This window comes from Prionailurus bengalensis, chromosome B1 (assembly GCF_016509475.1).
Source record: "Prionailurus bengalensis isolate Pbe53 chromosome B1, Fcat_Pben_1.1_paternal_pri, whole genome shotgun sequence".
Classification (NCBI taxonomy): domain Eukaryota; kingdom Metazoa; phylum Chordata; class Mammalia; order Carnivora; family Felidae; genus Prionailurus; species Prionailurus bengalensis.
The window spans coordinates 12886034-13462749 of NC_057344.1; the positions used below are offsets into that span (position 1 = coordinate 12886034).

Here is a 576716-nt window from a genome sequence, read left to right on the forward strand (position 1 = left end):
CCACATCGGGCTCTGTGCTGACAGCACAGACCTTCTTGGGATTCTGTCTCCCTCTCTCTCTGCCCCTTCCCTGCTCGCTCACTCACTCTCTCTCTCTCTCTGTCTCTCAAAAATAAAGAAACTTAAAAAAAAAAAAAAAAGACATGGATCAATTCTGTCTCCATTCCTGCCCCTGATGGGCTTTTCCAAGACAATGATTTTTCCACAGTAGCCTGTCTAGAGATGTCCTGTGTGGTCAACCAGCTGTGTGGAGACCGGCTGTAAAGACCAGCAGTGCCTCCCTATGTGTGCACACCTTCTCCCCTTTCTACCTCATTTCCCGTTCCCTCACTCTGGCCGCTCTTGGATTGCACTTGCCAAGTAAAACACGAGCAATCAGTCAAGCTGTAAAATATCAAGCATCAAAGCATGTTCCTTGAATCCTTCTTCTTATAATAAATGCTGCAGATAGCACGAGCTTCATAGGATATGGGAAGAGATATTTTCTTTCAATACAGAACAGGCCCCGAGGCCAGGACATATAAACTAGGTTTGCCTTTGGTGCCCACCCTTTCACACTCCCATTCGTTTTTACTTTTCCATTTTTGTTGAATCCCTGGCTTTTAGCTACCTTGTGACCTCATTTTGCCTTTAACTGTCCCAGGATTAATTTGTAAGTTATCACTCCTTAATAATTTTAATAATTTAATATACATTAGTAACTGAATGAGTTACCCCTTGCAGTAGTATTTTTTTTAATGTTTATTTATTTATTTTTGAGAGAGAGAATACGAGCAGGGGAGAGGCAGAGGGAGAAGGGAACACAGAATCCAAAGCAGGCTCCAAGCTCTGAGCTGTCGGCATAGAGCCCGACACAGGGCTCGAAATCACGAACTGCGAGATCGAGACCAGAGCCGAAGTCGGACGCTTAGCTGACTGAGACCCCCAGGTGCCCTGGTAGCATAACATTTCTTCAGAAGAACTAATAGAAAGGACAGTGATAAACCCCAGTGGTAAAATTGGAGGCCCTGTGGTACATAAATCATCGTAGTTCTATGTTTGGATGAAAAGAAAACTTTTTGATGCCATATAAATCATACAAGCTTGATGAAAAAATTCAAGTTCTGGAATGCACCAGACCTGGGCTTAAATATTAACTCTGTTCTTCACAAGCTGTGTGATGTTAGACAAATCACTTAACCTCTCTGTGTGTCTTGTAAAAGATGGTGAAAATAATACCTACCTCATAGGTTCATGGTGTAATTGAATGGTATCCTCAGCCATAAAGGCTATGTTGATACCCCGGAAAGGTCCCATAGTCAAATGGAGGAACAGGTTTTTTTCACAGAGCGATGTGAGTACTTCCCTAGTAGGTGGAGGGACAGAAGCTAAAGGAGAAAACAAGATGGTTAGGCAAATGTTGCTTATGTGAAAATGGAGTATTTTTTCCCCCTATTTTACAAAGCTATTCTGTTATCAGTTTCTGAAACAGGCAGTGTTCACAGGGCCCATAAGGGTAATGACTTCTGACACTCAGCCTCTTTATTAAGACCCCTGATGTGCAAGTCATTCTTAACGATCTGCAGAATCACAGTTTAAAATCACCTACTCTCCTGTTCAGGAGCCATTGCTAAAATTATTCAGTGCTATGAGCTTTCTTATGCTTTGTAAACAGTTATTTGTTATATTCCTTGGAGGTTAAATATAAAGTTACCAGCAAGAAGATTTCATGTACAAGCAGTAATTTTGATGACTCCGGGATGTAGAAATATTCATTTAGATGTTAAGCAATTTTATATTTGAGATAGAAAGTTAGCTTAAAAGTGAAATATGATGCATAGGAAAACGTCTACAGTCTTAATATTTGCACAGTATTTTATAGGACAGAGTGATAGAATGCCTGCAGTTCAGTGTTGCTCTCTTATTCTTTTCAACAAAGGAATTGCTCTTGGTCTCTTTTGAGAATAGTGTTCAAAGAGGAATGAATTTGTCTCTTAAATATTCTGAGTGATTTTCCTTTTTTGTGTGTGTGTGGGGGGGGGGGGGTGGTGGCGGCAGTTTTTTTGGCAAAGTAAGTATCTGCCACATAACGAGCCTAGAATCTACTACTTGAGCATCTCTATCTGGCAAGATAGGTGAGTTAGCACCTCGGTAACAACCCCCAACTCTCCAGCTATGTGTTCATCTCAGACCAGCTGGAGACTCTGGCTTGTCTTCACTACAGAGTACAGGCTGATGGAAAAACCACCATCTAGAGTCTGGCCACGGTAGTATATGAAAAGAGAAAGGTCAAACGTGTCTGGTCACTCCCTGGCTCTTAGGGCTTCCTCTTGAATTCCAGCAGCCAAAGTGAGCCCCGTGGCACACCTCACTTAGAAGAAGCAGGGAAGGGATGTTCAACCATGTCCTAGAAGAGACAGAGAGAGAGAGAGAGAGCGAGAGCTGGAAACAGTAAGGAACAGCCTCGTGACTGCATTCGTAACTGCTTTCTCCCTTTTCATTCCTTGTGCTTTGCTTATGAGCTCATTTTCTCTGTTTGGGCCAAAGACCTGTAACAACACATCCAGGATCTTTGTAACAAAAGAAGCGGAGACCGCCCAGTAAAGCGACTCCATGAAATTAAGGGTTAATATCGCATTCAGGATTCAAAGGCTTCTAAGTCTTGGTAATATCAGATGGCATTCATTTGTGCCTTTCTGTATACTTTTTCCCCAGGCGTCTATTGCCGCCTAATACACCACCCCAAAATGTTGTAATGAAAACAAGCACCAATGATTTATTCACAATTCTACCGTTTGGGCTGGGCTCAGGTATAAGATGGCCTCACTCATTTCTGACCAAAGGTCTCAGCTGGTAGCTTGACCTCTTTCTCCAGGATCTGTCCTTCCTCAAGGAGTCTGACACAGTATGCTATACTTCATATGTAATCTCAGGATACTAAGAGAGCGAGAGGGAAAGCTGGAAGCCATCTTGAGGAGAAGCTAGGACGTCCTACAGCAACATCACTTTCGTTGCCATCTGTTCACCAGACCATATCCAGGGGACAGCCCCATTCAAGGGGAGCAGAGAGGTTCCTGATGGGAGGGCTGTTCCATTCAAGGGGAGCTGGGAGACTCTTGATTGGGGCGGGAGGGTGGGGGTTGGTGGTAGAATCGTGTGACAAAGGAACATGACCCAGGGATGGGAGAATCATCGTGTCCATCTTCATGAACAGTCTAACCACACAGCAGCACATGACGGTGACCAGTGGCTTTACGGACTGCCCGGAAAATATGCACAGAGCCTGGAAAAGATACTGCGATTTTCCAGAGATTTCTTAGTGGGTTTGTTTCGGTTACAAGCTAACAGTGGTCTGGAAAATAACTGAAAGATGCAGTTTCCATTCATGGGAAGTGAGAAGCTTTTCAGTTGATTGTTGTCATGTGTCCTGCCAGTGACAAGATGCTGCTACAGCAGTTCGGTCTGCCCTCCGTGATCTGTCCTTGGCCATTTCCCATTCTGTTTTGCTTTTGTTTTTATTTCTTAGGGTAAAACCTCCTTGAAAATTTTGTTAGAGTGTGAAGAAAATCACCACCAATATGGAGATCAGTGCCACATATCTCGAAGACTTTGACTGTAGACATTTCTAAATTCTCCATGTATAAACTTTATAATGGTTTTCAAGAGTGTGCCATTGGGGTGCCTGGATGGCTCAGTGGGTTAAGCGACCGACTCTTGATTTTGGCTCAGGTCATGATTTCACACTTGGTGACTTCCAGCCCACGTTGGGCTCTGCACTGACTCTGGAGCCTGCTTGGGATTTTCTGTCTCTCTCTCTCTGCCCCTTCCCCACTCATGCTCGCTCTCTCTCTCTCTCTCTCTCTCTCTCTCTCTCAAAAATAAATAAATAAACTTAAAAAAATAAAATAATCAGGTCAGAATAAAAACATAGAGTTTTGTAGAATAAGTGAAATCTCTCAGAATTACCCAGATCCAGGGTGCTACCACTTGGTCACTGTGGGGTCTGGGTATATTTTACATCATCAATATAGACTGTTGCATCCTACACAATTGCTTGAGGCTTCCAAATGATCTTTGAACATATTAAGTGAAATATTTTTCAATACTCCAATTTGGGGCGCCTGGGTGGCGCAGTCGGTTAAGCGTCCGACTTCAGCCAGGTCACGATCTTGCGGTCCGTGAGTTCGAGCCCCGCGTCGGGCTCTGGGCTGATGGCTCAGAGCCTGGAGCCTGTTTCCGATTCTGTGTCTCCCTCTCTCTCTGCCCTTCCCCCGTTCATGCTCTGTCTCTCTCTGTCCCAAAAATAAATAAAAATGTTGAAAAAAAAAATTTTTTTAAATACTCCAATTTGAGTGTACGGAAATAGGGAAAAATGGAATGAGCTCTATATTAAATGAAAATTCAGAATCTGTCTTAAAATTATGTGAGTAACATGATTTTTAACTGATCTTCTCATGGGATTGGGGATTTTGCCCCAGTAGAAATCATGCATTATCTCTACTTTAACTGATGTTTATCTAGGGTAGTATACTATCCTTGTGTTGCCTCATTCTTGGATTTGACCTCCCAGATTCCCTGAATGATGCCCTACTGAGGCCTCCTCCATTTAAAAAGAAGTGATTCAGGGGCACCAAGGGGCTCAGTGGTATTGAGGGTCTGACTCCTGATTTCAGCTCAGGATGAATGAATGATCATGAATGATCCAAGGGTCGTGGGTTCTGCACTGAGCATGGAGCCTGCTTAAGATTCATTCTCTCTCTCTCTCTCTTTCTTCCCCCCCTCCATCCCTTCCCCCCCGCCCCTCTCCTCTGCTTATGTGGTCTCTCTCTAAAATAAGAACAATTTTATAAATACATACATACATACATACATACATACATACATACATGGAAGTGACTCAGGCCATGGCTTCATGTTGCCATGGCAGGCACCCTTTGGAGATAGAAATCTTAAACCACAGCAGACAATCTTAGTAATATAAATCTTTAGTAATATTCCTGCAGCTCATTAGACTAAGTGTCATCTTAAGATTATTCTCTTTTTCTGATTTAAAAGTTAACTCAAATGATAAATAACAACTTTAGGTGAGGTTCTCTCTATCATAAAAAAGTGCTCTCAGAGTCCCATCAGGAACTCCTTTATCCCCCAAGAACTAGACCAGTCCCTTTTCCCAGGGCAGGTAGGACCTCCAAGTAAATTCATGCTGATCCCACTGTATGGTTATTACTATTGTGTAGTTGCAGAAAGCAAAGATAGGGCAGTTATCTGTCTATCAATTTGCCTCAGCAACAGACACAATAGCTCACAGAAAATATTGTTGATTCATTGATCAATATTTAAAAATTCAAGGGCACATTTCTGAGGATAGCCAAGGGATAAAACTAAACAAGCCTAAACCCGAAGTCATAGTTGTGAACTTACCATAGCCCAGAGCTAATCCAAAATGTCTCTTCATCTGATTTCATCCAGAGCCTGAAGTTACAACTATTTGGAGATATTTGAGGGAAAGGGGGATTCTACAGACTCAGAGTCAATGTCTAAAAGTACTAGTAATACCTCAGTTTTCTTAAGGGATCCCAAAGATGCTCTCGAACGGGTTTTGGAAATTTATACCAGGGACACAGTAACACAGGACACATAAATTTGGCTCAGTGACTTTTGTTTCCGCCCACAACTAGGCTTAGCAAACCACTCAGTTGTGCACTTCGGGACGCTACATGGATTCACGTCAACCTCTGTAGGACACCAAACCAGTGGTCCTTATCAATTCCTTTGTGCAATGTGCTAGTTTATATTTAAGGTCATGCTGCCATTTTATTCAGAGACATTGAGGAAAATACATCCTATACTTTCTTCCATATTTATGGTTTGCTCTGAAGCACTTTCTTCCTCGTTTCAGCCACATTGATAGCCTCAGTCTGACACAGTGATGGTAGGTAGCATTTGGCGGTGATCACATTCAGTTAACAGATATTCTATCTTGTCACAATTTAGAATGCCTGATGTTTGGAGGAGCCATAAACCTTATTTACATATTTGCCTTTGCCAACTGTAAATTTCCCTTTTATCGTTTTCGGCCTTATGGGGCTGTAAACATTTGCCATTTGCTCTTTGAAAGTTCACCCTGGATAAGAAATATTGAAGTAACAAATGTGCCTTTGTTTCTTCAACCCTTTGAAAAAAATTTTGGTCTTCTACAAAGGATCCATTTTCAACGTAAAGATGTCTAATTTTTTTTATTCACTTTCTTTTGTAGGAGTCCTTATTTCCTTTATAGCCATTTATAATTGAGGGGAAAGGTGTGAAATACTTTGTTCACACAGCCTACCTTGCAAATGCAAACCATATGTTATCTGTTTTCCTATGTATTTTGTATTGCTAGTACCATATGCCTCAAGTGATTGATCTTACCGTTGTGAGGAAGCTAAAGATACATATATTTTAAGTCTCTCTTGTAGGAAGTAAGATGTTCCTCTGTTGCTCTTTCAGATTAATGTGCTAAAAGCCTCTGCTCGTGTCTAATGGGTGATCCATAATTTACATCAAAATTTCAATCACTTTAAATTAATATAGCCATTTCCTTAATGAATCTTGTTACTAGAATCTCGGATTTTCACAAAACAATCCAGTCGTGGCCGTTTACCATTTTTTGTTTAGCATAAAATCTGAGTATCCAGAGTATTTTCCATTTTAGTTTTTGAAAATAATTATTAAATTACTTGTGTTGATAATAAGTATCTTCCATGCACCTTTTGTGAAAAATATATTCTATTATCCTCACTCCCTTTTCATCTTCTTTGGGATTCCATAAGAACGAAAGAGGGAAAAAATATATATATGCTTCTGTTCTACTAACAGACATAAACATTGTGAGACTTGTCTCTGAAAAAAAAAGGTTTTTATGTTTGGGTTTTTTGTTTGTTTATTTGTTTTGTTTTTTTTTCTTGTCAGAGCCCATAAGAGATATAAGAATAAGTCACAATAATTCTGTTGTGATTTAGGAGTCAAAATTTTCTCTGCATCAGATTCTAGAAGGGATGTATTAGGCATAGCAAAGGAGAAAGTTGAAAAATGAATGCCTGTGACTTAATTTTTTATTGTAATTGTTGCATAATGACTGTTGCACCTTAATACTAGTTCAGCCAACTATGGATATAAACATCTGGTGTGTGTTTACTCCATGGTGAAAATAAACACTGAATTACTAATCATAACTAACCATGGGTTTGAAAACTAATCCTTTTTCACAGGAGACATTGGACTCCATTTATATCAAATAATCACATTGCATATAAGAGAATATCCCCATATGTATTGATATTGAGGTAGAAAAATAGATCCACTATGCAGCAGAGGTGACCTTGGGTGACCAAAGGCCTTGTTTACATCAGAAGAGTGGGCACCCACAGCTGAGCCTCAGTGTACCGACTCCCCACCGAGCCTGTTAACGGGATGCCTTCCATGCACGGTGGTTTGTAAACTGGGTTCAAGGAGCCACTGGGTCACTACCTGGGGAGATTCTAGGGGCTGCAGGTGGAGTGGGTACGAACAGACCAGACTAAGCCTAGCACTTCTGCTTTCCTGAAGCACAGATCATCTTTTACCTGTTTTATATATTAGTCTTCTTCATAGACTTTCCTCTGAAGAAAGGGCTCATGAGCATTAAGAAAACTATTGCGGGGGCGCCTGGGTGGCGCAGTCGGTTAAGCGTCCGACTTCAGCCAGGTCACGATCTCGTGGTCCGTGAGTTCGAGCCCCGCGTCAGGCTCTGGGCTGATGGCTCGGAGCCTGGAGCCTGGAGCCTGTTTCCGATTCTGTGTCTCCCTCTCTCTCTGCCCCTCCCCCGTTCATGCTCTGTCTCTCTCTGTCCCAAAAATAAATAAAAATGTGGAAAAAAAATGTAAAAAAAAAGAAAAAAAAAAGAAAACTATTGCAAAACACTGTCATAACATAGTATGTCGATGAAGTCAAGGTATTCTAAAAATGATAAAATTGTGAGAGAAGGGTCACAGTCAGGAAAGAACATAATGGCCCCATTCATATGGGAATTGGGATTAAATCACATTACATGTGCTTTCTCTTTCCTGACAACATGTAGATACATATATATAGTATATACACACACACATACACATGTATTTGTATATATGGATTAATAGGTATATGCATGTGTGATCATAGATTCTATATGTGTATATATGTGACTATACATATAAATGTGTAGGGAGTGTATACATAATATAGAAATCACACATACACATTCATATGTATACGTGTGTGCCTGTGCATGTGTGTGCATACGTATAGGGAGAGAGAAATCTGGCAGCACATATTGCTGAACATGTATTATATTCCAGGGACTGTGCTAAACACTGGACCTACCTAAAAGAACCAGAAAGACAAGGAACATCCCTGCCCTCACAGAAAGACAAACAGGAAGCGAGTAAACAGTAAACAAATGAATTGAACAATGATGGATATTGAGTGCTGGTGTAAATGAACAGAGAGATGTGTGGAGAATCACAGAGACAGAGGGACGGGTTAGATAGTGGAGGATAGAAAGGAGCATGTCCCTTGAAGAACCAGAGAGAAGTGCCAGTCTGACATCTTTAGTTCTAATCTTAGCCCAGTGTGGTCCGGGCAGCAAAAGCATGTTGAGTGACATGATGAGGGACAGAGTTTGGTGTGGTCTGCACTGTATGAACTCGTCTAAGTAGATCTAACTAATGTGGGCAGAGAAGTCTTCTTTAAACACCTGAGGAAAAAAAAAAAATGAAATTATGACTTTGCTAAGGGCTGGGATAGTATCTGCAGAGACACAAATGTTGAAGTTTCCTTATATCCTTAACATATCTGGTCAAAGTCAATGGTTCAGATATCAGTCTGAAAACCAGTGTTAAGAGATCATTTGGGCAGGTAGGAGTCGCAAACTAAATGTGGGGACCGGTGTAAGATGAAGAAGCTGGCCAGGGTATGGAGCAGGATAGCCAGAGAGAACATGCCCTTTCTAAGCACACAGTGGGTCCTCACTACATGGGAACTCAGGCACACTGTTGCCAGAAGCTAGGATTAAGAAGGAGCTAGAAATCCAAGTGTCCCTGTAAAAGTCCCTCCTTTTTTATTTTATTTTTTTTTTTTTTAATTTTCTTTTTCTTGAACGTTTATTTATTTTTGGGACAGAGAGACACAGAGCATGAACGGGGGAGGGGCAGAGAGAGAGGGAGACACAGAATCGGAAACAGGCTCCAGGCTCCGAGCCATCAGCCCAGAGCCTGACGTGGGGCTCGAACTCCCGGACCGCGAGATCGTGACCTGGCTGAAGTCAGACGCTTAACCGACTGCGCCACCCAGGCGCCCCTAAAAGTCCCTCCTTTTTATTGTTGCCAACTAAGAAAACGATCAACATGGGGAGAAGTATCTTCAGGTTATGGAACTTAAGTTCACAGTAATTTGATCAACAAATTCGTTGCTTAGCCCCTTTTCTTATTTTCCAACAAGTAAGAAAAGTACAAAGAGATTGAGTGGCTTCCTTGGGTGCAGACATGCAGCGAATGGCAGAATTAAGTCTAGATATTCTCTGATCTCATCTAGGGCTTGTTTCCCGATTCTTTCCACCAGTTCTGGGGAATAAGTCTGCAATGCATGATCAGGGAATAAGTATCCAATCCTCAGTTCAGTAGCCATCTCTGACTTTCAAAAAATGAAAAAAACAGCAACAAACTACAACGAACTGAACTCCGTGAACAGCAAGACACACGGGAAAAAAGCGATTGTGAAGGATGGCCTTACAAGACTGGGGGTCTCACTGGATCATGGAGCAAGGATTGGAAGGAATCAGAATAGTTCTGAGCTTGTTCGTTTTAAGTTCAGTGTGGAAAATTTCAGACATCTGTTAAAGCAGAGAGAATGGTATAATGAGCCTGTACATATGCATCCCAAATTTAATAATCGTCAATGATTTGCCAATTTTGTTACTATTCATTCTTCTACTTTTCAGTGGAATTTCACCTATGAATACTGGTTCTGAGGTTTTAAAGTTGGTGAGCCCAGTTTCGGAAAAAGGGCAGCCAGACAGAGATAAATGTTTTTGTGTGTGATGGGAGGAGAAGAAGACAGCAGTGTGTGTGGGGGGGGAATATCAGGACGTTTATTTGGGGGCATGAGTTTGAAGTGGGAGATGTCTGGATTGGAGCAGAGTATTCAGAAATGAAAATCATATCTGGGGAGTCCATTCCATAGCGATGCTATTTGAAGCTTTGGAAATGGGTAAAATTATCAGAAGAAAATGTAGAGAGGAGAGGAGAAGAGAAAAGAATGGAGTGGAGGACAGAGGAAGGGAAGGGAGAGGGAGAGGGAGGAGGAGGAGGAGGAGGAGGAGGAGGAGGAGGAGGAGGAGGAAGAGGAGGTTTCCATGACAGTCAAGTGAGGTTGGAGAGGTGTGACCATTTCTGACACAACCAGAAGAGAATTCCGGCTCCTATCACAACATCCACCAGCTGTCTGTGCCTGCGCCAGACTTTCCTGTCTCATAGGGAGAACTGTGGCAATTCTACAGCAAGGCCACCCTCTGCACCTGCTCAGGGTCTCATCCCTCCTACCGCTGCCTCAAGGACGGTTCTTCATCAGATTTTCCCTCCTCTCCTGCTTCGTGAATTTGCCCTTCTTTATCTTACCATTAGCTCATTGACAGACTGCTTTTTCTTCCACTGGCTCCCTCCTCTATTCTTGTCCCCTTCCTTTTAAAGCAAAACTCTGTTGAACGAATTGTCAATATTTGCTTTTCAAATTCTCCACCTATTCCCTCTTGAACTCCCGAGAATCAAGATTTCACCTCCATCATTCCTGTCCCTAATGTTTTTGTCAGGCATGAAGGACCTGAATCCAATTTTTGATTTGCAGTTCTCAGTCCTTACTTGACCTACCAGTGTTATTTGAAGCATTGATCATTCCCTTCTCCTACATGTACTTCCTTCACTCGGCTTCTGGGATAGCAGACTCTCTTGGTCTCCTTCCCATCTCTCTGGCTATTCCTGGCCAGTCTCTTTTGCTTGGTCCAGCTGTGGCTGGCTCACTATGAGGGCTTTGGGCCACAAGCAGTCATCTGGGGCAGCAAAGGTAGAAGTAAGGTGGAAGGCAGCCTAAGGGACCAGCTTATACTTGTTGACTTTATCCTACTCCGGTTACCTAGCCTTTGAGTTCTGTTATTATGTAACTTCTTACAAAATTGACTTACTCAAATCTAGGACATGGATATCATTCTGGGTAGGCTGATGGTTGATAATAGAATCTGCTCATGGCATGTAGCCTACACGGTGGCCTGATTGAGAGACCCACAATAGATACCGGTTGCAAAAGTAATGAAATCATGGATAGTGGGGCATCATGTTAGGTTTCCTTCAGCATACGCACTTCTCTTTTGTTCCTTAGCAATTACGTACAAATAGGACTGTTAATGTTTTGAAGCTGCTGTCATGTAGAAAAATACTTAACGTCGCTCAGTGTTGGGGGATCACCAAGTATTTCTCCTAGAATTATAAAAATCATCAGTGCCATTGTTTCCATGATCTTTAAAAAAAATTTTTTTAATGTTTATTTATTTTTGAGAGAGAGGGAGAGACAGAGTGTGAGTGGGGAAGGGGAAGAGAGAGAGGGAGACACAGAAACGACGTAGGCTCCAGGGTCTGAACTGTCAGCACAGAGCCAGACACGGGGCTCAAACTCACAGACCCCGAGATCATGACCTGAGCCAGTCAGACACTTAATGGACCCAGCCACCCAGGTGCCCCACCCGTACATATTCTTGCTGTCCCCATTATAGCGTATTCCACTGGTAGAACAAACCCAAGCCAGAGGTTGACATCCTGAAATTCAAAGATCATTGGTGTATCTGTATCTTTTTGCAGTTTTAGAACGTCAAAAATCCGGCATGGGAATAAGGATATTTTCTGTTTTTGTTATCATGCTCCATGTCCCTTTTGGTGAAAATGCAAACTTTCCTGGAAAACAAAATGACTCAATTGCAATTATCATCATGGTTTAAGACAGTATAGTTTGTAATGTTGCTTTACTGAGAATCACCAAATATAAAAAATTCAAAGATTTATGTTCCAGAGTGCCTTGAAATCAGCAGAGGTGCATCTGCAAATTTTGATCTCGTATACAAGAAGAGGGCAATCAACTTCTGAATTAATCCATGTATTAATCACTGACATTTTGTAGTAGCCCAAAGGTCATATTGCAAGATACTGTCCATGCATAAAACTGCAGAACTTACTCTCATCACACTGTACCTCATGTATTCACATATCATCAGACTGGCCATATCATTAAATACAAGAGTGGCTTAGAATCTATTTTGTTTTATATTTTTCTGATTGTTTGAAAATACTTCAACTATATTTCTGTCATCACTTGTGTTTGTACTGAGGTAGCAGAAAGCCCTTTTGAACACTTTACTAGACATTGGGAGCAGTAAGCAAAGGAAAATGACGTACTGGAAAACAAAATAGGCCCAGCGAAAGGATAACCAAGCATAATAATCCAAATGAAATGGTAAACATCATCATGGCATATTGCATTTAGAGTCATTTTATTGATTCACTGAGAATTTATTTTATAGGGAAAATTAGGCTTAGTGAACCCTACTTATGCAAATGGTCAGTCTGCTGGTGACCATCCAAGTGTAGCACCGGTGCATTATGTCCTTACCTTTCTGTGACATTGTCTTGTTAGGCCTATTTCTCCCATGCTCTGAGTGCTCCCCTTTCCTTGGCCGCCATGATGCTAACCACTCCTGATTTGCATCCTGCCTCTCAGCCAATGAGGGCAACCATGACCGACAAAATTCCTGCCAATGAGGCTTAAGGTTGCAAACCCATCCTGGGTTTGCAGGTCAAGCCTGTCATCATGGGTTGTACGAGTATAGTCTCCTGTGTTTTACAGTGCTGCTTGCCATTTATTTTATGTTGCACTGGATGTTTTTTATAGGGTCTCCAGGTGTGTCAGGCCCAGCAGCACACAGACAGGACACACCAAAGGTAGCAGCAGGTAGAAGAGGGTGGGCAGAGTTGAGAGAAGCCAGTAAAGGTGTCAGTGATTATTTTGAGGTCCCCGCCCCAATAGTATCAACATCACTTGGGAACTTGTTGGAAATGCAAATTCTCAGTCCCTACTCCGGAAGGGCCGAGTCTGAAAACTTGGGATTGGAACCCAGCAATCTGTGCGTTGACAAGTTCTCCAGGTGATTATGGGGCACCCTCAAGTTGAAGAACCACTGCCACAAAGGATAATGAAGCATTCTGGGCCCAGAAATAATTAGAAGGTGCAAAAGCAGAATGAAAAAAAAAAACATGCTGAAAGCAATCCAGCAAGAAATGGAATTGAGGGAAAAGACGACAGACTCCAGCTGTGGCTTTTGGGGGAGGACTGCCAACCTGTGGCCTGGCAGAGAGGAAGCCAGGCCTCCTTATGCTGTTCTCCACTCACCTGCTGGCGTTCCCCATTGGCTCAACCCAATCAGAAAGGAGCCACGGAGCCTAGGCAATGCAGGGAGCACACATCAGGGTGGAAAACGATCTCAAGGGGCAAGCAGCAAGTGGTAATGCTGACCTACTGAAAATACTGACAAAATTTTATCTAGGGTGTTAAAATGGAAGTTTTATTTCATTTGAGGCCACTTCGGGGAAGTGGTAGAGGAGATATAAGGAAAAGCCAAGCAAGCAATTAAGTGGAGGCCTGTGGACAAGCATCAGAGCAATCACCACAGCCTAGGAGGGATGACTGTTAGTTCTGTGAGTCAAAGTTGGAAAAAGCTATGGTGAGAGGCCTGTCGAGAATCCCATAGAAGCTGCGATATGAAGCCTTTGTATAGCACCAACTTGCCTTCTTTTGCAAGGGTGGACGGGCATCAGAAAAAAATAAAGACAGGTGTGACAATAAGTACACAAGTGATTATGTGCATCACTAAGAGAGTCTTTGTTTTATCAAAATATTGAAACAAGGCTTTCTTTACCTAACGTTTCTTGAATTGCTGTGAAAGATTCTCTGTTTTCACTTGGTATTGTTAACTGCCAAAAAGAAACAGGTTTGCCCGTGAGAAGAATATTGCCTTTTTTGAATTTGTGGGTGCAGAGAAAAGATTGTTGGGAATTTCTGAATACACAGAAGTAAAGTAATTCTTACTGAAAAAAAAAAAAAGTATATTCTTTAGCATAGTTTTTGGTGTTGGTGACAACCAGTAAGTTCCCTCTGTCACCAATAGGGTGCTTCTCTTGAAATACTCCCATCCCAAGAGATTTATGTATGTTTTCTCTATTTCTTTTTCTTTCATTTTTTCATTAATCCATTCTGGATTGTCTTTGGTCCTCACCACTTCAATGAAACTGCTCTCAACAGAGTTCAATAAACCTCATGGGGCCAACTCTAATGGACACTTCCAGGCCTCATCTCTTTTAACATTTTGTCACCAGATTTGTGGCAGTGTTTGTCACTTTCTTCTTCTAGAAGCAGATTTTCCCTTGACTACATTGACACTATATCCTAGTTATTGTGTTCATTTCTTCTTTTCTGATTTCTCCTGCTTCCTCCATAGTCTCCAAGGTTTGTCTGAAGACTTTTTTTTTTTTCTCATTTTACAACCTCTGCCTATATAACCTCACCCACACCCATGGCTTCCATTAATGTCTAAATATTAAATGTTCTCCAGTTCATATCTCAGTCATTATCCTCTGGACCAAGACTTGGGTCCCACCAACATGTAAGAAGATGATAGTAGAAGAAGAAGTACCCATAAAAGACACTATAAAGAAAAAGTCAGAAAATTAGGAGAAGAACAAGAAAAAAAAAGCCATATCAAAGTGAATGTGGAAAAGTAGTCGATGGTATAAAAAAACAAACTGTGAAAATCATTCAAGAGATTTCTTTTAGAGAAGGTATAGTAGTTGGCGGGGACAGAAGTCGGCAATCAGAGGTGAATTAAGTGTAGGTAATAAGAAAGTATGGACTGCTCTTTCAAGGATCTAGTCTGTAATGGGAAGCAAAAGGTGTAGCAAAATACAGAGAGTGACACAGGATCAAAGGATTGTATTTTAATTACAGAAGACACTTACCATATTTATCAGCTGTATGGAGTAGAAGTAATAAAAAAGAAATTATGGAAATTATAAGGTAGAGATCAGGTTTCACGCAAGCTAGATCTCAGGCCCAGCAAGGAAAAAGAAGGTTCCATCAATGTTCAAAATTACTTTCCATAAACCAAGCGCTCATCATAATAACAAACATAATTGGCATCTCCCCATCTTATTCTATCATATTTTGTTTACTTGGGTTATCTTTTATTGGTTACTGAATTATTTTCTATTAGTCATTATGATTGTCATCATCATCTTCATCATCATGGACATCCATTGATGGCTTATAGTATGCCAGGCATCATGCTAACCCTGTGTCTGCATTGTCTTTAATTTTCTTAATAAACATGCAGCGTAGATAGTTGTTATTTTTATCCCACTTTAAAGGAGAAAAAATTGAGTCTTAAGAAAGGTTAGAAAATTCTCCCAAATCCACACAGCTGGTAAACAGAGGAGCAGTGATTAGAATTTACTTATGTTTGACCCCTGAACCTAAGTTCATAGCCACAATTATATACCACCTCAAATTTCTGCTATCATGAGTAATAGTGCTTAGAATATCTTTGTGAAAAGTTCTTTTAAGATGATACATTTGGAGAATTGTGAATGCTTGGCTGACTTGACTTCCTTTATTATAACTCTCTTCTCAGTTACAACTTAAGATAAATTCAGGCTACCACAGCTCCCCAAGAAAAGCCAAGTTAGGGCCAAATCCCATGATCCCTGCAGGACTAGGCTCGGCTGAGCCTTCTCACTTTCCACAGTTTCAAAAAGTATCCAATGTATATGGGATGTGGTCTTTGAGATGCGGGATAGTGTCCAGTTATGTGGACAGAGAGACTGGTTGGTTGTGGTAGTTGATGGACCCGAGTAGAAATTCCTGAGTGGTCTAAGGACCAGGCTCATCAAAATAGAGCAGAACTGCACAGAAGTGTATACCAGAGTGGAGCCAGAGTCAAGGTTAAATCAACAAAATATTATTGGGATAATTAGGTCATTTAACTGAGTGCCTTGTAAGAGAGTGTACATGAAAGAAGGCTTCCTTCCATGAGTTTAAAGTTCTGTAAGTGCATTGCAGAGATGTCCAGGGTGGGTAGGGCATGCTGGGTAGAGATTGACATGGAAAAAAAAGGACAGAGGCTAGAATTCAACAGTTGATTTTGGTCAGTCCATACTGCCCATAAAAGGGGGTTTCCTATTCTGCACAGCAGGTAGCTAATGCTTGTTATTTGAAAAGTAGAGCTCTTGATTATTTTTGAGTATGAGTAGAAGGATGAATATCTCAAATCATATCAGGTCATGACATGTCAGGTCTTGAGGAAGGGAAGATAGAGAAGGAAACTGTGATTGTCCACAGTTCAGGATAACTGGAAATATTCAAGGGCCCCACATTGCCTCGTGTCTAAATAGAACAGCGTTCAAAAAAAACGAGTCCCTTATCAAAAAAAGTAATTACAAGGGCATTTCAAACCTCTTTTATTTTTTATCTTTTTTTTTTTATCTTGTGAAGATAAAAGATAATGGTATTCCTAGCTTACACTTCAGCAACCTCTTCTGTCTTTCTCTGAGTGTCTCACTTATGCCCCCACTCTCCCACCAAATGTAAGGAACCTAGATATCAAGTGGCTTCTCTGTCTACTCTTCCTCAGATCTTTAATGAGTAGTTGATCTAGTCTTTTTAATTATTCTTTCCTTCTTTCTTTCCTTCCTTCTTTCCTTCCTTCCTTCAAGCTCCCTTCCTTGTCTTTCCTTTCTTCCCTTCCTCCTTTCCTCCCTTCCTCCTTTCCTTTTTTTTCTCTCTTTAACTTCTTATCCAGATTCTCACCCACAAAGGTGATTCAAGAATGGACTCAGCAAGAAAGTCTCCTTGTAGTCCAATCTGTCTATATCTGATCTCTGATTTTATAAGCCCTGGAATATGGCTAAAAAGGAAGGAGATGTCCACCTGGAGGGTCACTGAGAAAAGCCCTTGAACAGACAAGTCAATATTCCTCCTTGTGGGGGCACCTGGGTGGCTCAGTTGGTTAAGCTTCCAACTCTTGGTTTCAGCTCAGGTCATCATCTCACGGTTCATGAGATTGAGCCCCACATCGGGATCCGTGCTGACGGCACAAAGTCTGCTTGGGATTCTCAATCTCCTTCTCTCTCTCTGCCCCTCCCCCCCCCCAAAATAAATAAATACACTTAACAAAAAGGATTCCTCCTTGTGGAAAATTTGGGAGAGGAGAAGAAGTCTGTGAGGACTCAGAAATTTAATGGGTGTTGCCCCTGACAGTATACATTATGGATAACAAACAGACATTTGAGTAGTTAATGTTGTAGACACCTCTGTAAACTAGGACAATTTTGTTAATAAAAAGATTACAAATGGTCACCCCAGAGTTGAAGATTCACAGATCATCACATTTTTCCAGGGCAAAAAATATTTCTTCAACCAAGAATCTCCAGAATGTAAAGAACTCTGGAAGCTTTTGGAAACCTTCTCTACACAATCCTGATCTTAGGCCTGATTCATCTACCTTGATCCTTCCCCTCCTCATAGTCAGCTCCTGGCATGATCCCCAGTATTCCAGGAAGGTGGCTACTGCAAAGAGTCAATGGGCAGGTTGCCTGTGGGCTCACGAGGAGGGAACTGGGCAGGGGCTCCACTGGGGCTCCACTTTCTACCCTCCTGAGCACTTGGATGGGGAACATTCGGTCCTGGGTCTTCCCACCTTTTTGGTTCGACACTATTCCAATTTCTCATTTATTCTTAAAATTAGTGCCAAGCTTGGGTTACCCTTTGCTATCGTTGAAGGTGAAATGCTTTACATTATAAAGGTGAGGGCATGATGGACGAGCTCAAAAACATTACCTTGTAATAAATCATCAGCTAGGTGGAACTCGTCCAAGCAACATGAAGGAACTATAGAATGAAGTGGCTGTGCTACTCACAGAAATATGTCATTTATCATGGAAAACAGCCGCTGAGCTGGAAGACTGGAAGGCTGCCAAGGTGATACCCATCTTTTTAATAGGACTAAAGGTGATCTCAGAAATTATACATCTGCGGGCTGCATATTGACTCGAAGAAAAATGCCTTTACAATTAAAATGATCTCCCATAGAGCCTTGCACATAGTTTATAAAAATCACTTGGGCTACAAAATTGTCATTAGGGCTGGAAAATGTGCCTTTGCGCCACCCACATTATCTCTCACAGAATCCACTTCCATGCACACATCCAACAGAGGCCAAGATCCCCCCAGGTATAGACAACCTATGGGCACACACATTTGTGAGTTAAACAGGCCGACACGGGTTAAGTCCCGGGCATAGTGGAGCGTGGCCTGGCACAAAGATGACGTGTAAAGGTGTGTGGTGTTGCCGCTGTGTTGTTATGAATCATATACACAAACACAAAAAGATACATGAGCAATTTTGTAGGTATGCTCATCTGTGCCCCCCTGCTTTTTCCCCTGCTCATCTGTGCCATTATTAGCATTTCCTTCTCTTCCCACCCTGCCATGCTATACTTGTCATCTTGGTGTCTTATGTGTTTTATAACTGGGAATTTGTACCTCTTACTCACCTTTACCTATTTTGCCCTTCCCCTCACCCCCTCCCCTCTGGCAGCCACGAGTTTGTTCTGTTTAGGAGTCTGTTTCTGTTTGTTCATTTGTTTCGTGTTGTGTTTTTAGATTCCGCGTAGATGCGCTATGTGTCTTTCTCCGACTTACTTCACTCAGCATTATTCGGCCTAGTTCCATCCACCTCGTTGCAATTGGTAGGATCTCATTCCTCTTCATGGCTGAGGAGTACTTCATTGCATATATATGCCATATCATCTTTATCCATTCATCTATGGATGAACACTTGGATCTTCTATGTCTTGGCTATTGTAAATTATGTCACATTAAACAGAGGGGTCCATATATCTTTTTGAATTAGTGTTTTCATTTTCTTTGGGCAAACACCTAGTAGTGGAATTACTGGGTCATATGGCATTTATATTTTTAACTTTTTGAGGAGCCTCCTTGCTCTTTTCCAGAGTGGTTGCACCAACTTACACTCCCACCAACAGTGCATGAGGATTCCCTTTCTCCACATCCCAACCAATACTTTTCTTTTCTCTTTTCTTTTCTTTTCTTTTCTTTTCTTTTCTTTTCTTTTCTTTTCTTTTTTCTTTTCTTTTCTTTTCCTTTCTTTTCTTTTCAGAGAGAGAGAGAGAGAGAGAGAGCGAGAAGGGGAGGAGGGCAGAGGGAGAAAGAGAGAGACAAAGAGAGAATTCCAAGTAGACTCCATGCCAAGTGTGGAGCCTGACGCGGGGCTTGATCCCGTGATCCTGGGATCATGATTTCTGAGCTGAAATCAAGAGTCAGATGATCAACTGACTCAAGCACCCAGGCACCCCTCTAGTCTTTTTATACTACCCATTCTGATTGCTATGAGGTGATATCTCACTGTACTTTTGATTTGCATTCCCTGATGATGAGTGACATTGAACATATTTTCATGTGTCTGTTGGCCATCTGTATGTCTTCTTTGGAAAAATGTCTGTTCAGGTCCTCTGCCCATTTTTTATATCAGATTATCATCATCATCATTACTACTTTCTTTTGGTGTTGAGTTGTATAATGTATTTTGGATATTAACCCCTTATCGAATATATCATTTGCAAATATTTTCTCCCATTTATTAGGTTGTCTTTTTGTTTTGTCGATGGTTTCCTTTGCTGTGCAAAAGCTTTTTATCTTAGTGTAGTTCCAATACTTTGTTTTTGTTTTTGTTTCCCTTGCCTGAGGAGACATATCCATAAATATACTGCTAAGGCCGATGTCCCAGAGATTACTGCCTGTTTTCTTTTAGGAGTTTTATGGTTTCAGGTCTCACATTTAGGTCTTGAATCTATTTCGAGTTTAGCACTTCCTTCTTTCATCCTGCATGGAAGATAAGGAAATTTTATCTGACGAATGAAATACAGCATGACCTGGGCCTGGCACTATAGTAATCTAGAGACAATTCCTGCCTCACAGGGTGTGGTGATCTGAAGAAGCAAAAGGTGAGAGGGAAGGAAGACCTCTGAACTATATTATGTGAAAAAAAGGGGAGTGGGAGCCATTAAAATGATGTCCAGACCACGAGGCAAGAAGTGTTCTTTTTCATTCCACTGTCATTAATTTTACTCAAGCCGAAATCTAAGCAGGGGAGAGACTTCGTATTTATTGAGCTTCAACTGTTGTCCCATTAATTCACCTAAAGATCCTAGGAGAGAGGGCATCATCTCTATTTTAAAGATGATGGAATTGAGGTGGCAATTAAGTGGCTAGCCTAAGATCATCATAGACAATAGCTAGGATATATACCCAGATGGGCTCATGCCTTTTGCACTACATCAAACCGCATACTCTAAGTACCTAATGAGCAGAATGACAGTTTCTATAACACTTGACAAACTTTCTGAGAGCTGCAGCAGCAGTGAAAAAGAACTCCCTGAGTATAATTTATTTAAACACTGGAAAGTCTGATGATATGTCCTCTCAGTAGATCTTGTCAAGGAAACTGAGTCACAGAGGGTATTCAGAAATTCTGTTGTGGATTAAATGGACAGGGGAAAACCTCATTATTTTTCAGTGGCAAGTTTTCATCAAGGAAAGATCAAGAGTGAAGGGGCCCCCAAATGTAGATTAAGCATACATAGTCGTATACCCTGCCTATATTGATGACTCAGAAGACAAGGGGAATATTAAGTATCAATATTTGCTGATGATACATTGTTAGGGTGAGTTAGGAAAAGGAAATATGATGAAAGTCTCCAACGGACACGAAATGCCAGCCTAAGACCAAGCAGCAACTTGACAGATAAGTTAAATTTTGTACAGACAAGCGCAAAGCAACATGTACATTGAATATATTTACGTGCACATATGCATTTATTTTGTTTGATGGAACATTTAGTAGTTCTTTATCCGTGCTGAATTCCAAATTATCTATCAACCTCTCAAGACAAAGACACAGGATTCAGTTTTAAGAATTGAGTAAAAACATCTATTTCACAAGCAGCAACTGGAGGGGAGATGTGTACATACAACGTGTTAGCTAGGATTAGACCAGACCCGTTAAGAAGTGTACCAAAGTGTTACAATGTGCATCACAGTGTCATGGGCGGCTTTCTAAACCTGTTGTGTGCTCACATTTTGAGCTTAGGTTTACTTTTGTCACTCATTTCACTAATGAAGCAGCAGCAGGAGAAAACAACAACAAAACAATCCAGGAATGTGTTAGGAAATTTGCAAGTACTGTGAGCCAGGAGTAACTCCTCCAAGAAGAAAGACAAGAGCCATGAATATAGAAACGGGGGCAGGCAAAACGACCTCTGTAGGGTGTGCTGTGGGAAATAAGGAATGGTGTTAAGAAAACAAGCTAGATACCCTTATTTTCTTTTCTCAGTAGCAAAGAAGCAAGGAAAGAGCTCAGGAAAACCAAATGGCATCAAATCTGAAGAGGGAGAGGGCACCAGATTCTCAACATAGTGTATAATTCCTCCGAGGTGCTTTTTCGGTTTCCACTGGATTCAGACTTTGGCGGGGGGGGAGTTGAGAAAAGGATTCTGCATTGCTGTGAGTAAGAATAGCGGTGGCAGTTTATTGCCAAGGACAAAATTACAAGGACGCTCAACTCAACTGCTTCAGGGCACACGCTGCTGATCACCAGCTGGGGACTGGGAGAAATGGCCCCCTGTAGTCTTGTGTTGCACAATTAGGTGTATTACAGGGGGTTTTACATCTTCAGGACGATGCAGCACCAGAGAGAGGGTACCAGACTCCCTGCTTCATTGGTCTGTTCTGGTATGGTAATTATAATGTCTGCACGCCGATCTCTCAGGTTTTACAAGTTTTTAATTCACAAGAGTGCTGCTAAGCGCTCCAGTGGAGATATGGCTCTCATCCCATTACTGCTACAAAGTTTGCATAACCTGCAAAGAAAAGTTGGGTTTCCTTAAAGGGGTTTCCCCTGCCCTGGGGTAAGGTTGCCTGTTTCATTGACTGCCTCCTCCTCTGAGCCACTAAACTGATTCACGTTTGACACACTAACTCTCCGACACTGCCACTTGCCTTAGTAAAGTCCTTTGACGGACCAATGCCTAGTGTTGTCAGACAGAAAACAAACAAAAAACACTACTGGCTTTTGTACACTGTAAAGTCGCTACCAAAATTCTGTTAGTTTCCTTGAATGAGCTCCTATAGTTCATTTGGGGAGTCCTCCTTCTTATTGCCCAAAGGATTCTAATTTACCAGGGGATGAGGCAGGAAGCTGGATGTTCTTAGTCTCCTCCTGTCTGGTTGAGGCCATTGGACTCTCAAGGGAAAATCTTCACTCTCCACCTGTTACCCAAACCAGGTACACCGCTTGGTGAGTGTTCAACCGAAAGCCACCGCCAAGCCCAAGACCAGGAAAAGAAAGGGTTTGAATTGCAATAAGTAAAGAAACACCAGGGATATTTCCTAAAGCAGTGTCTCCCCTTGGGGTTAGTGCAGGAAGCCAAGGAGGCAGGGGCAGGAAGCTTGAATTGCATTAGAGAATTGACCCTTACTCTATTACTTAGGCATCTAGGTTAAGGGTGCATGCTCAGGGGCACCTGGGTGGCTCAGTGGGCTAAGCATCCAACTCTTGGTTTTGACTCCGGTCATGATCTCACAGTTTTGTGAGTCTGAACCCCATGTTGGGCTCTGTGCAGGCAGTGTGGAGCCTGCTTGGGATTCTCTCCCTCTCCCCCTCTCTCTGCCCCTTTCCCACTCGCACTGTCTCTGTCTCTCAAAATAAATGCGTCAACTTAAAAAAAAAGGTGCACACTTAGCATGTTAACATGCTAGTACATATGTCATATGTGGGAAATGATGGAATGCCCTGCCCTGGGAACGAGACTTTCGTATTATACTGCACTAAAGGTAGGGCAATGCTGGGGGCTTCTGTGCAGGTCCTCAGCCCGGATCTGGCTCAAACTAGTTCTGTGTTAGCTTCGGCATCTGCGCCTGAGTGCTACTTGACTCTAAGAGGGGTTTTGGTGGTGGTTTAACTTTTCATGTGGCTCTTCTGACTTGGGTACCTGCAAACTATCTCATGGAAACAACCTTCTGATCCCTTATAGATTGTGTTATGCCTTCAATGCCAAACTCCCCTGACAGTGGCCCTCTCTACCAGTGACACACCTAAGGGAACTAATTCTATGCCCGTGTCCTTCTGACAGTAATAGTGTTGCAGCCCATTCTGATTAACCGCTGGCTGTGTTACCAGGAAAATGGCCTGAGGCAAGATCACCCAGCGAGGGTGAATCCAGACCCTGCGACATTGGAAGCCTAGAAGTTGGTGCACAAACATGGGCGGTTCGGGAGGACAAGATCAAGAACGATACAGTGATTATAAACAACTGGGAAACTTTATTCACATTCCTTAAAACACTTCATCTTTCATCAACCTTTCTTTTACACCCTGTGCACTTCAACAATTCTCTCTCTCTGTCTCTCTCTCCCTCCCTGTTTTTGGATGGGAATCTCATGGTTACTGTGGGCAGTCCAAGGCCTTTGCATTTAAGTATTATTTTTAGCCATCTCCACCTCCATTTCTAGCAGAGAAGAATTTTTCAATCTTTGAAAATGCATCAGGCTGAGTATTTGAATAAATGGTTAACTGCTGTGTGAAAACAGTTTTCATTGGCTCCCTGTTGCCAGAGCTGAGCCTTTTTCCTGTCAATTATTGAGGCTGGTGATTACAGTGACTAATGCGAAGCCTACAGCCATTCTCCCCTACGCGTCCATCAATGCAGGCATGAGACATATAAATGGGATCAGGTGGGAAAAGGCAATAAGTCATATTTGATGGAAGCTTCTTTTTTTTGTTGTTTCTCTGAGTTATCTTCTAAATGGCTACTTCGATGTTGGTCCAGACTGGAGATATAACGTAGTATGAGGCCTTGTGGATTGACAGATTTGTGTAAGTGTTCGTATTTCTTGAATCCTTGGCCAGATATATCTTTAGGGAATGGCTTCACAAGAGTAAAGGTCATTTGAATACCATTTTGGGGAGCCAGTTGAGAGGGGTGGATATGTTTCTCCTTGCAGAAAGTAGGGGAAATGATCTAAGAGTAACGATTTGTTTGATACTAGCACAACTTTAGTTGAACGTGAAAAATGTGTTTCAGTACCACTTGGTAAATTTCATTCATTTCCGATCACCTGGGGATAAATAATGTTTGACAGTGCAGAAACCGGGTGATATTTTATAATAATATCATTGTCTACAGTCCCTGTTAAGTAGAGCTGTTGTGGTACAGAGATAATGTGTCATCTCAATCAACTTGGATGTAGAGTGGGTTTGGGGTTCTTAAAAAGTTGTACCTGGGAGGAAATAATAGCTGAAATTGATGGAGTTCTGGTAGGAGTGATTATCATTGGGGGAGGGATTTTGAGAGCAGAGACAAACTTTGTTTTGGGGAAGTCGCTCATCAGACAAGTCAGGTAGGCTTTTTCCAAGCATGTGGGCTTCTGATTATAAAAATCAGAGCAGGTTTGATAACAGGAACGGAATACCTGTCACTCAAAGATTATGCATGATAGCCTCAAACAGGCATATCACTCTGGCTGGTTTTAAATTCCCAGGACATTGCATTTCCTACAACAGATTTACTAAAAGTTAAATCTGACACGTACATGAATCAACAAAGTCTCCATTGTAATGGCACCCATTCGAACCTCCTAGAATCCACTCCAGATGGTGTATTCAGAACTCAAATTATGGAAAGAAATGTAAAGAAAGCATGTAGGAAACCAGTGCACATGCTCATATTGTGTGTTTCATCATTTATTGTGTTCTTCTGTGACACAGGAACAGTTCAGGTCTTGTGAAGCCTTTTCCATGAGCCTAGAAACTTCTACTTTGGAGCACTCCTTACCCCATCCTTATCCTGTGAAAACTGGATGTTCATTATCCATTTTCATCCTTACTGTCCCCGTTGTCATGGTTACAGTCACTTTGCTTCCTTATCACCTGTAATACTACAGCTCTCCATTACCAATAGTTGTAATATGTCATTCTGGCTTAACATGTATAGGAAAATATATAGTGACTGAGTAGAGTTTGTGAACCCTGGATGTCATTTAATGCCATTAACTGAATAACAGAAATCTAGAACTTTCTTTAAGAAATACAACACTAGAATGAGGGGTAAGACAAATGCTGGAGAGAATGATGGCACATTTAATGGTGTTCATGGGGCAAATGTCAAATTCCTAGTTTTAAATCAAAATGTTATATAGTATTTGGAAGCGTAGCATCCTTATATTTACTTTGATTTATATTTGAATTCAAACATATATTTTGCAAGCCTACAAAAGGGCAATTTATTGTTTCATAAACAACCATGTAAGAGTCAATGTTTCAGTTCTTTGTTCTCACTTGCAATTCCTCAGCATATGGGGGATTTCTCCTGCCTTCTAACGAGGATGATGTGTGCCTTCCTGTCCAGAATGCTGAAAACGTTACTGAAATTTTAGGAATAGAAAAGATCAAAGTGAAAGAAAATACTAATCTCTGGTTAATGAGTACAGAATAAAATCTGAAACTCCTATTGGTGGTATTATTTAAAGATTGCAAAAAGGAACATGGATGTCAGAATTTAAGTGGAAATTCATGAGAATTGTTGTCCAAAACTAACCTACGTAAGGACCCCATTTTGAATATTAATCCAATGTAATAAAGAGCAGCGATGTATAGTTTCAACCTGATGTCAAAATTTTTGTGACTCATCCTGGATATAGAGGACTCTATTAGTCCTGTGAGTAGATACAAAGAACAAATTGACATCACAGCTGTCACCAAGTAACTTTGAGCTTTTAGAATTTGCAGAAATAATGGGATTAAGCTAGTGTTATGTCTCATGTGTTATCTGGGTTTTTTCTGCAATAGCTTACATTACAGAAAGTTTGAAGATCTATTCCAAATAAAATTTTCATCCAAATCAGACCAATCTGCCTATACTGTACTTTAATTGGAAAAAGAAAGGAAGGAAGGAAAGAAGGAAGGAAGGAAGGAAGGAAGGAAGGAAGGAAGGAAAAGAAAGAAAGAAAGAAAGAAAGAAAGAAAGAAAGAAAGAAAGAAAGAAAAGAAAGAAAGAAAAAGCGAGCCAACAAACTCTTACACAAATGAGCCCAAGTCATTTTGATTAAGGTTTTCACCTTAAATATTTTTGTAACTTTTATGTAGAGATGAGTTTTCAATGTTCATTTTTTCATTTGAGTACCGTAGTTGTTTGCCATAATAGTGTATATCGTATGCTATAAAATCATTATTTAGCATTCCTTTGGTTCTCTTGTGCATAGCATTAAATTGTTGCCCTTCTTTCAATCCCATGTTTCCCCCTTTTGGCAAATTATCAGCACTTTGAGGAAAAACGAAAACAAGAACCTCAGGATGTTGTGGTCTTCTATGGGATATGGTTGAAGGAAGCCCATAATTCATTCTGACATTTCTTCAAAGGGGAAGGTTTTCAAAGTCATCATTATTGGACCAGTAACAACACTGCACTTTGCAGAAGTCAGTGAGGCCACACGAAGATACACAGACTGCTCTAAACATTTTGACCCTTTTCATCCACATCTTCTCGTCTCCATCCCCTGCACTCTCTCCACAAAGGAACATGTCTCCTGCTTTAGGAAGACAAAAGCCAAATTATGTGACTGATGGTATCATTCTTCAGTTTTACCCCCAAATTTCCCCATATCTTATTTATATTGCATTTCCAATGTCTAGCACAATGCTTAGGCAGATAGAAGTTATTTCATATTAACTGAACAGCATGGCTCCCATGGTGGACTCTTGCCATTCCAGCATTGTCTTATGAATTACTTCTTCTTTCTCATGCATCTTCAGTATGTCCAGTGATTTCTGTGGCTTTGTTCAGTCCCCTGGGTTTAGAAACATATGGTAAACCTCCCAATCCTTAAAACTCAGAAGCAAACCCAAAACAGCAACAAAAAATTACTTTGTACTCTGCTAAAATTGAAAAACAATCAACATTTCCAAAAGCAAACCAATTCCCTTCCATCCCCAGACAAACAACGGATTGAATAATTCCACAGTTTCTAAAGTCTGAAGCCTTGCGTCCACCTCTCTATCAGCTATGGGATCTTCACCAAGATTTTTAACCTGTCTTAAAGTTTTCTCTTTTGTGAAAAAAAAAAAAAGAGAGGGGTGTCTGGGTGGCTCAGCCAATTAAGTGTCTGACTCTTGGTTTTAGCTCAGGTCATGATCTCACAGTTCATGGGTTCAAACTCCCCATCCAGCTCCATGCTGATAGCATGGAGCCTGCTTGGGATTCTGTCTCTCCCTCTCTTTTTGCCCCATCCTGCTGCTCTCTCTCTCTCTGTCTCTATCTCAAAATAAATAAATAAACTTAAAAAAAGAAAAAGAAAAGAAAGAAAGAGTGGCACCTGGGTGGCTCAGTCATTTAAGCATCTGACTCTTAATTTGGGCTCAGGTCATGATGTCACAGTCAGGAGACCAAACCCTGTGTCAGGTTCTGTGCCAAGTATGGAGCCTGCTTGGGATTCCCTCTCTCTTCCTCTGCCCTCCCCCACTGACACACACACTCTCTCTCAAAATAAATAAATAAAAGCATTAAGAAAACTTTGAAGAAAGAGAGCTTACTTCATTAGGTTGTTGTGACGATTGCTGTTTCATACACATACAGTTTAGCGGACAGTCTAGCGTATCGTTAGCTACCAGAAATTGGTAGCTAATATTACTGATTCCCTCTGCAGTTATTTATCAAGTGCCTATTCCAGGCCAGGCACTGTACTGGACAGTAGGGGTGCAGTGATGGATGGCACTGACTGGCGTCCTGCTTGCATGGAGCATTTAGTCTTGGCCACCGGTTTTCAAATGTCAGTATGTTTCAGTAGCACCGGGAGCATGTGTTAAAACACGGATTGTTGGGGTCTACATCCAGAGTTTCTAATTCAGTAGGTCTAGGGTAGGACCCAAGAACTTGCATTTCTCTTTTTTCTTTTCTGCTCTGTTCTTTTTTCTTTTTCTGTTCCTTTTATTTGTAATTTAGAAAAGGGGGCATTACTGGGATTCAGTTGGTTAAAGAAGACCTGCTGAATGGGAAGCTATTAGAAATGAGCTATGAACGATAGTAGCCACCTCAGAGTTCCCTTGCAAATACTAAGTGGGCTAATGAATTTGAAGTCTTCCCACAGCATCTCAAACAGGGTAAAAAAAATCAACAAATAGTATCTATGACAACAGTGATGGTAGAAGAAAGATGAGAGGCAGAGTGGGTAGGTAGACAGGCTGCTGATCCTAAGGTAGCAGAAGGCATCTGAGCAAACAGATTTTAGGATAAGCATGGCATGATGGAAAAAGTTCAAACCGAGGACTCATTCTGAGGACTTGGAATAACAGAGAGGGAGGTGCATGGGAAGACTGAGGACTTTGAGTGTCAAGGCTGATGCACTGAGACTTACTGATCTTTTCGATGTGCCCTGAGGAGCCATTGACATTTGACGGGCTCTCTGTTGCCCTCTACTGGAACTTAACATCCTCCTGCCAAGACCTGTACGACACGTCCCTCCCCGTCCCCAACATAACACAGCGCCAAGAAAGATTCAGGCAACCAAAGGATAATTTTTACCTAAAGTTGTGTATTAAGTGGATTGACAGTTTCACTCTCAAACAGTTACTTTTTCTAACCTGTTATAATTTGCATTTCTAACAAGTCAAGAAGAGCTGCTGGTGACAAGGGTTCAGGAATCACTCTTTGACAATCACTGGTCTAGTCTATGATTTTCATTGTTGTCACGGTCTTACCACCTGTCTCTCTTTTGTTGAATAATTCAGCCTGGAAAACTGAAGAATATCCCTTATTCCTTTTACTTTCTCACTGCCACCCCCCCCCCTTTTTGAAATCTCTTTCTGGGAATAATATGAAATCTTTCTAGCTACTCTATTTCTTTTGCATTTTTTTCCTACGTGCTGCTTCCAGATTAATATTCCTAAAACAAGTTCAAAATATGTCAGCTCTCTACCCCAAATCCTTTCCTGATTCTATCTTGCCTTCAGGAAAAACACATCTGAATTCATGACCCGAGACATTTCAGGCTTCAGTGATCTGGCCTCCATAATTACTCTGCTGGAATGAGAAAATCTCCACAGAGTTTTGAGACATTTGAGCTTGATTGGAGGAAAAGAGTATTTCCAGGAAATGAAAACGGTATGTGTTCATGGGTGTGAAATGGCAGGATGGATTCACTTGGGTCGCATCAAGAACTTTATTTTGGCCAAAGCATCATTTCTCAGTGATCCTCAGATCACTCACTCATGTTTGTCACAATGCGGATTCCTTGGCTGACGAACTCCCCCTGACCCTGAGTCATTGGGACTTCACAGACTTCACTTTTAACAAGGTCCTTCAGTGGCTCCTGGGTGGCTCAGTCGGTTGAGCGTCCCACATCGGGTCGGGTCATTATCTCACTGTCCGTGAGTTCGAGCCCCGCGTCAGGCTCTGTGCTGACAGCTCAGAGCCTGGAACCTGCTCTAGATTCTTTGTCTTCCTCTGTCTCTCTGCCCCTCCCCCACTCACACTCTGTCTTTCTCTCTCTCTCTGTCGCTCTCAAATAAATAAACTTAATAGTTCAAACAAAATTAAAAAAATACATGAGAAATTCAGGAGAAAAATTAAGTTCATATAACCCAGTGTTTTCCTAATTTATTTGGTCATGGAGCTACTTTCATACTACCTCTTAGAATAAGATATCACGTGATTAAAAAAAAATTTTTTTTTTTTTAATGTTTATTTTTGAGAGAAAGAGAGAGCATGAGCAGGGGAGGGGCAGAGAGCGAGGGAGACACAGAATCCGAAGCAGGTTTTGGCTGTCAGCACGGAGCCCGACACGGGGCTCAAACTCCTCAACCACGAGATCATGACATGAGCCAGTCGGATGCTTACCCGACTGAGACACCCAGGCGCCCCAAGATACCATGTGTTGACAGATATTTAAGGAGATGGGTAGAGTCCAGGACTAAGTGGGACAGTGGTGAAAACTCGAGTTAAAACAGAGCATAGCCCTTCTAACTAAACATCCATCGGTGGGAGTGTAAGGTAGAAAGACAGCAGCCAGTGCCTGAATTACACGAAGCCTGTTCCGGAAGGGTGCCGAAATGGTTAGCGAGCTACAGAGTTACCAGCTACGGAGTTAGCTCTAAGCAAAGAGCCGTTTTTCATCTGCTCTTGAGTATGGGTTTGAAGGTTTCCCCTTAGTCCCAGATATTAAGGGAGTCGCAACTAAACAGTGCTGTGTTGACTGGGTAAAACATATTTCCTTTTTATCACCTTTTTCCCCCAAGTAGTACCGTATTGAGTTACAGCCTTATTCCTCGCTTCTTCTACAGAAAGACATTTTGAAAAATTGGGCCTTTGTAGTAATATTGACAACAAAAACAGGTGCTGTCACCTCCCATTAGCATGAATTTAATCGGTGATTCACTAAAAGAGACATCGAATACCGCCCCGTGGTGGGCCTTCCTAGGAGAAATGAGGAATAACAGAAATAAACACCATCGCGGAAAACGTAGGGAGACAACCTTTTTGGGAATGTGAAACGTAGGCTGTATAAATATTTGTTTTCCTTTTATCAGCAGTGAAAAGTTCTTAATTCATTCTACACGGGGAAGACCATTGTGGGGGTATGGTTAATTGGTCTTAAAAGACAATTAATATCCGTCAAGAACACGTACAACATACACAGGTTTTTCAAACAGTCAGTCCCTTTGCCCCCTTCTTCTCTGTTGTTCTGTTTATTGTGCCCAGTTAATGTGCTCTTTTGCCATAATAATCTCCAGCTAAATGGTAATTGCTCTATTGACGGCATTACTGTACATTTTTGACAGATCATTATTCATACTTAACCACTTGACCTGGAATAAATGTTAAAGCAATTACCACTGAGAGCTTTTCTATGAGAAAATTGAGGCAAAGTTTAGAGATAATCAAAATGCAAAGCTGATCATGATAGCAATTGGAAAAATGGCAAATCCTATTAAACAGATTTTTATTAGCCAAGTTGATGCCAGTAGATATTATCTGGTAATTTAGTCTTATTAAAAAGAAAATAAAGCAGCTAATTGTTTACTATTCTGGAACTTATTCCAGCTTGCAATTTGCAACTGAAATTAGGCTTTATGTGGCTCATCTATTTTGTCACATTGAAATATGAAATCGTTTGGTACAAAGCACATCTGCTCAGTGCCTCTTACATTACTGGAAAAATCCCTCATTCAATATGTTTTGTACCTGTTGAGGCATTATGGATGGATTAATTTATAGCAACTAATATAAAAGCTGATATTCAGTGTATGTCATATTATATCAAATGTTTTAAAAGTCTCTATTTCTCAAGATTAACTAGTATCCCTGCTTTATCTTGCTTTGTATTCGAACATTGACACAAATGATTCTATTTTCATCAACTCAGAAGGCAACAAGCTTCTGAAAGCACCACAGATGTATGTCCTTCTCAATAGAAATAAGAAATCAAGCGTGGACCCCATGTTTAAGTATATAAATGGGGGAACATGGTAATTTTTAAATTCTATGAGCAAAACACTATATTAATTATGTAGTGATAACAATATTTAATGACCTAACATGGATTTTAACATCCATGGTGACAATTCTTTCTTTCTTGATCTTAACTTTACACTTTAAAATCAGCACATTCTCGTGAGTTGGCTCTTTAGAATGAGCAAAAATGAAATCTATAACTTCTCATTTCATGATCCAAATGGCTCATGGAGAAGCAAACTTACAGGATGACAATATTTGGACAATTGCCTTTGCATGTAATCGTTCCGTACTAAGTTGAGAAATTCCATAAGACAACACTCAACAAAATCCCACTTTAATTTCTGCACAGAAATGCCTCCCTCCCTATTTCTTTCTTTAATTTTTTTTAACGTTTATTTATTTTTGACACAGAGAGAGACAGAGCATGAACGGGGGAGGGGCAGAGAGAGAGGGAGACACAGAATCGGAAGCAGGCTCTAGGCTCTGAGCCATTAGCCCAGAGCCCCACGCTTGGGCTTGAACCCATTGACCGCGAGATCGTGACCTGAGCTGAAGTCGGAGGCTTAACTGACTGAGCCACCCAGGCGCCCCACTCCCTCCCTATTTCTTAAAGCCTGCTTGGTTAAAAGTTTGGTGTGACTCAGGGTCTCAGACTAATATCTGGAGCAAAGCTCTAATGAAAGACGTGTACTGAGAGAGAGAGAAATTCTTACGCGGAGAACGTACCATTTTACTGGCCCCTACTGAATCATGAACCCTCAAATCATGTTTGAAAACTATCATTAAAATTCAGAAAACCGATTACTGATATGCTGATATTGTCATCTTGGGAGGTATAGTTACCAGGGTCTCCTCCGGTTGGTTGCTATAGTTTCTATATTAATGAAGGGTTGTTGTTGTTGATGTTTTTGTTTGGTTTTGTTTTTGTTTTTCCCCCACAGTTAATAAAAGGAGAGACTTTGTTTTAATAAGTCCATAAAACATTAAGTAGATTTTTCCCTCTTTCTTCTGTCACTGTCTTCTCCCAAAAGGGCCCTTTGGAAAGTTCGAAAGGTACACATTTAGCAGTTTGCAAAAACACTTACTCTGCTTTTGGGCATGGCTTTATCTGATTGATAGTGTTTAAGATAATGAACTCTAATTGTTTCAGAATGTTTCATATACAAACATCACTTCTTTTTAAACAGACATTACCACCAGTTTCCTAGGTGTTCTGAAAGGCTAGTGGCCAGAAAAGCAAAGAGTGTGACAGGATTGCAATTCTCCTAATGTTATGTTTGTGACCTTAAATTTATTCATGATACGATATGTTTATTTCAATGTTCAAATGGAGCTTTTTATCCAGTCTGGCTTATCTGTGCTGAATTATTTTACTTTCGATATTGATACAAAGCTAAATAAAGTTGTGATTTTTCCCCAACATTTTTATTTAACGCTGACTTCGCATGATATATCGCGTAAGTGGGCTAAAATGTCTGAGTTATTTTCATGTGATTTTGAAAACCTGAAAAAAATCCACAGGCCTTCGTACTCGAATGTATGTGGACCGTGGACTGTGCTTATTACTGTAATTAAAACCATATATGTTCTGCAATCATTGCATTATTTCATTACTTCTTTGTACAGCTTTTGAACTAACATCCTTGTCCCTTTTCTCTTGGATATTGACATCTCAGGAATCTGAGCGTGGGACTTTCTTTCTGACCTTGGCCTGGGCATAGACCCAAGACTCTATTCTCCCATTAGGGCATCATGTCATGAATTTAATGTATGCTTTCTACTGAATAATTTTAGTCTTGTGAAGACCCAAGACAATTGAACCATATGTGTGTCGTGTCAGCCACATAATGAAAGGGCTAAGTCACAGAACAATAAACAACTAAACGCTTTATATTTTTCTCCTTAAAGGGTTTTACACATTGATTCTGCCCAATTTAGTCTAAGAGGCCTTGTTGCCCCCTTAGAATTACTCTTTTACCCTCTCCTATTTTCTATTAACACAGATAGGGTAGGAAAAGGATGAAATGCTCAGCTGCTGACACACAGTATTGGTAGTAAATGGCCATAGACCAATTAAAGAAAAAAGATCAAGACTGAAACCTAGAATAGTCTAGGAAGGCACATAGATCCTAACCCTAGAACCCAGCCCGTACTCACAAACTGGCCAGCAGGCTTCTGAATAATTTGTTTTCCTGTTTTCTATTTTTATGTTTCTATTTTTTTAAATTTTTTTAAATTTTTAAAAATTATTTTTGTTTTTATGTTTCTATTTTATGTTTTCTATTTTTATGTTTTCTATGTTATACCGGATCAGTTTTTAATTAGTAAAATTATTTAAAACTTTGTTTCCAACTAGATCTGAAAAAATTTTTACTAGTTATTGATGACCTAGTCAAACAAACGTTCTGCTTCGTGGACATTTTCCAGGGGGTTGGACAGTATTCCACGTGGAAAGCTTCATCTCTCAGTCCCTGAAGCACCTTCAAGTTGTTTGGTATTCTTCCTAGTCTAACTGTCCACAGGCCACTGGTTGGTAGAAATGGAGGTTGGCTCTCTCCTGGGTTCTGCATGTTCCCTTACCCAAGGAACACAGCAGCAACTGCTTGAATTTCTCCAAATGCACATGGATTTGGGGCAATCGTGCATTCTAATGTAATGGTGTTAAAAACTCATCGAAATTATGGCATAAATAATAGAAGACTATGCAGTGTTTTCTTCAAATTTGTTTTTCTTTCCTTCTCTCCACTTGTTGATCCTTGATCTCTCCTAGACATTTCATGGCCCTTATGTCCATTCCCATCATTGAGCTTACAGTTTTTAGGGGAGAGATACTATAAAATAGAGTTTGGGGAACACAAAGTTGAGGAAGTTAATTCCAAATGGGGATATTGGAAAAAGGCTTATGGACCATTGATTTGTATCTTAGCTTTAAAGTCCCATATGATTTCATCAGGCAAAGATGGGGAGAACATCCTTCAAAATTAAGGGACCACATTTGCAGAGTGAAGTTTAATTCCAGCATTCCTCTCGTGGCAGGAAATGCAGGATGGAAAGAAATGCACAAGGGAGAATAAGCTCTTTCTTGATCCACATGACTTACGACTGCCCCAGTCATTGACAGACCCGCCTGCCTGCCTCAGCTTCTAGTGTTTAATTTCCTTGCAACCCATTTTCAGTTATCAATGCCATCTTCTGCCTCCCTAGTAATGCTGTCTCTCTTTCCTGATAAGTTCAGTGTTTTACTCTTTTCCTCCACCATTCTCCTCAATGACTTCAATTGTCAGGTAGATGGTATTTCTGATTTTTTGAACATGTAATTCCTTGGTGTCACTCAGATAATTTAGAATCCTGGTGAAGAGACTGATGTCTGCAGGTGGGCCACTTGGGCAAGCTTCTTGCTTTTTCTTTACCTCGGTTTCTTCGTATTTTTTTAAGGATAATAATTAGCACCTACTATAGACTATTGTGAGGTTTAAATGAATTAAAACATGAAAAGTGCATAGAATGAGAACTTGTACTAGCTGATACTATTAGCATGATAGATGTCTCTGCAGGTTCCCAAGTTCACTATTCAGCTTCTGTGCTTGGCCATGCCTTGCCCACACAGTGCTTCAACAGCTAAAGGTCTGAAATCCAGCATACGCCCCCTCATTTTCAGCCTCCTTACGAGACTCCGCTGCCCATCATGTCAGTGGTACCCTCTCTACCTCAGCAGTTCCTCAGGGAACTTCTCTTTTCACCATGCTGCCCCCACATTCCCCACGTCTTTCCCCACCTGCTTTCCCCACGGCTGCTGGAGACACCAGAAGAACCCCTAGGTGATGTAAGCGGCTTGTCCTCTATACAGTTGGTCAACTCGTAATTCTTACATTCTCCCAAGGACCTTAATTATATATATATTTTTTCTTTTTTTGAAGTGAGATAATTCTACTAGTAGGTAACATTAAGAGTGCCAGTCCTGTTCCAAGTATTTGATGGAAGTTAACTCATTTTTTTATTTTTATTTTTTACATTTATTTATTTTTGATAGAGAGAGACAGAGCACAAGTGGGGGAGGGGCAGAGAGAGAGGGAGACACAGAATGTGAAGCAGGCTGCAGGCGCTGAGCTGTCAGCACAGAGCCCAACGCAAGACGGTGAGATCATGACCTGAGCCAAAGTCAGACGCTTAACCCACTGAGCCACCCAGGCACCCCGAGCTTGACTCATTTTGTATTCTGGTCAGTTCTGTTAGCTAGGTGCTACTCTTATTCCTATTTCACTGGACAGACAGTACAGCTCAGGTAGGAGAGGCCGCCTCCAGCCCATATCGCAACAGGTGGCCGAGTCGGGTTCCAGACTCCACTGGAGAGAGCCCGTCACCTCCACTCCTCATCACTACAGCGTCGTCTCCTTTGTAACCTTCTGAGCAAGTACCTGGGACTCCACAGCCCTTAAACGTTAGCTCATTTCCTCTTACAAATTAAACTAGTCTTTAAAATATTACCAAAATATATAAACATTGTTTAAAATGCAAACAGAGCAGAACAATGACAGTGAAAACTGAGTTTCCTTTTCTTTTTCTCCTAATTCCATTCCCTAAGAGAAAGATACTCTGATGCTTCCTTCCAAAATGTGATACACGTATTTGAGCATTAAAACAAATAGGTGTGCATTTATGCCTGTAATATGAATGTCTACATTATGTGCGTCTACATTTGTTAATGGATGAAGTAATACACACACACACACACACACACACACACACACTCTTCACCAGAGAGACATAAAAAGCTAACACATTTAACATCAGAAGATAATTTTTAAATATCCTCCTTTATTTTGGGTAATAATCATAAGATAGAAAAGAATAACAATGGTCAAGAAATACAAGATGTGAAGATGCATGTTAAAGTCTCTCTATATAAACTTGATGTATGTGTATATGTATATATATACACATACATATGTATAAAATGTGTATGTATGTATATATATACACATGTAAACCATGCCTATAAAAAATGTAAACATAAGTACAATAAATATTGTGGTACATAAAAGAAAAATAACATTTTAACTGCATATATGTTCTTAAAAAAAAAAAGAACAAAAAAGAAAAAAAAAACCACCTCATCCGTACTTACTGGTCTGTCACAGTAGGGAATAACTCCATTTCCAGCATTAACTTTTGGGAAATTATCAGTGATCCTGTACAGTAAGGTTTAATTGAAACTATAGCCAGACTTAAACTATCTTCACTTGTTGTTGATTGAAGTACACTTTTTATTAATTTTAATCTTGAAAAGTATCCCTCATATAAGACAATATATACTCAAATTAAAGACAGTCTTATATGTAGGGGGTCTGGCAGAGACCTATAAAATTCCATTTCACAAAAATTCCAGAATGTACAATCTTTTACATGTCTTTTTTTTCCCCCTTAGGGATAGATTTTAGCATCTTTCAAATATATATGCAGTCAAAATTATCCACTAAAATATCCTCCCCAGAAAATTCGTTGTAAGTTTCTACTACATTCTGTAAGAACTTCCAAAAGTCATAATGGTTCAGAATTGTTCAAGCTCTCTTTGAAAGCAGTTTGTGCCCCAACATTTAAGGAGAAGATTCAAAATATACCATGATAGCACAGTGACTGAAAAGATGAAAAAACAGAACTTGAATTCTTACTCTCCAATTGAACACACGTTGCTGAGTCAGGGGTCACCTCTAACACTGGAAGTTCTCTGAATTAACTTCTAAAGAGAACATAAGGTTTATTACAGGATAAGTAATAAAAATGTACTGTTCTTAAGTTCACATATGTATTGTCAAAACTCAACTGTAACTACAGCCATTGTTTCAAACTTTGACCAACAAACTGTTTGTTTGTTTGTTTTTTTCAGAGAAAAAAATATTTAAGAAATGCCACTGCACAGTGATAATGAAATGCATGTTGGATATAATTTCTTTCATGATTTTTTAAAAAGTTTTTAAGTTTACTTATTTGGAGAGAGGGGGAGAGAGACAGAGAGACAGAGCAGGGGAGGGGAATAGAGAGAGGGAGGCAGAGAGAATACCAAGCAGGCTCCACACTGTCAGCTCAAAGCCCAGTGGTGGGCTCGATCCCATGAACTTTGAGATCAGCTGAAGTCAAGAGTCAGACACAACTGATTGAGCCACCCAGGCACCCCCTGATTGTTTTAAATTCTCTACAGAGAATGCTTTTCACTATTGCCCACAGTGGAGGGGACCTGCTCCCCACATCCTCTGCTTCCACACTAGTCCCATTTCATGAAGCAATAGAGAGACCTTTCCAGATAGGTACATAAAGATCTACCTTGTTTTGTTGTTGTTGTTTTTGTTTTGTTTTGTTTTGTTTCATGACCTCGTATTATCCCACTGTGTAGACACAGTCATACTGTCATGTTTTAGTGACTACTAAAATGTTGATTAGTACAAAGGAGTGAAGTAATGTACATTCACACACAGGCATACTTGCACACATCTGTAGAAAATTTTTGGAAGGTTGTTTCTTCCTAAATCCCATATTCTTCTACTACCCAAATTGCTTACCACCCAAATGCTCCATCAGGAAATCACTGTGGCTGTGTCCACCTAATAATTTTTGCTTTCAGACTCTCGTTTTGTCCTTTTCTTCATTTCTTCTCATCCTCTTCTGTCCTGCATGTCAACACCAGATAATTCTTCTAGTCTTTCCATCACATGACTCCTCTGTTCAAGAATCCATCGCCACTGCCATTGGTTTATGACATTCACTCACAAACAGTCCTTTTCAGAGAAAGCTCTACAAATCTGGGAAGAAGCTGAGGACCTGTCACTGGGGCACTGAGGCATAAGATCGGCAGTTAAATAGTAACCACTCACCCTCTGTCCACACTCCCCACCCACCTCTTCTGTGGAACAATTTAGTTTTGTTCGTCTTATATTTCTTATACAATGTCTATATATTCTACTTAATATTTCATATGAAGAAATAATTTTTACTCTGTGTGTTTATGTGTGTGTGCTAGAATACAAGCACCACAAAGACAGTTTTGATGTGTATGATAACTTCAGTTTGGACCAAATGTATCTCATTGTACCATGTACAGTCATGCCTGGCATATAGATAGTAGATGGCTCAAATATTTGTTGAATACACATGCACGTGCACACACATGCACGCACACACACACATACACTTCTGTCTGGCTTTTGCATGCCTACACAGTTGTTTCCAGGCTTAGAAGTCTTACTTTTTAAAATCTGGTACATTCCATCTTTATTCCAGTGTTAGTTTGCTCGGGCTGCCTAGCCAAGTATCACAAACTGAGTGTGTTAAACCATAAATTTATTGTTTCGTAGTTCTGGAGGTCAGAAGTTCAAGAACAAGGTGTCATCAGGCCATGCACAAGAAGGTTATGTTCCAGACCTATTTTCTAGCTTCTGCTAGTTCCTAGGACTATGGAAGCCAGAATTCCAATCTCTATGTGGCAGTGTATCTGTGTCCAAATTTTCTCTTTTTAAAATGACATCAGTCATATTGGACTAGGGGCCCACCCTACATCACCCTAGGGGCTCACCTCCTCTTAACTAATTATAACTTCACAACTCTTTTGCACATAAGGTTACATTCTGAGGCATATGGTATTAGAACTTTAACATATGGATTTTTGGGGAGTAGATACCAACCCATAACAATTACTACTCCTTGCCTTTGCTATCTCTGTTTCTTCTCCCTGGAATGCCCTATTCACCACTGCCCGCCCCCCCCCCCATCCCCCCTATCTGTCACTCAAAGACTTCAACTCTCATAATAATCAGAAAGTTAAATTTGACTTACACTTAATACCTTGATATCTTTTTTTTTTTTTTTGGTCTCTTCTTGATAGCATGTTCCTTGAGAACATAATCCTAGACAGAGAATAGATAGACAGGTGGAAGGAAGGAAGGAAGGAAGGAAGGAAGGAGGGAAGGAGGGAATGAGGGAGGGAGGGAAGAAGGAAGGAAGGAAGGAAGGAAGGAAGGAAGGAAGGAAGGAAGGAAGGAAACTCATTGCCTAGGAAAGTGTTCTGCTCAAAATACCACAAATAACAGCTAAGTGATGAGTAATCAATGCTTTCTCAGAATTTAAAGCACTGTCAAGAATGAAGAGGATGTCTGAGAAACATTTGGCCAGTAAAAATCTAGCCCTGTTTAGGCAGCAAAGGCTTAAATCCTTCACATTGCCAAGGATATTTGATAATGATATTAGCTAAGATTTACTGGAGACCCATGAAATGCTGGACATCGCTCTAAACTCTTCACATACTAATGCACTCAATCTTCACCATAAGCCTGAAAGTTAATATAATTATCATCCACCTTTATTTGATGAAGGGATTCCCAGAGAGGTTAAGTAACTTGTGCAAGGTCCTATGCTACTTAATGATTTCTTGGGAGTTGTACCAAAGCTGTTTGGCCCCAGAGACCATGTATTCCAAATCACTATTCTAAATTCCCTACTTTTAAGAAGATAAAAAAATAAAATAAATTTTAAAAATAACAAAAAAAAACACCATACCTCTAATTCACAAACCCTTTAAGGGGTAATATTTGGATAGAGTCTACTCAGGAATCATGAGGAAGGTGGAATAAATCTCTTTCATTCATTTTTGCCACTTCTCTCCCATCATCTGCTTCCCGGCTCCATATTTCCCCGCACCTCCCATTCAGATCTGAGAATCCCTCAGGCTGAGTCAGGCAGCCCACAGCAGATGAGCACATGAGGAACCTCTCTAAGAGGACTGATGGCTTATGCTTCCTTTCTGACTTGCAAACCTGGAGGCATGTCTATCCGGTGCCTGGCACACCAGGATGCCTCTTTCAGTGGGTTAATGTCACCTTGAGTTTGGAGACCACAGATGAAGCCCACTCCATCTGAGAATGTTACAACTGTGTTGACATTCTTTTTTGATAGGAACTCTAGAGAAAAGCTGAGTCTACATCCACCTGCTGAAATATCTCAACACAGCCGCATCAAGCCGAAACCTGCATTAAAGAGAATGTAAAAGATGGCTTTATTAGAAAGCCATTAATAAGAATCATTTTATGATTATTCTGTGAAAAAGCAGTTTAAAATTTCTCATTTTAGATATGAAGTTTGCTTTTCATAGATTATCCAAATGTATCTCTTAGCCAAGAAAAATGTAGACGATAAACAGCTTATAATATTACTTCTGGAAATTGATCTCCACACTCAAGGTAAATGGATCACAAGTATTGATTAATACTTTGGAATGAATACCATTTCATAATTTTTAATTAACCACAAGATAATATTTAATGGAAACTACATAATGTAATATATATGAACTTGAAAAATGGGAAGGTAAAAGCGTTCTGTCCCTTAGTCCCATTGTGGTAAAAAGTAATTGCCAGGAGTGACCAGTTTGTTATTGTGTTTTCTTCTCTGATAATTCTAGATTATTAATGTCCCAAAGCACCAAGCGATGCTGCTGTATTAATTCTCTTGGCCTCGATGTGATCTATCACACAGTTTAAGACCCATGCATTTTGTCGCCATTTAAAATGGATTGTTTTTAACTCAGTGAAAGAAAGGATAAAAAAGACAAGGAAGCTTATGGAACTAGAGAAGAAACTCACCTCTTGGTGTTTTCTTTTGAAAACACCAGCAAGACTACATGATATTAGTTTTGCCAGATATGCCTGGCACCAAAGTAGGAGGAGAAAGACTTATACTTGGTAGCAAAGCATTAAATACTTCAGGTAGAACATCACTGCGTTGCCTTCCTGTAGCAAAAGAAACAATAAAGGTACAGCCTTCGCGTAGAGAAGTATTAGAAGTACTGTGTATGTTGCAGGAAGAGCCCAGAATTTAAATGAACCATTTATGCCTCTGCTGCCCTAGGGCAAGTACAAGGTACATTAATAATGCAGTGTTTATTTGAAATATTTTATTATAACACACATTTATTACTAAAAATATCTAAACAGCAGAAAAAAGCCACTGTTGCCCAGGTTCAGCATTCTGGACAAGTTATTTTCAAAATAGGATTCCTGGCAAATTATATCATTTCTTTCAATACTTCACCTGTGACACTATAAATAATACATATTTATTTAAGTAGCGGTATTATACACTGCTACTTGTGTTGTACATAATTTATAGGAAATGATCTACCAACACGGGTGGGTAATGTTCTCCATGAAAGTAAATGGTTGGGACTAGAAAGGAAATGAGGAGCTCTAAGAGTTGCCTGATATTAGCTGGCATAAATTAGACTCCTTAACGTGTTACTTCATATTTTCCAAAAATTATAATCAACTTGCCTTCAATGATAAACACAAAGACAATTATTATTGGAGTTTGCCATGGATAAATGGATCCACTTTCCATTTCCTATCTGAACAATCATACCCACCTCACAGAGTCATCGGGGGAATGCAATAAGGGACGCTATGCAACCCTGACTGCCCAGTGCTCAACAAATGCGGTTCTATACCCTGCAGTGGCCCTTTGCATGGAGGGAAGGTACTTATTGACTAGCAGGTTAGTACCTGACTGTCCATCCATCTTTCTCAGCAAGCGGGTTATTCTCAGAAAGGAAATTTTGCCTCCTTCATCCTTGCATTCCCTGCAAAGGGCCCGGCACCGGGTAGTTCTGGTTCACACATTAATACAATTCTCTCTGATGTCCTCTGGTGTCTTGGAGAGATTCAGTCTTTGGTCTGGCCCAGGAAAGCAGTTCTGGCATATCTCTGGCTCATGTGAAGGATTGCACCCTAAGATGGAATGCGTTTTATCTTCTCCCTCTTGTTCTTCTGTTAAGAAGATTATTTACTAAGAAAGATATCCCTTGAAACTTCTTAGGTTTTTACTTAAGTTGCAGAATTCCAAAACAGCTTATTTTGATAATACCTTGCAGTATTCGCAACCCCCCCGCCCCCGCCTGAGAATCAGTCATCATATTTACATATGCGGAACATCCTGCAAACGTTGTGTGCACTTTGGTAGTCAAAATGCTAGGAGAGTCTATCCAGAGGACACTGTAATATGATAAAACCGTCACGCAAGTTCCCAGGCCCCCTTTCTTAACCATGTCTTTTAACCTCTCTGAGCTTCATTTCCTTTTCCTGTGAAGTAGAGAAAATACAAAATCCACTCTAACCTTTAAGTGAGATTGAGTACAGGACAGGCACTCTAAAAATGCAAGGTCGGCTTTGTTATTTCCTTAGATGGTACTAACACCAGTTTCCAAGAAAAAAAAAGAGGAAAATTAACACTGATTAGGCACCTTCTGCCAGCCAGCTAAGGATTTTTCAATATTATCTCATTTAAACCGTAAGAACTTCGGTAAGTGAAATGATGTTAACTCCCTTTATTATCCAAGGAAACTGCTAGGTGAAATTAACCAAGATAATATAATGGGTAAGCAACTAGGCAGGTTTCAAATGCAACTGTCTTCTCACCTGTCACATTGTATAAAAGGCTACTTCGGGGCGCCTGGGTGACTCAGTCAGTTAAGCATCCAACTCTTGATTTTGGCTGAGGTCATGATCTCATGGTTTGTGAGTTCAAGCCCTGTGTTGGGCTCTGTGCTGACAGTGCAGAGCCTGCTTGGAATTCTCTCTCTCTCCCTCTGTCTCTGCCCCTCCCCTGCTTTCACTAAATAAATAAATAAATAAATAAATAAATAAATAAATAAGGAAAGAAAGAAAGAAAGAAAGAAAGAAAGAAAGAAAGAAAGAAAGAAAGAAAGAAAGAAAGTCTCCTCCAAGTGAAGGGGGGAATTCTCTAACATTATGATGTGTTATCATAATGATTATTGCTAACTTCATTTTATTTCTGTGTCAGTTAACAAAAGTGCTATCACATGTATCATAGGTCCTAGCTATAATTTCCTCTTTTATGTGCCAGGAACTGTGCTAGTATTTTGTTTTTGATGTAATCAGTCTTCAAAATAAACGACACGTTGACTGTGATGCTCGTTTTATGGGAATAGAAAGTGAGGCAGAAATAGCTGGGTTCTTTGCCGTTGTCGTGGGCTCATAAATGATGGGCTGGCACTCCTGGTCGGGTCTGATGACCACCCTTTCTGCAGCTGCCTCTGACATCTACATTAGCTGTGTCAGCTTATTCTGAGCAACACAATAAGCCAAAGGGTAGATGACATAGTCTCCATACCACAGACAAGGATGACATCAAAACTCAGAGAAATATCCTAAAAGTGGAAAAAAATAAAAGCTAGAACTAGAACCTAGGACAGTCTTAGATGACACAAAATGAGCACTAAACCCTTCGTTGTAGAAATCTGGCATATAAGACAAGCTCATAAATTCCCTTGCTTAAGCCGCGTGCCTCTTCTCTCAGCATGAAAGACCAAATCTGTTTTCTATAGTGCCACAAATGTGTTTCCAGAGGGCATGTGAGTCTTTCCATATACTATAGATGTGTCTATAGTCTTTCAGTCTGTTAACTTTTTTTTTTTTTTTTACTCATGTCTGCACTAAAATGGCCACCTCACATATATGTCATATAAGGCCTGCCATTGATTTTAAGACCCATATATCTGGGGTGTCGGGGGGGTTCAGCCAGTTAAGCATCTGACTTCGGCTCAGGTCACGATCTCACAGTTCGGGAGTTCGGGCCCCGTGTCGGGCTCTGTGCTGATGGTTCAGAGCCTGGAGCCTGCTTCGGATTCTGTGTCTCCCTCGCTCTCTGCCCCTTCCTTGCTCTCTCTCTCTCTCTCTCTCTCTCTCTCTCTCAAAAATAAACATTTAAAAAATTAAAAAAAACATATATGTGTTCTATATTATGTGACAGCAGAGACATGCAAATTAAAACAACAGTGATCTAGTATGCACCAATTAAAATGGCCAAAATCTAGGACACTGACAGCACCAAATGGCTGGTCAGAGTATGGAGCAACTGGAATTCTCTCTCATTCCTGGTAGAAATATAAAATGGCCGCAGCCACGTTGGAGGACAGTTGGGCAGTTTCTTACAAAACTAGACGTGCTCTTGCATGGGGCAGCAGTGCTCCTTACTGTTTACCCAAAGGGGTCGAAAATTTATGTCTCCACAAAAAGATGCACGCAGATACTGATAGACGCTGTATTTACATTGCCGATCCTCAGAAGCAACAAAGAAGTTCTTCTGTAAGTTGAGTGGATAAATAGATAGTGGTACATAGAGACAGTGGATACCATTCAGTGCTAAAAATAAGTGAGCTGTCAAACCATGAAAAGAGGTGGAGGGATGTCACATACCTATTAGTAAGTTGAAGGAGACCAATCTGAAAAGACTGCATGCTGTATGATTCCAAGTCTGTGACATTCTGGGGAAGACAAAACTATGGAGACAGTAAAAAAGTCAGTGGTCGCCGGAGGCTAGTGGGAAGGAAAGGATGAGCACAGAGGATTTTTGAGGCAGTGAAACCACTCTGGATGGTGCTGCAATGGTGGATACGTGTTATTAGACATTTGTCCAGATGCATAGAATGTACACCACGAAGAGTGAATTCTGATATAAACTGTGAACTTTGGGTGGTCAGTGTACGTTTGTCGGTGCTAGCAAAGGTACCATTTTGGTGGGAGATCTTGATAATGGAGAAGGCCACCCACGTGCAAGGCAGAGGGAATGTGGGCCATCCCTGAACTTCCTGCTCAATTTTGCTGTGAGCCTAGAAGTTCTCTAGAAAATAGTCTATTTTTTAAAAACCTATATGTCTAAGAGTAGAATAAAAGGTCACAGGAAAGCAAGAAGTTCAATAAATATTAATGGTTGTTGACAAGAATTATGGAAATTTTATACAGTCTCCTCAATGTCATCATAATATATTGGACATCTGCCGTGTACATAACATAGTACTGAGAGGTGGGAGAAAGAGTGGTTTCAAAGAACGTGCCTGCAAAGAACTAGGAATGATCTCATTTTACAAGAAAGACCTCCAGAATGTACTATTTCAAAGAAGCAATTTACTACTAACAATGGCTTTTAAATGGGAGGAAGAATAAAATAAATGTATTGTTCCTTGACATTATTGCTTCTTAACATGTAAAGGTGTTGTCATTCAAGTTCACTGTTGATTCAAAATCTCCTGGTTTACAGAATTTTCCATAGGGAAATTTTGACCAAAGAGGTGGTGGCCATCTCGGAAGAGACACGTGGTGTGTGTGTGTGTGTGTGCGTGCCTGTGTCTATGTGTGTGTTAGAATCACATCAAAGGAGCCACATGATTGGAGCCCTGTAAATCAACAGCTGCAACTCGAATACTGCAGTTTCTACCCAGCACAAAATAGAGATTTCACAATAAAAGTAATGTATCAGTGTATCTAGCTCACGTTTTCAAGACTGGAGTCTATCAGGATGTTGGTAAATGGCTGATGAAAAGAACTGTTCTGTGTTTCATTAAGTTTGGGAAATGCTGAGTTAGGCACAAACGGGTTCCTTTTGCAGGACTTCTCAGAAACCTTATTAAGCCGCATACTGAAATTCCAAGAAGATAGTTCAACAGGCAGAATTTCATAAAATTACATGAACATGTAACTTTTTGTTCCACAAGCCTTCTTTCAAGTGTCCCGCAGAACATTATGTTGCAAATGCAAATGCTGATTTGGAAACGTAGACAGTTAAGGCCACTGATGAATTTCTTGGACCAGAGTTATTGTGAGCAAACAGTATGATATTCAGCACATCATTATGCATAACCTATTAGTGTTTTGGACCACGTTTAGAAGAGCACTCTGTGTTTCCAAAATTTCTTGCTTTTGTGAAAATCTGATTACCAGAAATCATATTGAAATGTACAATAGGGACCCTTTATATATACTGCATAGTCATCACATTTTCCCAAATTACTATCACATATTTTTTTTTACTCCAAAATTGAATTAGGAACAGATTCTGTGTCTTTAACACTGCCCCATAAATCACCTCCAGCACCTGGTTCAGTGATTTAGACACAGAAGGTGCTCAAATCAAAGCCGTTTGATGATAATGACTTATGGTCCTAAAAGACTTCTCATGTGAACTACTTGCTAAAAAGCAGGTCTGGGTCTGCCTATCCTGATATACTCGCCTGAATCTAGGTTTGTTTGAATAGGACTTATTTCCCAGAAATATTATCAAATCAAAGAGCAGATAGAATGCCCTTTTGGAAACATAAGATATAAGGCTTATATTTTATGTGGAAGACAGAGCTTTTTTTAAAGTCATCATTCATATTTTATATTGTGAACCATTTCCTTGCAGTTTGGAAAATGAGTTATATTGGAAGAATTGTGGCTTCTAGGTGGCAATAAATATTAATGTTTTATATGGCCCTTTCTATTGTTTCAGAACTTGGCAATATACTTAATTTTTTTTTTTTTCGCTCATATGATTTACAAACTTTTCTTATGATTAGCCCTATCTGTCACAATTTGGACAATAAACATTCGTTAAATATAAGGCGAGATGGAATTAAGTAAGTGTAGAATTTCAAAGTGGGGCAGTATATTTTATTGTCTTTTTAACAGATGTGCATTAAGTGTGCACCATGCCGGTCACTGTGACGGGCACTGCAAAAAAGGACGTGGCTTGCATGTGCCATGTCTTCAAAAGGCCGTCGGGATAATATTGCTCTGATGTGTGGCCATAGGGCAGCAAGCCTGGTTTTCAGGTGCCACGTGAAAATTGTTATCATTGCTTTACAGTTGCAGCGAAACAGGTACACATTTTTCTCTGAAAAGAACTTTTTTGCATGCCAAATGAGGACAGAATTGGTGACGAAATACCGTGGGACTTCTCCAGCTCAGTGACTTCAGATTCCACATTAACTGCTCCAGTGTGAGTTGGGTTAAATTGGTAGGTCTGATAATGAAAGTCCCTTAGGGAAATAGGGAGAGGTCTTCTGCAGAAAACTATCTTAGAAGAGAGCATAAAAACAACAGAAATGTTGCATCATAAATCAAGTTTCTTCCTCATCCACTGACCCATTTTCAATGTGTTTTCCAATGAAACCATTACTAATGAGCTCTTTTCAAGCGCTATGGGGCCTTGGGGGGAGGGGGAGGATTTTCTTTTTCTATAGTTTAAGTGATAGACACCATCTTTCCGGGGTACTTTTGAGCTTCAAAGTGTCCTGTCAAATCTGTATAAAGACAAATTCACAAACAATACATAACAGGAGAGAGAAACAGTGGTGAGGGGGGAAAATAACTCATGGTTGGAAAACCTGGCCTCTATTTTAGACTCTGGATGAATGTAACCATGGAAATGTGACTGGACTCCTTCTTCCCCTTGTTTTCCTCATCTTTAAAGTAGGGTTTGGACTAGGATAGATCATCTCTTTCATTATGCGATTTGATGAATCTTTGTCTCAGTGCAAGCCAGAGACTCCCATCAACTTTAGAGATCACAGATATGTTAAAATGGAGATACAAATTTTCATTTGGTTACGTGTATAAACTGTGCCGTCCTAGTTACTGATAACAAAGCCAAACGCTTCTCAACACACCGTTATCTGATGTGTGCCCCAAATAGTCACTGTAATAGCTCTCCCTAAAGTGACCAATGCCTTCCAAACCATTAAATCTGGGAGGCACGTTTTAATCTTATCGACCACTCCTTTCTTCCTGAAGTGCTTTTTTGCTTGTTTTGTTTTGTTTTGTTTTGTTTTACGTAACACAACTTGCTCTCCTGGTTTTACTGTATGTATGTATATATATATATATATATATATATATATATATATATATATATATACATACACACACACACACACACACACACACACACACGCATGCACACACCTCTGACTGTTCTTTCTCAATGCTTTAAGCTTGGTATTAGCATTCTTCCCTTATCCTATATTCCCTTCACAAGGGAACCAATCCATGTCCATTGCTTTCTTTACCACCTACTATCCATGATTCACACACTTTATCTCCAGTTCTGACTTCTCACTTTCTGACTCATGTATGCAACAACCCCCTGTCTTTCTCTATTTGCATAACTCCACACGCACCTAAAATTCACCACATTTCAAACAAACCCTTACAGCTGGTCTTCTCCAACCCTAATCTTCTTCCAGACTTAACGTCCAGAGGATGGCATAGTCATCATCAAGCTGTTCAGAAAGAGAGACTGTTCTTTGAAGTGTTTCCTCCCTCGCCTCACATTGTTCAATCTGGTCACAAGTCTTCTTATCTTAAATGCATCTCCTATCACATTTCTAATGCCTCTTCCATTGTCTCAGACACCCCTTTCGGTTAGCTAAGTGACAGCCTAGATTTATTTTTTTTCTTTCTCTTTCTTTCTTTCTTTCTTTCTTTCTTTCTTTCTTTCTTTCTTTTTGAGAGATAGAGAGAGAGCACACAGGGGCATGCGTGAGGGAGAGAGAGAATCTTAAACAGGCTCCATGCACAGCATGGAACCTGAACTCATTTCCTGAGCGGAAATCAAGAGTCAGATGCTTAACCGACTGAGCCACCCAGGTGCCCTGACAACCTCGTCTTCTAATTGTTTTATTTTCTATCATGTTCTCCCCAAATTATCAATTTTCATACTGTGGGTGGAGTGCTTCCTTAAAAGTTCAAATGTTGTTTAAGTTTCTCCCCTGGTTAAAACCAGGGTCACTTTTCTTTGAACATTGAAGATGCTTACATGATCAATGAGACCTTTTGTGACCCGGCCCCTGCCTAGCCCTGGAACACATTACACATCTCTAACCTCCTTTGTCTGAGATGCAGACTCATTAGTCTTATTCTGGCTCCTTGAATAAACTGTACTTCTTCCCACATAGGAGTTTGCACCTATGATTCCTTCTGCATTTCTTTCTTCGCCCACTCACTTTTTCTTTTCTTTTTCTTTTTTCATGTTTCTTTATTTTTGAGAGAGAGAGGCCCAGAGCACAAGCGGGGGAGGGGGAGAGAGAGAGGGAGACACAGAATCCAAAGCAGGCTCCAGGCTCTGAGCTGTCAGCACAGAGCCTGACGCAGGGCTCGAACTCACGAACTGTGAGATCATGACCTGAGCTGAAGTTGGACACTTAACTGACTGAGCCACCCAGGCGCCCCTCCCACTCAATTTTTCTGATCCCCTTGGTCAACTTCCCTTTCACATGGCCTCATGACCTTTCTTTGGGAGAATTTATCCCAGTCATATAGTTATTATTTTAGGCATTACTGTGTGCACACATTTATTGAGCACCTATATGTGCTAGGCACACTGTAAGATGATAGTAAACATTAGTGAACAAAACAGACAAATTCTATGCCCTTACAATTCCACGCCCATTTGTCCACAAAAAATGGACAAGTATTCCACAAATAATGTAAATTTTGAATCGTAATGACTTTTTAAAATTTCTTTTTATTTGTTTTAATTTTTTAAATGTGTATTTATTTTTGAGAGAGAGAGAGAATGAGCAGGGGAGGGGCAGAGAGAGAGGGAGACACAGAATCCAAAGCAGGCTCTAGGCTCTGAGCCGTCAGTACAGAGCCTGATGTGGGGCTTGAACCCACAAACTGTGAGATCATGACCCGAGCTGAAGTCAGAAGCTTAACCGACTGAGCCACCCAGGTGCCCCTGTGACAACTTTTTTTTAAAGCAAACAAAGTTCAGCGGAAGGGAAGAAGGGATTTGTGGGGAGGCCGGCTTTAAGGAATTAGGAAAGACCTTTCTGAGAAAGTAGTGTTAATGTTGAGATTTAAAAAAAATATGAAGGACTAGGTAAGGGGGTGTGTGTTAAAGGGAAAACACATTCATAGCAGAGGTAAGAGTAGTGAGAAGGTGTCCAGGCAGAAAAGAATTTGGTATGGCTAAATACCATAAAGGGGGTCTTTTTATGTCTGTCTCTCCCTATTGAACATAAGTTCTGAGAAGGAGGCAGAGTGTCTGTTTTGCTCTTTACTGAAATTAGAGTGCCAAACTGAGTGACTGGCATATAGTTACTGAAAGAAAATAGACACCCAGATAGAATTCATCTTACAAAATGACTTGGCCCTAAAACAAAATGCATGATTTGGATTTCAAATAAAAGTGTCATTTGATAATTATTTAACAGTTTATTAAGAAAGCATGTTACTTACCAAAATACTTTGTTAGATTGTTTTATATGCACTTGTACTAAAGAATATATCTGCTTATTTTCTTTATGATACCTATGTCTGTGTCCATCCAAATGATCCCTCTTACGCTATTTGGATGGAAATTTTCCCAGGAATGTTTTAAATAATATGAAAAAGAGAAGATACAGTTTGGGTTAGCATTTTCTACCAACAATGGCTGCAAATCACAGCAATACGGTGATAACGCCAATAATCTCTTTTGTATCACAATACTCCTCAGTAGTAAATTATAAACCTTCTTTCTAACACAATCAGTTTAAAATAAAATTTATGTTGAGTCTTACCTAAAGATCCTTAAAATGGCAAATTTCAAAAATCAAATGAGTACAAACAAGTAAAATATGTGTTTGATAGCATCTGAAATATTTATATGATTTGAATTACTGTTCTAGATGGAAATTCCATTAAACTGATAGTTTTTCAAGCTATTTTTATCTAGGCTAAATCATTCTGGAAACAACTCATCTTCCTCCTCTAGAAATGTATATAAGTATGTGAGATACTGATTTAATTCACTTTAAAAGTGGTGTAACTTCCTAAAGTATCACAAATTAAAACATTTGATTAAGTATATTATTGGGGCTGAATTATACTAAACCGCATATATGTTATAGTAATATAAATAATACATCAGACTAAGTCTCTATGTGGAAAATAAAATGGGAGTTTGTCCAGATAATTTAAACATTCACTTCTGCATTATTTATGCAGTTAGTTCAAAGTAGGGTTCAGGCAGGATGAGACTAGAGATACAAATCATTGTCTGAATCTCCCAGCTTGTTTGACTGAGAAGACAGTTTTACCTGGCAAATTGCTCAGGTATATCATGATCATGTCTAATCAATTTCCTTTCCAAAATTGTATCTCATTGTTGTAAGTACCTATATCTATAAAAAGTGCCAGTTGTAGCTCTCAGCTATACCTACCTACAGCTTACTGGCACACTCTATCATAGATTCAGACATTCTATTTGATACCTGTAAAATTAAACCTGTTTCCTCCTAAAACCTTAGTTCTGGGCTAATATCCTCCAGAGATATATCTCAACCCTATGATCTGTAAATTAACTGCGTTACCTCTCTCTCTCTCTCTCTCTCTCTCTCTCTGTAAAGAATGTAGGCTATAAATAATAAATACTTCTAATACAATAATTCCTATGGTATTTTCTGTTATGTGTTTATAAAAATTGTCCCAAAGAGTATCCAATATTTAACTCATCTTTCTAAAAACATATGATTCGTTTAATTACTTTTAATTGCTCAAAAACATGTTTTAAACTGAAATTTAATTGGTTCTGTAAATAGGCTAGAACAAACCAGTCATACTACAGGTCGATTGAGGGAAATCTCCACTAGGGATGTAGTTGCCAAAGCAACGTGGTAGACCTATGTCGGTCATAGCCCTTACCTACCAGAGGTCCATGACGTTTGTTGGTTTCCTCATGACACTTTTTTCCAAAAACAAAAAAAGAAAAAATACATCTCCACGTAGCCAAAGGCGAGTAGTGACTTTTTTTTTTCTTTTTGAAGAGCATTAAAGATAATTCAGATGGCACATAAAGTATTAATAGCTACAATTCATGCTGATGAATTTGACCGGAAGTCATTCCTTGACAACTCATCAGGATACTTTGATGAGAATCGTTTCTTACAAAGAGCGATTACAAAGCTTTTCAAATGATGATAATAAAAAATGTGGAGGCAAGTATTACTGCCAGCAGCCACCCTATAAAATTGGTCTATTGTTTGTGTGTTTTTAATCTGTCAGGTTGTTTCTCTGTCTTGCCTCTATCTTTGAGATCTTTACTATGATGTGCTCTACCTTGTAGAATGACTTTGTAGTTCAAATAACCAGCCGGGGAATCATAAAAATAGAATAACTGCAGATTGTAAAGTTACCATAAGTTATTCTAGTTTTTTTCTGTCTGACTACAAAGTATTGTCATGAGGAACCAAGGTGTTCAGTTAAATGTAAAGTACTAGATGGGTATGAGATATTGTTATTACTCAGTTCAACCTAAATTGTTCACTTTGACAGAGGCATCCTTAATCCCACACAATCTAAAACTATCATAGACTTTGTTTTCCAAAAAAGTGCTTTCACCTTAGTTATTCGAATGATTATGTCAATTTTCCACAAAGAGAAATACTAACTAACGTGCAGAGGGTCTATGGAAACTGGGGTGTCCTAACAGCTAACCTGTAAGACAAACTGGATTATTATCTCTCTGTCCCTTTTATTTGTTTTCCATGGAAACTTGTAGGTGTATAAGTAAACTTACACATTCCGTTAGCTTATGGGAGAAATAGTATATAGACTGTGTCCAAGATAAACTCATTCTGGTTAAGGGGAAAGACTTCCCGTGCAAAATTTCCAACCCCTGATGGGACAGAGATCAGAAGAGAGAAAGAGGACGCTGCATTTGAAAAATACTTTGCCAGGCAAATCCTATAGTCTGCCAAGATTGAGAAGTGGCCTAATTGAAATGAGTAAAGAGATTATTGCATTTTGGCTTTTAAAAAATAATAGAAAGAGCAGTTCTATGTTTAACAGTTAAGTGGACCTTGAGATTTCCATCTCTCTGGAAAAAACCACTCGAGTGATCATATGCAGGTGTAAAGAACACTAGAGACTTTTTCTCCCTTGTTCTCAAGGCATTTATCACTAAAATTGCTCAATTCTGGAAAGCCTTAGGGTTCCAGTTGGCCATTACTGTGTGAGTACTGTTTTTACTATCCACAACTAGCAGGTATTTTTTCTTTATTGCCTAGATGAGATCTCCTTTCTTTATAAGTAACTTGACAATAAAGTCAGCCAGTGCTCACTTTGCCTAGTCCAGAAATTTTCTTCACTCTACCAAAAATATTACTTCCGCTTTAGGATAATCATGATTCAAGGAATTACTAACTCGTGACTATCTATCAAGTAAATGCTGTCCATTTCTGTGAGAAGGAAATACACATGCAAAAGTTGGGTTGGGGCATAGTTCCCACCCCTTTGGTACAGATGAAATACAACATAGAGCAGGTTCTTTTCTTTCTTTTTTTTCAATGTTATTTATTTCTTTTGAGACAGAGAAAGCGTGAGTGGGACAGGGGCAGAGAGAGAGGGAAAGAAAGGGAGAGAGAGAGAGTCCCAAGCAGGCTCTGCACTGTCATTGCAGAGCCCGATGTGGGGCTTGATCTCGCAAACTACAAGATCATGACCTGAGCTGAGGTCAGACGCTTAACTGACTGAGCCACCCATGTGCCCCCAAAGTGGGTTATTTTTCTAAACATCTTAAAATATTAGTATTAAAATTAATGTTAATTTTTAATATTTTAATTTCATGATGAAACACTACACATACATTAATCATTATTTCCAAAATTATCTGCACATGTGGGATGTAGTTTGAATGGCTTGTTGTATTCTAACTCAGTTAATCATGTCCAAGTGAAAGCTGGATGCCATTTACACAACATGTCATCTAGAGAGGATCAACCGTCCATTTTAATTGAATTTAAGAAAAATATATTGTAACAATATTGCGCCGGTCTTGAAACCTCCTGGACATGGAATATCACACACTTCACAATGACTGGTACTGAGGGCCCTAATGTGGAACACAATATCATTCAAATCGACGATTAACAGAAAGAGAATTCAATAAATGGTCCAACAAGAAGTCCTTGTAAGCAAGTGTTCTGTCACAACCACAGAGGCTTGTTTCTGTCATTGAACTAGAAACCTCATTAAACCGGCCAGAGCCTTTACTTTGAATTTCCCTTTTTGTGGAGATCTTCTGTTCAGCGACAGCCAGTGTTTTCCAAGACATTTTCCCTTTGTTTTCCCCTTTAAGTTTGCATCTGTAGGCAGCTTACCAGTCATTCAGTGAAAAGTATGAAAAAGCCATTGTTTCACCCAGTTGACTGGTTGATTGTTAAAACAGTCGATCCCGTGACCTTCCTACATATAGACACTGACGTTTTGTGTGAACCTCGGACATGACCTCTGTTATTTAAAATAAAAGTAACTGGACTTGCTTTTGGGTCGGATTCAAAATATCATTGCCCAGATGGGGAAAGAAAGAAATATATATATACGTACATACATGCACGCATACGTGAGATCAACTTGTACCGCATCTAATATGACCGGGCTTTTAAATGATCTTGGTAGATGGGAAGAGTAGTCAGAAATAAGTACAGTAAAATTACATAAGAAAAAAAATCTCCATAGGGAAGTTCACTTGGGGTGTGTGACAGAGGAAGAGTGAGCACAAACTCTAACCAGACGTGATTAAGTGCTGGAGCTCAGGTGGACGAAGGGCAGGGAATCCTGGGTGTTACAGCGGGCACCCAGCACAGACTCCCAGCTGCAGGGGAGTGGGCAATCCTGAGATACCGAGGGTGACTTTCAGAGATTCTTACAATAAAAGTTGGAGAAGTCAGATAATGGTTGCTTATTAGAGAACAGAAGAGGCCCCTTCAAGTTTTAAGGCTTTATATTTTATAATGGTCTTCACCATCATTATTTTACTTGAACCTCATGTCTACTCTCTAGGTAGATAGGACAGGTATAATCACTTATTCCCTTTTGGTAAATGGAGCAAGTGTGGTTTAGGGAGGTTAGATGACTTTCCCCGTATGGGGGTGCAGGAGAGTGCAGAGATGAGATGTGATCCTTACCCCCTTGTGTCCGGGCTGTGTCTCCGGCATCTGTGTGGTCTCCTAACAAACACTCACTGAGCTTCAGCTCCTCGGCCAGAAAAACGAGATTGTCTGAGGCGGGGCTCCCTGGAAACAGGAGCCGGGACAGAAGTCAAGAGTTCATGGTTCACTGGGGGATGTTCTTCCAGAAAAACCTGCCAACAGGATGGGGAAGGAGAAAGAGCTGAGCAAAGATGTGGGCTCTGGCGAATCTAATCTTAGCCAGACCCACAGGTGTATCTAGAGCGTAAACCAAACCTCTGCACCATGGTCTTCCCCTCCTCCAGTCTGTAGGGCCAGCCTTTTGCATCCCTGGTCACGGTCAGCCCCTGGATGGTCAAGGTGACCCACCTCAGAAGAGGGCGACTGTCCCAAGAATGGGGCAGCTGGGAGCCTCACGGCCGACACAGCGGGCTGCTGAGGGAGTCCTTGAGGATCCTCCACACCTACCGCAGGGGCTGAAATCGAAGCTCTGCCAGAGTAGAATGAAGTTACGGCAGATGGTGCAGGAAAAGTGTCAAACCTGAAATGATAAGCCACGTGATCCCATGTGACAAGTGTTGCGTGAGCTAGGCACAATGTATTTTGTTTGTTTTTGCTTTTAGTAAAGACACAATGCCGCTTACGGTTATTAAGGTCTTTGCAGATGCAATCAAATTTTTAAAAACTCATCATGTATCAACCAGGCAGAGTTAGAGAGGACAGATACTCTAATGAGGAGATATACAACCGGGGAAAGCTCGAGGTCGAGAGCAGATGTAGATACGAAGCGAATTTTAAGACAGCGTCAGGAACATAACAATAAAAGTAAAGGGGTTGGAAGTGGCAGAAAGAAGGGAGTGATGGGCTGAATCTATTAAGAGAAGAAAGTTCCACAAGTTTTCCCAAAAGAGGTGATTTCTCTGCTTTGGTTTGGAATGGCAAACAGAAATGTCTCTGGTGCAGGGACAAGACTAGTGAAAGAAGGAAAAACATTTCGGATAAAGAGGCAGCAGCCCAGAGACAGGAGCTGCAGATCGGGGTACATTTGAGCCAATACAGGGAATTGGACGAGGATGACATCGAAAGTTGGATGTAGGGAATTTCCTGCCGGAAATAAAGTTAGAGAATCAATAATCACAAATACCATAATAATCCCTAATATGTATTGAGCACTCATCATATGCCAGGCATAAAACTGTGGTTAATTGATTGTCACAAAGAATCTGTTGAATAACTCCTCCCCGTTTTACAGACCAGAAAACTGAAAATCGGTCGTGACCCGACCAGGGTCTCAGTCATTGTTGGCACACAGATGCACAGCAAGCAGTCTGCCTCCGAATCTAACACTTCTATCCACTGTGCTATGCACACTCCTAGGTTGTAATATTCCTCGAATCTCTTGCTGCACACCAGCGGCTCTCAGACTTCAGTGTGCGTCAGAATCGCCTGGAAGTGTTACTAAAATGCCATTTGCTGGCTCCATCCCACAAGGTTTTAGTTGCTTCTGTTGGGGGTTGGGGCCAAGAATTTGTGTTTCTCCAAGTTCCCGGGTGACGCTGATGCTGCCGGATGGTCAGACCACACTTCGAGTCCCTCACCTTAGAAAGCAGGGAGCAGGTAGAGTGATTGAATCAGAAGATGTGCTGTGGTCGGATGAAAGATCCAGTTATGTGTCCAAGGCAATAGTCCAGCAGAACGGAAGGATGTGTGATCCCAGGCCTTAAAAGTAGGAACGGGAGAAGAGTCTGCCTGATGACAGACCCCACTCTGGCTGTGACACACAATACAATATGGGCGTTAAGTGCCCGTGTCATGAGTGAGGTAGGTTCTCCCCCACCTAGGTAGACCTTGAGCACACAACTTGATCGATTCCTTCCTTCCACAGGCAGAATCTAAGCCTAATGCCTTCTTCATAAAGTTCCTTATGTGAAATCAAATAGGTTAAACCCATAAAGAAATTATCATAATGCCTAGCACGTGGAAGCACTTAGCAGCTATTGGTTATTATTATAGGAGAAACGAGTCTGGGATAAGTCTAGGCAGTTTCTGGCTTAGAAGTCCAGGTAGACTACTTTGCTCAGGGTTCCTCGTGCACTCCGTGCAGGCTTCTATTTCTGGGTCTTTGTTTATGCTAACCCCTGCCTTCCACAAGTACACCCCCAATTCCTTTCAAGATTTTGCAAGGATGTCTGTGAGAGGGGAAGTGAGGATGGCTGAGTGAAAACCAGATCGGGAGCCAGAGCCCAATTCTTTCATTAAACATAGTAGAGATAAAGAAGTTAGGCTTAAGAATCCACCGTTTTTAGAGAAATACACAAGCCTCTTCCTTCTTGCTGCCTTCCTATTCTTCTACCCCCACCCTCTTCTCAACGTAAAAAGAAAATAAATCCTGTGACTTTTAATCTAATGTTTTCACATCTTACTCATTTGCAGGGTTGCTTGAGAATCTGTGTGAAAATGTAAGGAATATGTGTTATTTATTTTATTTAATTTTTAAAATGTGTATTGATTTTTTTTTTTTTTTTTAATTTTTTTTCAACGTTTTTTATTTATTTTGGGGACAGAGAGAGACAGAGCATGAACGGGGGAGGGTCAGAGAGAGAGGGAGACACAGAACCGGAAACAGGCTCCAGGCTCTGAGCCATCAGCCCAGAGCCCGACGCGGGGCTCGAACTCACAGCCGCAAGATCGTGACCTGGCTGAAGTCGGACGCTTAACCGACTGCGCCACCCAGGCGCCCCAAAAATGTGTATTGATTTGAGAGAGAGAGAGAGAGAGAGAGAGAGAGAGAGAGAGAGGCAGAGTGCGAGAAGGGGAGAGGCAGAGAGAGAGGGAGACACAGCGTCTGAAGCAGGCTCCAGGCTCTGAGCTGTCAGCACAGACAGAGCCCGATGCCAGGGTCGAACCCATGAACCTAGAGATCATGACCTAGCCGAAGTCAGACTCCTAACCAACTGAGCCACCCAGGAGCCCCAGGAATATGTTTTTAAAGAAAATGAAAGTGGTGATGTCAGTGACATCTTTGGCAATCCCTAAATGCATGAAAACATACACTGTGCATCCAGAGCTATGCATCATGGGTAATCTAACTCTACCAGTGGAGTCACTGTTCTATAGGAACAGACTGATTTCAGTGATGTTTTAAGATGAAGGAAAAGAAAAAGTGGTGTATGCAATCCTCCATTCCTCTTTGGGGAATAAAGGATATAAACAAATGCTTATTTTTAAAAACAAGTAGTCAGCTAAGAAGATGCTAGGAGACCATTAAATGTGTGAAATGTGATTCAAATTATTTCTAGTTTTCAGTGTTTCAGTATGCAGTATTCCTCTTCTGGTGAAGATTTTTATTTGTCGAAATAGCATGTGTTGGTCATCTAGATCTAACATTACATAATTATGTCCCATTAATGGTATATTTCCAGAGCAAAAGTTGAGGTGAAACTTCAGATTTCAGGAATTCACGGCTAAAATTCATGCCCACAGGCGCACAATACATTATCGCAGATACCTATGCGAGTTGCTTGGGACTGCTAGAAGTACAAACAAGAGGTTGATATCACTTCATTAATTTCACTGCATTTGTAATGCTTGATTACATCTACATCCAGGGGGCATCTGGGTGGCTCAGTCAGGTGGGCTTCCAACTTCGGCTCAGGTCTGGACCTCACGGCTCCTCAGTTCGAGCCCCACGTCGGGCTCTGTGCCGACAGTTCAGAGCCTGGAGCCTGCTTCGGATTCTGTGTCTCCCTCTCTCCCTGTCCCTCTCCCGCTTATACTCTGTCTCTCAAAAATGAATAAACGTTCAAAAAAATCTACATCCAATTACTCTAGGCGCATCATTGATTTTTTTTTCAATGTTCCCAGACACATTTTAGAAGTGATATCTCAACAAGGTGGTTAGAAGTTTTCACATTCACACTCACAGATCATCGTGTGAGAAGATCTCCAAAAGTACAAGACTAATCCAAACTGAATAACATGTGAAGAGCAAACCAGAATCATGTCAAATGATGAATTCCCACCTTGCCCCCCCCACTCACCCCACAAATGAGTTTCTGACTTGGCAAATGTGATTGAGTGCCCTCTGTTGCCGGAGAGGCAGCATGTAATTAATGGTAAGTCGAATTGTTTCCTAAAATACATAGAAGCTTTTCAGAGATTGCCAGTGTCGGAATCGCTCTATGAAATCCCTGCGCGTTTCCTCATTCACCAGTGGGTGTTACTAGGAAACAGATTTAACCGTAACTTTTAAAATCTTGTTCTCGGGGTATTGGTTAGTATTTGTCTGTATTGTTCTGACATTTTAGCCGTAGAAGGAGTTTTGGTATGGGAGACAAAATGCAGGCTGGCAAATGGAAGTCAACCAAGTTGAACCCATATGCATATTCTTCTGAGTCACCATGCCCTTTGCTGAGCTCTGGCAAACTAGTTTTACTCATCTTTGTAGGCGAAGCACAATAAACAATGACTCTAGCACCGATGGCTTGGAAGTCCGCAGCTGCACACAGTAGAGTGATTCAAATACCAGTGTGTGTTACCCACCACCCTGACGGCATAAATACCAGGGAACAAGATCTCCCTGCTAAATGTTTTAGGATCATCCTCAACTTCTCAGCAGAACATTTTCCTTGAGATCATGCCTTATGTCAGAAGGATACTATGGAGATCTCTTTTAGTCTGTTTTTCAAGCAGTGCCACTTAACTTTTGTTGAGTGAGCAATATTTTTCTTCTTTTCCCTCAGTGAGAAAAACTAAAATTGCTTTTCCTACGATAGAACTTGGTATTTCAGGCTGTCTGGTTTTAACATAATTTAAAGGACAAAAGTTCCCCATAGCCTTCTTCCCTTCTTCAATAAACATTTATTGAGCACAATTATGTGGAAAGCTCTATGCTAGATGTTATGGAAATTTGCAGGTAAGGAAGGCATGGCTCCTGGTCTTAAAAGATTTTACAGTTTAGCAGAAGAGGCAATGTGTGTGCGGACACATTAGAGAAAGAAAGAGGTGATTTTATAAAATTAATGCATCTACATTTGTGAAGTAGTTGTGTCCACTTATTATTTCGTCCACTTATTATCTTTTATGGAAACCATTTAGTAAGTCCCTTTTTTATTTTGATAACTGCTGTAATTTTTTAAGTTAGAAAATTCATATAGTTGTCTCTATACTCTGATCAAGGATAGCCTACAAAATACTCTACTGAAAATGTTTCCTCATCTAGAACAAACTAGATTTATTTTTTCTACGTCTTTTGAACTTCATTTTTTCCATTCACTAAATGAATAATTGTTTTCTATAAAAAAGCGATCTCTGCTTCACTAATCACTTATATGCTGCTACTCTGGTCCTTCTTATTAAAAGAAAGAGAAGCATAGCATTTACATATGGAATGAGTTTTAGAAATATGCCCTGTCATGCCAAATTAGTGATTTTATAGACCTTCAAAATAAAATTTTATTAAACCACTTAATAGTCATATAATGGAAGAAGAATACCGATTTAAATAAGGCTGACCATTACATGTGTTAGTAGAAAGACATTAGGGCTAGCTGTTACTGAAAATGACTATTATTTAGTGGTTATTTTGTTCCTTTTTTGCCTTGTAATGAAACTATTTAATCCCACTCTCTAATGACTAATCTGTGGGGTATATAGTGATTTCCATTTCATCAAAATTAGCTTTGCCGTGAAGATCACATAAACTTTTTTAGAAACTCAAAGTAGCTGGTCTCCTTTGTTCTCCCCTTCACAGCTGCATATTCGTAATAGAAGCTGGCCTTTCTATTATTTTCCTAAATAACGTCAATAAAAAATTGCAGAAGTTTCCTCAAGGCTTGTTTTTATGTATTTGTCCATGCCACGAGGAAGTCACCAGTGTGTGCACATTGGTGATGACTGTTGACTGCTAGCTTATGCAAACCATTGTAGACTCTCCCAGCCTAGGTGAAGGTCAGGAGGCATGTCTTGCTCCGAGTGGTGTTCAGAGACTCGACCCTGAATTATTTCATGTCAGAAATTCCATGAAGCCATCACCTACTTGGGATGGAGTTAGGACTTTCCTCTACCTGATTCCTGAGTTACCGCTAATATCTGATCGGCGGAGGCTATCGTCAAACAGTAGGCCACTCTGAGACCTACCCTGTGTATTTCATTTGACTTAATTGTTCATAATATTTTGAATAATACAGTCTTTCAGTGTCCCACAGAACCATTAGACATCTTCTGTAAGTAAAAATAACAAACAAACACTGAACACTTACGATGTACTACTGTAAATTGAGCTCCTGTGAGTGATTTACATAAGTTAACCCACACTCAAGAAAGCAAAATAATCATCTTCTGGTCATTCTTCAGTAGCTGTGAATGAACTCCATAAATTTTTGACATATGAGTGTGCTGGCGTACAGGGACCGTTGCAATCATCACTGTAATCACTTTCATACAATTCTTGCAAAATCGTCACAGTCTTAACTCGAATAAATGTACTCATTAACCCACAGTTGAACATGATTGTAAATCTGTTCACTGGGGAAGCTTCTTCACCTAATTCTAATTCTTTCTTAAAATTTCCATCTCATTCCACTTATTTCACAAAAGAAATTTGATTTTTTTTTACGTAGATAATCACTGGGGTGAGGCGGGGGGAGAAAAATCAGTGCTTTGGGTGCAACCCATGTCAGCACACTCAACCAAGTTAGGTTTTTCTCTAGATAGAAACCGATTCATGTGCTATAGTCTGTTGTTAAAAAACTGGTTTTGATCTTGTTCAGAGTTGGGCCCTAAGGGTTTTGCCAGTAGGTGTCATTGTGTCTCGTGTCCCCTACTGTGAAAATCAACTTGCATTTGAATGTGCATCTTGACCCATAAATGTCACTGTGGTCCACTGAGCATCTGACTTCAACATTTCCTGTTGTAAAATGGACAATGGGAAACTTTTTTTTTTTTTCTTGAAAAGGCATCCTGTGACAAAGTATGTGTATAGGTCCGTGAGTAACTGTAGCCCAGACAGGAAAAACTGCAATACTCAGGGTTTAAGTGCATGTCTTCAACCATTGAGCAAGATGATACAAGACAACAAAGTTTCTGAAAAACACCAGATTGTCGTTTCTGTTTCCAATTCACTTCTCCCTTTCACAGGATTGCATTCACTGCACTTACCCTTGGTCTCTAGCTTAACACTTGGCCCCAAAGTGTGGATATTTCAAATTCTCTCTTCCACCTTCACTTCGCTGCTTTCTCTTCGCTCTCCTTGGCACACATAAATTTTATTTATCTTTAAATCCACATGTATAGCCCAATGCAGAGAACCGTAAGGCTGTGTTGAAGAGCGAATGAATGAATGCACATGAATACTGCAGGATATAGTGCTGCCCCCATATATTATTCTTTCTGTGGGTGACTAGTACTTGTTTTTAAAATTCCACTTTCCAGTATTTTTTGTAAAAATCTTGGGGTTATATGTCACTACTTTCGATAGAGCAAAAGTCATCAAAAATTAGAGCACATAGCTGTTTTGTTTTGTTTTTACAAAATCTGATTTCTAGAGGTGATTGCTTTTATCTAACTAAATTTGATATTTGATTGATCAATTGATCGGTGGATGGATATCTAGCACTTATGTGACCCAACTAGAATTTTTATCCAAATTGGAAAAGCCATATATGGAAAGATCATTTCTCTTTTGGGTCTTCAGATCCGAAGGCACAAGAAAGGAAAGAGAATTAGCTTATATTGAGCCCAGACTCCATACCTAGGTATTTCCCCTATATCCAGGGTTCTCTTGACAATACTTATGATTCTAGAGAAGTAGTGCCAGGGGGAGCAGGTGGAGTAATGATCACAGTCAGATTACTCAGTGGTGGATAATCCAGTTTTTGGTAAAGTTAAGGCATGGTCTTCCTCTACTGTATTTAAAAATGGACTCCTTGAGGACATCCTCCTTTCAGCCTTTCACTAGAGAAAGGACAAAGTCAGAGAAGGTGAATAAAAGTCAGGCAATAGTCCATAAGGAGCTTTCATGGGGAAGGCTTGATGGACTAAAAGAAAAAAAAAAGAAGCTGGCTAAATGTGTTTTGTTGGTGGCACACATTCCACAACTAAGGCAAGGTGACTGATTCCATAAGAAACAGAAGCATTAGGTACATAAATGTGAAAAGTTGAGGTAAAAATGTTTAGTAAAAGAAGGGAAAAAAAATGTGGAAGGTGTGTGGTGGAGAAGCATCGTCAACTGCCTTCAGAAAGATTGCCATGTACATATCGGACATGGCAATCCAAAATAAAATGTGATTCCCAGGCATCTAATACGGCAACAGAGTCTAGTTGATGGGGCTCATTAAAGCAGTTTAACACATCTGCTTCCCCTCTTCAAAAGACTAAAATTCAGGGACTAATGTGTTAGTCATTCACACAGAGGGCAGGCCTGTTAGCATTTAAGAACCAGCAGGAAATGGGGCGCCTAGGTGGCGCAGTCGGTTAAGCGTCCGACTTCAGCCAGGTCACGATCTCGCGGTCCGTGAGTTCGAGCCCCGCGTCAGGCTCTGGGCTGATGGCTCAGAGCCTGGAGCCTGTTTCCGATTCTGTGTCTCCCTCTCTCTCTGCCCCTCCCCCGTTCATGCTCTGTCTCTCTCTGTCCCAAAAATAAATAAAAACGTTGGAAAAAAAAAAAAATTAAAAGAACCAGCAGGAAGGGGCACCTGGGTGGCACAGTCGGTTAAGCGTCTGACTTCAGCCAGGTCACGATCTCGCGGTCCGTGAGTTCGAGCCCCGCGTCGGGCTCTGGGCTGATGGCTCAGAGCTTGGAGCCTGTTTCCGATTCTGTGTCTCCCTGCCCCTCCCCTGCTCATGCTCTGTCTCTCTCTGTCCCAAAAATAAATAAACGTTGAAAAAAAAAATTTAAAAAAAAAGAACCAGCAGGAAAGCACACACACGTGAGTGCTTCCACCCAAATACACACTTACACACACACACACACACACAATTTAGCACTCTCTCACATGAGGAAAGAAGACATCAAGATATCTTGTGGTCTTACATCACTCATACCAGGACCATCTACTTTGTGAAAACGCTCTGTGATTGTGTGATATCACTGCCAACAACCATTGTCACCACATCTTGTCAAAGCAAAGACCATTTGTTTCTGGAAGAAAAGCTTGGAATGCATAACAGAGGTAGACAGGGATTTTTTTAATGGAAATAGAAGCCTTTAAATAAATAATTGTCTTTTCTGAGCACATTAAAAAAAACATATGTATAAAAAATCATACTGAAAAAATTTATACTCAACGAAATTGTGACACTCACTCATCTAAAAAGCTTTGCTCATTCAAACCAGAGAGATTAATCACAGAAAGGAGATAAAAAAATTCCCTGAAAGAGAAGGGAAATAATTTAGCAGTAAATCATAGAGCAGGGCTAACATGAATCACAGAAAAAGGTACCAGCTTGTATGATTTAGGTGACATATAAAAAATAGCCCTCCGTGGATTGACAGTTATAGGTATAAATGATAAAATTATTCAGCAGTGGTATGTTCTCTTCTTGCCATTTGTCATTTTGCATCTGATTACTCCTAAGAATTTAATTAAAGGGGCAAGAGGACCATATAGACCTTTTGTGACTCTAACAATTGGATACCTCTTTAGGCCTTTTTATAGAAAAATATATGACCGCTCTAGCCTTTTGCTTTGTCTTTACTAAATGCTCCATGCATCTTCATGCATGTTGTTTTTTTCTTTTGTATATAATTTTAGGTTTGCAAAAAAATTATTAAGGAAACACTGAAAATGAAAGGCAAAAGCATCCGCTGTTATTAACAGAGAAATTATTTTAACTTAAATATGCTCCGAAAGACAATGATTAAGAGCAGCTGCTTATCTGATGCCTCCAGATTTTATTTTTGAACGAAAAATCAAACATAATTATACTTTTCCTCTCTGTCTCCTCAACTCAAAGGAATGAATATGAGCTCTGTGTGTGTGTGTGTGTGTGTGTGTGTGCGCGCATGCCCATATGCATGTGTGTGTGTGCATGCCACACGCACACACGCACGCACATGCACAAGACCACACATTTCATATCAACATTATAGACATTTTTCTCTAACAGAACTATAAATCAAAAGCTATTGTTTAAGATAGAAGGTAAATGACATCTTTTACAAGTGTGTGTCAAAATGCAGTTTTAGCAAAGAGGGGCCCTCTCCATGAACTGTACTTCAATGCATCTTAAGTGGAAGGTGTGTGTGTGTGTGTGTGTGTGTGTGTGTGTGTGTGTGTGTTTTCCTACTATGTATTTTAATATCATGTCAAGTGCCTTTAGACAAATAAATCCCACAATAAAACATTCACCATCAAAATTCTTTTAAGGAAAACGAGAATTTCAAGAGCTATTGTGACCATTATACAATGTGCCCAACCAAAACGTCCTTAAAAATATACCGGTGTGTACATTTCACTCACCGTTAAGAACTGTTAATACCACAACTCCAGTTTACCATCACTTTAAAGTTTTGCTTCAAACAACTTCAGTGTTTTAACTGACTAAATTAAGGCTTTTCTGTGCTTCCCCCATCTCCCAGAGCAGAAATTAAATCAGTTTTAATTTATTTTATTTGCTAACACTGTGGATATAATTATTGCTGCTGAGTCTTTATAATTGTTTTCAACTAGGTGCTTGTCTTTAAGTTGCAATAGACTTCTAATTCCACATTGTTGATATTCCCTTGTTAATTCTGACAAAGCATCATAAATCCAGGTATTTAGGTTTATTGAATTTTGAAATGAGGTGATTAGTTGGTGCATGGATGAATGAATTGATGCAAAGCAAAATGAATTTTATGATTTACTATGGTTTACAAGTTCCCTTGGAACCATTATGTGCAAATTGTAAAATGTATTAAGAGGTAAGATATCACATTTATAATCAACTTGGCAAATTTTTCCCAAGTAAAGATATTCAAGCATTCCACAAAAGAGTCACTGTTGAATAAGTGTTTGGCATACACAATTAATTTTTGCTGTGTGGTCTTACACTCTATCGTTTATAAGTCTGAAAGTCTAATGTGCACGATGTCAGAGGCTCTGCGATCCTTGTGGAACACCACACCGTGTCATGTTTTAAGGTTTAAGGGTGTAGTCTCATGTTCAAGGTAATTACCAGATCAAAGTTCTAATAAGATGCTTGTTAACTGAGCATTGCACCTGAAAACAAAAGGTTCATCACAGAACCGTGCACTGATGGAGGCTGTTGGCGTATGGATTTTACTTTACTGCTCTTATAACATATAATCCATGCATTTTGCTTGGTATTAAAACCCTTGTGAAGATGTGTGCCCTTGTGTCCATTACCACAGGCAATTTACGTGGGAAATATTAATATACTGTCATGTTAGTATCCGAGATACTAGACAGGTTCGGATCCGTGGCTGGACCAGGTAGGCAAGCATGTGCAACATGATGTAAGGGGCATCTGGGGGTCTTTGCTGCTATGGAATGCTATTATTAGTAATTTGCCTCTCTTCTTTTTTTTCACCTCTCTTCTTTTTACTTAATAATATTATTAAGCCCCTGAGGTAAGATTTAGCCTCCCATCCACTGGCTGAGACCAGCTGTGCCAATTTGCCATAGAAGCTGGAGAGGGTAGGACATGGAGACTACTTGAGGCCTTGAGTTCTCGAAGAGAAACTGCAAAGGAGAGCTCTGGGTAGTTAGGAATTCCTTCCAGGGCCAAGGGAGAGGTGGGCAGACAGAGGAGTCCTAAAGCACCATTATCCTTGTCCCCACCCCACACCTGCTGTTTTGCTGACAGATCAAATGTACCAAACCCTTCTGTTTCAAACAAACTACAAGGGTTTTTTTTTTCTGTTTTTAATTTGTTTTTTGTGGGGGGAAGGGGTCAGAAAGAGGGAGAGAAAGAGAATCCCAAGTAGGCTCCACACCATCAGTTCATGCTCCCCGCCGAGGTGGGGCTCAAACTCACAACCTGTTAGATGGTGACCTGAGCCAAGATCAAGAGTCAGACGCTTAACTGACTATGCTACCCAGGCATACCCCAAACAAACTACCATAGGTAACTATGTTAACTGAACACAATATGTAAACTGCACTATAGTTAAGGGTGAACTCGTTATTTGAAATATCCTATGTCAAATGTGTGCAGTTGTGCTCACTGGATTAAAAGCCAAAATATTCATTTTTCTGTGACTTGTCTGAGAGACTTGTCAAGCCTTCAGAGGTGACCTGTCAGGTTTATTTGTTTCTAATCAGATCCATCATCCATAATTTTTATTTCTTTTGTGTGTTAATTACCACTGACAGTTCACTCCCTAGCCACCCAGAGGAGATGGCCCAGAGCGCCTGATGTATGCTCATCATACATGACTGAAACGCATAGCCAACCAGGAAGAGTGCTGTTAAGTGGTCTCCTGACTTTGACTTTGGAAAAGAAGCGGAGAGCTGAATTACTTTTGTTCTCAGGGAAAGAAAAGGAATCTTCAGGAGTCCTCATTTTGCAGCTCCGGGAGCTCAGAGTTCGGGAGCTTGAGTACAGTCCTGTCGTGGGAGTCTGGGCAGAATTACTCAGCACTCCCTCTGAGAGCTCACCACGGTGCCTCGTTCGGCATCAGCATGGTTCCCCTGAAAATCTTATCTTTAGGCAGAGGGACTTAGATTTGCTTCCCCCCGCATGGAATAGAATGAGAATTTTTCACATGTAATAGGCACCCGTGGAAATCTGATTGGCTGATTAGATCTTCTTGAGCAAACCTACGCTGGACAATGCTATTTTATTAATTTGTATTCTATTTTCGGAACGTGATGATATTCTAGGGTGACCCAAGTATAGTAATTAAGAGCACAAAGCCTATAGTCAGAGTGCCTGGGCATCTTGAATAAATTATTTAATCTTTCTAAGCTTTCACTTCTTTATCTAAAAATAGGATAATAATAATACCTATCTGTAAAGATTATTTTGAGTATTACATGTGATTATTCTATTGTGCCAAACCCTTACGACAGTGCCTACAATGTGGTAAGATTTCAGTAGAGATTAGCCGTTGTTATCAGGGGGAAATAAAGTAAAAATAAGTTAGTTTCTGACCTCTGCATGCGTGTGCACGCATGCGCGCACGCGCACACACACACACACACACACACACACACACACACTCAGCCTGTATCAGAATAAACAGAGATTTGATCATCAGGTCCATCAGATCAGCTATAGACTCCAGGTGTCACTATAAAATAGCAAATACATTTATCAATTAAAGTTTTCAAAACTTTATTCAAGTTTAGTGCATAACTATGTATAGCAACACAGACAATTACTGAGCACCCACTCCTGTGTTAGATCTAAGAAAACAAGGTGAATGAGATATAATCCCTACTTTTAAGGAGCTGAGAAGCTAGTTGGGGGTATCCACAAGTAAATAAATAATGAAGATACAGTGTTGAAGTAGAGGGAAACTTGGGGTGTAGTAGAAGCATTCATGTCACCCCACCAAAGGGGAAAGATGACCTTGGGAATGAAATAGACACAGCTTTGCTTTACGGACCACCAGTTTGCTCAACCCAACCTTCTTTCTTACTCAGTTCTTGTTATCTGTTTAGAGAAAATACAATGTTTATCACTAGCTGCTTTGTGATTTAAAGAGTTTGCCATTCTAGAAAGAAGAAAATTACCCTCACCTTTAGTATTATTCCAACTGCCTCTCTGTCGCCTTAACTTCAAAACCAAACTACTGCAAAGTCGATGATACGCTCTCCATACTCTTGAACCCAACCCATCAGTAAGATGTCGGTCAATTAACTTGATGTTGTTTCTATTGTCAGCACTTTGCTCACTTCAGAAAACATGGAAAATACAAAAATCAGTGACATGATCATTTCGTATCATTCTATTTATGGTAATAAGCCAGTTATTTTCAACCTCCTGGGAAATGACATTTGCTTAATAAGCAATTTTGCCAGTAAATTATTTGTTCTATTAATTATGTAATTATTAGAATAATCTGATCCCCAAAATGTCTGGGAAAAACACATAGCTAAAGATGGTCTCTCTCTCCCTCAGACTCCAACATCATCTTATAATTCAGAATTCATTTGAAGACAATTTAGCAAATAGATTCAACTCTTGAGTAATAGACCCAAGGGATGGGAGCAGTGATGTGAACAATTCAAAACCTCGGGTAATCCCCAAATCAATTAAATGTAGCATTCAAATGTGTTTTTATTAGTTACTGTATATTTAAACAAAGTATTTCTAATATTTTGGGATTTCACAGAAGAGCAAGCAAAATAATGAAATCTTGAGATTTTAGTTGATTACTCAACTTTGCTTTCTTTCCTCCCGCTGACATATCCCCTCCCACTCCCTATTATATGTTCAGAGAGGATGATTTTACTTCCCATACTGATGCTGAAGATAGAGTTGCCTTATACGTTTGCTTCCTCGTGTCTTCTTTGGGACAGGGGGATAATTGCATTCATTGGAAAGACTTCCGGGTTCTGAGCCAGAATAGGCAAAAATCCTTTTATGTTAATATAGTAATTTGGTAAGCAGCATAGGTAATTTTGTAGGTTAATGAAACTTATCTATTTTTGAAAACTGTTTACCAGGCATGTAATGGAGACTCGGCCACAGCCAATTGCGAGCTTGATCAAGAGAATAGACAGTTTACGCCAGGGAGAAGTCAGTAACACTGATTGTGTTGTTTTTACAAGCTAAGCACTTTCTTAAGGAAAGATTTTTTTTTTTTTTAATGTAGGGGGTTAAAACGGCACTTCGATGCAAGTCTGAATAATATTTTTCGTATTCGGAAAATTTTGTTTAGAACAGTCATGGAAAGAAAAGCCGTGTGTAAATGAGCTCCCTGAAGCCGGACATGCATTTGCCTTTCCTAAGACTATCATCTTGGCATTTCATGACAATGCGACGTGGTGAATGATGACTGGTGGGCTTACCTTACAGGTATCAGTGTGCATTAAGAACTAATACAGTGAGGCATTTTAGCTGACAGAGTCATAGTTTTATAGCGTGTGCGGTAGCAATCTTCTACAGATAAAACATGTCACTAGTAGGGTCATAGCACACAGTGGAGAAGGCAACATCTCTTAACACTGCTGCCTCACCGGCCCCTCCCTTGCTCCCTCATCAATACTTCCTTTACTACCTGACATTTATTCACCAGTGTATTGAACAAAGGGAAGTTGTCTCCCAAAGGCCGTAGTAATAAACTGCGCACCTGAAGAATGTATTAGGAATGCCCTGAGGTGCCTGGGTGGCTCACTTGGTTAAGCGTCCGACTTCAGCTCAGGTCACGATCTCACAGTTCATGAGTTCAAGCCCCACATTGGGCTCTGTGCTGACGCTCCGAGCCTGGAGCCTGCCTCGGATTCTCTGCCCCTTTCTCTCTCTGCCCCTTCCCTGCTTGCGCTCTTTCCCTCTCAAAAATAAATAAACATTACAACAATTTTAAAAGAGGAATGCCCTCTAATCTTATCAAGAAGCATATTAACCTGAAACATTGTGTGCTAATAACACCACAGATTTAGATGCCTATCGTTATATGCCACAGTAGCTCATGTGGAGCACTTATCTCTTTTCATGTGTTCCTGAGAAAAACTTGGCTAGGTACACTCCTGAAGTAAAAGGCCAAATCTGATGCATTTTTATAACCTCAATGCCTAGCACAGAGCCTGGCTCATAGTGCTGGACCACACTCAGTAAATGGCAAAACAAACCGAGTTATTATGAGTTTCATTTTATGGTTCGAGGGATGGAGGCTCAAGAACCTAGATGCCCAGGATGACAGCTAGTGAGTTGCAGGGGCAGAGACGGAACTCACAATGTCTGGCTCCAGCCCTCAGGGCCCTTTGTACGTCAGCACCGCGACTCCATCGAGGCACAGAGGGAAAGGTAGGAGTCAGAGTGGCACCCTCAGGATGCCGGAGAACAGGGGACAGTGTCTGAAACAAGGGCAGTATCAGAAGCCAGATTTCATCTTTTTTTTTCTCTCTCTTTCACAAATTTTGGGGAGTCCACTAACTTCTCTTTTTGTGGCTCACCTTCCTGACTCTCCTCTCCCACTGATTAAGATCCCTTGTTACTAATCATTATCTGTGTCCTGTTACTGAACATTTTCTAAGCCTGGATCATGACGTCAGGCATCTTCAAACAGGGCTCTGTGTAGACCTTGGATAGGCCTGGTCTTTCGTGCTGGCCTGCGGAGTTGTAAGGGAGGTCTGCAGGTGAGGACGTGGGTTTTCCTGTCATACCTGGCTGACGGAACCAGGTTTGGGGTTCCCTTCACAGCTGTTCCCTTCACAGCTATGAGATGCGTGAAGTCCATTACTGCAAAGTCATCTTTTCCTTGCATCTGTATTATCAAACGTAGTTAAGTGAGATGTGCAGTATAATGAGATTTCCCACTAGATTATGTTCACTGTAATGCTAATTTCTAAGAGGAAAGAGAAAGAAACTAACAACTATTGAATGTCTACTCTGCAAGGTACTATTTGTCCTAATCATAAAAAAAAAAAAAGACAATAAAAGCCTTAAGATAGAACTTCATACGTCTTCCTTTGAGAATAAGGACACAAGGGCTCAAGGATATAAATAGGGTGTCCAAGGCCAAAATATAGCAAAGGACTGTTGAAATCTAATTCCAGACATCCTTGATCCTCTCCATGGTCTATTCCAGGTCTTAAATTTTTTTAAATTTTTTTTAATGTTTATTTATTTTTGAGACAGAGAGAGACAGAGCATGAATGGGGGAGGGTCAGAGAGAGAGGGAGACACAGAATCTGAAACAGGCTCCAGGCTCTGAGCAGTCAGCACAGACCCCGATGCAGGGCTCGAACTCACAGACCGCGAGATCATGACCTGAGCCGAAGTCGGACGCCCAACCGACTGAGCCACCCAGGAGCCCCTCTATTCCAGGTCTTAAAGATATTTCTAAGGAACTTACCCATACTTAAATTGCCCATAAGTCATGTACTGAGAAGCTTTATTTTAGGAACCGCCCTCCCCCCCACCCCGGCATACTCCACATATGGAACTACACTGCATAATATTAGCCATCTCATTCAGCAGCCCTATGACCTTAATAAAATTATATTTTTGCTTTCAAGATTCTGCACTGAAAGGCAGTATGGGACAGAGACAGAGTATGACCCTGTAATGGAAGCTAGCAGATCAAGATTCTGATCTCAAATCTGCCCAAAATGGCAGTAAGATCTTGGCACATCACCTAACTTCTTTGCACCTCCATTTTCCTTCCAGTATAATCAAGACGATCTTGACAGTGGCTTCCAGTCCTAGGAGTTATCTGTACATCTTAATGAGCTGTCATAAGGGAAAAGTCATTTCCAACTATTTATGCCATACACAATTAACTGTACCTTCCTTGTATTTATCCTTGTATATATTATACATACATATCCTTGTATGTATCCTAAATACCTTACTTGTATTTAACTTGTTTTGTGGAGAAACAGAGCTTAGGTAAAACTCATTTGCTGCAGGTTAAGTGATGGGAAAATAAATTTGCCTTTAGGTAGAAGAATAAAGACTGTTGAGTTAGAACTTTAAAGTGTCATGTGAGGGCCTGAGTGGATCAGTGTGTCGGCCCCAGTCTCCATCAAGCTTCAGGCCTGTGGGCAAGAATGATAAGAAAATACTGAAGCTATATTATTAACACATCGTTATACAACTTACGGAAAATAATTAGCTGAGGACTTTTCATAGCTGAGATAGATGCAAAATATAATTTCCTTTAAATTGAGAAGGGAATTTAGGCCAAGCGCTCAAAGTGTATTTAGTTATGCCGTTTCATTTTTAAGACTTTGAATTAGAGCTACATCTCCTACCATCATCTCACACAGACAAACTTTTGTTTCCTTTTTATAATAAAGCAACTCCTTATAGAAACTCTTTGAAGTTGAATGATTGCAGAAAGAAGATTGGATATGCCCTATGAGACAATTAGCACCTTGTCGTTTAACCTCCACAATTAATGAATGGCTGCTTAACTAATATGTACTTAAATTCAGGGGAGCATTAACAGTCAAGTCTTCTGAAGAGGAGTTTTTTTTTTTCTTGAAACAAAAATGATCATTGACAAATGAGAGTGTAATATCTTAATGAGGTATGTCTGTTGGTTTGGTTTTGTTTTAATCTTCCTACACACTTCTCTAGCCTCATACACAAACCCTCCTGAAAAGTTTAAAAGTGACCCTCCAGGGTGACTTCTGTCACTCACACTCCGAATCGGTGAGGATTTCCAATCAAGTCGGCATTGACCGGGTAGAACAATGTTGCTACACTGTGCCAAATGCATGTGGGAAAATAAAAATGCTCATGAAAATTGCCCTCCTTGGAGTGAATGTCAGCAGTTCTAGGTTTGACTTTTATTTTATTTCAGAGTCATTTTTTTTTCTGCAAGAAAGCATTCCTAATAGAAGTTAGTGACAAAAAGAAGTGTAATCTTTTGCCTCTCAGAAATACATTTATTTCCTAATTTTAATCAAGTTAAAAAGAATCAATTGCATCTTAAATGAAGCTGTAAATATTCCTGATGCAAAGAAAGATTCAGCCTGCTAAAATTGGTGGGATATGAGGGGAGGAGGAAATATATTTTGTATGTGATCTCATTAAGCCTTGACTTTGACATTTCTTCTTAGTTAATACAATGCATTCAGTTCTCGTCTCATTCCATTGTTACTTACTTGCTCTTGCCTGTGTGCCAACTGAAACTGAGTACTTGGGAGAAACCTAGAAATCTTGATGAAATATTTAATGTCATCCAAGATTATCACCTTCCCCCCACTACCTGTATTCTTTGTGATGTATTTCTACAGCCTCAAAAAAAAAAGACTATTTTGGTCACAAGAAATATAATTTTGCAGGAAAAGTTCACTTAATGGTAGCAATTACTATCTTTTGTTCGGTTTGTCATTCTGCAGGAGGAAAGTTGAGCGAATCACCTGATCAGTGTGGACCACAAACTTTAATTTTGAGCTCTTTATTTATTTGTGTATTTCGTCACATAGGGAATAACGCCCGTGTCAAACTTCCAACTTGTATACTTGACACATTGAAGTAGAAACCGTATCCTCTTTTGTTTTTTAACCCCATCTTTCGTGCCGAGGTGAAGGCAGCGTCATTCCATTTAACTGCCTACCTGCAGTTCATTGAGACAGAGGAGCATGGTGAAGTCTGACCGGAGCCTTGGTAGGAGCTCATCTGCCAGGCGCTTAGCTTTCCCCTTGACCTTGGTAAAGGTAAAGGGGCCCAGACTTGGGTTCAGCGAACGCACTCTCGCCAAGGAGGCTGGCATGACAAAGTCATCGGTGTGTGTCACTTTTCATTAATCACACCACTTTCCTTTTCATGAACTACCAGCAGATAATTGTTACTAAATGCGATTTGTAACACTCCATGCAGTTGTGGAAGAACCCGAAATCGGCAAACAGATAAAAACATTGTTTAGCTTCCAGGCAGCAAGTGTCTGCTATTCAGAGGTACATCATGCATAAACATTGATTTAGCCATGAGCTGACACTTATGAAGCTTTTGCTGTTTCCAGAAAGCCCTGTGGTCAGGCTAAGTAATAGCCAAGGGCAAGCGCTTTTACCTGTATGGCAAGGTTACATTCTATTTAAATGGCCTGATCTGAAATAAATCAGTTTCCCTAATGTTAGACCGGCTGCAAGATTGCCATAGGTGAGAATCAAGTTCACTAAGTAAAATGTTTGCCTTTATAGTGAAAGACTCCTAGAGGGCGGTTTGTTGATTTTGAATAAATATTTCATTAAGTCCGAGCTGCTGCACGTAATTTGGAAGCTAAGCGTTTATTTAAATCAATGTAGATTTTCAGCTTTCTTTAATAAATGGGTTGCATTTATGCACGATGAACAGATTTTTTTTTTTTTTTTTTTACTTTTCCCATCGGGGCTTCCCAATTTTTAACTCCTCCAAAGTGACCCAAAGTTCCGTCAGTCGCTTTTAAACGTGCTGGTGGGTGTGGGACGGGACAGCTCGCGGTTCTCCCAGCCCTGAACCCACTACAGCAAGCAGTGTGGTTCTTTGCGGTCCCGCCACAGCGATGGTCCCCTGTGCGGAACGTACGTGCGCAGCGCACCCCGACTGTATGCTGTGGATGTTGCCAGGCACGGGATGAGGCAAGTCAATAGAGCAGCCCTCTCTCCGCGCTGTCTGGTGTTACTAACTCCAGCCTGTCTGGAAGCTACGATGGCAAGAAGAGGGAGGCTTTGATGTGGAGATCCACATAGCAGGGGCGCAGAACCCAGACTCTGCCAGTGTTTTCAGGCTACTCCTCTCTGCCATTGGCCTTCTTGGTCTTTCTCTCTCTCTCTCCCTCCCTCTGTCTCTCTCTCTCTGTTACTGAGATTTCACAGAAGTTCAAATATGCGTGACTTTGCCTTACTTGATGTTCAAACACATAAAGTTCCAGAACTGAATACTAGCCCTATGCATTACCTACAAAGAGCGTTTCTAGGGGCACCTGGGTGGCTCATTGGGTTGAGACTCAGACTTTTGATTTGGGCTCAGGTCAAGATCTCAGAATTGGTGGGATCCAGCCCCATGTGGGGGCTCTGTGCTGAGCGTGGAGCCTGCTTACGATTTGAGATTCTGTCCCTCTACCCCTCTCCCCAACTCATCCACTCCGGAAAAAAAAAAAAAAAAGAATTTCTAGAAGGTGAATTACAATAGGATTTTGTTGTTGCTGTCAAAAGAAAAAGTAAGGGAAGAGCTGCTATCGAACTGAACTTCCCAAAATTTTCTCAGCGGATAATATGTTTGTCAAACAAAACTGTGATACTCAGTAGAAAAGAGAAAACAATCACATTTTTATAGAAAACAAAAAGTGATTTGATCAGATATATACAGATTTCTTATTTATAGAAAAGTTATTTTCTTACATAAAATCTATTTTGCAAACAGTTTGAGTCAGAGCAAGTGTTTTCACAAAATCCAACCAGTAATGCGTAGTAAATCTTATAAAAACACATTACACTTACTGCTAAAATGAGTTAGAGTCCCCATTGCATAAGCAGGTGTAGTGTTCTGTTTTTATGAATTCTATCATGTGTTCACATTTTTTCTTATGATACCTTCTATGATCGTTAATCTTTGTCTTAGTGCTTTAGCCATTGGTTACTTGAGGGCATTTAGCATGTAATGAAACTAACTCTCTATGAGTCAAAGTGTGAATTACCCCTAACCAATATGAAAAAAATAACCAGTGCTTACTAAGACCTAAGTGTGTCCTAATTATTCGACCTGTGTTAACTTCATCCTTTCAGCACTGTATGAGGTAGGAGATACTATCACCATTTACAGACAAGGAAATGAAGGTTGCAGAGGGCTTCAGGGTCTTGACCAGGATCACACATTGGAGCTGCATTCAAACCCAAGCAGAGCAGCCAAAGGCTGCGCAGTCAGTCACTAAGTGACACCGCCCCCAAGCACTTCCACACATTCCAAGTGGACACGCCATAGACCCGCCAGGTCTCCCTTGATTTCAGATGTGGTAGTCATACATATCATAGACTGTGCCTGTCTACTGTGAGAGAACCTTCTGTTCTCTGCTAAGTGCTCAGGGATTTGAATAATTTACCCTCAGGCTTGCTTTCTTACGGTGTAAAATATTATTCCTAATATCCATAAGGTAAAGTTGCTTAGTTTTAACATAAAATGGATGCATGGAGATCAGAAAGGGGAAACAGAGAAGACCTAGTAACTGGATGATAGATGTTGTCCTTAACAAGGTGTGATGTTGATGCATTAGAACGTTCTTTTTTCCTCTCCCCACTGTGACTTTTCTCCCCAGACTCAAACCCTATCAGGGCCACCCTGTTTCCTGATCTCTGCAGCAGAGCAAAGTGCAGACGCCCTTGTGGGGTGGTTTCGTCCTTATAACAGCTGAGCTGGCGAACTTCACGTTTCCTGAGTGAAGCAGGTGGAAGCAATGTCTGTCTGCCTAGCTAAGCTAATTTTCCTTTTCCTCACGGCATCTAGGACTTAGCTTCCTTCCTCTTTAATGGAGAGACATTCTTTGGGGAGTTGTTTGGTTTTTTTTTTCCTTCCTTGTGTAAGTATAAAGAGAAGCAGCCTAATGTATTCTTCAACTTTATTAAATCGCATTTCACCGTGGAAAAACGACCCAGTGGTTCACTGATTGCTTGGGTGTGAAAATGACAGAGTACTCATATGCGTACAACGTCTTGTCTCAGGCATCCTTGTCCAGAGTCGGAATCACACAGAAAGACAGAAAGACAACACTCTTCTTGGTCTTCTCTGGGCTATATGGTGGACGGATGTGGCCATTCAGCACTGCAGAGAACTCAGGCAACAATAAGAACATCAAAATAATTCAGATCCTTCCCTCTTACTGCCTGAGGCTGTAAGTTGGCACATCAGCCACCCCAGTGGCAACTCCTTTTATAATCTTCCGTTCACTGGTCCATTTATTACTCTCCCACTCACTCCCCTTAGCCTCCTCTAGTCCAAGAAGCAAGCTTTTCCCAGCTGCAGGCTGCACGTCTAAATTTCCTCTTCTTCCTGATCCCGCTATACAAAGTCCAAGAACTAAATCTGGCCCAGGAGAAATGTTGTCAGTGGTACAGATGGGTAGATGAAGAGAAAAACAAGAATACTGTTTAGCGGGTTGGGGAAAGGGAAAAGTTGGTAACTCTCATGTTAATACATTTTATTTCTCACAAGTAGGTCACCTCTTTTCTCTTCCTTCCCCCCATCCTCACTACAACCCCCAGCCAATCTTGTAGAGATCAAATGTGAGAGATAATAATCATTTTTTCCCTCCTGGTAGACATGTAAACTTACAAACTGAAACTGAAATAATAACTTCTAGCCATATAAGAATTCCCCCACTTTCGTAATTATTTCCTGAAAGTTTCCCACCCTATAATATTTACTCGGAAACTGATTTGATTTCTTTCTATATGTTTCTACAATGTGCCACACCAGGTGGTGGGATTTTAACGAAAAAAAAAAAAAGAGAGCTCCGTCTCTGTCCTCTTTGGATTTGAGGTGGGTGGATGGAGGGAGAATGATCATCACATAAATTAACATCGCCATAATAATTTTATTCAAGTTATTATAAGAACCCTAAGAAAAAGTGTGGTTTGCAATTATAGCTACGAGGTGAAGCTTCACATAAAACTAGGGAGGGGGTCAGCATTTACTAACATTTACTGAACAAGTGAACTAAACACACGCAAATATACACATTATACAAATGTATACACTGTACATTTGGAAAATTTTAATTTTTTGGAAAATCTGAATTACCTTTTTTGTGTTCTCTTTTTGAGCCATTATTTACAGTGTAGAACACTCCAAAGATAAAGCTTGGAAGTCGATAGCAGGACAAATGTTATTTAAATTTGAGCTCACTGCTGTTTGAACCATCATTTTCATTGACAAGAAACGGCTGATTGCTTTTTCATCCCTGTCTTTCACTTTGGTTGATAAGCAAAGCCAATGCAATTAAACATTAAGATCTTTGAAACTTTGTTGTCTGTTTTTCAAGCTTTTTTATGCATGCCTACCAATAGTCATGTTAAACTATCTCACCCTCTGAGAGAACCAAGCAAAAAAGTAAATAGCATGGCCCCATTTACAGGGTAGAGCCACCCTGTGCTCCAACCCCACACTATCCTTTACTGGTCTTGTTGAATATAACTTGAAATCATTGTATTGGTTTCTTAGGGCTGCCGTAATAAACTACTACCGTCTGAGTGGCTAAAACAGCAGACATTTATTTTCTCGAAATTCTGGAGGCCGGAGGTTCGAGATCAAGCTATTGACAGAGTGGGTTCTTTCCGAGGCTGAGTGGCAGGGGTCTGTGGCTGGGCTCTCCTTTGGCTTGTAGACGGCCATCTTCTCTTCGTAACTTCACATCGCCTTCCCTCCCTCCCTGCCTGTGTCCAAATTTCCTCTTCTTATAATGACACTGCTAGTACTGTGTTACAGCTCTATCTAATGAGCTCATTTTAATTCATTTACCTCTGTAATGACCCTGTCTGCAAATAGGAGCTCATTCTGAGATACTCGGTGTTGGGATCTCAGTTATGCATTGAGAGAGGGCACAGTTCAGTCCATCTATCTTCCTGAGGTGCCCCTACAGTCTGGGGCAAGTGGCGCAGCACAGACCCTCTTTGCAGAAGATTAAAGTCACACACAGCAATGTTATCTAGACAAATACAGAAAATACATAATCGTGAGATTAGAATTCTGTCCCATTCGTGGGTGGTATTCCCTAGATAAGTACTCTTCTATCTTTAAATAAGATGAACATTAAAGTGTTTTTAATAATATTATCTTTAGTAAATGTGATAAACTAGAATTGATTCTGTGTTCATTAACCTCGCCGCACTCTGAGAAAAAAGGTAGGTGTCTCTATTTTTGAGTTTCTAAGGTCTGGCAGCATCATAAATAAGACCTGAATTCTAAGAAGAAATAGAGGGAGAGATGAGTAGGCCTAGGTTTCTGACTTGAGTTTCCCCATCTTGAGGCCATCTTAGGTGCTCTAATATTTGTTAGGCTATTCTCCCATTTATGGCCATTTCATCTGGCTACTGATCTCCAGGGTGCAAATACCAGCAGACTTCCCTCTCAGTGAGGCTGCCAGCCTCCTTGTCCTGGGAGTTTCCAGAGAAGGATGTTCAATGGGTTTTACTTCTTCATCTCCCCCAAGTGAGAATCTGATTGAAGTGATAGATTGCAGGCCATATCAATATATTCTCCAGGAGGTACATTAGAAAGTGCTTTGCGGCCAAATGGGTAGGTGCTTAGGATGCAGGAAAAGGAACCTGCCTTTTTCTACTGTTCTGGCTGTTAGCTTTGTTTGACCCCACATCGAATCACTTGTAGAAGTAACAATGTGTGGAGAAATTAAAAAGCAAAACAAAATGGATGCGCTATCATCAATCTGGAAGCAGAGGGCTACTTTTTCGTTCCTGTTTTACTATGTTTGAATCATTATTTTCCGCTAGACCCATCTTTTCATTGTAGGTTGAAAGAATCTGACATTTCAAAGACAAATGAGCTCAACATGTTGTTGATAAGGCAGAAAAACACAATCTTTGGAGGCTAGTTTGAAATTCCTATACAGATGTAATAATAAGTAAAACACTAGAATAATGAATCTAGAGTTCTTGGTAAAGTTACTGTCCCTTTGTAGATTGTAGTTTTCTTATCTATAAGATGGGCTTTTGAAAGTCCATGGCTAAATCTAAAAGTATAAAAATTTGTCTGTGGTCCTCTATGCATTACTAGTTTTTCTATGGAGACAGCTGATACTTCCCCCATGGTCATCAAAAGTGTCAGTAATCAAAAAAAAAAAAAAAATCTAAGAAATATCCGGACTAGATGCCTTTTAACTAACAGTCAACAATCGTACGTTCTATATGATTTACCTGCTTTGAACCTTCCTCTAAGCCATTGTTATTGAGGATTCATTAGTCTAAATATTGTTAAGTACAAATTCAAAGTTAGTATGCATAACTTGCTTTGGTGTCTCCTGGAGTTTAATGGATCTAATAGCTGGTCCATAAAAAGATAATGAAAAGATATATTATAGAAAAATTTATGGGATACAGACGAAGTGGGCATATACATAGTCCTTTTTTTTTTTTTTTTTTGTCTCTGACAAAAAATTCATTAGCAGGACATGTGTCCATTGGTGTCTTCAGAGCTATTTAAAATTCCCAACATGTTAACTGTGATTTTACTTTTCTTTTCATTCTTGAAAGTATATCACAGTGAGTGAAAAACAGTGGTGTTAGGGCCTTTATACTGTGAGACTATTTCTAAGACATTGGGTTAAGAATCTAACACAGCATTATATACCATGTAGTAATCCTCATGTATATTTTGCCTAAATATCCTCATCTAATTATAGCATATATTATTTGTTCTTCAGCCCTAAATGGAATGGTAAAATGAATGGTGAATTGTGGATGTATTTTCAATAGACCCAGGTAAGATACAATTGTGTTTAAGAAAATGGAAGGCTTTCAATATTTTAAATAATATTGTAACTTACAGATCTAATTTGGTTTGACAATAAGTAACATGGTATTGCCTATGTCAGATAAGAAAAGCTGGCGCTTTTGGAAGTGTGCATAAATTGTCAGTTTTCTATCAGAACCAGATAAGAAAGAACTTAGTTGAATAAGTTCTATTGAAAACATGAACATGAATTCAACCTTCAGTTAAAAACAAAAAACAAAAAGTTTTTAGTTTAAAAGCTGTTTTGTTTTTTGTTTGTTTTTATTCTGTCTCTGAAGTAACCAAAGAAGCTCCTTACATCACCCATTTTAAATCAGTACTCTTAGGGGGCGCCTGGGTGGCTCAGTCGGTTGAGCCTCCGACTTCGGCTCAGGTCAGGTCACGATCTCGAGGTCCGTGAGTTCGAGCCCCGCGTCAGGCTCTGGGCTGATGGCTCAGAGCCTGGAGCCTGTTTCAGATTCTGTGTCTCCCTCTCTCTCTGACCCTCCCCCGTTCATGCTCTGTCTCTCTCTGTCCCAAAAATAAATAAAAGTTAAAAGAAAAAATTAAAAATAAATAAATAAATAAATCAGTACTCTTAGGAAAATCTGTTTAGTCTCCTGATTTGTTTTCAGTTTGGCTGCACCTCTGAAAAAGGCTGATACCTGGATCCTATCACCAAGATTCTAATTTGATTCTAGTTTGGTCTGGGGTGTGGAGCCTGAGCATTGGGATTTTTCAAAGCTCCCCCTGATAATTTTAAGGCAGAGACATGTGTAAGAGTCACTACCTGAAAGCAATGAGCATTCTTAGAGAATGGCTGATTCCAGGTTTGCAGCTAGCAACATCAGGATTGACCTAGAACATCTTGTGTTGTTACAAAAGCAGGGATATTATCCAAACTACCTGGGACGTGGCGAAAATGTAGAAATAATTCAACGTACAGGAATTTCCAAAACTGATACAATTTGAGTATCAAAAAGAGAACAAATAGTCGATTGGAGTAAATAGAATCTATGAAAAGCACGAAGACCATAGTAATATCAATGTATGCGCAGGATGGTCATAAATGTAAAACCTCTAAAAGAAAGATATATTTAGAATAATATTTATAGAAACTACTATAGGTACATTAACCCAAATTGTTTATTCAACATTTTCTAGTTTCTTTATTCCTCAAGTATTTGAATATCTGTGATATGCCAGATAATGTTCTAGGCACTAGATGTTAGTGTACTAGGCACCCATCTAGAGTTATGTTGTTAATGTCAATAAAGTCCTTGACACCGAGGAGATTAAATTCTATTTGGGAGAGATTGGGGGAACACATAAGAACACATTAGTAAATGCTATGAAGAAACGTAATTCAGGGTAAGGGGATAGAGAGAGGGGGCAGAATGAGACCACTGTAGAGATTCATGTTGGGAAAGTTTCTAAAATGGTAATGTTGGAATAGAGAGCTGAACAAAGTGAGGGAGTGAGCTAAAGGCTCATGGGGGACAGCATTCCATGCTGAGGCACAGGAAGTGCAAAGCTCCTGATGTGGGAATGCCATTTCAGCAAAAATGCCAGCCCGACTGAAGCAAGAATTTGAAGCCAGAGGGGCAGCCAGAGGCCAGATCACGTAGGACTTGAGCATGAGAGGGAGATGGTCTGCTGCTTTGTGCATGTGGGTGGAAGAGGGGAGCCCTCGAAGCAGGATGCCATTGGGAGAGCAGATGAGAATCTAAGGCTTGGCAATGAATAGGTGGAAAGTGATTAGATTAAGAAGATGGTGATGATTCTTCTTCTTCTTCTTCTTCTTCTTCTTCTTCTTCTTCTCCTCCTCCTCCTCCTCCTCCCCCTCCTCCTCCTCCTTCTCCTCCTCCTTCTCCTCCTCCTCCTTCTCCTCCTCCTCCTCCTTCTCCTCCTCCTTCTCCTCCTCCTCCTTCTCCTCCTCCTCCTTCTCCTCCTCCTCCTCCTTCTCCTCCTCCTCCTTCTCCTCCTCCTCCGTCTTCTCCTCCCCCTCCTCCTCCTCCTCCTCCTTCTCCTCCTCCTCCTCCTCCTCCTCCTCCTTCTCCTCCTCCTCCTCCTCCTCTCCTCCTCCTTCTCCTCCTCCTCCTCCTCCTCCTCCTTCTCCTCCTCCCCCTCCTCCTCCTCCTCCCCCTCCTCTTCCTCCTCCTCCTCCTCCTCCTCCTCCTCCTTCTCCTCCTCCTCCTCCTCCTCCTCCTCCTTCTCCTCCTCCTTCTCCTCCTCTCCTCCTCCTTCTCCTCCTCCTCCTCCTCCTCCTCCTTCTCCTCCTCCTCCTCCTCCTTCTCCTCCTCCTTCTCCTCCTCCTCCGTCTTCTCCTCCTCCTCCTCCTCCTCCTCCTCCTCCTTCTCCTCCTCCTCCTCCTCCTCCTCCTCCTCCTCCTCCTCCTTCTCCTCCTCCTCCTCCTCCTCCTCCTTCTCCTCCTCCTCCTCCTCCTTCTCCTCCTCCTCCTCCTCCTCCTCCGTCTTCTCCTCCTCCTCCTCCTCCTCCTCCTCCTTCTCCTCCTCCTCCTCCTCCTCCTCCTTCTCCTCCTCCTCCTCCTCCTTCTCCTCCTCCTTCTCCTCCTCCTCCATCTTCTCCTCCCCCTCCTCCTCCTCCTTCTCCTCCTCCTTCTCCTCCTCCTCCTTCTCCTCCTCCTCCTCCTCCTCCTCCTCCTTCTCCTCCTCCTTCTCCTCCTCTCCTCCTCCTTCTCCTCCTCCTCATCCTCCTCCTCATCCTCCTCCTCCTTCTCCTCCTCCCCCTCCTTCTCCTCCTCCTTCTCCTCCCCCTCCGTCTTCTCCTCCTCCTCCCCCTCCTCCTCCCCCTCCTCCTCCCCCTCCTCCTCCTCCTCCTTCTTCTCCTCCTCCTCCTCCTCCTCCTCCTCCTCCCCCTCCTCCTCTTCCTCCTCCTCCTCCTCCTTCTCCTCCCCCTCCGTCTTCTCCTCCTCCTCCCCCTCCTCCTCCCCCTCCCCCTCCTCCTCCCCCTCCTCCTCCTCCTCCCCCTCCTCCTCCTCCTCCTTCTCATCCTCCTCCTCCTCCTCCTTCTCCTCCTCCCCCTCCTCCTCCTCCTCCCCCTCCTCTTCCTCCTCCTCCTCCTCCTCCTCCTCCTTCTCCTCCTCCTCCTCCTCCTCCTCCTCCTCCTCCTTCTCCTCTTCCTCCTTCTCCTCCTTCTTCTTTTAAATAGAGCCGAAAAGAGTTTTTGACTAATTGGGAATAGATTTGGGAGAAGAGAGAGAATCAAGGATGAATCTAGTTTTTTCCTTCAGCAATAAGGTCAAGAGCAGTGCCATTTATTGACCCGTGGAGCCCAAAGAAGTATATTTAGGGTGGGAAAGGAAGAATCAGTCATTTACTCTGGATATATTAAGCTTAAAAAGAATATAAAATATCCCATTTTCAGGGGGTCAGTTTAACATTTGGTTGTCAAGCTCAGGGACACATTGATGCTCATAACAGAATTAGGGAACTGTCAGCATATAGATAGTATTTGATGTCATGGTGCCCAATAAGAAGCTAGAGAGAAATCGTTGAAATTGTTTGAGAATGGAACCCTGGGGTATTATTACTTAGAGGTCAAGAGGAGTCATAGGAAACTAAACAAAACAAAAGAACATGAGATCAGGGAACCAGTAATGCACAAAGAAAACCATAAATGCGTTCTCTAGAAGTCAAATCACAATTGCAAGGAGAGAGTGGTAAACTTCATAAATACTGCCAAGGGTCTAATAAGATGTGGACTGAAAAACACTGGATTTGGTCACATAAAAGTTTTCTTTTGTATACTTGATCTACAGCTGAAGTGGGTCATAGCTGAAGGGCAATATGAGATGTCCGGGAGGGCCATCTAAGGTGGCAATCAGACAAGGGTGCTTGTAAATATAATGTATACTGTCTACTAAATTTAAGTAAATACAGTCAATTCTCACTGTTCTCAGAAGTTATGTTCTATAAAGTTGCCACAGACACTGAATTAATGACTACTGAACCATGGTACCTAGAGGAAACAGGGTTAAAGTTATGGAAACCTGTGATCACATTTCTTACAGATAAATCTTAGCAAGTAGGTGAATTCATAAATATGAAATCCATATGAATATGAATAGTAAGGATATCACTTTGTGTATATTCGAATAAATGATTATGTCGGAATAGAGATACCTCAACACCAGCCAAAGAGAGATAGACAATGAGGTTTATAAAATGATTGAAGAATAATAGGAACCATGCTTAAATTTTTTAAAGCCATTGACACAAAGAATGGTTTTTCACTTTATAAATAGTTAAATGTTTGAATATCAAAATTGCTCCAAAGTTATTCAGTGTCTGAAGACAACATCCATTGAAAAATATGTAAGGGCACCTGGGTGGCTCAGTTGGTTAGGTGTCTGACTTTTGATCTCAGCTCAGGTCATGATCTCACAGTTTGTGAGCTAGAGTTCCAGTGTCCGGGCTCCGATCTGACAGTGAGGAGTATGCTTAGTATTCATTCTCTCTCTCTCTCTCTCTCTCTCTCTCTCTCTCTCTCTCTCTTTCTCTTTCTCTCTCTGTCTCTACCCCTTCCCTGCTTGGATGCACATGTGTATGTGCTCACTCGCGCTCTCTCTCTCTCTCTCTCTCTCTCTCAAAATAAATAAAGAAAAAAGAAAAAGAAAAATGTGTAGTACTGGGATAGGATGGAACAGTATACACTACCTTATCTGTGCTAGAAAAATCTCCTTGGGTGGAAACAACTACCAACCCACGTGCTATGGCTTATATATTCTATACGACCAACGCGGTGGCTACAGTGGGTTAGTCTGTCTGACGAGTGACATGCCATAAGAACTAATATAAATGGTTTTGAAAGTATTACAAATAATTAGAATCTCTTAGAAAAGGGGGAAATACGGAAATGCCATCATTAAGTCAATAAGTCATATATTAGTTTCTTTTTTTTTTAAATATTTTCATTTATTCTTGACACAGAGAGAGATAGAGCATGAGCAGGGGAGGGGCAGAGAGAGAGGGAGACACAGAATCTGAAGCAGGCTCCAGGCTCTGAGCTGTCAGCACAGAGCCTGACGCGGGGCTCGAACTCACGGACGGTGAGATCATGACCTGAGTCGAAGTCGGATGCTCAACCGACTGAGCCACCCAGGCGCCCCCATATATTAGTTTCAACGCACTAAGTGCCTTCATGAGAACTGTGTATAAGGACGTAGAAAGACTCTGTCTAAAATTCTGTTGTGTTTGAGTCAGACCTCATGAAGCCAAGAATATTATTCTTAGTCCCAACTCTTTGAGGAGTGACAAGATCTGTCTCATTTCTTAGATCCTCTGAATCTGAATTAAATGGAAACAATACAATCCTATTTGACATTTTTCCTGTAAATTAATATGAAATGAGAGTCCAAAAATAAAAATTCAACAATATCATCCAGAAAGTAAATGAAGTATTTAAGACCTTTACTTGCTGGTATACAAACTATCAAAGTAGGGGTGCCTGAGTGGCTCAGTAGGTTAAGCAACCAACTTTGGCTCAGGCCACGATCTCATGGTTCACGAGTTCGAGCCCTGTGTCAGGCTCTGTGCTGACAGCTCCGAGCCTGGAGCCTGCTTCGGATTCTGTGTCTCCCTCTCTCTCTGCCCTTCCCCCACTCGTGCTCTGTCTCTCTCTCTCTCTCTCTCTCTCTCTCTCTCTCAAAAATAAATAAATGTGGTTTTTTTTTAACTGTCAAAGTTAAAGGAAACCTAACTTGGCAAACACCCTCCATCTGTTCCTGTTCTCAGTTTTAATTTTTTTTTTAAGTCTATTTATTTATTTTGAGAGACAGACAGAGAGAGTGGGGGAGAGGCAGAGAGGTGGTGAGAAAGAGAGAATCCTAAGCAGGCTCTGCACTGTCAGTGTGGAGCCAGAGGCAGGACTGGAGTTCACGAATGGTGAGATCATGACCTGAGCCAAAACCAAGAATCAGACACTTAAACAACTGAGCCACCCAGGCACCCCACTCATTTTTTTTAATGTTTATTTATTTTTGAGAGAGAGAGAGAAAGCGAAAGAGTGCACAAAGCAGGGGATGGACAGAGAGAGAGGCTGGACAGAGAGGATGGACAGAGGATCTGAAGGGGGCTCTGCACTGACAGCTGAGTGCCCGATACAGGGCTTGACCTCAGGAACCCCCGGAACAATGAAATCATGACCTGAGCCGAAGTCAGACCCTTAACCAACTAAGTCACCCAGACGCCCCCAATCCTTTTCTCATTAAAGGCATTGCGGTGCCATGGCTGCGTGTATGAGCTAGAGCCATTTTCCCAGGTTCAAGTTCCACCTTGGCTGGATGGCCAAATAGCCTTTGTTGATTGGCTGTATGCGGTGGGTGCAAGTGGCACCTGTCTCACAGGGCCATTTGGGGATTGTATGCATGAATAACACGCACTGCTTAGTTAGAACAGAGCCCCGAACTTGGGAAGCCCTGCATAAATGTTTACAGCATCGCCATTATTTTTGGTTTTGGTGCCGCTGAATAAACAATCACCAGCTAAATTATTATGCATTTTTGTTTTGTATTAACAAGTCAAAGGAGGGGCGCCTGGGTGGCTCAGTCGGTTGAGTGGCCGACTTCGGCTCGGGTCATGATCTCGCGGTCTGTGAGTTCGAGCCCCGCGTCGGGCTCTGTGCTGATGGCTCAGAGCCTGGAGCCTGTTTCAGATTCTGTGTCTCCCTCTCTCTGACCCTCCCCCGTTCATGCTCTGTCTCTCTCTGTCTCAAAAATAAATAAACGTTAAAAAAAATTAAAAAAAAACAAGTCAAAGGAGAAAATATTTCATTGCTACCACTCACCCTCAGACTTCCCATCATTTCAGAATTAAAACCAAAGAGAGGAGCATTGTCTGAGGCCTGTAATTTTCATTTCTCGTGTAGATTTTAAGGCCCCCGGTTACTCTTTAACCCACATTGATTTGTTCTCTTCCTTAGAAAGCTTGTAAGTATAGTAAGACAGTAGTTTGTTACACCAAAGTATATTATGCAAATATCTTAGTTTATCTTTCTCATCATTATAACTATATCTCTAATGCAAAAAAAACACCAATAATCAGAAATTACAAAAATCTCTCTTAGAGAATTATGCCATTGTCAGTGAGAATGATTTTGGCAAGTAACAGAAGCTTCAACTAAAAGTGCCATATGGATTAAAAAGAGAGGTTTTATTTTTCTCATGTGACAAGAAGCCTGAATGTAGGGGAACTTCAGAGATGATTGATTTACTAATAACATCATACAGGAAGCAAGTTCTTTCCATTCAGCACCCGGGATCTCATCATCACTATGAACATTCAGAGGTAGAAAAAATGAATTATTATTATTTCATACGGTGTATGCCTATTTTTAACTTTTTTGAGGAACCTCGATACTGTTTCCCACAGTGGCTGCACCAATTTACCTTCCCAGCAACATTGCACAAGGGTTCCTTTTCCTCCACATCCTAGCTAACACTTCTTTCTTGTGTTTTTGGACAGTAATCATTCTGACAGGTGGGAGGTGGTATCTCACTGTGATTTTGATTTGCATTTCCTGATGGCTATGAAGGCCGAGTAGCTTTCCATGTCCCAGTTAGCTACCTATAGATCTTCTTTGGAAAATGTCTACTTAGGTCTTTGCCCATTTTTTAAACAAAATATTTGCTTTTGTTTTTGTTTTTCTGTTGACTTGTATGAGTTTGTTATATGGTTTGGATATTAACCCCCCACAGATATGCGGTTTACAAATACTTTATCCCATTCTGCAGGTTGCCTTTTTGGTTGTCGATGGCTTCTTTTGCTGTGCAGAGGCCTTTTGGGTTGAGGTAGTCCCCCCACATGTTTTTTCAGCTTTTGTTGCTTACGCTTTTGGATTTCATTTTATGACATTTTGTGGCCGCCATAAAATCAATGCTAAAACCAATGTTAAGGGCATTTCCCCTATGTTTTCTTCTAGGGGTTTTATGGCTTTCAGTCTTACACTGAAGTCTTTAATTCATTTAAAATTAATTTTTGTATGTGGTGGAAGATAGGGGTCCAATCTCATTCTTTTGTGTATAAATATCAGTGTTCCCAACACCACTTATTGAAAAAAAAATGCATTTTCTTCTTAAGCATTTTTGACTGCCTTGTTAACTATATGGGTGGATTCATTTCCGAGCTCTTGATTCTCTCCCATTGTTCTATGTGCCTGTTTTTATATCAGTAACATGTTATTTTGGTTACTGTAGCTTTCTCAGGATTGCTTTGGCAATTTGGGGTCTTCTGAGGTTGCATAGACATTTAGGGCTCTTGCAAAAATATTCATAAAAAATGTCATTGAAATCTTGATAGTTATTACGTTGAATCTATAGATGTCTTTGGCTACTATTGGCATTTATCAAAATTAATTCCTCTAGCCCACGGACACTGGACACTTTTCTATTTATTTGTGTCTTCCTCAATTCCTTTCGTAACTTTTAATTTTCAGTGTACAGATTTTTCACATCCTTTATTAAATTTATTCCAAAGTATTTTTTTTTTGCTTTTGATGCAGATGTAAATGGGATTGTTTTCTTTGTTTTTCAGATGGTTTCTTATTAGCATATAGCAATGCAACTGATTTTTGTATGTTGAGTTTGTATTCTGTAACTTTACTGAATTCATTAAATAGTTCTAACAGTTCGTGTGTGTGTGTGTGTGTGTGTGTGTGTGTGTGCACTTTTTAGGATTTTCTTTTATTTTTTTAAAATTAATTTAGTTATTTTGAGAGAGAGAGAGCAGGGAAGGGGCGGAGAGAGAGAGAGAGAGAGAGAGAGAGAGAGAGAGAGAGAGTCCCAAGCAGGCTCCACTCTGTCAGCACAGAGCCTGATGCAGGGCTCAGTCTCAAAAATTGTGAGATCATGACCTGAGCTGGAATCAAGAGCTGGACACCTAACTGACTGAGCCACCCAGGCACCCCAAGATTTTCTGTGTATGAGATTGCATCATCCACAAATGGGGAAATTTTACTTCTTTAAGGTTTGGATGTCTTCCCCCCCCCCCCCCCCCCCCCGCCTTATTGCTGTGACCAGGACTTCCAGTAATAAGTTGAATAGGACAGGTGAGAGTGATCATACTGTTTGTTGTTGTTGTTTGTTTGTTATCTTAGAGGAAAAGCTTTCACCTTTCACGACTATGTATGCTACCTCTGGGCTTGTTATAAATGGCCTATATTATGTTGTGGTACATTCTTTCCATATCCAGTTTCTTTAGAGATTTTTTTTTTAAGTTTGTTTGTTTATTGAGAGAGAGAGAGAGAGAGAGAGAGAGAGAGAGAGCAAGTGGAGGAGTGGCACAAGGAGAGAGACACAGAGAGAGAGAATTCCAAATAGGGTCCATGCTGCCAGCACAGAGCCTGACATGGGGCTCAACCTCACGAGCCATGAGATTGTGACTTGAGCTGAAATCGAGTCAGGCGCTTAACCGACTGAGCCACCCAGGCACCCCTGTTTAGAAGTTTTGTCATGAATGGGTGTTGAACTTTGTCTAATGTTGTTTTTCTGCATCTATTGAGATGACTAGATGATTTTTATATTTCACACATCAATGTGGTATATTACATTTATTGATGTACATATGTTTGAGCCATCCCGGCTTCCCAAGGATAAATCTCCCAGGGATCATGTGTGATCCTTTTAATGTACTGTTGAACTTGGTTTACTAGTATTTCGTTAAGAACTTTTGCCATCTATATTCTTGAAGGTTATTGGTCTGTAATTTTCTTTTCTTGTGATCTCACTTTGGCTTTGATATCAGGATAATGCTGATAAAATGAGTTTGGGTGTGTTCTCTCCTCTTCAGTTTTTTGGAAGTGTAAGAAGATTTAGCATTAATTCTTGTTTAAATGTTTGGTAGGATTCACCAGTAAAGCCATCTAGTTCCAGACTTTTCTTTCTTGGTAGGTTTTTGATTCAGTCCCCTTACTTGTTAGTGGTCTGTTCAGATTTTCTATTTCTTCATGATTCATTCAGTCTTGGTATGTTTCATGTTTCTAGCAATATATCCATTTATTTTAGATTGTCTAACTTGTTAATGTGTAACTTTTCATGTTAGTTTCTTATGATTCTTTATGTTTCTATGGCATTAGTTGTATTCTTTCCTCTTTTATTTATAATTTCATTTATTTTATTTTCTCTTTTTTTTTTCTTGGTGAGTCTAACTAAAAGTTTGTCAATTTTGTTTTCTTTTTAAAGAAACAGTTCTAGGGGTGCCTGGGCGGTTCAGTTGGTTAAGTGTCTGACTTTGGCTCAGGTCATGATCTCACAGTTTGTGAGTTCGAGCCCCATGACGGGCTCTGTGCTGATAGCTCAGAGCCTGGAGCCTGCTGCGGATTCTGTGTCTCCCTCTTTCTCTCGTCCCTCCCCAACTTGTGCTCTCTCTCTCCAAAAAGTAAATAAGTAAACATTTAAGAAAAAAAATAAAATAAAGAAACAGTTGTGGATTTTGTTACTTTTTCTATTTTTCCCCTATTTTCTATTTCATTTACTTCAGCATTAATATTTATTTTCTCCCTAATGCTATTTTTGAGGTCAGTTTGTCCTTCTAATGCCTTGAGGTATAAAGTTAAGTTGTTTATTTGAGATTTTTCTTTATTCTTTTTTTTTTTTTTCAATGTTTATTTATTTTTGGGACAGAGAGAGACAGAGCATGAACGGGGGAGGGGCAGAGAGAGAGGGAGACACAGAATCGGAAACAGGCTCCAGGCTCTGAGCCATCAGCCCAGAGCCTGACGCGGGGCTCGAACTCCCGGACCGCGAGATCGTGACCTGGCTGAAGTCGGACGCTTAACCGACTGCGCCACCCAGGCGCCCCTATTCTTTTTTTTTTTAACACTTTATTTTTTTTAATTTTTTAAGTAAAATTTTTAATGTTTATTTATATTTGAGAGAGAGAGAGAGAGAGTGCGCGCGGGGAAGGGATAGAGAGAGAGAGAGGGAGACACAGAATCCAAAGCAGGCTCCAGGCTCTGAGCTGTCAACACAGAGCCTGACCTGGGGCTCAAACCCACGAACTTCAAGATCATGACCTGAGCCGAAGTCAGATGCTTAACACACTGAGCCACCCAGGGGCCCCTAGATTTTTCTTTGGTCTTAATGTATGCATTTATCACCGTAAACTCTCTTAGAACTGATTTGGCTGCATCTTATATGCTTATGTGTGTTGTGTTTTCATTTTCACTGACTAAAGATTATTTTTTTTATTTCCTTTTTGATTTCTTCTTTGATCCATTTGTTGCCCAGGGATGTGTTGTTTAATTTTCATGTGTTTGTGAATTTCCCAGATTTCTTCTTGCTCTTGGTTTCAAGCTTCATACCACTGTGGTCAGGAAAGATGCTTGACATCATTTCTTTCTTCTTGAATTTGTTGAAACTTATTTTGTAGCCTAACATATAATTCATCTTAGAAAATGTTCTTTGTATGCTTGAGCAGAATGTGTATTCTGCTGTTTGTGGATAGAATGTTCTATATATATTTCCTAGATACATTTGTTAGATACAAATATGCCATTTCCATATTCATTCTCTCTCTGGACAATCTATTCATTGTCCAGAGTGGGGTATTAGAGTCTACAACTATTATTATATTGCCGTTTATTTCTTCTTTTAGTTCTGGTAGCATTTACTTTATCCATGTAGGTGTGCTGATGTTGGGTGAATAAATATCTTCGCTTGTTATCTTTTATTGATCAAGTGACCCTTTGTCATTATATAATGATCTTCTTTTCTCTTTTGGCTGTTTTTATTTTAAGGTCTATTTTGTCTGATACAAATATAGCTACACCCAATTTCTTCTGGTTACCGTTTGCTTGAAATATCTTTTTCTACCCCTTTTTCTCTCAGTCTATGTGCATTCTTACACCTTAAGTGAGTTTACTGTATGCAGCATATCATTAGATTGTGTTTTTTTACTCCCTTTTTATCTATGCAGCCTTCTATATCTTTTGATTAGAGAAATTAATGCATATACATTTAAAGTAATTGTTGATAGATAAGGACTGCTTCTGCCATTGTATTCATTGTTTTCTGACTATTTTGTAGATTCTTTGTTGGGTGCGATTTGGTGGGGCTGGAGACTGATCTTTGTGTTCAGATGTGGTTGATGCCCAGGTTGAGTGGAGTCGAAGCCTACGCACCAAGATTGGGCAAGGTCACTACCTGGGCTTCCTGCTTGGGTGAGGCCACAGGCTGTGAACAGTAATTGGGCAGGACCATGGGTTGGGCTCTGCAGCTGGATGATACTGTAGGCTGGGCTCCTGGACCACCCAGGTTCACTATTCTGGCTTCTGAGCTATACAAGGCCAAAAGCTATGCCCAACTGCTGGGTAGGGCTGCTGACTTGACTCCCTGTCTGAGTAGGGCTATCAAATGGGCTCCATGAGTGCCCGAGTTCTCTAGCCAGGCTCTTTGAAAGCACAGGACTAGAGGCTATCCTCAGCAATTGGGAGGGGTTGCAAATTTGCTTCCCTGTCTAGGCAGGGTGCTAGACCGGCTGTATGGCCAGAATGGGGACCCAAATCAAGTAGAACTGCCAACTGAGCTTTCTGGCCAGACAAGGCCACCTGCTCAGCCCTTCACATGGGCAGAGCCTCTGACTGCGATCTCTGCTTAGATTCTACTGTAAACAGGAATGTGGTCTGCCATGATTTAAGCAGTAGAAATTAACATTTATCTTTTTAGAGATTTTTAAACACTTTGTGGAGTTTCTTGGACTAGATTCTCCTTATAGGTGATAAATATATTTCATTGTCTTTGTTCTTGATGATCCACCTCCTGTCCATTATGTTGTTTTTATTTCTTTCATTTTTAATGAATATTTATTGAGAACTATCTGTGCTTTAAAAATGTAGAACAAAGACAATAAAATATATTCATCACCTGTAAGGAGATTCTATTCTAAGAAACTTCACAAAGTGTTAAAAAAAACTCTCTAAAATGATAAATGTTAATTTCTATTGCCATTCTTAGAGGTGATGAACTCAATAGCAAGCAACAGTTCTACAGCACTTTAAAAAATACATTCATAGGTAATTGCTTAAAGTATCACTAGCATATTCTAGATGAAGAAAGAACCAAGCCTTAGAAGATTTGCCTAATTTCTTTGCTGAGACAAGGTAAAGCAGGGTCTAGCACCCATATATTTAACTTCAGAGCCTGTGCTAACTCTCTTGTAAGAAGCTGTCAGAGTCTTTTTACACATTCTTTGATAGAAATTTTGTAGTATTGAATTATTTTTCGGGAAACATAATATGGACAAGGCAGATAAGTTTACAATTTTCTTTTTATTTTATTTTGAGAGAGGGAGAGAGAGAGAGAGAGCGAGCGAGCATGAGCAAGCAGGGGAGGACAGAGAGAGAGGGAGAGAGAATCCCAAGTAGGCTCCATACCGTCAGCCCAGAGACTGATGCAGGACTGGAATTCAGGAACTGTGAGACTATAACCTGAGCTGAAACCAAGAGTCAGACCTTTAACTCACTGAGCCACCCAGGCACCATTCCCTTTATTTATTTATTTATTTATTTATTTATTTATCTATTTATTTATTTATTACTTTAAGGACAATGCAGATAAATTGAGGTTAAGGAGGAAGAAAAAATTATTGTTGCTCTCCAGCTTATTTTTTCTTTCTTCTTTTCCCTTTATCCCCTCTTGTCTCTAGTTTTTGAAAAAAATAATAACTATTACCTATAGAGATAATGTAGTCTGAAATTCAAGTTTTTCTAAGTTCTTACATAATTCTTTTTGCTTTATTTCATTCTGTTCTGGTCTCTGTATGTACTTTTAGGTCATGCACCCTTGTTAAATGTGCATGTTTCCAGTATCATATTGCCCTCTCTGTTTTAACCTCCATGATGGCTAGGTGGGGAGTTATAGTTTACCTTGCAAGTTGAGGTTCAAACACCAACCACAGAAAGAAGCTCTCCGTACCTCCTTGGGGTCTGAGGGCCTTGGCACTTTAATAGCATCCGTAAGAACAGAGAACCACAGCTTCCACATAAATAGCCTAGAATTTCCTGATATGTCTGATTTTTTTTTCAACGTTTATTTATTTTTGGGACAGAGAGAGACAGAGCATGAACGGGGGAGGGGCAGAGAGAGAGGGAGACACAGAATCGGAAACAGGCTCCAGGCTCTGAGCCATCAGCCCAGAGCCCGACGCGGGGCTCGAACTCGCCAACCGCGAGATCATGACCTGGCTGAAGCCGGACGCTTAACCGACTGCGCCACCCAGGCGCCCCCTGATATGTCTGATTTTTGAAGTGTGGGATTGTTTTGGTTCCGCTTGATGTGTTAATAGAAAATTATTTTATTGTAAATTTTTGTAGGAGCTAAACAGTGGAACATGAAAACAATTTGAGACTAGTACTGCATCGGTATTCTACCTGTAAGGAAAACAAATATAGTAAAGTAGGAGTAACTATTCCAAGTGATACAGTACATGTTTCCTATCATAGTGAAAATTAACTATGTTAACTTTTATAGTCACTCAATCACAGTTTGAAATAGCAGAAATGTAGTTCAGTTTGTAAGCTGGAAAAGCATGCATACCAGTCTGTGAATTAAGGGGTATATTAAGGGATATTATTTCTTTTCCTGAAAGTCAGTGATAATGTGCTTCTGATTTTTAATAGCTCGCTGATTTCTTGTGTTTTTTTTAAACTGTGTATATAAATGTGTATAAAATGACAGCAAAGCTCTTCTTTAAATGATCTGCATACTACAATTAAAAATTGCTTAGAAAATGGCTGTTGGACTTTGGCCAGCTTTCTCTACAGTTGTTCTATAGAACATGGAAACATGTTATACAAGAGAGTTCCATCCGAAAGAAGCTTTGGGAAAGTGTTGTTACAAAGTTTGTGGGGGATATCTCTGCTAGTAGAGTTCTCAGAGACTTTTACTATATATATAACTTTGTACTCTGATTTTGTGCAGAGAATGTAGTATATGGTGTCTCTCAAATGCATTTGACCATGAAATGTTCTGGTTTTTTTTTTTTTTTTTTTCTAAGAGCATTCCAGTTTATATTCAGAATTCAATTTGGTTAACAATGATTTCTGTAAAATAAGATATCAAACTAGGTTTTGCAATAGGCATCACCAACATTATTCTTGTTAAAAATTGATATGGTTATTATTTATAATAAGAAGGAAAACATGATATGACCAAGGAAAACTAAAAACCATCTTTAATAAAATGCTTCAAAAGATGATTTCTTTCCCACAGAGTTTTTACTATGTATTTTTGAAATGACATAAAAAAATGCCATAAGTAGAACTGGATTTGTTTCTAATTTTTTTTCTAAAGATATATTTATTTGGGACATTCAGAACAGAGTTAAAAACATCTGCTGTTAAGAAAAAAAATTCTTTCTAAATGTCTTGGGTATCAAAACTATTTTTATAGTCTTTATTTACATTTTTTGAAAACATAATTCTTAGTCTAAACCAGATTTATCAATTGTTGTCTTTTCAGAACATATTGTTATGTTATATAAAATTTAAAAAATTAAACGTGCCAGTGAAAGTTCTATTAGTTAAGGTATTTGTCAATAATTTTTGTCATGCTTATTCTATGTTCTATTTAATTATTTAGAGCATTAGTAGCTGTGGAAAAAACAGAGTAATTATTATATAATAATGTATTAAGTACCTACTATGAGCTTAAGCACAGTGTTAGGACCTGGAGGGAATTTGGTCATATGAATTTTTATCTGCTCAAAATAATTCACCATAATTTATATCCAAATCATTTTTTGAGTCCTTATAGATATCCATTTTGCCCCCATTGTTTTTTTTTTACTCTTTTAAAGAATTCTGTATCTATACAAAAGCAGAGAAAGTATTGAAAGGGATTCTGTAGAGTTTAGGCTCCTCTAAGTTATGTAAACTTGTAGTTTAATTTGCTTTGAATTCTCTTATTTTATTTATTTTTATTTAAGGGTAATGTATAGACAATGTGTAATTCTATCAGGTCATGTCTGTTTTCATTAAGGCCGCAACCATGATGATCATCACCTAAATTCATTCTTTTATCAAGGTTTTGCCAAATGGTGATGTTCTAGTTTTGTATTTCCTTCTTTATTGACTAAAATACTCCATTAAGAGAAACTTTCTCTCCTTAATTGTTTGGTTGTCCTAAAATAACAATTAGCGCAAGAAAGATTAAGTGTTTGGCTCTTTCCCTTTACGGTTTTCAGAATGTTTTAGATGAATTTTGAGCAACTGCAAAGACAATGTTTTTCCGTGTGTTAGTTTGGTATCATTGTGAAATGACATTGGGCTTTTAACATATATAGTATATTTTAATTCATTGCCATTATTATACTTATTGATGTTCAGATGGTTTCATCTTTGGTCAGTGGAAACCTGTTTGGTTTGGCCGAGTCCCTTGGACATTATCACACTGGTCTTTGATAGTCTTTCCTTGCTTCTGGAAGGCTGGACTTAACCTAGTGCATTTCCTGCCCCACCCCTGAATTCAGTTACTTCTCAGGGAACTCAAGAACTCAAGTTTCTTTTAGTGGGAAATGGTATTTTGAGATCACAACTGTGTTCCATGGATCTATGTGGTTGGCCATTTGTTTCTGGGCCTTTTTGTGGACAGCAGTTAAGTTTTTTTTTCAAGAAGACATATATCTAGTTCATAGTAATATTGTCAGTTTAAATTTAGAATTACACTGTTTTAATCTAAGTTGCTTGATTTTGTAATTGTATCTCTTTTAATGAAATTCTAAATTCCTAGTGACATACTCACTTATTTCCTTGATCCCCTAGTAATATCAATGCAATATTACATAGTTTGAGAATACTGACATCAGTATTATTGGTAACAAAATTATTACTGTAAATAATGTAGGATGTCTTTGCCATTGTTTTTGCTCTACTTAGTTATACCCTAATAGAGTACAAGTTACTATGCTTTAAAATCACTAGGAATAATTCTATTTTATTAATCCACCGACTAAATATAGTCTTATTTGTTTCATTTTGTATTAAAAATTTTTACGTATATAATATGATGCCAAAGTCAAATCTACGACTCAAAGTATCTTCAGAGAGGTCTGGCTTCTGTGCCTGCCTCCTTCCCCTCGATTCTTTCACAGTTAACCATTCCGTACCGTTTTATTACCTGTTATTTATGGAGTGGTTTAATCTTCTCTCTTTAAAAAAACACATAAATATATATGTGTAATGTAATTGTATATGCTTGTATCTTTACTTTATTCTCTTCCTATGAAAACCACTAGGACGGTGAATAGCAATACTTTTCAAACTCCGCTGCAAATAAGTCACTGGGGGCGGGAGGGGGGTGCTTGTTAAAACATAGGTTTCTGAGTCCTACCCCCAGAGTTTCTGTTTCAGTAGGCTTGGGACAGCCCCCAGTTATTTGCATTTCTAACAAGTCCCCAGGTGATGCTGCTGGAGGTGGTCTGGAGGCCACACTTTGAGAACCAGTGCGATGGTTAGTACGTTGTACTTCATTTTTCCACTTCAGATTATATTCTGGAGGTCACTCCGGCAGTAGAAAGAGAATTGTACTTGGTTTTTTTTGGTGGCTGCTTAGCATTCCATTGGGAGAAGATACCGTAGTGTATTCTGGTTTCCTAATGGGAGCATTTGAATTGTCTCCGATAGTTGGTACTACAAATAGCAGTGCGATGAATAGTCTTGTGGATACTTCTTTTAATATTTTTGTCCAGTCTTTCTAATCAGTCACTAGGACAGACTCCTGACATGGGAATTCTAGGATGTAGGGTAAATGCATATGTAAATGTTGTAACTTCCTATTAGCTGGAAATTTTAAATATTCTATCTGTTATATATCTTTGAAAAAAAATCCACTATTCCTCAATTTACTTTTCCCTAATGATAAGCATTCAAAACTTTAAGATAATGAGATCCTACCCCAAATGACAAAATAAATGCTTTCCTATGCTTTCAGTGGACAATACCAAAGACACTAATTGGGAATAGAAATCCTTTAAAAACAACAACAAGTTGTCAATATGTAGCATTTAAAAATATGTTGAGATTGGGTATTTTAAAATGCATTTATATAATATTTCATATACATTATAATATATTATGAAATGTATATTATTTATATGAAAAATAAGATAATATATTTGTTAGTACATAGATTAACAGATTTTTTTTTAATTTTTGAATCGCAGATGTTGACCTTGAACAATTAAAATACTTTATGTTATTTAAGCCTCAGATTGTTTACCTGTGAAATAGAGATAAAAAAAAGGTACCCACTTTCTAAAGCTTGTGATTTTTTAAAAAATTTTTTTAATGTTTTATTTATTTTTGAGACAGAGAGAGACAGAGCATGAATGCGGAAGGGGCAGAGAGAGAGGGAGACACAGAAACGGAAGCAGGCTCCAGGCTCTGAGCCATCAGCCCAGAGCCTGACGCGGGGCTCGAACTCACGAACCGTGAGATCATGACCTGAGCTGAAATCGGAGGCTCAACCGACTGAGCCACCCAGTGCCCCAAGCTTGTGATTTTTAAAGATAAAATTAGTTAATCCATATAAAGAATTTAGCCTAGCAGTTCTCATCCTTACTAGAACCATATCCCCTTTATTAAATTAATTTATTATAATGCCCCCTTTACTCTCTGAAAAATAATTTATGCCTAATGTAACCTATTACATATATAATTTTTAAAATGAATTAATCCCCTAACTCTAATTTAAAGGACAAAATAAAAGGAAAGCGGTTTATAATAAAGGAATATTTATTCAAGGTGTAAATGACTACACATGACCAATCTAAATAGCATATGAAGTAATCAGATGCTTGTGGTTCACCATCTTTAATATGGCAGGTACAGTACTATAAATACAGGTGTGCTGAATTTATACCGAGGTGTGCTGAACTCTAATACCAAGAGCAGTATTGACACCAGTGATGGAATTTTCTGAAGTGTTAAACATCTTTTGTAAAGTTCTGATCAAAGTACAGCCGTTCCTTGATTTTCATGGCAGCTGAATTTCTGGAAAACTCAGTGCATATTAAAACTGTGTGACAGGGGCGCCTGGGTGGCCCAGTCGGTTAAGCGTCTGACTTCAGCCAGGTCATGATCTCGCGGTCCGGGAGTTCGAGCCCCGCGTCGGGCTCTGGGCTGATAGCTCAGAGCCTGGACCCTGTTTCCGATTCTGTGTCTCCCTCTCTCTCTGCCCCTCCCCCGTTCAAGCTCTGTCTCTCTCTGTCCCAAAAATAAATAAACGTTGGAAAAAAAAATTTTTAAACTGTGTGACAAATATTTAGTGATTTATGTAAGGTTTTAGGCTGAGCTGATTGGGCTGAGCTAACTTTGAAATAATATTTCATCTATGAGAATATCCAGTGGCGTTCTTCATTGGGCGGGATTGACCCAAGGCTTCTTGTCCCACCAGTGTCCTTTGGGACAGTCAAAAAGGGACCCGCAGATTTCCAAAATGCCCCCTCGTGAGCAGCATCAACCCTATTAGGGACACCGACTTTACCCAATGACTGTTGTAGTGTATTGTAAGTTCTTGACAGATGTTAGTCATATTATTATTTTTATTTCTTTTTTTTCAGTATTTATTTATTTTTGAGAGACAGAGAGAGCATGTGTGTGGGGTAGGGGGCAGAGAGAGAGAGAGGGAGACCCAAATTTTGAAGCAGGCTCCAGGCTCTGAGCTGCCAGCACAGACCCTGATGTGGGGCTCAAACTCATGAACCATAGGATCATGACATGACCCAAAGTCAGACGCTTAACTGACTGAGCCACCCAGGTGCCTCACGATTATTGTTTTTAATAACGGCTCTGCAGGTAACAATTGGATCATATTTATTCCTTGTGCTGATGGCCTTGCTCTACTCCTCTGTTCCTCAGTCATCGGGTCATCAAAAACCTATGAAAATAACTAATGTCCTTATAGTTAGTTTCCAGGGTGGTTTTACATAGGTTGAGTTTATGTTTTTAAGCTTAAAGAGATTATATTACTCTAAATATGTAATAAATTAATAAAACAAAAAGTAAAATGAAGGAAGTGTCTATGTTTGAGCTAACATTCATTCTGATTTTTAAAAATTATTTTTAAGTTTATTTATTTTGAGAGAGAGAAAGAGAGAATAAGCAGGGGAGGGGCATAGAGAAGGAGAGACAGAATCCCAAGTAGACTCCGCACCATCAGTGCAGAGCCCAACGGAGGGCTCCAACTCGCGAACTGTGAGATCATGACCTGAGCTGAGATCAAGAGTTGGAAGCTTAACTAACTGCACCCCCCCCCCAGGTACCCCTGATTTTGAAACCAATATTGCAGACTGGTTAAGGGTCCAGACTAGAGCCAACTTGAAAAATATAATGTTAGTCGAGGAGCACTTAGGAGGCTCAGTCGGCTGAGCATCCATCCGACTTCAGCTCAGGTCATGATCTCACTGTTTGTGGGTTCGAGCCCCACATCGGGCTCTGTGCTGACAGCTCAGAGCCTGGAGCCTGCCTCGGATTCTGTGTGTGTGTCTCTCTCTGTGCCTCTCCCCTGCTCGCGCTCTGTCTCTGTCTCTCTCTCAAAAAACATATAAACATTAAAAAAGTTAAAAATATATATATAATGTTAGTCTCGTATGTAATTGTAAATATTCTGGTGTCCACATAAAGTAAAAAGTAAAATGAAATATGTGAAATTAATTTTAAGAGTATGTTGTATTTAACCGAATATATCCAAAGTATTATCATTTCAGCCTGTAATCCATAGAAAAGTTTTTGATGGGATGTTAATCAGAAAAAATATTATTATATTCCTTTCCTTACTAAGTGAAGTACTGTGTATATTTTACACCTATAGTGCACCTGGGGTCAAATCAGCCACCCTGTCATTGCTCAACAGCCCTCTGTGGTCATGGCTACCATACTGGTTAGTACAACTCTAGTCGCACATAAGCCAGTCTTCCTGGATTTGAATCCCGGACCTAGCACTTGCCAGCTATGTGATCTTGGGCCATTTTCCTAACCTCTATGTACTCCAGTTTCATCATCTATAATATCCAGATCATAAAAATAAAGTCTCTGTCAAAAGGCTTTGTGGGAATGAGATGAGTTAGTGTATGTAAAGTACCAAGAACAGACACAAAGTAAGTTCTCAGTAAAGGTTAATAATATCCTATAGATTTAGGTTTTTGTTTTTTTTTTTAATAGTGGAAAATAGTAGAAAAATGTCAAAAGCTGGGGGAGAAACAACAAAAAATACCTTCATCGGTAGATATTGTAACACATAAGGAATCTCTTTTCTCCTCCTCACCCTCAACACAAACACACACACACACACACACACACACACACACACACACACACACTCCTCACAAACAGAAACTGTTTCTCATACTATTTCTTTCGGTTTGGGATTATTAGCACATATTCTTGCCAAATTTGGTGGATAAACAGAAGCACAGAATGTACTAGTCTTTTAGCCACTCCTGATACTGAGTCTTAGAGCTTTGATTTGATTTTGATCCCTTACATATATCATGTGTTAAGGATGTGTAGATTTGAATCTTGAGGTTGCCTGCTGGCTTCTAACTAAACAGGAATTTATGCAGGCAAGATGACTCACATAATTATTTCATTGTTGGACCCCTTGCTGAATCATACACTGGAAGCATATGAATGATCTAGTGTTTGAATGTGGATGCACAATTATAGACAAGTCACAATATAATAGGAGGTCTTTTTTTCATGTTTATTTTTTGAGAGAGAAAGAGAGGGAGAGAGGGAAAGCACGTGAGTGGGAGAGGGGCAGAGAGGGAAAGAGAGAGACACATAATCTGAAGCAGGATCCAGGCTCCAAGCTGTCAGCACAGAGCCCCATGCAGGGCTCGAACTCATGATCCATGAGATCATGACCTGAGCCGAAGTTGGGCGCTTAACTGACAAAGCCTCCCAGGCGCCCCTATAACAGGAGTTCTTATTTTGTGCTCATGACCAACTTTTTCATGTCAGAGACAGAATTGTAGAAGACAGTCACGGGGTGTAAAATGTTCCAGTAGACCGTTTTTAATATTTTCCTTTTATTCTCAACACAACATTCTTCTGTTTTCAACCTGATGGTGCCATTTTCCATTATTTCATTTCATTTTATTTTATTTTTTAGCAGTGGTGATAGACGCCGTAAGTAAACCAGATGATAGACTCTTAAAGTTTCTGTGTGCAAATTGCAAGAGCACATGATATGCCTGCCTTTACTGAGGTCTCACAGCCTAACCAACATGGTGTCTAAATACAGCTCCAGCAGAAGTTATAACAATAGTTTCTGTCAGCCTGTCTGAGATGGTTAGAGAATAGCGGTGGGGAATAGCACAGTAACCCAGAAATGTCCAGATTCTTCTGTCCCCTTTTATTGTGATAAATCTCCTGTGAACTTTGCAGAGAGGTATTGTTTGCATCTGGTATATCTCTGTCTAGAATGTGGCTGCATGCACCTACTCCTCACTGAACTGTGTAGCACAGAAGCCAATTCAATTGTATGCAAAAATAAAAATAAAAAGTGAAACCCCATGCAGGAAGAGACTGGAGATAATGTATTTGAATAAGATGAATTCAGTTCTTGCTATACCTTCACCATACGAGACACGTACAAGGTTGTACGTGTAAAAATCTAAGTAGCGTCCTCTTGTTAGAGCTGAATAACTCGCACAGATGTTGGTTTATTGCAAAGTATGTCAGATAACTTACTACAAACTGAGAAAATTGGTGCCATGCATTCTACATGAAATTGTGTTGTTTCTTAATAAAAGAACTAACAGGAAGTAATTACCATAAATACCGGCAAAATATTACATTCAATTAAGTATTTCTAAATGTGTATTTGAAAGAAATTAGTGAGAGCATAAGAGCATGGAAGAATATATAAGCTTGGAAAGACGGTATGGATCTTCTATGAAACAGCATTTGAAGACTTTATATGATCTTGGAATTTGGTCTATTTTCCTTCCTAGTGGGCAACCTCCATACTTGTTTGCCTTTAGATCACATGCCATGTAGACTCCCTTCTCCGAAACTTCTTCAATCCTCACAGCCCAAACGGCCTCCTCCCATCACCAACACTGTCTACCTAGTTCTTACAGGGCACCCGAGGTTCAACTGGGGTCCTGTCTCACCTACTAAGTTTTCCCAAACCCTCATGGCTCTCTCTCAGCTACACCTCCTTTTGCTTCTTACAGTGTTTCAGACTTATTTGAAAATCACCTACTGTATACCCAAGTCACACAGCTAATAAGGGATAAAGCCAGGATTTGAATTCAGAATGAACCCAAAGCTTATCTAGGGTTAGTTCCCAATGGAAATTGCACATTTACGCCCATAAATGTGTGATGCAGTCAGTTATTTCAGAATTTCCAGGCTTCATTGAGCCAGCCACTCATCTGATCCCATGTTGCTTATCTTTGTTTTGTTGCATTACATTATAATAGAATATTCTTAGCTGCCCCACTGGACATGCCTGAAGGCAAGGATTGGATCTTACTTTTCATCTTTTTATACTCAGCTGTAAGAAACTGTAGGCCTTAGCTAAGTGTTCAGTAAAGGTTTGGTGAAATATATACTTCTTATGATATGACCATAGTTTCTCCTTTATTTCATATAAGTATATCTCAGGTATCAGAATTCTCCTTGAGAAAAGAGCACACCTATACCAAAAACAAATAAAAAGCCCAAAGTCACCCTGAAAAGACTCAGACACCAAATATTTCCAAGTGTTAAAAGACAACCCACTATTTTAAACAATAGTCTATATAATAAATTCAACTTAGAATATCAATGATTTTTTTAATGTTTATTTATTTTGAGAGTGTGTGTGTGTGTGTGTGTGTGTGTGTGTGCGCGCGCGCGCAAGCAGGGGAGAGGCAGAGAGAGAAGCAAAGAGAATCGCAAGCAGGCTTCATGCTCAGCACAAAGCCCTATGTGGGCCTCAATCTCATGACTGTGAGATCATGACCTGAGCTGAAATCAAAAGTCAGATGCTTAATGACTGAGCCACCCGGGAGCCCCTCAGTGATTTCTTAATGTTCATTAAAATGAAGTCTGAGGGGCGCCTAAGTGTCTCAGCTGGTTAAGCGTTGGACCTTGGTTCAGGTCATGATCTTGTGGTTTGTGGGTTCGAGCCCTGTGTCGGGCTCTGTGCTGACAGCTCAGAACCTGGGGCCTGCTTTGAATTCTGTGTCTCCCTCTCTCTCTGCCCCTCCCCCACTCGTACTTTGTCTGTCTGTCTGTCTGTCTCTCTCTCACAAATAAACATTAAAAAAAATTTTTTTTAATAAAATTAAGTCTGAGATCATGGAACCAATGACCGTCAAAGTAACTTGGGGTCACTTTACTGATTCACTGCCACCTCCCTTGATTCATATTTGGTATTCAATTTCCTAAATCCTCATTAAGTGCGTACTGCATGCATTGTGTCATTTGTTTTTTTTTTATTTTTTTTTCAACGTTTATTTATTTTTGGGACAGAGAGAGACAGAGCATGAACAGGAGAGGAGCAGAGAGAGAGGGAGACACAGAATCGGAAACAGGCTCCAGGCTCTGAGCCATCAGCCCAGAGCCTGACGCGGGGCTCGAACTCACGGACCCCGAGATCGTGACCTGGCTGAAGTCGGACGCTTAACCGACTGCGCCACCCAGGCGCCCCTGTGTCATTTGTTTTATATTCATATTGTGCTTTTACTGAGTGACATTCTCAAAAGATCTTGATACTTTAATGTGTTAGGTGAATACTTTCTAAGGACAGCTCTTCATCAAGCTAGGGAGTCTATCCATTTTAATATTTGCCATATAGTTTTATTTTAAAAATATTCCAGCATTGAGCAATAAAACTTCTAAAGCAATGTTTCTAAATTATTTATTTTTTCTTCTTTCAAACATAATGCTATTCACTGAGAGAAAATACTAATGACAAATAATAGCTTTCATGGCAAGATAATTCTGACATTAGTATAACAATCAACCTATAAAACATGGATTAGACATCCATATTAGTATTGTTATGTTCTTCCCATTAATAATTTAAGCCTATATTATAATGTTCTCCCAAGATATTTCTATCTGATATCATTTTTTATTCATTGCATTTCTTAATGTGCTTATTTTGATGTGTTACAGTGCTATATTCTGTGTATGACTTTGCATGCTGCATTTTTAAATCATTTTTCTTACCCACTGATTTGCAGCATTTATATATGATATCAGTCTTCTAAAATTGAGAATTAGCTTAATTTTTTCATTTAAAGTATGCATTTCTATTGATCTGGTGATTTTTTGGGGGGGAAAATGTATTGGAAAATATGTGTACCTTTAAAACTATAATTCTACAAGTACCTTGGCTATTTTTTTTAGCAAACATTCAAGAGTTCTTACATCTGATAACAGTCTTTTAAATATTCTCAGTGGGAAGAAGTCTTTGTCCTTTGAAAGCATATTTGAATTTTTTGAAATAGCCAAAAGTTATTCAATGTCAAATCTGTTCAATAATTTTGGTGATCACACTGGGCAATACCACTTTGAGCAAAAACAAAGTTGAGCCATAAAGATAAGTTTTCTTGTGTGACTCATAAAGCTAATTCTGAAGGAAATCTCTCCAGAGGAGTTCTGATGAGGGATACATCCTTGAAACAAGGTGGGATTTCCAGTGGGATTGCCTTGCAATGAGTTTGATAAGGCTCTAAGAGAGGGGTATTAAAACAAGGCGTGATTCAAGACATAGGTTTGACACCTAATGTAGCCTAGGATAAAGGGGAGTCAGGAAAGACTTCTCTGATGGAGTAACTCTTGAATTCAGTCAGATGAATAGCAGTTAGATGCGTAGAGTAGGGTGAGAGAGAAAGATCGTTCTAGAAGGGTGGAGCATTATGTACAAAGGCAGAAAGGCAAAAGAATATGTAAAATCTAGTTCTGCAAGGCTGGAGCATGAAGTTAGTAGGAGGTAATATTGAGGAAAGAGGCAGAGTCAAGGTGAAAAAGAATTATGAATGCCCTGATGGGAAATTTAGACCTTATTTTGAAGGTAAGAAAGGTCATTCATTTAATAGAACCAAATTTTCATGACAGAAAAATCAGTCTAACAGTCCTGTAGAAATGGAATGAATAGAGGAAGATTTGGGGAGTGGTAACATTAGGGGTAGTAATGTAGGCAAGGAAGATGGAGGTCCAACCGAGGTAGGGATGGAGAGAAAGGAACAATTGCAAAGAAATCAAGAAGGCAAAATCAGTAGACTTGGTAGCTAAATGTGAGTGATAAGGAAAAGGAAAAGTGAAAAGTGCAAGGTAGTCTTCAGCCTCTTAGTTTGAAATACAAGTTAGATGGTGTGTCTATCACCGAGTTAGAAAATATAGAGTAGGAAAAAATAAGATTTGTTTTGGTTAAATAATGAATGAAATTTGGAATGTGTTATATCCATGGTACCTATGGGCCGTACATGTGCAGTTGTCACTAAGGCTGATCAGTATTTGGTCTGGAGATCTGGGGAGCAATGTGACAGGATATTTAAATTTTTTTTTAACGTTTATTCATTTTTGAGAGACAGAGAGAGACAGAGCATGAGCAGGGAAGGGGCAGAGAGAGGGAGACACAGAATCTGAAACAGGCTCCAGGCCCTGAGCTGCCAGCACACAGCCCGACACGGGGCTTGAACTCACGGACTGTGAGATCATGACCTGAGCTGAAGTCGGACGCTCAACCGACTGAGCCATCCAGGCGCCCCATAAATTTGGAGTCAACAATAGACAGTGAAGGAAGCTGCGTGGTGAGCACATTCTGTGACTTCAAGAATTTGTAAAATGAAATGGAGAAGAAGATGATGAAAAGTCTCTAGGGAGCCACAGATTTTCAGGCTTTTGTGGTGACTTTCAGAGGACACACAGAAGAATGAAAGGGAAAAAACAAGAAGGGATGAACAAATGAAAGGAGAACTGGAGACCAGGGTGTCATGGAATCCAAGGTAAATGAGTATTTTATGAAGGAGGAAGTGGTCAGTGGTGTGAAGCCTAGGTCAAAGCATGGCACATAGTAAGCACTCAATGCACACTGGCTGGATGAAACTCCTAGATGAAATAAGAAGACTGAAGAATATCCACTGGTGACATTTCCAGAGTATATTCTGTGGATTGTATGGGCAGAAGCTATAGTGCTATGACATTTGAGAGTCATGGGAGGGTTGGAATTGGAGACATTGATTGTAGACCACTCTTTCAAGTAAACATAATTATAAAGGGAATGCAAAGGAAGGCTGTCACTAGAAGTTATCATTAGGATCAGAGGAGATTTGTTTCTTCAGTAGATGTATTTAATATACTTTCTGATTTTGAAATTAATGCTTGCTTTTAGTAGCACATGGGAAAATATGGAAGGATACAATTAATAAAATTAAAAGTATTTATAATATACTAATATATGTTGTTGTATACGTATTTTATCCATATGGTACATTTTTTAAAAAAGTAGTGATGATAGCATATACACAATTTTCCATCCCTTTCTTCTTTTACTATTTATATTTCATTTGATTGTTTTTCCTCAATTTTTCTCAAAATCTCAAGTTTTTAAAAATATTCCTCAAAATATGATATTTAATAGTAAAGAATATTTGAGGACACACTGGCAAATTCATTGGGCAAAGCCCAATAGGTGAGTTCTGATAAGCATAAGACTCATGACATGAAGGGCATTCAGAAGGGCCACCATGGGCCAGGCTGTTCAGTGAGAATGCCATCAGGTGAGAGAGTTTTTCTGTAATTTTTTATTTTTATTTTTTGGTGAACTCACTATGGCCAACCTCTACCTCAGATGTGACTAGAACAGAATGCTGCCTTGGTAAAATGTGCATATTCAACTAACTTAAAGCAGGGACATGGAGAAGAGAACAGGAATGTCACCAGCAAATGGTCAAGACAAAGTATAGATAATAACGTGGGACAGACTCAGCCAGGCATCGCATTCTTAATTAAAAAAAATTGTACAGTGACATGGGCTTGTTAGTGAAACCAGCCCTCGACATTTTCTTTTAAACCTTGGCAATCCAGACCCATTACCTACTATGGAGCTGTTTTTCTAGGAGTTCCATTTGTTATGCTTTGAACCCTTGATGCCTTTCTTCCGTGTTGGATTTTCGGTTTCTTGGAACCCATTTCTTCATCTTCTAGAATTTTTTTTCTCTCTTATTTTGGTAGAATATATTCTCCAGTAGCTAAATCAGAAAGGAACATGAGAAGTAAAGTTCTTATTTACTTTACATATCTGGAAATATCTTGATTGCATCCTCAGTTGATAGTTTAATTAGCTGGGGATAGAAGTCTAACGTGAAGTAATTTTCCTTCAGAAGTTTGAAGGCATCGTTCCATTGTCTTCTAGTTTCCAGTGTTGCATTTAAGAAGTCAAAGCTTATTATACCTTTGTATATTAACTATTTTTGTCTCTCTGAAAACTTTTTAAAGAATTTGGCATAGCCACAAGTTCGGAAGTTTCACAGTGATGTGCTCTGGTGAGGGGCTATATTCATCAAGTGGACTAAGGACTCATTGGGCTCTGGAAATTTTATTAAATTATTTTATTGATGATTGTTGAAAGACAGTTCTCCATGATTTCTCAGAGTTTGGACCTGTACAGTGTGAGCATTCTAAGCAGAGGACATTTTTAATAAGCAGTTTTAGAAAGTAGAGATAGTGTATCACGCTAGAAAGATTTAGAAGTACGCTTCCCCAGAGATGTTCTAGACTAGTAAAGATTAAAGCCTTCTGCTTTTCCCTCAAAGTGTTTGCTTACATTCCAGGATAGTGCATGATCTCTTTCTTCCTGGGAGGAGTATGACAAGGTAGGTCAGCAGCCTGTAAAAGCTTAGTGTTCTAAAATTCGGGATGCCTCCTCAATGCCACACCACATGGTTGGTGCACACAAGTTAAAATCCAGCCCTCATTGTGTTGTGCGGTGGGGATTGGGGCATAGGGAACCAACCCAAAATGCTGTTCCTGCTGCTGTTTTTGCTTGGAGTAATAAATAATTTGTATTTCTGATGGGGGGCTCTTGTGTCTTCTATCCACATATGTTTATAAATTTGTGATAGACTAACTTGTTAACTTTCAAGTAGAGTAAAATCTTGACCTCTTCACTATTTTTGACTTAATGGTTATGTATTGTCCATTTTCTTCATTTTTTTTTTCCTTTTAGGAATTATACCTCCTGGACTGGTTCTCTAATACTGTATTGTCTATTTTCCATCGTAGGCCACCTCAACTTTGTTTTCCAATGCTTTGTCAAATTTTTCATTTCTTCCGCCATGTTTTTACTTTCCAAAAGCTTGTTTTCCAAACGTACTTTATTTTTAATAGCATCCTGTTTTGTTTCACAAGCACAGTAATTTTTCTTATCTCTTTGAGAAGATGTATGTATTTCAAAGCTTTCTTCTTCCTGCATAGTGACTATTCGATTTGTTGTTGTTGTTTTTAATTTGTTTTGATCTACATCTTCTATATTAAAACCTTCTTTAGATTTCTGGTCACCTTTGGTTGATTGTTTATATTTAAAAGCTGGGGATTCAATATTAAATGAAGATTCTACTAATTTAGGTAGAATGTGTTGACTTTGAACTTGATGTCAGGGAGATGTCACTGCTTTTTATTGCTACGTGCTGTCAGGTATTTTTCCGATTTCTTCTTGAGCCAGTCAGAATCCCCAGAAAATCCTCTATTAGTGTTCTGTCCTGAGGCTAAAGTCCAAATTGCCAGTTTTCAGGGAATAGAGAAAGGGATGGGAAGGGGAGAGAGAGTCTCAGCTTTCAGTAAATACACATTTTTTAAAATTCTCATTTGGCAAATAGTAACTCCATCAACTGTGTCACTGTCCCCCAGTCTAGAAATGCTGTGTTTTATTCTCAGGAGGGTAAATCTCCAGACTCAGGCCCTCATGCACAGTGCAGGACAGAAGAGACCGCTTTACAGCTTTCTCAGCCGTCAGCTTAGGTTCTAGCTTCCTTAATCCACTAAATGCATTACCACTGCTCCTTTGCTATTCTCTTCTTTCTCATGCGTCCTGTTCTTTTGGGTTTGTGAATGCATTTTTTTTTCATTGCTGTTTCAGGGGATCTTAGGAAGGGAAAGTATTACACGGATGCATATAAATTGCTGTATGTCTCTGAAACCAGGTTTCCTTCTTTATTTGGATTTTTAACATTTACTTTTTTAATACATTTGAAATTGTATTGGGGTCCCTGGATTGCTCAGTCAGTGAAGCATACAACTTCAGCTCGGGTTATGTCCTCACAGTTCGAGAGTTCAAGCCCTGCATGGGTCTCTCAAGCCCCCTTTGGATCCTCTTTCCCCCTCTCTCTGCCCCTCTTGTACTCACACTTGCGCGGAAATTAAAATAAAGTAAAAATAAAAGCTAAGATCTAGTTCAAGACTACCTATTGCATTTCATTCATCATTTCACTCAATTCTGGTATCGGTACCAAAGGATCTTAACGACGATGCTTCTAGCAAAAAACTTTGTATCTTGAATGCCAAGTCTCAAGTGAAGGATGCCATTGTTCTTAATTGCCTTTCAAAAATATATAGATTCTTAACAGTGTTTAAACACTAACAGGAAAGGATCAAGAAAGAAAGAAATGATAATAGAGAATGAGAGCTTAATATTTTAGAAATATATTTAGTCATTCAAATATAAAATTATTTCCCTAAATTATATCGTGTAGAAAAATAAATGGTTTACAAAATTACCAAATTTTGTGAAAAATTACAGAATATAATTATTTATTGGAAAAATAAGAAATAGATCACTTTTAACCATCCCCTATATGCAAAATAAGGTTTCTGGGAGGGTGAAGTGAGAAGAATAATACCAGCTTTCTTCCCCACTGTGTACAAGTATCACAGGGCTTTATGTGCGATGAATGTCTTCTGTTCTAGGTCATATCGTGAGTATTTTACATGCAGTTTTATAATCTACTTTGTCTATTACTACAGCGTGTAGGAATTTCTCATCCCAGTCTTTAAATACATAGAAACTGTGGCTCAGAGGGGTTAAATAACTTGCAGAAATTCATACAGCCATGAAATATTAGTACTGAATTTCTATTTTATGTTTTTCTAGTCTCCCAAGGATAGGAAACTTTTTTGAGAAAAACGTTTGATGATTGTGTGATGTAATGCTATCTAATCTACATAATCTATTTAAAAGCATAGTTTTCTTTTGCCTCGGTGAAAGGTAGCATTTAAAATATTAGAGAGAGAAGATATTTACCATATTTATTCCTGAAGTCATATTTCACATTAGGTTACATTCAAGTAAGAGCATTTGAGAACTGAGTAGAAAAAAATCTATAAGTGCCTTGCTAAGCCTATTTGAGATCTTTTCTTTCCGGATCCCAGACTTTTAAGTAATAGGAACAAGTCAAAAATGTTTTCTGCATTTCCAGGTTCTAATTAGACTGGGAGTCAGCTAATAAGAACCACCTGAAAACTCACAGTTTTGATGGCTAGCCCTAATGTTAACTTCAGAATCAATCAAGAATCTACTGTGCCTTAATTTGGTAGGTGACACCTGATTTGATCTTATAAAGCCTAGTAAATAAGATAGCCAGTGAGTAAATATCAGACATGATTTTTAAAATGGCTTATAGATTTTCCCACCAAAATCAGATCAGTCTGGTCTTTGTGTGATTAACTATATAATGTAGCAAGAGTTTGTAGTGGAGTCATGTTCTTGCCTTTTAAAAATTTTATCTAGTACAGTTGAAAAGAAATTATGGTGTTCGGTTTAAAAGACAATCACGGTTCCCGTATAATAGTCAATTCAATTAACTGTGTCTAATGGAATGGCAGAAAATACATTATTATTATTATTATTATTATTATTACTATCATTATTATCCTTGTCAATTTATATGGCTTCTGGGTTAGAGTAGAATGTCTTGTTACATCCAGGATACATTATTATATTATTTCCTTCAGCTTAATAGATGTTTTATAACTTACTACATGAGAGTTTGTTTATTCACTGTTATAATCAACATATACTTAAGTTGCTTCAAGTACATGCAAAACACTGAATTCTACAGTGATATGGATTGGGTATATATTCTTCATTGAGGAACCTTGCCTTTTCATAGAAAACAAAGTTTACATACATGTAATTGCAATCAATGCAGGAAAGTCCCTGAGCACAGATACAATTGTGTGGGCATTCAGAAAAAGGAACATTTATTAACCTAGTTGGAAAAGTGAAAATAGCATCTCTGGGGGAGGTGGCCTCAAAAGGTAGTCAGGAGCCATCGACGTTATCTGAACGACGAGTGGAGAGTGACATGATTTACCTGTGCTTCTCATGGTGCCTCTAGGATCTCAGCCATCCTCTCCTTCCTGCAAAGAACAAATGCAAGAATATAGCTGAAGAGAAGCTTCTGTTAATGGAGGCAGTCTAAAAAATGGAAGTCCATAATGTACTCTTCAGAGGACTGTAAAAATGCCATCGGGTGGTTTTTACTAGCTTTATGTTACAAAGGAAACTTTTGTGACCATATCACTAACAGATATAGTAGGGTGAAGTTTACGTTCAATTAGAAAGGAACCTCCTAGGCACCACATCGTAAGTAATATAAGATGTATTCTTCTTTCATGCAGCGGTCAGCTGGTCTAGGCTGGCAGGGTGCCTGTTCTCCACTGGGTCATTCAGGAAGCATGTGCCTCCATGTTGTTGATGTGCAAGCCCACAGGGGCGTTATTTTCGTTCTTGGAGCTAGTGCAGGGTCCTTGCTATGTCCGTCTTCCAGCCAGTGACAAGGGTGGAAAAGCCAATGTCCAGAGAAAGGTGACTGTTCACATTCCATTAACCTGATTTTAAATACATGGCCACACTACCTTCGAGAGGCTGGAACGTTGTTTTCTGGACAGTTATGTCCCCAGGAAGAAGGGGGAAATCGAATGGGAAGTAGTTGGAAAACAAGCAGTCTGCCACAGGTTTTTGTTGCTTTCTTTTGTTTTTATAACGTCTCAGGATCTGTAGAAAATTGACTTGTTACACAGTTTTTATGCCTTCATAATTTAATATAATCGAAATCTTATGAACAGTACAGCAGGCCACATTCTGTAATTACATGGTAATTATGAACAGGCTTCTAGTGTAACTTGTACATGTGGCTAATGCAACTTCCAAAATTAAGCTATGAGATCGAAGCTGTTCAGACAGCGAAGTAAAAATGTGACTCATGCTCTTTTTATATGTTTAACAAAATAAGATCCCTGATTTTTTTTTCATTTTATTTAAATACAAGCTGGTTACGATACAGTGTAATAATGGTTTCAGAAGTAGAATTTAGTGATTTATCACTTATATATAACACCCAGTGATCATCCCAACAACTGCCCTCCTTTATGCCCATCACCCATTTAACCCATCCCCCCAGCCACCTCCCTTCCAACAACCCCCAGTTTGTTCTCTGTATTTAAGAGTCTTTTATGGTTTGTCTCCTTAGTTTTCCTTCTCTTCCTGTATGTTCATCTATTTCGTTTCTTAAATTCCACATATGAGTGAGCTCACTTGATATTTATCTTTCCCTGAGTTATTTCGCTTTGCCTGATACACTCTAGTTGCATCCACTTTGTTGCAAATGGTAAAATTTTATTCTTTTTGATCACTGAGTAATATTCCATTGTGTGTATATACCACATCTTCTTTATCCATTCGTCATTCGATGGACATTTGGGCTCTTCCCACACTTTGGCTATTGTTGATAGCGCTACTCTAAACATTGGGGTGCATGTGCCCCTTCGATACCAAAAGCATTTTGGTATCCTTTGGGTAAATAAATACCTAGTTGTGCAAGATCCATGATATTGGCATTTTTTTGACTGTTCCCAAACAACAGTTTTCAGTGTGCAAAATGGAAATTTCTGAAGATGGCATAAAGATTATAAAAAATCTGTTCTAGTTTATCGGTTGTAGATGACCCAGATAAAAGCATGAACTTCATGCATGCTATGATTATTTAAAATGTTTTTTTTTTTAATTTTTTAATGTTTATTTTTGAGAGAGAGAGAGAGAAACAGAGTGAGAGCAGGGGAGGGAAAGAGAGAGAAGGAGACAAAGAATGCAAAGCAGACTCCAGGCTCCAAGCTGTCAGCACAGAGCTCGACACAGGGCTCAAACTCACGGACTGCGCCATCATGACCTGAGCCGAAGTCGGATGCTTAACCGACTGAGCCATCCAGGCACCCCCATGTTCTGATTACTTAAATTACTTCTGTGCAAATTATCTGAGAGAATTATAACTTAGAGTCCACGGAGTCTTTAACTCAGATTGTATCCATTTTGTGATAAGGACATAAAACCATATCAGATATGTTAAAAAAAAAAAAAAACCTGTTAAGTGTCAGACTTTGGCTCACATCGTGATCTCACAGCTCATGAGTTCAAGCCCCACGTCAGGCTCTGGGCTGATGGCTCAGAGCCTGGAGCCAGCTTCCGATTCTGTGTCTCCCTCTTTCTCTGCCCCTCTCCCACTTACACTCTGTCCCTGTCAATCTCTCTCTCTCTCTCTCTCTCTCTCAAAAAGAAATAAACATTAATTTTTTTTAAAGGTCTCTATTCTTTCATGAAATGGACAAATATTTATAGGAATCTCTGCTAAGTTTTAATGTTAATGAAGATTCCTTTTAGTAAGTAAATATCTGAGTAAGTTATTATTGAAAGTATTATTTCAATATTGTTTAATAAGGGTGTATTTTATAAAGTTCAGTTCAATGTAACAAGTATTTATTGAATACCTACCCTGTGCGAGATAGTGTGGTTTTAACATGTTGAACTAGGATGATGTCAGTCACGTGGGCTTGATTTTTCCGAGGGTGGTTGATGAAAAGAACTGAATGTCCAGTTCTCTTTACTGGGCAGACGTATATAAAATAAAGTAAAATTATCACAGTGCGCTGTACTATATATCAACAAAGTAAAGAGACAAATGAGCATTTTTATCAATAAACTTTGCACTGAGCAAGATTGTTCTGGTGGTCTAACCTCCCTGGGCACTAGAGTCAGTTCTGTGACTTAAGGGAGTATCTAAGATGAATGGGATATGGCCAGACTGTATTTTATTTATATATCAATCTCTAACTTACATAAAAACCTCAAAGGCAGAAGGAATCTAAAATTAAATGGGAAAGGAAGAAGAATATGAGTCCAAGAAAAAAAAAAAACTCTCTGCATATCTTTTACTTATCAGACACAAAATTAGCTGTCAGATTTCCCTACTTCCTCTTCCAATTTGCTTTAATTACAGCCTGAGGCAGGAAACCTAACAGCAGTAGCAATGGACTGAGAGTTGATTGGATGGGTGGGTGGTGGGAGAAGGGGCTGGAAGAGTAGATGAGATATATGGAGGAAAAGAAGCACACCCAGCCACCTTGGCAAGAAATGACCTTGAACTTGGAAATTACCCCCCACACACACACACACACACAGAGCAAGAGCACACCAAAACAGGATTTTGAAGCCATGTAGTAAAAGGAAAGTTTCACCCGTGTCAACACATCTGACGGCATCCCTCTATTCACTTAATTCGGGTTATTTTGGTTTTGTTTCCTATGACAGTGTCTTAAGTGCAGGAGTGTGCGAAGTCCTCGTTTCTTTCTAAGATTCTAAACCAAAAAAAGAGATGAAATAAAAGCATCATGATTCGTAAAGTGCTAAGTAGCCATTGTTTTGAAAATCCACCTACCCCACATACTCTTTGCATAAATCAGGTGAACTGTAACTAGCACAGTTATTATATTTGCACAGTTATCAGTTGTGTTTCTCATTTAAAAAAAAAAAGCTTTCCATTTGATATTTGCATAACATTTGCATGGGCACTGTTGATATGTCAGTACCAATTAAGAGAAAATTGGAGAGCAAACCAAGAGAAGGGGCAAAAATAATGGAATGAGTCTGTGCCTCAGTGTGACAGGAACTTGTATTTTGAGGTGGGAGCAGGGTAGGGACAGCATGGGGGTGAAGTGAGCAGATACGTGTAGTGAAAACTTGACTCAAAAACAAAACAGAACCCATGGAGCGTCTTAAGAACCACCAAATTACTTTCAATCCATTTGCAGACTATTGCATAGGTGTTAATTTATTTCCAGGAGATAATTTTTGTATATTAGAATTAAAAAGTCAGCTAAGACCCGTCGTTGCTTTATCAGTTATTGATGGAGACGGATGTGAAGGAGGGGAATGGACCCAAATTAGAATCGCCTAACTGTTCTGAGAGTACCCTAAAGTGTTGTGATTTTATATGGCCTGAAAATACAGAGGATGGTTGGGGCTTGCATTTCTGTCCTTGGACCTCTGGAATGAAACTCATTATGCAAGCCGTTTCTTCCTGCCTCAGTTATTGCCATGGAGAGAAGGTAGAACTTTATTTTTCTTTGACTTCTAAAGACAGATAAATAGCTAAATATTGATAGATGGAAATCGATATAAAGGCGTAATTAAGTCTAATTTTCTGAAGTCTATTTATGTTAAAATATGACCTTAAGATGGAGTTATTTTACCGAGTCTTCTTTATAGTGAATTTAGGTGTATCTTTGGAACCCTTGGAAAGTTTACCTATCTTCATAATAGGAGCTGTTGCTTCTCTCTGGAGACTAGCATCGTGTTTTCTGCCATCATTTTATCGAGAAAGGGTGACTGAATTCAGAGTCTCACGAGAAGTCGCTAATTCAGGCATGCTTGTATGGTTTTGTTTTTAGCTTTACATACACTTAAGCACTTTGAGGTCCATGGGTCAACATCAGTGCTGTCCCAGAGGGCCATTTCATTTTGTGGGCATCACGTGTAGTTATTGGGATGTTGTGACCAGGTATGAACTAGTTTGTAAAAGGCAGAAAGAGACTGAATCTCTGAATATCTTATGGGGCAGAGGGAGAAGTAAAGAGGAAGCTCCAGAACTGAGATCAAAACAATCATATCTTACTGTTCCAGGCACTTAGAATCTCTAAAATAGTTATGTTGTTGAATATTTTCATCCCATTCTTTGTTTTTCGAAATCTTTTGGATTGTGCTTGAATAATTATTCAAGACTCCTTACCATGAAATTCTGGCATTATGCACTTAAAAAAATGTAGAATCTATTAAATACTAATATGCTGTGACTCAGATCTTTGAAAGAAAAAGTTCTTTGTTTGCGGCTTGGAACCTGCCATTCTATTTTATTATTGCAGAAGTTCCCAGCAGGCATATTCACCCAGATTTAATTATTAAGCCATAAACGTATCTTTGAAAATTTCCTTTTATACTGAATGCCTAGAAGTAATTTAGAATTGCTTTTTCAATCATCTTATGTGGCACATCAGACTTCAACACAAAGTATGTTTTCAAATGTTTTTGGAAAGCGAAAATCACCAAATTGATGATGGTATCAGGTTGCCAAGGCTCATAAAAAAGACAAATGAGGAGACTGGATAAATGTATCGAGGTCTTAGGGAGTCGTTGCATCTATACATCTACTGAAAGGGAAGCTCAGTGAGGGCAAGGCCTTCATCTGTTTTGCTCATTACTTCATTCCTAGAACACTGCATAGTGCTGGGCACTTACATGGGGGCTAAATAAAAATTCATTATGTAAATACACGTGTGAAGGAACCGGTTAAGCCTCATTTACACCCCCCACATCATCACCACTTACACACATTTCTTAGACCAACAAAGGAAGATGTCAAAGATTTTTACTTGGCATTGAACACATACACGCAAATAGACAGACATATATGCATATCTATAGCCAATTACAGACTTATTGTTTGGATGATGTTGACTGCAGGAGATGACTTTTCAAAGCGATTCATATTTTATGTGAAAGTATAACTGGTTAAATATGACCCTCCGTCTCAAGGTTTTCTAGCTCACTGGAAAAAAAATCTTGTTTGTGTTTCTCCTTGGTTTGGGTTATTGAGAATATGAAAACAGTGGATAGAAACTGTTACTGTTGATAGTAGAAATGGACTATAGAGTAACGAAAAAGTTCTTTTAAAAATACCCTGTGATATCCTGTGTATAGTTTCTATAGGGATTTTAAGGCAATGGCCTAATAACAGTGAAACTTTCTGTATACAAACACCGAATCATTGTATTGTACACCTGATTCTAATATATCAATTGTATACCACAATGAAAGAGTGAAACTTTTCAAATGTCATGACATTTATAAGCTTATTTGGAAATATTGAATATTTGGGGAATATTAAAAAGTTCTCCACTCTCAATCTTCTTTAAAATGAAATCATTTAAATTAATAAAAATGCAATTAATATGTGTGGGTAGTGTGTTACTATGCCTCTATATATGGAATCTACATGAACACAGAAAGAAGAGAGTCTATGAAAAAATATACTGTTGGGGCGCCTGGGTGGCGCAGTCGGTTAAGCGTCCGACTTCAGCCAGGTCACGATCTCGCGGTCTGCGAGTTCGAGCCCCGCGTCAGGCTCTGGGCTGCTGGCTCAGAGCCTGGAGCCTGTTTCCGATTCTGTGTCTCCCTCTCTCTCTGCCCCTCCCCCTTTCATGCTCTGTCTCTCTCTGTCCCCAAAATAAAATAAAACGTTGAAAAAAAATTAAAAAAAAAAATATACTGTTTAAGAATATACATAGACATGAAAAAAAAAGAATATAAATGAATACGGATTTCCCTTACTGTTTTTTTGCCAGTGTGGCTTCACCTGTGAAGTGTTTGAATAGTTTCACTAACCGCCAAGCTTGTTATTTTGAGGGACCGATCTTTCATTCCCAATTCACATCTGAATATGTTCTTAAGAGAGTACATTAATTACTGCTCCCCTTTATTATTAAACTTGTGGAAAAGTTACAAGGACACAATCTGGTACATGAAACATTCAACACAAGTTCCTATTAGTCGACACCACTTACATAACCTAATGCCCAGGAAACTTTTGGAGGGGACTGTTTTCCCCCTAACGATTTAGATGTCAAGAAAGTAACTAGAAACTAATCATTTTCCTAAGTCAGAATTGGGGAAAGGTTTAAAAAATATGAAGCTTACTACAATCCTGACATCAATAGTGGACTAAATCATCATTTATTTATTATTCTGTCTTATAAACATATCAAAGCAGAAAACCTCTAGGCTCATGTACAATAAAATATTTCAGCATTAAAACTAAATAATAAAACGTCAAAGATAAAAGACTGATAACCCACTCAGACATCTCTCCTCTATGGCTTAGGGAAAAATCTATCTAAACAAGTAGATTTTGCAGAACACTAGCCCAGTCTTATTCTCCAAAGCCACACAGTCTACGACTCTAGACTTGGTTTGTCCTTCCTTCACATTCCTCGGCTGAACTATTATCTGTAAAGTTTTTTATATGGAATCTCGTTAATAGAAATATGAAAATCTCTGATAATGAGTTTCATAACTGATTTATAAAATAAACTCAGAATTGGTGTTTTCATCATTTAAAGGCTACTGGAAGTCCCCGTTTATAATTTAATGATATACATATTTTTGACCCCAATATTGTATTTTAATGTCCATATTTTTTCTCACTATATAATATAAAAAGGAATTTATATCACTTCTAATATCATTTCTCAAAAAGGGTAGAGGAGGTCAGACAATAGACCTGTTGTTTCACACTTAATCACCAGTGGTAAGACAACATAGAACTGGGTCATTTTATCGACAGCTTCATTATAGTTTGCCTTTGGATACGAGTCCCATGAGTATAAAAAATGTGGCAAATTAGTATATGCTAGCTTGACGGATTTCACTGAATAAATTAGCTAAATGTTCAAAAGAATTTACTGGCCCACCTGGTAGAAAGTATTCTATGAGTAAATGTACTCTAAGTCTTTATTTTTCTGGGCCACAGAGCTTCATGTGAAGGTATTCACTCAAATAATATTAACAAAACAATAATACCAACTCCAGTTATGCTATTCTTAAACAGCAAATGAATTAAAATTTGAATGGCAACAGATTGAGCCTTTATGATGTCACTACAGGGGCTCACTTTTTTTTTTTAATCAACACCCATTTCATCAAATTGGTACATATCAATGACCCCTGCCAGAATGCCAGGAACCTAGGGGAGTAGGCTCACAAAATCTTTGGAGAAAAGACAAGGCCATGTACTTTCTTGTCCTGCAGCTGTCATGGTGGCTGCTAACAGAGGACAGATTAGAAGCAGGTAGTTGGTAACACAGAATCATTCTCTGAGGAGGTGAGAGTCTTGGTCAATGACCTGGTGGAGACACAAACTCAGAATCTTTGAAAAATGATGTGATTTCGCATCATCAGGGTGGGGCAGAGGGTCAACCCCGGTCTCCATCAGCTGCCATTCTCCAAACATAGACCAAGGTTTCTTCTTTGCAATGCCATCACACCATTGCAACCAATAAGGGAACAGATCACAGAGCCTCCTACGGGTACATTGTTCCAGCTACAGTGTGAGCTGGGCTTCTGTTTTAGCACATCCAAACGGTGCCATTAAGTTGAGAAAATACCTTAAATCAAAACATTGGAGTTTCATTTAGGAAAGGGCTGCCTTCTACTCCAGTATCATAAAGTTGGGTTCTTGTGAGGCTGCAAATTAAGTAGTGAGAAAATTCATATTTTTGGCTAAAAGCATAAAAATTGACCACCTGCTCTGAAGCCTGTTTCCTCCTCCATGCTCTTAAGAAACACGGCCCATAGGAACGGACGGGGAATGTATAACAGAGTGGCCATGGTCAGTGCTAAAAGTGTTGCCTTCAGTTCACAAAACTAATTGTACCTAATTTCGGGGGAGGTGGGGAATGAAAAAAGCTGACACCCCATGGGAAAACACATCCTGACGTATCTCTTCTTTGACAACAATTGTACTAAATATTCTTTAATTTTAACATGTTCTGCCCTGAGTCTGTTATAAAGATAATTTAAACATTGCTTAGAAAACAGAGATTCCTGAGGTATACAAATTGGTCACAATCATAAAACACAATCGTAAAACATAAATAACTATGTATATTAATATTATCATGTAGACATCCTTGAGTATAGTAAAGAGGTAGTTTGGCTTTGTAATCTACCCTGGCTTAAATGCAGATAAAAAGATGCATTGAAGGACACAAAAATGGTACTCAAAGACAGGATATTGTATTACATAAATTTTTCAGGCACACAAGATTGGTGTAACCAGCACAATTGCCAAGTTGTATCTGGGGAGTACTACTCTATGTATTGTGCAATAAACATTATGCAGCACAATAAACGAGGCAAAATAGCTGGGAAAATATGTGAGGGGAAAGAGTCGAGAAAGGATTATAAAATATCTTTATGAACATTAACATAAATGATGAGTTACAGTTTTCCAGCTTTGTTCTTTTGACAAATTGTCTACATAGGAATGTTTGCCTCCTACACTATCATTTAGAAACACACTGCACAAACCACATACCTATAAAACCTATAGTTTCTTCTGTCAGGTTTGTAGCTGTTATTCAGTACGCATCGAGTATGCTAGTTAGGTGGGAAATTGATAACATATACGGTAACTGGATTTCGTAAACACCCTCCCTTAGAAAACCAAAATGAAATATACTAGCCATGAGAAACGCTGGAGCACGCGTTCTGTTAATGTGGAGCCGGTGAGCTCAGCTTCCCTTGTGTCCTGAGTCATCTGCCCAGGGTGCCGGTCATCCTGGTTAGAACCCCCCTTATAATTATGACATCATTTATTTTGTGCTTCTTATGCTTGGCTTTATATTTCCCCATTGTCTGCAACCCTTCTGAAAGCAGAGAATTTGCATTCCTACCTTTTCTGGGACTGATATTTTGGAATGTTTGAGCTTGGGCGATGTATTCATTATATCTGTGACCTACGACGGTGTTTCTATTGTTCAGTATTGTTTTTCTGCCTTGTGTTCTCACTATTTGGTTTTTTTTTTCTTGATATTGGCAAACTCGTTTGGTTCTGTTCTCCCACACATGCATCCTGACCTCCCCACCTTAATTATGAAGAGGGAGGGGTTAATAGCTATTAGTAGATATATTGCCCTTCTAGATTCTGAATTGGCTTTTAAAATTTGTTTCCCTCCCTTAATTTATAAATATTTTAATCAATAATGTATCTATTATTTCCCAAGTGAGCCCTAAGGAGTATGTTTGATGGCCTCACACAAGCCATTCCAGGAGAACAGCCTCTCTCAAGCAGCTGACATCAGTGAGCCTTACTAGTTTTTCCCCCTCTCGAGTCCCTCTGTATTTTTAGGTTAGTGAGCAACGGCATGCTCGCTCCATCACCGAACCAATGAAATTGATGTGTTGTGCAAGTTCCCTCACTCTGTTTTGCTGAACTTGCATTGTATTGCCCACCGCATATTCAGTCTGAAGCCAGCCTGGAACAAAAAGCCAGCCATCAGAGAAAAACATAGTCTGTCCTCAACAGCACCGGCTCCGCGTCAATAATTAGACAGGGGTCCGATAATTGCGTTGGCAATGAAACAACACAGTCAAAACTTTAGTTATTTCCACGAAGGGATTTCCAAGGGCCGAAACCAAGGTTTGAGATGGATGCCTCCCCCTCCCCCCTTTACTTACACCAGCACAGATGATTGAAAACGTGTGCCCTTTGTATTGTTTGGAATATCCCTTTCCAGTTGTTGCTTCGCATACGAACTAAAGAACTAAACTTGCTTTCATATATGACATACTTGCTTTTAAAAATCTAATTAAAACTTTCTTTTTGGTCCTTAGGTAGAAAGATGGCTCTGCTGAGATGAGCTCTTAATTAATGCACTGAGAGCTTAGGAGTCCCACCTCTCAACAGGAATGATTGACGTCCAAGGATACATAAATTACACTAATTGAGCTCCGTCTCTATACAGGCTTTCCACAGCCAACTCATCAGAGAAGCTAGGTGAGTAGACCAGCATAAAAAGTTATTTCAATATGTTGTATGCTTTCCCAAAGGGTGGAAGAGAAACTTTCCAGACTGTTGCACATTTATTATCACAGAAGGCAGTTCTTTTCTTCAGTTTTAAGAAGTAGGTTTGGTGTTGTAGGTTTTTTTTTAATTATAAAAATTAGCATTTTTAACGTAGCCGTTTAAATTCAAATAACCACACTCTCTTTGCAATTTTCAAGCAGCAAAACTTGTAAGCCAATTACAGTATGCAAAAACCACTTGGCATCATTTGTTGATATTAAATTTTGTTGCATAGCAACCAATGCATATGTTATGGAGGGATTGTTTGAAATCAAACCCAATCTTAGTCCTTGAGTTTGGTTTTTCAGGAATGGACCTAACTGTAGGTACACCTAACCCCCAGCCTCACCGGGGAACATACTGAAATGTTTCTTTTATGTTTATTTCATTCTGAGGCTCTCTGTTCCTCCATTTCTTTTATGCTACTATAGGTATTCTGAGGCTCTGACTTTCATGAAATCAAATAAAGCACTTGGTATAATCTAGAGTCTTATTAGTCTAAAATAAAATTCAGAGACAGAGCAACTTGATAAAAATGAAGACAATTATGCCATACTAAACTCCTTCATTTCTGTTCCAGAGTTTTATTCACAGATTTTTAAAGCTGTCTCAACAGTTAGGAAAAGCCCACCATTTCAATTATTTTCAAGGAAATATGAATAATATGGGAAATCTGGGATATTGAATTATTTACTTAAAATATGTCGTTAAAATATGATGTGTGAGGGGCGCCTGGGTGGCGCAGTCGGTTAAGCGTCCGACTTCAGCCAGGTCACTATCTCGCGGTCCGTGAGTTCGAGCCCCGCGTCGGGCTCTGGGCTGATGGCTCAGAGCCTGGAGCCTGTTTCCAATTCTGTGTCTCCCTCTCTCTCTGCCCCTCCCCCGTTCATGCTCTGTCTCTCTGTCCCAAAAATAAATAAACGTTGAAAAAAAAAATTTAAAAAAAAATATGATGTGTGATTCAGACAAAATATAAATAGGGACTGAGCTTCACTCAGTGTGCAATTTTCAAAGGCAAGTGTAAAAGGATAAAGACCACAAGAAACTAGATTGAGAACTTATTAAGCATAAAGCAGATCCAGCAAGATGCGGAGAAGTGGGAAAGCAAACAGAACAAAAGGGAAAGAAAACCCAAACAATAGAAACACTGCGGTAGGCGTTGAAAATAATAAATAAAGTACCAAACCTAAACGCACCAAAAAATTAGCACTGGCCAAAGTAGAGACAGTGCATGGTCAAAGGAAATCTGACAGATCGGAAAATATTTAGGGGAACCATATTGTCCTAGCACCAAAGCTCAAAAGGAGTTCTTTTAAGATTTTGGGTCTCCTAATACATTCAGGGGAACATGTTACCCTCACACTTTCTCTTTCCACTCCAGTGCTCTTTGCTGTGCCTACTGTTTCAAATTGTGAAAAATGTGGAGACCCACTTAAAAAGAAAATCATAAGATGGCTACATTTCTATCAAAATAGCTGTATTATTACCTGGGAGAAAACCTGAAGTGGAGAAAAATTGAGAGAGATCAGAAAATCCTGAGCTTATAATCTCGTAAAAAATATATATATAAAATGCTTTTAACATCAAGACTATCTCGCTAAGACTGAAATGGAATAAAGATGGAACAGCTTCTTGACTGTAAGATCTTTTTATTATTTGGTGGCTAACAGCCCCCAAATATAATGTGTCAAGACCATTGCACAATAAGTAATATAACATTTTCTCCTTGAAAAAATTATGGAGGTATAGTGAACGTGAAACCTGTGGCTCAAAAAACCTGAGCATATATTTTGATTTTCTGTAATTATGTGTTTATGTCACATTCTCTCATCATGTGATATGTGCTAAGCAAGTTACAGTACTTACAAGTAGTTTTCTATGAAGTTGTGCTTGGAATGACCTAAATCTATTCGTATCTCTTGAGAATTTACGTATTTAATAATCATGAAAAGGCAGTATCACTGTGCTTCATTAGTCTCATATCTGTAGAAATATTTATTAGTAGAAAAAGTAACCATATGTTCATCAGTTGGCAGATAGTTCTAGTTGAATTCACGTATTTTTAATGCAGTTAACACAAAAACCCAACGTACTTTGATAATACTATGTTAACGATACGTTTGGATTTAAATTGGTAAAATGTGCCTGAATTAGTACCAAGGTGTTTTGTTTTGTTTTGTTTTGTTTTGTTTTTTCCTCATATATGTTGGGTAATCAAAGTGCTGATGCCCGACAGAAAACCGTAAGTCATTATGAAATGGAGCACAGTCAGCACTGTGATGGGCCAGGGCCACCCTGCCTGGAATGGAACCATTAATATAATAGCCTATCACTCAAGCTAATATGATCAGCGCTCACTCTCTTCTGTTGCGAACACAAACTATCAGATGCAAGGTTCCAGTTGCTATATTGTATCACAATCATGCTATTATTATTTGATACATGAATGAACTTACCAAGAGGCATGTTGGTTGCCATTTCCCTCGTCAAAATCCTCCAATATTCCACACCCAGAGAAAGGTGTTTATGGAAACCTCAGGAAACTCTTCTCTTCAAAACAGAACACTTACATATACTTACTGCTTTTGTCATTTGACAGGTATCTTATACTCTTTCTTCATTCACAATGCATGTAATTCTTTAGATGTGGGACTATTCAGGTCGCTGGACAACTCATTATTCTAGGAGTGTTTGGTCTCTGGTTAAATTTCTTGCTTGTAAGTTTAATAACAATTTTAAAGCTCGTGTGGACTTATTTAAAATAAAATCTGTTATTTTTTTAAGACAGTAGTATGAAAAATACAACAAATAGCCTATAAAGTCCTGTGATATCAGTGTCGATATCATTTTGGTTATAATTTTAAATAACAAAAACTAATGATAGAAAAAACACAGACATTTATAAAAAGCCTCTTACCTCTAAACTAATTCCTAGTTACAGTTTCTTAATATTCCTTCCATAGAAATGCATATACCTTTAATTATCTGCATACCATTTATGCATTCACTCAGCAAGTATTCACCCGTGGATTTTTATGTCCCAAGAACTAATTTTGGCGGGAAGGTTGTAACAGTAAGCAAAACAGATTAAAGAAAAAAATCCTGGCTTTCATAGGTCATGCATTCTTGTGTGGAAAAACAGACTCTAGATGGAATAAATAAGAGTGTGTGTGTGTGTGTGTGAGAGAGAGAGAGAGAGAGAGAGAGAGAGAGAGAGAGACAGGGAGACAGAGACAGAGAGACAGAGACAGAGAAATGGAAGTACTATGAGGAAAAATAAAACAGGGAAGGATGCTTGAAAGTCTTGTTGCTGGGGGCGCCTGGGTGGCGCAGTCGGTTAAGCGTCCGACTTCAGCCAGGTCACGATCTCGCAGTCTGTGAGTTCGAGCCCCGCATCAGGCTCTGGGCTGATGGCTCCGAGCCTGGAGCCTGTTTCCGATTCTGTGTCTCCCTCTCTCTCTGCCCCTCCCCCGTTCATGCTCTGTCTCTCTCTGTCCCAAAAATAAATAAAAACGTTGAAAAAAAAAAAAAAAGAAAGTGCTTTTGTGAATAAGGAAAATTTTATTGAGAAAGTGATATTTGAGCAAAGGGGTGAGAGAAGGCATCTGGAGGTAGCTGGGGAAAGAGTCCGGGTAGCAACAAGAGCAGGTGCATAGCTTTGGGAACGGACACACCTCCTGGAGGAAAATGGCACAAAGGGCTGAACAGCGGGAAAGCAGGAGTGTGGGTAGGAGAGGAACAGCATAGGAGAATCAGAGATAGATAGCTAGAGGCTGCTGATCAATTTTAGCTTTTCATCTATGTAAGATGCGAAGCCTTTAAGGGATTGTTTTTTGTTCTCTGGGCTTATATGTGTGTTGTTATTTCTTTTTCTGGATGTGGAATATTGGAGGATTTGGGCAGGAGGATGACACGACCTGATGTGTGTTTTAAAACAACAGTCCCAGATGCTGTGCTGAGAATACATGGAAGAGGAGAAAGGGCGGAAGCAGGTGTACTAGTTAGGAGACTATTGCAATAATCCAGGCAAAGATAATGGTGTCTTGGACCAGGATGAGAGAGAAGGCAGTGGCGATACGTGGTTTCACATTCTAAATATATTCTGGAGGTAATACAAAATTTTCAGATGGGTCGCCTATGAGATGAGAGATCAAGAAGAGCCAGAGATGCCTCCAAAGGAGGATGGAGTTGTAGTTTATTAAGATGGGCAAGAGTAGCAGGAAAAATTGGGTAGAGTTCTGTTTTGGGCTCGTTTACCCTGAGATGCCTAATAAGTGTCCAATTGGAAATGCTAAGTAAAAGGCATTAATATAAGAATCTGTCATTCGGGTCTTGGTTAGAAATAGGACTTTAGAAATTGCCAGAATAAAGAAGGTGTTTAGGTAACCAGACTGGGTGAAATCACTAAGAGAGCAGTTGTGGGCAGAGCAGAAAGAGCACCAAAGGCTTAGACATGGGCACCCCTATGTGTAGAAGTCAAGATTGGGAGGCATGGTCAGTGAAGGGGGAGGGAACCAGAAAAGGGTGGTTTCCTGAAAGCCAAGTGGGAGCCATTTGTAAAACGTTGTCCTCACGTCAAGGAACATGAAGATTGGATGGGATTAGCAATGTTGGATCATCGGTAGTGTGGTAGGAGAGAAAATCTATTTGAAGTTGGCTCAAGAAAATGAGAGGAGAAAATTGGAAGTAATCTGTCCAGAGCACTCTGAAGGATTTTTTTTTAAGTTTATTTATTTATTTTGAGAGAGAAAGCAGGGAAGGAGCAGAGAGAGAGGCTCTACACTGAGAGTGCCAAGACACGAGGCTCAAATTCATGAACCGAGAGATCTTGACCTGAACCGAAACCAAGAGTTGGACACTTAACTGACTGAGCCACCCAGGTGCCCCAAAAGGAATTTTGCTATAAATAGAAACCAAAATAAAAATTTAGATGGTACCTATAGGCAGAAGTTTTTTAACCCAAAAACTGTAGTCTCACTTTGTCATATTAAAAAATACTGTTGCTGGGGCGCCTGGGTGGTGCAGTCGGTTAAGCGTCCGACTTCAGCCAGGTCACGATCTTGCGGTCCGTGAGTTCGAGCCCTGCGTCGGGCTCTGGGCTGATGGCTCAGAGCCTGGAGCCTGTTTCCGATTCTGTGTCTTCCTCTCTCTCTGCCCCTCCCCCGTTCATGCTCTGTCTCCCTCTGTCCCAAAAATAAATAAACGTTGAAAAAAAATTAAAAAAAAATACTGTTGCTTTTTAATTTTTTATTGAATTATTATTAATTTAATAGATACATTTAAAAAAAAAAAAGCAATACCTTTGTGCTTTGTACTTCATGTCCATACTAGGTTTTATCATTTGGTCATTCTCTTCTGAGTCCTTCAGAAGAGTTTTAAGGTTTTCCTCTATAGACCCTACACATTAATTTATTTAAATATTGTTTTGCAAGTGCAGGTACATGTGCATCACCGTTTACTTGATCAATAATAGAACAGAGAAAAGAAGCTATGTATACTCGGAGGCCTTCAAATTCATACATTAATTTGCTTTATAGACATTGCACTGTTATTTCAGTACCTAAACTACTTATTTATAACATACAATATTTTGCCCATGTTTTCGCAAGTGGCAATTTGTACAGTCGCCAGAAAGTAAGTAAAGAAACAGATTTTTTCATATTTTCAGAGGTAGGTGTACCTGAAATGAGCATCGTGTGTACATAAAAAGAATAAGTTGTAAAAATAAAATATGCTAGGTTGGATAATCATCTATAATGTTAACAGTCCAATTGCTTGTCATGTAGAGGAAGGTTGTGCTTTAATTAAGCAATAAGACATGACAGGGTGTGAATTATGGAGTAATAATTCTTGTCTGGTGTATTGTTAGACAAGAGGCCAAGGGGCAGGTGTCCCTGCATACGCCATGCATAAATTATTACACTGTAATTGAGATCTAGAACTCTATAGAATCATTCTAAATTATTTTTCAAATAATTTTGCAAAACAAGAAATATATTGAATTTATTAAATTCTGTGTTAGAGACTACTATAATGTGGTAAAATTAAGAAGCTAGAGGAGAACATTTATTTCAGTGGGGGGAATATAACAAGACAATATAGCAAAGTCAGCCTCATAATTTGTTACCCTCCAAGCAATATTTTTACAGAGAAGATTTCTAGGAAAAGGATACGTTAATTGGACATTTACCCCTATGATTAGAAAACAAGTAACGGGAGCCAAGTTTTAAGAAATGTTAACAGGGGTCCTTTCTGGCTTTTCTTTGTCCTTTACAAAACAATGATAACTAACACATAAGTCTAACATAAACGTTCCAGGAAAAAAAAAATGCGTCTCCCTGAAAGAACTTGGCGAGGGGTGGAGCAATTTTACAGAATTTTGGGTCCCTTTAAAATCAGTGTGATTTGTAATCCTCACGCTTCCCCCCTTAACATACCATTTTGAAGGGCCTCTTTTGTCAAGACATTAAAACAGATCTCTTATCACAAGAAAACACATTGTTTGAAAAACTGCTTTAAAAAAAAAAAAAGAAAACTCATTTCTGCCCATTCAAAAGAAAAATGTTTGAGGGTGAGGATGTGATTGTAATAAAGAGAAAGTCTACTTGCTTTTCATCTGTAGAGCACTCTGGGTAGCAGAGTTTCAAAAGATTACTCCTTTTATATTTTGTGCTCCTAATGCTAATATTGTCTATTTTTATGATGGTTGAGGGATTAACAAGTTCTGACTTCTTTTGTGACTATCGCAAGATGGATGTTATATATTACAACCTGGGACCATTAATTGTGTCTCAGGTTCTTTACATTAATACAGTTTATCAGCAAATTTGATCTCTTTCTGTAAGTGTGGTAACCAGAGATAGCTTCATAGATAGAAGATACAGAAAGTATTTTTGAAGAGTTCAAGACACATCCACCTGTCCAAGGTATATCCCTTAATATCTTATCACAGGACCATTAATACTTATTCCTCTGGATTAGTGTTTGTGTCTCAGCCCCTTATTAAACTTAAACCTCTTCTAAGTTAATGATAGAGAATCCAGTTATCAGTCATTCATCCCTTAATTTATCCGTTTGATAGACTGGTAGATGATTTATCTATATTTGCTCCAGTCCATGACAGAAAGCAGAGAGGAAATGAGACACAAGAAAGGAATGTTTTAATAAATATGAGACAAGAAAATGTCCAGTGTGAAACGTGGCCAAGATATTGGTGGGACAGGCCCTTAGGTACTGGAAGGTGGCTTGGAAGCATATTTTTTACATGGTCAGGGATAGATATTCTATCCTAAGATATTCTAGGATGAATTCTTCAGGCAAAGATGGACCGTGTCTTCTTTGGTGGCTAGTTTGTGTATTAAATAATTTAAAAGGTGGAAAAAGCCAAAGAAAATTTTACCTTCAGTACTTAACATTCTTACCCACTTCATAACTTATATTAGGTCCATAGATCTATCACAGTAGTTAAATAAAACCATTTTTGCCCATTTTTGTTTGTTCCTGTTTTAACTGAATTAGGCAAGAGTGACTTTTCTTCTAAATGGCTTCAATTGATCCTTTTCTGAAAATGGTTCTGAGTAGGACTTTACTTTTAAAATCTTGCCACGGGAGACCATGACTTTCAGTCCCTCTCCAAGGTTAGTTGGGTCAGTTTGGGGCAACTCATAAAACAGGTGGCTTTTAAAATGCATAATAGCCATTCATAGAACTATCTTTAGAGGACAATATTGGAAAATTATGCCATCAGCTTGCAACAAGGGCAAATGAAGAATACCTATGAATTTTTAGAAAAAGGTCATCAATTACCATGTTTTAATTTTTATACTGTCCTGTCATTGAGTTAGGCTATATCTACTGCTACATAGACTTAATTTTCTTAAGATATTCTAGGATGTAATAATATGTGAATATAATCATCTCGCCACTTGGTTGTCATATGGGGCTCCAAGCTTATTCAAACACGTACCACATCTACATTTCAGGTGGCCATACCACTCGGTAGGATGATCAAAACTGCTTCCTATAGGTTTGCATTTGTTGGGATAAATTATTAGTAGTTTCTGGGTCTCGATGTTAGGGTCTCTGCATCATTGCCTCACTAAAGTTTACAATAACATTGCAGGACTAGGTGTTCATTTAGAGACTGAGACGCAGGTTCATAGAGTTCCTCAGCAAGTAAGCAATGGACCCAGTGTTTTAACCCAAGACCATGATTTGAAAGGCAAAATTATTTCCAGTGAAGCATATTGTCTCCAGCTGAAGTTAGGGTCAGATTTTTTTTTCTAACTGAATTTAGCCGTTATTAACACCTTCTAAAGAAACAGAGAAACCCATTTTCCCAGTCAGCAAACCAGGGCTATTAAATTCCTTCCGGTAACTGTTTTAGGACCTTTCTCCTCGCCTATTGTTCATACCTCCTTTCTGCTCCAGGACCCTAATACGTTTTCAGAAGTGCAGTGGCAGAAGTAAGTCATGAAGTTACAGGCATGAGTACTGACCTCATCACATCCAGAACCAACTGTCTGTTCAACAGAAAGGGCCCTGCGGCTACAGCCACAGACCAGAAGCATCCCTTTACCTTCACCCATGTTTAGCTTTAGTCCATTTGGATGAACTGGTGTCACACATTGTGCATGGGGGTGGGTGGGGTTTTCATTATTCCTGTCATAATCTTTTGGTGAAAAAAATAATACTGACGTGCACGTTAAGGACAGATACAAAAGAAGAGACAGAGGCCATATCAAAGCGTTTTTGCGTGCGCCTGAGCCCATCCCTTCCCATTAGGTATACCTACCTAATGTTTTTTGTAATGCATCAACTTGACTCCTATCTTCATTCCCAACATGACTTCCCTGCTTTTTGTTTCAATTTTCTTCACCAGAGTTGCTGTTTCCGAGGTCTTTGACTTACACGCAGCAGCCTGGACTCATATTCCTAATTTTGTTCCTGTTATAGGCAGTTATTTATTTATTTATTTATTTATTTATTTATTTATTTATTTTAATATTGACAACCTCGGGCTGTATCCATGTTTGATTCACTCCAACATAGGCACTCAGCGGATAGGACATGAGTCCTTATTTCTGACAAGGTCACTCATCATATAAGTTGTCGAGTTCCTTGTTACTACATTTGGATTTAAAGTGGAACGTGTGTATCAGTCAAGACCAAAGTAGAGAAAGGAATGCTTATTATCTTGCACTACAATGGTATCGTCTTATCGTTTAGAATGAGAATTATTAATGACATATCCCAGCTTTATTCTCTCCAGCCCCTGCTGCATAGACAGCATGGAACAGAAAGCAAAGCTATGAAAAGCTAAAGTCAACAGTTGCTAGAAATTTCTATTTTTGGCTTCCAGAACAGAAAAAAAAAATCGTATCTTTTAAAATCATGGCAAAAAAAATCATAACTTTTAAAATCATGGCATATAATATAACCAAGAAGAAAAAGTACCGAAAAAAATTAAGAAACTAAAAATAGCTCAGTGGCAGTTTTATAACTGACAAGGCTGATTCCATCAGCCGGAAAGAACTTAACACCTTTACCTGCCGCCAGTCACGTGATAGAGATTTCGAGTTCACGGCTGAAAGCTAACATCTGATATGGAAGTATGTGATCAGGATTCATCTGCAGATGCATTTCTCTGCTTAATAAGTGTTACACTATTTGTGTAAAGGAAGTAAAAACCCCCAAGTTGTCAAGTCTAAAAAAAAAAAAAAAATAAGACACAAAGGACAGGAAAGCATGGAAATACTGGGGTACAAACAGCATTAGGACACCTGACAGTAATCCGATCTGTACCTGGTACTCAGCGAACTCTAGGTTCTTCACACAGAAATACTTTGAAAGAGAGGAGGTTGGTTGGAATCTTATATAATCAGCCACTGTCAAAGCATAAAAGAGAAAAATATCTCCCCCATGAAAGCGAGAGCAGAGACAACCTATGCCATTGAATCCTTATCTCGTGGGTTCCCCTCCCCGCTCTCCATAATTCAAAACAGGCAGGCAGCAGGCTGTACAGATGGAAATAGAACAGCCAGAGTCCGCATGGAGCATTACAGATCTGGCTAGTTGTCTAGTTAACAGTCAGCTATTTTTGGATAATACCCACAGTTGTTTTACCAAAGTGAAAAAAAAAAAAAGATGGATTTATCCTGAGTTCAGTATATAAAAATATTTGTACAGGTTGGTGCTTGGGCCTGCGCCATTTTCCTCACGTTTAGACCGCTCGCTGATTACCCAGACTGACTTCCTTTGCAATCGACAGCAAGGAGACTGTTGAAATGATACGATACTGCGGGCTGTATTAGTGGCCTGTGACAAAATTTTAGGTCCCAGAAGAAATGTTTTAGGCACTGATTTTTATTTGCGTGTGGTTTTGTTTGTTTTTGACTTCAAAGAAGCAGATGGCAGAGAGGCTCTGAGACTTCCTGGCAAATCATCCTCACACAGGTACAAAGGAGGCACTGTGTTAAGTATGTGTTCATCACAGTGCTGACCGGGATTCCTCAGCTAGCAGGCAACATTGGGGAACGTTCTGCAGTGAATGGAATTTGGGGGGTTAATGAGGCTTGATTCATGTATGTAGGGAAGCCGTGTGGGGAAAGAAAACAACCGTATATTGACAGGTACATTCCTCGTAAAACACTTTTTTACAGGTGAAGTTATACTGGCAGATATTAAGCTATCTTTCAAGCTATAAATCAGCTTGCTAATCACGAATCTTCAGTCTAGATTGAAGAATTTTTTACAAGACCAGCAATCACAATAGCATGTTTGACAAAAGCGACATTACAGTTATCTGTGCTAGTTTTAACAAAAAACGAAAAGATAACACTTTGTCATTGATTGATGCCTATTACTGTATTGTGTAGTATATCTCTAGTGATTTGCATATGCATATGTGTGTATATATAATTATCACATGTATTACATATTATATATATATAATTACACACACACATATATATAAAATCACACAACCTTGCTTTCTCAACTTGCTTATAATACAATAGATGAACTGACGCAAAGTAACCTAGTTTTGTAAGAAAAGTGCAAATAGCATGCATTAAAAGTTCAAGAGGGAGGAAACATATTTGGGTGGAGAAGTGAGAAAATGTCTTTTACATTTTTTTTATGTTTCTTCATTTTTGAAAGACAGAGAGAGACAGAGCCCAAGCAGGGGTGGTGCGGAGAGAGAGGGGGACACAGAATCCGGAGCAGGCTCCAGGCTCTGAGCTGTCAGCACAGAGCCCGACGTGGGGCTCGAACTCATGAACCACGAGATCATGACCCGAGCCAAAGCGGGACGCTCAACCGACTGAGCCACCCAGGCGCCCCGAGAAAATTTTTCATGGATAAAAAAAAAATTGTGAAATCTCCCTTCAAAAGATGGATAGCATTTCACGTGGTGAAGAAGGAAAATGTCATTAACAAAGGAATAACCATGGAAATTCACCAGACTTATTTAATAAGTAATGGCTAAAGCAGTCTGGGGAAACACGAGGATTGTGGCTGAGAGGTGGTTAGAGCAAAGCTGGAAAGGTAGGCAGGAGCAAGTCCCAGAGGGCTGTGGATGGCAGGAAAACAGGACTACAGTCATAATTTTTATTTAAGTGTACGATGTGAAGGAGTTTCTAATTGTCCCGTTGCGATCCATGTCTGACATTTCTATTCCAAGACTCACCTGAAACCTCAAGAAAACTAAAATGCTAATTGTACTGGACGAGGGGCTACTCTCTTCCTTCATTCTTTGTTACCTTGTCAAAGGCATTATCAAGGTCATGGGCTTTGTTAAGATTTTAGGAAGTCAGTTCTCAAGTGCAAACCAGGATATCTCTTGGTTGCCAGTGAGTGCTTCCCAGCTTCTCTCACTTCAGATTTCAGGTTCAGCTCAGTGACAGTTGTTTGGACAATTGTCTCACTAAGAGGCCAGTAAATTAGGGTAATGATGTCCTTGGTCTCATCTCAGACACCATTGTTTCCTGCTGTTTATACTGATGCTATTTAAAAGGGGGGGGGGAATTCCCCCTAATCTTGTACCTAGTTCTTCACAGTTCAATTATTTGCAGAGTTTTAAACCTTTGAAAGTATTAGCTTCATGAAAATGATTTCCTTTCTTATAGTCTCACTCTTTTTTTACTCAATAAAATGTAAATGAAAAATAATTTTTCCAGGATAACATGATTGTAGGAAAAAAACTCAGTTTGTTTCAGCCATAAATCAATCATAGCCTTGGATGCTAAGAAGTTTGGGTCAGCCCATTACAAAAATTGAGTACATAAACTGTGCTGAGTCTAAAAAATAAGAGGTTGAAGTGGCCATCCAGAAATCAGACCAATTATTTACATTGATGATCTTAAATCAGCCTAGTTGGTCAAAATCGGGCAAATTTTAACCCAAACAAGCAGTCCAAAAGGGATCCTACATGGCCAAGTGACATCAATGGGTAAAATTCTGTCACCTTACCCTGAGTGATGTTGCCCTCTGCCCTACTCGTTCTTTGTGGATCGTGGTGAGGATAGACTGAAGTCCATGTGATAATAAGTATCAGGCAAGGTTTGTCGGATCTTGATGAGTTCAACACTGGTAGTGTAGTCAAGAGTGTCTGGATTTCTCTTCCTTGTGGAGGAAGGATATTGCCCCTGATCGCAGTCTCTTAATGAGCGAAAAGCAGGCCAGTTGCGATCTCCGGTGTCTGTCGCCTCATCGGCTGTGGTGGAGAGACCTGTCCTGGGAAATAGGTGATGACATACCAAATATCTAAGTACTCCTCAGTGAGCTCCTCTGTGCCGAAGGACTTGGTCCCTGGCCAAGGTGTGGGACTCTCCTCTTTTCACAGATCAGAGAAGCAAGCACATGGATGTAAAGCTCTCCCAAACAAAGGGTGAGTGGGGGCAAGATTGCTAAGGTCTTTTCCCAAATGCTTTCTCTGAGCAAGAAATAACCGATTCTCGTCTGACGAGTTGTCCTGGTGGGATAGAAGTGTTACTTACCGCCCTTCTTCTTAGAGACACGAGAAAGGAATACAGCAGCTACGACTCGAACAGAGAGGAAAAGGCAGCCCCGTTTCATTTTGCTTCATAACTGATCAATTTCCGTATTATTTCTTTAGCAAAGAAATACGTTTCTCTGATTTTTTTTTAATTTCTTCAAAATAATGTAGTTTATCCCTCTATTTTTAAAAACCCAGGGGGCTCCTAGAAAACAAGTGTTGTCGTGAGGGTGACATTGCATGGTGTGCGCTTCAAGGTGGCCTGTGCAGGCGACAGGAGTAACAGGAATGATTAAACCCTGTCGGACAGGGTTAGGTTTAGAGCTTTCTTGCCTCATGACAGGCTGTGACAGTCAAGTGGCACCGAAGCAGAACAAAGTATAGTGGCAGTTTGCTGTGAGCAATGCAACTGTCAAAACTGCTGTACGAAAGCAAATGTTGGGGGATAACAACCAGCAAAGTTTGCAGCCTGGCCCCTCAAATGCTGGCGGCCAAGGTGTCTTCACAGGAAGCTCCAGGTTGTTGCCCCTGTCTAGGGCATTCTGCTTTTATCGTCACGACTGCCTACTCTGTGCTCTGTGCTCTGGGTATCGTCGACCCTCCATGCGATCACAGAGCCTACCTTCCTTTGGAAAAGTGTTAACCAACCGTCACAAAACCCACGCGGAGTGCTAATACTCCTCCATGAATATGTAATCCACGTGTAATTTATTGTGTTTTGCGTTTGGAGCCATCGTATGCAATCCACAAAGAGAAAGCCCGTCAGCCTGTGAGATCTAGTTCCAATTACGTCGCGCAAGAATAGGTCACAGCACAGATGTAAACCTGCCATCACAAATAGGGTGAAATACTTCACACCCAAAGCTACCACAGTGAACTTAGCATTCACCAGTTTCTTGATAAGTTGAAAAAAAAATTGCTTTACACCCATGTGGTTTCACAGGTTTTTATTAGAAGCCACAATAGACACTTTTCACCAGCAGTAAATGAGAAACCTTTCAACATTGTAATAACATGGGGAGAGTTTCTCAGCCTCTGTCATCCTATGGGAATTCTCCCATGGAGTTTCCATAGGTTGAAGGGAATGAGAAGGTTACCCACCCTCGCTGTCTCATACACGGGCTCAATTTTAGCATGGCGCTCCCTCATATTTTTCATGTTTGGAGGAGTCCAATGGAGAAGGTGTGACTTAAGGCAGCGGTCTGCAGGGTGCGAGGTGTCTACCTCTGATGAGGTCAGATTGTCCAGGTGTTAATATCAGCTAGGAATTCCCAGATCCGAAGATCCATGTTTCTCTCTGAGAAATATAATCTGAAAGACCTCACCTGGGTGTTGCCATAAGCTTTAACAAGCCGGGGCACTCAGCACAATAATGGTTCGGGTAAGCAAAAAGCTTACCGCGTATATCTTGTTAGTACAAGTAATGACTACGAATTTATAAAACACCTCTCGAATGAAAAACCATCTACACATACTTATGTACCTAAAAGAATTCATGAGACCTATGATTTCGAAGTTGCATCTTCCTCACCTGCAGCTGAAGAGGCAAACAAAATCATTCCACTTTTACTGTTAGGAAGGAGAGCATATTTTTTTTAAAAGGGTAGTAAATTAGCTTGTGCTGGAAGCATCTATTTTCTTTCCTTCATCCCTGCCAACTCCCTCTGTTTTCTTTGATGTATGATTTGCAAGCTACTATTATTATTTATGTGTTCTACAATTACGACCAGTGACACCCCCCTTCTCCAGCCCTAAGCCACAAATATGAAAGGAATAAATGTTGTTTATTGTGACAGTCTGCCTTTTGTCTGCGGAACAATGACAAAGTAAGCCACTGACAGCTTGCTCCTGTATTTACTACTGCTCCCCAGCTTACCTCTCAAGTGTCCTCCAGAATGTGGCATAGATGGACTTGAATAAAAATGCCTGGTGAGAATCTTTTGCATTCATTTACCTCCCAATGAGCTCCTGTGGGGACAGAGAGCGGATAAAGAACAGAAGGCCCAACCGGATGAGGACATTTTAAAGATTTTGTACATCTTTTGAGGGAGGGAAGAAGGAGCCTTTCTAGCGTAACAAAGATCTCTAACCACTAATGTACTTAACTTTTTAAATGCATTTCATTTTAAAATCACACAGCCTACAGATAATGCAAAGAGGGAATGCAGATCAGAGTCACTTATGAATTTTTGGAACGATTTCCATTTCCTCAGCCTGGGAACTTGTGGTGGAGCAGCAGACACACAGAATGATCAGAAGGACCAAAATGCTGGAGGATTTCCAAAGGGGCTGTACTAATTAGCTTTCGAAGCTGTGTTAACATGATATGTTTACTGGATGATTGCGCTTTACGAAACAGAAAAGATTAATAGTGAAAGAGTCACTACAGTTTTTGTACTCCCAGCTTTGAGCCTAGCACAGGGTTGTAAATAATTGCCAGCCAGCCTGCCTTTCACCGATGATGTCGTTAGTCAGAGAGGATGACTGAAAGACAGCACCTAGCTACGGTCTCCGAGAGGTTGCGTTTAGGGGCACGCAGTTCTGTTTCCTCTTGTTTTTAGTGGTTTGTGTAAAAAAAAAAAAAATTCACCACCCTCTGGAATTTCACTCTTAAAAAAGTATTTCTTGGGGCACCTGGGTGGCTCAGTCAGCTAAGGGTCTGACTTTGGCTCAGGTTATGATCTCACGGTCTGTGGGTTCAAGCCCCATGTCAGGCTCTGTGCTGACAGCCTGGAACCTGCTTCGAATTCTGTGTCTCCCTCTTTCTCTACCCCTTCCCCCATTCACACTCTGTCTCTCTCTCAAAACTAAACATTAAATTTTTTTTTAAATTTCTTTTTCCTAAACCAACTGTGTTTTCTACCAAATTTCTATTTTAGGAGAAAACATTAAAAAATCAGTGACAATTCCATTGTTAAAAAGCCGCTCACAACTTGCAAAAAATGTTTAAATGTTTTATCTTGTTTTCATGTTTGAAATAAAATTTTGTAGCAGCAGGTCTTAAGTATCTGAAATACAGTTTGAGTATTTAATGCTGCAGATAGAGTCACCGGGCAGAACTGGGTTAGATGAATGGAGAATACAAAATGACTTCACAGAAAGTTGATTAAGGGGCGCCTGGGTGGCTCAGTCGGTTAAGCGGCCGACTTCGGCTCAGGTCATGATCTCACAGTTAGTGACTTTAAGCCCTATGTCAGGCTCTGTGCTGACAGCTCAGAGCCTGGAACCTGCTTCAGATTCTGTGTCTCCCTCTCTCTCTGCTCCTCCCGCGCTCACACTCTGTCTCTCTAAAAAATAAATACACATTTAAAAAAAATTTTTTAAAAGAAGTTGGTTAAACAGAGGTATGGATGAGGGAGAAAAATGAAAAAACTAAGCAATGTATATAATATTAGTTAATAATTTGTTCAAGGAAGGAATGGAATTAAATCAGCCACATGACAATAAATGTGACTGTTAACATTCCAACAGGAGCCAGACTTTCAGATTGGCAAAATCCAACTGCTTAAAAAGACACATCTAATATTTTTTTTCAATATTTGAAAATATAATCATAAATAAGATATGTCTGGTAAATGTGGGAGAAAAACAAAATTGAGGTTGCTTTATCAATATCACCTAATGTGGAATTTCAGGCTATACCCATTAAACAGAACGAAATAGTCATTGTGGAAGGAAGTATAACGCTTTGTATTTACAGGAAGATGAAGCATTAGAAACTTTTTTGTACCCACCAACATCGCTGTGGAATACATAACACAAAAACTCCCAGAAATACATTAGGGTAAAATCAAATGATGAAGGAGATTTGGTTTGCAAAATTCTGAAAGAATTATAATTAAGTAAAGGGGAAAAACAAGGATCTGAATGATACAATCAGCAGAAATGTGTGTGTGTGTGTGTGTGTGCGTATGAATAGGCTGTAGGTGGACACAGTGATAGATGTTTAATAAACAGTTACATCATGCTTCCTACATGCCAACCACTATTCCAGAGTTTGACATATTAATTCATGTAATTCTCATAACAACCTTTTACGGGTGAGGAAACTGAGGCACCAGCTGGACAGGTCAACTTTTCAGGGTTCCCTGGCAGAGAGTAGTAGAACAGGATTTAACCCAGCTGGTCTGGCTCTGGGGCCTCTGTGGGCCTACACAGCATCCTGCCTACAGAGAATGTAGGTGTGTTGTTGTTTTTCCTTAGTTGGTGAAAAAATGTGAAACTACTCATGAACTGATCAAAACAAACTTTAAAAAATTTCAAAACATAGAAATTTACAGATAATATTGTCTTTAAAAACAATTTTTTTAGGGGCGCCTGGGTGGCGCAGTCGGTTAAGCGTCCGACTTCAGCCAGGTCACGATCCCGCGGTCCGTGAGTTCGAGCCCCACGTCAGGCTCTGGGCTGATGGCTCGGAGCCTGGAGCCTGTTTCCGATTCTGTGTCTCCCTCTCTCTCTGCCCCTCCCCCGTGCATGCTCTGTCTCTCTCTGTCCCAAAAATAAATAAACGTTGAAAAAAAAAATTAAAAAAAACCAATTTTTTAAAATTTAATTTAGAGAGGGAGAGAGAGCACACATGGCATAGAGGGCAGAGGGAGAGAGAGAGAGAGAGAGAGAGAGAGAGAGAGAGAGAGAGAGAATCCCAAGCAGGCTTCATACTCAGTGTGGAGCCCAACTCAGGGCTTAATCCCATGACCCTGAGTTCATGACCTGAGCTGAAATCAAGAGTCGGATGCTCCACTGATGGAGACACCCCGTTGTCCCTACAGGTAATATTTTCTAACCATAGCCCAGTAAAACCAAAAGTCACCAACAGAAGACGTCTCCCTCCAACAACAACAACGAACTCTCCACCTATAGATATAAAAACCTATTGTAATTAATTCCAGGATCAAAAAATTATCCCAAAACTAAGATTAAAGATAACTTAGCAATTAAATATGCCATAATTATACCTCTTAATACATGACACTTTTCACTCACCATTCTATTGTTTTTAAATTGCTAATAAAATTTCTAAATATTCTCCCTAATTCCCTTTATTTGTACTAATCTAGTCACTTAGGTATATCTCTGTTGAATTTAATAGACCACGATTGGATAATTTCCCACTGTTAACACAGAATTAATTTTATACCTTTGTAAGTATATATTATTTGTAATTTAATTTCCCCTAAGTTGGATCCATTATAGTTATAATAGTGGGATGTGTGACCTAAAAATTTTAATCAGTCCAATTCCAGAAGTCTTTTCACAGTGTCAAGGGAGGAGATGGGGCTTTTCAGTCACTACCAAGAAGTTTGATGATAGTAAGATATGGCAAATTTGGCCAATTAGCTTTTATTTCTTATGATTTGCCAGCCTATAATTGTCCATTATATGCCTGATGATCACCATTTCTCACATTTTCCTAGCTGTGACCCATGTGGATTGTTATACTTTCTTTTATTTTTTCCTTCCACTATGTTTTTTTCATTATGTTTCTAAGTATAGAGATTCATATGTATGTAAATTATATATATATATATATATATATATATATGCCATGTATATATGGCATGAATGTGTGCACATGTATGTATGTATGCCCACGATAAATAACTTTTCTGATAAGTCTGGTCTATGAAGAATCATTCATAATTAATTTACTTGTCCATATTTTAACCAAATCACTCTAAACATCTCTGTATCATCAATTGCTTAGTCAAGGCAAGAGTTCAGTTTTATTGATCTTTTTATTTTTACTATCAATTATACTAAGCTGGTTGGGGAAAAAACTCATCATTATCAGTCTTACAGTGTATTATTATTGTCATGGTTATTGATGGCTAAAATAAAAAATGTGTTCATACAGGGGAGAGGAATCATCTCTCATAACTGCCATATAAAGGAAATAACAAGTTGGAGGAGTGACGTTTAGGAATGAGGTCCAACATAAACAAATGTGCAGTGTCGCATCCGCTGTTAGGTCACTTCTCTGTGCACCGTGGGGTAAGCACTCACAGTTTGTGTTCCTCAGTCCATTATTGAAACCAATTGGAGAGATATCTCATATTTTCTAAGGTCTTTGTTGCTAATAAGAGACTAAGGGAACAAATCATTGTTTTGAAGCTTGATTTTTAAAGTCTTCTGTCCACAAACGTACTCCACTAAATGTCTATATCTACAAATATATGTCATTCTAAGGTCACATCTAAAAACTGTTTTTAATGCCAAAATCATACTCTAATGATTTTATAATACCCCTCACTCACAATTATATTTGAAAAACTCCTCACAGCCTATATATGGTTTCCTAAAAAGCGTTCAATTACACACTGCTCCCCTGTCAAGTATTCCAAAGCGTTGGGTATATACGCTATATGTCTATATTTGGGAAAGATTAGAGATAATCTATTCTAAAATGCATAGGAGATTCTCTAGCCCATTAGGGTTTTAATTTAAAGCATGGATGCAATTGTCCAATATATTTGTGATATTTGGAATATAAGTCACTCATCATGTTAAATATCAATTCAAGAAAATATTTCTAGGATATCATGACCCGTTACTGTAGCATCTTCCTTTTAATTGTTAATAGACAAGTCTTAGTGGCCACTTTTGGGAATCACTGGATGATAAACTCTCATAAGAAAGTCTTGTTTACATGGGAGCCTGGGTGGTTCAGTCAGTTAAGCATCCAACTTCCGCTCAGGTCTTGATCTCACAGATCGTGTGTTCAAAGCCCACATCGGGGTCTGTGCTGACAGCTAAGAGCCTGGAACCTGCTTCAAATTCTGTCTCCCTCTCTCTCTCTGCCCCTCCCTCGCTCACGCTCTGTCTCTCTCTGTATCTCAAAAATAAATAAACATTAAAAAAATTTTAAAAACAAAATCTTGTTTACCAGAACACCTGAGGAACACAGTCTTCTCCGGTTAGTATCAGGGCTCAGTATGCATTTTTTTCTCACAATCCCGTGAGAGCACATAGTTTGAAAATGCCTCCTAGGTCATGTTGTAGTGATCGTGAAAAGTGAAAACCTTCTGGTCCAATGGATAGAATTTCCTACAGATGGAGTTCAAGTGGTTAGTAGTAGAACTAGATTTCATGACCCTAGACAATCTCTTTCTCACTGCCAAGCAGGCAGTAGCACAGGATACATAAACAAATGAATGTATGAATCATGCAGAGGGTCTAGAGTGTACATATGTTCATTTAAATATTACCTGGACTTCCTCCCACTTCTCCCCTCCACACTGCAAACTCTTTTTTGGGGTGATGGTGTTTCATGCAACTAACTTTATTAATGCTTCTCTTCATTAGAGAAGGTCAGCAAGGTGGGAAACTGGATGATCTGAGACTCCAACATAGTGGCAGTTGATTTGGGATGACTGTTTTGCCCTAAGCAACCAGGTCAGCTTTTTTTTTTTTTTTATGCGAACTAAAGACATGGCTAAGAGTTTCACTTTAGCTGAAGTCCAGCTTCCCCAATTCTGGGGTGAGGAGTCGGGAGGGAACAAAGAGTTCTGTGTCTTTCTTCACAGCATCAAAACTGAATCAGGCCACTACAGCAAAATGATCTGAATGTTCACCCCATCATGAAGACCTCTTCCCTATCAGGGTGTCTGGTTGGCTCAGTTGGTTAAGCATCCAACTCTTGATTTCAGCCCAGGTCATGATCTCAGGGTTCATGAGTCCGAACTCCACTGTGTCAGGCTCTGTGCTGACAGTGCAGAGCCTGCTTGGGATTCTCTCTCTCCCTCTGCCTCTCGTCTTCTCTTTCTCTCACTCTCAAAAATAACTAAATAACCTTGGAAAAAAAGAAGATCTCTTCCTAACCAGTGACTTTAGCAACTCACATCAACTACAAACAGTCTGCTGCATCTGGGAAATGGTCTAGCTAGATACAGTACCAAGTTCTAGCTTAGTTTTTAGTCCTCTGGTTGCATTTGAATTAAAGTGGGGAAAGTGTTAGTACTTGGGGAAATTTCAAGTACATTCCAGATGTCAATAGTTCTGCCTGAAAATATTTATATTAGAGACAAAAGGAGCTTAGAAAATCACATTAATTATGTGTATTACCAAACTGTATTCAGCTTTTAGTGGAAAAGAATTCATCAAATGGAAAGAATATAGCTGACAATTAGTGGAACAAATTTGACAAATATATTTTCTGTTACAATATCTTGGCGAGTGGTTGATGACAATTATGAACGATGGCATCTGTTTATATTTGATATGAAAATAGGAGTGTGGGTTCCATAACACAAAGATAAGAAATTTCTATCAAGGGAATTGTAGCGTGAACTCAAGAAATTTAACGTTCTTGTTATGAATGGTGAATGCATTGGATTATTTCTGGTGTTCAAACCAACTGCTTTCTTAGTTGTCATTATCAGTTAATCATTTCTGTTACCATCATAATCATCAGCATAATATCTCTCATATGCTCATAAAATAATGAATATAATTTCCTAGCTAAGGGGCCAAAAAACTACAGTCTTTGGGCCAAATCTGGTCATCGCCTGCTTTTTGTGGGGTGGATGCCTGGGTGGCTCAGTCGGCTAAGCATCCAACTTCACCTCAGGTCATGGTCTCATGGTTCGTGAGTTCAAGCCCTGCGTCAGCCCTGTGCTGACACCTCAGAGCCTTGATCCTGCTTCAGATTCTATGTCTCTCTCTCTCTCTGCCCCTCCCCTTCTCTCTCTCTCTCTGTCTCTCTCTCTCTCTCTCTCTCTCAAAAATTAATAAACATTTAAAATACTTATTTTATTTTAATTTTTTTAATGTTTATTTATTTTTGAGACAGAGAGAGACAGAGCATGAACAGGGGAGGGTCAGAGAGAGAGGGAGACACAGAATCTGAAGCAGGCTCCAGGCTCTGAGCGGTCAGCACAGAGCCCGACGCGGGGCTCGAACCCACGGACTGCGAGATCATGACCTGAGCAAAGTCGGACGCTTAACCGACTGAGCCACCCAGGCACCCCACATTTAAAATATTTTTTAAAGAATTGTTTTTAAATTTTTATATGCTTGAAAAGAATTAAAGAATAATACCTTGTGACATGTGAAAATCATATGAAGTTCAAATATCATTCTCCCTAGACAAAGTTTATTACAAGACAGTCATACCTGTCACTTGTTTTGCCTATGGCTGCTTTAAGTTGAGCGCTTAAAACAGATACCGTGTGCCCTGCAGAGCCTATCTTTACAGTCTGGCCCTTTACAGAGAAAGATTGACAACCTCTGTCTTGGATGAGTCTTATCCCTTTTAGCATTGGCTCAAGTGAAGACAAAACCAGAGTAAAAATTGTTTGGTAAAGTCAGGTGATTGTTTATTCTGGGAATTTTTACTTGGGGACTTTAATTGGGGTTCATATCAAATTGTGGAAGCTTTCAGGAACACAGTATGTGGACATGCACACTGGGAGAACTGTTACAGATCATTTGGATTGTGACTTTCTCTAGAGCTAGCATTTGTGGCCTAGAGCTGATTTGTCCAGCTGAAAAATATAAATGAATAATTGTTATTATTCTCTTTCCTTGCTGATAGAACAGTGTACATGTAGTGGAACAATTTTTATTTGACTCGGGGCTACATTAGAACATTCTGCTTCTCTAAAAGAAAGATTTTTCAAGTGGAAAATTCAAATTAAGGTTTCATGTGTCATAGCTTTTTATTACAAAAGAAAAAAATCATATTATATTAATGAATTAAAAATGTCTTAAGAATTACAAAACATACACTAAGGAAAAGAAAGAGGAGAAGAGAGGACTCTGTCTCTTAAAGGATGGCAAACATAGTAAAACGAGTAATTTCTGAAGTCCTATTCATTCATTCCCTTGACTTAGCTGCTTATGCTTAATTGCATGTTACTTCCTTTCAAAAAGTATGACGTAGGGACACAAAATATTCTATCATCGAATTGCAAGCAATTCTCAGTGGTTTCATTTAACAACAACAACAACAACAACAACAACAACAACAACCAAAGACCATTAATTTCTGAATGTCTAAGCTTTGAGTAATTATTTTGGAGTTGATACTTTATCTGGTCATTCTATGGGCATGTGGTTATAATGTATTTACATTCTCTACATAATTATAAGAATTATAACAACTAAACTATGAGCAGATGGTTATTTCATATTTATCTAAAATTGTTATGAATCATTAGAGAATAAGTATAAATATATGACTTTGCACATGACCCAGAATCATCACACTTCTTAAGAATGATTTGCCGGGGCGCCTGGGTGGCGCAGTCGGTTAAGCGTCCGACTTCAGCCAGGTCACGATCTCGCGGTCCGTGAGTTCGAGCCCCGCGTCGGGCTCTGGGCTGATGGCTCAGAGCCTGGAGCCTGTTTTTCGATTCTGTGTCTCCCTCTCTCTCTGCCCCTCCCCCGTTCATGCTCTGTCTCTCTCTGTCCCAAAAATAAATAAACGTTGAAAAAAAAAAAAAAAAAAAGAATGATTTGCCAAGTTCAGTTTACTTAGGTCATTCTTTTTAAGGAAAGACAGAATGAGCAATTTTTAAATTTATCCTGTTCTGTTTGATTCAGAAAGATGTGTCTGAACGTTGTCTCCCCCACCCCCGCCCCACAAATTTTTTATTTTGGTGTATAATACTGCTCTTTGCTTTTTCTTTACTTTTCCTTTTTTATTTGATTATGTGGATTTATCTCTTGTGAAATGTTTAGTATTTATTTATGTGTAGAGTTGACACACATATAAACACAAAAAGCAGGGTCTGTGATGCAAAGTCCTTTAAATATGATAATGAAAAATATGGGATTATTTCTTACTTGATGCAATCATTTCTTTGTTGCTCGTTTGAAAGGAAATGAGCATTCATAAAATTACTACATTGATATTAATGATTACTAGAGCAATCTTTCATGAATCTCTGACTCGTGAATGACAAATAAAAAAAGAGAAACTCAGTAGGTTGCTCCACATAGAATCATATTATTGAAGATGTCTTAGCAAATGTTGATTCAAGAAGAAGCAAACTGTTTTCAGTAACTTTGGGGGGTAAATAGCTATCTCTTCTCAAGTTGAGTCATCATAATATACTGTTAAAAGCTTTCCTTCCCTCATCAGTAAGGATTGAGAAACACATAAATAATGAGACACAATAGATACACACTCATACTGCAGAGGTTGTGAAATTATGTTCAGATTAACCCCCCATACATCAGTGCCAAAATAAAGTATGGCAGCAATCTTGGAGGGAAGAGGTTTAGAAAGGAAAATATACGCTGCTCTTTCTGTTACTATGTGCCATGGTACAGGGTAGAAGACAGACTAATGTAGTTACGGTATGTATGTGAGTTTGGGATTTATAAGATGTTAAATTAAGTGGACAATGGGAAAAAAGTGGATCTGCAGGGAAAGAGGAGGACAGAAGACTTGGTTAAAAAGATAGTTTTCCTTCTGAAATAAGACTGATCCACCTAGGGGTGTCTGGGTGGCTTAGTCAGTTAAGCACCTGACTCTTGACTCCGGCTCAGGTCATGATCCCTGATCATTGTTTCATGAGTTTGAGCCCCATGCCGGATCCCACTCTGACAGTGTGGAGCCTGCTTGGAATTCTCTGCTCTCTGTGTCTCTCTGCCTCTCCCCCACTCATGCTCTCTCTGTCTCAAAAAAAATAAACTTTAAAAAAACTGATCCATCTAGTTTATTATCAAAAAGAAGCTTGGAAAATATGATCCTAGCAGAAAGGGCCAATGTGATTAATAAGTTGGTGCTCTTATGCTTCTCCTTGTGTCAGGGACACCTCCTTATGTTACTACCAGAGGTCCCACCATGCCTGGATTTTAGGGATTATACTCCTTCCTCATTATGAAATGCTGACCCCCATAAGGATATGAGCAGCTGCCTGGATCTCCAAAAATCGTCTTTTAAAACAGAGAAGAGAAGAGAAGAGAAGAGAAGAGAAGAGAAGAGAAGAGAAGAAAACTATATTTTATTTATGCTTTTTGCAGTAGTGGGAGCCAGACAGTAAATGCCAAATTCTAACAGAGCTCCTGCCATTGCTACAAGCTGGTGGATGCAGACAGTGGGGGAGGGCTTAAGTGAGTCAACTGGAAGAGAAACAGCACAGGCAAAAGCAGCCTCCAGAAAGTCCAATACTAGTTGCCAAAATAGTAAACACAGGTCTGGAACTTAGTAGTTCACAGCAGCAGCAGTTATAGAGAAGGGGATCAAGAGTCAGCAGAGCAGGAATGGCAACCTTAAAAAATGTATTTCTTCTGAAAGAAAAGGAGATGAATGGGAATAGGAGTATTGCCCCTCAAAAGAATGGGAATGACAGAATTTAGAGGAGAACTAAGGATTCCTCAGAAACATAAATTAAAAGCAAACACACACTAAACTGGCAGAAGAGGGTGCCCTTGAACTAGGAACCCTGCCATGAGATGCATAGCTTCAAAGAAGAGAAAAAAAAGAAAAAGAAAAGTAAAACCCCATGCAAGATACTTACAGGAGAAAATAGATGATGTGAATCAAAATATTACAGCTGATGAGAGACAACCACAAAGCAGAGGAGTGTTGATTATACAACACTGTTCAATTAGAATGTAAGCTCCTCACACAAGAATTTGGAAATATTTTTAAAATTAGAATCAGAAATTCAGAAATTAAAACTAGAAATGGAAAAAAATGCAGTGAAGGTTGATTAAATTCATGAAATATATCGAAAAAAATCTTAGAAATAAAGACTAACTTATTAGGTGCCTCAGGGAGAATATATTCCAATGAAAATCTAATGAAGGACATCTAAGGTAGGCAGGAAAATAACCAATAGAATGAAGTTGAAATAAAGAAAAAACAAAAAATAATCAGAGAGAAAGTAACTGAAATGGAAGGTAGAAAAGGAGTCCAATATATATATATAATTGAAGGAACTGAATAAGAAAAAATATAATAGTGGGACAGAGATAATACTCAAAACTATAATCTAAGAAAATATCCCTGGAAAATAAAGAAGCCTGAACCCAACTAAATTGAAAGTCCTCACCATATATACCTGGGAAAATTTCCATGAATTAATCAACTCTAAAACATATTCTAGCATTCTAGACTTTAAAGTTAAGAAGAAAATCCCCAGACCATCCAGGCCAAAAAAAAAAAAAAAATCACATTTATAGGAGTACAAATATTCAGATAGCACCATACTTCTGAAGAGCAACATTTTCAAATAATTCAAAGAAAAGTATAAAAAAAGACTTACTATCAAGACAAAATTTCAAGAATACTAAATTCTATGGATTTTCTAGACTATAGCAAAGCAATTTTAAATGTATAAGAACTCAGAGAATCGTATACTCATAAACCCTTCCTTACTAACTACTTGAAGAAAACTTTCCTACAACCAAGAAGTAACTGAGGAAACATGAACAAAAAATCGATGAGGGACATTTAATATATTTAACTGTAGAACAAAAACCAAAATAAATTTGGTGTCCCATGTGGGAAATAGTATTGAAATACTATATTCTGATGTATTATATAGCCTGTATGTATTACTGACTTTAGTTTGTGCCTTCCTTTACTGGATTAAAGTTTATTGTCTCCCCTTATTATTTTCACCAGCTTTAGCAAAAAGACTTGAAACTATCTGAGTTTCTAGAGTTACTATGGTATGTAAGCATACATTTTTGTAAACTGGAATTAAAGAGGAAAAAGTGCAAAATCTCACCCTCTTACTTTTCCTCACAGCTACCTAGAAGTTGTTGGGTTGGAATGTGAGGCAGTAAATGTGGTCTTGCTCTTTTACTTAAAAGAGAAAAATGGCGGGGGGTGGGGGGGGCATTCCTATCAAAGGCACCTGAGTGGCTTAGTCAGTTGAGCATCTGACTCTTGATTTCAGCTCAAGTCATGATCCCAGGATCATGGGATCAAGCCCCACATTGGGCTCCATGATGAGTGTGGAGCCTCCTTGAGATTCTTCCTCTCCCTCTGCCCCTTTCCCCTCCTCATGCATTCTCTCTCTCTCTCCCTCCCTCCCTCCCTCCCTCTCTTCCTCTCCCTCCCTCTCCTCTCTCTCTCCCTAAAATTAAAAAAGAAAAAGATAAATGGAACCACCCATGCTTTAAATATTATGTACTTAAAAATTTTTTACATAATTATAGTTAGCAAAATCAAGTTTGTTGTATGATTATCTGAAATAACTTAAAGTTGGAAATGTGACATGAAAATAGAAACTACAGATATTGGAACTTGGCATTCTTAGTTTCTTCGAATTTTCAAATGAATATTTTTAAAGAAAAGGTAATCATTAGTTCAGTATAAATCAACTGCATAAATTTTCATTGACAAGCAATTCTGTTGTTGTCCATTGGTGACCTTAAGCCGATCAATAAAGACTTTTAGTTCAAATGTTACCTGACCAAGGAGCAGCCTTATGTAAGTGAACCAAATGAGAGTTCACCTACCCCTCATGCAGCGACCCAGTAAAAACTAGCACCAAACTTTTGCAGTGAGCAAAAACAGGCTATTTACTGGTGTGGTGCCATCCAGGAGAACAGAAAGCTAATGCTAGAAAATCCCAAATTCCCTGATGATTTGCCAGTGAGGGTTCTTAAGGGCAGAATTTGGGGTATGGGTCTTCTGAGAAGGTGGATGCCATTAACTGAAGGCCCAGGAGGTGACACTAGCAGGTGTTCTGATACAGCATCATCTGGTCCCTTGGAGGTCTTTTCCATCTCAAGAGACTTGGAATCTAAAAAAATATATATTTTTATTATTTATGGTGGAGATTTTATTAGGTACAACTGGTGATTATATTTCCAGGGCAGTGCTGATTAACTCTTTGTCCTGCAGGTTTCTTCTCATTTCTTTGAATGAGAAGCAAATATTCCTATCCTTTGATCCTGGGCCTTTCTGTTCCTTGGCCAGTCAAATCATGCCTGGGGTTGATCTGAACTGACAGGGTGGATGCCAGCTTCACTTACTAAGGGACACCTACCTTAAAATTTGGTGAATTCTAGTGAAAGACCTCAAGTGCTTATTATTAATCAACATAAATTAGTTAAAGTAGTTAGAATGAAATTGGGTTAAAAAAGATGAGATACATAATCATTTCCATTGAATGAATAATTTCAGAAAAACATGGCTTTTCTTGTTTCAACGGCCGATGTCCATGACTATTGAACGTGTGGGTCTTATTAAGCTGTGGAACACTGGATTCTCTTCCAGAGAGTGTCACTTAGTAGATCTGAGGAGGGGACCAATAATCCATAACATTAACAGTCATCTCAGGAAATCCCCAGACAGGTGGCCCGTAAACTATACTTTTGAGAAACACTAAGACAGGCATTTGTTTTTCAAGGAAATTGTGATTTTTTTTGGAGGGGAGGACTAATTCACATCTGCTTATCTCAAGGCATACTTACATGTAGTCTATCAATTTAGATGAAAAAGAGAAAATCATATTGGTGGAATCAGAAAGACTAAGAGAAAGATGTACATATGAAGGATATTCATGAAGACGGTGAGGCATCTTCAGATTTAAGAAACATTTCTGTGTGTAATGGATTATAAACTTAAATAAATACATATTGACAAATAACAGCTTCATCCTAAATGTAGGCAACAAATGCTCATTCAGTTAGAAACTCTGGAAAAGGTCATTTAAACTTTGGTCACTTGACGGCAGACTTGAGTATCAAAAACTAGTCAGTTTGAAGATCATTTAACAAAGTTTTGGACAGAGAACATAAAGTGCAAGTATTTGATCTTTTAGGCTAACATTTTAAAGCGACTCTTAACAAGGGACAATTTTGTGCCCCAGGGGACCCTCCCAATGTCTGGAGACATTTTTAGTTGTCACAAGTGGGATAACGATTTTCTGTGGGCCACCAGTTTTAGAGAGTAGGGACCAGAGATGATGTTAAATGTCCTACAATTAGCAAACATTTCCTCACATGAAATTATCTGTCCAAAACATCAATAGTGAAGTTGAGAAACTCTGCTTTACATTTTCAATTATTATATATTAAAACAATCCTATGCAAAGTATTCAGATTCTTTACTCATTAGTTTTTATAGAAACATATCTCTGATACTTTAAAGGCAAAAATGTAATAATTTAGTAGTAAAAGTACTTCCTGGATGAACCAAACTCTGGATAAATTAAATGCCATTTTTACTATAGAATTTCTAGTGGATTTTTTTTTTTACCTCATTGGTATTGTATTGTGTTGCAATATCGCTAACAATTTGTAGTAGAAAATATTATTCCTTTTCCCCCCATCAAACCAAAAGTTATTCATAAGAATGCTTTTATTACATTGGTAACCTTCCTATCAAAGACACAATCATCAAATGATTTATTATCATGTGATGGCAGGAGACATAAAATATGTATGGGCATAGATGTTTTCACAATCTTATGGGCAATTAAAACATAAGAACAACATGAAAACATAAAATGTCTAGAGAAGATGAGACCGTCTTGCCATCTCTCTCATTTACTTCCATTTCTTTCCTTTTTTTTTTTTTTTTGAATCATGACTTAGAAATTTTGTTTTGTTGTGAATGTTTCAAAGCTTTCAAGAAAATGACCTTCATTATAACTTAGTTCATATTTTCGAGTGCTTTCTCCTCTTTTAGCAAGGGGTGCTTATCTAAGCTTTTTGATATGTGCATTTAATTATTAAATTGATAACAGTTTGATTGGATTGTATAGAGTAGCCACCATTTTAAGGAGCTCATTTAAGTCTGCCTTACTCATTATCTTTAAAAGATAGTAATGCAAAGAATCTAGCTCAGCGCTTACAAAGGATCTCCTGGAAAGAGCATAGGGATTGCAGTCTCATACCATATATTAAACCTTAGTCCTTCACTAACAAGTTATATGACTTTAGACATTAGACACTCCGGGTGTTGGTTTACACATACACAAAAAGATGGTGTTGTTTAAAATTTAGACATTAGAATCACGCAGTCTAGGTTTTATCCTGGCTAAGCCACTTGCATTGGTGTGCAATCCTGGGCACATCATCTCTTTAAACCTTCATGTCATTGTCTGCACAATGGAAATAATAAATAGTTTCTCCCCCTCGTGGAGTTAAATCATGGAAGCCTGTTAAGCATTGAGGCTACAGTTAGCATTTAATAAAAATTATTTGTAATTATTATTAAAGCATCTCGAGTCTAAAATCTGATCGTTCATTAGTGGGTTAAAATGTTAAATGTCTACATAAACCTACTAGGTATATACATATTCGTAGATAAACAGTTGAATTCCTCAAATCATTCCTGAATAACCTCTGATATCTAATTCATTAGATGTTTTTTCCCCGTCAGCAATCGGATATTACTGTTACTTGTCTAATCATCTACTATACCCCATTCTAGAAGAGTATAATCATAATTATTGAGTTAATAAACATCTATTAAATTGACAGAGCATACGGGCACCTGGGTGGCTCAGTCGGTTAAGTGTCCGACTCTGGATTTCAGCTCAGGTTGTGATCCCAGGGTTGTTGGATCAGCCCTGGAGCCTGCTTAGGATTCTCTCTCTCTTTTCCCCTCTGTCCCTCTCCCCTGCTCGCATTCTCTCTCTCTCTTAAAAAAAAAAAAATTACGGAGCATAAACTTAAGGGAAAACATGCCAACTCTGTTTAATATTAAGAGTCTGCACCTGGTACATCACAGCTCTTAAACACTGCAAAAATAGAGAACATGTTATGGGAATGTCTGGTGGGATGTGACTAATTCTGATTAGGAGAGGTTTTGTGGTGTCAATATACTTTAATGTGTCACTTTAAAGTTGTGAGGAACTTCCACAGAAGTAGAGAGGAAGAAAGGAATTCCAAAATGACAAAAGACAAGAGCTAGGCACATAGACAAGAAATGCGGAGTATTTTTGCAAGAACAGAAGATCTTGCAGGAAGATCTGTTAGTCAAAAGGTAATAGGTGATGCATCTGTAAATGTACCTATTAAATATTGCATGTTATAATATATGTTATATGTAATTTTGCCAATGATTCCCAAGGGGTAAAGACAAGCACAGTCGGTAAAAGTGGATCCCAAGTGTGTGAGAAGCTTCCATGTAAGATTCATTCTCACAGGGGACCAGTGTCTCTGATAGGAAAGTGTGGCTCCCTCCCTCCTGTGGACAGCTATAGTCCTGCCTTCTCAGATGCCCAGCAAGCACATTGGGCATCTCAGCCCTTCTTTGACTGAGAACCAACTCTCCTCTGCTCATAATGCTTCTAAAACTTCCGTGTGCATACCAATCAACTGGGTGTCCTCTCTAAATGCAGATTCTTTTTAGTAGAGATTCTTCATTTATTTTTTTTTAATTTTTTAATGTTTATTTTTGAGAGACACATGCACGCGCGCACACACACACACACACACACACACACACACACACACTGCGAGTGGGGGAGGTGCAGAGAGAGAGGGAGACAGAGAATCCAAAGCAGGCTCCAGACACAGAGCCAGAGGTGGGCTCAAAGCCGTGAATGGTGAGTCCACAGCCTGAGCCAAAGTTTGAGGCTTAACCAACTGAGCCACCCAGGGACCCCTGAGATTCTGAATTTCTAACAAGCTTCTGGTGACCCTCATGCTTCCAATTCCAAGGAACCTATTTGCAAAGCAAGGCTTTCAAGTACACCAGGAAGGATCCCATGCCCAACTATTATCTCAAGGTCAGAACCGGTTCCTACCCAAGACCTTTAGACTAATATGCTGAAATGATGTCTCTAAATTCTTTAAGGCCGGAGAGCACAGCCAAGCATTCAAATGTGGTGGACATTTTTACGCAGGCACTGAGATTTTCTTTTAATATCACATTAATTATGGAAATGGCATAACACATACTATGTAACAGGTATTATGCTATGGAAGTGATTTGTGATATAGCTGCACCAGATAATAATTGTAAAAATAGAGAACATTTTCAACTGCGCGAACTACTAGGAAAAAAATAAGTGGGGTCTCTCGAGTTTCTTTTTCAAATATGTGAGGAGAGTGCCTCATATAATACTTCGATTTGTAGAACATTTTCAATGTGTTACATGAATTAAAATGCAGAAGCAATTCCATGTAGTATCCATTGAGGAACATGTTATCATTGTAATCTCTGTTTTTTTCAAAATATACTCAGTTCTGACTTTTAGAGGAGCAGACCATTTCTCAGATACTAGAACTAGACAATCAGTGTCCTGTAAAATGTATTTGGAGAAACCAAATGAAATCGCAGCATCATCTGCACCTATACCACAAATCTTGCTTATTTTTCAAGATGGACCTACTTTGGATTCCATAAGTTATCCGAATTCTCACCTTATTCTATGTTAAGACAGTAGAAAATATCACTAGGTCGTCTAGGACTCTCACTTACATCTGGCAGAGAATGCCCTGCAACTTTTCTTAAAACCTTCAGGTAAGTAGATTAGTCAACATTCCCTGGTAACATATTTCATTATCTCAAAGACGCTTAGGGACATAGGGCATCAAAAAAAAAAAAAATTGCTTCTGCATTACTCTAAATTCATTTCTCCTGTTCTGCTCTCATCTAACACAAAAACATATCTCCTCATCAGCAGCCACGTGATTTCCTGTGAATACCTGATTATCTTTGTAAAGTGGGACCCAGACTTTGCTTCTTTGGGTTAGACCACAGCTCCTCAGCATTCCTTCAAAACCTCCTTAGCCTAAGGAGTATTTTATTTCCCTTTACGCTTCAACATCAGGTAGACTCAAAATTATCCATTTCACTTTACTTAGAGTCATGGAACTCTCAAGGATATAATCAATAAGAGTACAGTGAGAGCTGTTGCTTTATAAAATATGCTCCTATTTCTACAACCCAGAATCCTATCAGGAATTGCAACAGTTGATATCAAGGATCTCAGCTACATTTAGGACGGACCTGTTTATAAATTCATAGAACGGAGACTTGAAATGTACCTTAAAGGCCATCTGGTCCAAGTTTTTCATTTATACGTGCTATACAAGAGGCCTCACAAATTTAAATTACCTTCTGTTCTAGATCACAAGGTTTTGGGGTATTGAGGTTACAAGTCTTTATGAATTTTTCTCCACAAAAACTCTTTTCAAATTATTTTTAGGAACAATTCCCCCTGCCTTACTCTATACAGTTGCTTCTGTGATTGATTTTTGTATCTTTATAGATAGTGGGTCTAGTTTTTGTGTTGGAGTGGGTCCCTTGTATTTAAGGAGAGAATTTTATATGTATTCCAATCAGATTTTATCTCATTGGTTACAGCCCCCAAAGCTCAAATGGCTGATGTATTTTTCTATAATTTGTGAATCGGTCACGTAATATAGTAATTTGACCTAACAGTATGGGGAAATTGAACAGGCATACCAACTATATTTTCAACCAAGTTATTGGTAAACCATCAGACAGAAAGGGCTGAAGACAAAGGCTATAAATCTGCTATGGATTCCACTCCTCAAGTGTATACAGAACCATATTTCAATCCTGTTTTGGACTTTGGTCATTTGCACAATTACAATTACAAGTTCACCGTCACCATTTTGTTACCTAGTCTACATTGACATTTCCTCCACGTTGTCACCAAGATTGTTTTGCAGGACTACCCCAGATATCTTGATTTTTAAAAATTGCCTAGTTTCTATCCTCAGTAAGTCCATAGTTATTTTGGGTAAACACACTGATTCCTATTACTAATTGCTTTGTTTGTAAGAAATCACTGAATATATTTTAATAATAGCATATGGAAATTATTGGATGATTTATGTCAAATTGATGTCTATAATTTCGGAAATCCTTATTTTTCCCACTTTGAAAATCATGACAGTGGTTCCATTCTACCCCATCTAGCATCTATCTGGTTACCCATGGTTCCTGAGTAGTTCATTCATAATCTCCCTGGCAAATTATCTACATGCCCTACAATACACCTCATCTGGGACCGGACAATTGGCTTAGAAGATCATACAATTAAACATCCTTTTACTTGCTGTTCCCTTATGCTGGGCCTAAGCTCTCCCTAAAGCAATCCTTTTCTGCACAAGAGCCAAACCAAAATAGAGAGAGAAAGCAGAGGGGGGAAAAGGGCATTTTCTCAACAACATATAATAAATTTTATATCAGGTTCTATTCTGAGAAGTGAATTTCATTTTTTTCACTGAAACAGATAATAAATCTATGGGGGGGGAATCTATCTTCTTAAAACTTGCAGGCCCTATTTGCATACTGTTTTTTTTTTAATAGCACCTATTTAGAAAGGTTATAGTACAGTTTTAAAGTATTTTCACATCAACTACCTAACTCAATGCTGACAAAATTTCTACTACACAGACATCAGTCTCCTTACTTACTTATGCAGAATGTGAGTTTCCAAGAAATTTAGTGAATTGCTAAAAATCACAGTGCCTCGATGCAGGAAAAGAATAGCCTCCAATCTAATACAGCCTTATATATAACGAGTATTTCTTATTCTTAGTTTAAATCCACAGTTATTAATGTATAGGCTTACTTAACGTTATTACTTGTGCTTTTGCTGGAAGAAATGTGTACTGTTGGTAATTTTATTATAAGAATTCCATTCTTGAAAGTTTTCCTTCCTTTGGTCTGTCTACCCTTTCAGAGACTCAGATTAGGAAAGCTTATTAACCTTTTATCTAAGCAAAAATAAAACGGTGCTCTGTCATTTCAGCCACATGTCTGATCCTGCCCTGTTTCCTTGGCTGGTTTCTGTGCTTTCATAATGGGATAGCCACTTTTTCCTGGGATTCCATCGCCTCCACTTCTCCAGGCAGTTTTGAGTTGGAGGTCACAATTTGATCCAGAAAGTTTTTTTCTTCCTCTGCCGAGACATGCTCAGCACGGCAAGAAAAACACCGTCAGAACCTTTGCTCTGAGCTGGATCGTAAAGTTTAACTCACTATTCTCGCTGTGAAAAGAAATGTAAAAAGAAATCCAGTTCATGTACGCAATATCCATTTCTCTGAATAAAATTACCTCTATTCCTTAACCTTTTCTTTTTTATCCAAAAACGTCTCCCAGGAAGTCTGCCCTTAGGTTGGCGGACGTTTTTACTGAGTCAGGGTTCAATCAGGGAAGCAGAACTACTGTATTATGGACTCAATCAAGGGTTGTTCTAGAATTAGGCCTTTCATAACAGAAGCAGGGGGCAGTTGGAGGATCAGCCAGCCCGGAAGCAGGCATATCCAGCTGCAGGAATGGGTCTACTCTACAGAGGAGAATAATGGACAGACCTATGGAGGCTTTATTTGTGCCGCTGGTGGTGGGCGTGGCATCGCTGGTGGTGGGCGTGGCATCGCTGATGGTGGGCGTGGCATCGCTGGTGGTGGGCGTGGCATCGCTGGTGGTCCTCAGGGCCCCCGGGGGGAAAGAGGAACCAGACAGGGAGCTGGGTAGAATAAGGACAAGCTGGAATCCAAAGGAAAGTTTGTGTCTCTTCTCACAGTCTCTCACCAGGATGCACTTTAGAGACAAAAGGCTGCCTTTTCACTTCCACCTTCTACGTCATGATCAGTTTTCCCTTTTCGCCTCTTCTAAATCAGAACCATGCAGGGAAGTGGATTCTGGGAAGTGTAGTTCCGGTTTAGCCAAGTTGACATGGTACAAAGCCACCATATTGGAATGCATCTTCAGAATATGGAGCTCTACCCTCTTTTTCCTATCAATTCTGGTTCTTTGGCATACATTCTCAATTTTATATTATAATTTTGATTTTATTATATTATACATTTAAATCTTCAGCAGTTTATTTATTTTTTTAATTTTTATTTTATTTATTAATTTTGTAAAACGAGAAAGGAAGTATTCTGCCTAATTGAGAATATACTCAGAACCATATGCCAAGTTTCTGCTTGAATCTGTCTCTTCTTAACTACTGTTTTCTTTTGCACTTTAGTTATCAATTCCTGTGACAATACCACACTGTTCTACTTACTGTATCTCTGTAACACGTTTTAAAATCCACTGAGGGAATTTCTTCTCTCAATGTGTGAATTAATCTTTCTCTTTATGGCTATTGTCATGTAGCTCCTTTTCCATGAATTTCAGAATCATTGTATCTTCATATACACCCTACAAGTATTCTATTAAATTTTATCGGAATTGCATTCTGTTTTGTAGGTTAACTGGGAAAATTTTATCTCTTTAAAATGTAGAATATTCAGGGGGCACCTGGGTGGCTCAATGGATTAAGCATCTGCCTTTTGCCCAGATCAGGATCTCAGGGTTTGTGACTTGAAAAACCGCGTTGAGCTGCATGCCAACACCAGGGAGCCTGCTTGGGATTCTCTCTCTCTCCCTCTTTCTCTGCCCCTCCCCCCACCGGTCTCAAAAAACTTTAAAATATAGAATATTCCGAGACTATTCAAAGTCCAGGCATAGATTTATCTGGCATAATTTCTAAGATCATTGCTAGATTACCAGATTTGTATTAGTGGTGGTTATTGTTGCTACTGTGGTGAGTCTCGTTTTTCCAGTTATTTTTAGTATGTAAAACTGAATTTGAGTAACTCATTGAAGTCTTATTTTTCTAGTGGGTTTTTAGATGATTCCTTAAATACAAAATCATAACATTTTCAAAACTGTGGTTTTTGTGTATTATGTTTTAATACTTCAAATTTACTTTTCTTATTGTATTGCTCTGGCCGGGACACCCAGAACAATAAGGAGTAATGGCTGTCAGAGTAGCCATTCTTGTTTTGTTCTTTACTCAGATGGGAATGGTTCTATTATGTTACCACTAAGTGAACTGTTGTTTCCTGAAACATGCCCTTTATTACTTAAGGAATGCTGCTTCTTTATGTTTACAGAGTTTTTGTTTTGATTTTAGTAAGAAATGAGTGGTGAGTTTGATCAAAGGGTTTTTTTCAGTATCTATGAAAATAATCATGTGATTTCTGTCTCTATACTTCTCAATATGTTATTAATATAATATCTCAGTAAGCATATTTACTGCATTCTCTCAATAAAACCTCCTTAATCATAACATTTTCTTCAGTATACTGTTAAATCAGATTTGTTAATATTTTATTCATAGTTTCTCCACCTTATATTCACAAGTGATATTGGTGAATAGTTTTCAGATTTGTTTTTCTCTCTGTTGTGTTTTTGTTTTATAGTTATTCTAGCCTTGTCAAATGAATTGGAAAGCTGTCCAATTATTTATGTTTTTTCTCTTCCCATGATTTCCTCCTGTGGATTCCTAGGCATCAAATTCACTGGTTTTTGTTTTTTGTTTTTTGTTTTTTGAATGTTCAGTCTCTCAGAAAAGTTGTTTTTTCTTTTTCTTTTTTTTTTTTTTTTTTCTATTTTGTTTTGTTTTTTCAATGGGGAGGATTTTTCCCTGTCCTTACTTTAGGTAGTCATTTCCTGCTAGTTTCTTATGGGGGTCTTATTATTTCAGGCCAGCAATAATCACCCCACGGTGATAATCCATGATTAGGCAATACATATACTCTACCCCGTTGTCCCATAACCATTTCTAAGTTTATTCAACTAACACTTATTGCTGAGTCTGTGTAAGCAGTATCATAATGGGATTTAAGGTGTGGGAGATAAATTGCTTTAAGATAGATTTGAAAGACATCATCTGGCCTTTAGAAACTTAAAATGTGTTTTGGAGAAATGACACGCACTCCTGAAATGATTTAATGAAAGTACAAATAAATGTATTCATAATATTTCATGATAAAGCATAAAATGAGTATGGAAATGCAGGGAGTATGTGCCCAAGTGGTGAGGGACAAAAGTTAAGAGGCATTAGTCAGAAAACACTTAAGAGGAGAGGTGAGTTCTGAGCTGAATATTGAAATAGGGGAGACACATGAAGTGGGAGCTCTGAGACCTTATTTTGAATAGTATGTGAAAAGGCAGGAAAACAAGAATGAGTAAGTCTCTGGGCAGATGATAATATATAAGCTAGCTTACCTGAGGCTAGAGGAGGCATTTTAGAAATCTTAATAAACGATCCCAGAAACCTGGTATGGCAATCCTGTCCAGCGGTCAAGGTCAGGCCCTGCCTGCATCAGCTGGTCACTGTCTCCCAACGTTCCACTGCGCTTCGTTCAAGATCCAGCAAGAGGTAAGCCGACTGTGGCATACCTATAAAACTTTCTTTAATGAATATGTGCAGCTCTATGCCCCTATCACACACATGCTCTGCCTCTGAGTAAAGTGGGGTAGTCTTACAATGTCTCATTGCAGGAGTGAGAGAACAATTGGCCTTAACAAGTATGACTTAAGTGTAATCCTATCTAAATGAAACAATGTCTGAATCTAGACTGATGCCATGAAGGGTGTGAAGCTCTCCTCAGTATAAGAAAAACACTGATGTCCTTACCCCACCTTGGTGACTCCATACTTATAAACCATAAGGAATGGTACTTACAAAGAAAAACTGTATCTCGCATCACTTTTGTGATTCCACACTTAGGCCAAGCCATGAGAAGCATGAGGGGAAGAATGGCATACCGGTTGAATTCTCGGAGGAATCCTGTGTCTTAAAGAAAAAAATCTGATAACTATTATTAACTCTGGTATTTACAAACTTTCAACAGTTACCTACATAAACGTGGCCTGCTTCTCATGGTTACATGGCACCAGTAGCTGGCGTTCTTTCTGACGACCATGAATTATCACAAAATTGCACAGAGATGAATCTCCTTTCAGCTTTCCGTTGACCAGAAGGGGCTTTCTACGTATTGAAGACTGTTCTAAAAAATAAGAATTACCTTTACCACACAGGATGCTCTCATGTCCCCTTTAAATTAAAGAAAGGCCTGATGAGGGAGTAATGTAGATCTGAATCTGAATCCTGATTGTCCCCTTATTCTCTTCTTATCTTGGGTGATTATTATTAATAATGTATGTTAAATACTTAGCATCGTGTTGGAGAATAAGAGCTTAATTAATGGTAAATCTTTTTATTTTCTTCCTCATTATTAAGGGAACCCCTTAAAAAGCACTTGCTGGATTGCCAAGCACTGATCCAAGCACTTTACACGTGTCTCCCTATTTAATCTTCTCAACAACCTGATGAGATCAGTTACTATTAATACCCCAACTTTATGAATGGAAACTTTGCCGAAGGAAACCCATTTAGTAAGGGGAGGTGCCGGGGTCAAAACTGATGCCATCTGGCTCTCTCGCTGCCTCTCTTACCATGCACTTACCATGTTGCCTGCCTTACCATGCAGAAAATATCTCTGATCTTTTCATTCTGACCCTATCATATCCGCCTAACCCCTAGCAGAAGGAAGGTTCCAGCTCCACCCGTGGCACACTCCCTACTGTTGCTGATTTAGGTCTTTAGGGGTACAGGAAAGTCCTGAACACTGTTAGAATGCTGGCTGGGTGGTCTATGAAATGGCTCACTTCATTCCACATACAGTTTGACTTGCTCAGCATTGAATGGAAAGCTGCTACCAAAAATGTTTCCAAGATAGTGTCTGCAGTATAGTGCTTTATAGAAGTAAACTCGACAGTCATTAATGGCATCATGCATATTATCAGTTAGCATTACTTGTTAAGTTTCCCCCATAGTTGGAGCCAAGACTATGGAAGTTACAAGGTATGACTCCTGCCTTCAGGGATACAAAGGGAAACAGAAATAGAAAATTGATTACTTGTGAGTAGAAACAACCGAGAAATTTCTTAATAGAGAAGTGAATCTATTGGAAGGAAGCTCATCCATCCCATCCCAGACATCTCAATCTAGGCTCAGGAACATGGGACTTTCTGAGTTGATGCTTCACGTGTTTTAGGCAAGGACAATAAAATGTTCCGAGGCTTCCAGTATCAGGAAGTGGTCCTACGCTGAACTGTATGTTCCTTCACCTGCACTCATGGAGTGGGAAAAGGGCAGCCATCTTCAGTGGTCATTGAGAATGTTCCTCAGTGGGCATTTCTAGTGATACTTAGAGGCAAGTTGCCCTTTCTCACTTACTCCGTGTCGGATCCTTTCCTTGTTCCCGGGCCCACATATGAATAAAACCTGGCTGTTGTCCTCTAGGCAACTGAGAGTCTGGTTGTGGGCACGATGCAAAAGATGAGTGTGTGGCCACATGATAAAGGCTTTGGTGGAGGCATCTACAGAATACACTGAGAAGCCTAAGGAGGCAGAGTCATGAAACCTTAGGAGCTCAATAAGTGAGATAAGCTGCAGGGTGGGCATTTACCTGGAATAAAAGAACCATGTCTCTAGCATAGTTGTTTGTAAGTACCCTGGACCTCTGTCAGGTCCTCAAGCTTCTGCTGTCTGTATTCCTGGGTCTTTATTATTTGTATTGTCACATCTACATGAGACCTTTCATAAATTCTTTTTAAATGTGTCAGAGTTTTCCCACTTAATGAAATAATGGAAATTTAAAATAATTTTTGAGGTTCTGACCTTCCTTCGACTGGTTCGTAATAGCAAAACTTGAATTGCCAACCGTAAATAAAAAGTATGAATTTTAAAAGTGAGACACGAAGGTAAAGCCAGGCATCCGGTGTGGAATTTGTAAACACGGTGCGAAGTATTTTACTCAACCCGCGTCCTGGCCATGTTGATGCTCAAACATCAATCTCAGAAAAGTAAAATAAAAATACGGGCAGTTAGTGATTTTGGCCGACGTTTTACCCCTACCTCTTCACCTGCCTGACACATCATCAGAAATGAGACTCGAAACAACATTGAGCATTAAGGACGTGGTTATCTTTGGGACCTATGAGTGTGACTGCAATTTTACTCAATTAAGCCTTAAACAACTGATGTAGGCAAATGTGGTCCGTGCACTAGAGACCCTTATTATATCTAATATAAAATAGTTAATTGCTTCCAAATGAAGCTCGAATCAGACAGAGAAATGTCTAGTCTGACGACTACTGAAATAAAAGTAGGCAATGGGCATTGTTGTGTTTTTGCTTGACTCTGTGGATTCTCGAGAATATTCATTTACTTAATAGGCAAAATTAAGGCACGTGTCCTCCAGGGACAGCCACTCTTGGGACACGTGGACAGAAATGCAATTTTCTATGTAATTTCTTTGATGGATTCAGTAAAGATCTCTATTAGTCTATAGGATAACAGTGTTTCTGGACAGTGTTGCCTACTGAATTTTTAGCCTGTATACATTAAACACATTCAAATATGAAACTTTACTCTCAAAGTAATCTGAAAATCATTCCCTTTATTAGATTCAGTGATGTTGTCTATCATTTAAATTGTAGATATACTCTCGTGTGATTTTTCTCTTAAAATGGTTAAGATCAGGGGAATACTCTAAAGATTAACTTTATTAGAAGAAAAACATCTCAACTGCTTATAAATAGGGAAACAAAACAATCCTGGGGTAGTTTGGAGCTTTTATTTTGGCAAAAAAAAAAAAAAAATGGAACTTAAATTGCCATAAAAGTCACACAGAATGCCAGAAGGAGATCTTCCCCACAAATTCACAATTTACTGTTATGCTCTTCATTGTGAGTTATGTTTACTAAATCTCAAGAGCATTACCGTGGAAAGGAAGATAAACACATAAATAAGTCTAGGTTTTGGTGTTAAACTAGATCCTGTCAACATAAATTGATAAAGGAAAAAAACAAATATTTTGTAGTATACAATTATGTTTGAAAATTTGATTGCTAATGGATTTCTGTAGTCCGATCAAGGTCAGATGGGCAATTGTTTACGAGAAATTTGAAATCCCTGATAGCCTCGTCTAACAAGTTTTATAGCATCTATTTATGTTAGACATTTTGCCATTTCAAATGTTTCTCCCTCCTAATTTTTTTTTTCCATAAGAGCAATGTGGTACATTTTGTCAATTTTATACTTGTTTTCAAAACCCTTCTTTATTTTAGTGGAGAGTATGCAATTAACCCACTTCTCCCTATTGAGAAGTATCTTTATAATAACAGCTTTCCTGGCAGGGCTTTTGTTAGGCAGATTTTAAAATCAAGAGCCCATAAAGGTCGGAAAAAATCCAGTCATATTAAAGTTCAGCAAATCTCTTTCAAGGTCATATCCCTTAAAGTTATAGAGGTTTTCTTCCTGTAAAAAAGATTGCCAAGTCATTTTCCACATTAAAAAAAAGAAGAAGAAGAAGAAGACGAGGACGACGACGACGACGACAAACACTGTTACCTGTTTTACCAAATGTTGAGAGAAAAGCTGAGGTTTTACTTCTTTCAATGAATTGACAAGGAAGAGATTTTCTGCTCCCTTTGCCACTTTGAAGCTTGGTTGGAGGAAGGGTGAGACTCAGTAAACTGCCCCCCAGACTCATTCATGCCGCCCGGCCGGCCAGCGATCCAGCTGCATGAAAGAGCTTAATAGTCAAAGGGCATGGTAATTCCCTCCATCTGCCTTTTCTTTCTTCCAAGGCAAAATCTTCACCTGGTGTTTTTGATTCATGCGTTCTAATTATGATGGCTGCCATCAGCAGCCCTGTGGGGGACCCCACAAACTCGCTGAGCCCACAGAGCATTCTGAAGCTTGTTAAGAGACCATGTCAGCCTGATTTTAGGGCCCATTTTGCAGCTCTCCACAGGCCTATCTAAAAGCATCAGGAGTCTCCGTCTTGCAGGACAAGTGCATTGTCTTTCTAAATGTCTCTTCCTGATAAGCAAATCCAAATATGGTTCATTCACTGTGGCTTTGAAGGCACAGTGGGGAACTTGGCTTGCATGGTGGAGACAACAAAATGCTTAATATTATCACTTGGTATAGAGCTAAAGAACTCCATTTCCAATTCCAAGATAAAAACCTTTGCTCCCCAGCTATGATCAAGAGTTTGAAATTTAAATCAGGAGTCTTGAAAGCTATTCTAACTCTCTCGAAAGGGCTGGCTTTTCCCATACATACAAAGAAGAAAATGCTGTGCTTGCATTAGTATCTGAATCAGGAAAAAGCTCACATCATTTTAGAAAATGTAATACTTGCCTCCTTCCATTGAAATGCTGTTGAGTATTTTCAGTGTTTTCAGTTCATTTGTTTTATTGTATTTCCCATTATTTAGTTTATGATTAGGGCTGGTCCCATAGTCCTTTTTTATTACTTTATATACCTCCTATCGTGTTAGTATTTCCACACTAATAATACCTGGCAACATCCAAAAACATTTGGATCTATTTTAATATAAGTACAAAGGCAGCATCACAAAATAAACTTAGCAACATCCTCAGACCCCTTGCCCATATATATCATAGGTCTTGAGTCAATAATTTTAGTCACTCTCAAAATAAATGCCAAGTTGAGAGTTTCTTTCCTTGTTTATGTGGTACTTTGAAGAATGTTCTAGTTCTGTTTAGGTTGGGTTGGATAAAGGAAATTTAATTGATATAAGGAAATCTCATTTAGGAAATGAAACCCAAAGTCATCCCCAATGATTGTGATAAGTGATGGTTCAAGGTACTTGGAAACAACTTTTCAGAGGCTGTGATTCTTGCCCCCCACCCCAAATCCCAACTTCGTGAGTCCAAGCATTAATAGAAGAAACTCACTGACCAGTTTGCAAGGTAACCTACAGTTAAAATCTAAACTAACAATAGCAACAGTGACCTGCACTTCCTTACACTATTGGTTGTCCTGGCGGTTTATTTTGGTTAAGTACCCTGAGTGCCTGCCTATTGGTTATTTCTTTGGCTTTGGGCGTTCACTTTGGCCCAAATGGACAGCTGTGTGTTGCATCCGGACAACTCTCTTGAGGGATGATTGGTGCCGTTTGCTGAGCTACCGAGCCATCACCGAGTGCTTGGTGCCACAGGGTCATGGCCGTGGTAAAGACAGATGTTTCCTCAACTGAGAGATAAGTCAAAAGAAAAAAAAATACATAAATACATACATATAGAGATACTTCATTTCCCAATTCAGCAACTCCTGTCATTACCCCAAAATATTTCTCAAACCCACCCCCTTTCTCTTCTGGACCATCGCCATTGCTGCAAGGTGTTCCTCACTTCTGGCCTCGATGCTGGTGGCATCTCCCAGTGGACCTGTCATCTTTCAGTTTTCCCTTTTAGATTCATCTTCCCAGCAGATACCAGACCCACGGGAATAAAATGCAAGGCTACCATGTTACTTCCTGTTTGAAATCCTTTGGTGACCACTACCTGGCCCCTGTCTTCATTTTCGGTCTCAGCTCTTCCTGTCCACCTGCCTTAAAGTCCAATACCCCCAGTGAGGCTGGTTTGAGCCATATTCATTTTCTCTGCTCTCTAGTTATTGTATTTTTTATTTTATTTTTTAATTTTTTTTTCAACGTTTATTTATTTTTGGGACAGAGAGAGACAGAGCATGAAGGGGGGAGGGGCAGAGAGAGAGGGAGACACAGAATCGGAAACAGGCTCCAGGCTCTGAGCCATCAGCCCAGAGCCTGACGCGGGGCTCAAACTCACGGACCGCGAGATCGTGACCTGGCTGAAGTCGGACGCTTAACCGACTGCGCCACCCAGGCGCCCCTCTCTAGTTATTTTAGGTTAGTTGTATCAGTTTTTGCTGGTTCGCAACAATGAAAGCCATGCTTGATTGTCACTGTTTAGACAGCTTATATTCATACAATATCATATTAACATTCATTCATTTGGCAAAACATCACTGAGCACCTGTTATGTAAGTTATTATGTATAGGCACAGCACTGAGTCTTAGCTATTCAAAGACATAAGCATATCATCAAAGAACCCGGCGACAGATTTCTAGGCAGGTAATTATAATAAATGGGATATATGCAGTGATGGATATGTGTACAAGAAAGCCATTGAGAGGACCTCATGGGAGTCTGAAGTCTTGAGGAATGGAGGATAGGAGGTATACAGGAATAGCTTTGTACAAGGTAAGATTCTTAATGAATAGAACTTAGCCATATGTAGACCATTTGTTGTCAGGCGCTCAAAACAGAGGAAAGCGTAAGATGACAGTCAAGGTAATAAACAGCTTGGCACGTGGGTGAAGAATAGGATTTGGAAGTGAACTTGGAGAGGTAGACAAGGTGCCAGTCAAAGAAGGTACCTTATGCCATGTAAAAATAACTTTAGATGGTAAGAAACCGTGGAAAAATCTGACCTCGGCATGACACGGGTTAGGTTTGCACCTTAGTTAGGTCAAGTTGGTACCTCTGCAGAGCTTGGATTTAATGAGCAAAGCACAGAAGATGGGAGACCCAGGAGGAGTCCCCTGTGTGTAGTACCCACACAAAAGATGATGGAAGCCTGAATATGGGAAGGAAAAGGGTTGGGATGGAATCGGGGGTCTTTGGCGATTGACTGGATTTGGGCAGTGAAAGAAGTGAAGTAGTCAGAAATGGTTCCATGTCATAATGGGCAAAAGAGAGATGCAAATGCCAGCAGCAGAATCAAGAATTAGGAGTCTGCTAATATTAGATCAGCAATTAGTTCCGGGTGCCTGGCCGCCGTAGTCGGTGGAGCCTGTGACTCTTGATCTCAGGGTTGTGAGTTCAAGCCTCATTTGGATGTAGAGGTTACAAACATACATGCCTACATACATACAAATCTAAAACGGTAATTAGTTCCAGTTTCTTCTTGTCATAAATGCTCCACAGGTCAATAACGTCTATGATGTAGTCCTTACAGAAAGGCATCCATTTCTGAATGTTTCAGAAATATATTAGTCACTCTGTCCAGGACCTCAGCAAAGCAGATCTGACAAGTGACTCAAACAAGTACCCTCCTTCCACTAGGGGGCACATTTGTAAATGCCACCAAGCAAAATAGAAAGGGATGAATAACCCAGGAAAGGCACAAATGAAAATTGGTGGTGTTCAGTGGAAGAAAGCCTCCTTTCAGCGACAGGTTCAGCTAGAATCATGGACGAGATAGTATTGGGGAGGCCCTGAAGCTCATAGAGGACTTAGGTATGTAGACATTGGCCTGAAGAGCTTCTGGGCAGAGGGAATCACACTGATGTCTGTTCTAATAGGTTAGAAGAAAAGAGACGAATCCATTCTTGCACCAGAAAAGTGGGATAACAGGAACACATCAACAGGGTTACTAATTACTTGATCACGAGGAGCAAGGGAGTGGTTCACATATGATACAACCTGGACACACAGTAGGAGCAAATTCAAGAATTTGCTCACAGTAGGAGCAAGTCAAGAATATGAGAAGTTTGGGGGCGCCTGGGTAGCTCAGTCAGTTAAGCGTCGGACTCTTGATCTCAGCTCAGGTCATGATCTCACAGGTTCGTAAGTTCAAGCCCCACATCGGACTACGCACTGTCAGTGCAGACCCTGCTTGGGATTCTCTCTCTCCCTCTCTCTCTGTCCCTCCCCTGCTTTCTCGCTCTCCCTCTCTCTCTCTCTTTCTCTCAGAATAAATAAATAAACTTAAAATGAAAAAGTGAAGAATATGAACAGTTCAGAAGCTATCTAGACCAAAGACATTGGGTGTTGATGTCCACAACTGTGACCCCAAACTGATGACCACAACTGTGATAGTTATTCTTTCTAAAAGGCCACTCTTCTGGAACCCCTCTAGTTAGTTTTACTCACTCAAAGATATTAATCCGCTGTGAAATCTTTTCCTTTTAATTTCAATATTGTTGACACACAAGGTTACATCAGCTTCGGGTATGCAACGTCTGTTGTTCAACAAGCGTGTACATTATGCTGTGCTCACCACACGTGTGGCTCCCGCCTGTCACATACAGTGCTACCACCCTGTCATTGACTGTGTTACATTCCCTATGCTGTGCCTTTTATTCTGCGACTCATTCATTCCATAACTGGAAGCCTGTATCTCCCACTCCCCCTACCCATTTTGCCCATCCCCCCTCCCCTCCCCTCCCCTCTGACTTTTAAATCTTCAGCAATTTTTCCATCACGTAAGGGCAGGTCTGGAAAATGCCTTTTGTATGTCTGTGAAGTAATTTTCAGAAGTTAGGCTGTTGGAGTTTTGGGGTTTGTTGCATTCGACATGATGTTGGACGGGGGCGTGTCACAGGCCACTTCTCCATCCTGGGCAGGGGTTGGAGGCACTACCACGTGTTCAGCTGTCTTGCTGAGTGAGCCAGAGTGTGGGCCCTCCCCCCCCAGGGCCACATAGTGCACAGCCCCACGGGCCTTTAGTGTCTCAAACTATGTTCCCGCCCCTTTTCTTTGTAAGTCTGTTTTTATCTTTTTTCCCTCTTTTTTCCTGCTCCCTTCCTCCCAATCCTAAAAGAACTCTATGAAGCTTACCTTGCTACTGATGATGTGACCCCATTGCTCACCATGGTCAACATCCCTTTCAAAGGGTTGAACTGCAGGAAAGAAAAGAGTGCCTAGCACATAATGGTGAAAGGGGCACCCCAGGAGAACAGAGAAGGGGTCTTGGACTCCTTGCCCTTTGATCCAAGCTGACCCACCTTCTACTTCCTCTCCTTTTCCCTCTGGTTGCTTTTGATTTCTGGTTCAGTATGTTAGACTCCATGGGCCTAATTCAGTCCTCCAGCTAAACAGATACATATATGTATATATGTATCAAAATGCATGTTTCGCTCGGCCTCTCTCTGCCTGTGTTTCCCCCCTCACAGTATATACAACAAATTGTAACCTTGTGTTTAGTTCCTGAGCACTAAGAAGCAACGTTTGCAGGGGTGACTGGGAACAAGCGAGAAGACACGCTGTATCTGAAGCGTCTGAATATGTGTTTTCAGCTCATCGCCATAGGCTTTGCAGGGCCCGTTTACTTTTAACGAAGTAACACTAGCAAGAGCTGGGATGCCGCTGAGCGTTCTGTTATTGCCATACGTTATACTGTAGTGTGGAGGCTTCTCTCTGGCACAACCGTAGGGTGGCCTTCGTGATGTTTTGATAAGAGGCAGAACTATGGGGCAGTAACCCCGCCTGTGTTCTGTGACTCTGGGGGTAAATTGGGAACCACTTTGTTCTGTGTGTTTTCTCTTAGAGACTTTTACAGTCCACATAGGAAATTGGAGAAGTAGATGATAGAATCTACATTTTTTTTTTTTAGCAATTCTCACTGTTCCATCTTTTACCACTATTCTTTGTTTCCCATTTCCTTTCCTCTCTTAAAAAGAATATGTGAAAGCATATATTAAAATAGGATGTGTGTGGGGGGCGCCTGGGTGGCTCAGTCGGTTAAGTGTCTGACTCGGCTCAGGTCACGATCTCTCAGTCCATGAGTTCGAGCCCGGTGTCGGGCTCTGTGCTGACAGCTCAGAGCCTGGAGCCTGCTTCAGATTCTCTCTCTCTCCCCCCCTACCCCCCCCCTCTCAAAAATATGTAAACATTGAAAACAAATAGGACGTGTGCACAGTTTTTTTCTTTGTTTTATTCTTAGGTATCAAAATTGTAGAAGTTAGGAGCTGATTGTTCAAAAGCTAGTTCTTTAACCAATCCTTCAGTCTACAAGTGAGGAAATTGAGGCACAGCCATGAGAAGCAGTTTGAGTCAAACCACAGCTGACGCTGAGTTGGAGCCCCCAGCTGGCTTCTCCCAGCACTGCTGGCATAGTATCACGGTACTTGGGAAAAGACTCTTAAGAGTTCACAGGAAAAACTTAAATAAACATTTACTTTCTCTGCTGAATTCTGCATGTTTTAAGGTGCATTCTTTTTCACAAGCAGAAATCAATTCGGGCTGATGTAACTGTTGTTTCAGATCATTTCACATTCTGATGCCCGAGTAATTCTTTTTTTATTATTATTTTGACTTTCATTTCCCTTCTTTATAGATTTGGGTTAGTGTATATTACGTTGCCTTGTTGGGTTGTTATTATACATCAAGACTGGCATAAATCCAGAGGCAACAAATTAGAAATATTGACTTTTCTGCGGGGCTAATAAAAACAATGGTGTGTGAGTTAACAAATGTAGTTTTAATTTTATAAGAAATGTAACAGTGCCTGCCAGGGAGATCCCTGGAAATACAAGAAAAGAAAACCTTTCTAAATAGTAAGAACCAAAAGAAGACAATCTGATGCTCAAAGACAGGTTAGCCTGCTTCTTTTCGGGAGGATAACCCACTAAACCAAAATTTAGAAAGTCGCTTATGCACTGTTGTCAATAGAATATAAATTATACAGAGTAGAGAATAGAATACAATGTTTATAAAAATCGGAAGCCTCTCTTTTTCCCAAAACCAAATACAACATCCTTAGGAACGATGATTCCTCAAGAGAGAGAGTATAAGTACATTACTGATTTCTCAGATTTTGAGCAGCAGCAATTATATAATCTTGAAACTGGTAGCTATAATCCTCAAGGTTGGATCTGATTAAAAAAGCAAGTGATAGCCTGCTGATTCTAAAATAAAAAGCTAAATAAATACATGTTGCCGTTTTCAGCAATAAAGTAATAAGCAGTTTGCAGTAAGTGTGATTGGCATAAAACAATGTAGAAAATAATGTCAAATACATTCAGGAAACAGCTATTGCTGTCAAATTTGCAAAATAGGATGTTTGCTCCCACAAATGTATCTACAATTTAAAGCTATTGAAATAGGTTGACAGATATGGTAACAAATTATTCATGCCATATTTAAATTGTGTACCTAACTGCTCAATAGCGTATTTATTTAATCAAAGCCTGATCATTCCTGACAATTACTTTTATAAACTTTCATAAAATATACCAGAAAATATCCACCGACGTGTATTACCTAAGCCATGTAAGCAATAAAAAGCTGACACAGCTATTCAAAACAGCAAAGGAATGGAAAGAGCCTAGCACATTAAGACACTGCCAAATGCGTCCTTAGCTGGTAAATGCCTGGGATAATAATAGATGAGTACAAAAGAAAGCTTGGGGGGGGGGGGGTGTTAAATTATACTGCTAGGATGCAAGTCTCTGACATGGCATGCTTTGACTGTGTCTGTAGATTTTCCACAAGAATCACAGCACAATGTGCCCTGTTTAGGTGAACAAGTCAGCAGCAGCATGTCTGTTAGCCTCAAATTCAAAAGTCCCAAAGCCAGGCAGATAATGCCAGTGAGCGGGGTGGTCCGTGGAGACAGGCAAACTGGAAAGCACTTGCCATAGAGGCATTAGATAGAGCCCATTTTTGTTCTGTTAGAATGTAAGTCCAGGGTCGCAAGATCTTCTGATACTGAAGAAGAGCCAGAAATGAAGATTCATCCTGTGGAATCTATGTATTTATTAAAAAGAACAACGGGGGTGCCTGGGTGGCTCAGGCAGTTGAGCGTTCGTTCGACCCTCATTTGCTGCTCAGGTCGTGATCTCATGGTGTGTGGGACTGAGCCCCAGGTCGGGCTCTGCGCTGACAGTGTGGAGCCTGCTTGGGATTCTCTCTCTCCCTCTGTCTCTGCTCCTCCTCCTGTGCTCTCTAAATAAATAACTAAATAGATGAACAAACAAACACTTAAAAAATAAAATAAAGAGGGGCCCCTGGGTGGCTCAGTCTGTTAAGCATCCGACTTTGGCTCAGGTCATGATCTCACGGTTCATGAGTTCGAGCCCCACATCAGAGACTCTGCTGTCAGCACGGAACTTGCTTCAATCCTCTGTCCCCCAGTCTCCCTGCCCTTCCTCCTCTCATTCTCTCTCTTTCTCAAAATAAATAAAAACTGATAAGATAAGATAAGATAAGATAAGATAAGATGAGATGAAAAACAATAGCAATAATAGCAGTGTGGACTAGATTCAGATGGGAGGCACCTGTTTGCAGACTCAGGGCCCTCTAACAATAGAACCAGGATATACATGTATTCTGTATAGGCTGTACCATGATCATTAGTGGAACAACTTCTGGCCAAAATCATTTTGGAAACAATCATATGGAGAACACCAACCCACCCAGGGTAAGTATTGGGCTTTGGGGAAATTTCTTTGAACTGGAATAACTTACCTATAGTATGGTATCGAGGGAAAAATTCAACTGACGATCATTGATTCCCTGCCCCTCACTTCCTTTTCTGTAAAATGAAAATAATAGTAGTACCTACCTCTTCAGGCTGTTGTGAAGACTATATGAGTTATTTATGGCAAGCACTTAGAACAGTACCTAGCATATAGTAGGCGCTCAATGTTACTTTCATTGCTTTTACCGTAATGAGTAGAATGTGGGTCTGCTCCTTGAATGTTAAAAGTAAGATGGCATATCCAGAGTGTGGCAACTCCGTGTAGCTATACTGGAAAAGAAAAAAAATGCCTCTTAAATACAACTGCTTCCAAAGAGAAAATAACAGCAAGGTATCCAAGTAATTGTGTTATGGTGAGCTGGGAAGCAGCTGAGAGGGGAGACAAAATAGTACGAGGTTACATGAGCGACAGCGAGGTAATTATAGTGGACCGGCTGGCGTGGCACACAGTCATTAGCAGTGATCAAGTAATGTGTATGTGTATGTCTGGAAGAGAGTGTTCTCAACTCTTGTGTGGGCTTTTGGAAAGATTTTTTTTTTTTCTATTTGTTTTGTCTTCTCTAAGACGCTTTACAAGACTAAGAGAGATAAACAGTGACGGGTTGTGCAAAGCCAAGAAAGTCTGCAGATAGGCACAATAAGAAAAGTACTATTGCCTATGTTTCTTTTCCAGCCATGCTTCATGTAGATAACCTTGAGTGCTGTTTCCAAGCATTGGTCTAACACTAGAGATACCCTCCGGATCATTGCTTCCGGGTGGATGGGGACAGGTGGTGTAGAGGAGATCAAAAGAGACTTTGATTAAAATCCACAACTGTAAGCATTCATATAAACCAGGGGGTGGCAACCTGTAGTCAAGTGGATAGCCCATGGTCTGTTTCTGAATGCCTAGATTTCACATTTCTTAAAGACTTGTGGGGAAGAAAAAGAGAAAAAGAAAAAGAATATACAGCAATGACCATATGTGGCCCATAAAGCCTAAGATATTTACTATCTGGCCCTTTGCCATTTTCATCTACTATTAAGGGAAGAATAGCATTGGTTTTCTTTATCACGAGATGCAGTAGAGACAAGTCACTGTTCTTACTTAAGCTTTGTCCTTGTTCATCTGTTATTTCTTTTTAACCAGGTGGCAGAAAAATGCCCAGATTTTTTTTGTTTTTAATATGATGTCTATTGCACCCGATTGTTTTAAAGAAAATTTACTTGAGTTATCCAAGTGACTTCAGTTTTGATGGTATGTACATGTTGACTTACCACCAGGATGGCCTCTTCTTGTGTGGTCATAAAATTATGGCGCAAATACTTTTCATTGATCGCAATTTAACAGCCAATCAAGGCACAGCTCAGCCCCACGATTTCGCTGTGTCTTTACAATTGAGAGGAATAGCGGCTCTAATGGGTACTATTACGGCCATTGTGTTCCTTCCAGATGAACTCTGAGACAGTGCTGGAGCTGGACAAGTTATATAAATGTCTGCAGCCGGGACGTTACGGAAAGAATTATGTAACCTCACAGGATATAAAGATTTTGCCATAACTTTGCACTCACTGGAATCTCCTCCAGCCCATAAAATCTGTTGTGTCCATAGAAGACCCTTTGTAACAGAATACTTCTTATCATGATCACAGTTTTCGGAGCCAAGAAATAGTCTGAGAGAAGAAAAGGAAAAAAAAAAAAAAGGCCTTTGGATCAGACGTTGGAAAGGTTTATTGTGAATAACTAGATTTGAGTTGGAAAGTGAACTTCAAATTTTCCGTGATCAAAAACACAAACATGTTTTCCCTTTTGATATTGTTTTTGAGCCTCTGACTTGATGCATTTTCCCCCTGGTCTCTGCATTGTCAGTGAGGTACTCATGCTGTGTTGATTTTTTTTTTTTTAATCTTTCACATTTAATTATCTGTTTCTACCTTTGTGAGCACCAGTCAGGTGCTCTAGCTACCTATTTTTATTAGCTGAACTCTTAATAGTTACATTTCCAGAAAACACTGAGATCCCAAAGATTCAAAAGCATGATGTAGAAGCCTTACATTCCATTTTATGCATGGAGGTGTTAAATTAATGAAACAGGGAAGCCATTAGACTGCGGTTGTTCTAATACCTCTGGCTCACCTAAGCAAACCAAAAGCTAAGCCTGCAAATGCCTCAAGGTTTAGAAATAAAAGCCTAAAGACAGTCCTTTACAAACAGCCAAATAGGCTTTTCCTAATATGGCGAACACGTAAGCTGCAGCTGATCAAATCATTTCCTTACTTTGCGTCTCTATCTTCCCTGTGATGAGAGTCTTCCCCTCCTTCCTATCAGTGGAGCATTAACCACTTTTTGGTTTGGTGCTTCCCTATTCAAATCCGTTTTTGCTCAGACAAATTATTACAGACTTAAAAATGTAATATGCCTCGGTTCATCTTTTGACAGGAAAGTGTGCTTAATACACAGGAGTGTTGGGGCGCCTAGGTGGCTCAGTCGGTTAAGCGTCTGTCTTCAGCTCAGGTCATGATCTCACGGTACTTGAGTTCAAGCCCCGGGTCAGGCTCTGTGCTGACAGCTCAGAGCCTGCTTGGGATTCTGTGTCTCCATCTCTGCTGTGCCCCTCCCCTGCTCACACACTCTCTCTCTCTCTCTCTGTCTCTCTCAAAAACAAACATTAATTTTTTTTTTTTTAAATACAGAGGAATGTGAAAGAAATCATCTTAATTCCTTCTACCATGACTCCATTTTCGGGCGGTTTATACTTACTTTCTTTATCCACCAATGGATGGCATTAAATCTGAATCATTTGGATGAGCATATCATTAGAAGAAAGGTTCTTTTTATAACGTTGGAGCACAAGGAATTAATATATCCTTATTTCCTCATTACAAATATGTGTTAGGAAGAATTCCAAACTGTCAAGTCTCCATCACCAAAACGAGTTATTACATGCACGTGTAAGAGATTCTGAGTCTCAAACAAATACCAGGCATGTAAGCCATGCTAACTCTACCGTATCAAACTATCTACAACGCAGTCTCCACCAGGCAGAATCCAGTCCCCCCCCCCCGCCCCCCGCCACCGACTTCATGTTTACCCCATACATCCCAGAAGTTACAACGCAAGCAGGCTATGCTAATGCAATCAAGAGTTTATCCAGCCTTCGTTTCCCTTTTAACATACATTTATATTTCTTTACACTGGAAATTGAGGTTTAGACTGAGGACAAAGAGGTCCTATTAGCCCTTGCCTACATGCTCCCCTCCCTCTAGTTAAAGGTACCGCCATTACACCAAGATAAGGACCTCACAGGGCTCATTGACAAATTGTACCTGACTGTACAGTCAGTCCTGCATGAAGTAACTCAACACACAATCGTTGGTTAAATTCGATAGGAATTTTATAGCCAGCATCCCAAATTCGAATGCCTGCAGGCCGGCTAGTAAGGTCAATTAATAGACATTAAGGAATGGTGAGGCGCGAGACGGAGCTAGGTCGTGGGGCAGCCGGCTACTCCAGCCGATGGCTGAGGCTTTGCTTCTCCAGAGAAACTGCAAATCTTGAGTTTTTATGTGGAATTATTGGCAAATAATATAAACATTTTCGCAGAGTCAAAAGAAAATGTGGCTGCCGTCCATCTGCAGCTGGTCGCGAGCTTTGGCATAGATGGATAAAATCCAGGGTCTGCGCCATCCGGCTCTACAGAGGAGGGAGACACACACACAGATAATAATCCAAGGGGAAAATGTGAAGAATATATCAACAGAAGTATGTGGATTATTAAGGCTGAAGCAGACATGACGAGCAGCGGAAGGGAGGAATTACTTCCAACTAGGTCAGATTGCACGGGGGAAGTGACAGTGGATCTGGGACTTCTAGAATGAACCCAATTTTGAAATGCAGCTACAGAGGAGAAAACAATTCCAGGGAGGTTGAAACAAATGTGGGAAAGGCAGATACTTGGAGAGTCTTCAACAAATTCAGACTAGCTTAAAGGTACTTTGGGGTAACAGAAGTCAAAAATGGGAGCCTGGGACAAAGTCTCTGGAAAGTTTTTCTCACCCCTCCTCAGTGGAACCATTACATACCTTCAGTATCATTTAGGAAAGTCATTCAACTTCTCAAATCTTATTTCCCTCATCTGTAAAATAAGAAAATTGTAGATTAAGTGAGGCAATGAATGTACAAAACCTGATACAGTGCTGCCCTGTAGCTGAACTAGTAATGAAGAGTTCGCTTGCTTCTCTCTTTTCAGTCCTGCATTCCAGAACCCTAAATTCTTATGCCTAGTCATGAATTTCATGATCCATTAAAGCCCCGAAGAGCTGTGTTTACAGCGATCATGGCAGTCATCTTGTACGTGTGTCTTGGGACGCAGTGGGTCTTAATTCTACCCAACCTGCTTTCCACTCCACTGTCAATCTCCTCTATCCCCACACCCAACTTAACTACCACATAATCAGAGAATTCTTAAATTAGGGCCTCTGATTCTACGGCTCATCAAACCTTATGATTCCTCGTAGACTTATCCTGTTTGTAATTCATTACTTTTTGGTTCAAATCTTATTTAAGATCTTTCTCCCCTGCTGGACTCCCTCTTGTCCAGCGCTGCCAGCCACACAGTGTAGGTACTCCTCAATGATTAGTCAGTGTTTACTTACTTTATCACAAACACCCCTCCTTCATAAAACCTTGTGTGATTCCCATTCTTCTTCTGAAGATACCCTATCCCATAAAACTGATAGTTCTTCATTTATAACTCTATTATGGCATTTGCCACCCCCTGCCCTGCAATATAGTTATTTGTAAGCATGTCCCTTTCCTCTTACTAGATAAGAGTTTCACCTAGTAAGCTCCTGGATAAGAGAAGATGTAAATCCATCACCCTCACATCCCTGTGACTATGTTTCAACACTTGCGTGTCCTTAATACGTGTGAGTAAATGGGTAAACGAACATCAAAAGCAAATATTTCTTAAATGTGACGGTTACTCACCTAAGACGTGTTGCCAATCATGGGGATGCTTTTATCATAGTTTTCAGTATAGTGTTGTTTTCCTTTCATAGTCATCAAAAGAACACTATTGAGAATACTGCTTGATGTCACATCAGTGTGTCCCCACTCGATCGGGAGCTAAAGTTACGTGGTGTAAAATTGTATGCTGAATTCAAGTAACAATCGAGGTTGAAGTAATAAGTTCCTCTGGCTTCAGTCGTGTGGTAAAAGGGTGTTCAGTAACCAGAGGAGAGCTCTACCCCAGAATCCCCCAGGGAAAGTGATTCTAGGAGGACAAGAATGCTTCTGTGGTTAACAGGATACAAAGAGCAGATTTTTCACTTCCTAATGTAAACAGGTTCAGTCTAGGTATAGTATTTCCCATGGGGGCTCCCTAAATATTTTAACAAGAGGACGAGAGTATTGAGGACAGAAAATCCACCACTGACTTCCACTGCCTAACCACAGATAAAAAATTGATTACATTTCTGTTGATTTGAGAGGTTTCCAGATAACGATTTTTTTTCTTTCTAAACTGCAGCACGGCATGGAGATTGTAAGCTGGTGCAGCACCACCTACATTGTAGTGAGGGACCATAGCAAAATCAATGCGCTGTAGCTCTTCATTCACAGATGTTCATAGATTGGAGCATATAGGCGACGACGTCTGTTTATTCGAGTGCACGCTGCTGTCAGTAAATAATGGGCCTCAAGTAGGTTTGTGCTGGCAAATAGTTTGACGACATATGGCGTTTCAGATAGGTCATTATATTACTGATTATAGAGCAGAGCAATATTTAAATAGTAAAGAAAAAAATTAATGGAACCATCGAGGTCGGAAGGCATGGAGAAGAATATTACTTTCTATAATCAAACTTTGAAACTAAAGCCTCACGGGTGCTCTGAGAGGTCTAGCTATGTATTTTGTCCTGCATCCACAGCAAGGCACATGCTGGAAATATAGAAATTTATTTTCCTCAACAGCTAGAAGTCTGCCTACATATTCCCTTTAATTCATAAAGAAATTGCATGTGAAAATGGGATTCACACCAGCAAGCAAGTGAGCAGCCCAGAAACTGAATGTGTGTTGGTATGAAATTTGAAAACACACGTAGATTGGCTCTAAAACACTTCTTTTTTTCACAAGCCACAAAATGGAATTCTATTACAATCACATGGTGGATGCACACAAGGGTTATATTTGCTTCTCAAGGCTAATGGGCGTTCATCAGCAACAAGATAATGTGTCCCATCATCCTTTTTCACCAACAGGGGAAAGGTATTGTAGATGGGATGGGTGAGCATTTGGACAAGCTAGTTTATATTAGCATCTAAGCAGTTTCTATTTGAGGAAGGAAAAAAAAAAAATCCACACCAAAGATTTGACATAAACCAGAGAACTATTCAGTCTGAAAGTTACTGTTGATGTGACTGATAAAAACATCTTGACATTTGAGTCTTTTAACTGCCAGTCTATCACATGAGTGGCTCCAATGATTAGTTCACTTGAAGAAGCTAACAAAGAAAGAACGTAGAGAGAGCCATTTTACCGTTCCGATGAGTAAGAGCCAAAGTTAGAAACACAATACGTGTACTTACGGGAAAGGTGAGCATTGATGTGGGGAATTTTGACCCTAGGACATTTCTTTAAATTCCAAAAGCACCACTCCAGAGCACAAAGGATTAAATAGCATGCATTTATTTTCTAAAACATAATGGCTCTCGAGTTTTTTGACCACTTACAGCCATGAGTAGTGTCAAGTTGATTTCGAATTTTGTAGAGTCAATAGTACTTAGGTAACATTCCACAATTATCCAGCGTTTAGGTGTCTGTTTAAGCAAGTGTCTCTGTTTGTGGCCACTTGCCTCAATTGTGTGTTGTATCATGCTACTTACAGAACTAGAAATTCCTGATTCAACCTTATTATTGTCCAATTAGCTTCCTGCACTAATATACTGAAGAAAGATCTTCTTTTACTAACACATATTTTAATTATAAAGATGTGGTAGGTTGAGTAATAACCCCCAAAGGCGTCCATGCAATAATCCCAGGAATTTGCAAAAAGGATTTTGCAGATGTGATTAAAGTAAGAATCTGAAAATGGAGAGATTATCCTGGATTATGCAAGTGGCTACAGTGTAATCAGAAGGGTTCTTGTTAAAAGGGAGGCGGGAAGGTCAAAGTCAACAGAAGGCCACGTTTTGACAAAGCAGTGACTAGAGTGACATGGCCATTATCCTATGGAAGCTAGAGGAGGCGAAGAACAGAATGTCCCCTGGCACTTCCAGAAGGAATCAGCTTCTTAAAATTCATTTTGGATTTTGAACCTCCAGAACTCTAAGATAATAAATTTCTGTTGTTTTAAGCTATGAAGTTTGGAGTAGTTTGTTACAGCAGCAATAGGAAACTGATACAAAGAAGGATCAAGAAAAAGTAAATAACTTCCAGGGACTCCATAACCCTGCTCAGCGGAGGGGGCAGTGGGCGAGATAGGATAATTCATATGAAAGGAAACAAGCACAGGATCCGTGATGGTGGAGTGCGGCAGAGACGCAGTGCCCTTTAAAGTCAGACAGAAGCAAGTTCAAAATCACTCGGTTTATTTACTAGTAACTTGACTTCTGGCAAGCTACTTAAACTGTGCACTTCAGCATCTGCAACTCTGAAACGAGAATAACAAGGACAGCTGTATGCAAGATTGTTGCAAAAGACACCAGAAATCCGGCTGCTGGCACATGTTGGCACCTACTGATTCTTATGTGACACACATAAGGCTGTGTACTTAGGCTTTGAGAATCAAAAGCTCATTGAGACCCAACCCTTAGACACTGCAGCTTATGATCCCATAAGAGAGAGACGTGTGAAATGAAGAAGATGTGGGCAGAAAGAGTTACAATGCATTGACAAGGGTGCCTGAAATATAGGGGACAGAATTGTTCATTTCGATTAGGACACTCAAAAATGCCAACCCAGGGGCAGTGGCATTGGACGTAAGACTTGAACAAGGAGCAGCATTTCCTCAAGGGAAAAAAAAAAAATTGGAGAAATCTCAGGTTAATGAACAATGTACACAAAACCGTGAACTTAGGATGTTCAGGGACAGGCAAGTGGTCCTGTGTGGTTGGAATTAAAGAATGCAGGAAGATGAGGTGGGTTTCCAGCTTTTCCAGTCTGGGTGACTAGATGGTATTACCAACATAGAGAGAGACTGCTAGAGGAAGAATGAGTGATGAGGAAAGAGAGGTTAGAAGAAAATGTATCCAAATTTGGATGACTTCATTTTGGAAGGCTGGCAAAAGCACCATATGGGGATATGCAGCAAGCAGTTAGGAATTTGGAGTAGGTTGGATTATTTTGACTCAAGTAATTTGTCTGCCAAACCAAATGTCCTTCCTATAACTATATGAATATGCACCACAGAATATTTTAGAGATAACAGCCTTCAAAATTGAAAGAATCATTTGACAGGCTATTTTTCAACCCTGAGAGTTGAAATACCTTTCTTTCTAATTATTCTTATTTATGTGTCTTGTGAGTATTTCACACACATCTACTGTTACATGTGTTATTTATACCTGTTTCAGAGAGCATTGAAAAAATGCATCATATAGTTCGTCTCAATTATGCCCCACAGAAGTGATAATTAAGGCTATATCTTTCTAGATACACTAGTTCCAACGTTTTGGCCAAAAAGTTCTCTGGGAATAAATTTATGCAAAAGTTCTGAAAGTACTTTCAAAGTCAAGAAAATGAGTTATGAGTTAAGCTGGTCTACAGAATACTGTGGATTTCATTGTCATAAATATGTGGACTGTGAATTACTTGTGGATTCTCAGAAAACTAGGTGGGGCGTGATTAAACATGAATGTTTAATGCTCAGGACAAATATTGTTTTTGATGATGGTTGATTTCTTTTCCCTTAAAAATAATGCATCAAGCTGGAGTGAACCCCTTTTTGTTTGTTTGCTTGTTTGTTTGTTTGTTTATTGTCTGTTCATTCTGGCCAGTAGGAACCAAGAGATCTAGGTCAAAATGACATAAATCAGACCAACCAGTTTGGCTAAATTAAAGTGTCCTAAGAATTTTTCCATAGAGCTGGTGGCTTTTATTAACTTTGAGATATAATAAGACCTATAGAAATACTGCTTTTTTCAATATCCTAAAGAATAAACACAGAATTTCTAGTTATTGTTCTAAGGATAAAAAACCAACATGAATAAAATATTAGTTTTTTTTGTTTCCAATGCTGCTTTTAACTCTAGGAAAACTGTAACTCATTGTTTATATCGACCTGGTTGGTACTTCAGCACCTACATGGTCAAATTTTGTTGTGCTCGTAATTTATATTTACAGAGAGATCAACCCTAACAGAAGGTCCTTTTGAAAGATCACTTTTGTGTGTGCCTTCAAAAGCATCACATAGAGAAGATTCCGGGAAGTAGTGGCTGGGCCTTAACATTTCACTCTCTCTTCACTCTGAATGCTAATTTCTCTGCCTTTCCCATGTCCAGCAAATGCTGGGCTTGTGGGCACATGGGTGTCATAATATTAGCAATTAAAAATCAAACACATTACCAAACACAACAACCGGATAGCAAAACAAGACATAAATCACACATGAATGTTATGACTTAAAAATCCAATAGGTCGGTCGAAGAAGAGAAAGATAGCATTAACATCCACATTAGTGCACTTGAAGAAAGGTACTTTTTTATCTTAAACCCAGATCCAGTGTGCACAAATGAAAACGTGAAGGAAGAAATAAGAGAACAGGAAGTGAGACCCAGCAATACCAAAATGTCTATAAGTGGTATTCCAGAAAATGAAACAGGAATCAATGTAAGAAAGAAGTACCAAAAAAAATTTCAAAAACACCTACAATTTTGGGGTTTCTCTCCTGGGGGGAATATAAGGGTGGGAAGAAAGGAAAGAGGGAAGATTCTACAAGCTTCATCTCACGGAGGTGGTAGGAGTCGAGAAGAATAGTTAATATTTTCTTTTCAAAGAACAGTAGATAAATATGAGCCTGCATGAGTGTTGGGGAGGGGAAAGCAACCTGTAAGGGAAAAGAAATTGAGAACTTCGAACTCATAAAGGAAAAACTGGAGAAAAAATAGTAAATTGATGAAACCTGAGAAACTGAGGAAGAAGAACTATAAAGTAAAATATATAATAGCATAGAGAGAAATGGAAGGAGCAAAGTCAAGTATTTCAATTACTACACTACACCTGCATAGAGGAACACCTCCCATTAGAAGGCAGATGCTTTAGAGCAGGTTAAGAAAGAAAATTCAGCTTTATCTGCTTATAGGAAATACATTTAAAACAGAGTGATAAAAAATCTGAAATTAAAGAAAAGGCAATGCACACTAGACATAAAAGAAAGCAAGAGTGGCAGTACTAATGATACACAGGGAATAATGGACTTCAAGACAGAGGGTGTTAGGAAAAGATACAACATAATATGCAATTAAAAGACAAAACTAGGGGCACCTGGGTGGCTCAGGCATCCAACTTCAGCTCAGGTCATGATCTCACAGTTTGTGAGTTCGAGCCCCACATCAGGCTCTGTGCTGACAGCTCAGAGCCTAGAGCTCATTTTGGATTCTGTGTCTTCTCCTGTCTCTGCCCCTCCCATGCTCATGCTCTGTCTCTCTCTCTCTGTCTCTCAATAATAAAGAAACATTAAAAAAATTTTGAAGACAAAACTTAAAATACTGGCCATAAGCCAGCATGGACCAAAATCCTTAGGAAACAGAAAAAAATTAGAAATGCAAGGAGAACTTGATAAAAACAGAAGCTTTGTGACCATTTTTAAATATACATCTTTCTGAATTGAAAGATCAAGTAGACAAAAAAAAAGTAATGACATAGAAGAATTGAACAAGATAACTAATAAACTTTATTAAATAGATATATGCAGAACTCAAATAAAAAGGTCTTTAAATATGTTTTTTAATGTATATATGTGTACATTTACATGAAACAATCACAAAAATCCATTGTTTATTTGGCAAAAATTAGCCTTAACACATTTTTTTTTTAAAGTAGAGGTTTTATATGGGCAACTTTCTGTGTCATGATCAGATAAAATTATCAAAAATTTATAGAAAGGTGACCTCCCTTGGCATTATTCTCATATGAAAAATTTGGGCCCTAGCAGCATTTGTAATCAGATGAGAAGCATAAGAGAAAAGAGAAGAAAAAGTAAGATAGGGAAGGAAGGAAAGAAGGAAGGAAGGAAGGAAGGGAGGAAGGGAGGAAGGGAGACAGGGAAGGAGGAAGGGATGGAATAAGGAAAGATGGGAGAGAGGGAGGGGGAATTTTAAAAGCAGGCAAAGTACAAAAATTTAGAAAGGACAAAAGTACAAAGAAAAAGGACCTAAGAGAAACTCAATGACGCTAATGGAATAAACAAAAAGAGTAGAAAGCGTAATTAAATCCTGAAAAGACCTACACAATAAGACAAACACCTAATTAGGGAAGATAAGAAAACATATCTAATTATGGGTATAAATTAAAGAGGCATAACCAGAGATCCAGAAGGGACTGGGGTCAAATGTTCAGGGAATGCAACTTTCAACTCTGGCAGTGACATGAAAGCCTAACGGACATATACCAACAAAATAAAAATTACTTACCTTACCCCCCAAAATGCAGTCAACTTGAATAGTGAAGATGTTAGAAGAATATGGAAGATTATTAGAAATGTAGTTCATCTCTTCTTTGAATTGTGACTTGGAATGTTAAAGATGTCCTCTCTAGGAGGGAAAGGTGCTCTGACTACACACCCCCATCCCGGTACCAAAGTTGGTCATTCTCCCAGGAACTAGATGGCGGGGGGCGGGAGGGTGCTTAAATGAAAATTTGAGAAACTCAGATCCAGAAAATCTAAATTAGAAATCAAACTTGTCTCTTCAGTGCACTTTTGAATATGTGTCTCACGTCCAAAAATAAGTCTTAAACATTTCAACTGTGAAAAACAAACCTGTGAATACCCAGCCTTTTCAAAGTTCTTCCTCAGAACAGCATGCTCTATACTGCTATCGGAATGAAATAACATCAATGTTCTGAGATTAAAATGTATCTCAGTAAATGCGTTCCTAAAAAGTTACAAGTAAATCAAAATTTGTTCATTCATATCTTTCCATTGATTTGCATTATCATTTCACAGATGACTTATCTTCATTGCAAATTTTTTTTGAATTGGCAGTACGTGCTAATATTTTTGATTCAAGTTTCTCCTATTTCCTTTGTTCCTGGGGTTAATGATCTATAAAGCATTTCCACTTACAGTGTCCTCACCAATCCATACTGACCTCTCAAGGTATCTTGGCTGGACTCATCCCCCGAGTCCTCCTAAATGTTCCACTCTCCCTAAACCTCTGCAACCTTGGAGGAGCAGGTGAAACCCCTCACAAACAAAGTGGCTAAAACAAACCCCTATCCCTCACCTATTTGCCACTATCACACCTGGAAAATTCCTTTTTAAAATCTGTTATTGAGAGTTGGAGTCAAGGAGAATAGCTACCCTTTACAGTCTTTATGGTCTTCAATAATTCATTTACTCTCTCTGAGCCTCAGTTTCCTCATCTAAGTAATATAGAAATAAAGCCAGGTTGTGTCACCAGATCGTTCACATCAAACAAAACATGTGGAAGGGGCTTGTAAAACATAAACATCCCAATGTATCTTCATCCAGCTGTCCCGAAGGCACCCAAGACATTATGTGTCTGAAAGGGAATTCATCATCTCCCCCCATCTGTCCTCATTGTGAATTCATATCTCAGTTCCTGGTAACAGCATCCATGCACTGTGGTCATCCTTGGCTTCTCTTCTTTCTTCCCAACCATTTCTCCACCCAACAAGTCTTATACGTTGCAAGAAATATTTCTAAAATTGGATCCCTTCTGCACGTTGGTAGTGTCATTGTTTAATTTGCAGTCTTATCCTCTGTTGGCTGTGTTATTGCCAGAGGTGTTTTCTTCAGGTAAGAGTAACATTAACCTGGTAATACCCCTAATTCTTTCAATAACAGTCTGAGAATGGTATTTTTCTCATTTTATAGATATGTTTATTGAGGCTACAAGAGGTTAAGCATCTTGCCCAACATTCACATGGGAGGTATATGTCAGAGTTGGCACAAAATTGCCCCTGGTTCAGATCTACTGCCCCACTCCTAAAGGTCTCCTTGCCCCCATGGATTGTACTTTTTAAAACACACCTACAGAGAAAAACTCAAGGACCAAAGATTCTCATAGGCTGGTGTTTTATGCCTTTCATGGTTTTTTGGTGATTTGTGTGCTGATCACTTTGGTCTTGATATCTGGTTGTTGACCTTCTGTCTTCATTTTCTAGCTTCAGGAACTTTCTCCTTAACTCAACAGACTTAGTAAAAAGTCCTATATTATTTTCTAATTTAGCTTAGCTGGGCTATTTCTCCAGGATTGGGATAGCCCACCTTGCCTTTCCCAGTTCTCCAGAAAAGAATTGTGACTATGAGTTTTGGCTAGATTATGCTCCCCAGTTACTGATTCATACACTAATCTAGGCAATACTGTGAAGGGATTTTGTAGATGTGATTAAAGTCCATAATCATCTCCTCTAAGTATGGGGGATTATCCTAGATAACCTGGGTGGTCCTGTGTCAATCAGTTGAAAGGCTTAAAAGTAGACTTGAGACTTCCCAGGAGAAGCTTTGTGGGTGGACTGCTGTGTCAGTTTGTGCTCGGTCGTTCCCTTCCTGACGGGACTCCAGAACTTGGACTTGCGTAACCAGCTCCCACAGTAACATAATATGACAGTTCCTTGTGATAAATCTCTTAGTTTATGTCTCCTGCTGGTTCTCTTCCTCTGGCTGAACCCTGAGTCTTATTCCTTAAACTTCTCTATCCATGGTTAGGTCTTCTCTACCTGTTACTAGGATTTACCTTTAACGATGATCATCTGGCTCTGTATTCCCACTTGCCCATTATGGCAGCCATTGAAGGACCTCTCCAACACAGTACCTTCCTACCTTGTACCTGTTGTCACCTACCATGAGATTCCTTCTGATGTCAGTTGCACACCTGGCGGTATTCCCTTCTGGAACTACCTTCCAGATCTATCCAAACCACCCCCCTGAATGATGGGTCTGTCCATTCTCAAGTTATTTCCACTCCAAATCTGTCTAGTCCCATCCAAAATGACATCCAGCTACTAATTTCACATGTATACATTAAAAAAATTGATTTAGAAGTTCATAGAAACAAAGTCCCATTTCTTATGCAATATATTTCAGCCCTCACAAAGGAGAAAGAACACAGACAAAAGAGGAGGCAGTTTTTTGCCAATGCACTTCCCTCACCATTGAGAAAAGATATGCTATAATTTCATTCATACTCTATTGAGATAGTTTGTAATTTTCCCTGGAGAATCACATATGCCATCTAGAAATAACTGTGATTCCTAGAATTTGCATCAACAAAAATGCAATTTGGAGTAATGTGTGTTGGTTTTTTTAATCCAGCCTCTACTAATAGCAATACTGAAAAAATATCGATTGATGAATCCAGTTCATGAGCAAGTTACTTTTTATATAAAGCACACTTATTAAAATGGGTTTTATCCGTCTTTGTACCTAGTGGACGTGAGACTATCTGGATTTGTGGTGTACAAGTTGTCCAGCAGGAGTGTGGGGCTTCTAGAGAAGGCTGGAGTGGCTTATAACTCATAACTCTGAGATCACTACCATTGGTTGTGCTTTTCATGTAGAATGGTAAGGAACTGGTCAAGTGATTTATTTCCCAGAACAATACAACTTAGTTTTTGATTAACGGGGGAAACAAATGTTAGTCTTATTAAATTAAGAAGTAGACTATACCAATAATTTGGGCTATTTTTACTTCAGAAACTTTCACAATAGATTAAGTCTATAAACATTTCATATTTCCTTGGTTGCCATGATTAGTGGTAACAGGCGCTATTAACTACAAATGTTCTAAAAACAGTTGTTTGGGACAAAATGCATTTAGTCCTCAATATCAGCTTTGATTATACCACGTGCCATTGTTCACAAAGCATAAGTTAAATACTTGCCAGGAAAACATGCAATCCCGTGGCAAAAACACCACTGCTATAAATATTTTTATGTTCTAATGGGAACCTTGGGGTGTTGTCCTATGGAATAATATCCCTTTCTTATGTGCCAGAGCTGGACAACAGGGTGTTTGAGTTGTTGTTATTATTATTATGATTATTATTATCATTATCATTATATAATCATTATCATTATCATTTTTCTTGAATGCCACTGCCAGCATATGCAGTTAAGTGGATCATGTTTTTCTTTTCTGTATTTTATATCATTGCCTTTTTTAGATTCTTCTTTCCTGTAGAATCTTATACCCTATTCAACACAACCCAGATTCCAAAACTAGATATAAATGCATATTTTAAAACCTTGAAGAAAAAAATGGGGCGCTTAGGTGGCTCAGTCGGTTAAGTGTCCGATTCTTGGTTTTGGCTCGGTCATGATCTCACAGTTCGTGGGTTCAAGCCTCGCATTGGGCTTTGTGCAGACAGCCTGGAGCCTGCTTGGGATTCTCTCCCTGCCCCTCCCCCCCCTCACGCTGCCTCTCTCTCTGCCCCTCCCCAGCTCAAGTATGTGCTCTATCTCTCAAAATAAATAAACTTAAAAAAAAAAAAGCCTTAAAGACAAAATGGAATACAAATGGCCATAACATTGTCATCTTTGTTTCTGGTTTCAGGTCGGGCAGGCCTGTTAGTCCTATAGACTGTTCCCTGAGGAAATTCACATTGGTCCAGTCCAGCCACAGATAGATGGCAGTGTGTAGAGCAATGGTCGTGGGCTTGCCACCTATCACTTCCCTTCTCTCATCTCACACACTGGCTAAACTGGACACCCTTCTGTTCTTCAAATAAACTCTGTGTTTTCTTCCCTCAGTGGTTTTAGTCACCACATCGGAACCAGGTATTATCCAGGAATTCCCTTCCCCTGCCCATCCCTCCAGGACCAGCTGAAATGTCACTGGCTCCTTAGAGTCCTCCAAGAATGTGCTAGAAGGAAATCATCTCTTCTCCCTTGAATTCCCTTTGGGATCTTGTCACTGTTCTCATCTCATATCCCACATTACCATCCTTCGTCTATAATTAGATTCCTTGAAGACACAACTCTGTCTTAATTATTCTTTAAAATGCCACCACACCTAGCAGAGTGCTTAGTACTCGTGAACACTGAGTAAATATTTATAAATTGAATGAATAAATGAATTTGTGGCACAATTTACCGATTTGCGGCAGCCTTCTTCTATTTGCCAAGAAGCGGTTTCCACATGAGAGTTATTTAGACAGCTGTTTTACAAAGAGCTTAAAGGGAGTAGCATATGTGTGTGTTGAAACAAAAATCACTTATGAAGACTACCGTGATAAATCAATTTAATGAGATTCATCTCTTGAAGGCCTACTATGCGTAAATTACTCAGAAGATTTGGCGAAATGCCCATGGAAAATTCCAGTTTCTCACGTGTGTAGAGTACTTCAGAGTTTCCACATAAAAAAAACTATGGCATACAAGCCTTTGTTGGTTGAATTCATAGTTACACGGTAGTGTCATCAGGAGAATCTTTGATAGCACAGCGCAAAAATAGATAATGTTTCTACTATTTAGGTGAATTTTTTGCTCAGAATTACTTTTATACATCTCGTACAGAAAATTATTTTGGTCAGAATTACTCTACACGTCCCATTGCATAATGAGAGCTGAAAATCAGGAGAGCTTTTCTTTGGTAAATGAACAGGAACCTGGAGAAGGTGTATTATTTTGAAACAATAAATGTCACTCTATCAGATTTTTTTTTCTTCTTCTTCAAGCCTTTGATATCTTAGCAAATCTTTCTTTCTCCCTCCCTCTACCCCCCACTTCCGGCTGTTCTCCAAAAATTACTTGTCAGTGAAAATTTGCTCACACAGTGAAATAAAAGCCCTAAGCAGATAAAGGGAAAGAGATAAATCACTTGCCAAGCTAAATGCCTTAATCATGAGTTTATTACCTCTTGTTTCTTTTTGATACTTTAAAATCCTCAAACTTTGCAATAGAGACTGCATAATTGATTGGGGTGTGTGTGTGTGTGTGTGTGTGTGTGTGCGCGTGCGCATGTGTGTAATATTTAAAGTCACAAAAATGGGGAATTTTATACTCTATTATGAGCTTTTAAAGGGAGAGGTTGATTTAAAGGAAGACACTGAGTGTCACTGATATTTGTAATTCCCACATTTTTGTAATTTCAAGACTCAGTGTATTTGTCAAATTGGCCCCTTACAAAAACTATCGTACAAATAAAAACTTGCTCGAGCTAGTCTACTCATTCTCCATGTTTTTCAGAATGATAGTTTGACATAGTTTTTCACTTTTCCACTGGTGCCCTAATTTAGGAGATGCAGCTTTCTCTCCTTGTTATACTGCCTAACATAGGAGAACTGTGTAGTATGACATTTGCAGGATGACCTCTGAGGAGAAGGGAATGATTTTCTTTAATGCACTTTTACGTGTAAGGCATCTACTGCTGGCAGTTTTGGAGGACAACTTGAGCTCTTGGGAATTTCCAGATTTTCTGTGTTTAAATTTGGGAAATAAAAGAGGGAGTGCTAGCCCTCCGATGCATTTCAAGAAAATATATTTCCCTTAATTCTATATACAATGAATTGTCCTATGATTATTAGGTTTCCTTAGAGTATGGGCATATCATTGTGTGTAAATATTGTAAATATTGAGGCAGAACGTATACCATCTAAGAAAAGGTAAAGAAAGAAAGAAAGAAAGAAAGAAAGAAAGAAAGAAAGAAAGAAAGAAAGAAAGAGGTGGAAAGAAAGAAAGAAAGAAAGAAAGAAAGAAAGAAAGAAAGAAAGAAAAGGAAAGAAAAGAGAAGAAAAGAAAAGAAAAGAAAAAAATCTCAAGGTGCAGTAGAGATATTAATTGAGGTAGGTGAGAAGCAATTAGCATTTTGCCTCTTAGAGGTGATCTTCAAAGTATGAAGTCAAGCAACATGGTGACTTTGTCTATGTAGTGCTAAATATTGGGAAGGCATGAGCCAAAGCTGTCTACTGAATAAGAGTGTTTGGGTAACAGGTTAGTCAACAGTGATTACTTTCTTTAGCCAGAATCAGAATAAGTGAGGAAGCACCAAATACCTGAGTCTCTTTTTTACAGGGATGAGCCTCAATTACATGCCTTGTCTTCCATCACTGTCTCCCCATCCCACCCCCCACCCCCCACCCCCGCCTCCTTACTCCCCTGCTTGGTGTTATTTTGGTGTCTTTTTCTCTCTCTCCTCTGTAAAGTTGTCATAAAAGAGTTATTGTTGAAGTATGTGAACCATTCATACCGAGACCCTCCTCCCATCCAACAGAATGGCCTTTTTGAAGTAACTTCAAAACTATTCTATCAATCAGAAATTTGCTTTTTGAGTAGGAGTCACAAAGGCATCAAGAGAAAAATAGTCACTTAGATCTCTGTTTTGATTGGCTGGATCCCTTTAAATAATTTATGTATGACTTGTAATCACAATATTTCTTGCCTGATGAGCTCTGATACTTGAATCAATGGTGGGGAAAAAAACCAATACACTAAGTTGTTGATAGTAACTCCTGGGGAAAATATTTCTCTACTCAAGCATTCTTACTATAACTATTGGAAATCTGGAAATGTAACAAAAAAATTGAAATTATGAAACCACTGAAGGAAACCATTGCTTGTAATCGTCCTCTTTCTCACAGCTTGACTCGATGACAGCTTGATGGGTTTATTGCAGTTGGCATTGGACTGCTTTGGCTCACTAAATGACAGCTATCTCGTATGCCCTTGATTGTACTCAAATTAATCAAAGGCTTTTGAAGCGAAGCCTTTTGTATATAAGGTGAAACAACATCATTTTAAAGAGTGTTTGCCTTTTTAAAAGATACAGCTATATGAAGACATTTAAAGACAGAGTTTTTGCTGAGCGTCCTGCTTGGTTTTACAAAGGGCTTCTGTCTTTGGCTTTTTCATATTTTTCTAATAACATCATCCATTAATAGTGCCACAAGTCTATTAGCCCAATATGCACATTGCTGAGAACGGTCCCTCAGCAAACATTTTGAATAGATACAGCACCATGTGAAACAGTAATCCCAAGTGTCTTGATTCTACAACCAGAAAAGCATATACACTTAAATGTCATTTCTTTCCATTTTTATATGTCATGAGGGGGAAGAGTGAAAAATGGCTAAATCATAACAGCATGAGTGGCCGATCAGGCCAAGACTTAATATTCAAAGCACCTGTAACAATGGGAAAAAATCAAAATTAATGAAAAACGATCCTCTACCTCACTGGACTCCATTCTCAGTGCCCTCGCCATGCTCTGACAGGAAGTAGATTGCTTAGGGAGGGACATTAATTATTTCAGGCCAGAAGGTTGCAGGGCATTAGGACCACTGGGCACTCACTGACGTTTGAGGGCAGACTTAGTCACAGGGCATATAGAGTCCATTTAATTGACAGGTAAAATTATGGGCCACCTGTCACATCGTTAATTCAATTCTCAGCAATGACTTCAAGGGCCTTAATAGTATGTTTTCCTATGTGTGATTAACATAAGAATCTGTAGAGTGTGACGAGCATTATGAAACTACTATTTTAAAACATTCAGGGGCACCTAGCTGGCTCAGTCAGTAAAACCTGCAACTCTCTATCCTGGGGTTGTGAATTCGAGCCCCACGTTGAGTGTAAAGATTACTTTTTTTTTAATTAAATAAAATAAAACATTAAGATTAGCTGATATTAATATTCTTTTCTCCAAAACTATTGTGAGAAAATGATATCAGGTATCGATCTACCATTTTATTGGCATAGAAATTGACATACAAAGATTTGGAAAGGTATTCCAGGTTATAGTACTAAATGGAGTCTATTGGAAAAGGAGTCTATTGGAAAAATGGAGTCTATTGGAAATTATTAACTTGATGTTTAGATATTTAGTAAGCTTTAGAAAGGAAATCTAATTCAGCAAATGTAATATCATATACTATTGCCAGTAAAATACCCTCAGTTATAAAACATACAGCTAACACAGTGTTCTCAAAAGAACAAAACAATTCATAAACTTTCCTTTTTTTTGCATGTAATTGGAAAACATATGCCTCACAACTCAATGAATGTCATGTTTTGGAGATTCCAAACCAAAACTTTTGTTTGTTTGTTTGTTTTTGGTTTTTTTTGTTTTTTAATTAAGAAATGGCTTGTACAGACTCAGCGAAAAATCAAGTCCTTGTTAATGTCTTTCTGTCTTTTTTCACTTCTACTTTCTGATATCTGTATGATAGCATTTCCCTCTTGTAAGGAGACATTCATAGCATATGCCTATGTGGGATCTTAGCACCTAGGACAGGGATTGACACAGAAATCACCTTGCCAATTAATGAGTATTTTTACAAATTCCATAATAAGAGATGCAATTAAAGTCATGGAGAGGGAATTTTTCATGTAAATACCCAGCACATATTTGTTAGTAATACGTTAACTATAAAAGAAATATAAAGGCATTTCGGTTGTATATATATATATATGTATATATATATATATATATACACACACACATATATATATATATAAATATATATATATATATATATATTCTTACAAAGTTTTAAGTCTTAAAGAATGGGATGTATGCAAAAGCTAATTTACTAAGTTAACCTTGAAATGAATAAAAGTGCCTATTATTATTATTTGAAAAAAGTAAGCAGGGAAAAATCAACCACTCATTTACCAAAGAGAAACAATGGTTACATGTTGATAGCATTATCAATGATACATGATCATTTTCTGGTCATCAGTAGTAAAACTATTAAGGTAACATAATTAAAAGGTGCGAAGGGATCGGAATGTAATTTATTTATCCCGCCGAGTTTCTGGATTGACAGCTTCGCGGTTACAGATCCAAGCAATAAAAGTGTTTCTTTAACAGCTCATCTGTCAGTCAATCTCTGGGTAGATTTGAATCCCTACTAAGAGCCAAGGCCGCGACCTATCTCCTGAGGCTGCCAGGAAAGTTGCTATTAGGATTTTTCATTACGACACTCCCAGAGTGGCTTGAAATTGGAAAAATGCAATCAGTGTTTTGTTGATTACGACTCTAAAGCAGAGAATCTTAGCCCTAGCTACACATTAGTGGCACCCCGGAGAGCTTTTGAAAAATACAGATGCCTAGGCCCACCCCGAGAGACTTGGACTTAATTGGCTTGGGGTGGACTCCCAGCAAAGGTATTGTTTAAAAGCTCCCAGATGGCTTTATGCGCAAGCAAGGTTAAGAACCACTGCTCTAAAGGAAGATAAAATTCGCAGATTCTATTGTTCATCTCCACTGAAAATGGAAGATTTGAACCACTCTCAGACACTCCTCTCTTTCCCAGGATAAAAAGCATGATGTTGTAGAAATGGCATACAGTTTGGAACCTGGAGGCCTGGCTCTGATCTCATTTCTGTCATTTCCCAGCTGGGTAACGTTGGACAGGCGAGTCCCGTACAGCAGGAATCACAGGGATGCCTCTCACCCTTACTTTCCAAGATTTCGAGTAGAATTAAGACAAACAAGGTCATATATAGGAAAGCCCTGTGGAAATGGCAGAGCTGTGATTAGTCTCCCACGCAGCTTCTGCCTAACCAGTCACTAGCAAGTCACAATCGGGAAACAGAATATCACTTCAATCATCACCAGCGCTAATTGACAGGTGTAATAGGACCCTGTGAGACCAGGATAACTTTTTAAAATCAGCACCAGTGATTCTTCAAATACAGTACTTCGTCATGTCTTTTGGCCCTGTCTCTATTAATTCAGGGCACACATATTTGCAAAGGAGAAATAAACTGTTCATAGGGTTCAAGTCTGGCTCCATTCTCCTTGCAAACACCTGGGAGCGCTCTGCAGAGCTGGAAGGAAGTGCTCCCCTCTGTGCCACCACGGGGTGAGGGTGGGGTGGGGGCGGTCTAAAAGTAGCTCACACAGAAGCTTTACTTGCATGGGAACCGCACTTTTTCCCCATAAAATGCCCTCTGAGCACAACCAATCCTTTGTCGGTGTGCTCTCTTCTGTAAAGAATAGTCTAGTTTGAGCAATGCTTTCTAAAGCCCTTGCCTCTCTAAAGGTGACTGTAAACAGTGTCAGCTGGTCAGTGAGGATGAGATGACAGACCCACACCTCCCCTGGCTCTGTGGCTGATAGAGGAGGCCCCGTGGCAGAGCATCTCACTCCAGGGACAGGAAAATCTTAACCATGGAATGAAGCAACCCAAATACGATAATCAGAGAATGGGACAAGGCCTAACACAGCAATAGTCTTTTGGAGACAGAGCAAATGTGAGAGCTGTTGCAAAGTAGGCTAGCTGTTTGCACGTTGATTATTTCCATGCACGAACACAAGGGAAGACAGGAAGACAGGAGTGTTTATGTTTGGAACAGTAATAATGACCAATTAATTAAAAGAGCAAAGAGATCCCTTCCTTTGTCTTCCCTGTAAAGGATATCAGCTTTGGTATCGATTACCCCAGTAGGGCTTCTGGAAAGAAAGAGAGGACTGCTTGTTTGGAAACTGGTTTCTGGGAGCTTAGCCCCAGGGCTTGAACCTATTTTTATAGGAAAAGGGGCAGAGCTGTTTTCCTTGACTAAACCGCAGTTGTTTGCAGTCTCCTGGTGAATGGTTTAGTTTCAAGAGAGCAGGCTCAAGCAGAGTAGTTCCTGCAATTATATGGTCATCGATGAGTTTCAGGAACTGCCAAGAGCGCAGTCCTCTCAACCCTTCCGGATGAGTGGACCCTCTGAATGGTCCAGACCAAAGGTTCCTGTTCCAGGAAAGCTCCTCTGGCTCTCTTTGATATTTGGAAGACACTGAACGGCATTTCTTCTCACTTCTTCTCATCCTAATGATATTTGTATTGTACTTTAGAGTTTACAAAGCCCAAGACTTGCCTAAGTTCCCGAAACATCCCAATGAAATGGCCATTATTGGGGTGCCTGGGTGGCGCAGTCGGTTAAGCGTCCGACTTCAGCCAGGTCACGATCTCGCGGTCCGTGAGTTCGAGCCCCGCGTCGGGCTCTGGGCTGATGGCTCAGAGCCTGGAGCCTGTTTCCGATTCTGTGTCTCCCTCTCTCTCTGCCCCTCCCCCGTTCATGCTCTGTCTCTCTCTGTCCCAAAAATAAATAAATAAAAAAAAAAAACGTTGAAGTGGCCATTATTATCCTATTTGATTGATGCGGAAATTAAGGCTCCAAGAGTTCATGTTTCTTGTCCAGGGTTACACACTTAGTAACTGACAAAACAGGGTTTGAACTTGGGACTCCTAATTTCAAATTCTGTGTTCTTCCTGTAATTCCACTCTGTCCCTCAAGGGGGCCACGCTGTGGCGATACCACCTGGTTCTACGTGCAGAGAGGTGCAGCCTTTCTCTACAGCCAAGACAACTTAGATCCATTTTTTCTTCCTTATTCACCTCATAAACTCTTAGGTGAAATAACAGCTTAAATCACACACACACACACACACACACACACACACACACACAAATATGCACATACACATGTATGTACATACACACAAACACAAAACAACCACTTTATCTTAAATAGGGCTTTGAATTAATATAGTAAATTCTTGATTCACCTTGGATTGTTCACTATAATCAGACTATTACAGGGTGAATTATTTCTGTGTTTGCATCTGAAGCTCTCACTGGCACAACAACCACACTGGATCCTTCTCAACTTACAGAGTTTGTGATGTGGACCTGTTTTTTCTAGTATGTCAGGATGCAAAACACTATGCATTTATCTAAAATCTTGTGTTGGATAGGTACTGATACATGGATAGGAGCAAAAGAGATATATTGATGGGGCTAAATATGTGTTAAAGGGGAATTTCAACTGTTGGCCCCAGATAGTTTGTAGGTAAAAATCACAATTGTTTAGGGTTTCGTCCTATGCCTTAAAAATTTAGAAACTTGATTTTGGCAGTTGGCCTGAAGTCGATTAGATTTAGGAGGACTGACTCACTCCAGCCACATGCACAAAATACTGACTGGTAAATCAAAATGACAATTTTACTCAACTTTCACTGCACACCTACGATGCGACTGGTTCCATGCTGAGTGTGGAGGATTGTCTAGCAGATGCTGCTGGGCCCTCCCCACCCCTCCCCCTTACCACTTTAGACACTGATATTACTGTCCACCCCGTTGCAAATGCCAGTAGCTGTATTCCTTGCCACATAAGAGCAACCCTCCATCAGTTCCCAGTGGAAGTGGGGATGGGTAACGGACTTGTGTGTTGGACATTGACTCCTAGAGGTTCTCCAGCATAAGTGAGCTCTAGTCCCTCATAGTAATAGCTAGCTAGTCAGATAATGCAGCTGGTACTAGTTACATTCCCCTCCTTATCTCCCAGTGTTTTTTTCACTTCCCAGGAAAGGATTTACACTGAATCACTGTCTTGAGGTGTGCATCTTGGCTCCATGGGGAACCAAGACTCAACCCTTTCCTTCAGTGTCCTAGTGGAAGAGAGAATATTATGCTGGTAATTCAGACCCTGGGGACAAATTCTTACACAAGTGTGAGCAGAGGGTGCTATGGGAAAATGTTGATAAGCATCTTGGTCTTCAAAGAAAGCTGTCTGGACAACCTTTCCAAGGGTGCTGCATTAGCATGGTAGGTTTTTCCTACAAAAACCATGGCATCCAGTGCACACCTTGTTCTTTCACTGTCTCTAATCTCCGTTTTCTCATCTATAAATCAGGAAAAATAATATTGCCTCAGAGTGAAGAGATAAGGTTTGAATGAGATCATGTTACGTAAATTGCCTTGCATAGTGCCTGGCACATAGTAAACATGTAACAAATGTTTCATAACTTGGTCTTTCTCAAATGGGCTAAAATACCTAAATTCTTGACAGTCCTGGAAAGACTCCTTGGGTCATCCCGTCAACTAGGTTTCCCCAGGGAAGGCTATTCCTGTGGACGTTAAGCTTATCCACACTGATTAGATTTTTTCTTTTCTTTCTTTTCTTTCTTTCTTTCTTTCTTTCTTTCTTTCTTTCTTTCTTTCTAACCATTTTCAGTTTCAGGATATTTTCCCAACTTTGTGGCTAAATTCTGGGGGGGGGGGGGAGTTTTCCCCTATTAATTCTCATTCACGTGCAATCTCCAATAGACATTAGCCTAATGGGAATAAAAACTTTTCTTAAAAATCTCCCACCAAAAAAGTGTTTTTTCACAATCTATAAAAATGTTTTCCTGATCAATGATATCAAAACTAAAAAAACAGCGGAAGTGATCAGTGAAACTAGGCACCAGATCTTTGAAAGAATTAACAAAATTGAAAAACCCCGAGCCAGACTCATCAAAAAGAAAAAGGAAAGGACCCAAATAAATAAAATCACAGCTGAAAAAAGAGACATCACAACCAACACCACAGAAATAGGAACAATTTTAAGAGAATATTATGAGCAATTATATGCTAACAAGTTGGGCAACCTGGAAGAAGTGGATAAATCCCTAAAAACATATCAACTACCAAAACTGAAACAGGAAGAAATAGAAAATTTAACATAACTAGTAAAGAAATTGAATCAGTAATAAAAAAATCTCCCAACAAACAAGAGTCAAGGGCTGGATGACTTCCCAGAGGAATTCTACCAAACATTTAAAGAATTCATTAATACATATTCTTTTGAAACTGTTCCAAAAAATAGAAATGGAAGGAAAACTTTCAAACTCATTCTATGAGACCAGAGTTACCTTGATTCCCATCCAAGTACTAACCAGGCCCGACCCTGCTTAGCTTCCGAGATCAGACGAGATCGGGCACGTTCAGGGTGGTATGGCCGTAGACTTGATTCCAAAACCAGACAAAGACCCCACTAAAAAGGAGAATTATAGATCAATTTCCCTGATGCACATGGATGCAAAAATTCTCAACAAGATACTAGGAAATTAAATGCAACAATACATTAAAAGAATTATTTACCATGATCAAGTGGGATTTATACCTGGGCCACAGGGGTGATTCAGTATCCACAAATCAATCAACGTGATATACCACATTAATAAAAGAAAGGATAAGAACCGTATGATCCTCTCAATAGATTCAGAAAAAGGATTTGACAAAATATAGCTCCAGTCTTGGTAAAAACCCTGAAGAAAGTAGGGATAGAAGGAACATACCTCAAGATTATAAAGGCCATATATGAAAGACCCACAGCTAATATCATCCTCAATGAGGAAAAACTGACAGTTTTTCCCTTAAGGTCAGGAATACAACAGGGATGTCCACTCTCACCACTGTTGTTCAACATAGTACTGGATGTCATAGCATCAGCAATCAGACAACCAAAAGAAAGAAAAGGCATCCAAATTAGCAAGGAAGAAGGCAAGCTTTCACTTTTTGCAGAAGACGTGATACTTTACACGGAAATCCTGAAACTCCACCAGAAAACTGCAAGAACTGATACATGAATTCAGGCAAGTAGCAGGATATAAAATCAACATACATAAATGTGTTGTATTTCTATACACCAATAATGTAACAACAGAAAGAAAAATCAAGAAATCGATCCCTTTTACAATTGCACCAAAAACCATAAGATACCTAGGAATGAATGTAACCAAAGAGGCAAAAGATCTGTATGCTGAAAACTATGGAATGCTTATGAAAGAAATGAATGAATGAATAAATGAATGAATAAAGAAGATGTGGTATATAATATATTATATATTATATAATATATATATACACACACCCACATTATATGTATATATACATTACACACACACACACACACACACACACAATGAGATATTACTTGGCAATCAAAAAGAATAAAATCTTGTCATTTGCAACAACATGGATGGAACTAGTATATATTATGCTAAGTGAAATAAGTCAATCAGAGAAACACAAATATTTTATGATTTCACTCATATTTGGAATTTAAGAAACAAAACAGATAAACATACGTGAAGGAAAGGAAAAATAAAATAAGATAAAAACAGAGAGGGAGGAAAACCTCAAGGGATTCTTAAATACAGAGAACAAACTGAGCATTGCTAGAGGGGAGGTGGGTGGAGGAAGGGCTAGAGGGGTGACCGGCATAAGGAGGACACTTGTTGGGATGAGCAGTGGGTGTTATATGTAATGTGATGAATCACTAAATTCTACCCCTGAAGCCAATACTATACTATACGTTAACTAACATGAATTTAAATTTAAAAAAAATGTTTTTCTGATTAAATATAAATGACACAAAGGTAAGCAGGAAATAAACTTTGTTTTTATTTTGCATATTATTTAAAAGAAATTTGTTATGACTTAGAGATAACGGTCTCATTCTTATCCCTTGCCCACCACAAATTTTAAGAATCTGTGATTAAATTCTCTACTTTTCCCAACTTAAGAATAAAGATTACAAAACTACAAGGTGATTTTATTATGGGTAGGTATAATTCTAATGGGTCCAGCTGATAGTCATAGAAATTTTATTTTCCCAGTTTGATTTCCTGCTATAGAAGTTCGAAAATCCAAATGGTTATTATTTAATATTTTTGCCATCAGTTCTATGACCCTTAAAACATTAACCCACCATTTTAATTAACATGTGCCTAATGTGCCAGTAAAACTCTTTTTTTGAGAGTTATAAAAGACTAGACATAAAGGAATCTTATCTCTACTATAAAAAAATTAAAATAAGATATCCCAGTCTTTTTCTAAGATTACTGGTTAATTTCCATATTTTGAAAAATACAGGAAAATGTCATAAAAATCTGCTTTCATGCACATCAATCCCAGGGCACTGGGTAAGGAAGAACAAAGCTTTGTAGAGAACAGATTCAGCTAGGCTGGTTGAACTTATCAAGCAGTACTGCTGGTCCAGAAACCAGCCAATATTTAATCCGTTACACAAAGGATAAAATAGGGGCTACTAAGATGATATTACAGAGGGAGACAAACTATTTCCCAGGAGCAAGTGGCCAAGAGTCTGCAAGGATCCCGGAGTTAGCCCAGCCCATTCTGGGGTGGTTCTGCTTGGAGCATGGGCAATATACACAAATATACGCATATGTATGCAAAGGTGATTAAGACCTGGCTTCTGCTTCCAAGTCATTCCTGGTACAGAGGAATTTGAAGAAACAATACGAAACACTTGGCAATGATATGGGAGGAAGACTTTGTGTATTTTTTGTACTCTGATTACATGACGCCTTCCTTAACCTCCCCGCCTGTCTCTCCAGACCTTCAGCCTTATTTCTGTTGCTTCCCCAGGTGGTTGATGCTGCTGCAGACAAGTCCACCTCCCAACTGCCTCAGAAACATAACATGCCTTGGTTTTTCTTTCTCCCTTCACTGAAATACCATCCAGTATCCTAGCTGACCAAATGCTACCCCCATCCCGATCATCATCCTACACTGATCCCTTCCATCTCTGAGCAGCCACAAACCGTCCTATGCTGTTTGCAAAGTGTATGGTGAACAACGGGTGTGTTTCTTGTCTTCCAAACTACGTTATGACCTCAGAGTAGAGCCCATGGCTTTTCTACTTCATTTGTGTTCTCCACGGCAGGTGCCAGAGTGCTGAGTACAAGGTGGATCAAAGTGTATCTATTCTATCTGGGGTGCCTGGGTGACTCAGTCAGTTAAGTGTCTGACTCTTGGTTTCAGCCAAGGTCACGATCTCGTGGTTCGTGGGTGGTTCGTGGGTGGTTCGTGGGTTCAAGCCCTGCATCGGGCTCTGCACTAACAGCATGGAGTCTGCTTGGGATTCTCTCTCTCCCAACCCTCTTTTTGTCCCTTCCCTGCTCCTGCTCTCTCGCTCTTGCTCTCAATCTCTCTCTCTCTCTCTCTCCCTCTTTCTCCCCCCCCACCCTCCCCCACTTGTGTTCAGTCTGTCTCTCAAAATAAATAAGTAAACTTAAAAAAACATCTGTAAACATGCTGAAGCAATGAAATAGGAGGTTTATAATGTGGTCTTTGTTAAGAAAAAACAAAAGGAGGGGCACCTGGGTGGCTCAGTCGGTTGAGCATCTGACTTCAGCTCAGGTCATGATCTCACAGTTTGTGAGTTCAAGCCCTGCATCGGGTTCTATGCTGACAGCTCAGAGCCTGGAGCCTGCTTCCAATTCTTTGTCTCCCTCTCTCTCTGCTCCCCCAACCCTGCCCTCTATCTCTGTCTCTCTCTTTGTCTCTCTCTCTCTCAAAAATAAATAAACATCAAAAAAAATTTATTGAAAGAAAAAAAGAAAAAAAAGGAAATCAGACATCATCATGTGTTCATACGTAAAAGAATGGTTTCTTTTAGCTGCCTGCTAGAGAACCTAACTCTGACTAGCTTAAAGCAGAAGAAAACCAATTGATTCACCAAATAGCACAGAAGGGTGGAGTTTCAGTGTTCTGTTAGCTTCGTAGTTCTGGGTACATTTTTCTGCAGTCCTCTTAGCTCTCCCTGCCTCCATAAACCAGCTTCTCCTTGGGGCAGAAGTGAGCGGGCTGTTTCTAGGCTTTACTTCTATGACGTATCTACCTCCATGACCCCGAAGTATCATCCATAGAACACTAAGAGACTTGCTGTTTCTCGCCCCTAGAAAATCATATCTCATGCTCTTAGACACTGACCAATCCCTGGCCATTGGGATGGAATTACTTTTAGATTAATGGGCAAGAACCCTGGGAAAGGCTGAGGGGCGAAGGAAACAGGTAGCATCATCTGAAGCACACGGGTTGCCCTGAGGGTGGGCCGGTGCTTGAAGAGAGGCAGAGATACAGAGTGGACAATCAGTATCCTTCACTCAACCATGAGATTTTTACAAGGCACGGTGATGTGAAAAAGGAAGAATGATGGGGCGCCTGGGTGGCGCAGTTGGTTAAGCATCCGACTTCAGCCAGGTCACGATCTCGTGGTCCGTGAGTTCGAGCCCCGCGTCGGGCTCTGGGCTGATGGCTCAGAGCCTGGAGCCTGTTTCCGATTCTGTGTCTCCCTCTCTCTCTGCCCCTCCCCCGTTCATGCTCTGTCTCTCTCTGTCCCAAAAATAAATAAACATTGAAAAAAAAAATTAAAAAAAAAATAAGTCTCTAAAAATAAAAAAAAAAAAAAAAGGAAGAATGTTTTCAAATTAGGGTGAGAGGCAATCATTGCAAACTTGACCTGGACATTTGAAAAACTATGTGAATATGCAAAAAGCATTGGGAGACAAAGAACAAAACAAAGTCAAAGTCAATACACTGTGCCCTAGGTTTGAAAGAACTGAGATTGTATAATCTAAACAAGAGAAAGTTAAAAACAGATGCCATAAATGGCTTCGATTATTCAACTGGTCTTCATGAGCATGCTGAGTAATTGTTTTCTGTTTCTCTAGCAAACTCACAAAAGACTTAAATAATGTCAAAAGAAAGTGCAATGTGGGCCACCTGGGTGGCTCAGTTGGTTAAGCCACCTGACTCTTGATTTCAGCTCAGGTCATGATCTCACAGTTCGGCTCTGCACTGATAGCACGGAACCTGCTTGAGAGTCTCTCTCTCTCTCTCTCTCTCTCTCTCTCTCTCTCTCTCTCTCCCCGTTTAGATAAACAAACAAACATTAATAAATGTTAAGAAAAGAAAAAAAAGGAATAAACTCCCTGACCTTAGAGGTGGCGACTCCGAGAGAGTAGATCAGAGACTCTCAGAGTTTGCATTACCCCCCTTTGCCTCTCATGCCTCCAACCACGTGATTACCAGATCTGGCTGCTCTGGCTGATAAATCCCTTTCTTCTGTCTTCCTTGTTCTCTTCATCTGGTTTAATTCCGGCTTCTACTTATTATCCACCCGGGCTATTATACTGGCTTGCTAACTGGGCTCTGCCTCCATTCTATTCACATTAGCCTAAAAATGCTGAGTTATCCCAGTAAAAGAGAAAAACAAACAAACAAAAAAAAACAAAACTTCCCGTGCCCCACCCATGCTTCCAACCTCAGATCAGTTCCTAACTATACCTTTCAGATAAAAATCCAACTCCCTTACAAGTTTTCCAGATGCTTCCAGCATGGCCCCTGCTGTCCTAGCTCCCATTTCTTTTACATGCAAACATGACACATTCACACTTCTAACAGGAGGGAAAAATCTCTCTTTTTACACTTCCATGCATTTCTGTTCACTCTCCCCGCGGGTCTTCTATGCCTTTCTACTCCTTTCAGAACTCTTTCTGGCTCTCTCTGACACAGTCAGTGACGTTCTGAACAACTGGCACTGACCCGTGTATTTGATTCGGTTGGAATTACTTGGTTATCTGTCTCCTCCACAGGCACTTTGCTTCTCAAGGGCAAGGGGTGCCCTCCTCTCTCTATCTACCTGACTCCTCACACAGCACCTGGCACCTGGTTGAGAACTTATTAAACCTTGGTTTAAAAATCTGTCTAATTCATTAAGGCAACTCCAACTTGGAGAATGGTAAAGTATGGGATTTTTTTTTAGGTCCGCTTTAGATGTTTTAAGTAAAAGACCAACTGTATTACCCCCTGATGTGCATTTTGGATTCATGTAGGCAGCAGGAGAAAGACTGAACTTAAAAGGGAAAACTAAATATGCCAAAACAAACGACAGAGGACGGAAGGGGATTTGTGTTGTCCATCGCGTTCACCCAAATTGCCTCGCTCGTGGTGGTCTCTCTACTTACTATTGAAGCAAACTTTTCATTCTCCAGCGCAGACATATGGCATTTTCAATAACATATTCCCATGTCATGTTTGTTTGTTTTAGACTAAAGAGAGATGCCCAGCTTACTCGACTAAATCTGTAAAGAAGCATTGTGCTGTTATTTGAAAGGCATTGTTTTTTTCTGTCCTGTCAGTCACAAACCGTTTTAAATATGGGCCTAATCACCAGTATTCCGGGGAGCTTACCGCATGGGGAGGTGGGGTGCAGGGAGGCTCAGAATCACAGCAAGTGTGTGGGGGGGACTCAGAGATGCCAACTGACATACAAGCAGCATGTGGCTGGCAGGCAGACACCTGCACCTGGGATCCCATCTCCCCAGGACCAACTCAAGTTCCTGCCCTCAGCCTTGACATGGGGAGGGGGGAAGAGCTGGCCTCTGAGCCAACCTGTAAGTGATCTTGTCAGGTGCTCACGCTTTCTATGAGGTGGATTTAAGAGTCAGGCGGGTGGTTTTCCTTGTATCAGAAAATGAGGGCTGCAGACCAGCTCTCAGCTAACCTGATGGGGACAGATTCGGGGGGTTGCTCTAGAAAGAGATTTTTGTAAAGGAGAATCGTAAGAAAATGATTTCTTATTCTTACCATTAATTTCCGAGTACCATTTTTCTTTTTTTTTTTTTTTAATTTTTTTTTTTTTCAACGTTTTATTTTTGGGACAGAGACAGACAGAGCATGAACAGGGGAGGGGCAGAGAGAGAGGGAGACACAGAATCGGAAACAGGCTCCAGGCTCCGAGCCATCAGCCCAGAGCCTGACGCGGGGCTCGAACTCACGGGACCGCGAGATCGTGACCTGAGCCGAAGTCGGACGCTTAACCGACTGCGCCACCCAGGCGCCCCCCGAGTGCCATTTTTCAATTCAGAGGAGCCAGAAATGCAATACTTACCCAAACAGAAATCAACGTAGAAATCCACCCAGAAAGTTCTCTAATGTGATTTATTTTTTTTTATTTTTTTAAATGTGTCTCATTTGACCGAGCATTCTGCTTCAGGGAGGACAGAGATTGGACTGTGGAAGAGAAAGGAGACACCCAGCAAGCCAGTGAGATCTGTTGAAAAGCACTGGTGATCAGTGCGGTGTCTTGTCACAGCCAGGTCACCCTCAAATTTTAAAACGCGTCAGCGTATTCGGTCACCTTTATGAATTAATTTATTTTGAAATCTAACTATGGTCACACTACGGTTATGTTCCCTGGCCCTGCGTATACCCTACTGGGGTTGTCCTCTTGGTACTAATTTCTCATTTTCGACAGAATACCCAAGTTTCATTTCCCATTTTGTATACTGTCCTTTCATGGACACTTATTTACACTTGTTAGTGAATTAATTTCACACGTTTAGACTTCAACAGTCATTAGTGTCATAATGATTACAGTAATTATATGAATAATGAGGCTCAAGTGATCAAAGACAGATGACTTCCTGTAGGTGATGGGCAAAGTCAACCACTGTTGGTGGCCAGTGTAATCAGTTTCAGTGTGCTTAGTATGCGTTTAAAGATGTTTTTCTGTGATTCGGGAAAGTATGTTGTACATTCAGCTGAAATTGGACAGATCTAAGGATCTAATACTCCACTTATTTAATGAAGAACGTGGTGAGGGTGGCACGTTTACTAAACCTTGTTTTCTGGCTATCAGTACTGAGACCATTAAGGTACATAATTAAAAGAATTAAAAGGATGTGCATGTAATTGATATAAATACCACAAGTTATCTTATTCAGTAGCCAGTGATTACACTCACTTAATTGTCTTGATTAAGAATTCAAAACAATGGATTCATTTTTTTTTTTTTCTTCAAAAAGGGTTCTTTGAGAGGTTACATTTTCAGGGAGCTATTCTAGGTGATTCCAAATCCTTGGACTTTTTAACTTGTGCAACTGCCTTTGACCGTCTCCCCTTCCTATATGGCCTTTGGCAGGATGGAGGGTGTGGGAGGGCTGTGATGGTAAAAATAGCCAGTTAAGTTTCATGAGTATTATGTAAACAGCTTGAGGGCAAGACTGATTCTCATTCATCTTTTTCTTCCAGAATCTTTTCCATTAGCATCACAGTCCTGTTTGTTATATTCTGCTTTCCTACACATATACTCCACCTTCCCTTTAGAAATTCCCTGAGTAATACTAATTCTAGCGACAATACCCTTATTCTTGTTGAATGAGTTGACATACTTGTCTATATTTAAGATGAAATAATAGCCATTTATAATTTTACATACACATACCACTCCTGAATCCTAACTTCTCGTCAAGTTCTGGTCTAAAACACCACAAGCGTTTAAAGTTTTGTGATAATATATGGCATAAATACATTTAGATCTTACATCAATCTGGAATCGGATTGTGTGTGCTGTGTATGAGGGATGGGTCCGATTTCTTTTTCATATGGAATTACTTATCACAATATCATGTATTGAAAGTTCATCCTTTTCTCATTGATTTCCACCTACCACCTCATTTGTCAGTTGTTTATATAGGGCTCTGTTTCTTGGATATTTTTCCGTAACAGTTTTGCGTGTATTTTGTTATACTTTTTCTTAAGAATTACAGGTGTTTCAGGGCGCCTGGGTAGCTCAGTCAGTTAAGCATCCAACTTCGGCTCACGTCATGATCTCGCAGCTCTTGAGTTCAAGCCCTGCCTCGGGCTCTGTGCTGACAACTGAGAGCCTTGAGCCTCCTTCGGATTCTATGTCTCCCTATCTCTCTGTCCCTCCCCCACTTGCACTCTGTCTCTCTCTGTCTCTCAAAAATGAATAAGTGTTAAAAAAAAGTTTTAAGAAAAGATTTATAGGTGTTTGATGCTGTTGTGAAGGGTATATTTTACATTTATGTTCTATTTGCTGGAGTGTTAAAAATACGCACAATCTTATATACCAACTCACTTTCTAGTAAGCTTACTAAGACCTCTTGTTTATTCTAATAGTTTATATTTGAAGAAATATAGACTATCGTGTCATTTGTTCACAGGAATGGTTTTGCTTGCTTGTTTGTTTTTCCAACTTTTAAACTAGTTTTTCTTTCTTGTCTTACTGGACCATCTATACCTTCCAATACAATGTTGAATGAAAGTGGTATTAGCAGCTACCCTTAAGGAATAGTCTTAAAAATAATATTTTCAGTGTTTCACTCTTTTGTATGGCACTTTTTTAAGGTACTTCTCCAAGTGTTTAAGAGGTTTTATTTTTTTGGTTTCTGGTTTTGTTTTTGTTTTTTTTGTATCATGAATGGCCATTCCATTTTATCACAGGCTCTTTTTTTTTTTACATCTATTAAGTTTATTATTTTCCTCCTCAGTCTGTGAATGTGGTAAATTCCATTTTTTATAGATTTTCTGATGTTAAATCAACCATATTGTATCAGTTTTTATGGATTAGGCTGCACTGCATTAATAAGCATCACCAAAATCTCGATCGAAACAATGATGGCTACCTGTCCAACAGGTTTTAACAAGTGACCTATGTTTATTTCAGTCTAGTTCTAAGACCTGAGCTGGTGGGCAAGGCATCTTGACACATGCTTCAGTGATCATCATATCACAGTCACAGAGCATCAAAAGATCTTTCTTTGGCCATTCAGTGCCCTCACCCAGAAGCAGTTCACATCACTTCTGCACACAACCGTTTTGCCTAACCTACTTCCATGAATGTGGGGAAATGAAATTCTCCCGTGTACCCAAAAAGAAGTGGGAAGCCTGGACCGAGTGACCATTAGAAGCCTCCACTACAGGGGCGCCTGGGTGGCTCAGTCAGTTACGTGTCCAACTTTGGCTCAGGTCATGATCTTGTGGTTTGTGGGCTCAAGCCCTGCATCACGCTCTGTGCTGACAGCTCAGAGCCTGGAGCCTGTTTCAGATTCTGTGTCTCCCACTCTTTGCCCCTCCCCTGCTTGTGCTCTCTCTCTCAAAAATAAATACACGTTAAAAAAAAGAAAAGAAGCCTCTGCTGTATTTGCATTTATGAAACAACTCTGCTTTGTCATAAGACATACATTTCTGTACATTACTGGATGCCTTTTGCATCTACATTACTGAGTGAAACCGATCTGATATTTTGGGGGCAGATTCTGGCATCAAGGACATGTGAGCGTCGTAAAATGGGTGTGAGTATTTTTCCCTCTCTACATTCTGGAGTAAATTGTATAGAATAGGTGCTTTCTGTTATTTGAATGTTTGGTAGAAGAAATCTGTATAAAAAACGAGACCTAGAGTTTTACTAGTGAGAATATTTTTAACTACAGAATAAGTTTCTTACAAGATTAATAACATTACTAAGATTTCCTATTCTTTCTCAGGTTAGTTGGATAAGTTATATTTTAGGAGATTTTTTTTCATTTCCTGAATTGTCAGATTTACTGGCATAATTTATTCATGTGTATCAAATATTTCTATCATTCTTTTTTTATTTTGTCATTTTCTTTTTCATTCTTTATGCTGAAAAATCCCCCAATGTTTGACAATTTTATTAGTCTTTTAAAGAAAAAATAATAAGGTTTCTCTCTTTTGATTTTTCTTTATTTCATTATTTCTGTTCTTTACTGGTTTCTTTGTGTTTTTCTTGTTTTGTTGTTCTTTTTATAATTTCTTTAAAATGCATGCTTGATTCATTAGTTCTTAGTCTTTCTTTTTTTCCAATATAAACATTGAAGACTTCAAAGATTTCTCCTTCATCTTTCCCAGATTTAGTAGTTGTTAGCATTGTTCTTTTCCTCTCTCTCTGTGTATGCATATGTGTGTATAGATATATATGTGAGTATATATACAAACATACATACATATGTATGAATATATAACCAGGCATATTTATGAATATAAATATATACACATACACATATATACATATACATACAGACATATGTGCATTTTTATATATTACATACCTAATTACATATATGTATACATACATGCTTGTACAATCACTTTTGTTGAAGGTATGTAGGTAGTAAACAAAGTCAGTTTTTGTTTGGAAATCTTTATTTCATCTCTGTGTTTTAAAACCTGGAATTTTAGATGGAGAACTTTTTGTTTTATTTGTTTTCCTATGTAAAGATATTGTATCACTGTCCTCTTCAGTGTGTTGTTTCTGATGAAAATTCACGAGTTATTCTAACTCTTGCTTCTCTGGAGTTGGTCTGTCCTTTCTCTCTGGCTGCATTTAAGATCTTCTTTTTGTCTTTGGTATCTTGCAGTTTCATTATGGCATGTCTACACATAGATTTCTTCTTATTAACAATACCTGTTATTCATCAGAATTCTGGAATCGGTGGATTGATATATTTCCAGGAGGTCTGAAAAATTCTCAGCCATTATTTCTTCAGATATTGCCTCTGCCACCTTCTCTCTTTTCCTGTTCTGAAACTTCAGTAAGAGTTATGTTAGACCTAACTCTATTTCCAATATATTTAAACATCTCTTTCATATTTTCACTGTCTTATGTCTCAAGAGGGATTTCTACAGTATACATACATATGTATATATTCTTCAGTTCTATTTCCAAGTCACCTCTTCTCTCTTTAGCTGCATCTAAACTATTGCTAATCAACTGATTTTTTTTAACTTCAGTTATTGCACATTTAATGTTAAGAGTTCTTCATAGTATTCTTTTTTATTTCTTGAGACATTTTAAACATATCTATTTTGAATTCTGAGGCTGATAATTTCAATCTCTGAACACTATAGTTTGAAGCAGCTGTTAACTTCTACTGGCTCTTGCTTATGATTTCTTATTTTCCTTATATGTTTCATGTTTCATCTGTTTGTTGTTTTCACTTTTTGATTGTGAACTATTTTTTTTTTTAATGTACAGCTTTCAGGGCTCCTGGGTGGCTCGGTCAGTTGGGCCGCTGACTTCAGCTCGGCTCATGATCTCACAGTTTGTGAGTTCAAACCCCACATTGGGCTCTGTGCTGACAGCTCGGAGCCTGGAGCCAGCTTCTGATTTTGTGTCTCCCTCTCTCTCCCCCTCCACCACTCACGCTCTTTCTCTCTCTCTCTCTCTCAAAAATAAATAAACATTAAAAACATTTTTTAAGTAAATAAATAAACATACAGTTCTTTTTTGAAAACCAAAATGGCTAGATTTCTAAAAAAATAAAATAAAAGCTAGATTTCTTCAGAATGATTGTAATTGCTATTGGATACTGTAAGTCTATGTCTATTCTAAACTAAATTTTCATTTTGAGGTTTCTGAGTGAACCTCACAATTATGAATTATGTATATCCAGGCTGCAACACTGGTGAGGTCTGGCTTATGATTATGAATTGCCAGGGTAGATTCCCCACCCTACTCCTGCTTAATTCCTAGTTATGATATATACAATTTTATTTGCAGACTCCTAGGCCAGAGGTTATTTTCTTCTATTTCCCTTTCTGCTGAAGATGTCCAGGTTCATTGAAGGAGGAAGTTTTCCTATTAGAATCTACACTTCAGTTGAGCCATGGGCTTAGAACTCCCACCTCTAGAAAGTATGAGATCACAAATCTCAGGATCACAATTTTGACATAGGCTCCCTGAGGCAAAAGCACACTTTAACGTTTTGCTTACTTTTCTGGTTTTCACCTTCACTCAATCCCTTGCTTGAATATTTTCTGGACTGACTATAATTTAGAAAAAGGTTTCTTTGTTATTATTATTTTTTTCCCCCCTTAGGATCCATGGTGTCTTAGACAATGTCAATGCTTTATAGTTTAATGGTCCCTTTAGTTCAATCAGTTTCAATTGTAAATTTAGAGAGGCTCTAAATAAGACTGGAATTAGAAGAGACTCTTCTTATGGTGTGCAGACATGCTTATCCAAATGCTGAAGTCTATGTAGTTTCAGCTGAGAATTTTTGTCCCTATAATTACATTCTACTCTTTTGACACTTTATGTCATATAATACGCAAACTTTTCTTTTTCTTCCTAATGACCAAACATATTATATATCTTATAGACAAGTTAAAATTCATGGGACAGCAATTTGTGATACCTGTTCTTTGACTGTATAAATATTCACATTTTAAAATTGTATTTCCCAAAGTGTACCCAAAGGCCAGCTGTATCTAAGAATCTTGAAGAGGTCATTAAAATATGCGCATTTCTAGATCCCTCCTCAAACCTGCTCAATCACAATCCCTTTGGTTCTAATTTCCATTTTTCAATCAACAGTGCACTTTGTTCCCACACATCATAAAGTCTGAGAATCACATGCTAACATTTACTTTAGAAATACAGATTTCTCTTATAAATTTATTTTTCTCGCACATACATGCTTTCCATTCTTTACATTTTTTTAGTGTTTCACTTCTTTTTTATTTTTGGTTTTAAAATATCTCTTACTACTACTTCATTTGAAATAGTTTTTAAATGTCATTTAAAACAGTAATAATATACTCCTGACATTTCCTTTGTCCGTTTATTTTGAAGATACGAAAAATGAAGCATAAAACTGATTTGTGTACTTCTTTAGAAAGCCAAAAAATCCTATCAATGTATCAATTAGTTTATGTGCCACTCAACATGGAAAGAAGCCAAAAATTGACATCTATAAAAATAAGGCCCTTTGAATGTTAACAGCAAACTGAGTTTATTCACCGTTGATACCTAAGCATCCAAATCAATTCAAAGAGCGTTGTTATAAATAAAGTAACCTTCAATGTATTAACTACGTATTTAGCAACGTATGTGATTTTTTACCGCATCTTTCCTATCTATAAATGTGTTTACTAATTTCTATTTATGAGGTTTTTTTTCTAGTTTGGAGACTGTTGATTACATGTAACATTATAAAAATACCCTTTTATGATTATATGCTTTTTAAATTTGTTACTAAATGAAAAGTTAGGTTAAATGGCATCATTTTTAAATTACAGAAATCATGAAAAAATAGCTAAGAAGCTTTGTAGGATCATCTGTGATTTTTTAGACTAGAATGTAGCGATTTGAAATACTATTTTTCTTTTTATTATCCATGAAAATCAAAAGGGAAAGAAGGTACTTTTATGCTTTACAAGTGGTCATATTATAGTTTCACTTTATTAATTTCTATTTTGTTCTAAGCCTCTATTCCTTTTAAGCATCTAAATCTAAATCAAACTGCTTAATTTATTTTCTTGTTTTGTTCGTATACAGGGTTCTTGATTAGACTTAAGTGCATAACTAATTCCCCACATATGAGTTTTATGAAAATCTTTTAAAACTTAATATTTGCACCACATAATAAACATTTCTCTGCAACTCCCTTTTGGCTAATCCATTTACTATTTAATGCTCAGGAATAACAAATCATGCCTGAAGCAGGTGTTCTCTGACTGAGCATTCCATAGCTGGGTCAATTAGCTTAGGATGTTAAGAGGTCACCTGAGCATAATCAAAATTGTTTCATGATGGGCCAAGTCCAGATATCTCTAAGGTGAGTTGCATAGCATGGTATGAAGTATGCTTCAAATTCTCTTTTTCAGGGAAATGTTAACATTGACATTGTTTGTGTTGATGATATTGATCACTAACGTATCCTAGACAGTATGACAGATGAGCAAGGAAGACCACTTGAATCTTCCCTAATTCTTAAGTGAGCCCACAGGATCATAATTCAGAAGGAAACTCATAAGTGAACCATTGAGGATAGAACGGAGTGAAGGACAAAACTCTATTTTTACTTACACTACATCCCCAGAGTGTTCTGTTACAAACAGATTCCATCTTTGACTAAAATCTCTTCACTTTTAGGGACTATATTAGGTGAACTCGTTATTATATTCCCTGTTGTATTAGCTAAGCTTTTCCTTCAGTAACGCAATTTATTTTTATCTTGAAATTAGTAGCAGCTTTATGACTTTTGACAACTTCATATCACCTTCAAACTCTCATCCTTACACTCACCTTTAGATACAAAATGTTCAAATTCAAACTATATTCTCTTTTGAAATACCAATTAAATTTGGAGGTGATAGTAAGGTAAAAATGAAAGTAGAAAACACTAGAGCTTTGCTTAATAATGTTATCATCAATCTCCAAGCCTAGGGACCAACTTATGGTTAAAACATAGTCCTAACAAGTTCCTTCTGATTTGTTCAATAACTCACTTCCCTTGGATGGGGTCCAAGGTAGCCTCTGTCATATATTAACTTCTGTATGATATTGATGCTTTCCACGATGAGGATCCAATACACAAAGAAGTTGCATCTTATCTTTCAGGCATGTTTTTGACTTACATCATCACATTAGGTGCTATCTGAAGAATGAAGGAGGTTTTTTTTTTTTTTTTTTTTTTTAACTAAAGTGCATAAAACTTGAATACCAAAAAGAAGTACGTACGCCATGGAAGGAAACCCCAGACCGTTATTACTAGTGATTTTGTATAGCTCCTTCAAATAAATTCTATTTTTTTCAACTCCTAAAACTTATTTTAAAGAGTACAAGTTATCTAACTAATGTGAGTTTCAGATACAGATGGAAAATCATGACAGTCTCCCAAGATGCTCTTCGGAGTAAGTGGAATCTCCTCGGGAGCCACTTCCCAGATCAATCTAGCCTATCCATAAAAACACGTTTAAATTGCCCTCCCTGAGCCTGCTGCTAACAGTTGTACTCTTACATTATGTATGAGTCTTTGCTTGTTGCATGAACAAACTGCACAATGTTCCATTAGTGATTTTCAATTTCATGCTAAGCCTTGCAATTTATTAGTGTTATTTAGGCTAATGTACTATTATTTTGCATATTTTATATCATTTGTTATTCATGCAATGTGATATTTAAGTATTGGGGATCAATAAGTCTTCTACTTTGTTTATAAATTTGTATGCTGAAAGACTAAATCAATTATACCACTACATTGAGTTTGTTTGGAGAATTATTTTCTAAGAAATATATGCTCTCTGTTTCTTTTCAAAACTTGGGACTATTTTTTGGTAAGCAGAATTTTTAAATATTTAACATGAGTACTTCAATGGCTGTATTGAAACTATATAGTAATAAAGTATATTTTACATTTGAATTATGAAAAGCTAGTGATAGGTAAGATAATTTGGTTCAAATTTGCTATTAGCCAGTAAATCCACATCATAGTTATACGTATTTTTCTTTCCATTTACTCACTATTATAGTGCTTGTTTAAATTTCTTTTAACATTTATTTATTCTGAGAGAGAGAGACAGAGCACGTTCCCATGCAAGCAAGGGGAAGGGGCAGAGAGAGGGAGAGAGAGAATCCCAAGCAGTCTCTGCACTGTCAGTGCAGCGTCGGATGCAGGGCTTGAACTCATGAACCATGAGATCATGACCTGAGCTGAAATCAAGAGTCAGATGCGTAACTGAATGAGCTGCTATAGTGCTTATTTTAAATGTTGGAATGTAGAACCTGCTGGATATATCTTTGTATTTTTTAGACTAAAATGTTAGTGAATAGGGAAAGAAATATATATCATATATCTGTTTTATACCTATATACATAGACATATATAAAAATACATATAATGTTGTAAACTTTGGTTTTTGAGAAACCCTCTTATCTAGCCCTCACCTTATCATTTTTCTCAAGCAAGTGCATGAGTGGGTGCATAGATTCCGGTCCAGAATCTGTACCTGTTTTGATCTTAGGACAGAGTGACTGGTAATACCTGCCTGGATTCATAAGATCATTAATGCTTTAGTCCTAAAAACAGGACTTGTGGCAGCAAGAAATCTAGTTCGTCTCACAGTGAGGAGAAACCATTCCCTAAGTTTACTGCAAAACATAGATCACCACTATTCATCGTATCGTATGGTCCTCATCCCTAGCCAAACAGGAAGAGGTCACGTGTGCTTCACTCACGCAGGAGAATTCAGTGGCTCAAGCATCCTGTTCTGTGCTGTTGGCATATTGTACCTTCCTCCATTTTCTTGTTTCCCAACTTTCAGAGTCTGCATATTACTATTTATACTAAAGTTTTTTTATCATTTCTGAAAAATACAAACTCTCTCATATGCATCCTCGTTTTCCACTGTATTGTTCATTTTTTGGCATTGAAAGTCATTTTCCTACCTTTTTTTTTTTTACTGTATTTCAATCTCTTTCTCCTGCTGTTCTTACGACTTTCCTGATTATATGACTTTCTATGAATACATTTAAAATATTAGAACTGTTTATTGTCCAAAAACTCTGAATCACCCGGAGCTTGTCTATATATAAGTTTTGAAAACATATATACATATATTATGAAATTTTTAAATGCTATGTCACCTTTTTAAACTCTAGCTTTGGGAAATTATAGAATATTGCTTAGGATTTGAACTTTTCTGCAGGCATGCAATGGAGAGAACTTCTAGAAAGAATTAGATTGTTTAAAAGAATACTTTATGTCTTTGTAAGATTGTCTTCAGGGTGGATTACTAGAAAATAAGTCAAATTTCCCATTAACTTAACTTAAAGATTTAGTAGGATTTCCTTTGAATTATTTTGGTCCCAATTTTTAAAGACTATTAATAGTAAGTTGACAATTTTGATTTGGTTTGCATTTGCTCACTTTGATTTTTCTCTTTACTATAGACTAATGATTTTTATTCTGTAGTGTTCATTAATTCATTCTCTGAACCAAATTTTTTTTTAATTTTTTTAGTGTTTATTTATTTTAGAGAGAGACGGAGCACAGGCAGGGGAGGGGCAGAGAGAGAGAGGAGACACAGAATCTGAAGCAGGCTCCAGGCTCTGAGCTGTCAGCATGGAGCCTACTCGGGACTGGACCCACAAAGCGCAAGATCATGACCTGAGCCCAAGACGGATGCTTAACCCACTAAACCACCCAAGCGTCCCCTGAACCAGTATTTATTGCCTGCCCATTGTGTTAGGCTCAGGGCTAGATGCTGGGGACCAACGAGGAGAAATTCCACACATAATCTCTGCTGAGATCCTGGGCTTGGAGCCCAGGAATCTGTATCACAACCACCACCCCTGGTGATTCTGATGCTTACAGAACAGGGACCACACTTTTGCAAACAATATTATAGTGTACAAACGCGCTGAAATATAGAACTGGTAAATTGCAGGGGCAGTGTAATTATTGTTTTTAAACCACGGTCATACTATTGCAAACCACAATGACAGCTCTAAGTAAAAAATAAGTTTTGTTCACTGCAGCAAAAATCGGAACCGCCTTCCCTCCTCGAGGTCCTACACCCCAAGGTACAGCAGCAGTGGGCTTTACAGTGTCCTTGCTCTCCCGTGGTGAGACAATGCTGCTTTCAGAACACCAGCAGCTGGAAGCTTAGTTGCTACAACGGGAGGAAATTCATGCCTCCAGAATTTCCATATGGATATATTTTAGATACGAAAATCCTATCCATATGGAAGGCATTATAACAGGGAGTACAGCGAATTAGTAATTTCACAGCTTTACATACTTAAACCTTTAGCATTAAGGTAATTTTAACTGGTTAAATTTCAAAAAAAAAAAAAAGTAAACCTGTCTTGCTATGGAGGTACAGTATCTTTTAAGCAAAAATAGATACTGTGCCATAATCAAATGAAAGCTTAAGGGATAAGTTTAATTTGACTAGATGTTATGTGCAGTGAGTTCTCTTCAGTCTGTCCCCAAAACTACCCTACTCATGGGCTTTATATGACCCATATTTTTTCAGAAAAAAACTTAAACCATTTAGTAACCAAAATCTTGCATTTGCTTTTTCTCTTTCCCCCCTTTATTGGGTGAATCCGTTGTGTTGTTAATGACACATGTATTAATACACTATATATATTAGATAGAAGATATGTATATAAGACACATGTATATTTATAGATACATTGAACATACAATATATAAACCAGATAGGTACTTTGGGTAGATATACTAGTATACTGTATGTATGTGTGTGTGTATATACATACATATATAATATTAACAAAGACTATTAACTTCCTGAGCTTAAAAATTAAAGCCCAGAAATTTCTGTAGTGTGTGACAACATGGATGAATCTTGAGGAATTCTGTCCAGTAATGCTGGTTAAGCCAGTCATGGACAGGCAAATACTACATGATTATACCTATAGAAGCTAATTCACATAGTCAAAATCATAGAATTAAAGAGCAGAATGTCAGGGGCAGGGGGAGGCGGGGAAAGGAGGACTTTCTAGTCGAAGGGCATAAAGTTGCAGTTAAGCAAGAGAAATAAATTCTGGAAATCTGCCGTACAACATTCTGCCCATAATTTACAATACTCTCTTGCACACTTAAAATTTTGTTAAGAGGGTAGATCTTCTGTTAAGGGGTCTTACCATAATAAAATAAAATTTAAAAATAAAATTATAAGTGAAGGATAAAAAATAGATGGCAGACCAATATAGGATTTTCTTCATCAATAAACTTGAAAGAAACCCTATATTATTAGACTATAATTGTTCTGCCAGAAAGTTCTATTCCAGCATATGTGTAATTGGAGACCTTTACTTTTCAAGACAAAAAAAAAATTCAGTTTTAGTGCTCATGAAAAATATTACTTGAACCTAAACTTAGTTGTGTTATTTTTCTACCATTGTCGTTCGTTAGATGCACAAAACTTCATGGAATATATAAGGGCTTTAAAAATTGTGCAGTGTGTTCCCTCTGTTGTCAATAAGCAGGTCAATACATTCCTATTTCTAGAAATTATGTGATTTAGAATCTCATCTTAAAGTTGAAGTGAATGAAGAAAGAATACAATCAGGGGCACCTGGGTGGCTTGGTCGGTTGAGCGTCAGACTTGGCTCGGGTCATGATCTCATGGCCTGTGAGTTTGAGCCCACGTCAGGCTCTGTGCAGATAGCTCAGAACCTGGAGCTGCTTCCGATTCTGTGTCCCCCTCTCTCTGCCCCTCCCCTGCTCATGCTCTGTCTCTCTCTCTCTCTCTGTCAAAAATAAATAAACATTTAAAAAAAGAAAAGTTTAAGAAAGAATACAATCAGGGCACCTGGGTGGCTCAGTCTGTGGATCATCCGACTCTCAATTTTGGCTCAGGTCATGATCCCAGGGTCGTGGGACAGAGCCCTGCTGGGCTCTGCACTAAGCATGGAGACTGCTTAAGATTCTCTCTCTCTCTCTCTCTCTCTCTCACTCTACCTCTCCCCCACTCACATGCGCGTGTTTATGTGTATTTGTGCACACATATTCTCTCTCACATCAAATAAAATTAAAATTTTAATAATTAGAAAAAAAAAGAAAGAATACAATCTTCCAATGTCTGTAGTGTCCTCTTATGAGGCCCTAAATCTACACCTCACGGTACAGGGCCCATAGAGGCCGAACGTTTAAGCCGGAAGATGCATGCATCATCTAGTGATTTTTACATCACAAATGAAGAAACAGAGACATGGAGAAGCTTGCTCTAAGATTGTTGGTAATGTAACCAGAAACAGAATCAGTTTTTAAATCCTATTAATGAGACACAACATAGATGAGATTTTATATGATTTTGTAAGCAAATATTTTTATGAATAACCGTATTGGAATACAATATGGACATAAATGGATGCTCAGTTTATAGCTCAGTTATTATTAATCCCGAAACCCTATTCTACATGCCTTCACTAACACTGAACTATGACATATGCAAAGCATCAACTCAATCCCAACATTGCTAACGAGATGAATAACAAGGTATTTTGTTACAGGATTCTTGGTGATAATACGAATAATAATAAAAATTGGAAATAGTCAAGCTCAAAAGAATAAATCTGTTTAAGGAAAAAATTGAAAGACTTAAGAATAGGTTTGCAGCGGAAAAGAGTGACCTGATGAATTTGTGTCAGTCCTGAATCTCCAAGATTAGTTTTCAAATTCAAAACATAGTTTGAAGGACCTAGAACAATGAGGGAGACCTGGCCTCCTGGATACAGGAATGTTGGTAGAGGGTACAGGCTGATGTTAGGGACTCTATGAGCTGATGTCACAATTCAAGGGGAGGACCACAGATTCCTTTATGAGTCAACTAGCTTGCCCGTATAGAACAACCCACACATCCATTTGTTTTGTGGGCTCCAGATGGATAAGCAGAAAATAACCATTTGGCACTAAAATTTACAGTTCACTCATAAACAGTATGAACAAGGATTCAAATTTCAGCCATAGCAAGAGGGTCTTCCAGATAATTAAGTCAGCACTGAAGCCGTCATGAGAAATATACTTAATATTTGAGTCTATAACTAATGGGGGAAACATTATCCCCCCTAATTCATGAATGGAAAAGAAATCCATACAATAGAAGTAGCTGATAAATCAGTTTCTTGTTTTAAAAGGTAGAGAAACAATGCCTATCCTGAGAAAGAGGTAAGGACCCCAGTCATCTCAGTTGGACAGTTAATTTCTTATGTAAATTGTGTGAACGTAACTAATAAAAATGTGTACAGGCTGTCACAAAATTATTGTTGCCCCGACTGAAACATTTTCAGTGGTGATGAACAAAGTCATTTTTCTATTGTTGTCACAATAGTTGTCTTTAAAAAAAAAATCTCCAGAGAAAATGATTAATTAGATTTCAATTATGCTGCAGAAAAAAAAAATGTACTTTACATACGCACACACTAAAAAGCATTATAGTGTTTCTTTAATGTGTTTAAAAATTCAAAAATGTTTTTAAAAGCCACTTAAAAAGTCAAAGCAAAAGCAAGCTAATGGAATATGGTGTCATCCTTCAAGTTGATGTATGTTGACTTTTCCCAGGTCCTTTTGTATGACATTACCCAGACATTGTTGGAATTCTTCTGAATTATCTTTGAACGTTCTGAAATACGCGTTATGATCTGTTGATAGACACACAGGTAATCTCTGTAGTTTTGCCATAACTTGCAGGAAACACTGTAATAAATGTTTCTCCTTTGTAGGAGGAAGGCAGGTCCGGAGGCAAAGCTGCTATTTTGGGCTCATCTACCTATTGGGTTTAAAAGTATCTCCCCCCTCCCCCACCTCCTTTATCCTTTCATTAATGAAGTGTACCTTCTCCAATTTCATTCCCCTTTCTCCTTTCTTGCTTTTTTCTTCTCTCCCTCATCTTTCTCCCTCTCCCTCCCCTTCCTCCTTTCCCTGCTTCCCCAGTTTGTTAGTTTGATTTTTTTTCCCCTGGGTGATCTCTTTTCATCTTCATTTTTATTTAATTTTATTTTTTTATCAAAGTGTAATTGACATACACTATCCTATTAGTTTTAGGTGTGTATCATTGTTATTTCACACTTTTATACATTACAACATGATCCTTGCGGTAAGGGTAATTAGCATCCGTCACCATACAAACTTATTACAATATTGTTGACTATATTCCCTGTGCTGCACATTGCTTTCCCATGACTTCTTTATTTCATAACTGGAAGTTTGTACCTCTTTATCCCCTTCACCTGTTGTGCCTGCCCGCCCCCCCCCCCCAACCCCGCTTACCTCCCCTCTGGCAACCACCAGTTTGTTGTCTAGATTGATTGATTGATTGATTGATTTTTAAGCCTTCTTAGGTTTGGATTATAGCTGCTCTACCAGAAGTGAAATGTGACAGATTTTTATTTTTAAGTTTATTTATTTACTTAGAGAGAGAGAGAGAGAGAGAGAGAGAGCGAGAGCATGAGGTGGGGAAGGGCAGCGAGAGAGGGAGAGAGAGAGAATCCGGAGCAGGCTCAGCACTGCCAGCTCGGAGTCCCACACAGGGATGGAACTCACAGACAGTGAGATCATGACTTGAGCTGAAACCAAGAGTCATACAACTAACTGACTAAACCACCCAGATGCCCCTGTTCTCTGTATTTATGAATCAGTTTCTGTTTTGTTTGTTTCTTTTTGTGTGTTTTAGATACCACTTGTAAGTGAAATCATAGGTATTTGTCTTTCTCTGACTTATCTCACCTAGCATAATACCTTCTAGGGCATCTGTATTGTTGGAAATAGCAAGATTTCTTTTTTTTATTTTTATTTATTTCCACTTACCTCTTAGTCTGTATTCTCATTTGTTTTACTTCTTAGTTACCCTTTCCTTGTTTAAGTAAGGATTACAAATATATTTCTAACAGCTTTAACTGTAGTTTGTTAGTCAATAGGGCTTGATTAACAAGATAACAATTTAATAGCATAGAATACATCATCTTGGATGTTTTTAATAGAAACTTGATACATTTTTGTATCAAGTAGGTCTAGAAATAAATTTTGGTATTTACTTTTTTCAAATGACATTTAAAATATCTTTGATGGCATTTGTTTGAAAAAGCTACATAGGATGCTTTATTTCTCAAACTTGTTTTCAAAGTTTGACAAAAATCCTGATTTCTACAGTGTGGTGATCCTTGTTATATCGAGAATGTTAACAATTTCAGTTATAATGCTTACAAATCTTCAAACCGAGTTGCTGCGATATAAACCATTATTTGCGTGAATCCAGATATTCTCCCTAAATTTTTTTTTCTTAATAGGTAAGTTACTCGTTTTGTGATATGGCTTAAGCTTTCCTATCAAAATATTCAAAATACAGTTGGCAAAATATTTTTTTCTTAGAAATTTCCCTATTACCCTAATAAAACATCTTTGCTTTTTTTTTTTAATTTTTTTTCAATTTTTTTATTTTATTTTATTTTATTTTTTTTTTGGGACAGAGAGAGACAGAGCATGAACGGGGGAGGGGCAGACAGAGAGGGAGACACAGAATCGGAAACAGTCTCCAGGCTCTGAGCCATCAGCCCAGAGCCTGACGCGGGGCTCGAACTCATGAACCGCGAGATCGTGACCTGGCTGAAGTCGGACGCTTAACTGACTGCGCCACCCAGGCGCCCCCCCTTTTTTTTTTTTAAGACAGCTCAAGTTACCTTTCTTTTAAAATAGCTCTTAAAGTATATTGCCTCATTTTCAGTTTTTTCCTTCATTCCATTCTACACATCCAAAATTATTCAGTTTCCAACTTACATTGCCACTGGAAGTGACGCATCTCCTATGGCCTGGTTAGCTGTTAGAGGAACATGTGAAGCCAGAAAGCTAAGCCAGGCAGTATACAAATATATCAAAAGTTGATATCATAAAGCCATAGTAATTATTTTAGACTAGTGAAGATAGAGTATTTCAATAACAAATGGAAGTTTAGAGATAACAACTGTAGTTGTATCTATAGAGATTTTAGCTTTTAGAAAAACTGAAGTCTTTGTTCAATGTCAAGTGACTTTAATGTTTATCTGATCTTTAAATACAGACCTCCTGCCCATCATTTCTTCTCTGTAATGAAAGTAACATACTATACCATAAAAATACAATAAAGGAGAGTGAAAGATATGAATGTAAGTACCAAAATAGTCACGTGTAACAGTTGCCAAAGAAAAACAAGAAGGAAAACTTGCTTCTAAGAACCTCGCGCATTTCTCTCCCATTTAGAGAAATGTATCTGAGTAGCAGGGTAGGTAGGAGACCAGGCCCGGGGCAATGAACAGAGAACTAAAATTAAAACCTTTCATCTCAGGGTGACTAGGTGGCTCAGTTGGTTAAGCATCCGACTTGGTTTCAGCTCAGGTCATGATCTCACCGTTCATGGGTTCGAGCTCTGCATTGGGGCTGTGCTGTCAGCACAGAGCCCGCCTGAGATTCTCTGTCTCCCTCTCTCTGCCCCTCCTCCGCTCTCTCTGTCTCTCAAAATAAATAAACTTAAAAAAAATTAAAAACCTCTCATCTCGTAGGATATAATCCATTTAATGAAGACCTCAAAGACTTTTATGATATGATATACCTGATCTCCTCGAGGAACCTATCTCCATGAACTCAGTGGAGTTTTGCAATTTGCAAACAAATATCTAAAATACTCTATTTTCTGATTCCAATCAAAGTTCTTTGTTTTATAGTAACTTACACTTCTAAGATGCCAGACTAGAACTATTTGTAAAATTCTTGAAGCTATATTGGGTTATATGTGCTTGAGCCATGCTTTACGAAAATATAAATGATCCCCTAACATTTGCAACCTAATCGAAATTCATTCCATTATGGCAATCTCAAAACACGTTTGTTAATTTTGTTAATTATATCACTGTTGTTGACTTTCTCAGCTCAGTTTCACTTTTGGCGAAGAGATACTTATGACATTTAGTGTTTAATGTCATTAGTTGTCCCCCCCACCCCCACCACCGACTAAGGAAGGGAATATTGTTCGTTAATTTTGCATCTCACAGGAGTCAATGCAGGATATGGACGTACGTGTTGACTGTGCACATGCTAAAAAGTCATGTTGGGAAGAAGGAACTGCGGTTTGAAAGGAGAGAAAGTACACTGGGGAAAATGGTCCAGGAAGGTTAAGAGGGGGCTCTCTGGCAGATTGCTTTGCCCAGCATGTTGTAATATCTCTTTCCAAAGCATATTGGCAAACTGCACTGAACAATCTTGATAAAGGAGATTTAATTAAAATGCTCTAAGCATAAGATCTGTCTTCTTACTACAGAAGGCTTTGTCAAAAAAATTTTATTACAAACCTAGCAGGATTTTGTAAATGTTTTATTCACTTTTTGCCATCCCACTGATTACTTTACGGCTGGAAGTATAACACAACCCGTGGGTTCTTAATAAGGGCTTTTAAAAATCACAGCATGTTCTTCAGTCCCTCAGTACAGGATGAATGTGGCATCAGGGACACAAATATCATTACCTTGATAAATTACTGACGGCATAATGATTATGGAAATCGTCATCGACTGATCATCAGTCACAATTTATTTCAAATCAATGTCCACAATTTGTAGCCTGGATGGAAGTTTTATCAAAACCCCTCGGGCGTCCTCCGGTTCTGCCTAGCGAACTTCCTCCTAAGATGACAGCTTTGTCATGCATCATCTGCTGTTCATGAATGGAACCAGTCAATGATTCCATGGCCTCAAGCAATCCAAATTAGTCAGAAGAACTTTGGGCTACCACACACGTATGGACAAACTCGTTCAGAAAGGCAGCTTAATTTAAGAACCAGCGAATGTGCCCAACTACAGAATCCCTCCCTAGACAGTTTCCCATTTTTTCCCCTTTCCAGTTGGCAATAAATGGTAATGTTTGCCTTTACAGTGCTGTTAAACTGCAAATAAATTGTTGCAGAATCATGACATCATAGGCATTTACATCTTGAAAACAATCTCTGTAAAGGAAGCATAATTTGCGTGTCTTTGAGAAGTAGGGTTTCATTATTCTCTTTCTAACACGTTTAACACTTCTAGTGATTTAAGGCCCGGGAGAGCCCAATGATTCAATCCCTGTGGTACCTTTATATATTTACCAATTTTTTAAGTTAGTCATCCTTTATTGAGTATCACAAAATGGCCGTGTGTCTCCAAATGTTGCCTTCTCTGAATGACATTGTAGATGGGTAGATTGTATTTCTGCGAGGACGGAGATTTGATTTGAATATAAGAAAGGCGGTTTTTTGTGTTGTTTTATTTTGCTTTGCTTTGTTTTTTTTTAATTTTGTTAAGAGCTGCCCTTTTTTTTTTTTAATTTTTTTTTTCAACGTTTATTTATTTTTGGGACAGAGAGAGACAGAGCATGAACGGGGGAGGGGCAGAGAGAGAGGGAGACTCAGAATCGGAAACAGGCTCCAGGCTCTGAGCCATCAGCCCAGAGCCTGACGCGGGGCTCGAACTCACAGACCGCGAGATCGTGACCTGGCTGAAGTCGGACGCTTAACCGACTGCGCCACCCAGGTGCCCCAAGAGCTGCCCTTTTTAATTTTGCATCTTTACCAGGCAACTGGAGTAATTCGTTGAGTGTAGACTTTGGTTTCGATAGGCAGGCCGACATGGAGAAATACAACAGAAAATAAACACAGGAGCACGGAGTTCAGTTTTGCTTTGTGAGGGAACACTGATAACAATGTTTTTTGGGGGAGAAAAAAAAAGTAATGTCTGTATAAACTGGCCAGTGGAAGTAGGTTGAAATAAAATGTGTTTAACTTGTCATGTGACTCTACACTGTATGCTTTCTTTGTGTTTTAGAAAATGTTTGGTAGTAGTAACATGACCCTTTATAGTTTTACTTTCAAAATATTCTATATAATTAGACACCTAAGAGATGGCTTTGCATAAAGATAAGATCACTAGTTCAAGGTTAAGAGTGACACGTACTTCTCTAAACTTGTATAGCAATCTCGTAAAGCCAAAATGGGTAAAATTAAAAATGAATACTGTTAAAGATGTATCACTTATTAAGCATCAGGTATGATTCAAGCATCCTGCTAAATGTCCTAAGTATGTTATTTTTCTGTAACTCTCACAAGAACCCTGCAGAGGTTGGTTTAGCCTCACTTTTCAAATGAGGAAAGTGAATCACAAATGCCTGGGGTTACAGGAAGTGTAGGAAGCAGATCAGTTTGATCTTAAGGTCATCGTTCTTCAGCTTTGCAAATCTCCTCGGAATATGGGTAGTAGTGAGGATACAGAATCTAGTTAAATTTTGCTTTCAGAATCTTTATGTGTCTGGCATTTATGGGGGCTTTCCCATATAAATAGATGCATATGAATTGCTATGGAGAAAGAAAGCAAAAGGGGGAAGACGGATGGACAGAGAAAGCAGGAAGGAAAAAGAGAAGAAAGAAAGAAAGAAAGAAAGAAAGAAAGAAAGAAAGAAAGAAAGAAAGAAAGAAAGAAAAAAAGAAGCAGACAGACATGGTCTCAGACCTTAAGAAATCTACAGTTCGGGGCACCTGGGTGGCTCAGTTGGTTAAGCATCCGACTTCAGCTCAGGTCATGATTTCGCGGTCCGTGAGTTCAAGCCCTGCGTCGAGCTCTGTGCTGACAGCTCAGAACCTGGAGCCTGTTTCAGATTCTGTGTCTCCCTCTCTCTCTGACCCTCCCCCGTTCGTGCTGTGTCTCTCTCTGTCCCAAAAATAAATAAACGTTAAAGAAATTAAAAAAAAAAAAGTCTACAGTTAATGCTACCTCAATTTTCTCCTTCCTTCTAAAGAACATCCATTTCCCAAGGGAAATGAGGACAGTGGACAAAGTTTCATGGTCAACAATAATATACCAAAACCTGTAAGTCTAAATCAATTCTGAGGGTGTTCCCTGGCTTCATCAGCCAAACCTCCTCTCCTTTCTAAGTGTCCTAGCTCTGTCAACAACACCATCATCTTCCTAATCAACCTCTTTTGTGACTTTATTGTTGTCTGTGTTTCCATTTTTATCCATTCTGTCCATTCTCCATGCTTATACATTGGGGATAAACACAAACGTTTTTCTAAAAAATGTGTAAGTGTCCCCACTGAGAGCATATGATGGTTCCTCCAGCTGACACTTCCGTGATGACTTCCTAGTATGGCATGAGGTCTAGGTCACAGTTCTATCAGAATGTCTGGAGCAGGCTGATCTTCCTGGACAGCCAGGCATACTGACTGTCTCTGGTGTCTTTATCTTAAATCTGAGGCCTCTGCTCTGTACACGCCAGAGCAAGTTAGCTCTTAGCAACAAGGATGATGAAGTAGATAGATATTTGCGACACAGTCAGTACTGGACAGAGCGCAGGGAAGTGCCTTATTGGTCATGAAGTTAGATAGACTTGGGTCTTGGCTACTTCCATTACTTACTAGCTGTATAACCTTAGGAAAGTAAGTGTATTCATTTGACAAATAATAATTGACCACATGCTCTATACCAAGTCATTTATCACACGCTCTATACCAAGTCATTTTCTGGAAATACAATGGTGACCCAACAGACATGACCTTTAACACAGTGGTATTTGCTATGAGTGGAAGGCAATAGACATAGGCAAGTCAACAACAAAATAAGATTATTTAACATACAAGTAGGGGCTATTTAAAGAAAAATAGAGTGATGGGATAGAAAATGTGGTGAGGAAATGGGAAACCCTGAATTTAGAATAGAAAGGCCCTGTAGAGGAGAAATGTTTGAGCATGGTCATGGGGGTCTTCCAGGAAAAGATCAAGGGGCACAATGTGTAGGTCAGAGGAGCAGTAAATGTAAATATGGAAGAGATGAAAGAAGGCCAGTGGGTGGATGATGGAGGAGGAGGGAAGGTTTAGTGGAAGCTGAGATCTCATCAACAGTCCTTCTAAGTCTTGGAGGGGATTGGATTGGTATTCAGGCATGATGGAAAAACCATCAGCAGGGTTGAAGCAGAGGCATGGCCTGATGTGATTTTCACTGGAACAGTATGGCTCTGTCTGCTTTTAGAAGGATGGATGGAAACAATGGGCCCAGTTAGGCAGTAGTAGTAAGAGTCCTCTTCTCAAGCCAGCCTGTCATACCAAGAGCAGAAACAGACACCAGTAATTCTGATTGCTTGGTATATGCAACTACTTTGGAATATCTTAAGTATTTATTTTTATTATTATTTATAACATGATTCATTAGAATTATTTAATTGGGACATATATCTTAATATTGCAATAAACTAGATTTAGATTGTTCACAAAGTCAGCCCAAATACTTTGGAAGATTTCTGTGGTTTACTCTCTGCCTTACTCTTCCTTGGGAGAGGTTGTAGTAAAATTTGAGGGGTGAGGATCTTGTTTTTTGGCAATAAACTGGCTGTTTCCAAATGACACTGATAAGACAGATCAGATGCTGGGTAACACTTTGATTTTGTTTAAATTTATTCATTTGTTTTGAGAGAGAGTGAGAGAACAAGCAGGGGAAGGGCAGAGCAAGAGGGAGAGAGAATCCCACGCAGGCTCCACATTCAGCTCAGAGCCCGGCATGGGACTCAGTCTCATGAACTGCAAGATCATACCCTGAGTCAGAATCAAGAGTTGGATGCTTACCTGACTGAGCCACCCAGGCACCCCACACTTTGTCTATTCTAGAAACCACTGTTGTATCAGTGGCTATTTATCAAGTGGCTCCATACCGTGCAATGGTATTCTGTGCTCAGAATGCGGGAGACACGTAGGCTATAGAAAGACATACAAGGTCTATGCCCGCTCATACGGAGCTTGCAATCTGACACGGAACCTGTGTGCATTAGTCCAACAGGTAACTGTAGCCAACAGTGCATGCCTTGATCCAAAGCACCACTAGAGGACTAAGTGAGGAAAGCCAAGAAATGGACAAAGGGAACACCTTGAGTAGTGAACACCTTGAGAAAATAACAGGAAAAGAAGGAAGCATAGAGTCTTTTCAAAGGCAATTGAGTTGTCTGGAGCAGAGAATTCACATGGCCCACCACATTATAAGGGAATAGTGGGAAATGAGGCCAGAAAAGAAAATTGGAACCAGATTTATAGAGGGGGCTTAATGCCTGGCCAAGGAATGTGGACTTTGTTCTGTTGGTATTGAACAGCTATAGAAGGATTTTAAGCAAAGGAGAGACATGACGGAAAGGTATTTGGGAAGATTAGTCTGATGGCCATCTGCAGGAAGACTGGAGGGGAATAGACCAGGAGGCAGATGCTGTCGGTGATCTGGAGATGAGTGGGCTTTTGATTTGGTTGGTTCTAGGTTTTCAAAGTAGAATAATGTTATGAATGTGTCAAAAATCCCCCTCGTTTGTGCTTAGACTGTGTTAATTCTCCAACGATGAGCTGGTTTTTATCAAGAAGTGTTCTTTCTATATAATTACAATGAATATTCCCCTTCTAGAAAAATTATTTGCCTTTTCTCCATTCTTTTCTTGATTAATAGTGACAAGCTAACTAAGAACTGACAAGGAAATAGTAAAGGAGTAGGAAATTATGAAAACAAGTGAATGTTTTGCTAAGGAAATGTTTATTACTGTGGTTCTCATCATTATGAGTTAATTACAGGCTCTCAACAAATATCCCATTGTGAACTCAGAGGTGCAATACGTTTTATTTGAAAAAGTGAAATAGCGATTTCCTTTCCAGTATTCAGTTGTGTTTCCTGCTATTTTAAGACTACTCAGTGGTACCAATATACTTTGACAACCAATTATCCCAGCATGCCTTTGCCGTGTATCTTAACTACAATGCTTTTTAAATACTTGAATCGCAACCACAGAATTCTATCTTAATTGATCAGATGTGCATCTAGAGTTGTCCGAACACTATTTGTGTATTATCTGAATAACTTAACTGACTTACAGGAGCAGAAAGAAGAAAAAAAAAACACCTGTTGGAATAAGACATACTTCCTTTAAAGCGAATATTGATTTATTCATCTTCCCCCAGTCTTGCTTTTCTCTAACATCTTGACTCTTGAGGAAGGGATGACACATAGTCCCTGAGTTCTGGCCATATTGAAGAAAAAAATGAACCATAGACCATCTCTGGGAGTTCATAATCTGATTTACTGAGGCCAGTCGCTTTCCGCTCCTTACAGTTACAGGAGTTCCCAACCTCAGAGTCTGCCCATATCCACTCATTCTGGCAAACTTGGTTCCAAGAATAGCATGGTACACATTCTGCGAGCGAAAGGTGACTTTACAGAGTAAGAATTCTCCCTGTGCATGTTGCCCTCGCTCCTGTTAACTACAATTCATTGTTTAAAAGCTGATGTCTGTGATTGATTCAGGCACGGGGCCATTGCTTAATTTACTTTGGTTTGATTTTTTTTTTTTTTTTTTCCTTCACCCTCCCAGTTGGCTTCTCCAGGGGAGGAAAGTCAGACAGTAGTTACTGCTTTGGAAAGAAAAGATAAGTTGAACACTTTGGAATGCATTTTTCGAACACTCCTTCGCCAAGTGTTACATGACTGTGTCAAATTTCTTTAGACTTTGATAATGAGAAACAGACAATTCCATAGAAAATACAACCAAGAGATTTGCAGTAATAGAGGATTTCAGAAATACACATGGTTCTAAATGGCACTAAGATTATGTGCTTTAGAGTTCTGAATCTTTTATTTTTTCCATGTTTGAGTAGGTACTATGGTTGATTATCAGGTCGAAGAAGGGCAGAGGGCCTGCCTGCTGATTATAAATGTGCATGTGTGTAAAATTTTCACACATAATATAATATTTCAAAGTTATTTTTATGGAGGCTCAGGGGTCCCAGAACTTAAACAAAACTGCTGATCATTGGCTCCAAGGAATACTTAGAAGGAATCATAGCTTTTTTTTTCTTTTTCTTTTTTCTTTTTTTCTTTTTTTTTTTTTTTACATCCTATAGCATCATTTGCAGACTTTTGGGCTACAGATCACACAATGTTTATTTATTCAGCTGGCTTTGGAGATTTGAGTAATATTTGGAGACACACAAGTCTTTGCCTTGCTTAATAAAAAGTATACTCAGAGGTAAAAGCTACAGCATTTTTATATACAAAAGGTTCTCACAAGCAGCAGTTGATATTGACAACAATGTAATTTTAAAATTAAAAAGAAAGTAAACAATCCAGAAAAAAGTTCATCCAGCATCGTCTTTCTTGAGCAATCTTTAGCAGACCTTACATTGTTGGATGTTACGTGCTCTAATGCTTGAAAGTACATTATTATCTATCACAAGAACACTGTAAACAATACTTACATTATTCTACTATGATCATCTCCAGCAAACAAGACCTGGTTCACCTTCTAAGAATAATCATTTAGCAGAATATGTGTAATTTTGTTGGTATTAGTAGAGATTTATGTCACAGAGTCAACTCATTCTTTTCTATGAAAGAAGGCGGAATAAATATTTTATAGCTACGGCTTTTGAGGAACATTCTACCTTTCAATCTTGAGGCAGACTTTCAACGTATATGCCAATCAGAAGTCTTTAACAAATGTAAAATGCACCTTGTCTACTTGTCTTTGAAAAATATAAGGATATCAAGATGCACCTGAAATATTCATTACGTGGAGCTGGAACTTGCTGAGGGTTTCAGCCACTGTTTATTTATTCAGGTTTTCTTTCTTTTTTCTTTCTTCCAGGCCCCTAATAATTCCTAAATCTATGATTTGTCAAAAAGTGTTTATTATATAGCCACACAACTAAATTCATTGATGGCATTTAACATCACAGTTCTATTTGGTTAATTTAACAATGGTTTAATGGAAGAATATACTTTGCACCATGAATCATTTCCTTTTCTGTTGCTCCTCTACCTCTCTCTCTCTCTCTCTCTCTCTCTCTCTCCCTCCCTCCCCCTTAAACCTACCTGTCCCTATCAGTTAAGTGAAACAATGAAATGATCTTTTCAATGAGTTTCTCTGTTAACATCTGATTAATATACAGGAATTTCATTGACAGTATGAAGACTACTTTGCACAGTTTTACCACTGTGATATTTCTATTTTGCTGTGAGCCTCTGTGAAAAGTGTGCCCATAAATTGAATCCATGACCCACTCTTCTGATCCATGCTTATCTCTCCAGTATTGATTTATCTTTGTTTTGAGTGAAAAGGATTACATTTTAAGTTAATTTTTAAGACTTTTTCATGTTCTTTGAGAAGGTGTTTAAAAGTAGAGTCCCCTCGGGGCACCTGGGTGGCTCAGTCGGTTAAGCGTCCGACTTCGGCTCAGGTCATGATCTCATGGTTCATGTGTTCGAGCCCCGCATCAGGCTCTATGCTGACAGCTCAGAGCCTAGAGCCTGCTTTGGATTCTGTGTCTCCCTCTCTCTCTGCCCCTCCTCTGTTCACGTTCGTTCTCTCTCTCTCTCAAAAATAAACATTAAAAAAAAATTTTATAAGCAGAGTCCTTTAAAATAATTCCTTAGAGAGAAAGTGGATTTTTAATTCAGTTTTTAAGAGATCAGGGCAATGTCCTTTAATGACACAAATTCCCTTATATGCACACATATACTTCTCTATAAATACTAGACTGGGGAAAACTGCCTGTAAAAGAGCTTAGGATCATGGAAGAGCAGAAACTAATGTTATTTTTCCCTATACTACTATATTTCTTATGAAGTGCAGTAAAACACTTAAATTTCCAGTAAATCATTTTATTTTATCCAATGATGCACTAAAAAAAATATTTTTGGGGTGACTGGGTGGCTCAGTCAGCCAAGCATCTAACTCTTGATTTCTGCTCAGGTCATGATCTCACAGTCATGAAATCCAGCCCCATGTTATGATCTGCACCGGACATGAAACCTGCTTAAGATTCTCTCTCTTTCCCTCTGCCCCTTCCTTACTAGCTCTCTCTTCTCTCTCAAAAAAAAAAAAAATTCCGATTTCCCTTTTCCATCTTTTTTAAAAAATAGTATCGGTGTTTTCTTTTTGTCACCCCAATATGAGCTTCTTTCAAACTTCATAAACAGAAATCCCTCCCTGCAAAAAAACCCATCATACATAACTTTTTTACATGTTTTCTCAATTAAAATGGAATTAAAAAGATGTGGGGTTTTTTTTTGAATTTTTGCTTCATTATATTATATTACATATATAACTGCATTATATATATATATATATATTTTTATTATTGCTACCTGATTATTTTGATGACGGAATTACCATATCCAATTTGGAGCAATAGACCTGTTTCCAGAGGAATAAAACATAAGAAATATGAAAAGAAACCCAAATAATTTAATTTATTTTTAAAATAGTATGTTTCATAAGAAGTAAAGACTATCTCAGGTCCCTTTCAAATGATCAGTAGAAATAAGTACAATCACACACAAAAGAAATTTAGCTCAGATATCAGGAAGAATGTTTGCGTGAATAATGTGTTTCAGAAATATGTCATGAAAAATGTTGGTATGTTTTTGGCATTTTTATGGAAAACCATACAACTGTATTTATGGGCTGATTTAGATACATTATTGCCTATTTGGCTTTTTTTTTAAATACTACTTTAACCCTGGTTCTGTATTTTCAGAAGCTGAAAAGAATGGAGGTCAGAAAAAATTAACCATTCAGCTAAAAATATTAATTTCGCCAATGCAAAGATGGAACTAAATTTCTTCTATGACAGTGTTTATTCCTTTGTTTGATGCTTTATCTTTTTAGCTGAACATTCATACTTCCTCAAAGAACTGTAAGCAATGCATTTTTAACAAAATCACAATGACTCTGTTACTTTCATGAAGATTTATTAATACTGACTACTAAATAAAAATGTCACAGACACCGTAAATATCATGCATAAAAAGCATAAAGAAATGCTACATTGGTTGGAGGACAAATAGGAAACATAATTTACATTCCAAGTAGAAAATGAATTTCTAGTAACGTTAGGCAAAAACAAATTATGGGGAAAATGCTAATGGTTCTCATGATACCTGGATAAGAAGGCAAAATTGAAACAAATTGTAGCTCTCTGTGACGTACAAACAAGGCTGACCCAGGGCAAGACTGCCTGCCCTTGACATTGTTCCTCAGGTACCTAGCCCCCCCCCCCCCCCCGGGGTTTTCTCCTGGATCCAGGCACCTACAAGTAGCTGGTCACAAACAAGAATTGTTATTTTAAGTTCCTGCTCATAAAACTTTTTCTGTCCTGACTTCGATCCTTTCATGAGACAGTGCTTCTCAAACCTTTGACCGTGGTTCACTTAAGGATTTATATATCTCAATCTATTCCTACTTTTCAGAGGAAAAAGTCCCCGTAATTAAAAAAAAAAAATGTATAGATTTTTTATTACTATAAAAAATAGTGACAAAATAACTGTTAACATATTTGTTATGTTAGGGACAAAATAGCAGTTAACGTATTACCAACACAGCAATTAAGCAACAAAGCAAATGATGAACAAATATAAACTCAAATAGTAATGTTACAAACACGTTAACTCACACATATTTGTCTGCAATCAAGACCAATTCAAAACAGTAGCACTAACGTCATGCCCCTTCCCAGATTTCAGGAATTCTAACAATTTTCATGTGAAAATGAACAGCAGGAACATTGCAGGGCTCCCAAGCATCGAGTTGAAGTCAGATGTCTCTGTGGAATACTAATTTACAGTTTTCAGTTAATTCTGGTAACATGCTAATATTAGTTTATGAGTAGTACCTTCTAGCAACTCAGCAAATACTAGTGAGTATCCATTAGTCTGTATGAAATTGCATATTATTCAACTGTAGGAGTCAAAGATGAGTTTTCTGTCCATCAACTGAACTTTGAAGTTCTACAGAAGTCCATAGGGCATGCTTTGAGCTTTAGGGCCCCAACACCAGCTCACTGATAATGAGCTGATAAGAGTTTGAGGCTTTCCCAGACAGAGATTACATTTTCACCCTTGTTCTCTTGGGTGCTAATGACTATGAAGCTGAAAACCCCAGGCTACCAAAAAAAAAAAAAAAAAAAAAAAAAGAGAGAGAGAGAGAGAGAAAAGAGAGAAAGCTGTATCTTTGTAAGCCACAGAGATATGTCTGACCTTGAAAAAAACATCTTGTCATCAGGCCCTTATTAGGCCACAAACTTGGGAACCAGTGCAGGGAACAATTGAAGTTAACGGCAATAGAGTCTATGGCCAAATTGGCCAAGGTATCGATCAGATTCAGATAAAATTAAGGGAGGTCTGGTAGGATGAACATGTATCAAGAATGACTGAAGATGGTGGCTAAGCCGCCTCTATGGGGTTAAAGGCTGAGATTCTAGAGCCTTAGGTTCCAGATGGGACATCTGGAGATACTTGACCTGTAGCTCTCTGTGCTTAAGTTGCTCTGACTCATTTAGGTCGGTGTTTTTCAGAAGGTATCGTTTTTTTCCCGAGATTTTGAATTATCAATGGCAAAGTATTGGGCTACATCTTCCATTTATTGTTCTCCATTGTTCTACAGCGAGTTGATTCTATGACTCAATTAGGGCTCTGAAGACATCTACTAGTCTGAACATGTCCAACCATCTGTACACAGTAATTTAAAGTGTGTTCTAATGTGAAATTACTATTTTTTGTCCTATTGTAACTTCCAATTACATTATTCAGGTACTACCACAGTCGATTTACACACATCTTTCATACTTATGTGGAGCTTACAGATGGGAAAATGATTTAATAAATTTCACCTGAGCTATAAAGTAGGCTGTGTTGGCTGTTGATTAGCAATGTGTTTGGATATCTGCTTGGAGCCCGGGATTTAGATCTTACTTACTGTTGTCAGTAGTTATTCCATTGATAAATGTTTAAAGGAAAGATTTGTCTTGAGCATTATAGATTTTCTTTATTTCCAGGGAAGCCAAGGACAAATGTTAATGTAGTTATTGGTTCTTTTTCCTTCCTTCTTCTTCCCCTTCTCTCTTTTTTTGTTGTTCTTGATGATGATGGCTTTGAAGGAGACAAGGGGTCAAGAAGACATAAAATGCATTATTTGGAGTAAGTTTTAGACAGTCTAGATGTTCTGATGAAAATTCTAGTTTAGTTGACCCTGAATGCCCTTTGTGTTTGATCTTGGACACCCTGACAGTAACATCATCCACATGCTTACACAGAAGATGGTAAAAATAAGGGGTTGAAGCCTTGCTAAAGCACTTTCCTCATTGATAAAATTGGCAGTGACCTTAATCAGTGACTCTCTAAGCTTTTTAGCACTGACAGAAATAACCATTTCTTTCCACTCTGTCTATTTTCATCATAGACACTTTTTTTCCTGTGATCTTCAGATATGATACATGTCCCTAGGTTGGTAGAGCTTTAGAAATCTGCTGCTTTACTCTTCTTTTTGTATTATGATTCTTATCAGAATCCTCCCAAATATATATTTAAGGAGACTTGATTGGAAAAACCTCAGAATGTCAAAAAATGTGTCAATAAGCATAAAAATTCATAAGTTTAGTGCCACTTAAAATAATCAGTTTGCTTACCACTGTTCATAAACGTGCACAGAATATGTATTGCTCTAAGTTATATGCGATATATCTACTTTTTTAAATCCAGAGATTTTGATCATTTTCTAAATATTTGCAAGGCATATAAAATTGCTGAAAGCTGGAAATAGTTTTTGCAAGAGTAAAGTTAATAGTAAATGATTATTTTAATTCACTTGATATTTGGAAACCATAATCTTGATTATGTGGCTAACCTCAGTAGCACCCTTAAGTAATTACTCCCCATAAATTAACATGCTATTTCTATCTTCTGTAATTTTCAAGAAATTGAGTCTGTTAACTCTAACCTATAGCTAAGTCACCCAAGTCACGGTCAATCTAGAAGTTTCTAACACCCTCATGATTAACTCTACTGTGATCAGGTGTATGTCAGTCTAATTCATAATTTGGATGGACTGAACAATCACACCAACTATTCCACTACTGAGTTATTTATTTTGTAGATGCTCTCTTGGGTTGCCTTTTGGCATATAATTATACTTAACAAGAATCCTATAATTTCAAGAGAATGAAAACTCACTGAAACTACATACTTACAATTGATAACTTCAGGAATGCATATTTTTTTAAGTGATTTATGCTGACCTGTGAATCACAGAAAGGTTAAGTCCTGAATCGTTGCATAATGTTCAAGATCCCTTTGATAGGCTGCTTTTCAGGAAAGGGAACTATGCTTCACCAGTGGTAATAAGTGCTGTGACTATATAAGTAAATAAAAAATATATTCTCTAAAATTGTATAATCATAAGCATTGAAGGACAGATACTATCAATTGATCAAGGTTAAACAATTACAACCAAAACCTATTGTGTTTATCTCAATATTGACAGGCCTCTGAATGATAATGTTTTATTATGACGATTGAGTAAATAAAAATAACATGCTGAAAAAATCAGTGGTACTATCATCAATATTAAAAACATAGGTATTTGTATTTTCTAGAAGTCATAGCAACCGCAAACAGTAAAATCTCCTTAAAACATAGTTGGCCAGTATCTCTCTCTGATTATGCTGGCCACTGACTACAAGAGCCAGTGTTACCCTTTGGGCATAACAAAGGCCTCTCTACGAAAAAGGAAAGTAACAGAGGTTATCCACAGTGCTACTCAGGGACGCAACGAGTTAGGTACGGAAGTGCAGACAAGAGGCATCATGGTCTAGTAGAGAAAGAATGTGCCTCAGATTCAATGAAATTGGGCTTCACATCCGGGAAAGCATCACCTACCTCACAGGCCTGTGGTGGGGATGAAGCACATCACGAGTGCACAGCATCTCCCAGTGCCTGACAACATGCGCCACATGCGCATGAGTTCATTTCCTTCTTTGCTACCCATCACTCTCTGTACAATTGTTCTTGAGTGACAGAAGGTCAGGTCTAGAGACAAATAGTCAATTGTCAGCTAGAATACTAATTGTATTTAAAAGTGTTTTTGCGGGGCACCTGGGTGGCTCAGTCCAGTAGGCATCAGACTTCAGCTCATGTCATGATCTCGTAGTTCGTGGGTTCAAGCCCCACATCAGGATCTGTGCTGACAACTCAGAGCCCAGAGCCTGCTTTGGCTTCTGTCTCCCTGTCTCTACCCCTTCCCAGTTCACACACACACACACTCTCTCTCTCTCTCTCTCTCTCTCTCTCTCTCTCTGTCTCTGTCTCTCAAAAATAAATAAACATTAATAAAAAAAAAACCCTAAAAGTGTCTAAGTGTCTTGGTAACATGCTCATTTAGAAGTTTATTTAGGCCGGCCACCATGTTTGTTTTTGATGACTCTTGGATAAATAGTATCTGTCTAATACGGTGCCAGGGTTATAGCTGATGTGCAATAAATATTTCTTGAATGAATAAATAAATGGGCACCATGGAATTTTCTTATAGAAGTGATATTTGATAATATGACTAGATTCTCGGGCCAGCAGACACCATGCACAAAGCCAATAACTAGAGAAGCGTATTTGATCAGCACAGCTATAGAATTAGGCCCACACATTTCCATGTGGAAACACATCTAAGTTTCTTCAATTGGAAATCCAAACCCAGCAGCCCATAGCTTCTCCCAAATGCAGTGGAACTAACGGCTTCCTCCCCCAACCATTTCCAACAGTCAAGTGAAAAGCAGACAGAGATGCTCCAGGGCCAAACTACTTGTGCTGATTTGTAAAACCCAAGGGCTTGACTCCAGAAAGCAAATATGGGTCTGTGTCACCATGCTCCTTTAACTACAGTCTTTAGGGTCATCGATAACCAATGAATCCCTCAACCTAATCTTAGGACTTGGCTTGTCCTCACCCTCATCTTCTGCCATGACGCTATGTACCACCACCCCCCCCCCCCGCCCCCAGGCTCTCATTGAGACCTCTGAAGAAACAGAGTATCAGCTAGTTGAGTGGTGAAGCGTAATCCATGTATCTGTAGGTTCCGCAACATAAAAACTCCAATTTTTCATGAAGTTGGAGACGATAAGGTAATGTAACAGGAATCCACTTCCTACTTGTCCCAGCTCAGGATGCTCTGGCATGCCCCACGAGGTCACCCGTAGTATGGGACTTGAATCTTAATTTGGAGAATCGTGTAGAAACCAGGAGAATTAATGAACAATAGTTCCCACTCCGACCAGGAGAAAAAGCCGTGATCAGCTCTGGCTTTGTGAAGACTGACCTTTGGCAAATTCCTTAAATTTTCTCAGGTTCAGTTACCTCATCTGTAATATTCAGATGAAAATTGTGCTTGCCTTCTAAGGTTGTTATGGAGATTAAATGAGCTAATACTCACGAAGCACTTAGTACTAACACACTCAATAAGCATGAGCTCATCACTCAGCAACTGTCTCCAGCATTCCATGTCCAGACATAGCCAAGTGGTGGCGACGAGTCACCTTGCTGGGGGAGGAAAAATTACCTGCAGGGCCCCCTATCTACTGAATTTAATCATTTGCAGAGACCCTTGATGCACTAAGAAATAAGAGTGGCATTTTGTGGAAATAACTACCTACCAGAGTACATTGGGCCCTCCTTCAAGGTGATCTGCAAAATATGTAACAACTGGCATGGCTCAGGCACAAATACAGACACTGGCTGTAAAATTTGGTGCTGACATTTATATGCAATGGCCAAATATTAGGTCAGCTTTCATCGACCTGGAATTTTCAACATCAACCATGAATACCTTGCACCTCACCAAGTGAATAAGCAAAAGAAATAAACCACTTTTTAGTATCCACCCTGATTCAACTTCAAAGCGTCCCACTCTTGAGCATAACCTCCTCCGTAAAATTTTTCTCTTTCATCTTTCCTGATGCCAGGCTCTTGAGAACCTCCTGCTTCCTCTCTGCTTGCTCCCTCACTTACCTTTTCCTTTCTGGTACGTGTAACTGAGTCTGTCCCTATCGCTTCCTCTTGATGCTCTCTCTCGCTGGGTGATCATTGCTTTATGATCACTTCTCTTGAGACTTGTCATTTTTTAACTCTGACTTTTGGACCTCACCGGTTCCTCAGCTAGAGATTTCCCAAAGAAACCTCTGTTGCTCACACAGATGTTTGCTAACATCACACAGATGTTGCTAACACGTATGTTAATAGTCTTTTGTATTGGCTTGTCCTGATGGGCTGAGAGCTTCACGAGGGCTGGGCTGTCCTGTTTGTTATTCACAGCCCAACCCCTGAGTCTCTGTAGTGCCTGGCTCCTTGCAAGTGACAACCTCTAGCCCCAGAGTTTCACAATGATTCCAAATCTTCTGGTAGTGTTCTCCAATGAAACTGAAATGCATTCAGCTCCCCATGCCCCGTTTTCCATTATGTTGAAACTCCATAGTTGGTCATTTTGTCCCGGATTGCCCTCCCCATCCGTTCTTCTCATTCCAACTCCTGCCCATCATCTTTAAGAAATCAGACTCTTTCAGGGCACCTGGGTGGCTCTGTCGGTTGGGCATCTGACTCTGATTTCAGCTGGTCTTGTGGTTGCTGAGATCGAGCCCACATCAGGCTCTGATCTGGCAGTGTGGAGCCTACTTGGGATCCTCTCTCTCCCTCTCTCTTCACCCTTCCCCCCCCCCTTACACTCCGTCTCTTTCAAAACAAATAAATCAACATTTAAAAGAAATTAGACTCTTTCTTTAGGCTGGCTTAAAACCTACCTCCTCCACAAAGCTTTACTCATTCTCCTTCTTGGAAGTAACCTCTTCTGCCTCCTGTGTCCTGTAACATGTGATCTGTTCCTCTTTGGCGGTCCTCACAATTTGGCACATTTTTAGACGTCTTATGTACCTGCTTTCACCCCGTGCCATCTGATACATGCAAAGATTCTCGGCAATTGTTTGTTTGTTTTCATTTTTTTTAACGTTTATTTATTTAAAAAAATTTTTTTTTCAACGTTTATTTATTTTTTTGGGACAGAGAGAGACAGAGCATGAACGGGGGAGGGGCAGAGAGAGAGGGAGACACAGAATCGGAAACAGGCTCCAGGCTCTGAGCCATCAGCCCAGAGCCTGACGCGGGGCTCGAACTCACAGACCGCGAGATCGTGACCTGGCTGAAGTCGGACGCTTAACCGACTGCGCCACCCAGGCGCCCCACGTTTATTTATTTTTGAGACAGAGAGAGACAGAGCACGAATGGGGGAGGGTCAGAGAGAGAGGGAGACACAGAATCTGAAACAGGCTCCAGGCTCTGAGCTGTCAGCACAGAGCCTGATGCGGGGCTTGAACTCACAGACTGAGAGATCATGACCTGAGCTGAAGTCGGCCGCTTAACCAACCGAGCCACCCAGGCGCCCCAGTTGTTTGTTATATGAATGCTTACATGAATGACTTATCCGTTCATAGTTATGCAGATACATACATGTTAGTATAGTTAATACATACAGTTATCGTGAAATAAACATAGTATAGCAATTTTTCTATTTGTACTTCTTCTCCAGGTTTGTAAGACCAGCACCGTCTTTCTTAGCAACTCTAATGAGCAATCTGATACAAAATTGAAGGAAAATACACCATTTTGGTAAGTAGCATTTAAATTTGAAATCTGATTATAATCAAAATCTAATGTTGCACCTCTGTTTTGTGTAGAGTCTTATTTCATAAAAATTTTCAATATTTTGGCATGTGTTCTTGGAGATTAGAAGCACTGATGAGGAAAGCTTTCGAGACAATGGTTATTTATAATAGACACTAGCATACATCCTTTCAATTCTGGTCCAGTCCTGAAGCGACTCCATATATTTATGGAAGGAATCTATATTTTTGTGTAAATGTACTGAGGTATAACATTCAGAAAAGATGTGCAGCTTGTAAGTGCAGAGCTGGATGAATTTACACGACGTGAGCACATCCATAAAACAGGACCCGGTTAAGAAACAGAGTGTTACTAGCACCCCAGTAGATCCCCACAACCCTGTGCCCTTTTTTTTTTTTTTTTTGCTTTTTTAAATGTTTATTTATTTCTGAGAGAGGCAGATGAGCAGGGGAGGGGCAGAGAGAGAGGGAGACACAGAAGCCCAAGCAGGCTCCAGGCTCTGAGCTGTCAGCACAGAGCCCGACGCGGGGCTCGAACCCACTGACTGTGAGATCATGACCTGAGCCGAAGTCGGTTGTTCAACTGACTGAGCCACCCAGGCGCCCCAACCCTGTGCCCTTTTTTAACATTTCCCTCTCCCACTCCCCATCCCCACCAAAGTGAATTACGCTCATGACTTCCAACACTGCAAATTAGTCTCTCCTGTTTTTTAATGTGAATTTTTTATGTGAATAAAGGGACTATCTTTTTAAATGACTTAACAATAAAGACAACATTGAAAAAGTGAGCAGGAAGGCCAAGTGATTTTCTATTTATGTAACAGCTGTTTTTCCAGATGATTTGACAGCTAATTGGAGTCACATTGCTTTTATTCTTAAACCCAGCAAATATCACCTGTTTTAATTGTGGGTCACTGCTGATTAAGCACTCCACTCGGGTTTTTCCTCATATTTGTGCTTAATCAATTATAGCCTGCCCAAGATCAGGAAAGGTATTCATCACGTCAAATGTGTACAGCAACTGTCTTTTATAATTAGAGTAAAAGATTTTCTTTTGGCATTGACCGATTAAATTGAAAATTAACATAGGATGAAGATTTTGCACGGTTTCTCAAAGGAACCAAGAAAATAGATAGAGGTACACTTAGATCAGCCAAAGACTTAATGGCACATTTGTTAAAGGCTTTATTGTGTTTAGCATAATAAAAGAGAAATGGAAATCACATGTATTTCTAGAAAGATAACTGCCTTTCCACTTACCTATTCTAGGGAAGGCCTTACTAAGAGCCTCCTAATCTCTGTTAATTTTTAGGCATCTTCCCGAGAAATAGTAATTAAACCCTCACATTTCAAATGTTTCACTTAATGATTTAGATAGTATCTTATTGATCAAGATCCTGGAGACAAAAATATTAGAGTTTTTATCCAGCCCGAGTTTCCAAAAAAAAAAAAAAATGGTCACTGTTCAATTTCTTGTATACTGTTATTAAATGTTATGACTTGTCCAACTTCATTAATTTTCATTTTAGGGCAAGTGGTGCCATTTTAAATATAATTTCTGTACTCCACATCACCTTTTTTTAAACCTTTAGTGTTGTTAATGATCTGCAAATCACAGTGTGATATTTTATCTTCTCCATTATACATTATTTACCTGTTGTCCAGAGAAATTCTTGATTCGCTCCTAAATGTTAAGGATACACTCCATTTTAAAGAGATCTGTAGTATATATACCTATACCCTTATATACCTATATCACCTCAGCCCATTCATGAACATGTACTTAATTGTCTTTAATTATGTGCATTTTGCATATAAGAAAAACACTTAAGGTAATATTTCCTAAAAGTCTTATTTAAAACTCCTCAGTGGGTTTTCTACTTATTTTAAAGAATATGTATGTTATAAAGCATTAACAGAGTTGCAAGATTAAAATTGGCATTAAAAACAACAATTCAGCAGTGTCTCAACTTTCTTGAGATATTGAGAATTACAAAAATAGGTATTTGGTATATATTCCATTTAGTTATTAATGTGCATAAGTATGAAAAACAAGAAGTTCTTTATGTCACAAAGAAAGGGTCAATCCCTAACCACTCTCTCTTACCAGTATATTTCTACCTGGAGATTATTTTTGCCTATCCTTGAACTTCATTTAAATGCAGTCATGCAACGTGTGTTTTCTGCTTCTGGCTTCTTGCATTCAACATAATGCTTTTGAATTTCATCCCTGTTGCTAAGTTTAAAAGTAGTTTGGTTCGCACTTTTTTTTTTGTTTTACTCTGAGTAGAATTGTAGTAAATTAATATACTGCTATTTTTTTTTTATCACTTTCTCATTGGGCATTTAGGTTGTTTCCAAGTTTTACACCTTATGAATGAAGCTGTTACAAACATTTCTGTAAAAGCCTTTTGTGGCCAAATGTATTCATTTCTCTTGGGATAATATTAAAAGGTGGATTTCTGGGTCATGGAGGAGGTGTGTTTAACCTTAGAACAAACTGCTCAATGGTTCTTCAAAGTCTGTCCCATCTTACAGTCCCACCGGAAAGTGGGATGCCATTTGTCCCAAATCTTTACCAACATTTGATGTGATTCGTCTTCTGGGTTTTAACTTTTTTGTGATCTTACTGTGGCTTTAATCTGCATTACCTTTGTGATTAGTGGCGTAGGCATATTTTTATGTGTTTGTTGGCCATTTATATGTCTCCCTTTTTTGAAGTGTCTATTTGAGTTGTTTGCCCATTAACTGTGTTTGCTTGAGTTGTAGGAGTTTTTACAATATACTTTGGAGAGAAGACTTTTATGAGATTTTGTGTGTAAGGAATCTTTTCACTCAGTCTGTGGCTTGTCTATTTTCTTAACTGTCTCTTTTGATAAATAGGTATTTTTGTTTTGATGAATTGTAGTCATTTTTTTTTCATGGATAGTGCTTTCTGGGTCCTCTCTAAGAAATAGTTGCCAACATCAAGTGTGAAAATCTTTATAGTTTTGGTCCTTATATTTCGTCCTTATATGATGATCTTGAATTAATTTTTATGCACAGGGGGTGTTTGGCTGGCTCAGTCGGTGGAGCGTGCGACTCTTGATCTTGGGGTTGTGGGTTCGAGCCCCTCATTGGGTGTAGAAATTACTTAAAAAATAAAATCTTAAAAAAAAATAAATTTTTGTGCATGGTTTAAGGTAGGGGTTGAGATGCATTCTTTCATATTTTTATGCAATTATTTCAGCACAATCTATTTAAAAAAAATAATTCCTTCCCCAAATGAGTAGTTTTGGCACTTTAGCGAAAATCATTTGATCACATCGATCTATTTCTGACCTGTTTATTTCATTAATCGGTTGCATTATCTCTATACAAATTCCATACTACCTCGAACACTGTACTCTTGTAATCAGGTAATGGAAGTCTTCCAACTGTGTTATCCCTTTTTATGAGTGTTTTTAGCTACTTTAGATCCTTTGTATTTCCATTCATTTTTTAGAATGAACTAGTAAATTCTTCAAACAAACAAACCAGCAGCAAACAAAGAAGACAAAAACAAAAAGTCCTGTTGGGATTTCGATTGAGATTGCACTGACTTCATAGTTCATTGAAGGCAAATAACTAAGCTAATAATGTTGAATCTTCCAATCCATGAACATGATAACTCTCTACTTAGTCTTGTTTTTTCATATTTTATGCTTTTCATTGCAGAGCTTTCACATCCTTTTAAAGCTTATGCTTAATTATTGTGCTTTTTTTGCTATTATGAACTACATTTAAAATTTCACATTTCTCATTTCATTGTTTGCTGTCAGTGTGCAAAACTACAATTGATTTTTTTACATATTGACTCTGTATCCTACGATCATTCAAACTGACTTACTACTCCTAGTAGTTTTTTCTACAAGGTCCAGTGGATTTTTATGTAAATTGTCATTTTGTCTATGAGTACAGTATTTTACTTCACCTTTTCCAATCTTTATGCCTTTTATGTCATTCTTTTTGCTGTTGTATTACTTTGGGCTACCTGCACAACATGACATAGAAAGTGAGAACAGACATCTTTGCGTTGTTCCTGATCTCAGAAGCCAAGTGTTCAATGTTTTAGCACTAAGTATGACATTAACTTTAAGCTTCTTGTAGATGCCTTTTCAGACTAAGGGAGTTTTGTCTGACCCAAGTTTAAGTGTTCTTTATAATGAATACGTGTTGAATTTTGTCAAAAGCATTTCTTCCTGCACATATTGAAATGATTGTACGCTCATTCTTTATTTTCTGATGATTTGGTGGATTAAATTGATCTTTTAAGTGCTAAACCCATCTTGCATTCCTGGGATAAATCCCCATTTGGGTGTAATGTGTGATCATTTTATGAAATCCTGGATTTGACTCAATAACATTTTGTTCATAGAACTTACTGAAGTCTATATTCTGAAGGACATTGGTCTCTTCTTGAAATATTTTTGTCGAGTTTTATTATCAGGGTATTGCTGACCTCATTAAATGAGCAGGAAAGTAAAGAATTTCCTCTTCCTGTCTTTTCTTAAATAGCTTGTATAAATTCATTTATCCATAAATTTTTGATAGAATTCACCAGACAGTCCATCTTGGCTTGGAGTGTTCTCAGGGAGGAGGTTTGTAATTATAAATTTCATTCTTTAAGAGATATAGAGTTATTTACATGATTTTACTTTTTATGTTAATTTTGGTAAATTGAGTTTTCAACAGATTTATGTCATATGAGCTGTCAAACATTTTCCAACAAATGTTCATCACGTTCCTTCCTTGTTCTTTAAATCTCTGTTTCATTTGTAGTCATCGTTCCTCTGTCATTCCTGATGTTGGTAACTTGTGTTTCTAATATTTTTTTCTTGATCGGTTTTACTGAGGTCCATTAAATTTATTAGTCTTTTCAAAATACCAGCTTTTGGATTTGTTAATTTTCTGTCTGTTTTTAGCATAATTAACTTTAACTTTTAATTTTACTATTTTTTTTCCTTCTTTGGTTTTAATTTGATCTTCTTTTTCCAGATGCCTAAGACGGGAGGTTAGATTATTACATTTAACTAATTCTTCTTTTCCTATATAAGTATTATAATGCTACACACTTCCCTTGAATCATAGCTTTAACTGCATCCCACAAATTTTTATTCATGATATTTTCGTTGTCATTTAGTTGAAAATACCCTCTGGGTTCCTTTGTGATTTACTCTTTCACTGCACATTATTTAGAAGTATGTTATTTTAGTTCTAAATACTTAGGGATTTTTCTAGGTATCTTATTCTTATTTCTACTTTAGAGACATATTTTGTGTCTTTAGGGGCATATTTTGTGAGTTTTCTATCTTTTGAGATGTGTTGAGCTGATATCATCATAAAGTGTATGTTGGTGAATATCCCAAGTGCTATGAAAGTCCCAAGAACTATGTAGTGTGAAATTGTTGGGTGTGGTGTTATATAAATACAAATTTATTCAATTTGGTTGATCATGTAGGGGCGCCTGGGTGGCGCAGTCGGTTAAGCGTCCGACTTCAGCCAGGTCACGATCTCGCGGTCCGTGAGTTCGAGCCCCGCGTCAGGCTCTGGGCTGATGGCTCGGAGCCTGGAGCCTGTTTCCGATTCTGTGTCTCCCTCTCTCTCTGCCCCTCCCGCGTTCATGCTCTGTCTCTCTCTGTCCCAAAAATAAATAAACGTTAAAAAAAAAAAATTCAATTTGGTTGATCATGTGGTTGAAATATTCTTTATCCGAACATGTGTTTAAATCTGTAAAATACTGAGAGATTGGTGCTGGCAATCTCTATTAATGTGGATTTATCAATTTCTCTTTTAATTCTGTCAACATTTATTTCATGCATTATGGAAGCTCTGTTGTTACCTGCATACACATATGCCTGTCATTAAGGTTGTCATAAGTTCCTAATGAATCAATGCTTTTATTTTGGAAATACTCCTCTGCTCTACCAACACACCTTATCTTCATGTCTGCTTTGTCTGATAGTGAGAGAGCTTTATTACCTAACTTTTGCCTGTTGTTTACATGGTATGTCTGTCCCTAGTCTTTTACTTCCAGTCTGTCTATCTTGGATGAAGGTGAATTTCTGGATATAATATACACCTAGTTCTTGTATTTTATCTGATATGCCTTATAATTGGAGCGTTCAGTTCATTGCATATAATTATGGACACTTAAATCTACAATTTTGCTACTTATTGTATTGTTTTTTATTCTTCTGTTCTTCATTTCTTTCTTTGTTTGGGGATTAATAAAAACATTTTTTTCGGGGCACCTGGGTGGCTCAGTCAGTCAGTTAAGCGTCCTACTTCAGCTCAGGTCATGATCTCATGGCTCATGGGTTCAAGCCCCACATCAGGCTCTTTGCTGACAGCTCGGAACCTGGAGCCTGCTTTGGATTCTGTGTCCTCCTCTCTCTCTCTGCCCCTCCCCCATTTGTGCTCTGTCTCACTCTCTCTCAAGAATAAAGAAACATAAAAAAAAAATTAAAAAAAATTTTTTCAGTATCCATTTTAATTCTTTCATTCAGCCTCCTTAAGCTGTACCTAATATAACTTTTTAAATGTTTGCAATATGCTATCTTTACTTATCACAGTTTACTTGATATGCTTTGAATAACATTTTAAAACATTGTAAAAGTTAAAATTCATTTGAAACTTCCTTTTGTGCTGTTTTATCATTATTTTAATGCTATACACATTAAGATACTGCAATGTAATATTATTATATTTGCCTTAAAAGGTCAGCTGTTTAGAGAAACTAAGTATATTATGTTGCTAGGGCCACCGTAACAAAGTACCACAAACTGAGTGGCTTCTACAAAATTAATTTGTTGTCTCACAGTTCTGGGGGCCAACAAATCCCAGATCAAGGTGCCAGTAGGCCCATGTTCCCTCTGGAGGTGCTGAGAGCTCTGCTTTTGTCTTCTAGATCCTACTGTGACCCATCTGTGGTGGCAAAATTCCAATCTTCACATGGTGTTCTCCTTGTGTCCACAAGCATGTCTGTGTCCGCATTTCCCGTTTTTATAAGGACATCCGTCTTATTGGAATAGGATCTACCCTAATGATCTCATTTTTTTTCTTTAAAGAGAGAGAGAGCACACACGTGTGGGCACACCAGCACAAAAGTGGAGGAGGGGTGGGAGAGAGAGAGAATACTAAGCAAGCTGGATGCCCAGCGCGGAACCCAACACAGGTCTCGATGTCACAAACCTCGAGATCATAACCTGAGCCGAAATCAAGAGTCAGGCGCGCTTAACTGATTGAGCCATCCAAGTGCCTCCCCTTAATGATCTCATCTTGATTCGATTGTATCTACAAATAACCTATTTCCAAATAAGGTCAAATTCACAAGTACTGGGGTTTGGGAGCTCAACATATGAATTTTGGGAGATACAATTCAACCCATAATACTAAGAGAAGGAAAAAAACGTGTGTTTGTGTGTGTGTGTGTGTGTGTGTGTGTGTGCGCACATACATGCGTACATATATGCATACGAATATAATCAAATATAATTATTAAAATTATATAATCTGTCAATATATGTATAGCATGTTATATATATCCCTATATATTTATCACTTTACACGTTCTTCATTCCTTTCCATAGATCAAGTTTCCATCTGGTATCATCTCCCTTTAGCCTGAAGAGATATTTCTGTAGCATTTCTGGCAGTGCAGGTTTGCTCGTGACAAATTTTCTCAGCTTTCATTTATCTGAAAATCTTTATTTTAACCTATTTAAAGGATTTTTTTTCTTGTCTCTCCTTTCCTTTTTTTTTTTTTTAAACTGGACATAGGATTCTGGATTGATACTTTTTTTTTTTGAGTAACTTTAAAAGTGTCACTTAATTGTCTGTGGCTTACATTGTTTCTGATCTGAAGTTGGCCATCATTCACATTATTATTTCCTTACAGCAAGATTTCTCAGCTTAGTGCTTCTTATATCATAAGCCACACAATTCTTTGTTTTGGGTGGCTTTCTTGAGCATCATGGGATGGTTAGCAGCATCTCTGGCCCCTACTGGCTAGTTGCCATTAGCACCCCCACAACCACCCCCAGTTGTGAAAATCAAATATGTCTCCACAAATTGCCAGACTTCTCTATAGGGCAAAACTGTCCCCCGTGAAGAAGCATTGCTTTATATGTAATGAGTCCATTACTCTCTGACTAATGTCGATTTTCTCTTTATGCTTGGTTTTCAGCTCTGATGTGACTAAGTACCATTTTTGTGTTTTTGCTTTTGTTTGTCTTTCCTGCATGGTTTTTTGCTGAGCTTCTTTGATCTAAATATTAGACAGGGTGTCTGGGTGGTTCAGTCGGTTGAGTGTCTGACTTCCGCTCAGATCATGATCTCACTGCTCATGAGTTTGAGCCCCACATCTGCCTCTGAGTTGACAGCCCAGAGCCTGGAGCCTGCTTCAGATACTGAGTCTCCCTCTCTCTCTGCCCCTCTCCTGCTCATGGCATCTCTCTCTCTCTCTCTCTCTCTCTCTCTCAATAAATAAATAAATAGGGGCGCCTGGGTGGCACAGTCGGTTAAGCATCCGACTTCAGCCAGGTCACGATCTCACGGTCCGTGAGTTCGAGCCCCGCGTCAGGCTCTGGGCTGATGGCTCAGAGCCTGGAGCCTGCTTCCGATTCTGTGTCTCCCTCTCTTTCTGCCCCTCCCCCGTTCATGCTCTGTCTCTCTCTGTCCCAAAAATAAATAAACGTTGGAAAAAAAAATTAAAAAAAAATTAAAATAAATAAATAAATAGTTAATCTAAAAAAGAAAGTTTCTTAATGTGTTAAATATTATTTCCTTGTTTTCAAATATTTCCTCTTCTCTGGACTTCAATAAAATGTATGTTAGATTACTTGATGTTTTCCCACAGGTCACTAAGGCTGTGTTCATTTATTTTATTTTTTTTTAACATTTTTTAAATTACCTTGAAATAAATACAGATTCACAGAAGGTTTCAAAGAAATGTACAGGGAGGTCTATGAACCCTTAATCCAGCCTTGCCTGTCTTTACCTCTTGCATAGCTATACTGCAGTATGAAAGCTAGGAAATTGATATTGGTGCAACCCACAGAGCTTATTCGTGAATTACATATACACTCATTTATATGTACGTGTGCATATGTAGTTCTTTGCAGTTTCATCACATGTAAAACTTCGTGCACCTATCACTACAACCAGCATACAGAATTGTACTATCAATATAAGGATCCTTCATTTGACCTGTTGACAGCCATACCCATCCTCCCCTGTTCCTAACTCCTGGCAACAACGAATCTGTACTTGGTTTCTAAAATTTTTTTGATCTAAAGAATGGTAGGGCACCTGGTGGCTCAGTCAGCTAAACATCCAACTCTTGATTTTGGTTCAGGTCATGATTGCAGGATTTATGGGATTGAACCCCTCATTGGGCTCTGTGCTGACAGTGCTGAGCCTGCTTGAGATTCTCTCTCCCTCTCTCTCTGCCCCACGTGCTCTCTCTCTCTCTCTCAAATAAATAAGTAAACAAACATTAAAAAATAATGTCACAAAAATGGAACGATATAGAATGCAAACCTTGTTGTTGTGGTTGTTTTCTTACCATAATTCTTTTGAGATTCATCCAAGTATTGAAAGTATCCAGTGCCCATTCCTTTTATAGCTGAGTGGTATCCCATGCTCTGAATGTACTGCAATTAGTTTAGCCATGTACTCTTAGAAGGCCCGTTTCCAGTTTGGAAACTATTAAAGCTTCTATGAACGTTTGTGTACAAGTTTCTCATAAAAATACACTCTTATTTCTCTGGGATAAAAGCCTAAGTGTGCAATTGATAGGTTGTCTAGTCTATACACATTTAATGTTAAAATGTCAAACTATTTTCAAAATTACTTATACTATTTTACATTCCCACTAGCAATGTCAGAATGGTCCATTTTCTTTACATTCTTCTCAGCATTTGGTATTATCAATATATATACTTTTTATTTTAGCCATTCTGATAGGTACATTGTGATAACTCATTGTGATATGAATTTGCATTTCCCAGGTAGCTAAAGATATTGAATATCCATTCATGTGCATATATTCCAGGCATACTCCTCTTCAGTAAAATACTTGTTCATGTATTTTGCCCATTTTTATTGCATTGTTTTGTTTTATGAATGCTGAGTTCTGAGAGTACTCAGTATATTCTAGATACAAGTCCTTTGTCGATATGTGATTTGCAAATATTTTCTGTAATCATCCTAGAAGAGTCTTTCATAGAATAGAAGTTTTCAATTTTCATGAAGTCAAATGTATCAGTGTTTCCTTTCATGTGTAATGCTTTGGGGGTCAAGTATGAGAACTCTTCACCTAATTTTAGTTCCCAAAGAATTTTCTCTAAGTATTTTTTTCCTAAAAAATGTTATGGTTTTATATTTTACATTTAAGTCTCTGATCCATTTTGAGTTTTTTTGTTTGTTTGTTTTGTTTGTATAAAGTGTAAGCTTTAGGTCAAGGATGATTTTTTTAAATTGCCTATGGATATCTGTTAATTTATTTTTAATCCTTTTTTTTTATTTGTGTGTGTGTGTGTGTGTGTGTGTGTGTGTGTGTGTGTGTGTGTGATATTGGGTGAAATCCTTTGATCTCTTTTCAGTTTGCCAACCCTTTATTCTTCTATCTGTAATATTCTACTAAGGTCATCCAGTGAATTTTTACTTCAGATATTTTACTTTTCATTCTAGATATTCTATTCTCTACAGATGGTCCTCCATCTGTTCCATCATTGTGTTCCTATTTTCCTTTAAGTCCTTGAGCATATTTATAATAGTTGTTCTAAGGTTTTTTCCTGCTTACTTCAATATCTAACCTCTTTGTGGTCTGTTTTGATTGCTGGTTTTTTTGTCTTGAAAAAGAGAAAAGATCACATTTTTCTGCTTTTTTACATTTCTAGTAATATTTTTTTAAATGTTTATTTATTGGGCCGCCTGGGTGGCTCAGTCAGTTAAGCATCCAACTTCAGGTCAGGTAATGATCTCGCAGTTTGTGGGTTTCAGACCCACATTGGGCTCTGTGCTAACAGCTCAGAGCCTGGAGCCTGCTTTGGATTCTGTGTCTCCTTCTCTCTACCCCTCTGTCATGTTCTTTCTCTCTCCTTCTGTCTTTCTCTCAAAAATAAATAAACATTTTCTTAATGTTTATTTATTTATTTTGAGGGAGAGAGAGAGTGTGCACATGCAAGCAGGGGAGGGGCAGAGAGAGAGGGGAGAGAAAGAATCCCAAGAAGGTTCCCTACTGTCAGCACAGAGCTCATTTCGGGGTTGAATCTCACAAACCCTGAGATTGTGACCTGAGCAGAAATCAAGAGTCGGAAGCTTTACTGACTGAGCCACCCCGGCACCCCTCTAGTAATTTTCAATTACACCCTGGACATTATTGGCATTTGTTCTAAGGAATTATGGAATCTGGTTTATGTTGTCTTCCTTTAAAGGTATGGAATGTTGTTCTGATAGATAAGTTGAAGAAAGATTATTTTTAAACTGTCAGGATGATTTTATTTTTTGTTACGGTAGCTGTATCTCCTATACCTTAGGGCGTATCCTTTACGCTGGGTGTTCATCTTTATTCTCTATTTGTAGCCTGTCTGTAATTTCAGCTCAATGCTTCGAGATGTTCAGTACATTCTTCCTACTCAGACTACATTGGCTTTACCATCTCTCCATCCTGCATGATCATAGATAAAAAAAACTAAACGGAGGTATTAGTTCTCAGCCTTGCAGCAAATAGCCACTCTGTTCAATAACCTGGAGTCTTGCCCTTCATATGTGCAACCCAATCCCTAGCCAAAGACCCACAAAGAATCTCCATGCAGACTTTCACTCCTTGCTTCTCTTATTTATACCCTGCAACATACTTCTTTCTAGTACCCCATAACGCAAATTCTAGATGCCTCTGCATCCTGAACTCTGACCTCTGCATACTCTAATGCTAACGCACCGCTCTACTTTGGCTCTACTTCCCTGAATGCCTTCTGGAAACTGCCTTAGGACAGGAAGCCAGGACAAATACTGGGTCTCCTTCATGTGCTTTCTGTCTCTCAAAGATCTCAGTCCTCCATTGCCTCTTGTTCATCACCCTGAAACAGTTGTTTTATCTACTCTGCTCAGTTTCTTGTTGTTTAGGGTGAAAGAGCATGTCTGGTGCCAGTTATTTTGTCATGGCCGTGTGTGGAAGGTCTTCTAATTCATTACGGTTTGTCACAATAGACAAAATAATTGCAATGAATCTGTTCTCATTTTAGTAGAGTCAAAGGACTTATCATCTTCAACTCCAGCCAGATGTAATACCCTCCCATCTCTTGTAAACAGAGTGAACACATCTCCTGGTTTTCCTAACATCATCCCAGTTAATGTCTATTATGAATACCACCCCATTTTACTCTCAAAAATATTCTACTTTTGGCAACAAATTGGCTACTTCATTTATAATACTTATTATTTATAAATATTTTTTTAAATTTTTTTTAACGTTTATTTATTTTTGAGACAGAGATAAAGCATGAATGGGGGAGGGTCAGAGAGAGAGGGAGACACAGAATCCGAAACAGGCTCCAGGCTCTGAGCTGCACGAAATGCACGAACTGCACGATCTTGCACGAACTGCAAGATCGTGACCTGAGCTGAAGTTGGACACTTAGCCGACTGAGCTACCCAGGCGCCCCTATAAATATTTTATAAATACTTAGTAATAGTGATTTTTTACAGTGAGAATCCTATATAACCCAACTTTGTTATACAATTATTTTTATTATGTTGTTTAACTTTTCTGAAGTTAATGTTGTTATTTCTTTCTAGGACTTTTTATTTATTTATGTATTTACTTATTTATTTATTATTTACCGATATGTAAGTTTGCATACAACCTTCCTCTCCACTCTCTGGTGCTTTGTAATTAGTTTCAAATGTGGTCAATATGTGTTTTCAGAAAAAAGCTTCACAGCACAAACCATACTTTGTTTAGAATATTTCTTCTTTTTAATGTTTATTTATTTATTTTTGAGAGAGAAAGAACACACAAGCCGGGGAGGGGCAGAGAGAGAGGGAGACACAGAATCCAGAGCAGGCTTCCGGCTCCCAGCTGTCAGCACAGAGCCCAACGCGGGGCTTAAACTCACAAACTGTAAGATCATGACTTAAGCCAAAGGTGGACGCTTAACCGACTGAACCACCCAGGTGCCCCAGAATATTTCTTACTAAGGAAAATGTATCCTATTTACTCACACTTTTTTTCTTTTTAGAGGATTTTTTTAATTACAAAATAATAAAAAAAAAAATAGCAGATTGCTCTTTCTCGCCATGGTTGGTTGGATTAACTCCATGGACTCTGTGTCTAGTGCCCTGGCTTGGTACCAGTATGACAAAGGACAGAGGCATTGAAATATCTGGGGGAGGAGGAGCTAAGAGCTTTCCTTACTCCTTGCTCTAATTGTCATTTACATTTTAGATATTGTATCCTTGCCTTCTGTAAACACATAGTATCTTGCATATGCTCGAACAGCCTACAGAAACACACACACACACACACACACACACACACACACACACACATTTATGCAGAGAAAAATGCCCGATATTTCCTTATATTTGGAAAAGAATGAATTACTTGGGTCAAACAGAATTTGAGAGTCAATGTGGTATCTCTCTGGCCATAAACATGATTCCTCTTACTTAAGAGTATCGTGTTCTGTGGACTGCATTTCTGGCCATGTAATCAATGCCTTTATAGCTTAGTCAACATGATGTAGGGTAGATACTTTTGTTCATTATTTATTTCCTTTGAATATACACCTACTTAACACAAACCGACAGCTTGAATAGTCCCCTAGTTATTTTTCAATTGCCACATTCTATATCATATTGAAGATGGTAATAAATGCTGAACTTTCACATCTTATGCAAATGTGTTGTATTTCCTATATCTCCTCTTCAGCAATGTATTATTTTTAGATATTTATATTGAAAGCTATTCATAACCAATTTAATGTCAGACTTGGACCTGCAATGATATATGGAGGCTGCCTTTCATTAAGTGGAAGGTTTTCTTTTATGATAGTCCTCGTAGAAGATTCAAACTACCAGTCAGAGGCACTTATTTTGAGAGAGTAGCAGCCTGGGTGCTGTAATACGTTCACTCTGTTTTAAAACATCCCAAAGAATGCTGTCAGCTCGAAGTTTCTATACCTAGTATCTACTAAATCAGATCATACCATTTTTATGTAACGGTTGCAAATGTGTTTTTTTTGAATGTTAAATCTGTTTCTATTTTTCAATCAATTTAAAATGTGTAGAAAAAAAGTGTTCTGATTGTATATTATCCAATTTTCATCAGCTGCCGGAAGGAAATGCTGTGAAAATCTGTGATTTAAAACCCTTAAAACTTCTGCTTGAAATGCATGTTTTGTTAAGAACATTAGATATGCAAAGTGTGTTAAACAGAATTTTGATGTCTTTATTAATAGCATTTAAAAGTTTTAGGATTTCGGATATTCACAGATTTTTATTCTCCTTGATTTACAAGGTCATATATTTTAGACCTTTATTTTTCATCCTTTGGAGATACTTGGGACTGTGAAGAAAACTGGTAAAAGAAATAATTACATTACTACTAATAATGCTATCCTTTCTAGGATTTAATGGAGAAGATATTTTACAAAGGGCATATAAATAACCACAAACACCAGGAAACACTTCAAAGCCACTGTGTATAAATGACTTGCCTATGAGCTTTGTGAAAGACAAAGATCTGGTCTTCCATGCGTTCATAATCTAGTTTAAAATAAATACATGTGTCAAAAGAATGGCACACTTAAGTGCATTGGGGTTCAGAGGAGCAAAAAAATCACCGCCTTTAAAACTTCAATGTAAAGTGGGATCTGACTTAAGGAATGAAAGTAAAGCATAATGGTAAATCATGATGAAAATACTATTGAGGGGCACCTGGGTAGCTCAGTTGGTTAAGCGTCTGACTTCGGCTCAGGTCACGATCTCGCTGTTCCCAAGTTCAAGCCCTGCGTAGGTCTCTGTCCTGACAGCTCAGAGCCTACCGCCTGTTTTGGATTCTGTGTCTCCCCCCTATCTCTCTGCCCCTTCCCCACTCGTGCTATGTCTCTCTCTCTTAAAAATAAATATTAAAAAAAAATTTTTTAAATACTATTGAATAGTGACAAATTTAAATGTGATATAACTTTTATTAAAACAACCTACAGGGATATGAAAAAAGAAGATGAAAAAAATAAACCAATTAGAACAGATGCTTTTCTTTTTTATACTTATAGTTGGTGTCATACTAACATTAAAAAACAGAAGCACTGAAACTCTGGGTTAATTAGTACTTCATTTAGTTTTTCATATTTACTTTTACCTACTTTATCAGTTAGTATTTGTGTTCTTTCACAAGTAAGAGATTGCCAAAAAATTGTGACTTAACTATACAGGGATTTATTTTTGCATGGTGTTGTGTGGACCTTTTTTTATAACCTTTCACCCTCCTACCCTTGGGGTATTGGATCAGGTCCAAAATAGCAACCAGAGCTCCAGTCATCACATCTACCTTCCTGGGAAATGGAAGGGACAAAGAACGATGGCAGCCCTCCCTTTAAGAAGGCTCAAGGAAGTAAAACACTTTACTTTGCTTCTACGTTTTATCAGTGGCCCAAAACTAGTCACATAAGCACATCTACTGCAAATTCATCTTCTAGGTGGGTGCATGACTGCTTAGAATAAACTTAGGACTCGGTTTTGTTATGGGGCCGAAGGAGATGATTGAAGCCTAGGTAAGCATATCACAGTTTTTGTCATTCCCGCTAAGCATTTTTAATATCCATGGTACAGATTGCGGCATTTGTAAGTCAAAATGAGCCTGGCTGACTTTGCATCCTTAAGTGAGGGTTAACTCTTGCCGAGCTGATCTGTTCCAGGCACCAGAATTGTTATTCAGCGCTTAGGTTGGCCACACCCATTTTAGTGATTCGATTATATATACAGATCATGAAAGATCATTTCCTTGAAAATGACTAGTCTAGAATGAAAGTGATAGATGTCGGGAATGTGTGGTGGGTCTGTCCAAAGGAGTGAGTCGATATATTTGGATGGATGGTTGGATAGATAGGTAAGTATATAGGTAGCAGATTGTGTAAGTTAGGTTGATAGAAAAGTAGAAAGAAAGAGGAGAGGAGATGAGGGGCCAGAGGAGAGAATAGGAGAGGAAGAAAATTAAGGAATTGCAGGGAATTCCTAGCAGACTATTAAGGATAGTCTAGTCTAATCAAAATGTACATCTCTATATTGACCTACCCTACTGATCATTTATTTTCTCAGTGCAACATGCCATTTGCTCTGGCATGCTACTTTGTTTGTGATCTTTATTAGTGGTAGATGATTATTTCCAAAGTTAAAAATGCTGACAGTGTCCTCAAATATAGCCCTGATGAAGCTCTTTTTTCCTAGTATTTTAGCGTATGTTAAATTCTTTATTTACTTCTTAATAAGGAACTTAACAGTGCTTAACAAAGACAGCACTCTATCTTTCGAGTGCTTTTCTGTGGATCTGTTTCTCTGTCACCATCAGCGTTGCCTCTGTCACCCTTGCGAGGCAGACTGGCATCTCCTCCGTTTTCACATTAAGAATCGGCTCCTTGCTTAGTGTTGGATGAATACAGGACACCTGCGTTGGGCAGCGCCACGATACTGTGCGTTATCCCATTAAACGTCTCTCCGCCAGTAACAAGGCTGTTCCTGTTGAACTATTACGTGTGCAGAAATATGTGGGCCAAGGTACAGAAATCAACCCTGTCTAGTGACCTACATTCAGAAGAATAATATTCTGTGCAATTTGCACAATGAACTAGTGTCTTTGTACATCATAGGCAAAAAAGAAACAAAAAAGTTCTCTGCAGAATTTTCAGTGAAAGAGATCACCTCCAACCACATTAGAATGTTTTCCATGACCCTGTTACCTGGTTTTGAGGAATGTAGACTCCCCGTTGCTCCCAACAATGTGCACAGTGTACTAAAAAGTGGAATTAAGAGAATGTAGAACAGTGGTGAACTTAGAACTTAGAACTTAGAACAGTGGCTGCTAACTTAGAAAACAAAGTGCCAAGTTATGACCCTGCTTGTAATCTAGTCTCATGGGAATGCATTTAATAACTGCAGTACCATTTAAATTTTTGAAGACGCTATGTTTAAGTTTTCCTGTAGAGCAGTAGCAATAGTTAATGAGATAAATGTTGCTTTGTCTTTAAAATATCCTACGCTCAGGGCGCCTGGGTGGCTCTGTGGGTTGGGCGTCCAACTTCGGCACAGGTCATGATCCTGTGGTTTATGGGTTCGAGCCCACGTTGGGCTGTGTGCTAACAGCCTGGAGCCGGGTTCAGATTCTGCGTCTCCCTCTCTCTCTGCCCCGCCCCTGCTGGCGCTCTGTCTCTCTCTCAAAAAGAATTAAACAGTAAAAAAAAAAATTAATAAAAAATACAAATAAAATAAAGTAAAATATCCTACACTCATCTAATTCATTTTGCGTTAGAGATCAGTATGTAGAAACCCCAGATGTGATTCTTGTGATACTTAGCAGATGCTTCTTAGTCTTATCCCCTCTTATAAATTAGTAGACGCACTTGTGGCGCTTAGTTGATTGCACGTTCCAAAGTGATCTGTCAAATATCAGCACCTGCGAGCATGCCTTCATGCACATACTGAAGAAAAAATTTTTTTTTTACATGTTCAGCTTGCATTTTAAAGGTAAAATAAGCAAACTTTTTTTTTAGTGTGTCTAAGTTAATTTTTCAAAATTCAACTCTAGCAGAGTCAATGGGGATGGGGTAAATATTATGGGATTTTCATTTGCATTGCCCTTCCTGTTCTCTGAAATAATTTATTATAATTTTCATGAGACTTCATAATATTATTCATTCACTTCATAATTGAAACGTTGTTAAACGCTGCCTCATGTTGATTCCTGACCTATACCAGCCAAAGGCACCTTCCTCTATTCCTTCTCTCCTTTCCAACTAAATAAGTTAGCAAGTTTGATACCCAATGATAAATTGCATAGATGATTCTGATCTTATTTATAAAATGGACTTGAAATTCCTGGCTTCTAACGAAGATATGGCAGGTTAACTGATTGAAAATGATTTCAAATGTTATGCAAATATTAGTAACCATTACCAAAAAAATGTTTAAAAATAACAAAAGACATCGGGGAATTAAAATGTGATTCTAATTTCATCAGCAACAATTAGTTTATCATTCTCACTGGCATGAAAGATTATTTAGAAATAAACAGTGACAGTTTACTGTAGCCCGTGTTTACTACCCAATGTTTAGCATGACAGCAGAAGGAAAAGTAATGTTTTTAAGGTCATAGAATGTCAGGAAAACTGTCAGCAGATACAAGAGTGCCTGGTAACTTCGTAGGTGCTGGGGAAAAAAAATTATTTAGTGAGATCTATCTCCTAGATTTTGAAAGCAGATGTGGAAAAAAAGTATGTACCCTTGCTTTAGTAAAAAGTGTATATAAACTCACAAAAGTGCAGTTTGCCTGGTGAATGGCAAACCCTTAATCTTTTGATGCAGTCAGTGAAATCTACAAAACATTGAGCACGGCTTCTCCTATAGACAATTTCCAGCACCAGCCCAGATGGGTCTAATAAAGGCTACTGTCAGCTCAAGCCTTCTGTCTCTGAAACATAAGTCATGTTTTGTTTATTTAATTTTGTCACTCTGTTATTTTACCCAAGCTCATTTGGGTATGTGATGAGAGTAACTCATTGAACTAGTATATGATACAATAGCCGTGGACTGGAAGCTTGATTCTAGGAGAAATCCCAGATGTGAACGTCTTCCTCCCTACTCTCCCCATTTAAGGATAATTTGGCTCTACTTCCGCTCCACATTCCCAGGAGGATTTATTCCTTGACACGTGTCAAGGATAGAAGGATAACACAATGTCGGATACTGGGTTGAGAGATGGAGTTTTTAAAAATCTTCATAGAGGCAGGTATAATGAATCGATCGGTTATGTTACTTCTTACTAGTTTTCTGAACCTGACACCAATAAGAGGAGGGAAACTCTAGAAGTAATTAAGAGAGAGAGTTAAAGAAAAAGGGAACTTAAAGAGAATAAATTTAGATATATTAGTCCAGGAGACAGACAAGAGGGTCACGAATAAATATAGTATACCAGGTAAAAGTGATATTTGAAGCCAGAGAGCAAGGGATAATATTTATTGACCACATACTATTTATGAAGCATCATTCTAGGTCCTGAAATGCATTCACTTGGTCTTAATTTCTGACCCATTTAGCTTATTTTGCTTTATTTTTTTTTATTTATTCATTTTTGAGAGAGGGAGCACACAGAGAGGAGGAGCAGAGAGAGAGGGACAGAGGATCTGAAGCAGGCTCTGTGCCGACAGCAGTGAGCCCGATGTGGCACTTGAACTCACAAACTGTGAGATCATGACCTGAGCTGAAGTCGGAGACACAACGACTGAGCCACCCAGGCGTCCCTGCTTTACTTTTATTAGCATTTGTGGTACAAACGAGAAATGCAACTAGTCAATGAAATACAACTGAGACTACGTGTGCTTCCTGGGGACTGGTAGGACTGTGACCCAGACAATACCAAAAACTTACTCCCAGATATTAACCCTTGAGCTGCCTGCGTTTTCTAACTTCAGCAGCCAAGTGAAGTGATTGCTGGAATTGTAACATATAAGCTAAATGATTCATACGTTCATCTCCTTGCTAGGCCTCTAGACCATACAATTAGCCTAACTTTTAGTTTCAGGCTTTGACGACATTCTTCCCAATTAGAATTATCTTTTAAATTATTCCGCATTCGTGTAACTTCTATGGTTTTGTACACTTTTGATTGAGGGGGAAATATGCATACAGTTCAGAAAGTCAAAAATTGCAGGGTGAAAATAGTCTAGTGTAATTTTGAGTTAATTCTGGAAGTTCAAGGTTTTACTTGAAAGAACATATGTTTTCAAGGACTTCCGCAGTCCCCCTGTTTGCCTGCAGAGTCAGTCTGCAGTACCCTGACTCTCCAGGCTCTGACTTCATTATGAGGAAAACCCTTTGTAGAGGGCATCTGCTCAATTCTAATAATAAATTTTAAGGGAGGTACAGAATCAAAATGAGAAGCAAATGGATTAATTATTCCTCTACATGGGGCCTGGGAATTCATTCATTACCTTTGTTCCTCATCACTTTGTGTGCTCTTGGGTTTCTGCAGAAAAGAAATGTTAAATGAGAAATGAAAGGGGTGAGCCTTTATTTCTCGGTGTTGGAATTTCAATTTAAGTATTCCAGAATAGAGAAATGTCCCTAACACTGGTGCCTGTATACAGTCCATCACTTGGGCCCTCCTCTCAGGATTGGAGTTTGAAGATTCGTGAACGATGGTGCCCATTCTCAAGTACACCATAGCACAGCTGGGACAACAAAGGCGCAGGGCAAAAGACTCAGGTTGCAATTTTGACTTTGTTCCTAGCTGGTGACAGCACCTTGGATACTTAGTGTCAAAGACTTCATTTGAAAGATTAGAGGATTAGAGCCAATTATTTCTGTCCTCCTCTAATTCTGAAAGTGTATATTCCCGTATAATTTTATATATATATAAATTATATAATTTATATATATATATATATAAATTATATATATAAATAAGTTTTATATATATATATGTGTGTGTGTGTATATATATATATATATATAAATATATATATATATGAAAAATAAGACTCCTGTTTTAGAAAGGACTTCAGTGATAACTTAACTGTTTGGTCACCTAGTCCCACAGTTTGTTCCAAATTGGTCTGATAGGTTAGCAAAAGTTGAAAATGGGACATGTAGCTGGGAGTCATGAGCACGAAGGTAATTACTTAAAATATCAGACTGCAGAGCCTCTCAAAAGGTGTGATTAAGAGAAACATGGTGTAGAATGATTTCACAACAACCACCAAAGTGAAATGAACAGTGACCCACCTTGCGCATTGTTAATCAGCAACTTTTCAACTATGATATTAGGTCTTTTTAAAAAGTAGATATAGCCATATTCCTAGAGATTTTGTCCCTATTTGAAGTTATGGCTTGATTTTGTTTCATTGGTACACATAAGCAATTGTACTTATTGAATATTTTTGTTTAATAACTGCTCTAGTTCACCCAACATTTCAAATAATGGGTAAAAAGGCTGTTTCTATAACAAGATTGTGGGGCTCTCCAAGGGTAGCACGGAGGAAACCGACACAAAATTTTGTACTAAGTGCCTGTGTGTGTGTGTGTGTGTGTGTGTGTGTTTCTTTGCGTTGAGTTGAATTGAAGAGACGTTCATTAATTCATCCAAATTCTCCATGTTAGTCATGTTCTACAAATGTAATGAGCATACCCATAATATTAGATTCCATGCCACTGATCAAACTACATTGTTATTTTTTACAACCCACCTCATTTCACATAGAATTTGAGACAATATCCAATTTTTTAGAAACCTATAGTGAAATAAACTATAAATATAGAAGATTAGTACCAGGGACAAGGAGAATATAAATATGCCAATCATAAGAGGAGTCTAGTTGCTGAGCATCCTATGTCGTTTGAGCTTTCTGGTAGCCAGAGGAAATAAATGGAAGCATGTGCAGTTATAAGGTTCTCATTAATGGATAGGAGGAAGCCTACTGGCCCCTCAGGGGAAATAACACATTTTGATAAACACAGTAAAGAGTTGTGTTCTGCAGACAAAATCCTGTGGAACTATTCTCATTATTTACACTTAATTTTAGATGAATTATTTCTTTATGGCATACTGAGAGTTTTATTTACCAGTTGGACATCACACAGAACCTTGCTTCCCAGATAACCAAGTAATCATTTGGCTAGCCTAATTAGTTCGAGATCTCTTGTCTTGAAAATGGGAATAACAAGATTAACTGACCATAATTTGTAAGAATTCCACCTTTCTTTTAAAAAAAAAGTAATTTTTTATTGTGGCAAAACATATGCAGTATAAAACTTACCATTTTGACTATTTTAAGTATACAATACAGTGACATTAAGTATATTCACACTGGTTTAACCATCACCACTATTTCCAGAACTTTTTTTTTTTTACCATTCCAAACAGAAACTCTGTACCCATTAAAATATAATTTCATTCCCTCTCTTTCCAGCCTATAGTAAACCTATATTCAGCTTTCTGCCTCTATACATTACCCTATTCTGTTTACCTCAAATAAGTGGAATCATGTAATATTTTGCTTTTGTGTCTGGCTTATTTCACTTAGCATAATTTTTTCAACATTCATCCATGTTGTAGTATATATCAGAGTTTCGTTTCTTTATATGGCTGAATAATATTCCATTGTATTCTTTCCTTTTAAAAATATGTTTACCTTTTCCGTCTAAAGGTTTTTGTCTGTCTTTTGAGTTGTCAAAATACTAGCAAAAGATTCTAAAATGGCATCTGCCAACCTCTTGAGTACCCAAATTACACATCATTTATTCAATTATTTTTGTTTGCCCCAAGATTTTACTTTGATATCATTCCCTTATCTATTATAATTTGACTTTAAAAGAAAACACTATTTCTCTATCCATAACATTTCTGACAGCAATTGTGTGGGTTTTCCACACCAAACAACTCTCTAATTCTCTGTGGACACCACCTGGGTGTCCTACAATTGAATTCAGTTCTGACGCTAACTACCTAGAGTAGATGCAGTCCCCACTATTAAGGGTTTGGTCCCACAAGACTGTCCCCCAGTTTCACATGCCAGTTGCAATTGGTGGGTCCCCAGGTTACCCACACTCTGTCCAACTTGCTACAAATCAGGGTTTCCCATGACCCTTTCCTTAGATTTGATAATTTGCTCAGACAGCTCACAGAACTCAGGGAAATAGTTTACTTACTATTACTGGTTTATCATAAAAGATATTATAAAGGATACAAATGAACAGCCAGATGAAGAGGTAAATGGGGTGAGACCCAGAAGGGTCCCTAGTGCAGGAGTTTTTGTCCTTGTAGGGTTTAGGATGCACCACCCTCCCAGTATATGAATGCATTCACCAACCTGGAAACTCTCTGAACCTATTAGGGCTTTTATGGAGGTTCCATTATGTAGGCACGCCTGATTAAATCATTGGCAGTTGGTGATTAACTAAATCCCAGTCCCTCCCCTTTCCACAGAGGTCAGGAGATGGGGCTAAAAGTGCCACTCCCCTAATCATATGGTTTGTTCCTCTGGCAACCAGCCCCCATCCTAAAACCACCTACCTGAGGCTTTCAGCAACCAGTCATCTCATTACCATCAACTGAGATATGGTTGAAATGGGCTTATTATAGATCACAAAAGACGCTCTTCTCACCCCTATCACTCAACAAAGTACAAGACTTTTAGGTGCTCTGTGCCAAGAACCAGGGACAAAGATCAAATATCTATTTCTTATATCACAGTATCACAGACTTAGAATTTGCTTTGTAATCAAGTCTTCCTATGGCTTCTATAGACAAAACTTAAAATCCTATTTTTGTTTGTTTAGGTCTTGGTATCTAATGTGTTTCATGTGACATCTTCCTCAGAACTCCTATTTCATCAATACAGTTACCAAATATTTTCATGTTGCCCTTTGTATAATTTATAATTGCAAGTTTGTCTTTTGTTTCCTCTTGATCTGAACAGCTACGTGCTTCCTGAGAATGTCCATGAGCTCTGGACATTTGGAAGCTTCTGTCTCATTTGTACAGTCTAGAAAGAAACTCTACAAAGCGCTCAGAGCGTGGAGGTGCACAATTTTTAAACCAGTGATTAGGATTTAAGCAAAATGATGATTATTTGGTCATGAAAAAAATCAGTACTGTGTGCCTCCATTTTATTTGATTCAAGTAAAAACACTGCACAGAGACCAAACTTGTATCAAATAACAATGTTTTAATCAACTTGAAACTGCAAAATGCACATTGAATGCTAATTTAAAAATTCAGTACTTCAAAAACTACAAGTTATAAAATATTTTTTATTGGGCACACTCATTTTATGACATGCTAACACAATAATAGGATATATATTTTCACTAAACCCTTCTTAGAGATAAAATATTTGAAGAACTTAATGAAAGTAAGCTTGTTATTTCTCTAAATAAGGATTTGAAACTATAGTCCTTTATATGTGTTCCTATATATGAACACTTCAGTAGCTAGAGCAACCTGTTAGAGAAATTTCTTACAACATTTTGCTCCTACAACTTTTGTTTCATTATGTGTTGCTAATAATGTTGGAAGTAGCTAGAAATTGAAATAAATACAATTGTATTCTAATTTGGAAGCAAACTTTTAAAAGAAATGTTAGTCTGGTACTAATTCAATGCATTTAAGTCATTTAAATTCTTGGATTATTTTTTAATTCTTGGATTTTTTTTTGTTTTAGATTCTTTAATTTACAATGATAATAACATCCATGTAATCTGTATATCTAATATATATGACACAAATCAAGTACCTTATGGACATGCACTTCACATGAATATTCAGCTCTCTATTACCATTATTAAGGAAAATATCTTGGATTTTTTTTCCTATTTTTTTCTAATTTTCTATTTTTTTTCCTAATTTCATATGCCTTTATTTCATATTCCAATTAAAACTTCAAAGTAAAAAAAATGGTTTAAAAAATCTCACATTGTTACCAGATTAAGTTTGCTGTTACACTTCACTAATAAACTTTTGGTTAATGATCAGTTTTAATTCAGTTTAATTCAATTTTAATTCAGTGATATTTCTAAATTGGGTAATTAATATCTGACATTATTCTTAGTGCCTGACACCTGCTTGAATGTCCTTTACTATGAGGAAAGTTTTCCATTGAGCCAATGTAAATAAAATCTGGAAGTTAGAGAAAATAGCTACCTTGAAGAAATTTGGCACTCAAGAACCCAGCAAATACTTTTAATACTTTCCTCTTTTATTTCATGAGTTCGTATATAGTACACTTTAAAAGTTTTTCTTCTTGCTTGCTTGATTTACTTTAAGTGCCAGTCTGATAGACTCCATTTCAGTGGACACTGTGAAAACAGACTATCTGTTCTGGACTCCAGACTTGAAGCTTCAGTTCAGGTAGGATCTACCCTATTTAAATAGCTATCATTATGTGTATCTAAATGACTTTTTTTTTTTAATAAAGGACATTTTTCATCTAGAAAAATAACTTAGAATATAGAAGATGGATTAATAACTAAATGTAGTTTCACCATCTCCATAATGGTATACTCAATGAAATACATTATGTTTCTAATGAATATTTCTAATTTCTCTTCATAAGGAAATTTATGATACCCTTTCATCTAAATGGCTACAGGTCTATCCTAGTTCTCTAAAGGTCCTCTGTTTTCATTTTACTTGTCTTCATCGTCCTTCTGGTTCCTTTCTATCCAATCTGCCCTGGAGTGGACACGTCCTTGAATCATGCCTTCAATCATGCCCGCAACTGCTTGAAGTATTTCTAAGGACATTTGCTTTCCTTCGCTATAATTCACTAAAAAAAATACCACGTCTGCTCTGCACACTCTCTGATCAGCTTTTCAGACTCCACCGTGCCCCTGATGAGTTTATACCCCTTGGCGTTTTGAAGACAAGATACAGCTTCAAAATTGGGAACCACATAGAATGGGCTCCTATATGGCACAAAGATCTTGAATTACAATCACTCCTTCTCTTTTAAACTATCCAGGATCCTCCGCTGATTGAAGGACCTCAGATATTTGACTCTTAGTTACTTCATGCTTATGATATACACACTGTATAGCACATATGAGACAAAGACAAGCTACCAAAATTACACAACAATTTTAAACAGTTTCCCAAATAAAGCTCACCTGTAGTTTGTCATTTCCCAGCCATGCTGTCTGAGAAAGCTCAGGTAAAAAGGACAAATTCCAATGAAAGCAAATTCACCATCTCTACATAGTATGCTTTCGGGGCATTTGCTGGTGCACAATCCATGCAATTTTTCATGGTGGCAGTGATGGCAGGGAATAGGTGTGAACAATTCACTGAATAGGAAAAAATGAGAAATTTATCCTAAAATTAATTCGACTTCTCTCGACTATGCTTTTGAACAACAGAGATATATAAGGCTATAATCTTTGGAACTGTGCTTCCCATCGTAGTATTTTCTGGTTGCATTTTGGAAGAGGGCTGAAATCCGTAACTTCCTTTACTGCTAGTGGAATCCGTGTATATAAATGTTAAAATTCTGCCCCAGTATAAAAGTAATTTGCTTTTGTTTTTCTTCTTCATTATTTTAATTAATTGGGATTTTTTCCGTGTAAACCAAAAATCTGAACTCCACTAGCTCTTAATGAATGATACAGGAAAATATAATTTCTCCGTGAATGTTAGGTTGATTGGAAAATGTCATCCTCTGACCTACTCAGCCTTGCTAATCAAGAGAAGTCTTCGGAGGAACTCATAGTTAGATGAAACAGGCTACGATCCATCCGCTACCCCCTTTATTTGTTTAAATTACAGTTTTTGTCAGATATCAGGTTCAGTGTATCCGAGGAAAGCCACGCCAACATGGTTGAGAGGGTATATTCCATGTCTCAGGTAATTGGATAGTGCGCTGAGTTTCACCTTAAGCTGTTTTGAATTAATGCAAGACAGCCGCTGGCTTTAGGTGGTTTAATTATCAGAATTGTCACATTTTAGTTATCAGCCCAAAGGGTGCATGCTGGGGTTGATTGTGAACATGCGGTCTTACCTGATACAGGTTACCTGATGGCCAGATATGGGTCACTTCAGAAACAGACTGAATTTAAAGGAGCACTCTTCTGATTTCAAAATATTTACGGATAGGAATCAGATTTTCAAAGAAAAAGAAAGACTCCTTAAATACAAAGCTGTTCGGTGGGAAGAAGGAAAAGAAATCAGTTGTAATCTCAGTCTCTTATATACAGGATTTATGTTGGAATTAAGAGGTATCTAAATGTGAATATTCATTGTGTTCTTTTTTTTAAATTTTGCATTTAAGATGATTAAACTCAAGCCATTTATTCTAACGTGTTAGACTAAATCCTGTCCCGTCCTATAAATTTTATTATAAATAAAATCAATTCTTATCAGAAGTCTCTGTTATAACCAAGGAGAATATAGTCCTGCCTTTATTCTTAGTTAAGGGAACCTGAGCCATTTATCTGAAAAATCTTCAGCGACTGAAGAGTTGGTACAGTTTTCAGTCCTACGTGTTTAACTGCACTTGTACTGAAATTCTGTAGTGGGAATGCTCGATTGTAGAGCATAGTATCCCAATGACCATCACGATGCTCTAAATTCTATTGTTTTCCTGGATGCTATTGCTTTCCTGAAGCATCAGTAAAAATAATGGAACTAATTCTTCTGAATCACTGCACTCTTATCCCAGTTCGGTTCTAATAGTATTGACTACAATCTAAGCATTTTTGCTTCACTCAACACAGCTCTTAAAGGGCTTTCCCTTTTGAAGGCACACTCTCTGTGGGTGGTCAATACCCTTATGAAATTGTCAGACTTGAAAGTAAGATGGATTGTTACTGGAACATTAAGTAGGACAGAGAGCAGATGAAATTTAAATACAAAGTTGCAGCTGTTCATAAGCTCAAAAACTTAAATTAGTTCAGCTAAAGTGCTAAATTCCAGTAAGAAACAGAAATGAGTTGGTTACTCACTCTCCAATAGGAGGAAAATGCATCTCAAATATAAATTGAAACCTTGCCATTTTAAGAAACTAACATTTGTGCTAAGTGATCCCTCCCGAATCAGCTCTTCTAATCTCATTTTTTTTTTTTTTTTTTACAACCCCTGTAGAATAAGGAACCTTACATCCAGATGGCCTTTCCTTATATTCTTCTCTCTCCACCTCTGCAGTTCTGCCCAGGTCACTCCTCTCCTTCTTAGCCACTTTCTCCTAGCCTTCCCTTAGCTCTGCTTTCTTATTTTCTCTTTATTTCCTTTTGTGCTTCTCTTCCTACTAGATCTCTTTTATAAAATTCCCAAAGATTCCATTTCTGCTCTCTACTTTTCTTTGGTCCTTATCCAGTTTCTTAGATTGCGTATCTACTCTTGCCTTCTCAATGACAGCCTCGACAGACACTCATTATTAAACTTACTGTTTCTGCTCAAACCTTTATTCTTTTTTAAAAATGTTTCTTTATTTATTTTGAGAACGAGAGCACAAGTAGGGGATGGGCAGAGAGAAAGAGAGGGACAGAGACAGAATCCCAAGCAGGTTCCCCACTGCCAGCACAGGGCCCCACCTGGGGCTACATCTCAGGAACCCATGCGATCATGACCTGAGTGGAAATCAAGAGTCAGACGCTTAGCCCACTGAGCCACCCAGGCGCCCCTCCAACATTTATTCTTATTTCCAGTTGTTCACAGAACATGTGCAACCAGGTGGCCATGCTTGTAAAGTGGAGCTCGAGGAGATGGGATCATCCAGAAAGCAGCCCTAAGCTGGCTTGATGTGCCTTAGTCGCAGCTTCCACATGACCTGGTTCCCTGAGCCGCATGATTTGCAATCCCCTGTATTGTATCCCCTCACCCCACACCCTCTGAGCCACCTCGAGTACAGCCTCCATAAAGTTCTGAGTTTGCTTCCTTCTTCCCACTTTTCTTATTTGGATGATCATCACTTCATTTCTCCTTCTCATGGGTTGACTACCCACGTTCTGCGTGTTACCACTTTATTTCTTGCTGGCTCTCCAGGTTAGGACTAGAGTCTGTTAGCGTACAGAACAAATGGAGAAGATCCAGCATTAGGAGTCTGTCTGAACTGACGCCATTTTGCTTTTTCAGTCTTCCCACATTCAGCTAGAACTGCTTGCCTCTGTTCGATGCTCGTCGCCAGCCTTGCTGTGCGACATGCTCCCGTTGACCTTAGCTTCTGTCCTTCTCTCCCCTCTCCCTGCTACTAACAGTCCTGCACATCTTTAACACTTGCACCATTTGCCTTCTCCACGAAGTTTGCCTGAACCAACACCAGCCCTTGGTGATTTATTTTTTCATTTTCTGAATTGCCTCAGAATGACACATATAGGCTGAGACTCTCTATAAATTTTATAAATTGCTTCCAAATTGTTTTCTAAGTCATCATGAATATATGAATTTCCTCTCAAACAAGATTTAACATTCCTAAAGAGGAGAAACTGTGAATTGTACCATTTTAAAAGTGTGAATTCTACCATTGAATTTAAAAATAACTATTCCTGGTTTCTGGGTTGTTTCCCCAATTCAGTTATTTCTAATCCCTGTGTGAGTATCAGAGGAACTAGGTCTTTAATGGCATAATCAGATCCCATGTCAAATAAATGACATTAAGAGTGTTATTAATATAATTCCGTATTCCCAGAGATGTTCTGGAAGGTTTATATGTACCCTCATTTATTATAAATACATTAAAGCACGCTTAAATTAAAAAGACTGAATAAAAATGAATTTCAAATGACAAAAAAAAAAAAAGATGTTCTGTAAATGTAAGAATTAACGTCTACATTCTCCTGTAACTCTAAGCAAATATATAGAAATGTGGTCCTCATTAAATTACACTCTGAACTCACTTCGTGTTTTTCTGCCCATAAAAATTGCATACCTGTTGAGCAGACCTGACCATTATCCCACAGTAATGTAACTAATGAATTATAGACATCCAGGATGTATTTGGAAAAATATGAGGGCAGAACTTACTTACCTACCTCTCCATTCCTCTTCAGACCCATCAGGACTTTGTGAGTTCCAGATCAGGTGTTAATGAATGCAAAGATTTTTGCCTTTGCGATTTTGTTTATATAAAATTCATTGACATTTGTATTTGTGATTTTTTGAAACTAGTAATGTCAAATGAAGTATTCTTGAGAACACGAAAGGAAAATGCTTTCGTTACTATTTGGGCGTATTTCTACATTTGATGTGTATTAGGCTTGATAAACGCTTACTCAGACTAAGAAAACACATCTGTAGGTTAAAATATTTCAGCAGCACAAGATGGCCTAACCCCCCTGATGTTTCACTAAAACTTTTGAAATAATTTATAAGTTTCCCACCCATTCTTAAAATATGCATTGTAGAGTACTGTATATGGAGCAAAGCATTTCTATTGCTCATAAACATACGAATGAACGAGCATCAGACATAACATGTTATGTTTTATATGTAGGAGAAAAAAATCAGGGTCATTAATCCTCTGCATATCTTGCAGAAGTTAAAAAAAAAAATGTGTTCTAGCAGATCAGAAAGATAATGCTTAAACCGGAAAACCTGCAAAGAAAATACCACTGACAATGAATTTCTCATGTTTTTGGCTAATGAGCTGATCTTAATTAATTGTATATGAGGCAATGGCATTATTCCCAAAGTTCCTGATAACAGTACCATCAGCCTTTAAGCCCGTATATAGACTGGTCATCATATTGAAAAGTATTACTTTATAGCCTAAATATATGAGAGCTGAGGAGATAGACACATGCCTTAGGAACAGTTCTAATTCTGTCAAATGTCCACGCTGTGAGACTCACCTGTCATACTCAGACTGCACACAGGGATATTCTCATTTGTAGGCCTGGCATGACTGGCTTCACCAAATAGTTATCCATTATTTGCTGGCACCCGATAAACCCATCAAAAGGTAACCAATAAATAAGAACTCATTTGAAGAGTGACGTTATCTTACTACTGTCAGGGAATATGAGCAAAATAGCCATCGGTCTATCGTATTTACAAAGAGAAGGGGTGTTTGGGAGTAGAACTTACTTTTTAAGGTTAGAATCCTTAATCCAAAGCTGCAGAAGAAGATTTGATGTTTTGTAAATAGTTGCTTTTATCAGAGATCTGGCTAGGGGCTTTGCCAAGTCAACTGTCGCCAAGTCAATGACAATAATACACACACACACACACACACACACACACACACACACACACGCATGCACACAAAACAGCAACGAAAAAGGACGTGAGAACTCTCCCCAGTTTCAGATACAATGATATGTCAGAATACACAGGTGCCACAGAATAGGCTTCAGAACATCATTTGCATCCAATTACGAGTGTTTCCACTTGTTCCACATGCATATTTATGTACACGGTGTACAAACAGGAGCTGATGTTCATAAACATGAAAAAGATTAGAAAATTCATTCATTAGGGTCATTTGTACAATTCCATTGTCAACTTTAATCACTCGTTTCAATTGATGTCTCCTTTAGAAAGTCAGTCTGCAAGGGGTTATGTATTCATTCAACAAGAATATTACATGGGGCGATCTTCTGCCTGACCTAAAATGTAATTTCTAATAAGCAGGAGGTTAGGTTTAACACATTAACATAAACTGTTAAATGAATAAATACTTATTAACTCGGTTAGATTTCCTTTCCTGTCAGTAGAAATAATGTGGTTGCATTTTACAAATACATATCAATCGGCTACTCTGTGTCTTTTAGTGAGACCCTAAACAAAATTAGCATTTTTACGCATTTCAAACGGGCTTACATCATTCTATAAGCAAAATAGTAAATTTCCTGACGAATCACACTATACACACGATCCCAAATAATTTACTGTTAGCTATTGCATTGTTAAATATTGACTCGGCATACACAGGCACGTAACAAAGTCCAAACACCTGAGTTTACTGCACACTCCCTTTCCCAAGCACCCAATACTTTGTTTCTATATGTGCGATATTCTCTGACTGTATTCTTTGTACACATCTTCTCTTTCTCTCTCTCTTTCCATACCCACCTCAAACTTTCATTTATTTTATTTAGTCACATCCCCAATAGTGAAAGTCTGTTACATACCCTTGCTTCTTCGGCTTCTTTAAAGAAAGGTCGTTGTACTTCTAGACTTACTTTTTGACTTTCTACCCACAAATCTTTTCCTACTATTATTCCTATTGTGTTTAAAATGGAAGCACTACTTTTAGCATATACTTTTCCATAGATAGGCTTCCCTTCCCCTCCACTTAGCCAAGTTCTGGATCAAGGGAATGTTGAGCATTGGAGGAGAGCAAACTTTGAACTTGGGGAGATGGAGTGAGTGATTTGTTAGGAGGTGAATACAGAAATGGTTTTTTTTTCACTCAATCTAAAATTTAGAGAATTAGTTCAAGACTTTTTTTTTTCCATTTTTATGAAAATGACCTAAGGCAAGTCACTTAATCCCTCTAGACTTCCATTTCATTGCCTATAAAATGAAAGTGTTGAATAAGCTCATCATGATCCCTTTTAAAATTAAAATTCGTGTTTCTGAGATATCATGCAAAGAAGTTTTAAAAGAACTGAAAAGTTTTACTGAAGTAGAGAATAACGTTCTCAAAAATGCCCTGATATTTCTGACAATTAAAATTTAGCTTCCGTTCTTTATATTGGAAAGCGGCAGCTCCAACTTTTTCCCAGATGTCTCTCACAGCCAGATGGGAAAATTTAAGTGTGAACATTCTGGAGCCGTGGAACACGCTGAGTACATACACAGGAAGAGCGAAGATTCTTACCAAGGGGCAAAGATGCCGGGACTGTGGGCAAGTTTATTGGATGGTGGGATGGATTGTATGTAAGTGAAGGAACAGGGCTTATGGTTTCCAGCCCCTTTTTCTTTGTCACCACAGCACTCGGGTCAGGTTTTCTGAAGGAACGCTGTCTTTAAACAGACCCCAGCTCACCAGACCCTTTGCTCACCGCAGCATGGATGTTCAGTCTTCACGCAGCTCTGTGTTGTTTCATCCCGCCTGGTGGTTATCATTTGTGGAGTCACAAGCCTGTTGCAGGATGAGTTCCAAGTGGTAAACACCAATCTAAGAAAACCCAAGGTAGCTCTCCACACCTGGGAAGCAGTCCTCTTGAAAGTCTTCTCTCCAAAATGCAAATTCCTGTTTCCTGCCTGGGGCAGCTTTATTATTCCTCACAGGCTAAGAAAGGTCTCTCCTTTTCCTCCTGATATCCACCCTTCTGGAAAAGTCCCCAATAGGCTCATTGTTCCTTCTCTCTTTCAGCTTCCAGTTTCAAAACTGGCTTTTTTTTTTCCCCACTAGTTCTGTCCCTAGGTCTGTAACCTAGAATTTCAATGTGTGAACTCAACATTTCAAACTAATTATTTTGCTGCAAGTTGTATGTTTAAGTGGAACGATTCTTCCTGGCATCTTCCAATATTCACCCCATTTTTATCCATAGCTCATTTATTTCAGCTTTGACACAAGTGTAAAGGCGTACCAAAGAGCACGAAATGTGTTATCGGTCAAAGGAAGAGCTTCTCTATCATTCTTCCTGGCTAAGTGTATCCAGGAACACCTTTGCAAGCAACTACATCCAATCAGTCTCTTCTGAACCGATTTCATAGTAGCCGTGTGCCCGTCCACCTTTGACCTAGGCATTCGTATGATACTGACTCTCTGTTAAACTGTAGAAGCATTGCATTTTTCCCAAAGCTTTGCTTGCACTTCAAGAGAAAAATTCATAACTTTGATCAAAGACTTTGATTCAAAAAATTTATTATGTACATCTGGAAAAAGTGGAGGTCACTGGAAATACTGAGCCTTATCTTTCAACTTCAAGTGTTTGTGGAATCATTCTCGGGGATCAAAAACTTCTGTACTGTCCAGTGGTATTGAGAGATTTGTGTAAAGAACGTATTTAATAACTCTATTGATGTTGGCACCTTGTCATGATTTCAGCATTATACTAATCATGAAACATAAGCATCCTTTTTTTTTCTTTCACCTGATTCAATAGGTATATGCTTATGTTTCCAACAAAAATGGGCTTAGAGGCGCCTGGGTGGCTTAGCCGATTAAGCGTCCAGCTCTTGATTTCGGCTCAGGTCATGATCCCAGGGCCGTGGGACTGAGCCCCACATTGGGTTCCACACACCGAGCATGGAACCTCCTTAAGGTTCTCTCTCTCCCTCTCCCTCTCCCTCTCCCTCTCCCTCTCCCTCTTCTCACATGCTTGCAAACTCTCTCTCTCTCTGTCTAAAATCAAAAAATTAAAAAGTAGGGGGGGAGGCTTAAAATACTTGTTCTATCATTATGGACTTTTAGCTTCATAATATCCATCGAAGCTGTCATTGTATTAGAGCAACTTAGTAGCCATATGACTCATCAACAATTTTATTTCTCCAAGGACTGTAGTCAATGACGTAGGTGCCATTAGAAATTCTCACTTCATCTGCTGTAGTCTGATAAGATCAAGTAAAGCAGCCGTATTCAGTTCATGCAATCCAACTTCATTGAGAAGAGAAAATGGAAAAGGATCAGTTCATACTAAAAATAGTTTAGTGATACTTCATCACTTGTTTTTAAATATAATCTTTGGAAAAGCAGTCGTAGATAAGCCAATATGTCTGTGGTTAAACACACACGCACGTGCACACGCGCACACACACACACACACACACACACACACTCACTTGTGGTAGTTTTAGCAACAGAATATAATAGTTACCCGTTTCTGTTTTATTTTAGGATTTTCACTGTTTTGTTCCACATTTTTGCTCATCGCTGTTCTATTTATATCTAACGTCTGTTGATGGTTTATTGGTCCATTGCTTAAACTTCCTCTTATTGTTAACGAGAAAGGTGAAGGGTATAATTCCTATTAATGAAGTTTTGGAGGGGCACCTGGGTGGCTCAGTGGGTTAGACGTTTGACTTCAGTGTGGGTCATGATCTCAGGGTTCGTGGTTCAAACCCCACCGGGCTCTGCGCTGACAGCTCAGAGCCTGGAGCCTCCTGCTTCGGATTCTGTTTCCCGCTCTCTCTGCCCCTCCCCTGCTTGTGCTCTGTCTCTCAAAAAATGAATAAACGTTAAAAAGAAATTTTTAATGAGGTTTTGGAGTGTTGGGGGTTCAATGCCAATGGCCAAGAAAGAATTCTTGAGACGTCTTTGGTGCAAAAAAAGGTGATTTTATTAAGGCACGAGCACAGGACCCCTGGGCAGGAAGAGCAGGCCCCAAGGACTCTGAGGAGAGACTGATTATATACTTCAGAGTTGGGGGAGGTAAACTCAAGGGGAAGTTTTCAGTGAGATTTTCCTATGCTAAAGAAGACTCCCAGGATCCTGGAGGCCTAACTATTGTCAGGCTAAGGTTGTGTTTCCCTCTAGCAAAGCATTAACATTAAGACGGTAGGAGTTCCGGGAGCCATGTTTTACTCTGCCTGCCTCAAGTTATTTGTCAATAGGCTGCAGGTTATAAGGAAATTTAATTTTATCTGCCATTTCCTTCTGCTTTTGTTTCCCACATCACTATCATCTCTGGTAAGGCAAGTTTTCATAATCCATACAATATCTCCTAGTCCCACTGAAATCTACATTGATGTTTCTACTCAGCAAATTCAAACTCTTTCAACTCCTTAAGCTTCCTGGCATTCTTCTCTCTTAATTAAGTCACATAAGATCTCCTAATAACCAGAATGATATTGGGCCAGATCCCTCCCTAAATTTCTCTTGGGGAAATAATCCTCCTTTCATATTTTTCATCCATGATGCATATCCATTTCCAAATGCCCAGACTTTCAACCTGTAATAATATTTCAAGATAGTCACACCTAAATATATTTCATCCACATTTTTTTTCAATAAAAGTATGGTTTTTAAGATATTGCCACACAATTATTTTATTGCTTCCTGATTCAAAGGAAAGAACCTTCCGTTGAAAAGGTGGAGCAGTCACTAAATTATCGGATGATATTTACTGTATCATATGAGATTTGTTTTATTTTTTTCATTGAAAAATTCTCATCTCTGGGGACAATCTACCAAAAAAAAGATACAGCAACATTTTCACTTCAGTGTATCATGCCTTTTAATGGAGACTTTAGTGTTCTACATATTTAAATATCCATGTTGAATATTTTCGAAGATTTGATGTTAAAATAACACAAGTTATCAAGCTAGTCTTTTGTTTTCTTTTGTTTTGTTTTGTTTTTCAGAGAAATTGATTTGGAGTCTTGTGAAGTTTGCATAAGGTACTTTTGATGCTCTGCCTCTTTAGCTCACAACAACTTTTGTATTGTTCTGTTTTTTTTTTTAACTAAAGTTACTAGATTTAATGAAAGACTAGTCCTAGGTCCCCCGATATCTGAGAAGCAAAACATCAAATATTGAGAAACATATCATCTTTGTGTCCTTAAGACTTAGGTAGACCTAATCTGTTTTGGTTTTTTGTAGTTATTTGCTTTCAGATGCAAAAAATAAAAGGGCAATTAAGAGCTGCAGGAATTTTAGAGAAACACAGAAAGAAAAATAGTTGATAGAGTATATACAAAACTAAAAGAAAATCAACACAACTGTGTGAAAAGATTTCATCCAATTCTTTTTTTATATAGGACTCCAATAGTTTCTCAACTGCCCTGTATATTTTATTGGTGAAATAAAACCTCATCTTTTCCCAATGACTTTTTTTTTTCATTTTAGAACAAATTTTCCAACACTTCATTTTGTACTGGTTGTTGTAGTTACTGTTCTAATTAATTTAGCAGAGAGGTGTTCTCTGAAACTCGTAATTTCATGAAAACAACAACTTTCATGTTAAATTTTTGATGTTTCATCACAACCCAAATATAAGTATGTCTTCAAAATTTGAGGGAGACCTTAATTCTTAATTGATTTCTGGAACATTTCGAAGAAGGCTTTCTTGCCAATGCCGAAAATATTTTGGCTGGTTAGATTAATTCAAATTTAAATATAGCTTCACTTAAACTTCAAATATAGTGAATAAGCTTTTTTCATTTGCTAACTGAAAAATATGCCCATTTTCGGTCACCTTTCTTGGTTTTCATCCGTCAAAAATTCATAAAAATCTAAAGGAAAATAAATAGCAGCTCAAGCTGTATTACAATAATGTTTCGGTTATAAGTGTGTATATTCTTTGAAATAACATGTATGAGTGGCCCATTCTCTATCATGGACAATGTCAGCAGTTCCAATATGTAGATCTGTTCCTTGTTTCCCCTTGGAGATACATATCTCCAGTTCCGGAGAGACAAATCCAGAGATTGAACATTTGAGTCTCTACCTGAAACTGATCCTCTTGCAATATACTCTTGGAGCCCCCAAATCCCCTGAGTCCTCTTTTCCCTCCAGTGCAATTCAATACATTCAATTCCACAAGCATTAATTGGGCCTCTGCTGTGTGTAAAGCACTCAGTGTGAAGTACAACAAAGAATAAGCTTCGGTCCTTGTCCGTGATTTCAGCACAGGCCAAGTGTGCTCCCTTGCTTTCCCCCGGAGAAGGAAAGCTTCCACTAGCATCATTGGGAACAGAAGTAAACACCTGGATATTGCTAGTTTCTTTATTCTCCCTCGAGTGGCAAATCACCTCGCTGAGTGTGCATCCATTTCTGCCTGAGTTTCTGTGCACCTGCCCGTGTATGCACACACACTCATCTCCATCAGATCCTCCATGGCAAGTAGGCTTTCCTATTTTTAATTTTCTTTCAAATAATTCCCTTCTTATGGGAATCCCAAGTTATTTCTCGTTCCTATGGTCATGGAGAGTCATTCAAAACACTCTTAATATGTCAGCACAATGAGAAGTCACTTTCATTAATTTGAGAAAATAAGCAGCAAACCCGCTGTATATGAGGACAAGTTGGAAGAAAGTAGAAAGAAGAGGAACAATTAAAGGCATCAGACTCTCTCAAAGCAACACAGGGCTACCATTTTTACAATCCGATCAGTAGGCATTTTCCATACATCGTTATCACAGCATACAGCGATAGAAAATCAATGTGAATAAGTTGGCAATGACCATATCATATTTGCCCATATTTTCATTTAGTATGTATAAATGCACAATGCCATCAGAATGGTTTATATTCCATATCATAGAGGGCAACTCTGTGGACATCTATTCAAATTATAAATAAGGTTTGACCTAAGAATATTTCAGAATGGCAAGTGTATTGCCTGATGTGCGCCTACAATGGTTCAGAGCATGATATTCTGCCAGGAGACCTGGGCAGTAACTTTTGTGTCAGTGCCCAGTTAAGACTGGAGTTCAATTTTGAAGTACACAGAGGAGACCAGGGATCCTGACTTGAAGCATGCCTTCCCAGTCGTGGCAAGAGACAAGAAGAATTTGGCATTAAGCTTCCCCCCTGCAAACTGCAACCCTTGTACAACCAAGAAACTTGTACTGTTATGAGGAGTCACATGTATATTCTACCTCTGTGCCAAAAATACATGTGTCTGTCTGTAATGATGAATCAGAATTTTGGGATCAGATGGAATCCCATGGCCGAATTCAACTGGTGAGTTCATTGAGTGGCCACCTCTGCCCCTATGCCAACTAGCAAGACTCCACGAACAAATCTTTCAATCCCTTCACTGCCAAGAAAACAACAAAAACAAAGATAAAAACAGAGACACCACTTCAGCTATTCCCATGGGGCCATGGAGACTATGATCCACTTTGGAGGCTCATTTCAGTATCTGAACAACCAAATGAAAGAGACAGGAATCCAGGTTGGCCAAAAAAGTTCTGTACGTGAGCCTCTCATCCTGTCTACAAGAAATACCTGAGAGATTTTCCATGGAGTTTATCCATGAGGTGGTGAGAGTCTATAAGCTTCATGATCTTTCCATCAGGGTATGTTCTCTATATGATTTGCAGATATTTACCAAAAATACTCACAGCTGAAAGCTCCTTACACACCCCTCAGAGCATCACACACATTTACACCCTTTCCAGCTGCCCGCTATATTTAAAATCATAGAATTTTACCACGATGTTTTCCCACTTTTGGATCTTATTTAGTGTAAATTCATGAATTAACATATAAAACGCCACCCAAACTACTGGTTATGTAAGAATCATCCAATTATTATTATAAAGTGAATTTTTATGTTTCCATCAAGTTTTCTCATTCTTCACTTCCCTAAAGCAAACTGAAAAAGGATCATTATAGCAGTTCTTTTTTATTTTTTTAACCCCAGTTCTAATGGGAATTCTCACATGATTTAGATAATACCTAACAAAGAAGCACGCCTCAGGACTGGATAGTTTTAATCATATTTGAGCCATATGATGCCAGACAGAAACGTATGGCTTGGCATGAAAATCTGTAAATCCATATGTTCTAGATAAAGAGGTAACTATGTGTGTGTGTATGTGAGTATACATACTTATTCACACACACACACACACACACACACACACATAATTTGGACATCCTGTCATTTTTCAACGTCTCAGATGTTTCGTTTCTTCCTTTTCGACAATTTAGATCTGTTTGATGTTGAGGACTAACGTAGATTTTATAGCTACATTTTTAAAATCATTCTCCAATGTGAGAGAAAAGGGTTGCCTTCGTGCCATCACAAAAAATTGAATGGATTTCGATGTAAGGAGCAACTATGGCCAAATAAAACAAGTAAATAAAAACAATCAATAATGAAAACAAACCAAAACAACAAAAGAGAGAAAGAGAGAGAGAAAGAAAGAATAAAAAGAAAAAAATACACTAAAATAATAAAAAATGATCCCAAATACAGTCATACTCAGTTTCTGCCAGTGTCCTTGTCACACACACATTTAGATATTTAAAGTATGCGCTCTAGGACAGAAGGACTTTCGTGCGATACAGTGCTTCATGAAAGTAGTCATTTATCATAGAATATTAAAAAAAATTCTGTTTTACAATAGGTATTAATTTCAGCATCACCTGCATAAATATAATTTGAAATTCTTGTGAAAATCCTTATGTCCTTTCACAGTTAGGTTGCTTTATCCCATTAATGGTCTCTTCCTGAGAACAAGCAGAAGGCATTAATTTGCTCAGGAAATATTAATTGGAGGCCAAATCCTGCCCTAGTGAACCTGTTCACTGCACTCTCTTAAGAAAGCATCCACATTGCTTACTTTAGGGTCTACTTAATGAGTGAATTTCTTTTTAGAGTGTGTTTATTTACTCTGAGAGAGAGAGAGAGAGCACAAGCAGGAGAGGGGCAGAGAGAGAGAGAGAGAGAGAGAGACGGAAAGAGAATCCCAAGCAGGCTCTACACTCAGCCCAGAGAGCAACGCAGGGCTCTACTCCACAACCACGAGATCACAACCTAAGCGGAGATCAAGAGTCTACTGGATTAAGCCACCCAGGCGCACCCTGACTTTTAAAAACCTCACTTCTGGATTAGTTTTTATGTGAAAAGTTATGTTTGCTGTAGATTGTTCAGCTCTTCCATCAATTAGAAGAGTAAAAATCTCGGCGACGAGAACGTGGATCTTCTAATTTGGCAACTTTCCATGGTCTGGATTGTGTCCTTCTACTGAAAGGGCTTCACACAGGTTTGGCCTGGCTGATCATTTGGAAGGAGTGTTTCCGAGGAAAAGGATCCACATCAGACGCCTGACTGTCCCTGGTTCCTCCCTCTCCTTCCCAGCCGATGGGAGTGACTGATAACAATTCCAACTTCGTTATGGGTTTCTTGCCCTCCGGCCAGGTACTTTATCACTCCAGCTGAAGGCATGGTCCCTAATCAACTGAAACCAATTACAACGTGACTTTGGGTAATTAACCTCCTCGAGTCTCGGTTCCAATGTCTAAGAAGTGCCAGACTTGCAAAAGATTACTGCTAGGGGTCCTTTCACATGGAAGATGCTGTTGCTCTGAAAACACAAGACCGCGGAGAACTTGCTTGCCTCCCTCACCTACGAGGATGTGAACAGTCTGTGGCCCAACTGATGGCCAAACTCCGGGTTTCCTCCTGCTTCTCGTGTCATTTGATAGATCCCTTGAGGCCTGATCACAAAGTGCTCAAGTCTCATGCCTCTCCTTTTTCATGGTAGAGGATTTCAACCCATTCCCTGGCTTTCAATGCCACGATCTCCAGATTTTTATCTCCGGCCCTAATCTTTCCCTGAAACTCCAGACTTCTATATAACTGTCTATCCAACATTTCCTCTCAGGTGTTCTTTGGGCATGTAAAACTTAATATATCTGAAATGAACTCTTGATATCCACTTTCACCCTTACTTCAAACGTTTGGCACTCTTCCAGTGTTCTAAATCTCGAGAAATCGCACCACCGTCCAGCCCGTCTCTTACACCTAAGAGTCAACATTTGCTCTCTTCTTTTGCATACACCCCATATACGCCAGCAATGCTGCTGCCCTCGCTATCTGACCCCCTCCTCCACTCCCCTGGCCCCGGCCACCGTTATCCCTCACAAGGCCTATAGCAACACAGTCCTGACTGATCTCAAGCTTCCCCACAGCCTATGATTCACATAGTGGGCTTTTAGGACAAAACAGATGTACATTATCCAATTCAAGTATTCCAGGGTCGGGGCGCCTGGGTGGCTCAGTCTATTGAATGTCTGACTCTTGATTTCGACTCAGGTCACGATCTCACGATTTGTGAGTTCGAGCCCTGCGTTGGCCTCTGTGCTGACAGTGCAGAGCCTGGTTGGGTTTCTCTATCTCTGCCCCTCCCCTGCTTGTGTGTGCGCTCTCTCTCCCTCTCTCTCTCTCTCAAAATAAATAAATAAACTTTAAAAATAGTGTATATGTATTCCAGGGTTTTCTTATCACAGTTATAACCTGAGTATTCACATGAGGCCTACAACATAATATGGCTCCTAGAAAAGTCACCAGCTATCTGTCTCTCACTGAGTGGGCTCCTTGTAATTGATCATAACACCCTGCACTCTCCACTTTGGGGTCTCTGCCCCTGCTGCCAGTAATGCCCTCCCCTCAAGCATCTCCGTGGCTCTTGCCCTCACTTCATTCATGCCCCTGCTTGAAGCCAACTCAGTAGTCCACTATATGAAATCGTACACGCCTCCCTTTTTCCTCTGTCCCTTTGCCTTGCCTTACTTTTTACAACACATACTGTTCCTGGCATAATAGTATATATTTATTTTGGGAGGCACCTGGGCAGCTCAGCGGTTAAGTGTCCAACTTCCGCTCAGGTCATGATCTCGTGGTTCGTGGGTTCAAGCCCCATGTCGGGCTCTGTGCTGACAGCTCAGAGCCTGGAGCCTGCTTCGGATTCTGTGTCTCCCTCTCTCTCTGCCCCTCCCCTGCTCGTGCTCTGTCTCTCTCTCTCTCTCTCAAAAATGAATACAATTTTTTTTAAAAATCTAAATATAATAACAATATATATTTATTTTTGTAGTATTTATTGTCTCTTCCTCCAGTATGTAAGCTCCATTAGAACAGGGGATAGGTCTGCTTTGTTTACAGTATAAATACCGAATGTCTAGAATAATACCAGGTACGTAGTCGTTGTCTATTAAATATGTATTAAATGAATGACTCACAGTATTAATTCATGAGTTCCAGCCAGCCGAGCAAATCTAATCTGTGCTGCTGGTTAAGATCACTTATGTGAGAGCTCAGTTCAAAAGAATTTCTCAACTTTTAACATGGTAAGGAGAGTAATATTATCTATCATTTACTGTGTGTTTGCCATGCTACAGATAATGTGCGAAGTATTTATTATTTACTCGCCTTACTTAATCCTCAAAAGGAACTACCTGGGATTACTCCTACTTTTGAGATAAGAGACCAGAAGTATGGGCTTCAGAGTTAATAAGCGATAAAACAGGTATAGAATCCAGAGGCTACCCAAGGCTACAGACTGTGTGCTTTAGTTTCATACTTTACCACAAAGCTCAGACTCAAATGCCTACAAAGGCCCATCCATGTTGGAAACCATCCAGTGGCCTTCTTGCTTTCCTTTGTCGACTCACTTTTGATAGAGATGTGGGCACGGATAAATATTCCTCTGCCGTGGAGGGGGGAAAAAAAAGCAGTCATGAATTCACGGGGATGCTTCAAAGTAGGCTTCAACAGCAAGCAAAGAGGACAGCACACAGGCTTATCCTCAAATGGGAAGCCACCGCTTGGCCCGAGCCAGTTGCAGGATGAAGGAATACCCATGTCAGATTTTTCGCTTCCTCAGAAGAAATTAGAAATTCAGATTTTTAAATGAAATTTCCCATAGTGCCACGTGTAAGCTGGACATGCTGAAGCAAGAGAGACCATACAAAGCCTCTCTGTGGGCCACGTGCAGCCCACAGATGCCCTGGTTGTAAATCCTGACCAAAGTTCTGTGCCGGGTATTAAAGCCGAGGGGTGAGAGGTGGGGAGAGGGAGGGGGAGAGGACACAATCACAGATAGGTTATAAGGAGGGAAAAGCTAACAGAGGGTAATGCCATTGCCATATGAGATAATCAACTCCAGAAGCTTTAGGAAGGGGAATTACTCCCATCTGAGGCAGAGGCAGAATCACATAACAAGTGGAATCTGAGCAGACCCTGCAAGATGCTTCGTGTGGAAAGATACTTAGGTCAGTGTGGCAAGGATCAGGTAAAAATAACAAGTGACATGGAATGCTTGGAAAGGCATGAGGTGCTTATACGTTGAGAGAATCTTTAATTACAAACGAGAACAGGCATCGTACACAATATTTGAAACTTTATATAAAATCAAATTCTTGCACAGAGAGATTCTCTTACTATCTTATTAAGGTAATGTGTATTTTTTTTTTAAGGTCTCAATTATGACTGCATTTTAGGATTAGGACATTAAGCCATATAAGTTCTATTTTTAAATAAAATCTGTATAGGTTTGTATTTCACACCCGGGTATGCAGGTGACTGTAGCTGCTTTAGCCCTTTTTTTCCTTTCGTTTATTTACAGGCTTTATGTTGAAAACCTAAGATGATTCTCATTTCATTACTGACATGGAGACAGCTTTGAAAATTCAGTGTGCTCATTTTTTGAAAGTTAATTCTAGTGATTAGGAACTGATTTGAATTGTCCGGCAATAACAGTCTCTCCCTGGCTTTCAGTAACCTTCCCATCCTCAGTCCAATAGCGGAAGGTTTTTGGTTTGTGGCTTTTAAAGTGACATTAGGGCACATATATTCTGCCCGTGAACAGATCTGTCCACCCACATAGCCTAACTACACTGTGCTCCTGCAATTATAAATTAAATAATAATTTAATTTTAAAATATTTAAATTTAATATTTACATTCCATATTGGACAATATATTTTGAAGACAGCCATTTTCTGATGAATGTTTTTAATTTTAAGGGCTCTAATATAAGGAATAATAAAAATGACATTTTAGACTATTCTGAATTTAGGAGCATAAATAGGAAATTTCAGGGCCTAGTTTTCAAGAACACACGCTAACAGGATAAACAAAATTAAACCCGTCATTCTGCGAAAAATGCCTTTTCATCCTGCACATATTTTAAGATGCACTTTTGAGGTTTGCAGAGAGTTTAATTTTCAGTTTAGAGTAAAAGATAGTGTTACCCAGTATGGGTGATAGATTAGGTTACCACAGTTCTTTTGCATGACCCTTAAAAGGTGAACAAACTGAATATACCTCAAAAGCAGAGCTATTAACCTTAAAGGGGATTACAGATTTGATCTGTGGGGAAGGACGCACAAGCAAATGTAAAGGTGGCTGTTAATACCCCCACTGTTTGGTTACCAGTATTGGAATATTTGGATGTAACAGCCGTAGGCTGACTCAACAATGTATGCAGGGAATTTTTATCTGTTTGGTTTTACAATTTGACTTCTGCCTTTTCCTTTCTGAATTCATTTTTTTTCTACCTTACAACCAGTACCTAGAAGAGTTTATTTCTGCTTCTGTAACAAGGCTCCAACTGGCTATTTTCTCCGTATTCCTTTTTCATGCTTACTTCTATATCCTTGTTCACATCATTGAGGCCATGAACAACGGGGTGAATCAGACTTGAATTTAAACTGCACTTGTGCTCTCTGTAAACTGCGTCTTGGTGCAAATTATTTAATCTCTGAGTTGTTTATTTGTGAAATAAACACCATATACAGTTAGCGTAGGGACTAAATCAGGCAGGTAGGTTATCACAATGGCGGACGCATATTTCATGTCATAGCTCATTAAGGAAGAAGGTCACTTTTTTAATGATGCAACTCCAAACTTAACTTTTTGTTTGTTTTTAACTCCAAACGTAACTTTTCTGAAACCCGCTAGTGACTCAACTTGAGTGCAGAATATATATTGCAAGGATGAGGCATTACAATGAAATGGAACAATCAGAGACATAGTCCACATTCAGCCCATCTAGCTCACCTTGATAAATCATCAAAATTCCCTAGGTCCAACTACCCCATCAAAAAACTCAAGGGATAGACTCTGAGGCCTCTTTCAGCTTGCAGAGTCCTGTTACTGGGCAGCAATTATTTCATTTTACCTAGGGAGAACGTTCCCACATTCTGCTGCATTTATTCGGATATTGGCAAGTAGCCATTTTTTCAGATTTTAAACACCAGTATAATTCGAAGAACACGGTGATGCCTTTTGTGCCTAAAAAGTAGGCTTTTGAGGGCAAAGGGAAAAAATAGTGCTCAGTAAAAACCTAACTACACGAGTATTCTCTTCATTGCCCAATCCCAATAGTATTAACCTGTTCAATGCCACGTTTTTATAAACAACACATCTCCTAGACTTCATTCTTTGAGCCTCTTCCTGAATTTTGATGTTGTAATCTTTTATGTCAATATACCCATTGAAACTTTATAAAATTTCTTACATGTATCTTTAGACAATAGGTATTAGTTTCTTAAACAGATATAAAGGAAAATGAAAAACTCCCATTATTATTCCTATAACACTATTTTATGAAGAACATAAAACACAAACGGGTAAAAATGTGTCACATATAGGGATGACACCTCTCTTGCCTCAGTTATTCTACCCCAAATTGGTCATTTTATCAGCTTTATGTTTTAGTCTAGAATGTCTCTGTAAAGCCAACATATGTGCAGATAGTTTTTACAGTGTGTAATATGCTACATAAGGTCTCTCTCCACCTTACCTTTTTAAAAAAAATTTTTAATGTTTATTTATTTTGAAGGAGAGAGAGACAGCATTAGCAGGGGTGGGATGGGTGGGGGCGGGTGGGGGCAGAGAGAGAGAGGGAGACACAGAATTTGAAGTAGGCTCCAGGCTCTGACCTGTCAGCACAGAACCCAACGTGGGGTTCGGACCCACAAACTGAGATCATGACCTGAGCTGAGATCAGACACTTCACCGCCTGAGCCACCCAGGCACCCCTCTACCTTACTTTTTTTTTTTTTTTTTTTTTTTACTCTTAAGTCCCCTTGGAAATGTTTCCTGGTAAACCACGCAAAACCACCTGACTTTTAAAGGGTGGACTCCTTCCATATTCCATTGTCTGGATATTCCACAGTTTATGTGCAGTACCTTTCTAATAGGCCCCTTCTTTGTTTCCAGTTGTTTGTTATTACAAACAAGACTGCAACGAACATCATTTGACTTCTATCTTGGCAAACTTTGGTGAGCACACCCTAGCTCTGTGATTGGGATCAAAGGGAATTCGTTTGCAATTTAGTTTATTTAAAAAGATGCCTTATGGGGGCGCCTGGGTGGCGCAGTCGGTTAAGCGTCCGACTTCAGCCAGGTCACGGTCTCGCGGTCCGCGAGTTCGAGCCCCGCGTCGGGCTCTGGGCTGATGGCTCGGAGCCTGGAGCCTGTTTCCGATTCTGTGTCTCCCTCTCTCTCTGCCCCTCCCCCGTTCATGCCCTGTCTCTTTCTGTCCCCAAAAAAATAAATAAACGTTGAAAAAAAAATTAAAAAAAAAAAAGATGCCTTATAATCATTTTTAATCTCTAATCCTCTCAGAATCAATGTCCATTTTACGGATGAGAAAAAGTGGGGAATTAATTCAGTAAGAACGCTTGATTAGTAAGCGTAGACACAAAATTAGAGCACGTCCCTCCCTAGGCTCATCGTCTCTTTCTAGCACCCCAAGCTGAATTTTCAATGGTATTCCAAAGAAAAGGTCATTTGAAAAATTGGACATCTTCAACAGATGGATTAAGGTGATGGCTGGGAGGCCTTTGAAGAAATGCATAGAAAGAGACGCAGAGAAAGACACACTGTGCTTTTTTTCTCCCACACGGACCTCTTTGGAGTTACAATAAAGCCAAGCTTTCCGCTTTCCTTGTTTACCAGGTTCTATGAAAGAGAATAGAGAGAAAGATATTCCTGTTGATGAAAATGATGACAGATAAAATGTGTTTGAAGGCTATAAAAGCTTCTTACATCTGGAGCAGCTGGCGGGCTGGGATTGGACTCTAAGGGGAGCTCATAGATATCTAATTGGAGCAATGGTTAAAAGTAAACTTGGGAACAGCTGATTCAGTGCAGTTATCTCTGGCTCTGGGAAGTTTTTGTGATGTTCAGAGGCTGGCACATAAAAATCCACATGACACATATTTGCTGAGTCTAATATCCTTATGAAAATGAACAGGGATGATTTACAGGAATAGGTTAGACACAGCTGTTCTTATATAAACCAGGATATAACATGCTATAGCAGGTAATGAGCCATTAAAATGGGCAGAAGAGCCTTGCTAATGTGTCAATAATTATGTACATTGAAATATACAAATAACATACAAATACCAGTAGCACAGAAGTCAGATTGGATAAATTGCTAGTCATTCAGCCCACAGTTATGGCCTACCACGAATAAAGCATTTTGCTGAAACCCAAAAGGGACACAGAGTCTTTGTACCTCAACTATATTTCAGAATCACACACGAGAGATGCTGTCTACAAAGCAAAGCAACTTAGTACTGTAATGAGAACAGAGATGGAGGTGGACCAAGGCCAAGCGCCAAGGTCATTTAGTCACAAAAGCTGTCTTTTGGAAAACTCTGACATAAACTAGGGTGATTTTGAGCCCCAGAGATAACCACTCAAGTCCCACATCAGAGCTTCTGGGGATACACACAAAGAGGAAAAGTCAAGAGAAAGAGAGCTCTTGGTTGGATAAATTTACACGACAGGATTCTAGCACGATGGGCCTCCGACCTTCATTAGAAATCTGGACCCTAGGCCTGATAAATGCTTTCCTCATGACGCTTCAAGTCTAGACACGGGTCTGATGAACACGCACCGATTTCCCTAAAAGGAAGCGACCTGCAAGAAATGTGACGTGGGGCAATAGAGTAAGGACTGCCGGGCAGATGACCATGAGGGGAATAGACTTTTCACGGAGGTGGTCATAGACAGTATTGTTGAGAGGTGGATTCCGTTGAGCCCTGAAGGGTGCTAAGGTTTTTGACAGATATTAATGGTGTTTGAGAGGAAAGGCAAAGAACATAAGCAGAGCTATAGACATAAAATAGTTCAGAACACACTCAGGAGACCAAGAGGCCAACGTGGCTAACGTGTAAGAAATGTAGTAAGAAATCAGGCTGTGAAGGGTTTGGGGCTGTCAGGCTACATTTTACTTAGAAGACAGAGTCATTCAATATTTTGATCAGGGAAACGATGCGGTTATAATGGTGCTTTTGGAAGATAACTCTTACAGTGATTACGAAGTGGTTTGGAAAGAGGGAGCTCTGGAGCAAGCCTGTGACAATAATCCGGGTAACAAAGGTCTGCCATAGGACAGTAGCAGTAGGGATGGGACAGAAGGCAGCGGTCGAAGAACTGTTGCTCAGGAAAAGGCAACATGAGACTTTAAGGTTGGCGAGAGAGAGAACGAGAAGAAAAATAAGAGGTACAGCTCAAAACGTGGTTTGGGACTTCAACTTGACAAATAAGGTGGCAGAGAAAGACACAAGGAGATTTACATGTTGAAGTGGCTAAGTTAATGGGGCTTCTCTGCAGAAATCCCCAACAGACCTATGGAAATATATAAATGGAGCTCGAAATCAGTAACACGGCTGGGATTGTATGTTTGCAATTGATTTTGCTCTGCTTACAAATGATACTTGAACACAGACATGAGGGTAGGAGACTATATATGCAGGGTAACACAGAAAGGCTAGGAGAACAGCCCATCTCACTGGATCAAGAGCAAGAAGCAGTGGCCAAGGAATTGAGGAAGGAAAGGAGGAGTGAAATGAGGAATGAAAGGAATGCAGAACAGAAAGGAGTGATTCAAACACAAATGAAGGTGACACAGTAATCAGTAATCGGTCTGAGCCTAAAAATTTCTGTGGGACCTATGCCATTGAGAAGCAGAAGCATTCCATAAGAAAGAAGGGAAGAGAAGGGCAAGGGAGGGGGAGGGAAGGGAGGGGAGGGGACAAGAAAGAAAGAAATTATGGGACAAAGACTTGAGGGGCAGGCAGGTAGTTCTGGGAGCCAGAGCTAGTCCAGGGTGTATCACAGGAAAAGGCTAAGATTAATGACAAGGACCAGGGTCTACACCTTTTAATTACAGCTAAGATGTTACTAAGGTCTGTACTCAGCAGGCAGTAGGAGCCGCTGAGACTTCAAGAAAAGTCTGACAAGAGCCAGTGTGATTTTACAGATTGGGTCAAGTTTCTTCACCCACTGAAACCTTACAGCAGTTTCTCCTTGGTGTTCGAATAAAGGTAAAAATCTAGGTCAGGACCCTCAGTCATACATCATCTGGTTTCCACCTAATACTCCAGGTATAAATCATGATGCTTTACCAAGTCTACCTCAGAGTTTTAGCATATTCTGTTCCTTCTGAATCTCTCTCTCTCTCTCTCTCTCTCTCTCTCTCTCTCTCTCTCTCAAATCTCATCCCTCACTTTCTCAGGAAGAGAGTCTTCTCTGATATTCTAGGTTATAATAGATCCCCTATTTATACAGGGTGGCAAACTATCTTTTCCAACACCAAATTTCAATTGTAATTCTACATATATGTGGGTCATTACTTGTTTAGCACCTGTATCCAAAATTAAATTATGAGTCATGAGAGTAGGGATCATGTAAAACCCTCAGATCTAGCACAAGAAAGAAATACATAAATCAGTTCAAGACTGTGGATCATTGGAGATGATTCATTTGATGTACGGGCTAGAGGTGAAAAAACAGGACATTTTTGAAATGTCCGGACGAAGGGTTGTTGGAAATGTGATACATATAGAAAAAGAGAGGTATGTTTACAAGATGTTTTAAGAGTTGAAGCAATAGGGCTTGGATATTAATTGGATGGCTAATGTCTCAATAATTTGAGAGGTCCTATAAATATATTTAATAATAAATATTTAATATATAATATAATATTAATATTATTTGTTCAGGGTAATATTTAAGTTCCATTACTTTCTGAAATTGCTGATTCTGAAGATATCCTTTCTCAGATCTACAAAATCTCTCAATGGTCCAGTCTCCTTTTTTCCTACATACTTTTTATAAAATGTTCTACAAGTATTTATTGAGAACCACGACAGGCACTCTTCTGGGTGCTTGCCTATCAGGGAACAAAGCAAAGATCCCTACCTTCATGAAGCCTACATTATTTTGCAGAAAATGAAGAGTAAAGAGTATGCATGAGTGTAGGATATTGTCTATTTGAAGGCAGTATGTACAGGACAGGGCAACGTAGAATGAAGTGAGGTGGAATCCATACAAACAGCATGACCCTAGGTTTCTAGAGCGCATAACATATATTAAGTTTAGCGTCTCTTTTATTGTTTTGCTTTTAATGAGACCCAGAAACGTTCCAATTGTAGGTATCCGATGAACTATAATTGCTCCTTTTCTCTCTATACCTGGAGATAACATCCTCAAGGGCAGGGAGGGAGCAAGATGTGCTGGCAGGAGGAAGAAAGCTTCCTTCCAGGTCAGCCTGCTGGGGAGCAAGAGGGGGCGGGGTCCCGCACCAGCACCACCCCTGCCCCCACCCTCCCCCTGGGTAAAGGCTCTACTCTCAGCACCTCCCCCTACTTAGCATCTCAGCGTCTTTCCTTACACTTCTGGATGATTCCTCTATTTTGCTATACTGAAAATCCTAAACATTTTCTCAGGCTGCTTTTCTACTTCCCGCTTCCATCAGCTCCGTGTCTCTAAAATCTTTCTCACAGGAAAGTACCGGACAGCGTATTCCACATGTAGGCTAATGTTTTTTGGTTTTTGGTTTTTTTTTTTTTTCCAACTAGCTTGTTACATTTAATTTTTCATTCATGAATTATAATTTTTTCACGGTTTTCTGAATAGCATTAATAAAATTTGCATATTCATCATCACAGTAAATAACACAATATAAGATGATAAATATTTAATAGCTTTTTTTCTCAACTTTCAGAGAACAGTTGGAACAATTCAAACTGTTGAGACACTGTTTACTTAGAAACTGACTTTCTTGAAACAGAAGGTAAACATATTTTTTAAATTTGTTCGTAGTTTAACCAGTAAGAAAAGAATGAATTAATCCCTTAATTTATCCCCTTTCATGAAAAGTTTGTCATCCTCTGCAATATACACCCCTAGTCCACAAGATTATTTTTTCAGCTGAAAAAAATATGTTAAGTATATTCCCATTGTTTTAATTAATTCAAGCTCAACCACAACAAGTTTAAAAGTGAAACATTTCATTATCGTTTTCCTTATTCCCAATAGGGGAGAGGTTTTTTTCATAATAAATGTACTGATTATTTTGGCTTGTGCAGACATGACTGTAAGGTATCTACGTGTTTTCAATTAATGAATCCATCAGTTCCATAAAATTCTAGATTCCTGGCTTCTCTTTATAAACAAACAGGAACCTCAATCCTTCTCATTCCATCATGTCTGGCTGCTTCATTTATTCGCATATTAGTGTCACCCCTCTGTCTCTGAAGGCATATAAATTGGCAAATCCGATGCATTGATCCAGAAAAAAAAGTATAAGAGGTGTTCCCTACTTTCAAAAGCTTGCAACATAATAAGAAACAAATAATAATCTTTAAAAAATAAGTAAAGACAAAAAGACAGTTTTAATGAGATAATACATGTATTTCCTCTGCTTGTACTGAAGTTTCAGATTAAACCCGCTTCCCCCCACCACCCCCCCCCCAAAAAAAAACCCCTGAAACCAGTGCCATAGACATGCAACCTTTTTGAGGGTACAAAAGAGAAGTTAAAGAATTACCAGATGGGAGAAAATAAAAATCCCTTTGGGGAGTTGGTGAGCCATGGTACCATGATACTCAGGAGGGGAGGGCTTCTCATAAAATGAATCCAATTGAGGGGAACTTAAAGGTAGTCACCCAAAACGTTTAGTGTGTGTCTCCTGGTGTTTGAGGAACCTGGGGACTGATGTCTGACATTTTCCAGGAGAGGTCTAAAAGGCTACAGGCTGCAGGAGTGACCAACCCGGTGGTCCACTCAGGCAGAAAAAAGCTGAATGAGAGGTGACCTGTGTGCCCTTCGGCGGGGCCCAGCCGAGTAGCTGGGGGTCTGGAGGAGATTCCCTGAGGGAGGAGGAGGGATTCTCCCAGGTCTGACCCCCCCCACACCCCTACTTTCTGTTCTGCGACTGAAAACAGTCCCCAAGGTGTGTATGTGTGTGTGTGCCTGCGAGTGTTGGGAGGAATAAGTTAGATAGATTCGAGGCTTTGATTTTACACTGAATTTGACTTAAAAAGTCAACGCCTCATCTAAGGGACTGCTTATTTATGACCTGAAAGTAATCATGAAAGATATGAAATTACTTGAAATTTCAGCCCAAGTCCTAGAAATACAGCTTGTTGAAAGTAGGTTGAAAGGTGGCCAGAAAGGGAAATGGTAAAGCTATTCTCTTGCGGTGCCCTGCCTTGTCCCACTCACCCAGGGAAGTTGTACAACATGAGATGTGGCACAGGGGACCATCAAGGCTGTGGAGTGTAGAAAATTAGTTCAAAGCAAAGATATGAGCGTGTATTGCAGAGGGTGACAAATTTTTCATGAAAGAGGATAAAGAATCAGCTGGGCACTGATTACAGATCATTACAGACTTTGGACATAGGAATTCTGTAGGCACATCAAATTGTGGCCCCGTTATCGAAATGTGTCAGTGCATCACTCTGCATAGCTGACTAAAAGCTGGAGACTGTCTGGATAGGAGAGTAAAAATACCTTATGGCTTCATGTGTCTTGCTTTCTCTTTAAGAAATAGGGGAGGGGCTGCCTGGGTGGCTCAGTCGGTTAAGCTTCCGACTTCAGCTCAGGTCATGATCTCACCTTTTGTGAGTTCACGCTCCACATCAGCATCTGTGCTGACAGCGCAGAACCTGCTTTGGATCCTCTGTCTCCCTCTCTCTCTGCTGCTTCCCTGCTCATGCGTGCACCTACTCTCTCTTCCTCTCTCACAAATAAATACATAAACATTTTTAAAAAAATATATGGATAAAATGGCCTACCCAGCTCCCTTATCAGCCTCCACAATTAAACATACCAAGCAAATCAACATGGGAAGAAACCTATCAAACCACTGTTTCAGTAGGATTCTAAAGTTAAATGGATAAGGAGAAGTAAACTTCAAGTGATAGACTAGAAGCCAGTCACTTGAATGGTAATACAGACAAGAGATATATCAAACAATAGGTCTCCAGGAGTTCTTGTGTCACTATGAATATTTAACTAAACACATGGAGGTAACCATGGTCCTGAGAACAGAGTATTGAACTTGAAACCAGTGGATGAAGGCTGTCTTTCTACCTAGTTGTACATCACGTTCCTGAATACATTTATACCGATTGTGGAGAAAGACAGTCTTCCATAGGTCTCCTGGGCTCCTACCTGGTTGACTAGTCTGTCAATGAAGCAAAGCCCTGCCTGTTCTCTGCCAGGTCCCTTTCTGAGGGTCATGTTTCCAGAGAGCATCCTTGAGAGATGATGTAATGTCTGCTTCTGAAACCAAGAACAAGTTTGCTTACTGCTTGCTCTAAAAATGATGCATTTGCCAGGTACAGTGTGGTTCAGCTTCAGTGCAAACCCATTGGGCACATGGCATCCGTCTGGGTCCTTCCACATCACCCCCATGCAAGGATGGGGGAAACTGGCACAAACATGATGATCCTCAGGCTGCTGGCTGTACTTTCAGCGACAGAGTCCCTGACACGGGAGTCTCGTGGCTTCTGCCAGCTTCCGTGAAATGTTAACAGGCAAATTTAGTAGCTTACAAGTAGGGTAAAATCTCTGACCTAACAAACATCACTAATGTGTAGTCTCTACTGGTTTTCCCTGGCTGGATATATCATTCAGAGGTATTCAAAATATTATATTTAGAATGCTCTCATGTTGCTAGTGTAAACTGTCCTGAATTTTTGGAAAAATGTAACCGTTAATGTCTCAAATAAATTAATAACATGTATGTACCTAGGTAAGTCAGAATCCTCTTTTTACTTCTTTGGTTCTTTAGTACTCATCCTTTATTATTATTATTATTATTATCATAGTTTGTTTATTTATTTATTCTGAGAGAGAGACAGAGAGCAGGAGTATGGGAGGAGCAGAGACTGAAGGACAGAGAATCCCAAGTAGGCTATGTACTGTCAGCACAGAGCCCCACATGGGGCTCAACCCCACAAACCACGAGATCATGACCTGAGCCAAAATCAAGAGTCCATTGGTCAACCAACTGAGCCACCGAGGCAACCCAGTACTCATCCTTTAAATATTTGTCTTTATTTTATTTATTTAAATTTTTTTAACGTTTATTTATTTTTGAGACAGAGAGAGACAGAGCATGAACGGGGAAGGGTCAGAGAGAGAGGGAGACACAGAATCTGAAACAGGCTCCAGGCTCTGAGCGGTCAGCACAGAGCCCGACGCGGGGCTCACACTCACGGACCGCGAGATCGTGACCTGAGCCGAAGTCGGCCGCTTAACCGACTGAACCACCCAGGCGCCCCAAATACTTATCTTTAAAGTAAGCTTCAAGATCCTCTAAATTCAGGTCAGCAAGTTCTTATCATCTGGACTTTCCAGCTCCCCACCTTTCACCAACTTATGTTAGCTCTCTCTCCTCCGGAGACCCGCTCACACACCCCCACACAAATACACATGACTTGAGTTAAAGACAGAAAGATGATCTGTTGGTCTCTACTCGTCCCGTGACATTGGTTGCAACTTGTAATGTCAAGGAGTTACCTCAACATGAAAGCAATCTATAACATAATAAACAGACGTGGCAGTATAAAAACTATTGCTGTAGTCTTATAAACGGCAGGCTGCAGTAAGGTAATTATGAGGACGAATGGCCTTATTAACGTCAAACACAATAGTATTTTTCAATAAACTTACAACAAAGCATCTTCCATTGCTTTGCAACCAATATGGAAGAGTTGTGGAAATAGGAACTTTTTTTTTCCGATTCATAAGGGCATAAGAAGAGATAGTGACATAATTATAATTATATTAAGAAACACGGTTGATTGGCTGTCAGCATACTTTACATTTAACAATCCTGGGTGTTTTTACGTGATAATGGCATAATGACAGTAATGAACTTGGAAGTTATTCTTAGCAGAGTATCACAGCAGAGTGCAATCGATTTCTGCATAAGCTATAAAGGCAATCCCCAACCTTATAGGTTATTGTAAATGCAAAGCACCAATTCTCATTCATAACTACTTAATTAAAGAACATTATTGGTTTACCTGTAATTGCTTTAATTTATCACAGTGTTACAATTTATAAGTAATGTGTGTTATTCTTCAGTAGTTTTATTGTAATTACACATAATTTACAATTCACATTACTGGATTTCTAATTAGCCTCTAAATATTCTTGGGTATAAAAATGAAAATACTATTTTAAGGAGAATAGGATAATTAACAATGTATTAAATCTATTGGCCATCACGCATTTACCGAACGATAAAGTCAACTAATTTAGGCGATTTAAGTTGGTGAGTTATAAAATTTTCTAAAGTTATAGAGTATGACCTAGTCACTCTTCGAGGTACTAACATCGATAAGTATCTGTTTCAAATTCATCTTAGCATCATTCTGGTCCACATTCTATTTGGCAAAACAGCACATTTACCATTTCCTTTTGTGTTGGGGCGGATGGCACCGGAGAGGGGGTGAGGAAACACACCTATCACGATATGCCGAAAGGAGCTTGTCTACTCCTTCTACCGTTTTTAAGTAACTCTACTCTGTAGGAAAAATAGTGAAAACAGTGAGTCACTTGCATCTACTTTGTTCCTGGAAATTGGGAAAGATCATGTGGTTGTCCAGAAAAATCACGATTCTGAATTTTTGTTGCAAGTTTCTTAAAAGCCTTGTTTTGGCATGAAATCGCTATAAAGCCAAAGTCACATGACTTGGCCATTTTACTTAAAGACGACTAATGAAAGACACATGGCTGGGTCTAAATGTTCCATAAAATATGCAGCCACCTGTCCAGTGTGTTTTGAAAGGTCTTCAAACTTCAATATGTCCTCTGAACCGAGCTGACGTCTCTAATATTAGAAACAGGGCTTTGGGTTAGGCACTTACCCAGAAAGTTTCTGTAAGTGCAAATATGCTATGTAGCATGGGTGGAACATTCATCATTGGTTCTTATGACTGAATTCATAGGAATTCATTTCTTAGATGAGGTAGTATCAGGCAGAAGAAGTAAGAGGCCGAGAAAACACGAAGTCCGGAAACAAAGAAGAGGAGAACAGTAGCAGGGCGTTCTGTTGAGGACAGCAGCCTAGGCGCAGTGATAAAACGACGTGCAGCACACTTAGGTGCCCAAAGGGCCCTGTGACGCCTCTATGTACCAGGACAGAATGGAAGATCATCGGGAGGAATTGAGACTGGCATCAAAAACAAATGTCACTTCTTGGCAATTTTGCCTAAGGCCAACCTTAAAATCTCCCTGCTAAGATTTTGCTTCTTATTATTATCATCCCAGCCGTTGACATTGTTGCACGTCTATATTTTTAATGAACATGGGGCTTTCCATAATTCAGAATAAAAATAATTGGCTATAATTTTGTACATTGAATCAAAAAGTAAAGTGCTAAAGTCATAAATGACATTTACATTTCAAGCCATATCGCTAAAACTGCCAATCATCCTCTCTATCCACCTGCATTGAAATTTGGTTGTAATGAATAAAATGGGTCCCCTCTTAGCATAGTACTTCAGCTACAAACACAGCCATCAGCAGATATGAACCATTAATGGGGCAAGTGTCTCCTGGGGTTTTTTGTCTGCCTATATTGAAAATGCCCACATCCCTACCCAGCACCATTTTATAGTCAGAGACCCAACCAAAGATTCCAACAATTGTGACCGTTTCGAGCACCCATGGGTTAATAGGTCTGTCTAGGCTTCTCCATTAACGGTGTCACTGTGGTGGCATCAACAAAGCCCTATTCTGAGGCCTTTGGGGACCATCTTGGAAGCGTTCTGTGATAATGGTGCTCATTGTAACTGGATGTGACCGATGGTTAACTCATAGCAGCAACTAAAAATGCATGCATTTAACCACACTAAATAGAATTCTAGCCCAGACCAAGCTTTGTGTGTCAGCCTCCTGATGTCACAGAATATACTGTGGAATTGATTAGCTAGTTGCATTCAATCGGGCTCAATATATTTTTTTCTGTGTATTTTTAGGCAAGAAATGTACAATTAAGATTTGTGGGCTGTCTGCATTTGCTTCTCTTCCAGACTGTCTGTCTTCAATATGCTCAAGTCAGTTATTAGTTTAGATTATAAATGTGTCTCACTTACTCCTAGAAACAGGTTGATTAAGTTGATTTTTCAACAGTAAAATCCCTCTTTCTTTCCTCGTATGTATATGCGTGACTTTAAATCATACTTAAACACATATAGGAATATGACGTTGGAAATTTGCACTAATCAAAGCAAAGAGTTTAATGGGCCTTATAAAGGGTAAGGACATGCCATACCTCAGTAGATTGCTTCTCAATTAGGACACAGAATGCTACCCCATTCTTCCTTTTGGGTATGCCTTGAGTCTGTACAGTTCAGTACATAAATGATTTTCCATGGCTTTTTAAAAGGCAGTGCATATTAATATTTTAAACTCAAGTAATTGCTTCTTGCTCAGCAATGGGTTTCATTTATGAGTGTTTATCCTCAGCAAATGGAAAGTATGGTTAATCTAAGTTAAAAATGGGTTCTTTAAATAGCTCTAATTACATTCTGTTTATATTTGTATGTATTAGACACTTAAGATTTAATCGGTAGCAGTTCTAACAAACCATAATGTTTATTAGCTGGTTTTAAATTATTGTTATGGATGGCAGTTGAATGAGGAAATAAATGATTTGTCTACTATAAGACACAGTAAATAAAAGATGGACCAAGGTTAGAAAAATGATTTTTAGCATCACTTCAAGTTTTAAAATAATTTGTCAGAAAGCGGTTATGTAAGGTAAATTCTTCCTTGTTTTGTTGTTTGTTTTTGATCACTAAAGATAAAAAAGTAAGGTGGTCTCCAATGATCTCAGGCTAGTGGGAGTTTTGCTTTCAAAAATCACTAAGATCTTGATGTTCAAGGATCAGAAGGAACTAAGTTTTCCATTTTAATTTATATTTATTTTACCTTGAAGAAGAATAAACATCAGATATAATGGGTTGACTTATAAAATGTTAGAAACCCATTCGTTTCAGGTTGATGTGATGCTGGATGAAACCAATTTAACTTGCTTGAATCCTATATTTTGATGAAACAGAAAAGGCTTTGTTGGGTTCTGCTTCCTCTCCAAGAAAATCTGTGAAAGGACTTCCCTTATCTTTGGGGAAAACTTCTCAAATGCACATGAGTGTTACTCAGTGAATGAAGAGACTCAGTCATTTTCTTGACATTTCATTTCCCATTTATTTTATTGGGATTTTTCAAGATATGCAAAATGAAGTATAAATCAAAAGGCAATTTATAATAACATCTGTGCCTCTGTGGAACGACAAGAATTTATCAGTGTTTTTAAAAGGTGATAATAGTCCCAGAAATTTGTGGATTTATTAATGTCGTTTTAGAAATAAAAAAAGAAGTGGGGCGCCTGGGTGGCGCAGTCGGTTAAGCGTCCGACTTCAGCCAGGTCACGATCTCGCGGTCCGTGAGTTCGAGCCCCGCGTCAGGCTCTGGGCTGATGGCTCGGAGCCTGGAGCCTGTTTCCGATTCTGTGTCTCCCTCTCTCTCTGCCCCTCCCCCGTTCATGCTCTGTCTCTCTCTGTCCCAAAAAAAATAAATAAACGTTGAAAAAAAAATTTTTTTTAATTAAAAATAAAAATAAAAGAAATAAAAAAGAAGTGATAGAATTGTGATTATGGGTTCTCTACATGGTAGATAAGTGGGGGGAAAAAACCAGAGCAAGATCTTATACCAGATTTTCTCCTGGGCAAATGTTTAATTAGAAAGCTCTGCGACCTTGGGCAAGTAACTAAACCTTTATGTGCTACAATTTCCCTATCAGTAGGCAAGTAGGGAAGTGGTAAAAGTATAATAATAGTGCCCATGCCATGAATTTAGTGTGAGTTAGAATAATATAGGCAAGCAAGCACAACGGTGCTTTCACATACACGTTAGGTGGTAATACTGTATTCATTTTGTCTCTCCCTCTAGCTCTGAGCTCTCTACCAAGAGCTAGGAGCTACCACCGTCTGCCAATTCTTGCTTTGCAGAATCTCTCTCATTGTCCCTTTCTTTTCCATTCCGGTTGCTGCTTTCTGGAGCGTGCCCTTGTTACCTCATGCCTCGACAGTAAGCCTCTCATAAGAAGTCTTGTCTCCCCTGCCCAGTTCCACCATTGTGTTTGCCTCCCAACGCACTCACAGACAGACCGCCCTCAACCTCAAACCTGCTCAAAGGTTCCTCTCTCTGCCGAGAACGATCCCACACGCTTAGCATGCAGGGCACGCCAACATCTGGCCCCATCACCTTCCCTTCCACACTTCCCTCCCGTGGCCCGCCCACGCCCCACATCCCAGCCAACCCTCACTGCCCCCTCTGGTTTTCCCTCCTTGACGCTGGTACCTTTACGTTTTCTTGGAATACACTCTACCTACATCTGGCTTTACAGATGTTTTCTGATCCTTCAAGACTGCAACACATGCCATTTCCATGACAGCCCCTTTTCATATCGGCTCTGGGTCCTAAATACATGTGTTTTATGCCATTCATAGGCCACGTATCCTATTTGCTTCTTAGCATAAATATTCAGAAATGTGTCTCTTCTCCCTACTGTATCACATTCTCCAGCATAACTCAAGCCTGGTGCATAATAGGTACTCAATGCTTGTATATCTGTTGCATGACTAAATGTTGCTCGGTGCTAAGTATCTTGCATGACTAAGAATCAGGGTACGAAAGTGGCCATCAGCAGGGAATGTTTGAATTAATTAGTAGATGAGTAAGTTCGTCACTGACTTTAAAAACATTGTGAGAGCCTTATCTCTTTTGCTGCCTCCACATTCTCTCTCATGGACCATTTCTTTCTAATAATCATTCCCTGGTTTTTTACCATGTGTCAAACATGACATTGGTACCCGTGATCTGGGGGTAAACATGTGTCACTACTGATAATAATCTTGGAGGACAGCAAGGGGACAAGCACAGCAATGATGACAGTGATATGTGATGAGCATTATAGCAGCCACTGTCCAGGGGATTATGGAAACGAATAGCGGGGATCTGACTTGGTCTGGGGTTAGGGAAGTGCTCTCCGAGGAAGTGATTTTTGAGCCAAATCCCAAAGAAAGCACGGGGGAGCCCAACAGAAGGGGAGGGAAGCAGGCCAAGATAATTACCCATACTAGGCTCCAAAAACAAAGCTGAGAAGAAACAAAAGAAAAAAAAAAGTCTCTGCCCCACAGAGCTCATAAATAATAAAATAATTTGCAATGAGTACACTAAGGAAAGAAGAAGCAAGCAGGTTGCTGTGGCCTAAATATACATTTCTGAACAGGTGCCATTTAACCTGAGATCAGTGGGATAAGACAGATATGAGATCCTTCTTTCTAAGCAGAGGGGCCACCCTGTGCAAAGCTCTGATGGTGGGAAAAACTTGGACTATTCCAAGAACAGAAAGAAGACCAGTGTGGCTGAAAAGCTGAGATTACCAGAGATGAGGTTAGGAAGGTGGACTTCGCACACCACGGAGGACTTCATAAGTCAAGAAGAAGAGTCGTCTTCTATTCTGAGTGCACTGGGAAACCATCAGCGGTCTTTCAGCCAGAGAGTGGAGTGACCCAACTTATATTTTAAAGAGTCACTTTGCTTTCTGCAGGACGAGACAGGAAGAATGGAAGCAGGACATCGGGACAATGGTTACCGAGATGGGGGTGGGAACAGTCGAGTTAAAAGTGGAGGATGCTCACACACGCAGGGGGAGAACATTGAGCAGGATGTGTGGATTGGACTGAGGGATGGTTAGAAGAACCCTAAAGGGCTTAAGCGCAGCTGTGATCGAGGGAGGGCCTTTTTGCCAACTCCTCTCTCTGGGCCTCTGGTTCTGGAGTTTGTATCTTGGCCCTACTACAAGGGAAGAGAGTTTTCTTGGATTCCTTATTATAAACTCAGCTCTTAAGACCTTAAAACAAGCTTGGAAGGGAAGCATTATAAACTCTGATGTCAAAGTCACCTTCATTCTTGAACCTGGCTTCTCAGTTGTCCTTGTCATCTTGCTCTGCAAGCGGAGATTTAAAGAGTCCCTTCAAGCTGCCTCCATCCCCCATGAAAAGACTGTGACCTCGCTTAAGATGTGGTTCTCAGCTGAGCTTGCGGGGATACCTTTGGATTATCTCCTCGATATTCCACGTGGGGCTCCCGCAGTCCCTTCCTATGTGGCAAAACCACCATGGAAAGGAGCTAGGCCACATACAACACAGTCTCACCCTTTGCGATTCTAACTCAGGATTCTAACTCTAACCACATCTCCTATTAGCTGGAAAGATTTATTCATGTCTGCACCCTGCTTCAATGTCCTCATTTTAAAACGGGTAATCATTCCTACTTTGCAGAATAGTTGGGGGGGTCGGTTAGACCCAGTATACATCAAACATTTATAAGCACTCAATAAATGGTAACTATTATTATATGTTCTTGCCCTCATCTGTTACTAAAGTGACAGGGCCACTTGGCCAATGCTAGCCTAGAACCCACATTTCACAGCATAATGTGTCTTTCTCTATGCAACATACAAGCAGATAGAAATTTTCATGGGTTCATGGATTCTTCTCAGGTCTCTTTAGGAATAACAAACAAACATATCCCCCGTCATGCCCATTTCAAGCCCTTCGAGACTTCTCTGTGCCCTGGAGAATCGGGTACACAATTCGTAATTTTACTCAGCAGTGAAATGCCACTGTGGTAGCAAAGAAGCGAAAGCAATATTTCAACCTAAGAACCAGGTCTGGCACCCAGAATAAAAGACTCTTTTAATAGGAAGAATAATCTATCAATTTTGTGAAAGAGCTGTTGGAAAAGGCTTGAAGTCCTACTGCAATATAAAACATAAATGGTGCATTGTCCTAGTTTTTTTGCTGGAAATTGTATGTTAGCACTAAAGGACAGAGATTTTTTTTTCTTCTTTTGCCTCAGCCTGCATTTTTAGAGTTTGCTATACAGACAACTCTATTTTCTAGGGGTTAATACACGGCATAAGAAAAAGAGAAGGCATGGTGTTAAATGAAGATAATAATAATTGTAATAACAGTCGTGTGCATTTCCACACTTAACGTGTAAAAAAGAAATCTTATGTTTCTGCAAATAAAGAAAGACCCTTCTATTGTTACTACTCTTTTATGTACTTTATGGTGCTTTATTATACCAAGATAGCTATAACCCTAATCCTGCAAGAGGGAAGTCATATGTCCCCAGAGGAGTGTCCAGACAGCTCATTTCTGGTATCAGCCACTTGAGTGTGCTCTAGAGCAACCATGTAAGCCTGTGTGTTCACCAAAAGGGTGGCAGTATTCCTAGGAAAAGATCCTGGAGGTTATGAAGTAATGTCCTCCATGGGGACCGGGCCAGGAAGATGTATATAAGCACCTCAGAGAAAGAGCTGTGACCAGCTTCATTGTTCAGAGTTTTCTTACAGTCAGGAGTGCCTATCCGCCTAGGAGAGAGCCAAAATGGTTAGATCAGAAACGTAGGAGAAGCACAGTTATTTTCTACTTCTCACGTACTTCTGCCTATTTCTCCATTTTCTTTCCCAAGTTCTTAAGAGCTCCAACCTTCTCAGTTGAGCGAAGAGAACAGGGATGTTGTCTATTCTTGGGCGAGATATGTAAGAGAAGAGGGAGGGAGTCCAGAGCATGGCTGGATCAGGGTGAATGGAATACTCAGCTTCACTGGGGAACCCAAGGCAGAGAGGTACCAGCAGCTTCCTCCTTGGTGCATCTTTTAGGGTCTTGAATTACTTCATTAATCTATGAAAGTTAATGTTCTTTACCAACCAGTATTTCATCTCAGTGCTTCTAGTTATCTTCCAAAGATTCCTTCCTTTTCCCCTGATCTCAGTAATAAACACTTTCAAAATACAGTGGCAAGCAATTGACCAAGTAGAGATGCATTGAAAACTGCAGGGATTTGAGCAGAGTTGCACATCTCACATAGATGTTCTGTATGTTCTAGCTTAGATTTCTTAGAAAGTTTTTTGCACTGTTTTGAAAGGAAGCCATCAATAAAAAAAAAATAATGTTAATAGTCATTTTGAAGTATACCCAGTTAAAATACAATGTCCCTGAATGCACAAGTTGTTTGGTTTTTATAATGTGAGGTTTGGCGGGTTCCTTGTAGGAATATAAAATATCCAGTTCCCCTTTTCCCCAAGATCTGAACATTAATATTTTTTTAACTTATGAAATTTAAATCACTTTACTAGTGAAATGTTTCAAACATATGGGAAAATACAGATGTCCTCTAAGCTGGGTTCTTTGGCGTGCATATATTTAGTTTCTTCAGAATTATTGATTCAATCAGTTATCTATTGAGTATTTACTATGTATTGAATACTGTTGTACTGAACAAAAAAAAAATTCATGTCCAATAGAGTGCACATACTGATAGAAAACAGATAATAAATAATGATCATGAGGAATGTATATTAGAATATGGTAAGTGGCTATAAAAATAAAACATGGTATAGGGAATTGGGAATATCATGGCAGGACACAGGAGTAAGGCTGCAATTTTATATATGGTGGCCTCATTGAAAAAGTGACGTTTGTGCAAAGCCTTAAAGGAAGTGAAGGAGTGAACCATGTAGCTATCAGAGGAAAGAGTACAAAGGCCCTGTGGTAGCCAGCCTCCAAAGCCAGTATATATGGCATTAGCAGAGTGAAAGTATATCCAAAAGGAGGTCAGGGCGATAACTGCCTTATAGTTTATTATATTGTATTATATTGACCTTATAGGTCATTTTAGGGCTTTGCTTTTAGTCTGAGTGGTATGGAGAGCCACTAGGGAGTTGTAAGCCCAGGAATGACATGGCATAACCTGTATTTTTAAAAATTCACTTGGGCTGCTTGTGTGAAGAATAAGGCAGAATTAGAGATATCTAAGTGGAGGGTATTGTAGTAATCCAGGCAAGAGCTGATGAGGTCTCAGAACAGGAAAGGTAGCAGCACCAGTGTTAGGAAGTAGTCTGACTCTCGATACGTTCTGAAGATAGACCCATCCAAATCTCCACATGGATTGGATATATACGGGGCGTGAGAAAGAGAGAAATCAGGTATCACACCATGGTCGTTGGCCCAAATAACTGGAAGGATGGAGTTGCCATCGCCCAGAATTTGAAAGAGCATAATTGGCAGTGGGAGGCAGACACAGAAGTCTAGACGTTGCAAATAGCCTCTCTGAGAAGTGTGAAAAAATGTACACTCCCATCGGGCATGTGTAAGACCAAGCATTATGCACATCCCTATATCAGTATTAATTTCTATAATGTGGGAAATCGTATCTTTAAATTCTGGAATATCCATAACCGTTATCACTCAAATATCACCTCTCCCTCATTCTCTATTCTCTCTTTCCAGAACTCTTCTTAGAAATGTCTATATCTATTAAGCTTTATTTTATATTTTATCACTCCTTTATTTCTCTGCGCTGCGTTCTGGATGATTTCCTTAAACATATCTTTTAAATTACAGTTGTCTCTACCTGTTGCCTGGTCTGCTATTACATTCATTGACTTTTTATTTCAGTGACTATAGTTTCCACTTATGAAGGTGTTACTTGGTGTTTAAGACCCACCCATCCTTTCTATTATTTGCTTTATCACTTCGGTTATTCTAACCAAAATTATTTTCTGGTTCCTTCCTCAGTATTCTGTTATTCTCAATTGCCTGAGATGCGAATTTTCCTTTTCCTTACCTCTGACCACTCCCCTTCATTGTGAATGATTCCCTGTAACCATTTATAGTTTTATTGTTGTCATTGCTGTGAGGTTATCAAGAGTACAGTCGTCCCTTGTCCCTGGATCATGGAAATGATTCTGTAGATTCAGTTTAGCCTCTGTATCACTTGGTTATGGTGGCTTCACAGGCCCGGACTTGAATTGGACTTCAGGTGGAGTTTTCATACCCTCAGTAAATATTTCCCATCTGACCCCCACACCTGCACTTTGAGGAGGATTAGAATTAAAATTTCTCACGGGAGACTTTCCCACCAGAAAACCAGAAAGACCACAGACTCAGTCGCCTCCTCTGGGAGAATGGGAAATGTTTTTCTAGACTGTCTTTCACAAAGGGACAGTCTTTCCAGTAGCCTGCTTTAGGTTAGGTAGTGATTTTGGTTCCCTTCCCTGTTGAGTCTGAAGACACTGGTCGTATAGAAGCCATGACCTTCAATGGACCGTCAAGCTCAGTCTCTAAATGCCAATATGCCAACGTGTGCATAGTGGTCCCCAGAGAACTTTGGTGTGTGGTATCCAAAATTAGGGTTCTCTTTTTCTTTTTCTTTTTTCAGTAATCTAAAAATTCCTTGTTCTTTCTTTTGAGCTATATGTGATTTATTTTTTAGGGTTTTGGTTAACTTTCATCCAAAATTGTCCACTGTTTGGAGTTAGAAGTTGTTCAATATAATGCATATTTAACAGTCTATATGACACATAAACTTCAGTTCTCCTGAGTGCATGAGGCATTAGCACATCAAGCACTCCATAATGTCTGGATTGCAGGGAAGTCTGGGATCCTGATGGAAGGTATTACCAACCAACACCCAAGACTTTCAATATTTTAACCACTGGTAGTTACATGGAAGTGTATCAGCCAAATATCAGACAGCATATAGTGAATTTTCTTATTGTTCTCTACTCATAACTCATATTGCGACTTATTGCAATTATATAAAGAGCTCAAAGGAAAATTGCTACCCCAAGGGTATGAAAGACTTGGAAAAATATTTGGTCATTAAATTCTTTAAAAATACACGGAGCTCGGGGTGCCTGGGTGGCTCTGTCGGTTAAGTGTCCAACTTTGGCTCAGGCCATGATCTCGCGGTTGGTGAGTTTGAGCCCCGCATCAGACTCTGCGCTGACAGCTCAGAGCCTGGAGCTTGCTTCAGATTCTTTTGTCTCCTTCTCTCCCCCCCTCTCCCCCACTCATGCTCTGTCTCTCTCTCTCAAAAATAAATAGGCATTTAAAAAAATAAAAAATAAAAATACACGGAGCTATCTTAAAATATATTTAGACTGTTTTATTTCATGAAGTAAGAATGAAAAAAAAACTATTTTTAAGACTGAAAGTCAATTTTTGTACTCATTCTGATGCAAAATAAAACACACGTTATGAAGGTATTTAGGATTATAGTTGCTTAATTTTAATTAGTTCCAGGCACTTCAAAATTTAATTACAATAAAAAATCATTAAATCCATACCTTTGGAAATAGGTTAAGAATGTTGATATTGGTGCTTATTTTCTAGAAATTATAAAGACAGTCTTGGTATGTTCAAAGAATCACACAGGTTGCAGCTTTAAGGATTGTTCTTCCACTATTTTTGAAGTAAAACATCTTTTGAGTAAGTTTTTGCTTGAAGTCAACAAATATAATTTGTAGATCAAAGTAAGGGTTTTGGTGTGCAGGCTTTTTTACATACTGAAAATATTATAGTCCCTGGGTCTTGAGTAAAATGTTCAACACTGTGTATTTAAGCATAAAATATTTAAAGACTAATGAGGAGCTTATCGGTTATACCTAGAGGTGGGCAATATTGCGTTTGCCTTGCCTTAGAAACCACTTTAAAGGACTTGTCCCATACAAATTTTCAGTTATAAGTTTTGAGTCTCTATAGTATGGTTACTATAGTTAATAATACTGTATTGTATACTAGAAATTTGCTGAGAGAAGATCTTAAATATTCTCATAAAACAATAACTATGTGAGGGACACTTGGGTGACTCGGTCGGTTAAGTATCTGACTTCAGTTCAGGTCATGATCGAAGCCTGGAGCCTGCTTTGAATTCTGTGTCTTGCCTCTCTCTCTCTCCCCCTCCCCCTCTTCCTCTTCTCTCTCTTCCTCTCCCTCACTTGTGCTCTCTCTCTCTCTATCAAAAATAAATACATAAGCTTAAAAAAATAACTATGTGAGATGATGGATATGTTAATTAACTTGATTATGTGAATCATTTAAATATATATATATAAAATTATCATGTACATTTTAAATATATTACAGTTTTATTTGTCAATTATATCTCAATAAAGCTAGGAAAGAAAAAAAAATGATCTGTCCTAGATTGTCCCTACCTGTCATTTATTTCCAGCCCTTAGCCAATCACATTGTGAGCAAAGATTAGAGCAAGAGATTGGGTTCATTTGGAGAGTCCAAATTTTGTCAGAAATTGCCTCTGGCTCCAAAGATTATTCTTCTAGCATTAATTAGTTATGAAAACCCTTAGGACAAAAATTTACTATGAATTCGGTAATTGTGGTAGATGAATTTTCACTTCAGTGTAAATTCAATCTGTATTTGAAAAATCGTGGTGTATACAAGCCATTATTAATTAAATCTATTTATTTAATCTATTTCTTTGGTAGATAAATGGATTCTGGGGACTTCTTGCAATAACTCTTTGCCCGGGATCTGGAGTTAAATGTCGAAAACTAGTGTTTTGCACACGGTAGGAACAAATGAACAAATATGTAAAAGCTTTAAAATTGATACTCACCTATGGCTCAACTTTATCATAGCCTGATCACCTGACACTCCATAAAAGCCGTCACCCCAACTGTTCAGTTATTTAATATAACAAGTTTCTCCAAGTTATTAAATAATATTCTCCAAGTTATTAAATAACTGTTCAGTTATTTAATATAACAAGTTTCTCAGAACTGACAGTCTGAGGCTATGGAATAACAAAAACCATAACCATTATTTCATCACACAGAACCTCAGCGTGCTATAAAATGCTCCTCAAATGTCTGAGGGTGCCTAGCTGTGTTTCTCTTACGCTCACTGTATAAACCTGGTCCACAGAACTTTGTTTAGTTCTGTCCGCTGCCCACGCCCCACTTGTTTCAAGGCATGGGAGGATATGAAGTTGCTCTTCAATTGTGTCTTATGACCGACTGGCTAGGCTGATGGTCAGTGACAGTCTCGGTCCATCACCTTCCTCTCCGAAGGGGGGACAGACAGTGCCTGACTCCCCCACTCACTGATGCACTGTCTTTTGTGTTCCGTGGTTCACAGTGACCCTCACAGTAACAGCCACTTGGCTACCTACCAAAAGCCCACCTTCCTAAAGGATCGCGGATAGAATCTGGGTCCCAGTGCAAGACAGATACTATCCTGTCATTCCTGCCATCTCTCTCCAACACCTAGATTCAAGTGTTGGCTTCTCTCCTTTCTCTTCCATCCAAAACAAAAACCCTGACTGCAAAATTCCTCACGGAACCCTGTGTTGAAACAGCCCATTTATTTGTCGGATGACGGAAACATGTTTGCATCTCAGGGAAAACACTGTCATTGATTTGACATAATATATTGTTGGTAAGAGAGCTTTTGCATTTCTTCCCCTACTGATAACAACCCTAATGTGATTAAATCCGAGGGAAATTACCATTTCACTTCCAGTTTGGGAAGGCGATAATTTTGAGAAAGGGAAATTGAATGCCTTGTTTGAATAGTGAAAGATAAGCAACTTAGCACTTTGGGAGGTTGTGTAAGGTATAGGAGGCAACTAAACTTAAAATGAGGAGTGAAGAATGGGCTGATTGAGCTCACCTCAATAGGCAGTCAATATTCCTAGAAAAAATGGGCAAAACTGCCTGAGACTCATGGGGAAGAGAGAACTAAAATAATTCAGAACAGCATGGAGAATGGGAGAAGATTTCCCTTATTTTCTGAAGAGCAATATGGCAGCTTAGAGCTTTTGGGGTCCTAGGAATGGTATTATGGTTGGGGAGGCTCTTCTTTCCTCATTCACGTGGTAAATTACCAGCAGAATATTTAAAGGGCAAGGCCCTACACTACCATTGTAGCTGAATTATCTGTCCGTAGTCTGGTCCTGCTGTGCCAAATTTTAGTTCAGATCCCCCGACCAAGACTTCTCCTGTACGGCTTCCGTAATCAGGTAACTTAGCCAAAACTGCTTACGAATGGGGTAGTAGGAACAGAGAGGGAGGCAGAGTGGAATCGAGCAGCTCTGTGACACAAAGGAGCTAAAGTTCCGTTCTCACATCGACTGAGCACTGACATCTTACGTATATTTTTTTTAATTACCTACAAAGTACATACAAAATATCAGGGAACAAAATTCCAAAACGGACAAAACAGAAGTTCTTGCCTTGTTCCCAGAGGTAAGCAGTGGCATCAGTTTAGCTGGTAAACATCAAGAATTTTTTCTTACACCTACCTCTACATTTGCACACGTGCATACGCTTGTACACATACCCACGCGGTCTAGGTGATATACACCTATCTTGTTATTGTTGTTGTGTATGTGTGATAGCTTTTCATTTTGTATATACAGATGAGCCCCTATGCTATAGATCAGGCTTTTTCTTGTTTACCTTAAGGATAAGTCCATGTGGCACATATGCATTCTTTGTAATAATTCAATTTACTTCACTGTCACCTATACAGGGAAAATTAGGTTGCCTTTATATTTTACCTTTATAAATGATAAACACCTCATGTACACATTTGGATATACTTCTAGAATATATTCCAGGAAATAAATTGCTTAGGCAAAGGCTGTATGTATTTTAGCTTTTATCAGCTAAATTTCTCTAAAAGACTGTATCATTTTACACTCACATCAACTGTGCATAAAAATGCCCATATAAATGTACACCGTCACCAAAAATCAGATCTTTTCAATCTTTTTTTTTTTTGTCTTTTCTTTTTTCTCTTTCTTTTTACCTTTTGGCCCTATGATAGAAGAATGCATTCCCCACATGTGCATTTATCAAAATCTACTCGTCTTTCACAGCCTGGCTTGAACGGCACCTTTTTTCATCAACACCTTCCCTGTCCACCTGGAGCTGGTTTCACACACCTCTGAATTACCGCAGTGATTTGTCCGAAACTTCCTCGTTACGTGTCACATTCAGCTATAGATTATAGTTATTATTAGTGTATGTTCTTAACTCTGCCTCTGGGTTGAAAGGAAGGCCACGTTCTGTGTCCGCTTGATTTTTATATTTCTATCCCCCTTAGGTGCTTGTTTCAGTGGCTTATACATAGCTGGGAGGTAAAAAGTTTTTAAATGCACAAACACTAGAAGAAAAAGGAAAGAGTGGAGCTCTATTCTAAATGAATAATGGTTTGGGGCACCTGGCTGGCTAGTCAGTAGAGCGTTCAACTCTCAATCCCGGGACTGTGAGTTCGAACCCCATGTCGAGTGTGGAGATAAGTGATAAAACTGATAAGAAACTGCTAAAACTGATAAAAAAAATCTTTGAAATAAATGAATAATGTGTTATACATACACTTATGATTTGTTCTGAGAAGTCAGAGGAAACGGTGAATATAAAAAAGGATCAAGTCAAAAGGAACCTCGTATATAATCCATCCCAAAGTTCTTACGTCTGACCGTATCCATGTGTTAATTTGCATAGAATAAAATAGTTGGCACTAACTCATAATGCTTTTATTGTATATGAAGTGTAGTGAGCACTCTGGTTGCCATCAGAAATATCGAGTTCAAATCCTGTGCGCAACACCCCCAACCTTGTGACTTCGGAAAATTCATCACCTGCAAGATGATTATATATTTTCCTAAGAGTTGTTGACTAGGTTTCTACTGTGAATCAGACACAGAGGCAAGAAATATGAATATGTTGTGGGAGTCACATGAGACAGTGTTTGTGAAGACATAGGGAAGTATTATGCACTCGAGACAAGGTCTGCTCTTCCTTAAAAAAAAAAAAAAAAGAATACATGTCTTCTATTGAAAATGTTCATTCCAGGGGTGCCTGAGTGGCTCAGTTGGTTGAGCGTCCTACCTCCTTTGACTCAGGTCATGATCTCATGGTTCATGGGTTCCAGCCCCACGTTGGGCTCTGTGCTGACAGCTCAGAGCCTGGAGCCCGCTTCGGATTCTGTGTCTCCCTCTCTCTCTGCCCCTCCCCTGCTCATGCTCTGTCTCTCAAAAATGAATAAATGTTAAAAAAATTTTTTTTTTAATTTTCATTCCATTAGAAAAGAACAAATGTTTATTGTTTTAATAGTCAAGTTTTTTCAACCACAAACTAAATATTTTCCATGAGTGTTTTTGGTTCAAAGTCCTATGTGAGCACCAGTGATTCTACAATCTATTTCTTTTATTTTCACTTTTTTATTAATTCATTCATATTTTTATTTACTTTTACTTTTTTCATGTTATTTATTTTTGAGAGAGAGAGACAGACAGACAGTGTGAGTGGGGGAGGCACAGAGAGAGGGAGACACAGATTCCGAAGCAGGCTTCGGGCTCTTAGCTGTCAACACAGCCCGATGAGGGGCTCGAACCCACGAGACATGAGATCGTGACCTGAGCCGAAGTCGGCCGCTTAACCGACTGGGCCATCCAGGTGCCCCAACTCATTCATATTTTTAAAGATTGTTGATTGAAGCAATGAAAATGCTGAGCAGTATTACCATTTTCTACTTTACATGTTAAACACCTCATTGTGTGTTTGGAAAATGGTATATATAAAGTTGCGGCAACATGAAGTCAATAAATGGAGTAGAAAATAATGAAATTTCAGAGATATTTGCACCTGTTTTGATGGGAAGTCTTTGCTTCTAAAGTTCTTGGGAGGGGGAGAAAAAAAACCCTTTTCACTCTAACATGTTGACCTTTGAATCTGAATTAGTGCGGTATCAGTGGCGAAATCTGAACTGTAAAATGAATCTGTTAGGATTAAGGGTTTAGCTGTTGCATGGCTAAATGGGTCAAGCTCTCTTAACTGATGGATTTAACCGATGCCACCCAAAAGACGAAAAGTTTGGATTCAGACAAACCTGCCAGCTTTCAATATTTCTAGTATATCACACTTTTTCCCCAAGATTCACAAACTCTCAAGTTTTGGAAAGAAAAAAAAATTCACACTTCCAACTTCTTTTTCTGAGCCAGCCTTCTTAAAGGAAAGTGAGCACTCATTCTCCGAATGCCTAACTGCTCAGGGAGGCACAGTTTTATTGGGTAAATAAGGTTTGAAAAATGCATCTGGTACCTCTGACCCACCTTCAACCCTATGATAATTTAGTCCAGCTTCGACCAATGCTCCAAAATGTACCATACTGGTGAGAAGAATACGAAGTTCTTCATTTGCCAAATTTGATTCACAAGAGTAAAAAAAAAAAAGAGACTACCATGCTTCGAGTAATCACATGCAGAACATTTTAATAGGATAAGTGAGCATAAACTGAAGTCAGTTTCTTGTAGCCATAGCCATAAGAATAAAGAAATGCTTACACACATTTGTCAGCTGATATAGGGAGCTAGTAAATGGTTATCTTAAAAAAGCAAATCTTGGGGCAACTGGGTGGCTCAGTCAGTTAAGCGTCTGACTTCGGCTTAGGTCATGACCTCATGATTCGTGAATTTGAGCCCCGCGTCAGGCTCTGTGCTGACAGCTCAGAACCTGGAGCCTGTTTTGGATTCTGTGTCTCCCTCTGTCTCTGCCCCACTCATGCTCTGTCTCTCTCTCAAAAATAAATGAAAACATTCAAAAAAAAATTTTTTTGAAGACTGTAGTTGTAATGCCTATATAATTCCCATAGTTGTTTTATAGATTTAGAATGCATCGCACCCATCTGTTAATTAAAAGTGCATAACCTAAGAAGTCACCCAGGCCTTACTGATCTTACCCCCAATTCTCGACCAATTTGCTCACAATGAAAATTAGAATTGGAGGTAATAGTCACTGTCAATTTTTCTAAACAACCGTACATAAGCAGCTAACTCTGAGTAGACTTAGGAAAATTATCTTTATAAAAGCTTCCTCTCAAGAGAACCAGATTCTCTGGTGGCTGTGTTGTACCTCCCCCCCCACCCCAGCCCCCCACTCTCCTCACCCTAATGCAAGTGAAAGTGTGGATGAATGCAGATTTTTCCATTTAATTTCCACCAAGTGTCTGTTCTCCTGCATGGGTTCATATTGCTGCCTAATGAAATAATCAGCTAGTATGCAGTGGGGGAGTGGTAGCAAGAGAGGGGAGGAACCATCCTAAAAGGTCTATTATCCTGTCAATATGTGCACAGAACTCTCATTAATGTTAATTAGGTTTACCCGCCAGTACGAAGGGCAGGCTAGACCTTAAACAGCAAGTTTGAGAAATCCTATCTAGCAATGCAAAACATGGTGGGGAGGGGGGGGGGGGGGATTAGAAATCCTTCCTGCCTCCAAGCAACCTTAACTCGTGTAAAAGACATTTATGTGGCCATTAACTCAAGCAGAAATTGAACTTGTCAGCATTACATGCAGAATGTATATAAGGGTAACTGTTCGTGAACAATTTCTCAAATGAATTAAGTACAAACTGGATTTATTTCTAGGCAGTAGATGTACTCTGTCCATCATCTTCCTAATACAACAACTGCAAGGGGTTTGGGCTGGATCGAGCTTTTATGCATGCTTGCCTCTAAGGGGGAAGACGGGGGATCCAAAGACACAATTGCTGTTGAAGATTCGGCTTATGAATAAAACCAAAAACCCGGGGTCATCCTTGTCTTCTCTTTCTGTCACATTGCCCATATCTAACCCATCAGCAAGTTCTACTATTTTCCTTAAAAGAAACCTGAAATCAGACCACTTCTCCTCAGCTGCACCTCTCCCACCTGGGTCCAACTCAACATGGGTCTCACCCTGATTATTGTAGCAGCCATCATCGGGATTACTCTACACTGCCGCATAAAGGCCACAATATCCCTTTTACGATGAAACTCAAAGCCTGTCATTCTTTACTTATTCCCTTCAACGGCTGGCTATCTCATTCAGAGTGAACGCTTCGCGGTGGTCCTCAAGGTAGACCCCCACCCATAACCTCCCTGAACTCACACACTTCAGTGATCCCCAGTCACTTCTCTCAAGCCACACTGCCTCCTTCGGATTCTGTGGGCATGCCGGTCATCTCTGGCCTCGAGGCCTTCCTCTGTGCTGTTCCCCTGACCATCCTACGTGAAAGAGCAGCCTTCCCCCTTAGTTCCTGTACTCCCTCTGCCTTTCTGTGTCTTACTGTGTGGAATGGGATGTATCGCCATATTAAGAACATGCTTATTAATGCATCTGTCTACAACTGTCTGCCCCTAGGAGAACGCAAACCCCACGAGGGCACTTTGGGCGTCTGCTATTGACCCAGAACCCTGGACATTGTGCAAGACATAGTAGGCACTCAACAAAAATTTCTTGAAGGAATGAAGTTAAACCTTGTTGTGCCAGTTGAGAATACACGGTATTCATTCTCCATTACTAATAGAGAGTGTGCACCCATGTTCTTAAACATCTAAAAATTTCGCCACATTACATCAAGAGAGTGTAGAAGAAGATAGAGCCATAGGTCAGCTTTGGATATTCTCATTTGGATAACACTGTTTCCAGATTTCCTTATTGGTTCCTTAAACATTGGATGTTTAAGAATATCTTTTGCCCTCAGTGCCTTTTATTGTGAAATATCTTACTTGAAGGCCACCAGTTTTGTTCTTCCAAGTTCATTGAACAAAACCTTGTAGACACATGATAGCCTCTTTTTTGTTGTTGTTAACCCTGAACCTGTCTCAAAATCAGAGTTGTGGAGAGAAAAGAACTCCACAGAGTTCTGAGTAAGAGCCTTATCTTATATAGCGTAATTACAAGGGCTCAAAACAGGAGCTCTAGCAACAAGAGCCTACAGACCTGAATTATGCAACCTACCAGTTTTTGTATGTGACATGTTGACAGAGGTTGACACTTAGTGGGTGAGTACCGTGTAGTTGTCAGCTGGCATTAAGACTCGCGGTTCATTCTATAGTCAAAATAAAGGAGGAGTGACAAAGTCCATATTTGAAATCTGTGCTCCAGCACTGTGGCAGCCTAAAGCATTTCTGATTTCTGCACAGTTCCCAGTGCCCCTTTGCTTTGCTAAGCACAGAAACTGCCACATTTAAGCTTAAACAAGCTGTCTATTAACTGTCCGCACTTAGGTGCAATTTGTTCATTGTGGTCATTAAAAGTACATTTTTTTATCCTCAAACGTTTATGTACTTTTGTTAAGTTAATGACAATAATATATAATGGAAATTAAGCAAAGGAGAAAATCATGGAGAGAAAGTATCTAAAAGAAGAGAAGATCTGTGGTGCCTGGGTGGCTCAGTCGGTTGAGCGTCCAACTTCAGCTCAGGTCATGATCTCACGGTGAGTTTGAGCCCCGCGTCGGGCTCTGTGCTGACAGCTCAGAGCCTGGAGCCTGCTTTGGATTCTGTGTCTCCCTCTCTCTCTGATCCTCCCCTGCTCATACTCAGTCTCTCTCTCAAAAATAAATAAAGATTAAAAAAATTAGAAAAAAAAAGAGAAGATCCCTATTATGATTTTAATAGTTTGGAAAAAAAAAAGTCTAATAGAAAACTCTAAACCTAGAGTAAAGGAGTTCAAGGCCTGGGAAATTTTCTTTATGTGTGGCCGGGTTTTTTAATTGCTTGCTTCTTGTGTAGTAGGATTTGTTTTTTGTTTGTTTGTTTTGAAAAATATTGATGTGAAAGTCTACAATATTACCGTATTGTACTGTATGGGATTTTAGTCACAGAATTAGACTTCATAAAGAACTGTGATTTCTTCCATCCTTGTCACAATGCCTAGCATGAGTGAAGCAAGCTTTTAAACTCATAAAAGTAATTAGGGATGTGATCTTGGAAATACTTTTACGTCGTTATAAGGCTATTTGTGTTGCCTTTCATTTAGAACAGAATTGCTTTGTGTTTCTAAATTGGGGTCCTTTTCTTCTTCTTCTTGTTCTTCTTCTAAATCATAGAGGTTGTGCTTTCTTTGTTTGTATAATGAATAAGAGCCTTATCTGGAAATGGTCGCCTCACCATGCTCCTTTTGAGGTAGACTTGGCAATTCAGTTTCTTCTTTCTCCTCTAAGTGAATGAAAAGACTGAGGAAGCCTTCTACCTATCTGACGCTGGGAATTGAATTACTGTACAACACATTAAGCAAAGAAAATTCAGAGCAACAGCAATTAAATTATGTTCTCATTTTCCTGAGAGTAGGCTCTCCACAGACAGGGAATGAGGAGACAAATGGTATAAGATGATGGACACAGAGATCAGGAAGCCAACAAAGAAGACATTAGGCCTTGAGCTGGGCCACCTTACCTAGGACTAAAAAGAAGAGATTGAGACTTGACTTAAGCTGTTCCCACTTGGTGTTACCTCCAACTCAGCCACCAATCAGTGTGAAGGATGTTGGAGATCAAGATATAAATTCCTAGGTTTTCCTAGAGAAAGATCAAGTTCGGGACTGATTTGAGCTTGCACCAAGTGAACAGCCAGGCAGGAATGTCCAGAGGAGAGCTCTTACTCATAGACCTCTGAGCTGGAGAAGGGACCTCCTCAGCATTATAGACTCTCCCCACCACCTGAAAAGGCTTTTCTGTCCTGGGTCACGGTTACATACATTCCACGGTCCTACTCACCATGGCCTAATGGGAGCTACTGATGCTAGTGATTTCACGCGAATAACTTCTTTGAACCCATTGGACTCACACAACGACATTGAAAGGCAGATTTTATTTTTATCTTAATGTTACATATGAAGGTTCTGAAGTATAATGAGTGACGTTGCATTAATGAAGGTAGTTGCTACTCATTTTGTATTGACTATTTGCTAGGCACTGCCCTAAGCATGTTATATATGCTATCTAATTTTTTTAAGCTTATTGATTTATTGAGAAAAAGAGAGATAGAGAGCAGGGGGAAGGGTGCAGAGAGAGAAAGGGAGAGAGAGAGAATCCTAAGCAGTCTTTGCACCATCAGCGCAGAGCCTGATGCAGGGCTTGAACTCACACACCATGAGATCATGACCTGAGCCGAAACCAAAGGTTGGATGCTTAACTGACTGAGCCTCCTGCCCCCACATTTAATCCTCAGTATAACCCCCATGAGGTGGATGCTCTTATCATTATGTGTGGATAATGGATAGTTCATCATCATCATCATCACCTTTGAAAGTCAGGGAACCATAATTGAGCACCTGAACACGGAGGGATGATATTTTATACCCACACTTGTTTATATACACACGTGAGCATTCATGCACATGGACACACAAACACACACACACACACCTTCCCCACCACCATCATCTTGTCACCAGACTGTCCTTCCAGGTCGATGGGTGCAAGAAAATGCCAACAACACAGTACCTATTTATACTTAGCTCTACGTGCTTAAGGTAGAATATAATGTACGTGAAGGAGTTTTGTAAAGCATGAATGGCAATATAGACTCAGGTTGTATTTGAAAATGTTTTATTCAACTGTATTGAGGTATAATTTACATACAATAAAATGTACTCATTTAAGTGTACATTCCAATGAAATTTGACACATTTGTACATCGTGTAACCACTACCACCATCAAAGTATAGCATATTTTCATCCTCCCCCCAGTTTTGCTTTCTTTTTTTTAATCCTTCCTAGTAAATTCTACTCTTCTCTCTTTGCAGCCTTTGATTTGCCTTCTGTCAAAATGGATGGGCCTTTTTTAGAATATCATTAGAATGGACTTATACTGTATATATACTTTTGTATGCATGGAGTTGCATGTCAATATCTCATTCCTTTTTATTGCTGAGTGTTAGTCCACTGAATACATATGACATAATTTGTTCACCCTTTTACTTGTTGATGGATAGTTGTTTCCAGTTGAAACTGTTGTGAACAGAGTTGCTATGATCATTTGTGTAGAAGTCTGTGCAAGGACATATGTTTTCATTTACCTTTGGTAAATCCCTAGAAGTAGAATAATTGAGTCATATAGTAAGTATATGTCAACTGAAAAAATTTTTTTAACTTTCTTTATTTGGAGAGAGACAAAGGCAGTGTGAGCAGGGAAGGGATAGAGAGGGGGAGAGAGAGAGAGAGAGAGAGAGAGAGAGAGAATATCCCGATTAGGCTCCACACTGCCAACACAGAGCCCGGTGAAGGCTCGAACTCATGAAACCATGAGATCATGACCTGAGCCAAAACTGCGAGTCAGACACTTACCCGACCGAGCCACCCAGGTGCCCCAGTATATGTCAATTTTATAAGAAAGTAGAAAACTGTTTTCTGAAGTAGTTGTACCATTTTGCTTTCCTACCAGAATTCTGTGAGAAACCCAGCTGTTTCACAAACTCACCAACACTTGGTCTGGTTAGCTTTTCTTTTTGTAAGTTCTTTTTTTTTTTTTTAAGGTATAATAGGTATACAATATTATGTTAGTTTCAAGTATGCAACATAATTTTTCAGCATTTGGATATATTGCAAAATGGTCGCCACAGTCGGTGTAGATAATGTCCATCGTACTTACAGAATATTTGTTTCTTGTGATGAAACCTTGTATTCAAATATGCAATGCAGTGTTATTAACGATAGTTGCCATGATGTACATTACATCTCCATGAATTACTTATGTTGTAAGCCGAAGTTTGTACTTTTGACTCCACCCCATCTTGCCCACCCCCTAACCCCCCTGCTGGCAGCCACAAATCTCTTCTGTATCTATGAGCTTATTGTTTGTTTTATATTCCACATCTAAGTGAGATCCTATAGTTTTTGTCTTGGGTATTTGGTATTTCTTATTAATTTCTGCCATTCTAATGATTCTGCAATATTTCATTATGGCTTTGACTTGCTTTCCTCTGATGCCTAATGATATTGAGGGTTTTTTTCATGTGTTTTTTTTTTTTTTGGCTCTTTGTATGCCTTTATTGGCAAGTGTCCCTTTACATCTTTTCCCCTTTTTAAAATTGTTTGCCTTTTATTAGTCAGTTAAAAACATTTGTTGTATATTCTGCTGAATGCTCCTCCTTGGTTAATGGCTTAACATTTCATTTTCCTAATGATTAATTCTGATGAATGTTAACTTTGACAAAGTCCAGTTTCTTTTCTTTTATGGTTTTTTTCTTTGTATGTCCTAAGAAATATTTACCTATGAAACAGTTGTGAACACTTTCTATGTTTCCTTCCAGAAGTCTTATGATTTGAATTTTTTTTTTTTTTTTTTTTTTTTTTCAACGTTTATTTATTTTTGGGACAGAGAGAGACAGAGTATGAACGGGGGAGGGGCAGAGAGAGAGGGAGACACAGAATCGGAAACAGGCTCCAGGCTCTGAGCCATCAGCCCAGAGCCTGATGCGGGGCTCGAACTCACGGGCCGCGAGATCGTGACCTGGCTGAAGTCGGACGCTTAACCGACTGCGCCACCCAGGCGCCCCTGATTTGAATTTTTATATTTATTTCTATACTCTATTTTAAGTTCATTTTTGTTTATCATTTATGGTCAATAAATATATTTTTCCCGTAAAGGTACACAGGCTTTCTAGCACCCTATTGAAAAAGTATTCTTTCCCCTTGATTACTTTCATACCTTTGTCAAAAATCAGTTGACCATGCGTGTATAGCTCTATTTCTTAGGTTGGTATTTTTAGTTTAAACATTACAGATAATGGGGCACCTGGGTGGTGCAGTCGGTTAAGCGTCCGACTTCAGCCAGGTCACGATCTCGCGGTCCGGGAGTTCGAGCCCCGCGTCGGGCTCTGGGCTGATGGCTCGGAGCCTGGAGCCTGTTTCCGATTCTGTGTCTCCCTCTCTCTCTGCCCCTCCCCCGTTCATGCTCTGTCTCTCTCTGTTCCAAAAATAAAAAATAAAAAACGTTGAAAAAAAAAAAATTTAAACATTACAGATAAAAACTCGATGAGACTTTTTAAATCTCCTTAACCATCACCTGAGAAATTTGCCTCACAGATTTTCAGTGGGCCAAACTCAAAAGTCACAGTTTTCTTGTCCTAGGTCATTAATAAATACAAGATTTGAAGGGATTCTTATTACTCACATTTCCAGACAAGGAAGTGTCCGCTGATTATCCCACTGAGGGGGAGAAGGAAGAATTTAGTTTCTTGGCAAACATTTCTGATTTCCCTTCTCACCTCCTTCTTTGTCCTTCCATATCACAGAGATGGTAGCTAATTAAATTGATGGAAGCCTGAGACCCAGGCCTCTCTGAACAAGTGACATCTGGGCCCACACTTGAAAAGAGAGAATGAGAAAATATCTGGCAGAGTGTCCCCAGCAGAAGGATAGCAAGTGCAAAGACCTGAGATCCTCTAATCAGCATGCAAGAACTCCTGTGCTAGAATTAATAGAGGCGGGCGGAAGCGTGGGGAAAGGAGATAATGATATAAAGGACACTCTTGCTGTAATCAACAACATGGTGCAAGGATGAGGGTTTGAAAAGACCACATGGATACAGTTAGGAAGGGGAATGAATACTGGAGCTAGCAGATGCGTTTGAATTCCTAGGCAGTGAGGGACCACTTACCTAAGGGTTACCATGATAGAAAGGGTGCTTTAATAAGATTAAAGGGCACCTGGGTGGCCAGGTCATTTGAGTTTCTGACTCTTGATTTCGGCTCAGGTCAAGATCTCATGGTTCATGGGATCAAGCCCCGCACTGGACTCTGCACGGACAGTATGGAACCTGCTTGGGATTCTCTCTCTCCCTCTCTCTCTGCCCCTCCCCCCCCCACGCGTGCGCGCACACACACACACACACACACACACACACTATCTCTCAAAATAAATAAACGAACACACACAAAAAAAGAAGATCAATTCAGAGCCATGTTGTGCACAGTCACCACTGAATATTTAACTCTTCAGTTAACTTGATTGTTAGAGTGAGTTTAAGTCAAGAAAGAATTAGGAGGCACCTAATCAGGAGACAACTGCAATGGTGTAGGCTAACACAATTTCCATGGAAACCAGAATGAGAGGATCTAACAACAAGGTGGGGTTATATGTCAAGCATCAGTATCTCCTGATGACTCAGAGATAAGAGCAACAATTTATATTATTGTACTCTCTTGTAAGTTTCCTCAGTTTCCACTGGACACCCATGATTGACAAAGGTTGTATGCCTGTCTCTCATGGTGTATGTATATGTCTGTAATGTAATTTCCATGAGGGCAAATGTTTTGTTTTGTTTTCTGTTTGGTTCATCTATATTCCAAGTCTCTAGAAGAGAGCTCAGCACACAGTAGGTATCCAATAAAGAGCAGATCAATGGAAAGTATTAAAAAATCAGCAAAGTCATCTGGAATCTGAAAAGGGTCCAAAAACATGTAGGATCATCATCACCATGCTAGAGTCTTATGGGATGTTTCTTTGGTTGATTGCACAAATGCAACGAAATCATCACGTGGCATTCCCCAGATTCCCAAAGTTAAACACTTGTTGTGGTACTGAATCTCTTGGCCGAGGGAAAAAATAAATAAATAAAAGCAAAACTACACTGTATAATAGATTTCAGATGCTACAGGCATTTGCTTTATGCATAGCCCTGCACATGTGTGATATTTACCTGGACTACATATATTCCCGGTCAACAGGCCACACACTATGTATTAATTCAAATCCTTCTCTTATTTAGAAAGTAGTCAAATTACCTAAGAAGCCCTACTGCTCTAGGGTGATAGCTTAAAACAGCAGAAAGAACTAGTCAGTCTCTTTTACATGTTAAGTGATAGCGTAAAGCATTCTTACTAAAATAATGGTGTTTGGAAAGTAACATGTTTGCTATTTACTTCGGTTAGCATTGATGGAATGACCTGCCTCCACTGTGATCCGACATGGCAGGGCTGGTCGCCGACGCTCATGCGGCATTATGAGTGTTTCAGACCGTTTGCTCTAGTGTAAGTCCACGTCGACTGTATAAAGATGCTGTTCTGCATAGTTTATTTTGTCTCTCGGCCATAGAGCACTAAGCCCTGGACATTACTGTGTACAATAGGTTTTGAATTCCTTGCCCGTGGACCACAGCCAGCATTACACACAGAAGTTAATGACCGATTGTTATCTTAGCCCATAGCTTGCATTCCTTTTGATAAGACTATTTCAGCAAGGGGGTGGATCACAAAGTACAGGATTAATTAAGGTCAAATCCCAATGAAACGTGCAATCTATTTTCTCAAGGAAAGAACTTGGAAGAATCACAGGGTGAATTTTATATACCAAAACCCAATTTTTAAAATAATGTTTAATTAAACTTGAAGCTTAATTTCCTTCTTGTTTAAAGAGACAGAATAGTAATGCAACATAATTTAAATGTGCCAGTATATCAGCAGACGGGAAGCATTTACATGGCCGTGAACTACTGTCATTTACAATGGTGATGAACCACCCTGAACATCCTAACAATCCAGGCACATCTAAATCATCCAACTATGCTGACACTAGTTTATTAACATCTGACAGTAAAAATTGGTCTCTGAGAAACCATGGAATTTGGGTCCAGTGGTATACTGTTACTTAAAAATGTGGGTTCTGATGGGGAATGATCGACGAAGTCAGCCTCGTGGCTCAGTGCACTAATCATTGCTGTTTTAATGCCAACCCCAACTGGGATTCTAACTCAAGATTGTGCTGAATTTCTGGATCTCTGATAAGGTGTTTTTCTTCTAGGATTGAAATGCCATTTCCTCCTAATGATCTCAGATCATTTTTCCTATCATATTATGAAGTCCTTTAGAAGAAATTAATTCTCTATGTTTAAACTCACAAGAGGGGCACCTGGGTGGCTCAGTCAGTTAAGCAGCGGACTTCGGCTCAGGTCATGATCTCACGGTCCATGAGTTCTAGCCCTGCGTCGGGCTCTGTGCTGACAGCTCAGAGCCCGGAGCCTGTTTCAGATTCTGTGTCTCCCTCTCTCTGACCCTCCCCCGTTCATGCTCTGTCTCTCTCTGTCTCAAAAATAAATAAACATTAAAAAAAAATAAAAAATAAAATAAACTCACAAGAAAGCTCCATTGAGCTAAGGTCCTTGGCACATTTCTGGCTTTCTTTTGTTTTGTTAGAGAAGATAAGTTATACCTCAAGATTTGAGTTAAAATCATTTAAACTTTGAAGTGAAAGTTATCTTCCTTCGCTCCTGAACATGGGCACAAACTCCTTCCTGCCCTGATTCCATCTTCCCTAATATAGGTAGCTTGCGGGGATCATTAAGTCCTCCTGCGGAGAAGTTGGGGTGCAAAAATGTTCAAAGCCAGATGTTATGTTTACAGGTCTTTCTGTTCATGTTTATTTTTGTCTTTAGGATTCTATCATCACACAGTAAGAATTCCCCTTTCTAGTTGCCTTAGAGTTTGTAAACCTACCTAAATCGAACATAAATGCCATCCTAAATTAAGCTTAGATTAACTATGTCAGTCACACGGTATTGATCAGAGGAAGTAATACTGGTTTCCTTCTGCCTCAGATATAATTTTTAAATAATTTTGTAAAATTATTGAGATGTTCGAAGGTGGGCAAGTGCTCTCACATTCGTGGCCTTCAGTTTCTGCTCCTGTAGAATGAATACTCTGGTAACTGCCTCACAGGACGTCTCTCCTGACTTTAGGCCAGGAACGCGTGGCCTTCCCAAGTGTTGCAAACCACTGAGAGCTTATTCTTAAGAGGCAATTTGGTTCACAGGATATCCCTCCCCACCTTGGGTACCTACTAGATGACACAGTATAGAAGCCAGCGACAGACTGTCCTTCAAATATCTTAGTCCCACAATCTAGCAGAATACATGTTATGACACAGAGTAGAAAATCAATATTTATTAGACCAAAGACTACTCGTTACCTCCTCAGTGCACAGGTTTAACGTACAATTAAGTAGGAGAATATTTATATGAAGGTGTTTAGAAAAACTCTGCGTATAGAAACAATGCACTAATTCCTTAACAAGATTGTACTACCCAAGTATAATCATAAAGATCCTTGAGGGTAAGAATCAGAGCTTGGCATGTTTGTTTGTTTGTTTGTTTGTTTTATTCTGCTTTTTGACTATTATGAGTTTTAACTTCAGAACAGAGCATATAATCCTGCACATATCATATCCTCAAAATGTTATTATGATTTGGTAATAATGCATGACAGTCAGACATCCTTCCTCAAAGGAGCCTTTCCTCAACTCTTCATCTCAACTGGATGTCCTGATTTCTCACTCCTGGAGAAAGTGATTTTGTTTTGACTCCTTCCCCACTTTGTCATGGTAGGACTCTATGAGTATCTATGGACTGTCCGTCTCTCGCACTGAAAGACTAGATCCCTGAAAGTGTGGGCAGCCTCTGTTTTGAGAACCCCATGGCTCCAGCGTCGGAGACAGTCCCTGTTACAACAGGAACTGTTCAGGATGTTTCGAGAAAGAAGGAAAGGGAGGAGAGAATAAGAGAGGGAGCTGGGAGGGAGAGAGAAGGGAATAAGATGATATGCTTAAATTGAAATCATTAGTGAATTTAATAAATCCAAGATTCCATTAGAGCAACAAAGGGTATCCAGGTTTGTAAGTACATTACCTGCATGTGAGCATCCCACACTTGCCTTTTATTTTTTTTCTCTCTCTTTCTTTCTTTCTTTTAAAAAAATTTTTTTTAATGTTTATTTTTGAGAGAGAGAAAAACAGAGCATGCGTTGGGAAGGAGCGGGGGGTGGGGGGCATACAGAATCTAAAGCAGGCTCCCGGCTCTGAGCTGACAGCACAGAGCCTGGTGTGGGGCTCAAACCCATGAACCGGGAGATCATGACCTGAGCCTAAGTTGGACACTTAACCGACTGAACCACCCAGGTGCCCCGTCTTTCTCTCTTTCTATGTAGGGATGGGAGGAATTATATTCCAGTAAAAAGTTGAAAGAAAAAAAAATTAATTCAGATGACAAACTTTACATTGTTGGTGATATATTCTCATGTGAAATAGTCCAAATAGAAGTTTTCAGAAGCCTTCAGAAGTAGACTTATATGGAATTTGGATAGGTAATAGATGTGAGCCACATACAACTTAAATTGGTACTTAAAATGTCCATATAGAATGGAAACTAAGGAAAATGAATGCCTATCCCCTAAAAATGCAAAAAAAAACCCCCAAAAACAAAAAAAAAACCCCACCAAACCTAGCACTTGCATTCTTCAAACTGGAATCTTGGACTTTATATTGCAAAAGCAAATGAGAAATGTCAAATAAAGTTCAAGGGCAAGTAATGCAAATGGAAAATTAATGGCTTTATTTTTTCTGTGTTAGGCATCATTTCCTAAATATTCGACACAAAGTGTATACTTAAGCCACATTTAGATTTATCTTTGACATCTTTTTTAAAGAAAAATAGGAATTATAATGCAATTTGTGTATATTCTTGTGCTTCATACTCTATTACAGCGTTAATGTAGGGAGAGCTATTCAAAATGTCAGAAAGAACAGCTTTCTCAATAGTGTTGTTGATTATAAGTAGGCTGTTTTGCCTTATACTAATAAAATGGATTCTCTCAATCACAGAATGTTTTCAATTTTTAAGATAATTTTAGTGACTCATGATCAGAAAACTGAAGGATAAGGAGAAAGTTATCTCAATGTAAAATATTTCAGGACACTTACATACCAGCTAGCTATTTCTTGAGGGCAACTTTAAATCTAAGTCAAGTCGCAAATGGATTGAGACTGGCGATCTCACTTCGTCCTTTAGAAAACTATGTATATCACAAAATCAGGATGCATTTTGACACAGTTGGCAGCATTTGCTTGAAATCAGCTCCGAATCAACTGAGCAGGGAAACTCAATTTGCCTGGGGATATACTGGCCTTTAAATAAAGAGGGTTGATACTCTCCGGGTAGAACAATGGAGAAATGTCCCAACATCTATAATTCTGTGTATGCTATAACTGTAATAGACAGGCTTGCTTTCAGGTCATCAACTGCTCATAAAATGATTATATATACTTTTTTGGAACAGAAGTATAATAAATGGGCTTTTAAGCTGACTTGAACATGTATTTTTTTTTTTTTTAGAGTACTGATTTCATTACATATTTTCTTTTAGTTCTCCCGGAAGATTATTTTTGCGTTATCTCTCCAGCAACCCTGGTCATGCAGAATGCCACCTGCTGATCACAGAGCTCTGTGACAGCCCTTGCAGATTGCTAATGGTAACACTGCACCAGTGAACAGATGACTTTGGACGTCTGATTTAGCCCAGGGGTGCAAAGGGCCTGCTCAGAGAGGGTATGATGAAGCTACTTAGGAATAGTGAGGCCCAAATTAGGAGTAAGTAAATGTGTAAGCAATTATCCATGGGCACATACTACCTTAAAATAATTGGAACCACTGTGCACATTGCTTAAAACTGCCTGATGCCTGCTATCAACTTGTATCCTCACTTCTCTGCTGGCACTGAACAAAATAAAAGAAAAAAGGTAAAAGCACCACGTATACAAGTCAGACTTCGGTGGGAATCTGTAACTATTTTCAGTTGATTTACACAGTGCATTTTATTACTCTATCATTTAAAATGACTTTGGATCATTGCACTCAGAAATTTGGGTGCTGAAAAAATAAAACTTATTTTTCAAGTTGCCAAACATGATTTTCAAATACATCTTTAAGAGTTTCTTCTAGATATTTGAACAGTAAAAGTATATTGTCTCTATAGGATTTTCTATAAAATCTATTATTTGGGATATTTCAAAAGGTTGGTTCATACAACTTCCAGAAAATTGCTTTCGAAAGAATAAAAATCTTGCTTACTCTACTCTTAGCCACCTGCTGGTAAATTTCATTTTTCTTTTGTAGTGGTGACCTGTTAGCATTGCTCTTGGAAAGATAAAGTTTAAATTTTGAGCCAAAATCCTTATTCAGTGTAAGTGAAAATATTAAACCAAAACTGGGGACAGGCTGGAGGGGTGGGGAGTGGGAAGAAGTGAGAGAGAAAAAAGATCGAAGGACTAAAGGAGGAAAGAGACACTAGTCTACTTGACATGGTTAAATTATGATTATTACAGTAACTGTGTTATCGCTTTGAAAAAGACCGTTTAGAGATGGGTTCCACTACACTGAGGTAGTATGTACATATAACGAAGTAACTAACATAAATCAGACGTAGGCAAGGCACCTAAAATAAAATACTCATACTGTATTTTAACTTATTCTAATTGCCTCTTCCACCCTAATCTTAATGCATCCAAATCGTTTTTATCATATAAATGAAGTTTGAAAATGTCAGCCAAAATCCAAATTCCAGAATCTTATTAACGGCAAATAGTTGAGGAAAGTACTTGTGAGATGGGTAAGCAGATCTGATGCCTCTGCTTTTGGTAGTGTGACTTAGCATCTGTCTTAACCTGTTTCCTACAATCAAGGGGTCAGTCTGTGGCAGGTAGCAGTTTGGGTATTTTCTCTGTTGCTTGTAGCAGAGATCACGCAGGAAAGTTTGCCTCCCAGCTGAATGGATTAAGGACAGGAATCTGGTTTTGATTAAACAGGTTGTGTCGACGCCAAACAGTATCCAGCTGTACAGCCTACGAGTCCATTATCTCACGTGTGATGAAACAAACCGGCCTAAGTTATTTGGCACGATGATCGCCTTGACACATGCGCGCGCACGCGCGTGCGCGCACCCACACACAAATTAGTGGCTTGCTCTGGTCCTCCAAAGGAAAGCTTACAGTCACAGCTAACTGTATATGAGACACTTGAGTGGGGCTTAAAATAAGAGGTACTTTGTTCTTGCCAGGTTTTTAGCATCTCAAAATTCAAATGCCAGCACTCAAATACCAATTTCCTTATCGACACATGGACTAAAGGAAATGAAATAAAACTAAATAAATGGTACGTGAAGGTTTTTTTTTAAGTGCATGTACATCTGTCTACTGAGTGACTAGCGATTTTCTTTGATATTGAGTTGTCACGGCCACTCAAAGGAGAACAGTTCTGCCCTTTTATCCCAACCCTCGATTTTTAATGTATCTCAAGACTTTTCCAGACAGCAAAGTTTATTTTATTGAATGCTTTGACGTGGAGGGTGAGCTGGTTTCTTTGAATACATTTTAGAATCGATTTCTTCTGAAGATACAACATATTACCGCTGTAGCAAGAGGAATAATTAGATTTGGTCATACCACTTGTGAAGAGCCGTCTCAGGCAGATGGGGAGCCCAATCCTTCAGTAGCTATAAACAAATAAAATTCCAAACGATGCTATATTTCAGTAAGACAAGTAACATATTAAAATAAATCAATGACTGGGGCGCCTGGGTGGCTCAGTCGGTTAAGCGCCGACTTCAGCGCAGGTCACGATCTCGCAGTCTGTGAGTTGGAGCCCCGCATCGGGCACTGGGCTGATGGCTCAGAGCCTGGAGCCTGCTTCCGGTTCTGTGTCTCCCTCTCTCTCTGCCCCTCCCCCGTTCATGCTGTGTCTCTCTCTGTCTCAAAAATAAACAAACGTTAAAAAAAATACAATAAATAAAATAAAATAAATCAATGACTACTTGAATAGAGAGAAGATTCTGATTGCGTATTTCTGTTTTCTAGATTCCGTACCCACCCGCCTTCTTTCTCTCCCTTTTAGTCTGTTATATAATTCTTTAGAGCCAGTCCCTGCTCACAGCAATATTTCTTTCTGTTAAATTTCAAAGCCCAATTTGCCCAGAAGAACAAAGTAAGCCGCGTTTAAACTTTGATCTCATCATAAGGTTTCCATTCTAGAAGGGATATAGATACTGCAGGCCAAATTTGTCCCCGATTCCCTAAGAAAATATAGCAGTTTCAATTCAGAGAGAAGTGGAATTTGGGGGAATGTGTTGGCCTCATAGCTTCAGTCTACAAGCCCTGAACTTGTATGGCCTAAAGTAAGTCCTTCAGTGAAGTGCACATATGAAATCCGAATCTCCATCTTCAAAGGCCTCTGGCAGTGGATGGCACACAAAGATGAAAGGCTCATGAGAAGAGGTAATTAAAACTTAACGGATGCTTGTTGTCTAAGCAGGTGCAAAGAAAAATGATCACTTTAGGTATTCACACGGAATTTATAAAGAGTTCTACATGTTATGAGTAATTAATTTTCGATAGTTAACGCCAGGAAGATGACCCCTAAAAGATGTGGGTCAAGGCTAAGTGCCCAACTCTCTCTTCTGTTATGTTTTATGGGGTGTTTTATACTCAATTTAAGGAAAAGACACTAAATCCAAGAAAGCCAGAGAAAAGCTGACCTCTTTTGAAATTTTCTATTGAATTGATTCAGATTAAAGCAATGACCTTTTGATTTTATGAGGTCTCTCCTAAAAAGCCTGCAAAGATTAAAGGGCAAGATAAATACCTTGGTTGGGGGGGGGGGGGTTGCAGAATAGACTGATCAGGGCCTCTGACCAGATGGTTTCAGAAAATAGAAGTATCTCTTGCCTGAGGGGGTGGCCACAGAAGCATTTGCTCCAATAGCACCCAGGCACAGCGTCTCAGGAAATGGCTGGTCCAACCAACAAACCAAGATATGGATGTAGGGTGTCAGGAAGATGCGGGATAATTTCCAAAGCTCTCAGAACTTCAGTCTCCAGTAAGCAACTCTATCCATCTCGTGGCAGCTACTTTTGTTTGTCTGTGTCAGATGGCTCGAGCTTGAATGAGCTTTTCACACACATTCTGTTTGAAGCCAAGTCTTGCTGTGTTTTCTTTTGTCATTCCTGTTCCTGTACACTGGCACTGCCTTCTCCCAGCCCAGCAATCTCAACTCGGTTCTGCTTCTCCTGTCATTGTCCTTCAGCACGCTTTTAAGCTTCTTAATGTTGCTAGAAAACGGTAGCCATTCGGATATCAAATTATGAATACGTTGATAGAGTTATTTTCTTCTGCACATCTATGTGATGTTATTCGTGTGCTGTTGAATATTGTCAACATAGGGCAAGTACCAGCAGGAACTCAGCTATAAAACATGCATTTGCCACAGGTGAGAGAGTAAACATAGATACAGGGGCAAGCATTGCAAAAAACAAACATGAAAATTAAAACAGAAAGGGAAAGCAATTGTAGAATAAGATTTGCATGGATTTGCTGGCTTTCAGGATTCTCTCTTGGGAAAGCAAGAACCCCCCCGTCATGAAAAAAGTTCAATACAGTATCTGTATCCATGACCTTGAGGCTTTTTCTTAACCATGTGAAGGCTCTAAGCCAATGAAACGTATGAATAGCGGCTCTTAGGGGAGTTACAGTCAGAACCTGAAAGTTCAAAAATAAAATCCTCAAACTTAAAAATCTTACATTTTTCTGTTAAATGTTTTGCATATTTCCTGATGCAGGTTTGCCGTTGTGAAGATTTTATTACAAAACTGTGAAAATGAATTGATTTACAGAGGTAAACAGGCCATAATCTGTGCTTACAGTTGGAGGAAAAAGGGAAATGCTAACTTCTTACTTTAAACAAAAAAGGTGGGGGTGCCTGGGTGGCTCAGTTGGTTAAGCTTCTGACTCTTGGTTTTGGCTCAGATCATGATCTCACAGTTCCTGAGTTCAAGTCCCACATTGCGCTCTGCACTGACAGTATGGAGCCTGCTTGGGATTCTCTCTCTCTCCCTCTCTCTCTACCCCTCCCCTGCTTATGCTTTCTCTCTAAATAAATGAATAAATGAATGCATAAATAAATAAATAAATAAATCGGTCAGTCACATTCTGACCACTGGTTCCCTCCTCTCCCTGCTTCTCGTTATGGATAAGAGCCCACCGGACTGCTTTTAGGAGAGTATTTTGAATGAGACGGTAAAAGTCCTGAACATTTTAGCTTCTATTATGGACATTCTCAAGTATATACGAAAGTAGAGAGTATATTTTGCCAGCCCCGTTTCATTGATTACATCCACATTATTTATTTATTATGTTTTTATTGCCGAAGAACACGTTAAAGCAAATCATTTCATTCACAAATACTTTAAAGTATCAATAAGGACATTTAATTATTACCTTGCTTGTTTTTGGAAAAGCACCACGCCATTATCACACCTTACACAAGACAACAGCCTAATGCCAGTAACGTTCTGTCCGTATGGAAATTTCTCTGATTGTTTCAAAACATATCTCTACGGCTTGTTTAAATCAGAATCCAAACAAGCCTCATGCCGTGCATTTTGTTTTCATCCTGTCTTTTGTATTCTATAATAATTTCCTTCCTTTTTAATACCGTTTATTTGTTGATGAAATTCAAGACTTGAAAAAGAGAGAGAGAGAGAGAGAGAGAAGGAGACACAGAACCCAAAGCAGGCTCCAGGCTCCAAGCTGTCAGCACACAGCCTGATACAGGACTCGAACTCATGAGCTGTGAAATCATGACCTGATCCGAAGTCAGATGCTTAACCAACTGAGCACTTTTTTTCAAAGGCAAGACATTCTATACAGGTGGGCTCACTTAGAGGGATGCTGGGGCTGATCCGTGGACTCGGGTGTTCTCTGCCTCATCCATCCATCATAGCCACCCTTGTCCTTTCACCCAGAGGTCCTAGTATCCTTGGATGATCATTGCCTGGATCCGTTATTCCGTTAGGAGTTACAAAATAGTGACTTTTGGACCCTGTCGTTATTTATCAATTCATTAAAATGCCTGCATATCAATTTGACTGGAAACCAGCAGCTGTGTCACTCTTTCCAAAAATAACAAAGGCTGCAGTTATTTTTACCATCAAACGAAGTCACAGAGCCGGCGAGGTGTCGTGGCACACAACCTCAGAAGGGTTGAGGGCAGGTGTTGAGGAGAGTGTGTTAGTATGGAGATCTCTTCAACATACATCAAAATGATCTCTGTGTCCTTCAATTTTGGAAGGTGGCGATGAAAACAAATCATGCTCAGTCATGAGCCTGTCCTCTAGCCATTTGGTGAAGGCCAATATGGCGGAGTATTTTTCCTTACCTTACTTACTACCAGGAAGTCATTCTCTGCGCTCTCCTCAGATTTTCTCTATTAGATTACCTCAGAAGGCCACTGCTAACGTTGAGCCTACTTCTCAGTTTATATAAAAGTCAAGCAGGCAGAAGGCTGAAAAATGCATTCGAGATTTTCCTTGGTGTTTTCTGTCTTCTCCAAATCAAGCTGATCCAGAAGGATAAAATGTGAGCTGAAATAAGCTGATCTCCCAGAAGACCCAAGGGCAAATGTAAGGTTCTGGCAAAGAATTAGTAAAGGCTTAGAGAATGAAATAAAAGCTTGTTTCAGATATAATTTGAAGGCATTGTGGACTAACACCAACCTAATCTCTGAGAGAATAAAAAGTCCATCTCTTAAATGGGTGAGGCCCTTTCCACAAGAGCTGGTAAATTGACTTCCGGCTCTACTGGGGCACTAAACACAAAAGTAGCAAAACATTATCTTTACTTGCCGGATGAAGGCTCTTTTTTGACCCACCTGTGCCACCTATTAGAGCTTTTGAGGAAAACAATATTGTTTCTTTGGACCTTGTGGGACTCCTTGTGAAGACTGAATCAATCTCTCTCTCCCTCTTTCTCTCTCTCTCCCTCTCTCTGTCTCATTCCATTGCCACACCAACCTCTTAACTATATGTGTGTGTGTATAAATATATATATACACATATATAATGTATATTATTAAATATAATACATATATTTAATAATATATATATATATTTAATATAGCTATTTAAGTAGCAGGGACTATGTATGAAAGGCTTTCTTCCATTCCTGTCTTGTCCAGTATCTACAATTACAGAGTTAATTTGGATATTTGTGAATCGCATGCTTTTCTTCAATTTTGCAGTCTCATTGGAGATCATAGAAACAGCATAACAGATGGACAGGCTCTGGACACAGAGAGGATGGGGCTTTAATATTAGTCCAGCCTGCCACCTGGCTGTCATGTGACCTCACGCGGTTTCCTCATCTGTACAATTGTGATAGTAGTATTTTTTTTTAATTGTTTTTAACGTTTATTTATTTTTGGGACAGAGAGAGACAGAGCATGAACGGGGGAGAGTCAGAGAGAGAGGGAGACACAGAATCTGAAACAGCCTCCAGGCTCTGAGCCATCAGCACAGAGCCTGATGCGGGACTTGAACTCATGAACTGCGAGATCATGACCTGGGCCGAAGTCGGACACTTAACCGACTGAGCCACCCAGGTGCCCCAGTAGTATTTACTTTTCAGGATTATTGCAGAGGCTATAAGTTATGTGTGCAACATACCCAGAGCAGGGCCTAGAATGTAGAAGATACTCAAGAAATGACCCAGTAAATGTTAGTTCCTACTGTTATTTTTTAGAGAATGTTCAATTTCTAGAACCAACTTAAAATCTGTTAAGTCTCTTTGACCTTGAACCAAATCTCGTTGTTAAGCAAGGTCTGACTTTTCCTCGTTCCCTTTCCGTGGGACAGAGGGCATTTGCCTACCTATGACCACTTCTTATTGGTGACTTGGACCTTCTGCATGCTGACGGTTTCTTCTAGGAGGAATAAGAGAGCCAGGTTAAAATCTCTACAGCATTCCCCTGTGATGAGGCACAAACTCAAACCTAAGAGACTTTTTTTAATGTTTATTTATTTTGAGAGAGAGAGAGAGAGAGAGAGCACGAGCGAGCAGAAGAGGGGCAGAGAGAGAGGGGGAGAAGATCCCAAGCAGGTTCCACGCTGCCAGCGCAGAGCCCCACATGGGGCTTGATCTCACGAACCACAAGATCATGACCTGAGCTGAAATCAAGAGTCAAACACTCAACCGACTGAGCCACCCAGGTGCCCCAAACCCACGAGATTTTTAACTGTTGCTCGGTAAATAAGGTGAGGTAAGAGCTGTCCTACTCAGGGCCTCTGACAAGTCTGGGGACACTCAGTTAAATCTGGAGGCTCAAATCCTGACTGAGGCCTCCAAAATTTGGCCAGTTTGCCAGCCTGCCCTAGTCCAAGTGCTTCACTTGACATCACTGGGCTTTTGCCTTGCTATAAAGCCCAAACTCATCCTCTCCATAGGCAGGGACTATACCTGATCCTCCATAGTCCCTTCCAAGGACTTGTGTCCTGCTCCTAATTCTAGTCCATTGATCTGAGCCTTGCTACATGCTGTCAGATTTCCTTCAGATCCTAGTATTCTGGGTATCAGAGGATCACTTTGCTTCCTCTGTCTGTTAATCCATAAGGATAGATGGAGAACATTAAACTCCTTCACTCAGCTGAAACATCTGTTTGCCAGATCTGAGATCTCTTAATGCCATACCCTCTGGAGACATTTCCTGGACTAAGGGGTCCTTTCAGCTTCTGGAGGTGAAAGTAGTTGTTCAGAACCTCTACCCCCCTTCTTGGCTGGCAAGGTCCAGGCTTTGTCTTCCCCATTAGATCCCGTCCAGCCATACCTGAGTGGGCCTTAAGGCAGAACATCTACATGCAGAACTAATATTTGGGACTCACGGTCGCTGGCTATTTCCAGGTGGGGGTCATCCGTTCTTGAGGAATGGTGGAGACCTCTGGGTTAGGAATCCCCTAATCTGTGATGGCTCCTGTGCCAATGGCAAGAAGCAAAGATAGAGCCTGTTCCTTCCCTTTCTTTGGTTTGCAGCAAGCATTTTTGTCTTGGCTCATAAAACAAAAAGCTCATTGATGAAAAGCATCTAGAATGTTAATATTGCAATTAACCAAAAAGAAAACCACAGAGAATACAGAATTTTTTTCATGGAAGGAAGAATGGTCGATAATAATAAATGGCCAATACACCACCACAGGTAATCATAGTGGCTCCTTCAGACTATTTTTGTCAATCTAACAGCCATGAAATTTTAGATATATAAGATGATAAGTTCTAGAGATCTGCTGTACAACACTGTGCTTATAGGTAAACAATACTGTATTGTGCACTAAAATTCTGTTAAGGGAGGAGATCTCCTGTTAAGTGTTCTTACTGCAATTTAAAAAAAAAAGGAATCATTACCTACACATGCACGCACCACAAACTCATGCATACACACACACACACACACACACACACACACACACACACACACAGTTTTTGCACATATATCATTTTAAAATTTGATACTAGCTTATAAATTTTGTAGCTTCAAAACAGGGAAAGGAAAGTTATAGGATCCAGAAAATCCAATGAAGCACATTGTTCCACTGCTAAACATGTTACAAATGTTTATTAAAATTGTTGCTGATTGGGGCGCCTGGGTGGCTCAGTCGGTTGAGTGACCGACTTCGTCTCAGGTCATGATCTCGCAGTTTGTGAGTTCGAGCCCCGCATCGGGCTCTGTGCTGACAGCTCAGAGCCTGGAGCCTGCCTCAGATTCTACATCTCCCCCTCTCTCTACCCCTCCCCTGCTCACTCTCTGTGTCTCTCAGTCTCTCAATAATAAATAGACATTTAAAAAAATTTTTTTTAATTGATGCTTACTGATAATCAGTTGGAAACTTGATTATTTAAAAAGATTAAAGGCTTTCATGTTTTATCTATTCATGCAAATGTTTTGATTTTTTTCAAAGATTTTATAGTTAACTAATTGGAAAGTTGTAGGTGAACCCCTTCTATCTTGTGACACGAGTCTAGTTATTTAATATTTCTGAGTTTTTGGGCCTTCCTCCTTAAAACTAGAATATCGATATATACCGACCATAAATATGAAAGTATATGTTTTATCAGTCTTTCGCAGCTTTCTGCCACCATACAAGGCATGACGTATGACATGTTCGTGTGCAACACATGCCATGAGCATTTATTGCGGTATCTGTTTTGTCTCCCACACAAAGCACGTTCAGTGCAAACGAACATGAATGAGTTCAGGATGCCTCAAACATAAAGTAACATTGTTTTCTAAATTAAATCTACCGGCGTTTCACGATGAACATGTCGAGATCCATAGGGTTAAAATACGTAAGAAATTGGTAAGCGCCAAACCAAATAAGGTGCTATTATTTCCATAATTACATTCAACTGGAAGGTCTGTTTCTCACCATGTAGAAATCTCACCCAGGTGGGTAAATATTTTGCAAGTTTGGATGCCATCTGACAGAAAACAATTAGAAAACTCGGTATTTAATTTGTTAATTTGTTACCTGATTTAAATTAAAGATAAATTAAGCTGTGTTCTTTAGTTATTAGCAAGACTCAAGGAAACAAGGTTTAGAGAAATAAATAGTATTGAGTTTCTTTGTGCCTAATTTTAATAATGAAATCACTTTCAAAGACAGCTCCTCATTTGTTCCACTTAGAATAATTTTGAAAGCAAATCTCTGAGCCATAATTGATAGCTTTCAGATAACACCTTCATCTCAAATGCTTGCTTATTATAAAAGCTAAGTAGGCATAAATTCCGATTTTATTGATTCATAAAATGAAATTACCAGTAGTCATTTAAATAAGAATGGGCGTTAAAATATGTAAATAATGGCTATATGTGAGATTTCTAATATATGTAAAACCAAATTATAATTAATGAGAACTCACTGTCAACTTCCATGGTGTATTTACTGGAAAGCTACGCAGCAGTGTAATTAAGCTTTTTAAACTACCTAAAATTATGTGTTTTTTTTTTTTTTATCATTGCTGACCTTAGACTTTTTGGTAGAAACTTTATCCCAACCATCAAGATAAAAGAAAAATAAAATACTCTTTTGTCTATCATCTTGAAACTTTCACTTCCTATGGTTCAATCCAAAAGATAATGCATCTGCTTAACATCAAGCAGTTTTCAGAACTCTCCTTGAGAATTTTTCCACCATCGGTGATTTATAACCACCTCCTTTATGTGATCGTATGATATATCTTTTAAAGTCTACATTTTAAAGTTATTCCAGGGGCCCCCTTAATCAGAGTTACAGAGCCCTGTGGATTCTCCTTCATGTCGTTCTCACACGCATTTTGTCTCAGAGTTCCTGGACCTTGTCTGCTGCTGGAAGCTCAGACCATGCTTTGCCAGCACGCCTCTTGGACCAAAAGAATAATTCTGGGTTTGATCTATGGCATGTATTTGAAGATTTTTTAGTAAATAAAAACAAACACTATTTGTGTGTGTGTGTGAGCTGCAAAGATACGTCCTACAGTAAATGCCTAAATTTGTGTGTGCCTGGGGAGGGTGGTAAAGATTTGTTTATGCTACAGGTTCATGATTGGTAATTTTTCAACGATATTCGGGAGGGAAACAAGAAAAAGATTGTCAGAGAATGAGTACTTATTATCCAACACGACAGGTCATAGTTTTAGACAAGGAATGGAATTGGAAAGAAGAAGTCAAGCCCCGTGAGGATAGGCATTAGGTGGGTTCTGTTTGCCACTTTATCCCTGGCACCTAGTGGGGTGCCTGAAATGTACTAGGCACTCAAAAAAATATTTAGTGAAGAAATAACCAACAGCGGAGGAAGGAAGAGGAGAGAGTGAAAAACAACAACAACAACAACAAAACACCCCACAGACTAGTATCCTTCCTCCTCCAAAATCATGAGGCAGCCCAGCTGGAAAAATTCATGGCTATTTGCATGCGCTTATGGTCATAAATATCTGACGGAGGCAGCAGCGGTTTACGTCAACGGCGAATAGAGTTGTTCTTAAAATAATTAATAAGTGCTCCTTCCCCATGTCCACCACTCGTGTTATTTACTCTTCCCAGCCAACCCTCTCATTTTGCCTTGGCCCTCTGTCCATTTCCCAGGGCAAGACCCAGAGCAGAAATCCTTAAGCCAAGAAGGAAGACGTGACTTGCTCGCTGGATCCCACTTATAAAATGGGGCCGCGAAAGTCACAGGGGTTGTCCTGGAGGTCTGCACTAGGAAGAAAGCCCCCTGCAGTACCCTGCCTGGCAGCCTTCCCCCGTTTTCAAACCAGAAAGAAAAGTTATTTAGGGGCTAGGCACTCCCTTTTACCCCTCTACCGAAAAACAAAAACAGTAACTACTGGAACAAGTGGACCATCGGATGGGAAAATAAGATGGTTTGGGGGGGAACTGGTTTCAGACATTTGGAGGCTCATGTCGTGGAAGGCAGAAGGCATGCGGCCTGGCTGCGAGCAGGGCCAGCGATGTGTGACCCTCTGTGCCGATGGAATCCAGTTGGCATAAGTACTCTGTGTAGGTACTTGAAATTGTGTGGCATCTTTTGGCTTGGGCTCCCTTAGAAATTATCCCCGAGGCGAGACTTGAGTGGCTTAATTGGGAAGCGATCCCAGGAAGCCCTTGGAGGGAGGTGGAAAAGTGAGCCAGGGAAAAAGAGAAACAGAAGGCACATTAAAGACGAGGTTAACATGACCACCATGGGGACCCGGGGGTGACTGGCACTGGACCTCTCCCTCCAGGAGACCGTGCGTGCTGCGTTGTCCCACCCAAGGGGCAAGGAGGTGGGAGGATTTAGCCAGCAGTTCTCACCTGTCAGGAGCTCCGTGGCCATTGTGGCCTGCCCGGCACATTTTCCTGCCACACCCCTGCATCCAGGCCAAGCCCTCAGGCCGACACGTTCAAGTGCGGCAAGAAATGCACCATAGAGCCTTATGGGCGGACCGGTGATGCTGCCCGTTACTTGTAGCAACCCAACCCTTTTCACTTTTACCAATAGACTCGGTTTATCATTTCCTTGGCTTAAATCACAAACTCTTCGTCACCGACCAACAATGATAACAACAACAAAGGCAGCTGCAGGGAACACCTGGTGCTTATCTTCAGGGAGAGAGTCTCTAAGAAGCTCCGGGTACTTGTGATCCCCACGAATATATCTGGAAGCACTCTTCTCCCCGCTGTCTAGCGCCACGCCCTCATTGTTACCCACGCAAGTCTCCTTTCTTTCTTTCGCAGTCCATTCTGCTCTGGTCCTTTATCATCTCCCATCTGCGCTTTGTCGTCCTCTCTCTGTCTCTGTTTCCCCAACCCATCCGCGACGCTTCCTCCAACGCTCTTCTTACAGCAGCTTTAGCGAAGCTGCATTTGTTTTTAAGTGAAGTTTGGCTTTTCGCATTTTAGCGATATTCTTCCATCAAAACAGACCTTATTTCTCCCTTTAGCAAGAAGCCAGATAAGCTCGAGGTTGGTAATGCTTGGCCAGGGCAAGAGAGCTGGTGTGTGCTAACTAAACAGGAACATTCAGGAAGAGGACCCCCATCCTCTTCTCCCTTAAGGATGCAGAATGCACCTGGGAATGCATAGCTTCCGGGAAGCATGTAAGTCTAACATAACTGGGTTAATTTGATCATGGAAAAGCAGCAACTTCTTTGCTGCCATATTGGTAAGTGACTTCTGGTTCCATTTAGAAAGATCACTTAGCAAACTAGCATTTTTTTTCCTCTCTCTTTCTTCATGCTACAGAGGAGGTGGAGAGGTAAAGCATGGGAGACTACTTTCCGGAGACTTAGCAGCGAAGGAAAATAGCATCTCTCTGTGATGAAAAATGCAAACACATTACTCAACCTCTGGAGGCAGAATAATTTTTTGAAACGTTAACATTGGAATATTAGTTGGCGTTCCCCAGAAGGATTTTAGAGAGGGTAGCCTGATGACACTTCGTGAGGCTGAACTCAGAGCAATCAACTCGAGTCTCCCTAAAAATTCTCAAGCTCTATATCCCAGAGACCAGAGACTCAAGAAGACCATCTAGTCCAGGGAATATCTGAGACCGGTGACCAATGATTGCAGGGATCTCTCTAGCACCTTAATATGTCATAAGATTCAAGGGCTTAACACAGTCTTGACTAAGATCGAATCTCCTGATCCCAGGGATAGCATGTGTTGAATTCGGAATTAAGTGGATGTACAGAAAATAAGGAAATGCAGTATTCTATGCTCAACTGAGTCTGTGGATTAAGAGTATATCCAGTACACGATAGTATACACATTAATGGATTCATCTGCTGTCTATAAAAAGGGGAACTTGGTTTTGCCACTAAAAAATCCCTGACTGGAGGGGAAGTGTTAAGCTGACCTTAAGCTATGAATCCAGCCCACCAGTAGCCCAGAAGGAGTAACATCTTATGGACAAAACTAGAATGAGGAGCTAAAAATAGATGAGAAGAAAGGCAGTCGGGGCTGTTATGTGCAGTAATATCAATAGTCATGGTGCAACATCAAAATTGAAAACCTGACATCACAGTTAGAATAGTAATTGGTTTTTAGCTCCTTCTTCTTACAGTAGAGTTTTAAACATATGTGCAAATAACTGGAAGATATCAGTTTTAACATGTCTTTAATTTGCTGGCATCTGTCTAGGTAGTGGGATACATCAGTGAACAAAGATGAAGATTCCCCACGTTCTACTGGAGGGTACAAAAAACAAACAATGAACATGATAAATAAGTAAACTATAACAAGTTGAAAAGTGACAAGTGGGGAAAGAGGAGAAAGTAAACCTGAGCACAAGAATCCGAGCAGGGAAGATGGAGTCAAAGTGCAGTTTTATTTTATTTTATTGTATGTTTTCTAATGCTGACTTTACTTTTGAGAGAGAGAGCATGAGCAGAGGAGGGGCAGAAAGAGAGGGGGACCGAAGATCCAAAGCAGGTTCTGAACTGACGGCAGTGAGCCCAACGTGGGGTTCGGACCCACGAACCGTGAGATTGTGACCGGAACCGAAGTCGGACGCTCAACTGACTAAGTCATTCAGGTGCCGCATGATGATGATGATGATGATGATGATGATGATGGTGGTGGTGATTTGCTCTGTTCTAAGCAGAGGTCAGGGTAGGCATCACTAAGCAAGTGATGTTTAAGCAAAGTCATGAAGGAGACAGGGAGCTAGCCTGGCAGGTAACTGGACGACGTGCGTTCTGGGAGGAGGAGACAGCAGGAACAGAGAGGGGGGACGCCTGTGAAGAGTAAAACTGAGGCTAGGCAGGAGGAAGAAGGGCGAACCTTCAAACCACAGTGCTATTCTAGTCCCTGTGGAAGGCGAGAGGGGAGGACGGAGGACTGGGTAACAAGAGCCTCGGGCTCCACTGCAGCTCTGAGGTGTTTCGGTGCCACCAGTGGGGAGCCCCTACGCAACCGTGTGCATTAGAGGAGTCACACATGCAGAAGCAATGGCTGGCTCCAGAACACCCGCCTTGCTCAGTCACTGGCTGGGCGGGAACACAGCTCTTGGAGACCTGGCATGTTCAGGTAACAAACACAAGCCAATGCGGCTAAGGCAGAGCCAGCAGGAGAGAGAGCAGTGGTGAGGTCAGAGAAATAAAGGGGTCGGGGTCAGATCATCCGTGAGACCATGGGCTATTGTAAGGGCTTTGGCATTTTCCTGAGTGGACTAGATTAATACCAGTGACAAACACTGGGCCGCTTTGTGCTGAAGTAAGTGACATAATCTTATTTCTGTTTTAGGAATATAAATGCTGGCTTCTCTGAAGAAAACAGATTGGGAGGGGGTCGGGGTAAAAGCAGGGAGGCTACTTGGGAGGCTCTAACATTGATGCAGTGATGGCGGATGGGGTTCGGGCCCAGTGGTAGCAAAGGAGGGCGTGAGAAGAAGCCCGACTGTAGATACACATGGAAGGTAGGACCAACGAGGTGAGCTGAGGGATTGTATGTGGAATACAAGACAGAGAAACTGAGGATGTATTAGTTTCACAGGGACATGTACAAAGTACCATGACAAAGTACCACAAAATGTGTGGCCTAAACAACAGAAAACTAGTGTCTCCTGGTTCTGGAGGCTAGAAATCTGAGATTCGGGTTTTGGCAGGGTTGAGTCCTCAGGGCTGTGAGGGAGAATCTGTTCCTAGCTTCGAGGAGCCTCAGGCATCCCTTGGCTTGTAGATGGCATTCTACCTGTGTTCCTGTGTCCTCACATCGTCTCCCCTCAGTGCACGCCTCTCTCTGTCCAGATTTCCCTTTTTGTAATGATACCAGTCAGATTAGATTAATCTCATTTTAATTTCATCCTCTGAAAAGAAACCCTACACTCAGGTAAAGTCGTATCCACAGATACTGGCGATCAGGACTCCAACGTCTTTGGTGGGGGGGCACAATTCTGCCATGGTAGAGGATGAATTCCAGAGTTTTGCATTAAACAACAGAAAGGATGGTGTTGCCATCAACTAAGATGCAGAAGGTTGTAGGCGACACAGGGTTGCACATAGTCAGTTTGACCTGTTTGTTAGAAATCAAGGATAATGGCAAGCAGGCAATTATATCAACATGGATAAAAACTCAGGAGACAAGACAGGGCTGAAGATATGAATGTGGGAGTTGTTAGCAGAGAGATGGAATATATTTAAAGTCATGATCCTGGATGGGATCAAGACAAATTCAGGACCAAGCTGTGGAACTTGGTCCTTAATTAAGACCTTGACTCTTCAAAGTTAAAATGGGAGAGAAGAGAAGGAACTAGCAAAGACGATTGGGAAAGAGTGAGGAATAAGAGAATAAAACAACAGAGATACTATTTGCCATATATTAGGAACCAGTTAAGGAACAGACCCTGTACCACATGTTGTATACACAGTATCACGGATTCCTACAGCACCACCAAGAAAATGTCAACCTCTTTTGTTCAAATGAGCCAGTTCAGGCTCAGAGGCAGAATGGTATGTGCTTAAGACGATAAACTGGATGGTCTGACTTCAAATTCCCATTCTCCTCCCTCACTAGCCCTACAATCTCGTGCAGGATATTTTACCTCTCTGTTCCTCAGTTTCCTCAACTGTTAAACAGCAATAATGTCTATCACACAGGATTGCTATAAGGATTACATAAATAGAAAAATTAAGACTCTTAAAAAATGAATTATTTTTAAAGTGTTTTGAACAGTCCTAGCATATGGCAAACGCTGTATCGTTGCCTGTTAATTAAGTAAACTTGCCAGAAGTTCCACTGCTCCCTGAGACGCAGAGATAGGATTTGAACCTAAGATTTTCTGTATTCACAGCCCATCTTCCTTCTATCGGATCACAGTGAATGTGACTCTTTCCTTAGCATCAACATAGATTAATTAATCCAATTAGGGGAATTGATCATTTGGAAAAATGGAGAGACAGATTTGAAAGGCTGCATTAAAGATGTTTCACTAAATAGGAAATGAAGTTTTGAGAGGATAAGTTGTCATGTAAATGTGAAACCAATGAAAGAGAGAACCGTGAGTGAGCCCAAGGTCCCTGGGCGGAAGACGGGAAAGGCCAGCTTTAGGAGAGTCTCTTTTGCAGGAGAGCACCTGATGTAGTTTTCCCACGGGGCCAAGGAGCCAAGGAGATAACAGGTTTTGCTCCTTCCTCTCTCACCTAGAGTTGACCCCTTTCTTCTCCACCCCTTCACCTTAACATCAGGGGCGGGATCCCCATGAATATCTGTGTCAAGTTCGTGCCGCAGACAGGAATCAGAGAATCAGGATAGAGTCATGTTTCCACACCTCTGGCTGAAGAAGATGAAAGCTTGGAACAATCAGCCTCAAAAACACCAGCCAAGTCCAGGGAAGTGGCCGTGGGGAGAGGACTTTCACGCGATGATGAACATTCCAAACATCGTCCAAGTAAAGCTGCAGGAAAGCAAAAGCGTAACGTAACTGTCACGAAACCTGTAAGCATGCGTGACAAAAGACGAAGGCTGGAAGAATAATCATGGAGAATGTTAGTGGATGAAATGAGACATCTTAAAGTAGCCGGGATGGGAGTGGGGTGTCTGGATGGCTCAACTGGTGAAGTGTCCAGTTCTTGATTTCAGCTCAGGTCGTGATCTCACAGTTTGGGGGATTGAGCCCCACATCAGGCTCTACGCCGACAGCACAGAGCCTGCTTGGGATTCTCTCCTCCCTCTCTCACTGCCCCTCTCCCCCTCCCCAAATAAATAAGTAAACATAAAAAAAAATTAAAGTAGCCGAAAGAGAAGATTAAAGCAGTGTACATAGAATCATAAAATTGTCGGGCTAGAAGGGGCCTGTAGGACCCATTACTTGAATGTTTTCTATGTGAAAGGCACTGAGCCTTAGTGAAACCAGCGACTTGCCCAAAGTCTCACCAACTAGTGACTGAAGGACCAGGGTGTGGAAAGCCTAGATGACATGTGAAGGATCAATTATGACAGGTTTTCTTAAACAGGGAAAGGGACTTTACCGACTGACTGTTCCGTCAGAACGGGAAGAAAGAATCTAAAGCCTAGATGGAAGGTTCGGGTAGGACGCTGCACTACCTGCGACACGAAAGTAGGACATAAGACACAGGAGTGGAGGAGGGAAGCATGAATCACGGCTCCTCTTCTGTTTAAAAGGCTGTAACAAGACCTTTGCGAAGTGGCGCCATGAGTTAGGGGTTACAAAATTTGATATTTGGGAGTGGGAAGACTTTGAAAACTACAGATTACTTTATCAAGTAAAAAAAATTGATAGTTACCTTATTCGGACAAGGAAAAACAGTGCAGATGTTTGTGGGGTTTTGTTTCGCTTAAAACTATTCCACATTTTTTTGTGAAAGAAGAAAAATATACACTAAATTAAGCCTGATTTTATATATATAAAAGTCCTCAGATGACTACCATGGTATGGACTAGGGAATTCAGCTCGAAATTTATAGCACTTATATAGAGGTTTTTTTTCTCGGTATTTCTTATGTTTGTATTGCAGTAATGAAGAAATATGGAAGCCGTCTGGTGGCCAAATAATATCTGTAAATTCCCATGGATAAAGCTTCTCCTTTATATTTCAAAGTTATTAAGTTCAAGTCCTCTTACGGCTCTACTTTTATTGGTTTTCCCCCCATCAATGCAATTATTGATTGATTAATTCTTATTGGCTTTCTAAAGTAGAAAAAAAATTATGGCTGAGGTAAAACACTTCATAGAGTGGAAAAAGGAAAGTATATAGAAAGTGAAAATCTGAGAGTGGTGGCAAAACCTTTATTCTAGCCATGCTGCTCTCTCGTGAACAGAAGACTTGAATCACATGGGGAACAGGCAGAACATTTGGCCTAGCCACGGGCTGGGAGGGACCGACCAAGGTTGCCTGCTTGGGGACCAGTGTTGTTTGTCAGGCTTTTGGCCAAACAATGATGCTTAACATTGGCACAGCCCTTGAACAGTGCAAAGTGTATCAACCACTCTTTTGTGTCCTCTCTCAGCACTACAGTCTGAGACATACATGGCAAATTGTGTCTTCTGAGCAAGCTGAGGCTCAGAGAAGTCAAATGATTTGTTCAGTATCACACAGCTAGACATGATAGACCCAGAATTGAAACTGAGGTGGGTGGTGTCCCCCAACACTGCTCTACTTTTTTCCTTCTTCTTTTTTTACTCCTGACCCAGGCCAAATGATGTGCTCTCTGAGAGTTATGGCTGGCGTTCTATGGGGAGAGCAGGTCCACCATTTATAACCTGTGACCCAGGAAGGACTTAGGAAGCCAGGCTAATTGAAACCTTTTTGAAGAAAGTTTGTCTTGGCCACAAGCAGAAACTGGAAAGTATTCTTCCCAAAAGTCCCAGGTCTGCCTCACCAGCTTTACCTCAAAATGTGGCAACTTCTTTGGTTTAAAGGACTCAGTCTTGATTGAAAAATGGAGAAGGAGGGGTGTCTATTTCTCAATGCCAAAGGCAATGTATTTTATCCCTAGGGCCACTTGGGATCTGTGTATGTTGGCAGTTATCTCTCAGACAGATGGCAGTCTCCCCTGGGGTTTACACACCTACATGTGTGTAAAAGTTTTTTCCACATAACTCATGTCTCCCACATTGGAGACTTCTTCCTTCAGGGTCTTATATCCTCTGGGAAGTTGGGGTCTGGAAGGAGAACCTAGGCCAGGGTTGGAACAAAATTACATCTATAAAATAAATTTCCTATCTAAACATGACTATTTAAAATGTCTAGTTTGAACCCTATGAAATTCCCATTCGAAGGAAATCAAAAATGGTTGAATGGTGGCAATCTCGTATGCTCAACCTGACAGTTACATGTACCATAATCCCACTTGGAATGCTTATTAAATGGTACAATTGGACCTGATCAGCTGACTCACGTTAAGTCACATAATCTTAAAAATCACAGCTCCTTTTCCATACGTCTCATTTCTGATTTTTAAATCTGAAGTGCCCCCTGGTTATTGAACAATGACTAGAATATAAATGAAAATATTTACGTTGAGTTAGGTATGGCAATTCCTTTGCTGCTATAGAAGACAACATTTCATTGGTTCTCATCGTTGGAAAACTGTGAGCCCTGTTGTTTTTCTCTCAAAATTATTTTTACTCTAATGAATTAAATATGCTCAAGAGAAACCTCCTGAACTAAGCATTAGATGGTATTTCAACAACCATGGAGAAACAAGGTAAAAATTGACAGAAACTGAGTAAGTCCCATCGTTGTACCAGAGGAAGCCCATGGCCCTGAAGCCCCAGTATGTGCCATACTCTTCTCCACCATCGTCTCTCCCCTCCTTACATTGTTCCTGTCACCTTTTGAGATCTCTGCTGTGTTGCCTACCCAAATGTCACTCACTGAGTCCCAAATCTTGTCATGAAATATTCTTTTATTAATATAGCTGATGTACTGTGCTATCTTCTTCAAAATCTCTGCGTAAAATTCAGTGCCAATTTCTTTATTAGGTGTGATAACTCAGGAATTCTATTATTTCTGATACCGTATGCAGATTTTGATTCTCCTGTTTGCTTTGGGGGCCCTCAAGTAGTACTAGGCTCAGCAGAGGGACTTGAGGGCCTATATAGTGAATAACCATTATTAAAATGTAACAGATATGATTTCTGTGCTCTCACCATCGACACAACACAAGTCAACGTGAATATCCAAATCTATTGATACCAAAACATGGAGCTATCAAAGACAAAAATCATAGACAGATTACATGAATATTATAGAAGCTTCTTAATGTATAATTCTGTGCGGAGAAACAAGTTTTTCATCAAAATAGAAAAGTATTAAACCATTTACTCAGGTACTTGGAATTTGGTAGGTTTTGGGGAAAACAAATAGGCAAAAAGAGAATTTATCATGAGGCTTTTATAAAAAGGGAGTCAGTAAAAATAGTCCAAAGTGACATTGAATAAAAAAGGAATTGGGAAATTCACAAAAGATCATGGTAAGGGTTGGCAAAGAAAAAAAAAGAAAAACAGTGAGGAAAAGTAGCAAGTCCTTGACCAGCTGCCTTTATAAGGCAAGGAAAGGTTTTAGTTTTATTATCAGTGTGGCAACTTCTCTAGGCTTCTGACAGGTGCCCTGTGGCTGGAGAAGATGAGACGTGATGAGTCGATCCATGAGAGAGTTTCCATGTTTTCATTATGTGCTGAACCGGTGGTGAGACACCCAACTGAAGATAACCCATAGACTCAAATTGAATTTGAGACGGTATAAAGCAGGAAGTGGATGGTCGCCTAGAGGAGCGGATCACACCCACATAAGACCCTGAACTTGGGAGGGATCGATAAAGCCCTGTGGGTGTAGATACCAGGTGGGAGACAAGCTGGGGTCCATAATAAAGATCAGTGGGGAAAGAAGAGAAAACAATATGAAAGAAAGACGATGGCTATCAAAGAAGTAATAGGAAAACCAGTAAGGGATGATTTCAGAGCAGGGAATTTCAGAGAAGCGATTAAGCAGACAGAATGAAATCAACTGTGCCAAAATGACAAAAAGACCACGTTGAACAAGAACTAATGGTTACTAGGATTTTTTTTACAGGGAAAGGGGTCAGTGAAAACCTTTCCGAAAGTAAATCATGTCTCCAATAGGAAAAAAAAAAAAGAAATTTAAGTTCTTAGTACATATGCTTTGGGGAAAGAATGAGTAATATTGAAGGTAACTTTATTTTAAAGAATGTTAAGGAATACCTCCTTTTACAAAGAATGATTAGACGCAGGCTCCTTCCGTTCAGTCAGATGCTCTCCCCGAGAGTAACTTAGGCACTTCTGGAGCTACATTAATCTTTTTCTGTCCCTGGAGCACCATTAGGTACAGGCAGCAGTAATTTACTAAATTGCATACTCGAAGCCTGAAAGAGTTAATGCGGCTCCAAAAGTGCCTAACATTTACCCAGGGAGTAATTTACACACTGGAAGCATCTGGCTGAATATGGATTCAATTGTTTACTGTACTGTGGGTCTCACAGAAAGGAGGTCACATGCTTTCTCTTATTGAAAAGTTCTGGGGAACAATTTCTTTCATTTAAAAAATGTGCACCTACCGCCACATTTTCCTTTGGTAATCTGTTTTCATGGTACTGAAAGAAAAGATGTTGCAAGAAATAAACTTAGATTCCTTGAGTTGCCAAAGCAGACTACTTTCTTTCAATTTTACCTTTGTTACCTGAAGGTTTGGCTTTATAGGGTTGAAGGGATACTGAGAAACTAGTAGATGTGGGAGCAGTCTTTATTTCCGCTTTGGAAGAGGTCATTCTGGAGATTTGTACAAATGTTTGTGTTTTACCTCTCAGCATTACTGGAACACGTGGCCACAGTGCTGTTTAATAAAGAATAGAAGAATAGGAAGACATTCATATATGAATCAATTCCGGGTTATTCTCAGACAGAGTGCATCGGTGTCCATGTTCAGGAATGCTCAGATGTCAACAGAAGCATCTGAGAAGGCATTACATTTTCTTTAAAAATCCTTTCTGCATGTTATGTGCCCAGCACCATGGACCGGCATGGTAGAGGAAGAGCAGGAACTCTCACATGGAAAGAACTTTTGACCTAAGGAAAGGGATTCTTACCAACGAACAAGATTTTATAGGATACACTTTCCAGATAGCTTTTAACTGCCAAGATAATCCTATCCTTTCCTGGGATGACTGAAATCCAAGGCTTAGTATATAATTGCTTATACATCTCAAGTGGTTATATTCGTAATCAACATCTTCTATCTCAGCCACAGAAACGCGTGATCATTTTTATTAATATTTTGTCCATTTGCTTAGAACCTCCAGGGTTGCTAAGTCTTACAGTTTTGTTTTGTTTTGTTTTGTTTTATTAAATTTTGACTCCCTACTTAGGCCAAAATTTATTTTACCTTCCAACAGACTTATTAAGGACAGTTACAAACATAAGCAGAGGTTATAATGTTGGAGGATTGCATTTTTTAACCCATTTTCTGTTACTTACCAGCTGTATTTCCTACATAGTATTCTCTTTCCATTTAATAGTCTATATCCACTGAGACTGATTTTGTTTAAGCTAAAATAATGTTTGTTCTTTATATCTACTTTAAAAAAATGGCCTACAGAACCCAGATGAATTCAGTTTTAATATAATCAACTCTTCTCAAAATCCCAAATCTTTGTACACTATATCTATGCCATCAAAAAAAAAACCCCAAAAAACAACAAAAAAATGAAGTATTTTTAAAATGTGGTAAGATGCCCCCTTGACCTCTACTTCTGGAAAAGAGAAATACTGTTTTTTTCCACTCTGATTATCCTATTCTTTGCAAGTATAAATTCTTCCATATACTTTAAGTGTTATTCTGCCTTTTTGGTGAAGAATAATGCTCCCTGTTGCTACACTCATTCTACCCACTCCTGCTTCTCTCTGTCCCTTTTTTCTGTGGGTCTCCTAATGCTTTCTGGAGTTGCTTTAATCCTCCTCACTTCTTTGCATTTTCTTCTGATCTCAGAAGAGTCACACGGCACCACGGCACGCCTGACAGCTGTGGGCCACTATTCTCGCCTTTGGACTCATTCTCTTGCTCACATGTTGTATTTAATACAAATACAAGTAAATAAGTGTACCCACCAAAATTATAGGAGCATATATATGCATGCTTCTTTAACCAGGAAAGCCAAAGCAGTGAACAGAAAGTGTATGCCTATAATAACCCTATAAAATAAATAAGGCAGAAATGGCGTTATTTTTTTTGTTTTACGGGTTTTTAGAAATTTGCACAGAGAAAGAAGAAATTGACTATCTTTTTCCTCTCTGGAATTCTTGGGAGTTGCTCTAGCTTGCTCTGAATCATGCATTCTGCAATATTTGCTCACAGCAATGTGTATACGTGTTTCGTTTCATTGTGTATTTGGAAAAAAAAAAAAAGCCTTTTGCAAAGGATTGTAAACCATATATTTGTGCCTATTAACCGAAAGCCAAAAGGAGCAGAGTAGCATGTTCTAAAGCAAAGTAATCTCTAGTAAATTATGGAGTAACGATATTTGGGATTAGTGTGACATTAATGCATTAAGGCATGAGTTTTAAAAGGAATGCCAAAATCATATAGGCTTTTATGGCTTGCTTCCTGCCTAAAATGGAGTCAAATGTGTGTCCCTTTAAAAGAAAGAAATGATTTTGACTCTAAATGTGTATGCTGCTGTGTGAAAGTAAAAATAATTCACTAGGGAGATGATTAGGGAGAAACCTTATAAACAGAAGAACAGAGAAATAAAATTATGCTGGGGGAAAAAAATGACCACTTTGCAATGGTTGCACTGGCCAGTTGTGACTGCTGCAGAGGGGACCACGTTGGATACAGTCTTTCAGAAGAGAGACAAGAGAAGTGCTCATTCACTTAAGTGCCTCGGTTCTTCACCTGAATCGTGGCTCATTTCCTTCGGAGGGGTTAACAATACATAAAGCATGCACCTTGCTGCTTTGAAAAAATTTCATTATAGACAAAGAATTTTTTGTAATTGCATCATCAAAGAAAAAAAAAAATCACACGCATCTTAAAACTCCGTGCCCCCAGAACATCACACGCCCCTCGGAAACATCCCAAGCCTTTACTGGAGCAAATCGGCTAAGGTTCCCATGGAGGAAAAACAATGGACGAATATAGGAATCTCGGGACACGTACTTTTTATCTGCAAGAAGCTGAGACTGCTGTACCGCTATCAGCTCATTAATCATCACTAGGTAAAATAATCCTCATCTCTCAAATAGGCAGAGATTATCCTCCTGGTTTTATGAAGGAGAGGGATGGATCGGAGTTTAAACGGCTCACTGCAAACCACATCCGCAGAGCCTGCAAAGAAACTGATGATCTACTAGGTCCTAAATCTTTGCACTGCCCACCTTTGCTTTCATTTGCGCATCAGCAGAACAATGGGAGTAAACCTCACTTTGGATAATAGGCGTGTCCCAGAAGAATGCTTGCCGATGGAATTTTTGTCGAGCAAATTGTATTTTAAATAAACACTGGCCCACGGAGAGAAACCAGAGGTGGGTTTCTTTCTGTAATGTAAAGAATTCTTTTATAACGTGAATGACGCTCCATCATGTCTCATTTGTCCAACTGGGAGTCTGATGTAATGTTTGCTTGTTTGTTTGTCGTTTCCTTAAAGCTGTTGCAGCCTCTGATTCGATCCTTTGCCTAGTGCCCTCCCAGTTAAGGTCCCTTTCTTTTTCTTTTGCCTCTCATTACCTGCTGTCTTCTTTCGGGCGTGTTTCACATGCCTCGATGTAGGATTGACCCGGTGGTTCTGGCGCTACCCGAATACTTGACAAGACTCGCTAGCCAAAGTCAAAATGCACTGATAGGGTAGGCCACAAACTGACATTAGCCTGTGAGGACTCTGATTGGCTGAATGACTGTTGGTTTCGATTTCTGAGTACCTGAAGCATTTTTCACATGGTTCTTGCACTCCCCTAACGCCTGCCAGCCTGTAGGTCCACTTCCTGTTGCGCTGAACAGATGAAGCCCATAGATTGCTGTCATCTTCCCTATTCTGCGTTTCAGTCGTGTTCATTTCAGCTCACCTCGCCTTCCCTTTGTCTTGAGGACCAACATGTCCCCATGGCTTTCGGAAACCAACTTCTCTCGCGTGCCCTCGACCCCACTCCGTGCCGCATCCCCCACCGTTTTCTTTCATCTTTATCCTATTTCTCCAGCGTGCTTAGTGTCTTCCAAGTTTCCAGCTCTGTTCTGGTACTGCCGACATGTTCATGAGCTCATTTGTTCCTAACCCCAACCTCAACTGTTGTCTGAAAACCATTAATAACATCCTCGTCTCAAAATCTAGGAGTGTTTTTCCTGGCCTCAGTCTCCATGAGCCCTCTAATATTTCCTAGACTTTCATTCCAACCCACGGCACTATCGGCTCTCTGTTCTCCATCTTCCTCCAACTGTGCCTTCTTCCTTCACATCCCACTCTCATTTCTCCTGTCGCCCAGGTTCTCCCTCAGCATGTTTTCTCCAGAATCAGACCTAGAGTTTCAAAATCTCCATCGGTTTAAGGGGGAACATAAGAAATTATATGCAACCTTTAAATAAAAATACGGATATTCATCTATAGACATACCTAAGTGTCTATTGCATGGTATTTAATGCCGAAAAGTTGAAGAAACCCTATCAAGGAATTCATCACAACGCAAAGAGCAGTCGTGGTGCAATGAGGAAGGGATGAGTGCATTTCATTTTCCTCCAAAGCTTTTACATGACCCCTAAATCCATATCTTTGACTGTAATATATCTTCCTTGAAGCTGCAACAGAATTTCAAGTCCAACTTACCTTAAAACAAAATTTGTCCAATTCTAGCCTGCACCTGGCTCCTTTCTAACATTTTCCTGTTTCGCCCTTGGCCTCAATCTACTCTTCTGGCCGTGTCGCCATCTAGTCTCTTACCAAGGTCACGGAGTTAGTAGGTGGCAAAGATGGGATTTGAATCTAGGCCGTCTGACTCCAAATGTCCTGCTCTTTGCACGGTCCCAAGCCCCTGGCAATCAGGAAATGTGAACAAAGCTTCACTTGCAATTGTGTTAGGGCATCCGATAAGAATAAAAACCAACGGAGCCCCTGAGAGAGGGATAAAAGACCGTTCCCCGTCTTCATCCTGCACTACACCTGACTGTAAGGCTAAACAATCTTTTTCTCAGTTTGATACAAATTCAAAGGAATTGTGCTTCCCAGTTCCTCCGGTTGACAATCCTTTTACACAGCCTTGACCGTTATTCACTTGATCCGCTTGGCCACAGGTTACAATCGAAACCCGAATAACTAGCAACTCACTCTCTAAACATGCATATGGCCCTGTCCTTCAGCTTGCCATTTAAAATGCACAACTCTGGCAGAATCACCTTTTGGTTCCGTTATTTTTCTAAATTTCTGTCAGGCAACAGCATCAGGAAAATGTCAGAGCCGAAGTACACATTTCTAGATTTCTAGTTTCCTTTGACCCAACAGTGCTGAGCAAAAAGAGACAAAAAAACAAAACAAAGCCCACATCTTTCTTTTCTCTGGGTGAATGGCAATGTTCAAGCAAATGTAATACGAGCAGAAGGAGGAGCTCACAGGGTAAGGCATCGATACACAAACACTGGAGGAACATTGGACAGAAGTAGAGAAGGATGCTGGCCCGGAGGAAAGACAAAGGGGCAAGTGAGAAATGGAAACAGGGGTAGGTCGGCAATTAAACGGGGGTTAAACAAGGAAATCGATTTTTTAAAAAAATGAGAGTCAAAAGAAATTAAAATTCCCAGCCCAATTTCCAAAAGAAATAGGATCTCTCCCTTGCTTCTTGTCCTCATGCCCCGGGTATCTCTGCAGCCCCCCGCCCCCTTATCTCATTTCATCGGACTCCTTCCTTCACTATCGTATCTTTTTAATTCTTGAACTTCCGAATGTTCTCTAATTCCTTGTGCTTTATTTTATGTTGCCTGTATCATATTTCCTGCTGTGCCATTATTATCATAGCCTAGTTCTCTCCACAGAACAGAATACAGCATCTGAAATTCTTCCATTCCTAATCATCATCCTCTGCTAACGACCCCTTACCTTTCACTTTTTGCCAACCGTCCGGTAAGCTGTGGGTGTTCACCGATCTGGGGCTTTCACTCGGCAACGGCTCTCCCCGCCCCCACTGCCTTTGCCTCATGCAAACGGCAAAAATTGCACTCAAATCTCACAATCTCCTTTTCAAGTGCTATCATAATTGCCCCCAGTTTATGAAGGGAGGAATTTGAATACAACGTGCGAAGGAACTTGCCCAAGATCACAGAGCTCTGCTGGTATTGCCGTGGGTCTCATTATTTATTAGACGCCCAGGAGGGAGTCTGGTCCTGTTCCAAAGTGCCCTGTCTTGAGGACATTGGGATAAGTTGATCAGTACTGAGCTGAGGAACCAGAGTCACCCCTTCCTGCCAAAAATATACCAGCATCCTGGGACTACTCACATCAAACTTCCTAGATTGAGGGTATTTTCTACCCAATGGAGCCCCCTTTGGTGATAGAACTTTCCCTTACTTTTCTTCCCTTACTCTTTTTTTTTTCTTTTTTGAGATTCTAATCCCTTTGCACCTGGCCCTGACCTTAACTGCTTCAATAGCAATCCTGTATGTGAAAGCAGATCGAAAGCAGGTGAATATCACATCTCAGGCCCCAGAATGTGCAGAAACCACAGCTGTTACTTTGAATCTCAAAAAATTACGGTCCTCACATCCAGGCACCTGATTCTACAGGCATTATGTGGGGCCATTCTAAAACCACAGGGAAAATTATGTACAAAATCCCACTGAACCGGCTTTTCCCTTTGGGTTAATGTTGTGTAGCCATAAGCAGCATGCAAGGAAGCTTATCAGTTGATTTCTGTTGCCAACATAGCCCGCCTACAGCCTACTCCCTGAGTTTACAACTAAAGGAACCCCTGAAAATTGAAAGCTAATAATAATAAGTAAATAAATATCAGTACTGAACCGTGGCACTCCTTGCCTCCTTGCCTTCAAGAGCCAAGTAGACCGTTGGAAAGGGAGAAAGAGAAAAGGCAAAACACCCGTGCCATCAAATAGCATCATGGATAGGAAGCAGGTTGACAAAATATTTTCTAAGGAACACAAGCAGACAATAGAGCAGTAGAAAGTGAGCAACTCCGTGCGTTCAAAGCCTGTACGAGTAAAATAAACGAGAACATTCAGCCAATTGTTAACAGTAATTTGTTATCTCTGTGCTGGGATTATAAGTGTTTGGGGAGGCTTTTCTGTATTTTCTAAAACGGCAGCATTCAGCACGAGTTGCTTCCATAATTAGGAAACAAGTTTTAAGGCAAAAATACATATGAATTAAATGAACCATCGTGCCAAATATTTTCTCACAGAAGAAGAAAACCGCCTCTTTTAATGTCTTCTTAATGAAAAATTGAGAGGGGACCTTCTCTCCTCTCTTTCAACCTTGACCGACCCTTTTTCTCTTCCACCAGCAGATAGGAGCAAAAAACGATGAAGCCACTCTCAGCTTCAATATTGATTTGCACTCGCTTGCCTTTTCCATTTCAGTGATCCTGGTGGGCAGAGCAGTGGAAATAAGTTATGTAAAAGGTTTCCGCCTAGTTGTTGTTTTAATTAATCTGGGTCCCTGAATGACACACAGGCTTAATCGGGTGGCATGGAACCTGTCGCCGTTAAGTAATTGGTTTGAACCCAAACGCAGGTTGTGATCAAAAGTTGTCACCGTCCAATGGCTACTCATTGGCCCATGTGAAATGGGTTGGTGGTCTCAGTCTAATTCCTTGTGGACCAGTGTCAGTCTCCTGAAAAGCATTACGTAAAGTAGCACTAATTGGTTGACATTCTCAGCATGAAAGGGGGAATAAAGAGATTGAAATCTAAAATAGCCTTCAGAGCTGGGCTGAGGATGAAAATGGGCAGTGCAGCCCTGAAAGAGTTAATTCTGCTGCCAGCCTTGCTGATGGACTGCACTGGCAACCTCCTGTTCCCTCTATTCACGGGCCCGGAGGAACCTGGGAAACTCTTGTAGACTTCTAAAATCCTCAACCTCACCCCATCGCCATCCTGCCTTTTACTCAGAGGTCCCTGGGGAGATCTGAGCAAAGATATTTTACCAAAAGGCAACAGGCTGAAACAAACTTTGCTAAACCTTTAAAAAATTCTCAAAAGGAGATGTGGCTTCATTATTACCAAACAGTGTGTTCATCACTTTAATTATAGGAAAAATCGATAGGGCATGGAAGAGTACGTGGCATATCTTTCCTGACATTTGTGCTTGTTCACTTTATTAAGCATGCCTTCCTGAACAGAAATAACAGGCTAGAATTTACCAAAAGTCTCAGTATCTGAGGGCAGAGATGTCTCTGGCACTCAATTCTTCCCAGGGAGCGTTCCTTTACCATTTCCGATAGCATGTTTTTAGTGAACGAACATGAAAACAAATTGAAAAGGCAATAATGGATGCATTCTCCCATTAGTGCAACCAGGCAGATTACTAATTCACAAATATTGAAACTAGCACTGATTGAGACGAATGAATTTTTCATAATTTAATAATGCAAATCGCACTAACAGCAGAGATCGCCAATAACTAGTGGAGACGAATCACTACAAATGCCCACTGATAGATGCCCCTAGATAGAGCCATTTATCGTGTCGCTTTATCCAAAATCTTCTCTGCCCTTTGTGATATTTATTATTTACTCTGTGTCGCTTTACCTTTTCCTTGTTATAAATGACTACCTTCTTCTGAAGATCAGATGTCTGGAATTACGGCAGCTAAATATTTCCAGTTAATAATTTGGGCTTTTTATCAGGTATATTACAATCCACGGCACACGGAGGGTGTAGGTAGGTAGACATTACCAGAAGCACCTTTCAAAAATTATCTTACAGAAGAAAAAAAAATATATTGGTGACATCACTTTATCAAAAAAAAATAAAAGTGGGGTGAATGCAAAACCTGATTTTAAAGGGAAAAAAATATCCGGTGAAAGGCTTTTATATCTAGAACTTCTTGACAGATAAAATGTACTATTTAAGACATAGTTTAAGTAGCTCTATAATTCCAAACTTCTACCATGAAGCTTCATTAAAGTATATAAATTAGTACTACTGTCAGAGATGGCATTAAGTATTCAATAAGAGTAGACTTAATGCAATTAATAGCAATTAAAATTATACTTTTATGATGTCAGCCACCAGCATTGTAAAGACATAATTGCCTGTAAGGACTTTTGTACCATATTTATCCTCTAAAACTGTCCAATTTATATGAAAAATGCCAAAAACATATCCCATATGGGTACCATTATCTTCTCGGATTTTTAGAAGTAATCTGTCTTATCCAGCATGTGCACATTAGGCTAATTTGCTTTAATTAGTTTTTTCTCATTTTGTTAATAGGCATGTTGATGTTAAGTTTTTATTTCGGAGGTACAGATGCTAACTTCCCTCATTATGTTCCTATTAAGGGGTCAGTATACTTTGTGATAAGCTGGACTTACCAACTTAAATAGCATCGTTCTTCGAAGTATCGGATGATGTAGCTTATCAAACGTAAAAACCATATTGCTGTTATAGTAATAGTGAGCAACTTGAATTCTCGCTAATTAATTACTAGTTAAATATGAAAGAAGAGCTTCGCTGTTTCTGCTGTGGCAAGGCATTTCTGCACGGACATAATAAATTAGATAAACTAATGAACTGGTTTCTGAAACACAGTCGTTTGTGACTCCTCAAAGCAGCCGTAAGAATGACCGTGAATCTATGTCACGCAAAATAAGAAACCGTCTTTTTTTTTCCCCGATACCCATTCATTCCTAATGCCTCAAAATTTAAAGACCTGTATTTAAAGCTGATCTATGAAAGTAATTTTATTAATTATTATCATTGGTAATCTTAATCTGTGAAATTTTCTAACACTGAACTCCTATAAAGGAAAATAATTACATATACGCAAAGAACAAAACATATAATTAAAAATTTGCCATTTGGCTCTCTGAGGACATGGTTTTTTTTATATACAAGTAATTTAGAAGGTTCAGCAGAGTCTCCTGATGAAACTTGGAGGAAGAAGGGGAAATCTTAAGAGTGGGTGTTCTTTCTTTTCTCTGTTTGAAGGAGATATTTAGCTTTAAGTTTGTACAGACGTCTTTCCATCATGAAGCATATTTACCATATCCATACAATCACTTTCTGCTCTTAGGTTGATTTTCAGTTTTTAAACATATCAATTTCTGCTGCCATGAAGTAAGCTGTATACAACTATATAATTCTATAATTATGAGATTATAATAAAGTCACAGGATTTATTTAAGATCAGAAGTACATTGTTTCACAATAAGCAATAAAATAATTAATCAGGTTAGCTCAGATTAGCTTGTTTCAGAAATTTTCCCACGTAAAGAATATACGTTGGGTGGGGGAAGGGACAATCAAGAGAGTAAACATCAAATAATTCAGATATATTTGACTAGGAAGGAAGTACAATAAAAATGTTGTTCAAATGCATAATTATGTAAAATAAGTCACACGGTGTACCCGCATTTGATTCTCGACACAAAGAAGCATGTTTCTTCAAATATTTGTCAATAAAAAGATGGGCTCTCTGGATAGTATTACGGAGTCATTTGGTAGCTTCCTGAAAAACCAGCTTCTGTTGTTTGTTTTTGCTTTTTAGTTTACTTTATTTATTTATTTATTTATTTATTTATTCATTTATTTATGTATGTATGTATTTGATAAACTCGATTTGCGCTCTATAAGGCTTGAGTTATTTTCTTGAGGCAGCCAATAGCTGTAGTGATGAAAATCTACAAATTAAACATTTTTATGTAACTAAAAGAAATAATTAAGAACTCAACGAGATTGAAAAAGGCAAAAACTCAATTGCACGCTTCATCCTTTCAACTGTGAGTCTCCGCAATTAAAGCAGCTTTCACAAGCAAGAATGGTTAGCTATCGAAAACCAGAGTAAACAGCAGAAAGTAGAATAAATTAGGATGTAATGCTTCTTCACAGCCTATCACGTAAGGCTTTCAGATACAATTTGAACGTAACAAGTTTTTCTGTATTCCTTTTGTCTCCCTTGGATTATAAAGCGTAGTGATTACTATTCATTGGAATTGAATTACTCTTGTTTATATTTAGTTTCTTGTTTCTAAGCAAAATAGAACGGATCACGCATCCGCCTTTGTCCCATTTGTACAGTGAACATACACTCTAAGTCAATTGTTCAGTAACAATGGGTGAGTGCTGGAGAAAAAGGACTGAGAGAAAATGTGTACATGGAAGCAGCTTGGAGACAAATGTTAGCACAAATATTTTTCATCGCAAGTTATTCTCCAATTGCAACCAGGTTATACTCCAAAAGGCATTTATGTGGGAGTTGGTTGTTTAGGTATATAATTCCCCATAGAAACTATTTTAAATGGTGGACTAAAGCTTAATTAACCCTGAATATAATTGAATTCTAAAAGCAATCATCTGTGTTTTTGCCTGTGGTGGGTGAGTGGGGTAGGAGAGAAGGTATGGGGTTTTGTTTTTGGGTTTTGGTTTTTTTTTTTAATTGAGAACTCACTGTAGATTAGCCTCTGTGTTCAGTATTTTATTCCCATCCACAGTGCTATGAGACAGACAGTATAGATATGTCCACTTTGTAGATGACAAAACAGTCATCTGTTTCAGGATTCAAAACCAGATCTTCATCCTTAACTCAGATGTGGCTCAGAATTCAAACTAAGTGGATTTATAGGAGAAAGCTGCTATCTCTTCTCAGAGGTCCCAAATACCTCTGTAGACTAAGACTGTGTTTGGTCCCTAGTGACACCCTTCCCTTCCCTCCCTGAAGAGTACCATACTCAAAAGTGGACTTGCTTCGTCCTCAGGCAAACTCAACAACCCAGAGTAGCAGATCATAAGTGGGTGTTAAGAGGGAAGCATTGTGATAGTCAACCAATGTTTGTTGAGCGCTTCAGATACATCAGGCTCCATTAGAGAAATCAGGGACGCTGCGGTAAAAACACAAAACTCCTGCCTTCAAGTTTGCCTTCTCCTAATGGGAAGAAAAATATACATCGAAACAAGCAGACAAGTGAGTGGTCGGAGTTAGGCAGAAAATAAAGGCGGAGATGACTGTCGGGGTAGGAGAGCAGGAGGGGAGGGAAAGAACCCACTTTCCCTGGGAGAGGTAGGGAAACTTCCCAGAGATGGCTTTGAGCTGAGACTGAATGATGGAGAGAGGCCGCCATCTGTAGACTTGGGTGAGGGGCTTACGAGCTGAAAACACCAGGCGCAGAGACTCCAAATGGTGAAATAGCCCAACAGTTTTAAGGAACAAGAAGGAAACCGGCAGAGCTGAAGCAGAGATGGACGGGGGAAAGGCGGCGGACGCTGGGTGGGGTGAGGAGGCTCGATCGCCATGGGAGCGGTTGTGGGGGACGCTGCTGGTTCTGTCTGGGGAGTGGAGAATAGACCATGAGAAAACGGTTCAGAAGGAGACGGGAAATGCAAGCTGAGACAACCGTGACTTGCATCAAGGCCATTCCAGTGGCACTTAGACGTGTTCGGGTTTGGGTGTGTTTTGGAGAAGGATAAGCAGGCATTAACAGTGCTTGATGATGCACCGGATATGGGATCGAGAATGGCCACTAGGTTTGTGGGGTGGTTCTGAGAAATGGTATATGGCGATGGCATCGACAGGGAAGAGGCGGGAAGATGCCAGCTTGGACCGGCTCTTCCGAGGAATGGCTCATGATGGGGTAACACAACGAATGGATTACTCGTGTCCCTGGAAGCGTCCTTCGTCACTAGTAAACTCTGATGCAAAGCTATCATTCTTTGATGAGATTTTAGCCATTATGACAGTGGAGGAAAAAATATAGTGTAAGGTTGGATACAGATTTTTGGAAGAGGCTGGGGGTGATGGCACAGGTAAGTCTCGCCTACTGTGCACATCAGAATTAGCATCAGTCTCGAATTGTTTTCACTTAAGCCCCCTCAAACGCCAGAAATTGCCAAACATCTCCATTTGACTTCTGAATAGCTGGCCTTTATCGGTGCCAGATGGGGCAAGGCCGACAGCGGCCGTTCTATCGCGAGGGTTGTTTTGCAGTTCGGTCCTTGGTAGGGAAGACGGAAGCTGCCCGTGTAGTGTGATGCCTCTCGAGTGAGAAAAAAAAAACAGGGAGCATCTGAACGGGGTGGGTGAGATGCGCATCCGTGCGTGTGCTCAACGTTCCTAAAGTGCCGGCTGAAGGAAGGTGTATGTTTATTATCACCAGGCTATTCTTGGCCCCATATTCTCTGAAGGGGAATACAGGGGCCGAGCGTAGGGCTCTTTGTTGAAAATCTGTTCCAGTTCACGAAAGGCCCTATCGAAATGCCAAGCAGGAGAGGAATAGGATTAATGCACGTTTGCCAAAAAGCGTGGAAGGCAAGTCATGACAAAGCACCTCACTGAGGTGATCCACAGCCTGTCTTGCTGGAAAGGGTAGACAAGCTGTGGTAGAGATATCACGTAACACAGCGAAGTCATGAGCGCTGTGCTCCTCAGTTGGTTCATCTGTAAAATGGAGGCATTAACACTCACCTACTTTCATGACTAGCTAATAAAAAGGAACTAAGGTATTTCAGGTGCACACACAAAACAATTAAAGCCCCACCGCTTTTATTGCTGCAAGAATAAGGTTTACAATCTTGCTTAAACAGTTAAATTTAGGGGCGCCTGGGTGGCTCAGTCGGTTGAGCGTCCGACTTCGGCTCAGGTCAAGATCTCGCGGTCCGTGAGTTCGAGCCCCGCGTCAGGCTCTGGGCTGATGGCTCAGAGCCTGGAGGCTGCTTCCAATTCTGTGTCTCCCTCTCTCTCTGCCCCTCCCCAGTTCATGCTCTGTCTCTCTCTGTCCCAAAAATAAATAAATGGTAAAAAAAAAATTAAAAAAAAAAGTTAAATTGACTTGCGTAGACTTCCTCTCTGTCCTAATAAAAAATAATTTTTTAAATGTTTCCTTATTCTTGGGAGAGACAGACAGACAGAGGGCAAGCGGGGGAGGGGTAGAGAGAGAGGGAGACACAGAATCGGAAGCAGGCTCCAGGCTCTGAGCAAGCAGTCAGCACAGAGCCTGATGCGGGGCTCGAACCCACAAGCAGTGAGATCATGACCTGAGCCGAAGTCAGACGCTCAGCTGACTGAGCCACCCAGACGCCCCTCTCTGTGTCTTTTATCTGAATAGTTAAATAAGATTTCATCAGGGGAAGAAGATCCTTACAGATGCTTACAGTTAAAGGAATAGAAAGGCAAAATAATAATCAACTGGTTTCTACAACAATCCTTTGGGTAATATTGCTGTTTGTCACTAAAATTCTTTAAACCACTGAAGAGCTGTAGAATATAAGATTGGTTTTCTTTTCCCATGAACATCTGATAAGAGTCGTTGTCATTTCCGCATTTATGACCCTTTGTAAAATCATGCACGGAATGCAGAAGGTTTTATTAACTGGGAATGTTAACTGGGAGTGATTTGGGCCCTGCTGATAAAGATTTTGCCAACGTAAGAGAGATCACTCTTGTAAGTCGTACTTAGATGAACATCATCTGCAGGGGCCAACATTGAATAAATTGAAAGAATAAAAATACGGAAGTCAAAAAGTTGAACAATTAGGCATTGTTCTCTTGTACACCTAAATCCATCCCTGACCCCCAACCCTGAGGATATCCAAGAGAGGCCATTGTGTTCCCTAGTCCCTAGCTAAGCATCAAGACCAAACAGTACCTAATTAGCCTAACTGGATACCCTTTGCCCTACCGATGAAGTATAATCAACTGCCGGGTTCGCAACCAGTAATCCTGAACTGCCAAGTTTCTGGGAGACGACTTAAGCCGGACCTGCCAACACAACCCTACATTTGGATGATGAGATCAATCCTTCCATGTGATCTCAGTGGGATAGCTCAGAACTCCTCAGGTACTCAATCATTAACCTACTCTTGTTAGAACCTCACACCCTAGTCCAATAACTGAAGGCTTGCTTTCTTCATTGTCAAAAAGCCTTGAGCCCTCTAGAGGTATCTTCAGGCAGCATAACATACCACTTAGAACATAAGCTTTTTATCAGACTGACCTGGTTAGATTCCCAGCCTCATCAATTCTTCGCCTGTGAGCTTGGGAACAACACTTAACCTCTCTGAACTTCAGTGTTTTTCAAAGGTGAGATGATTGTAATAGACCATCCTTCGTGCACTTCTGAAAGAATTAGAAATGCTATGCGGAAAGCATCTAGCAGAGCTCTTGGCTCATGGTTAAATGCCGGTCGCTATTCTGGTTCTCCTATTCAGACTTCATTTTGATCTCCTGAGTCCCTCCCTCTAAGCTGAGGATTTGAGCCTCTGTAACAATTGCCAGATTTTTCCAGCACCAACAGTCTCGTGTCTTATCTCCTGTTATAGGATGTGCTTGATTTCAGTTATCGTTGCATATGCCCTTCCACTATAAAAAGAGACTTTGTGGGACCACCTGGGTGGCTCAGTCAGCTGGGCATCCGACTCCCGCTCAGGTCATGAACTCACGGTTCGTGGGTTCGAGCCCCACATCAGGCTGTGTGCTGACAGTTGGAAGCCTGGAGCCTGCGTCTGATTCTGTGTCTCCCTCTCTCCCTGCCCCTCCCCACTCACACTCAATCTCTCTCTCTGTCTCTCTCAAAAATAAATAAACATTAAAATAAAATTTTAAAAGAAGAGGCTTTGTGAATTGTGAGATAACCATGAAAAGAGAAAGAACTTAAAGACTAGACAGGTGATCTAGAATATGGCATGTTGCACTAGGATGTCCATAAATACACTTGACCCTTGAAAAATGTAGGGCTTAGGAGTGTCGACCCCCCGACACACAGTCAAAAACCTGTGTATAACTTTTGACCCCCCAAAAACTTAACCACCGTATAGATGGTACAAAGGAACCATGACAGACAGACAAAGTCCTGAACTCTACGTAAGGTATCGTCTGCTCTGATTCGCTTTCACCGGGCACTTCTTAGACATCACCCGCAAGCCTGCTTGCCACTGAGTGACAAAGACCTCATCTTGCAGTGACTCTGCAGAGATGAGAGAGAATGTGACACATATACAAAACTTGTGAGGCAATGAGAAGACAGTACTTGCATGGAACACAATGTCATAACATTCCAGAAATAATGTGAGTTTATATTAGCATATGAAAATGACAATATGGTATGAGTTACTCAATGTCATATGAAACATCACAAGTAGAATGAGTAAAAAAACCTCCAGTATTCTTCAGTGTAAAAATAGCCCATATTCCTCTTTAAAATACAACTCATCCATATGTCTACATGACAACAAAGTCTAATAAAGATGTTTTGTATTATGGTAATGCTAATGGAATGATGCTTTCTTCACCATAGGACATAATGAGGAATTCATTCTCAACCTAAAACTGAGTTCTCCAATTTTGATCTAAATTCATTATGGAAAAGAGCAGCAGTTCATTAACTCCTAGGAACTTTATGCTTATTAAGTATTTAATGAGTTTAACCTTTCTGTTAAATATAAACCACGAAGCAACTCTGTAGCTTTCAAAGTTGCAAAACTCTTAATCCATAGTTACTGTAAACCATTTGATGGGACTTATCATCTGTAAACTTCAGAGATTTTCATTTGGTGAAAACTTGGTCTGTCTCTGCATTAGCTTTGGGTTGTCTACCTCATCCCAATGGGTTGTATTGTTTCTCTCTCACTGTGGTCAGTTAGACGGGATTGTTTCATTTCCAAAGACTGTTTTTACACAGGCTGTGTAGCTGTTCGGTGAAATATAATCCAACTCAACCCCTTCTGCATCCAATAAAATCGTCAGTCAGTGTTGAGGGAGCAATCATTGAAATGATGAAATAGCAGTAGTGCTGAAAATAAGCAATGGAAAATTCTGCAAAAGCTAAAATTATACCACCGGGACTTCCTTGATCGCCACAGCCCTTCTCTGGTCGAAAATCAGTTCTCCCTAAGAATTGAGAACCTGTCCTTAGAAAGGAAACTGTTCTCATACGCTAAAATCACCTTCCAGGGGAGCACTCTCCTTGATGTGACTATGTCTGATATTTATAAGGTGGTTTCCACTTATCTCTTTCATATCATCAAGCATTTCGCTCTTGCTTTGAGGTGCTACTGCTATCAGGGATATTTGGTTCAATGGGATATTTGTTGTGCGCCCACAAGGCCCGGGCATTAGCGTGTGTTTCATGCTTAAAATACTTAAACTAGGACAAATGTGACGTTAGAATAAATACATAAGAAGCCATATATTTTATTTTTTTTCTTTTTAAAAAAAATTTTTAATATGAAATTTATTGTCAAATTGGTTTCCATACAACACCCAGTGCTCATCCCAACAGGTGCCCTCCTCCATGCCCATCACCCACCCTTCCGTCCCTCCCACCCCCATCCACCCTCAGTTTGTTCTCAGTTTTTAAGAGTCTCTTATGTTTTGGCTCCCTCCCTCTCCAACCTCTTTTTTTTCCCCTTCCCCTCCCCCATGGTCTTCTGTTAAGTTTCTCAGGATCCACGTATTTTAAAAGTCTAAACTATCTTTTGCCTCATGTCAGAAAACAAGAGCTTACCGCTGATTTGGGAAAGAGAAAAAAGTTGTCATTTCCTGGGTTGGAGACAAGCATAAAGGAAAATCAGTAATGAGTCAGGCTCTGTTAGAGCTCTCTATTAAGTCCAAAAGACCATTATCTTGACTTGATTAGAGAGAATCAGTTGAAAAGGGGTGACTGATTATATAATAAGAAAACCTAAAATAATAATTTCCAACATGAAAGTTGAAAACAAGAGCAAAGTCAGGAATGCTTTGAAGAATTAATCAAAGTGGTCTAAGGACTGACCAAAGCAGAGAAAGACAGTTTCCTTTCTTTCTTTTTTATTTTTTTTTCATATTTTGTGCAATAGAACAAACCAGAAAATCTTATTTGTTCAAAAGCTTCAGAACTACCACCATTATCTCCACCCACCACAGTATCTGTATTTAAACCCCTGTCTAGAATGTCTTGCTTTCATCCTGCTATAGAACCTGTTTGTGGTCAGCCAGTTCAGCATTAGGTAGTTGAAATATAAAATATTTTCCCTAGCTTAATGGACCTCGGTGCTTTTTAAATACAACTTTTTTAAAAATGACATTGGCTTCACGTTGAAGAAACAAAATCACATAGTTAGCAAGTATGGGTGGTCTTTTGAAGCTATCATTTGTCTTGGCATAAAAAGAAATGGTCTCTGTTCCTTGTTCTCTCTATATATACATAGATGCTGAACGTGAGTGAATTTCCCTGGATGTCAGCATCTCCCTCTAGGACATGGGACCTGCCTCAATTTGAATGTAGTGTATCCCACCAACTTACTGTGCAAGAATGAACCAAACAGGATAGGAAATCAGACCTTTCTGTGTGAAAGTTGTTTCTTTTAAAAGTTACAAATGACTCTTTCAGACCAACAGAGTGGCCCAGAAAGTTACAGCTGTCAACTACTTCTTTCCCTACTTGCTTCTTCTGAAAAAAATACAATCATCATGGCAAGTACGTGAGGAACAACGTATCCACATAGAGAATTTAGAACGTCTCTAAAGTGCGTTGAGTTTCTTAAAGGAATGTTAGCATAGGTATGTATGCTCATTAAAAATTCGAGGAGATAAGCAACATATACAAAGTGGAAAACCGCCTTTTCCCAACACTATTTAGGTGGGTTTTATTCTATATGCAAGTATTTCTGAAATGAAGAAAAAAAGAGCTAGAAAGAACAGCCAATTGGCTCGATGATTGTAACTTCATAAATTCCACAGACAGTTCAGCATAGGAACCTGAGTTAAGTTTATGATAGTATAAGATTCACATACCAATAAGGGAAAGTTTTGCAAAGACTTTAAATATCATTCGTGTTTTCCCAAGTGCCAGTTGAACTTGTTGCCGTGTGTGCGTTGGTTTAGGGCTTACGGAAGAGAAATGTTAGTACCGTTTCTTTCACATTAGGAAAGTATATACGTGTCTCAGCAAGCAACCTCAATGCCATTCTGTTAGGGCTCTGCCCAGAACACACTCTTTTAAAATAGACCAAGTTTTCCACAGAGAGAAAGCATGTTTGCTTTAACTCATTTACTGATATTTCACTAACCCTGAGGTGCAGAAAGCTGTGCATGAAGTGAGTCTGAGTTGATGAAGATCAGGGGTTCAGATAATCACCGGGGGTAGAGGGAGAGAGGGCTCCTGCCGTTAGGTAGAGTTGTCACTGACTGGCAGTAATGGTCCTTGAATTCCGACTTTTTGCTCTTCACACCTGTAGGTCATGGGCCACCTGTCCTTTCTAAGGACCTACCCTCACATCTAAGCTCTTGCATGCTTTCCCCTAAAGCAACCAACCCTTACTTGGCTCGGCTGTCACCTCTTAATACCCAGCATTCTTACAAAAGCTCGTGCTGGCCTGGACTCTTGACTTTGCCTTTCTTATGACATAGACCATTATATTGAACCTGACACCAGTGTCAGTAGACTTCATTTTTTTATACAAACTTTGTCGCTGGATCGATTGACATATTCTACCTGTTCAAGTGAGATACATTGGTTATTTTTTGGTAATTGGATGGCCACCAGTGACTTGAATAATGGGTATTTTTGAAATACAAATAGTAGAAGCACAGCATGCAGGTAAGTTAAGTACCAACTCTACCTGGGAATCAGCAGGTATTCTCGATGACTAAGTACCCACATTTACCTTCTGGTAGTTCAGCATCTAATTACAATTATATTTCATGTTCATCTTATCAGGGGTCTTGGAAAAGAATACTGTATATAAATTACTGTAAGTGGGTGGGCTACCAACATTTTCTTGTAGCTTCAAACACTATGATCTATGCCTGCAACCCGTATTTCAGGGAGATAAGCAACATCTACAAAGTAGAAAACAGCCTTTTCCCAACACTATTTCCCAAAATACTGCCAGTATTTCCTTCCAAATCCCCTGAAATTAGATAACTCAGTATAAGGGTTTGGAAATAAAATCAGACCTAACATATGATACCCATGGGTCACCAGCTTAAAACAAAGTAAACATACACACATATTAATTATTTTGATAAAATATCTCATAGTTAATTATGAGAATATATTTCAAATTAAGTAAAATTTAAACAAGACTGTAGGCTTTTCCCTAATGATTTTCCTTCTTCTTTTTTTCTTGGGGGGGGGTGCAGTAGACACATTACTGTTACATGTACAATTGACATATCGACTTTTTGTTTTCTTGTTATTTACTCATTGTGTACTTGAGGTTGACAAGGGCAATTATATCCACTAATGTTTATCAGTCGCTGCATGTACCAACTACACCAACTTTCTATACAGCATGATTAGATTTATGATCCCCCTCCCTTTTGTTGCTATGTGCAAGTCTCTTAAAACTATTTTTAAAACCTTCTAGGTCTTTGAGTTTAAAGAATATTCCCCAATACATAACGTTTGCCGTTCCAATAAGCATTTTAAAGATAACATATGGTTTTGTTTCCTTAATCCATTCATGAATACTGGAAAAAATAAATCAGACCTTTTAAAACTTCACTTGTTTTCTTATTCTCGTTATTTTAATGCCAGCAGAAAAGAACATTCATTTCTGTAAGTAAAGAGATATGCGGACTCTTGGGTCTATAACCATATTATGGTTGGCTGATGTTAAAAATATTCTAGCCTTGAAAAAATATAGCTCTTTATGAAGGCATAATGAAGTATTACTTCGTTCTTCTCTTCAATTTTGAATCACTGCCTTGGATTTCATTCTGAAAAAGACAACATTCACTTTATGCTTACTAGTCTCTCTTCATGCATACCAAAATACATAAATGTACACATATATGTAGATATATTAAAAAGTGACCAACTGGAGATAGAAATGTGCTTGAGAGTAATTACCAGAATATGGTTTGAGAATAATTCATATGTTCACATATTTTGCACATATAAATTATGCATATTCCAACAAACAGAAATTTCTGGCTTAAAAATACACATCTGTCACCTGATGGGTTATACAAAGTGCTGTAGGTTAAAATCACGTAATTAAAACCTGACTTTTCAAAGAAAAGCTTAGTACTAGTATATATTAAGTTCCTGAGGAAAGGCCTAGAAGTCTACACCGAAACATTCCCTTACTAGATTTCTAGGGCCTATTATGGAATAAATAATACTGTGTTTCGTATGGCACAGTATTATATGCTTTATGAAATTCATACCTTTTTAATAATTCCTATTCTATTCTTAGTGTAAAATATTAGAAAATTAAAACCAGTAACAAACGCTTTAATTTATGAAGCAAGTTTCTGTATCTCATGCTAAGAAGTCGAGCTTCCATCCCAGAAGTCATTAAATCCAATGATCGTGTTTGGACCTCATGCGCTATGAACTCCTATATGCATTATCCCCAGTCACCAAAACCTGTCTCCAGCACTCCCCTCCCTGGCTCCGATGACACTGTCTTCAGTTTCCCTCTTATTTCTCTGCTGCATCTTCTAGCCGCTTCATAGAACTGTCTTAAGGTGTTCAGCTGATGTCCTATATTAAATGTTTACAGTCCCTCAGGGCACCTGGGTAGCTCAGTCAGTTGAGCGTCTGACTCTTGATTTCGGCTCAGGTTATGGTCTCACGGTTCATGAGATTGAGCCCCATACTGGGTTCTATGCTGACAGTGCAGAGAGTGCTTGGATTCTCTCTCTCTCTCTCTGCCCCTCTGCCCACTCTCTCTCAGAAAAGTAAACATTAAAAAAAATGTTTATGCTCTCTCAAGACAATATTATCCGTGCCAGTAGCCACAATTACTACCTATACCTGGATGTCTCAGACACATAACTCCAGCCCTGACCCCTTCTTGGAAGCGTAGCCCCTGTATCCAACTTTGTACTTGAACGTGTCTGATCCTTATCTCTCTGAGGCTCAAAACTGAGCTCGTGATCATCTCCTTCAAGCCCTGTACATTTTTCCACTTTTCCCCTTCCTCAGCGCTATCCTCATAGTTACAAACACCAGATATTGGGGGTCATATTTTATACCACCCTCTGTCTCACTTTCCATAACCAGGTTTACGTGATTTTCCTCACACATTTCCTAAATCCCATGCCATTCTAGAACCTTGCCATTCTTCCTTAAGAGGTGGGGTCTATTCACCTTTCTTTGAACTTGAACAGGCGTGTGGCTATTGCAAATAGTAGACTAAGTTGGAAGCGATGTTGTGTGACTTTCAAAGTAGGACATTTTAAAGGAACAGTGCTCCTACCTGGCTCCTCATTGGGAGATGCTGGACTTGTGAGGAAATGCAAACCTAGCCCATCCAAGGAGACTTCATGGAGAGGCCTAGATAGAGAGGAACTGAGGCCAAAGGCCAACAGACATCATCAACTGCCAAGTATGTGAATCACAAGCCTTCGGATTATTCCACTTTCCAGCCTTCAGGTCTACCAGTTAAGGCCCCAGAGATCATGGAGCAGAGACAAGCCATCTCTACTCTGTCCCATCCAAATTTTTGAATCTACAAACATAACACATGGTTGTTTTATGCCATTTCTGGGGTGATTTGTTATGTAGGATTAGGTAGTCAGAATGATCATCCTGGCCTTTTTCGATCCCATGTTTTCACAATACCGTCTCCTTCTTTGGCACTTTCCCTCTCCTGGACTTTTTTTTACACAAATCCTCATTAACCAGCTGATAATTAATGTCTCCTTATCTTTCCGAAATCAGCTCATGTTTCAGCAAAGGGCGGTACAATTATGGGGCATAGGAAGAACACATTATCAGAAGACCATGCATCTTGTGCCAAAGGAATAGACGTAAAGGATAGTGAAATATCGGACATGTCATAGCTTTCAGACACAAGCCTCCAGGCATCCCAGAAGCTAAAAAATTTTACTAAAATCTAAGAAAAAAACAACAGGAAATAAACTCAAATTTCATGGGACATGCCCAGGAATATGTGCTGAATAACACTTTTGGGATTAGTTTTTAAGCTTTTAGTGGTTTCTTACCCCCTACAAAACATTCTGGCTCACCATGGCTCCCTCACTGTCATCTAAGGATTGTTCTTACAACGATCCTGGATGTAGAGGAGCTTTGTTATACTTGGAGCATCTTGGGACTAGCTGTAAGGAGAGAGAACTCTAATGATTTTTATGACTGATCTGAAAATCTGTTTTATTTTCACAATTTTTTTCCCTTAGCCAGTACACAGTTTCTTCTTCCAGAGTCAGTATATCACCCAAGAAGTCTCACCTTGTACCTTGATGGTTATTTTAGGTATTCTCACCTGTCAGAAAACCCTCCCACCAATGGACTGGTTCATCACATCAAATGTCTCCACTTTTCCTGTTGAATAAATGGTGGGTATGCAGAGATAAATGGTTATGTTTAGTTGGGAAACAGCATCCAAACACTTTTATCTCAGCCTTGAGCCCCATACTTTGCCTTATCCCGGATTGCATCTAATACTCAAATGAAGCTTTGGTTTCGTTTGGTTTTTCAATTTTTTTTTTTAATTGAGGTATAATCAACATATAGCATTGTATTGGTTGCAGGTATATGACATAATGACCCAACAGTTGTACATACTGCAAAGAGATCACCACAATAAGTCTAGTTAACATCAGTCACCGCATAGTCACAATTTTTGTTTCTCGTGATGAGAACTTGTAAGATACACTCTGAGCGACTTTCACATATGCGCTACAGTATCATTGACTAGAGTCACCGTGCTGTTACCTTACATTTTATAATTCGAAGTTTGGACTTTCAGACCCCTTTCATCCATTTCACTCACCCCCACCCCTTTCCTCTGACAGGCACCAATCTGTTCTCTGTATCTATGAGCTTGGTTTTCTGTTTTGTTTTCTACTTTTTAGATTCAGCATATAAATGAGATTTTACAGTATTTGTCTGAATTATTTCACTTAGCATATGCCCTCAAGGTCCATCCTTGTTGTCACAAATGGCAAACTTCATTCTTTTTATGGCTAAAGCATATCCCATTATATAAATACACCACATTTCCTCTATCCATTCATCCATTAATGGACACCATGTCTTGCCTTTTGTACGTAATGCTGCAGTGAACGTGGGGGTGCAGATATCTTTTTGAGTTAAGGTTTTCATTTTCTTCAGATAAATACCCAGAAGCTGAATTGCTGGACCATGTGGCACTTCTATTTTGATGAACCCCCATAGTGTTTCCCATAGTGGGGACCCCCATTTACATTCCCAGCCACACTGTATGAGGTTTCCCTTTTCTCCACATCCTCATCAGCACTGGTTATTTCTTGCCTCTTTGTTAATAGTCATCCTAACACATGGGAGGTGATATCTCATTGTGCTTTAGATTTTCATCTCCCTGATGATGAATGATGTGGGGCATCTTGTCATGTACCTGTTGGCCATCTGGATGTCTTCTTTGAAAACTGTCTATTCAGATCTTCTGCCCATTTTGAAATTGGATTGCTTTTTGCTGTTGAGTTGTGCGAGTTACTTACGCATTTCGGATATTAATGCCTTCTCGGATACACAATTTGCAAATCTCTGTTTCTTTTTGAAGTAACGTATAAGGATCCAGTGCATGACTGCAATAATAACATGGATTTTGGCAGATATGCTGGAGTCAAATAAGTGCCTTCCTCCAAACCAGTTCTCTTGGGCAGTCCTCGTCTCTCATCTTACCAGTCTGTATTACCTTTGTTGTGTGCACATTGCAGCTGCCATCGGAGAGAAGATTCCAGTTACGGAAGAGTATCAGTGTTATTCCTTCGGATTCATCAAACACTTTTCCTTGTTCTAGCGTATTTTCCTTCTTTTTTACTCCCGTCCCTTGTTCTTGTGGGCCACGTTACTCCAGGCCTCTCTCTCTCTGCTGCTAAAGTCAGCAGCTCCAAGACTTCTAGGGACCAGTCCAGAGCTGAAAGCAACACCTCTGGGAAGAAAAGCTATGAGGCTCAGGGAGAATCTGTTGCATCATCATCTATGAACAACATGGATACAATTAACCGAGCACCCTGAATTTGACCAGCATAAGTCAAATCTTGCCTACAATTACATTTTCATTTTAACGAAAGACCTAACCTTTCTCTGTGAGTCAAGTATTCTATGCATAATTTGGAAAAAACTTGGTTACCCTGATATTAGTAGAATTGTGAGCTAATATGCTAACACACTGTGCAGCTATCTGCCATTAACCTCCTGCTCTATTGAATAGAGCTGGGTCAGCAAACATATGGCCTCCATTCTCGACGTACGGGGGACATCACCAATCAATCAAATAACTCTTTCCCCAAAGGCCTAGACTAGACTTCACCATCCTCACCACAGCCACCGAGGCGGGCACCGCCGCCCAGTCTAGGCTGGCTCAAAAACTGGAATTTATTTGCCATTTCGGAAGTGAGATAGGACCATTTTCTCTCCGGAAATGTGTTATGAAAATGGAGATTTTGTGAGGAAAGGAGGAGGCGAGCAGAGAGAGAAAGGACCTGGAGATGACGAGAGGGCCCCTCCTATGGTTCTCACAGCAGCACATTAGACTAAATTAGATTTATTAAATTAGCTAATTGTCATGTTGGAAGGCACAGGCAAGCTGATCCTGAGATGAGAAACAAAACAAATAGTCTGCAGCCGTGTGGATGGGGCACCGGGGAAGCATTTAGCCTCACTAAACTCCAGGCAGCCTGTCCTAATGAGGTGCGCCCGGGGCTGTAGGCTTTGTAGAAGTCTCTGAGCTCCAGAGGACAGGCCCTGGGACCAGAGCCCCATCTCAGAGGGGTCAGCCTCTCCAACTGACATGCAGAGAGATTAACAAAATGTTTAATTAACGGGAAAGTTCATCAAGCCAAACAAGCCAATCCCGGCTGTATTGGCACAGGTCTCCACTGGGACCACCTCTCGCTGCCCCCACCCTCCGGCAAAGGCCATTTAGTTGTCGGCAATGACTTCGGACTCAACTCTACATAATGGCAGCCAGGTGGTCTCAGAGTCCTTAAATCCCCTTACCTCTTGTTAGAATGTTAATAGCAGGGGGAGCTAGAAAAGTCACACTTAAAAATAGCATCCTGAACATCTTTGTTTTTCTTCCGTTTGGACTCCCTACTAGATTCATAAAATGGCAGCGGGCACCACACACAGTCGTTTCTTGTGCAGGTGCTCGAAAACCGCCGCCATTTCATTGTTTTGCTTTGGCAATTGATAATTGCCACATTTTAAGAGGGCCATTTTCATCATAGTTTGCCCCTAATATGTTAGAGAAAATTGCCATGATCTTAAAAACTTTTGAGTCTGTTCTTTAAAAACCTTGGATATTCCTCCGCTTGTATCAGTGATGGTTTCATAAAGCAGTTAGTCTTTATTGATTATTTCGGAAGCCTGATATTTTCAGCCACTTAAAATACCTGAGTGGTTAAAGATCCCTCTCTGATGATTCAATTTACTGTGGGGTATGTTTTTCTTTTCCCCCTGTTTCTGAGACACTTATACTTCCATGTGATATTATACAGATGATGGAGATAAATAAGGGACTGTAGAAATGTGCTATATAAAACGTAGTATTATTCCATCCATTCTTCGATGTTTCTTTCTCTGTGACCTTGAATCTCTCAAGTTTCTGGTGCTACAGTCAAGATACTTGAGGTTATCTGATCCAGGGGAGTTTTCCTGGCAATAAAACGCTTTGTCCTATTTACAAAAATGTACTTAATTCTAAATCCCCTTAGTACCACAGTATTTGTGCTTATCGCCTTGTTAGCATGGCATGGTTTTGTTTTTAGATTTTTACCTAGTAACACCGTATTGGTAAAGGCAGGTTTCGTAACAGCCCCGCTGATGTCCCCACAAAGGTCTTTGAGTCTGGTCTGTGTGGTCTATGGGAAGACTCTTGGTTGACTTCAGGGGGACCTGAGAGCAATGATAGCATTGAGGTCTAACTAGAGAGTGTGATAAGATCCACTGGCCAAGCTTATGTCTCTAACATTCTCCACAGGCAACTTCTACTTGCCTCACAGAGCATTAGAGATATAGGATTGAGGGGTCACCTGGGTGGTTCCATTGCTCAAGTGTCTGGCTTCAGCTCAGGTCAGGATCTCACAGCTTGTGAGTTCAAGTCCCACATTAGGCTTTGTGCTGACAGCTCAGAGCCTGGAGCCTGCTTCAGATTCTGTGTCTCCCTCTCCCTCTGTTCATCCCCTGTTCATGCTCTGTCTTTTCCTCTCTCTCTTTCTTAAAAATAAATATTAAAAAAAAAAGAAATATATGATTGAGCCCAAAGGATACCCATCATATCTTTAAAGAACAATAGCATCAACTAAAAATTATATATTTTTTTGCAGTGAACATAGGTCATTAGCATGCAAAAAGTAGATACTTTGTTTCTTTTCAAAAATTATCTTGAGGGGCCCCTGAGTGACTCAGTTGGTTAAGCCTCTGTCTCTTGATCTCGGTTCAGGTCATGATCTCATGGTTCATGAGTTCGAGCCACGCATCAGGCTCTCCCCTGACAGTGCAGTCTGCCAGGGATTCTGATTCTCTCTCTCTCTCTCTCTCTCTCACTCGCCCTTCCCCCCACTCTCAAAAATAAATAAATAAACTTAAAACATTCTTTTGGAATTTGTTATTAATCGTTATTTTAGATTTGTTCCCAGCATGTATTGGTTTTATGTGAAAAAATAATGTTTCATGTCAGTGTGTGAATTAACCTGCAGTTCAAAACAATTGAAAATATAAAACACGGCGCTTATAATTTAGGCCATTTATGGTTTTTTCTGGATGTTGTCAGGAATTCGTTGACCAACATCACAAAATCCTCCCTATTTGCCCTCGCTGTGTGCCTCCTATTTCGTACGTGCGCCAAACGTAGACAAGACGGTATGCAAAATTAGGCGGCCTGCGGATTTTAGATATAAGCCAGAGAGCAAGTTTTGCAATTAGCTGCCTTCGGCTAATCTCCCTCATGGCCCGTCCTGCTTCCCTAGATCCTTTTCCCCTTGCCAGGGTCCACCGCTGCCATCCTCGTCCGGTGCCCTGGCCTCCCGGCTCTGGCTGGCACTCCTGCCCAAGCTCTGCCTCGCCCCACCCCTGCCCACGTACAGGTATGAGCAAAGCAGGAAGTCTGGTGGATTACAAACCTTCATTGGTGGAGAGCTTTATCTGTTTTTAATCTTCTAGCACACTTGGTGAAAATTCGCGTCCTGGTATGTATAATAACGGACTTTTTCCTGGACTGAGTTCTTGACAGCAGTTAAGATGAGTGTTGGAAAGATTCGTATTGAAAGAGGTAGCAGTGTTTACGACGGGATGCAGTATTTAGCCTGTTCTGTTTTGAAAGGAGAATGTGATTTCCGAGACTCGTTTCTTCACTACAAACTCATTGTTAACAAGTTTAATTGTGGCAACATATAAAATCCACACACACACACACACACACACACACACACACACACAGATTTCTTCAGATAAGAGCCTAAGAAATGCGGTCCCACGGAATTAAATAACGATGCAGGCTTTTCGAGGCATTTTTCTTCTAGTTATTACATGCTCTGCGTGAGGACCATATGAAGGGAGTGGCAGAATCCCATAAATTATCGTAGCGTTAATCTGCATAACAAAATTCCATCAGCGACCCAACTGGAACTTCTTATGAGCCCGTGGACATTTTCAGAGAGATTGAATGGATGATTTTCTCTTGCTTTTTTACAAACTAAAGGCACACTTTATGATTTATTCGTGATGTCCTTAGAGGAAGAGAAAACAGAACAAAGGTCTTAAAGCTTCTGAGTGAGCTAAGGAGCTTATGATATTATATCAAATGATAATGCAAACCGTAAGAAATTTATGGTGAGGCAAGAAAATACGTTGTATACTTCGCAAGAGCTGGAAACGGTGTTATGAACGTTGGGAGTTAGGGGACATCTAATTCTGAATGAGTAGTTGTTTGGTGTGTATATCCAGATAAATGACCATTTATTTCTATTCTAGTATGGGATGCCTCTTTCGCTTTTCAATATTAATTAATGTATGCGGTATGTGATCGACTTGCCAACTTTCTCCTGGTCATCTGGTGAATGGATGCAAAGAGAATCCTTAACCCTTCAGCCTCCGCAGCCATCCACCCTGGTTAGCCAATGCCACAGTCTCACAAACTTGTAGTATTTTTTTTTCTCAACTATTTGCTAAAGTCAGAGATGTGAGCTGAATGGGGGGAAATGGGCTGAACTGTAATCATCTGGAATGTTTAAAGTGATTTGAATGGGTGGGGATGTTTTGCTTCAGGAGCCTTTATCTCTCGGTCCTCGTAGGAGCTAGGAAAGCCAGCCTCCCAGTCTCAAACTCGGACATTCTCTGACAAGTCACTTGAGTCGCCAACATCACTCTGACCTTTGTGATGAGAATAATAATATTTATCCAGCTTAGCTGAAATCTTCCGTTACGTCGTTCCTAATACTTCACATTGATAAAGCAGCGTTCCCTTTAAGACTCTACACGCTTTATATATAAGATCGATTTAACGCTCTGTTGCTTCCTATTGCATAGACGTAGAAACCAAAAAACACAGAAGTCACATTTTACCGCAGATCTTGAGATACAAGAATAGCTAGTGTTTGCTAAGCCCTCCTCTTGTGCCAGACAGTGTATATTATCCCATTCAACTCTACAGCAATCCTGTGAGGACTTGATGGCTAATTTTATGGTAAAAGACTAAGAAAGGTCCCTGGGATCACCCACCGGGTAAGTGGCCATGTTCAGATCGTGATACAGACATCCGCAACCTCCCAAGACTGCCAAAAGCAAACAATGTCGAGTTGTATTTCAGCAAGGGCTGCAGGAAGCAAGCTCATAGAACCAGCCTGTTTGGATTTACCTGTCTCATTGCCCAAGCCGATTACCGGGTTAACGATAATAGTGATGGTTCGTTCCCTTCGCACTTGGCAAACTACTCTCACGGTGTAATCCTTTCGGTGGATGTCTGGTGTTTCCTTCGCTGCCCAGCACCCTGGTGCCCTACTGGCGGCCACCCCCACCCCGGTTTGGAGATCTGCCCTCCTCCCTCCAGATTCGCATGGCACTGAACATAGAGGAAAAACCCCTCTGAGTCATGTTTGCCCGCCTGCCCATGGCACATGGGCTGGTTCCTTGGTTCTGGGGCCTCTGGCAAAAACTGCTTCTCCCCCTGGGCTTCTCATGTCGAACACGAGGGAAGAAGATGAGGTGTTGAGGACCGGCCACAGTTCACCATGTGGACGCCTCCCCCTCCATTGTACAATCTCTTCGCTCTACCTTTTATTGCCAAGACCTCCAGATCAACTAGTTAGAGCAGTGCCCATGTTTTTCACTGAAACGTCTTGCTCATGTGTACCCATTCTGTTCAGAGAGGATAAAGCCAAGGTAAGACGTAAAAATTAAATAGGCTCAATAGGGCACTCGGGTGGCTCAGTTGGTTAAGCATCCCACTTGGGCTCAGGTCATGATCTCCAGGGGTGTGGGTTCATGCCCACCATGCTCTGTGCTCAGAGCCTGGATCCCGCGGCAGATTCTGTGTCTCCATCCCCCTCTGCCCCTCCCTCACTCATGCACTCTCTCTCTGTCTCTCCCTTTCAAAAATGAATAAACATTAAAAAAAAAAATTTTTTTTTTTGATTACATAGGCTCAGGTCATGATCTCATGGTTCAGTTGTAGGATTGAGCCCCGCGCAAGCTCTGTGCTGACAGTGCAGAGCCTACTTGGAATTCTCTCTGCCTCTCTCTCGCCACCTCTCTCTCTCTGTGTCTCTGTCTCTCTGTCTCTCAACCCCACCAAATAAATTAGCTTGAAAAAAAGTAATAGTTTCAATTGATCATTTGAATTGAATCATCCTATTTGCCAACTTGCAAAGCCTCCAGTAGATTCCGTCACTTCTGGGATGGCAGACAAAAATAATTCCACGGCATCACAGCGCGTCTCAACCTAGGAGTCCAGCTTCTCCTCACACCATGGCCTCCTCACCGGTTGGTTCCCGACAGCAGAGCAGCCTGCATTTGGTGACCTTCGCACAAGCCTTTCCTCTTCCTCTTCTCGTCCCTACTTCCCCTCGGCATTTCTTCTTACTCGACGCACCTCACTCAGACTTCCACAGAAAAACTTGAAAATGCACCCAAGATTAGAATAGATGTTCTATCACACCCTGAACGTCATTCTTCTCCCTGAAAGAACTTGGCAAAATTTGTAATTACCTTGTATTTATCTGCTGGCTTCGTGGTCTCCTGGATTCCGTGGCCTTGTGCGCCACTGTGTCCCCATCACCTAGGAATATTCTAGCAGACAACAGGTGAACAATGAATATTTGATGAATGAATAAATTTAAGTGAGAAAATGTAACATTGGGGCGCCTGGGGGGCGCACTCGGTTAAGTGTCCGTCTTGGGCTCAGGTCATGATCTCACAGTTAGCGAGTTTGAGCCCCACATCAGGCTCTCTGCTGTCAGCACAGAACCTGCGTCAGATCCTGTCTCCCTTTCTCTGCACCCCTTCCCTTGCCACTCTCTCTCTCTCTCTCTCTGTCTCTCAAAAATAAACTAAAAAAAAAGACAATGTGATATCAAAATGTTGAGTAGTCATTCTTTTGCTTTCCCTCTTATGCGTTTACTTACTGAAAAGACGATGTATCATCTTTCTAACAAGCAAAAAAAGCTCTAAAAGAGAGAAAAAGGGCCACATATTGAATTCCTAAACATTTGTCTCCATAGATGAATACACATACTCTAAAAATCTGTTTACACTAACAAGTTCATATTTTAATACATAGAAATATGAACATAATTCCTACCACACTCTTCCCAATTTGTTTTGTGTTTTCTTCTTCTAAGTCTACTTTGTTCACAAAGCATTCCAGAGAAGGAAAACGTTCCCATTTTCTAGCCATTTTTTAACTATCAAACACAGCACGGAATATCGAAATTTGGGCTCAGAGTGTGAATCAGAAAATAATTTCCAACATACTTTAAACATGTATGAACAGCAATAATAATTCTTCACTCAAACTAGTTTAGAAATATTAATACCATTTCTGGCCCAAAGACGATAGTGGCCAGAAGAAAACAAAAACAAAAGAATAAACAAACAACAAAACAAAACAAAAAACACCCTTTTCCAGCTTTTTCTTTTTTTTTTTTTCAAATATAAAAGCGTGCCCTAAGCAGATGCATTTTTCACAGTGCTGTCAGCAGCAGACCTAATTGCTTTTCATGTAAATTAAGAATATGTACCTTTGTTTAAACAGTAATCTAGGTCAAAATGAGGTGGTTTATTTGTCTTAGCCTATTTGAAGCTTTGAAATGGCAGTGAAAGCATGCCATGAAAGTTCCTCTTCACTTGCATTTATTAAAGGAAGAAAATGTTTCTCTTTTTAACTTTTTTTCCTCCAGCTTCCATTTACCAATGACTGTGATCCACTCCGTGCATCATGGAGGCATTTAAAGATCCCAGACAGCTGTGTTCTTTTAAAAACTTGGGATGTGGGGTGGCTGCTATGTATTCTTTAATATTTTATCTTTGTTGAAGCTTGATGAATCTTAGAATGCATGCAGAGGGTAAATGTTGACTTAAGACCATTTGCTTTCGAGTTTGCCTCAATAGAATTAGGATAGATTTTACCTCCCATCCTTCCACCCTGGACACAGACACATTTGGGCTCTCTTGTCAAAAAAGATCTAGAACTACCCTGATTATCAGACAAATTGTGAACATAGATTATATCACAGGGAGGAATTTCTGACTGGCCCCTTCTGGTTTATGGCACCAGTGAGTTTAAGTGTGTGCGACCGATCATCGGCCCCCTGTGCATAGAAAATTGTATCTCAGCACGTTCTTCTACCTGGAATCTGGTGAAAAGGCTTGTTCATGTGTTTGTGTGTTTGTTTTGACCATTTCATGACAGGGGAGTATTCTGTGGACAGTATGCCACAGAGGGAGCTGATTTTTGAAGATCACAGAAATGCTTTCTCACTTACATGATTTGGAGTAGTAGAGGTTATTATCTGTATCAGAATGCATTGTGATTCGAATACCTTCATGGTCACACTCTTATGAATATGATGCATTAATAATAAATTAATTCAGAAACATTCCAGGCCCTGTGTAGGTCATGGAACTGGGAGTCTAAAATATAGGCACCTTCTACAGAGGGGACCAATTCTTTGCTACTGTTCTTTCTGTCCAGTTATCGTATCCCACTGTAAGCGAACGTAACAATAATAAATCCCTATCATACATTTCATTCTTTGAATGTGTTATTAGTAATGAAGAAAAAAACCCATTGAGTATAAGCTATAGCTTTGGGAAGGAAAAAAAAGCAACACTCTAAAGATTAACAATGGGTCAGAAAGAAAATGCAGAATCAGGATTCTAAGAGACATGTTTTTTTTCTTTAAGAAGCTAGAATATGTTTTTACCTTAAGAAGCTAGAATATGTTTTTACCAAATAAATAAATAAATAACCTAGATGTTTTATTTTGTATTTGTTTTCCTTACAAGAAAGTGAATATTTTTGATGTCTATACTAAAATATTTCCAGCCAGCAAAAGTTTAATAATGGAGGTGGGGGTGGAGAGGAGGACAGTGAAACTAAGACACTTCTAGCAATTTATTTATTTATTTTTTCAACGTTTATTTATTTTTGGGACAGAGAGAGACAGAGCATGAACGGGCGAGGGGCAGAGAGAGAGGGAGACACAGATTCGGAAACAGGCTCCAGGCTCTGAGCCAGAGCCCGACGCGGGGCTCGAACTCACGGACCGCGAGATCGTGACCTGGCTGAAGTCGGACGCTTAACCGACGGCGCCACCCAGGCGCCCCACTTCTAGCAATTTAAATATGAAAGAGGAGAATATTTTCTGGCTGTTCTGGAAGTAGAGTGGATCTGGATAGGTACCTGTTCGTGTTACGTTTACGTATGCGGCATTTACTTATTCTCTGCCTTCTTCAAATGATACGTGGTGTACTCAGTTGTATTTAGCTTTCTATCAGAAACGTTTAGGGTCACTAATTTATAAAATGAACTTCCGCTTTTATTAGTAAAAACTATGAGATGTACCGGGAACATTTAAAAAGTCTCCATGTTGGGGCTCCTGTGTGGCTCAGTCGGTTAAGCGGCCGCCTTCGGCTCAGGTCATGATGTCGCGGTCCGTGAGTTTGAGCCCCGCGTCGGGCTCTGTGCTGACAGCTCAGAGCCTGGAGCCTGTTTCAGATTCTGTGTCTCCCTCTCTCTGACCCTCCCCCCTTCATGCTCTGTCTCTCTCTGTCTCAAAAATAAATAAACGTTAAAAAAAAAAAAGAAAAAAAAAAGAAAAAATCTCCATGTTATCCTTATGTTTGTGTGAAAGCAAGAGTTGTGAAAGGAAAATACACTGGAATGGAATATGTTTAACGTCGTACTCTCAGAAGAAACTAATGGAAGTTTCAAAGATGAGTAGTCAAAAATTGGGATGTAGTCGGGTCGTTCATAATACCCAAGTGCTCGCATTCTTTACGTCGGATGAAATGTTCGTGTTGGAGCTGGTCAGCAGGGCCCATGTGCTGTCTACATTTTCACTTCATTTCCGGCAGAAACATATTTCAAAGACATCTTGTAACATAGTGAGATACCTTACGATAACATTTTTCAGAGTCTCAAATATCATGAAACCTGAAGATCTGTTTCTATCAGAAATTGCTCAAAGTTCAATGTGTTATTTAAATTCTTTTGTTTTGCCTATTGAGTTCAAAGCTTCTATCTCAATGCTACCACCTTACATGGAACGGGAAGGAAGCATGGTAACAGCCCAAATTAGCAGACTGAGCTTCTTATCAAAAAATATCCTCAAGTGGAACAAATCAGTCCAATGAGGTTGCGACTGAGAAGTAATCTTATTCTAATCAGCAAAATCAACAGCATTTGTTTGTATCTCGCTTGCCATGTTAGTGCTAGCATTTGTCCTTGTGACAGGTAACAAATTTAGGCTTTGAAACTTCAGAGCAGTTGTGTGAAGGTAAATTCTGGAACTCACCACCGTGGAATTGACAACTCTGAAAATCTGCGTATTCAGCGTGTATGTGCCATTATCTGTTGGTCGTTGTACATCACATCTCCTCAAGTTCACCTGAATCCTTTTCATATTCTTCATCTGCAAGGGTGTCCTTGGTTTTTATGGTTCTCTTGCTCTTGCTGCTGGAGTAGTTCCCGGTGGGGGGGGGGGGGGTCCAAGCTGTAGCCAGACTAGTGCTCTCAAAACACAAATATGACATCTCCTGCCTCCGTCTCTTGTAAGCTTCCCGTTGGGATCAGGATAAAAACTGAAATCCTCAGGGTACCCTCTACCTTGTGCTGTCTGGTCCGGCCCCCTCGTGGCTCGCCAGCCTCCTTTTGCCTCACCCGAGTCCGCCACATTCACCTTCTCTCAGTTCTTCACACTCACCCTTCCTTACATCACGGAGCCATTGTACCAGCAATTCCCCCTGTCTGGAAGGTTCTCCACCCCCATTTCTCACTCTCGCTCCACTGGATGTAGGTAAATCCTACCAACTTCCTCAGAGAGCATCCTCTGAGCCTCAGAGGTCTTTCGGCTAAGTGGTCTCATAACACTTGCCCTTGTGGTCTGTCTGCAGCCATAGCTGTGTGACGGCTGTTGATAGCCATCTTGGCTTCACGAGGACAATGGCTGTCGGAGCTTTTGCCCATCTTCACGCACCTAAAACGGAATGGTGCCTGACAATATGCACACAATGATGTTTGCTGAGCACACGGATAAATGAGAGGCTAGTGTTTCACTCATCTAGTTTTATCTGCCCAGCATGCAAAGACGACTTGAGCCAATTTTTAGAATGGCTTTTTATAGGACCCACCACCCTTGCTTTTTTTCAGGTGTCTCTGGTATTAAAATGGCAAACTAAAAAAACGCTATCAATTTTGCTGACTGGAAAAACATGTCTTAAATCCTTCTCGGCCACAACTTTATTGAACTCGCTTGTTTCTCTGGCTGATATTTTTTTTTTTAATTTTTTTTTCAACATTTATTTATTTTTGGGACAGAGAGAGACAGAGCATGAACGGGGGAGGGGGCAGAGAGAGAGGGAGACACAGAATCGGAAACAGGCTCCAGGCTCTGAGCCATCAGCCCAGAGCCCGACGCGGGGCTCGAACTCACGGACCGCGAGATCGTGACCTGGCTGAAGTCGGACGCTTAACCGACTGCGCCACCCAGGCGCCCCTGGCTGATATTTTTTTTTACAACAAGCTCAGTTTGCTTTCTGCAGTGGTTTTCACAGTCAACAGACCTCCTGGTCTTCTTTGCCAGCTTCTTTCATACTGTGTTAAAAACTGCTGCAATCTCCCCAAACGTCTCCTCCCCCTGTGTGTTATGCATTTCATGAACAATCTTCCTCACGTTCGTCTACGATGATCAGATAGAAAACACACAAAACTAAGATGGGTAGAGTTCTACCTACTTTCATTCTGTTGAATGATAAATAATTCAGACTATCTCCATCTCCAAATTTCTTTATTAAATGTTTTCGAAGGACAGTCTCAGAGCCTTCTCTGGACTACATCACTCAAGTTTTCTAACACTTGTATTTTGATAGTAGATACCTGTCTTGTATCAGCAGGATAGGGTTGCGCAATTTTTCTGCGGGAGCCAGCTGTCACCTCGAGACAAGGCGGCACCTTTCTTTGAATGATGTTATTTGTCTCTTTGCATTGGCATATTTAAATGTTGTTTGCATATATTTGTTTTTCCTACGCTGTTAAGTTAATCAGCTCATACAGAAAGAATCAGCCTCTTACTGTTATGCTCCCTGCGTGTTGTGTCCAGAAAAAAATTGCAGCCTGGTGGGGAGTATAAGATATATCCACCACATAAAAGTCTGGAAGATTTAAGAAATTTTTAATCACCCTAGAAGATGAAACCTAAAGACACAAATTATCATTATACTTTCTCTCTTTTCCCTGGTTTCGCATGAGCATTTTCAACACAATGGTTGCATCCCGTGTTGTTTGTTTCAGGATGCTCTATGCTAACCAAGAAAGCAGTTGCTTCTAGAAGAATATGAGTAGTTTCATTTTGAATCCAATCAGTCTCAAACGTTCCTTGAAAAACATCTATTGAAAATGTCCCATTACCAATCAAGATTCTTCTCCTAGTCTTAAAAACAATAATTTCAGCTAAGACAAAACTTTTATTTTAATGTATAAATATAAATAGTGATTATAATTCAGAGTATTTAAAAGTATTATAATTTAAAAGTACTTTACTTTTTTTTTTAAGTTTACTTATTTATTTTGGAGAGAAATACAGAGAGAGAGATGCAGGAAGAGAACCCCAAGCAGGGTCCACACTGCCAGCACAGAGCCCGATACAGCCTCCAGCTCACAAACTGTAAGATCATCACCTGAGCCGAAACCAAGAGTCAGTGGCTTAACTGACAGGGGTGCCCCATAGAGTTTAAAAGGATTTTAAAATATTAGCACTCTACGTGTTTAACAAATATTAGCCCTTTTTATTCTCATAACAAACCCATGGGGAGATGTCCTTTTATCCCCATTGTAAAGATGATGTGATTCAAGCATAGAGAGATTGTCTTGCTCAAGGTCATTCAGGCACAGACATTATGTGACAGAGCTGATGTTCATTCACGGGCAGTTTGGTTTCAGAACCTGCGTATGACGCGTCCTATAAATGTGAGTTGGACAAATGGCACCCAAAGGAACAGTCGCCATAAAGCTGCAGGTGCAGTGAGAACGTCAAGTGTTAGTTCCAGAGCTGGAGGCCTGAGCCCAGCCTGGCGCTCCCTGGACCTGTTATGCCTGGGCTATAGCAAGGCTCACACGTCAACAATCACATGTGAAAACATCTGCCTAGACGTGCGTTCGAGACCGATGCAGAGCTGCAAACTTCTCGAATACCTGCAGGACAGTAAAATACACATTCTGAAAGATGAAATTCAAATCCAACTTTCTAGAAAACCTGGAAGGCTCCCTCAAAATCTCGCTTTTCAGGAGCCTTTTGCAGCCTCTGTACTATGCAGCTCCAAAGCACTCACTCCCTCACTCACTTTCTCTCCACCGCATAACGGCGCCATAGTTAATCCCATCAGATGTCTGAATCCTGTTTTCTCGGCTAAAAGATGATTTTTTTCTTCTCCCTTTCAATAAAGGAATACTGATCCGTAGGCAGAGACGACCACACACCAGAGTTGAATTACTTTTCTCTGCTCAAAACACCATTTCCAATTTCAGGACGTCTCCTCATTCTCCCCCACCCCTTGGTATTTTATAGAAGGGTCCCTTCATCCGGGCTCATCTACCGTGGTTATTTGCTGTGTAACAGCAACACTCTTGCCAAACAGCGTTCTTAGATACACAGCGGTCGGTCTGAAGGAGGAAGTAGGAAGGTTTTGAAATGAAAATACTGGGGACCTATATATAGTGTCCTATATCAGGTACCCACTGTGCGAAAAGATGAGATGAATTAATGTGAGAGATAACACAAACATGAATAATGCTATTTTGTATATGTATCATAAACACATGCATTATACACATAATACATGACACATGTTTGTGAGATAGATGAGTGTTGCTGACATGACGTTGGTGAAAAATGTACTAAGAACGTATCTCCTTCCCTCTGCAAATTCTTGAGCTAAGGGCTGCTTTTCTTAGCTGGTGCCTAGCACAATGCCTAGAAGAAAGAAAGGACTCAGTAAATATCTGTTTTAATGAATGAATGAATGAATGAATGAGAAGAAAGAAAGAAAGAAAGAAATAAAGAAAGAAAGAAAGAAAGAAAGAAGAGGGAGGGAAGGAAGGAAGGAGAGACTGGAGGGGGAGGGGAGGGAAGGGGAGGGAAGGGAAGGGAAGGGAAGGGAAGGAAAATGGAGAGAAGGAGAGAAGTGGGGAGAGGAGGAAAGGACTGAGTCAACTAACTGAAATACCTAGCCCAGTCTCCAAATTCATCCATTTCTTCACTCTTTTCCATATTTTGTGCACCTGCTTGACTTCCCAGTTTGTGTTTTCTTTCTTTTGCCAAGTAGATGCCCAACCTGGGGTTAGCCCCACCTTTGATCCTCTTAGCTGGAGGTTCATGCAGTTTTTTGGGAAAATCATGAAAATCTTCCAACTAGGTCCAGGATAACCCTATTCTACTTAATCTCACTGGATTCCTACTTGAACTTTTGTGTAAGTTGATTTTTAATCATATTGCCCAAGCAGCTTCTCCAGTCGTTCGTCACATTTCCCAATTTCTCAAGCCACAAATGACTTTCTCCTCCCTGCCTCAAGTAAAATGGCATCCTTCCTCCTTCACAGCCAAACCTCCCACTCACCCTTGGTCTGAGATACTCTCCCCAACCCCCCGCCCCCCCCCCCACACACACATCACCTTTCTCTAGCATCTGCAGCCTTTCCCTTGCCATTGGCCTTTACTTACGTTTTATGAGCATGCCCAGGATGATCCGTCCCTAAGCAGCCAAATGCAAAATTACTACCAAACAACCATTTCCCTCAAGTGTATCGTACCTTTTTTCATTCCTGCCACGATCTGGCTTCCCTCCTCCTGTTAGCTGGCTTTTGTCCCCTCTATCTCACCAAAATACTTGTCTCAGGAGTCGCAATTCCAAAGTTGAATCCTATCATCCTCAGACAGCTCTCACCCTTTCAAATCCCACTGCAGACCCATTATGTCTCAGAACATTCTCTCCATGGCCTCCACTGTGACTCCTGGACTCTGATCCCCTTCCTTCTTTCCCAGTACTCCTGGCTCCTTTATGGCCTATTCTTCATCCCCCCACCCCCAACACTCTGTTAGTAGGTATTTCCCCAAGTGTAGACCAGTTTCTCCCTACCACTTGGAGAGGTACATACACCCATCCACGACCTTCCACCTCTAAAACTCAGCTCTTCAGCCAATACATTAACCAGATACTCACTGGCTCCTTAATATGTTTACAAACAAAACAAAACAAAACAAATTTCTGAAAAACTAGTTCTTTCTCTCCACTTCTCTTTTTCCCATGATAATTGTATCAGTTACCTCTTAGTCAACAATGTTCCAATCCTAAAAGTAATCTCTTATCTTTGCCTATCTTAAATCCTCCCTGGGTTTTTTGGTTTGTTTAGTGGATTTTGTTTTTAGTTTCTGTTCAGGGTGAGAAAAAGGGAAAGAAAGGGAAAGAGAGAATTTACCTCATTCTTTGACATTTGGAAACGACTCCAAAGGACTGTAATGCTAAATGAGAAACTCAAAAAGTGGATTCATTTTCACTGTGATCGCTCTCTACAATGACTAAATAACATACAAAAACAAGAAACTCATGCATTTGTGTTTTCCTTCAACGGAACCAGAAACAAGGGTTTGTAGATTCATACCACAGTAAACCTAATCCCAGGCTCTGGGAATATGATGTGACTAAAAATATCTCCTGCCTCATAATCAGAGCTACCAGCAGAGACAGTGACGGGAGGGGCTTTAAACAAGACAGAAAGGTGGCAGGTCTCAGATAAATTCCTCAACATTTCACTCTTAGTCAAGATAAATATGCCATACATTTCTTACTTTACTTCCAAAAAAGAAAAAAAAAAAAAAAAAAGGGAAAGGACCATATGGATACATGACATAAACTTTAGCTTCACATACTACTAGGGCAGGCACGAACTCTCTTTATGTTGTTAATATTGTTGATGTTTCATTGTTATAAATCAGCAGTACCTCTTTGTTATAATGCATGTCTTAATATTGAAAGAACTTCAGACCTGAAATAATTCATACAAAACAGCAGATCAAGTTTTCTTCCAGTTTATGTGTTGTATTTATTTTGTTCTAGAGTCCCTGCTCTTCTAAGACAAACTGATTTAGAAGTTCGGTGCAATCAAGACAACTAAACGCCGCTTTAAAGAAGAAGAGAAGGTAAGTCCCAGTCACTAAAATGCCTCCAGACCTACTGAATGAGACGCAAAAACTTCTTGAAATATACAACTTGTTTGTCGTGACAAAACACACTCTCGCTAGGTTGCAGTGGGCTTTCTAGCCCATTACGTAAGCTTTTAACTTCCATGAGTTAATCTCTAGGAAAATGTTTCCAAAAAGTGTAATCGATCTGATTTTCATATTCTTTCGGATATTGTGGAAACAATGGCATTTCTACAGCCCTTTTTTTTTTTTAATCTTTTTCCTGGACATTTAAAGGAATGAGGACTTTCTAAAATATAGAATCTATGTGTTGTCCCCAGAGGGAATTTGCTACCAAGATGGAGGGTACCGCACACAATGGAGACTAGAGCATGTGTGTTACCCCCACTTTGTAAGTGATGTGTTTCGGAGCTCTCTTATTCTCAGGAAGTCTTGTGCCTTTCTCAGCAGCACTTACGTGGCAACCTTAGAGAATTAAACTTGTACCTGTTTTCTCTCTCCCTCTCATTCTCACCGTCCTTGATAGAGCTCAGTGCGTTTTCTCAATGGTAACCATGGTCTAGTAATTTAAAGCTTTTGAACCTTGTGAATGGATTGATTTAAAGCCATATTCTGAGGGGCTTCCACCAGGAAGCTATAAAAGAATTTACAACAGCAAATCGGATAAGTGTGCAGAAATATACCTACCCAGAGTAAATCATTCACAAAGTGCTTCTTTTGGCCAAGTGGGTGGAGTTCTTGGAGTTTCTTTGGCTTCTTCTGATTGAAGTGGGGTTTTTTCTTCTTTTAATATAAAATTTTAATATAAAATTTAGCCATGGAGAAAAGAACTTTCTAAGTTGTGAAATAATTAGGAAATACAAGTATGTACAAACGATAACGTCTTTTACGTCAGAAAAATTGAGTTACTTGAGCACGTACCTTTTTGATGTTCTTCATTCAAAGACAGTATTTTGTTCCAAGGTGAAAAACCGTCAGTGCAGAAGTTTAGAGGTCAAGTGCCTCATTTTTAAGAGTCTATGACAACAGATGCGCTGTGTCCCTGATACAATTTTATCTTCAGGTTACTAGATTTGAATTAACTTTATATGTAAAACAAAGAACTTCTTATTCTTCGTTTTGTTTTGTTTCCACATTAAAGTTGACACAAGTTCAGTACTTGCAGAAGACGATTTTGTTTTTCAGCTTACGGAAGGGCAAAGAGAAGGTAGAAGGCTGTATTTTTAAGAATAAAATTGTGGTTTAATTGTTAATGTAGCATAGCAACAACTACTGTTGTTTTCTTTTGGCAGCCCTCCCAGGCACTGATTTTTCTTTTCACTTTCCCCCTAAGGGAATCTCAGCGAAAAGTGAGACAAGAGCGCTCCAAAAAAGTTCTTGAATTTTTTTCGATTATATTTATTTAATCCTGAGAACACAGATATCCTAAAGGAGAGACAGACAATAAGAAAGTTTTTTCCTAAACAGGATTTTGATAAGAACTGGTGTTCAAATCTCTAAAGCAGAAGAGGCACACAAACCAAGAAAAGCAGAAAACCTCTTTTATCTCTTACCCGAATTAACCTGAGAACCCCTACGACCTCTCTTTAAGAGGGAACAGTATTAAAGTCGTGCAAAGAAACTGTACCCGTAGTGTTACAACCGTCACACCAACACCTGTTTTCACGTGGCAAAAATAAGATAAAAGCAGGTAAAATACCGTGCAGTGTACAGAATTCAGAGAAGAATGGGGTGACCAATGGTCGGGCGAGCAAGCTGTAAAGCGGGGTGTTTAGTGGACGGGCGCTGCGTGCCTCATGGAACCGGGAGGCACTGAATGCCGAGCAGTCACTGGTAGGAGGGGTCCAGCGCGATATCTCTCACGGCTAGTAGTACGTACCTCCTTACAGACTTAGTGAGTAATTAGTAGAAACAAAAATAAAGCTCTGCGCTATGTACCGTCTCCGGAACGCCGGATACCTCTCTTCCCTTGATCTCAATTCGGGTAATGGCGAGATTTCCCTGTGAAGATAAAACGAACAATCCAGACAAAATAGACTTATAATTTACCCTCATAGATTTCCGTTACTGTTCTTTAACGAGCCTCTCTAAGAATTTTAGCGTTAGATTTTGCACGCAGTCTATGGAAAACAAAGACCCTAGAAGTGCATGTGCGTTATATATAGCCTGGTTAAGACGTGATTTCACTAAGTTGCTTTGCTGATGTTTCCCTCAAATCCTCCCCCTGAATTTTCTTTCCATCCAAACGTGAATCACACGCCGAAGGCGCACAGTGTGAAAAACCTATCCGTATAGTTTTATAATACACTTCAAATAAATTAAATTTTTAGGATAAATTATCGTTGAAGCATCCTGGGAATGAGGTTCACATCCCCTCTTACTAATGGGAGCCATGCACCTAATTTCAATCACTCGAAGCTGAAACGTAGTCACCTGTGTGTTTTCTCCTCTTAAAATACAGAACTCGATATTCAGTGCAAAAGCAGTACCTGGTTCTCTGAAACCCATTGTTGATGAAATTCCTTCGGATCTCCCGCATTTCACCTTAGAAAAAGCTCCCGCTATGAAGGCCACTGTAATAAAACATGTCAACCTCCTCTTGTGTTTTAAGTACCCTCTCTTCAAACCCTTCTCTTGTCAATTCATGAAAAGCACTCTACCCATACTGGGAGGTTCTCTAGGACAAGCATTTAGTCTTTAATAGCTAATACATAAACTTGAATGTTTTAGTGCTCCTTTGGGATACCCAGTGAGTGATAACTTTTTATAGGAGACAGTTGTTGCTGTGGAGGAAGGCAGCTGCCTTCAAGACACATATATAGGCATACATCTTGATGAAGAAGCAAATGTTAGCATTCACATAACTCCCCCCGCCCCCCCCCCCCCCACACACACACACTCACTCACTCTTTCAAATCAGCCAAAACAACTACACATTTTCTAATGTAGGAAACACATCCATGCAAAAATAAACACAACAAAACAACTCTAAAAGAGTTCTCTCCAAACTCTCTTATCTAGGATGACTTCTCGAGTTCTCCTGGTCTGATTTAGACTAGTTACAGTGAGTATGCTTTTAGGGCATACTAGTATTTTTCAGTGTGACTATAAATACACTTTCAATTTCCTAAGGTTATCCAGATATTTTAACCCAGCGTAACAAATACTCAGAAATGTTTCCTAAATTCAGAAAATTACACAATAATGTTTTGCAAAAAAATGACACCTAGAACTGGGTAATCACAACTGACGGCACAGAATCGTGCTGTTGTTTAAGAGTCGGGAGGAAGAATGGAAAACATGTAAAAAGTTGTGTGGTCTGTTTTGGAAGTGGAGAAAAGGAGTATCGTAAATAACTGAAATCCACAGATAAGCCAAGGCTATCATTTTTAGTCAGTAAACTCCGCCCTTTCCCAGGCCTTCATAAAATTAAACCCCAAACTGCAAATCCTTTGACTTGTATAAAATTGTCATCGCTTGTTTTTCCTGCTGCGTCAACATTGGCCGAAAGAGAAAGGAAAAAGCAAAAACCCACAAAATCCCCAAAGCAAATTGTCCCTCTCTGCCTCCTCTTGGACTGGGAGCTAATTGTATTACTAGCTGGCATATAATCAAAGCATTGGAAGAGATGAAAGAAAAGGTATAAATTAGCAGCATTGAACAACATCGTAAGCATCTCTGATGATTCCAAGTGGCTCCGTGTGTGTTGTCTCGTGAAACAAAAATCAGAATGGCTGACTACAGATTTTACTCTTCCTCTAGATACTTTGGTATTTTGCAGACACAGCATTTGGTGCAAGGGGAAAGTTAGGGTTTTCAGTTTGAGATACTGTGGTATTTTTCCACTGTGCTTCCTAGTCCCTTCCTCCTGAATAAGCAAGGTTCTCTCTGAGCCTGGACATAAGCCGTGTGGTTCAAGGCCACCTCTTTGGCCTGAGTGAGATATAGAGAAGAATGATTTAGTTTTCTGAAGCTGCCAGTCTGATTGCAGAGTTTTAGGAAGCCTGTACCCAAGGGAATGTTTACACTGATTGGGTGCTTGGACCATTCATGTTTGTGTCTGATTTATAGGAGGGGGCCTCTAAGTATGATGTCCTTGTCTGTCTTCTGTCACAGAGCCAACGTGACCCTTTGCCTCGATTACAAACTAAAATTCTAAGTGGCATAAACAGATGCTCTTGCTAAACTATATAGCCTATGGGGGAATGGGAACAAAAGACAAGAAGTTTAGAAAAAAAAATTCTTTTTAGGTCACTGCTTTTTTTAAATCATGAATTCAAATTGAATAGCAATTCACTCTGTATTAAGAAGGTAGTGAGCAAAATGGATCTGTTAGGGCTGTCCCAGGGACAGTGAAGAAATGGCAGAACCAGCTATTTAATGCAGAGAGGTCATTGTCAAACTGACTTTGAAATATGTGAAAAGGTACCATGCTGAAATTTATTATTTCAGTTGAATCTTAGATGTAAAGCATTGCCCTCATAGAGTTAAAATCAGTAGATATTTCAAGTCCCTTTAAAAACTGCATTGTGATTCTTCTTGGACATTGATAGGGACCATACTATAAAAGGATATGACAAGTAGGCAAATTTAAAATGCCATCAGCAGAGAACAGTTAAGGGAGGAGCAAAGCATAAGAGAAACAAGTCTTCTATTTATTAACTCAAGAATCAGAGAAAATGTTTCCTCAGGGATTATATGGATGATTGTGTGTGTGTGTGTGTGTGTGTGTGTGTGTGTGTGTTTCCCTAATAGGAGGTACTTTTTTGCCTTCAGTTTTCCAATCAGTAAAAACAAATAAATCCAATACTGCATGGGTGGCGGGGGAGGGGGGGAGGGAGGAGCTGGATATAATGAAGACAGCATGGGCCTTGAAACTGAATAACCTCCATTTAAATTCTTGTTCTATCACTTTCTAACTTTGAAAACTTGGGTAATATTAATTCGCTTCTCACTTGCTCAGTTTCTTAGTCAGTAAAATGGGAATAATAAAACTCTCCACCATTATCTCATGAAAACAAAATTAGATTACTATATTAATGTGTATACCGTGCTCAGTTATTATTTGGGGTAATTATTTCACAAGAGCACCATGTTCTACAACAAACAGGTTTCTATTTTGAGCTTCCTTTTCCCAAGACCCATTCGTCAATGGATAGGGTGCAGATAATTGCAGTGTTCTTATATTTTATCATAGTTTATTGACAGAGAAAGAGTGAAATTCTAAACTTGATGAGTGGAAGAAAACCATGGAAACGGGTGATACAAGAATATTTTATTTTATTGTACTTTAGTATTTTATTTTATTTTATTGTAATTTTCATAATTTTGCTAGAGCAGCCACAATTCAAGCAAGCCACATTCTACCTCTCAGATCACACTGGAAAGAGAAGATTTAGGGAGGTGCAATGAATATCGAAAATTTTACCTCCAGGAAATGTAGCCAATTGCCAGCGTTCTCTCAAAGTCATCTTTCTTGTTAGTTTTTGAATAGAAAGCTCTTCTTTATGGAAGATTAGCGGAAGTAAATAAGCCTGATAAATAGAAGCGTGAGAAAGGACAGCAGCAAAGCTGAGGTTCCATGTCTAGCTCTGGAGAACGCCAGTACAAACGATTTTTCTGTTTGTGGCTCCATCCACAGCTCTGGAAGAGTACAATGTCAAGGATGTAGTAAAAGTTCCCTAAGTGTTCAACGGGTGCATAAGTGAACCATTCTCCTGGGAAAAAAGATACTAGATGGTCTCTATTCCAAGAGCTTAGAGGCAGATTCTAATAACAAAGACTAATATTCTTAACCTTGTGTGGAGGTAACGACTCAGAATTATTTGACCTTGACTATTTTGGACTTCAACATTGCATTTGTGCATCATGGCCCCATCCTTCTGCCCTCTATATCACCAGACTGAGCCTGATTGGAAAGGACATCCTTTTTCCTTTGTCTTAGGTACATTCTTTACCCTTATGGAGTTATTTAGAAGTGTAACTAATGTGTTCCTTGCCCTGTGAGCCTGACCACATAAAAACTGTCACACCAAAGGAGCCCAGGGATCCACACAGCCAGCAGTGGCCCCAAGGAATATTCTACATGAGACTGGTTGCCTCCCAGTCATTACCTAAATAAACTTCTTCAATAACTCTTGATAATTCACCAATAGTTGATCGTAGGAGAATTCATTTAATCATTTTGAATGTTATATGCCAGTAAATCATTAGGAATGTTAGAAGTTTTATACTTTATAAAAATAAATCTTTCATATATTCTCACATCCGATTTTAGTAAAGTTTGTTATTGTATAAATTTAGATATTCCAGAGTTTAAATGATGATGAATAGTAAATCATGATAAAAGAGTGATGGTCCAGAAAGGGATTATTACACAATAACGAAGTAATTTTAAATAGTAAGTATTACAAGTATAGGTGAGGATCTAAGTAAAATCTTGATGTCATGGATTCCTACCTACTTCTGTTCCTTTTTTTCTCCTTATTCATTCCACTGAGAATAAATAGTATTTGTTTAGTTCACAGATTTTTGTGATCTTCGCTTTATCCAAACACATAGATATCACCCTCCTTGTTGATTTGTGACATCCAGATGAGACTAATAGTGATAAATCGTATCACTATAGTAAATTCTTGGAAGAGTCGGATGTCAAAAAAAAAAAAATCAACTTTGTGAACATAATAAAACTCAGTTGAATTAACAAAGGTGACTCCAATTGAATAGCGTGTTCAGGGTAAGAGATATTTTTTGTACCTCCATAAAGGAAACTTTTTTCTTTTTACACCTATATCATTCAAGTGGCAAAAAAAAAAATCTCTCTCAGACACTATTTATTGAACAAATTTCATAAGAGCCATCTCACTTCTCCAGCAGAGCAGCAACTGATCTTTCTAAAAGGGGAGCAGGTGATACTTTTGAAAACACTGCCTGCATGTTGCAACACATTTATTTAAAAATACCGTTTCTATTATTCTCGAACACTTAGAGTAAAATCTCATTGTAAATGGTGTTATCACCAGGAATGGTAAGTTGTTTTCATGCAAGAAGTTCAAACTCTCCTCTGATGTGGTCAATTAGGGGAGCTTTATGTAACTCCTTAGGACCAACTTAACACATTGTGCTGTGATTTTTTTTTTTCTTTTTTAATTTGGGTTCTCATAAGCTTCTGACCTACATAGCATGGGGGGGTCAGCCATCAGATGGTATTTCTCAGAGTTGCTCAAGGAGAGTTTCTACAGTGGCGACTGGCAATTTGTGTGCTGAGACTTCTATGTGCGTCTATTTATATGTCCAGCCTATAGGTCTGCCTCTCATCCCTTCTCTCTGTTCAATAACTTTCCATTGACACACTTCATGAAAAAGTTCTTTGGTGTGAGCATGTTCTTAGGGTAGATTCATACAAAGTGGAATAGCCCTTTATCCGAAGAATGAGATGTGCAAAGAAAACCCTGGATCAGTACTCCCTCTTCTGTCTCAGATTTTGACCTTGAGACCTACCTTAGTATGGTTTGCAGCCGGTTTGAACGGTTCCTTTCCTCTATCCTGGAAAGGGACAGTGGGAGGTGGGCGGAGAAGGCACTTTGGCTATTTTTCTCCTCAGAGTGGTCAAGCAGACTGGTGTCTCTTGGAATCGCCTCCTAGGGCCTCCACTCCCATTCAGACACCACCCATTAGATTCAGCCAGGAAGTTCAGTCTGCAAAGCGTTAGCAAACAATGCACTTGTCTTAGCCATATTCCTGTTCCTGATGGACTTTTTAAAGATCACAATTGTATTAAATGGTGAGGCAGTGATACTCAAAGAGAGATCTGATTGCTATTTAAGAGGAAAAAGGGGGGCATCTGGCTGGCTCAGTTGGTGGAGCATGAGACTCTTGATCTCAGGGTTGTGAGTTCGAACCCCATGTTGGCCATAGAGATTCCTTTTTAAAAAAGCGGGGGAGGTTCCTGGGTGGCTCAGTCGGTGGAGTGTCCAACTTTAGGCTCAGGTCATGATCTCATGGTTTGTGAGTTTGAGCCCCGCGATGGATTCTGTGCTGACAGCTCGGAGCCCGGAGCCTGTTTCAGATTCTGTGTCTCCTCTCTCTCTGCTCCTCCCTGGCTCATTCATTCTCTCTCTCTCTCTCTCTCTCTCTCTCTCTCTCTCAAAAATAAATAAACATTAAAAAATTTTAATAAAAAAATCTTACTTTCTTAAAATAAAAAAGAAGAAAAAGGAAAATCTAAGAAGGATTTGAGTGCAAATAATAGATGGCAGCATCTTGGTTTAAATGGTGTTTATTTATCTTAAAATACGTGCGTGAGACCTATGGTTATACATGAACATCTTTTGGGGAGAATCATATATAAATCAAGGAACAATGAAGAACTTGGTCCTTTCACACTGAAAGTGTTCAAACTCCAACACTGATAAATGTAGGTTTTGTCTGGCCTGCATTTGAAAAAAAAAATGGCTTAGAAGAGAAACTGAGTCCTTAAAGACAAGGCCACACCCTTAAATGTGTATCTATTATTTTTGTGTGGCATTGTGCTAGGGCCTCGGAGAGACACACACACACAAGAAAATGAATCGACATATTTCTGACCTACAAAGAGCTCTCAGTCTCTTAAAGGAGATAAACCGTAAGCAAAATACATCAAACAAAGTGATTGGTGAACCAGGAGTCCCCATGACATGCCGCGGGAATTAAGAGGAAGAAGATTAGTGCAGAATTTCTTAAAGGAAGTTCTGTCGTTCAAGCCATTTGTCACAGGGATGTTCATCTGTCTCCAGAGATCAGCTTCGGCCACTGAGGTTTGCAGCGGTGGGTAGGGGAACATGGAACGTCCACATTCTGTTGTGTCTTTAGTTCATGTCTGCTGTTTTATGCCCTTCGGTACAGTACTTTTAAAGGCGCATTGGACCAGAGTTAAAATCAAATGAGGCAATTTCCTGTTCTTCAATAGCATGCTTTATTCACTTGACAAACATAGGAATGAATGTGGTATCGTCTGCACAAATGATTTAGAGTTATAGTAAAGTCGCCCTGTGTAATACAATTAACTGGTTCAAAATTTTAAAGTTCAAATACTTCACGTACTGGAATAATTTACTTACCTCTTCAGAATGCCATGTCTCAGATCAAGCACTAAGGGTTACTCTAAAGGGTTGTTGCCATTTGTTTGCTTAGGTGAGTGCACTCACCTGGGGACTGTTTTGCCCCTCACGGGGCATTTGGCCATATCGGGAGGTATTTTTTACTTGTCACACTTGGGGAGTGGGTGTTACTGGCCTCTAGTGAGTAGAGGCAGGGATGCTGCTAAACATTCGACAGTGTGCAGGGCAACCTCCCACCCCACCAAAAAAAAAAAAAAAAAAAGTCATTATTACTGTGGTTGAGAAACCCTGGCTCAAGTTCATATCCCTTAAGCCCCTGGTTGCAAACAACGAGGGCTCTTCACAGAGAGGCCTGATGCCTCGGTGAAAAGAGAACCCAGCTCAATTCGGACTGTGTCATCAGAAGGAAGAGCACATTGTCAACGAGATGGAGAAGAGAGAGAGGAAATAAACACGGAATGCAGACTCTGCTGGGCTGGAGACGTGGGCAGGCTGAAGTCCCAGGCAACAGGCTGAAAATGGACTTCCAGACAATAGCGGCCAGCATTAGAGCTAAATTACGAGGCATCATTTCTCAAGGCCCAGCTGGGCTGTTGAAGGCTCACCAGCCATTGCTCCTGTTTATTGGCAGCGAAGATTCACCTTTCCTTCTTATTTTCATAGCTGCCAACCATGCTTCTTTGCCCTTCAGTGCTTTCATTCAGACCCTCACCCCAGAGCCCCTGCTCTGAGAATCTCCCCATTCACCCTCACCATAAAACCCCAAGCACCATACTTCCCCACCAGGCTCAACCTTCCCCTGCTGGGTTCTGTACTGTGGCCTACTGAGTCACCACATGGTCACGGCAGATGGGAAATGGGGACAGAAGGGCCTGCTTTTATGGCCAGGGGTGCACTAGGGACAGTGTGCTTCTGTAAACCAAAAACGGAATATGGCCTTGTTTCCCCAAATAAAGATTTGTATGCATGGTGATCAGACCCTGGTTCCGTTAGGATATTATAATACAAATAGATTTTCATCAAGTGTCCAGGAATCTGTTCAGTTTCTGCATTTGTAGATTTCGTTATATTTTAGGTCTCAAAGAACTGACTTAAGGCTGGCATCTCGGCGCTGTCTTCTGTGACCAAACGATACATAATACTCCCAGGCTACTCTGGGCAGCTTTGCAGACTCTCCTACCAACTGAAAATAATTCACACTGTACGGGGACTTATGGTTGGAGAACACATTTCCTATCCGTCGTGTCATTTATTTCTCATACGAGCCCAGGAGTTGGGCCTCCTTCAGCACTGTGCTTGGCATTTAGTGGGTACAGAACAAATAGTTGATAAATTCACAAATGCCCAAGTTTTGAAACGGCAAAGCATCCTGGTCATTAAAACGACTTGCCCAATGAAATACGGTTTCTTAGTGACACATCTAGAGCCCTGGGCAGCTGACTCATCACCCAGGGCTCTTTCATGCTGCCTCTGTGACAGATCTACAGGGGGAACAAAGTAGTTCCTGGATCCTTGAGTAACCAGGCCACTTCACAGAGAGTGCTCTTTAAGCAGAGGTCCGTGTACCTGAGTCTTGCCTGGTCCCCTTGCGCACCTGTAAGTGGGGAGGTCGCTTAGAGCAATTCCATCAGAGACAGCTCTCTCCTGCTCTTTAAGGCAGGGGAACCCTGCTTTTGATTTATTTTGTATTTCACCACGGGGCTGAGCACACCCTAGAGGCATTTAATCTGTTGACGTGAACTGATCTCAGATGCTGGGCTTGGCCCTAGGGGAGCCTTCACGCTACAGGACTCAGCAGGTCACTGGAACTCATTTCGGTTTAAATCCAAGACCCCCGACAGCTCCAGCTGACTCTCTCTGAGGTCCATGGGTCTGGCCAAAAGCTCAGAGCTTTGACACCATATCTAGTTAAAGCCAAGAAATGCTCTTCCTTCAAGGTCTGTAGGTTGAAGACCTAAGATGATCTAGGGGCAATAATACCAGGCTCCCGCTCAAAAGCTATCAGTTTCCTAAAGCGTAAAGTGCAAAATCTTCATCCCAGTGTTCTCAGCCCAATTAACCTTTTCAAATTCTTTTCTCATTATTCATCTTCATCTTCCATGTGTTTCAGCCAAGCTGAACCATTTTCTTGACTCGGTATAAGAAACTCTTACCATTTGCTCTGCCAGAAATGGCGTCTCCTGTCTCCCGACCCTCACCTCCACCCACTTCTATGTAACCCAGTCCATCTGATTCCTTCACGCTCTTGGTCAACAAATATTTATTATGTGTCTGCTAAGTGTCAGGCAATATGCTCAGTGCCAGAAATACAGAGCTGACCGAGAGAGCCAAGGTCACCTGTGGAATGTAAGTTCTTCAGCAATGATTTTATCTAACACAAATACTGTTAAGTATTTATTGACATTGTTTAATGTATTGGGGGAGGGACATTAATAGGAGCCTATGACGAGAATAACAGGAGAATCTTATGTAGAAGAAGAAGTCATGGGTAACTCTTTAGGGAGGCATCATCCAAGTGGAGAACGGAAGCCATGAAAGACTTGTAGGTAGGACACTTCCAGGGCAAAGGGCAGCAAGCCTTCAAGTCTCTTTCCATGACGTTTTTACTCACCATCAACCTACCCACTCTGGCACCCAGAGGCGGAAGGAGAACTTCCTTCCTGGAATTCCTTTACACCTTCTCTGTTCCTCTCTTGGAACGTGTCTCATTTTCTGCCTCACACTAAGGTCGTGTATCTTACCTCCCGTGAGGGCAGCATGCATATCAAATTCACTTTTGAAGTCCTCCTCAGCAGAGTAATGATGACCCTTGCCTCTTTCTGTCCACCCTTCCACATTCACCAACATTCCGATTGGTGGTCCAGCGGAGTGGATTCTCAACACCCAGTGGACGCTGGGGGAGCGTTCCACATGGGGCTGGCAGGCAATGTGCGTCTTCTTCCATTCTTGTGGTCATCGGTGCTAACCGCCTGACTGTTTATTCAACTGTCCTTGGCAACTAGAGAAATGGAAGGACACTGGAATGTCTTGTGGAATTGAAAAGTGATGAGCTGTTTCCCACTCTGGAAACCACATAGATATAGAGCTAGGGATGCATGGGCAGGACTTAGGTTGGAATGCTGGATCGGGACACGTGCTACACCTAAAATATAAAATACATTCATTATAAATGCGTTATAAAGTATATACGTGCACACACAGTGAGAGCAGAGAGTGTTGAAGGAAGGAGAATAGAAGAATTAGGTAAGAAAACTCATTCACGGGATAAGAATGCAGCCTTTGGGAGGCAAATCGAAGTCACTGGTAAATAAAAGAGTTAAAAAGCATAGCGCGAAAATTGGTTTCATAAAAGAACAGTATTCTGCAATTGCCTTGTTATGATATTGAATTCTACTTGAGTAAATTAGGAGTGGTGTTCTCTTGTTTAGCTGTCATTAAAGAACTCAGTGGTAAATGTCAGTATCCCCACCAAGATCCCACTGAGTTTTGTGAAATTCTCCAAAAACCTCTCCACCAGGAGAATTTATAAGCTCTGCATGTTCGACCGTCTTAATGTGTGAAACTGACTGAGAGATCTAAGACTAACAGTACGCAGCTCAATTCCAATTTGTTTGTTTTTAACAATGTCTTTGACACGTTACATTATGACACGTTCCAATTTGATGGAAAATGACTTCCTGTGTCCAACAAGAAATACATTTTAAGAAGCATGCCAGCTACACTGTTATTTTCCTTGCTGTTTTCAATGGCAGGCACTTTGCCACATCTGTCTTCAGAAGATCATTTATCAGCGACAGAGTTAGCTCCTGATAAAACCGGCTGGCTTAGGCTGGTGTCCTTCTCATCTGCCCACCTCTGCGAGCAAACGAAAGTACTTTGCATTTCACACATTATAAGCAACCTTTACAAAGACTCCATGACGCGAGCTCCAAGAATGGTAGGAGAAAGTTTGCTAGCGTTCTTTCTAAGAAAGGGAAATTATCCTCTTCCGAGCTAAATGCGGGTAGCTGCGTGCCGCAGCCTCTCAAAACAGCAAATGCCCTTTACTTCCTTTTATCTGTGGCCTGCCTTTGGTGTTATCCACTGTTAATTCTTAGCAGCAGAGAAGGAACCTTAGAGGAGCAAAGACATTTCATTCAACCCAATCAGTGAACTGACAGTGAGGGAGAGGTGGCGTGGGGGGGGGGGGGGGGGGAGGGGCGGGGGGAGAGGGAGGGCCGGGAGGAAGAATAGGAATTCTCGCAAAAGTTTGGTAATATCTAAAACTGAGTTAGGGGTCCTAGTGGGATTCCTCCCCTTTCAACAACAAAGTGCAGAGTGAAAGAATATGCTCAGCTTACTTTTTCTTCCTGCTGCATTTGATCTAAAAGAACAATCAGATACGGCTGATTTCTGAAGACTGTTCAGAATAGAGAGATTTCGGATGCCCCCAGTGATAGCCATCATTGGCAACAGGAGGCACTGCACTCACTGACACCAGCACCTGAAAACACTCAGATGCTCAACACTTTCTCTTTCATTGTAAAATCTACTGCTGGGAATTCTCTTTACACAGCGCGTCGGATGATACGTGTTTAGAGGAGAAATGATCCTGAAGGAGAATAAAGCCTGAACCTCAGAGGCTGTGAATGGACACTAGAGGAATCAAGTATTTGAAGGTTAAAGTAGAGAAATTTCTTAAGAGGGTGGGGGTGGGGGTGGGGGTGGGGGTGGAGATTGAAAGGAGCTGCAGGAAGGAAAAAAAAAAAAAAAAAGAGGTTCCATCCACCCTCCACCCGGCACCGAATCTCTCATCCGACCTCTGCTTGTTGGTGTGGTTCCCTCCCTTCCTGCACACAGATGAGCTTCCTTAGGTGATCCAATGGTGTGGAATACATTTGGCCACCATGAGAAGGAGGCTGTACCTCACAGGAGCCCAGGACAAGCTGGAAATCTGGTTGCAGGATTCCTGCCAAGAAATTTAGCACCGTTGTATCCCAGATAAAGCCCTCTAGTTTTAAGGGAGAGTGCAGACTAATCGTTTTTTGAAAACCCGTTTTTAAAGGTACGTATGTCGCTGACTCTGTTAAATATTGAAAAGAGCCATCTTATTAACAAAGCGCAGGATTGGACTGCATGAATAGTAAAGTCTTAGAACAGGTTGAAGGCCTTCCCGCTTCGCGAATTCTCAATTTAGTGACAAAGTAACGTCTCTCAAAAGCAACTTCCATGGGTCTTGGTAATGATATGATAGGGTGGGTATTTCTTGTTTACTTTTTAGCAAGAAAGAACACAATTCGACTCGGATGCATTTGATTTTTATCTCCAAATAGAGCTAGTTCTAGGGTTATAGGTAGTTGTATGGCCACCAATTAATTTCATGCAAAAATCAAGACAGAGGGTCTGTTTCCTTCCTTCCACAGTCTCTGGTGGCCTACACACAGCAGTTTTTAAAATCCAAAACTAGGGGCGCCTGGGTGGCTCAGTCGGTTAGGCAGCCAACTTCGGCTCAGGTCATGATCTCACGGTCCGTGAGTTCGAGCCCCGTGTCGGGCTCTGTGCTGACAGCTCAGAGCCTGGAGCCTGCTTCATATTCTGTGTCTCCCTCTCTCTGACCCTCCCCTGTTCATGCTGTGTCTCTCCCTGTCTCAAAAATAGATAAACGTTAAAAAAATTTTTTTTAATCCAAAACTGAGTGTAAAAAGGGTGAAAAAGCCAATAAGATTTTAGGTCCTATTATCCAATTTAGCTACTGACTAAATATATTTCGTAAATTCAGGTTTGGTTTTTAGATTCTTGCCAGACATAAAACTGGTCCCAGATACAGAAAAAGAATATCACTTTGTCTGCAATCGTCGATGGTCACTAGTCAATGTACGTTCGCACCTTATTTTTAAGTAAAGAAGTAAGAACTATAATAAAAATTATAAATATGTGCTACTTCTCCTATCTTTATATATCTGTGATTCAACTCTTCAGTTATAGCTAAACCTCTAACAAATACATCATTTTTTTTTTCCAAACTGATTTTTAGTGTGTTTTCCATTCCCTAAGAAACGACTTAAGCTCCTAATTTGTGACTAGTAAAGTTTTCCTTTCCATTTATGAAGGACAACATTTTAATCATTGGACAAGTAAGATGATAAAGATTCCCTGGGGTATAATAAAAGCAGATGACAGAAATTAGAAATAGTTTTTTTTCCCTGTTATTGAAGGAGCTAAAACAATAATTTTGAGGAAGAAATCTTAGCTCTTCAGTGCTTTTTTTCTGGGCAACGAGAGCTGGCCAAGCGAAGAGATCAGAAATAGTATCCAGAATCAGACACTGAGTGTCTGGGGCAGGATTGAGGCAAAAAAAAAAGGGAAGAGATAGGCCATGCATGCTGGGATGGGCATGTATCACCAGCAACAGTGGCAAAGGATGAAAACTGAAAACTTGGTCCATTTTATAAGCAACTAAATGCAATCTTCATGCTACAGCTATAAATTTAACCCATGTGTCTTCGATGCATAAGCCCCTTGATTTTCCAGAACAATAAGCGTTAGTACACTTATCATATTGATTTCTTTAAGCCTCGCCTTGCCCATATCAGAAAGATTTGAATTGTTACAGTAGTTGAAATGAACCCTATCACCTAAAGGAAATCAATGTCAAAATTCCTAACCAGTTTTACCAAAATGCACAAAGAGAATCGCTCATTATTTCTGCTACGTTGGTTTTTGATTTCAGTAACATTTCTGAAATAAATATTAGGGTGATTTTACATAAAATAGGAACACCTGTTTTGGTACCTGACTGGTAGGGAAGTTCAACTGAGAGTATGAGGGATTACATACAAATGCGCCCATTCATTTTGAGGAAAATATTTCCAACACACGTACTATGGCATTTTCTTACAGGTAGTCTGTGGGTTGTCTAGAACACCTGAACGCATTTTCTATAGCAAACTCCAAATTATAAAAACTCAACTTGCTACACACACACACACACACACACACACACACACAGAAGATGAATTTCAAGATATTATAAAGCTAAAATTGCTGATAGAATCGAAATGAATGTTTCTGATGTTCACTAGCTATGGAATCAAAATTTCCAAACAATGACCTTGAAATATTGGATGCCACATATACTTAGAAATTAAGAAGCATCTGTTGCCTGGATAGGTATATGCATTACTTCAGATATATGGTACCTGCAATATATAACATTGAAATATATTCGTTAGCTCACTATTTGAGGACCCAATAAATGTGTTACATATCTCAGTATGTCACCTGTCTCTGAAATTTCAGGATGTAGTTCAAATTTTGTCTATCAAGTGATACCCACCAAATGAGATTGGTGATGACTTGCATGATTCAATAAAATTGTCATTTTGGGGGGCATCTGGGTGGCTCAGTTGCTTATGCGTCCGACTTCAGCTCAGGTCATGATCTCATCATTTGTGACTTCTGAGCCCCTCATCAGGCTCTGTGCTGACAGCTCAGAGCCTGGAGCCCACGCGGATTCTGTGTCTCCCTCTCTCTCTGCTCCTCCCCTGCTCACACTCTGTCTCTCTCTCCTTCAAAAATAAATAAACATTAAAAAAATTTTTTTAATTGGCCTTTTCTGCAAAATGCCTACATTTGGGTTGCACTGAATTGCTGACCAAGATCTCTTCAAGGAAAGAGCAGGGAAGCAATTTGAGATGGTGTTGGAGCTGATTTTTATCTTTTGACTTATGTTGGCCACCTCTAGTTTCTTGTATAGCTTTCCAGTTGCTACTGATGGGGAAGCGGGCTCCTAATAGAAAACAATGACCTAGGGATGGAGAACAGCTATTTCAGCTGATGGGTGAGACTTGTGCTATAAAGACATTGTCCTGGGTCAGTCAGGTGATGATCACTTCACCTAGCCACTCACCTTTCCTCTAGAATGGCTTCTGACTTCAATTGAGTGTTAAAAAAAAAAACCCTGCAAAGTTATTTAAAAATCTCCTAAATTCTTTCTGTGTTGGTTTTTTTTTTTTTTTCCTTTCTGGGATGTCACTGTAGACCTTGTGTGAATTTCACACATCAGTTGTGATGTGCACAAATGCACAAGTAAGTCCTAGTGCATACAGTACATGGTGAGAGTCTAATGTGATTATGTCCTCCTCCAAATATTTCCTGAAATGTTCCCCAAAGTGTCCACATTTGTATTTATTTAGTAACTGCCACAGTGTCACGCAAAATCAGGGGCAACTAATTTGCTTCTTACTTATATTCATGTGTGCTTTTAAGGTAAAAAAAAAATGAAAAAGGAAATATCTGATTATACTAAAAGGCAACGGTACTGTATTATATACACTTAAAAATGTGTGAAGGTAGATCTCATGTTAAGTGTTCCTACCACAATAAAATAAAATTTGAAAACGTAAATATCTGTATTGTTGGAGCTTTTAATATTTTAGCCAGTATGTAAAACTATACATATTCTAGGTACACATTTCAGGGTTACCTTTTCTAATCTGTTTTTAATGTTTATTTATTTTTGAGCGAGAAAGACAGAGCATGACCAGGGGAGGGGCGGAGAGAGAGGGAGACGCAGAATCTGAAGCAGGCTCCAGGCCCTTAGCTGTCAGCGCAGGGCCCAACATGGGGCTCAAACCCACAAAACACGAGATCATGACCTGAGCTAAAGTCGGACACTCTACTGGCTGAGCCCCCCAGGCGCCCCTCAGGGTTACCTTTTCAATTTACTTTGCTGAGACCATCAACATGCATTTGGCTGCATATCCTAATATATGTCAGCCTTTCGGGCTACCTTACATTTTGTGAAATACATCTCACAGAGTCGGGCACTAACACAAAAATATCTGAAGCACATGTAAAGAGGCTTAGTTTTGTGTATGAGACCCCTTCACAGTGTGGTATTAGTGTATACAGGTTACAGATAGAGCCAAAAGCATCCGTGTCAATCTAGAGCAGTCAAATTTACATATAGTTCCTATTTCAGCTATAAAATCAGTCAATTCATGTCCATACTGATTCCTTGTGAATGACATTGATTTAAAGACTGTCTTGTTTGTTTTTCACATGATGACGGCAATATCTATTCATGGTATTACTTTTATATGTAAAGTTATACTGTGTTGATGGATTTTGTAGTCTTTTTATGACAAGGCAGTATAAAAAAACCTCTCTTTCCACGACTACGAAAGAAAGCACTGGGGTTAGATAACAGCACTCCCCTAGCTATTTGTCTGTCACACAGAACGGTAAATTGCAGCGTGTCTGAAGGCTGGTGTTTAGACACATTCTGAGATTAATGGTTTTGCATAGACACTTTGGACTCCAAGTGATTTTGAGATGAGCTCGATCAAAAATATCCTCTGGTCCAAACTCAGCCAAAGGGCTTTTTGAAGTTTAGTATTATGAGCCATATGCAAATGAAATTTTATTGGTAAATAGGCTGCACTGACATTGAAAATTATATGGCTTCCTTTATATCTTAAAAAATGACGGCCATCTCTTTGGCTAAACCCCTAGTAACGGGCCCCATGCATGTCTTGCTTTACTGTAAATCCAGACCAGAGAGTTATTTTATTTTTCTGCTGAACGTGTTCAGCAAGCTTGTGCTTTTGTACCTAAAGAAGCGGATGTCCAAAGAAACTTTTGATATGATACATGCACAATCACAAAGAAAAAGTTAACTAGTATGAGTCGCATGAGAAAACAATTCAGCGAAGAATGTGCTGACTCGCTTCTTTTCAATAACATCGGTTTATTTTTAGTGCTGCTCTATAATCTGATAAGTATTCTTACAGCTGGTGAATTTGAACCTCTTAAAGGTGATGAACCGAATATTGAAATATGCAGAAGTCACACAAAGGAAAAAGCGCCCAGTAGCCCAGGCTTGCATTTTTTTAGCAGTTCTGCTGACTACTTCTGTAGATTAATTTCTCTATATGGACCTATCATAAAACTCATGAGAATTAAGAGGTTTAAAGTAACAGATTTACAAAGAGTAATTTCCCTTCCCTTTAGTCTCAGTGTTGGTTCAAGTAAGCACTTAGATAAAAATCAGTTTTAGCACTTAGTATCTTAAGCACTTTAATGATACGTTACAATCAGGAATATTTCACTAACGTTCACCTTATTCATTTCACACTACCCAAGCGTCAAAAGTTACTTTTAGCAAAAAACTGAGGAGACAAAATCCAATGGCATGAAGAACTTTTAACGAACGACTGTATAGCAGAACTTTTTTCCCCCCCCTCGGAAAAAAATGTATATGAATTTACATGAATTTGTGAACAAATAATGACTGAACTGCTGTCGTGAACAAGGTATTGTGCTAGACAAGGCCAGGGATACAAGTCTTAGACATGACCCCTGCCGTCCTTAGTACTGCCACGGAATTAGTAGCGTGATACTTAGCACAAAGGAAACATAAATGCCAGCGAGACACAAGACAGACGCGTTCCAGTGAAGAGAAGACCCTTCCGGCCGCCACGTCAGGGATATTCGTTGGAGAAGAGCATTTGGAATAGAATAGAGGAGCAGAAGTTAGGAAAACAGTAACGGAATAGGCAAAATCAAGACGAACACCCAAAACCATAGGTTCGGACACCACACGGCCCTGGGTTCGAATCCTGACTCTGACCTTCACCAGTTACATAATTTTTTCCTCTCTCTAGCCTCTGATTCCTCACCCGTGCAATACCTGTCTGGCTCAGCACTGTAAAAGTGAAGTGAGGTGAGGTATGCAAAATGTGTCTCACCGGGCCTGGCATGAAGTAAGCCTTCAACAAATGTTAGCTATTAGCTAACGGTGTTATTAAAAAAAAAAAAAAAAAAAAAAAAAAAGGTGGAATAGATCCAACTTGGCTTCAGGCTGGGGAAATGAGGCTAAAATGTAGTAGACAATGCCGGAAGCCAGACAAAGAAATTTGACTTCATTGAGTAACCGTCAGGGACCGGCTCAAAATTTGGGGCTGGAGAGGAAATGCCCAGGGAGTAGCGCTCGGGAAGCCTGGTGACGGGGGAGAGACGTTTGTCCGAGCTGATGAGTCAGGAAGCGCCAGAGGGCACAGTGCTGTGCATAGACCTGGAGTGTCTGGGAAAGAATGTATGTAGTGCTTTCTTGATCTGGTTGGAGCTAGCTCCCTAGGTAAACTGCCCGGATAAATCTTCTACTCACCTTGTTCACATGGCAGTCATTGCAGAAAAATCAAAACAGAGCCCTGATGCTGTGTCTTTTTGGAGGTGCGTGTCCGTAAATGAGGGTAGGCGAGCAAAGCTATGCGTTGCTGAGTTCCTCACACGGTGCAGAAATTTCTCTTCCCCATCCCTCCTTAGGTTTCTCCCTTCATCGCACGCATCTGACGTCCCTCCGAAACGAAATACTGACAGAAGGTTCTGGCGCTCAGAGGAGGAAGAAGCAGGACATACCCTAGCCTTCTTTCCCACTCCTGTCACCAACCGTTTTCTTCCTGGTTTATTCACGGCACACTGGTAGGGAAGACGGTCTCCAGCTCTTGGCTAGGACTACGGTTCCCACCGCCATGCGAATGGCAAACGGGACGTGGTGGCAAAGCCCACTCATCTTAGGCCTTCCTCAAAGTTTATGTTTCCCATCATTCATCAAGTCCCATTCTGAATATAATGCCCCGTGTCCTCTGCCTAAAACGATGTGTGGGAAGAATACACGTGAAAAATGGGGGGGAATCGTGCCCACATCACAGGTGCATTGTAAGGCTCAAAGATTTCAATCGCTTTTCGACTGAGGGGAAATTCACATCATATAAAAGGAACCATTTTAAAGTGAATAATTCAGTGGCATGTAGGACATTCACAGTGTCCTACAACCTAGGACAGTAGTTCCAAATGTTGTAGTTCCCAAACATTTTCATCACCCCGGAAGAAACCTCTGTATCCACGATCTAGTCGCTCCCATTGCCCCTTCCCCGCCCCCACCCCTGGCACCCACTACTCTGTTTTCTGTCTCTGTGGCTTTAACTCTTCTGACTATTTTATATTAAGGCAGTAACACATTATACGACCCTCATGTACGACTTCTTTTGCCTGGCATAAGATTTCTGAAGTTCAGCCATGTTAGAGCGTGGAGCAGTATTTCATTCTTTTCTATGGCTGAATAATACTCCATTAAATGTATATCCCACATTTGCTTTGTCCGTTCAGCTGTTAATGGACGTGCAGGTGGTTTCTACCTTTTCACTGTTGGGAATAATGCTAGTGGGTATACAAGCATTTGTTTCAGAACCTGTTTTCAATTCGGGCTATATACCCAGGAGTGGAACTGTGGGGCCAATGCGAATTCCATGTTTAACTTCTCGGGGACCAGCCGAGCCGGTTGCCAAGGTGGCTCCTACCATCTTATACTTCCCCCAGCAACACGCAGAATTCCACTTTCTCCACATCCACGCCAACACTTTTTCCCCCTTTGGGGGTATGATGGCTATACAAGTGGGCGTACGGTGATTTCTCATCGTGTTTTTCATTTGCATTTCCCTAATAACTAATGAAGTTGAGCATCGTTTTCACACGCTTGTTATCCATCGGCCTATCTTCGCTGGAAGAGTGACTTTTCAAGTCAATTCAGATGTCAATAGCATGCTGCAAAGAATGAGCAGCCTATAAATAGCATCCAGTAATAACAGGATCAATGCTAGTGGCAGCAATAAGAATAAGGAGATTTGGATTCTGATCTGGGCTCCGCGCAGCCAAGATCTGTGACATTAGCCAAGTCCCTCAGAGAATAAATTTAAGAATCGGAACTGGACAAGTCTGGGCTCTCTATCTAGGACTCTTTTAATGCTTATTTGTTTATTTTTGCACATGTTAAAATAAGGATTATAGTAAAAATGTACGCTTGAATACAGGGGACGCATTGACAGAGACAGCCACATTTTTCAGTGGCACTTCGACATCTTCCTTCAATGACCCAGGCTCTTCTGGGACCAAGTGTGGGTATCTCTGCTCTGGGAGCCCTCTTATCTCCAATCTGCCCTTTCTGTCTTTCTTCTCTGTCCCTCCATCTTCTCTTCACATCGGCGACTCTTCAGACCAAAAAGAAGACAGTAAGATCTCAGTGATGACAGTCTAACAGCATTCCGTCTGGGAACTTTCAGAGACATTACCTTATCTGATTTTTACTGAGTGATGCCGAGTTACAACTGCAGAAGCGAGCTATGACATCTAGTGCAGGGACCCACCTCACATGCACGGAGTATTCGAGAAGGGACCTGATGATGGCTACGTCAGCCTCCAGCAGCTTATTTGTGGCTAGAAATGAGTTCGCCCCCAACCCCCACCCAGGGCTTAGTGTATCTCCATGAAGGTTACTCGTATTTACTGTAAGCTTGGTGATAAGGCCGTTATGGCATTATCATCAACGTATAATGTGCGTGGCCAAAGCTTTGAAGATACGACCCACAGCAATAATGAAAAAAGAATGTTCCTGTTCTATATTGAATCCCAGGAGTTTTACAGGATAGAGGAAAACCCTAGTGGGCTTTTAAGAGCTCTGTGTAAGTTACCTGGAGAAACCTAGCTCTGTCTCCTGAGATGCAGCCGACTCTCCATTGCTAGAATATTGGTGATTTCTCCAAGGCCTTTCCATGTGGCGAGACTCCCTCGCACGGCTTAGAGACTAAGCATTCCTGGTCTCTGCAGCATAGGATGATTTTAATCTACTTACTTTGAAACATGTTTTAATTACATTTAAAAAGTTTGTGTTACCGTTAACTGACAGTCTGATTTCTCTATTTAGGATGGCTTTTGAGGGTTGTTATTTTTTTTTTTTTCTGTCCAGTTACATGACCATGATTAAAGCTATCGTTATTTACATTGCAGTAGTGGCCTACCAGGAAAGGAACCTTCTACGTCAAGCATCGTGCTAAGTATCTGATTCCTGAAATGACTCCCTGAGATTGGCAGTGACAGCATCCCCTCTTCACACAGACGCAGAGAGTTAGAGAGTGCCAGTAGTTCTGTCCTTGGTGGGTGGCAGACTGGTCATTTGACTGTACCTCTGTCTAACCCCGAAGCCTTTGTGCCTTCCACCAAAGTCTCTGCTGTAGAATAAAAACACCTTCCTGAAGGAGTCAGAGCTGAGATAGTGAGCTGGGCAGAGACATCCATATTTCTTTTCACCTAAAGGCCCCACTTGTACGATGGCTACAAAGTTCAGAGTCTGAGAATTGCAGTGGGGCTTTGAACGAAGCGTCTCATTCTTGAGACATGAGAATAAAAGAGTCCCTGTCTTTGAAAGTTCAAGAAAAACTACTTCGATGCAGAGTTTCATTTATAAATCGCATTTTTTAAAACCTACATTGCTTCTACTAAGCAATTTTGTCCCTAGGATGGGAAATAAGGAAAGTTTTCATTATAGCGATTACACTGTCTAAATGCAACTGATAAAAGAAAAAAAATCAAGAAATATAAGATTTCCCCTGTTTGATTAAGACAGCTTCCACTGGTATCTTCTCAAAAGGGTATTTAATTAATTGGTGTATAAGAATATAAACCCTACTTTCCTTTTTATTCTCAGTTTTCCTAAAATATTTTGGTAATAGGTCTTTCTTACCCACGCATACTCACAGAGATGTTGTAAATAAAAACATATTTCAGGTGATGCATTTTAATAAATCCTATAAAATATTTGAGTAGTAATCTATAAACATGAGGAACTTTGGTAGTTAAAGATGAATAAATGTATTAATGATTTAGGTTAAAACTTGATGATATGCATTATCTATGAGTACAAATATGAAAAGTGAACATTTTATAGTAGACAGAAATAAATGTAAATCAATATAAATTAATAGGTGTTAGATTTTATGCAAGCCCCCACATAGAAATTGGATTTAAAAATTAAAAGAATGCGATAGAAAAAAATGAAATACATCACAAAATGAAATAAAACACGGAATTAGAAAATCTCAACTTACAATCAGGGCAAGAGGAAGAACTTAAATAAAAAGTTTCATGAGTGGGGCTAGAAGAAATAAAGCAGACGAACTAGTTCCATGTCAGTGATAGATCCAATAATAGGCAAAGTAAAAAATGAATGTAAAGAATTTGCAGAGATAACTTTGGAAAAAAATAATAAATGAGGCAGCAAAAATATAATGTGTTTCATAGGGAGCTGAATATTCCAGTTTCATTTATGGCATTGAAATATCAGCATTCCATTGCACAGTATTTTGATATTGTATTACACTGTTTTGTATCATAACATCAGAAAATGAACTCGGCCATTTTCAGGGCACTCTGTCTCTGGCCTTTATCTTGCTCACTGTAATTGGAGGAGATTTGCAGGAAGGACATGAGTAGAAGCAAATTTCCAGGAATTCCTCCCAGCCCCTTTCTGGGAGGCCTTTTGAGGCCTCAGTGTAAACACGTGCCCCATATTTGTTTGCTTGTCTAGACAAGTGTGCAACTCTTCGTGTCCAAGATGTGCTAGCTGTGTTATATACCAGGTGAATGTTGGCAGTTTCCTCATATTCCCCAAATCTGAGAAAAATACATGCATGGAGACAGACACATAACGTGTGTACGTGCACGAACGCACACACACACACACACTTCACACATAAGAGATAATCAAATCGTGACAGCCCTCCCTCTGCTCAGAAATCTTGAAAGGCCTCCTTCATCCCTACATACCAAACACTAGAACTACAGATAAAGGAGGAGTTTCTGCCCTTTCTGCTTTATGGTAAAGACAGCCAGTCACACAGACCTTTGGAATGCAAGGCCCTATAATACAGCATGATATTTAGGACCACTGACATCAAACTGGGATGGCCAAGAAGCCTTCCCAGACGTCAGATTGAAGGTGAATGTTAAATAAGAGTTTGTTAGGGCAAGAAGGAAGCTGAGAAGATTGCTGGGCAGGGGCACCAGACTGCGTGGAGACACAGAGGCATGACGTGAGCCAGCATGTCCCCAGACTCCAAGAGCTTGTGTATGACTGAGTCACAGAGTGCAGGAAGTAGTGGGAGGCAGGTGACAGCTTGGGCAGTATTATACTCTTATTAGTTATGCTATTATCCCTTGCCCCTTGACTCTAAATGCTTCATGCCCCGGGGGAAAGTATCTGATTTGTTTTTGCATAACTCTCCAGGCTCAGTTAATGCTTTGCAAATAGAAGGTATTGAATTGAAGATTAAGATTACACGTATACACAGAGTAAAAACATGGAGGAAAGTATTTTAAAGCAGTGAAAGATGAGTCAGTCATGCAAAACTCTAATATCCAAAGATGGAGAAGAATTCAGGTTAATAAAATCGAATTATAGAGAACACATCGATGGTAACCAGAGGTGAGGTGGGTAGTCGTGATGGGGGAAATAGGTGATGCGGATTAAGGAGGGGACTTGTGGTGATGAGCACCGGGCGATGTATGAAAGTGTCGAATCACTATATTGTACACCTGAAATTAATATTACACTGGATGTTAACTAACTGGAATTTAAATAAAAACTGAAAAGAAACCAGCTAATTAAATGTAGCTGGTATTCAATCACTTTCTGAGAAATGATGCTTATTCCTCTTAATTTCAATAATTGTGGAATGTATTATCTCAAAGACAGACTCTGGCCACAGACTCAGATTCACATGTATCAAGGCATACTCTCCTTCTGTGACTGGAAAGAATCTTCCACTGCTTCTATTCCCCACCTCCTGAATCCACTCTTGGTTCCTTTGAGACAAGTCGCCATCCATTGTTTTTGTTAGAAAGGTTTGCCGTCTGCTTCTTCCAAGGACTTGAACCTGTGACCCCCTTCTGCTTTCATTCTGGCCCGTCCTCTACCTTTCTCTTGATGGTGAACCCAGAAATCTCAGGACCCCCTTTCAAAGCCAGCTATAGGAAACTTCAATTGGGCAAAGCATTGGTCCCTTGTTCCCAAAAGAAAAATAAAACTCTGCAAATATAAATTCAGGAAGAGCATACTATTCAAAGAGTATTGATATATATATATTTTTTAAATGTTTATTTTTGAGAGACAGACATAGAGCATGGGCAGGGGAGGGGCAGAGAAAGGGAGTCACAGAATCTGAAGCAGGCTCCAGACTCCGAGCTGTCAGCACAGAGCCCAAGGCAGGGCTCGAACCCGTGAACCGGGATATGACGAGAGCCCAAGTTGGACACTTCACTGACTGAGCCATCCAGGCGCCCCTAAAGAGTATTGATATATCAATGTTGACGGCTGTTTTACTTTCAAAACATGTTCTCATTTTACCCAGTACCTGACACATTGCTTAGTACTAATAAATCAACACTGAAGATCAGAGTTTGTGAGTTTCTTCGAGAAGGGCTCAAGGCATCTCCAATGTAAACAGCTATAATTATTCTAATACTTGGTTAGCCATCTCCTGGATCCTGCCTAAACATGCGTTATTTCAGAATCTGTGTGTCTGGATCTTCTCTGTCCATTTCCCATTTTTCTAGACTTAAACAGCGAACACCCTTGATGTCTCTTCTTAATCATTTCTTTTTTTGGCCAATTATTATACTTCAGGACTTTTAAAATGTGATTTTATGCTACAGAGACCTAAAGTCATATTCAAATGATTTCCTGGACTATTTAAAAACCAAAAAACTTTAATATATGAGCCAGTATCAACACACTGCAGAAAACTTTTGTTACATAAGGATCTCATTTCAGCAAAAATGATAGATGCTACTATCAATGTCTGATTATCCATACACAGCTTGAAGACATTTCTGGCTCCCCCATTGTCTTATCTTGATGTTCTTCTGTCTATGAAGATATTCTTTAGTACTTAACTGCCTTTCGAATAATTTCCAACTATCAAGCCCATCCTGGATCTCTCTCTTTCTCTATCTCTCCGTGTCTCTCTGTAGACAACAGGAGAGATGCTGATATGCGGGTTTTATATTATCTCCATTATTTCCCCCTTGGAAACAAAAGCACAGCCATTGTTCCTAATATCAAGTAGCAGGCCTCAGATGAGCTGATGATCTGGCTACCTTTTCCAGTTGGGCAGACAGCGGTCAGTCAGTGCCTGCTAACAGAGTACTAGCTGTAGTAACCAGGGGGATGCAATCATTTTTTCTTGGCCTAGGAAAACAAACTGAGCCTAGAAGTGGAATAAATTTCTAATTATTCTAAAAAATAGAATTCTAAAAAATAGAATATTTTCAAGAAATAGACACCTTACTATAGGCACAATCAGATATTTTGCATAATAAACTTGAAATTTATTGATTGCTGCTTACTTGTTTTCTTGTCTAAAGTATATAAGGAGGTTGGAATGCTTTATTAAGGGAGTACAGCCTTTGGGGTATGCGTGTGGTTCTGGATGGGGCTGTGCAGGGGGCCAGGAGCTCTGTCAGGTGCTTTGCATACGGCATCTCATTTTGCTCTGTCTCATCTCCACAACAGCCCTCTAAGAGAAGTGCTAAAGACTCACCTGTGCCCCCCAAAAGTCACATGTTGAAGCCTTAACCTCCAAAGTGACTGTGTTCGGAGATAGGACCTTAAGGGAAGTAACTGAGGTTAAATGAGGTCATAAAGGTGAAGCCCTGATCCCATAAGACTGGTGTCTTTATAAGAAGAAGGAGACACACCCGAGATTGTTCTCTCTCCACGTATGCATGGAAGAAAGGCCAGATGAGGACACAGTGAGAAGGTGGCCATCGGCAAGCCAGGAAGGAAGGACTCATCCGACACCAAACCTTATCGGCACCTTGATCTTGAACGTCTAGCCTCCCGAACTGTGAGAAAGTAAGTTTCTGTTATTTAAGCCACTCAGCCCGTGGTGTTTTATATTTGGCAGTCCACACAGGCTAATGCAGTAAGTAGCAGAAGAGGAGACCAAGAGGCAGAAAAACCGAATAAACAACCATGAGGCTGAAGAATTCAAATAGAGACCTCAGTCTGTCTGAAGCCAAAGCCCACATTTTTTTCATCACACAGGCTTTCTGTATAACCACTCAGTCTTGCCCCATCTAAATCCTCACTCCAGGGAGGAATTGGAGCTTTCAACAGCTTCTTGGTCCATGCGGTGTGGCTCAGGCATCATAAAGAACTAAGTTCCCTGTGGACGGACACAGCTCCACCATCCGTCTCTTACAGTTGGCACAGAACACCTGAGGATCATTTATTTTAGCCCCTTCACTTTGCAGACAAGACAGGGGAAAATTAAAGTCATGGAATTATGTCAGTGACTGGCCTTTTCCAACTAGGATGAGACCTTGCCCAAAGTTTTTGGTACTCATTTGCTTAGAAGTGCTATAATATGCATTTTCATAAAACACTAAAAATTAGTTATTAAGTCATCTGGCAGAGTCCCAGCCCTGTTGCAGCCTGCTTTTGACACAAAATTCTGGCCTGAACTGCTCTTCCAGGGCCAAATCATTTTTCTTCAAACATAAAACACATGTGAACAGATCACAACCAGGCTTTACACACAGACATGTGTCTATAACACTTGCTCAGCAGAATGCAACATGAGATCTGCTACCTCATTATGAAACTGTGCATCAACAGTAAGTTCAGTGTCCCATGGTGGGGGGGTGGGGGGTGGGTAACAGGGAAGCACCCCAGTTCAGCAGGAGTGCAGATCACTGCCTTTTATAGCATTTCCTTCCCTTGGAATCACATATCATCAAGAGATATATTGAAATGCATTGTAGCCTATTTTTAACAGCCAAGCAAAGGGAGAAAATATTGTATAAAGGCTCTTAAATAATGTTGAGAGGAATGTACCACAAGCTACCCTCTTGAAAAACTTTCTTGGAGGAATAGTTTTTGTTTCAGGATGGATTTTAAAAAAAAAATCTAATGAGGTGGCTCAGTTGGTTGAACTTCCGACTTCAGCTCAAGTCATGATCTCATGGTTCGTGGGTTTGAGCCCCACGTCGGGCTCTGTGCTGACAGCTCGGAGCCTGGAGCCTGCTTCAGATTCTGTGTCTCCCTTTCTCTCTGTCCCTCCCCTGCTCATGTTCTGTCTGTCTGTCTGTCTCTCAAAAATAAATAAACATAAACATAAACAAAAAAGTTAAAACAAAATCTAATGAAATGGGAGAGCCTGTTTGACAAATTGAAAGTAGCTTAGAGCAGCGCTCCCGCACCCCCCCCCCCCCCCCGCCGCCACCTCCTGCCCAAGTAAGGAAGCTGAGACACAGCCCCGCCTGCTGTGGAGAGTGTCTTCAGGCCTGTCTGACCAGGAGGGCTGGTGAACACACCACAGCCCAGCAGAGCTTGGACAGAAAGAAAGGAAGACAGAGCCAATAGTTTGCAAAGCCAATCATCTGCCCTCTTTGGCCAAGAAACTTGGGGTGCAGATCAGCTTGAGTTAAAACAACAAACCAAGAGCTTTACCGGTTTTAGAGCTGCTTCTCTCACTGTGCCGGGGCAGGGCATGTACATCATAGCCTCTCTTACTGCTAAATATAGCCCTCAGCCTGTTCAACCAGCGAACCTAACCCAAGCACAGAAGAAGCTGCACACTCCACGCAACAGTCCTACATACAGTAGCACTTGAATGGAGAGCACAGTCTATGACTTCCCCCAGCTTCAGAGCAAAACCAGTGGCCTCACCTGAGCAAAGAATTCAGTGCACACTCTGGTCTGATTCAGGTCTACAAATAGTGAGCTGTACAGGCCCCGTGTCAAATCCTGCTGCCTTGCCAAGGCAAGGAAGCTAATTATTTGCCTCATTTAGTAGGGAAGATAGTTCTCAGTCCTACCTATCTGCTGAGCCTGACCAGAGAATCCAAGAATCCATAGAGTCCATCCTTCGGCTTCGCTTAGGTCGGGAACCAAGCCAGCCATCCCGTCCAACCTGGTCAGCTAGTAGCATACCCTCATCCCATTTTCTCAAACCTCCAAAACAGACCATAATAGCAGGCTCTACATGCCTAAGGGTATTACCAGCAGACACCCCCAGAAACCCAAACTGAGCTGACTGGTGTAGAAGTGTCTTTGCCAAAGCAAGCCTGTAAAGTGTGGAAGAGGAGCCCCATTATTCAAATGCACAGACACCAATGTAAGGATTCAAGGATCATGAAAAATCAGGTAAATGTGACACCACCACAGGAAATGAATAAAGTTCCAAATAAGGAATGGAGACCTATGAACTTTCAGAAAAAGAATCGAAACTAATCCTCTTAAGGAAGATTGGTGAACTACCAGAAAACAGGTAAACCCCAAAAAAGAAATTAGGAAAACAATGCCTAAGCAAAGTGAGAAGTTCAACAATGAAATGGCAACCATAAAAAAAAAAAAAAACAACCAGAAATCATAGAGTTGAAGAATGTAATAAGTGAACTGAAGCATTCAACAAAAAGTTTCAAAGGTAGACTCAACCATTCAGAAGAAAGAATCAGTGACCTGGAAGATAGGTCATTAGAAATTACCCAGAAATTACCCATTAGAAATTACCCAATTTAATCCATCCAGAAATTATCCAGGAACAAAAATAGAAAAGAATGAAAAAGAGTGAAGAAAGCCTATGGATTAATGGACACAATGAAAAGGAACAATATTTACATTATGGGAATTCCAGAAAGAAGATAAAGGGACAGAAAGTGTATTTAAAGCAATAATGCCTGAGAATTTCTTGAACCTGGGGAGAAAAATGGATATCCACACCCATGAGGCCCAAAAGACCCCAAATAGGTTGAACCCAAATAGGACTTTGTCAAAAGTCAAAGAAAGACAAAGAAAGAATTTTAAGAGCAGCAAGAGAAAAGAGAGAAGTTACATACAAGGGAGCCCCATAAGGCTACTGGTGGATTTCACAACAGAAAATTTCCAGCCCAGGAGAGAAAGGGATGACATGTTCAAAATATTGGAAGAAAATGACTATCAACCAAAAATTCTATACCTAGTGAAGTTGTCATTGAGAAAGGAAGGGAGGATAAAGACTTTTCCAAACAAACAAAAGCTGAGAAAGTTCATTACCCCTTGACCTGCTTTATGAGAAATGCTAAAGGGAATTCTTTAAGTGAAAGTAAAAATGCTAATTTTTGCATCATAAAGGACAAAAAAGTAGCATAAATCTTGCTGAAAATGGTATATAGTCATAGTTAGATTCTGTAATATGTTAATAGTGGTAGCAACTCTAAAGTTTTTTTGTTTGTTTGTTTGTTTGTTTTTAAGGGTATAGCTGGGCACCTGGGTGGCTCAGTCATTTAAGTGTCTGACTCTTGATTTTGGCTCAGGTCACGATCTCATGGTTCTTGGATTTGAGCCCCATGGTGGGCTCTGCATTGTCAGTGTGGAGCCTGCTTGGGATTCTCTCTCTCTCTCTCTCTCTCTCTCTCTCTCTCTCTCTCTCTGTCCCTCTCTCTCTCTTTCTCTGTCCCTCCCTCACTTATGTGCTCACTCTCCCTTTCTCAAAATAAACTTTAAAAAAAGGTATAGCAAAAATAACCATAACAATAATAATCTATTATTAGTCACACAGTATAAAAAATGTATGTTGTAACAGCAATAACCTAAAATTTGAGGGGGAGAAGAAGTAATAGTATAAAATATACTAATTCTATTGAAGTTAATTTGTTGCCAGCTAAAAATAGGGTGTTACAAGTGTAATATATTTTATGTAAGCCTCATGGTAAACACAAAGAAAAATCTTCTGGTAATTATACAAGAGAACATGACAAAGAAGTCAAAGTATATCAATACCAAAAGACATCAAAACACATGCAAAAGACAGGAGAATAAGAAACAGTGGATTTACAAAACAAACAGGAGACAATTAACAAAATGTCAGTAGCAAGTACTTACCTATTAGTAAATGCTTTAAACATAAAAGGCTGAAATTCTCTAATCAAAAGACATAGAACTGCATAATAAATAATAAAATCAGATTCAATATATGTTGCCCACAAAACCTTCACTTTAACTTTAAAGATACATCATGTAGACTGAGAGTGAAAGAATGGAAAAAGATATTTCAAGTAAATGGTGACCAAAAGAAAAAAAAAAAAAACAACACAGGAGTAGCTCTACATACATCAACGAACTAGACTTTGAACTAAAAATAGTAAAAAAAGACAAAGAAGGTCAATATATAATGATAAAGCATCAACACATCAAGAAAATATAACAATTATAAATATTTATGCATTCGGCATCAGAGCATCTGAATAAATAAAGCAAAAATGAGGAGAACTAAAAGGAGAAATAAACAGTAATACAATAATAGTTGAGGAATTTAATACCCCACCCTCAAGAAGTGACAAGTCATCCAGAGAGAGAATCAATTAAGAAAAAAACAGTGGATTTGAAAAGTATTATAGACCAAATCACCTAACAAACAGATATAAAATGTTCTATCCAACAAGAGTAGAATACACTTTCTTCTCAAGAATTCATGGATCGTTTTCCATGGCATACCTATGTTAGGCCACAAAACAAGACTTAGTAAAATCAAGAATAATGAAATCATACCAAGTATCTTCTCTGACCACAGTGGCTTAAAATTAGAAATCAATAACAAGAGAAAAAATGAAAAATTCAGAAATACATGGAAATTAAACAACACTCTTCTGAACAAAAAAATGGATTACAAAAGAAATTAAAAGAGAAATAAAGTTCCTAGTTACAAACAAAAATGAAAACACAGCATAACCTATGAAATACAGCAAAAGTAGCCCTAAAAAAGGAAGTTAATAGTAAAAAATGCCTGCATTAAGAAGGAAGAAAGATTCCCAAATAAACAAGGTAACTCTGTGACTTCAGGAACTGGAAAAAGAAGAACAATCTGAGCCCAAAGTTACCAAAAGAAAGAAAATAATAAATATTGGAACAGAAATGAATTAGAGAACAGGAAAACAATAGAAAAGATTAAAAAAAAACCCTAAGAATTGGTTCTTTGATGAAATAAACAAAATTGATAAACTCCTAGTTAGACTAAGGAAAAAAAGAGAAATATATCCAAATAAACACAATTATAAATGAAGAAAGAAGACATTAAAATGAATATCACAGAAGTTCAAAGGATCATAACAGGTACTATGAACAACTATACACCAACAAATTGGACAACCTAGAAAAAAATAGAAAAATTCATATAAACATACCACTTGCCAAGACTGAATCAGGATAAAATAGAAAAATCTGAATAGACCAATTATTAGTAAGAAGACTGAATTGGTAATCAAAAATCTACCAACGAAGAAAAGCTTAGGATGAGATGGCTTCAGTGATGAAGTTTACAGAATATTTAACGATGAACTAACACCAATCCTTCCAACCTGTTTTTAAAAATTGAAGAGAAGGAAATACTTTCAAACTCATTTTACAAGACCACTATTACCCCGATACTAATACCAGAGAGGACACTATTAGAAAAAAAAAAAAAGTTAAGACCAATATCCCTGGTGTATATAGATGTGAAAATTCTCCATAAAAATAACTAGCAAACTGCATTCAGCAGCACATTATAAGGATCATTCACCATGATCAAGTGAGATTTATCCCTAGGATGCAAGGATGATTCAACATACACAAATCTGTCAACATGCTATATCACATTAATGAAATGAAAGAAAATAATCATATGATCATCTCAACAGATGCAGAAAAACCATTTGACAAAATTCAACATCCATGCATGATAAAAACTCTTACCAAATTAGGCATAAAAGGAACATATCTCAACATGATAAAGGCTGTATGACAAGCCCACAGTTAACATTATAGTCAGTGGTGAAAGTTTCAAAGGCTTCTTCTAAGATTAGGAACAAGACAAGACAAGGGTTCCCATTCTCACCACTCCTATTCAACATAGTACTGGAAGTCCTAGTTAAAGCAGTCAGGCAAGAAAAAAGAAAAATAAGAGGTATCAAAATTGGAAGGAGAGAAGCAAAAATTTCTCTATTTGCAGATGACATGATGTTATATGTAGAAAATACTATACACTCCCTCCACCTAAAAATTGTTAGCTATGATCAATAAATTCAGTGAAGTTACAGGATACAAAATTAACATGCAAAAATAAGTAGCATTTCTATACACTAACAATAAAATTTCTGAAAAAGCAATAAAGAGATAAATCCCATTTATAATAGCATCAAAAATGATAAAATACTTGGGATAAATTTAACTAAGGAGATGAAAAATCTCTACACTAAAAACTGTAAGATGTTGATGAAAGAAATTGAAGACACAAATAAATAGAAGGGTATCCCATGTTCATGGAATTGGAAGAATTAATATTGGTAAAATGTTAATACTACCAAAAGCCATCTATACATTTGATACAATCCCCACCAAGATTGGAATTGTATTTTTTACAGTAGTAAATACACTCCTAAAATTTATATGAAGCCTCAAAAGACTTCAAATAACCAAGAAATCCTGAGAAAGAAGAACAAAGTAGGAGGTCTCACACTTCCTCATTTCAAGCTATACTGTAAACCTATAGTCCTCAAAACAGTATGGTACTGGCATAAAAACAGACAAGTAGACTAATGAAGCAAGAGTGATACCCAGAAACAAACCCAAGCATATATGCTCAACTAATATGTGACAAGGTGGCCAAGAATATTCAGTGAAGAAAAGACAGTCTCTCCAATAAGTGGTGCTGGGATAACTGGATATTCACATGTTAAACAATGAAACTGGACCCCTATGTTACATTACTCACAGGTAACTCAAAATTGTTTAAAAAATTCAGTGTAAGACCTGAAAACATGAAACTCCTAGAAGAAAAATTAGGAACAAAGCTCCTTGATGTTGGCTTTGCTAACAATATTTTGGATATCACGCCTAAATCACAAGCAACAAAACAAAAAATAAACAACTAGGACTATATCAAACTAATAAACTTTTGTATAGCAAAAGAAACCACTGGGAAAAAAAGTGAAAAGGTAACCTATAGAATGGGAAAAGATATTTGCAAACCATATATCTGGTAAGGGGTTAATATCCAAAACATTAAAAAAAAACTCAATAGCAAAAACCAAATAACCCAATTTAAAAATGGGCAAAAAACGTAAGTAGACGTTTCCAAAGAAGATATATAAAAGGCCAAAAGGTGGGGCTCCTGGGTGGCTCAGTTGGTTAAGTGTCCAACTCTTGATTTCAACTCAGGTCACAATCTCAAGATTGTGAGATTGAGTACCATGTAGGGCTCCATACAGGGCTCTGCGCTGAGTGTGGAACCTGCTTGGGATTCTCTCTCTCTCTCTCTCTCTCTCTCTCTCTCTCTCTCTGCTCTTCCCCTTCTCTCTCTGTCTCTCTCAAAATCAATACACTTAAAAACAAAAGGCCAACAGGTACATGAAAAAATGTTCAACATCACTAATCATCAGGAAAATGCAAATTGAAACCACAATGAGATATCACCTGACACCCGTTAGAATGGCCATCATCGAAAAGACAAGAAATGACAAATGCTGATATGGATGTATGCTGTTGGTGGGATTATAAATTGGCACAGCTAGTTTGGAAAACATCATGGAGAGTCTTCAAAAAATTAAAAATAGAACTACCATATGATTCAGCAATTCTACCTCTGGGACTGTACCCAAAGGTAACAAAAACACTAACTCAGAAAGACATCTATCCCCATGTTCATAGCAACATTATTTACAAAGCCAAGACATGGAAACAACTTAAGTGTCCCTTGATGGATGAATGTATAAAGAAGTTGTGGTATTTATATATACAGTGCAATATTATTCAGCCATAAAAAATGAGGCAATCCCAGCACTTGCAACAAAATGGATGGACCTCGAGGTCATTATGCTAAGTGAAATATGTCAGATGGAGAGGGACAAATACTGTATGATCTCACTTATATGTGAAATCTAAAACGAAAACAAAAACAACTCATTGAAAAAGAGATCAGACTCGTATTTACCAGAAGTGGAGGGAGATAGCTGGGGGAATTGGAGGAAGGGAATCTAAAAGTACAAGTTTCCAGTTATAAAATAAATAAGTACTAGGGATATAATGTACAACATGATGACTATAGCTAACACTGCTGATATGTGGGAAAGTTAACAGAGTAAATCCTGAGAGTTGTCATCAGAAGGATAATTTCTTCCCTTCTTTTCTCCTTTCTTTGTATCGTGTCTATATGAGAAGATGGATGTTAGCTGAACCTGTTGTAATCATTTCACAAAATACATAAATCAAGCCATCATGCTATTTGCCTTAAACTTACACAGTGATTACTTATACAGTCAATTATTTCTCAGTGAAACTAGAAAAAGCAGGGGCACCTGGGTGGCGCAGGCGGTTAAGCGTCCGACTTCAGCCAGGTCACGATCTCGCGGTCCGTGAGTTGGAGCCCCGCATCAGGCTCTGGGCTGTTGGCTCAGAGCCTGGAGCCTGTTTCCGATTCTGTGTCTCCCTCTCTCTCTGCCCCTCCCCTGTTCATGCTCTGTCTCTCTCTGTCCCAAAAATAAATAAACGTTGGAAAAAAAAAAAAAATTAAAAAAAAAAAAAAAAGAAAAAGAAAAAAAAAAAAACAAAACCCTTTACTGGAAAGCATGAACAAAGTTGTTGTGGTTCTTTAAGCAAGAAGAAATAGATGAAACTACTATTTTAGAGAATGGACAGAAGGACTCAAAAATCTCTAGCATCTAAAAACGAGGGAGTTAGATCTTCGGAAAGCTTCAGGAACACAAACGGTCCAGAGATAAGGGTTCAGGGCAAACCACCAAAGGTGAATGTGTTGGCTTCCAGTTAAAGACTTTGGGTGCCTGGGTGGCTCAGTCGGTTGAGCGTCCGACTTCAGCTCAGGTCATGATCTTGCAGTTCATGAGTTCTCCCATGTCAGGCTCTGTGCTGACAGCTCAGAGACTGGAGCCTGCTTCGAATTCTGTGTCTCCCTCTCTCTCTGCTCCTCCCCCGCTCATGCTCTCTCTCTCCTTCAAAAATAAATAAAAAACATTTAAAAAATTTTTTTCTTAGGACTCCATCAAGGTCTTTGTCCAGATCATTATGGAGCACCAAGCCATAGCTCCCAATGCCCACAGGAGTTACATTACATGATTAAATGGGGCCTGCCCCATCCACTCCACACCCCACAGCTGAGCTCCCATCCATTGCTGCTGTACAAGAACGCTGGCCCAGTGTTGCCAGATGCTTGGATATTCTAAGAAACCATAGAAATCTAGATTTTCATATAAAATATCCCTTCATAAATGTGTACAGCTATTCTTTATAAATGTTCACATGCCATGTGGTCAGTGAAAGACCTGTCTTGGGTGAAATCTGCTCTCAGATCTCTAATTTTCTCTGTCCTCCTCAGTAGACTGCCTCTGTGGTCTCCCCGATTTCCTCCCAATCCATGTCATCAGACTTGAAATCTAAAATTTGATTCCCTTCTTTTGTATCATTGCCCTAAACAAGAGTCTCCTCTTTGCCTTTATGGTGAATTTTAAACGTTTCAGCCTTACACTCAAGACTCTCTGTACAGTTCCCCTAGCCTCACTCAATGAAGTTTTCACCTTGCACTTCTCAATGGGAACCTGGGGTCCCCATTGGAAGTTATATGTATTTCCCCCCCAGATGATATTTGTTCATTACTGCGTTCTTGCCTTAGTTCTTAGCATATTCTCTTTTTCCTTCTATTTCTTTATAATCAGTGCCCTCCAGATCAGCCAATCACTCACACCCCTGGGCTCCCTTTCCTGTTTAGGCTCCTTCCTCTTCAACTACTGTCTCCTGAAACTTCTGACATAGCTTGTCTCAGCCCGTATCTCATACAATTTTTGGTGTTTGACGGCTGTCTCTCCCACTCAAGCTGGAGATTTTAACTCAGCAGGAAGCACACCTCTTCTGCAAAGAGCCAAATAGGAAATATTTTTCATTTTGTGAGCCATGTGATCTCTGTTGCAACTTCCCAGCTCTGCCACTGTTGTGAGACAGCAGCCATAGACAAGACGTATGTAAACAGTGTGACTGTGTTCCCATAAAACTTTATTTACAAAAACTGGTAGCCAGCTTTGGCCCCTAATCTACATGGGCCAACCCCTAATCTACATGGGCAAGGACCGTGTCTTAGTCCTGTTGTTGTGTAATAGATACTTAATAAATGTTTGTTAGAGAGTGAACCCTTCCAGACTCAATTCAAGTTTGCCTCTTTTATAATCTTTCGTCGCCATTCAAGGACACAGTAATACTTTTCACTTCGGTACCTCTACAAGTACTCGTTATCCGGATATTTCATGTGACTGTCACGATCACGGTGTGATAGTCACTTAATGCTGCCATGATGAGTGAGCGCTGATCTATATTATTTCTAGGGTCCTTTGTTCTAAAATTCTGAGTCAATCCATCATCTTGTACTGCCACCTACTTGTGTATTTTTGTCTTTTTTCTCCCTCACATAAATTGTAAGCTTCTAGAGAATAGGACCCTATCTAATTTTTCTTAGGATTGCTAAAATGCCTAATATGGTGCTCTTGTCAGTGTTCACTCATTTGTTCATTCAACACATATTTTTAGATCAGGATGGTATGTGAGGCAGACATAAAAATAAGCAGAATGGAAAGGGTTCTTGTTCCCGGAGTCTGGTGAACTAATGATTGTATGATCAGAACTAAGATAAATGCTCTGAAACAAGGTGTGTGGCTTTATAACACTATGTCATAAAGCAATTGAACAAATCCTGGGGCAGAGATAGAAGGAAGGGCAGGAACAACTTGCCTGAAGCAGTAATGGTTATATCAGGACTTACTTATTCAGCCACTATTTAGTCAGTGCCTATGATGTGTCAGGCACTATTCTAAGCACTCAGAATATAGAAATGATTTAGACAGACAGAGGTCCCTGCCTTCTTAGAGCTTGTTTTCTAACGGGATCTGAAGAATGAGTAGACATAAGATGGAAGGGAAAGAAGGTTTGAAAACCAGTTTAGAAGGAACAGCGTGAGCAAAGATTCTGGGTAGGAGGGGAGATGATGCATCCCAGGAACTTGTAGGCAGTGCAGCTAGAACTCGGAAGCTGCTAGAACTCTGCCCCCCAGAGGCAGGGGGAGGTGAGGTCTCATAGGTAATATGACCATGTGATTTATTCTCTAAAACAGAACACCCCTGAGAAGAACAGAGGCATCCTTAATCATTACAACAAGCAAAAACTGGTATAGTTCCAGGCAACTGAGAGAGGTCTGGATGTCGCTTAAAGGTTTTTACATAACCACTATACATTCTTTTTAATATCACTTGATTTCTGTGGAGAATTGATTTGAGGAGGAACTCTATGGATGTGAGGAGGCAAGTTGTTATGTCATTGCAGAAATCCAAGCAATAGGTGAGTGTGGCCAGAGGTAGGCAGCGAGTACCAGAGGAAATGGAAAGAAATCTATTTTTTAGGTTTTTAGGAGGCAACTTTAACAAGACTTAGTTGATACTCGTTATTTGTCATAGAAGTGACTGGAGGAAATGGTTGTGGTGAGGAGAAACTGAAAGGTTGTGCTGGAGGTGGGATAGAGTTTAAAAAGACCTGGGTAGCTCAGGTGGTTGAGCATCTGACTCAATTTCGGCTCAGGTCATGGTCTCACGGTTCATGAGATCAAGCCCCAAACTGGGCGCCTCCCTGAGCATGGAGCCTGCTTGGGATTCTCTCTCTTCCTCCCTCTACCCTTCTCCCCAGCTCATGCATGCTCTGTCTCTCTGTCTCTCTTAAAATACATAAGCATTTTAAGAAAAAGAGAGAGAGAGAGATTCAGGCACTGAGACCGACTCTTGGCATCAACATCTAAGTCCCCAGGGAGAGTTACAAACGTTGATCTTGATGAATCGGAAGATTGCAAAGAACAATGGCACTTCCACCGTGAGGGTATCACTGAGGCTTTGATCCTGGACAAGAATGGACGGAGCTCCGTGTTCCCCACTGGACAGTGAGTACTCGTGTATGCTTTCATCAAAACTGCAAACAGAGTTTGTGTCCCTTGAAGAAACTGGAGACCTCGGCAGCTTTTGTGGCTCAAGACAAAGTATGAAGAGCAAGGATGTGGAGGGTAGTTTAATATTGAAAGTTCAATACTGGTTGCTGGAATGCCAGGGTCATGAGTAAAATGTAGTAGGAAATGACAACCAGACCAGCAAATAAGAAGGCAAGAGCCGTGCTATGTGGACATTGATGTTTCAGAGACATTTAGCTGAAATACTCAACCAAAGCTATATTGGGAAGCTGAGTTTAATACATAATTCAGAAACCACCTTAACTCACTGCAGTTTTAAATGAGATGTTGAAGTGCTTGTCCGTTAATAGTGCAGAGTAACTCCTCGTGAGTCATTCCTCCGGCCAGTGTGGAGAGTTTTCTGTTTGGTTCCCTGAGAGCTTTCAGTCAATCTGATTGCATCTGACCAGGGAGGCCTCAGTAAAGATGTCACTTCTACCCTTTACCCTCAGGCACAGTCAAGGAGGAAAGCAAAAGAAACTTGAGTGACCCAGGCTCTCCACATAAGGTCAAGAATCCTTTACCCCTGCTTCCAAGACTTTGTGCTACTTTGTATTAATACATTTTTTTTTGCTTAATTTTTTAATTAATACATTTTTATTTGCTTAATACAAATGTACGTAACGCACATTTACGTAGCATGTACGTAACGTACATGTTACGTAGCAGTACCCATGGACAGAAGTGTTATATGTAAAATATGCACTTGTCTTTCCATGCGGAAATACTGAAGAAAAAATTATATACAAATACATATATGTATATACATATATGTATATATATATACACACACATACATATACATATATATGTACGTGTGTGTGTGTGTGTATATATATATATATATACACATATATGTATATCACTTGATCACCTCACACATCTGGAAAATCCCCACTTTGTAACTCTCTAGAAATAAAGATGTGTCAATAGTTCCACCTCAGACCAGATGTGAAATTCAGATTGAGGCTGTAAAATGTTGTGCCTAGACTATTCTCAAAGTCAAAATATTCAAGTACACAGCCGTTTTAGAAGATGTTAAGAAATACATTTCAAGACAGAGGAAGATGTTCATGATAAATTATTAAATCAAATATTAGATCATAAAAGAATGTTATCAGTATAATTAAAATCTCGAAACAGCTATATAGAAGGGTTTGAAGAGCGTACAGTAAAATCCGAAAAGTTGTAATCTCTAGGTAATGAAATTAACAATTTTTATTCTCTTTCGGATTACCAATATCATCCAAATTTCTTACAATCATGCACCAGTTGTGTTACAAGGAAACATATATTTTAAGATATGGCATTCAATATTCATAACTATGCATGGGAGCCTCACCGTAATGTCATCCAGTAGGTGAAACAGGACCAATTGGCAAGGCCAATATAATGTGATGACTAAGAACATTGACTCCAAAATTGGGCTGCCTTGCATTGCCACCTTTGGTAATTAATCTCACTGTGCCTCAGGTGTCCCATTTATTAAACTGGGATCCTAATAGTTGCTAATTCTAGAGTCATCATACAAATACATGAGAACCGTGCTTATAAATTCTTAGCGTATGGTTAAGCTCCCAATAAATATTAGTGAATCTCACTGGTACTTAAAAATTATATTCAGGGGCGCCTGGGTGGCGTAGTCGGTTAAGCGTCTGACTTCAGCCAGGTCACGATCTCGCGGTCCGTGAGTTCGAGCCCCGCGTCAGGCTCTGGGCTGATGGTTCAGAGCCTGGAGCCTGTTTCCGATTCTGTGTCTCCCTCTCTCTCTGCCCCTCCCCCGTTCATGCTCTGTCTCTCTCTGTCCCAAAAAAAAATAAATAAATAAACGTTGAAAAAAAAATTTAAAAATTATATTCAACTTGAATAGGTGTCAGAAAGTTCTACGGTGGACTGTTACATTTTTTGGACTAAAAGTGCTTTAAAGAAGGCGGGTTCTAATGAAGACTGATGCCAAACACATTGGAAAAGCAGTGGTTTATGTGAATCGTTAGCTAGAGGGGACTGACATTCCTTGCCCCTCGCATGTAATTATCTCTAAGCCTTCTTGATACTTTTAAGTGACTCTGACTGCCACGGACTCTTGATCTATCCCGCGCAGAAATTCCAGCACTGAACCCGGAAAACATACCTATTTCCCTTCCTGAATCTTTAAGGTCACTCTGTACACTGAACTGAGGTCTCTAATTTTGGACTGTCTGGGTGATTTCAAGGACAGTAATTAACAAAAAACAAAACGTTATTGACTCAGTCATTTTGTTGGAACTGGAGAGAGTTTGGGGTGAACGGATATTTGTAGAAATGTAATTTCATGTCTTGAAGGGCTGTGTTCAAAAAGAGATATATTCACTGAAAATTTTCAAAGCACAATTATATAATTTTGCCCTTTAGTTGTCTGAACTGAAAAAGTGTGGGAGGTGCACCTGAGGTGAGCTCCTTTGGCAAGTCTTGTCTTTGACCTCCAGGGAAATATACAGCAGTTACTTTCCAATCTAACTACCAAGGGCTCCTGGATGCTGCAGACTTCATAACTGGACATTGACTGCCACCAAATACACAATTAGATGGGAACATGACTTTATGTGTGTTTTCGATGCCAAGGGCACCTAGGAACTTTTTTTTTTTCCTAAAAAATTTTAAAGCACAAACATGCCTATGAATATGCAGGACTCAACCCATTTCATTCTGACTAAATGGACTTTATTATGGTGAATTTTATGTGGATTTTGTGCAATAGAGGAAAAGAATTCTACTTCTTGACAACGTAGCATACTAGACCAGTTCTCTTTTTTGAGATGTCAAATATCTACTTTATTATAGTGAGAAAGTGACAGTCAATTTAAATCAAAATTTATGGAGAACATTAGGAGCTGGAAGGACTTTGGCTAATCACTGTAATGTCCCCAACAAATGCTAAATGAAAGCATAAGGAAATTGAGTTAACACAAGTTAAAAGTTCACATACTTATGGAATTATATTAGAAGACCTACAACTTAATTAAATTATCTGAAACTGCTCATTTAGCATCTATTGTACTAGTGAACATTTATGCAATTTTACTGTTAGATATATATCAAGTAATAAGTTTGGATTGGGTCAGATTGGGAGAACCCTAATGAGGCAGAACAGGGGAAAGTTTAATCCATCACGAAACATCATTCTGAATCTTTATATTGAATATTATTAGACAGATTTCCCTAGTTAGCTGGTTACTCTCTTATATCTATCATTCTGACATTTTGAATAATTGAAAAATCAAACAGGAATTTTGGACATGAAAAAAAATAATCTGATGGAGAAGAAATGTGTTATTGATCACCTAATCTTTTTTTTAAGTCTTGTATTTGCTTTATTAACTATAGAAGTTCAAGAAATGGGGAATGTGCACAATGTAAAAATTAAAGACATAGTTACCAGATTTTACACCAATGGTAATTTTGTGAGATGCCGAAGACAGAAATTTACATATAAAATTTCATAAATAACATTTGATTCTCAACTTTGAATTCATTTAAGGCTAGTAAATTCCTTTGTTGTTGTTTTGGAAATATTTTTGAGTACCGTTGACATAATGTTACAGTTGTTTCACGGGGACAACATAGTGATTGAACAACTCTACATGTTTTGCTGTGCTCACCGCAAGTGTAGCAACCATCTGTCACCCGCAACGCTGTTACAATTCTTAAATCCTTGGATTTATACTATGCTGGAGAATTGGTGCTTTCAAGATACTTTGCATACACAGTGCAGGATATTCAATAATTGAACAGATGTGGCGTTTCTTTCTTGTATGGCTACAACTTTGTTGAGAAGGCTAGAGAGCCTTCGTTACTGAGGTTTACCACAAATTACACGTAGATGGCTTTTTCTGAGGATACTTTGCTGTAACCCCGGAGTGGAGCTGCACGCCCTTACAGAGAACGCCAAATCAGCTGGGAAGCTTCTGTGCAATTGAAGAAATGTGACGTTTAATTCAATCTTTCATAAACAACTATAAAATTTTTTTAGGTCATAAGACCTTCGGGAAAATTCTGCCTTTTTTTTTTTTTTTTCCTTTTCGGATGCAACTTTCGGTAAAGAATGGATTAATGGCCACAATACTTGGTAACATATACATGCACAGACTAAGAAATGAATAAGAAAAAATATGGCCTCCCGCAGACTTGTTTCTAGCTGCTTGCTGGGGGGAAAAAAAATAAGCTGCCTCCTCTCCACTGCATTTAGAGAATTAATTCTCATATGAAATGAAAGGTCCCGTCCAATCCTATTTCACGGTAGCTTTGAGTGCTTGACTGTACCAAAGCAAAGGGCATTATTTGATTGCTCACTGTTGACATCACCTTGCACCAGAAGGTGGCAATTGTTTTAATAATCACACTAACAAATCTGTTTTGCCTTCAGATTAGATTCTTGGAGATAGTGTTCATTTAGCTCTTGTCAAGAAGATGCCTTTTAAAATACTGTTTGGTCACAGATTTATTTTTCAGAACGTTTTTCTGCTCCCGTTACCTGGCTAAAACATTGTACCTCTTTTAGCGTAATGAGAGTTGCAAGATTTCTGTACTTCTCCTTATTAACGCTGGCTTCTTCACCTATAACAATTTAAAAAATGCTGTTTAAGGTGACCACCCTAGCGAAATGCCATCGTGATAAAATATAAGTGTACATAGGATCATTAATAACGCGAAGAACACATTTGATTTCCCACAAGGAAACCCGACGAACAATTTCTTCAGTTGACCACGGTATCTGAGAAGTATAGTGTACTAATAAGATTTATGTCAATACACAATGAAAACTCGTTCACATATAAATTGCACGGCATTTGTGTCTAACTTACCTCTCAAGGTGTCAAAATCCCATAAATTCCTCAGTTAAAACTGAGTGGAAGATAAAAGCCTTCTGGAAGCCCGGCAGTTCACAAAAAAAGCCCATCAGCCTCCTTAACCGGATGACGGGACGCACAGAAGCATCCACAATACCAGTACCCTGTAAGTGCCTGAGGAGTTATCTCCTAAGACAGTTTTCCGAAATCTGTCATCTGAACACTGCTCTGCATAACGAGGGAGGAAGAGGATGGGGTAGAGGACCGTTCGCTCTGTGAAACCACAGCGTTCTTTCCAGATGGTCTTTTTCCCCAGCTTAGGTGACCTACATGACAGCAGGAGAAGAGGCCAGGGGTGAGCATTCCTTTTTTGTAAAACTGAGAGCTCCAGACATTTGTCATCGAGAAAAAATGCCTGAGTCTCAGCAGGACAGATTTTGTAAAATTTTTCTCACTGCCTTTCTCTAATTGGGCTTCCTCGACTTTTCACACATCCTTTCCCCCACAAGCCCACAAAAGCCAAAGTTCTCCCACACCTAGTCACCAGAGGCAGGCCCATAAATCACGCGGAATTGCAAAGAATTTTTTTCACCGTTGTGCAATTAACGCCTGTAATGTAGGAAAACATTTTATAATATATAGCATATTAAAGCAATAGGAAATATCATGTCAGATTGCTCATTAGTAAATTCTAATAACGGCCAGCATAGAAATGTAACCATCTATTAATTTTTTTTTCTTAATTCACGTTTAAAAGAAAAATATTGCAATATCTTTTGGTATCCGTGCAGTAACCGTCCAGGAATTTATTATCCCAAAATGATCTGCATGCCTAAACTAGCGTGAGCAATATGAAAATTTAAAGATAGCTGAATGCCCATTCTTTAATTTTACTAAAATAATGAAAAACATATATTATTTGAGCTTACAAAACATGTAAATACTAATTCAAACGAAGCATCTATTTTGCACATATATATTGCATTTTTCTACTTAGTATTAAAAACCATTTCTCTTTTTATGCTTTGCTTGCTTTTATCCCCTAAAAAGTAAAAGGAAATATGAATCCTGAAAATCAGCCACCAACCCTTTCTAACCTCCGTCATATTTAGCGAACTTTTCTCTTGTACTTCAAGGAATTACTCTAAATTGAAATGTGTAATCTAATCGCTTAGAAATTGAATAGTGTAAGTGACTTCCAAATAGTTGTTCTTCCTTTGAAATGGGCTGGCATTGAAAGTTATGGTGATTGAGGGGCCCCTGGCTGGCTCAGTCAGTGGAGCATATGACTCTTGATCTGGGGGTCGTGAGTTCAAGCCCCACGTTGGGCATGCAGCCTATGTAAAAAAAAAAAAAAAAAAAAAGAAAGAAAAAAGAAAAAAAAAGAAACAAAAGAGAAAAGAAAAGTTAAGGTGATGGGGAGGGGTGTTTATTTTGGGGAAAACATATAGATATAAATATTGGACTATTAAAAAGAGGCTTAGAGTAAAAATTGGCTTTGACTCCCAGCTACTGGGCTGACCCTTGCTCAGGCCTCCCAGACAAGCCTGCTCTGGAGTCACACATAAACCTTGACACACCCAGACAGGACATCTCCCAGTGTCACACACACGTGCACACATACGTATACACACCCCCCCTCCCTCAGGGCCCCACCCTGCAGGACTCTAGTGAAGACACCCTTACCCAAGGACTAACATTTGCAAACTCTACAAACCTCTTACTATTAAAAAGAAAAGAAAAAAGGGAAGAGGAAGAGGTGTTCCCTTCCACGTCCCTTCTTCCGGAGGCGTGTGTCCACCTGCCATCATGGGCCCTTGAATACGGCAGGGGCCAAGAACAAGGCAGTTCGGGCTGAAGAAGAAAAGTGGAGAGCTCTGACATATATTCGTTCGTGGTCTTTCAAATTCATTTCATGTGCTTTTTAGAGGACGGTGTTTTCTCTTAGTTTTCGTTTGTTTTTGCTTTCTTTCTTGCTTTATTACCGGCGTCAACTAGGTTTGAATCTGCTGTTGAGTGAGGAAGGCTGGTGGATTACAGGGAAGGTACAGCAGTAAACCCAGCAGAGTTAGGTTATAGTTGCGAAAACCTTCTTACTCTTTTGTTTTGTTCTGGGTTGGAGCACTCTGAGAGAGAAAATGGGTCTGTAAATCACAAATTATGGCTCTGGGAAATTAAAAAAAAAAACATCTTCTGAATATAAAGACCACTTCACCGAAAGGCAGGGGCCTTGCAAGTTACCAACATGGCCAATTACTCGCTGAGTATTTTTGAACAAGTGGTGTAACCTCTGTGGGCCTTGGTTGTTTCTTTCTGAGATAATTCGAACATTGTAACTGAACATCTTGAGTTCTGCCAACGTGTATTTGGTCTAAGGCAGAGCTATAACACAGCTTTTTTTCTCGAACTCGTGTTTCACAAAGAAATTCAGGACAGAAATTGCTAACCTGCCATAGACCTAGTCGCGAATCCTGTCAGCGGACCACTGAAACACATCCTGAATTTCGTCATGTCCGTGGGCCATTGGTGCTTGTGGGCCACGGGATTATAGCTCCCGTCACTGAATTCAAAGAACACAAATGAAAATGTACTCATTTTATGCTCATTTTATACTGACTTACAAAATAAGTCCTATAAGCTAAGTCTGTTTTCATTTAAGGTTATTGTGGGCCAATACAGGGGGAAAGGTTATTGTGGGCCAATACAGGGGGAAATTGTTTAAAAATTAAAAGAGGGGCGCCTGGGTGGCTCAGTCGGTTGAGCGTCCGACTTCGCTCAGGTCACGATCTCACGGTCCGTGAGTTCGAGCCCCGCATCAGGCTCTGTGCCGACAGCTCAGAGCCTGGAGCCTGCTTCAGATTCTGTGTCTCCCTCTCTCTCTGGCCCTCCCCCCATTCATGCTCTGTCTCTCTGTGTCTCAAAAATAAATAAATGTTAAAAAAAATTATTTTAAATTAAAAGAATACACTTTTGGGGGGGAGACACAAAACCATGAGTGTCACCTACTCATTAAACATAAGGGAAATTCCTCTTCATGGGATAGAAATGAAGGCCTGTGATGCAATATGAGACCAGTTGGTGCTGGATGTCGGTGAATATATGCTAAGGAAGCCTCAGAACTATTTTTCTTGTATGAAGCTCTTAGGCTATGTTGTGCCAACACGCACTGGTTGCAGAAAAGCATTAATATTAATGAAGGATGGAAGACTGAGGTTTAGTAACTCTCACTTCCCGACCCCCACCTTACTTCCTTTCATTCTAAATCCATTAGTATAGATGGATCGACATTAATCAACAAGAAGGACAAAATAGCCCTCCATTCAGGGACAGTTTCACCTGACCCTTGGTATGCTATGCCCATCCATGGCCATAAGATGTTTGACCTATTCAATGACATTTATTGATTGATTGATTGATTGGTTGATTGATTCTATGGACTTTAAGCCAGTTTTTCCCTCGGTACCTCACACTTCTTATACTTAAAAATGTATTAAAAAGTTAAATTCTTTGACAGGGAACGCTTCAAAAATAAATTGAGGAAAGAGTCTGTCGTTCGTCTCCGTAACCCTCGGGAGTCTTATATGCAGTTTTGCACAGTAGGTACTCCATAAATGGTCACCGAATGGAACTGAATTGAATTGCATTGTAAGATTCTGCACCGTTTCATATGATCTTATTATCTCCTTTCTATCCCCCTGTAGTTATAGACACATACCTGAAGATATATGTGTACATACACATTTCTAAAAATCATTTTACGCCAGCAAATCCGGTCAAAACATATAGTGAATTTTTCTGTAACGGGTTGATGCTGAAGACTTTAAACCTTATATTTACAAATGGCTTTTGTTATGAATATGAAAGGAACCATAGGGTTTTCTGTGTCAAATTTAAGCTAAAACTGTATCTCATAGTTGGAAGGGAACATATAGATCATCTGACTTTATGGCTTTCAAAGGGTATTCCTTGTCACCTAGAGATCTTCAAGTACCTCAAGGACCGCCAAAAGGCATGAAGGCAGATAAAGGGACAGAGGCAGTGTTTAAGGCATTCAGGCTCTTTCCATCCCTTCAACAGAGAAAGTTCACTTCAATGTGTTTGATATAGTAATACATTGGGCTTTTCTGTCAGAATGCATTTGAATGACAGTATTCACTGCTTTAACACTAATTAAAGCCATCAATCTTTAATATAAAGGGAAGAGAGAGAGGGAGGTGAAAGAGAGGGAGAGAGGCAGAAAGAGAGAGAGAGAGAAAACCTTTTACAAACAAGTAAGCTTAGGCACAGAGACATAGATAGTTTTATCAAGGTGACATCACATAGCTATGGAGTGTATGAGTCATGACCATAATTCGAGTCCCTTGACTCTTGCTCCAGTCACAGCTTACCTTTGTAGCAAAACAAACAAACAAATGAACAGAAAGGTAAGAGAGAAATAGACATTCAGAGATTAGCCTGGGTTAACCCAACAGGAATCTTTACAGCTATACCTACAGTAACTAAAAGTCAACTAACAATCAACTAAGACACTAACATTGACCTACATTCCCTGCCAGTCACAATAGTTTGCAAGAGGCTAGTGCCTTTTGAGACTTTATTGTCTCATACAGCAAAATATCAAATGTTTTCTGCTTCTTAGCTCTACGGCTACTAAAAAACATATATAATCATTTGGTTACTTCAGGACGGTAGGATCCTGGTTTTACTTCATTCCATGATGTCCAAAATACAAAATTTTGCTAAATTTATAGTTGTGCCCTTAGATTTGATATTACTTGTTCGTGAGGGTTTATTTTCATAAATCAGTATTGCGTGTATTTATCTCATGTCACACTAATTATTAAGAGTTTTTAGCCAACACTACCAAATATAAACCATTATTATGTAGTATTAACTATAAGTATCTTTGAGGGAAAAAAAACATAGTTTATCACTTCATAGTAAAATTTAATACTTTTAACATGCTGTTGTATTTATAAAAGCATTTTGACTCCGTCTATCTGATACTGGAATACAACAACAACTACAAAACCATTTTCATTATTAACCAACTGAAATCTTATTAGACTTTAAGATTTTCAGTACCTAAAGAATTATTCATGTGATAATCAATTTCATGCTTTTAAATTCTCAGTAACAACAAACTTTAAATTCTTGACATAGTATCTAAGGTTAATTCACCTTTATCTAATGATTGGTCAGGGGACTGGTCTCTTTATTTCAAAGACAGTAAAAAAAATACTTTTAAATAAAACACTATCCCAATCCCTGGGAATACGTAAGGGTGTGCTTTTGCAATGGGCAGCAAAAGCAATAATGTTTAGCAACAGACCAACCCATAGTGGGAACTGCTTTCCAGCCTGCTTTTTGTCAGACCAACAGCTGTTCCATCAGTCAATTAGTGACCAGGGACAAAATGCATTTTTTTAAATCAATTAGCAGCCCCTCCAACGGAATAAAGATCCCCGGGTATGCTTTTCACCAACAAAACAAGAGCTAGGAGGGCATAAAGCTGAGGAGATCATAAATTCTTGGAAGCACAATCCTAAAACCTGAGAAAGCCATACAGAGGTTGGCAGGTCATACTGAGTCCTTGGCAGGACTCCAATGACTTCAATAACTCCAATAACTCATCCCAGGCAGATAAGATTTATATTTATAAGATTTGTGTGTGTGTGTGTGTGTGTGTGTGTGTGTAGCTAGCTAGCTAGATAGATAGATTATATAGATGTATATATATAGACGTTATGTATGTATATATATAGATTTATGTATATATATATATAGATGTTATATTTATGTATATATTTATATATATGTACACACACACACACATATATACCCACACATAGAAACAGTATATATACATATATGTGTATATATATTTTATATGTGTGTGTGCTTTCATTCAGGGAATAAGATTCCCCATTAATTCTTATTAGCTGACTTTACTAACAATCTTCATTACAAGGAATCCATTGTTAGTCTCTATTCCACATTCAGTGGCAGAAATACAGTCACGTGCCATTCCAAGATGGGTATATACAACAGTTCTGTATTACCTTCTATAAAATCATTCATGGGGCGCCTGGGTGGCGCAGTCGGTTAAGCGTCCGACTTCAGCCAGGTCATGATCTCGTGGTCCGTGAGTTCGAGCCCCACGTCAGGCTCTGGGCTGATGGCTCAGAGCCTGGAGCCTGTTGCCTGTTTCTGATTCTGTGTCTCCCTCTCTCTCTGCCCCTCCCCCGTTCATGCTCTGTCTCTCTCTGTCCCAAAAATAAATAAACGTTGAAAAAAAGAAATTAAAAAAAAAATCATTCATAATTTTAGTATTGAACATTCTGTCTTCATTAGATAAATAATGAGTTAGGTTTTTATCTTCTAATCCCTTTAGTTCTACTTCTAAAATAGCATTGTTATCCTAAATCTAATTGTCTTCTCCCAATAGTTTGAGTATATTAAGATGTGTTAACAGTACTGAGTTATAAAATTATAATTTCCCCTTGTAATAACAAATTTACTGTGCAGCTACATGTATGTAAAAGCTCTCAACTGAACGCGCATCGGTTGCCCAAGTTTCCAAGTGGGGAAAAGCGAAGCACCTAATTCCCACTCAGTAAAAGGAAAGGCAAGAGTCCGCCCTTACAGCCAGCATGGCACCACGGATGGGCTGGAAAGTGTGGTGGACCAGTTCACGAAAAGCAGCTGAACAACCCACAAAACAAGTTCAAATGACCAATCAGCAGTACAAACACTATACTGGGTAGTTAGAACTGAAGAAATGTCAGACTAGGAATTAGCAAGAAGGAAGAAAAGCAAAAAAGGGGAGGCTGAGATTACCCAACTAACACCAATCGCCAGAGACAACTGTAGACACCCCCAGCAGCTGAGTTCGCCCAGGTAACACCAGACCCCCCCGCAGCCGAGGTCACCCAGGTAACAGTATCCGCAGAAAGAAGTTCGCAGTCCTAAGCTGGGGGACCGATGGAAAGAGGTGACATTTTTGCAGCCGAGGAGCTGAAAGGAAGGGGCCCTGCACACGTGGTGTGCAAACCCCTGAGGTACACAAGCATAGTGGTGGCTTGACTGCAAAGAGCAAACGGCTGGCGATGATACCTCTGAAGAGCTCAGCACAGCTGATGCAGACAGGACCAGAGGAAGCTGGAGTCTGGAGCCTTAGCTTTCTTCTACTGGGTTGGTGCCACAGGATCAGGGATCAGAAGGCTAGGGTTTTTTCCCTTCCTCCCGCCTTCCGGTTGTCTGCCATTTGCCCAACCTTACAGGAAGCCAAGTACAAGGGAGTGTGGGAAATGTAGTTTGTAGACCACCAGACCTGGCCCCACCAAGCAAAATATAGAAGGCATTTGAGGCCCCCAGCCGGTAGGTAAATGCCCAGAAGGCCTCTGTGACAGAAATAACTTGTCCAGACTTGATTTTGTTCTTTAAAGGACAGGTCGTAGCAGGTTTACAGTTCCACATCAAGCATTTGGCCTGGCAATTGGTGAGTGAAATAGATTACTGCATTTTTGAGGAGGCACAAAACATCAAGAATGAGCTGGCATCTGCTCATTGTGAGTTTTTCTGCCTGCTGGGTGTTTTAAGGCATCCACCGTTCCGACTCCCAGGGGTACAAATACGATCTTCAGTACAAAATATTTATTAATATAATTCCCTACAGCTCAAGGTGAAAGTGGAAACCCTCTGGTCTGCATAAAGGCTTTTCAAGTATGTGGGGCCCTCTGAGGTTTGGCTGATGACAGGCAAAATGCAAAGTATATAAAGTACGTCGAGATAATCCAAGCCTACCTTAAAATCCCCACCCCTTGTCCACTGTGGACTCAGAGGCTGAATCTCCACCACATGTCCCAACTTGAGAATGATCTCCCATCTCGCCCTCACCTTCGACCCTTACTGCCACTTTTTGGATAGAAAGCCAGGTTATCTGAACACAATTCACTCCACTTTAGAAATTAACGGATTACTCTCGCGTAGCCATTTCAAAGACATTTGGTTTTTTTCAACGTTTATTTATTAATTATTTTTTTGGGTGGGGGACAGAGAGAGACAGAGCATGAATGGGGGAGGGGCAGAGAGAGAGGGAGACACAGAATCGGAAACAGGCTCCAGGCTCTGAGCCATCAGCCCAGAGCCTGACGCGGGGCTCGAACTCACGGACCGCGAGATCGTGACCTGAGTTGAAGTCGGACGCTTAACCGACTGCGCCACCCAGGCACCCCTAAAGATATTTGTATCTTAGAGTCTGCTAGTTAACTCCCAATAAATCCTTTATTGTCAGAATTATAGAAAGGAGGGCCCACTGGGGGGCCACGGAGCCTTGGTCTGGATTTATTGGCAAGTGAGGAGGCTGTCCTCAGTTACTGAGTTTGGAAGTTGGTGAGAAGCTCTGAGAGAAGGATGGTGGCAGCAGTACAGGTTTTCAGTCTCCCTAAATGCACCCATCAAAGCCAACGGAACAACTGGACAGCAAAACCGAAAATCCCTGGACCACATTCACCGCAAAGCTGACTGGCAACTTATCCCACGCGCACCACAATACAGGCAGGTGGAGACGAGCCACCAAGAGCCAGAGGACCGCCGAGTCATCGTAACGTCTGCACAGCAGGCTGCAGAGTGCGCTGACAGCGTGGCACCGGGCACACGACTACCCCGTCGTAGCCCGTGCACCGATTGGTATTCACCGGAAAGCATGGAGGACCAAGTGGAGAAGAGCAGCTGAAACTGAGTTTTGCACAATCTGGTGCCAGGTGGCCGCGAGGGGTTAGCACAGCCTGAAAGGGGTTCCCCAGTGACCCGCTCAGGCACTCCTCCAGGACAGGGTCCCTCCAGGGCCAAATCATCTACCAGGCACAGGAGCGGCGGTGCGTAGGGGCCACTGCCCTTTTAGGGACCTGTGGAGTGTTTGAATTTCTTGAAAATCAGAAGAAGAAGAAAAAAAGCACTTTTAGGTCAAAGAAAATGTTTTGATATATTTATCTTAATATCAACGCAGCTATAGCATATAGTTTTTGACATTTTTAGCGAAGGAAGAGACCCACAAAGGCCCGGGGCTCACAGAAGTCATAATGCAGCCCCTGGCCCCCTGCAGAGTGGAAACAGCTGGGGGTGGGACCCCTGGTGAGAAGGACGGGAAGGTAGAGGTGAAGTCAAGGCAAGTCCAGACCAAAGATGAGAGAAGAGAGCCAGGCCATCTGGGAAAGCCGGCCACCACACTTTTACAGAAAAGCAACAGAAGAGGGAGCTCTCTGAAATTAGAACAGCTGCCTGGAATGCAGCCTCATTTTTCAAGTTCTAGAAGACTAATTTCCGACAGAAATACGTGACAGAAAAGTATCAAGGTTCAATCCCGTGTAATGTTATGGTGACAGAAAGAAGAGAACCGGCAGCAGAATAGCAGCCCAACGGTGAAGGCGCACCGGGAACTCATGGCCTCGAAAAAGATCAAAAGTCACCTGCTATCATCAGACAAGCCAAGGGACATTAAGACAGTGATGCAGGACGTGCAAGTGGACCCCGGAAACCAGGACCGGAAAATCCCCGAGATGAGGTGACAGACGTCAGAAAAGAATTCTCAATTAAAGTAAAAGTCATATTGGCTATAAAGATTTAACCAGAAGGAACACACGTTAGACTATGTGTCAGTACTAGTCAACACGTTAGACTATGTTTCAGGATAAATAGAAAGTGAACAAGGGGAATTTTGAAACATCGAACAAAAGAAATTTTAAAGCTAGATTCGAAGAAGTTTTAAAACTGGATTTAAAAATGGGATTTGAGAGGAAATGGTCAATATCGAAGAGAAGAAAAGGAAATCAAACACATGGCTAATAAGAAGTTTCTGAAGAACAAACAAGAAAGTCGAATGAAACACTAAAAACACTAACTCAAGAAGAGTTCCCTGAAATGATCGTTTAGACAGTGCACACTGCAGTTCTGAGACTCCAGAATGACCAACATCATGACGTAGTTTAGTAAAATTACTGAACTGTAAATAAAAGAACAGAGTCCTTTGGGCATCTTAGGAAAAAAAAAATCATGACTTATAAGGGAAAGAGAATCAGATTACCATCAGACTTTCAACAGCAGTGCTTTATGCCGGAAGAAAATAGAGTAGCATATTTAAAATATTCAAGGAAAGAAAGTATGACCCAAGGATTTGATATCTAGCAAAACTGCCTTTCAAGTATAAAGGGCACAGTTAAACTGTTATCAACATGCAGGAACTCGAGGAATATTGTTCCCATGAGCCCTTCCTGAAGAATCGAGTGCAGAGAATGAGCTTATGCCTAGAGAGACATTAACTTAAGGGCTGGTGGTAAGCATTAAATATATATTTACCTGAAAAAGGAAGAGGAAATGAGGGTTAAAAGGCAGAGAGTGCATTGTGTAATGGGTATGTGCTCTGACAGTGTAGACATGACTATTAAAAAGTTGGGGGAGATTGGGGAGAACATACGCAAAAAAAACCTTTTTTTTTTTTTTCATAATCCCATTGGAAGTGATATTTGGGTTATTTTGAGAGTGTTGTGTATATGATGAGAAAAAACAGGTGTGCAACTATGGGATTTTCTAATTTTATTCGAAAATTTTATTTCCTCTGTCCTTAAGAATTAAAATCAAAAGTATTAAAAAAGAGCAATAAAGTATAATAGGCAACTACAAAAGAAAGGGAGAGATATTGATGTAATCAAGAAGTACAAGCTCTCAAATTTGAATGAAAGTATAAACAGGAATTCATAAAATATTTCATTTTGAAATGTATGTATGCATTTCCTAGCTTTGTGCACCAAAAAGGGCTAGAAACTGTGGTCAACCTAGCAGCAATGAGCATCTTGTGGCTTTGAATATCTCTTCTCAGTAGAGGAAACTAGGATTTCTGGAACAACTGGCTAATGCCATGTCCGGAGGAAGAAATGTGCAAGATGAACCGGAATTTCTTCTTCTGTAATAGGAGGTGGCAAAGAAGTTATCAAAGACTACTAAGGTCATGTCAAAAGGATTCAGATTCAGGGGCCAGCAAAGAGGCCCCACCAGCCAAGGAGTGGACAAATTCAACTCCAGTAATGATAACTGTTGCAAAAGGTTAAAACTCCTACAGTTTGTTTAAATTTGTGAATTTGTGATAATTAAAACAAAGTTAGGGGGGCGCCTGGGTGGCTCAGTGGGTTAAGCGTTCGACTTCAGCTCAGGTCATGATCTCCTGTTTTGTGGGTTTGAGCCCCACATCGGGCTCTACGCTGACAGCTCTGAGCCTGGAGCCTGCTTCAGATTCTGTGTCTCCCTCTCTCTCTGCCCCTCCTCTGCTCACACTCTGTCTCTGTCTCTCTCTCAAAAATAAATAAGCATTAATAATTTTTTTTAAAGTTGGTTGTCCTCGGAAGATAAGGAATTAACTCATCATCATGAAAAACAGTAAATGAAAAAATCCACTGCGTCGCTAAATAGTAGATGAAGGGAAGTATCTATTTATGTAAGTATTCCAACCAATAAATGAAAATAAAATAATAGAATATCACTATTTTTGCAGCCTCCATGAATGAATGAGTATATATGGGCATTTTGTATCACTGGCTGCTGAGATCATAAAAAGTGAGAGAACCAGACATTGTGTGCCTCATATAGTCTTGCCAAAAATCATTATGGAAATGATGACGAAAGTAAGAGGAACACTCATATATAGAGTATATAGAGACACCTTTAGTCTTGCCAGAGGGATCGAACCTGGGTCTGATCTGGTCTCTGCAGTCAGCTGCCAATTTGCAGGAAATTCAAAAAAACAGAGGAACATGTTTAAATTGCACCAAGAGTATCAAATCAGCAAAATGCAGACGATGTGAAACCCTATAGGTTAAACAGCCCATGTTCTTCAATAAAGCATAAGAAAAGGAAAGGGAGGTAGGAGATACCAATAGATTTAAAGAGATTTAAAAGACACATCATTTTTTTTTTTTTAATGGGCAAGACTAAGCTACAGTTTCTAGGAATACACATGAGCAAGATAAAACTATGAAAAGAAAGCTCCAGGAAGAAACTATTTTAAAAGTCAGGATAACAGTCACTTATGATAGAAGAGAATGTGCCAAGATTGGGACAGGTCACATGAAGGACTTTCTATGTGGCTGACAGCGTCCCATTTCTTGACCTGGGTGGTGGTTATCTTATAATAGTCATGCATTTGATTTGTATGTTTTCTGTGTCTCTGGCTTTACAATGAAAAGATTTTGAAACTTATAAAGCCCTTAGAGCAACTTTCTGTTGTGCTGTTACTTCTCCTCTTGTTAACGCAATTTTGATTGTGTCAGTGTCAACAACTCTACCCTCCCGTGCCTCCCTACGCTTCATCCTCTGAAGGTTGTTTCTCTCTACCTTATTATGTTAGATGGTCGGGGAATATTAGTCATGCTTATAGACCACAGCATGATGGCTTGAGTACTTGCCTGCCTACACTCCCTTTCGGAGAGAGCAGGAGCCTGGAACATTTTACGTGTAGGTCACTTTGTTTTGTTTCATGGGTCTCTGCTGCCCACAGATGCTGGAACTAAGGATGTAGATTAGTTTAACATATACTTGTCAAGTACCTAATGCCATGCAATAGAGCAGTGCACAACATAGACCAAGGCTCTTCTCTCCTGGGCCTACATTACATAAGTTCATAGGTTGTACCTGTTCGAGAACTCTGAGTCACCACAACCATCACAACTAATGTTCACTGGGTGTTTACTCTGTGCCACATGCTGAGCTAAGTACTTTAACACCATTGTCTCTCTCTTTTTTTTTTTTAACGTTTATTTATTTTTGAGACAGAGAGAGAGACAGAGCATGAACGGGGGAGGGCCAGAGAGAGAGGGAGACACAGAATCCGAAACAGGCTCCAGGCTCTGAGCCATTAGCACAGAGCCCGATGCGGGGCCCGAATTCACGGACTGCGAGATCATGACCTGAGCCGAAGTCGGACGCTCAACAGACTGCGCCACCCAGGCGCCCCTATTGTCTCTTTTTTGATTCTGACACCAACCCATGGAATTAGTGTTAATGCTATCCTCCTTGTACCTAAGAAAAAAAATGAAGCCCAATAAATAAATAAATACATAAACAAACAAACAAACAAACAAACAAATAGCTTTAGTTCATACAGTGCAGTAAGTGCTGGAATCTGGAATTAAAACGCAAGCAATTCAACATTAGAGCTCAAGACCCTAAACATGATCAGTAGTTAAGCCAATAAATATCCTCTCTGTCAGAAAATGTGGATATTAATTAGAAAAGGATATAGAGCAAGAAGAGATAAACGATGGCCCCCAGGTCATATCCAGCCACACCGTCAATTTTTATATGGGCCACAAGCCCATAGAACCATTCTTGATGGGATTTTACATATTTAAATGATTAAAAAATATATACAAAGGATAGGGGTGCCTGGGTGGCTCAGTTGGTTAAGCATCAAAGTTCTGCTCAGGCCATGATCTCCCCACTCGTCAGTTCGAGCCCTGTCTTGGGTTCTCTGCTGTCAGCTACTGTTTCCGATCCTCTGTCGCCCTCTCTCTCTGCCTGTCCCTGGCTCACGCCCTCTCTCTTTCTCTCAAAAATAAACATTTAAAATATATATACGTATATACATATATGAAGGATAATATTTTGTGCTGTGTTAAGCTTATACAAAATTGAAATTTTGGTGTTTATAAATAAAGTTTTATTGGAACACAGCCACGCCCATCCATTTACATGTAATTTGTGGCTGCTTTTGTGCCACAGTGGCAATCGAATAGTCGCAACAGAGACAATGTGGCCCACAAAGTTTAAACTATATACCTTTGAGAAAAAAGTTTAGTGACTCCTGGGCTAGAGAATAGATGGGTGAATTTAAAGAAAAAAGGAGAAAAGGACTGTAATCCAGAAGCTCTAAGGCAGTGGAATCATTGGGCAAACAGAAGACCTGAGGTGAAGGGCAGAGCTGAGGTAGGGTGGCCTGGAAGCAGCAGGAGCAATGAAAGAGAATGCAAGAGGAGGTGAGTGAGTTATCATAATTTTAGAGGAGCACACAACACTTCGGAGCCTTGTCCCATGAGACTTTTTCTACAGTGGTTCCACAGTAGTTAACTATGGCAGACAGTTGGTGTTCTATCGTATTTCTGTATTTCTATGTAATTAACTCCAAGTCAACTGGGGTTAAGTTCAGAACAGGTAACATGCTTCTGGTAACATGAAAAAGCCTAACACATAGCTTGGCTTTAGATCCCCCTGAATCTGCCACCATGACCACCAACAATAACATCTGATTTGAGTTCATGATGGGAGAACTCTGATTTGAGTTCATGATCGGTGAAATGTTTCAGAGTAAATTCGCTGAAATGTAAGGATCATAAGCCATCTCTCCCTTTCCATTCAACATCAGTTTAAATTATCTGAACATCCATTTCTTCATGTTCTCTCCCCTACTCTGAATCATCAGTGGTTACACCCACTGTTTGTAGACTAAAACCTGAACTCCAAACCCTTTTCCATAGCATGTTGCCCTCCCCCCTTCTGACCTTAGCCCAGTCCTCCAGACCTTTCTTATGGGAGCCAGACATCAAAACAGTTAAGACTGTCCACGTTAGAATCTGGCAGCTGGGTTTGGGTTCACAGATCTACCTTGATACGCCGTGGCCAAAGAGAAACTCAAGTGTAGAAGCAACTTGGCTGGTTTCCAGAGCTCAATTCTGAGACCCAAGCATTCCTGGGAGAAAGCTGGCTCTCACAGAGCCTCAGCAGAGGCTAAAAGTGTGTTGGGGTCCAGGCCCCCTTGTACCACACCATACACTCAGGAACAGTATCTGACACACTAAAGAAGTCAGTATAACTTAAGTGACTGCATCCCTCAGTGGGACATAGCTGTGCAGGCGCCTAAGCCTTTAAGAAAATTCTCGGCAGTGGGCTGCAGACAGAAACTTTGAACTCTGGCTAATAAGAGCATGGGGGTTCCAGCAGTTTATTAAAATAAAAGAGTCATAAATAATATTTAGTATTCATATTAATTCATAACAATCATAATGATATTTAACAAATTTAAAAATAAAAGAGTCATAGCCTACTGGCACCCTGAAAAGGTGAAACCAGTATTGACTGTGGCCGTCAGACCACCTTCTACTGGGAATTATCCTCCTGTGTGTCTTCTCATGATTGGAAACTCAGTGAGAATGATGGAATTGATTTGCTAGACGTGTTCAATTGATCTGTCCATCAGTCAATCACACGCAACGAGTGGGTAGATATCTGAGTGTTTGGGATGTCTCATCTAACATCATGGCCAAGACTCAAAGAGCTCTTTTCAGGAATTTCATCTCATTTTATCAAATGATACAGGAGAGGTCTTTCCTAGAAACTCCTCAAAGGAAGCTAAAATTGTTTCAGAATCACATGTATGTGGCCAATTGATTCTGGGATCTTCCTTAGCACAGAACTATCTGGAGTCTGAGACCAAGTAGGAAGAGAGTTAAGAACACAGCCTTGGGTATCAGACCATCTAGGTTGGGCCTGCCTCTGCCTCTGAGAATCTGTTTGACCTTGGCCGGTTTCTTAGCCTCTTTAAACTGCAGTCCTCTTATCTGAAAACTGGAATCAGAATTGCGCTTATCTCTGGGGTTAGTGAGAGGATTAACTGAGATAAGCTGCATCAAGTCCTTAGGAGAGCATCTCCCAGTCAGTAAGTGCTCAATAAATGTTCCCTACCCTCTCAGCTGCATTATCCTGTACACCAGAAAACCATATTAGGAGTGGCAATTTAAGGAGACAGTATTGAAGTGAATTAGCTTTATGAGAAATTGTGACCATTGGGGTTTTTTTTTTTCAGTTAAAAATAAGAATTTCCAAAAGAAATCACCTTTCACAAGTCTAAAAGTTGACAGGCTTCAAAAAAAATTATTTCGCAAGAGACAAGAGGCTAACATAGAATTAGAGTCAATCTGTGATCTGTGTAAAATTTTAATAAATACATATTATAGTCTGTACAATTTTTAAGATGTAGGTTCACCATCTAAAAAGTCCCTGGTCATATAAATACGCCTAGCTAGTTCATTTTAGAGAATTAAAATGCAAACCCAACTAAGACACGCTTTTAATATTGCCCAAGGCATTGGATAAATATTTTAAATACTAAAATATGGTAAGAATAAAGGCAGAAATCAATTTTCCTTTCACCTTTGACATCATAATTAAGTGCAAAAAAAAAAAAAGAATTGTACATTTATCCGACAACATTCGCTTTGAATTCCATTGCCCCGATAATGAAATTTCTTTACTCAAACTTACAAATTACAATGAAAGACGAAGTAGGCTGGAATACCAGTGAACACACAACTCTTGGCTCACTTACGTCTTCACTATTACAACTCAACGCTCAAAGACCCGCCATCCAAGGCTACCCATCATTTACCACGTTCTTACACTAGTGCCTTTTTTCTGCTGACGGCAAAGCCAAAAGGAAGGAATCCCCTTCAGTCAACTTCAGAAAAAAGTCCCCCTTTTGAAATCAAAGCCTGACTGTTATTATGGCTGCACCATTATAATAATGGTCATAGGAATACTGAGTGACAAATAATACTTGATATCCAAATGACCCCTTTCAAGTTTTCTGTAATGTCACTCATAAAATTAAGATGAGCCCTGTCTTTCTCAGATTGACACAGATATGCAAACGACCTTCATTGTATCAAGTGTCCTTTTTGTTTGCAGAAATTGCCCTGTGCATTCTTCTGGAGTCAGACTGAGGTTTTTGAAAGTAAATCACAGTTCTCTCATTCAATGCATGTAAAAGGATGGGAAAATGTCAATGCCTCCCTTTGGCCCCAGCCCAGGCTTGCACCAGTGAAATACTGGTAAATGTTTAATAGCCAGTGTGGCTGGGGCCTGATTTGTACAACTTACCCATCTTTATGGTGTAAATACTCCCACCATGACCAACGTCAACCTACCACATGATGTCCCTGAACAGGAGATTGGGAAAAGACGCACACACTTGGCTCCCAAACGTGTTGTGAGTCAGTCCCAGCACACGACTGGCTTGAACCCACATTCTCTCCTGAACCAGTGTGTTCCAGTGGGAAACATGACTTCAGACTGGAAAACCAGAAATCCCAGTGAAACCAGGTGTTTATTACTCAATATGATCCCTTTAGGCAGGGTCCAGCCGCTTCTACTTTGACTCCGTGACTACCTCTGTCATACTCGTAGGTCACCGTTTTCCTGGGACCTGGAAAGTGACCATCACCCTTTTCTGTGAAAAGGAAGAGCACTAAGAAAGGAGTTAAGTCTTCCCTGGAGCCTTTCTAACAGATCATCTAGGGCCATCACTTTTAGCTCTGCTTTTACACATTGGATTCCTTTCCAAGCACTGACAGGACACAGAAAATTGAGCAAGTAAAGCTGCTGGGATTACTGCTTCTCAGGTTTTTCTGGCATATTTGTTGTAGCGGGTCACGCTAATTTCTTCTAAGATGGGTCCTCATTGTCTAGAACAGTGGTACTCAACTTCACCTAGAAAACTTGCTAATAATGCCGCTTCCCAACCTGCCCCCCTTCTGATTCTATAGATTTGAGTAGCAACAGGAAGCTGTGTTTTAAACAATCACCCCAGGGAGTTCTATACTGGAGGCTGAATCTGGGCAAACCTCGAAGAGTCTCGATCAACTCAGAAGTTTTTGTCGGTCTTTTTTTTTTTTTTCCTTTACATATAACTTATTGTCAAGTTGGCTAACATACATTGTATACACTGTGCTCTTGGCTTCGGGAGTAGATTCCCATGATTCATCGCTTACATACGACACCCAGGGCTCATCCCAACAAGTGCCCTCGTCAATGCCCATCACCCATTTTCCCCTTTCCCCCTCCCCCATCCATCCTTAGTTTGTTCTCTGTAAGTTTAAAGGGAGCACGCAACACAAGACTACCCTCACTTCTGATACCAATTACCTGTTCAGGGGGTTCCCAAAACCACTGTTACTTTTGATAATTCCCTGGAAGGACTCACAGAACGCACTAAAAATTATTATGCTTTAACAGTAATGAAAACGTGATTACGGTTTATTACAGAGAATGGATAGAGATTAAAATCAGCCAAGGAACAGGGCACCTGGGTTTCTAGCTCAGTTGGTTGAGCCTCCAACTTCAGCTCATGTCATGATCTCGCGGTTCATGAGTTCAAGCTCCACATCAGGCCTGTCAGCCTGTCAGCACAGAGCCCGCTTCAGATCCTCTGTCCCACTCTCTCTTTACCTCTCTCTTGCTTGTGCTCTGCCCCCAAAATAAATAAATACTTTTTAAAAAGTCAGCCAAAGGAAGAATTGCATAGGACCAAGCACAGTGCTTTCGCGGTCCTCTTCCGTAAAGTCAGGATTCCCCGGTGTTGATGTGGGACAGTACACATGGATATTGCCAACCAAGGAAGGTCACCAAGCCTCAGCATTCAAAGTTTTTATTGGAGCACCATTATGCAGGTAGGACTGATTGCCCAACATGGTTGATCTCCGTCTCCAGGTCTCCTGACCCAAAACTCCCACCCTAAGTCACCCAAATGGTCTTCCTGGCTGCCTGGCCTCTACGTTAAGGTGTGGTCAGCTCCCACCTAAATCTCATTGTTACCATCTGCCAGCCCAAAGTCCCCAAGCAGACAGAGATCACCTTCAAGATCAAGGAAAAACAAAGGATCTCGATCAAGATCAAGACAAAGGACAAACTTCTAGGGCAAGCTTGTACTCTTTCCTTGTACATACCCCCCAGCTCTTTTGCAAAACACTCTCAAAAAGGAACTTCCACCTTCCCTCAGCAGTCAGACTTTTGCCTTTGGAACATACAGTGTTCCATCTAGCTTTCTACAGTGTTCCACCCTAGCCATCTGAAATCTATTTCTTGTCGCTAAGCCTTTTGTTTCAGGCTAGTGAGAGGTTTGCTCAGATTTTGTTTCTTCTGTGTGGTGCCAATCCATGAGCCAAGACCTAAAAGAGTTTTCTTAAGGAGTTTTCAGGATTATTTACTAAAAATATCAAACATCAGATCCAGATCTGAGTACCTTTGAAGGTTGGCATATCATAAGTGCTGTGTAAAAGTTCGCTAGTATCAGGATTAGCTGTGGAAAACTTCCAGAGTTGGCTGGCTGTGCACAGAAATAAAACTAGAACCATAGTCAAGATAATGGGGGAGCAAGGATGAGACAATATTCCAGGTTGAAAACTGGGCATCAGCAGAGGGGGGCAGGGGGAGGTACAAATGGGATACCCTGCTACCATGTAGCCACATGAATTAAGCTAAGATTTGCTCATATAGAACAGGGACTCAAACCACACTTCTTAGCCCACATCAGAATTTTAACCCTCTTCATCTAGTGTGTAGTAATCTGAAATGCATTCTACTGTATGGACCTTTCCTTACTGAACAAAAACTAAAGACATTGCCCCTTTGGAGTAACACAGCCTGTTAGTCTCACGAAGGATAAGCCCGTCTATGAATTCAGCAAAATCACACACCCTTTTAAAGGAGGGCAGGCACTTACTTTTTTTTTTTTTTTTTTTTTTTAATTTTCTGTTAATGACATTTTCTGAGTGAGTTGAAGAAAATCTGCTAGGAAGTTTCTTGATTTACTGAGTAGGCTTAGATAGTTTCCTTGTGATGCTTCGCTTCAAGAGACCGGTTCAGTGAGAGTCACTGTGTAACTAAAGGACTTATTTCCAAATAGTTTTGCAGCCCTTATAATAATGAAATTGTTCCTTTACCCATTTTTCAGATAGGTAAGTACAATACAATAAAATGCTTATCATTGTCTTTTTTTTTTCCATAGGGTAGTTCTATTTTTAATTTTTTTAAATAGGAAATTTATTGCCAAACTGGTTTCCATACATCACCCAGTGCTCATCCCAACTGGTGCCCTCCTCGATGCCCATCATCCATCCTCCCCTCCCTCCCACCCCCCATCAACCCTCAGTTTATGCTCAGTTTTTAAGTCTCTTATGTTTTGGCTCCCTCCCTCTCTAACCTTTTTTCCCCCCTCCCCCATGGTCTTCTGGTAAGTTTCTCAGGATCCACATAAGAGTGAAACCATATGGTATCTGTCTTTCTCTGTATGACTTATTTCACTTAGTAGAACACTCTCCAGTTCCATCCACGTTGCTACAAAAGGCCATATTTCATTCTTTCTCATTGCCAAGTAGTATTCTGTTGTGTATATAAACCACAATTTCTTCATCCATTCATCAGTTGATGGACATTTAGGCTCTTTCCATAATTTGGCTATTGTTGAAAGCCCTGCTATAAACATTGGGGTACAAGTGCCCCTATGCATCAGCAGTCCTGTATCCCTTGGGTAAATTCCTAGCAGTGCTATTGCTGGGTCATAGGGTAGGTCTATTTTTAATTTTTTGAGGAACCTCCACACTGTTTTCCAGAGCGGCTGCACCAGTTTGCATTCCCACCAACAGTGCAAGAGGGTTCCCATTTCTCCACATCCTCTCCAGCATCTATAGATAGTCTCCTGAGATTTGTACATTTTAGCCACTATTTTCAAGGAGCATAAATCAAAGTTATTAGAGTCACTTTGAATTTGTTTTGATACTTTCTGTACTTTATCATAATCAGATACAGTACGAGGAAAATGAGTGGCATAACTTTTTATTTTGTGCATTAACCCCTCCAGTAGCTTGAATCTCTTATGAGACCTGCCAGCTTATAGGCGAGCTCACGATATTAGCACGTGCGCCACTGCAGTGGGTACCCTCCATTCACTGTCCGTATCTTGCTTTACCCACCGCCTCATCAGAAGTTACAGAAAACTTTTGATCTGCTGCTAAAATGTCTAAGGTTTGGCGATTCACATTCAGATCTGTAAAACACCTATATTATGAAGTTTTGATGGTGAGGCTTTAATAAGGGCACTTGAGATACAGGCAGTTTGTCCTTTCTTTCATGGAAGCTATTAGGCCAAAGCAACTGAATCAGGGTCACTGCTTCCTCTATAAAAAGGTAGAAAGAGAAATATGAGCTGGTCTTGTGATTCATCCAAACAACTGTACTCGCAAGATAATGCAATTCACTCATTTTATAAAAATGTATTAAACGTTTCACTCCTCTAGGCATTTTGCTCAGTCCTGGGAGTATGGAAAGAGGAACACAGATCTCCTCCCTTCCGAGAGCTTGTAGGCTAATATAGGCATGGATGGGTAGATCATAGAAGCAAACAATCCCAAATATATTGGACAATTGCTATTCAAAAGGGAGTAAAGACAAAATCAAGAAGTCGCACCATTATAACTACTCGCAAGACTAAAAATATAATCTCTGAAGTCTTTTCTGCTTATGTGCTTTTTATTAAGCACCCTGCAATGCTTTTCAGCACAAAGACAAGGTGAAAAGAGATACACTATTGCTTCCCAGGTGTGTCTACAGTAATGCAGCCTAGAACAGGTCCACATTTGCACCTTTCAGATGCCTTGGTTATGTGACAGAAGTTGGGACACCATATTAAGGTCTGATTTGCACTTTGCCTCTTGTCCTCAAGATCTGGTTACAGAATGTGCCCTAGAAAAGGTGTTGATGATTTACAAAGGAAGGCGGTCAAATAACATGACTCGATGAAGCTTAGATGAAGCTCATTAAATCTCATCGTCAAGAGTAGAGGTTGGGGATAAAAAGAATATTTTGTGATAGTAAAAGTTACATGAAATTCAAATTTCCACAACAATGTTCACTCATTTATATGTTATCTATGATGGTTCTCACACTACTATGGCAGAGCTGAATAGTTGCTATAGAGATCCTATAGCCTGCAAAGACAGAAACTATTTACTATCTGGCCCTTTACAGAAAATGTTTGCTGATCCCTGTTCAAGAATCCAGATGATTTGAGCAGCTCTTCTAGTATCTAGAAAGGCTAACCCAGAATTAAGGAATGGGGTTTTCAATTTTGGCAGGGGGATTAAGGGTAATAAGAAAAATCTTGCCATATGTGATGTTAGTATGAGACCTGATGTGCTTTCAAACTAAAATAGGGGAATTCACTAAAGATGTGAGAAGACTGAACAGACACCAACAACTTGGCATAATTTCTATTTAGGCTTGCCTGAAGAGACAGGGCTGAATCCAACGACCAACCATGATCGAAACTAGAGCAAGTCTGAGACCATTATGACTTACTTAGACTATGGTTAGACTAACATGACTTAGTCTATGATTCTTGTAAAAACGTACAATCTCAGGGCCCTTTAACCAGCAAAGATGCGTAAGTGGTGTTGTTAGCATATTGAAAGCTCCTGTGTAATTTTTGGTAAGCCTTCTCAGCTCTCTGCCATCTAAATTATGTCAACCAATAGTGGAATCCAAATTCCAAATGGTTATTTACAATTTTCCTCATAGTTTCATATGAAAATTATATACATGTCCATTGAAATTTTTGGAATACAAGGACTCTATATTTACAAGTTTTCTTTTCTTGCTTTCTTCTTTTTTTTAATTAGCATTCTTTCAGAGCCAATTTAGTCTGACAGGTAAATCAGCATTTAGGGACTTTTATTGTTCAGGCACGAATGGCAGCTCCTTTTCCTTGACACATTCTGTGGTACTCTGCTCCCAGAAGCAATAAACCACAATGGTCTCACTCACCGAAGCCTTTTAATTCATGGATCATAGACATGATAAATCGTAAGAACTCCTCTGGTGCCTTTTTGTCTAGAATGGCCAGATTCTTGAAAGCCAAATGGAGAACACCTTTTTAAAGGGCATCTACTCAATTAAATAAGGATGTTCATATTCAAGAACAGATTGAAAGTGTTTACAGATGCATGTGCAATAGAAAGATAATACATTTTGAGACACATGTTGACCCCCAAATAGCTATGCTTCCATGGATAGATGACAAAGGAGTTTTTTCCTCACGTACCTTTGGGATTCTGCTGCCATCATCCAAAGCCAGTTTTCCCATTTCGTGGAGGAAGCTGCAGGAGGTTCATTTTCTTTTAATGGAAGGTGTTTCGTTCGTTTGTTTTCCACTTTACTGAGATATAATTGACATACAGCGTTGTGTGATTTTAAGGTGTATAGCATTGTTTGATGTACATATATATTGCAAAATGATTACCACAATAAGATTAATTAACGCATCCATCACCTCACATAGTAACACTTTGTGTGTGTGTGTGTGTGTGTGTGTGTGTGTGGTAAGAACTTCTCGAATCAATTTTCTTAGCAATCTCCAAGTGTGTGATATTGTTAACTATAATTACCATGATATACGTCACATCCCCAGAACTTAGTCACGCCAGAAGTTTGTGTCTTTAGATCACCATCATTCATTCACCCCGGACCCCCACCCGCTGCCCCTGGAAACCACCCATCTACTCTCTGTTTCCAAGAGTTCTTTTTGTTTTTTTTTAAGATTTCACATATAAGTGAGATTATACAGTGTTTGTATTTCTCTGTCTGACTTATTTCATTTAGCATAATGTCCACGAAGTCCATCCATGTTTTTGCAAATAGCAAGATTTCCTTCTTTTTTATGGCAGAATAATTCGTATATATAACGTATATATAACGTATATATAACTCACATTCGTATATATCCATACCATAGGTTCTTTACCCCTTCATCCAGTGACAGACGTGGGTTGCTTCCATGACTTGGCTCTTGTAAATAATTCTGTAATGAACGTGGGGGTGAAGATACCTTTTGAGTTAGTGTTTTTGTTTCCTTCAGATCAATACACAGAAGTAGAATTGCTGAATCATATGGTAGTTTTACTGAAAATTTTGTGAAGACCCTCCATACTGTTTTCCAGAGTGTCTGTACCATATTCCCACCAACAGTGCACAAGCGTTCCCTCTTCTCCTCATCCTGGTCAGAAATTCCTATTTGTTGTCTTTTGCTAACAGCCATTGTAACGGGTATAAGGCAGTACCTCACTGTGGTTTTGATTTGCATTTCCCTGCAATTAGTGATGTTGAGCACCTTATGATGTACCTGCTGGCATATGGAAATAGAAAAATATCTATTCAGACCATTTGCCCATTTTTCAATCATATTGTTTTAGTTTTGTTTTTTTCTATGAGTTCCTTATGTATTTGGGATATTAACCCCTTATCAGGTATATGATTTGCAGATATCTTCTCCCATTCTGTAGGTTACCTTTCTTATTTTGTTGATTAATTCTTGACCTGTGGGGAAGTTTGTAATTTGATGTAGTCCCACTTATTTATTTTTGCTTTTGTTACTTGTGCTTCTGGTTTCATACCTGAAAATCATTGCTAAGACCAATGTCGAGGACCACTGTCCCTATGTTTTCCTAGAGTTTCATGGTTTCAGGTCTTACATTTAAGTTTTTAATGCATTTTGAGTTAATTTTTTTATGAGTGATGTAAGACAGGAGTCCAGTTTCGTTCTTTTGCATGCAGATTTCCAGTTTTGCAACACCATTTATTGAAGAACTATCTTTTCCCCATTGAGTATTCTTGACTCCCTTGTCAAATAGTAGTGGACCATATACATGTGGGTTTATTTCTGGACTTCTGATCCTATTTCATTGGTCTGTTTGTTTGTTTTATGCCAGTACTGTACTGTTTTGATCACTAGAGTTTTGCAGTATAGTTTGAAATCAGCAAGTATGAGGGTTCCAGCTTTGTTTTTCTTTTTCAAGATTTCGTTGGCTATACGGGGTCTTTCATGCTTCCATGTAAATTTTAGGATTTGTTTTATTTCTGTAAAGAACTGCATTAGAATTTTGATAAGGCATGTTGATTCTATAGATGGCATTGCATAGTATGGATGTTTTAACAGTCTAATTCGTCCAACCCATGAGCATGGGGTATATTTCCATTTATTTGTATCTTCTTCAATTTCTCCCATCAATGTCTTATAGTTTTTAGTGTACAGAATTTCACCTCCTTGATTAAATTTATTAAATTTATTCATAAGCATTTTATGGTTTCTGATGCTCTTGTGAATGTGATTGTTTATTTTTTTCCAGATAGTATGTTGTTAGTATATAAAAACACAATTTTTCTATCTTGATTTTGTATCCTGCAACTTTACTGAATTGGCTTATATCAGTTCTAACACTTCTTAGACAGAGTCTTTAGAGTTTTCTATGTAGAAAGTCATGTCATCTGCAGAAAGAGACAATTTTACTTCTTCTCTTCCAGTCTGGATGCCTTTTATTTGTTTCTCTTGGCTGATTTTTCTGACTATGACTTCTAGTACTATATTGAATAGGAATGATGAGAGTGGACATCCTAATTTTTGTACCTGATCTTAGAGGACCATTGAGTGTAACGTTAGCTGTGGGCTTGTCATATATGGCTTTTGCTACACTGAGTTGTGTTCCTTCTGTACCCAATTTGTTCAGTATCATGAAATGATATTGAATTCAATCAAATGTTTCTCTGCATCTATTGAGATGGTCATATAGTTTTAATCTTTCATTCTATGTGACGTATCGCATTCATTGATTGGTGTGTTGAACCATCCTTGCATCTCAGGTGTATCATCACAGTGTATGGTCCTTTTAATGTGTTGTTGAATTTCATGGCATTTTGTTGAGGATTTCTGCATCTATATTCATCAGGGCCTGAAGATTTCCTTACTTATAGTGTCCTTGTCTGGTTTGGTATCAATACAGTGCTGGGTTTATAAAATAAGTTTGGAAGGGTTCCTGATGGAAGAAGTCTTAGCAAAACTCAGGGAAGGTCACAAGGTCCAAGTTCTCTTTGCTGTAGCAGACAGCCTCAAGAAGGTATAGTAATAGAGGAAGGACCAGTAAATAATCTGTTGTAAATAGAATTAACACTTAATTCACCTTATCTTTCAGACCATATAGACCCCAAGCTGGGTCACAAGTAACATATTTTCTCAGTTCTCTTATAAAATGTTTTTTCAACATTTATTCAGTTTTGAGAGACAGAGTGCAAGCGGGAGAGGGGCAGAGAGAGAAGGAGATACAGAATATAAAGCAGGCCCCAGGCTCTGAGCTGTGAGTACAGAGCCCAAAGCGGAGCTCGAACTCACCAACTGTGAGATCATGACCTGAGCTGAAGTCAGATACTCAACTGACTGAGCCATCCAGGTGCCCCATATTTTCTTAGTTCTAAAAGTTCTGTCTATAGGGGCACCTGGGTGGCTCAGTTGGTTAAGCATCCAACTTCGGTTCAGGTCATGATCTCGTGGTTCATGAGTTCAAGCCCTGTATGGGGCTCTGTACTGACAGTGCAGAGCCTGCTTGAGATTCTCTCTCTCCCTCTCTCTCTCTGTCTCTCCCCCGCTCTCACTCTCTCTCTCTCTCTCAAAATAAATAAATAATCTTAAAAAATTCTATCTATAAAGCTAGAAAAATTCTATCCATGATATACAGTGTCCTAACTCTTTTCCTTTCTTCTATTTTACATCAATAAAATTACTACATTTTTCTCTTTTCTTTCAAATATTGGACTTTCTTTTGACATGACCCCAGATAGTTTGAATTATCTTCCCAGATGAGCTTCCTTGCCCTTTCTTTAGGAGCAATTTTTTAAAGCACGTTCACAGACTGACCCCTCTTCTGTGTTTTCGTCACCTTATGCGGAACACAGATTTTTGTACACAATACTCATCTGACTAAGTTCGTCAGATGAATTTTTTAAAAAAAGTCAGCATCACTAACAGTGTTTTAAAGTATTCTGACCCTTTGTAGCATCAAAGTTAATGCTAGTTTATAGGATTTCATTGGGTCTTCACAAAGAAAGTAATCAATGACTATTGACATCCCACAGCACAATAGGCATTAAATTATAGTGTACTTCTTTATGTGTCTGAAAGGATTTTATTTTACCCTTTATTTAATGAAGATTTTTGAGGGGGAAAAGGCAAGTTCTGGGTCCCATTTTCCTCAGTGTTCAATAAGTATCAAGTATAAAATCCATATACAAATTTGGGCACATTTGTTTTACACAATTATTTCATTTTTGCTTTTATGCTAATCGCCTTCCCAGAATCTCCACCGAGTGATGTTCTTGGGGATTAGCTGTTAAGACCTTGGAGTTTCAGCTCGATATCGATTCCTCGTTGGATAAATGCTGTTCACACTTAGTAAAAAGGCCAATATTATTGCTAGTTAAGGAAAGGCTAGGAAGTCGAAGTTCTGATACGGACAGTCTGGATAACATGTTTGTAAGACTTTGTTAATTCCGTTTTAACAATGTTATTAAATAAAGACTTCCTTGTCTTCTTCATTTGCAGATCATAAAATGTATAATGATATTCACATTTTAAAATCTCACTGCTATTCTCAAGGTTAAGGCACATTTATGCTTATAAGAAGCTGGCTTTTAAAATGATTTTAAGATTTGCAAAGTAGTTGGCACAGTTTAATAAAGAGCAATCAACTTTTATCTAGAAGTGACCCACGCTTCCAGAGACATTATTTGAAAAATTATCCCAGTTTGTTTTCTTTGATAAATCATTAGAGATTTCATTTGTTAGCTTCGTTTAAGGAAAGGATTTAAGATCCTCCTGTACTTTGCTTCTTTTCTCTCTTGGGTTGTTTTTCTTAAGGTCGTTCCACAATTGAAATGAGTCCACAAAGAAGGGGAAAGGAAGTGTTGCTGTCTTGTAAGGAACTCATAGAGAAGAGATTGAAAGCTGTGTTTTGGGACTAGGAATAGATTCATTGTGTCCTCTCTATTACCAGAGATAATTGAGAGTCTACTGACCTTTGATGAATAATGAATACACACCAAGGCATCTTTTCATACATAAATAAAGATGTTAGATTACTTTCAAGGAAGTAAAATCTTATTACTTTTGTATTTTCTTAAAATATATGCCCACCATATTAGCAGAGTTAGTCAGAAACAAGCCAAACATCAAATAAGTATTATATAAAATAAGAAGGAGGCAGAGAGAAGGAGGGTGAAGGAGAGGGAGAGAATGAGTGAAAGTTAAATTTTTGCACACTGAAGACATCAAGAAGTGATTCATTCTGGCTACTTTTAACCATTTTGATGGGACTTTCTCTAAATGAATTGTTTCCAATTTTTCTTCTTCTTCTTCTTCTTCTTCTTCTTCTTCTTCTTCTTCTTCCTCTTCCTTTTTTTTTTTTTTTTTTTTTTTTTTTTTTTTTTAGCAGCAGGCCAAAGCTTATTAGAGTATAAGATTAGAAAGGAAGAATAGTAGGAAATCTCTCTTTACAGAGAGGGACATTTGAAAGCAAATGCCTCCTGTTTCCAAATTTCTTAACAAGAATATGCTGAGGTATATATGTAATTTAACCTTTTCCCAAGAGCATAGGGCCATCATTCTGAATATTGCACAATGACTGTCTTGGAAGATATTGAAGAATGTCCAGATAGTTACCCTTTATAGTAACTGAAGTCAGACAACCCAGCTTTTTTGAATAACTGTTTCCTTTAAAAAAATATATTTTTTGGTTGGTGTTCTTCTTTTCAATGCCTACGGGTAGACTTTTTAATTTTCTGTATCTAAACCACTACATTTTCTAAACCCATATAATCAAGTTTATTAGAAATATATACAGAGTTAAAGAAATTGCTGAGAAAGAACTTTAGAAGTTCTTATGACTGAAAGCGTAGAATTTTGCCTGGGAACTTTTGACCACCTATTTAAACCACTCAAAACAATTCCTCCTTCTGCCTTGCCCCTCCTTCCTTTCTTTTTCCCTTGGTCATAGTCCAAATTGCCATACCACTGAATTCTATATATGAAGGTATAAACCTGGGCTGGGATTGAGAAAGGTAAAATTACAAAAAGGTGACACAAAAGATGATTTATATAGTATATGTGTATATAAACTAAGTGACTCTCAGTAAGAAACATATATCTGTATGTAAGTGTGCACATATGTAACATATAATTGATGTATGAGTAATATACATTTTTATTAAGTAAAATTAATCATGATGAGGATGAGAGTGAGTGAGAACCCCTGTTCCTTCATGTCCCCACCAGCATTTCATATTGTCAGTGTTTTAGATTTGGGCCATTCCCATAGGTAAGGAGTGGTATATCACTATTGTTTTACTTTGCAATTCTGTAATGACATATGATGTGAAACATCTCTTCATATGCTAACTTACCATCTAGACATCTTCTTTGGTGAGGTTTCCATTCCGGTTTTGTGCCCAGATTCGTTATTCATCCTCTTATTGTTGAGTATTAAGAGTTCTTCGTAGGTTTTGGATAACAGTCTTTTGCAAATATTTTCTCCCAGTCTGTGGCTAGATAGACTCCTCATTCACATGATGTCTTTTACAGAACAGAAGTTTTCATTTTTGTTTTTGTTTCCATTTTAACGAAGTCTGGCTTATTAACTATTTTGTTCATGGACCGTGTTTTTGATCTGATGTCTAAAAACTCACCACTTTTACACTCAAGGTCATTTGGTTTTCTGCTATGTCATCTTTGAGGATTTTTGTTGTTCGTGTTTTACATTTAGGTCTATGATCCGTTTTGAGTCAATGTCTGTGAAAGGTATAGGACTGTATCTAAATTCATCCTTTTGTACGCGGATGTTCAGTTGTCCCAGCACCATTTGGTGAAAAGACAAACTTTGCTCTATTTTATTGCCGTTGATCTTTCATTGAAGATCAGATACCTATATTTATGTGGACTTCTGAACTTTGTATTCTGTTCCCATTAATCTATTTCTCTATTTTACTACCACACTGTCTTTGATTACTGTCACCTTGTAGTAAATCTTGAAGTTGGGTAACGTCAGTCCTCCAAGTGTGTTCTTCTCCTTCGATATTGTGTTGATTATTCTGGGTCTTCTGCCTTTCCACAGAAACTTTAGGATCAGTTTATCAATAGCCACAAATTACTTGCTGGGATTTTGATTGGGATTGTGTTGAATCTATAGATCTTACAATAGTAATTGATTCACATATGTATTGTGTACCTGCTTTGTGCCAGCCTCCAACCTGGATGTTTAGGATACTCCTGTGAATAAAACAAAGATCTCTAGTCTCATGATCCGTAACATTCTTGTAAGGGCGACGCAAAAAAATAAACAAACAAATGCATATATGTGAATGTATGCTCTGTACATATATATAACAAATAGGTAAATTATCTGGAATGTTATTAAGTAATAACTATAAAAAGAATAAATACACTATAGCAGAGTGAGATCAAAAGTACCAGTGGTTGGGGAAAGACTGATTTGCAATTTTAAATAAGGCAGTCAAATGAAGCCTGACTGAGAAAAAGAAAACTTGGATCAAGACTCCAAGGAAGTGACAGAAAGAAGTGAGCATGTCAGTGAAACAGGTGCTGAGCAAGCGAAGGGCCTCGTAACAAGCATGCCCGGTGTGTTTAAGGAACAGCAAGATTAGGATGCACACAGTGGGATGGAAAAGAAGGAATGTTCTACGAGTTGAGATCAAAGAGGTAACAGGGGTTCAGATCATGCTGGTCCTTGGAAGTCATTATAGGGACTATGGCTTTTATGCTGAATGACACAGAGACGCATCCACAGGATTTTGAGCAAAGGCATGATATTATTTGACGTCTATTTTAAAAGGTTCACCCTGGCTCCTGGGTTGAGAATCGACAGTAAGGGGCAAGTGTAGGTACAGAAAAAATAGTTAGGAGGCTATTATAATAACATAGGCAAAAGATTATTGTAGCTCAGCGTAATAAGAGTGGAAGTGTAGGATAGACTAAAATCTAGATTTATTTTTAAGGTAGAGCTACAAATTATTTCCTTACAGGTTAGAGGAGGAGGGAGAAAGAGGAGGGAGTGAAGGAGAGAGAGAGGGAAAGGAGTCCCCCAAAAGTTTGGGCTAGAGTCACTGAAAGTTGGAAGTGCCATTGGCTGAGATAGGAAAGACTGCAGGGGGAGTAGATTTTATAGTTCAGGAGTACTGTTTTGCACATATTTATTTGAGTTTATCTATTTAGGCAACCAAGTAAAAATGATGAGTAGAGGGATGCCTGGATGGCCCAGTTGGTTAAGTGTCCAAATCTTGATTTTGGCTCAGGTCATGATCTTGCTGTTCATGGGTTTGAGCCCCACGTCGGGCTCTGAGCTGACAGCTGCTTGGGATTCTCTCTCTCTTCCTCCCTCCCTGCCCCTCCGCTACTCTTTCTCTCTCCCTCCTTCTCTCTCTCTCTTTCTCTCTCTCTCTCTCAAAAATAAATAAGTAAACTTAAAAAAATGTTGAGTGGATAACTGCATATATGAATCTGGATTTAAGGAGAGAGAGAGAGAGATCTGAACTGGAAATATCAACATGGAATGTGTCGGCATATAAATGGTACTAAAGCCTTGAGACTGAGAGTTTCCCAAGGATATGAGTCTACAAAGATAAAGAAAGAGGAATGAGAACTGAGCCAGGGATACTCCAAAATTAAAAGGTTAAGAATAAGTATCAGCGAGGGAGCCTGAAGTGGAGTGGCCAGTGAGAATTGGTGTCTTGAAAATGGAAAATCTGTCAAGGAGAGGTTAGGGGCAAGCTGGCAAATGCTTTTGGTGAATTCAAGGAAAATGAAGACTGAGAATTGACCTTGGGATCCAGCAACGTGGAGATCTTTGGCAACCTTGACTAGAGTGGTTTCTTGAAATGGCAAGAATGAAAGCTTGATTGCATTTAAGGAGGATGGAAATAGAGCCTTCGAAGGCATCAGGGGTAGGCAATATTTAAGGATTTTTCCTAATTAATTGAATTAAATTAAAAAGAGGCAACAGCTAGCAGGGGACTCAAGATATGGCTTGTTGTTGTTATTTCTTTTTTTTTTTTTAAGATGGAAGAAATAACTATTCTTCTAGTATAATAGCCACAATTAAGCGACATGATAATATTGATGAAAGGGTAAAATTGCTTATAGTACAGTGTGATAACATATTTTGGGGGAATTGGAAGCCTCTATCTAAAGAAATTATTAATTAGTGACAACGTAAGATCTACTCTGCAAATGCACCCCTTTTCTTTGCATCTCATTCAAAATTCTGACCCACTTCAGAATGATACCAGCTGAACATCGATCGCTTATCTGATTAGAATAACGAGTACTGAAGTCTGCATGAGGCCTCACATACCATCTGAAGCCAATTATATTTTCAAAGATTTACCATAAAATGCATCTCTAATCATAAGATAATTTTGAGTGACATTTGGGACCACTTGAAACATTACTCATTCCATATTTAGCTTTTCAGAAAGTTAAATAGATTCAGTCAGCATTGTTATCTAGAGCAAAAATGCCCCAGACTCAACCCTAGACCCAGGAGCCAGATTGAAAACTGTAAAATGAAAACATGGTTCACACTTCTCCAGCACACCCATGGCTAAACTCATCCCCACCGTAAGTGACATTGAGCAGATTCTCTCTAGAGTCTAACACCACAAAAAAAAAAAAAAAAAAAATCTATTTATAATACCAAGGCATCAGACTGGAAATAGAAGACAGGTGCTTTAAAATGAAGACCACACCAGCTTGGGCTCAGGTTTAGACAGGTGGATTCAGGAGGCTTCTTACTGAGGTCTCTTTCATGGAAGCAAAACATTTTCAATCCAAAAGTATGTTTGTCCTAAAATAAAGCTATCTTCTTGCTAGAAGATCCGTTGAAATCTGAAAATCTGTTGGCTGAGACTGTACCACATGTGCATATATCAAATGGTGGTCTTTTCCCCTTTCACCTGAAATCACAGTGTTTTAATGTCCGTGGACTAAATTAACCAGACCTGCTCAGGGTTGAATCTGAAGAAGAACCCCAAGCAAAACTGTGCCTCACCGACCGTGCCCATGATCCACAAGGTCTGATCAAAAGCTCGACCTGAAGACTGGACACCCCTGGGCGCAGGCAAGACCAAGAACTAAGCACCGGCACCACATTCTCCACACAGACACTTGGAAAGAGCTTTCCTGGGCGGAGTAGAGCTAGCATACTACGATTCCAATCCATCTTTACAAACGATACCTTTCTTAAACAAGGCACAGAATACATACATTTCAAGGCATGTGTTAATGAAATCAATCCAAGTGAATTTGTTTGTAGGATGCCGTATACTGCACTTACGCAAAAAATCATATGAAAAAGCAGAGACTTTCCAGGTAAATGATTACATAAAAAGGATTTCAAAAATATTCACCCACATGAACTGCCTTTCCGTTTCGGAAGAATGTGTGCCCAAAGGGTTAATATTATATAGAAGGTAGACATTTAATGGATAAATTTAAAAGCAGCTAAGAACATAGCATCCTGTGTATAACTTTCATAATTGTGCGTTCCTCCAGAGATAATGGATATCATTATCAGCGGCGCCTGTCCTAGGAAACTTGGCAAGGTTATGATTGTTTGTTACAGCTTTGGTTATATTAACATACACATTAATATTTATAAATATTTGATGTCATGTTAATTTTTCATATAAGATGATTTATGTAATGTTGCTGTGCCCTGTTAGAGGGCATTTGCAATATGCTTCAAAAGGGGACTGAATTGATGCATGTTCTTTAAGGGAACTTGCCTGTATATCACTGTTCTTACAATGCATTATTCTGAACAAAAGTGTTTCAAAATAAATTATGTGAATTGTGGATTTACTCCATTAACATTTTAAATAAAACATAAAGGAAAAGATCATGCTGAAACTATTCACTGCATTTTAAAAAGGAGCTCTGTTCTCTAGAAGCAAGACAAAGTTTACCGGAATACTCTTTTTCAAAAACGAAGTCATCAAGTAAGCAGTGCTTCTGAAATTTTGTTTTAAATATCACATAGTCTATAGAGCATGCAAATATTCAGAGAATATTCAGAGAAGGATATTAACTTTGGACAGGAAAAAAAAGACCTACAATACTCTTTTTTTTTCTGAGTTTTCTTTTGCTACAGTATATCTTACTGTGACCAAACTTAAATAGTAAGAAAATTGAATATAAAGTACACAGGATATGTATAATAAATAAATCAACTATAAGTTATTAAATGAATATTTGCCCTAGGTGAAATAAAATTAATTTGTTTTTAGAAAGTTTAAGCAGCTTTAAGCAGAAAGTTTATATATATATATACATATATATATATACACACACATACATATGTATATATATATGCATATATATTATGGTAACTTGAAACCAATAACATATAGTATGAAGAATTATAGGTTTGTTTAGTATTACAGTAATGTTTTATAATAGAGTTCGTTAGTCCACATTACCAAGTTGTATTATTAATAACACTTTACTTATTTTTTCATTTAGGTCAAAAGTACCGTTGAGTAAAATCTGTAGAAAAACTTTCAAATGCCCCATTTTATATGTTAATTAATTTCCCTATTATAATGATTGTTATCTATTTATTCTTTTACTTCTATGTAGACATTTTTCAGTACTGACTACTGTTATGGTATTAGCAGAAGAGCTATTAACAAAATTTGAGTTTTGATGTACTTGCTTTTTTTTCAACATCTTTAATATCCTGCCGAGGTCCAACCCCAGTGGGTCCAGGGGTTCCCGAAGGATGAACGGCCTCGGCGAAAATAACAAATGGACACAGACAATAGCAGTGGGTTCGACTGGCCCCTTTATTGTGGCAAACGTGGCATTATATTTGTTAGCAATTTCCTTGTCGCGTGCGTCATCGATGTTTCTCGGCTTTACCTAATTCTAAAAATGTTCCTTTGTGTAATCACCCATTAAGAAGCCTCATGGTTATTTCTTTGTAACGTTCCCTCCTGCCTTTTGCTTATTGATTAATTTCTTCATACTACTTTCATTATGTATCTGCCTTTATTTATAGTTTATAAAGCGTTTGCTTCACTATTTCATGAAAGGTCATCTAGCTCTCAACACCTCAAGTGGAACATTTATAGGGACATGACTTCTTAGTTGTTTCTTTGAACAATTTGTGGTATCAGGAACAAAAGTATTCGCTTTGGTCTGGGGTGCCGGGAGGGAGCCAAGAGAGCCCTGGGAACCCACGCCTTATGTGTTCCCAGAGAGACAATGTATACCTAGGAACTAATGAACCATTCTGTACCTTAACCCACCAGGTCCAATCATCATCTGGGATGCCTCCCGGGGGGCCAAGTGGGCCTAGGGGTTGGAGTAACTTGTATCCATAGATACATTCCTTTGTTGCCAGAGTGGGGATTTTGAACCCATTTGTCCCATCCTTGGCTGGGAAATATATGGGGCTATCCTTCCTTTACGTAGAGGAGTCTTTATAGGGGGTGGCAAGGGCTGGATGTAGGGCCACATAATTTCCCTGCGGAATCTTATTTCTTTCTCCGAATGTTCTTTTCCCGGGAGGCCCGTCGTGGGCAACTCCCCAGCTGACAATTCCCCAGGTGCTTTCATTGGTAGGGAGCTGCCCCCACCAACGCTAGGGCCAAATTACTAAAAGCAGGAGTACAAGAAGCTTCACTTTCGATGGGCCGCCATGCAGTCCCGATCCATCCACCGCCTGGGCCCTGCCATTGGGCTGGTTGGATAGCTTGGCTTCCGGCAATATCCCTTTAATTTGTTCCTTTCTGCCTGTTGAGATTCAGGTTTTCTTTAATGAGGACAATTCAACATTAACTTATTTTTCTCCTTCTGTGTATCCAGTGTGAGACATTACACTGTGGTATAACAAAAATAATATATTTAGTAAATGTGAGAATATTTGGATTTAAAGTGTATATATATATATATATATATATATATATATACACACACACACCTAGAATCAAATATTTTATTCTTCTACATTTACCATTAAGTAACAATAGTTACTTTTCATTCCATCTCTCACACTATATAAAACCTTTGAAAAACTCAAAAGATCAACTCAAGAAATTAGCTTTGATTTGACATTATAGAAGTCATTAGCTCTCACTATCCAGGTCACAAGATTAAGAATTAATTTGAATTAAGTGTAATGACTTTTTCCCTCATATTTTCATATACAAATTAACTCTGTCATCACAATTATTCACATTACAAAAAAAATTGCAACAGGTCATAAGGGAGGAAAATGCCTTAATTTGAGGTTACCCAGAAAGTTCTGTGGCAACAAAGCATGTGGAAAACATGAAAATAAGGATCATATTCCCAGATGACAGAGAGCCGGCATTTCACAAAGTAGATAACTATCAGTTCATTTTGAAATCAGCATAATAAATACCATATGACAAAAATATTACCAGGTTAAATTGTCAAGCAAAGCAGTTATCAGTGGATACATTTTGTTAAAAGTTAAATAATTTGAGCTTAGGATATTTATGTTACAAATGTGGAAATCTACTTATATTCCATAATGTATGAGGCAAAGAAAAGGCAAATATGGACATAAGCATGTTTAGAGCCCCACGAATCTGTGTTGTCAAATATTCATCATCATTCACTTCAGAATTCTTGCTTCCTAAATGAAAAAGAATCTAAATTTTAAGTGTAATATTGTATATGATCAATGATTGCAAAATAGAGTAACTGAAATTATCACACACATCAGCAGAACCATCTTGTTTGAGAGAGTATGGTACATCATCCATTAGAAAAACACCAGAATTAAAAGCTGTAGGTATAAAAGAATAGATAACTGGAAAAGGGTAATCGGTGAGTGATTGCACATAAATGTTGGTGTTATACTTTATATTTGCTGAGAAAATTCTTTTCACGATTGAAATCTATAAAGAAACCAGATTGAAAATTTCTATTTTGTGCTGATTCTTTTATAGTTGCAAACATGCATTAAGAAAATACTAAAGAAAAAGAAGGTAAATTCTCAACTGTAGCATTTTTAAAGCATCTTCCGTAAGAGATTATGTGCAAGAGACTGGGCTAGCTTCGTTTATTTAAGAACAAAGGTTTACTATAAAATTGTGCTAGAAATATAGGTATAAATATAAACACATTTATCTATCTATCTATACACACAGATAGATACACACTAATGGATATATGTGTATATTTGCGGGTATCTGCAAATATTCAACTTTATATTGAATTAGCTACTATTGGTCCTGTGGTAAAGTTTCTAATCTAGCTATAATATTGCAAGGAAATAAAGCCATAATCAGAATAGTTCGCCACTCCAATCAGATTGTGTTTTCCTAAGTTTAGGCAAAGAAAATTTTTTCTTAAATATACTACAGAAAGAAAGAGTGGTCTGAGAAATCATATTTACAAAAATAATATGCAATTTAATCAAGATCCAGATTGTTATATTTGAGGACACTTTAGTTACCAAAAGTAAAGAAATGACGGCACTTCTATATAAAAGTTTAACTGAGCTCAACTACTCAACTGCAAAACGCTTTCGAAAATGAACGTGAAAAAAAATTCCTGTCGTGGTATTTATTCTCACCAAAATTTGATATCAAAAAAGATAGCCCACAGAAGATCAATACTAGTAAGATTAAATGGATCAAAGTCACATACATACAGAGCGTACTTCCTTTTATAACTGATTAATACTCAGCCATACGGCGTTAACTGTCACCAAAATGTCATACCAGGTGTTTGAGTAATAGTGTAATAAATTAAGGCTTCATATCAAATGCTATGTAGGCCACTTTTTGAGACGCGAACATCCCTAGTTCACGACACTAAACTCACTCAGGTGGCACATTTTCATCACTAATTAAAAGAAGTAGTTGTTTAACTAGCACGGAGGGCTCAACATAATATATCATCACAAGAGGAGAGAACCAGTTTATCAATCTTCCGTGCTTTGTTTTGTGTCTTTAGGTCTGTGCAAATGGTAGTAAATAAATGTTTAAGACAAAGCTGAAAGACCATAGCGTCACGTCATACCAATAATCACATTAACCCTATAACTAAGATGCTTTATTTCGGGTTTTACTACATGAGTTGAATGGAAGAATGACTGCTTCATAAATTAAAGATATTAATAACAAACCCTTGAAATCGTTATTTGACAGTGGATTTTCGGCCATGGTCATCTTCGTAAACTGGTCTGATCCTTTCACTAACTCTCTATTTCATGCATGTGTGGACATACGTATAAAATCTAAAGGTGGTGGCGGATTGAGGAGCAGACAAAGGAATTACTTTCTACAATTTAATTCTTAACATATGGCGTATCCATACGTGTAAAACTAATGTGCCCAGTACAACCAATATAATAATTTATCGGTCATTGCAGATTACTGCAAAATATGTTATTCGGTACTAATGCACATCCCTTATGAAGATCATCAAAATCAGTGAAGTGAGATCAGGCCATGACGCCCTTCTTCCAATTTATATGTGGGTTCTTTTACTAAGTCCTTTCTAACATAACTCTCCCATCATAAGACATTATATCCATAAAGGAGCAAAGATACCACACTCATTTTCTACTCAAGTTTCAGTTATTTACATTAAATCCCGCCTTTCGGAAGAGCTATGGGTAATAATTTTAGGGTTAATCTGTTACTGCATGATTAAATATAAAAGGAGACCATTCAAAGTCACAAGAATGGAAACTAACAGAATGCACAAGGGGTCAATAAGGATGTGTATCTTTCTTTGCACTGTGATGATCTATTGCTATGCAGAACAATTGATTAGACAGGTTCATTATTGTTTTGCAACCACATATGAACCACTATTATCCACATTTACTCCCTAAGGTGTTCTCATGGACAGTTTTTCAATGATTTGTAATTTCAAGGAGCAGAAAGCTTACAATTCACTCTGCTTAACTTTCCTGTCCTTTAAAGAGGATTACAAACTTCTGCACGCTAAAGGCAGTTGAAACAGGGACAGCCTTCCTGAAAATGTCTTCTCAGAGTCACAAATATTTATCATCCCCAAACTATATCCAGTCCTTAAAACAGTGATTTCACTCTATCCTGCATAGATGATTGAAGAGAGAACCATCATTCTAGAACTGAAATCTTTTGCAACTTTAGCCTCAAGCCATCATTTAAAAACATGTGCTGATGGGTACGGTAATTTTGTTTAGAGAGATAGACAAAGGATGTGTGAAATCTGTTCTATTTGGGGCAATTTTATTTCAAATCTGTACAGACCTAAAGATTTGTCAAGTTCAATTTTTTTTTCACATTGTAAAATAACTAACTTTTCTCAAAAACATATTCAAGCAACAAAAAAGAGGTTACCTATATGGAATTCTCATTCGTGTCATGTTCAGTTGTTTTTAAAGAGGTAATTCTCTTTTCTTAAGCTCAAGTTTGTATTTCTTTTCGTATATGATTTTATGTTTATGTACAAAAGGTAAACTAACTTATAATCAGAACTGATTCTATTTCTTTTTCCGATAAAGAGGAAACAGGTGTCATTGTTAAGTCTATGGCGTCTGGGATCAGGCTCATTAATCCTGGCTTTTCCGTTTACATTGGACAAATTGCTTACTATTCAACTTACTCATCTCTAAAATGAGAGAAATACTAGTAACTAGTTTTGAAGTTGCTCTGTGGATTATGTGAGATAATGAAAGTTACACGCTGACCCCATTGTCTGAATGCGTGCAGGCTCAGTGAGTCAGGAGGCACAGGAAGAGAGGACCAGGTATACTAGTGATAATTAGAGTACAGACAATAAAAAAAGACTTATTTTTAATGTTTTCCCCACTATTTGTTTTTAATTTTAACATCTATTTATTATTGAGAGACAGAGAGAGACAGAGCATGAGCATAGGAGGGGGAGAGAGACGGGGAGACACAGAATCTGAAACAGGCTCCAGGCTCTGAGCTGTCAGCACAGAGCCTGACGCGGGGCTCGAACCCACAAACAGCGAGATCATGACCTGAGCTGAAGTGGGACGCTTAACGGACTGAGCCACCCGGGCACCCCTCCCCACTATTTGTAATAAGGACTTTAAATTTGTAACGTTAGGGAAAACAAGATCATATCCTTTGTATATTAATGCACTTTGTTAAAAGTCACCTCCTTCAGAGATGCTGGCCGGGTAGAAATAATGATATTCTTTAAAACTTGAGGGCCTTTAATGTGAGCCACACTTCTGAAAACTCTCCTGCAAAGAGAATGGGATGCTGGCTTTTAAATGCATAGCTTCCAAATGAAGCTCTTATATTCTTTTCCCCCAGTTTTGCGGAGAAATACCCACTGTATATCACTGTGTGACTGTAAGGTATATAGCATGGCTTGATTTTATGTGCATATATCATAAAAGGATTACCACAATATGTTGAGTAACATTCATCTTCTAATGTAGATACCATAAAAAGAAAAAAAAAGGAAAAAGGAAATTGTTTTTTCCCCTCGTGATGAGGACTGTTACGATTCCCATGTATCATAGAGCACCGTTAGCCGTGGCCATTGTGTGTATCCATCTCGGGTACTTATTTGTCTTACTCTCTGCAAGTCTGTGCCTTTGACACCTTCCTCCAATGTTGGGCACATAAATATTTATAATTCTTATATCTTCTTGATTTCATTTATCATTGTATAATGACCTTCTTTGTCTGTCTTTCCCACTTATAAAGCGTATTTTGTCTGTTTTTGTCTGATAAAAGTACGGCTAATACTACTTGTTTTTGGTGTTGTTTGTTGCCATTTGCTTGAAGTGTCTTTTTTCCACATCTTCACTCTAAGTCTATGTGTCTTTAAGGCTAAAGTGTCTTGTGGATAGCATATCTTGTTCTTTTGGTGTTTCTTTGTTTGTTTTGTTTCGTTTTTTATCCATTCCGTGTCTCCTAATTCAGAACAATTGCCTAATTGTAAAATTTAATCCATTTATGGTTAAAGTACTGATTGATAGGTAAAGACTTACGATTGCAATTTTGTTCATTGTTTCCTGGTTGTGGTGTAGATTCATTGTTCCTTATTATCCTGCTGTCTTTTTTGTGTGTTTTGATCTTTTATTGTCAGTATGCTTTGACCTCTTTATTGTGTCTTTTGTATAATAACTATATGATTTTCCCTTGTGGTTACCGTGAGGCCTACATAAAAATCTTGAACTTGTAACGTCCTACTTTGACTGATAACAACTTCACGTCAAGAGTCACACTTTTACTTCTTCTCTTCTTCACATTTTAGGTTATTTGGGTTACAGTTCACATGTTATTTTTTTTTATTATTGTATAACTAATAACAGATTATTGTCATAATTATTGTATTGCATTCTTTTTTAACTTTTAAACTACTATACTATAAGTGATTTATGCACCACCCTTAATTACCATGTTGCACAATCTATTATGACTATATATTTATCAATACCTGGGAGATTTATGCTACCTTTTTGTGGTTTTATGATGTTAATTAAAGCATTCACTTACTTCCACTCAAAGAAGTTTCTTTAGCATTTCCTGTAAGGCACATCTGGTGATAATGAACTTCCTCAGCTTTTGTTTGTTCCAGAAAGTCTTCATCCCTTCTTTGTTTCTGAAGGACAGCTTTGTCAGGTATACAATTCTTGGCTGACTTTTAATTTCTTTCAATATTTTGAATATTTCATCCCATTCTCTCCTAGACTGAAAAGTTTCTGTTTAGAAATCCACCAGTAGATTTATGGGGTCTCCCTGTACATCAATTTTCTCTTTTTTCTTGCTGCTCTTAACATTCTTTCTTTGTCTTTGAGCTTTGACAATTTAAGTATAATATGTCTCAGTGTAGCCCTATTTGTGTTCAAACTATTTGGGGTCTTTTGAGCTTCATGGGTCTGGATGTCAATTTCTCTCCCTAGGTTGAAAAACATCTCAGCCATTATTACTTTAAATATACTTTCTATCCCTTTCTCTTCTTCTTCTGGAATTCCCATTATGCGAATATTGTACCTCTTCGTTGTGTCCCATGATCCATAAGCTTTCTTCACTCTTTTTCATTTTTTTCTAATTTTGCTCCTCTGCCTGGGTAATTTCTAATGTCCTTCCTCCAGGTCACTGATTCTTTCTTCTGCATGGTCGAGTCTACCTTTGAAACTCTGTTGAATTCTTCAATTCAGTTAATATATTTTTCAACTTTAGGATTTCTTTGTGTGTGTGTGTGTGTTTCAGATGGTTGCTCTTTCCTTGTTGAACTTCTCATTTTGTTCACGCGTTGTTTTCCTAATATCGTTTAGTTGTCTCTCTGTGTTTCCTTATAATTCACTGAATTTCCTTGAGATGATTACTCTGAGTTCTTTGTCTGACATACATTGGTCTGACATCCATTTCTTTAGGGTTAATTATTGGAGGCTTACTGGCTTCCTTTGGTGGTGTCTTTGATTCCTTACATTGGTTACCTGCACATTTGCATAATGGGGCTCCTCTTCCAGACTCTTTGCTTTGACAGAGACAAAGCAGTCAGCTTAGTTTTAGATTCTAGGTGTGTCTGCTAGTAATACCCGTGGGCAGGTGGGGCCTGCTATTATGGTCTGTTTGGGGGCAAGGAACTGTGTGAGCTCTGAGAAGGAAGGGTATGGGAATGTGCTACTGGCTGAGAACAGTTGGATAGCACTTCTGGGTTTCCGACCCAAATGAGGCTGAACAATGGGCTCCGTGGTTTCCTAGATTCTCTGGTTGAGCTTATTAGATGGACTTAGCCTCACCCCTCTGCCTCCATGTTCTAGAATTCACTCAGTGAATTCACTCAGTGTTGTTAGTTATTCTTGTGAGGGAGAGTGAAGTCAGGAACGACCTGTGCCATCATCTTGGTGATGTTCTACCAGCTCTTAATAAATAAACAAACAAACAAACACATACACATACGTATGTATGTGTGTGTGTACATGTATATATACATGTATATATATATATATATGTATATATGTATGTGTATATATATATTTCTGTTACAAGTTACACATGTTGAATCAGTTCTTATACCATATCACACAAAGAATTCTTTAGTTTCCGGTAATAAATGGAACTAATACATACTTAAAGTTTCACTCAAAATCTATATTTCTGCACTCATACATATGCTATCGAACAATGTAGTCAGCAAAAAATGGTACCCAATAATCCAACTACAGAAGAGACTTGAAAATTCTATTTGAATTTGCAACTTATTGATTTTACTACTGTTAGAAAGAATGATTCAAGGTCTGATTTTGAAGTGTCACTGAATTTTCAGCTGGAATTTCTTCATGCAGATATTCTCCCTCCCTTAATTTTGTGAATTTTGGGTTCTTCCTTAAATGGGAATGTGTCACTTTTGAATATAATTCTACTACATTTATGTGCAACAGCCTCTCTTCAATAGGCTTATGAGAAAAACTGAAATATCTGTTCGCTTCATGCAAAATATTTAGCCCAGGGCAATACTTCTCAAGCTTCCTGGTGAATAGGAATACTCTGGAAGGCTTGTTAAAAATGCTAATTTATTGGTTGCATCCTTGGAGATTCTGATTCCGTAGAGCTGAGGTAGGACCCAGGAATGTATATTTTATTAAGAACCCCCAGGTGATTCTGATACAGGTGGTCTAAAGGTCATAATTAGAACAATGTTGATCTAGGATTACCATAGATTTTGTCACCTGCTTATTATCAAGATAATATTCACACTTTACTGTAGAACCTCTTTATTATCAAAATATTCTTCAAAATATGATAAAGGTAAATTTCTAAGGAGTTTGAAAATAAATATTACTGGGGCACCTGGGTGGCTCAGTTGGTTGAGTATCCGACTTCAGCTCAGGTCATGATCTTGCAGTCCATGAGTTCAAGCCCCACATTGGGCTCTGTGCTGACAGCTCAGAGCCTGGAGCCTGCTTCGGATTCTGTGTCTCCCTCTCTCTCTGCCTTCCCCACCCCCTCAAAAATAAATAAACACTAAAAATTTTTTAAAAAAGAAAATAAATATCACTCTTTCCTAGGCCTGATTTAAATATTGCCTCTAAGTAACACTCTAAACTCTTGAGGCAAGTTGCCAGTACTCGCTCATCAGTATAAATAGACCAAAGGTGAACGCAGAACTCCATTAAACCAGGACTCTAACCTACAAATCTCACACACACTCTCTCTTCCTTCCGGCATCCTTGTAGTTTATCTTCAGTTTAAGCTGGTTCTCCCTTCTTCTCCCCTAACTCAGATTCTCTCTCTGCCAATTTCCTCCCTCTTTATAGACTCTTAGCTTATAATCTTCTCATGGCCTACTTTTTTTTTTTTTTTTTCTGTTTTCTCCTAGATATCTTACCCAAGGATAAAAGAGGGGAAGGTACATCCTGGCCTTTCATAGATTTTATGGATTAAAAGTGGTGGATTTGGAGGCGAGGGCTAGGAAAAAAATTGTTGGGTAAACAGAGGGAGAAATTTGGATGGTCCCTCTGCCCAGCCGGGACTCCTCTCCCAGTCCGCATAAGAGAAGCCTGGCTTCTTACATTCTCCCTAAACCGGAAAAAAACCCAGAGCTACATCTTCCTCAGGGAGATGAAAACTCAGATCATAATGTCCTGCCAGAACTTGCTTATCCCAAACTGAGTCCTGTCACCATTTCATGGCCTTCATCTACAGTTCTCCTCTCTTAGGGCTTTATCAAATCAGGGTTTGCTGTTGTGATGTAGTGTAAGCCACGTACACTGAAGTTTCAGCCAAGGGAAAACCTAAAATGGTGCTAAAAATACCTTTGCCTGCCCAATTTAGGAAGCTCAAACTCTGAGTAGTGTATTTCACATGTCATCTTTAAAACAAACATATAAACAGATAAACATTTCCAAGTCCATGGAGATGATCGCTTAGCCTTCCAAATACAAACTCATGTGAGTTTGATCTAATTTACTTGTAAAATCTGGATTTGTGAATGATCCAATTTTAGCCTCTTAGGAAAATCAGTTTTGAATCAGACAGAGTTGGAGTGAAAACAAAGATAGAGACAAAATATCAAAATCCATTGTGCATTTAAATTTCCTGACGTCTTAAGGAACTCGTGTGTCCCACTATCTCCATTTCAACTGGGACCATTTCAAGTGGTCCATGATAGACACCCTGTTATTTTGAGAAAATAGTGTCTGAACATGAACTGCGTCGTCAACGTGTGTGTTGAGAGTCGCATCGTCGATGATGGAAACAGCTTTTCTTTCCTGGCATTTTCAGACAGAAATATGACTTCTACAATCAGTCACACACACACACACACACACACACACACACACACAAACACACGCACGCTCGTGTAGGCAAAATGTGAAACTCACCTCTCTGCTTACATGTGTTTAGTTGATATTTCACAGACAAGAAGTTTTGTTCGCCTGAACCCTAAATGATCTGTTAATGATTTGGGATTTTAAACAGTTCCCTCTGAAAGCTGGTTCTTGTAATCAAGTTTGACATGAAAATAGTACTGTCATTAAATTCAAGGAAATGCCATAGTTTAATGCTTAATCACATTACATTTAAGATAATTTGTATGTCATGAAGCTATATTTTGGAAACAGGAATTTGAACTTTACTACCGAGCAGACCATAGATCCTCATAGACTTTTAGCCTCGGAGCGCTTTGGTATTGAGCTATAGTTTCAGGAAGTCGGTATGGAAAAAAATACCTATTTATTAATTATACTTAAATGCTTTAGAGAATACGTACATGTAATTAAAATGCCAATGATGACAAATAATAGTGCCATGATTAATTTCTTGCCGTGCCTGTGTCTTTCTTTCAAGGGAAAATTCTTGCCCCTTCACCTGTCTCATGGACTCCCAGAAGTATTCGTAGCCCCCGATTGGAAGCATGTTAATATCGTTCTTTTTTCAAGCAGTTCTGATTGTTTGTCTTACACATTTTTGTGTGTGGATGTTGTCTGGGTGATGGAAGGTAGGGATTAAGCTGGATTTCTTACAGGGTCAATTTACAGAGTAAATTCAGATAGGACCGAGCAGATGATTTACATTTTCAAGCTAAATCATTAAAATTATGGTGAGTAATGCATCTTACGACGATATTAACATGCACCTAATAGGTCACCCACACCCACGGCAGAGTTTTCGTACTTCTTAGCAATTCCATTTACTTGACATAAATGGTTTTGTATGATTGCTCTAACCAATCATGACACCTTGAGCAAAACAACTGATGTCATTCAATAAAGAGTGAGGATCCATTAAAGAGAAGCCCATTATGACATTTTATACAGTCTACAATGCAAATGAGAGCACTGTTTAAACGTAAAAATAGGAAAGAGAATCTGAAGGAGGCTAAGGATTTTCTAAACCAAAAAAAAAAAAAAAAAAAAAAAAAAAAGCTAGTCTTTACTCCTAAGAGTCTCAACATATTATTCTTCAAAATATCGACTCAAAACTGCAGAATACGTCTTTGTCTTCCCAATGTAAGGATCCGGACTTTGCATGACGCATAGAAAGATCTTCCAGAAAGAACCCTCCCCCCCCCCCCCCCCGGCCCCACCACACACACACACAACATTGTGTTAAACTTCATCCAATTGTTCAGCTAATTCTTATGCTTCTCCAATTTTACTGGATATGATGTTTTTATTGGGGTTCAGGGAAGCATTGCTAATGACATCAGTGAGCTTTGTCATTTCTCACTGCCAGTTTTCTACCCAACTTACACTTTTGTCACTCAAACTGCACCAGATCGCTCCAACAATTAATCTTAAAGCGCAGGATCCGGGGACTTTTAAATGGACCCCTTCTTGGGATTTTGTGTTAAAAACAGAAAAGTTCCCATGAGTGAAGGGGGTAAGTGAGCTCCTCCAGCCCCTGCCGCTCCCCGGGTCTCACTCTCCCCTGCCACCCCCCAAAAGGAATGAATTACATTTCTCTTCTTGTCCTTTAAATGAATAGCATAGTTTGGGTGAAATTATCGGGCAATTGCATGCGTTCTATGCAGATAATGCTATTTGATGAAAGCGGTGTTTTGATCTGCTAAGGATAATACAGATCCAGGGGTGGATTCATTGGTGAGAGTAAAGCTGTCTTCTGTGATAACTTCATCTCAGCATGAGGTCAGACGGGGAAAACTGGGTTGGGGGATTAAAAAATGACACAGTCGGAGCAGTATTCAGTTCCCTGCTGTGCTCCTGGCTGCACGCTATAGCCTATGTTTCTGATCTGTTATGGTATTGTCTGCCTTTCTCTCTCAGAGCAGAAAGAGATTGCTTAAAACTTTTCTTTTTTCAGCTAGAGGGATTAGTTCTGTGCAGCTTTTTTAATTAAAGAAACTGTATCTTTTTCAAGGCAATTTAAAGCTGCGAGGGAAGGACCATCAACATCCAGAACTTAGTACTATTATCTGTAACAGAGTGTAAGCTCAAAATTTGGTATTCAAAAACAGGAGAGGGAAGCTCTAGAATTCTGTTGTGTTTTTAACCTCCAGTGACTGTTCGGATGCCTACATGAAGAATAGCAAACAAAGTATTTTGTAGAAAGAAGTCCTGAATATGTTTCCATAAGTGGTAACTTCCAGCCACTTGGCTTTTTAGCACGGCAGCGCTTGCTTAATTAAATCTTCATGATGATAGCGAAGTGTACTTGAAAATAGTGTAAGAGGAAATAGGTTTGACTGTATATCTTTTTCTTCACCCAGAGATCATTTTTAAGCATTTCCATTCTACTGGAAGTGATAACAGTAGGAATGTCTGCCTAATATGGGCAATTTGCATTTAAACAGTGCAAAGTACAACATTATGTTACTTTATCACATCGAACCTCTGCATTTGTGATAAGCGGTCATCATCTTTATTAATCTGAGGGGAGCAGGGATTGGATGTATCCAAAGTGATGATGAATTTGTCAGGATGTATACATTTGAGTTGAATTTATAGCTCAATTTAACCCAGGTTAATGTCGAAAATCCTCAAATGTTTCAAATAAGGCCCATATGGTTACCCCTTTACAAAGCATACGGACCCTGCACTTCGGTTGCTACATACACATCTCCCACTAAATTCCATGCCAGATCAATTAGAAACAGTCCTCCTGAGCAGACAGGAACAAACAGAGATTGTTTCCCCAATACCAGCTGAACCCTTGTCTTGAAGAAATGAAAAACAGTCATCTCGGGCTCTATGTTTCGTACCATTAAAAGTCCAAAGGAAATTTCTTGAACAATAAGAGTGTCATGGCATCATCACACGTAACAGAAAATAGAGTGTCTGCATTTAATAGGTGCTCACTACCAGCTTTTCCAAATTTCAAGGAACTGCTACATGTTACTGAAAAAGAGGAAAACAAAATATGATCCGTTCGCTTTTCCCCATTATTTTTGCTTTTACTTCAAACTGTGTGTCTGAAAAAGGTCAACCAAGATCAGAAGTGAATTGATGTGGCTTGATATCATAACTAGAACTGTTTAACTATGTGCCATTAAAAAATGGATGGGCAGAAAAGTAGAAAAGCATACTTAATAAGTATATTTTTGAAGACAATTTTATTTATGGCATATCCTTTTAAAAAGTCAGAATGAAGATGACGAAAATATGTTATTCATACATTCACTCATTCATTCATTCAATGATGATTTATCAAGCACCTTCTGTATGGCAGCCCTTTATGCTGGACCCTGTGGTTTTAATTTTTTTTAATGTTTATTTATTTTTGAGAGAGAGACAGAGAGACAGAGAGAGAGAGACAGAGAGTGAGTGGGGGAGGGGCAGGGAGAGAGAGACACAGACTCCAAAGCAGGCTCCAGGCTCTGAACTGTCAGCACAGAGCCCAATGTGGGACTCAAACCCACGAACCCATGAGCTCATGACCTGAGCGGAAGTCGGATGCTTAACTGACTGAGCCACCCAGGTGCCCCTCACCCACCCTGTGGTTTTAAAGGGGTATTGGAAAAGACCCATATAATAAAACAGTGCCATTGTTTATTATACGCAGAAAATATGGTGGAGGCTCTTCCAAGGAAGGGAAACGTCACTTATAGGTACTTTCATAAGTAGGGGTCCCGGAGGCTGAGAGTACAAGACATCCGAGACTCAGGAATCGGCCAAGGAAGGAGAGAGTGGAACACTTCTGGGAAATGAGATGTTTACTGGATTTGATATTGAATATGGTCACTTGATGCCTAGGTTTCTAATCTAGGTTTACAAGTTAACTTATAGAGTGGATCCCAAAATACCTAAATGACATCAGATTATTAACAAAATTGTCCTGTGTCATGAATTTCTAAGCCTTCCCAGCAGCTGGTACCCACCTTAAATACACTATATTTGGCATATACTGGATATCTTAAATATAGCATACATACTGCTTACTAAAAAGCTGCTCATAGAAGACATGACAGATTTTAAAGGGCACTCCATGGCAACGATTAATTATAAAGGTTTTATCTCGCAGTGTGGAATACTGTGGCACGTTTTAGACACGTATGTGGGATTAAGCCAAGATTACAGGTGCCATGTGTGAAAAGATGCTTCTGTGTTCAGAATCCATCAAGGAACGGGGTTTTGTATGTGACTGAAGCAAGACCACGTCAGCAGTTGGGTCGGACTCCACAACTGCCTCGTCACCAAAGGTGGGAGCCACGCGTGGGCCCTGTTCATGCAGTGGGACACGCACTACTGTGCTGGTAAAGGATGGTCCCGTTTAAAGGGCGGTTTGTCCCATCACCAGTTCCCTGGGTACATGCACATCGGGAGAGGCCTATCTGGCTCCAATTCAGGTGCTGAAAGTGTATTTTCTACCACCAACAGTCGTTTAATTTAGCGACTCGATCAGTGATCAAATCAGAATGTGTGTTTTATGGTTTCCCTCAGTGGAACGGCCCAGGGAAATAAGTTACTTGTTTTCGCAGGGGAAGAAACAACAAACACCTGATAATAACTCTGGAACTACTTGAGAGACTTTTGCGTACAAGTTAAGTTCTAGTGCTGTGAATTGTCCCAGATTCATTGTTTTCCTCTTGCAGAGTGATTTGGTTAACCACCCTGCTCCCAGTGCCCAGGACTCCTGCTTTCCTCCTGACAGCCAGCTTTCAGCCTGGGTTTTAAGCTCATCACGTATTGTTCTCAGCTGAGGCACAACCTCCTTTGGAAGTATATAGATCACTGGCTTTCCTGATCTTTTCAAAGGGTCAGCAGGAAGGTCTAAGTGTCTAAACTATGGCTCCCTCAGCCCTTGCCTCCCTTCCTTATCAGTGCCTTGAGCCCCTCGGGTGGGAGAAGTCCAGTCCGATTTGAGCCCACGGTCAGGCCATCTAGCCTCAGTTCGCTGGAGCGGATGTAGTAATTGCCAAGAGTGGCTATGAAGTGAGCGGTTGCCCAGGAGGCTCCGCGGAGAACGTCACACCTGCCTGACCCGGTGCTCCCCCCCTCTGCACGCCTGAAAGCCCCCGCATGTCAGAAGAGGAAGTGGCCCCACGGGAGGGCGGGGGACAGCTGCCACCCAGCCTCTGCAGCTCCAGGCTGGACCCTTAGGAACCGGAGGGAAAAAAACTGACGGCCCCCAGCCCCCCAAAACATCAGGCTCCAGGGAAGGCCCACGTGACGCTGATAAAATGGATAAGTACCGCCTTCAAGTGGGTGACCCTCACCTGAGGTGGGGAGTTGTGGCGCAGCAGATCCAAAGGGGGTGGGCCCTTTCTCTTCCTGGCCAGCATACTGGAGAGGTTTGCAAGGGCCTCAGGCAGGCTTTTCCAGGGGTGGGGGGTGGGGGCTGCAAAGGGAGTTCTGCAACCTTTTTTTTTGTTTGTTTTTTGTTTTTCTTTCGGTGAGCTGCGTATCCTTGTGACAAGGGGACCCCACGGGAGGGCGATGCCGGCGGCTCGGGCCCCATCATCCCGTACACGACCGGCCGCGTTAAGGCGGCAAAGTCACCAGCCGCGCCCGGCAGAGTTTGCTGTGAGCGGCCAGAGGCTTGCAAAACAGACAGCCACGTCTTGCATTTCTTCTCCCGCTCGGGGTTTTTTTTTATTGCAGCCGAGGGCACTGCGTGATCTACCCACCACCCCCGCCCTCCCATGACAGCAGCTCAGCGAGGCAAAAAGCCTGATGGTCACGTAGCAAGCTGCCTCTCCGCTTTCCAAGGATGCACTTGGAGGAGAAAGCGAGCGGTATAGTTGGGCAGTGTGCAACATCAGCTTTTCCTAACGACCTCCGATGATGGAACTTCTTTGTTAGTGAGGGGGGCCGAAAAGCCCGCGAAGCCTCAAACTTAACACACATGAACTGCCTGGATTTCGGGCTTCGTCTCACACACGCAACGGTCGTGGAGGAAGCCTGCGCGTTTTGTCCACCAGTGATGCTTAGCGTAGAGTGCACGGGGCTGTGTGAATGAATTCTGGAGTATTTTGTCTGTATCGGGGGCAATTAGTGGGAATGCTCGGCGTCACATACTGAAAAACTTTGAATATCGTGTAACAGGGAGCCGGGCTAGAGACAAGCTTCAAGATTTATTACCATTTCTAAATTTTATGAGTTCTATTGTTTCCTATGCTCATTACCAGCTTTAGCTATAATAAGGGCTGAAAAGAGAAAAGAGCTGAAAAGAAGGAACACGCCGCTCCCCGACCTCACCTCCTACCAGCAATTTAGTTTTGTTCTGGCCTCTTTCTGAGGTGTCTTACTTCCCTGTGTGTGTGTGTGTGTGTGTGTGTGTGTGTGTATTCCTGGATAGTAAAGTACAAAAGAGCTAGGGGGAGTGTTACATGGACACTTTGGAAAGTTTCGAACACTTAAAATGTTTTTGTGGGAACTGGGCCACAAATGTGATTTATGAAACACCCTACCCGTCTCCTTACTGTCACATCAGGGATGCAAACTTTAAGTAGTTATCTGGGGCAGATCTTCACAATTCGAAAGTTTTCTTAAGAAAAGGAGAATGGCTACAATGAGAGGGTAATAATCATTCATTCCCTTCCCCCCACCCCCCGCCTTGTTTTTTTTCAAGTGTGTAACACACAAGGCAGGAAAGAGACTGATCCACTCTAGGCTGACTCTAGATCCCTGCCGCGTGGATGTGCTTGTGCGCCCCGGGAGTGGGGCCGTGCTGATCACGCATTACGTTACTTTTAGGTGCGTTTGGTCATTTAGCGACTTAGGGGAACTCAGAAGCACTGGGCACACTAATTCAAGTTCAGGGATTCTCCTTGTCAGTTCTACCCAAAACTTTGGAGAAACTCTATCATGAAGCCTCCGGCTTTCCTGGGGGGCTGGGGGGGGCATTACTCTTGTTTTCAGAGTGCTTACTCTGTTTCTTGGTCTGCACGTGGTTACAAATGTACGTGTTATTTCCTTCAACGCGAGTCTGGTTAGGTGCAGGTCGTTGCAATCCTCTGCTCTGAAGTTGAAAGCGGAAGATGGAATGAGAAGACTCGGAGCTCACTAGGTTCCTCTGCCAGGCTTCCTGGGTCAGGTTTGCCAGCGGCCCATTGAGGCCTGGGACACTCATTCTCAGCTACACCCTGGAGGAGGGGTAGGATGCCCCCAGAGGAGCCAGGCGCGCTCATCCTCCCCAAGCGCGCGCGCCCCAGCCCGGCTGCAGGCGGGTGCGGAACAGGTTCCAGAAGGACGGAGAGCCAGAAAGCAGCTCTTGGAAAGTCGAGGATTGGGTGTTTCGAAACTGCGGAACAGCCGGAACTTAGGTCCGCCTCGGTGGGCTTCCTTGACGCCCGGGAGACTGGGGCTGGGGAGCCGGGAGCGAGGGTGTTGCAGGGAACTTAAGGGAGTACAAAGTGACAGTGTCTCCTGGGGAGCAGTAAACTTTTATTTTCCTCCCACATCACACAGAGTGGAAGCAGGGGAGAGCTGGGGAGGGGGGCGGCGTCGGAGAATGCGGGGCGTGGAGCCTTGGGAGGACTCCAGAAGCCGTCCCCACCGGCCAGCGCGCGCTTGTTGGGGCGGTCTTGGTGCTTGAACCACAGGGCGGACACTTGTTCGCCGCCGCCGGTGCCGAGTTGGGGCTCGTGTATCACCCCTTCCCGCGTGCGAAGGTCATTTGCGCTTTTCAGTCTGGGACGAGAGGACACTCTGGAGGGGAAGGCGCAGGTCATTTTCAGATCCTCTTGTAAAGGACGGGCCGCCTACCGGGACTGGAAATCCTTAATTACACCCTTCTGCCTCGGCATCCATCTTCCCGGCAGTGTCTCGCACTCCTACCTCCTCGGGTGACTCAGCTGACCTGAAATGCCCACCCTATGAAAGATCAAGAAAAGTAGTTTTCTAAGAAGGTTAGAGGTTTGATTACACACAGAAGTGTTTCCACTTCGGTCCAAAGCAATTACCCGCCCCTTCCCCTCTCCCCGACCCCGCTCCCCGCGCGCGCGCGCGCGCGCGCGTGGCCGGGAGAAGAAAAGGACAGACCCCCTCCGCCCCCCCACCCCCGCACGCACGTACCCCCGCACTTTGTAGGTGCGTGTGAATTTCAAATGGCGCTGGGAGTTCATTAGTGTTTGCAATCAGCGGCGGGCAGACCCCTCATCAGAGCCGAAAGCCTGCAAGAGCCATTCATCAGCGTGAAGTGTTATTCATGGATGACCCCTAAATCACGGCAAGAGTAGTAGAGGCACTGATTGGTCACAGCATGGGAGCCTCGGAGCTTTCCCGTACCCGACGCGGCCTGGAGGAGGGGAGAAGGGAGGGGCGGCGAACGTGGTTCAGTCCGGCAAATCCCATTTGACAGAAAAAGGCAGTAAACGGGGAATCTCTTTTTTTTTTTTTTTTTTTTTTTGAATTAAGAAGAAGAAGAAATAAAGTACCTGTCATCTTGACAAGTGGCGGAGCGGAGGAGTCCAGGATTATAAATGATCACAGCCCGGTCCAGCTCGCCCCGTGATTGGGCTCTCCCGCGATCTGCACCGGGGGAAGCGCATGGTAGGCTCGCCTCCTCTGGCACACACACCCGCGCGCGCACACACACATACACACACGCACACACGCACACACACGGACACGTGTACGCGCCTGGTCTCGGGCACACTCGGCCCGGCGCGTACCCCGTCGCACAATTAAGGTCCTGGATGCCGCTCCCTGGCATCGCGCCCCGCTCGCCTCCTCACCTTTCCCGCTCCCTCTTTCTCCTCCCTCGCCGCCAGCCGTCCTCCGGCTCCCCCCGCCGAAAACCGAAAACTCCGGCCCGGCCTCTCCGGCCGAGCCGGAGGCTTCCAGGGGGCCGGCGGGAAGGGAGAGGGGGAGAGCGCGGGGGAGGAAAAGAAAGTGAACTCATTGGCGCTCCGGCGCGCGCTGCCCTCCCCTCGCCGCGTCCCTCGCCCGCCGCGGCCGGGCGGTGGGCAGGGAAGGAAGTTGTAACACTTGCTGTCCGCTCCCCCTCCCGGCCCCCCTCCCCCAGCTCCCACGCTCCGCTCCCTCGGCGGGGCCCCCTCCCCCGCGCCCGGCTCCTTTGAATTTGGCCAAGTGCTGTGTGTGCGCGCTGCTCGGGTGGACGCGGCGGCTGCGGCCGGGTAGCGAGCCGGCGGCGCGGGCGAGCCGAGCGCGGTAAGTGCGGCGCCGCCGCCGGCGCGCCCTCCTTCCTTTCTGGGGTCCTAGTGCCCGGGCCGCGGCGCCGGGAGCGGGAGGGCGGGAGGGCGGGCGGCAGCCGGCGCGGAGCGCGGCGCGTTTCCCCGCGCGGCTCTGGCAGGCGGCAGCAGGTTGGCCAGCCCGGGTGGCCCGGGAGCATCTCCTCCGCGCGCGGTCGCCCCCGGGTCTGGCCTCCCCGCGCCCGGGCTCCCCGTCCCCGCCCCTCCCTCGCGTCTGACACCTCCGGCTGCCTGCTCAGGTGGGAACTTCGCCGGTGCGTGTCGCCGGAGGAGCTGGGCACGGCGCTCCGGGTCCGGGGAGCCCCGGGCTCGCGGGCTCCCCGAGAAAGGCAGCCCAGAGGCTGGGCGCTCCGTGGGGGCAGGGAGTCTTGCTCTGGTCGGGGTGATCCCCAGTTCTGTGGCGCGTCCTCTGAGGAGGTATCTGAGAAGATCCTTGGGGGGGCCTCCAGCGAGCGGGAAGCCCTGAAATGTCACCAGTTTCCGGGGAAGTGGAAAGGAGGCTTCTCCAACTACCGGGGAGCCAAGTTGGGAAGGAAAGAAGGACGGAAACGAGGGGCTGGGGTGGCGTGGGGAGTGCTAGCTCTCGCCTGAAACTTCATCCGGAAACTCTGGATGGGGCTGGAAACAAACAAATAGCCTGAACTGGGCATTTAAAAAATCGCAGGCTTGCGGATGTGCAACTCGATCGCAGGCTGTATCGTGTTTTGCAACCAGTTAGAAGGAGCGTCAGATATTTTAGATTGAGGTGGGTTGTGTCTGATCTCTGCCGAACACCTTATTAATGCACTTTGGATTCCATTCTTACTGCCTCACCTTTAAAATAGTTGTGACGGTAACCTGCTACTAATGCTTATTGAGGAGAAAGGGTCACAGGTAATTCTACCTCATCATACAGCAGGTACATTTGTTTTCTGTAGTCCTTATAATTTAAAGCTAGAGAAAAGTTTCCGGGTACTTTTGGGTAAGTGCAGTGGAGGTGAAAGGGTGAGAGCTGTCCAGGCACTTTTTCCAGGGCCCCAGACAGCTGGGATTCCGGAGAACAGCACTGTCCCTTCATCTTGCTCTTACTTCTTATCTTCTGACAATGTATTTGTCAAACATTTGTAGGCTCTGGCAGAATCCACTGGGTGGTCTTCTCAGTAGAAATAGAAATATGTTCACGCATTACCTTTCCTTTCTGTTGTCAAAAGGAAAACAAAAAACAAGGTAGGACTGGCATCTTTGGAAAGCTTGGAAGAGTACCCCCAAAAGGTAGCGTTGCAACAGAACACAACTTGGGCTTTGATTCCTTTAGTGAATTTGTTTAAAATACGCTGTGTACCCTTCTCCACCCAGTTGCCTACCTGGAAAAGTATCTGTGGTCTGTCTAGTGTATCAGGAACAGAGTTTAGAAGTAAGAGCAACTGCATAGTTAGAATTCATTCTAGATTTTAATATTTCAGTTGAAACAAAAAATTTACAAATACACCCACAACCTTACTTTGTGTACTCCTGAACATGTTCTTAATTATCTAAAACTTCTAGCTTTTGTTTCTTAACATAGGAAATTCTTGCAAGAGCCGTGAAACTTTCGATTTGTGATTCTAAATGCAGAGCAAATATTTAGTTCTTGCTCCAAGAGTGAGAGGTTAGTTCAGTAATAAGACTTGCTAATCTCACTTTAAAATGTCATGGCATTAACAAATTACTCCTAAATTCTGCAAAGATAGGAGTTTATAATGAGTTTAGTTATTTTGTATTTTAGGATTCTACTGTACCTCTCTTCCTGTTGCATTGTCCCTAACAATTTGCCTTTTTTCTTATTTGAATTTGACTATTCCTCTTTACTCAAAGGTACTGTTTTTTTGCTCCTGGTACATATATTTTCTTGTAGACAATTTAAAAAATATCTATTATGAGGGAAAGTAATTCCTTTAAGTAAGACAGGTATATTTTTACATATACTACCCAATTTTTATGAAATGTATTTATATATACTAATCACAATCCCAGGGTTCATATATTTGAAGAATTTATTAGTATCCCGTGCCAATAGCATTAATGTCAGCAGCTCATAGACAGGGAATATCAACCCTAATGAAGATTTCTTAATTACGTGAAATAAAGCAGATAAAATGATAGAAGAATTCTGACTGCCCCCCCTCCCCCCCAAATTGAACCACTTTGCACGGCTGGGTTTATTTTCCAGAAAGAAATGTTTTAGGTAAATTATAGAGGCTTTTCTTACTATGGTCTTGTAGGCGTGTCGTGAGTCTTTTGGATAGAAAAAGAGAACCTGCTTTATTAGGGGGAAGACAAAGAAGATAAGGATGCTTATCTGTGAATAGAAGAAAGCGCCTAAATAGAGCGAAAAGTTTTAAATGTATTCGGAAAGAAAACCTAGCTGAACAATAATAATCCAGTTAGCAAGTTCAGGCTACGCGTTCTTAGCTTTGCTTCTGAAAGCCAAGAGTTAAAATTATTTTCTTTGTAAAGAGTCAAGCAACTAAGAAACCAGGCAAAAGCGTATGGCTATCGTTGGGAGTAGGATGACCTATCAGAAATACTTGATCAACTTTGAGCGTGATGTACAAAGAACGATGTTTTTGGAACAGCTGTGAAAGCATGTTTGGAAATGCTCAAGTCTGCCCTGCCTACAATCGTACTGGGAAGTAAGTCCTGAAGATAGCCATAGTTTAATATAAAAGCACCATAAAGACAGCTTTATTTGTTTATCAGTATTGATCCTTGTGGTAAATACATTACCTTCTTTCTATTAAGCTTTATTTATCCCTTAAATTTTTTTTTTTTATTTCTGGGCGGCCGAGGAATGTCATCAAGGTATTATACTTGCGTGAATCAGTGTTTTCAGCAGTTTTAATGAATTGTCTGCCCTTTTCCTTAAGATGTGCTGTAGAAACCTGTTAGGCACGTTCAGTGACACAATGCTTATCTATGCAGTGTTTTATTTGATAGTCAAATGTCTATTTTGACTTTCAGAACACACTTCCTTTACTTTGATTGAAAATATCAGCAAAGGATACAGTAATTTGCTATCAAACTTTGATCCACACCCAATTAGACATCCCTTTGAATTTTCAGCTAAAGCCAGTGTTCGTATTTGTGTTATAAAGTGGAATGGTAGTCTGGAGAAGAGTTTAACACCCATTCAAAATTAAGAAGTATACTGAAAAGATAGCATAATAATGGAATGCCACTTAAAAGTTTTAATAACTAAGTCTTTAAAATTATGTCATGTAAGCTGCTTTCAGACCACATTCAAAACCCTTATTTTAGAGATAGCAGCTGTTTTAAGAATCCTGATGGACACTTTGTGCTAAAAAAAAATTATAAGTTTCAAAACTGATTAATTATTGTGTCTTATAAAAACTGATTTATTTCTTACTTTTTTATACCAAGCATTACCATTATGAAGCTCTCCTTCTAATTGAGATTAATGTTTCTGAGCAAAGAAGTGGTTTAGAGGGCTGCATTCATTTTGAGTGCTGTTGTAATCAATTTCAGATACAGCATTCCATGGTGGGTCAGTTTGCATCCAAACCTGCCTTATTATGTAGAATTAACTTGTTGGTGATTGATAGTAATATTTCCACATCTTGAAAAGTCATTTGTTTCCAAATAAGTGTGATGGCTTGTATGAGTTTTAAAATATTGCTTCTTATAATTAAAACATCCTTTTGGGGACATAACTTGAACTTTCTCTAAGAATTATATAAAGCATGAGGAGACAATTCATTATTACGTATTTGACTAAGATAGCCTTTTTCCCCCCTAGATACAATATGCCTCAGGTGTATTTTCTTGTTCATCAAAGGGCTTTGTGGTCTTTAGGAATTACAAATGGTAAACATTTTACAGCGAGGTTATTTCCTTTTTGGTTTGTATCAGTGTTACTGTTGAGTTTTTCGAGGAATTCTTAGAATTCTAGATGTACATCTTGCACGTGTGTTGTAACATTATTTCATAAGGTGGTGGGTATTACCCTGACACGAAAGATAATGCATGTGGAGGTAGTTCTTTATCCTCTTTGGAAACCTGGAAACTCGGTAGATATTATGGTCCCTACTGTAATATTTTCATTTGTATCTTACTGGTGTCTGGTCTTAACCTCATCAGCTTTTTCTTCTCTTTTGAAAGGCCACGTTAAGCTTCTCTTGGACTTTGGTCCATATTACATTGTTTACTGTGATATACGCTTGCAGTCTCAATAAAATAAAATATTAAAAACATAGAATGTGAGATTAATATAGATGAGTATTCTAATATAGCCATAGTCTATAGGATTTTTAAATAAAGACATCATGACTGCTTTATAGGGAATATAATGTTCCCACAGTGGCATTGTTTTCTGCCTTCAGGAAAAAAAAAAGACTTGGTGGGAAATATGTTTATTATATTTTAATTTTTTTCACTGTGATGATAGATTATTTACATTGAATTAGTGTTTTTCCAGTTAAAAACATTCACATAAAAGAGTGTGAAATGCTAAAATAATGTGCTTAAAATGCCATTTTCAAAGCATCATTTTAGCCACCCATTGGAATATAAACCTTCAAAATGCAGAAACGTGCTCTAAGATCTATAGGTGTTTCAAACGCCAAAACTATACAAGGAATCCTTCATTGGAAACCATGGTGATTTCTTTCTATGGTTTTGGTTAAATAACTCAGGTAACCGTAGTTTGTTAGAACAGCTATGTAGAATTCCTGTAAAAGATGGTCATCTACTGAAACCTTCTTCTTTCTACTTTGAATGAGTCACCGAGCAAATTAATGTCAATATCATAGAATGTACTCACAAGTCATAGGAGTGTATGATTGAAACCATATCATATAATCACGGTGATGATGATGATGAAGTGATAATAAAAAGGAGACTTTACTGGCCTGTTGCTACTCTTGCAGGCTTAGAAAAAAGCTAGCACTGGGGTAGCACTGACTTAGTAAACAAGTTTGTGATAGGTGGCAGTCTTAACTGAGTTCCAAGACTTGAAGGAGGTAATAGATGGCTTGAATGTTTCAGGAGCGTACGTGGAGTATAGTGTATCACATTACCAAACTACGGTTATATTCTTTCCTGTAACGTAAGGAGTTGATGATCCCTTATAGAGATATGGCAGTTTTAAAAATCATTTCCCCCACATCTGTCGTCATCTCTGGCTTACCCTGGAGCATACAGAAAAGAGACTGTCCCTTTTGAAAGTGAAGTGTCTTGGGAAAAACAAGTGAATATATTCACACCTGTAGTTTCATGTTCAATTACGTGAAAGTAATTGTGAGATGCTGTTTGTTGATAAAGTATTTTCCAGAATTGGAGAATACTTTCTACTTCAATTCCAGAAGCTGGGGAGGAGTGGGGATGATGTGACTTGGTTTGCCCTGGGGCGGGGTCATATTACTTAATAATAAGCAGCTATTTTATAACTGGGTGTAGTGGGTCTCTGCCTTAAAACCAAAAGGAGATACGGAGAGAATGGGGGGGGGGGGGGGGGCGGGAGAAGCGAAGAAGAGGAAGAGGAGAGAATATGGATATCTTTTATAAAGAGTGACGGTCCTTTGAGCATTTTCTGTGTGTAGCAGTGTGTTTGACAGAAAAAACGATCTATAAAGGGCAGATTTGGTCATTGCAAGTTGATGGGGTAAGTACAAGGGAAAATTAACTTCACTTGTCAGTATTTGCATTTTAGATCCAAGAATGTGAACATCACTATTGTTTAAAAATTAATCGGAGAAATTCCAAATATTGTATATGGGTCTTCATATTGTCAGAGGAAAGAAAATCTATTAACAACTCTATTTGTTTATATGGGGCTGAACGCCAAATTACGATTTTATAATTCTCAAATTTATATGGAGACTTAAAAACAAACACTCTGATTACTTAAAATGGTCATTTAGGAGGTACTTTACAAGGTCACTTCTCTCCGAAGATGAAGCTCAAAATCAATATATTTTAGTCATTCTGTCATCTCTTCGCTTATTAGTTACACTTACAGAATCTTGTGATAATTCCTCTTCAGATTGCCACAATTGAGAAAGAAATAACAGCTCAGTAGTGACTAGCTGCCTTCAGTCTGAATAGTAGGGTGACGTGAATTTGTGGTCCCTGCTTTATCCAGAAAAAACAAAAAAAAGATATTCTTTTATGAGAGTAGATTCTTTCATCTTGAGTTCAGTTAAGCTCAACGAATAGTGCACGATGAGAATTGTGGAGCCACTATCATTGCGAGGAAGTGAGGTGTCTTTCTGCTAACAGGGGCGTTTCCAAAGAGAGGTCTTTCTTCCCCCAGGAAGTTGTAGCATCCCTGTTGTCTCCGGCATTTGGCTTCTGTGCTACAGTGGTACCTTAGGGCAGCTAATATGCTTGGACTGCACCTTGGAAGGTATGTTATGCAGAGAGTGGTAAGACAGGACTGAAATTAATTTAATTTATGAGAAATGCATAAAGTATTTTAGTGGGTTTGCATGCAGCACTTACAAATACGGTAATATCGGGATATGTATATTTGGGTAATATAAAAGTTATCCTATTGAAAAGGATACTTGTTTATTCTGTCTACCAAGGGCTCCTTGAAAATGTGACATCTGTGCAAATACCTTTATCAGAGATTTTGAAATTTGTCAACATGTAGGTGGGAAAACTTGGCAAGGGACTGGTCCTTTTTAAATAGCTCTTAAAAAAAAAAAGCTGGCACAGGGCTTGTCATTTAAAATAATTATGAAAGCCAGAAGACAGCTGTAAATTTTATTTCTTTCAGAATTTGTAATAACTTCCAGCTAAAGAAAGCTGTCAGACCTATAGTTTTTGAAGAACAAATCCGACTTTTTTTTTCCTCTGAAGAACAACAAGAAAACATCTTGAACAGTGTTTTACGTTTTTCTATACCTATAAGCAAAAATGAAATGACTATTTAAAATGTAAACTTTCTCACTTAAACTTTATGTCATGATAAGATGAGAAGAATAACTGTAGGCAAAAATACTGCAAATAATAACTAATCTAGGAATTTAAATAAATATAGAAGAGTGATTCACTATAATATAAAACAGGAATAAGAGTGTTAGTAATAACCATATTTTGTCTCAGGATTGTCACCAAAATAAGGCATTCTTCTTACAGAAGTATTGTTGAATTTTATGATAGCATCAATAATAGTTGGAGAATAACCTGACACAATCAAATTAACTGAAATATTAATCTTCTTCATGTTCTCTTTAAGAAACATTTCTAGAGAATTAGAAAGTTCCTGAAAATAATCATACCTTCCAGCAAAAAAAAAGGTGTTTGTTACTTTACAAAGCTGTCAGTGAATTTGGGTTCAGAAAGGGGTGAAGGTTGAAGGCAACTTTTGCTAGGGTATTATCACTCGAATTAAAACAGAACAGACGTTTTCTGTCTGTAATATATTTCTAAGTTGATATTTCGATCTTAATTTTCCACCACTCTTTTTTTTAATGAGGCCGTGAGCATATTCAACCACTTAAAAGTAAATTTCAATTTAAGCAAAAGTTAAAGCTCTTCCTTGTAGGTAATGTGTGCCTGTCAAACCAGAATTAAATCCTCACTTTCAGAGTAATTTTTATGCTCCCTTATAACTTTTTCTTGCCAAATAGAAACAGCCTATTCTACGTTTCCTGTGATTGAAAAATTAAATGAAACAAAATTCTCCCTTACTGGTTACTTTTGCCCTAGAGTATACAGTCTCTGAATGAGAACGTGGTATTTCAAAAAATTTTATAAACAATAAACACCCCTCAGTTGTTAAGTTGATTTGCCAATAAGGTTTTTTTCTTTGTTACTGATTTTAAAATTATATGTGTGGCAGAAAAGAAAACTTCTTAAATGTTTTCTATCTTGTGTTTTGATTGTGATAGGATTTTTAATATTATGTTTTCATTTGTATGGTGTTAGGTGGTATAGTATATGTATAGTGTTTCACCTTTAAAGGAAAATAAATCATTGCAAAGGATAGAATTTAAAAATTAAGCTTATTTTTTAGATGACTCATACAGGATTTGAAGCACAATACATTGTAGTTAAAAATGCAGTGTTCCACAGAAGTCTGTATTTTATATTTTCAAATTCAAATATTGGTTTACCAATAATGTAAATAATTAGACGTCAATAATTTAAATTATTTACACTTAGGGCTTTTTTTTTTTACGTGGTTCCGCTAATCAGAACTTCACATTCTTTGTTTAAATGGCTATTATGCTCTATCATCCATAATTAAGAAATCTAAATAGATTAGTAACAAAACATAAACCGACTCCAATATAAGTTTTTAAAGAACCTAATAGGAATTAGGATGATTAGGTCTAGTGCTCTTAGAAACCATAAAAGGCTGTAATAACTATCCTATTTTATATACTCCAGATATTGGGAGACTAGTTATTAATACATATGTGTGCATTATCCACACAGGTAACCAAAATTTTATTTATTACAAAACTGTAAGATGAATGAGATACTAATATTATTTTGCTTAACTCACAGAGCATGAATGCATTTGTAAGATGATAGCTATATTTTAAGATGCATCATTTATTCGTTTTCTGGTTTAAAGTATTCTCAATAAAATTCATATTATCTTGCATTTCATTGAAGTACCATGTTTAGCAAGTTGGGTCAGCCCTCATAGCCATGGCAAAAGTCTAATCTCCTCTACCTCAAGTTTTGTATAAAATCTGCTCTTTCCAGTAACATCCTTCATCTCCACTGTGCAGGTGTTTTCTGAGATTTTGACAAAGGAGAGATCTGAAGGAGACGACCTAGTGCTTGTTTTAAGAGATGCCATCAGTTGATTCGGCTCACATCATCTGATGAAAGTAGCTTTTAAAACTGTATTATACTTCAGATAGGAATTTTAACATATCAAGTTTGGCGAGTTTCATATTAAGCCATCAGCACAGGGTAATTCTGAATTACTTAACACAAATCATTAATGTATCACGTATTTCATTTAAATGTGACATAAGGTATATGAATTGGTTGTATAATTACCACTTGAGCTTTGAAAAGCCTATAATGCACGTTAAAAATCTTAAATGTTCAAGAAAGCAAACTATTGGGAGTTCTCAGTCTTGGAAATTGTTATTAATGTAAGCCTTCTAGGGACTCTAATTTTTTTTGTTGTTGTTGTTATTTTGTTTCTACCTTTTCTTTTTCTTTCTTTCTTTTTTTTTAATGTAGCTTCCAGTATTATCACTTAATTTAAGTCTGGAACAGTAGCATTTGATTTAGGAATAGATGTAAATTATTAGTACACATTATGTATTTTTTTTCCCCCAAAGGAAAGCATCTTAAGGCTTTCTGGGTGAGGTTCTGGTTCCTTTAGGATTAAGAAGCGTTGGTATAAATGGCTAATTTTGGTAGAAGAGTGTTACATAGTTTTTAAGTCCTCGTTATTACTTTTAAAAGAATATCCCATCAGGAATAGGAAGCTTTGTGGATAAGCTGCCACTCTTTGATGAAGGATTATGCATTCTCCCCTAAATCTGTGATCCCAGAATCTGTTACACAATAGTTTTATCAAGTAGCATTGGACTGGCTTGGCCATCATTTCATTTCCTTGAAAAAGTTCATTGCTTCCTTTCCTATATCGAATATTTATGTAGAATTTTAGTCTCAATATAAATTTTGGGCCTGAATAGATCCAACTCCTAAAATCCAGAGGTTAATAATTTGATACAAAACAAGGAAGCCTGAAAAGTTTGGAAGGACGCTGTTACATTTATGCCAGATGACAAGTGAATTGATTATCGTGGGGTACTCAGTCATTTAAGTGGTTTGTCTACACAGAAAAGTCTGCAGGGTCTGTGGCCTGATTGAAGTTCCTTGTAAGCTTTTCCCATGTTAGTAATATTCAAAGCAACTTGAGACAGAAATAATAACATATAAAAATGAAGCCTTCACATACTATTAGTTAATTTTCTGTGAACGTGTATGCAAAAAGTGAGCGTATTGTAGCATGGTTTTATCATAGATTCTTAAAAAAAGAATGGATATTCTGTTATGTTATTATATTCCCATTTAGAATGAATAATTTCTTGCAAAGCATTAAGAGTATGATAAAAATGTGTCATGTTCTAGGGAGATTTTTTTTTTAGTAAAAGACATATATTAAAAATTGAATGGTCAATTCATCCTGTTAAAACATCAAATATCAAATATTGGTTAATTGAGACATTTTAACTCTAAAACACAGTGATGCTTCATTAAAAAGCATAATTTATGATAGGCAATTAATTTCCTTAATAAATGAATTCTTATTTCTGAGCACATTAGCTTTTAAAAGTTTAAAAAGAGCAGCAAAGTTTATTATAAAAATTGCAAAGTCTGGAAGTAGGTGCATTTTTTTTTTACAATTTAAATCATTCTAGTTTTTGTATGCTTATTCATTGAATCATAGTATATACATTTCAGAAGATGACAGTTCTGAGTTATTATCCCCTTAAACTTTTATACATGCTTAAATAGATATATCTGTTGTGGAGGATACATGAGTCGAAAAGATTGGTTTTATTCTTAATCATTATATTGAACATATTTATGAAAAGCTATTTTAAAATACTGCTTTTTTAATGATCACTTTCATATAACAATTGATTATGTAAACCATCATCAAAGATTCTAGGCTTTTATAATTGGTATAAACACGAGATTAAAAAATGAACAGTACTACCTGGAAACTACTGGATGCAGCTAAGTTTCAAGTACTTTATAAGATGTTTTACAAGAATTTAATTAAGACCTTAAAATATGTTATGTAGACATCAATCCATGTTTCCAATTGATTATTACTACGAAAACACAGGGCTTATTACACTGCATGATTGAAAACCATTAGTTCATCATGTTGCCTATTTTAAATTCTTACAATATGTGTGTTTTAATTTCACGTGTAAAAGTAATACAGATTAAGGATTTTGAAGAGCAGGGTTTTTATCCCATCTTTCATCAGCTCTGTAGCTGAACCCTGGCAATCTCCTTCTTCATTATTCCAAGCCACTACCAGATACTAATCTTTGCTGTGTCCACAGCTGTTGGAGGATTTTTTTTTTTTTTGCAAATGTAATTACAAATACATGTGTTTTGTGCACCTCACTTCCTTTATATGCTTGTAAAGGAAGACGAAAGGGCAGCAGGACAGGCAATCACAGGTCCCTGGGTGTTTCTATTAGTTTTCAAATCGTTATGTCAAGCATTGTGAGGAAGAATTGCAAAAATGAAAACGCAACAACTTTGGCTTCAGTGATGGCAAGCAATAAAAATTACTAAAAATTTAAAAATTTCTCTACAACAAGTACATTTTTATGGGGTTCAGGACCACTGAGTCAAGTGGTTTCCACACTTCTGCGGGTCATGTTTCGACAGTGAAGGTCATAATTTAAACTAAACCAAATATGATAGTTTTTTTTTTCACTTCTCAAAAACCCATTAAAACATGACATTGTAGAGAGAGATGTATTAATCTCTTGCATTTGTTTGCATGTGCCCAGTTGGAGAATGATTGATGTCATATGGGCACTTAACAAATGTACAGTGATATAACCCTGCAGAAATTAGAGAGAGTGCTTTCTGGAGAAAATTCAACGTATTTACTTGCATGAATATTATTTATAGAACAAAATTGGAAACTAGCTATATATAAGGAAGTGTTAAGAAATGTTAAATGTGTCAACTTTTAAGGATAACCTGCCTTCATTATTTATAATATTTCTCTTTTATACTATTGGAATTTTTCCATCTCTGTGGGCAATGGGATTGGCTATCTCCAGGAATAAGTAAAGGAACTTTCTGTGGTTAGAAACGCGTAGAAAATTGAGTTCAATACTTGCTACTTTTAGCAGATTGTCAAAGATGTTGCATATGAACACAATTTTTGTTTTCCTTCCATTTGCGATTCTAGAGGATATCTGTTGCCTGATGAAAATTCTTTGTTGGGGCGGGGGGGGGGGCACCTGGGTGGCTCAGTCAGTTAAAGCAGCCCACTTCGGCTCAGGTCATGATCTCAGTTTGTGAGTTCGAGCCCCACGTTGGGCTCTGTGCTGACAGCTCGGAGGCTGGAGTCTGCTTCGGATTCTGTGTATTCCTCTCTCTCTCTTTCTCTCTCTCTCTCTCTCTCTCTCTGCCCCTTTTCCGCTCTCTCTCTCAAAAATAAATAAATAGGGGCGCCTGGGTGGCGCAGTCGGTTAAGCGTCCGACATCAGCCAGGTCACGATCTCGCGGTCCGTGAGTTCGAGCCCCGCGTCAGGCTCTGGGCTGATGGCTCGGAGCCTGGAGCCTGTTTCCAATTCTGTGTCTCCCTCTCTCTCTGCCCCTCCCCCGTTCATGCTCTGTCTCTCTCTGTCCCAAAAATAAATAAAAAACGTTGAAAAAAAAATTAAAAAAAAAAAAATAAATAAATAAATAAATAAACATTAAAAAAAAAACTCTTTGGAGTACAAGGAAGGTGGGATGAGGGGTGGGGTAAATCGGGCTTCAGTTGGAAAAGATAGACCTATATACAGTGCACAATTTTTCTGCTACTTTTCATGTAAGCATATTCATTGTGGGGAAGGGTATTCAGAATGTAAAGCCAAAATAGGAAAAGTGCCTTAGTTTCAGGAAAGCTTTTGAGAATTATTCAGGGGAAGAAATGCACTACTTACCAGTCAAAACTTGCAATCTTTCCCCTTTTACATTTAATACATTAGAAATTAATAGTGAGTGACTGCCATTGAACCAATAAAAGTTACGGGGCTGTCTCGATGTGGTAAAAGCTCTGCCCTGATTTGAAATCCTATCTTTATTTTTAATGGGTGCCTCACTTCCACATTCCCCCCCCCCCCATATGTTTAAATCAAACCCCAAGTGTTTTGTCCGTGTTCTGTGTCCAAGTGACTGTCCTGGAGAAGATGAGAAGAAATCAGACACGATCTCAGACCCCCAGGAAGTTTTCGCTTCTAGTTGAGGCGTGATCTAAAAGATAACCGACAGTCATTAAGGTTATTAAGAAAGCTGAAAGAGGTTTTGGAGGAATTACTGCTTTGGTCAGATTGTACTCTAATAGCCCATGGATCTTTGAAATGCCAGAGAACTGCAGAGAGTAGAGAATCTAAGGCTTCCAGCGTGCAGCTTTCCTGCAGCCCTACAGACATTAGCAGAGCCTTGAAACTCTATGGATGTTGGAAAGGACATGAGGCGGTAACTACTGACGGACAACAGAAGTGCCCCGGGGCTCACAAATGTTTAAAAAAAAAAGACAGCGAAGTGAACCAGAACATAGGCCTTCTACTTCTCCACACAGACGTGGCCACAGACGCCCGACAAGGTGGGGCACGAAGAGCCAGGGACCTGGGAAGAACAAAGGTTGGCCATTTGCCGCCTTCCCTGTGGAAGAACTTGGCCAAATGTTTGTCGCAAGCTTACCCACAAAAGCGCTGTGAAGACCGATCCCCTTCTCTCCTGTTCTCAGTACTGCCAGCTTCTAGCACAGTGCCTGGCCCCGAGGAGTCCATCGGTAAATAATTGATGTGGGAATGAAGTCTTCCCTCACTCCATGTCATTGTCAAATGTCCCCACTACAGAATAGCTCCTTTCTACCAAAGGCTTGTGTTCTCTGGACTCAGGTCATCCCCCAGGACCACGGAGACTCTAAAAGTGTTTATTTTGTTATTTTAAGCTTGCCAACGATTCATGTTAAATAGGTAGCTCCCACAAAAAGTGGTCGGCCTTTCAGTGAGGACAGAAGATATGGGGGTGGACTGTCGCTCGCTGGCAAAACAAACAAGCAAACAAACAAACACACCCGAACAGTTGACATGGGGAGGTTAAGAGGATTCCAAGACCGGGAAACCGCGTGAGCAACAGAAACCAACCCCAGCACACCCGGCAAATTTGCGAGCAGGTGACAACAACGGAGGCAGGTGACATAGGTACCTGAAGTCGGCCGGGTTAGTTACATACCGCGTTGTACCTCCTGGGTAGATGTATATTCTTTTGTATTTCCTAAAATATGTAGTTCTCTTTGTCTTTTCGTTTTTCCACTTTTGAAAGAGACACAGAGAAATGTGTCCTTACTATGAGAAAAACAGCAGAGCAAGTTGGATAATAAATGGTGTTGACGTAGCCTCGGAGCTGGAGATGCGGGGTGATGGGAACCGAGCACCCAGGGACGCACGCTTCCTCTGAAAGAAAACACCGCATCACGCCTCTAGACTGGCTCTTGCCACGTGGGGGTGAAAAGGTGTTACCAGACTGCAAGAGTTTTTAAGAAATGCCAGAATATGAATTATGTGAAATCTCGAGATTTTTTTAAATGTTGGCTCATTTAAAAAAAAAAAAAAAAGGCAACGCACAAAACACACAGAGAAAACAAAACACGTATGTAGGCTGGGTTTGGCAGTTGGGCCCCCAGTTTGCAACCTGTGATATAGATGCCGAGATCTGCGTTATGCCTTTTGGAGATCGTGGGTGAGCAGCAGGAACCGAGCAGAGGATCCCCCGTGGAAAAATCTGTGATGAGCTTGGAGAGAGAGCTGGGGCCCAGATTGTGGATTATCTTAAATGTCATCCTCTTCTACCCATTTTGGAGGGGAAAAAAAAAATGTTTGCAGTTTGTAGTACACTTTTTCCTGCTTTAAAACAGAAACGCAGGTTGCCAGCACGCCTTCAAGAAGTACTATTCGTGCCAAGTCAGGAAAGGGTTAAGTGGCGGTAGTGGTTATAACCCGGCCTTTCGACCTTCGACCTTCGCTCAGATACTTCAGATCCCTCACTCCGCACCCCCTCTTCTGCCCACCAGGGAGTGCATATACCAGGCTCTTGATAACTTATTACACCCGTAATTTGGGGGCACTCCAACAGCAAGCTATAGCTAATACATTTTTCTGCTAGCATTTGAATATTCCCTGAATCCAGATACTAAATCCTATATAAAAGGAAAATCCAAAGTTAAACATGACATATTGGATTAGGTCATACTCATTACATTAATTGAATAGAAAGAACACTTAAATTCCCTTGGCACACTGTTTCTCATTGTCTAGTGCTGAGTGAGTGGGGCTCTGAAACCTACTTGCTCAAATCCCATTCCTGTCATGTATTTGCTGTGTGACCTTGGGTGAAGCCAACCTGTCTCTGAGCCTCATTTCCTCATCTGAACAACAGGATTGGGACTAATGGCTGGAGACGTTGCTGTTGTCAAGAGGCTGGTACCACGCCCTGAACACGGCAGACCCCGCACGGTGGTGGTGGCCGCGGTCACAGGTGTGGTTGTCGCCGGCACCTGTAGCGAACGTCATGTTCGCTGTCGCGGCTTCATGGAGATTTTTGGAGTCAAGTTTGGAGACCAAGGTCAGGTGCCACTGTGCCGCTTGGGTTTCTTTAATCTTCAAATACGGGGGTGCTCACGTGCCCACCTGTGGGGTGGATGTGAAGATGGCCACGTGGGGGTGATCCCTCTCTCTCCAGAGGGATTCTGGAGTGTCAGGTGTGCAGTGCGAGAGGATATGTGTGTGTGTGTGCGCGCGCGTGTGGATGTGTGTGCGTCGAGAGTAACGCCCGCTCGTCCAGCAGTCACGCTGCTGCAACCTCAGCTCTCTAAATCGGGTAAGGACAACGAAAAGCTGTGACAGACCTTCTTTTCTTGACTTGGGCTGTCACCTGGGATATTTCTCTTAATTAACGAATAATCCTTAACAACACTGATTCTGCGACCTGCCGAGTTGCTGGTTCGAAGTGGTAAGTTCAAGGGGAGGAGACGTCGAAATACGCGGTTCAGGTTTGGGCTGTGGGCGGCCGGGACAGTGACGGCGTGCGATGGCTTGTCCTCCAGGCGGCATTCACAACAGCCCTGATTAGAGTGGTGAACGCTCATCGTGCCGCTAGAGTCACTTAAACAAAAGAGGGCAAAGTGTGTGTGATATTTTCCAAACGTTTATGTGAAAAGGGTGAAAAGATTTTTTGACATTTCAAGGAGCATGAGATTCATCCCTAAAATTTATTCGAAGACACATTCCCTAAGGATGTCAGATAACTGGGATATTTTATGGGGGAAGAAAAAAAACTGCTTTGACGGGGTCAGCATTTTAAGGATATTCCGGTTCATGGTTTTTTGGTTTTTTGTTTAATTTTTTTTTTCAACGTTTATTTATTTTTGGGACAGAGAGAGACAGAGCATGAACCGGGGAGGGGCAGAGAGAGAGGGAGACACAGAATCGGAAACAGGCTCCAGGCTCCGAGCCATCAGCCCAGAGCCCGACGCGGGGCTCGAACTCACGGACCGCGAGATCGTGACCTGGCTGAAGTCGGATGCTTAACCGACTGCGCCACCCAGGCGCCCCCCGGTTCATGTTTTTAAGATGAAACGAAACAGTCACTTTCTTCCCACATCACTGTTGGAATTACATATGCGTGCAAAATGTATATTCCGTGTTACAGAATAATAATTATATAAATAATATGTCTATATAAACATATAAATCGCATATATCCATTATATATTTATAAAATTACTTTCATATAAATTATAACGCCCAGGAAACTTTCACAGAAATTTGGTGCCCAGGTTTAAAACATACATTGACAATATACTGATACATGAAGTAGAAATAATTGCAAAACAAACTTGAGTGTAGAAAAAAAAAAATATTTCCGTTTAACAGAATTCCTTAGCGTTTGGACGTATCTTGTTTGTCTCTTTAAAACATATATGAGAAAATATAAGAAACGTCTCCACCGGCGTATGAGTTCGCCTGTGGATTTCTTAATTTTTTGCTGAAAAGCAAATTGTAACCGTTTGTCTGAAATGCTAGTTGACTGTAATGGAAGGTAGCTGTTTGTGTTCTTTTTTAGCTCGGACGTCCGTATTACATTATTGCTTACTAAGCATCTGTTAGGAGTCTAACATTGGTTCAGGCTCTGTGAGAAAGGTGCAAAAAGAAAGAAGATGTATATGTCAGGAGCCCCAAAGAAACATGCACTAATTAGACAGGGCTTCTAACAACATGGAGCTAGGAACAAATCTGAAGACGGAACGCCACGTGTCACAGCCCACAGAAACTCAGGGAAGAGAGAGAGGACCATGTGGGGGGAGGACAGTTCCATCATGCCCCATCTTCATCATTTCCAGGACAGTATTCTCGGTGGCTCCTGTCTCGGGCTTGAGGACCACAGCTACCCCCTTCTGTATCCACATCCTCCTCCTCTTTGATCACACAAGCTAGAAGTTTAAGAGCCATCTTTAAGACGGCCCCACGGCTCCCTGCTCACCTCTGATCTCTCATCAGATCCTGCTGATTTCTCCCTGTGCTGAGTGTCAGTACCCAGCTCTCCTTTCCGTCCTCGCTGCCAGTTTCCTAATTTGGGCTCTCATCATCTCTCATCTTCATTACGAATGATGTCTTCCAACTGGGCTTCCTGCCACCCGTCTCTCCTCTCTTTGATCCATTTTTCTAGATTGCCCTCGGGGAATATTCTTCCTAATAACCTGATCCGGTCATGTCACCGTGCTCATGAACTCACAGTGGCTCCTCTTTATCTGGAGGGTGAAGCCCAGACTCCTCCGCGTGGTAGTCGGGATGTATTCTTCATGGTCTGGCCAAGACCCCGCGAAGCCCACCCCCCAGTGTGGTTTCTCACGCACAGCGTCCTTTTGCTGATTTGTTGGCTATTTCCCCATGCACCAGACAAGTTTTCCCCTTTCTGCCTTTCTCTGTGAAACTGTTTTTGAATCTCTCAACAGAATTGTTCATCTCTCTCTCTCTCTCTCTCTCTCTCTCTCTCTCTCTCCTATATTTTAGTATTTGTCCATCTACTTAAATCATTCTGCATTGTCTTCTAGCCTACTAGCATCAAAGTGTTCCAGGAATAGGAAGGAATTTAAGATCATGGCGGTGAAGCACCTGTTTTCAAAATGGGACAAAACGTAGACTAGGCTAAAATAAGGAGCCATTACCCAGTGTGGACTTCCGGTCATCCTTGCCCTTTGACCTCAGCAGCATCCCCCGAGAAGACGACGCCTCCCGCATCTTAGCCAGTCTCTCTTCACCGTGTTGTCAAGACACTTCACGGTGTCTTGTCTTTTTCTAGTTCACCTGCAAATACTGGAGTTCCTCGCAAACTAGCCCTTAGACTTCCTACTGTCCTTCTCATTGCGTCCACTGTCTCCCAAGCCCTGTGATGTCACTGATTCCCATGGCTTCAAGTATCACCTGCAGGCAGGCGGTTCCAAGGATACGCCACTCTAAACCTCTCCCCATGGTGCGGGTGGGGGCGGGGGCAGGCGTATGATCGGTCATCCAGATGGCGATACTTGCGGAGTGGAAGGGGGCGCCGAATGGCAGGGTGCCGGGACAACTGGTATGAACTGTCCTGGGTCCGCAGATCCCTGTGGTTCTCATACATATATTGAACTTCCTGACATACGCTGTTGGATGTCTGCAGTGCTCCTCCCGCTAACATATGACCTGAACTTGTGGTCTTTCCCTGAAAGCCTCAGCCTTCCCCGCTGGGCTAAGACTCAGTAAATGACATGGCTGTCCATTGATGAAATCATGACTGCATCCTTGACCATATCCTTTACCCCATACCCTGTATCCTGTTAACCACAATGCCTCGTTTACTTTTTTTTTTTTTTTTTTTAACTTTCTGAATCCCTCCTTGAAACCATAGACGTTTTTTGTCTCCACCACTGCCGCGCTAATCCAAGTTCCCATGACATTTGGACTGGACTCCCGCGTTAGCTTTCTAATTGATCCACTGGCATTCGATCCGGACCTCTCTCCAGTTCCATCTCTGCATCCCAGCCAGAGTGATTTTTTAAGCGTGCGGAAGGATCACATCATTCCTTGTCGAAAACAGTACATAACACAAGACCCCTTTTATGTCTTCCTTTTACACTTCATTGTAAAGCCCACAAAGCTGGGGGCCGTGTTGGGCTTTGCTCTCCTTTGTTTTATCAGTAATGTGCGTTGTACCTCATCCATACTCCTTTATAAATACCAGTTAGTTGACTAAACAAGTGAATGAAAGACCCAGGATGCTAAAACCTGACTTCAGACTACTGATTCTAGAGTCTCGGTATTCTCTTTCTCTCCAAACGCGTTTCACCACCTTGAACGGGAATGCTGTGCCATTCCATTATTTTTTTTTTAAATTTTTTTTTAACGTTTATTTATTTTTGAGACAGAGAGAGACAGAGCATGAACGGGGGAGGGGCAGAGAGAGAGGGAGACACAGAATCTGAAGCAGGCTCCAGGCTCTGAGCCGTCAGCCCAGAGCCCGACGTGGGGCTCGAACTCACGGACCGCGAGATCATGACCTGAGCCGAAGTCGGACGCTTAACCGACTGCGCCACCCAGGCACCCTGCCATTCCATTATTTACCATTCCGTGCGTTCTCATTTGGGGAAACAGAGTATCCCCATCTACCCTCTGTTCATTCAGGACTTTTCGACCACAGCTACACCTCAGAATCACCTAGGGGGTTCTCAGAAGGTACCAATGCCAGGATTTCACCCCACCCGGATTAATTCGGAATCTCAGGAATTATGACTTGGCCATAATCATTAACTCTCAAAAGCCTGCCGGGTGTTTCTAACACATAGTCAGGGTTGAGAAGCCACGGCTTTGAATCTCACTGTTCTTCAGGTCCTATCTCCCACTCCCATTTCCTTCGGGGAGGCTCTTTGGTCGCTCATTTTGTTTCTTAGAAACTAGTAGAACTCAGTGGAGCGGTAAGGTCAAAATTTATTTCATATTTTAGGAACCCCATCCCTATGTTGTAAGACCCATTAGGGCTGAGATTGTACCTTATATTCAGGAGGTTGCAGAGGCTTGAGAAGCTACTTTATAATATCCTTTTATTTGACCGACAGCCGCTTGTCACATGGCACAGATTTAGGGTTAGGAAGCCACACTCCGTCTTTTAATTTGTGGCTGCCTCTGTGATTGCACATACCAGCCGGTTCTTCTTAGGTGTGCCGTCTCATGCCTGCCTCTCTAGTGGGCTGTCTGGAGTCATGTGATCTGCTGAGGTCTAGAGGCGCATGCTCTTCAGGTAGCAGAGTAAACAGATGTCTTCCTCTACTCAGAAAACCAACTTTCCCTCAGGAGCTCTGAGACTTTTAGGAACCGTTTACACAGCTGTTACGCGCTCCCTTAAGTTTTTAATCCCATTGCTGGAGATGCAACAGGCCGAATAGAAACTAAAATGCACCCCAAGTAACTTCCTCAGCCCCTCGGTCCTTGGGCTGGGGCCACAGCAGGCGTGAAAGCAGTTCCTTAAGCGTGTGCATGCATTCATTGACCCAGGTAGTCCACTGTCCCCTTAGTAAAGATCACCAAAGTTAGTGTAGATGCTTTGTAATGGTGTTTCTCCACAGACACTGCAAGACAACAGGTTGTAAAAACACGGTGTCTTTGGGCAGGTGCAGCTTTGCACGGAAACTAAAAGGGCAGACAGCTTCACAGTACCTTTTTTTAAGCCACTCTTAGGGCCTTCAGCGCCCATGCTGTAACTGAGGGAAGGGGCACCGAACCCCAAACCCCGCTTCTGCACTGAGACGGAGGGGCGATGACACCCCAGAGTCGAGCCTCTCACGTGAATCTTGGAATATCCTTTTTAGTGGCTTCATAGATTTTGCCATCATTTTGCAACTGCCAGGGGCATCTTTGTGGTAGTTCACCCCAAACCACGAAACATGTAGCAGAAATGCCCGAAGCATGGAAGGAATACTCTCTCAAATTTTTTTGTTAACGTTTATTCATTTTTGAGAGACAGAGACAGAGCACGAGCGGGGGAAGGGCAGAGAGAGAGGGAGACACAGAATCCGAAGCGGGCTCCGGGCTCTGAGCTGTCGGCCCAGAGCCTGACGCGGGGCTCGAACTCGCAAGCCATGACAGCATGACCTGAGCCGAAGTCGGACGCTTAACCTACTGAGCCACCCAAGTCCACGTGCTCCTGGAAGTAATAATTTCGGGTCGTTATAACAGTCTGAGTAGTTATAATGGGCTTTGAAATTTATTCGTAAGCAAATTTCTGGTACCCCTTTTAAAAATCCAGATGTTTACTCATGGGTAATTACTGATTATAATTGTTAAATTCCAGTTTCCTTAAAACTTAGAAATCGCATACAGGTAAAGAGAAAGAGCACACTGTGTTCTGACTTAGGCTGAATTTCTTTTGTGGATGATATCCTGTGTTGGAATTATTAGCGGCCCCTGGGTGGCTCAGTCGGCTACACGTCCAACTCTTGATTTCAGCTCCGGGCATGATCTCAGGAACCCTGAGATTGGGATTAGTGGGTGGCGTGGAACCTGCTGGAGACTGACTCTCTCTCTCTTTCTCTCTCTCTCTCTCTCTGCCCCTCCTCCTTCTGGGGCACACACATGTGCCTATGTGCTCTTTCTCTCTCTCTGTCTCTCTCTCTCTCTCTCTGTCTCTCTGTCTCAAACATTTTTTTTTTAAATGAGGTTATTAAAATGAGCTGCCTGTAAGATGGATGTAGTCACTGTGGATTTCAGTGTGTTCTGTGGTCAACTGTGGGTCCCAAGAAGCCAAGTATCCTTCAAGTGCAGTCTTTATGTAAAACCACTAAGATAACATCTCCCTCTGCAGTCTTTGCTGGGGCTCAAGCTGACTGACTACAATGGCTGGCATTTTCACTGTTCTCACACTTATAAAAATAAAATTAGAAAGCAGGAGAGGATACAGAAAGACATCTGGTAGTACAAAATGAAGACATTTATCAGAAAGGATGCCTTCTTTCCTTTTTAAAGACTACAAAAAGTTTGTTTCATCCAATTATGCCTAAAAGTATAAATGTCACATAATTAGAAAGTTGAATGAATAACAAAAAGTTGAAACAAATATTCTTTTGTGTTAAATCGTGGCTTAACTTCCTTTTCCTGTCACATGCCTTGCCCTAATACACTGATTGTCCTAATTCGCAATCTAAGTGTATATTAGATTCAGGAAGTGGTAGGTTTTGATAAAGAATGGGGGTGGACACACTGAGGAGAAAAGAATTCTTCGGTTCACCTGTTTCTTTTTTTCTTTTTAAGGTTTATTTATATTTGAGAAAGAGAGAGAGACAGAGTGTGAGGGAGGGAGGGGCAGAGAGAGAGGGAGACACAGAATCCGAAGCAGGCTCCAGGCTTTGAGCTCTCAGCACAGAGCCTGACGCGGGGCTCGAACCCACGGACCGCGAGATCATGGCCTGAGCCAAAGTCGGACACTTAACGGATTGAGCCACCCAGGCATCCCACCTGTTTCTTTTAAAGAAATGACTTGTTGCTTCCCTTGTGCAGCTACACTTGTTTCTTGAGACAGGATATCAGACACTGCGTTAAGTTTGCATATTATTAGACTGGCATGTCCAACAAGGGACGAGTGTGAATTTCCACGGATCAGTTTCACCTCTCGGAGGTAACACGTAGACTTACAGATTAACTAGATTCAGAAGCCACGTGTGCAACTAACTACATCAAGTGCCAGTTCTCTTTCAGTGTCTGTGAATGTCTCTGTTGTTGGTACGTTGTAACTGATCGAGAAAGAAAAGGGTCGTCTTCGTAAAGCCATTGTACTGTATGTAAAAGATTAAAACATAACTTTAAATGCAATGTGGATTGCATGTGTGAGAGGCACATACTCTAATTTTGGTAATTCGTGTTGAATTTTCTTCTCTACGCCAGTCAGCCTATTTTATCATTTCATTTAGGTGGGCCACTACATAAATATAAATATATTTATAGGCTTAAAATTATTCATAAAGTCCATAGTGACTAAAGTTTAAAAATGAGAATTAAATGGGGCGGCGGGAGGGGGGGATGTGTGTGCATGTGTGTGTGCGTGTGTATACTTTTGTATTGATGAATACCATCTCCAAAGATCTGTACGTTTGACTGCCATTCATCAACACTTCTCGAAAATTAGATTAGATTAATTCATAAATCAAGGGGTTTTGAAGCCTGCAGTCTAGCTAGTTAGGTGGGTTAATTCTGTTCTCTTAGATAGATTCACCGAGCACCAAATTCATACTGCAGCATTTCAGAAAACCCTGCTGATCGTGTCCTCATTTTTGAACACCTATCGTAAAGACTGTTTTAAACACTAATGGAAGAGACACCAGGATTCTCCCAAAAAGTCAAGCAAAAGTCTGCACCTGGGGTAAAAAAAAAAACCAACTCATGAGACAGATTGAATTCTTCTGAAGAGAAAAATATATAATTTACTACCATCTAAAATATTAATGAAGATATATGTGAGGGGCTTTTTACAGGAGAATTTATCTTATATTTAGCATGAGAAAATGCTATGCATTTAAAATCTTTCTTTTGCCCCAAACAGAATTTCCAGTAACAATGAAAACCTTATGATTCTTGACCATTTTGTTTATCAAATATCTGGTGTGAGGTATCCCTACTGGAATTATGACTTCCGGCGTAATTCACACTAGCGTTTGCTAACAGCAAAAGACCTCTCCATTGGGGGTTAAGAATATTTAATCCTTTAAAGCTGACATATATAACATGTAGCTATGTCAGGTACAGCTGTTTCTAAACATCAGTAACAAAATTATAGACAGGTTTTCAAGCTTCTGTGGTGGGAATGAATACATCTGAGGATTCAACTTGCTGACAGTGTTTATGTAATTTAATCTTACCATCTGGTAGAAAGTAAACATTTTTTATAAAATTAAAGTTTATAAAGTGAATCTCTTATACTTTCCAATTGTTGCAAATGACAATTTTAAATGCAGTTTCGTGACAAACAAATGGAGATCCTGTATCCACTCTTTCACGATGAAACACTTGAATCTGCATTGGCTCCTTTGACAGTACACAAATGGGTACTTTCATCTCAACTAAAGATTCTGCCTTTCATGCTCCTTGAAGATAACATGCCTGCTTTTATTTCTGTTTTACACACAAGAAGCCAGTGTTGTATGTCCGTCATCTTAGAATAAATGATGTCACAACTAAAATGGTGTCTGAACCGAAAATAAATGATTCCTCCTTTGCAGTCCACATTTTTTCCATAACATAATAATCTTTGCATAGTATGCATGTAGCTATTAGGTGAATTATTTGGCATAATCCGGTGTGCGGCGCCTTTCCCTTTTCCTTAGAAGTCGGCAAATGAGTAGATCTGTGAAACTGACAAAATGGTCTACAAACCTGCCAAGTTCAAACTTTATAAATCTGGTCTGGACATTTGACTTGAAATATATAGGCACGCTGATAGGCTCTTGTGTTTATAGTTGAACCCTGTGTTAAATTGGAAGTCTGTGCTCTATGTTGATGTAATAAAATTTAATTAGTTGTAAGTCTTTGGTTTAGTGGTAATTAGTTTAGTGTGTAATTATTACGTCTAATAGCAATCTGAAATCTGCAAGTATTTTGATCTTTTTCCAAGTTAAAAAAAAACACATCTGTAAGATTTATAACAAATCGCAATAATAAAATCTCACTAGCTGATTTCGTTCGACAAATTATGGAAAACGTTAAGTGGCAAAGTAAAATTTCAGTGATGATGTACATGTGTCATGTTGAGCTAGTACATAAAATATTTTAAAGTGGGTTTTTTCCTTATGAAATTTAAGGCAATCTAGTGGGACTTTTGATGTTTCTTTTAAAAAATGGGCTATCTGGGGGCGCCTGGGTGGCTCAGTCGGTTAAGCGTCTGACTTCGGCTCAGGTCATGATCTCGCGGTCCGTGAGTTCGAGCCCCGCATCCGGCTCTGTGCTGACAGCTCAGAGCCTGGAGCCTGCTTCGGATTCTGTGTCTCCCTCTCTCTCTGACCCTCCCCCGTTCATGCTCTGTCTCTGTCTCAAAAATAAATAAACATTAAAGAAAAAAAATTTAAAAAAAAATAAAAAATGTGCTATCTGTAATTTGCACGACAAAATCCAATGTTATTCATGGAAAAGCTATAGTACAATGATCATCAGGCCTAACAAACCCATTATAAATCAAGGAGATTTTATTTAAAAATTTGAAAATTACCTTTAATTCATTGAGTTCTGAGAGGTGTCTAGAAAATTTTACATGTAAGTATTGCACACTTTCCACAGGATGCAAAGTAGTTTTCAGCCAACAATGCTACCCCCAAATACACTATATACATAAACCCACACAAACTGTTTAAATTAGTAAACAATAAATTTTAAAATGCAATCTATCTCTGCGTTACAGAGATACTATCCTATTGAGGTGGTCTATCAGAGTCCTAGACTAAATGGGGGCCGCTGATAATTTCTTTGGGGGCATCTTTCTACTTCTTTCCAATCCTTTTCTTTAATGGGAACCCTCTTTCTTTTTCCTTGTATGATCCAAGTGCCACTCACATCTATTTCCACATTTAAGTTAGCAGCTTTTTTATTTTCTGCCAAGTTATTATTACTTTTAACTTTAAAATGACAACATTTTACAAGATAGATCCCTTGTAATCCACAGCACGGTTCAGTACCAACTGTGTTTTCCACATCAAAGATCATGTTTCTTGTCATTGTCTGTTTCACTTTAAAACATTTGAATAAAAAGATGAAAAATTTAATAAACATCTGTATTATAAACAGTGCAGGGTTAATGAAAGCAGGTGAGTTGGCATCACATGGATGTTAAATAGTTTAAAATGAATTTTCACAGCTTACTGATTTTTATAAGCAGAACGTAGGTTTACTACAAATATATAGAAAACATTAAAATTTTCTATTTATTTGATAATTTTTTCTTTGTCATTCTACTTTATTAGCAAAGGGTCTATCCTGACTTCAAAAGAGGTCTTATGATCATTTCCATTTGGCAAGGAGAAAGAAATGATTTGAAATAAAATATTCATGAACTGACATAATTAAAAATATTAACTGAGACATCTAAATTGGCTTTTATAGTATACCATTATAAATATTTATTTAGACCTTTCTGAATGTCTGTCATGATATACACATTTGACATGGAACATCATTTCAGTTTTTTTTTTAAAGGTATGAATTTCTGTTTATCTGTGTTGAGTTTATATTAACATGTGTTGATTTGGCATTAACACTGAGTATTTATTCGAGAAGTATTTGCTGTATACCTCATAGTTACACAGTACAGAACTGAGGGGGGATGGAAAGAAGGCTAAGAGGGAACCCCTCAATCAGGGAACAGTCTTCAAAGCATGCCTGTTAAAGTTTGCAATACAAAATAATATGTAATTAGGTGTCAAATGAGAGAGATTAATAAAATATGAGGTTGGATTGCTGCTTTAGGCTATTTCTGAATAGAGTTACCGCCCATTTTTAGTTTGGTAATCAGCCTTCTAGAAATTTGACTGCATCGATTTTCTGGCTGTGGAGTCAAATGCACAAGATGTTTAATAAACCAACGATCAGTTCACTAATTTATATTGGGGACTAACCCTGTGCCCCAAATACTTTTATTCATTACTCTGGGCACTGGCAATCAAGGGACCCCCAAAAACTGAGAAAACTAAAATCATAACGTTACTAGGTAAATTCAGAATTATTCCTGAGTTCGTTAAGTTACTAAGTACTATTATGTGCAAAGACCCATGTTAGGAACAACGAGAAATAGAAATGTACAAGGTGGTAGAGATCTTGTATTAAAATAAAGAAGCAGAGTCCAGACCCGTGTAAGGACTATAGTGTTTTGATGAACATTCTACCTGAACTGTATGCTAGAACCTGGAGAATCCTATATTATGAAGTGGATTTGCCTGATGGAGAGTAAATTTTATAATTCTGTCCTGAAGGGGCTCCTGGGTGACTCAGTCGGTTAGGCGTCTGACTGTTGGTTTTAGGCTCAGGTCATGATCTCACGGTTCCGGAGGTCGAGCCCCGCGTCAGGCTCCACGCTGTCAGCATGGATTCTCTTTCTCCCTCTCTCACTGCCCCTCCCCTGCCTGTTCTGTCTTTCTCAAATTAAATAAATAAACTTAAAAAAAAAATTCTGTCCTGAATACCAACATGAATACATAAGAACAATCGACTGGACTTTGTGACCACATGAATATGAATGAGAAAGAAGAATCCAGAGAAGAATCTGAAATTTCCTCCTAGGTCCTGAAAGTAAATGTTCTAAAAAAAATGGAAGGGAAAGGGGGGGAAAAAGTTATTTCTATTCCTAATCTGACTCTCTAACTTTCACGGTTCTATCAAATAAGCGTAGGGCATGATGAGCAGTTTTTACGATGCACATAAGGATTCAGCACCTAAGAAACAGCTCTTGGACACTTCCAGCTCTGAATTCAGGGGTCAGGACTGACCTGACTCCTGCACTCACGCCTTTGCAGGTGATAGTGGGACATCAGAGTAAAAATCTAGGAAGATGAGAAAATTCATGACAAGAGTTTAGGGAAGATACTTCAGAGGTTTGGGTGAAATGCATTTAGAAGTAAGTCCTAGTTATGGGGCGCCTGGGTGGCTCAGTCGGTTGAGCGTCCGACTTCGGCTCAGGTCATGATCTCACGGTCCGTGAGTTCGAGCCCCGCGTCGGGCTCTGTGCTGACAGCTCAGAGCCTGGAGCCTGTTTCAGATTCTGTGTCTCCCTCTCTCTCTGCCCCTAACCCACTGGCATTCTGTCTCTGTCTCTCTCAAAAATAAGTAAACATTAAAAAAAATTATCTTCTCAAGGAAATTATCTTCTCAGGGGAAATGGGACATGAAATATGGAAAACATTGCGGCATCATATATAGACCTTGGAACACAAAGCCAACAACAGGGAAAGGAAGGTGACAGCTTAATAGGTGGGATATTTGCAAGAGACTTAAAAAAGTGGGGCTCCTGGGTGGCTCAGTCGGTTAAGCGTCTGAACTTGGCTCAGGTCATGATCTCACAGTCTGTGCGTTCGAGCCCCACGTTGGGCTCTGTGCTGACAGCTCGGAGCCTGGAGCCTGCTTCAGATTCTGTGTCTCCCCCTCTCTGCCCCTCCCCTGCTCATGCTCTGTCTCTCTCTGTCTCAAAAATAAATAAAAACATTAAAACAATTTTTTAAAAAATGTGATGTGGACAAATACTTAGTTCTACTTGGTTGTGTCTAGGGTACTGATCAAGATTTTTAACATTATACCTTATGAGCACTGACTTTTGGATGGCTTCTTTGGTGGTACTAAATGGGAAAACATTGCTATTTTTCTTACTATGTTAGAGTTACTTTTTTGTAAATCATAAATTGTCGTTTGAAAAGGATACTTCATGCAAATTGACATATTTGAAATGTAGATTAAAATCAGAAACGAAGATTAATTTACTCCAAGACTGTGGCCTTATGTATCCAGTTTATCTTGATGACCAAATGATGTTGTCTCAGGAAGTTTCTCTTCATCTGTTAACTAAACTTTGATGCTAAGGGTAGTATCTGTGAGAGTAAGAATTGTCTCCTAAATTAATAGGTTCTTGAAAAATAAAAGCAAACGTATATATCATCATTAGAAATTTCATTTACATGCAGTATGAAATTCGAACTGATTTCTTATTTTCCCTCCTTATTTTGAGGGGGGATTCTTGAAACACATATGTTAAGTGTATACGGCTGCAAAGCAAAAACTCTGGATTACTGCCTACTTTCATTCCCTGGCTGGCATTCTTTTTTTTTTTTTTTTTTTATTCCCCTTCTTCATCTTCTGATTTCATCTAGAAAACCTCCTTAGCTACTAATTCACACATCCTCCTTAGCTACTAATTCACACACACACACAGACACACACACACACACACACACACTCACACTTTAACAAAGAGGTTATACTCTTCAAATTCAGATTACCTGAGTGACCCACAGTAGTGGAAAGAGTCAGTTAACTACTTAGGGGCAATAGGAGTCAGATTGAGCCCCACCAGGGAGAGGGGGGCAGTGGAACTGAAATTAGGAAGCAGAAAAAATAATTGAAACTGAAGAACTCTAGTCCATTAATCTGGAGGTTCCTTGTATAACCAATGAGCTTTAATATCCAATTTAATGAAAGACGCTTTATTTCACTTTCCAGAGCAGAAAAATTAATTGGTGGCTATAATTTAAGTTTGGTCTCCTTTCTAATTGAAAGAATGTCTAAAGGGAGGGGGAAAAAAAAAAGAAAAACATTTTCATCCTACCCATTTTCGGTTTTTAATTTCTTTTTTTTAGAAAAGTTTTATTACAAGTATTGACATTTTCAATATTTCAATTGGATATTTAATTTGTTACACACCATCACTGAGTAGAAAAAAAAAAAAAACCCTTTAAAGACGGCAAACCGTTTAATGAGCTTGCCTTCTGTTCTCTGGATGTGCAAGGTGTGAGGGTTAAATGTGTCCAGGATGACCCCGACACATGACCGTGGTTCAGAAAATGCATCGTAAGGCAGATAACATGATCCTATATATTTGACCTTTTCACCGTGTGAGAAGTTACACTCCACTGCGTAATTCTAAAATCAAGACGAAATCCCTCAGAGCGCTTGCGCAGAAATGCCACCAGACTAGAGGCCCATGGGGGCGTGGCCTATTTAAAACATCTGAAAATAACTTTAGAGGGGACCCCCCTACTTTTTCCTCCGCCAACGAGACACCAACAGCACAGGAAAGCCTTTAGCTGCTGTATTGTCAATTTCCTTCCTGGTACCAGGCTCTGTGGTGTGCTAGAGTGATAGGTCCATTGACAGTGATTGCTTCTGGAAGGCTTAGCCGAGCCTGTCTTCGTGAGGGCAGTGTGGGGAGAGCCAGCGTGGTGGGTCTGTGGAGCCCCTAGATTTGAAAATGACTTCCTCATCTTCCAAATAAAGCCGCAAGCCTCTGCATGCGGTATGCACGCGGGTGCACACGGGTGCTTATGGAACTCGGGGAGGGTGCCCCAGCGGCTCTGAGAATATGGTTTTGTCCACACAACTGAAGCGTCTCCCCGGCCAGCAGTTTGTGAACTGCCACGTGATCGGGTCAAGCTTTTTGCGTTGCACAGCGAAACGATTCATTTTGTCAAAACTAACCATGTCGTTAACCAGTTAGGTGTGCTGGTTAATGGCGAGGCCTTAGGAAGGGTGCAGGATACATCTCATTCTGTGTGGCCGCGTACCATTAGACTTGCATCGTCATATGCAAAAGACACGATGCTTAGCATAGGGCCTAGTTTCCAGTAGCCACGTAATACGTGGTGAGAGAATGGAGGGCCGTGTAAACGAGACATTTAAGAGGCAGGAGAGCATGGTCGTGAAGAGTATGGCCCAAAGCAGAACTCCCTGGGTGTGAATTACACTTCAGCCATTTACGGCCTCTGCGATTACCTACTTTCTGTGGTTCGGTGTCCTGTACCCCAAGAGGAGATAATAGTGCCCACCTCACAGGTTTGTAGTGAGGCTTTATACGTGTAAAGGTATTATTATCATGTCTGACACATAGTTCGTGCCTAGTAAATGTTAACTATTTTTTATTAACATTGTAGAAGCAAATGCATAGAAAATTCTGTGGTTGGAAGGTGAACTTTTTCTTTAGAATCACAGGTTTTATTATTTTTTTATTTAATTAAAAGATTTTTTTGAACGTGTATTCATTTTTGAGAGATGGAGAGAGACGGAGCACGAGCAGGGGAGGGGCAGAGAGAGAGAGAGAGAGGGAGGCACAGAATCCGAAGCAGGCTCCGGGCTCCGAGCTGTCAGCATAGGCCCAATGTGAGATCGTGACCTGAGCCAAAGTCGGACGCTGAACCCACTGAGCCACCCAGGTGCTCCTAGAATCACAAGTTTTAAAGCAAACTGTTGTAATTATTTATTAAAGTGTTCACTGGCATGTAAATAACGTTTTATAGTTGGCAGAACTCTGAAAAGGTATTTTTTAAATGTGATACGCTGTTTTCTTCAAGCCTTTTGAGATGAGCGGGAGAGATGTTAGAATTTTAGAGATGATTACCTTAAAGGTACTTTTCCAGAAAAGGTGACCTATGAGAATCAACTAGGGTGAAACGAAGCTCGTGAGAGCCCCCTGGGGTCAAGCCAGGAGCAGAGCACTCTCTGCCATCTTCATCCAGCCTGGCCGGTGCTGGTGTTCAGGTGGTGCTTAATAAAGGCTCATTGTTTCCCTTTGCCTTGTATGAGGTATTGGCATCCCATCGTCAGATTAAGACACTGAGACTCGATAAGTTAATTTTTTTTTTTTTTTTTGAGGGGAAGCATGGGGAGGGGCAGAGGGAGAGAGAGAATCCCCAGCAGGCTCCTCTCTGGGCAACAAGAGGCTCTGTTATCAGGACCGTGAGACCATGACCTGAGCTGAAATCAAGAGTTGGACGCTTAACCGACCGAGCCACCCAGGTGTCCCAAGCTTAATTGTTTTTAATGTGCATTTGGGATGATCCAGAACTAAGCCAGATGAAAGAGTCCTCGGACACATTCCTTTTCTCAATGTGAAGATCTAACAGATTCTTCCGCCGAGATGAATCTGGAACTCCCACTCAAGATTACCCTTGGAGGCACTCAGGGAATCACGTCTCCAGGCCCTGTTTCCAGCCATGATGGCTTTGGCCAACCTGAAGCTCCTGTTTCATCGGACGGGGGGGGGGGGGGGGGGGGGGGGAATTTCTGCAGCGAAAGCACCCTGAACATACTCAAGTTAGGTGATTTCAAATCATGCTTGAAATAAAAAAGGATTTTTTCTTTTATTTAAATTTATAAGATACTTGGCCTATATGTTTTCTTTTGTTCTACTCTCAAAACTACTTGAATCGATGTTGCTTATGGAAGGTTTTGAGGTTCACATGAGCCAGTCCTTCAATGATTCCAGAGAAGTCAAAGGATTTAATCTGTGGACAAACGACGTAGGCTTTGGTGCAATATTTTGTACATGTTGATAGAAAGTTTTTGCTCTGATGGGAGTGAAAACACTTTTTAAGTGTTTTATGTATGCAGAATGTATGTATCTTCCTAACAGATTATCAGTACTCCATGGCCAGGAGTGGCATCTTGTAATTATGTTTCATAATAACGGTAATATTGTTAGCTATGGAATATGTTACTTAAGTGGTTTAAAAACACTAATAAGTTGAACTCATTACTTATTTCTCAGAAAAAAAAATATTTCATAATCATTTTCCTATAGTATTTGTGAAGCTTTCACAATTTTTTCCCAAACAATTATGGCTATGTATTTTATCCTGGGACCAATTAGGCATTCTAAAATTTTTTTTCTAGTTAATTTCTATATATCAGCTTTTTAAACAGGTGATGCGCTTATAATACTTCATCTAGACATACCTGTAAAGTTTCAATTCCAGATAGTTAAGAGCGAAAGTCAGAACTGGAATAAAGGAAATGTACCAGAGCATATACTTTATAGCAGTACGTGAAATCATTTGTTCTCAGCCGAGTCCTTTATATGATTTTTAATTCTTAAGTATCCGCTGATTGAAGAACAATTTAGTGTCTTCAAGGTGAGACTTTTTGCATTAAATTTGTATTAAATTAACTAAAATAAACCTTTAAAAATGCTGAGCAAAAACGTATCTAAATCTGGTATTTAAGTTAGATTTAATTTCAAACTGCTTTTGAGGACCCCTTTCACTTATTCTCTTGGTGGTCTTTCAAAAGCCAGGTGTCTGGGATTGTCTCCAGCCTGCTCTAAAAGCACCCCAGGCTTTGGATTAATACATGAGAGCTGCCTTTTCTTCAGCAATGCCTATTTACATAATGCCTGTGCATTTAAACTCACTTGGAATGTATGGCCAAGATGAACCCAAACCAGAGTGGGTCAGCAGTGCATGGTCTTGTTTTTTCATCGAATTAATTTTAAAATACCCCTCTGTCCCACAGCTGGAACGAAAAAAAAAAAAAAAAAAAAACGTAAAGTAATGCAGAGGCGTTTCTTAATCCAAATGCTGTATCCCGGCATCAGAATAGGCACTGTACATAACAATATGTAATAGAACAGGAATTTTAAAAAATGAATGTCTAGCATTAAATATTTCACTGCTATAAAATATATCACGATAATTTACACAGCAGAACAACCAAATGTATGGCCAACCTCAAAGTACTCTCCGCTCTGAAATCGTCACTTCCTTCTCACAGAATACATTTACTTAATCCTCGGATTCGACTTTCAAGTTCAAAAAGCGTCTTTGTGTGTGTATGTGTATGTGTGATATATGACGTTTTTCAGTGTGATCTCTGTCTTCGAAGTATTGTTTCTTTTTAAAACATTACAATAAGTCAAATTGAATATTATGGGACAGGATGCTTCTTTAATTTTCGGCTTTTACATGAGTGTTGAGTATGTTACTGGCTTAGTCCAGAGACCTTAACCCTTTGTCATTATTTCAGACCTCACATTCAGATCCACTTTTGTGTTCTTCCCCCAGAAGGTTAGATAGTATCAGCTTTGTATTATGGGCAGGAATCCACTTCATTAAATTACAGCTTGTTTTAAGTATTTACTTAAGTATTTGTAGGACTGAAGTCCTTAATGGTTGCGCTCACACGCACCCTAGAAATTTGAATTAAACCTGCTTTCGGGGTCAAAAAAAAAATACTAGAGGATTTTCTTCTTAAAATAACGTGAACTTTGAATAAGGAAGGTGCGGCTTTGAAAAGTTTGTTTTCATTTGTAACATTTAAATGCTTGTTTTTCTTTGGCCTCTACCAACTGACTTGAACTTGAAAATGTTGAGATTTAGTTACATGTTTATGGAGAATGGTAATCTCACCCATGCGTCCGCCCGGCTCGCCTCCGTGTTTTTCCCCAAGCGCTGAGTTAATGTGATGTTTATCTGCTGGTATACTCTAGTTATCTTTTTGAAATCCTACTTGGACATCTTTTAGTGTACGTTTATGCAGTGATTAAGTCTTCTCGTCTTCCTTTATAGCATTTCCAGATGCTACATGGTAGAGAGAGCATTTTTTAATACGTATTTAAATTGCATCAGTTTCCTAAAGTCATTGTATGTGAATGAATGTGAATAAATCTTTAGGCCTCTTTATTTCAATATTATTCAGCAGGCATGTGATGTATAAATGATGTGTTATTGTGCTTCTTGATAACAGTCATTTTTTTTTCCCAGAAGTATTTTTATCAGGAGCTACATTTGTTTAAGGAACACTTAATTTAGCTTTCGTTCATTTTATGAGATCTCAGTGTTCCTCACACAACACATCACTTGTTTTATGTTATTTTATTCTATTGTTTTACTTATTGGCTATCATCTGGCCTCAGAAAACTTCTTGGTGAATTTTTTAAAAACTTTGTTACACATCACTTCATTTTTTTTTATCTGCACTGTGTATGATTGAGCCAGCTTTGTGACACTGAAACAAATCAAAACCCAGCAACCAAATAAAGCCACAAGGCAGTTAAGATTTTGGAAGAATAAAACAACTTTCTCAGGAATTGCAATCAAGTATCCTGTATACACAAACTAATCAGGACTATTTCATTTCTTCCTTTACTATTCCCCTTGAACCTTGAACCTAACAATAAGAAATCATACAAAACCAAAGCCCTGCTATGGCTCACTAAACTAACACCCTTAAAAGGCATTTGGCTGTGACTGGATATGAATGAGAATGTTCCCCAAATCTTCTGCTGAAAGATGGGGCCTCCTGTGGGAGTCTTTAATTGTTTTCCTCTTTTTTCTCTGCGGGAGCCACAGAGCTCAGCTTCTTAACAAAACCAGTATTAGTGAGGAGATCAAAACCAAACCTCTAATATGGTCAGTATTTGACCACCTTTTTATAAAGTTAATCAAACCTGTTAAGAAAAAAGTAAAGTAGCAGAATGTAATATTCTGGAAGGAAATTCCATAATATAATACAAAATTCCAAGAGTTTGACTCAGTGCCGGGTGTTTTCTTAAAAAAACAAAAAACAAAAGAAAACTTGTTATTTTTTTTCACAATACGCGTATCAGATTGTGTCCCATTATTTATGTTTAGCATCGCTTGGTTTTCATATCACATTTGGCAGGTGTAAAAATATCATGTAATGCATAATCAATCACCAATAATATGTCATTAAAAATAAATCGGTTTTCAATGTCCCATGATGATTTTGGCTGATGTGTTTTGCTTGCTTATTTATTTTAATTTGGTTTAATTTTTGTTTCCATGGCTTTAACTCGGTAGTATGCCCTTTGGCTTTAGAATGTAAATCAGTGGTCGCTTTTCTGTGTGCTCAGAGGTAAACAGTTATCGGACTGACTTAAGGAGGGTTACTTTATAACTCACATTTATAAAACCCAGTTTCTCCTTTTGCGTAATTAGTGCTGATGGAAAATAGTGCACCGTGCATCCGGGTATTTGTACCCTCCCTAGTACAGTAACGAGAAAGGATACGAACATGTCAGACTTGGTTGTAACAAAGGGCAGGTTCTTTTGGATATGCTGTCATTTGAAGGGCAACTCCTTCCTTTAAGAATCACTTCTATTATTCTGCGATGCCTAAATTATCCCCATAGAATTTCATTCCTATTTTGTGTGAATGAACTACTCCTTATTAAAATGTTAATAACTCCTGGTCACTTGTATCTAATATCTTCTGGTCACTTCTTTCTAAGCTTTGAACTTTTGAATATCGAAGTTTGTCCTGTGTGAAGGAGAGAATAAGTTCTGAGGGATAAAGAAGAGAAAACAGGAAGGCACGGACTTCTTGGTGTCCGTGTAGAACACCAGACCAAAGGGTACCAAAGGGAAAACTGGACCGTCACTCAATAGAAGATTGCCCTAAAAGAAAATTTTGTTGTGGGAAGTCCTCGGTACAGGAACAGTGCATTCCTAGACTGGCAGGATTGTTTTTCAGATTATATATATCTCTTGGTGATTTGGTTCTTCTAAGTGGCAAACAGTATGACCTTCCCTACGAAAGCAGGGATATTCAGGAGCATGATTCTGAACCTAGACTCCCTGGGTTCTAAGCCCAGTTGCATTATTTACCTGTTGTGTGTTCTCAGGAAGGGAACATCTATGAGGCTCAGCCCCACCTCTGCGAAATGCCTACCTGCTGGGATTGTTGGAAGGAGGAAGTAAGATTGTATGTGTAATTAAACCTGCGAGGCATATGGTTAGTTATTTTAAATCCGACTTTGCCAAATTAACCAAATGTTGCAGACAAACAGGCACTATACTGTGCACCCAACATACCACTAATCTGTGATGATTAGCCAAGGAAGACCTAAGAGAAACCCCTTTTCACTCTTGCGTACGTGTTTCTTTTGAACTGAATTATTTTAATGAGGAAAGTCAAAAGATTGAACTCAAAAGGTAATCAAACAAGTGTGATCCAGAATGAAATAACTTAAAACTACATGATGTGGTGATTCATTACACTGCAATAGTAGATCTCATAATGTCTTAATGGACGAACTTGCGGTTTAGTGGCACCCATCTGGAGGTTTGTCACCAGAGGTGAGCACACTGACTCACCATCATCTGAACTTTGTGGCAGCTCTGTGGCTTAGTCCCAAGCAAACTAGGATTCATTGCAGAGACAGCGTCTATAGTCTGCAATTTTACTAATTACAATCTGTCTAAACAGTTTCTTTTGATATTTTTCACCTGTATACGTATCATTGTTAACGTTTTTGAGGGGTTAAATGACTCAGTGGTGCGATCACATTTCTAAAACACGACATGTTTAACTTAAACCCAACTAGAAGCAATTTATGTCATGATGTGTGACTTCTTGTTTTCTCCAAGATGTTTTCTCTTCAGGAGACTAAAAAAAAAAAAAAAAAAAGTAATCACTATAGGAAATGCCAAAAAACTGTGGAATTTGAAATAAATGGTTCGTTTTTGTAACCTATAGAAGAATAAGACAAGATGAATAGAATATGTTTATAGGAATGAATCTTTATTTGAATAAGGAGGATTGTGCCTCAATTCGATGAAAATACTAGATGGAACTTGTACAGTTAACTTATTTTAACATCTGAAATAGTATGGAGTTGCAGAAAATTAGGGTGAAATAGGTTTTCAAAGATTATAACTGCATTTTAGAGGAAATCAGGGTTTCATGAGAAATAATCAAAAGCTGCCTTCATCACCACAGAACCCACCAAGACGATGTTGCGTTGTTTTTAACCAGTTTGTTAGTGAAAGGGCTCAGTGCTTCTGTGCTCAAAAATGAGGGAGATGGATGGGGCGCCCGGGTGGCGCAGCCGGTTAAGCGTCCGACTTCAGCCAGGTCACGATCTCGCGGTCCGTGAGTTCGAGCCCCGCGTCGGGCTCTGGGCTGATGGCTCCGAGCCTGGAACCTGCTTCCGATTCTGTGTCTCCCTCTCTCTGTGCCCCTCCCCCGTTCATGCTCTGTCTCTCTCTGTCCCAAAAATAAATAAACGTTGAAAAAAAAAAAATGAGGGAGATGGAGGTCCTTGTCTGTATTTCTTGCTTGAGGAAAGGACCTTGATTATAATTCATTAATATGCAGTCGCAGAATGAGGGGCGACTTTGGTAGAAATGATTTCTACTCCCATGAACTCAGGGGAAGTCTCCAAGAATGATAAGAAATGGATTGGGGAAGGATAATTTCCTTTCCTTCTTTTCTAGTTATTTCAGCTGAAGTTTAACATACTGAGAGACCAGATAACATATGTCCATTTTTTATCAGCATTTTCATTTGTACACCATGTCCTGAACTATGGGCATATTTACAGAACTGTCCTGAGGAGAAGCCTGCCAAGATTGTAGAAGGTTTTTTTTTTTTTTCTCCTGAAAAAGCAGGACACCTGATCTAGATCATAATCTCATACTACACCATGCATTTATTATAAATATTTATTTTTCTTTCTTTTTTTTTAATTCAAGCGGTCTGGTGAACCTGATCTTTTGTGGAGAATAAATAATAAACCCATAAATGTCCTACAACATCCGAGTTTAGTAAAGTTGCAAAAATATAATCTGTATTAAAACTAAAAATGTAGTTTGCTACTTTTATATAAAAAAGCCAATAGTTATAAGTTTTCATCTTGATACAGAGAGCGGTAGTTCTATTTTATTATTCCAAAATAAATGCTTTATAAATTTTGCAAACTGCTGACCAGCAGTTTGACTCCCTCAACTTCAAAAAGTTCAATATTATAAGAAAGGGTTTGAAATTACAAGAGTGCTTTAGGTTAGACAAGCAGAATATTTTTGTACAACAAAGATTTTTAAACAGGCTGTACCAGAAGGTTATTACAAGTGCATTCCCAGTAGATTCCCAGGTTTCTAAGACTGAAATTTCTGGGATAGAAGTTAATCAAATCCTTTTATTGAGTATGCAAATCACTGTGCTGGGCCCCTGGGGAGTTACGTAGGATGTTTCTTTCCTTAAAGAGTTTACAATCGGATGTAGACGCCAAGATCAGATCACGCGAGAGTACCAGAAATCTCTAAAAATGACCGTTGTATCAAAGACGTTTATATTAAAAAATATATCTGATGCTGCTGAAAATTGCATTACGGCCATAAAGGGATGCATGGTTGAATGTATTTTAGAAAAAGAGTAGATTCTTTTATGGCTTTAATGCAGATTTTTAGTGTCTGAAAAATTGAAGTGTGTTTCAGGATTTAAATAAACCTTTTCAAAATAAACAGAGCCAGTCTATTTCTGTTATTGGTCGTTACCTTACCCAGTATTCTTTGTCTTAATTTGGAGGAAGTGTAGATTGAACTTCCTAGCTAATCCTCACAGAGAAGAAAGGATATGGTCTTGGCGGATGGCAATACTAGACTTCCTTCTTGATCTAAAATTGTGTGTTTTAGAGTCGTGGAAACCATCTATTTCGCTCAGATTTTTGGAAGGGCAGAAGCTGTCAAAAGAAGGGTCGCAAATACGGCTTGGGGTATCTTCCATCAGTCTTAGTATCATGTAATTTACTCTTTTTCATATCTATCTGGTCATCGAAGCAATATACCCTGTTTCCTCACTCCCATTAACTTCGCTGCCATCTTGGGCTTCTAATCAGCAGTTGAACAAAGTTTTAAGTGGATGGCGAGGCACCGTAGCATAAACAGAGAGTCCTTTTCACACACGTATCACTGTTTGAATAGAAACTGTTTTACATGTTTTTTTTTTTACAATGAGCTGTTATTTAAACTATATTGGGAACCTGATCAAAGGCCGTGTGAGTCACCCTGAATCTTTGGCTTTTCTGAATTTGAGGTCAGCATTTCAGTGAAGAAATCAAAAAGGAAAATAAAAAAAACAACTTTCATCCTTACCTAGACAACAAAGGCCTTTTAGCCATGGCTCTCTTGTTAGTCTTTTCTGCTTGCCTCACCAGACAGAGAGCTCGTCAGTTACAATTACATCATGACTCTTTGTGGTAGACGTTCAAGCCTGTGCTGTTCCAAATAGCAGGAGCAGGACAGAGCACTGTGTGCATTTGGTCCCACCACTCAGAGTGAGAAGCTGAAACAAAATGATGCCAACTGACTTTAAGGCAATTTCCTTCCCTCTGTGGAAATTTCTGCTTCTCATATTGAATCGATTCACTGAGTGAAACTTGACCTCTAGTTACAGTGCATACACTTTGCAATGTGCTCAAGTAATTCACAATGAAATACCAGTTGTATATAGAAAATACAAAACCTGACTAGAGTATGTCCAGCTTATTTTGAAAACGAAAATGCCTTTAAACTCTGCTTTTCTATTAAGAGAGCTACATTTACTGTACATTAGATTTTTCTGTTCATTGTAAGATAATTAAAGTCATGGAGTCTAGCCTGAACTATAATTGTGAGCACATAGTTAAGCTTCCTTTATATATGAAAGCTGAGATGGGAAAATGATGCAATGAATTCAAAGAAAAACTTTCTTTGTGAAACAGTGTTTTTGACCTCAAGTATTATGATGATCCGTTTTCCGTGTGTGTGTGTGCGCGCGTGCGTGCGTGCACACGCACGTGTGGACGGTCTATAGGAGATGCAGAATTAATTTTTTGTCAGTATCTGTTAAAAGGTGGAGAAAAGAAAGTTGGCGGGCTTAAGTGTGCAAGAGGGAGCATTTTGATAAAATTGATATATTATCTCTCTAAAATATGTACATTAAGATTATTCCTTCTACAAAATTTGCCTATTTCAGGGGCGCCTGGGTGGCGCAGTCGGTTAAGCGTCCGACTTCAGCCAGGTCACGATCTCGCGGTCCGTGAGTTCACGATCTCGTGAGATCTCGAGTGATCTCGCGTGAGTTCGAGCCCCCCATCGGCTCTGGGCTGACGGCTCAGAGCCTGGAGCCTGTTTCCGATTCTGTGTCTCCCTCTCTCTCTGCCCCTCCCCCGTTCATGCTCTGTCTCTCTCTGTCCCAAAAATAAATAAACGTTGAAAAAAAAAAAAAAAAGATTATTCCTTCTACAAAATTTGCCTATTTCAAACAATAACTTCTAATATTTATTGACCAGTACATTGAATTTATGCTGAAGGAAAACAGGCATATATTTTTAATAATAGAAGATTATTTGCTTGTTTTTAATAACAGATTACTTCACTGGAACTTGTTACTTTTATTACATATTGCTTATGTAAATAAAGCGAAACCACATTTATATGCGCAGAGTGAATGGACCTCAGAGCAGCCAATTTATTGACTTCTTGCTCAATACTGATCACCGCATCTGTCTCAATTGAGTGCCAATTCATGCCAGCAAGATAGTGTTTTCCAAAAAAATTCTGTTTATGGGAGCTCAAATAGCTTGGGTAGGAAATATACCAGTGTATCTCATAAATATTACATATATTTATACAGAATTCTACCCTGTTGAATAATTTGTGTTACGCATCTCATTTCTCCAGATTTTCTAATATCCAGGCAGTTGGTGTGAGGGTGGAGGTAGGAGGTATTGGCAGAGAGAGCGCTGCTCCTTCAGATCTTTAATAAAATTAATTAGCGGAGTTTTATGCCTTGCCTTTTTTTAAAATAGTGAAGCAATTGCAATGTAAAAAGAGCAGTTGTTTGACTATATTATTTAATTAAACAGACTTTCCTCCCTTATTCTTTAAAAAGGAAAGCAGTTTTTCAAAGCATAAAAAGAAAAAAAGATTGAAAGTAATGGTCTGTAAACTTTGCAAAGTACATAAGGGAACCTCATTAATTCTGGATATTTAAAGTATAATCTAAAATCGAAAATAAATGTGAGAAAATACGAGAACAGAAATCTCTTGAAGGAAACAACATTCTAAATTCATTCTGGGTTTTCTGAAACACTTTCGTGAATAATTACAAACAAAAGCAAGGCTATTATCATAACTCATATAGTAAATTTATTAGTAACAGATGCTTCCCTACAGGACCAAGTCTGTGAAGCTGTTAATATCTAAAAATGGTTACATTTTAGGGCTCCTGGGTGGCTCAGTTGGTTAAGCGTCTGACTTTGGCTCAAGTCATGATCTCACAGCTCGTGAGTTCAAGCCCCACGTCAGGCTCTGTGCTGACAGCTCAGAGCCTGGAACCTGCTTCGGATTCTGTGTCTCCCTCTCTCTCTGCCCCTCCCCCACTCACACTCTGTCTCTGTCTCTCAAAAATAAATAAACATTAAAAAAAAATTTTAATGGTTACGTTTCTCTGTTTATGAACGCTGTCCCTCTTGAACAACAGCAGAAGACTTAAATTTTTCAAGAGGATCATAATGATTTGCCAGTTTTTCAAGAGGATCATAATTGCTTGCCACCTCTCCTCAAATGAAGAACAAACACCTAAATGGGGAAGTTACCCTCCTTAGAAACTTTTTCTTACTTTCCATGCCCGCCTTTTTTTTTTTTTTAAAGAGGGGAGCTCAGAAATGGGCTTGCTCATTTTATGAAGGCAGTGCTATGATAGCAGAAGCCATAAAAGGAAAGAATTCTTTGGTTGAACAGAAATTAATTAGGAAAAAATGAGAAAGGAGAGGTAAGCTCTTAAGTCAGCGGCTTAAAAAAACGTTCTAACAGCTGTAATATGAGAGAACACACCAACACATTTTTTAATATAATTATATGAAAAAGACATTTTTATATTTCCCTCTTCTAGCATAAAAAGAGTTTTTTGTCAAGCAGTAACAATTTATTCCTTATGGAAACTGCTGCATTATTGTCTGATGGCCATTTTAGATCCATAAAACGAAATGGATTAAAGAAAATTAAACAGTATTTTTAAGTGTCTACAGTTTGTGACATGTTAACAACAATCTGTGTGAAACAGCACCAAAAATTAAGCTTGTGTTTCCAAGGCTCTCCTCTACTGTAATACAATACTTACATGTTTAACTCTGAGAGTTCGTCTTAAGATTTAACTGTGAAAGGCTCAATAGCTTAGGAGAGGTACAATGAGATACAACCAAATGTAAGCATGTAGCGTATATATGTTGTATATCATGCATAACATATATGTGTGTGAATGTAGTTTTTTCATTCTGCCTCACATTCTTTGTTACAGATATTTTAAAACTTAGATAAGTAAGATGAAGTACGTTTTTTTTTTTAATTTTTTTTTTCAACGTTTATTTATTTTTGCGACAGAGAGAGACAGAGCATGCACCGGGGAGGGGCAGAGAGAGAGGGAGACACAGAATCGGAAACAGGCTCCAGGCTCCGAGCCGTCAGCCCAGAGCCCGATGCGGGGCTCGAACTCCCGGACCGCGCGATCGTGACCTGGCTGAAGTCGGACGCTTAACCGACTGCGCCACCCAGGCGCCCCATGAAGTACGTTTTGAGAGTCAGGAAAACTGCATTCTGACTCAGAATTTGTCCCTACATGTGAGCTCTTCGCTAAGTCGATTAAACTCACTGGGCCTCAGTTTCCATTTTTGTCGACGAGAGGGTTTGATGCCTCTTTTAAAATCTCAGGATACCTCCCGATTTTTGTTAGTATTCAGGTCATTTCCCAACACTAATTTAAAAGCCCAGAAATGGCTCCGTATCTCTCAGGATGCTTAACACCCTAGTAAAATCTTAGGCTGGTCCCCCAGAGCTGTGTAACCTGCTAGGTGGGTCTCACTTACATGTTGCAAAGGAGGGCTAGGGGTAGATATTTCGGATTGGGTGGAGGATGACTTTGAGAGCTGCTGTGCTTTTCGCATCTAATAAAACGAGCGAATGACTTAACAATAGAAGTGGTCACGGTGTCGAAGCTCTGAGTAATTGCGCAGAGGAAAGTGTGATATGGTACGTGAGTCCTCTAATAATCGGAGCTGCTTGGGGCCAGCCAGCAGCCTTCCCCAGGCATCCCTTCCCGCTGAGCACTTGAGATGTGCAACAACTACCTGCTGATTGGCTCCTGCCCACTTTGCTTGTCTCGTGTCCGTATGTCGTGTTAATGCGAGACTTTAACTTAATTGCTTATCATCCAGCATCTTTTGAAAAACTGTATACGATAATGAAAAAAAAATTTGAAGTTGATTTATTTGTTTTGAGAGAGTGAGAGAGAGTGAGAATGCAAACAGGGGAGGGGCAGAGAGAGAGAGGGAGAGAATCCCAAGCAGGCTCAGTGCTGTCAGCCCGGAGCCCGATGCGGGGCTCAAACTCACAACCATGAGATCATGACCTGAGCCGAAACTAAGAGTCAGACACTTAACCAACTGAGGTGCCCTGAACACAATCCTCTCTTCATTATTGTATCCAGTTTTGGGGGTGCCTGAGTAGCTTAGTTGGTTTAGTGTCTCGGCTCTTAGTTTCAGCTCAGGTCACGATCTCATGGTTTGAGTTTGAGCCCCACATCGGGCTCCCCGCTGACAATGGGGAGCCTACTTTGGATTCTCTCTCTCCCTGTCTCTGCCCCCTCCCGATTGTGTGCTCTCTCTCTCTCTCTCTGTCACTCTCTCACTCTCTCAAAATAAATAAACATTTAAAACGTGAGAGAATTATGTTCAATGTTTATATAGTAAGGTATATTTGAGTAAAAACCGTTAGACTTCGAGAGGATGAAAGTCAATTGAGACTTGTTTAATATTAAAATAGAGTATTGGGATCGATACAGTGCTGCTAGATATGTTTGAAACACACCAAACTGTATTGTGAGATGTCAGTGCTGTTGGTTGGTCTTCTGTTTCACATGCTAGAGCGTAGCAGGTGTCTTGGAGGTGTGATTCTCGGTGGTCCTCCTTTGCCTTATCCTCGAAGCCTCTGTAACTCCAGTTTGGTGAGGTTTTTCTGGATTAAGTGGGTGTGATTGTTCGCATATCACCACCACATTTTTATTTATTTTTTTATTTTTATTAAAAAAAATTTTTTTTTCAACGTTTATTTATTTTTGGGACAGAGAGAGACAGAACATGAATGGGGGAGGGGCAGAGAGAGGGAGACACAGAATCGGAAACAGGCTCCAGGCTCTGAGCCATCAGCGCGGGGCTCGAACTCACGGACTGCGAGATCGTGACCTGGCTGAAGTCGGACACTTAACTGACTGCGCCACCCAGGCGCCCCACACCACCACATTTTTATCTCATACAACAACAACAAAAATGTATGATAGAGACTCCGTAATGAGCGGGAGATTTCAACTCTAGACGCTACACCCATAATATCGCAGCACAACCAGACGCGCTCAGGTGGGTGTTTTTTAGATGCATGTGTACAAGAAAGTCAGAAGATCCACTAGGAAACCAGATCCACTAGGAAATGCAGCATGTGACTTTGAGATGAGAAGACTCCTGTTGTGTGTGGCTCAAAGTCTCAGACTCGCCCCAGACTCATTCCTGAGGATTTTCCAAGCGTAGGTCTGGATAAATTTGGTTTCAGTTCGCCCCCACACGTCTCAGAAGTTGGTGCATTCGGTGGTCTGGAATGCTTCCAAAACGGTGTGAACCGTACCTTCTGAAGCGGCATCGTTAGTCATGCCTGTCATTCAGCAAGTGCACACGCACGCGTGTGTCTGTGTGTGTATGCTGTGTGTGTGCACATGCCAGCCTGAACGAATGCGCTCACACAGTCTACACATAGGCTGGCCCGCTGGGGTGGGGGTGGGGGGGGTCTCGCTGAGAACTGAATGGCGCTGAAGTTGACTCTGTCCAGAATTCTCTCACCTTCTTAGAGTCAGGTTTATGAGTGGGGAAGGCAGGTATCTTTGTCTTTGAAAGTACCCTTTTATGGGTTTTACCCTGAAGATATTTTCTTTTTAGGGACTTCAGTTATTTTTAGAAATTATTTTGTGGTTTCCTTTAAAAAAAAATCACTAAAAATGACCAACGAGACAATGCGATAAACAGATATTATATTTGGAGTTCTGTGTTCCATTGTCTTGTTTTCTATAAATATATCATTGTATGCATTTATACCTATTAATAAAAATTGAGTGTCCTCACAAATTTGAAGGCAAACTTATTATTTCCTCATTTGGGTCCTTACATTTTGTTCCCCCTAAACATTACTTCTAGATGCCTAGAATGGGCTCAACAAATACTTCCTAAATTAATGTGCCCCAACAGTACAGACATTCTTAAGTATTTCTAATATGGCTCTGAGTATATCGGTAACTCAGATAACCTCAGACAACAGTGTGAAAAATCAGCACACGCACATTTGAACAAATATTCATTGTTCCTTATGTACACCTGACCTCTGAAAGCTTACAGTAACACGGGGGCACAAGTATATTACTGGCCCCTCATTCAGTGGAGTTATAATTGGACATTCTCTAAAACATGTCATTTCGTATGGTTTATTATAGAACAGTGCTGTAACGAGGTTCACAGGGTGGCTAAGCCAGTAATCCATTTATAACTGCACCGTGATGACAATGAACAGCCCGGTGGATATTTAAGAATTAAAGTTACCTGGAGGTGGCAAGTTTCAATGTCAGGACTATTTCTAAGCTCTACCCCCCGCCCCTGCCACTGCCATGTCTTAATAAATGAACTTTTTCACTGAAAAAAAAATTAAGGGTGATTTTCTATCAACGGAATAACTGAGGGATAATTTACACTCTGCCTAGCCAAAGAAATGTGTTGAAAATGGGGATGTATTTGAGGTTCCAAATCTTTCATATTATATTGAAGAAAGCATTTCTTTTAGTTTTTCTTAAACTTCAGAATTATACTTTATTTCATCTGCCTGATGCTGGTATAGATCTAAAAGGTAATATAAAATGATTTACCTATTTATTGAGCACCTGCTCTGTGCTGGGCCCTATTAAAAAATCCACAGATATTTAGCTCAACTATTTTAACCCTGTGTTGATAAAAGCCAACTTGACTTTTATTCAGAGCGGTAGCAGCAGGATTTTAGAAATAAATGTACGGTGTTAAATTATTTTATGAAAGTTTTCATTTTAGAGTATTATTGAACTTGGGCTATAAAGGATATTTCAGCTCTCCTGAAATTTCATGTGTATAAGAAGAACTTGAAATTCTTGGCATTCATTTGCATAAAAATTGAGTCTGAATTTTTCAGGGTAGCATTCAAAGCCAAGCCCTCTTTAACACAAATCTGTCCTTTTTCTTGCTTCGTACCAACTCATCCCCTGAGATGCTCTGAGTTTTCCTTGGCCCCTGACAACCGGTGCCCTCCATTCCTTTGCTTTTTCTGATGCTCCTTCTTCTGCTCAGACTGCCCCTTATCGTCATTGCCATTCAAATGTGTGCCCATTATTACCAGACGCTCGACGGCTGCCTCCCTTGAAATGCCATGACAGATCATCCTACTGGACATTATCCTTTCCCAGCACACGTTATATCCCAGTTGCTAAACGTCTAGAATTTCGTCTCGCTTCGTCTAGAATTACTGAAACAAATACTTGTTTATCCTTTTAGGATGGTCAAAAACCTAGACAATAGGAACACTTCCTGCTAGTTCACCTTTACGTTGTGGTTACCAATAAATGCTTCACTATTTCAGTTGAAATCAATATGGATTTCCAGCCTCCTGTGCTGAATTTTTGCCGGAATGCTCCCACCGCATGCCAAGGATTCAGCTCCACGTTGAAGATTCAGAGCCCTTTTTGTATTGGGATTCCTTTTCAGCGTTACCTCCAGAATGATCATCTTGTCTTCCAATAGATTATACCTGCATTTTTGATTAGATCATATTAAATCTACTTTTGCATTCCTCGTTGTTTACACTTTGAGTTTTATGATTGTCGGGAGCCAATAGACCATTATGGTATTTCACAGTTATTTTAGAGAAAAATCCAGCAAACTCTAGCGCACAAGTCAAAAACGAGTTTACAGTTTCAAACAGATGAAAAGAAATTATGAGAATAATCCCATTTTGGGGTGCCTGTGTGGCTCAGTTGGTTAAGCGTCCAACCTTGACTCAGGTCATGATCTCATTATTCCCGAGTTCGAGCCCCACATCAGGCTCTGTGCTGACAGCTCAGAGCCTGGAGCCTGTTTTGGGTTTTGTGTCTCCCTTTCTCTCTGCCCCTCCCCTGCTCATGCTCTGTCTGTCTCTCTCTCTCTCTCTCTCAAAAATAAATAAACATTAAAAATTAATTTAAAAAAAGAATAATCCTATTTTGTGACACAGGAAACTTACATGAAATTCCAATTTCAGTGTTCACGAACGGTTTTATTGGAAAACAGCCACCTGTGTGTGGTTGCATCTTGTCTGTGGCTCCTTTTGTGTTACAATGGCAGCGTCGAATAGTTGTGACAGCCCTCTGTGGCCCACGAAGCCTCATTAACTCTCTGGCTCTTTACATAGAAAACATTTTGCACCCCGTTTTAGAGTACCTGAAAGATATTTTCTTAGATCGTAAACTCTTGGAAGACAAGGGCCATCTCTGCGTCTCCTCCCGCCCCCTTCGAAGGTAGGGCGTTTTGGCACTTCTTTCAAGATTTGTTTCTTGGTCGGTTTGTTGATACTCGCCGGAAGTCAGGTGAGAGCACTGCGGAACAGCAGACAGGGCTATTTAGTTCGATAAAGCTTGTGCCTCTCATTACTAACTCGCATACAGTCAAAGTCAGCAGAGACTCTAGTAATTTGGGGCCTGCAACGTGTTGATTATTCCTTGGCTACTTTGGCTACTTTTCTGACCTGTCATTCTCTCGTGTTTTACAGAAAACACTAATTCTCACTTTGCAGTGTGGCTTCCATTTATTCCCAAGGGTGTTTACGCGTTAGTTTTTGATTAATGGAATGTTTTCTCCTTTCCCAAGATAAGTGTGGGGGACGCAACCTATCTAAATTGCATCTGGTGTGTGTATAAGGGCTGAGCGACTGCTTTGTGAGTTAAGCACAGTTAAGTCCGTGGGTTTAGGTTTAAAAAAAAAGTAAATAAATAACAAGGCGCTGGATCTTTCCTCTGTGTGCTAGCCACAAAGCTTCCCTCGACTTTCCTCCGTCGCTAGAAAAATAAAGACGGAGAATTCCTGTCAAATCTCGTTCTATTCAGGCATGTGTCCCGAACAAGGAATTACTCACCTAATCCTCCTATCATGACCAGGGTCTGTTTGCTTGCTGAACTTTAGCAATAGGGTTCCGGCCCCCCTTTCATGATGACATTAAGGTAAGCATGGTACGTTCCCACGAGTGCATTATTCGGCACCCACGACACCATCACGGGTTTGGAATTTGAGGAGCCTAGGAGAAGGCTGTTCTTAGAGAAGTGTGTTTCATTGATAAACAAGGTTCCTGAAAAATGAATGGGGAGACTATGTCAGCAGCGTACCAAAAAAGTGTGTAACGTTCGTTAAAGTGTTTGTTAAATAATGTATTCAGACTGCCCGTGTTTCCCAGCCTCTTCTCTGCCCATTATATGTTCTAGTAAATTAAAGTTCGGAAACCTTTGTCAGAGTTGTAATACTCAAACTGACATCTAATTCCCCCAGACAATAGGTACAAGTCCGCAAGCCTCTCTCATTCTTTCCAGTCTTTACATTTATTGATTCTTTTGTAGACCTGTTTCATTCAATCTGTTACAAGCAGCACTGGTTAAAAGTGTGAAGTTTACCACATTTGACCGGAGGCACATTAAAAAACAATAGCATCCTGTCATACGTGCCATACGTCCCAGGGGTGTAGCTCTTAATCGGAGCAACATTTTCATCTGTAATTACTACGTTAGATTTGAAGTGCCAGCTTGGTTAAAAAGATTGACATGTTTATTTTTTGGCTGACCTGTTGGCGTAGATGTGGATTTGACTCGTCTCCTGCGTGCGACCCCGCGTTACAAGTATTGTATTAGTTGAGCAAGCATCCTGTTTGTCTGGAAGTGCCCATTTTATCAGAGATTCGAAATACCCTTGTTTATTACAGTTATGCAAGGCATTGCGTGTGCCGGGATTCTCGCTTACCTAGACCTTATAAATAAATATATATTTTAGAATGCTATTTTGGACTTTAGGATGATGGAGACGGTTACTGAAACCTTTATAAATACTGCATCAAATGGCCTCCACAGCTTGATGGCCCGCGTTAGGCTTTCATGGAATTAACATAATATACTTTTTATTGTACGCCATTCCTCAGGATTATGCCTCTTCCACACATCTGAAATTGTAAAACATACTGTGTAAATAATTGATAATAAACAAACAAATTCTGCTTTTGCCCCGGTGTACTTCACCAGTTTCCAGACTTTGAAGTTCCGTAAATAATTGATGGCACTTATTAGTGTCGGCAAATCAAACGGTATCCTTGATCCGAGAGGCTTTTCGTCCTCGTTGTTTCTGAGCAGAATTGTCAGGTGATCCTTCTGAATGGTCACGACGCGGAAGGCCGCTGAAGATCCCCGGGGCACGCTTGCAGATATCTACTGGTGTATGTGATATCGCCACACCATTGGTATTTTCCCTCCTGGAAGTTGGAGGGCCACCAGACTGTATTCTGAACCTAGAAGGTCTGTCTTTTCAGAAAGAGAAATGCCTTTCCACCATGCCTCTCATTTACCTAGGACGTCTTCCCCGGTGCGTGTTAAGAAGGAGATTTGGACTCGATATACATTCCTTGGCAAAGACACGGGCATGCTGAAAAACATGAACCTAAATATCAAAAGGCAGATCATATGATCTTTTTTTTTTTTTTTAACTCATAAAAGCTTTGGCCATGTGCCAGGTAGCCAGACTAAATAATCCACAATGGCACAATAGTCTGTCGTGCTTGGGTGTGGAAGATGTAGCCATGGGGTAATGAGAAGTGAAGTTTCAGAAGTTTATGAAAGATTTATGACTTAAACGTTTTTTCCCCTCCTCGTGGTCTTCTGTGTTATTTATAATTACATGAATCTTAACCAAAGGTTCCATTGATTTCATAATGAATTCAAATAAAGATTTTAGTTCCTGACTGACCTTTAAAGGTTAGGCTGGTTATGCATGGTTTTTTTTTTTCTAAAAGTTTTCTGTTGTGAGGAAATTTATTTTTTACCCTGCAAGTATTCGTAATAGAGATGGTCACTCTATGGTTACAAGTGCAAGTCAGATGCAATGAAAAGCAACTGAAATGTACCTGATACATTATACACACGCAGGTGCACACGCATTAATATATTCAGAAGGACTTCTTCGTAATAGTTTCACTCCAACAAGCCACATAGGAAAAATTTTGTCTTTTTTCCAGGGGGTCAGTACAAGATGAGTCATCTGTAATACATTCCTTTTTATGGTATTAGCCACCCCTTACAAGGGTTTGATTTGCAAGAAAAACCCCACGGAAAGTGTCTCTTCGTCCACACTACCCTGTTGGTGATGTCGCCCTTCTCAGTGGCAGGACCCCGGTTGTTGATGAGGGTCAGCTGGTCAGCCTGTCCTTTTGAAATGGATAAGGGAGAATATTCTAAAGTGCAGTGCCACAGTAAAGCACGGCTTTTAAAGCATAGTTTTATGACTCTTGAAATAACAGTATAAATGCAGCCTCACTGCATTTTGAATATTAATTACTAATCATAACCCTAAATTAATGTGTCATTATGCTGTGTAAAGACATTTTAAAAGAAATGCAAATGCCCCCAAAATAAAAGATTTGCATTTGTTATAAGCATTAACTCACTTCACTTCAAACCCTAATTATTACTATTTATGAAGGAAATCATGGCTCTCCATTATATTCTCAGAAAAGTCTCTAACCTTGAAAACCTACCCAAGGCCCTGGCTAGACCTCAACTCCTGCAAGCAGCTTGTAGCTTTGAAATCAATAACCCTTCTGGCAACTTCTTTTCAGGGCCAAGATTAACTGCCCTAGGAAGAGAGCTTATCTTGGATTGAACTCCAGAAAAAAAGCTAACAATCCTGTTTGGGCTCTACTTCTCCGATATCTCCCTGCTTGGAGCCTCCCAAGATTTTTCCCTGGACGACACTGCTAGAGAACGGTGCTTTCTTTCTCATGGTACCCCCCTGGGAGGAGTGAATGTACCTGGGCTGTGGTAGCTATCACATCGCTATTTCAAACCCAGGTCCCTCTTGCCTTGAGGCTCAGAGCCAAAGTAAAAGCTTTTTGCATAGACTTGAGGAAGATCATCCGTTTGCTAGATGTAACGTTCGGAGAGTCCAGAAGAACTGTAGTATTTCCAAGGGCAGGACCAGTCGGCGGTGTGGCATCCAGAAAGGCAGTGTGGGATTACCAATTCAGAGGGTCAGAATTTGCCAGATCGTATGTGGGAGGCAGGAAAATAAGCCAAATGGGACGGGCGAGGCTCTTCTCAGGGATCACAGTGAGCAGGCACGAGGGTGGCAGGAGGTAAGCTGGTCCTCAGCACTAGGCTCTTTACCTCGTCCCTCTCTGCTTGTCATCATACTATCTGGTTGGGAAGATTCATCTGGACTTGAGTCCTCGGGTGTACTGAAGGGACTCAGGCTGGAAAAAGAACAGAGGGCTCTTTCCTGGTTCTGGTTTTTTCTAGATTTCTAGAACTCTAACAGATTTCTAGCTGTTCCTTTCATCCAGACTGTTACTTTTAAAGGATAATTCTGACCGTTGAAGACTTTATGTATACATATATTTATATTATATATTTGCATATTATATACATAATTTCTTATATATAATTCCTTATATGTGTATAATTTCTTATATATAATTTCCTATATATATAATTTCTTATTTATATATACCATTTCCTATATGTATATAATTCCTTATATGTGTGCAATTTTTTATATATATAATTTCTTATATATCATTTCCTATATATATGATTTCTTATTTATATATATAATTTGTTACATATATAATTCCTTATATGTGTATGATTTTATATATATTTCTTATATATAATTTCTTATATATGTAATTTCATATATATATAATTTCTTATATATATAACAAATTATATATATAAGCAATTATACATAAGAAATTATATATATAAGAAATTATATAAATATAAGACATTATATATATAAGAAATTTATATAAGAAATTATATATATATGAAATTACATATATAAGAAATTATATATAAGAAATATATATAAAATCATACACATATAAGGAATTATATATGTAAGAAATTATATATATAAATAAGAAATCATATATATAGGAAATTATATATAAGAAATTATATAAATTTCTTATATATATAATGTCTTATATTTATATAATTTCTTATATATATAATTTCTTATGTATAATTGCTTATATATATAATTTGTTATATATATATTCTTATATATAATTTCTTATATATATAATTTGTTATATATATATTTTTGTGTATATATATGTATATATCTATATCTATATGCATATATATATAATTTTCTACACTTTTTTTTTTAATTTTTTTTTTAACGTTTATTTATTTTTGAGACACAGAGAGACAGAGCATGCACGGGGGAGGGGCAGAGAGAGAGGGAGACACAGAATCGGAAGCAGGCTCCAGGCTCCGAGCCATCAGCCCAGAGCCCGACGCGGGGCTCGAACTCACGGGCTGTGAGATCGTGACCTGAGCCGAAGTTGGACACTTAGCCAACTGAGCCACCCAGGCGCCCCAATAATTTTCTACACTTTTCAAAGAAACATACCAGGAAGGTTTAACAACACTCATACCTTGTTAGTGTCCCATCTCTGTACCAAAACCAAAATCTTTTAGAGCATCACTTCTTACCAACCAAATATCTTACTTGCCCCAGGCCTTTGTAATCTCCTCTTCCCTTGCTGTGCCATGCTGAGTATCAGTTCTGGTTATCTGCACGGTGGCAAAGGGACTCAACACCTAGCTTCCGGGAAGTCCTTTTTACCTTCTCTACCTTCGGTCACGTTTTTCGGTCCTCAGAACCTCTACTGCAATTAGTGTCGAAACGTCACAATTTAACAATTTAAACTCCTTCCAGGAGCTTTCTGATTCTACTATTGTTTTATTTGTGAATCTATTTCCTACACAGATGGCAAGCCCTGCTTTTCTTATTTTCGTTCTCTACAAAATTTCGGACAGTTACACTGAACAAGTAGGCATTCAGTGTTTCCCATTTGTTAGCTTAATTTCCCTGCATTGTTCACACCTAGTCAAGGCCTGTGGTTAATAGTTTTACTACTTTCCTTCCCTAGCAGTGGGTTAAAAACTATGTCGTATGACCCTCTCTAGCTGGGAGAGTCTGAAATGGGGAACAGCCAACAGTGTTCTAGGATCGCACTCCTCATTCAACAAGAGAAATCCTGCTTTTTACTCCCTAAGAGTTTCTTTCAGTGGTGCCTTGGTGCCTTGGTCAGTTAAGCTTTTGGCTCTTGATTTTGGCTCAGGTCATGATCTCACGTGGGATCGAGCCCCACGCTGGGTTCCATGCTGACAGTGTGGAATCTGCTTGGGATTCTCCCTCCCTCTCTCTCTCTCTCTCTCTCTTTTCTTCCCCCACTTATGTTCTCTCTCACTCTCAGAATAAATAAACACACATTTCATCACAGAGGGTGTTATCCAGAGTCTGCCAACCACTGCTTTAATTACTTAATAAATACTCAAGAAATAATTATTCCAACGTGGTAGGGCAGCAGGAAATAAGTTGCAGCTCAGTGATCCTGCCCTGAAAACATAAAGAGCCATCAACGGGTACTGTGAGTATCTTTTGCAAAAAGTGGGTGAAATAGTGACAATAACCTTAATTTACTAACTCCACCTAACATAATTAGAGCAGGTACCTACTTGTATATAATCTGGGGTGGCCGTTCAGGAGGGGTTCACAGCTTCTCAGAAATGCAGTGTGGGTTAGTTAAACCTGTTCTCCTATTTGGCCAGGAGATGAAGAATCCATGAAAGACCCAGAGTAGATTCCAGATCTCAGAATGTGTCCCCTGCTCCACCACTCATTCTATGGATTAGAGATTCATTTGCACGAATAAGTTCCCCCAAAGGCGTTCCTATAGAGATGGCTTAGTGTTGCAATCATTTAAACCTTAGTGTGTGTTCCTCGAATCAGGTAATCAGATTGCTTGTACTGAGGGAGGAAGTGCACTGTTTGAGAGTTAGATAAGGTGAGGCCATCTGTGAACTCAAGGCACTGAGAAGGAAGGGTACCCAGGTGGCACGCCAAAGCCAGACAGGTCAACAGCTGGACACCGGGTTGGCTTCAAGACCCAACTAGGCCTTTAAGGTGTTGGTGGCAGCTGTGAAGGAACGTTGCTGACAGCCTGCCACTTTGATGAGAAGAGAAAGCATGACATTTAAATGGCTTGTGGCTGTGGACAACGAACAGTTGGACAGGAGCCGGCAAGCAAAGTCATCGGCAGTGGGAATGGGTGTGAGTGACAAAGGCAGGCCGGTGTCAGGCAGTGCGGAGTAGGACATTGGGTGTTTTCGGCCGCGCAGTCCGAGCCAGGCTGTGTAGTCACTAAAGACCCAACAGTGAAGGACAGGGAAAAAGGATAGTGATAAAAATGTGATCGGAGAGAGGCGTAAACCGTGGTCGTAGGTACGACGTAAAGGTGCCAACGGAGATGGGAAAGAGCTGGATTGAAGGGAAGAGTGGACTCTAGTGTTGGGACACGGTGGAGAAAGCCAGCCTGTAGCAATGTCACCATGCACCCCGTTAGCACCAGCGTGGTTGATGAGGGTGGTTGGTCGCGTATGGAGGAGGAAGTCCTACACGTTTCCTTATTCAGTAAAAATCATTCAAGCAAAAATCATTGATGGTTAGTGAAGAAAATTACGTTTGCATAGACCAAACTTTAAAAGCGTTGAACATCGGTGGGAAAGTGTGTGTGTTAGTGTTTCTGTTGGTTTTGCTGGAAAACATAATAGCTCGGCGTTCAAGTTTACCATGGGTCTGAGAATCCAGGTACAAACCCCAAATCACTAGATGAGTAGTTTTAAGGTGTGTTTGTTTGTATGTACGTAATATAAACATGGATGGCTTTTGTAGAACATCATTGCGTATTTTAAGGTATACTTTGCTTTGATTTTCCAGCCATGTAATTAGATATTTAGTTTATGAAAATATTATACTAAACAGACAAAGGTTTCAAAGGAAGAGCTATAAAAGGTCTAGAAATGATGCATGTGGGACAGAACAATGTACAAAAATATCAACATATCCTGTATAATCATGTGGAGAGGATCAGGTCAAAGAGGGTTTGCGCGCGCGCGCGTGTGTGTGTGTGTGTGTGTGTGTGTGTGTGTTTCTGCTAGAAATAATAGTACAGAAATAGAAACTTTAAGTGTTAGCAATAGTACTATTGAGCCAAATTCATCTTTAAAACTCATTCTACTAACTCAGAATCAAACACAGAAGATAAAAGGTTTAAAATAAAAGAAAATATATCCAATTCACACTTCAGGAAAATGAAAATACTACAGACCAAGAGAACATTCTTATTGAGCTTTTTCACAATGCTCTCATTTTAACCAGCTGGAATTATTTTTAAAGTACATCCAATTCAACCTTTTAAAATGACAGATTTGCCTTTTAATGGGAAATATGTATTTCATCATAAAGATGGAGCACAGTGTCCTTGGCTAAGTTATTCTCTACAGAAGGATGCTCTTTTTTTTTTTTTTTTTTTTTTTTGTACTCTAAGCTTTGCCTATAAGGAAGAACACATATCATAGAAAATTTGCTTCTGGCATGAAAATTAGAAGGATACAGGCAGCCTAACAGAGGAAAATTAAAAATGCACACGGTTTCTTCCAGTATCCTAGGTGCCATATGTAATGTTAATTGTTATGTAATGAGCAGTCCATACAAACAGAACCAGCCAAGAAGAATAACCTTAGAAACTAGAGTTCCTTTATAATTAGAGACAACCACAAGTTTAAAAGCCAAAGAGTAGATGAGCAAAAGTGTCCCATAAGTTCCTTTACTTGGAGATGTGCTGTCTCAGTCAAGGAACATCTTAAATCTATATTCACTACAAGTTCTCTTTTGGAGCAAACAAAGCATCTCCAATTTCTAAGGCAAAACAAACAGTTGGCTGATAACAATGAAGCTGGATTAAGCTGTCTCAGTGTTCATGTTAGTAAAAGTGACACATTTTCAATTAAGATGGACATTCCTGAGACACGGGCATGACTGATGCTGTTTGACAGCCCAGCATCTGTGAGAGGAAGGTCAGTATTCCAGGACTGTGTACAGGGAGAGGGCTGAGGTCAGCCAGAGATGCTTATCTGAAATAGGGCGTCGCATCGGGGCGAAAGGGCTGTGAGCTGGTGCTTTGGAGCTGAAATGCGGGGCCAACTGGGGTGGGGGCTAACGCAAAGGTCCAGAAGATCCAGAAGCGAGGGCAGGAGCTGGTTAATGTGAGCGGCAGGGGGGTGGTCTGAAGTCACTCCTGAGGGAGGGGTTGGCAGTGTGGAAAGGAGAGCAGTGCCGCCCCTCCCCCCGGCACTCCCCTCCGCTAGAAACAAGTGTTCAACGTGTCTCATCATAGAGTTCTTTAAAGTGGAATTTTCTCTGAACCCACTGCCTCTTTATTACAAAGCACGGAATCAGGTCCATCAATATTGGGCATAGTGTCTTACCAATTTCAGTACTCCAATTTGGTGAAAGTGCCCAAGCGTCTTTTAGGAAACAGAATGGTTAACTCCGCATTTAAAGACATTTGGTGGAAATGCCAGCCCAGAATGGTCTGTCTTCACAGTCTCCAGAACTCTTTTCCAATCACAGAAGACGAATTGTACCACTACTTATGACACGTAAACAGAAACGCTTGGTTTGTGGGGGAACATCCATTCTTTCATCAATGAAACAATGGTCTGTGCCGGCGACCCTGCTGAATGTGCTAGAAGGGGAATCAGACCCCAGCGTATGCCAGCTGAAGGATCCAGCTGAATTTGAAGGCTCTATTTGACATTTATAGCTCTATTTGTCAGAAACTTGGGTGTCTGGAGAGGGGGGTGCAAAGAGGAGATGAAAAAGTTTTTAAAGGGGGTGGAAGTCCCTGGTGAACTTCGAACGCACAACTAAAGTGAGCCGTACTTTTTTAATTTCTTTTTTTTTTTTTTAGCCGGAGTATTCAGTGCTGCCTTGTCCCCTGTGGCCCGGACTCTGCTTGGTGGTGGGGCGTGGGGCTGAAGGGCAGGGGGAGGGCAGATGGACAAATCAAGCCCAGAGGCAGGCGGGCAGCCAGGAAGTGTAGGTGGCAGACCCAGAGAGACGAGGCACGGAGAGCCTAGGCGATGAGATGAAAGACGGACAGGGTTTGAAGACAAGGGCGGGGTGGAGAACCTGCGTGAATTTCCTAAGCCTTGGGAGACAGAGGCATCGTAGCCATCGTTATTAAAAGAGACCCAAATGCTGTGTGTAGTCCCTTCCGCTCCCCCCGACTTACCATTAACTACGTAAACTCACACCCCCAACGCCAAGGTGACGGGGAGGTTTGTGTAAGCGTGGTTGCTGTTCTGGACACCGTAGAGGAAGAGATGGGGCATTGGCTTCCTGAACGCACGTCCCCTCCCAGCCTTGCAGAGTGGTAGAAGGGAAGGTGATGGAAGGAAACCTCCCGAAGAACAGAGGGCAGAATGCCTCGTGGTTTATGGAGCCCTGAGAGCTGCCGTGAGGTCTTCAATAAATGACAGAGGCACTTGGGAGACTTGTGCTACTGTTTCTGGGGCCAAGAGTTTAAGCCAACAGACTGGGCTTGGCACAGAGAGAGCCCACGTCATCCAGCTTTTGCTACGCCTTCCTCCTCCCTTGTTCAGAACTCACTCTCCCCCTTAGCCTGGGAGCGAGGGCTTCAGTCGCTGCCCTGGAGGGATTTGCTGTAGCTTCTGCTCCGGCGGAGTGTCTTTGGCAGGTGGCTTCTCGTCGTGGGCACAGCCCCATAGCCCCTCCGGAAGGACATCTGCTCCTAAATTTCACCATTGCCCAGGCATATGGCCTTAGGCCTCCCTCCCGAATTATGGTAGAGGCCCAAAAGACCCCCTAAGGTCATGAAAAGTTTTAGAGCAGGGGAATGGCAGGAAAAAAAAAAGAAGAAGCCATGTTTCAAGAAAATTAATTTCATCCAAGGTGCAAAATGGATTCAAAGGAGGGAGGAAGTTCGGAAGCTGTTGCTGTCAAGGTTAAACACTGATGAAGCATCATCATGCTGATGGAAGTGGACAGAGGGCAGAGAGAGTGAAGGACTAAAATCAAGGGACTCTGTAATTAGTTGACTGTCGGGGACAATAGAAAGAGTCAAAGGGTCTGGTGAGGTTTTGAGCCGCGTTGTGATTACAAAAAGTGAGGAATACAGACACAGCCAGACATAGCGCAGGAGTCAAAGGGGTTCAGTCTGATACAGATTTCAGATGGTGTTATCCCAAAGCCAACTGGAGGGGTGTTATGTTTAGGCTCGTATAAGAGTTAAAATACTTTCAGAATGTTTAAGAGCATTATTTTAAGTGCGTATGGTACAGTAAGTTGAAAACCTGTGAAAACAATTGCTCCAAACTAATTCACACTAGGCTTATTTTATTTGTTTTTTTATTTTATTTTATTTTATTTTATTTTATTCTATTCTATTCTATTTTATTCTATTTATTTATTTTATTTTATTTTTTTGGAAAGAGTGGTCATTCCAAATGAGTTTATCTTGAAACTACACTTTAAAAAAACATGTGTTCATGTTTGAGTTTCCTCGCAGGATTTTGTTAGACACTGTTCCCACATCTGTGTCTCCAATTCACCTTTTCTTTCTGACTGAGATTCTCTTAATCATTGTGTCTCAATGACTCATCATAATCAACACAGTATGGTCTTTCCAGTCACACATTTCCTTTCCTGGCTTATATTTAGTAAGGCACACCATTAAATGGCTCTTGCAGATTCCCAAAAACCTCTTCCTGCAAGGCTTATATAGAAGTCAAGTGTTAAATTCACTTTCACGGAAAATAATAATTAAATGCAAATTGAAAAGAATTCTAAAAAAAAAAAAGCAAATCTCTCTGTTCAATTAAAATTACAGCTTTACTCTTTCTTCATACAAATATGTATATTTGTATTAAATGACCCAGTGAGAGATTTCTGTAAAAAATAAATTCACATAAGATAGTCACGAAAATTGAGCCCACATTGTTCCCCATTTCTGAGCAAGCTTTGTGACTTTTTGGTTTCAGCCAGCCACGGATCAGCTGATTCATCGTGCTGTAGAATTCACACTCTCGTTCGTGCTCTTTAGCTTTTCCGGGTTTAAAAAGAATCCCCATCTACAGTAAAATACTGTTTGCAAATAATTCTGTAACGCTCATTGGGTGATTTAATTCTGACTTAAGCTGGGAGTCTGAGAGCGCCCATTGGCCACGGTATATAAACACAAATGTTAGGAGCGCCTCGGTGACTCATTTGGTTAAGTGTCTGACTCTTGGTTTTGGCTCAGGACATGATCTCCTGGTTCTGTGAGTTCGCATCCCACCTTGGGCTCTGTGCTGGCAGTGCGGAGCCTGCTTGGCATTCTCTCTACCTCTCTCTCTTGTCTCTCTGCTCCTGCCCTGCTCAAGCCATCTCTGTCTCTCTCAAAATAAATAAACTTAAAAACAACAACCACAACAAAAACCAACGTAAACTCTCCTATGGCGTTTCTCCTCGCACCCTCTTTCCAGCCATATACGTTTCACAACTGCTTCCTTTGTGAAAGCTGTTCTTTTACCTTAAACATAAGCGTGGTTCTTTACGCTTGATTAATAAACAATGGAAACCACTAACCTCAGCGACTTGCATGATCGCTTAGAACCGTGGGCCCCTCCCTCTCCAGGCCCACCTCTCCTGGGTCCATCTGATAGGCCCCCCTCTCCAAGTGGCTGATCCCAGGACCCTGGCACCCTGTTCTGAATTCACCGTGAATAGATCTCCACAAGGCCCCCCAGGTGCAGTGCAGCATCTCTATGACTGATATACTCCTGGCCTTTCTCCTCAGGGGTGTTCCCCCGAGCCTCCTCAAATCGCCATGCTACATCTGGCAACCTAACTCCTTCTAAAGCTTCGCTTCTGTTCATTGTGCCCTTGACACGTCGTTTCCGTGCAGACATGCCACGAACAGTTTTATTTATTTGTTATTTATTTATTTGCAAATTCTTCTCGCACTTGACTGCTGCCGTCCCCCCATGTAAACTTTTATCCTGGAAGCTCAGGGGAGACCCCGCGGAGTGGGTGCGGAAGGCCCTCAACTCACACCACGTTCAGAAGCTCGCTTCGGGCTCTTGTGCAAGTTAGCGTACGTTAGGTAGAACATCACAAAGTTAAACACACTGACAAGACTGAGACGTCACGCTTCGCTTTCAAAACGTGGACTGCCTCGCGTCGCCCATTGATTGGGTTTATTCTTCTCTGAGGCTGGCCAAAAGACGTAAAAGTCACTCATTAATTTAGACAGTTCATTGAAAGAAGGAATACATAAGATGGGGGAAAAAAGAGGCTAACCTAATGTAGGACGTAATAAAAATAGTTACTTGAATTTTTCACATTTAAAATGTCCTCATTCGTATTTAAAAACGTTACCTCAGAGGGGCGCCTGGGCGGCTCAGCAGGTTAAGCGTTGGACTCTTGATCTCAGCTCAGGTCATGATCTCACGGTTCATTTCCTGGGTTCGAGCCCCATATCAGGCTCTATGGGGTCAACATGGAGCCTGCTTGGGATTCTCTCTCTCCCTCTCTCTCTGCCCCTCTGCGGTGCTCTCTCTCTCTCTCTCTCTCAAAATAAATAAATAAACTTAAAAAATAATTTTAAAGTCACATCAGAAAATAGAGCCCTATTTCATTGTAACCTAAAGTGATGGGCTGCTTACCCGGCTCCCCAGAACAGATTTCCTGGGTTCATGGTGCCCACCTCTGTGCAGACTGGAGGCCAACCGTGTTCCGTTGTAAGTTTCGTTTTCTTGTCTTTGTGTTGATTGCTTTCCTCACAGTGTGCCCTCACTCTTAAAATGGCAAGAGTGACTGCTGGCCTGATTCCTACCCGCCTCGGAAACATCGTGGACTCTATTTTGGCCTGGAAGAAAGAGCCAGGAGGCTGCTTACTTGCCATGTGAGAAAAGGTCTCCCTCTTCCAATGTTGAAGGCTTGAATTCCAGGCACTGGCGAGTGCTTCCTTTATGAATACCTGACCCCCGTTCCTAACCCCCCTTACTCATTGATAGTTCGGCCAGCATCCTTTATGATGGGACCATCTCCCATATGTATCATAGACTTGGGATTCATTCATTCAACAAATATTTGTTGAGAGCGTTTCATGTTCTGTCCTGGCCGCATGTCAGCGACTAGTGCTCAAGATACTAGTGATTTCTGCTCTTTTCTTCCTTCCCTAGAAGCCAGTTCCAGATTCTTTTGTCCTCTCAGGTTATTTGCTCAAGGAGTATAAAATTAGCGGGAGTTATTGAATATTCATTTGGGGAACTTCTTTCTAGAAAGAGAGTTTGGCTGATCTGCCCAAGTTCCCTAGACCTTAAAATTCTCCCATCTCTGTCTCTCCCTCCCTCCCTCCCTCTCTCTCTCTCTCTCTCTCTTTTCTTTTTAAATCCGCAAAACTCCTCTCTCCTGTTATGATCTGTAAACCCCTGCATGTTTCCTCATGTTATACACTCAGCCTAAGCGTGAGACTCTCAGAAATTTGTTTGCTAAATCATCTGGCAAATGGTCTTGTTGATGTCTGCTGAGCTGCTCAGAGCCTACAGTTGTTAAGTACTTATTACGGGAATCCAGCCGGGCAAATTAAGAACGCTACGTGTTTGCTTGTTATTTTAGGACTATTATGTTCTGCTTCTGAGGGGGCTCCATATTGGACCTTCTGACTAGAAAGGACTTGCTGTTCTTTAGTCAGAGGTTGCTGCGTGGAATCTGAATCTTTGACCTGGCAACAATAAAAGTGATTATCTTCCAGGGGGAGAATGTCGTCTGGTTGCTTTTCATAGTTCAGCCTGCTGGAAAATGTGAAACACTTATTTAAGCAGCTCGAGGTTCACTTGGTATGTCATCTTTTATAACTAAGCTGGGAACGCTTTCTACTCACAAATTAAGTTATTTACTTCCTTTTTGTACCTAAGTGCTTTATATAAACAGTACTCTGGCATCTATGCCCCCGGCTCGAGGTGAGCATCGCTGTCCCCCCTCTTCGCCCCCGGTCCACACACAAAGACGTGCGGAGCGGTAAAGCTGTTGGTAACATTACAACCGATGTTCCTGGTGGTTTTCTTGGAAGTATACATATTACACATGGAAGCTGCCACAGAGGTAACTTACTTACACATCGCACAGGGTAAGGTTCAAAAATAACCAAGAAGTTCGGTTAGCCTTTCTAAGAACCATTATTAAAGCAGATCTGAGATGTCTGAAAGATGTTGCAATGTGTTAAACTCTGGGAAATTATGATCAGAGGTAATTTAAGTGTATTCACCGTGGGGTCCCTGCATATGCTGCTTTTCTAGAAAAGCGGGAATTTGTCTTTGTCATCATTTTAACATTTCATCTTTTGCAGCGCGTGGTCCCCTACCCAAAGCTTTGCCTCTGGCACCTCCTTCCTGTAGAAGAGGCATCACAGCTGTGCCTGAAATCCCTCCCTAACAGTTTAAGTGGTTGCTCTTAAGCTATTTCTAAATGTTCATCTGGTTACAAATGCTGATGCTGACATGATTTGCAAGGGAGTACCCTTGTCGTAGGACATCCGTGTGTTTCCCCAAAACGGTGCACGGGGTTGAAAACTGTTAGTGATGCAGAGACGCCTGGGTGGCTCAGTAGGTTAAGCGGCTAACTTCGGCTCAGGTCATGATCTCACAGTTCGTGAGTTCCAGCCCTGCGTCTGGAACTGTGTGCTCAGAGCCTGGAGCCTGTTTCGGACTCTGTGTCTCCCTCTCTCTCTGCCCCTCCCCCAGCTCATGCTCTGTGTGTGTGTGTCTCTCTCTCTCAAAAATAAATAAAAATTGAAATGTAAATGATGCAACAAAAATTAATATAAATTAAAAAAATTAAATATAAGTGATGCCAAAGAAAGGTGGCCTTTCCCTGTCTACTGTAGGTATTTTTTAATAATGCAAACTCTTTAAGCACAGAGTTAATGTCTAACATGCCTTTCTCTAGCAACAGACTTTGTACTTTATGAATGCTTTATGATGTTAAATATTTGTGGGAAGTAAAGGAACTAGGCTTTTCAGAATAAAAAACATCAGATCATCTTGGTTGCATTATCGAGAAGTCCGAATGATGCCAGATCTGAATGCACCTACCATTGTTTTCTGTGCATCTGCCCGTGATTCTCTGGTGTCACGAATAAAAGTGACTTCTCCTCCAGGCTCAACGGCTGTTTCTGCAAAGAGCCAAAGTGTGAATGTTTTAGGCTTTGTGTGTCAAGATTTCCAGTCAAGGATAAGCATATAGGTGCTAAACAAGAGAGAAAATAAATTTCCGCAAACATTTTTGGACAAAATTCAAAACATAGTAATAATAATAAAATAGACTCTTTGTAATACAGGTCTACTATTGAGAAGAATGCGTTTTTTCTGAGGGGGAGTTAACCTTTTGCTTTGGGGTTCAAAGTTAGTGTTCTCCAGCATCAAAGCTATGGCAATGCCTGGGTGTAAAAACCACTCTTATGTCAAGTATCTCAATACTTCTGAATACAGAAGTATTCAGCAGGCTGGATTTGGCCCCAAGACAGTAGTGTGTTGACCCTCTGTGAGGTGCTTTTTCTTTTTTTTTTTTTTTTAAATTTTTTAAGGTTTATTTGGTTTTGACAGAGAGAGAGAGAGAGCGCATGGCAGGGGAGGAGCAGAGAGAGAAAGGGAGACACAGAACTGGAAGCAGGCTCCAGGCTCCGTGCTGTCAGCACAAAGCCCGATGCAGGGCTCGAACTCACGAACCATGAGATCATGACCCGAGCCAAAGTCAGATGCTCAACCAACTGAGCCACCCAGTTACCCCAGAGGTGCTTTTTCTTAGAGTGCAGTCCTGGGACCCTCTGGTGATCCATCACTGAATTGGTTTATTAATCGTGCTGGTCGTAGGACCTCACTGCACATGCTCAAGCTCATCTGATTTCACCTTTCCTTGTTGCTTTTGGAACCTTGGTTTATATCCCCTACCTTTAGAAAACCCAGCTTGCGCTTTCCATGGACTTTTCCCTTTCAGCCTTCAAATAGGCTCAGCTCCCCCTGCCCCACCTTTTAAAACAACATCCAGCATAGTTGACATAGAGTGTATATTAGTTTCAGATGTACAGTATAGTGATTCAGCTATTCTATCCATTATTCAGTGCTCATCACGATCAATGAACTCTTAATCCCCTTCACCTATTTCCCCCAGCCCCCCACCCATCTCCCCTCCGGGAACCACCAGTGTGTTCTCTATACGTAACGATCTGTTTTTGGTTTGTCTCTTTTTTTTTTTCTTTGTCCGTTTGCTTTGTTTCTTCAATTCCACGTATGAGTGTAATCATACGGCATTTGAGTTTCTCTGACCTGTTTCGCTTAGCATTATACTCTCTAGATCCGTTATGTTGTTACAAATGGGGAGATTTAATTATTTTTTATGGCGGAGTAATATTCCATTGTGTATAGGTACGACATCTTCCTTATCCTTTGATCTATCAGTAGACACTTGGGCTGCTTCCATAATTCGACTATTGTGAATAACGCTGCAATTAACATAGGGCCACAGCTATCTTTTCAAATTAGTGTTTTTGTATTCTAGTGTTTTTGTGTAAATGCCCACTTAGTGGAATTACTGGATCACGTATTTACATTTTTAATTTTTTGAGGAATTTCCACAGCTTTCCACGGTGGCTGTACCACTTTGCATTCCCACCGGCCGTGTACCGAGGGTTCCTTTTTCTCCGTGTCCTCACCAACACTTGTTGTTTCTTGTGTTTTTGATTTTAGCCATTCTGAGAGATACGAGGTGATATCTCATTGTGGTTTTGATTTATATTTCTCTGATGATTAGTGACGTTGAGCATCTTTTCGCGTGTCTGTTGGCCATCTGGATACCTTGTTTGGAGAAATGTTCGTGTCTCCTGCTCATTTTAATTGGATTACTTGTTTAGGTGGTGTTGAGTTGTATAAGTTCTTTTGTATTTTGGATACTAACCCTTTATCAGGTATGCCATTTGGAAATATCCTCTCCCATGCATTAGGTTATCTTTTCATGTTATTGATTGTTTCCTTTGCTGTGCAGAACTTTTAATTTTGCTGTAGTCCCAATAGTTTATTTTTACTTTTGTTTCCCTTGCCCTGGGGAGACATATCTAGAAAAATATTGCTACGTCAGCTTCCCTCTTTTAAAAAACGAACATGAGGGACTCCTGGGTGGCTCAGTCAGTTAAGCACCCAACTTCGGCTCAGGTCATGATCTCAGGGTTTGTGGGTTTGAGCCCCGCATCGGGCTCTGACAGCTCAGAGCCTTAAGCCTGCTTCGGATTCTGTGTCTCCCTCTCTCTCTGCCCCTCCTCTGCTCTGCACTCTCTCTCTCTCTCTCTTAAAAATAAACATTTAAAATTTTTAAAAATAATAAAATAAAATAAAAACCAAACATGATTGTGACCCTACTGTACTCCAGCTCCCATCCTGTTACCCCCCATTCAAAGCTGCGCACTTCAAATGTGCCTTCTGTGTTCATTGCCTCGACCACCAATGTACTTTTCACATTCTTCTCCAGTATAGTTCTTGTCTTCACCATTCTTTTTTTTTTTTAATTTTTTTTTCAACATTTATTTATTTGTGGGACAGAGAGAGACAGAGCATGAACGGGGGAGGGGCAGAGAGAGAGGGAGACAAAGAATCAGAAACAGGCTCCAGGCTCTGAGCCATCAGCCCAGAGCCTGACGCGGGGCTCGAACCCACGGACCGCGAGATCGTGACCTGGCTGAAGTCGGATGCTTAACCGACCGCGCCACCCAGGCGCCCCTTGTCTTCACCATTCTATCAAAGCTACACACAAAACTAGACTAAGCTACTCCTTCAAATCCTCAGTCTTTGTTGCCCTAAACGTCTACGTGTCACTGACACTGGTGGCGAACCCTCCCCCAGCCAATCATCTCCCCTTTGTTCATTCCTGTCACGGCGTAGCTGGATGAGGTCCTGGAAAGCACTGTTACCTGGTCCTGTAGAAGCTTTCTTCAGACTCCGGTAGCCATTTTGTAAATGCATCTTACACCATTTGAAGGGAGTATTGACTGGGCTTACGAGGATGGGGGATGCCTCAGCTCCTGCCTAGGGCAAGAGTCCAGGGCTCTGAGAAGCAGATGGGATCTGAAAACATTTGAACATTTGAACGTCAGGGCATATCTGCCCCTGGGGCTACCAATGTGTATTCAGTACTCAAAAGAATGTGGAATCCAAGACCAGATCTCTGTTGCTCAGTTGATGAGACCTGGGTGAGTGAAGTCTCCCAGGGAGGAGTCAGGGTAGAATGAACTGACCCGAGTCTCGCTCTGTGACCTCTCCATGCCCTGGCTGCCAGAGACACACAGAACATGAGGTGGCCGCATGGCTGTCGCCCCCCCAACATTCTAACCCGCCTCCTTCCCCGTCCTCTGTCTTCGATCCTTGTGTTTCCTTCAGGTTTCTCTCCCTCCCACCAGCCCCAGACTGTGGGGCTGCCCGCCTCTGCATACTTCACCTGCCCCCATCACTCTTGTGGCTTCCCTACCTGTGCAGACCCCAGCCACGCCTGCTCTCCTGCCTCACCTTTCACCTTGTAGGTTGACAGCCACGTCTGCAACTTCCGCTCTGGTCTCTTACCTGCAAAACGTCTTATTTTCAGTGGTCGGAGATGCCAAAAAAAGCTGCACAGAAACAAAACAACAGCAACAACCAAAAAACAGAAACAAACAAGCAAGCAAAAACCCAAACAAACAACAAAAAATTAACCTGGCTTCTGAGCAGTTATCTCTAACTCAGTTTACCAAAATTGGAAAAAAAAAAAAAAGTCCCTTCCAGACAGGTGTCCCTCCCCACCTAACCCATTCTGTGTTCAGTTGCTGCCCTGTTATTTTCGTCTCAAAGCCTGAAAACGTTGTGATTACTCTTCACTCTTCCCTCATTCCACGTCTGGCACCCCAGTCCTTCAAATATTCTATTTGATTATTTTCATGATTTTATATTTCTTACCTTGCATAATGTTGTGATTATAGTTATCTTATAGTAATGTTCACTGGGGGGGGGTTATCTGATTTCTGTAATGTCATGGGTTTGTATGCAGTTTTTTTTTTTTTTTTAAGAAGCCTTGCTCTGTTTTCTCCCTCTGCAATTTTATTTTTATGTTTCATTGTCAGAGTAGTTTTCTAAAACTTTTTGTTCATCAGGCTCTGGTACCCGCTAAGACTCCTTATTACGCGGTTGGCACCAGAGCCTCTGTTTCGAGACTTATTTCCCACTTCTCCCCAAACTGCACTCATTATTGTTCCAAGCATTTCTGGCTCTTTCCCCCACCCTCGCTCCTCATGCACGTACATGCATGCTCTTTGCTCATCCGGACACCCGCTCCGTAGATTAGTGAAGAAAGAACGACCTTCCCGGGGAGAGAAGGACTGTGTTGTCTCGCTTGACTGCAATTGCTCTTGTGTTCGACTGCACGTGACCACAGGCGTGCCACCACGCAGGGTCCCTAAGCCATCCACTTCCTCGGTGACGTCCACTAAGTGGGTGAAGTGCAGTGAGTCAGGTGGGACAAACCACGGTCAACGCTGGCCTTCCATTATCATGGCCCCTCGCCATCTCTTCTGGATTTGGAATCCCATCCTCAGACAGGAGGCCATCCAAACAGGGCCCAGGCATAGGAGCTAGAAGCGAGTTTCTCCCCCTGGAATTAAGACTGGAACCAGGATTCTTTTTAACGGTAGAGAGAACATTCATAAAACTGTTTGAACCCGTGAACGGAAGACGTGGCTCTTGTTTACAAGAAGCGTCAATGTAGCGCGTGCGTTGTTTTTGCACTTCTGTATTTTTTTTCTGGTAGAAATCAAAGACAGCATTTTTGGAGAGAACATTAATAAATTAGACTCATATGAGCTTCTATGATTAATTATGCCATAATTAAATATTAACCACTACAGTATGTCTTATATTTATGCAGTGTCTTCCTTTTCTGCCTGAAAATCGCTTAATTATATACAGAAATATATCTAAAATATAGGCTATATTCTGAAACTGAATTTGAAAAGAAAATTGGTGTGTATATGAAAATAAACCCCCAATGTTAACCACTTAAGACTTGGTAGATTATTCAGAAATTAAATCTACTGTCACCTGTAAAAAAAACCATTATGAAATAATTCAGGATATTAATTTTTTAAAAGATCCAGAATGCTTGCATCGAGAACTTGTGCTAAAATGAACTTTTTTTGCAATGCTGAAAATATTTAATTTCATCATGATGAGGCAGACGTAATGTGTACTACCGAAATGCTTTCTGATTTACCAAAGAAAGTTCGTTGTATTTCAAATACATTTATTTGTTGATTTTAATTCTTTGAAAGTGGGTTCTTTTTTTTTATAATTTTTTTTAATGTTCTATTTATTTTTGAGACAGAGAGAGACAGAGCATGAGGGAGGGAGGGGCAGAGAGAGAAGGAGACACAGAATCCGAAGCAGGCTCCAGGCTCTGAGCTGTCGCCACAGAGTCCGACACGGGGATCGAACCCACGAACTGTGAGATCATGACCTGAGCCAAAGTCAGACTCTTAACCAACTGAGCCACCCAGGCACCCCTGAAAGTGGGTTCTTTACTTATGATGTGACTTTGCACAAATTCCTTAGTCCTTGCAGGGCCTCAGTTTATCCACCTGGAAATTGGAGCTAGAACGATCACTGAAAGGCTTGTTGCTAGGATTCAATGGGTTATTGGATGTCAAGCATGTAGCATAGAGCCTAACATATGTGAAACACAGCATATGGCTGTTCTAACATATATTTATTAAATTAAGGTGTACCGTGAACTAAACCTCATACGTCTCTCTCAATTGCTATGAATATGGTCATTATTAGACTTTAAGATATGGAAGGGGAGATACAAATGCATGGGGATTTCCTTATCTCTTTCATGCAGTTTATTAAAGTTCTGCACATTTTTCAAGGGAAGCCAAGACTAATACTGATTCGTGCCTGGCTCCCTGGGCGCATGCAGTGATGTGCTCCTTTGCAGTTGAAGTCCAGGCCTGACCCCCGCGTGGCTCCCACGCTTTTTCCCAAGATAGAAATCAGATACCCAGAGCATCAGGCAGCGAGCGGAACAAACAGCTTGAAGGAGAGCAGCTCAGCCACAAATATTGCACCAACAGCTATGAACGCGTCAGAGGCCCTGCAGGTGCCTGTTGGCCACCTCTGTTCAAGTACTCAGGGCTCTGGCTAATCATGAAAGGTCAGCCGTCGGAGGCCGTCTTTCTCTCAACTACTTTAAAAAAAAAAACTTACGTCAAGTGAGCACTTTACATGTGGTTCACCCACTTAGCCAGTGCCTCCTCTGAAGCTGAAATAGATTGCTTGCATAAAATGCTCAGAACTGCCTCCGGAAAGTCTTCTCATGCTGCTTGCTTCCCTTAAAGCTGTGGCTTCCTAATCCTTTGATCCCCACACCCCTGAACTCTTTGAGAGTGTAACAGAAAGGACAGAGCTGAGATTTTCGTGTGACAAGCGGACGAAAATCAATTTTGACGTTCCCAAAAATAGAGCCAGTGGTGCAGACGACCACCAGTCACAAATAGGTGTTCTGTACCGTCGTCTCGGGTGACTAAAAATGCCGAAGAGGTTCAGTGCGGCATGGACAATAGGAGGCAGTTTTTTTTTCTTTATTCAAAGAGTAAAGGAAGGCTGACGTTGAGACCACATCATGAGTATCCACACCCTGTCCATTCTACTGTTCCTTGTATTTTTGCTGGACGTTACAGAGTTTAAGCATGCTAGCATATTCCACAGGAGGATTTTCACGTTGATGAGCAGTTAAAAGCATTTGTCTGTGCGTTGAGTTGGATGACTGTTTCGTACCTCAGGAAAACCAGATCTTCCCTGTAATTGGCGGCCCTATTATAAGTGGATATTCTGTTAAGCTTCCAAAGAACTTCTGAGAACTTATTAAGCAATTGAATAAAGCAGAGTGCCTTTAGTCTTATAGTTGCACCATATTTCAGAATATCATATAACCTATGAGTCCGTTCAGATGTTACATATAAGTGATAAAACATGGGGCAAAAAGCAATTCTGAAAACAAAAAATTATGTGAATTACCATGCCACCCACTAATACATTCCTTAGCGACGTAGTCATCCTTTTTCCTAATTACACTGGTAAAGATTGGGTTACAACTATTTTTATCTTCGGAATAAAGCTGTTATACCCGAAAAGGTGTAAAGGAATTAAGATAGGCTTCCCATAACTCATAACAAACATGGTCGTTTTGAATGTGCTTAATTATTATCACCATTCAATTCAATACAATGGTGATTTATTGCCTTTTGAGAGCTGCTTGTGAACGTCTCATTAGGAAGAGCTGCTGAATGATACAGCACAATCCATATGAAGGCATATTTAATGTCATCTCAGTAATGGAAACACTGCTTCTTAAACTCCATTTACATGCCCAAAATTCTAAGCAACAAACAAACCCCACCGCGATAATCGAATTTAAAAATTAGTCTATATTTTTTGGCTATTGTCTAGAGATAAGAAATGGAGCTTTTCTTAAATGAGAGGAAGAAATATGTGCAGATTAGGTAACTAGGGTTTAAATCTACATGAAAATGTGAATGTATTAGGGAAGCATAATACATCACTTGTTGGAAATAAGAGATATAATTCTAGTTTCTCGACCCCTCGTGTTTCTTAACTATGCGCTTACTTTGTGATCTTCAAGAAAGTGAAATAAATGTAACTGTAACATAACCAGTAGATTGTGTTGGCCTGACGTCTGATCTGTACTTTAGCTACAGCCTTTGTAAATCTGAGAAGTTGAATGGATATCATGGCTTAAGACGTAAAGACGTAATTACCTTCCCTTCTTGATCAAAAATATGTATTTAGTACTCTGTTTTTGGATGTTCATAATTAACCTTCATTTCAGGAGCTTGCATTTTACTTATCATGTTAATTTTAAAAACCCTCCACATGAAGTCTTGGTCATTCCCCCCCAAATTTTTACAAGGTTTAGCAGAAATGACGTAAATAACACACTTACATTTTGACAACTTTTGACAGCGATTATGTGGTTAACGTAATAATAATTTATGACCGAAGGGCAGTCTTTCTTACAATTAAATTCGTCTGTAGAGTTAGAGCAGGCTAGATGTTATCGCTGCGTACTGAACGCAGTGTAGATTTTCCTAATTTATCCACATTCTTGGGACCAAAACAAATACATTAATTGTCTGTTGTATCACCCTTTAACTAAATCATGGCACGCAAATGAAATTCCAGCCAGAGATAAGGAACGTGTGTGCAAGACCATAATCATCTGTCATGATTGCAGGCGTGAAACTCTGCAGTAAAAGAACATACCAGAAGCTTCCGAAGAAATGTGCCGAGCTGCAGTGGGTGTGAGGTGCTGAGAGAGCCGGCCCTGTCACCGGGCAGCACGGTTGTAAATGGTATTTCCGAGAGCTTTCATAGTGGACAAGGACAAGCAGTTAGTCTAGTGGACTCCTCAGACCGAATGTCATTAAAGGGAAAGTGTTGTGGGAGTGATGGCCTCAATCCTTGTTAATGAAAGAAAGAAAATATGCCTCCAGAATGAGGCAGTTAGGGCTGAGTTGTGGTGAAACCCGTGTTCACGGACTCAATGACCACTTCTCTCTCTGGTTGTTAAGAAAAGATGCCGCTGAGGTCAGAGAGAGGCGTCCTGTTGAGTCAGCCGTGTGCCATCATTCTGCTTGAAAAGGGTACTTTTTGCCACGTCTAGGAATAAAAAGAGAAGAAGAAAGAGTTTCCCAGCTTCCTAAGCCAATCAAAATGTGCGGTAAAGATCTTTACATTGTCTGTTTATAATAGTAGCAGTCAAGGACAGAAAGTTCGAATCCCGGTTGTGTGTAGAGGGGAGGGCCACGGCAATCTGTAGAGTCTATGCACCCAAGGCACACAAAAAGTGGCAACAAGCCTTTCTTTGCATTTTGGGGGGATTGCAGTCCACGCTCAGCCTTTTCCATTCATACCTCAAGTATGTCAACAGAGTAATCTTTGAAGGCAAGTGATGCTATTTCGGTGAGTTTCTCTTCTGACTTGAAGTCAGGTCTCAGATTCCATTGATCTCTAGATACCTTTCTCAGGTTAGGGCTCTACTGTCTCCACGAATCTCCAGTTAAACTTCCCTTCTGGAAGTAATGAAACATTAATTGGAAATGAACGTCTAATGGTGACTGAGGGAAGGAAAGCCAGGGCTGGAAAAAAGGATACTGGTCCATCCCTCTCTACCCTCTGGGTGGTCTCAGAGTCTAGGGAGGATTTCCTATTCTCTGCTGAATATCCCTTTTTCTTTGTGTTGTTTTGTTCTGTTTTTCCGAGTTGATTTCTCCAACGGCTAGTGCACAATCTGCATGTAATCGTTACAAAACAGTGGGAATTCTGCTGTGTATCTGTCCTTGTATTTACCAACCAGAAATGATTGCCAGCACACAGGCTTCAAAATGTGCGGTTTCCAGCTAGGTCTGACTACATCCACAAAGGAGACAGAAATATTCCTGACGCCAGACGTCCCGGCAGCTTCCTTTTGGGGTTCAAGTTACTGCGCATGTGTAAGAGGTACCTAGAGGTTACCAGGTGAATGCACAGTTGCCTTCAAGGTAGTGTGGCCTAACTCTGGCTTATTCCATTCTCACCTGACCTCCCCACCTGTCCTTGCATGTCTGCTGCATCCGTCAAAAGATTCATGGTCTGATGTGCTGTCCTTCATACCCATGGCCATCTGGAACAGTGTATATCATCCAGGCATCAGTTACAGTCTGGTGTATATAATACCCTGTCAGTTTGGCTAATCTACCTCCCTCATCATTGGTATCTGAATGGGAAAAGTAAAGATTTTGTAGAAATGGGCCTCATTCCCTTCGAAAGAAGGGGGTATACATTGATAGGAATGTTGTTGTAACAAAAAATATTTACTGGAAACTCTCTGAGAGTAGACCATATCTTCATTTCTTTTAAGTTTATTTATTTATTTTGAGAGAGATAGAGAAAAGCATGTAAACAACAGAGGGACACACACACACACACACACACAGAGAGAGAGAGAGAGAGAGAGACAGAGAATCCCAAGTAGGCTCCACGCTGTCCCCTCACAGTCATGAACCGTGAGATCATGACCTGAACCAAAACCAAGAATCAGATGCTTAACTGATGGAATCCCCCTGGCATCCCTAGACCATATCTTTCTTAATTACCATTGAATTCCTAGCTCCTAACATTATTTCTGGCATGTTGTTGGTGTTCAATATGTTGAACCGAGTGATGGTTCCTGGTAATAGCATTTAGCCCCTGTTTTCAGACCAATGCTTTCGTGTTATGAATCCTGTAAATGATTCAGGGATTTTCTAGAAAAATGTTCTTGCGTTCTTCTAAAGAATTGTAGTGACCATCTTTGTAACCAAAGTGTTTACAGAATGAAAATGGGTGTGACTCCAATCGTTTCCTGGGTAAATACCAAAATCAATGTGTAAGTACATTTTTTTTTTTTTATTCCACCATCGTTTCTACTCATGACTTTTCGGCAAAGTGATTATCTGAGTAGCATTGTCACAGCAGAAATGGTGGCCTGTGTGTGATCCCCCATTTAAGATCAAAATATCCAAAGTATATATTGGATATGATTATGGTGTTTGAATATTTTTAAAGAAAACTATTTAATGAGCACTTGCCTAACTAGTAACTATAAGAATTACATTCATTGAATGCTGTGTGTCAGGTACTTGTTGTAAACACTTTATATGGGTTAAGTCTTTTATTTTTTTTATAATTTTTTGTTTTTGGTTTTATTTTTTTTAACGTTTATTTATTTTTGAGACAGAGAGACAGAGCATGAACGGGGGAGGGGCCGAGAGAGAGGGAGACACAGAATCGGAAGCAGGCTCCAGGCTCTGAGCCATCAGTCCAGAGCCCGACGCAGGGCTCGAACTCCCGGACCCTGAGATCGTGACCTGAGCCAAAGTCGGACGCTTAACCGACTGAGCCACCCAGGTGCCCCTTGTTTTTGGTTTTAAATCCAGTATAGTTAACAGAGTGTTATATTACTTCCAGGTGTATAATATGGTGATGCAATGATTCCAGATGTCACCCGGTGCCCGGGTGTCATCACAAGTGCCCTCCTGAATTGCCATCATCGGTTCCCCCATCCCCCCACCAACTTCCCCCTGATAACCATCAGTGTGTTCAGACTCTATAGTTAAGAGTTTGTTTCTTGGTTTGTCTTTCTCTCTCTCTCTTTTCTTCTGTGTTCAATTGTTTCGTTTCTTAAATTCCACATATGAGTGAAATCATATGGTCTTTGTCTTTCTCTGACTGACTTATTTTGCTTCGCATAATACTCTCTGCTACGGGGCGCCTGGGTGGCGCAGTCGGTTAAGCGTCCGACTTCAGCCAGGTCACGATCTCGCGATCCGGGAGTTCGAGCCCCGCGTCGGGCTCTGGGCTGATGGCTCAGAGCCTGGAGCCTGTTTCCGATTCTGTGTCTCCCTCTCTCTCTGCCCCTCGCCCGTTCATGCTCTGTCTCTCTCTGTCCCAAAAATAAATAAACGTTGAAAAAAAAAATTAAAAAAAAAATACTCTCTGCTCCATCCACGTTGTTTCAAATGACGAGATTTCATTCTTTTTTTATGGCCGAGATCACCTCACACCCTTCAAAATGGCTAAAATCAAAACCACAAGAAACAAGTGTTGGTGAGGATGGGGAGAAAAAGGAACCCTTGTGCACTGTTGGTGCGAATGCAAACTTGTGTAAACGCTGGAAAAACAGTATGGAGGCTTCTCAAAAAGTTAAAAATAGAACTACCCTATGAGCTAGTAATCACACTACAGAGTGTTTACCCCCAAAATACAAAAACACTAATTCAGAGGGATATATGTTCCCCCGTGTTTAGTATACATTATGTACAATAGTCAAATTACGGAAGCAGCCCAAGTGTCCATGGGTAGATGAATGGATAAAGAAGATGTGGTATGTATGTATATATACAGTGTATCAATGCTTTTATGATGTGGATGGCATTCCTATACCCACTGACAGATGGGGAATCTGAGGCACAGAGATATTACATAGTTTGCCTAAGGTCACAGAGCCAAACGAACTAGAATTGAGTCTTGGATCTGGACAGTCTGGTCCGATTTGTGTGCTTTGAACCCGGGTACTTATAACTACTACTATTTTGTGATATTACATGGGATTTCCCTTTTGAATTATTCTTTATATCTTTGTGGAAAAAATTGACTAATAATATTACAGGTGTTAAACCTTCCCATAAAGAGAAAGACATTCTGCCTAAGAAAAATAAAGGTTTCAATTAAATTTGGACAGCATATCAGTGAAGGTAAAATCGTTTTCTTGGAATCCAGCCACTAAAAAATGACTTGGGTAGACAGGTAACATTTATTTAGTACTTTTTTTTTTTATGGCAGGCAATGTTGTAAGTTCTTTAGGTGCGTTTTCTTATGTGTGGTAAGTCCTATTTTATGGACGCTCAAGTTAGCTGCCCCAAGTCACATAGGTTGGAAGCAGCACAGCAGGGTCCCCGGTCCAAATGTATCTGACCCCAGACTGGTTTGAACCATCACTCTGTCCTACCTCCATGCAACGGTGAGAGAAGACAGCCTGAGCGTTTCATATCATGACAGCTGTCACCTTGGGCATGTGGAAGGAAGAATGTGTTTGGTGTTTGGGTGAACCTGTTAATCCTTTAAAGATATTTTAACAATAATTATGATTCAATGTGTTGTATAGTCTACTATTGCTCTTCCAGTTTTTGCAGTAATTTGTGGTAGCTTACTTAGTGTTAGTCATTGTCCAAATTCATGCATTATCTCATTTAAATTGCCTAATGAGCCCGATGAGCAGGTATCATCAACTCTATCTATTATAACAGGAAGTGAGGCTTAGAGGGGTCATGCAGTAAGTGACTTCAAAACCCACACCTTTACTGCTTAAACATAACGTTCTACCAGATTATATTAAGCCATATGAGAGTGCCATTTTGGTAGGTCAAAAAATGTTCATTTATGGGCAGTTTCATGATACAAAACCTAATTAGTGAGTGATAATTAATTTAACCCTTCCCTATATTTAATTGCTAAATACACGGAGGGAGCGCCTAATATATTTGCAAACATAATGCATAAGAAGAAAAGAAGTCTTGAAAATTTGGCAGTATAAGTGTTTTCATTAGTGCTCAGGTATATTGATATTAATAAAAAGCGATCAAAAATCTTGTTAAAATTCATTTTGTGCCCACATACTTAATATCCAACACTGTACTTCTTTTTCTTTTCTTTCTTTCTTTTCTTTTTTTTATTGAGACCTAGAGAGAGCATGAGTGGGGGAGGGGGAGGGAGAGAGGGAGAGAGAGAATCTTAGGCAGATGCCACACTCAGTGTGGAGCCTGACATGGGACTCGATCTCACAACTGTGAAATTATGACCTAAGCCAAAATCAAGAGTCAGACGTTTTAATTGATGAAGCCACCCAGGCACCCCATCTGGCACTGTATTTTTTTTTTAACGTTTATTTATTTTTGAGACAGAGAGAGACAGAGCATGAACGGGGGAGGGTCAGAGAGAGGGAGACACAGAATCTGAAACAGGCTCCAGGCTCTGAGCTGTCAGCACAGAGCCCGACGCGGGGCTCGAACTCACGAACTGTGAGATCGTGACCTGAGCCGAAGCGGACGCTTAACCGACTGAGCCACCCAGGTGCCCCAGCTGGCACTGTATTTCTTAAAAACTCTGATAAATTCTGAATAGGAACTAAGCCCTTGAAAATGAAGATTTCATTTCTATTAGTTTGAATATTGTCAACAAATACGTTTGCTTAAAATCACATATTTTGAGTTAAAATCTGAACGCTTAGAATAGTAGCAAGTTAAAATCCAACCTAAGAAAACATATAATGAGTCTGCTTCTTTAAAATCCAGTCTTAAAATATCCAAGTGATGGTTTAAAATAATTGTTTCGGTTTACATTGCAAACTCATGCAAATTGACATTTAGCAACTTTCGCTGTCAGTCAGTCTAATGGTTAAGTCTGCTCACTTTCCTAAAAAAAAAAAAAAAGAACGAGAAAGAAATCTCTGATTTGGAAAATCATTTTTTATTTGTCAAGGGTTTTTGTAGATGGAATCCTTCATATGTCTCTGAATGTCCTGGGTTTTCCATTTTGGGGAAAACATGTGTACAGCTCAACTTTAAATTTGGCCGTATGGAGTGAAAACGAGTATGGCTTCTGTCTGGCCCCTTAGGAACATCTTCCGTTTTGGTGGCTTGTAAAAAACCTGCTTGACAAGGGTGGGCAGTGACTGGCCTCAGCTCTCTAGTGTTGAACCGTTGAGGGCCCCGACAGCTGGACCTTTTTCTCACCCTTTTATTCTTCCCACAACCTCCTGTGGGATTGTTCACTGGACTGTCAGTCCAAACAGTGTCCCAAAGTGGGTGCACCGGACTGGAGCCCGTGTCACCACAGATTGGTAGTAAACTGCACGGGAGAAGGTTCATGCCACCTGCTAGCCAGAGATCACTTGACAGGTAGAGATATTCACCTACTAGTCGAAAGCTTAGGTAAAAATAGCAATTTTATGATTACATTACATGACCTTTTTATAATTACCTAATAGCCAGCAGAGGCACAGTGTATATTTCATGTGTTTACCAAGACCATAATTTTTCCCTTTTGGGGGGTTTTCCTTAGTACCTGGTAATGAATGGCGTGTGATATAAAACCGTAACGCACAGCTATTTGACGGCCGTCATAAGAAGAGTATATTTCTTCTTTTCATTCTTGGCAAGTTATTATTATATACGTGTTATTTGGAACAAGTTCTGGGTTCTAGCTTAAGGCCGCAAGAAAGACCCCTCTCTGCTGATTTGAAAAATGCCGGTGGATTTTCTCCACCCGCATCGTCACAGCAATAGTGCTTTAGCTTCTCAAGCTGCGAATCTTTTAGCAGAGCTTTGTTTTACCCCTCCACTTAATCAAAAATAATGAAGATTTGTGTATGTCAGGTTACTCAGAATTCTCGATGAAAGGCGTGATTGTTCTGTCTGTGCTTAAATACCTGAGCTCAAATCCAGTTACACTGCCGGGGGAAAATGTTAACATTTTTAAACAGTTCTTGATTTCATTTGCACTGATTTTGTGAAAATAAGGAGGGGGAGGGGGGAGGGACACTGTGCCTTTGTTACATGCTGTAAACAAGCCATTTTCTCTTCATGAGCCCCCTGCTAAAAGTCAGCTGCTTTCAACTCAGAGAACCAAGTGAATAATACCAGAATATTTGATCTTGTTAAGAATTTGCCATGACATTTTATTTTTTAAAGACCAGAAACTTTATTGAAATTGAACTTTAGAAAAGTGACCTTAGCACCGTTGCTGCTGTCCCCAAATGAAGAGATGATCTAGGGATTGATGTAAGGTGGCCACAACCCAAAAGCTGGTGGTGGGCCACATGGGAGAACATTGTAGAATAAAAATACCAGAGCTAAAATCACAATGATGCTGGCAGCCTAAGAGTTGAAACCACATTAGTTGCCATCGTTCAGAGTCTTGTCTAATTAACAATACAAGTTCACCCACCTTTCAATACATATACTCTGTTTTCAGGGGTCCTGGTGCCATACAGAAATTTAAAATTCAGGTAAGTTTTTAATTAGAGAAAGAGATCAAGAAATATTTTTAAATCTAAAATTTGAACCCCCCCCCTTTTTTTTTAATATCCTGGCATTTGATGTCGTATAGACTCAATCTACAAGTAAGACATTTTCGGCATATCAGTCTTCAGCACATATTGTATGCAAATGTCATCCTCGCTTTGAAAATACCTTTTGCATTTTAAGCAAGATCCTATTTTGACAGTTCTTTATGCTTTTTGGGGAGAGTTCTCCTGGAGAGTTTTTTCTTTTTTTTTTTTTTTACAAAAAAGCATCTTGAGTTTTTGCCTTGGCATATTCGTTTTAATTTGCTCATTTCTGTTCTATCACAGTTAACCCCTCAATCAAATCACCTAGAAGCCCTTGTTAAAGTTCAAGGCTTCCATCAACCCCCATCAGTGATTCCAAGCAGGAGGTTTACACATGTTAAACCACCAGAATGTAAGTTGTTCTTCAAGATTGCCCTGGGGAGTTTTTTACTGCATTTTTGCCAATTGAATTATGATGTGAGATGGCATGAATATTGATCAAATTTCTAAACTGAATTTCCCAATTTTTAGACTGTGGTGTAAGCTAAGCCACAGGTTGTCATAACCAATTCAGTATGTTTTTAACAATAGCCAGTGAAGCATGGAGGTCTTTAAAACTCATTGAAATGTACAAAATTATCTGCACATATGCTATCAGCAGATCAGCAAACCCCCTTAACTCCTTCTTCCCCACATTTGAAAACAACAAAACTCGTATCTGGGAAATTGGTCAGTGTGTGCGTGTGCTGTATGTGTGTGTGCATGCACAGTTATGTATTTTGCATATTGGTTTGTTTTTTCTTTCCCAGTCATGTATATTTAGAAGTATGGGGAAATGTGTTTATACAGGTTGTGAGTAGACATATTCTCCAAAGAATGGGTAAAGGAACCTATTATTGTACCTGCATAGCATTTTATCGTTGCAAAGCTGGCTTGTTTCCTCTAAAGAGAAAAAAAAAATCACATGACATGATGAGCTTTTATTTTCAGGGGCAGATTACATATTTTACACTTATCAACAATTTTTCTTCTGATTTTTTTCCCATTGTTTCTGACTTTTAGCTCTTTACTTTTTTTATTCAGATACTTTAATTTACAATGGGATGGGGGGGGGAAGGTCTTCTACAATTCTATATCCGCTCTGAAGAAATCTCCTCACATGAAAGCATGGGTTTGGGTTTGCTGTGAGCCATGATTACACCAGCCTGCTCCTGGTATAGCCCACAGCGACCGCAAGCTCACCCCTGAGAAATCTTCTGGAATAGCCTTTGGAGAGAGGGTCAAACATTGTTTATCTTCTGGACCTCACCCCAGCGGCTGACCTAAAGCCACTTGGGCTCCAGAAATGGGAAGGGGATTTTGATGATCTGAACAGTGTTTCCATGCATTCAGCACCTTGCCAATAGACATGGGAGAGAGAGACAGTGAAAAGAATGGAATAAATACCTATGAGAGAATACTAGGGAAAAATGATATAGAGAGTACAATGCCTTCCTTGCTTTGGCAAAAACAAGTTAATCCCTGTTAATGTCCCTTTTCCTGCCAGCCTACGGGCTTACCCCTGTCTACTCTGCCACAGTAAATCACATCTTTTCTTCTCAAAAAGAAACCGTATGCATAAAATCAGTACTAGGTTTAAAGTTTAACAAAATAGGTCATAGATTTTTAAAATTATATACTCTGCTTAGTGACACTTGCCTGCACTGGCTATGCTGGCATTGAAAACAGCAGTGGAGGGGCGCCTGGATATCTCAGTGGGGTAAGCATTCGACTTCGGCTCAGGTCACGATCTTGCAGTTGGTGGGTTTGAGCCTCGTGTCGGGCTCTGTGCTGACAGCTCGGAGCCTGGAGCCTGCTTCGGATTCTGTGTCTCCCTCTCTCTCTGTCCCTCTCCCACTCTCACTCTGTCTCTCTCTCAAAAATAAATAAACATTAAAAACAAAATAGCAGTGGAATCAGCTGGATGATGATGATAATAATAATAATAATAATAATAATAATAAATGTATGTGTTTTATTACATGCTTCCACTGTGCAGTTTACAACATGCTTTAACACACCTGCCGTGATCCCATTTGTTCCGAAAAACAAAAAAGCCTTTTAAGAAATTAGCAAGTATTCTCTCCCTGATATAAATAGGAACATGAAGCCCAGAGGTGAAGTGCCATGAATAAATCTTCCTAGTCACCCTTTGCGCTGGGTGTTTATAGAATATTGAGAGCATGTGTTTGGGGATGTGTGTGTGAATGTAAGCGCATAGGACACTACCACAAATGGAGATAGATTAGTAAAAAACCAGAAATTGAATTGACAGGTGAATTATTAGTACTTCTCCATACCACTTGGCAGCCGAGGGATCGCCCTCCGTGTGTTAAGATAAGCAATAGAATGTCCAACACATCATTTCAATCCAATTAAAGTGATCTGTTGTGACTGCACTTGACTGGAGGCAATGGGAGAAAGATGGTTAAAACGTCCTTCCAAGATTATCCTCTTTTCGAATCCAAAACTTGAGAGAATTTTGGCTGAAAAATGATTATAGCATGACTTACTTTATGTAATAACAATGTATATTATTAACTCATAAATCAAGCTGCTTTCTAAAAGATTTTAAGTTATCTCTGGATAAATTCCTTTAATATTTTAATTGAAATATGAGGCAACCTCTTCTCCCAGTTTTTATTTCTGATAGACCTACGAGGCCCTTGAAAGAGTCGATCTGGTCTTTTTCTTGCTGAATCTTCTCTTGAGTAAGCCTGAAAGCGGCGAAATTAGACAACGTAGGGAACGGGAACTCCTACCTTGCTTGTTTCACCAGGGAGAGTTTCCAGACCCTACATTTCTGTCTGCAGTTCTCCAATAGGAAAACATTCTTTTCTGGGCATGAACTGTGCGACAGTTATTTATGTACCTTGTAGCCTGGAACATTCTGGCCTGGGTAGTCCTCCCGGTGAAATACTCCCCTGCTTTCAGAGGCGAAAATTGTGTGTGTTCACGTTTACATTTGATTTGCGGATCTTAAAATGATTTTCACGCGCCCGTACATATGAACGTTTTTACGTGGCAAAATTGGACGTATAAACAAACCGCTTCTTGGCCGCAGGTGAGACGGAGGGAAGTGTTAGGAAATGTATGTACAGACCGTCATAACCCACATCCTGCTGGGTTTGTTGTGTTTCTTCAGGAAGGCAGTGGAGCACCAAAATTAAGAACATTAGCTTTGAAGTCAGATCTCCTTGCTGGTCAGATCTCCGCAAGGCATTCCACCTCTCTCCCGACTCCTTCACCTAGAGATGGAGCTGCAGATCCCGTCGTGTAGGTTCATGTTGCGGATTCAAGGGGGAAAAAAACAAAACGAAACAGAAAACCTCTGAAAATCACGTCACTCGGCGCCTGGCACACCCTGTTGGCGCGCTTCGTACGTGACAGCAATTATTGTCGTTTTCCATCTCAGGGCGCATCTAGCTTTTAAGCTTTGAAATGGCTCCTGAGAACAGGTATCATTTGGATTCATCACAGAGAGAGGGATTTCTAAACATGGAAGAGAGGAGTGTCGTGGGGAGGTGAGATGGGCCCTTTGTCTCTGGACACCATGATGTTAGCTGGGGGCACGAGGCCCCGGGAGGTTCGCTTTCAGAATGGAGTGCTCGCGGTGTTCACGGAGGACCACAGACAGAACAGCCAGGCTTCACTGAGAGAGAGAACCTGCCGGAGTAACGGGTACTGAACCCTCCAAAGGTAAATCAGGTGGTAGATAAGAAACTGACTCTCTACGCTGTATGGAGTAGTTAGGACCTCCTGGGGCCGGAACCATGAGGAAGTCAATGGAGAGTAGAGTAGACACATGGAGATGAACACGGAATGTTCTGTGTTCACAGAAAGACCTTCCTCCACCAAGAGGGACCATGGACAATCGTGGGATTTAAAAGGGCCAACTAGGGAGGCGTAAGGTATCTGCTGCTCATACCCCATGAGGAAAAGCTTTTGGGGCAAAGAAAGAGAATGGCTTTCTTACCTAAGACATCCATGAGTCTGACAAAGGGGCGGGCCGTGAATGGAGGGAAGGTCAGAACACAGGGTCTCTCAGGGATCAGAATTTGCTAGATTGCAGCAATGGCCCTTTTAAATCCATCATACAGAGCTAAGCTGCTCAGCTTAGTAACAGGCATCATTTAACAGAGACCTTGAACTATCATGTAAGAATGGAATCATCAGGACATCTAGATCAAGGACAATTGCCCTGCGTGTTTTGCAATATACTGGAAACATTATAACTTCTTGTATTTGAGTTTTTTGTTATTCCATCCATTTCCTTTTTGGCGAGTACAGAGCCTACATGAAAAAGGCCTGTGTGCATATTTTCAGAGACAGCAAAGACAGAAAAGCTGGGTAGGGTGTCCTCCTCCGTAGCCAGGCCAAGAGATAGGGAATTGGAAGAGTAGAGAAGGTGGCAGCTAATAGGGCAAAGTTCCTGGGAGCCTTTGCTAAGGAGGAAAGAAATCCAGGGCAAGCCAGTCCTGAAGGAAACATGAGTCCAAGGGCAGGAGATCTATTTGATTCCTGATTGCCTCAATCTAGACACCAAAACTGTACAAGAAAGATGACTAATGGAATTCAATGAGTTTCCATTTCAACAATGCCCAGATAGGCTTCTTCATCGTGGTTCTTCAAGAACAAAGGTATTGAGAAAAATGAAAATAACACTAAAATAAACTGGAATCAAGCCAGTTGTGAGCAAGCGGAGGTATGTGGTAAGGAACTACATCATATACAAGTCAGCTATGAATCTTGAAAATCACCAAGGCCTATTTGATGGCCAAAGGATGGAGAGGCTGAGCCACCCTCCACCTCGGTTCCATGTTGAATTACTCTCCTGCTCTGACTGGGTACTGTCTCCAGTCATAATGTGTCTCTGCAAGAGTCACTAGGATTTAATGGCAGTTATGTAACAGCAGCTTAAAACGTTGTGTCTCAACCCACCCTTTCTACTTTTCTTTTTTTTTTTTTTAAGAGAAAGAGGCAGATACCAAGAACAGACTGTTTGTTTTTTAAATGCTTATTTATTTTTGAGAGAGAGAGAGAGCACAAGCAGGGGAGGGGCATGGGGTGGGGGGAGTGAGAAGCTGAGGCAGGCTCTGTGCTGACAGCAGAAAGCCCAGAGTGGGGCTCAAACTCGCGAACCGTGAGATCATACCCTGAGCGGAAGTTGGACTTCACCGACTGAGCCACCCAGGTGCCCCTATTCTTTCATCTTCTAATAGTCTCTGTCCCTTTGAATTGGTAAATTCAGTTATTCATAAGAGGACTCAAGTAGTAGATGCTTCTGTCCATGGAATAGGGGTGAAGAAATTTTTTGTTTAAACTTAACCCCTCTGCATCTAGTGAACTTGATTTCTCTCCTGGGACCTCGTAGAGTGGGCAACGCATTCCTCTCTGGTTTCCCCACTGGTTTCTCCCGGTGGTACTTTCCCATCGGTGAGTGTAGGTCTACATTGTCCTGCTACCCTGAAGGCCCACTTGTGGTCACATGATCACAGGGTCCCATTGACTTCATGGCCCCACAGTACTGCAGGCCCTTCTCTGATGACAGTGATCACCTTGGTTATTGGCCAGTGTCCACTCTCAGTGGAGTGGCAGTATGGCCACCGTTGGCCTCACAGTTACATCTCCATAATCGTTCCTGAATCTTTGGTGTCAGTGATCGCTCCAGGGTCCACCCTGAGCACCTGATCTTTGAGTGAGAAGCAATGGTTTCTGTGAAACTGGGGACTTAGAAGACTACCTCCAGTCTACTGCTTTCTTTGTGTCTGTGTGCAATTTTGTTGATTTTCTTCTTCACTCGGTTGTCCTTTCAAACTATCCCTTTGTTTGTGGCTTCAGGGCAAAGAAAAACATAGCCTTGCATCCAAACCACTCCTATCCCAGTAGAAAATTCCTTTCAGCACTTTTAAATCTACTTTTTTTCTTGTTACGCTAGCCCCAAGGTCCAGGGCGTTTGAAATCTTCCTTAAAGGAAAGCATATTAAGGGTAAGGCGAGTGTGTCGGCATTCCGTGAGAATGGGCGGAATAGCAAAGAGGTGCCTTCTAAACTCTGAGCGAATCGCTTGACTCTTCAGCGCTGCCTTCACGTTTTCTTATGAATAAACTGAAGGTGGACATGAGATTATTTGAGACCCATTGCAGCTCTACACTCTGTAACTCAAGGGCTGCATCTTGGAAATTGGACCACTGAGTCTTTAAGAATAGCTCTTTCCCTTCACATCCCGCCCTATTGATGTCTCTCCCGGTGCCTCTGCAACTACATGCCAGCACCTACTGGTTCAAAGATGAGCGTGAGAAACGGAGTCAGCCTTGTCACTGCTAATTGGTGTCT

General features: G+C 39.8%; 2 long non-coding RNA genes and 1 pseudogene across 2 annotated transcripts; 1 reads left to right on the plus strand and 2 right to left on the minus strand.

The window, feature by feature from the left end:
• Positions 1 to 124255: 124255 nt before the first annotated feature.
• LOC122470402 lies at positions 124256 to 392270 on the plus strand. Its single transcript, XR_006293907.1, has 3 exons — positions 124256 to 124412; positions 243487 to 243566; positions 392170 to 392270. It is a non-coding gene; the product is annotated as an uncharacterized LOC122470402 (long non-coding RNA).
• On the minus strand, positions 201040 to 201154 carry LOC122479174 (annotated as a pseudogene).
• A 97281-nt stretch (positions 392271 to 489551) lies between the features above and the next one.
• LOC122470406 lies at positions 489552 to 491002 on the minus strand. Its single transcript, XR_006293908.1, has 4 exons — positions 490864 to 491002; positions 490564 to 490657; positions 490202 to 490424; positions 489552 to 490000 (listed from the first exon to the last, which is right to left on the minus strand). It is a non-coding gene; the product is annotated as an uncharacterized LOC122470406 (long non-coding RNA).
• Between the last annotated feature and the right edge of the window lie 85714 nt (positions 491003 to 576716).